General features: G+C 37.4%; 1 protein-coding gene across 25 annotated transcripts; it reads left to right on the plus strand.

The window, feature by feature from the left end:
• The first annotated feature begins 53549 nt into the window (after positions 1-53549).
• Positions 53550-355372, plus strand: RIMS1 (regulating synaptic membrane exocytosis 1). Of its 25 annotated transcripts, none has more exons than XM_085574744.1 (32): positions 53550-53972; positions 166896-167109; positions 168758-168769; positions 195172-195512; positions 197705-198576; positions 228324-228391; positions 229094-229204; positions 231126-231225; positions 232633-232756; positions 238901-238947; positions 239954-240066; positions 241134-241264; positions 241455-241626; positions 241756-241912; positions 243128-243199; positions 249181-249340; positions 249836-249961; positions 253874-253936; positions 257307-257384; positions 257724-257837; positions 258301-258390; positions 263730-263813; positions 270016-270087; positions 275056-275168; positions 288757-288869; positions 297434-297600; positions 315428-315660; positions 345853-345994; positions 349435-349547; positions 351820-351921; positions 352619-352758; positions 353136-355372. In XM_085574744.1, exons 1-32 carry the CDS (start codon positions 53809-53811, stop codon positions 353352-353354), a joined length of 4827 nt encoding a protein of 1608 aa, XP_085430870.1. In that variant the 5' UTR covers positions 53550-53808; the 3' UTR covers positions 353355-355372. The 25 variants fall into 25 exon arrangements, with proteins under 25 accessions (XP_085430870.1, XP_085430855.1, XP_085430856.1 ...); XM_085574729.1 differs by lacking the exons at positions 257307-257384; positions 257724-257837 and adding exons at positions 267726-267803; positions 280617-280646; XM_085574730.1 differs by lacking the exons at positions 257307-257384; positions 257724-257837 and adding exons at positions 267726-267803; positions 280617-280646 and having other exon boundaries at positions 249184-249340.
• The last annotated feature ends 97454 nt before the right edge of the window (positions 355373-452826 follow it).

Below are 452826 nucleotides of genomic sequence, written 5' to 3' on the forward strand. Positions count from 1 at the left end.
TTTCCTTAGCATTGTGTCCAGATTAAAGAAGAAAAAATTCTGCTAAAAATTCTGAACAATGTTGACTTGTGAAGGCTGTAGAACAACTATTGCTTCAATAAACAGGATTAGTTTTGGATTGCTTTTTCTACAAAGACTCTGGAGCACTGCCTTACTCCTCCTTGCTGTGAAACATCAACCCCTTCAGATCTCCATGGTTATCTCGCAGAATGAAAAGTAAAATCATTCTGGGATGATTATATAAAAACTTGTAAAGGGTAAGTGCAAGCTAAAAAAGTATTGAGTCCCTGTATTTGGGGACTGAACAGCACATTTTCAGATGGCCGAGTTTCTGTGTATGGTTGGAGAGATGAATAGAAGCCTTAAACTGTGCAGCATGGAATGGGCCTTGGTTTGGGGAAGATATAGAAAAGGCCTTACTAATTTATTAGTGGGTCTTTTGAACATATTCCTACCAATTTGATTAAAGCCACAAGAAATTAGCTGTATTGTATTTGGAAACAGTGGCTTAAATATTAAGCTTAAAATTTACTAAAATACAAAATATTCAACATTTCTAAACACCTGTACAAAAGAGATTTAAGAGCATAGTTAAGGCTAGTCTTGCATATGGATGTGCATACCATTAAAGCTGGAGAAGTGTGGATTTGTCATGTTCTGTAAATGTAAGATACATAAATTACAATTGCTTAGGGATACTGTTCCTTACATGAATTGCTTCTCCAGTCTTTATGAATAAATGTGCTTGGTGTGACTACTCTTGTCTCACACTGATCTCAAACAGCAGAAAATATCCTGTATGCAATGCAGATATATTTAGTATCCATGAAATATGTTTCTCAATATTTATTACAGTTATTTTATGTTTGCAGAAAATTTAAAGCTGGAATGACTGAAATATGCACAAGAGAGGTTTAATACTGATGTGGAAAAATAGAGAAAATTAGGATGCAGTTCAGGGACAATTTCAAAGTACTACTCTGTTTAGATGGTATTTCCTATCTAAAATGTAGTATGAGGAATGGACAGTGGTACTTAGGTTGAGCATGAGTCAACAGTGTTTTGTTACTATAAAAAAGTAACTGTGCTGGGGAGACATGAAAAATATCAAATATTTAAAATACCTGAAAGTTGAAAGAGAATAAGCTGTGCTGTGGGATAATGGGAGTTGGATAATATAAAATGGGCTTAAATCATAGGAAAATTTCAGGCTAAATAATATTGTTACATTATTTTTGCACTGGGACTTCTTGTTTATAAGCTGGTCAGACAAATATATGTCAGAGATAATAGACGCTGACTTGGGACCAGATATGTCATTTGGTTCCTACCAGCTCTGGACTCTATTATTGAATATGGTAATAAAACTTCACCAGTAGTTTCATGCAAATATGCGTAAAGATACAATTCAAAGAGAGTATAAAACATTTGACACTAAGCACTGCATGAGATAGGCAGTTTTTCTCCAACATAGTATCTGCTTCTGGTTTTGGTGAAGTAAATAGTCAAGCTTCTAATTTAGCTTTGATTTTATATTGTCATCTCAGTATCACTCCTTCTTCGCAATATCTCATCCCACCCACAGATTCCTGTATCAGAATAATACCTTTTCCACCTTCCCCCTCAGTAGGCTGGGACAACACAGAAAATTAAACCACACCATGGATAGCAAATTCCATTTAAGTTGGCAACATGATGCTGTTGTTGAAAAGCCAAAGCATGTTCTGTGGTGCATGAAATAAATACCATATGAAAAGCACTGGAGGTATGTGATTTGTGTGGCATCAGCTGGGCTACTAGAGGGTAAAAAACACACCATTAAACAGAATACAGAGGACAACAACAAATACAAGCACGGTAGAAAATATGACCTGTAAGAGAGAGCAGAATGAAATGTAGAAATGGGGAGTGGAGAACACTGCCTCCCACTGATGTGCCCGACTCAAGTTTGTACCTGTATGTGTTTAGTGAATCATATTTAGTGTTTAATGGCATGTATGTCTATATATCTATGGATATAAATAGTCTCTTAATGGAAACTAATTAACTTTCAGTCTGTAGAAAGCTGTTACAAAGGCAGGAGCTGCCACTTGAGCAAGAGGACAGCAATTTCATTTTTTATCAAAACCTATTTTCAAGAAGAGCTTCTGTTGAAAGCAAGACAAGCTGTATTACATTACTGTTTCTTTAACATATTGGAAGTAGGTTACCCAAATATCTTTCATGGCTGATCTTGATATGCTGAATTCTGTTTCTCAACAGATCCCCTTTTTTGTGACAATTTCCAACCTAAATATCTGTGATTTCTAATATTTAATAGAGTTTGGTTTTGGTATTTGTAATCAACTCTTTTTTTCCTCCCCGTTTTCATTCACTGTGTCTAGAATATCAAAGGCGGTGGAAAAGAAGCATCCAGAAGGTCAGTACTAATGCTGCTCTTTTACTTGATTGCTATCAGAAGAACATAGCAGACATGTTTTGTAAAAAAGTTTTCTTGACAGAGCACCATATGCTGGAATGATTAGTCTGGCTGGACACACACAACGTTTTCTTCATGGAAGACTTTACGAAGGGTGGTTGCTCCTGCTATGCACATATCAAGATGTTTCATAAGGCACTTGCAATTTTTCTTTCATGGCCTCAACATGCTTAAGGTTAGACTGTAATATGAGAATAGGCATCAAACATATGCTTTTACATTAGCTCACTGATCCAAAATACTTTTACCAATCCACAGTCTAGATGAAAAAACTTGAGAGACAATGTGAAGTGGGACTGTTTAAGGAATATTAAATGTGTTTTATTTTATATTGTGATATCTTCAATATGCTGCATTTAGCTGGGTATCATACGAGCAAAAAAATCTAAATTTCCACCTCAAAGGCTTGAGTTTGTCTGGCTTCAGCCTCTACTTATCTGATGATAATGCCATTTGCTAAAGAAGAGAAATGCCTATTTTGTGATATGAACCTCCATAAATACAGAGTGGTTGCAGTGTAGAAGGTGTTTCCAAGCAAAAAGGCATAAACTTGATTTCATATGATGTCTCTCAGATTTAATGACTTCTGATACCTCACATCAATAACACCACCTTAAACCACTGAGTAAAGATCTGAATGATCTGAGTCTCGATTTTGCATGGCAATTCAGTGCAAGCAAAAGACTTTTAAGAGCATAAAAAAGCCAAAAAAATCACTGCAGAACAAGTATTTTAGATAATTAGTGTAATACAGTTTGGAGAGCAGGTTTTGGGGCTTGCTTTTTGTTTAGGGTTTTTTTATTGTAGATAGATTATATTTTCTATTTCTTTTTCTTTAAGATTATTTTGCCAGCATGTACATTCTATCAAGAGGGTTGAAACTGATTTTACAGCTTTTATTAAGAAATTACTGATTTAACAAACTGATGCAGCTTAAGTGACCCCAGTCTATTTTAAGCAGCACAGAGATTGTTTCTGTTTGCACACCAATATCCCAAGTAACTCTTTTGTAAAAGGAACGTGTATTTGAATTAAAGGCTGAAATATGAGCAGTCGGAAATGTCTGCAAAACAATACTGGAAACATGTCATTAGTTTTTTAAATGTGAGGAATTTGATTGCCTTTTTCAATTTCCTATGAGACAAGATATACTTTCCCCATTATGTGTAGGTGATAGCAGACTCGTCCGTTAATCACCAATTTCCTCATTAGAAGTTCTTACCTCCTTTTTATGTAATTCTTCTAAAATATAATTTCTCTTCAACTGAACAGTAGATTCCTTAAAATAATTACGCTTTGACACAAAATATTTCTTCTATCCTTCAGAACCTTTGAATCTAGTGCCCCTTTTCAATCAACATTGAGAAGAAGCAAAACTTTGAGGTAATTTTCTACAAGTTTCAGGAATTAAGATGTTCAAAGAAGAGAGGTGCCTAGAGCAATATAGAAGGAAGGACTGTGTATAAGAGCATTCTTTATTAAAAAGCTATCAAAGAAGCCATATGGCTGTTCAAACCTGAGAGGTATATCTATAGGATACTAGATTTAATTTTAAATCTCTTGCATGGGTATTTATTTCAGTGGAATTATTAAAATATTTGCAAGTCAAAACTCCGAATGATATATAAGTGAGAACACTGTAAAATGATATGAAACTGTGGGAAAGTCTGTAGAAAAGATTGTGATGCAAATTTTAAATTCTCTAATAATTTATGTATTGTATTGAACTAGTGTATTATTACTAAAAGGACAGAAGAAATAAAGAGGGATAAATGTCATCAGTGGCTAATAGGGGTGGAAATTTAATGAAAATAAGAAGTGTAGAGTCATAGTTAAAATTTGCATTGGAGGAATATGGGTTCCTGTAATGCTCTCAAATTTTAAATTAATCTGGTGAGTGTTGGGAAAGATATTGCAATATTGCCCTTATTTAATTTAATGGATAAGAAAAAGCTGCCAAATTTTTAAAATGTATTACCTTTTTAAAGGCAGAGGAATTTTAAATGCCAGATTTTAGGAGTTCCTTATATATCGTCTGAAGTCACAAAATTCAATGTAAGTATTTTTGTTGTTTGTTTATTAGGATGAGAGTATTGATCCAAGATGGAAATCCTTGTAACAGAGACAGCCAAATTCAGTGAAAGCTGTTGCAGGGACCTGGAAATTACCTGATGTATATGAGGGAACAATACAGAGCAGCTGAAGAGTTCTGTAGTGTTGGTGACACACCAAGCATGGTGTAGTGTGTTTTGCTCTGGGCGAGTCAGTGTCCTGAAGGTGTCAACAAGTCGGAGTAACACCAAAAATGCAATAAAAACATTGTAGAAGCAGAAGAGAGAAAGAGTCAGACTAAACTTGTATCACTTGGCTACATGGAAGCCAAAACTCTACAAAGCCACAACAATTTATATATACCTGAATAGTGTACAGGAAAAGATGGGAATTACACACTTCAATGAACAGAGTATAGAACTGAGAATGAAATTAAGAAAAGTTGTATTGATCAGATCTAGAACTCAGATCCTGTGATGTTAAATTTCCTTCTTGCAACAATGCCCTCAGGGGAAGAGGAGGAAGCCTTCTATTATGGAAAAACACCAGTAAATGGCTGGAAAAAAAAGCAGCAAAAAACTGGAAAAACACCAGTTAATGTACAATGCTGTATGGATACGTGGTGGTGGGCTAGGCTGATGGTTGAACTTCATGAGCTTAGAGCTATTTTCCAGCCTTAACAATTCTATACTTCTATGATTTATTTTGGGATCTAACTCATGGAAATTCCTAGTTTAACAACAATATAATCCTGAAGGAGATAATGTCACCATATTGTTTGACCTGCTGTGTAGCAGAGAGGATATTCTTGAAGCAATTCTTGATTGGATTAGATTTCCTTCTTGTCCATTACATATGGTTGCATCTTTGGTGTTCAGGTCATTATGCAGGTTTTTTTTTTTTTTTTTTTTTTTTTTTTTTTTTTTACCTGGAATATTCTTCCAGCAGTGAACCAAAGCTAGAAGATAGGCAGTTTGAGAACATGTTGTGAGTCCTGTACTTGTGAGGGAGGAAAGGGAGGGGGAACATAAAAGTTTGAAAAATTATCTATTCAATCTGTCTTTTCTTTCTACTTGTTAACTCTCTACATAGGATTTGTTTTGCTGCTGAACATATCATATAAGAGATATCTTAATGTATTTTTGTCATAGGAGTAGTGGAAGATGTGTATTCTCTCACTACTGGAAAGAACACATTTAAAGGAATTCTATGCATCTTGAATACATTTTCAGAAGGAAAAATAAAAGTTTAGGAAAGATATTTCTGTGTAGTCAAATAAGGAATTTACTGAAAATTCCCTGGTGACAAGTTCTTACCCAAGCAATAATAGCTAGCATGGACCTTTTTTAAACCTTTTAAGCTGTCTGTGAACTATCTAATTTATAGAATAATCTATTTTTAACTATTTTTGCCTCATGCCAGTTTACTGGTAGTGCACCTGTGGCTCCTGTTTCAAACTAGGCTCCATCATGGAATACGGGCATGAAGATGCAGGGCCCTGCAGTAAGACTTACATGTAGACTATCAATGCTGAGGCCTAACCAAGAGGCTCTCTGAAGGAGAAATTTACCAAATTTACAAAAAAAAAAATGGTTTCGTAATTGAACACAGAGATAATAAATTATTTTAAGGCTCCAATAATGTGTTTGTGCAGCATCCAGAATGATATTGCTTATGTCTGAAAGCCTTGACTATGTGACAATTCCAGGTAGTATTATTTTATTTATAAACTATATAATTTTTCACCTTCTTGCTAAGAACATGTTTTATCTTACATTAACCTAGTTAAGGTTTGTTTTCCCTTTTATGAATTTTTATCTTCCTATCTCTCATATATTAATTTGGAAAAGAAAAATATAATTTTACAGAGTTAAATAAACAATAGGCCCTGGTTTTAAACCAACAAAGTCAAAATACTCAGTATTCCAGGGTTGAACCCAACAATTCATCCTCTGTGGCTCCCAGACTTACATCCGCTCTAAAATAAATGAGCACAGACCCAAATACTGAGGCTGACTTGTTATCTCTATATGTACTTTTCAGATAACAGACATTAAGTAATTCACTATACAAAGTCTTATTTCAATTAAAATGGTAAAACTGATAAAGAAGTTTTCTTTACTTTTGGGAACATATCTCTGGCTTGTAATTGCATTAATTACAAATACACACAGTTGAAAAGTTATTCAAATGCAAATTTTCTTAATGAGAAGAAAGCAATTGGGAGTATAATTTTTAGTTGTTGCAGTTAATGAAAGTATTTGATTTTGTTTTAATTGCACTTTTAATAAAATAAAGTGCTCTCACAGAGATGAGGTTTCACTAATACACCATCATCTAAGCAGTGCTAGAGCTTCCGAAGGTTGCTGACGGTGGATAGATCAGCTGGCACTGGGCTCTTGCTGGAGATAAGTGAAGCAAACAACCTTTGCTCATGGGCAGTGCTGATCTCTGGCTAACAGGAGTGTGCTGAAGAATGTCATCAGAATGACCCTCAAGGTTCTCTGATATTTTATCTAACACTGGTAAGGAACTGCAGTAACTTATTTTCAAAAGGATTGATATCAAAATGGATTTACCTCTCTCCCCAAACATCCTTCCCTCAATATACTCAAAACCAACTAAAAATAACCAAGTATGTAGATATTACTGGGTTACCTTTCAGTCTTGCATGTGCAATGGTGTCTATGAAGAACAACCATGTGGAGAAACTGGAAGCAACTGCCTGATGGCTCAGTAGCTTCCCCTCTTAACACTTCAGTCTAGGAATGTTGGGGAAAAAAGGAGGGCCAATCCCATCTCTGGGTGAGCTTCCTGGTGCCCATGAGTAGCTGTATCCAATCCTCAGGGGTTACATTTCCTCAACTGTGATTTCAGAATGTCATGTTTTCAAACTGGTTTGGCAATGTAAATCAAGAGCGAGTTCCAGAAACGCTTAGTTTAGTCATAAACAACATAGGAACAGCAAAAAGACAAAATGCATCAAAAAAATAGGAATATTTTCATTTAACTCTAATTATATTAAAATACTTGAAAGTATGATAAAAGATTCCCAGAATAAATCAGAGCTGTTTGCTTCATATAATGAAGAAATCTAGATATTTTTAGCATTCTAACAGAATATAATTTGGTATAGAGACAGAGTGTTAATTTTTTTGTTTCTTTTTTCTCCAAAGAAGCAAGTATTTCAGAGGTACATACATAGCAAATTAATTTTTCATCGAGATTATGCATAAATGAAATTTACTAGAGAAAATATGCATATGTTAAATTGAATAGATTCACCATAGAATCCGGATAAGAGTTCACCTGCTGTTAATTTTACTCTTGAGTTAAAACATTACCAAGCAACAAAACCAGATGTTTAAGCACATATTCCCAGGGTGGAAAAGAGGGTTTTCAGATTAGAGTTTCTAATAGATTTTGATCCTGAGCAACTGTCATCCTATCAGGTCAGGATTGGGTAATAAGTGACATAGACTCCCAAGGCATTCACAGACAGCTAATTCACTTTATTAAGAAACCCATTGCTTTTTATATTCTAGTTTGCTACAGGTGGACCTGATTGGTCCTCCAATTAAAACACCATCACCATTGGCTAATTAAGAAACCACCCTTTTTCTAAACATATGTCCATAACACATTCCATATGTTCACGACATCAGGTGCAGCAAATTAAGATAAGAATTGTTTATAATTCTTTTCTCTGGTCTTCTCAGCCTTTCCCAGAAGGTTGCCTGGGAAAGTTGTCTGTTTCTTTCTGTGACCAGAGAGCTGCTATCTCAAGTAAGAACTTATAGAAGCCCATGGAGATCTCTCAGATACACTTAATGGAACCCAATATATAATAAGGCCACTGATGTGACAATCTCTGTCTTTTACAAAGGAAATGTAAGGGGTACCGGAGTAAAGTAAAGGGTGAGGCAAGAGCAGGAACCAAAAGACATCATTCTGGTAAAGGTAGTATAGTGAAGTTCAGGTCAGAGAGGAAGGAAAGGATAGAGCAGCAAGAGGGACAAAGGACAGTAGTCTTGCTGTCCTCCCCAGTTATGCATTTTCTTCCCTTGTGTGTAAATGAGGGATATCTCCTAGCCAATGCTAAGCATTTCAGCTTTCTCCCATAGAATCTCATGGCAAGGGGCTATCTCAGACCTCCTTCACCCACTGTGGGGAACATGGCCAGAGATGGTTTTGTTCCAGGTTATTTCTGCTCCAGGAGTACCTGCACTCATTTAACAGTGCTTGGATGAATGACCTGGAGAAGCTTTTCATGTTCAAAGGATAGCTGGTATAAGTGCTCTGAAATATGTATGTTTATTCAGTTTTGATTGTATTATGGACATGGAGGTTCTGAGATGTATTTTGGGTAATTTCTGTCCTGGGGTTCTCCAAAGGAAGCCTTTGGAGAAAGCAAGAGCAAGCTTTTAGAACTACTATCAGATTCTGTGGATGGTTTTTGCTTCTTAAATACTGTTACTGTAATGGGATGAAAAATAAGAATGGGATCTGAATGGCCAGTATGAGTATAACTTTTATAATCTGAAATGGGGAAGTAGATGATGACAGGGGCAGAATCAACTTGCTTTTAAGTGCTTACTATTGCTGTAACTGTCATGTCATGAAAGGTCATTGACATCATCAGCTGTAAATCCAAGTTATTTTCTTTTTTCTGATACAGTATTTCAGACAACCATTAGACAATTTCCATTGTGCTATAACAGAAATTTAGGGATGGGAACTGGGTATTTCTGTCAGCCCTGGAGCTAGTGGAGAGAATAGTGATGTGGGATCCCTACAGCTGCTCACTGGCCTTGGGGGACACTTGTGTCTGTGCCCTGTGAGTTGACCTTTTCCTGCTCTCTGCATATTGACAGGTTTCCTCCTCCATTAAGGGCCAAGGAAAAACACTGTCTGATTTTGCATACCTGAACTGCATCACTATAGCCACATCTTAAATGGTATCTGCAGCTAATTGAAAGTCCACTGGCATGTACAAAAGTGAATGTAAATGCATTCTCTTCAAAATAATTCACTGCTGCAAAACTCTGTTCAGGCAGTAAAGGCATCCCAGGCATATCTTCTGCCCTTTCAGATTGAGAAAGTCAACAAATACTAGAAAACCACAAAATGAAGAGTTATTTTCAGTTTTCAGTCCAAAAAAGTACAACTCGCCTGCTTAATTTTTCAGTTATGGCACCTTTGTCTGGATGCACATGTACAACATAACACTATTTCTTTTTATTTTTTCAATTAGCCTCTACATAAACTATATTATTCTCCAGCTTCAGTGTTGAAAAGCTTGACAACAAAAAATACCTGTAAGCTGACTGTACCCACCTTTCTCCATTAAATTTCTAAAATGCATAGGAAATTTAAGATTAGAAATGACCAGCCAATAACCCAGCACCTCCATATTCACTACTAAATCCTGTTCTCAAGTGCCACATTCACACACCTTTTGAACACTTCCAGGGATGCCAATTCCACTTCCCTGCACAGCCTGTTCCAATGCATGACCATTTTCCCAAATATCCAATCTAAACCTTCCCTGGTGGAACTTGAGGCCATTTCCTCTCATCCTGTCAGTGGTTGCCTGGGACAAGAGGCTGACCCCTCCTTTCTACAATCTCCTTTCAGGTAATTTTGAGAGTGATAAGGCCCCTCCTGAGCTTCCTTTTCTCTGGGCAAAATAACCCCAAATGTAGTTTATTATATATCTTAAGGCACTAGCACACCACTTTTTTCTCTGTTCACATGTCAAGGTCTGATAGAACTCCTGTTATTGCACAGAACATCCCTGATGCCTCCTCTTGGACCCACAGCTCACCCGCAGTGCTCTTGCCACATGCTGCAGTTACTTCCTTTGGGAGCAGGACACTAGGATTTTTTCCAGCCTTCCCAGGGCTGCTGTCCACAAGGGAAGAAGAGGGAGGACAGAATTCAGTGTATCTGTATTTATTAAGCTTTCTCACAAATTTGGGGTTGCTGAATTTGAAATTACACAAAAGTGTTGTCAGGTATCCCATAGTTATTCTCAGTAATTTCTTGCACTGGGATGGCAGGGATTCCACCACCTCCCCAGCTAATCTCTTTCAAGGCATATAATTAGAAGACAAACTGTTGATAAACATTCCCTTAAGCATGATTTTAAAAAATCATGCTTACTGAAAAGTAATTGTATACTATTTTCATCTTTTCAATAGAAAGTAGTCATCTTGCCTAAGGGTAAATATCTGAAAGTTGGTTGTCGATGTCTAGACTCATCAACCTAGATTCCCTTTATAGCCAGCTGAAAGAAACAGGCACCTCCAGGGCATGATTCATCTGTCTATCTTAGAAGAAATGGTAAGTGGAGAAGGATTTCTTTCTGAAATATATGCCTCAGAAATTATTGGAGTTGTTCAGGAAATGGTTTTCATATTCTGTGGGAAATGGATTTAAAGAACTGATTTTCTTCAATACTAGAATGAAGAAAATCACTTTCGAGAAATTTTCAAGAAAATTGCCTATTTCAAAATTCCCTCAGTAAAATGAAAGGGTTTTTTTTTCTCATGTTTTCTTCTTTTAAGTTTTATAATTCACAATGGAAACATTTTATTTGAAAATGAAGAGATATTTTGATAAGAAAAATTAAAACTTGAGATCAAAGTGGCATATTTTGATCTTTTTGGAATCCTTCAACTTGAATTGCCTTTTCCTTATGAAAGGTCACCAAAATTGGTCCTTTCTTACAGAAAGTTTTGATTTCCATGGAATAGCATTTTTGTAGAAAAATGTGACAAAATTTTTTTTTCAACTAACTATACAAGTTTTGTGTGAGTGTGTTTGTACAAATAAGTGTTTTAAATCTCTTTATTCTCTTTACAAAAATATTTTGCTTTCAATTAACAAAGTTATTTTAACTTTCCATGGCCTAACAAGTAACTCTCACTTAAGAAAGGGCATAGTTTTGAGAAATGCCTTATAAAGGCAAGCTTCTAATAGAATTAAAATAATTAGGCACATAAGATTGTTTTGGGCTGATTTGGTGTCGCCGTTTTCTTGAAGGGCGTGACAAACAGATGGAAGTATCATATAGTCCCTACTTTCATGTAACCAAAAGCAAACAAAGAAAACAAGCAGAATGACATTGTGATAAGAAGAATTTGGTTTGGTTGCCTCCTAAAAAAATTAACCAGGTGTTTGAGTTTTGTATTATAAATGATTGATGGCTATCAAGCTATCTGAGACTGCAAAGCTAATACATGGAGCTACAGAATGACAATAATGATCTGTGACAGTCTAACTGAGTAAGGGAAAGTTTCACAGAACTGGGTGTCTGGAAGGAAGACATCAAAGTTGACAAATGACTTCTAGTGAACTTGCTTCCTTCTGCAAGGCATGTTCCAGTGTTGCTGGGAGACAGATGTTAAATGGAGCTAGACAGAACTGAACACACTTCTGTAAATATCTTGCTGATAGGATGATTTACACACCAGAAAGAAAGAAAAAACATTTTTAGGAAAATCTGAACAAAATCTTAGTCTTCATTCAGACAATGTGGGATTCTCTCACCGAATTGTGAATTGTCTATTATACAGTATTTACACTCTAAAGTAGCCAACACACTTTTATGATCCATGAAGAGAAGTACATGTTTCTAGATTTAGAAACATGTACTAGCACATTTGAGATACACACCTAAAAAGCATGTATTTGTCTTGCCAGATTTAAAAGGAAGTCTACGGTAACTAGTTTAGATGCCCATCACAGATCTTCATAAAGTCTCAGAATCTGATCAGCTAAACCACTGCCTATAAAAAGTTCTATATTTAATTTTCTGGTTTTACTGTATTGATGTTTTTAATCAGTCAATTGTGTTTAATTCACTGCCAGATGTTTTCTATTAACTAATTAGATAATTGAGGGAGTAATGAAAACTGAAATATATATGTGTGGTATCCTAGTTAGGAAGAATTTGACCACTATGCATTTAGACTGGACAGAAGAGGAAAAAATCTAATCAGCTATATTAACTTTTTGCCAGGATAAAAAAAAAATTGGTAACAAGAACATGCTAATTAAATAAAAGAAGTTTTGGCTTATAGTTCCTAGCATGATACTGTATTATTCTTGCCCTATGGCATCTCCATTTCCCATGTACAGTACTGCAATATTCTCAGGACATGAGGTTAACTCAGTGCCTGAGCCTGGAAGGTACAGATAGCCCTGCATGTCCCAGTCCAGCCTCCCAGGCCTCCCTCAACCCTCTCCTGAATCCCAGCACCTCCATTTCGTCCTGTCTTGGGGCTGCAAGTCCCTGGCCCAGCTACATGATGGATGTGCATGTTGCCAGTCCTGTCTGTGGCCCTGTGTGCTGTACTGCTTACTGGTTCCCTCAGCAGAAGGAGCCAGTGTCCCTGGCGCTACTGGACTGCTTGCAGTGCCTAGGGCTGGCGATGGATGTTTCTATCTCTGCCCAATGCGCTCAGCCCCTGTGGGACAGCACCTGCTGGCAAGGGCACAGCCTATGCTGGGGTCGCCCTCTGCTCCTTCGTGAGGGAGCAGCCAGACCCTTGCTGCTGCCCTGTGTGTCATCCTCTTCAGTGTCCTCTGAGAGGCTAAAACACCACTCTTTGCCATTGATTTATGTAGACTCTTTGTACAAGCAAGCACTGATCTTTTATTTCAGAACAAGTACACAGAGATGGAGCACTTTCACCTGATATGGCAAAAGAAGAGCCCTCACAAGTCCAGACTAGGAAAAGTTCTCAATTTTGTAGGCTATTTGAAAGATCTCTTCACTGGAATGATACCAGAAATGCCTCAGAAGTTTAGACAAAGAGGTTAGATGAGCACTGGGTGCTAGTACTTATGCAAGATTGGGAAAAGTGATGTGCCTGTTACACAAAGACATGAGTTAGATCCTTGCCTTAGCCATATCTTTGATATCTCTCCCCAGAAGGGGAGAGAGCTGCAGGCACTGCAGCACTCTCAATGTTTGGCATGAATTGGTCACACTGACTACCATGGAGATTTCAGACATGTGACTTCCAGAAAGTGGAGATTGCCAAGCAGAGGTAATAAAGATCTTTGCTTTTGAATTACCGTTCAAACATGAACCTGTTCCCCAGCATTTTCAAAATATTAAAAGATGGGCAACATGGCATAACTGCTGTTTTAGAAGCAGCAGTTACTGAAAAAGTAACCCAAACACACACAAACTACTGAATCAACACCAAAAAAAAGCTGAATGGCTGATAAGGAACAGAAATTAATCTGATGGAGAAAAAAAAATGGTATCGTAAAGAACTGTATAAACAGGGTTATGTTTTTCAAGACCTGTGATTAGAAGGTTTAGATGACTGGAACACGTGGTAGCATGGCAATGAGAGGCATGGTATGACAGACCAAAGATCACCCTGACTACCTTTCACGAATCCAACAGCAGCAATAAGCAAATAGAGAACATAAGAGCGAGGGTGATCTTTACACCTGACAATCTACCAATCTCTATCCATCCTCATCTTGGGAACTTCCTGTGCTTCATATGATTTCTGCTTATTGTAACCCTCAGGGGATTTATTTTCCATTAACTTATGGTGGCCCTTTGCGTTAATGGAAACATCCAGACCCCATTGGCAAAGGAATCCCTATCTGGGGCCATCTTCCACCTAAACAATTCCTCTATGTTTTGTTTTGAACCAGGTTCCTATTGTCTTCATTTGAAGTTCTATTCTTTTCTTGGAAAACATTTTGAACAGCCCATTAGAGATGAAATGAATGTCTTCAGATATGTATGACTGCCTAATGAGATAAAATTGCCTTTTGAATAGTTTTCACTGAATACTCAAATTTTTAAGCTGTTTGGACAGGAAATTTTATATATTTTGACATTTCCATGGTTTGAATATCATTGTTGGTCTGTTTTGAAAGTATCTCTTTATTCAGTTTCAGAAGGAAGACATGGTTCTTAGCACACCTTACTCTAGCCTAGATAAATCCTAAGCATCTCTAACATACTAGGTTTTTCTCAACCACTTCCAGGTCAATTTACCTTTTTTTTTCTCTTCCTGTTTTTCTTTATTTTTTAAATGAGAGTCTGGTTTAGACAAAATAACTTTTCTAGGTTGCATGGTTATTATGTCACATCAGTTGGGTTTTAAACAATGCATTATTCAATTGACATTTCAGAATGGTCAGAAACTTCAGGTGCCATCCATAATATTTTCCATCAGTGAATCAAATAGTGCAAGGAGAACCCAAAGTTGTATTTCCTCTTTATATGTGATTTATCTAAAAGATAGCATAGTTCTTTTTTAACAGTGGTCCAAGAACATCTGAACACTTCTTTCTATGTAAGATGGTAGCATAAACCTAGTAATCCAGAAAGTAAACTTGTTTGAATTAATCCAATAGGAAAATTAAATGGAAATTGTGAAAATAAAGTAATATTTGTTTGCACTAAATAGTTTTCTTCTTTATTCTGTCTTCCTTCTGTATTTGAGGATAAGTTAGGTATTAGGTATATAAGACAGCATTAGGTAAGGCTGTCTTTATAATAGAGTTATCCATAGATAACTTGACAACAGACCTCCTCTGTTTAGCATAACTGAAACAAGCAAATATGCATCTTTGCTTTTGTTGGGCTCAAAATACCCTTCACCAAAGCAAGGCTTCCAATTTTGTTTCCATGACAATATGCATGACTTATAAAAGCTGTGGATTTTTTTGCCTAAGAGATGTGACTAAACCAGTAACATTTCATTTTCCTTTAAGTCTGCTTTTTTTCTTCTCAGACATGAGAATACTTTGTTCAAAACATTTATTTATAAGAAGTTCTGCAGTCTAAGCTTCCATATTATTGTTCTCTTTCACCTAATTTTCAGCATCCTCTATGTAGGAATGTCCTCTTCTATTTTTATAGTATTTAATCTAATTCTCCTCTGTTTTCTTAATCTTAACAATAGTTTCCCTGTCTTTAGTCAGACCAATTTTCTTCTATTTCAACTGTTTACTTTAGTGCTTCATTACTGAACTACCTCTTACATTGAAGATTCCTCTCTCTTGTCTGAGTTACATAAACATAATAGTAGCTGTTTCTTAAAACAGTCTTCTCACACTTGTCTCCACTCTCTGTATTATCATTCTCTTATTAGCCCATTTTTTATCAGTTAACAAATTTCTTCCTTAATACAGGATCTATTTTCAGGCTTTTTTTTTCCATACGTAATATTATTACTTTCAGCCTCATCTGGTTTCTTGAGTAGTAATTTTGCAAATATTTTATTTTGAAAAATATTCCTCCTCCTATAAGCTAATATCAAATTTCCATATAAATAGATTTTTGGTCACATGAAGACCAGAGTCACCAAAATTATAATTACTTTACAAATTATCTTACGACTATATGTTTTTCTTCCTTTCAGTTTTCTTTTATCTTCTTGTTCCATGCTTTTAATTCTTCCCTTATTTTATCAATAAAATGTTCTTATTGTTTCAGCAAAATGTCTTACCAAAATCTTTAAAATTATAATTTGCTACAATTTCATATTTGTAAAGGATGAATAGAAGGGGAACACATAATTGCATTTTTACATGCACACAATTAGTCCACCGAAGTTACTTCTTAAAAACAATGCCTTCAAGAGCTCACCAAAATTCAAAAGCTCTTGATAATTGAACAGAAATAATTGTGCTATAAAGTCTAGATATTTTCACATTTCAGTGAGAAAACCATTGGACTGCTATTTAGAAGGAATCTCAATTGAAAGAGATGTTTTGTCCATTATATTTCAGTGTTCCTACTGTTTCACAGAATCACAGAATGTGGTCATCCAAGGAATTTTCATCAGGCTCTGAAGCTTTGTCTGTTACTAGTGACTTGTTAAGCCACAATTTGGACCCAGGAAGGTGTTTTTATCTATGCATATTTTGCAGTTGAATCAATATTCTCCAAAGCTGAGAGGGGAATATTTATATCTTAGCTTTTTAAAATGTAAGGCCATCACCCATTTTAAAGTGAAGATTATAAAATAGTCTAAATTTTATGTCATTTGGTGTATAAGATTTATTTCTGCTCATCTAATTCATCCTTGCCTTCTTGAAAAATTAATTAAAATGCATTTTTCATGGCATAAATTAGGTACATATACTTAGGTATTTCTGTATTATTTATGCTTTGATTTTTGTATTGCTGCCTCCTTATGTACTGGAAAGGCTGGAATAAGCATAAAATGGATTGGATCTGGTTCAAGTAGAAATGTCAGCTGTGATACAAGTGGTGTATCTTGAATCAGCAGCAAGTAACTAGAGCTACTGTGGAGACCAACAACCAGACCTTTGCCTTTTTGAATGATTGACAGACAAGAAAATATTTCACCCAGATGTCCCACTATCCTTTTCAACACCTTATGAACACTGAACATTAGAGTTCTTCTTCTACAGACATGCTGATTTGTAGAGATAGATCCTGTACTGTGGAAACACAGCCTTCCTTTCCAGCAGCCTTTGCAGTGCCTGGCAAAAATGCCATCTATGTCTTTGGCATATGTCATGCTAGGGATTTCACTTCAAAGGATGTAAAATAAGGAAAATTTAATTGCTAGTTTGTGCCACATCCTGCACGTAAGTACTAATTTTTAGAATCTTCTGATGCATATAATGGCTGTGAAGTTAGATTGCTTTAGAAGTCGGCATTTTGTTCTGCCAAAATGTACAAGCATTTGAGCACCTCAGCATTGTAGTTTCTTTGAACAGCTGATTCTTTGGTGGTTATTTAAATCACTTTTCCATACACAAGAAAAGAAGTTTTATCTGGTTGGCATTATTTGCACTTAGTACACACAGTGCAATCTCAAAAACCCCTGAGGAGGGCACCAGCAGCAATGACTTGGAATGCAACGTGTGTGTAACAAATGGTTGCATTTGTAACTCCTGATCAGGCCAGTGTGTACTGGACATCATCTGTAACAATTCCATTTAGTCTCAAGAGGAGGTGTGGCTATTGTATATATCCTAGATAAAAAGAATATATATCCTTCTTGCCTACATCTTTGCAAAAATCTCCACCAACCTTGCTTTCTTTGATCTGCAAATATTAATGCAAGTTTAGAATTGTTTGATGACTTTTCACACAGGATACTTTATGCTGTCCTGTTCATCTGTGTGCAAAAAGAGAAGGCGGAATGCATTTTTGAAATGGTTAACAGGACAATTAGGGTGATGGAGAGCCTGTGGGAGATTGGCTCTCAGTGCACTAAATCGAGAGCTAGAAGGAGAGATGATCACTGCCTATAAATATAAAGATCAGTGTAGGAGTAGAGCTGTTTAAACTAAGGGGCAGCAGTACAGCATAGATGAAGAGAATTTGTCATGAATTAATTCCAGGCTTGAAATTCAAAGAAGGATTTTAGTACTCAAAACACTCAGGTTCTGGAAGAATCTTCTAGCAGTAACAAAGTGAAAATGTGTTAGCTTTGTGCTTGATTGAGTTATGAAAGGGTTTGTGTTATATGATTGCTTGAGGCAGTTGCAATTGGATTTTTTTTACCAGAAAGTTGTTTGCAGTTTTACTTCCTATTCTTCTGGTATGTTTTTTGTCCATCTCCAGATTCAAAGTGTGAGAAAGCAAAACCTGCAACAGCTGTGTGACTACAACATGAAAAAAAACCATTGAGAGTAAGGAATTTTTATAAGAATCTTGTTCTTCTCTAAGGAGAATAATCTAGTCCATGGCCTATTGGACAGCAATAGTAGAGTGACTTATTGCACACATGCATATAATTCACCATCTTGGCCAGTACATAAAGGTACACTCTTAACCGAAAAAGTTGAAATTTCAAGTTGGTGTTTCCAAACACTGAGTCCATGTTGAATAATATGCAATATCTCACTTTGGAAACAGGTTGCTGCTTTGTTGCAGATAGTCACTGAGCTTATAGCTGTGAAGATGTTAGGTCACTAAAGGATAATCTCACTTAAACCTGCTGAAGAACTCCCAGAAAGTGTAAGAGATTTCAGCCAGCAGCATTGAAATATTCCACTATGAAGAAAGATGGGTCTCATCTAACTTTAGATGTCTACAACAGAGCCATTTACTGCTAAGCTAATCACTCTGAGTTTCCTCTTCATCAGTAGAGAGGAAATAAGTATTTAATATATATAAGGAGGGGGGGGAAAGTATCAAGACACAGTACTATTTCTAATTCTGTGGCCTTTATTTTCAAATGGCAGTATTCCAAGCATAGTAAATTGGAAAGCATGTTAACTGAGAGGTTTAGAATTCCTTTTTAGTTAGATTATTTTTCAACCTGCTTAAAGCAATGGAGTAGCCAGCAAGAGATAAAAGAACTAGTAATGTTATTGCCACTAAGAAACAAATAAGATAATTAAAATCCATACCCATGCACAGTTGCTATGCTTTACATGGACAGCATTTTGAAAGTTTAGCTCCTCTAAAGATATTTATGCACAAACTTTTTTGTAATGCTCCAAGAATTTAGAATTGGAAATTGTAGATGCCAAGTTATCAATGGTAAAGGATCTGTATCTGTAAAAGAAAAGGCAGTATAATCTGAAAATAGCTACCAGTGAGAGCCAAATAAACAACACTTTTTTTCTTAAATTTGAGCTTGAAGGTGTAAGGAGATACAATCACCCAGGTTATTTTCACATGAGATGCCGGTGGAATGGGGTATTGGTTTTAGTTCAATTTAGCTAATGCTACAGGTCTTGTCCCTGTGCCCTGCAGGTCAAAAAGGGTCCTGGTCTACATCAGAGCATTTGTGTATCTTGTTTCTACAAGATTTCTTACCTTCTGTATTTTAGCAACCTCAGATGGATTTTTATATTTAGTTTTTCTAGGAGAAGAAATGAGAGAGTAAAAATGTGGGGTTTAAACTGGGGGGAGAAGGAAGGCAGTTTGCAAGGAGAGAGAAGATTTTGATAGCAGCAGTATTGGGCAAAGGATGTCTGAAGTCTTTGAGATGTAGCCTGAACGACTTAATTGGGAAGGGCAAAAAGGCAAAGTCTACTGATGAGCAGAGATAAAGAACCACTAGCATTTTAATGACAAAAAGAGTTCTTTGCCTGCCATTTTCTATCCTGACTAACCAGACAAGATACCTGCCAGAAGTAGTGTGAATATTTATGATTCTTTTGAACAGTGAGCATATATGTTACTATCCTGATCCTGTTCCTTTTGAAATATGTAAAAAATCCTTGGTAACTTCAGAGGGCCAATGAAGTTAGAAACCCACCAAATGGAGGGATATGGGCTCCTGAGGGAAGAGTTTAACATCCTAATGGATCTTCTATTGGGATTTCTCCAGTGATATGATAGATGTAGTTGATATATTGGTGGGTACTGGTTGACTGAGGAAAGAGAAGGATGAGGAGGTGAATTCTAGCGAATTTAGTGAAAGTAATTAGTATGTAATAGAGGCAAGACTATTAGTACCAGCCTTTGCTTTATGTGCAGGCTACAAACACATGAGGAATGGGAGCTACACAACAGTGCAGTCCCAGTTGTGAGGAACTTTTAGTCCTTGAAAAGGGCCAGATAAATTTTAAGGATGATAAGAATTACTCTAGGGATGTAATTGGCAGTGAAACTCACCTGGAAAGACAAAACAAAAGCATGTCCTTAAAATCCAAGTCTACCCTGACTTTGAAATACAGTTTTCATGAAGTCCCAGACAAATGCTTTGTAAAGATTTGAATACTGAGAGAACTTTAAAAATAAATTTTTACCCATTTATATGGCTAGTTATCAGGGGTCTTGCCATGTTTGTTCCTTTACAATGAAAACTGATGCTAAGTTATCTGTCAACCTTCAAGAATGTGTCTCGAGCTCAATTTTCTTATGAACAAACACTTACATTGTTCAGAGAGGTATTGCATTGAATATATTTATTAATGGAAAAAAAGTTGTATGGCAGTGGCTGAGTAAGCCAGGCTGCAGTAGATGTTTCTACACAGTGTTATTCAGCTCAACTGAAATTGCAAAGGCTAGTAGACAGAGGGGTGTGATGAGGAACATCTTAAATCAAGAAAGTGTCAGCTGGGCTCCATTTCTTGATTTAAACATTTACACAGATGAATAACCTATACTTAAAACCACAAAACTTAATGAATAAGCAATAAGACACTTGGCCTATAGCAATTGTGAGCTCCTATCCTCTATATTTAAGATGAGCTGCGTCTCATTCAGCTTTGACAGAGGAGGATGCTTTCTGAAGTAGCCAGCTCTGCTCAACAGGTGTGGAGTGCTCCATAACCCCTTAGAGCACTAGGGGACAGAACATCACCCTTACTTCTTCTGTTCTGCTAGTTTGGGATATGCATTTTGTTAAAAAAATCCTCTAACACTTAAAAACTGAAGTAATTTTTTTTTTTTTTTGCAACAAAATAATGTAAAAAATAATGTTTGCCTCCTCTCTCTACTGAGCTTCCTGACTGGGACAGGCTTTATCCTAAACATGTGTTCTGGGCCTCTTTCCAACATGGCCAGTGCCCAAGGGAGCAGGAAAACAGACATTCAGATGTGAAATACTTGTTTCTACAATTTTTCCTTCTTTTCCTTCTGTATTTTTCTCTTTTAAGTGCCATCACCTTGAAACAATAGGCCCATCAGCTATACAGTAATTTTTGGGCAGAATCACAAAAAAGCTGATACAGAATGCAATCAGAAAGGAAGCAAATTGGAGTGTTTAATAAATGGCAATGAATATGGCTCTGTTGACTGTGTCTTATCAAGCAAATCTGATATTGCTTATGCTTGGATAAAAGGCATAGTTAATACAAATTATTGGCATAGTATCTTTAAATTTATGACATTCTGATAAAATCTAAGACTATATGAAATCAATACAATGGAGTTCAAACAAATATCTAGCCAAGTAATATATTGCAAAATCTAATTGTATACGTACATTGCAAATCATCTGTTGTGGTATTTTTAGCAGGTCCTGTAGAGATCTTCTCTTTGTTGAATCTTGTGCAATGTCTTTATTAAAACTGTGAGAAAAACATAGTATCAATCAATAAGGTGAATGCAATCCCTACATGACTGAAGGGTTAAAGAGGTCAAAACAACCTAAAACATTCCACCAAATGGGAAACTAATAGATAGACGATTACCGGTTGAGAATCGTATTGATTACAGTGACCATGTAGCACATAGACTTTAAAATCATGAGTGAAATGAAGAAGACAAACATTAGAATCATAACCTGGACATTAGGAGAACAGATTTTGGCTTATTCTGTGATCTTCTTGGCAGTATTCAGTAGAGAGCAGAGGACACTAGGGCACAGAAGAACTTGTTTTTCCTCAGAGAATAAAATCCCTCTATTCATATGTGCTGGAAGGTGAGCAAGTGTGGCAGAAGGTCAGCATAGATTAACAGGGAGCCCTTGAATGAGCTCAAACACCATAAAGAAGTACATGAAATGAGGAAGAAGGAATAGAATTCTCAGGAGGAATGTAAAGATGGTTGCTAAAGGGATGAAGCTGAGAAAAAAAAGCTCACCTGAAGCTGGGACCAGTAGTGAATGTGAAGGACAAAACGACTTCCCTAATACAAAAATGCAGCAAAGTGAAGGCAGAGGAAAAATACTTATATGGGTATTAAGTACATAAATCCCAGCACTAGCAATTTTTCGATGGGTCTGGTGATTTTTTGGTGGATCTGGCCCATTTCTATTATAAATGTTATAGTGAGTATAAAGATACAGTAAGCTATATCCTGAATACTGGAATATTTCTTTATGTCTTTGGAAGAATAAAGTGATCAGTAGGAAGTACACAGTCCTGGTAGCAGTTCTCAGGGTACCCAAATACATGGATGAAATCTGCCTACTGATGCATACTTTACATGCTTTGAAGATGCAAACTGATCCATCTGCCTACCACTGCCAAGCACACAGTTGAACTAAATTTTTCAGGCATCTTGTTCCTCTTGTTACTGACAAAGCCCAACAAACAACCACAACCCAGTAAGTCATTCCACTCCGGATAGCAGAAAAACTACAGTCATCCTCCACCCTCCAAATTTTGTAGACAGGCAAATACAAAGCAGTGCAACAAGTACCAAACTTTATTAATAGTCTGGATTATATAGGAGAAGTCATAAGAGTTATTAAAACTCTATAGTCTTTGGCATTAATCTTTTCAAATAATTTTTTAAAATTATTTTTACAAATTAATAATCAAGAAACAATGAACCTTGCAAGTTAGTAGGTCTGGCACAAAAATATTGAAATGAAATAGCTGCCTCCAAGAGGTTACTGGCAGGGTGTCAGAAAAAAAAGATACAAAAGCCCAAGAAAACAAAGAGTTGATTTGTCCGGGGTCACGGACTGCCTAGCTATTACTGTATTTCTCTGTAGACAATTTAAAAGAAAAAGGAGGATTTGTAGCGCTATATTTCATGTTATCTTCTTTTTCCACCTTACTTATTTCAGAGCTGACAGGAATTCATAGGAGTCATGCAGTATGCTGCTCAGCTGGAATTTAGGCAAAAAAATACAGATTTAAGCATGCAGTATTAGAAATCCTTCTTAGAAATTTGGACTAAACTTTTCCTTTATGAGATCTAAGGGACAATAATTACTATGGGAAGGTCAAAATCAGCTAACAGCTAAAATTAGAAAACAAGAAGTGAAATACCTATATTACAGTTCCTTTTGAAAATGCATGTGAGGAAGTCTTTAAAGGGTAGTGCTAGTACTTCTTAACCCAGTACTTGCTGTTGCAGTTGTCTTCACTACAAGAAATTTCTTTCATTTTCACTTAAAAGAAACATTCTTTCCCCTAGTAATTTTCATTACTTCTCCATTAATTTATATTTTTGAGGACTCTCCAGGCAGGTTTGAACTTTAGCTTTCAGAAGCAGACAAAATTTTACTGGATTACAAAGTTCACCTAAAGATTGGCTAAACATCTAAAATCAGGGAATGAGAAGTAAAAAGCTTGGTTCTAGGGAAAAAAAATATTTTGTATTTAGGTGGAAATCAGCATCAGAAATGTCTTTTCATTTCAGTCAGAACTCTGCTCCTTCTGGAACAGCAACAAAGAGCATTCCCTTCCTTCTAGCTCTGAGAGTAAAGCGTTTCTCTTCTTCTTCCAAGAGAAAATATCCCATGAGTGAAGAAGTAAATATATGAGTAAAAGACCAAAGCTGTTTGAATAAGATAGAAAAACTAGAAAATTCCAAGAAATTATGCAATGGAGAAGGATGGGAACAGTGAAGCAAGATAAATAAATGAAAAGTTGGAACAAACCATTAGGAAAGACCTCAAAACCTCTACAACAACCTACCATGGACAGAAGAGGTATGAATATTGAGAAAGATAAAAGAGCGTCAACAACACTTTCATACTGCAGTAGAGACATTTCTGTACCAAATTCTGCATTCTAATAGTTGATAAAATTTCATAGGAAATCCTGAATGAACAGAAAAGTGCACAAGATATCTGGTTTTATATTGGACCTCCATGCCTGATATGCTCATGGGACAGCTGGGAGAACATAGTTTGTGGTAGTGATTGTGGTTTTCAGTAATGCTTGTTTTTAAAAAAGCTTGACTTGATTATGCTAATTAATATGAAAATGTCAGAGGAATTTATTTTCCAGTCCCAGACTTGAACATTTTTTAAAATGCTAGACATTACCTCAGAAATTTTTGAACATCTTGGAAATTTTAGTTTTCCTTTTTTTACTTTTTCAACAGCTGAAGTCCATGCTTTTCAGGTGATTGAAAATAATAACCTCTATGCAGCCATTTTGTCTATTCCGCTACCCACAGTGCCTTCCATTGTGCATACACCAACATACCTGCTGACCTGACAAGGGTTTGTTAAGGTCAAGTGCTCTTTTCAGAAATCTCCTCTTGACTATCTTCACTCCTGCTGTTTGTATTTTTTTCCATTTTCTTCCAGCATGATAATAATACAATATTAAGAGGAACAGTGCAGGTGAAAAACAGAGTAGATATAAATCTGCTATCTTAATTTTATATGTAGATGGAGATTCAGACACACCAAAAAAAATCTCTTGAGGCTGTAATTAGCCTTTTTACACAGAGCAAGTCAAAAACTGCAAAGTTTTATTTGATTAGCTTCTAGCTGCCAGTTTTCACCTTTCATTATCATTGTGTCCTGTTGGTTTGAGGCTGTTGCAGAAGCTGCTTCATGTCAACATCAACAGGAGGTGAAACCCCATATGAACCACCATGTAAGAAATTAGAAATCATGCATTTCTGCAGAACAGCAAAGTGATAGGAAACAAAAAATGACAACTTCTGTAATGAAAGAGGAACCTCTTGCTAGAGGAGAAGACACAGTCAATTTCTTAGGAATATGCTATCTGAAGACTTATAATAGCTGAAAAGCCCCATCAGTATAAGAAAGCAGACTTGGTTATCATAAGATTGAGATTATTGCCTGAAATAAAGTAAATCCAAAGCCTGACAAGTTTTAAGCAACAAAACTTCTGACAAGTGTCAAAAAAGACAAGTATAAAAGTATTTTTTTTACAGAATCCAGTTATTTTCTCCGCTAGGTACCTAGTTAAGCACAGCCTCATTAAAAATGTAGGTAGTCTGAGTGAAAGAGGTGAGCTCTGCTTAACTGCCTATATTACTGAAACAGTGGCATTTTTAACATCTCAGCTAGGAATTCTGGTCATCAACTAAAATTACAGTTAAAAAGTTACTAAAATCATAAAGATAGTAATTTATAATGTTTTGCCAAAGTATTCACTTTCTATAGAAACAATGGACTTTCTTTGAACAAAACCCTTTGTCTCTTGCACAGAGGTGTGTTTCCACAACAGCTATGCTAATCATCAAAATTTTCCTGCTGAGCCACTGTCTTTACCTATTGACAATTTATCAATTTATCTGTTTGTCCATTAAAGCCATGATAGGAAAATCAGAGCTTTGGAAGGTTCATTTAAAAATCAGGTGTTTTCTAGTTTTTTTTTAAGAATGAAAGTGGAGCTGAGTGAGGAGTGGGAGAAGAGGAGGCTAGAAATGTAACTTCATAATTTTCAAGGATGCTACCAGTGCATTTTTTTACTTGAACATTTCCAGAACCTGGGGCTAAGTTTGTTTTCTCACCTATTCATATCCTGTCTCCTACAGGGAACACTGAGAAACACTGAATCCTGAATATTTTTGAAAAACTGCTCCAGAGCTTTAGAACTTCTTGTGTTAATGGAGGTACTCAATGTTCTGACATTTTTTTTTCTCAACCTGTTCACTCCCCAACAGTATTTTCACTGAAACATTGCTATGATGAAAAAAGCAAAAATACCCAATTGAACCCCGTAAAATATTCTGTAGGAATGTCTGGCATATGAGTGTCTAGGCACAGATGACTTGAATCATGCTTAATCATTGTATTTTGAATGCAAAAGTGACAGAAATTGCTGCTAAATAAAAACATTTGGTCCTAGAAAGATTTAGTTCTCCTGGTTTGGGTGCAACAGACTCACACAGAGATATGTGTAAGTTAATAACATCAGTGATGGAAGTCTGGTGAAAATGCCCCATGAAGACTTGTCATGATTTGGCTTCTGCATCTTCTATGTGTTACTCAATTTCAGTGCAATCTCAATCTTATAACCTACAGGTAACACTTAATATATACTTTTTGTAGAATAATGCTTGACCATGATGTTCTCTTCTGTTGTAGTGACATACTAGTTTGGTCTGTTTATGACACAAATTCTACTAATGAGTATTTAAATGGTAGTTAATTACTCTTTAATTCACACAGACTAAAAAACTAAAAAAAAAAAAAAACAACTTGGTAGAATCCACCAGAAACAGAATTTTGGATGCATTACAGCAAATAGTTCCCTTTTTTCTTTTATTGTGTTAAAGATACAAGAAACATCGAGGCTTTTCAGTTTGCTTGATATGATTTCATTTGTATGTGAAAATAATAATAGCTGGATATTGATAAGTTACTCTCACCAGTCTGCTTGTTTGAAGGGAAGTTGAATGATTTATTAGTAGACAATTGTCCATTAATATAATGAAGAATATATGGATGTCATTATAAATATGGGTCTGACATTTATGTTGGTGTAAGTCTGGATATATGCTTCTGAAATTAATGGGGCTGCACTGATATAAATCCCAGACAAATTAGGTCAAAGGAATCCCAAGAGGTAAACAGAGCTGCAGCAACCCAGTCTCTGATACATGAAAAGAGTCTAAAAACAAAGTGGAATTATGGATCTGGCATTTGCAATTGTGTCAGTGCCAGCTCAACTGAGCTAGCAGAAGTAATACCTGTGAAGATACAATAGCATGGTCTTCCATGCACTCTAGAATCTACAACACAAACTCCTTCCAGTTCTTGAGTGCAGTTTTGAAAGTTTGCAGTGCTACGTGTTCCTTGCCACAGTTAGACTGATCTTACAGAGGTTTGATGCCATATGCCCTTATATATCTTGTGTTATCAAGAATACCCATACTTCTTAAAAGGTCTTCTACCTTACCTTACCAGTGGTGAAAGAGACCTAATTTCCAAATCCTTTGACTCTTTATAGATTTTTACATGTTTGAAAGTCAATGAAGTAGTATCCTACATTTTCTTTGCACATCTGCAAGTAATTATCCAATGTACCATGCAGATGAAATTCAATCAAAGAGGACAAGAAAGTAATTTTATCCCCATTATCCTTTAAACTTTGGGTGCTTTAAATCTAGAATGAGTCCATAAGACTTTGTGGAACCAAGGCAAATGAAAATAATGTGTTTGTTTTGGTCACAGACACAGTGAACCTTTCCCTCGTCCTTAGGGGACATTTCTTGTCATATCAAAAAAAGACTGCTGGGCCTCTACCCAACAGCTTGACCTCTTCCCAAGCTAATTTCTTTAGTTTAGATATGACATTATATGCAGGGTATGGATGGTAGGGTTTTGCTAGTGGGGAATCTGCAGGGGTGGCCTTTCTTGGAGGAGTTCAGACACTGCCCAATGCCAGACATGGACAGTTCAAGCCAGCTCAGCAATGAATCCACTGCATGCCAAAGCTAAAATAAATCAGAGGAATTTGTGGTGCCTCTATGAGGACATAAAAAACAAAGGGTAATAGAACAAGTGAAAAAGAGGGAGAACAACAAGACCATAACAGTAAAACATGCTCCATGGTGGTCACATCTCTGAAGGAACTGTGTGGGGGACTTGCACTAGAGCAGGTACTTACTTCCCTGAAGAGAATATGGCCCATGATGGAGGCCACACTGGAGCAGAAGAAACTAAGAAGGAGGGAGCAGTGGAGTAGAAGAGGAACAAAGCAGCACAAAGAAATAGCTATACAGTGGCCCCAGGAGCCTGCTTTATCTGTTGCCTTGCTGTCGGAAATGAGTGTAAGCTGCAGTGAAAGGAAGGGGAGTGAAGACTGGGAAGCAGAGAGGAGAAATGTCTGCAGTGAAGTTGAGCCTGCACATGAGAGAAAAAAGCTGTATTCCCTAAGTGTTTAGATGTTTGTCATTTTTGTTTCCCAAACACCAAATCAGCAACTAAGTGTTTTAAATTGAATTCACCAGGTTAAGTCTGCTATGACAACTTCAGTTATTGGTGAATGATCTTTGTTTTGATACATGAGTTTTCTCATTCTTGTCTTTCCTATTTTCTTTCCATGCCCACTGTGAGAAGGGAAAGAGTGAGCAAACTGTGGGTGCTTGGCAGCTGGCCAGAGCCATCCCACTATACACCAGAACTGGCAAAGCATCCTGTGGCTAACAGCAGCACAAGGTTTTCACTTGCCCCTTGTTGGCAGTTTGACATGCACCTAAGAATCTTTAAAGACTTCAAAACCCGAGTCTTTCACTTTGCTCATGATTATTATGGATATTAGGTATGGATGATAACCAAACTAATCCACCGAAGATTACAAATGAAAGGGTTTTGTTCCGGGAAGCGTCAGGCCTGCAGGAGGAGCGGGCTGTTCCAGGAGTCGAGCGGGAACCGGGAGCTGGCCACGGTGCTGAACGAGACCCCGCCGCTCCTGTCGGGAGTAACAACTTCCATGGGTGTAACTAAGAATTGAAAAAAAAGAACACTTTACCTGTAACTTAAAAAAAGTACCGTACACTTAGAAGTCTGGTGCAAGAATCATCTACGAATAAATAAATTTTGCCCTACTTACACTCAACAGTCTATATTAATGCCATTACACCATGGATATTGGCACCTGCCCACTCAGCTCACGGTGATGTAAATATAAACATTTACACTTAATATTTGCAGACTTTTCACATTAACTGACTTTTCCATTTGAAAATACCAGTGCTTTTTGGAAAGAAATGGGATTAACACTTACAATAATTAATCTATTTGTGGAACAACCAAATGGAGCTGGGAGGAAACAAATTAATCTGTGTATCATGGATTCATGGTGTTAAGCATCAAAAAAAGTGTTAGATTAATTAGACTGACACTTTGCCTTTCATAAATCCTCACATTTTACCCACTTACCCCTGCCTTGAACTCAGATATTGGTGTGGTTAAAATTGTCTTCTGAAAGGAAGATAAGCCTGAATTAAAAAAAAAAAAGGGAATTTTTTTTACCCCTTCCCCCAGTATTATTACTTTCTCTACTAGGGAAGAGAACTTGGTATTTTCTTTACAAAGAAAACATATCCAAGTCACTTCATAATATCCTCCTTACTAAAAATAAGCACTTAGTTCTTGAAGTCTTTCGTGATATATTTGCAGTTCCTTTCTGCTCTTTCCTCTAATTTTTAGCACCAGTTTTAAGACGTATGTAGCACACCTGGAGGTGGCCCAGTGGTGTCACCAATAACTCATGCAGAGTAAAAACCATTTCCCTGTTTCTATTCACTACTTGTTTGCACAATCACCATTTGTACGATCTCTTTGTGCAATACACAGTGAGAATTCAGATTCTTGTCCACTGTGCCTCCACAATTAATTTTAAACTCACTATTTTTCAGCTGAGAATTCAGTAGTCTGCAGGGATAGCTGTATCTTGCTGTATTAAATTACAGTTTGTTTGAATAGACAGGTCTACCAGCTGACCCAAATCACACTGACTTATCTACATTCGCTGTTAGTTACCATTCTTCCAACCCTCATGTCATCTGCAGCTTTTATTAATGCTGATCTTATATTTACTTTTAAGTCACTGAGGAGAATGTTGAATACTGTGAAATTTAGTCATAAGGAAATCCATCAGAGACACACTACCCTGGGACGATCTCATATTGACAGACAATGCTGCAGTCTATAATTTCTGAGTCCCCTTACTATGCACCTTGCAGGTATTGTGTGGTCCTAATTGTTTAACAAAATGACATGAGATGTTAAGTCATACTCTTTAGTAAAGCCTACATTAAATAATCTCAGTTCCTTTAGCAAAGGAATTCCTATGTCAAAAAAGTAAAATGACCTACTTTTTGTGTTAACTCAAATTTTTATCTTCCTACTTTTTAATTCCCATTAAAGATAGTTTATTAAAGGTTTCATTGCAAATATTGTGTGGTTTTATTCTGCACTGCTCTCATGCTAAGTTGGCATTGTAAAACCACTCTTATTTTCATTATATATTCCCATGCTTTAACATTTCCTTTAAGCAAATATTCTACAGTATTCTTTTTACTGTGATGAGCTATCTTCTACACTGTAATATTCAGAGCAGCCAAAGCTGACTCACAAAAGATTCATTATTTGTTGTTCCATAACTGCTGCTATTTACACACATTTCCTATGGGATGTTTCCACTCTTCGAACCACAGAGAACTCAGAGACTGAGTGCAAAGTGGATACTAAAAGATAAGAGGTCAAATAAGGACTGCAGTGATACAGCCATGAAGAAAGTCACGTCTAGAGGTCTGTACTGGTAGGGAAGTGGGAAAAATATTTAGGCAAGAAAACTAATAATGTTTAGACTGCAATATTAGGACATAAACTTTTCTTCATAGCTCCTGAATGTCAAGGATTTGCTTGGTTTTGTCTGGTAGAAATGAAGCTTGTGTTTCAGGCCATAATTATACACACTGTAGCATTTTAAAACCAAGCATGAATATTTACAGTTTAAAGGTTCTAATTTAGATGTGAAACAGTAAATCAAGGACATTTTGAGAAAAAGCAGCCAGTCAATCTTGAATAAGCCCCTAAACAGTCAGAGATTTTTTTCAGCACATATGGTTGTCTAACAGGGTGCCTCTGATCAGTGGGTGATATTATGTGCCATATGTGCTGCTATACCAAAGAATTATTTGGTTTCTGGTAACACTAAACCCAAAGACTAAACTATAAAACTACCTAGGTCTTCTTAATCAACATCAGCATCTTATTTATCTATATTTAATTGCATTCTTAGTGGGCTGCAGTTTTAGCTGTCAGCAGAAAAGATAATGAGGAATGGTTTACATAAATAAGTTTTTACTAAGTTTTTAAGGATTATTATCTTGCTATTCAATTGATTATTGGAAATACTTTACTGGAAAAAAGTCAAAGAGTGACTAACAAAGCAAGCAATGTTCTGGTTCTGATATCATGTCTCATAAATAGAAAGGCATAGAATTTATCTTCAGTTCCCATAAAGGTGTGACTATATGGTAAGGAATATTTTCCTGACCAAAAGTTACTTGATATCTTATATTTAGGAATTCATACATTCAAAGATCTCCAAGTTCTATCAGGTCTCTAAAACATCTTTGCAGTAATGAACTTTGAATCACAGAATCATAGAATCATTGAAGTTGGAACAGACCTCTAAGATCATTGAGTCCAACTACTAACCCAGACCCAATTTTCATCAGTAAACCATATCACCAAGTGCCACATCCACACACCTTTCTAACACTTACGGAGGCAGTGATTCCACCACTTACTTGAGAAGCCTGTTTCAAAGCCTGACCACCCTTTCAGTAAAGAAATCTTTCCTAATATCCAATCTAAGCCTCTGCTGGTGCAACTCGAAGCCATATCCTCTTGTCTCACTTGTAACCTAGGAGAAGAGACCGACCCCCCATCTGGCTACAGCCTTCTTTCAGTTAGCTGTAGGGAGCGATAAGGTTCCCCATGAGCCTCCTTTTCCCCAGGCTGAACACCCCCAGCTCCCTCAGCCACTCCTCAGAGGACTTGTTGTGCTCCAGACTCTACCAGTTCCATTGCTCTTCTCTGAACTCACTCCAGCACTTCACTGGCCTTCTTGTAGTGAAAGCCCTGGATCCAGGACTTGAAGTCAGGCCTCACCAGTGTTGAGTACAGAGGGACAATCACTGCCTGCTCCTGCTGGCCACACTATTGCTGATATGGGCCAGGATGCCATTGGCCTTCTTGGCCACCTGGGCACAGCTGGCTCATGTTCAGTTGCTGTTAACCAGCACCCCCAGGTCCTTTTTCCTGGGTTGCTTTTTGGCCACTCTGCCCCCAGCCTGTAGGATTGCAGGGCATTGTTGTGACCCAAGTGCAGGACTTGGCACTTGGCTTTGTTGAACCTCACAGCATTGGCCTCTGCCCATGGATCCAGCCTGTCCACATCCCTCTGCAGAGCCTTCCTGCCCTCCAGCAGATGAATGCTCCCACCCAGCTTGGTGTCATCTCCAAAGTGAATGAGGGTGCACTTGATTGTGTCATCCAGATCACTGATAAAGATATCAAAGAGAACTATCCCCAGTACTGAGCTCTGGGAAACCCTATATTTGATTGGATGTCGAGACAACTTAACTATTCACCATCACTCCATGGTCCATCCATAACTTCATTGCATGTGATACAATATACATTTAAAACTTGGCCTAAAATTTTGGGAATTCATTTGGTTTATGTAATCATTTTAAAAAAACTTGTGGAATCTGATTTCCAAAAAACAGAAATCACTGTGAAATTGATAAATGTTTGAGGCATCTTAATTTGAATATTTTATGATGAAGCACCTATATCATCAGTCACTTTGCATGTGAGGAAGTCTTTAAAGGCTAGTACTTTGTAACCCAATACTTGTGGTTGCAGTTGTCTTCACTGAAAGAAATTTCTTTATTGTCACTGACAAAGGAGAATTCTCTCCCCTAGTAATTTTAATTACTTCTCCATAAATTTATATTTTTAAGAACTCTCCAGGCAGGTTTGAACTTCAGCTTTCAGAAGCAGACAAAATTCTACAGGATGACAAAGTGCAGCTAAAGATTTGGTTTTCCTGCCATCTACAGAAATCAATGAGATTTCCTGGACTGAGTGCAAGTTTTAAGGTAAACACATTAATGCAAGTGTGCCACATATCTGCATCCATCCCCTGCTTTAAAAAATAAAATATTCTATACACAAATGTACTTTACAGACAAAGCTCTAAGAACAAGTGGGATGTCATATAAAAGATTTAAAAATGTAACAAAAGGTTCTGGATGTCAGAGGACAGTACAGGGTAGGTCTTTGTCACTGCTGGTGTGCCCTTTGCTGTCAATCAGCTCTGCTAGTGAAATGAAGAGGTCACAACCTCACCCCTTTCAGCCAGCACATCAGAAGACCAAAGGAAGAACAGTTCACATGAAAGGGTCTCACATGAAGAGGAAAATGCTATGTTGTCCATGACTCTTACTCTCTGACAGATCCTATCAGATTAGCTTTTCTAATTTCTAGCAGCTGCTAGTGTTTGGTTATTCAAATGTACTTATTCAACTCCAGCACCAGTTACAATCACAAGCAAGAAAACTTACATCTCTTGCTTTTCTAAAAGCCTCATTGCTATGTTCAGGCACTATCACAGAGGTGTCCAACGCCATGCTCAGACAATTTTGTTGTAAGATCTCCCTTAGGAGGCACCAGCATTCATTGGTTTCTTCTATTGTTTTTCCCAATGCATATTACCTTTCAGGAAATGCATGTACTTTAGGTCTGGGAGGTAATGAGGTCAAGAGATTTGTTTTGTTGCTATTTACATTGTAGGAAGTATTTTATAACTATAGCATCACATAAATTAAAATTGTGAATAACTATAAAAGTGTAGTAAGGAAGCTCTTGTAACATTGTAAAAACAAAATTGTGCATACATTTAATAAAAAATCTCTGTCATTTCCAGAAAAGTAACAATAGCAATGCTTAATATTCCTCTTAATAGACAGTAGGAACAGAAAATACAGTGCATGCCCTGAGTGCACCAATTAGCTTTAATTGCCCAGAGAACATCTGGTAACTTCACCTCTAAATCCTCAGCCTCTGGCCCACTAGCTGCATTTAAGCTCAGGCTCAGGCCCAAGTCTTTGTCTGAACTACAATGTAGGTAGGTCTGTATCCAGCTCTGTTCCTTGATGATCCAGGCTTGCTGAATCCAAGTCCAGGGCATCAGCTGTACTTCCTGAATTGACCTCAAGCCTAATATGTCACTTTGAATATGTCTGATCATTGGACTGTTTGAGCCTGTTGCTGTCACCAGCCTTGCTGTTAGTCTTGCTTCAAAAGTGGGGGGCTGTGCTCTTGTCTGTGGTTATTGTTTCTACTTACCTGCACTGTGGCCACTTCTCTTATGAAGTGACTCCCTTCTTGTTGATCCTTGACATAGCATATAGTTTACTATCTAAACCAGAGGCATGGGGATCATGATTTTTAGTCCATTCAAAATTTTGTCATTGGATCCAAATTTTCAAAGCAGTCAGTCTGAGCTTTTTAGTCTTTGGCTATATAAACAAGTGTTGCAGTTAGCTATTGACATCTTCAACTTTTAAGTTTTTCAAGGGAGAGTGCAGTTTAAAAGGCTTTAACCCACTTGCTTTCTGGATTAGAGACCTAAACCACCAAAATGTCTTAATCCAACCTTTAACTGGTAGAGGCTTAATTCTTCAGTGAGCAGCATACTCTCAAAATTACTCAGAATTCACACTGGATAAAAAGATACTGGTAATTTTCTGTCAAATCTTATGTAGCTTAAGCTGATTTTCTCCCACCTGAAATGCCAAAGGAAGATACTGCAAAAAGCATGTTGCGTTCCTTTTACAGGTCCCCTTGCATGAACATTTGATGTGTTGTCTAGATTAAAGAGCAGGCCCAGTATCTGTATCTCTAGGTGCTAAAGGCTAGAGTAATACTGGGTAGAGAAGTTGCCTGAGTCTTACTTTTGCTGTTCTTGACTTCACACCATATGAAACCTGGAAACAGGAAAGGTCTTTCTAAGCCAGGACATATTGTCCAGCAGAGAAAGAAATTATTCCATTTCAAGACTGGAAAAAAGCCTCTTGGTCCTTGTTAGATCAGATTGACTTTCACACTTAGGAGCTTTACTATGGGAAAACAAGAAGTCATAAGGGTTTCTTTACCTATACCTGCTTGATACGAGTAGGTTGAACAGGGAGAGGTTCTGTATCGGGTCAGGCCAGCTGGAAAAGTTTAGCTCAGTTCACACTTTAAATAACAGTTTTAGCCTTCAGGCCAACATTGGATTATTTAAGTTCATTGTAGGAAGTGACTGGCTTGTATTGAACCATGAAAAGGAATTGTTTGGCAGAGGTGATAGCTGGTGTAGACAAAGACCTTGATGCAAATAGAGACAACGGACCTCCAATGTCAACGCCAATTGTGAGGTATTCTAACTTATCAATACAGGCACAGTTTATGATGCTGGTCCAATACACTTCAGACATGGTTATACTGTTCGGATGTTCTGGCTTGTCAAGCAAAATAAACAGGCCTACTTTTCTGGGAACCATTTTATAATGCCAAATAGAGGTGCCAATCATAAGCTTGTGTTGGGATTATCAACGTGAAATTCCATCTTCTGTCTTTCACAAGCAGTGGAAAGGTTCCAATATACCAGTTAGGGCAGAATTCAGATTTATAAATTAATTTATTTAATGTCAATTAGATGTCAGAGAATATTCTGCTTGAGGTCCCGTGTGCCCTTTAATCATGTCTGTCAAGCTGATGCAAGAGTCTGAAGCACCTACAGGTTTCCACTGGAAGTTTCTCTTTATGTAGGTAATAATTTTAATTGGATTAGCGCTGTTGATTATCTAAAATAATTCTTACGCTATAAATTCTTACTTACACAGCTCTCAGATCTATGTTCTTAGATCTCTGCAAGCAACTCCAAGAGCTATCTAGTTTAAGTCTTCTTGTTTATCAACAGTCTATTTTAGGTCACCAATATATGCTTAATACAAACAATTCATTAGATGGAAACTGATGAAACTTAAAACACAAGAGCAGCTAAGTAGTTCTAGATTTTATTTTTTGGTCACAAGTATTGTAATTAAATGTATTATGCTTTATCACTAATGGCATGTTTATCTATAAATACCACTGAACAATTTCAACTATAATGACTATCTTTAAACTTTCATTTAATATTGAACCATGAATGACAGTAGATTCACCAGGTCAAGACAATGTCAGGCACAACGAAACCTTGACAATCTGTGCAAGTTTAAATTGGTACAAAATCAGCCATACACTCTCTCCTGAGAGCAGTCTGTTGTAGTGCAGGGGTTTAGTCTTCTCATATCATTAGGTCTTCCTAGGGTTTTTGTTATTTTTTACTTCCAAATAAGATTATTAGAGACTGGTTAATGTTTTTTGAAGCTCCATAGTAGCAAGTAACAGAGCTGTTTGTCATATAATGGAAGCTGAACTGTAGCAGTTCTACAGGAACTGTACATATTTGAAGATCTGGATTCATAGGCTCATAGGAGCTTAATTTCACTGAAATCACTAAGAAGCTCATTGGGGCCCAGAACAGCAATTTTAGAAATCTTTCCATTTAGTTTGATTAATTTTCCCTGCAAATTGCAACACTAAAGATGTGTTGTCCCACATTTGTCAAAGGTTAAGACTGTGCACATTGGCACCTGACAAGGACAAATGGTTGAATCAGGGCAACTTCAGTGTGACCTATCAACTCCAGGGCTCTGAAATACTTTGCAATACTGGTAGTTCCTTTATTTGCAACCATTAAGGTCAGGCTCTTATTGACATAGATAAGAAGTAGTAACAGCATGACAACTAGAAAGACAATGTTATTTTGCAAGATATTTGCTAATATATTAGAAAAACAATTAGTTAAAATATAACTAACACTATTAAAATCAGACTTTTTTCCACATTTTTTTCATTGTTGGTGTTCACCCTTCCTAATGCATACTGTTCATTAATTTCCACTGGGTCCACCAGTACTGAATAAGTTAAACTGAGTTTATTTTCTTGCATTCAAAGATGTTTTTGCAACTGCATGCTTCACTTTTCTAAATACTCTCAGATTTTTAAGTACCGCTTAGGAGATACCATGTCAAGCAATTCCTGCACCTACCTTTTCATATTGTTTTTTTGTCCTGCTTTGTCCAGTAGGAACGTTGTCATTGCCATGGAAATCACTATAAATGGGGCAGAATGTTTCACACTGCAATTCCAAAGAAAGTCTCCTTTGATACTGGTACTCAAAAAAAAAAAAAAAAAATCCTCAATCCCCAGCCTGACCAGCTTTTGCTTCCCAACCTCTGTTTCCATGGCATTCTCAGCTGGTAGAAGGCAGAGAGCTAGTACAGTAAAAAAGAGACAGACCAGCTTGTGCAGTACTTTCATAGCAACACCTACGGCCTGCAGGATACTGTTGTGTTAACTTCAACAAGAATAGAAACAGAATCTCTTTCTTCCTTTTTTTCTTTTCCCCTTTCAAGTGTATAAATGGAGGAGAGGGACTGAATGGGCCCTAGCAATTGCTGACCTTTGCATTTATAGTGCCGCAGTAGAGCAGTAACCTGTAGCAGGAAAACAGGCTCATGGTCTAATAAGCTGCATTTGTAATCATAAGGAGAAATAAATATTTATTCAGAATGCCAGTCTTTCCTACTTTTGAGTGAAATTTGTAACTATCTAATTTTTGCTTTTTTATTACAGAATCACAAGATCACAGAATGACTAGGTTGGAAGAGACCTTCAAGATCATCAAGTCCAGCCCATGCCCTAAACACCTTAACTAAACCATGGCACCAAATGCCATATCTAGTCTTTTTTTGAACACATCCAGGGATGGTGACTCCACCACCTCCCCAGGCCGGCCATTCCAATATTTTATCACTCCTTCTGTGAAAAACTTTTTCCTCATATCCAACCTCTATTTCCCCTGACATAGACTGAGACTGTGTCTTCTCATTCTGACAGTTGTTGCCTGAAGGAAGAGACTGACGCCCCACCTGACTACAACCACCGCCTTTCAGGAAGTTGTAGAGAGTGACAAGGTTACCTCTGAGCTCCTCTCCAGGCTAAACAACCCCAGCTCCCTCAAAGGCACGATTCTAACACTTGAGTTTTTTAAAATAATTCCTTGGTTTATATATATATATAAATATTTATGCACTATTTTTGTAGGTAACACTTATAAAAAATTGTTATAATAGTAATTCTTGTAATACTATACTTAAAGGATACTTTATTCAGTGAGGCTACTTCAGCTGTAAATCAGCGTACCTAAAGACTTTGAAATGGACTATGCAGATAAATCATTACATCTCCATGAGGTCCTATTAGAATTGTCTTAGTTCCACCAACACAGACTGTATAGAGAATCAGATCTATTACAGATCAGACTGTAATAGAGGATCTAAAATCAAAGATCTCACTTGTCAAAAGCAAAGTATGCTTAAATTCCATCATGATATTAGAGTACTGAAGCTATATTCAAAGAAGTGTGAAATGAGAAAGTGAACAGGTATAGTTGTCGTGGGCTGTTTCATTTGCCCATGACTTTCTTGCACCTTTCTCTCAAATGACTCAAAAGATTGTGTAGCCACTTCCCTCCTGATAGCTTTAAAAATAAAATTTACATTTTTAGGAAATAAAGAGAAGGGAAATTGAGAAATCTGATTTAATTCTAAGAGTTTTGTTGTTTGGAAGTCTGAAATTGCCAGGATGGGGACACTGCAGAAGAGAAGAGAATACTGAGAAGAGATGTAATACTGTGGATGTGTTAAGAGCTCTGCAAAGAGGATGAGAATGCCATCTGTGTACAAACCAGGAAAAAATGGGCTAAGATTGCAGCAGACTTAGAATTGACATTAGGTGTAGCTTCCTGGGAGTAAAGATAGCCAGTCTGTGGAATAGTTTAGCTGTCCTGAGGAACTGGATTGGCAAATGTCTATCAACAATGATGACTATAAATGAATAATTGACACTACTTTAGGCAGTAAGATGGACTTCCTGAAGCCTCTTCTCACTTGCTTTTTTAGTGATTCTATATACTTAAGATACCAAAGGGACTGATATTTGCCGCATTAAATACTTAGTGAAACCACTAAAAATTGGCAAAACAGACAGCCTATAAGCAATGATGATACATTAATTACTCTCTTTACTAGAGTGAAGGCTGATTATTCAACTAATTTAAAATATCCAGACAGATTGATTTACTCATCTTTGGTACCTCCAAACTCTTTACTCAGAGTTCAGAAGACAAGTATGTTTAAGAACATTCAATAAACAGATTCAAAGATATGTTCTCAAAGATGCCCTACTTATTACTAACATTTGGAAGGGAGGAAATCTTTCTATTAGGTCATTCAATCTACAGGCCATAGGCTCTGTGAATGCCATCTCATAGAATAAGGGCTAAAAGAAAGCTCTGAGGCTCAGTAGCTTCTGGCTACAAAAGTAGCTGGGAGCCAAAAGTGTGCTGTCATGTTACCTTGTCTTATGTGAAATTTTAACCTACAGAAAGATTTCCTGGAGAACAAAATAATGTAAATTGATCCTTTTAATATTTTGGGGCATATCAATAACATTTCATTTAACTTGGGAACTTCCAACAGATGCTAGATTATGTCTTTCAAATAGCAGTGCTAGGACTCAGACTTTATTTTTTTTTTCTCATTTTGCCAATTTGCCAATTTGCCAATTGCCATTTTCTATTACATTAAAACAAAACAAAACACAAAAAAACCCCCCAAACCACAAAAACAAAACCTAAACATCACCTGTGGTTTCTAATCCCTCCTGCCCTTCACACCAAGGGAAAATGCTGTAAATAGCTACAAAGCCACCTCATTAATTCCTTTAAAGTGTCTCCTTACACTCTCATTTGCCACACTAGCAGCAGTCCTTGGCTGAGACTTATCTCTCATGCTGGCAGATACAGTTTCTTGATATGCTCCCTCTCCTGGTACACTCTGGCTGCGTGCTTAAATGTCCCACTCTTCAGAGAAGGAATTAACTTCTGAATGTTCATGGGAGATGAGGCACTAGCTTTGATTCAATGGCAATAGTCAAGGCTGTAAGTCAGTCTCAAGCTTCAGGTAAAGTAGGCTTCTGAGGTCTGAAGAGATGGATTCTTTGTGAGGCAAGATGAAGTAAGGGTCTAAACAAAACAATGGAATCTCTGAACCTAATGGAATGCATGCCAGGGGTATTTCAATTCAAAGAGTGCCAAAGAAGAGAAGAGTCAGAATGAAGCATGTTTCTGACCTCTGAGGAAAAAGCACTAGGAAGACTAGACAGACATCTTTATGTTGGTTCAACAATATAGTATTCCTCCTGTCTTCACGTTGTAGTTCAGCTGTTGCAAGGCAGAGACTTTAATTAATGCTGAATTCTACAGGGTTTGTGCCACTATTAGTAACAAATCAGACCTATCTAGGCCCACCAGCTTCAAGCCAGTGCATCAGTTGTAGTCTGAGTGCCCAAAAAGCACTTACTACCATGACTGCCTGGCAGCATACTTCTCAGGGTTGTGTGAAGGGGCTCTATCCCTGCAATTCTAGTCCCATGTCTCTGAGGAAACTGTGCTGCCAGATATCCACTCAGCTACTGATCTGAAAATTGCCACTTGCAGTTTCTAGGGTAAGAATCTTTCACAGAACTTCAGGTGTGGTTCCAGGATTTGGCCATGATTACACTGCAAGAAGTCAGTTGACTTAGCAGGGTGGTCTAAGGACATGAGGCTGTGCAAGAAGCATGTGAGCTAAATCATGGCTATGCCTGAAGACATTCAGCTGGTGTGCTGCCTCTCTGGGGATACTCTCTTTAGTAGCTGCACCTCTGTAAGAGCTGCTGCCTCTACAGAAACAGCTAAGCAGAGAACTCCTCTTGTTAGAGTGCACTACTATAAAGTGAAAAAACTATTTCAAAGAAACTCTTATAGTTAAGTAGAGTTGTAGCAGATGCAATACTTGCCCTTCCCTGAAAGGCAAATACGTTTTATTAATGTGAATTATAACCTAAACCAGTATACTGCATAAAAGACTATAAGTTACAATGCACCACGTCCACACATTACATATCTTTTACAGGTTTGCTTCAGTGCAGCTACATAAATTAAGTTATGGCGGTGGGTAGTTATTAATACGGAGACAGATTTAGTGTAAGCTCTGATTTCCTTGGGCCTCTTCATTATCACCAATACTCTTCTGGTTTGTGATGCTTCTGAGTCTGAGGAAAATTCTCTAAGGACAGCTGATCCTGTCAACTCTCACAACACAAATGGATTTACCATTCTTTTGACAACTATCTCTGCCTCTCAGAAAGGAGTTCTTTTATTTTGAAGTCTAATAGCTTTGACTTCTGGTTTTCTGATTTTTCTTTGTAGTACAGCCACTAGATTGAAAACAATGTGGGTTTTTAAATCAAAATGGTAAAACATATAGATTCCCTAACACAAAGTAAGAAGGCCAAGCAACAATCCTTTCCAAGGAACTGAAATTTGTTTTTGCTGTCTCCTTGTTGACCAAGGTTTCCTTTAATACAAGTCTTTCAGCAGCCTACCTATGTTCTATAGTACCATCAGTTAAAATACAAAGATCTCTCTCTATGTGTCTTTTTACTCTGCATTGTAGAGTATAAGGAGCTATTTAGTCTGACATCCATTTTGTTAGTTTCTACCAGCAGCAGCTGGCAGTTTTCTCTGGGGTTTTCTTCAGAGCATCTGGCTTGGGTCAGGTCACTATAAAAAATTTATCAAACATCCTTTACAGGACCAGCTTGAGCTTTTTTAAATAAGGAAATCTCATCTATCTTCAGTCTTACAAAGGCTTTTTTTTTTCCCATCCTGTCAACAGAGAAGATATATTAAGCATTGTGTTTAATGAGATATTGAACATCTCTTTGTTCTGAGTGTATACTGGAGCAGGCTGTGCTTAGAAAACACATCACTTGGGTTTATTTTATTCTGTGGTTGGAGCAGAAGTTGTTATGTTGTGATAAAATATGTATTTCTTTGTTTTGGAAAGCAATAAAATGGACTAGACTCTAGGCTACGTGTCAGCTGATATTGTGTTGGAGCAAGACAAGCTGGGCAACTGCATAACCCAGATGAAATATGGGGCTGATTATGAGGATGATTATTTGAAGGAAAAAAAAAAGCCAAGTAGGAAGAACATAAGAAGTGCCATTCAAAACAAATGTCTGTCTCTAAAACTGATCATAAGTTCACAATTAGGGAAGAATAAGAACCATGTAAGTATGTATAGTTTTTACCTTTAATAGTCTTCCAGCTTCTTACTGTTTTAATTAGATTTCCCAAGTCTTTTATATTTTGCTTGTTTAGCAACAATTTATGAATAATTTTTCCAAGTACTTCTTGCCCTGAACTTAAATAAACTTCTTCCATTACTATGTGTTCTGCAAGGATTTCCACAGGTCTAGGACTCAAGGTGTGAAGAACTACCATCCCAAACTTCATTTGATGACTCCTAATGTCTCTGGAAGGGACATAGAGTGGTTCATCTCTATCCATTGCAGTCATGCTATTGCAATTTGTAGATCTCTGTCACATCCCCAAAAATCATCCTTTTTTTTTTTTTTTTTTTTTTCCCCCAGAATTCCAGCTCACCTAATCATTTATTGTATAGAAGCCATTCTTTACTATTTGATTGTCAAAAAGGTCCCTCTCTGGATCTTTTTTAAACTTTAATGTATCCTTTTTTGAATGAGGAGACCAAAACTACAGATAATATTCAAAGTACAAGAAGCATACATTAATCCAGTGTTTTCTGTCCTGTTCTTTACTACTTTCCTAACAGTTTGTAGCATTTGATTTATTTTTTGATTGTTGCTGAGCACCGAGATAGTGCTTTCTTGGAACTATTTATCCTAACCTTGAAGATTCTCACTTCTGAGTGGTAATGGTCAGGTCAAAGTCCACTATTTGATATATGAAGCCAAGATTGTTTTTTACCACAGCATTTCACAAGATGCTTTATTGCCCTGCCATGAAGCCATTATACTCCTCTGTCATGAAGCCTCATAAGATATTTCAGCAGTTGTGTGCTCAGCCTTAGTTCCAGTTAGATTGATAACTGTATCATCAGGAAGCTTTGGAGTCTCACTGCTCATCCCCTTTTCCAGGCCATTCAAGCTTTGTGGATCTCAGCACAAAGTTCTGTTCAACTCTTGTCTTTTACTGAGAATTCTGACTATTAGTTCCTATTGTATTTTGCTTATAGCTGTGTAGTTCAGCTTGAAGAGAAGGCTAAAGGGAAAACTCCTTGCTTTGTTTGGATTTTTAAGATGGGATTATAGAGAACACAGAGGTGAACTCATAGGTTTACAAGGAAAGAAGAGGTGATAGACATTACTTGCTTCAAGAGAAATTCTGATTAGACAAAAGAAAGACTTTTTTTCACAGTGCACCAAGACACCCAAAGAGCCTTCAGAATATCCAATGTTTGACTGTTCATGACCCCAAGACACCTTCTTTAAGCTCTTATTGGCATTACTTTGAGCAGGATGTTGGACAATACGATCTCCAGAAGCCCATTCAAACCTAAATTATTACAGGTTCCTATGCATTTAAGACAGAATTTTCAATCTTCTATCATGATTGTTCCATTGAGTGTCCATTCTTGAAGGATATTGTCAAGGTCTTTTGGAAATCCCAGTAAACTATATCAACAGGATCACCCAGAACCTCATACTTATTAGTCACATCAGAGAACTCCAGAAGGATTACAAGGTAGAGCCATGTTTTCTCTTTTCAAGTTCATAGTCATCATCGGGTATGGATGGAATGAATACACAGTGCCATTACTAATTAATATATTTCTTATTTAAGTTTTTAGGAGTATACCACCCAGTCCTGGTATTTTCTACTTTTCATTGTATTTCTTTGAATCATAATCCCTTCCAAAGTTGCTTCAATTATGAGACAAATGGTTCAATGAGTTTCCCTTTAAAAATGAGGCCTGTTGTAACACATCTGGATGGTAATGATCTATTTGGCTTATTTTCATGGTCTTACCCTTCTAACTGCTCCTTTTCTACTCCAGTTAAGGAAGTGCTACAAAATGTTTGCCAGATATTTTTCTCCTCGTGACCTAAGAGAAGAATGTAGTATTAATTTTAGGTATTTTAGGAATGTAGTCTGATTCTTTCTTGATATGTTTGATTACATTTTCACATTTCATCTACCCAAATTTATCTCCTTTTCTTTTTTATTTTTTAAATAAAACTTCAGATTTTAAAATTATGCTTTCTGGATTCCAAGAATGTGGCTTAGCCATTTAATCTTCCTTCTGCCAGTTACCAAGCCTCTTCTAATATACAGTAAGTAATGCTACTGTGCTTCCACTCTGGTGTTCTCCAGCCTCTAAACTACCTGTAACTTAATTATTTATCGCCTAATGGATGTCACAATTGTGGTGAAGATTTTATCTTTTACTTTGTTGTCATTCATGCTGGACCTGAGTTACAATTATCTTTAGAACTGTGCTTCCAGAGGAAAGTTTGGAACAGATCTTTGTCACTATCTTGTCAAGGGCTTAATTTCCTCTTGTGGGCTTGCTAGCCAGCTGATCCAGGAAAGAATCACTGACAATTTCATCTACAGTATATGACCCTGAATGAGGTTTCTCTCTACACAATAACTGAAATGTCTTTTTGTCCTTACCAACTTTCTGACTTTAGAATCATAGAATTATTAAGATTGTAAAAGACTGATAAGGTTGTCAGAATTTATCTGATAACCCAGCATTTCTGTGGACATGACTAAACAGTATCTCCAAGTGTCACATCCACACACCTTTTAAACACTTCCAAGGATGGTGATTCTATCACTTTCCTGGACAGCTTGTTCCAGTGCCTGACCACCCTTTCAATGATTCCTAATGTCCAATCTAAATCTCCCATTGCATAACTTGAAGCCCTTTCATCTCATCCTGCTACCTGGGAGAAGAGACCGATCCCCACCTGGCTATTCCTTTCAGGCAGTTGTGGAAAAGGATGAGGTTTCTCCCTGAGCCTCCTTGTCTCCAGGCTAAACAGCCCCAGTTCCCTCAGCTGCTCCCCATAGGACTTGTGCTCCAGATGCTTCCCCAGCTCCATTGTTCCTCTCTGGACTCACTCCAGCGCTTCAATGTTCTTCCTGCAGTTAGGGGTTCAGAACTGGACACAGAACTCGAGCTGTGGCCTCAACAGTGCCGAGTACAGGGGGACAATCACTGCCCTGCTCCTGTTGGCCACACTATTGCTGATACAGGCCAGGAACCACTGGCTTTCTTGGCCTCTGGGCACACACTGGCTCATGTTCAGATGGCTTCTTACAATTTAATTCAGCCTGTCTCTACTCTTGGTTGGAAAGCTGATAGTGTTGACCCCATTTTATAGCCTTCCTCTTTGGGTCTGGCACTTCAAGCCAGCTTCTGTGCTACCTTTTAAGGTGGTCAGTTTGTTAATTCAATCTGATTCTAAGCTCTAACTAAACACAGAATTATACTGTAGCAATTACACAGTATACTTTTTCATCCTACTGTATTTTGTACACCAGGATCACAGCATGCCACTGGCTATTTTTTTTAACATCAGGAAAAAATAAGGAACTAAACCAGTTTTAAATTGGTAACTCTTCAGTCATGTAATTAGTAATTTTGGTACAATTCCTTTGCTTTCAGACTGCAGCAGAGCTTATGCTTTTGTGTTTTGACCCTGGAGCCTGCTACTCTCACTCTACTATTACCAACATTTGAGTTCCATCTACTGTTTCTCTACTACTCTGCTGAGACCTGAATGCTTTCACCTTCATTGCAAAATCATTAATTCTACTCCATTTTCTTCATCTTGGTAATCTTCTGTTCTGGCACTTTGATTTCATTTTTAGCCCAAAAGGTAACAATATTGACTGTAACTGAAGACATTTTGCTACTTGCAAAAATCTCCTCTCTAATTATGCCTTCACCACAAAAAATGTTTCAACATATATAATTCTCATTCTATATTAAACATAAAACTACACTTACATAGATATTCCTTTCCATGTTGAATCTCAAGTACTGATGAGACATCACAGATCTCTTTATTAGGAGTTCAGTATATAATTTCATACACCGTGAGAAGAAGAAAAAACCTAGCTTGAGTTTCATCTTTGCTTTCAGCATTTCAGGTTTTACAAGGGATGTGCAAAGTTATCAGTGAGTGTAATTCTTTGGCAACAAAATGACTATTGGAGACAAATGGGAAGTAATTTTTCAATTCCAGGCATCAGTGAATTACTTACTTCAAACTTCTTCCTATGTTTTTCATTTATGAAGCATGCAACTTACAAAAACTGTTCTATTGTGTTGTTTGAATGTTGAAACAAGATTATTCAGGGCAAGGCTTTTGATTTAGGCACTGATTTAGATGTGATGGTTCTGAATTTCCTCCCTCTTCACACGTTGGTGCTTCCTTATGCATTAAAAAATATGTATGTAGCTAAAGATTCAGAATAAATAGAGAGGATTATATAAGTAGCTAAAAGACATTTAACACATAAATAATAAGCAGCTTTTTGGTAACAAAGAAGAAATATTTGAATGAGAAAAGAAAAGAAAACAACTGGTTTACAGATCAGTATTGAAACAAATACTTTAAATCACCATGTTTTACCCTGTATGGTGGTGGACTACAAGTCTTTGTTGTGACTCAGATTACAGTAACTGAACAAATACTAAGGGAAGTAACTGCATAGATTATTCAGCTTGATTGTAAGAGCACCCTAGGATGCGGAATGCAAATGAATAGTAAGACCCCAGGAACTGGATGTGACCTTTTGCAATTTTCTTCTTATTTCTAGTGACTCATTTGCTTGCTTGAATAATACTTGAATAATGTCACTTCCTCAATCCCTGCCTCAGTTTCCCAGCTATTAAGATGGTACAACTAGATGAGAATGGTGTTATCTCCGATGTGATTATTTTCTTTTTTCCAGGATACTGAATTGGAGCAGCAAAAAAAAAAACAACAATATTTGCAAAACAAACATTGGCAAAAAAGTTGCTTGGGAATTATCACAACTTTGATTTTCATGCTTTCTCTGTAATACAGCTGTGCCTCTTAAATTGAAGTATTTGACTACCTATATACAATATGTATGTCACATCTTTTTCATCAGTGGTTGTTCTTTCAAAAATTTAGTATAGTATAAAGTTCAAACAAAATGAATCAAAATTAAGAAGTTCTGCACCACAGGAACAAAGTGTTTTTTCTCCAGTTGAACAATGCAGTTGATCCTGATACATTCCTGACAAATGCTTTCATTTTGATGAAACTACATTTTGTTTGAAGTCATTAACTTGGTATGCATATTGGTTTTATGATATTTGGTTGTTCTTGCCTCCCATCTGACATCTTCTTTCACAGGTAATAATTATTTTTCTGTCTGTCTTTCCTTCTCTTTTCCAAAAATGCTTTACTCCTCTTACAAATATCCTCTTTATTCCACATATTTCAAAAATTCTTTTTTCTCCTCATGTTGTCTGGCTGATTAAAATAATGAAGTTAAGTTCAAAGCAACTGTTTTCAGGCTCTGCTTCACATGAATTTTGCTGTATTTTTTGAATGTAAAAGAGCTTGGGTACCTTAAAGCTTGATCATCTCTTCTGATTATATCCATCCATGGGGTAATTGCAGATACTTTCGCCTAAAAACTTTGCCCCCCTTCTTTTTAAGGCAAACTGTTTCATCAGGACATTTGTGCCCATTTTAGTGCTAACACTGACTTTTAAAGTATCTTGCAATTTATGAATAGAGATGGATGAGATTATGATAAGGCTGCAATTGTACAACTGAACGTGCCCTAGCACATCCTCCACTGTATGAACAGCTTTGGAAAATGACACCATTCTCTGCTCACTGCAATCCTGTTACCTGCTGCTTCTTTACAGCCTGTATAGGGAACCAGATGTTTACTGCAGATATAACTGCAGGAGTTTCTTGTATTCTCTCAACAATAGTATTCATGAGTTGCTGGCAGCTTCTGGAGGGCTTGTGACTATGTGTACAGCAAGAGACCTCATTGTACTTTAGCACTTTGTTTATTTGGTGATTTAGGTAATTTAGATTTTACCCCTTCTGCATGATCTACTGCAGTCATAGCATAAAACATTTAAGGTTTTATTGAAGATTCTCTTTTGGAGCAAAAATAATTTTAAGATACTTTGATTGGAAGTAAATTTATCATTATTATTATTATTATTATTATTATATTAGACATGTGTGCCAAAAACACTGAAGCAACAATAAAATTCTTATTCCAAAAATACATAGGCCACAACTGCAGAAAATGTGTGATTTCAATGCTTGAATTTAAAATTTTCCAACTTTCCTAACTTCTAGATTGCTGACTATAAGTACTGAGCTTCTGTTTGTTGTCTCTGAGCTCTAACACTTTTCAGCCTTTCTGAAATATATAAAATGATATTAAAAATGTAGGGTCTTTCTATGCAATGTTCATGCGCAGAGTTCCCCTGAACTAAATGGGATTGAATCTGTCTACACTATCAGCTTTACACAATAGATACTGAAGAGAAACAAAAAGCAGATGACGATTTTTTGGGATGGAGGGTGGTGTCAGTTATATCACTTTTCCACTTTCTTCCAGTTTAAGGGGTTAAAGTGGAAACTGATCTTAGTATCTTGGAAAAATATGTTGAACTTAAAACCTTGTTAGTATTTCTGAGCTAAAAAATCATTATTTAACAAACATATTTGGAAAGTAGTCTGACTGAAATAAAAATCAGTTCCTAATGGGTTCAAATCAGATAGGAGTTTGCAAATGCACTAAAAGGGTCTGATTTGAAGCTGCACATACAGAACCATCATGTTGGGGAGGAGGAAGGTGACAGTTCCTGTTTATGCATTTTTGGCAAGCTGCACCTGAAGCATGGGATGATTTTCTGGAAACTGTCATGCCAAAAATACACAGCTAAACAGAGAGCATTGAGAAGAGCAAAGGGAATAATTAGAGACCCGTGGGGGTGGAACAGGGTCTCTAGGATATTCTCTTAAGGAAACCAAGCTATGCAATCACACTGCTTTTCTGTCAGTATGCCACAATAACATTTAAATCTCTTGACCAATTTGAAAAAAGCCTGACATAAAAGGAGAAGTTTAAGAACACTGACCTCCTGCAAATTTTACAAACATCAGCAGCCAGGTAGGGGAGACTCAGATTTGTGTGCCCAGTAAAGAACAGGTAGAAGTGTGAATTCAGCTGCATTATTTGACACAAGAGAATCCAAAGCTGTTATCAAAAAGCATGCTCTATAAGGTTTGCTGTCAATGGAACTACTTGTCATTTAGAGGTTGGCGCATTTTTTGCTTGTTTGTTTGTTTGGATTTTTGTTTGTTTGTTCTAAATAAAATATATTTTTTTAAAAGTGCAAGACTTCTGCCTGAGATGATTTTTAAAATGTTCATAGCAGAATATTGACACTCATAAAATTATGGATAATACCAGACATTGCCAAGAACAGGCCCTGAAATTCCTACCTGAAATGAAATTCCTTTGGGCTGGTGTTTTCTATCTGCCGTGGAAAGGACTGTTTCCATTTTTTCTCATGGGAAGGCTAGCTCTGACCCTTTTCTCTTTCTTAAAGTACTGTGGTGCCACCAAACTTGAAGAAATGAAAAGTCATGAGTCAGATGCCAAAAAATGCCTGCTCTTGAAAATTATGATATGTTGATAAAACATATTTTACTTTGGATTTGGTCAGTCTTTGGAATTTTTAAAATCCTTCTACTTCTTGAGAGAGAGAGAAGTCACAATGTTCCACTTTGATTAACATATTGTGAGAAATTACTTTGATCCCTTGGTACTACAAGATACTTAATCTTTCATGGCTGTCCCTTAAATGGAAAGCCCACTGAGACTGAAAACTCCTCCACAGCTTTCACATCCCCAGTCTTCCATCAGTCTGAGAAAGAGAACCACTCTTCTAGAGAAGGAACCTACAGGAAAACCCTCTGAATAGTTTGATTCTTCTTTTAGTTTGCCTCATGCAAGAAAACAATCATGATTGCTTACAGCTAGTGAAAAGGGACTATTGATGGAATTGAGAAATTTAGAATGTGGCATTTGGTCAATTCAAAAGGAAGATATGGGGGAGAAGGAAGGTTCTTAAGACTGAGGGGAGGTCTAGAATCATAAAGAAATATACATTTGTCATGCATAAGGCATGTGTTATGATGCCCTGTGCATGACAACAAGTGAACATTTGTTGTTATGAATTGAGAAAAAAAGGTCATGGATTCCATTATAATGATTGGTTTTTCAAGTTTAGGAAAGTAATTTACCTGATACATTACAATAGTTATATTGATATTCCATTTCTAGATTTCCAAGCAGTCTGCTCTAGACAGGACTTCAGAAAAATTTATTTAATAGAATGCCTGTCAGTGGCAAGACTTTGGATGTTTCTGGGCAAGGGTAACTCGTACTAACCAGGCTATGAAATTCTCTCTCATGTATCATTCCAACTTTGGGATATAATATATTGAACTACACTGGGATATAATATATTGAACTACACTGGGCTTTCCACACACTGTTGATTGGATAACAGTGTCAGATGTTTCATCATTACAGAACAAATGCGTTCAAATCAGAAAATGACCACTAAAAGTTGAAAATACTGTCAATAAGAGCTCAGTCTCTTCATGCAGACCTATCAAAAAATGAGATTACTTTTATGGTTTCTTCTTTATTTCTGTCTAATAAATTCTACTGCTTTTGTGCCAAAATAATACAAAATCATTTGCTGTGTCTAGGACTTTTTAGACGTAAGGAAAAACAGTGCCAAAAGCCTAAGAGAGGTGAACCTTCCCATCTGCTCAACACTGTTAAAGCCACATCTGGAGTGACAATTCTAGTTTATCGCTCCCCGGCACAAGAAAGACATGGACATGGAACAGCTAGTCAAGTGAAGGGCAAGGAAGATAGTTTAGGAATTGGAGCATGTCATATAAGGAAAAGCTGAGAGATGGAACTAGTTAGCCTAGAGAATGGAAGGTTTTTTGGAACAGAGGCATGTTATAGATGTAAGTAAATATCTGATGGGAGGGTGTAAGCGAGACTGCGTCAGGCTCTTTTCAGTGGTGCCCAGTGATAGAGCAAGTGACAATGGGCAGAAACTGAAATACAGGGGGTCTTGTCTGAACACAAGAAAACATTTTTTTTACTATGCAGGTGACTGAGCACTGGCACAGGTAACCCAGAGAGGCTGTGGAGTTCCCATCCTTGGGGAGACTCAAGGCCATCTGGATGTGGTCCTTAGCAACCTGCTCTAGCTGACCCTGCTTGACCAGGTTGGCTGGACCAGATGTCATCCAGTGGTGCCTTCCAATTTGAAAGTTTCTGTGATTATGTTCTTCTCAGCAAAACAGTTTTAGTCACAATATTGGCTTGGAGCAAGTCTGCACTCCAACTCCCATAACTTTAGAAACCTGTATTCTGCAAGAGTTTTCAGGTTTCCCTTTTAAGTTATAAGAAACTATATATAAGAACCTATACTCTTTGTATTCATTTTGTATTTTCCACAAAGCATTAGGATTTCACGTGCTTGACCCAGTATAAAGCAATTAACACAAATACAAAAGAGATATAAATAACTGTGTCAGTAATTAATAAGCAGAAAGGTGAGTAGGATAACTTAACCTCATGTAATATTTTCTTCATAAAATTATCTTGGAGACACTTGTATCTTATGGTCTTAGACCTTTTATATTTTGGTTAGTTGTGCTTAAGGCTGTGATTCTTGAACACTAAGGCCACTGCTCTAGTGAATGCAGTTACTTGAGCTACGTCCTTTACTTGGCACATGCAGGACCCTCCCAAGTTATTTGAAGGATTGAGTATTATCTGAAGGATTGAGTATACCTATGTATACCTATAACAACATGATCATTGTCTAGTTATTTCTGATACTGAACATATGGTGGTTGCTCACCTTCTTCTCATCATCTTATTTTTTTCAGACTTGCTTCCTTTAGTGGAAGCTTCCATTGCTCCCTTGAAGTGGCTGCCTGTTGTTAATAAATGGATAAATTTTTCAGCACCAGCCTGTTACATGAAGGCTATCTTCCCTGCTGGTCACAGATGGTGGGAAGTGATTTTATTGATTTGTTAGTACTTAGCTAGAAGGATTACATCTAGTAGTAATAATGTGGTCAGGCCCTGGGACAAATCACCATACGAGTTAGTAGAGGGTTTGTGTCTTAAACTGAATGTGACATTATTATATTTACCAGCCTTTCATAGTGCTTTGCTTATTAACACCACTGTAATCTCTTCTGAGCCATCTGTTGGTCATTCAAGTTTCTGTTTCCTTCATATGCTGGAAAACTTCAGTTTCTGAACTGAACTTGGACATTATTCCACAAAAGTTCTGGTGGTAACCATAGTCCTTATTATGTTTTTTCTTTATAATTTGTGTTATCAAAATTGTGCCCTGCAGAAAATCTCTTGGGGGGACACAGGCAGCTGGCCACAGTAATTCCTCTCAAATTCAAAGGGTCACAAAGGTTCATGGCTTTCAGAATTTGTGTGAGAGGTATTAGTGTGGCTAGGAGAAATCTGGTGCCTCTCCCTGTTCCAAACCTGGCAAATTTGGCAGAAAGAAGTATTGAACACTGCCAGCATAGATTTTTTTTCCCTTTGGTTTGTGCTCATCAGATGATCTCTCTAGAAACTAGAGCTGTTTCCATGCTGTGACCTCTGGAGAAGCACGACTGAGAGGTTTTAAGTATCAGCGTCTGTTAGTAATAGCTCACATTTTACCTGAAAGTGCAGTTTTCTCTGTATTTTAACTTTGCATTTCTAAGTAGCCTGAATTATTTCATTCACTGTCAGGCACATGTGTGAGCAGAGGAGTCTTTAGAGCTAGAGGCATGAGCTTTTGGCCAGTGGGTTATATGCAGATGATCTGTAGAGAAAAGGTGCTGCATTCATTACCGGCTCCTCAAAATGAAGTTATTCAGAGCTAGTAGACCAGGAATTGGCAGGGAAGCGATCTCTGTCTGGACATGACGTTTTATTTCACTGTGCACTGACCCCCTCAGTTGAGCAGTCGGCACTGTAACGTATTTCGTTTACAGTTTTAGTGGGTCACAGTAAAAAAATGAGTCTGATTGAAAAGAGCACTTGTCAGCGGCGTGGGAGGTGTGTGGACCGTGGCATGGGTAGCACTAACGGGGTTTAAGAAGCGTATTAAGTGCTGAAGCGTGGGACTCCTAAGGAAGGGACGGTCGAGCGGTGACAGCGCTGGCTTAAGGCAAGGGGACTGCAGCTGGGGCGAGCACGGCTCACTCCCGAGGGAGTGTCGGCAGCACTGGGAGCCCAAGGCTTCCCGGCGCCCCAGCCGGCCCCGCAGCAAACCCGCACCCTCCCACGGGTGGCCCTGCCTCGGGCGAGCCTGCAGCCCTGCCGGGAACCCGGGCAAGCACCTGCGGTGAGGAAACCCGGAGGAGGACGTGAGGAGGGCGGCGGTGCCGGGGCCAGCGCCGCGGCCGAGCGTCCGCCGGGCGAGCCCGGGGAGCGGCGGGGAGCGAGAGGCGCGGCCGGCCCGGGTGCCCAGCGGACAGGGGCAGGGGCAGCGGCGCCGCGCCTCGGACTCCGCCTCACCGGCACCGAGCTCCCCTCCCTCCCTCGCTCGTTCGCTCCCTCCTCCAGCGCCAGGCTCGCAGCGGCGGAGCATCGCGGCGGCGGCGGCAGCACCCGCCCTTCCCGGCCGGCCGGCGGCGCGCACCGCCCCCCCGCTCCCGCACGCAGCCCGCCGGCGGCGATCCGGAGCCCTCCGCGCCACCGCACCCCCGCCCCGCACGCCCACCGCCGGGAGGATGGGCTGCGGGCGGCGGCGCGGCAGCCCCTGAGCTCCCCGAAGCCGCGGAAACAAAGGGAGCGAGCAGCGGCAGCACCGGGCCGGGGTGGATGCAAGCAACCATGAAAGGCTGGGTCTCCGCCTCCTCCGCTGCTGCCAGAGAGCTGCCGGCTGCCGCTGCTCGGAGGACTACCCTGTGAAGGGGGCGGAGGAGAGGCTGGCTGGGTTCGCCGTGCAAAGGTAGAAGGTGTAAGGGAGAGGCAGAAGGAAAATGTCTTCTTCGGTGGGGCCCCGCGGCCCTCGCCCGCCCACGGTGCCTCCCCCGATGCAGGAGCTGCCCGACCTGAGCCACCTGACAGAGGAGGAGAGGAACATCATCATGGCAGTGATGGACCGGCAGAAAGAGGAGGAAGAAAAAGAAGAGGCCATGCTCAAGTAAGCAGACGCTAGTCATTCATTCATTCAGACACTCATTCATGCACCGATCGCCGGCGGGCGGAGCGGGCGCTGCCACAGCAGGAGCCGGCCGGTGCCCCGAGCCGGCCGGTTCGCCCTGCTCGGCGGGGCTGGCGCCGCGGAGCCCCGGTCCCGCTCCGTTCCCGGCCCGTAACTTCCTCCTCCCCCACCCCGGGCAGCTCCTCCCGAGCCGGCGCCGCTGGGGGAGCCCGGCATGGCGGGACGGCGGCCCTCCCCGCCCCGCGGGAGCCGGCGGCACAGGGCGGGCGGCAACCCCGACACGGGGGCGAGGGGCGAGGAGGGATTCCTTTGGGGTCCCCAAAACCCCGCCTCTGCCAGGAGGGGCCGCTGGGTGGGGTTTCCCTCCGTGCGGAGCCTCCGTGCCGCCGTGCTGCCCCCGCCTGGCTCGGCCCCGCCGCGGGGCTGGGGCGGCTGCCCCCGCCCGGCACGCCCCCGGCCCGCGCCGCCCGTGCCGCCGGCTGCAGGGCGGGCGGCAGCGGCCGTGGGGCAGCGGGGCGTTCGTAATTAGGAGATACATGGAATTAGTCGCACCGCTCATTCCAGCGGGCGGCCGTGGTGCGTGCGAGGTGGCGGGACGGCGGGGGAGTGGGTTTATCCCGCTGCCAGCGGCACGGGGAGGGGTGCGGGGAACGCGGGGTGTGGGTAGGTGCCATGTTTGGAAACCAGATCCCCACAGCCTCTTTTGAACCTTTTCCCTCACCCCCTCGTCCCCGCCAAACATCGCATGTGATCGCATTTTTTAGCCTCCTCCGTCAGTCGGAGGCTTCGAACGTAACGTTGCTGAATCGCCTACTGCGAGTGATGAGAACAAACAGATCGGAGTCGTGGCCTGTGGAGGAGAGCCACGGCTTCTCCTTCTGACAGCCCGTCAGGCCTGCTCGCTCCGGGCGGGAGGTGGTGGGAGAGGCGGCTGGAGCAGCGCAAGCCTCTGACGCCACGCAGACCCTCCGTGCCACGGGAGGTGTATCCTTACCTCCCTGTCGCCTGCTTGCGTGCACCTGTGCCAGGGAGGGATGCGCTGAAGGTGTGACGTGATCTGGGTGTTTCTTTAGGCTGCATCGGAAATACCCGCTTGAGCCGTGCAGGTGCCAGCGCGTCCCCACGGCTGGGCACCAAACCCCGCAGGCTGCCGGCTTCAGCCCCGTACGCTGTGCGTGGTGGAGCTGGGACAGCGTTTCTCTGTTTCTGTTCTCCCTGTCCCTTCCTATTCGTTCTTGACTCTGAATTCTTACAGGGGCTACTAGAGATCCGTGCAATGGTGGGTACTGAGGCCCAGCTGCCAGCGCAGTACTGGCTGGGAGCTGTCCAGCAGTGTGATGCTCGGATCTCAGTTCAAGACGAAGAGTTCAGTTTGCTCTTGCAGTTCATTGTGCTTGGGGTGTGGCTACCCTTGGAGGTGGGGTGATTGGAATGAGAAATGTTCTGTGAGAATGCATTGTGTTAGTCACTGTGAGGAAACGTGAGTGAACGATTCCTCCTCAGTTTCTATTAATCAGAAAAAAATTAAATAAAGGAGTAGCTCAAAGGCTCTAAACTATATGTATCCTTCTGTTCATTGTCCTTCAGCACAGCTACTTCTCTACAAATATTTAGCTTTTATTATGTGAAGATGATTACTGGTTTTGTGATGAAGTTGTAGAGGAATACTATAAATCTTACAGTCGCTGTGAAAATTAACTTCTGGTTGTAGAGATGGTATTTTCTCAGTGCTATTCTTGTTAACACTGGATGGAGAATAAATTTTCCTCCTTTTTTGCTCCCCCCCTTTTTTTTTTTCTTTCTTTTTTTTTTTTTTTCTTTTGCATTGGTGTTTCTGAATTCTGGACTGATATTTCTTTTCTATGAGATTATGGGATCTTCAGCAGTTTCAATAAATGAATTTAGGACACTTCAAATGTAATTTTTAGAAGAGGACAAACATGGTGCTTTGTGAATTCAACTAGAAATTACTTTATATTATCTTAAACGGTATGTGATACCCAAATTTCAAAGTTTATTTCCTTACAAAAGTTCTTTCAAATAATGAGAATAACAGTCTTACTCCATTGGCCTGAGAAATTGTGATTTCAAATAGATTTCTGTCTTTATTTAAAAAGTCAGAAGTTAAGGGAAAATACATTGGAAAACTTACAAACCTGTCTACTTGCTTTAGCTATATTGTTTGTAAAAATCAAGTCACAGCAAATATTTTTCTTATGGATTATGTTTCAACTCTTAGAGAGAACCACTAGATTTTCTGAGATGATTTGCCTTTTCAGTATGTTGAGCACTTACTTTCTTTTTGGGATAAGAGTTTTTTTACACACCTTTCCATGGAGTAACTATTTTAAGACTGGAATTTTGACAAGAATTTACTTCCATAATTTTATAATGAGTTGTTACAAATAATACAGTGTTGCTATCAGATGACACAGCTATATTATAAAAGTCAGATATCATCACTACCCCTTCCTATTATCTTTGTTAAAAGATTTTCTGATTATCCAAAAGTCTCAACAAAACTGCCACCAGTTTTCATTAAAACCACCTGGTGGAGAAATGTTTCCATCTGTAACACCCACATGCAAATCTGTAATTTTCCCTGAAAGTGAAGCTGAGAATCAGTGCTGCAAACTAGGCTACCTTCAATCCTGGGCTGATCAGAGGCCGGATATGTGCTGTCTCATGAATCATAAGGACTAAAAAGGGTGCAAGATTTCTCTCCTGTTCTGGATGTCCTGATAGAAATGAAAGTTTCTAAAACAGTACTTGTAATTTCCCTTTCCAGCACTCCTCATAGCAGAAAACCATAGGAAGAAATATTGGTTAAATGACTATATTCTTCACACAGTGGTCATAAAATTGTGGATCCAGGGGAATTTGAAGTGCTTGTGTGAGTGGACTATATGGATTTCAGGAGAAGTGAAAGCAGTTAGGGTCATCTGTAAAGAGGCAATGTCCCTGTCCTCTCTGTTTTCCTGATCCCCGTTTCTGACTCTGAGCTAAAAGCCTCCTTGTAAACCCTCTCTGCCAGTTCATGCTGACATCAGCACGTACTGCAGCATGCCAGCCGCGAGCAGGGCGCTGGTACAGGGCGCAGGACTATGGACACTGAGCTGTTTTCACTGCCTGCACTGGAGCCTTTCAAATGCATCCTTCCGTTTGAGACCACCTGCTCTCTGCTTTCCAGGAACTTGCCCTATCTGTCAGTTTGTTGGTCTGCTGTGTGGGGCTAACAGAGCTTGTCACCCCCCCAGGATAAAGATGTACATCTCATACTGGCCAGAGTGAGTTTCTTTTTCTAGGCATACCTGGTCAGCGGCAGGGACCTTGTCATCCCCTCACCCTTCTAATATCAGATTTCACACTGCTGTGGGTGGTGTTTTTCGAAGGGGAGCACTTTGCTGTCCTATGACTTGTTGAATACCATGGACTAATGTGTTGAGGAGTTTGGACTTTTGTGAAGGTTCCTTCTTTTGCACATTTTATGAGCAGGGGTTCCTTGGCTTAAGGAACACTTTGTCATTAACTGCTTGCCTTGAAATTGCCTTTATATTCAAAGGCAAGTTCTGCATTCCTTCTGTAACAGGGACAGTGTCACTAGGTATTCCTGAGACCGTATCCATGCCTTCATTCAATGAACTGCGGTCCCAGTCTGTTGCATGGCACTGAAGACTCAAATCCACATAAATACTTTGATCCTCGCCAGGCACTAAGCAGAAACTGAAACCTCTTTAGTGCAGTCTCACAGTCAGGGAGTAGGAAGCAGGTCCTCTATATCATCTTGGAGCTTCAGAGCTTTGTGTTTTGTTCCTCTGTGTCTGGGAAAGCATCACTTTCCTATTTGCCACACCTTTGAAAACTGCATGGAGACCAGTCCGTTGGGTAGATGGGGCTTTACCATGGTATGCTCAGCCTCTCATCCACTGTTGTTTCCTTGTTTCCCTGTTTCACTTTGCCAGATTTTGTGCATATCTCTGAAGACTATAGTCTTTATTATCTATTTTAATAGTACTTGGCTTTAGACATCCAATCTTTTGCTGTTCTTGTATGAATAAATATTTGCATAGAACAGTAGTAAGCTGGCCTCCTCTGCAGACTAATTCGCATTGGAGGCATTTTTTCCTGTGTTTACTTGGTAGATACTCCTGTAGCTGGAAGGGAAGAGTTTTGTATTGAGTGGCGGAGGTCTAGCCTGAAGTCCAGATATTGCCCAACAGGTGACTGATGTGACTAAAAAATTTTGAAGAAGAATGAAAGGGTAAGTTTTCAATGAGACTGAAGAGCGAAAGAAACCTTCATTTGCAAAAGTGTATGTGTGTGTAAAATTGAAACTAAAAAATAATTTAAAGATTTAGAGTGTACATTTAAACACTAGGTAGCCTGAGACAGCTATTTTACTTGTGGGTATAAGGTGCCTTGAACTGAAAAGAACACAGTTACATATAGCAAACTTCAATCATAGAGAAATCACAGAATTGTATATATGTGTGTACTTAAGATGAAGTTTGCTTCATATGTACTTGTGTGCTTTATCTCATTGGGTTAGGCAAGTACAAAGTGGAAATTATTGTAGCTGAGAACACAGCTAGTTGAGTTCCAGTTCTGTTCAAATTTTGGCCAGTAATTAGGAAGTGGTTCCTAGTTACCATGGCATTAATTTGCTGGAGCAAACTTAAGTGGGGATAAAAGCTCTTACTAAGCTTCTTATGGGACATAAGAAGGCTGTGAGATTGTTGGCTGAGGTAGTGGCAGTAGTAGGAAAGTTAACTAAGACACCAGAGGTGCTTTGTAGTTTTGTAACACTAATTGAGTAGCTTCAGTAGACATGTAGCATATACTTGAAACCCTCCCATCTTAAAAGTTATCTCAGGATTTTTCATGGCAGGAAAAATTGATGCTAACACCCTATTTTGACCATCTAGTATGATACACAAGCATAATTTTAATAAAACTCAGATCTCTAGAATCAACGGGGATATTGCAGCTGCTCATATTTCAAAGCTGCTAAATCCTGGTCACTTGCAGTTGGTGAAAATATCTGTTTCAGGGTTTGCAAAGTAACTTCTCTATAATTTCCTTGGGGATCTGGAAGCTTCCAGCCTGCACTACTGTGTACCTGAAGATTAATCAATGACCAGGAGGCTTGTGCTCTCAACCATTTTTCTGGAGACAATGTCTTTCCTTCTCCCTTTCTAGCACTTGGACCACACCTAACATGGTCAGAAAACATTGAATACTGCTCAAAGGGGCAGCTGCTGCCATCCTTATTTTGTATAGTACTTATGGGCAACAGGAGGAAGTACAGTTCCAAGACCTTCTCAGCCTGTATTTTGTAAGTCCCCAATAATAATTGCCCTTCCATAAAAAGCAGGGAAGGAAGAGGTAGGATCATTCTTCCTCCTTTCTCTTGAAACTGGGCCACTTTCCAGAAATAAAAGTGAGAGGAAAGGGGCCATCTTGAGGAAGGCTGTCTTTATCTTATCTTTAGGATGAAAGGTCAAAAGCCTATCTTTAATACCACTGAGAAACAGTGGAGGAATTGAGAGTTCTGGAAACTGGTTGTACATTTGGCACCAAGGAATTAAAGGATGAAGTAGATAAACAATACAAAGACTCTCCTCTGATTCAACCTCCCTCTTATTTATTCTTACCATGGCTGCATGAATCTTACTTTCTCTGTGATGGAGCAGGAGGAATGGAGGCTTAAAGCAGTTTGGAACTACCATGTTTCAGACCCTATGGCGGTGCAGGGAGCAGAGTGTAGGTTGCTTATTGTGTGTATGGGTATTTTAAGCTCCTTGAATCACCAGAAAGACTGTTTAAATATTACCTTACACCTCTTCCTGGCAATGCCAGCTCTGATCCTGACACTTGAGTGTACAAATCCACAATGAAATTATTTTACTTCTGGATATTTTCTGGTACAACCCCCTGCTCAGAGCAGGGCCACCTGCAACAGGTAGCCCAGGACCAAATGCAGGTGGCTTTGGAATATCTTCAAGGATGGAGACTCCACAACCTCTCTGGACAGTCTTTTCCAGTGTTCAGCTACCCTCACAGTAATAATTCAGATGGAACTTCCTGTGTTTCAGTTTGTGTCCATTGCTTCTGGTCCAGACACTGTGTAACTCTGGGAAGAGTTTGGCTCTGTCTGTTTAATCCTCCCCACTGGGAATTTATACAGGCAAAAATCCTTCTGGGTCTTCTTTCCTCAGGCTTAACAGTCCCCACTTTTTCAGCCTTATCTCACATGATGTACTCCCGTCCCATTTCTGTATTTATGGCTCCTTGCTGTACTGGCTCCAGCATGTCTTTCGTATATCGAGGAGCCCAGCAGCAGATTTATCATCCAAACATGGCAGAGAGCAAAGATCAGCACTTTCAGTCTGCTGCTGCTGCTTTTCCAGTGCAGTCCAGGATGCCATTGGCCTTCTTTGCTGCAAGTTTGTGTTGCTGGCTCACATTCAGCTTGGTGTTGACCAGGAATTCTCAGTTGCTTCTCTGCAGAGCTTCTTTCCAGTTGTTTGGCTCCCTGGGATTTTTCTCCTTGTGCAAGACTTAGGCTGGATGTTTTCAGGCTTACAATCTAAACATGTTCTCAAATCATTCAGGGAAAGGATTGCCTTTGTCACTACTCCTCACCCTTTTCTCTTTCCTGCCCAAGGTCTTTGCTCAGAGAGGAGGAGAGAGAATTTGAACAGTGCAGAAACTGTTGTGGCCTTTTGGCCAATGGAAGCATCAGAAGGAATTTAATAAGATTTGAAGCTTCAGGTTTTCATCAGTCTGAGAGGGCAGGTATGGCCATAAATGTGTTTTGATAAAGCAGACAACTTGTGGTGACCTCAGCATTGCAAGGAGTGTTTTCATGCCTTTCAGGGTATTTCAAAGAATTGATAGAGATTTTTTTCACTTAAGGGTGAACTGAGTTTTCTAAGGAGACTGAGGAGTCAAAACATATTCAGAATTTAACACAGTCACTAGGAAGGAAATTATGAAACAGTCATTGACTGATCTACTGGGCAGCCATTTCACTGCTGAGGAGGAGCAGGAGACTGTCAGCAGACAATAGCAGATTGATAGGCATTTCTTAAAAGCTACAGAAAAACAGGAGGTGATAGCGGATGACAGACAGAAATTAACATTCCTACCATCATTTAGACACAGGCTTCAGATCGACAAATGTTGAGCTTTTGGAATGTCTGAGGTGCAGACTGTTGTCCAGAGCTCTTTTCTGGCCCCAGTTTAAGTGGAATGCACAGGTCATTATTTCTGCGCATGTGTCTTCTTCCCACATGATTCTTCCCTTGATGCAAGAGTCTGCTGGAGCTTCATTGCCAGCTTTGTCTGACATTGCAATAATACTTTCTAACTAAGAAATCTGTCATTCTTCAAATTCAGGGCATGATCTGTGCCCTGCAAAAGGGTGAAGACAAAGACTTTTTGAAAGAGCATGATCTCTGGGCAGGAACTTCTCAAAGTACAGAATTGTTATAAACCTTATCTTAAAAGGAATTATGTAGAAGAGGCTTCTTCTTAGAGGGGGAGGGTACTATCCTGATGTTTATTTTTCTGGAAGATAGCAGAGGGAGAACAACATTAAGAGAGATTTGAAATTCTCAGACTTGTCAATACTCTTATTTCTGAAGACTCATACAAAGAATTTTTTGCATCCTTGGGTAGGAAAGCATCTAACAAAGATGTAGAATGCTTCCTTCATCAAGTGGTTACTAAGCATTTTAAGACTTGAGATTAATGCCTTAAGAAAAGGCTATTTAAAAATACTGCTGCCCTTGTATTCAAGCTTGTTGAAATGCAGGAATTATTGAAGGTAGGAAATGACAAAACTGAAATTCTGTTTTGGGTTGCCAATAGTTAGAGACAATTATAATTTCTTGTTCATTTTACCTTCTCCTTTGCTCTATCCACTGGTGACTGCTGCATTTGTCTACTCCCCTGAGCCTATCGGTTTTAATTAATAGATGTTAGCATGCAATTATGTTTTAGGGGAAAAAGCTTGCGTGCCTATAGTCTGACTTCAGTTCCCAGCATGATAAAACATGTAAAAAAATCTTATGTCATTAGTTACAAGCACAGAATGAGTAGTTTCATTTTGCTTTTTGAAAATACTTGCATAAATTTACAATTACTGAAATGATTCACACCTCACCAGATTTCCACCTCTGTATGATTTGCCTCAGTCAAATCTAGGTATTAGATCTGTAAGGATGCAGATACCTTATCAGATATCTACATCTGTCAAGAATTATGGTTGTTTTATCCCTTATTTTATATGTCATAGATATGGTAAACTATTATGCCATGTTTATAGTGTAGTTTAGTTTGGGAATCTAGACAGTAAATTTTAGTCAGACTTACTTTTGATATTCACAACAAGCAGCAGAAAATAATACCACTATGAGTCTGATTTAAAGGTTTCTTAGATAAGACAATTGATAGGATAGTATTTTAATTCTTTGTACTTAGAACTGAAGTAATCATCCTCAAAATTTGATTGCATGTCAGATACTTATGTCCAGAGAGTTTTAAGCAAGAAAGACATGTTTCAAATATATTTTCTGTCACTGTTACAAAGGCAAGAAGAGCTAGTTGCAATAATGACACATAAAACTGTTCATACAGTTGTCACTTCAGAGGCATGAAAAAACACAGCATGATGAGCAGCTGTTTTCAGACAGTTCTAGATTGAATTAGAACACCTATTTAGTTACAAATTTTGGAGTTTCTTCACATCATGCATGTCTCATTTTCAGTGTCAGGACTTTGTACACTTTGCCTATGGTAAGCACAGTTCATACTGTTGAAGATAAGGGAATGTACCTGTCTGTATATGGAGTTTTTTTCAGCTATCTGTAATAAAAATATAGTGTTACAAATCTCCTAATGTATTAGTCTGTCTTTCCTATATTAGCGCCTCCTGGAGTGACTGAAGATCAATGTATGCCCTGAGAGTTGCTTTTTGATCAGGGATGAGCCCAGCAGATAGAGCTACACTTCTTAGTGATGACCATGGTGTATCTAGCAAATTAACTCTTTCAAATATTGAGGGTCTAAGGTGTAACCAAAAAATAATTTTCTGTGTCTTTTGGGTTTTAAATAAAAACTAAATTCTAGTGAATTTCTAGAATGGCTGTTTAAATGCCTTGCTTTAGAATACAGTTATTTCCTTTAAGATCCTTAATTGAAAGTTACTTTCTGAACTTCATTATGTGAAATTTATTAGGACATTGGTCATGAATGGAGCACAGCACAACAACACTATTTTAGTGTAAGTACTATTATATTGCACTCTGTTCTGAAAATTGCTAATGGAAGACTTCACACGCTTGAATGACCTAAGTGTGAAGTGTCTTCTCAAGTGTTTCTCTAGGTTACCAGTACTGCATACTCTGAATTGACCAAAGTACTTATGTATCCAAAACGCTGCCTACATCTTATACTAGCATGTCTAATAAAAGATAATACATTTTTTCAAACTTTGTTGGACTGTGAGTCTAGCAAGCACTAAAAATCTTGTAGCCACTGCTCATGAAGTTTTTGTCTGCGCTTTTGTAAAATATATATTAATTTTAAAGTCTTTGAATATACTGTGAGGAGTTCAAAATCATACCCATAAATTAGGATTTTGTAATACTTCTATTGATACATCATTCTCTTTCCAGATATTTAGAAATCTATGGTCCTACACTATGCAAAAATCCAAAGTTTTCACCATGAACTGTTTGCATCTGTGGGTATTAATCAGGTTAAAGACTAAATGTTTAGTAATAGGATTTTGAAAGAAATTACAATGAAGCAGTTTATGTAAGAAAAAGCCAATCTGGGAGCTGGATGATTGAATATGTTTACTTGTGTTTTGAGCCATGATTTTTTAGTGTAACTGTTTTCTTTTAGTGATTCCATTGGTCTTGGAAAAAACATCAAGAGCTATGCAAAATCACATGTAATAAATGTCTGAGCTTTCTCATTTGTTTCTTTGCACAATTTCTTTTGCACTTGCAAATTCTAAGAAAGCAGAGTATTTTTTCATTCATATTCATTATTCTCTACATTTTTAATTGGCCTTTTTTATTACATTTTATTCAAAGTAAAATCATTGCACTTTTGCTTATTTCTAGTATTAACTTTAGAATAATTTTGAAACTGACATTAGAAGACTAAATTTTGTACTGATTAAATGATATTGGACAGATGTAGATGAAAAAATGTGAAACCTTGAGAAGTAAAATAATATGAAAAATCTATGAGTATTTTTAGCTATTTTTAGTGCTAAGTCTCCTTGGTACCATTATTTATTGCAGAAAGTTTTATATTGCATGCCAAACTTCTGCTGTACAGTTTAATGTTCTGCTGGTCATGTGTTTTTAGCTATAGATGTAGACCAGGAAGGCAGCTTTTGATGGAGCACGTGGAGCATGAGCTGAGGCAGTTTGGAAGAAAGGACAGAATTTATGAGGGCTCTAGATCATCCTAGGTTAACTCTATTGATTTTGGCCCAGGATGCTACCTGCAAAGTGTCAGGGTAATGGTTTTGCATTTTATGGATGAGAATTAAAAGAGGTTTTATATGTGTATATGTGCTTGTGCCTAAGAATATGGAACTAGGCTGTACAGAAATCTGTACAAGTTGCTTTACAGACTTGAATTGCAACATTATGTTGCTTAGTATTGTAATAAACATGCAGAGTACATTGGTGAAAGTTGTTAAAGAGCTGAAAATTAGGGAGAATTTTGCCTACAGTCATATCTTAAGGAAAGTGACACAGTTGCTGCCACGGACCAGCAAAACATTATATTTCTGTGGTCCTGTGTCTTTGCTGAGTTTAGCTGTGGTGACTCTCTGTCTTGAACAAGTCTCACTGGAGCACATCTGTTAACTGAAGTAAAATCGAAGAGCTCTTCAGTCTGTTTAAATGGGATACCTCTGTGTAAATCTTGTGTTTTGCAGACCGAAGCACATTTTACCCAAATGCTTCCAGAAATTGTTCAGTTACACCCCGAGCCTTACATAGAAAGTAAACGTAAGAAGAGGGAAACCAAGGCATGGCTACCTGCTTTTCTGAAAAAACAAAACCAAAACCAGCCAAACAAAAAAACACCCCACTTTATTTATCACAGTTTAGAAATGTACCTGTATGTTTTAAATCACTTTGTGTTCTGCATAACTCTAACTTTCTGCAGTCTCAATAGTGCATTTTGTCTTCCTTTGGTTTCTCCAAGAAGCTGCTTTTCAATATACTCACAGAAAAGAACTGTATTTACTCAAAGGTGGAAATTGCAGAATTATATGAATTGATTCTGCTAGTGTATATGTAAAAAAATGTGTAAATTTCTTTGAGATTAAATGCACAGTACATTTGTCTTGTATTTCAGAGCAAAATTAGGTATTGATTTTTTGATGAGAAATCTATTCTAAGAATATAGAACCTCACTAATATATTATGATTCTTGTATTTTGTGTTTTTAAATGATATAATATTGATTGTAGTTTTTAAATTTAAAAGGTCTCACTTTTTCAAGCAAAATATCTTCATAATTTATCTTTCAAAGTGTTTTTATATCTTTCTTCATTAGCTTAAAGTAAAACATCACCCCTTAAAAAGGTATTTTTCAAACAATTACCCACTCACTATAAAAAAACTACTAGCACAAATTCTTGGGAGTCGACTGATCAGTTCAGGGATTCAGCAGGAATTTACAGGTTTGTTTGGGGGACATGTTTCAAGCTCTAAGCTTGTCCCTGTCTGCCCAGGTTTAAGCAGTTCATGTAGAAAAGTAGCTGGGGAGTTCTGGTTACATGGCTGGTGAGACGACAGTGCTCTATCTTTCATTCAGCCAAGGTGATCTGATTCTTTCTTTCTTGGTTTTTGCTCTGTATGGGATCAAAAGGAAAAAAGCTGAGATTTTGATGATGAAAAGTAAAATTAATGACATGAACAATATGAGGGAAGAGTTTTGAGGAGAACGGCAGCAACAGGAATGCTCCTTGTTATGAAAGGGGTTTGCCCTCTCAGTTTTTTACAGGGTTTGTAGTTTGGGAGTGCTTTCAGCTCTGTCCTTGAAAAAATTATGTTCATATGTTTTTTCTGCCTGCATATAATTGTTTGTCATATTTCTCTGAAATTAAGACCTGGGCAGAGTGATTCATGGTTTTTGTCTCATTCTGTTTAGATTACTGGAATGTATCATACTGGTATCACCCTTGAAACTTCCTGTTGATCTCATACTGTACCTTTTTACTTTTTCCCTTTGTTTCCTATTACTTTTCATCTTAATATAGAGCTTTCCTTCCCATGTACTGGTAGACTAAGACCACAGAAGAAAGCCTTATTTAAAGTAGAAAAGGCAGGTAACTTTCACACACTGCTCTAGTGAAGAAGACCTAAATTTGAAAACTTTCTATGAAAGCCAAAGTTTGATGAACTTTCTGTGAGGGCAGCTCAGTACTTATGTGGAAGTTGCAGAGGTTGAAAGGAAGTAGTCCTTCTGGCAATTTACTTAATGGTGTGAAATACCAGGTGTTAAAATTTGAAGACAGGCACTTGCATATCTGGAATTCATAAATAAACCAAGAAAATCAATAAGTGACTTTGGCAACTGCCACCTTTTTGACTCCTTTGTCAGAGGCCAAGAACTGAATGAACAAGAAAATTAAAAGTGTTTTCCCTGAAGGAAAAGAAAAAGTACATTTTCCTCCAGGCTAAAGTTGAGACGACACAGAGTAAAGGAAAGCTTTATTGCTGTGTGCTCTGATGGGTTCACTGTGGCTGGATGCTGGGTGGCTACCAAAGCTGCTCTGTGGCTCCTTTCCTCAGCTGGGCAGGGGAAAGAAAATAGAGTGAAAGTCTCATGGGCACAGATAAGGGCAGGGGGAGAACACTGAGCAGTTACTGTCAGGCGCAAAACAGACTCAGCTTGGGGAAATTAACTTACTGCCAGTCAGAATCAGTGTAGGATAATGATAAATAAAACCAAATCTTTAAACACCTTCCCCCACCCTTCCCTTCTTACGGGGCTCAGTTTCACTCCTGATTTTCTCTATCTTCTCCCTCGGAGCAGCATAGGGATGGTAAATAGGGGCTGCAGTCAGTTTAACACATGTTGTCTCTGCCATTCCTTCTTTTTCAGGGGAGAACTCCTCACAGTCTTCCCCTGCTCCAGTGTGGAACAGATCATCTTGAGTGCCATCATGCAATGTGTGTAGGGCAACCAGAGGATCAGGCCCAGCCAGCCTGGATTTAGAAAAGGCAGGTCCTGCATGACCAACCTGATCTCCTTTAATGACCAGGTGACCTGCCTAGTGGATGAGGGAGAGACTGAGGATGTAGTCTACCTGGACTTCAGTAAAGCCATTGTCACTGACTTCCTCTGGAGAAAATAGCAGCCCATGGCTTAGACAGGTGACCTCTTATCTGGGTTAAACCTGGCAGGATGGCCAGGCTCAGAGAGTTGTGGTGAATGGAGTCACATCCAGCTGATGGCTGGTCACCAGTTGTGTTCTCCAGGACTTAGTGCTGGGGCCAATCCTGTTTAATGTCTTTATCTGGATGAGGAGATTGAGTGCACCCTCAGTAAGTTTACAGCCAATGCCAAGTTGTGTGGGTGTGCTGATCTGCTGGAGGGCAGGAAGGATCTGGACAGGCTGGATCAATGGTCCAGAGCCTACTGTACAAGACTCAACATGAGGCCAGGAGCTGGGACCTGCTCTTGGCTCACAACAATCCCAGGCTGTGCTACAGGCTGGGGGCAGAGTGACTGAAAAACAACCCAGGTGAAAGGACCTGGAGCTGCTGGGTGACAGTGGCTGAGCATGATCCAGCTGTGCCCAGGTGGCCAAGAAGGCCAAAGGCATCCTGGCCTGTATCAGCAATAGTGTGGCCAGCAGGAGCAGGGCAGTGATTGTTCCCCCTGTGCTTGGCACTGGTGAGGCCACACCTTGAGTGCTGTGTCCAGTTCTTGGCCCCTCATTGTAAGAAGGACATTGAGGTGCTGGAGTGAGTCCAGAGAAGGGCAATGGAGCTGGTGCACAAGTCCTGTGAAGAGCAGCTGAAGGACCTGGAGTGTTTATGCTGGAGTAAAGGAGACTCAGGGCAGACCTTATCACACTCTACAACTTCCTTAGAGGAGTTTGCAGCCAGGTGGGAGTCAGGCTCTCCTCCCAGGCAATCAGTGGCAGGAGAAGAGGAAATGGTGTCAAGCTGTACCACGGAGGTTCAGGCTGGACATCAGAAAGAATTTCTTCATGGAAAGGGTGGTTAAGCATTGAAGTGAGCTGCCCAGGGAAGTGGTTGAGTCGTTGTCCCCAGAAGTGTACAAGAAAGGACTGGATGTGGCACTTAGTGCTAGGGTTTAATTGACAGGGTGACATTTGGTGTAAGGTTGTACTCAGTGATCTTGGAGGTCTTTTCCAACCTTAATGACTTTATGATTCTATGATTATCCCAGCAACATTAACACTGACACTGATGGGCTTGGCCTTTGTGAGTGATGGGTCCATCAGCTGGCACTGGCTCTGTTGGACATGGGGAAGACTTCGAACAGCTTCTCACAAGAGTCACTCTGTAGATCCCCAGCTACCAAAACCTTGCCATACAAACCCAATGCAGTTCCATAGTTTTTCAGAATCTAGCACTCTGCAAGTTTTTTTTATACTGTAAAGTTAAGTATTTCTTATTTGGTAGCAAAATATCCTTGGGAGAGCTGCATGTCAGGGTTGACAGCATCCTATTTTTATTAGTTCCCAAAATATGTTTTGTTTTATGTTGTAAGCCTGAAAAGTACTACTAGAGTTTGTTCTCTAGAAGACAGTTCAAATCATGCCCTATAGTAATTTGGTTCTTCCCAGCTGAATTCAAAAACAGTTTATAAAGTTATATGATTCTTTATCTCATAATGTATTTTTCATTAAGGCTTTCAACTTTACTTACCTTCCAGATGTTTAAATCATGATGGTTACATGGATATATATTACATCTATATCTGACTTATTACATACAGTGTATCTAAGACAACAGCGTTCAATCTGTAATATTTTAGGAACATGTGCAGTTTTTTCTTTTTCCTCATTCCAGGCATTATAATCATATTCTTAATAAAATAAAATCTTAGCCAAATCAAGCTGAGTTAGGGAGCCATTCTTACCATAATAAATTGCATTTCTGTTTAAGGTGAGCTTCCTGGAAAATTGTAAGGAAATGCAGTGTTGTTCAGTGCAAATGTCATGCTCAGTTCATAAAAGGTTGCTGAGAGGACAAACTGCAGTCAGTGTTCAGAGCTACAAAGCACTGTCCAGTCATGGCAGAGGGTATGTCTGCACTGTCCCTGGGGGTGTGGTGACAGCACTGAAGCTGTGCTGTTGTTTCCCAGGAGGGGATTTGGTTGTCTAAACATAGCTGGTGTTTGAGATGTCCAGTGGTACTTCTCCTTGACTTTAGGAGTGAGGACTGGGTGGGAAGTTGGTTGCTATAGTAAACCAGGTTTTGTAGCTGTGGGAAGCAGGGAGTGGAGGAGCAGGAGCAGAGCCTGGAAGCAGGTGTTGGATTCTGGAGCTGGCCAACAGTGAGCTCCCTTGAACCTGTTCTTGGGTATTTCCTCAAGTGGAAATGGTTCCCAGACCCTTCATGTTTCATTGCTGTACATAGACAGCAGTGGCAAAGATTTCAGCTCAGCCAACGATTCTGACTGGGTTTTCAGACCTGTGCAGCAGTGTGCCACTTTCTTCAGATCCCTCCTGCATAATTTTTGAGATCACTATCTTTCCTTTGGGGATTTTTCATTTCTCAAATAGTATTATGGCTGTTGAGATTAGAGCATATTTCCTTCCACATTAGAAGCAACACCTTTTGAATGTGAATTATCATTAAACTGCCATCAGTGAAACTGATAACATCTTAATAAAATAAAATAACATCTTTATTTTATTGCATTAAATGTAAGCTTCATATTAGCTAAGGTGTTTTATATGCCCTCAGAAGGTAGCCACCAGATTAATGAGAAAAATCTGCAAAATAGTCAGCATTTTGCATTGTGCTGGCAAGGCCATTCACTAGAAGAGCTGTGGTTGCTTAGTTGCTATGGGAGAAAAGAAGTGAAGATAGAGGATGAGAGTGCAGTCTTGGCATTGTGAGGGACAGCAGGAAAGGGGAAAGGACACAAGTAAGTGGGAAGCTATAAGAAAGTATCTGCTCCTTAAGGCACAAGAAGTTGGACTCAGAGGGGATGGCAGGCAGTGCTGTGGGGAGCAGAAGAGGAGGAATATATGACAGGAGCGAGATGTTAGGGGAAGGCTGGAATTAGGTGGGATGGGAGTCTGGAAGTAGGCTGTGAGTGATGCAGCTGACCATATGTCTAGTACAGAACAACACTGAGAATTGGGTAATGAAAAGTGATGGATCCTCTGGTAGCAGACCTGGGACTTGCTTATTTATGTGTCTATTTCCCTTTGGGCTTGAACCGGAGATGGTTAAGCGCACAAATCAGGAGGAGGTGAACATTTATTTTCAGTGTGATAATAAATAAATTAGACGGCAAGTAGAAAAACCAAAGGTTTAGAAATCCTCAGAGTGTAAGCCAGCCTCAAGACTGTGAAGAGAAGGGTCTGAGTCATTAGACTCAGACACTTGAGGCTTGGCAGAGCTGCATTCACAGATCTCAACAGGCTCAGGTGGTACAGCAAGAGCATCCGGAAACAGAGGGTAGTTTGACTGGAGAAGGAAGTACAACAACTCAGTTAATTTGAATTCAACATTCCCAGAAAGTAGTAATTTCATAGTTATTATCTGACTACTCTTTGACTGCCCCCTACTTTCTCACTGAAATATAGATTCACGTAAGAGATCTGGTCTGATTTAAGAAAAAGTTTGGTTAGTTCTCCTTGTTTGTAGCAGAGGACTTGAAAACCAAATCTCAACTGCATCATAGAGTTCCTAACCTGATAGTAGTAATCCACATTATTTTTTTCAAAGCAGTTTGCTATGTTAATTCAGTCTCAGAATTTTGGAGCATTTTTGAAGCTCCAGAATTGGTTTTGAGTACTTGGAATTTGCTTTAATCTTTTTACTCGTAAGAAGAATGCCTCCTCTGTTTAGGAAAGGGCCCCTGCTATCATAGGAGCTGTATGATGCAGTTTATAGAAATACCCTGAACCAGGAGATTACCTTCCTAACAGAGTAAGCGAAGAGGAATGAGATGAGATTTAAAGAGCACAAGTAGATCTGTTTTGTTAGTCTCAGGGTTTATAGGCAGGGTGCCATGTCCCCTGCGTCTGTCCAGCCTTGTCATCTCCAGCCTGACATATTGGAGGTTATGTGCATGTACATATTAATCTGTGCAGGCTCAGTGCCTGAGGGAATGATGTGTGTTTGTGTGTTTTTGTCTTTAATTAAAGGTGGCATCTCTGCTTTTTTGGGTAGGTGAAGAATGGAGCTAAAAAGAATCGATTAAACGGAAAGGAAAAGGAGTAAAGGATGTTGACATTTGAGGCAGGTACAGGTAAAGCCTCAGCAGGTGAGAAGAAGGGTGAATAATAGGGGCCAAAGAGATCACTGTATAGTAGAAGCCTTAATCAGAATGTGTAAAGATCCCTGCTTTGCTAAATCAGCAGCTGCTTTTGGCCAGGAAAACTCCTTGGCACTTTTCTGTAGTTCTTGCCCCAGTACCACACTATGGTGTGTAGGATAACTCTTAGATCCCCAGGCAGTGTGTGGAGGTCTTTCTGGTGTGTGTGTGGCTGTGCATATGCCTATCACATATAGGAGCTTGAGAGACAGTATTAGAAAACTTTGCTCCAGTTTTTAAGATAGACCACATAGGTGCATAATCTCATGGGCTGCAAAGTGTCATTTGGGATGAGGAAGCATGCTTTAAGGCAGTCTAATTTTACTCCTGCTCTGGTATCATGGGCCTGGTTGGCCACTTCTTGCACTGATCCCACCATCTGGAACGTCTGGCTGTTCCTCTCTGCATTCTCCTTAGTGGTGCAATGGAAAAGGGGTGGAGAGAGCATGTAGATCCTATAGAGGTAACATAGAAGTCTCTAACTTGATCCCGCACTGTGTGGCCTATCCTCTGAAACAGATGAAAAGGGGAAGGGGAGCATTTCCAGCTCTTTATTGCCTTTTCTCCTCCAGTGTAGAAACTCCCGTTTGGCTACACTATGAATCTTATTTTCACAATTAAAGATTGCCACACATTAATACTGTGATTAACACATAACTAAACCTTGACTCTCCTGGGCTGGTCTAGCTCTTTCTTTTTTACATGTTGGACAAAGTAATGACTTTTCCAAAGTGATGAGAAAGACATAAGCAGTTGTGTTATCTTTTATCTTGGCAGCCAGAAAATGGATATGAGAGAAGCAAAGAAGTATATCAGTGCTATATTTGGGAGGGGTGACAGCAGGATACAGTCTTGGACTAAACTTCAGTTTTGGTTGTTTTGAATGACCTTAAGGATTATAGGATGTGGACTTTAATATGAAACAGGTGCCTTCTCCAGTGTGCTTTATAAGGCATGCACAATGAAATCTCAAACTGAAACAGATAAACAGATGTAATCATGTCTTTGCAGCTATACAAGTAAATGCTGCTGTTCATGGAGTGCTGCTGACCACAAATGTGCACTTGTAGAAGTAGCAGCTCACCCTCAGGAAAAAAAAATCCTGCTCCTGAATGTGGGATATTCATTAGACTTAAAAAAAAAAACAAAGAGGAAAGGAAAAGTAAAAGAAAAAAATGGGATGATGAGGGAGAAGCAGGGAAACACAAGTTAAGTTGGAAAAGAAGGTTGAGGAACCTAGGATACCTTGGGGTTGTACTAAGAAAGGGAGGAAAGAGATGGGTATTTTAAATCTGTATTATGTTGTAGCTTGGGACTGACAATTTTATATTTCGTCCCCAAATTACAGAATAAACATCTCCATAGAAACAAAACTTGACATCAGCTACCTGGTTTATCAGTGCTCCTGTACTAACATGTGTCTACTAATTTTGAATTTGTAATTTTAAGAAGTCAGGGTATAGTAGTGATGCTATGATCACTCACATATCTTGGAATCAGAGAATCATAGAAACATAAAATGGCTTGGAAGGCATTTTAAAGACCATTAAGCTCCAAACCCTCTGCTATGGGCAGGAACACCTTCCAGTGGACTAGACTGCTCAAAGGCCCTACTCTACTTGGCTGTGAATACTTCCAGGGATGGGGCATCCAAAACTTCTCTGGACAACCTGTTCTAGTCCCTCACCACCCTCCAAACAAAGAATTTTTTACTAATATCTCATCTAAACTGACCCTCTTTCAGTTTAAAGCCATTCACACTTGTCCTGTCACTAAATGCTCATAGAAGTCCATCTTCAGTTTTCTTCTAGGCTCCCTTCAGGTACTAGAAGGCTGCAGTTAGATCACCCCAAAGCCTGCTCTTTTCCAGGCTGAGCAGTCCCAATTCTTCCAGCCTTTCCACATAGGAGAGGTTCATTCCTTGAATTTACTTGGTGGCCCTCCTCTAGACCTGCTCCAACAGGTCCTTCCTGTCCTGAGGACCCCAGAGCTGGATGCAGCAGTGCAGGTGGGGTCTCACCAGAGCAGAGGAGAGGGGCAGGATCACCTCCCTGGCCCTGCTGCCCACGCTGTTTTGGATGCAGCCCAGGATACAATTGGCTTTCAGGACCCCACATTGCTGGGTCAGGTCCAGCTTCTCCAGCAGCACCCCCAAGTGCTTCTCAGCAGATCTGCCCTAGGTCTGTTCATCCCCCAGACTGGATTGGTACCAGGGATTGCTCTGACCCAGGTGCAGCACTTGCACTTGGTCTTGTTGAACCACATGAGATTCCCACAGGCCTAATTCTTGAGCTTGTCCAGGTCCCTCTGGATGCCATCCTGTCCTTCAGGTGTGTCAACCAGACCATTCATCTTGGTGTCATCTGCAAACGTGCTGAGGGTGCACTCGATCCCTTTGTTTCTGTCATTAATGAAGACAAGAAGTTACACTGGTCCCAGTACAGACACCTGATGGGCAGGACTCGTCACCCATGTTTCTCACAATGGTCATCCATCATGAGAGCAGGGTAATTAATGATACTAATCTTCCTAAAACAATTTTTAAATATAATTTAATTTATGTGAAACACCTGAAAGGTAGTATCCTTTGGTATTGAGTTGTCTAACAAAAATTGATAGGTGACAATCAGATTGCACGCTGGGATCCAGCGCTTCTGGAGAGGTCACTTTTAGACAATGTAATTCTTTATTTCCCATATCTTCAGTACTTTTGCTTGAACTTAGAAGGTAGGTTTTTGCCAGAAGTGATAACTGTGATAGGCTTTTGCTAATTCAGCTGCTTGTTTGCCAGAAATTATAATCAGAGTATCTGATTTTTTTTTGCAGAGGTGCACTGCGCTGCTGTGATTCTGGGCATAACTGTAGCTGTAAGACTTGTAGTAATCCTATCACAAGTGGCAGGGGCAATTATCAATCATTGTCATCCAGAAAATTTGTCATTATTCTGGTAGTGCTAGTCTGAGATTCATATTTCTTGATTTCACTTTAAGAAAGAATCAGTCTGGATGTTAAGTTTCTGGACAGACACTTGAGATACAATTAACTTTTGTATGCTGCCACTCTGGGGAAGTTGGAGTTTGCCTATACCTCAGGTCTCCTGTTGTTAAATTGAGATTATGCTTTTCTTTTTCTTTCAGTTGTCCATCTTCTTTCTTCACATTTTTTGTTGTCTCAATGTCACGCCTTTCCTATGTGTTTGGATAATCTCTGTGCTTTGGTCCCAAGAATCCATGGTCTCAGTGGATGTTTCAGAGCTCTGTGATGCAAGGCAAATCAATAACAATAAAAAATCCAAATAACCAGCTTCGTTGATGTCTGCAGCTGGATCTGACACACTGTGTTTGGGATTATATCTGGCTTGCTACCTCCTGGATAGTGAAGCCTTATGCTTTGCTCAGGGTGATAATTTCTTAAGAATTGGATATGACTATGAATAATTGTGGCAAAGAAATATATAAATCTATTGTATATGATACATGGTACTAGAGATTGCTATTTTACGGTTGTAGTTTAACAGCAAGGTCAACACTTTGAGCTCATGGGAGAGGCCCAAGTTTGCTGCTTTTAAACTCAGAGGTTTGATGTAGTTAACTTAGTTACCTAATTCAGTTAGGTAACGCATCTTCCACATAGACACAATTTTGTCATTTACCAGAGAGTATCCTTGAATCTCTCCACTTGCATTTTCTATCCAAAGTCAGCCATGCAGCTCAACAATGCACCCAAAGAGGCAAAGATCCCATGGTGTGGATTTAAAAGGGGGGCTTCTTTCATGTTGTGAAGTTATTTGGGACAGCAGTTATTTGAAACAGCTCGTGACCAACATTTCTTCTTGAAATTTCATGCTTTGGTGCTTGGTAACAGGGAATATTGTTCACTGTGTGAGCTGGCAGCATGTTTAATAAAACTCTATTTGCATTGGAATGCCCTCCACAAGAAGAATCACAGAATCATTGGGATTGGAGAAGGCCTTTAAGATCATTGAGTCCAACTTAACCCAATGCTGCCAAGACCACCACTAAACCATGTCCCTCAGTCCCACATCTATCACACATCTGTTCAATATCTCTTGAGATGGTGACTCCACCACTTCCCTGGGAAGTCTGGCCCAATGCTTGACAATCCTTTCCATGAAGTCATTCCTAATATCCAATGTAAGCATCCCCCAGCATATCTTGAGGCCACTTCCTCTTCTCCTATTACTCGTTAGCCAGAAGGAGAGGCCAGCCTCCACCTGGCTACAGCCTCCTTTCAGGCAGTTTTGGAGAGCCATAAGGTCTCTCCTGGGCCTCCTTTTCTCCACCCCCAGCTCCCTCAGCTGCTCCTCACGGGACTGGTCTGGACCCTTCACCAGCTCTGCTGCCCTTCTCTGGATTTGCTCCAGCACCTCAAAGTCCATCCTCCAGTGAGGGGGCTAAAACTGGACACACGATTCAAGGTGTAGCCTCACCAGTGCCAAGTACATGGGACAATCATGCTAATCCATGTACTGCTCTTTGGCCATCTTTGAATTGCTAAACAATGCAGATTTGCGCTATTTATTCCACTGAAGGTAAGTTTTTATTTCTTACATGATTGTGCAGACTTATATGCCATGATATTTTACTTTCCTCTAGTTCATATTTTTAATGTCACTTAAGCCCTTATTGTAAGAAGTGGAAATATCTGCTGATTTTTTGAATGGAAATCCCTACTGCACTGATGGAGTGGTCATGAGTTAGACTTTTGGAGTTCTACCTTCAGAAAAATGTCATCCAAAAAGCATTTTTCCATGCTCATCAAGGTGGCCATGTAGTTCTTCTGATAATGGAATCCTTTGTTCAGTTTCTCTATAAGCACAAGTTTCAATATTTTTAAAATATAATTTAGTTTTTAAATAATCCAAAAAATGTTAAAGGGAGTTATTACAAACTCAAACTTTTTTTTCAGATTTTATATATACAAATTTAATCAATATACAGAAAAGATGTGATTTTAATACTTTTTTTGCCACATAGGATCTGCAGATAACACTAAGAATAAATGCTTCTCCAACTTTAACAAGAAAGATTTAAAAAATACTATCGGCATCTTGTTAATTTTCTCTTATTATTTTATTTCAGTGAAAGTTCAAAACTAAGGCCACACTTCTTCATGAGGCATTTCATATGAAGATCTTTTTTTGTCTGCTTAAAAATGAGAACTAAAATAGTTCCCCAAAGGGATCTTCTGATTTTTTTAACATTCTTTTTCTGTGAGCCTCACTTCTTAATGTAAAGCTGTATTAAAATCATATTCTTGCTAATGTAGAATTCAAATTGTATTAGAATGAATAGTTTCTCTACTAGCAAGACCTTATTTGGCCCTTAATCAAACACCATAAACCTTGGCTTAGTGTATAGTAAAGTGCATACTCCAAAATACAATTTTCTTTCCAAATACAGCTTTCAGCAGTTTAACAAGTGGCTCAGAAGTTTAAGCAGTTGTGCCTGCAAAAATTCCTTTCTCATAGCCAGTGATAGTCTTTGCATATGAGATACATGTTCTGCACATATCAAGGGATTTTCTTCATTTTTCTATTTAACCTCAGCAGGGAGGGCATACTGCAAATTAACAAATGTACACTGTGTTGCACTCAGCTAAGGGAATATATATATATATATATATAAGCAGCCATGGAACCGTGTCAGGTTTTTGAAGGGATTACTTAGCAATGTCCAGAGAACTTAATGTCCAGAAGAACAGAATACATGAAAAAGTAACAGAAGTTTAAGGAAAAATATTTAATCTGTGAAAAATATATAAATTTTTGACTCTGGCAATGGACTTCTAAAGGACCCAGTAAGTTCTCATTGCCTTTAGTCCTTTATTGCCTTCATTGTCAATTTATGCCACTCCACTTTCCTTTTTCTGCTTGTTTTATTCTGCAGTGAAAATGAAGTACTGGGTATATGTTGGTGTCTTAGTAAGTGCAGATATTTTATTAGAAATGTAATGTCTTAAACATTAAATAGTCCTAGAAGTTGATTTTTTTTTTTTTTTTACAGTACAGGATGGTAATAGAGTAGAATCTTAGGAGTGTAATAATTGATCTCTTTGTTTTGAATGGGCTATTGGTGGTATGTGTGTGTGTTTAGAAGTCCAAGTTTGTCTTTTAAAGTACATTTTGTAGCAACTAGCACATGGGCTTTCCTGAAGTGAGTAAGATAGCATAGGTGGGTGTTTTCATGTATTGGAAATTTGTATGAGGAGTAGGAAAATTAGATTTTGCAATCACTTTTTCCATAACTGTTTGAATACATTTTTACAACTGTAAGAAGCAGAGATAAGAGTGGATGCTGTGGTAGTGAGGGAATGAAAAATGTTATGGAAAAGGGAAGAGTTTGGGCCTTTTATTAGCCTCTGTCCAGATTTTTTTTTTCATACATTGCTCTATTTTAAGATGATGATTTATTTAAAAATACAACATGTTAAGAAGTGCTAGATGGAGTCTTCTGAAAGTCCTTCACAATTTGCTAAATATTTTAGTGTGCTGTTTGTTCAGCAATTCCCCCATATTTTTAATTTGCCACCAAATTTTCCTTTAGGCTGGCATGGAAAATATGCATAGGAGTGTTTGTTTTCTACAAGCCCAGAAGGAGCAGTGAGAAAGATACTCACTACTGCTGGCTTCAAGTGAACATGTTTGAGGTGGAGGCTTGCTTCATTAATGTATCTTGGTAACCCATGGTTGAGGGAACAGAGGGATGGGGAGATCTTGATCTAAGTATTGTTTACATGTCTTATAAAGCATTTTTGTGAATGTGTGTGTATATATAATATATCATATATAAAATATGCATATATATATGATTCTATAGCTAGCATCCTTGTATTACCAGTGGTTTCTGGCACAGATATAAGCCGTGGTGCATTTCTGCTTGCCATCTGTCATCTTAACCACATCTTTCATCACACATTGTTTCTGCACTCTTGTTCTTTCCCATTTACTTCTCCTCACATTCAGCTTCATATCCTGTCTTCTCCACAGCCTCAGCCCTCTTGCCCTGACAATTCCTGGGTTTTTTTTGTGTAGTACCAGCTCCACAAAGAACAATCCATTAGAGACTGAGAAAGCTGTTTCTTGAGACTCCCATCCTTCCTCCAATCACACCACACCTTTGGCTGAGGCAAGCAGCTGTGTGTAACACCATGTACATTTTAAACAGCTTGCATCCTTTTGTTGTAACTGTAAAAGGAACAGCTGTGTCTTTGTATTCCCAAAAATAGCCCCTTTCCAAATGTGCTAAAAAGTATTTTTTTTTCTAGTGAAACAAATAAGGAATTTGTAGATCAATCTTTAATGAAGATGAAAGAACCAAAACACTTAGAAACAGCTTTGATAAGTCATGTCAGGATAAGGTGAGAGTTACTTAGATCCAATCTTTATGTTTGGCCAAGCTGAGATCAGAAGAGTATCCAAAATGTGCTTTTTTCCTGAGGAAGCTGTTAGAGTAGCCTGTGACTGGTAACAGACTCATGAACTTTTTACTGCTGGGGTATTCACAGGTAAAGCTCAATCACTTTATAGTCTTGTTATAAAAGAGGGGTTGGATATAGCTGTGTATTCCCATTTTCTAGGACAGTCTGAGCTTCTTAAAATCTGCTCCTCTTCAAAGGAGGACTGTCAGGGTTTTTTTTTATTCTTGAATTTTGCACATATTGAGAGCAGTATGCACATTACTAATGTATTTTAAAATAATTTAGTGGACTTAGTCTCAACAATATCTGATAGAAGAAAATTGAGAAAGGTAGTAAATGCAGAGTGCCCTGATACAAAACTCTAGAACTATTCATGTATATTTATGTAGGCCTTACATGAAGTGGTCATTTAGACATGACCTGGGAAGGAGAGATGTCCTCGAAATCTCCAGGTGTACAGCTCTAGGTGGCATCAGAAGTGACTGCATTCACTTCCCAGACAAACCTACAAAAAAATATTGTTAGGATAAAGAGAGTTATATCTATCAAAACGCTGATTGCACTGAATAAACTTAATGATGTGACCTCCTGTGCTATTGCTCTGACAGCCAGGATACCTGTTGGAGTTTTATGAGGACTAAACATCTAGACAAGTAAATGCATGGGTGCAATGAAGCTAGTTTTAAGTTACAGAGAAAGCAAAATTTGTTTAGAAGAGTGTATTTTTTATCTTCCTAGCAAACCCCTTCCTTTTTACTTTTTCTTCTAAGTGATGACTATCTGATGTTAAGGTGGAATGAGACCCTTGGTGACAATTGTCAGAGTAGGATGTACTGCCTCGCCAAAGCTAATAAGTCAGTATAACAGTAGGGAATTCTTATTTACAATAAACTGCAAGAAATGGAGAGTAAGCACTGCAAAGGTATTACATGAAGAAAGAATTTGAGGAGGCAAATTTAGAGAGGGAAACTGTCTCTAGTGGTGCATTTGGTGAAAACCTTGCTTACAGGATAGCAACAGTGATGTCCCTGTGTTCCCTGTGTACAAAGAAGCTACTGGAATAATTTCGGCAAAGAAATTTTCTGTAGAATCATTTGTTTAATATCTGGTACATTGGGACCTACCTAGTTCTCTTTGCCTATGAAGGAAATTATCCTTCTTAGAAGTGAAGATGTTGAAAACAATTATTTCCGCTGTCTTTGCAATACCTGTATGCTCTAGTCTACATTTAATGATGTATTGCCCCATCCATAACTGCTTAGAAACAATTTTCTTAGCCGCTGTGTATTCAACCAACCATTCAACCCCATGCAATGCTACAGGCTGGGGCAGAGTGTCTGGAAACCTGCCCAGGGAAAAGGACCTTGAGGTGTTGGTTGACAGTGGCTGAACGTGAGCCAGCTGTGCCCAGGTGGCCAAGAAGGCCAAAGGCATCCTGGCCTGTGTCAGCAATGGTGTGGCCAGCAGGAGCAGGGCAGTGATTGTCCCCCTGTGCTGGGCACTGGTGAGGCCTTGAGTGCTGTGTCCAATTCTTGGCCCCTCACTACAAGAAGGACTTTGAGGGACTGGAGCAAGTCCAGAGATGGGCAACAGAGCTGGTGAAGCATCTGGAGCACAAGTCCTGTGAGGAGCAGCTGAAGGACCTGGAGTGTTTATGCTGGAGTAAAGGAGGCTCAGGGGAGACCTTATCAGTTTCTATAACAACCTGAAAGGAGTTTGCAGCCATGTGGGAGTCAGGCTCTTCTTCTGGGTAACAAGCAACAGGAGAAGTGGCCTCAAGATGTGGTGAGGGATGTTTAGATTGGATATTAGGAACCATTTCTGCATTGAAAGGGTGGTCAAACACTGGAACAGACTGCCTAAGGAGGTGAAGTGGTGGAATCATCATCATCCCTAGAGATATTGAACAGATGTGTGGTAGATGTAGGACTTAGGGACATGGTTTAGCGGTGAACTTGGCGAGTGCTGAGTGTACTGGTTTTGGCTGAAATGGGCTAATGGTTGGCTTTGAGGATCTTAAAGGTCTTTTTCAATCTAAAATGATTCTATGATTCTAAGAGAAGTGTTTCAGAACATTTTACTAAAACTTCTCAAAGAAATCCACTCAAACATCATGAGTGGTCAATTGTATTAGTTTAACTTATAGAAATTCACAAATGGCTAAAAATACATACAATTAAATGTCAGTTATTTTCAAATTAAGATGTTACTGAGTTTTATCTTAAATTAAAATATGCAGCTAAATATTCTATGGTTTAGGAATAGATTGCAGACACATCAGGAAGGTTGATCTTTTCTTTCCAATGTTCTTATTAATTTGCATTATATAGAGACCCTTGAGTCTTCCCCTTTAATAAAAATTGAACTGGAATCATTCAAAATATCCTGGAATGTGGTGTTGTGGAAGGAAAGAAAGACAGCCTATTAATAAGAGGTGATATTTGTTTGGGCTTTTTAAAAAGGATATTCTGTTGTATTTCATTTATTAACTGTATTTTCTGTCTCTGAAAAAATCTAATGCTGAATAAACAGTGGAAGTTTACCTTGTAATATATCATGACAGATATGAAAAGTGTTGTGTGTTGTGTGATGCTCTCTTTAGAGACTCATGGTGATATCCTCTGCCCACTAAAGTCAGTAGGCACTCACCTCAGTGTGGTTGGGTTGTTTCTGAAAGAAAAATTTAATACTGAATGTATTGAATGTCTCTGCTGATACTGATGTGGTAATAGGTTATCTACTGGTAATGTGGTATCTACCCATGTGCTGTAGTTTTGATGCAACCACCAGCATGCTGAATTGCAGGAGTCTGCTGTACTTTGCAAACATACAGGGGTCTTCCTTGCCTTCATTTTTCCAAGAAGTCAGTGCCAGTGCTCACTCAGCAGGCCAGATACTTGTGAAATCAGATTTGTGTTGGTGCCTGAAAGAAAACCGAACCTTTCTGAATGTTTGCCCTACTGTGTTATGTAGTGCATGTAGACTAAAAAGAGTAAGACACACTCTCTAGTCAGTACTGCTGTGTGTGTGCTGATTGCTGTTCTTTGGGATGTAGTCCCAATGTGAAAAGAAGAGAGTTTGGATACAGTGACAAAAATATAGTGTATTTAAAAATTGTGCTTAATCAGAAAATTCTTACTCATTTTCCCCTCTGATAAAAACCCCACAACCAAGGCCAAATAGCAAAACCTCCAAATCATTCTGTGATTGTATCCTTCAGGTTCTTAAGCATGCGTCTTAACTAGTGATCTATGAAGCCAACTTGGTAATTTCAACTTCACTGAGTTAGAAAGTTCAGTATTTTTTATATCAGCTGCATCAGCTGTGGGAGAGAATATATCCAGATACTCTGGATCCTGATGGCTAAGGATCTTGCATGAAGAATGCAAATTTGAATCCTAAAATCTGTTTTTGATGCAAAATGTTATCATGTCACTCATCATATCTTTAAGGAGGGTCTGGTCTTGACCGCTCCTTACCAGCAGTTTCTGCAGTCTTTCTGTGATATGTTTAAGTGTGTTTTATATAATGTGTATATATATATGTGTTGCTATAGGACACGTGAAAGCACAACGCGAGCCGCCTGCTATTTGTAAGGTAAAGAAGAAGGTTTATTTTCTGGGTCCAACTTTTATACTTTTCCAAAGGTGACAGTGGATTGGAAAGTGAATGGACCACCTCTCCAAAGACATTGGACAAACCACTAGGACATCAAGTTTCTCCATCCCCATGAAGGAATGCGAAACAATATGTTGTTTATAGAAATTGTGTGGGAAAGTTTTCTAACAGAATGTAAACTCAGAAAGCTTTAGAAAATCTTAAGAATCAGGATGACATATATGTGTGTGCATCCGTCCGTTTATTTGTTGTAAATTAGTCCAGAAATTTCAGTGTGTGAAATCAGGTCATTGGATGAGGTTCTGTGATGTGTAGAAAAGAATTTGCATATAAAAGAGAATGGAATTTTTAAAGCTTTATGTCAGCATTATACCTGTGCAGTTCTGGATTGTTTCAGACATTGCAATCAACTCTACAGGTATGACATTGACAGTCAGAAATACAGAAATTTGTCCTCAGCTCTCACCATCCTGAGTCTTCTTCAGTGCCACGCCTTGAGAATTTCATCTCTTTCCAAGGGAGCTCAGTGTTGGAAATGAAATACCAGTAGTTAAAAGTGTGCAAAATTCAATCTTCTGCCCACAGTTCCCTGTCTACATTCTTTGGAGGAATGTTTCTCTTTGTGAGATCATGGCTTTTACATTCATGAAGCCCCATAATGTGTCACACTGTGGTGGAGACTGCTATTTTCATTCCCTAGTGGCCAAAAAATCCTAACAAATGTGCTTGGTCTTTCTTATTTATTAATTTCCTTAATTTTCAATTGTATCTTCTTGCAGTATATTGAGAAAAAGAAAGCACAAACTTATTTGCAGGAAATGAGAAGGAATACAGTAATCCAAAGATGTGTGTTTGTGGATGAGTGAGGCATAATGGGTGGGTGTGTCTGGCCTTTCCAAAACAGTTGCCTCAAATACAGCCATTTGCAGAAACTGTGCTCTCAACTTTTTCCCTGTCAGGTGCCATAAGACCTATGTAAGCAGAGCTGTGGAGATGTGGTAATGAGAATGCTCTGTTTGTGCATTTGGTCCCTGTGTGCCTCCTGGTGCCCCTTCCAGCTGTGCATGAACCTGTGCCTGCAGATCTGCCCTTTTCAGTCAGACTTTCAGACTTCTGTTGTGAATATGGTCTTGGACCTCTAAAGGCCTCACAGACACCTTCAGTGAGAGGCAGACACAAACCTATGCAAGCAGTAACCTCTGAGCAAGGTAGGACTCATCTTTAGAAGATTTTGGCTTCTGAATGCTTTGAGATCTTGGATGACAGATGCTAATGAAGTGTGAAGTATTGCAACCAGGGATCAGATAATGGTTTCTCCATGTGCAATTTTGTTAATTCATTTAGTTCATATAAGGTAAATTGCTCCATGTGCCTTCAAGCAGTCTTAATTTAATGCAAGTAAGTAAAAAAGCCAAGTAATGACTTTGACTGACTGAAGAACTAACAAACTCCAGTCATGACTTCTCATCATCTAGCTTCAGAATGATGAGCCTGTAGATAACCTTCTCTGCATTCTTCCTTGCACTACAGCTCCCTTGGAATAGGGACCCTCGAAGTATAATGACAGTGGTTGTGTTTGCACATCTGAGGGCCACAGTTCACCTAGTAGTAGGAAAAGGTGTTGCCTTACTTGGTTTTGGTTTTATTTGTAATTTCATGTGGGCAAAAATGAATCAGAGAAGGGTTTCTAATCATTTAGTAGGAAGTAAAAAAAGCACTCGGTGTGTTTCATTGTATTATGTCTTGAGTGACACTGACCAATAATTGTGAAACTTGGGAAGGATCTAGAAGAGTTGAATAATTTGAACCTTTCCAAGAGAAGATTTCAAGACCACAGGAATTACATCTGTTTTATTTTCTTCCCAAATATGATCTTGTTTTATCCAGTAACATACATATCTACGTAATTCCACATCTTCCCACTCTGCCACATGCATGCATTCACACACACAGTCATATCTTTTATACTTAGGTCTGTCATTTGAGTTAAAGATTCTTTTAATAAACTCATCTCAGTCATTCAGAGCAACAGTTTTGCTTCAAATGTAGAATGATCAGATGGCTTAGATTGGGAGGGACCTTAAAAGATCACCTTGTTCCAACCCTCTTCCACTAGATCACGTTGATTAAAGCCCATCCAACCTGGCTGTGAACACTTCCAGGGATAGGGCATCCAGAACTTCTCTGGGCAACCTGCGCTAGTGCCTCACAAACCTCACAGTAAATAATTTCTTCCCAAAATCTAATCAAAACCTGCTCTCAGTTTGAAGCCATTCTCTTTTGTCCTCTCACTACATACTTATAAGAAGTCCCTCTCCAGCTTTTTTGTAGGCTCCCTTCAGGTACTGTAAGGTCAGGGTGAACAGTTGCATTTCTCTCAGCCTTTCCACATAGGAGAGGTTCATCCCTCGAATTTACTTGGTGGCCCTCTTCTAGACCTGCTCCAACAGGTTCTTTCTGTCCTGAGGACCCCAGAGCTGGATGCAGCAGTGCAGGTGGGGTCTCACCAGAGCAGAGGAGAGGGGCAGGATCACCTCCCTGGCCCTGCTGCCCACGCTGTTTTGGATGCAGCCCAGGATACAATTGGCTTTCAGGACCCCACATTGCTGGGTCAGGTCCAGCTTCTCCAGCAGCACCCCCAAGTGCTTCTCAGCAGATCTGCCCTAGGTCTGTTCATCCCCCAGACTGGATTGGTACCAGGGATTGCTCTGACCCAGGTGCAGCACTTGCACTTGGTCTTGTTGAACCACATGAGATTCCCACAGGCCTAATTCTTGAGCTTGTCCAGGTCCCTCTGGATGCCATCCTGTCCTTCAGGTGTGTCAACCAGACCATTCATCTTGGTGTCATCTGCAAACGTGCTGAGGGTGCACTCGATCCCTTTGTTTCTGTCATTAATGAAGACAAGAAGTTACACTGGTCCCAGTACAGACACCTGATGGGCAGGACTCGTCACCGATGTCCATTGGGATTCAGAGCCATTGACCACAAGCCTCTGGATGTGACCATCCTACCAATTCCTCATCCACCTGACAGCCTACCCCACTGAATCCTTCTCTCTCCAATTTAGAGAGAAGGATGTGGTGGGGACCCACATCAAAGGCTTTACAGAAGTCCAAATAAATCACATCAGCCCTTCCCTTGTCCACCAATGCAGTCACTCCACCACAGAAGGCCACTGGGTTGGTCAGGCAGGACTTGTCCTTGGTGAAGCCGTGGTGGCTGTCCCAAATCCCCTCCCTGCCCTCCATGTGCCTGAGCACAGCTTCCAGGAGAATCTGTTCTGTGACTTTTCCAGGCACAGAGGAGAGGCTAATAGCTCAGTAGTTCCCAAGGTCCTTTTGAAAGAGGGTACAGTGTTTTCATTTGAGACTTCATCTGACTGCCACCTTTCAAATGTCACATAGAATGGCTTGGCAACTACATCAGACAATTCTCTCAGCACTCTGGGATGCTCTAATTGTGTCCTATAGACTTGTGTATGCTCAGGTTCCTCAGCTGATCATGAACCTGATCTTTGCTTTCAGTGGGAAGTGCTTTGTTCTCCCAGTCCACATCTTGCAGTCCATCCTCTTGAGAGGTTGCCATTGAATACTGAGGCAAAAACTTTGCTGAGCACCTCAGCCTTCTCCTCATCTACTGTTAACAGTTTTCCAGCATTGTTTATTGGGTGGCACACCTTCTTTGACCTCCATTTTCTGGTTAACATCCTGGAGAAGGCCTTCCTGTTATCTTTGCATCCCTTGTCAACTTCAGTTGCAGCTTCACTGTGGCCTTTCACCCCATTCCCACACACTGAATTTCACCTCTATACTCTTCACAGGGTACTTGTTCTTGTTTCCATTGCCTGTGCATTTGCTTATTTCCTTTTCATTTGATCATGAGTTTGAAACTATCCTGTGGTTTTTGGTTTGTTGATTTGTTTTTCTGAGAATCTTTTTTTTTTGTGTGTGTGTTATTGGCATAGAATAAAAAGAAATGCATTCCAGCAATTCCATCACTGCTTACTGAGAGTTTAGGAGGTGCATTTGTGTAACTCCTAATATACTTAATGACAAAAGATTAAGGATACCTGAAATGCAAGCATGGAAGGGCAAAAATACAAAATGAAATCAAACTGGCAAACTTGCATAAATTTGGCTGCATGCATCCAAGTAAAAATAGCAAAACTTCATATATATTATATTGCATCAGTGATGGATGCTACAGGTGAAAAAAAAAAGAAAAAATTAGGGGGACATTTCATAATTTAACCAAATTAATTTTTTAAATGAGACAGTAGGAATACGATTCAAAAGTTTAAATTTTGGTCTCAAGTTTTAAATTTATCCTAGCTGAGATTAAGTATATCTACATATAAATGGAAGACTCCCATATTTATTCTGCGTGTGACTTATTCTGCTTATACATTAGACCTGTTCTGTACAGTCATTGCTACATGTAGGCCAGTGTAAATTTCTTGTTTTTACTTGCTAAGCACTTTTGAGAGTTGTGGTTATCTTTTGTATTTCTAAGAGATATGAACATGAGCTGAATGTACACTCTAACAGGAGACAGTCTGCTACTAACTATATGGTTGGCAGCAGGCAATGCATTTTATGCCATGGAATTTGGAGGCATTTCACAGCAACTGAATTGGATATTTTTATTTGCTGGCATATTGTGTCCTTGCCCCTCTGAGCTCTGTCTGTGGCTCAGGTCATTGCAAACAGTGGCAATACCAAAGCATGTGTGCTGGGTTTGCTGTGTTCCTACATGCTCTTGCCAGTGCAGCCTAGTGGAAGATGAAATATTCTGATCATGTAGGAATGATGGTGGCAATTTGACAATTTCTGAATATTATTTTTGACAAATGTTATAAGTGTTATAGAAATATTTTCATTCAATATTAACATTATTGTAACACTAGTATAGAAGCATAAATTAGATGAGTCAGAATTATGGCCCTTTTCCTGCTGTGTGTGGGCAGACCCCTGCATCTGTGTTCATTGCAGGTTTGGGACCTAAATGCATTAGATGCGTATTGGAAGAAAATGAATCTGCAAAGTATTTTAATAGAAGGAATACATTGCTCTTAGTTGTGAAAAATCCTCTAAAATTGTAAATGTTCTTGTGCTTTACTTTGAAAAAGACAAGTATGTTAATATGGAAATGTCTCTGGAAATTCTTGTAAGATTAATGACAAAACTGGAAAAAAAAATGGTAAAACAGCTCAAATCAATGTCTTGAAAGAAAAGCAGAGGTGTATTGTCTTATACAGATTCCAGACGAGATCTGTGTACATGGACTCCAGTTGTGGTCCAGTATTTCTGTAAATTATATTTATAGGTAATGTACTAATATCTCACACAGTATGGTAATATCATTAGCTTTTCGTGACAGCAGTTTTCCCAAAGTCATGAACTGTAATTTCATTGTCTGCTTCTTCTCAGGGGAGCACTGAAAATACTCACTAATAGGGATCTCTCATCTGACAACTTTTGTCAAACAGAAACTTGCAGATTATTGAGGAAGACATCCTATTGCTTGGGATCCTGAGATATGTCTTTGTTTTTAAGTATTTCAAAGATACCTGTGTGGAGCAATGCTTTATTTGTTTTTTCTTCCTCTGTGAAAATAATATGTTCCATATCCGTCATCTGGTTTGGCTTTTTATACTGAGAAACAGCAGTAAATATTTCAGAAAAGCAAGTAGTTGTGCTTTTACTGAGAAAAGTGGAAATTACAAAAAAAAAATCATCTAAGTCAGAAGGGGAAAAGAGAAGGATTTATTTTCTCATAGCTGAGGATGCTCAAGTGGATATTGCTTCAACTTCTAGAGTGAGCATATTCTGCACAGAAGGGTTAGAAATTTCTCCTCATTGGCGTAAATAAAAAATTTGATGATTCGCAACTTCTTCTGAAATTCTTCATGCTCCTTCTTTCCTCAGATATCACCTTGTGCTATTTCTTCTTCTCATCTCTGTATCTCTGCAAGTTAAGGAAATAGTGGCTTCTCTCTTTCTTCCCCCTTTGCTGCCACCTCCAGGGAAGGTTAAAAATCCAGCATCACTGAGAATTCAGCTTTGCCAGGACTGAGGGTCATCTTGAGATTACAATTTTCAAGTTAATATTCAGAGCAGTTACAGGGACCCCTGCTTCTTCTTTTGTTTCTATTAATCAACTTAGGAAAATTTGATTAGCTCTGGTTGTTTGTGAGAATACAGATCAACCGTCTTTCTCTTTTCAGATTGCCTGAATCTAGGCTGTCCTCTGAGACGCTGAAACCTTCTGATATGCAGATTTCTTTTGCTTAAACCGATTTTCATCTAGTAGATTGAATTATAATTTCATCTAAATCCTTCCTTTTCTGAAAATGTGATATTCATTGTGAGCATTTTCTTGGCTCTATAATAACATTCAACTTGAGTATCAGAAAAATAGTAGTACTTGGAAAATATTTTGATAGTCTTACAAGTCAAGGTATATTGTCAGATCTTCTAGCGACCACATACAGTATAAGAGCAACATCTATAATTAACTTGGCACAGGTGGGGGGAGGATAGGGAAATTGTCTCTGTTACCTCCCTTCTTTGGTTTTGAAATCTCATGCTCTTGTATGATACGCTTGGGAAATTGCAGACTGTGAGTGGGATTCATATGGCAAAATGTAGACATCTACATCTGAGTTAGTCACCCAAGGCTCCCTGTGTGGGGAATGGAGAGAAACAGGACAGATGAATCACACCCTTGAAGAACCTATTTTTTTTTACCTCTATGCTAAGACAAAATGACTCATAGCCTGAAAGTGCCCATTTGGCTAGCAAAGGAGGTTGGGGTAACGACTGGAATGTGATGGCTGCATTCTGCACCCCAAAAGCTAGATGAGATGTACATTGCACTTTGTGGCTCTGGTGCATACCTGTGTGCTTGCATGTACATATTTGTCAGATTGTGCGAGTGTTCAGTCCTAGGCAAAAAAAGTCACTAGTTTTCCACATAGAAATTCCTTGAAAAACTAAAGACAACTTTATGTTTCCATGTGTGAAAACTCAGAAATCAGGAAATGTGTAAATTGAATTAACATTAATTGAATTAACATTTCTCCTGTATGTACATTTCTCAGTATGCAACAGCAAATAATTGAAAAACTCTAATAAGTAAATTTTCAAAACTTTGTCAGCAAATCAGTTTTGTAGCTAATGGTGCCACTGTTTGTTTAGTCACCTTTGGAAACTGTGTGCCCTCTGCTCTTATGGAGACATGTGTGTGATGTCTTCCAGACGTTGTAGGGAGCTGTGAGCTCTTTGTGCTACATCTAAGGTAGTCTTTCCTCTGTGTGCAAACTACATAATATGTCTCCCTCAAATTATCTCTGTCCTCAGTCAGCCTGAGGAGTGTGCTGTTAGTGAATATGTGAAGACCTTGCAATGCCACTTGCAGAAAGGAAATCTGTCTTCTGGTGTTTGCTTTTCAATACATCAGCAGCAGCAGCATGTGGGGTGTGAGCCAGGGTGGGCTCAGAAACAACTTGTATTCACAGTGGTGTTGTATTCACAGTGATGTTGGTGCCACTGAAAAATCTGTGTGGAGTCCCCTCAATGAAAACACTGGTGTGAGATATATGATCCTCCCACAAAGAGGTGAACGATATTAAAATAGAAATGGCCAATGAAACAAGACAAATTATGATAGCCCAATAATATAGTATTTATAGTTTCTTTTCAGCTTCTGTTGTGTATGCACAGATATGCATGGTGGACTGACATAAATAAAACTGATAAGTTTCTGATTTTATAGAGAGAATAAATTTGTTTGGCTTAGATCTGTAGTTAGAGTATATCCAGAAAGATGGCTTTTGCTAGAAATTGAGCTTTTGTACCCCCTAACCCAGCCTGAGGAGCATGATCCACTAAGTAGATTCCAGCACACCAAGTTCCTATGTAGTCAGCAACATAGATACCCTAAAAGGGGTAACACAACACAAGGGTCACAGCTCCTCATTCTCTGGTTTTCAGAGCTGCAAACTAGGACTTACTCAGATCCAGACCCTGGAGATATATTCTGGCTAGCTGTGTAAATCACAGCTGATTTTCGTGCATGAATGAAGCTATGGTGTATGAGAAGCAATGCATCTGCAGTAGTCTCCGTGAAATCTGCAGATCACGGATCCTAATTACCAGAAAATCTTTTCCTGCCAAGTCACACTAGGTTTAGAAGGTACCTTGCTTTGTTGATCCTTTTGAATCTGGACAGCTTTAAAGCCAGACATGCAAGATTTCAGTCAAGGATAAGTAAGATGTGGCTGTGGCCTGACTGTAGTCTTACAGTGACACAGAATGATGGACAATCACTGGATTCAACACCCTCCTCCTTCCAGACAAAGCCAGCATTGCTTCTATCATCCTTTCTCTACCAAAAAGGAAGAAAGCCCTCAGAAAAGAGTAGTGTCTGTGTTATAGAACCATTATGAAATCTGTGTTTGAAATACCCAATGTAGCTTTCTGAATCAAGGACAGAGTTCAATTAAAGTGATGCCTCTACTGGCTTTTGTTCTGGCTAGATCAGTTCAACACCATGCTGTAGGTTAAATTATTGAAGCTGCAGAGGTAGCTGAGAACTGGCTACAGCACTGAATTTCTCCCAGCTGCTAGTGTTTTGTCAGCACTGATCAGTGATTTGTGCTCAAGTCGTTTGGTCAGAATCATCACCAGTGAGCAGCAGGCTATATTTGGCTTCTTACCTTACTTCTCAGCCAAAGGCAGGCAGGCAGATCCAGACCAGCAGCCTTACGTGGGATCTGCCCTGGACAGCCGTGTGCTGGCTCACAGAACCGAGTGCTTCAAATCAGTGTGTCAGCAGCTGCCTGCGAAGGCAGGGCTGGAGTTCTGCCAGTCCCTGGAAAGATGAAGTGCCTCTTCCAGGTGAGAACCACTGTGCTAAACCTCAGATGATCAGTGTGGATGCTGCCTGCTCCTGTCTGTGCTAGTTTGAGGAAAGATTTTTTATAAGACAGCATCCTCCTAAATTACTTCACACTATATAGTAGTTGAACTACTTGCTGGTCTTTAAAATCCTTATCTGAAGAAAAAGCATATATATGTGTATACACACATACACATGTAAATTAAATTTTTGTTTTGAAAGATGCTTGTCAAATATCAATTCCTGCATTTACAATTCCTACTTTTATATATTGATGGGTCATAATTTGAATTGTAACTACTTCAGAATACTGCTTTTATGTGATAAAAAGGCTTTTAGTCGTGGCTTCCCTTTATAATTCAGGTATTGTGATGGTAGAAAATAATTCAGATAACTGATAAAAATATATCTTCGTGATTTTATATGTGTTTGCACTTCAAAGGACCAGCAATGAAAAGATGATCACACATCTGAATCAGAAGGATAATATTTATATCTAAACTGAGTAACCATGTAATTCTGTTGGTGTTTCCCATACTGTCTCTGTCCTCCTCCACTTGCATGCTATAGCCTGATTCAGATTTTCTGTGCAGTGTTTATTACCTGACCTGAAAAGCTCAATCTAAATATTTAGTCTGTTCAATGATGTTCCCTGTATACTTCTGCTGCTATGTACTTATGGAAGAGTAAAATTCGTAAGGTTGGCCATTCTTGTAGCTCTGTAACTTTTATTTTTGATATTCATAGAATGCTTTTAGAAACTGGTTAAAAATTTCATTTTCCAGTATTCAGCTGCAGAGGAGGGCTTGGTATTTTCAGATGTGTTAGGAGTGATGCTTTTTCTACGCATACATATAACTATTCAGATCTCTGCAAAAGGATTCCTCTGTCACAAGGAATCCCACATTCCTAAATGCTGGGAGAAATCATCACATCTGGCCTAATTAGATATTAAAAATTTCAGGCTGAATTTATTTTCTAGATAGTGTATATGTACTAGTTATTGTTCAGCTCTCCTGCTCTGCGCATTTTATCCTCATGTAGTTAAAGACAGTATTATGTTCTTGCAAGATTTGTTTGGGTGACCAAATGAGCTCCTCGGGTCTGCTTTGCTCAGGCAGGCTTCATTCTCAAGTAATCCTACTTGCATTTTTGCCCAGCAGAATGTTCCAAGAGGTTTTCCTGTCTCCTTTCTTCCTACAAGTGCAGAAGGAGGTTGGCCAGAGTCATAATATATTCTTGAAATTCAAGAATTGTCAGTGGGTGGCTACCAAGATATGCAACTTACAGACAGATTCATCATCTGAGCTAGGCTGAAATAATCACTGTAGTTGAGGAGGCTCTCAGAGGGCTAGGGAAGCTCCTTTCTCTTATGCTTCTTTTTCTGGTCAGTCCAGTGTTGCCTTTCATTTCTTTCCATTCTAGTTTTATATTCTGCCCTTACACCTGATATATTTTTTATTACATTTTTCAAGTCCATAAATCCTTGAATTCTTAAGGACTGGTTGAGAGTATATGTTGCTAATTATTAATTCTTACTTGTTATTGGTATGCAAGCATAACTAAGTGAGTAGAACCTTCCTGTACCACTTCTACAGCAAAACATCACCAGCCACTGTTTCCTCCTTTCTCGTTAGATAATTTCTTGGTTTTATTTAATACACCTTGCATTAATGAGGGATTATAAAGCATTTAGGTGGAACTTAAGTCTATAATTACAATACATACAACATACAAATTTTTTAAGGTAACAATATATGCAATATTGTCAAAATGCTTTAACAGGAGGTCCAATACAGTTTTGTAGGCCATCCTTGACTGCCAGTTTCTATGTCAATACAAAAACCTACATTTAAAGCCTATATTGTTAGGCTTCCACTGGGTTTTCTGCAGCATTTCTCAGCACAGATGAGGTTTTGAGAGAACTTTTACAGTGGCAGTGTTCTTGTATCTCTATCAGTAATGAGCTATATTTACCATATTCTGGGTCTGCGTTTGTTGCTCACAGCCATGCTCTGATGAATGAGCAGACTTGGGCTGTTTGATTTCTCTCTTTCCTCACTCGTTTCCAGGTAATGAACTCACAGCTTTTAGTAGATGGTCTTAATCTGTAGCTGCCTGACAATACGTTTCGTACTACTGAATGCAATCTTATTGTGCTACTCAAGGTCATTTGACTTTTTGACTTTGTGTACAGTTCAGTCTTTCCCTTAATTATCATTGTCTCCCAAATTTGTATCACAAGAAAATTTCTTCATCACAGTTATACTTGTCCTGGAAATGTTATTGAGATAAATGATAAATACAGGCAATCCTAATCCCAGTGCTGCTAAACTTGATTAGTCATCCTTCTTTTGGCTGGTAGTACCCCTCTCAGATAAATGTTTTCTTGCCTTTTCTTCAGCTTGGTTGCTGAAGAAACCTTCTTCAGTTTAACCAACACTTTCTCATTTGACTCTGTGTCGAATGCTTTACTGAAAATTACATGAACTATGTCTCCCTTTATTTAGAAGGACTAATGTGTATATTCATAAATTCTTTCTTTTCAATTTTCTTACATTTACCTTCATTTTTGATAGTCATTTCCCTCCAAAGTGTGTGACTGAGGCCTGGCTAAAGTCACATGTACCGCATAGGTCATAATAAAACATTGGATGCCCAGGCTACTGAGTGCTTTAATCATCCTTCTGCAAATAGTTGCAGATTTTCTTCTCCCTCATTATATGATTGTCCCTTGCCAGACCTGCAGTTATACCTGGAATTTCATGTGCCAGTTCTTTTGACACATGGGCCAATACTGATTCATGCTTTCCTTCTGCTCTCCCATCTGTTGGTGTCCGTGCATTGTGGTGTTCCCTGTTCTTGGATAATCTGCTGTCAGGGGCTGTGCTTTTGTGACTACACACCTACAGCACTCAGCATCCAGAGCATCCACAGCTCTGGCTAAAATGGTGTGATCAATAAGATTTCTTAGATTTTGACTTTTATGGTTTTTGGCTTTGCTTTGGAGAAGCTTTTACTTCCTTTAGTGGCTCCTTCTAAAGCTGGTAGAAGTTTGTGCTGTGGGTTTGATGTTATCTGTCTTTGGAGAAGGATGTATAGAGTTGTGTTCTTTCTCCTTTCAAGAACTCACTATTGCTGAGCTCCACAAACAGAGGAGGGATATAAGCTTAATGGTTTTTACCTGAGAAAGATTGTTCTGGATCAAAGAAAACGCACTTGTTCCAGGGGCAGTGAGAAGAGGTTAACAAATAAATTATTTTGCATAAGTTGTTCTCAATGTTCTCTGAAACACATATGTTCACTGGGCAACAAATGAGACTCAAAAAAAATCTGACTGCTTTTGAAAGTGCAGAGTCAGCAAGGAGGTTTGTCCTGTAGTCATACAGAGTCACTACCCAGGAAGTTCCTGTCGTCATTTTGCAAATCTGTACCTGAGAATATGGCAGTCTGTGCCAACTGAGACTGGCTTTTAGCTCTTTGATGCTGAATTCTGTGCAGCCAGTAGCACCTCTCTCAGTATAGAAAATCTGGTAAGTGGGAGTTAGGTGTAAGGACAAAATGTGTGTTTACTTAAAATTAGAAGATAGGTTAACACATTACAAAACTTTTTAACACTAACTGTACATCTCTTTATCATCGATGTGTTTGAAAGTCCTGCACCATACTAGAATGTCATTAATCAGTGACACTGATTATGTCCACTGTTTTAGAATTTAAGTAAAGAGGGACATAAGTCAGTATTAATATTCCTTTTGTCATTTTTAAAGTGTAAATGTCATTACCTATAATGCAATTCAGTAGCATGCTGACATTTTATGTTACCTGGTTTTGCTGTTTACCATTAAGTGTTTGAAATATGATGTTAATGTTTGCTCCCAATTGGAACATACCTCTGTTTTTAGCATTGTAGTTCTATAATTTTCATATGCTTCACTTCAGCACACGTTCAAGATAATTGGTTTTGATGATTCTTCACAGTCCTTTAGCACTTTCCAGACCAGAACAGTGCAGTTGTTCACCAATACTGAAAAAAAAAAAAAAGTGCCTATGAAGGATGGTGGCTTTGATTTTAAAAACTGTTATTGAAATAAGATAGTTCTTAGATGCAACACCTTTGAGGATTTTCAAGGTTGTCAGTGTTTGAAAAGCTGTTCCTTTTTAAAAGAAGGTGTCATAAATAAGACTATCAATTTTTTTACTTTTAATTCAAACAACAATAAAATAAAAATATTTACTAACACTGAAGTAACAATTTTGCTGTCATTTTATCTGCTAATTAGTATTCCCTTACTGAGTCTGAAGTATAGCTGGGGAATTCTTCTTAAATAATTGGGATGCTCCTATTTTATTTACCTTTTGGAATTAAAAACATTCTAATTTTTTCAAAATCAAGTAAGGAAGCAAAATTTGATCTGCCTTTCTGTTTTGCTTTTGTATTTACAAAAGCATATCCTGCCCACTAAACCACTTAAGCCATGCAAGTAAACCTTAACTGTATGTAGACTGACATCTCTGCATTGCATGAATGCTGGCTCTGGCTGTTGTCAATAATACTGAATTTTAGAACTCTGGAGTTCAGAAGTGACTTACAGGAGTGAATACTAAGGAATTGGCTCAATCACACTGAGCTGCTGCTGCTCCCCTGTTCACTTTTTGGTCTCCTGTTGTTCACTGTGCTGTCCTGTGCGGAGCATGGTGCTGTCTATGAGATGTAGCACAAACATCTCATCTATGAGATGGTGTTGTAGATGTGGCACATAAGATCATGGTTAAGTGGTGGATTTGGCAGTGCTGGCTTAATGGTAGGACTTGATGACCTTTTGGAGGCCCGTTTCATCCTGAATACTTCTATGATCCTATGAGAGCTTCCTTGCTTTGTAAGAAACATAAGCAAAGTGCTTCTGGTGAACTTCAGGGTTGTGATGTTCTGGGTGTGGGTCTGAAGCTTTGAACAAACTGTCTGAAGAATTCAAGTCTCAAGAGCTTTGAATGTCCTACTGGTAACAACCATTGAACTGGTTGATAAGGACCGGTTTCTATGCACTGACTCATTAGAAGCTGGTCTGCAATGAAATTATACTCTTTGTTTTAATTTTCTGTGCAGAGGCAGAATGCTTTTGACTTGAAAATAATGAATAAAAAACCCCCACGGTTACCAGGTTATTTATAAATAAGTAATGTAAGAGTGTGTTAAAATACAGTAAATAGTTGTTAAGTGAACTTCCTTGCTTTGCCTCCACTTTTTCAGCCCAATTAAAAATGAAAACAAGATCTTTAAAATGTAAACTTAATGACTTTGTTAGCAAAAATAAAAATACATAATTGGATTGACATATCTTTTTCTGGCTGCATATTTGATATAACTTAGGAAATCATGATTCTATACAGACTCTGTCAGATGATAGGCTAATGGCTTTGAGTTTAAGCCCACTCAGAAGGGTAGTTTGTCAGGCCCAACAGCAGAAAAAAGGGGAGTGTGAGCTTAGTTTATGTGGAAATTAAGAATATTGAATTTAAAATTATTGCTAAATAATAATTTTAAGGCACTTTGATGTGTTCATTTGCAGAATCTGTTTTTATAGAACACTGAGTTATATTAAAAGATTTTGAATGTAATTCATTGCCATTACAGTTAGTATTGAACCAAACCATGTAAATTACTTGCTCACTTCTAATCAGTCTAGGAAAAAAATTGATACACTTTTCTGTAGATTTTTATCCACTTTTTCTCCACACCTGCAATTGTGTTAAATTGAGAAAAGGAGTAATTAAGCCTTAAGCATGTGTTACATGACTTTCCTGCTTGCCATGCTGACCAAGCTTCATCTGATTTCACTGAGACTTTGGTCACACGTATTGCAGAAAGAGCCTCTCAAATTTCATACACTATCTTAGCCTCTCAGCTTTTAACTCTTACCTATAATAGTTTGTCTGAAACAGAGACCCTTAATTACAAAAGTGCACACTGCAGAACTGAGTGTAAAATTAGTTTAAGGTAGTTATTAGATGTTTGGTCAAAAAATGCAAAAATGTTCACTAAACCAATCATAGTGTCAAATATAATAGCTTTTTATTAAAACTAGTCTTCTTTAAGGAAATATTTCAGAGTGATTATTCATGCCTCATTAATCTCACTAATTGGTAGTGATTTTGATAATACTTTCACATAATAATACTTTAAACCTAGATATCCTTTTGTTACAGTGAATTCAATGAGGTAAACATTAAAACCAAAATACAGATAGACTGTTATAATGCAATTTACATTGGCCATTTTTGAGAAAGCAATTGAAAAGTTAAAAGCACATCAGGAGACTGATCAGATTAGTGTACTCAGTTTTGATGTACTGTAGTTATCACAGAAATATTAATGACTTATCTCTAATGAAAGGAAAAAAGGTTTTTACCTACCACTGTGTCTGAAATTATTAGGTTTCAAACACAGTGTGACAGTTCTGAAGTAAGCTTTTATGCTATAATATAATTTGAAATTTAAAATCTAGTTTTACTCTGCTATTGCCATCTATTCCACTGGATGTAAAACTGAACATCTTGACTGGCTGAGGTCAAATCATGGTCATCTGACATGTTTTTTTCAAGTACACAAAATATAACCAAGAAAGAACTTTGAATTCATAATTTAAATTACTTAAATTTTGACATGGAGACAGTATTGCCCACAGAGTGCTGCCTGTATTCCAAATGAAGAATTTTATGTCTGCTATTAGCTTTTAGGTTAACTATTCTTTAAAAGTTAGTATTGATATCTGTAGGTACAGAGTGTAGGGTAGCTTTTACAGATGAAGGAATATCTATGTAGCAGTTTTACACTTGGAGCACTGAAAAACTTACATTCTTTCCTATTTCAAAGGCATTTATTCACTGAATATTTGCTGAGTGCCCTGAGAACTAGAAAAAGAGTGAAACATCGTCAACACATTCTCATTGCCATTTAAAACCAAATTAAATTTTCACTGTATTGATAACTGTTTTACTTTTGCTTTCCATGAACCTATACTTATAGGATTCTTTGAGCAGACTTCATATTTAAAGAAATAACTACAAATGTTAGATGCAGATATTTAATGATAATTTATCACAGTTGTTTGCATTGCAGCCTTGCCTTACAGATTCATTCAGTGAGGGAGCAGAATTATATCATGCATTCTAATCATTCACATAACTCAAATTTAAGATAATTAGTATTTTGAAAGCTTTGTTTGAAGTGAAAATTACTTGCAGATCTTTAAATCTGAATAGCATTCAATAACAAAAGGAATCAAAGAGAATTTTGATATTTTGGTAAGATTTTGTAAAGAGCAAAAACAAAGGAGTGCATTCAATCCTGTATAAAGAGTTCTTCAGGTGTGTCAATTATAATATTTGGTTTTTAGCATTACCAAGTACTAGCTCTTAAAACCTGTCTTATGATTTTTTAGTAGTGATTTGAGTGCTCAGTTAAAACTTTTTAGGTATGAGGTCATTTTAAAAGCATCTTTCTTTATAAGTCCACATAAATAATAGATCTGCTGTTAAAGCAGAGGCAGAATTCAGTTACTTCTGCAGCTGTAGGCTGGTATTATATCCAGTTTTAAACCACCCACATTTACACAGCATCCACCCAGTTATGTGTTAAGTGGCACGATTAACATCTGTCGTGTGTGCTTCACTGTCAGCCTTAGAAAGCTGGGTACGTAGGATAATAATTTATTTTAGTAGAGTTAATTTTAATTGTATTTCTGTATGCCTGAATTAGAAAAGGCAGACTTGAAGATGTGCCCTTGAAGCAGAAGGCAATAATGGTGTATGTACCTAGTGAGACTTAAAGTCCTCATTTCAGCTATCTATGAGAAAGTTGGCTCCTGCCAAGTGGGGTTTTCCTTTTGAAGTGTCAGGTTCCTTGCAATGTCCAGAAAGCTCCATGGTTCAAAATGATGGCCAACAATCAATGGTGGTTATTGTCCACCATTTCCGGACATGGAGTTTTCTGGAGCTCTTGGACCTTTAAAGACCCTGGAGATGAGGTGTAGGTGAGACGATGACACAGGTGGTGGCTGCGTAGCTGCTTCAATAGTTCAGTTTCCTGCCTAAGCTTCGACTCTGTACTTAAAAATATTGGATGCTGGCATGTCTAAATTTCAGTTCCAAGTGGTGGGAAATTCACAAGATCGTTGTTTTTTTCTCAAATGTTGCCATCTTGGCCTGAACTCAAATGACAGCAGCTGTTCTCATGAGATTTCAATTTCAGCCAACTGAAAAAACAGCCTTTTCCTTTTCAGATTTAGCCAGCTAGTGATGGTAGCAGTGACTTCTCTTCACAATTTTAGGAATCCATACATCCCCTCCCACATGCCACACATACATGAAGAATAAAATGGACTCCAGAGTGCTATGTCTTTATTGTGTCTGCTGAATGGAGTTGTGTATTTTGTATGTGGAAAACATGGCCCAGTCCTCCAGTGTTCAGCATTTACATTTAGTATGCAACATATTTAGTCACTAAGGATTTATGTATAAAGATCTGTAAAAGAACTTTCCTCTAGGGAAGCACTGACTGGGAATGACTTCCACCTTCAGTCACGCGCAATCCTATTGAAATACCAACTCCTTCTGATTGATTTCTGCCAGTGTTCACTTGCCCTTCTTCCTCTCCAGCTTTCAGCAGCATATGGAGCATCAACAGACTCGTGGGCAGCTTGGCTTGACCTGAAAAAATGAGAAAGCAGTACTGATTTTAAAAATAGGGTGTGGAAGCTGAAGGCACCTCGTGCTTCTGTCTCACAGGAGCAGAAGGAGTGGCGAAGGTCAAAGAGGACTTGGTGTGTGTGTGTTGAGAGGATTAGGACCAGGTATGAAAGGAAAAAATAGGGTTGTACTTCTCTTCCCTTCTTTTACACATGGGTGTTTTCCTTGAGTATGGCATGGGACTGTGACTTCTACAGTCTCTGATGTAAGGTGAGAAAGGTGCTCCCTCCCCCAGGGTGCCAGCACTGTGTCCACTCTCAGCCTTCTAACTGATGGGCTTTCAGTCCCTGGCTGCTCCTCTGGGGTATTTTGTTACCAGGCACCTTTTTCCTAACCACCATCCAGGGTGGGCAGCCTGTGATCCTGGTGGCTAGCTAGGAAGATGTCAAGAATATGTCTTCAGTGCCCCAAGGCAGAAAATTGTGGTTTGGAATAATGCAGATTTGGATCAATTTAGACTGTAGGAAAGGAGGAAAACATTGAGAATTTATTATAGTTGTGAATAACCACTTACATGAGAGTCTTACATGGGTTTTTCTTAGTCTTTCTCCTATCTGAATTCATAGAATTCCTGATGATCAGCCTGAGAGCCATGTTGTTCAGGCTTCTTCTCGTGTTGTAGAAAGGAAAGTCTAAAACTTTCTGTCTAAGAGTTTATTTAATCCAGGGATGTGAAATTCCCAGCCAGATTGATAGGAGGTTAAATTCGTGATTGTGGGCTGAAAAACTGAGTGACACATTTGAAACTTGATCTTAGATTTGAAGTATGAAAGGGAGTGTCTTTTCTAGGCTGGTGCAATGCTGTTGTTAAACCTTGTGGAGCTGAGATGAGTTAGCTGGTCACTGTTATATGTGTAAAGATTAAGCTCTCTGGCATGTATACATCAGTCCTCTGGCTGTTCAGACACCATAAAAGAAGAAAATCTGTCTGCAAATATTCTTGGTATGTTGTCTATGCCACATCCAAATCCAAGGCTGTGCTAGTATGTGCTCACTTAGAAACCACCAATGGAATTAAATTTAACAAGTATAAGTGCACGCCTGTACCTGAAATCTCTGTGCAAGTTTGTAATATGAAATTCTCCATAGTTGTCATTGGAGAGGAATGGGCCTTTGTTAGGGTAGATTCATCTCATCCTAAGGTTCATGTTTTTCTATGCCAGATGTAACCTAGAGTGAGTAACTCAGCTGGGGATACCATTTTTTTTTGGTAGGTGTGCGAAGATAGACAAGTTGAATCTCCCTCCTTGTGGCAGTGAGGCAACATGGAGCTACTTGCCAGTAATTATGTGTCAGAGCTAAATCTTCTTTCTTGGGATCAGGAAATTGGAAGCAGTTCCTGGATGCCTGTCCTGTGCATCAGAGAGTTACAGCACAGGGGGATATCTTGCCCCAAAATCTGTGTTAATGAACACTTAGAGCAAACATAAAAATAACTTTAAGGAGAAAATTCTCATTAGCAGTCAGGACTGTGGATACAGAACTGGCAAAGAATGCCTGGAGCTGGATGTGATATTATAAAGAATAGAAACATGAACTGCCAAAAAATGCTTTAGGTAACCCATCTCTCAAACTAACAGGTCTGGGACTAGGAACTTAGAAGATTTTCCACTATCTTACTGGATGACCTTGGAAATATTTTTTCTTCTTGTTATAGCTCTAATTCCCAGTAAATATAATGTGGACAAGATATGGATTTCTTGTAAAAGCCTTTGTGTGGGTTTAAGGCAATTTACAGGGTGGTGCCTGGGAAAAAAGCTACCTCCCCTTTAGTTTTAAGGACTATTCTTTCACAAGTGAGGAGAGACAAATATGAAAAGATGTAAGTAAAAAAAAAAAAAAAAAAAGTTTAGTAAAAACTGAAACAATAACAGGCACAATAACAGTAAAAATCACTAGATACAAAGGTGCTGATTCCCAAGGATTGCCTGGGGAATGAGGAAAAACAAGATATGAAAAGATATGGAATATAATACACTTTCTTGGGTTACCCAGGACACCCATTGTCAGGCCAAATGAGGAGGTTTTGTGTAAATGCTGAAGGGTTTTCTCCTGGTACTAGAGAGGTATGGAGTTCTTAAAAAGCACTGTAGAACTGCCATTTAATTTTAGTCCATAGGTCTTAATATAAGATAGTATTAGAAATATTATATGAATAGATGCAGTAACTTAACCAATGATGAGGGAAAAAAAAGTTACAGGTAGAGTAGCTCTAATTGTGCTGGAAATTAGGTAACTTAAAGTAGTAAAAAATAATCCATGTTTTCAATATACAGAGGTCAGGAAGCAAGCTTTATTGTAGACAGAAAATAGACTCACTCATCTTTCATAGGAAAATATGATTTTATAAAAGCAACAGATATCTTCATCAGCATAAATCTAAATAAATATAGTGATAATAATACACAAGTGCTTTCTAATGAAGGTTTTTCTATTAGTGATAAAATATGTTCTTTAGGAACTGAATCCATGTTCATGCTTGATTTATCTGACAGAGACCAACAAACCTTCCTTGATTATGTGATTTGATCTGATCTTTGATTATAGTGGCTATGGTAAGATTTCTTTCGTTTTCCATATATGAATTCTACTTAAATCACAGAGTTTGAGATTTTAATTTAAGCAGTTCTTCTACATTTTATGTTTTTCCACGTTTTTTAACCTCTGCAAGAACTTCACGCTTTCTTTATTGTTGTCCCAAATTCTTCCTGTCTAGGCTGTATAGAAATAATGTTTTACTGTCTCTGTTGCTATTAACACAGTGTCACAGGGTATAAGAATGACCTGTCCAAGTTTTTTACAGGACACCAGGTTGTGTTGCCTTGCCCAGAGATAGAAGGATGGATGTTTACTGTGAGAATCTTTCTAGAGCTTGGGAGTAGAGGACCTGGGTGATTGCAGTAATTCCCAGCATGAACTGATGTAAAGCAGCACTGGTATTTTTTCACTGAGGGAGACCAGGAGCAGTCAGGTGATCCACAATGATGTCTGGAGGCAGAAATGAATGGAGTCAGTAGATGCTGAAGTAAACTGCTGCAATGAGGTCTCGAAAAAAGCATGTTATGTCTGCAGCCCTAGTTGAAGGAAGTGAATTACCTTAGACAGTGTTGAGCAGAATGTGAGGAGCAGGGCTCGTTTGTGGCCAGCTGCCATATGCTGTTATTAAAAATGACAATGGCAAGGACACCACTCCAGTGCACCACAGTTGCCTTGAATGCAGTTACATTTTTGACTTTTGAAACATTGAATTGTGAATGGTTTTCAACAAATCAGATGGAACATGCAGAAAAAAATGGTTCAATTGTCCAATAAGAAATGTTGTTAGTATATGCTTTTCTAAAATCGATTTTATTGTCACATTGATTTTGAGTTCTTCTTAACAACAATGAAAAGAAACGAATGGAATTTTAAAAATTCATGTAGCACTTCTTTTCTATTCTAAAATATTTTCCTGCAATATAATTATTCAAAGGATTTCTGTCTGAGTTATATATTAAAATATTTAGAATTGCATTTACATTTGTAAAGACATGTGCTACCTTGTGTGTCCTGCCACACAGGTAGAGCAGTTTAGCCTGCATCAGGCTAATGCTGATATGAATCCACACATATAATATCTATTATCCATTTATATTTTTATAAATATTTTTATAAATATTTATATTTTTATATTTCTCCTTTCTTTATATATTTCTCCTATTTTTATATTTCTCCTTTCTACCTAGAAAAATGAAATTCAACACATGTAGCTGAAGTGGTTTAAAACATCAGTAGCTGTTCTCTGCCAGCAGGTTACAATCAGCCACTGAGCCACCTTAGTGGGTTGGGTTGGCTGTCATCTACATCTGTACAAAGTCAGCTGGGTTAGCTTATGCCTTGGTGCGTGTGGTTGTTCAGTCTGTTGTGGAAAACAACTGCAGGATCTTGCTCCTAAACTGTTACAGCTGTTTCCAAATTATTACCAATTCTCTAGGGCTCTGGTGTAATGCTGTGTGCAGACCAAGGCTTTTTAAAAAATGTCAAACATATCAGAAGCCATCTTAACAACGGTGAGGAGTGTTTTAGAACTATTTTTGCCTTAATTGTATATTGGGAAGAGAGACAGTTCCTTGCAAGAACAGGACTTCCTAATAATGAATTTATAAGAATAAAACTTGTAAAGTGTATTTGACAGTATTTAGCAGCTGCAGAATTTCGTTATTTGTTCCCTGATTTCATGCTGTCAAATCTGACAACATGAACTAGTGCCAATCTTTGCTTTGAAAGACAATTTCCTTTTATAAAAATCCTAATTATTAAAGCTAAATTTAGATTTTATTAGAAGGAAGTTTTTAGGCTTTTATATTTGTAAAATAGCTTTCAAAAATGAAGTTGGTTCTACCTTTGACAATTAATCAAAATGGTATTTAATGAAAGCCAGATGTTTTTTTTCCACCTTCTGCTACCAATGGATGAAGTTGGTGTGAATGGCGAGGAAGGCACTTGTATTTTTGATACACATAAAACATGGTTATCAACTCTGTAGAAGTCTGGATTTATTAACCATTTTCAGACACACTTAGTTGGGCACATTTGAATCTCATTTAGCTAAAGATACTATTGATCACCCACTGCATGTGGAGGAGAGGGTGTTCAAACTGGGAAGTTAACTTGGATGTTGCCATAATTTGGGTCCTAAAGATATACAACCCTTTTGTCTTTAAAATGACAGTGCTTTTAACACCTTTCTTGATGGAATTTTCAGGTACTATAGGCAAAGGTTTGAATTAATGCAGATTAACAGCTGCTACTGTAACCTGTGCTCTGGATACAGGCTATCACAGCTCAGATGCTACTGGCCTTCTGAACTGTTCTGTGCTTTGTCCAATTCCATCACAACCCAGAAAGCACAGACCAGTTATTCCACTGCTTACCTGAAAATAATGCATGTGACAGTTTATGGTTTGGGGGCAAGATACACTTTCATTAACTAGCAGCAAGCTAGTCTCCTGACCTCTTTCCCTGGAATACACCAGACTTCTGGATGCAGAACTGATGTTAAGTGTACAGTTGGCTGGTAATGAGGGATTTGAGCCCTTTTCCCTGCTTCCCCCACAAGAACTTAGTGTAGAGACTATAATGAGAGTTACAGTAAGTATGCTGACAACCATGGAGGAAACTGGTGCTGGTGTTGTGGGGCATCTTGACTGTATTTTCACAAGTATAAGTAATAGAAGTGGGACCACTGAAAGAAGCACTAATGAAACATGAATTTTCTGCACCATCCAATGATACAGCCATGTTTAGCTGCTGAAACAATATTCCTTAATGAGCAGTTTTGAACTTACTGTATTATACTGCTGTAGTTCTAGCCTAATTCTGTGAGAAATAATGAAGCATATACATTAAGAATGAGAAAATCTTAGCACAATGCAAAGTATTGTAGAACACATACCTATGAAGCATCCAGTGCACACAAACTCATAGAACTTTCTGTAGTTAAGATGGGAAGGAACCTCTGGAGATCATCTAGACCAGCTCCTGTGCTCAAGTAGAATCAGTTGAAGCAGATTGCTCAGGGCCATATTCAGTCAGATTTTGAGTATCTCCAAGCATAGAGACTCCAAAACCTCTGCTGGAAACCTGTGTTCAATCAATGTCTTGATTTAAAAAAGCAAGGTTTTCTTATGTTTTAAAGGAATTTCCTGTATTTCAGTTTGTGACATTTGGCTCTTGTCGATTCACTGGTTCCCACAGAGAAAAGCCTTGCTCAGTATTCTTTGTACCCTCCCATCACATATTACACACATTAATGAGATGCCCTGACCCTCTGTTCTCCAGGATGAACAGTTCCAGCTCTCTTGGCCTCCCCTTGTATGACCCTCACTTGTCTTTGTGATCCTTTGCAGATCCTGCTCCAGTAGGTCCATGTCTCTCTTGTACTGGGAAGCCCTGAACTGGACAGAGTACTCCAGGTGTGGCCTCACCAGGGCTGAGTACAGGGGCAGGATCACTTCTCTTGACCTGCTGCCAGTGCCCCCACCTCATGCAGGTCAGGACAGTGTTGACCTTCTTTGTGAAGCTTATATGGTCTAGTATTGTGTGGCAGGTTTCATTAGAGAGAAATAAAGTTTTAGGGGAAGTGAACTAGCTTGAATTAAATTTTTAAATGTCAAAATATGACCTCAGTGAAGTGAACGTGTGCTAGTAAACTACAGGAGAGAAACTGTCAATCTGGGAATAAGACAACAAGCCCACAGAGGCTTCACAGTGATCAATGAAAGAACCTAAAAAAACACCAGAGTATGGTGTATTTCTTGGGAAATCTCTTGGCCTGAGAATAAGCTTTGGGGTGGCACTGGGCAGGGGGCTAGGACATCTAGTCGGCTACCAACTACCAAATGGTACACTGCAGCCTGCGGGAGGTCTCTGTGTAAACTCCATTTTTATGTAGCTGTCTTCTTATTAGAATTGTATTTGGTTATATATCTAAAATACTCCTGCTGCTGTCCTTGCATAAAGCCAGTTGTAAGGAATAGTTAGGGGTAAGTTTTTGTGTTTTCCCTCTCCCTTGCTTCCACTTATTTAGTCATGAGAACATGATGAGGAACTGTTTTGGTTTTTTTTCCCACATGCTGAGTGATTAAGGACCTGAGTGCTGAAGACCCACTTTCCCCTTCCCTGAGCATCATTTTCTCTTCCACCCAATTTGCAATATGTTTTTTAGGCTCTGCTGGAGCTCATGAAACATTCATACCTGTGGTTATATGGTACATTTTGTAGCACTTGTACTGTGGTATTACTGTGTGCCTTTAGCCACATGACATCCTTGTGTCTGACCTGAGAGACATGGATTTTACTGATGGACCACTTGGTGAATAAGGAATTGGCTGGATGGATGCACTTTAAAGGGTTGTAGTCAGTGACTCAGTGTCCAGGTGGAGACCAGTGACAAGTGATGTTCCTCAGGGACTGGTGTTGTGCCTGACACTGTTTGACATCTTGGCAACATGGACATAGATTGAGTTTGCCAATGACACCAAGCTGTTCAGTGGGGTCAACGTGGTGCAGGAAAGAGATGTCGTCCAAAGGGACACGGGCAGACAGGCCTGTGTAAACCTTACAAAGCTCTACAAGGATCTACAGATGGATCAGTGCATTCCCAAGTACAAGTATAGGCTGGGTGTGAATGGATTGAGAGCAGTCCTGAAGAGATGGGTCTTGATGGGTGTTGGTGAATGAGAAGCTCAGCATGACCCAGCAATGTGCACTCACAGTCCAGAAAGCCAGACACATCCTGGGCTGCTTCAAAAGATGCATAGCCAGCAGGGCAAGGGAGTTATTCTCCCCTGCTGCTTCACTGTGGTGAGACTCCACCTGGAGCACTGCATCCAGCTCTGGAACTCTAACAGAAGAATGACATGGACCTATTGGAGTGAATCCAGAGGAAAATGAGCAGAGGGCTGGACGACCCCTCCCAAGAAGACAGGCTGAGAGATTTGAGTTGTTCAGCCTGGAGAAGAGAAGGCTCTGGAGAGACCTTATAGCAGCCTTCCAGAACCTCAAGGATAGGAGAGCGCTATAGAGGGGCTTTTTTACAGGGGCTTGTAGTGATAGGGCAAGGGGGAGTGGCTTTAAAAGGAAAGTGTAGGTTTAGATTAGATAATAGGAATACGTTTTTTATTGTGAAAATGATGAAGCACTGGCACAGGTTACCCAGTGAAGCTGTGAATACCCCATCTCAGGAGGCATTCAAGGCCAGGTTGGGTGGGGCCTTGAACAACCTGGTCTTAATAATAGGTATCCCTGTCCATGACAGGGGGGTTGGAACTAGTGGTCTTTAAACTAGTGGTCTTTGAAACCAGACCATTCTGATTGTATGATATATGATATACTGTTTACATGAAATATGGACTTAAATGTTTTATCTGAAAACATGCATGAAAGCAAGTAATTCTCTGCTTCCTTCCTCCCCCAGAATCATAACTGTCCATGATTATATTGTCAGAAGTTTATGTCTGGCCCTAGTTAATGCTCTTTCATTTCATGGTGGTCATACTTCCTGTCTGAGACCTTCAATACTGATCCTGTACTTGGAGGTCCGTTCTGATCTGCCAAAACCAAAGAAATGAGTATCCATAAACAAGAGGGAACTGAATAAGATGATTGCTCTGCTTCCTTTTTCTTGAACATATTGTAGTCAGATTTGGGTTATAATTTGAAATAGAATTGAAAAATTCAAAGGAAGCCTCATAATGTTCTTAAAATCTCTCAGATGAGAAGTCTTTTTAGGTGGCTTAAAGAAACCCATGCCACATGAAATGTGTTACCCATGGGCCCTAGTTTCTCCATGTCTGCCATTGCTGTTAAGAAGCCCTTTCTCATGCAGCCTATGGCTGGCATCTTCCAGGAGGGTCCCATTGGTTTAAAAGATACTTCATTGTGTGGTTGTTCTGGAGGTTTCAGTTTAGGAGAATGCTGAAAAACAACCCACAAGTTCATCTGAATGCTCTGGCTAGCTGGATTAATTTTCAGGCTGTTTTGTGTGTGTTGAAGAAAACATCATATCTGAAGGAGGTTTTTGCAGCCCACCTACTTGATGGTTGGGACTGCCCAGGGAAGCAGTGCAATTGCAGGAGAACCCCTGTGGAAGAACCCCTCTATGTTAGCCTCCAGAACAGCAGGCTCACTGAGGCTGGAGCAGTTGGAGGTGGTGACTATGTCTGCTGGAGGTTGTGGCCAAGTTATGGAGCTGAAGGAGGAGAGGAGCAGACCATGTTTATGGTATCAGGGAAGATGGAAGAAGGACTGAGAGTGTCTTCACAGAGACCCTGCAGAGATGAGAACCTGAATGTCCTGACTATGGAAAACAGAGCAGCCAGTCTGTGGGAAGTTTTTATATTAGTGGAGGAACACTGTGTTGAGGAACACAGGAGGCTTATGACTTCTGTCAGAAGTTGTCCTTACAAGGTTGCTGTCTTACCTTCAAAAGGACAGTCAGGCAATTTCTGTGCTGAATGGATAAATGCAAATGTGGCCACCTTCAAAAAATCCCAGAATTTTAACTTGGAGAACTACAAGCCAGTCAGCCTTAATTCAGCCCCTGGGAAAATCATGGAGTGAGTCCTTTTGTAATATGTTTCTGGACAAATTGGTGATTGAAACAGTCAGAATGTATTTTTTAAGGGTAAATGATTCTTGACCAACTAAGTTGCTTTACTATGCTGAAATCTCTATTGTTGTGGATGAGAGAGTACTGTGTCATTGACCTTGGCTTTAACAGAAAGTTCTATACAATTTCCCATAATATTCTCATGTCCATATTGGGGCCTTACTGTCTGGATTAACTAGTAACAAATAAATACCCAGCTGGACATTTAGGCTCAGAGTGTAGCAGTTAATGGTTCATATTCTGCCTGGATACCAGTGGAGTGCCAAGGGGTTTCTACCCTTTAATGTACTTTTCAGTGACCTGAAAAAGGCAATAGAATGCATTTTGGTTTAAGTTTGCAGATGATGCCATACTGGGAAGCCCAGTAGATAGCACAGCATTTTCATCTATAGGGACCCTGATAAATAAGAGTAGTGTGTTGACAGGAACCCTATGAAATTCAGTAGGGCAAATGCATACTCCTGCTTAGAAGCAATGTACCAGAGTGGGTTGGAAATTGACTAGTAGCAGTTCAGCAGAATATTTTGGCAATCCAGCAGATGGGAAGCTGAATATAAGCCATCAGTGTTCCTTGGCAGCAAAGGCCAACAGCATCCAGCAGCCAGGAAAGCAAGGGGAAGTATATCCTCTAGTCAGCACTCACTAGGTGTCATCACAAATATTGCATCTTTTGGACCTTTTCCATCTTCCCTGATAGAATACGTAAAGTTTTGGACCCCACAATACAGGAGAGGTGATTATGAGGTGCAGGGAGTTCAGCAGAGGCCACCAAAATGGTCAGGGATTGATCTGGGGCTCTTGTCCTCTGAGAGCGGCTGAGGCACCTGGTCTTGCTCAGCCTGGAGAAGAGTTTGCTTTAGGGGGAACCTGTTAGTACCTACAATGAATTTATTCAGAAGATGGAGCCAGGCTTTCCCAAGCACTGTGTTGGTTGGAGGATGAGAGACATTTGGCATGAACTGAATTGAGAGACTCGAAGTGAATATAAGAAAAAGCTTTCTCATCATAAGGATAGTCAAACAGTGAGTAGCTACCCAAAGACTGTGTAATCTCCACCTTTGAGGTTTCAAGACTGACTGAGCAACCTGATATGACAACAGAGCTGACCCAGTTGTGAGCAGTTGGTTGGACTAGATCATCTCCAGAGATCCCTTCCAACCTCAAATAACCTGTGATCCTGTGTGTAGAAGTATGTATAGATTATGTACAGAATTAATTCTGTGGAGACTGTAAATGGAACATGTCTTCAAAGACAACACAAAAGTGGTTCACTTTTGACAAGTAATGTATACTTTTCAAAATAAGGAATATTCAGACTTCCATGAAAAGAAAAATAAAATGTAAAAAAATCTGTCTGCTTTTCTCTGCCTCCCCAGTTTCTTTGCAGATCTTATTTTAGCCCAGAACCAGCAAAGTCTGAAATGTTGTCACCATATTCATGCACACATTCCTTGCCTGTATTCATGTTGAATGCATCTCTGTGAAAGATTTAATAAATGGCTTCCATTTACATCATTTATGTAGTGAATAGAGCATGAAAGATGGAAAAAAACAGCTTTCAAAATATCAGTGTAGCTGTTCTATTTGGGGACAACCCTTCAAACACCTGAATTCTTGCATGTCTACTAAAGTGAAGACAGTAAGGGTGATACATGTATTCATGCTGGTGTTTGACAGTTTGCAAATAATTCATACAATAAATGTCCCCTAATGTAGTCTAAATGCATCTCTCAGATATTTCCAACTGGGCAGCATAGATGTAATCAAGAATAATTGAAGAGCTGATTTTGTGCTATGTTAACAGAACTGTCTTCCTGAATAGGTTAGGATGCCTAACATGTTGGCTTTCTCCATGATCATATTGTTTGAATTGGATGTGGAAGAATGGTTAGTACTATTTAGTCATAATCTGTCATAAGAATCCTAAATAGCTTTGAAAAAAAAAAATCATAATTATGTTCCTAAGACTGATGGTATTTGAGATCTTGCAGTGGTAGAGGTTTTTTGGTCTTGCCTCAGAATTACTTTCAGAAGAAGAAGTACACTCTCAACCTAATCATGTCAGCATCAGAACACCTGCAAAAATAGATCAAAAGAAAAAGTGGAATTACTGAGATTTCCTTGCTATGAATAGCACTAGTGTGAATGTGTTAAGCAGTCATGTTGGCTGTACTGAAAATGCAACATACCCAGCGGAACCAATACAAAAGAAAACAAATCTGGGGATGTATTTACTGTTTGAGATAGCAGTTTGGATATTTCTGTGGTGTAGTGAATGAAATACCTGTGGGGATCATCAGATGGGCCTCAAGCTGGAGTATGATCATGAGAACTGCAAACACAGCAATGCTGTTCTTGTGGGGGAAATGCTGGGTTTTGTTGTGTCAAAAGTGAAAATCTTACTTGACTCCTGCAGTCTTAATGGTTGATCATCTCCCATGGGTGCCTGGCCTAGAAACTACCCAGATCAAAGTGATCAGCTCCCAAAGACTGTGCGCATCACAATCAAGGACAGACATGCTTTGTTTACTGGTGGACGCCAGTGTGGTGGGATGGGAAAGGCACCAAGTTTCTACCAGGGTTAGAGACCTTCAAAGCCTGTGTCTATAACTGGTACCTTCCACATTTCTGATAGCAGTTTTGTGCTAGCTTGTGATAGTATAATGATGTAAGTAAGAATGGCCAAAAAAAAAAGTGATCATCGCAAGACTGCTTAAAACTGCTGGAGATGGAAAACAAACTAATTGGGTAAGAATATGCTCCTTGACTACTATTCCTTTGTAGCCATTTGATCTTCCTTAAGTAGGGAAACTATTAGTCTCTTTGGCTCTGCATTTTTATTTTGCAAAAAGGCTTAAAAAACCCTAAACACCAGAAAACCCAAATCACAGGAAAAAAAAAAAAAGCTGCTAAGGGTTTATTTTAATCGTGCTCCTTAGAGCACAACAGAAATGTTAGAATGTTAGCTCTGTCCTTCCTTTCATAACACTTCACATGTCCTGTATGTATCAGTATTTGCTGGGAACTGGAGAAGAGGAAACAATTTCCTTTAGAGCACAGCACCCAAGGAATAGGTCACTAAAACCTTTTGATAGATTTTGTGATGACTTCATGGGTCTCAGCTAAAGTTAAACCCTTGACATGAAGATAAAGGTATTGAAATACTTTTGTCACGACATTCATTACTACTTACATTATTTTCTTCATGCTCAGGTGAGCAGAGCATGAGTAGGAGCTTCATTTAACCCAGTGGAATTAAGGAAAGTGTATGGAGAATGGGATTTGCAGCCTATATACTGTTGTTTGGTTATCAACACAAAAAAACTTGTTAGTGCATTAAATTACTTATATTTGCTGCTATTTTAAAGATACTGACAATATTTTTTAGGTCTCAAGTCCCTCCCATCCTCCCCCAGCCTTTACCTGTGATTCATGATCATTATTTAGAAATAATTATGCTGAAACATGGTGTAAAAGTTTCCAGTGTGTTAAATTACATTTTCAAGTAAATTCTTGATAATTGTTAGATATTAGGACATTGAACACAGCATCTTCTGACAACTTTATATGTTTCTGTTTTACTTCCTTTATATTTGTCCTGATTGAATAATGCCTGGTGAAGGCACTGCGCTGCTTTCATATTTCTGAGTGTGCTAATTACAACCTGCTCATGTTTATTTGTCTTTGCATGTCCCAAATATGTCCTGTTTTAACAGGAAATACAGGAAATACAAATCTTTGTTATTTGCTGCTATAGCTAAACTAAATCAAACCAAGCAGAAGACAGGCCAAGGGAAGTTCAGACAAAGTAGGCCTGACATGTGTAGGTCCCAAAGCCTTGAAAACTCAGTGCAAAGCCCGTGGCTTGTTCCTGGAAGTGGCAATACTGGGCTGCAGGGTTGCAAAAACTGACAGGGCAATTTAAGCAGTAGGCAATAAATCATACCTTGCATTTTATTTTATTGTATTTTATTTTAATTTTCAGTTATTGCAGAGCTTTTTCAGAGCATGCAGTGAGTGACTTCTTAATTTATATTTTGCCCAAGTAACTATTCTGTAATTAAAATGTGTCTTCTGTGTGGGTTTTTACCCTTTGCTTACAGTCACAAATTTAGATTGATCAGGCTGTGAAAGTAGCTGTGACATTTAATGTTTTTTATAGGCCATTCTCATTGTAATAAACCAGCAAAATAATACTGATTTTTTTGATGTATCCATTAAATTAAAGAATTAGCTGTATAGAAGTGACTGCTTTCCAGATAGAAGGTATCTTTTATGCTGAAACCTTACCAATTAGTATTTCAAAACAACTGAAAGAATTTTGTGTTTTGGATGCAGATAAATCTCAGTTTGCTGGAAGTAGGTGAGGGCTCTTTAATTCTGGTTTTCCTGTTTGTTGCTGAAGCAGTGAAGCATTCAGAAAAAGACAATTTCACTTTGATTAAATGCCTAAAAAGTTATCTGGTTGATAAAAAAAAAAAAAAGAAAAAAAAAAGACAGAAAGAAAAAGGATGTTGCATAAGCTTTTAATATTTAATTTCTATACTCTAAGTATCCGGAAGAACATTTAGTTCCTGTTTTGAAAGATGAATGCCGTATATTGGAAAGTGTACTGAAGGCTCATTTGCAGTCACGATGCTTGTTTGCTTCTCTAGTATGTACGTGCAGGGAAGAGTAGAAAGGGTTGAGTGGGCAGTTGGCAGTCATTCATTGTCAGTGATTGCTAGTCATTCATAAAAAACTGCAGAGCTGAGAGGTGGAGCCAGCAGCAGCAGCCGCCTTTCAGGCTCTTGCAGAAGACGAGTTTGTGCAATCACAAGCGATTTGAGAAGCTGCTCAAATATGGTATGATGAATGTAATGAGAAGATGTGTGCTAAATGCATCTAATTAAAAGGGGCTGCTTGGAATAAAGAAAAGTGTTTCAATTATTTTCTTCTCAAGCCTACAGTGGTTTGTGAACATGGAGATCTACTGTTGGTCAGTAAAGGTGATAAATCACTTTCATGGAGTGCCCTCTAGTCTATGACACCCTGGAGTATGTATTTTGCCTTTAAAATAAGCAGTTTTAGGAAATGAATGGGTCTTGATCCAGAAATAAAAGGGAAATTATGAGGTGAGTAGGGAATATATCATTGTACTTTATAATTTGGAGACAAAAATGACAGCAAACATTTAATTTCAAAAAGAGACTGTGTCAGAAGCAGCAAGCCATCCTTTATGTTCTCACTCTAAAAATTGCTCCATCTATATTTTTTCCTAACTGCCAATCTCGTGCATGGTCTCGACAAGATTTTATTTTATCTTTTTATCCAAAGTGTGGAAGTTACAGCAGCTTGAAAGACTTATATTTTTAATTTACAAATCTGATTTATTCAAAACTGGATGTAAGTAAAAGCTGTTGTATCAGCTATTCTCTCTATCTAGTTTGGCCTATGCAGTTCCTAGCTTCTCAGAAAGCTGCAGAGCTGTCACTGCAGGCTGATCTACAACTGGCTGGGACATGGTATTTTAGGTTGGGTTATGTCCAGGCTGCCATTGCATTTAAATTTAAGGAATTCACCTGGAAGTAGAAGGTCCTTGGGTGTTAAGTTGAGGCATAGGGTCCTAAACTGAAAACACTTACTCCCTTACAGAACCAAAAATCTTCATGGAGAAACGGATTATTCACTCTTGAATTTCCTGTATTTGACCTATTTGCAGATGAACTCCTTTGTCCAGTACTGCAGTAAACATGGTCTGGAAGAAAGTAATGCTGGGCCAGGAGATTTCATTTGAAATGAAGTTCTGGAGCATTGTCTGTGTATGGTTTAGAAGGCACTGAATGTATTTGTTCCATATCAGATGGCAGAATTTCAAAGCGACCCCAGTCTCTCTTTAATAAATTGCTAATTAAATTGTACACTGTAGGCTCTTTGACGCTTTTTCAGAAGCTCTGACTAAAATACATATAAGCCAAACATCACTATGGCAATGTTCCAATCAAAGTGCATGTATGCTTTATCTCCTTTTGAGGAAGCTTCACGTTGTAGTTCAGGCAGCTCAAACTATAGCAGTCACTGTTTTCAGTAGGAGTGAGTGCATATCCCCTGGGGCTCTGGTTTCTCTTTGTTCTCAAGAATTTCTCAGTGCTCTCATTAGTATTAACATGTGTAATCTATGTACATCAAAGAAAAATACACACTTGAAGAAAGAATATTCTATGTATATTCTATAATACCTGCTGAGAGATCAGTGTATGCAAGATCAGGCTGGAAGTGAGACTTCTCCAGGTGTGTTACATTTTCTCATGGAGTGGACTGGCAGAGCCTCATGCACCAGTAAATACACTTTCCTGCAGCAGACTGGTTTCCTCTTTTGAGATGGAGAAGTGGCCAGTTGCTCAAGTCCAGCAGCACACAAGGGGTTTGATGCCTTTCTTATCCATACATACAAGTGCAATTAATCTGCTGTGTCAAAGTGAAGTGATTTACAGATGCCTAAAAAATATCTGTTCACAAGATTACGTGGGTGTTAAATGCGTGTGCTTGGTTCCTTGCATTTTGAAAAATGAAGTGCTGTACAAATACAATTTTTAGAACCATCTCTCTTCAATTTTAAGACACATTTCAGAACAGAGGAAAGAAATAAAATATAAGCTTGCATTGCACCTTACTGATATTTAATCTTTCAGAAGTTTCAGGTAATGTATTGTCTGTTCATTTTAAGCCCATTCAGCTGGATGATATTTGGAGTCTGGCTTGAAGTCCTCATCTATTACTGGAGGGCAGCTGATATTAGAGATGAGTGACACATAGCTGTTTATGTACAGCTTTAAACATTATGTAGGGGAATGTGATGCCCTGAAAAGAGTCTAAAACCCAGGCAAGCTAGTTCCACTTTAGTAATTGAGCATCCAGCCATTAAAGATACCTTTTTAGATTCCTAACGATCTCTTTTATTGCAACAATCAGAAAGTAGAAAAGCAGGAGCAGCAGCAGATCCATCACAGTACTTTCTGCTGACCTACTGCTGATGAGTACATGTATTGCAATACACTGGTTTGCTTTTAATTTCCCTCTGCAGTCAGCACTGCAGGTTTTGGTGTTCCAAAGTAGGTAACATTTTACAATATTGGGGATTTTTAAAGAGATTCATCCTTTTAAATAAAAGCGGTAAAAGCCAGTCTGTCAGTGAAATGCATCTCACAGCTGTAGTCAGATTGGCAGTTTCTATTTTTAACTTGGCAACTTCCCCATGTAGCATGGTACAGCTTTCTGTGACATTTCAGATATAGCTAATAGTCTCTCAATTTTTTTGGGAGGCCCATCTTATTTTGGCACCCACAAACAACAGCAGTGGATACTTCTGGAGAATGAAGGGAAAGGGCTATGCAAAGCTGAGCAGCTCAAGTACCCTCCCTATGGAGCCTCATCTTTTATTAGTATTAGAGCCAAAATATAGGACTGGATGGACCATTTGCCAAACCTAGTAAAGTATTTTTTGTGCTTTTATGTTGTTTTTAGAGTCTAGTGCTAACAACTAACTACATAAATAGATTTATTTGATCAGAAAAATCAGTCTTGCATTTGATTCTTTGTCTTGGAACATTAAAAAACTCCAAAAAACATACAAATGCCTCTGTGACACAAGTGCCACAGCTGCTGCAAGGCTGAGAATCCTACCTGCAGAAACATTTTTTAATGTTTTATCTTTGCTGCCAGTACACATTCTAAGCAATATCTTCTCTCAGTGCAGATTTTCACAAATTGCTTCTACCTACTATTGTGGTTTTCTGCTTGCTTCTGTGTGAAATGGGAAAACATGAAAGGCTGGTAGTACTGCCTAACTAACTAGCACTCAGTTGCCATCCAGACAGCTAAAATAGCATGCCTCAGACTATGTATAAACATCTGCAACATTACTGGCTTCTTCTAGGGTGGTTGGTTGTGAGAAAAAAAAAGCCGGTTAATTGAAAGGAATAGGAAACTCTGTATCTAGACTCCCTATGGCTCAGTCTAAAGTAAATATGTAAAACAAATGTGATATTCCTACATGTACCTTTGTCTCCTGGCTATGCAAGAACCACAAAGGGACTGGCTCTAATGCAGATGAGTAAAGTCACAGGAGTCGTCTGTCTATATATGAACAACAGTCTGTGATAGACTAGTGAACTCTATTCCTAAGCCAAATAACTTATCTTTTCCATCTTTCTATGTAGCTGTGTGTTCTGTCATTTGCTGTAGCCTAGATGCAAGGAAAAAAATCTGTTTAAGAACCTAAAAATTCAGATAGACTACTGAAATATCTTACATACCTGATAAGACTTTATCAGCCCACTCAAAAACATCCCACTAAGCATGACTACTTTCAAAAATAATTTCCAAAGGACCTGTTTCAGTGTGAAGATAGTACATGTTTATGCATGCTTCCCCTTGTAGTTCTGTCTTGTATGGCTATAATGGAGATTTACAGGAAAAGAGTATTTGGAGGCTTTCAAGAGAACCATAAAGAAGCCCTCCACATAAGAGCTATCTTCTTAGCTTATTCTGCTGGAACTGGTTCAAAAATCCTATACTCATGGAAAACTGACCCTTTTTTCTTCTGTTACAGTAGAGTAGATAAAGTTTAAGACAGTTAATATCGCCTTCTGTGGTTTTGAGAAGAAAGGCAGTGGAACCTATTGAGGTAAAAAAACTAGCTGCTTGCTTTTGATCTGGGGAGTCTTCATCTGATTGATTTTAGAAGTTACTGCAGAATTATCTCCAGTAGAACTGGAGACGAGGAGGAATTTCTGACATGGGGGCAAGGGAACACCTGAATGTGCTGGCTAGAAGCAGCACTGTGTGTGCCAAGGCAGTGTTCCCTAACCTGCTTCTAGCACCCAGCCCTCTCTGACAGCTGAACGGATGGGAAAGGCAGGTATTGCCCTCCTTGAGATTCAGAAATTAGAGCCTGACCTTGTATGCACCCTATAAGCACCTTTTTCATTTTGAGTTTGTATGAACTAGTGGCAGACAGGCCAAATCCTTTTGAAGTTCTTTCTGTTCATATTTACTATGATCTGACAAGCACAGAGCTTAGTCTCTCAGTAGTGTGTGGGTTTTGGGAAACCTATATCTGCTTTTCTGCAAATGTAGGGAGCTGAAAAGTGATAGCCAGGCTTTTTTCATAGTGTGAGTGACATAAACATAAGCCACAGTCCTGTCACATGATGGAGGAGGAGATGATAATACTGTCTGATCCGAGAGAACTTTGATAAACATCAAGTACAAAAATGTCTATTCTGTTCATGTATTCAAAGTTAATGTTGAAGACTGGCCTTGTTGTAGAAAGCATTGCAGTCTCAATTGTTCTTTGCTACAGAGAAAAAAATTAATAACCAAAAAAAGAAAAGCTGATTTAGACACATGAAAAAGTTATTTGCTGCATTGTAAAGAATAATTTTGAATGGCCAGGGACACACATGAGAAAATGGAAAGAAGATGCAAAGGATCTTGGAAGATGGAAAGGATGCAAAGGGAGTAGGAAGAATGAAGGCATATACTGCGTGAATGGAATATGTGTGTCTTTTAACTCCTTGAACTATAGGGTACCATAAGATTTTTGCTTCGAAAGTATAAATCTACCAATCTGTGAAAAATCTGCAAAAACAGTGTTCAATTCCATGTTATGATTAGAAATGGTTACTTTTTAATTCTAAGGTGCGAGGAAGGGGAAAGGTGTAATCAGAATAAATGCACCTCTTACATATTTTTTTCTAACAAATTTATACAGCAAATAATTTTAAGCTTTGAAGAAAATTATGTTTATTTTAGATTCCTAGTTATATAAATCTTGTATAAATATGGGGACTTGTGCTTCTGAAAATCCTGTTTTGTAATCCTTCTCTCTACCAGAAGTAGGGGTAATTTGCATGAATTTATCATCTAGAAACCACAGGTGAGTCAGTGAGTTCCCCAAACAACAGATTCACCTGTAGGTGAAGGCTCTGTGCATCTGTGGATTAAATTTTTTTTTGATAAATCATTTATTGTCATTATACTACTATTCAGAGTGTTATGCCTGATGTGCTAGGGGTTAGACTAAGGCTTAGACTCTTCCAGACCTGAAGAATTTTAAATGTAAACTCTGGGTTAAAATAATCCTGCATTACAATGAGCTTCCTATGGTAATGATGGGCTCCATTTGCAGAATTCCCTTTCATACAAAAGGGTTTAAAAGAAAAATCAATTTTCCCGTCCTAGTTGTAGCCTTCCTGGTAAACAGAAATCATCCCTTTCATCATTTTTTTCCAATTGATTGCTTAGGTGCAATATTGAAAAGCATCATCCAGGCTGGGGTTGAGATGGGAAAGGAAGGAACTGGCGGTTTTCTGTGGGACGTTTGTGGGACTGCTGCCCTTCTTGACTGGGCTGGCTGGACTGTGGAACACCTAGGAATCCCAGACAAATAATTACTATGTGTTAGCAATCAGCCAGATGTCCAAGAGGAGTGCAGGGATGTTTCATGCTCACTGTGGAGTCAGTGAAGTCTGTGCAGAGGAGAGCACACGCGAGCACCGTGCGCGTGCAGTGAATCCTCTGATGCGCCTTCCTGCACCTGCTCTGGCCACCTTGGTGGTCACATTTCACACAGTGTTTGAGGAACACATCCGTGGGTATGCATGGGATTTTGTAGACAGAAAAGTGAAGCCATTGCTCCTCCAGAGGGATATGAGAAGGGGAAAATGTCTGCTGTAGTTTGCCCATATAATGTCCAGCTCTCATCACTGAGACCAGAAATGTGGAAGCAATAAAACACATGACTTGCTGAATTTATAATCAGTGATGCTGCTTCAGTGTACTGAAAAACTGAAGCAGCTGGGTAGAAATCCAGTGTAGCTTTGATCCCATACCCTAGGACAAAAAGCATATTTATATTTGTATAAAATATAACTCCTATCATATATATACAATTTTTTAAAAATAGTGATTAAGAGTAGTTAACTTAGTTCCCTGTGATTTTGGGTTTAATGAGTTAGATAAAAGTGAAGTGATTGGAGATGTTTCTCTAGTTGAAGAAGAGATGCCTCTTCTTTTTGACATCTCTTCAGTTTTTTGAAAAATCAGTTGCCAATTCATAAAACAAATCCTCTTAGAAGATGGCCCAAATTCTAGAGGCTTTTGTTTCTAGTGGCTTATAACAAAATGAACCTGAGTATACTGAGATGTAAAACCCAAAGCCAGAATAAATTTAGAGCAGTTGAGAGTACCCTAGAGTTCAGATAAAATATGGTACCAGGCAATCTAAGACATTCTCCCTGAACAGCCAGTCACTGACTCAGAATTGAGTAGCTTGTTAGCCCATTTCTAAAACAAGCTTTTTGTTCCAGCTCTTTCATGGGACATCTGCCATACAGACAGATTTCTGAATGCATCTCATCTAAATGCACCAAAATATGGTATTGTGAACAATGGTGGTTTTATCTTGCTCTTAAATTATTAAGTTTATCCATGGAGTCTATGCCCAAATCACTTCTTGTTCTGTCCCATTTATTGCTGTCTTGCAGTCTGTATGGTGAAGGAGGTGGTGAGAGAGATCTGTTTTGTAATTCTTCTACAAAATAAACTTTAACATTTTTTTCTTGATTGAAGTATGTAGTATACATTTTTGGAGTATTCAAAACACTCCTCACTCCTTTGGAATATGTGAAAAAACACTCCTCACTTTGTCCTGCATGTCATTTTGATCCAGTTTTTCATTCTAGGTTAAGAGGGTATACCCATTTCTGTATCTTGTTGCTTTCCTATTAACTGTGATGTTGCATTTTTCCATTTATTATTTTCTGAATACCTTTATTCAGTACAAAGGATAATTTATGTAGCACAATAAACAACAACAACAAAACAACAACAACAACAACAAACAACAACAACAACAAAAGGAAGAATAAAGCCTCAAAAAGGACAAATAATGCTGAATAAATACTACACAGTTAAGGTTGGTGGGAATCAGCCTTCTGCATTATTCTCATTGGAATATCAGCTGCTCTTTTCTCCATAGTCTGGCAGCCATCACTCATGCTTCAATCCCCATGCTTCAATTTATGCTCTTTTTGCTCATGGCTGTAGTGCTCAAGGTCTGTCCCAAAGGCCTCTTCAACTAAGTCGGTCCAAAGCCCAGCCTTGCACATTGCATCAGCTGGTGAGAAATGAGCAGATGCCCTATGAGGTCATCCAGGCACATGAAGGGAGGGCCCTTCAGCAATTAGGGTGGGGCTCTTATGTTCTTCAGGAGCTGGAGCTGATAAGACAGCTCTGAGGTGGAGGAGAACAGTGCGCTGCGAGGGCTGTTGCTCCACCAGAGCAAAGCAGACGTGGATGGAAAAAATAATATTCTGCCAAAATAACTGTGAAAATGTCCCCAACTGCTCCTAGATCTTTCTAGTTTTTTTCTCTGTTAATACTGGCTGGTATTTTTTTCTTTTTCAGTCAGGCTAGGGTAAAGGGAGTGGTTTGGGTTTCTCTTCTTGCCCATTGTAACATTTCTCTGGAGCACAGACTAGGTCATGTTTGGGATAGGCTGAAGCCCAAACAGAACTTAATCTGGCTGTGCCATAAAAAGCAATAAAAATGTTTCTGTGAAAAAATCAACAATAAAAGGAGGCACAAGGATAGTCTCCAGCCTTTATTGGATACAAAATGAAACATAGTAAGAAAGGAATATGAGAATATGGAGGTTATGATTGCATCATTTTTTAATAACAGGACCAGTTACTGTCTGGATACCTAGACCCCTGAGCTGAAAGAAGAAGGATGGAGAACACAGTTATACCTCCATAATCCAGGAGAAATTATTAGTGAACTGCTACACCACTTAGCCTGTGGGCCCTGATGGCATGCACCTGAGAATACTGAGGGAGCTGGCAAAAGTCCTCACTTTCCATCATTTGCCAGCAGTCCTAAATAAGCAGAGATCACAGATGACTGGAAAATGGCAAATGTGCCATCTATCTACATGAAGGTTTAGAAGGACAATGCTTCTAACTACAAGCCTGTCAGTCTGACTTTGGTGCCAGAGAAGGTCATTAAGAAGCTCTTCTTGAGTATCATGGGGCAATACATGCAGGATCAGGCCCAGCCAGCCTTGGTTTAGGAAAGGCAGGTCCTTCTGTGACAAAGAGACATGCTTGAGGATGAGGGAAGGAATGTGAATGAAGAAAGGAATGTGGATGTGTCTATCTGTACATAGTAAAGCCTTTAACAGTGTCCCTCACAGGATGCTCCTGGAGAAGCTTGCAGCCCATGGTTTGGTGGTGCACTCTTCACTGGCTATAAAACTGTCTGGATGGCTGGGTCCAGGGGAGTAGTGGTGAATGGAGTCACAGGCAGCCAGTCACTATGGGCTCCCCAGGGCTCAGCACTGGGTCCAGTCCTGTTTAATATCTTTATCAATGGATGAGGGAATTGAGTGCACCTTTGTGGCCAACACCAAGTTGGGTGGGAGTATTGATCTGATGGAGAGTAGAAAGGCTCTGCAGAGGGATCTGGACTAATAAGCCTTAGGTCAACATATGAGATTCAAAAAAGTCAACTGCTGTTGGGTCACAACAACCCCATGCAGTGCTACAGGCTGGGGTGCAGAGTGCTCACTGGAAAAGGTCCTGGGAGTGCTGGTCAACAGCAGCTGAATATGAGCCACCGTGTGCCCAGGTGGCCAAGAAGGCCAGTGGCATCCTGGCCTGTATCAGCAATAGTGTGGCCAGCAGGACCAGGGAAGTGATTCTTGCCTTTTGCTTAACACTGGTGAGGCCATGCCTTGAGACACTGAGTTGCTGGATTGAAGCCAGAGAAGCGCAGTGGAGATGGTGAAGGGTCTGGAGCACAAGTCCTGTGAGGAGCAGCTGAGGGAGCTGGGGCTGTTTAGCCTAGAGAGGAGAAGGCTCAAGGGAGACTGTATCACTCCCAGTGATCTTAAGGGTCTTTTCCAGCCTAAACAATTTGATGGTTCTGTGATGTTGTTGATTTACAGCATACAAGAAAGCCTGAAGAAAGACCCTATTACAAACATACCATGTTTTTCCAGAGCCTCTGTAATTGTGAGGGGCCTAGACAGGAGAGTGGAAAGCTGTTTACAAGCTTTCTGGAAAGCTTTGTCTGCTGTTGAGGAGGACAAACCACAATTCTGAGGAGGCCCGTCTGTATTTCCTTACTGGTTTGCATCCATTGTCTGGTGTATGACATCTACAGTGATATGTAGGGCAGCTGACAAATCACAGATATTTTCTATATTACTAGCTTTGTAAAGCAATAAAATTTGAAATTTCTGTAGAAAGGAGCAGACCATGCAAGGTACTTACTTCAGGATGCCCTTAGAAATTAAAGCTGGGCTTCTCATTTATGTATTGGATGTACATAGATTGGAAAGCTCCCTCTTTAAGCAGACTCTTGTGAAACTCTGTGAGCATTGCTTACCATGGAGGTATTTCTGTACCTCCTATAGTCTCAAAACAGTTTATTTCCTGGAATAATTCTTTTGGTCATACGAGTCTGTGGAAAGGTAATTTATCTTGATTATTGGCAACAAAAATACATCATGCCACATGCTTCTCTAGGACCTAGTTGTCTGATTAAAAGTTTGTCATGCTGAAAGAAATCAAATAGCAGCAGTGGTAACATTATGCTCTGGTCTAAAAGAAGAGTTACTGGCTTATAAACAATTTACTTTTGTCTTGTTTCTTCAGCTTGGATACCTGTGGAATTAGTGACTTTTCTAGACATGATTTCAAAACTGCTTCAGGGGAGAAAACTGCTTTGAGTTGGTCAGATGGTTCCGTCTTAAAACAATGGTGATATGTTACTATGCATTGTTACCACAGTTTAAATTATTTTGCTTTTTAATACCTTGAAACTTTTCTGCAGGTAATGGTGATGATAGCTTGATTTTAAAATGTGCACAGGTTGTCCATATTCATGAAGCAGACCTTTAAGATCAGGGGAACAGCAACACTGAATAAGTACACAGAAAATCCCCACCCATTAGTAAGAGTAGCTAGGGAGGCATGAACGAGAGAAAATATTCTATGCTAGCACCCAAAACTACATTTCAGGTAGTATTTGAAGTGTAGGATTTTGCTGATTTAGAAAGTCGATGAAATTAAAAGACAAGTGACAGGCTTGAAACACTGTGACAACACTTGTTAACACAAAAGGGAAACAAAATACAAAATTTTACCAAAAATAGTTAATACCAGAAGTTTGGAAATGTTGTGTAGTATTTATATTTCAAATCAAGTTCTGTGGTATTTGAGCTGTGATTCGCAGATGACTTCTAAATCTTTTGATTGCAGTAGCAACCATGTTTTTGCTTAACACATGTGTTCAGATGGAACACATTTGAATTCTGAACGGAAAGCACTTTAAAATGAAGTGTCCCTTGAGTCCAGAAGTGGACTTGCTGCTGATCACACCTGTAACTGTGAAGGTTTTAGAATAGATGGATGAGAGATAACCTTCAGATACCATAGGGATCTGTATAAAGTAAGGTCCTAAACAGAAAAGCAGACCATTTCTTTGGAATTACCTGAAATGATATGGAATATGCTGTGTTGTTCTTATGAAGTTTTCTTTCTGTGTGCTTATAAAGCACTTATTATCATTCTATTTTGCTTAGATTTAAAAACAGAAACAAAACAAAAATATCATTGATAGCAATTTGGGGGGTTGGGCTGTGTGTTTTTTTATTACTTTGGGAGAAACAGATTGCTTAGTTCATAGGTATGGGTTATATATAATAGATAAGGTGAAAAGAAATGGTAAGCTGTGTAATGCAACTTAAATATTTCCTTAAGGGTTATTTGGAAGGAATTTTGGATTTTCAGTCAAGTAAATGTGTTTGTGAATATCATCTGATATTCAGGGATTTTTTTTTTTTTTTTTAATCAAAGAATACAGAAATGCCCACAAGCTAAAGTGTTTCAGAAGTCAGAAAAAATGACTGAGTTTGGCTATGATGCCTTAGACCATGTTTTGGTTTTACATTTTTTACCTGGAGTCCTTGATGTTTGGGCAGATATATCTGTTGGGACTTCCCATTACCAGGAGTACATATACACATGATACCAGCCCTCCTTAAAAAGGTAATTTTAGAAAAAGACATATGGTAACAAAGCTTGAGCTTGGAGGAAGGTTTTGTAGTACCACTGCATGTATGTTGGCCAGGAAGCCTGTTTGAACAGATTCCTTCATGTCTCTTTCCTGTAGAAGAAGGTTTTCCCTTCAAGGAATGAACAAAGGCAGCTTGGCTTAATGGAGGGTTTTGTAATACAGAAAAAAATCTCTCCAGTGTGACTTTACTCCTTCTTAGCAGGGGAATGATGACCTCTCCTTCTGAATTTCCAGAGCAGTAAAGGAGATTAGAAGGTGTTCTGTGAGTTTGATACTGTCTGCATCTGATAATGTTTCCTAGGACCACAATATTTTCTTTATATTATCTGAGAAAACCAGGAGATCTGTCTAGGTAGTAGACAAGAAGAGAATGCTTTAGTAATTGCTCTGTTGCTTAGTGTCTAGGAATTTTCTTAGGTTGCCTTTATCACCACCTTTCTGCCATGTCTTTATATAATTTGATATTTTAATTTTTTTTTTTTTACTTGGACCTTGCAATTTCAGAGAGATAATTCATTGAGTTTGACATGTTATGATAGAAGCCAGGAGAAATGCTTTTTAACAATAAAAAATCCTGTTATTTTTTTTCTTAGACTGCAAGTACGAAAAATGAACTAGTCATGTGATTGTCATCTATTGTTTTCAGTGGTCAGAGTTAATGCTGTTCTGGGTGTTCTCACTCTGCATTTAGATCCATGTGATTTAATAAGTTATTTTCAAATGTACCCATTCCACTGTTTTTTCATGCTAGGAACGGTTACAGGGAGACTTACAATGTCACTGCAATGTATTTTTTATTATATAATTGAAATGTGCTTCATTCTGAGCTGTTTTACCATCACTTTTTTGTAGTAGAATTTACACAGCATGTAATTTTATCCTCATGCTGCATTATCTATATTCTAGTTACTCACCCAATTAAGAGAAGAAGGAAAGAATACTGAGCCAATTAAATGAGCAAATTGACTGTTCTGAAGGTCTATTTAACAAATTCTTTTACATCAAAACCTACAATATTAATCAGACAGAAAATTTCTTTGGTTCTGACAAAAATGACAGCCTGTTACACATCTATGCTGGAGATATACAGTGCTTTGTCAAAATACTGTTGCAGTTGACCAACAAAATATTCCAGTCTTCTGTGGACAAAAGAGCTAAGACACTTACAAAAACATATTTATAAACTACAATAACCTTTTTGGAGTGCCAAGAACTATTTTTTTTTAGGTTTAAAATATCTAAGGAAGAGAACAGTTTAAAAGTGTTAAACCACTTTACCACCACCCTGTGGTAAAGAAATCAGTCAGTGTTTAAGAAAAAAAATCCATGGGAAATTAGCATTTTTATTACAATAAAAGCATTAGGCAATGTTTTATTAGCTTGTGACGAGTATCACAGAAGTTACTCATTGATTAACAGTGTTTTGGGTAAATAAGCACACTTTAAAATTTTGCATCTCAGTGTTAAATGCACATATAACTTTAAAATACAGTTTTAATTTGCACTCCTACCTCCATATTATTAGCATTTAAAACAAAAACTAATTAGTGCCTCCATATTACTAGCATTTAAACCAAAAGACTAATTATTAATTCTAATTTAGTAATGTCTGTGTTAATAGGATTCAGTCACAAATATAAGGGATTTATCATCTATTGTGAGTATAAAGCCTTGGAAGGACAAATAATCATTTAAACAATTATGTCTATTTTTACTCTATTGATTGGATCTTGGTATGCCTCTTATAAGCATCCTGAGTAAACTGTAGGTGGGTGAGAAATTAATTTCCTAAAATTCTGTCTTTTCTCATAGTGGTAATAGAAAGTCAATATTTTACAGAGGCCAAGTAGATCTGCCATAGGTAAGTATGTATTGTTGTATGGAGGACGTTAAATGTAATTCCAAAGAGGTAGTGTAAATAATGACTACAAATACATTTATTAATCTAAACTCCAGAAAAGTCAGATAGGAAATATGAACTCAGTAATAGGCTGTCACTTTGAATCGCATGATAAAATGAAGCAGAATTGAAAATGTATCAGTAAAATAAATCAATGAAACTAAGTATGCCTGGTAATATATAAAGTGTTTTGGAAACAAGATCTGAATCTGTGCTTTAAATTATAAGTAAACGCCAACCTTTATAGAGGAAGGAGAAATGTTCTGTAATGAAGTGATAATTTGATAAATTTTGTTAGTTATTGAATCAAATTTGGTGCTTTCCAAGTATTTCCAATTGGGGTGTTCCACATACATGTACAGTACAAGCATGGAGCTAATGCTGAAGCAAGAGAGCAAATCTGGAAAAGAAGTAAGATGAGAGAGATGTTTGCTATATAAGGCTTGCAAATGTCAGTAGTTTTGCTTCCAACATGTCTTTGCAATATGTCCTTCTGCATTTCAGTGTTGTTATTTAGAAATCTCTTCAAATCATTGCACAGGCAAAAAAGCTTTAGCTTTGTTTAGTTCAGCTTGCTTTACTGAATTGCAGTATTCACATCAACAACGAAACACACCAGAAAACATGCTGGAGAATTAAACCTGCATCATTCCTGCATCCATTTTAGCAAAGCATGATAATTAAGTTGTTCAGAATCGCTGAAATGCAAGAATCAAACTACTGCTTGACTACCTCTGGAGGGTGAATGATTACATTGCATTACTGTGATTTAAAGTGAGATTGATGCTTTCCCTTCATGATGGAATTTTTTTGTTTGAATATGTGGGGCTTAGTTCTGACACATCTCATAATTTTCCTCCTTTCCTGTATTGATTCTCATCTTCCACCTACAATGAACCGTGTGAGACTCCTGTCAGCATTTGCCTTTGTTACCAAAAGCTAGTAAAGTGATAGGGTAAGTACCAGCAATCCTCTCCTTCCTTCCTTCCTTCCTTCCTTCCTTCCTTCCTTCCTTCCTTCCTTCCTTCCTTCCTTCCTTCCTTCCTTCCTTCCTTCCTTCCTTCCTTCCTTCCTTCCTTCCTTCCTTCCTTCCTTCCTTCCTTCCTTCCTTCCTTCCTTCCTTCCTTCCTTCCTTCCTTCCTTCCTTCCTTCCTTCCTTCCTTCCTTCCTTCCTTCCTTCCTTCCTTCCTTCCTTCCTTCCTTCCTCCCTCCCTCCCTCCCTCCCTCCCTCCCTCCCTCTTTCCTTCCCTCCTTCCCTCCCTCCCTCTCTCCTTCCCTCCCTCCCTCCTTCCCTCCCCTCTCCCCCCTCCAGTATATTGAATTATCTATTATTGCCTTGTAGTATATGGTCTATCTGAGTCTTTGTCTTCTCTCTGAGCATCTTGATAAATCTTGAAAGGAATAATTTAAACTCTTTACAGCTACTGAAATTTTAATAAGATTACTTGTTCTGATAATATACTTCTCTTTCCCATTAGAGTATGTTTCAGGTAAATTTGATTGCCTCCTTAAGCTATGTGCACCTTGAGAAGTTATTTTAAAATGATTTAGATTTGTTTTATACTACTGTAAGACAAATGTTTTTTAAGCCTTAAGCATAGTGTGAGGCAATACAAATTACCAGCCATGGTAGCTTTTTTGGATGTAGGAAATGTTGTACCAAACCTTGGGTTGATTCTGATGTCAGAAGATTGTAGTTAGAGCTGGATTTTTTTTGGTTGCCTTTTAAAGTTAAAAACATGGAAAAGACGCTGAATGTAAAAACTATTCTTAATAAAGCAATTATGGCAAAATAGAAAAGCATTTAAATGGAAAGTAAACCACTTTTCCACTGTCCTGCCCGTTGAAGTGAATATTTGCCAGCCTTGCAGTGTGCTGTGGATGTCCTGCTCTGAGCCGTGTTTCTCTTCGTTCTTGGTAACTGCATGGCGTATGGTGCATGGGTTTTTTTGAGGACAGCTGGCTGTCTCAGCTAGCAAAGAATGAAAAAGCTCTCAGAAAAATACAAATGCCTATTAACTTCATGCCAGGTGAAGTTCATGAAGTTTCTATCATTGAAGATAATCAAGCACTTGATTGGACATGGGCCCAGGTGACCTGCTGTAGTAGACCATGCTTGAGCAGGGTGAGGTTGGACAAGGGACCTCAAGCAGTCCTTCTGAAGCTCAAGGATTCTGTCATTCTTTAAAATTAAATTCAACAGAATTCACCCAAATCAGGACATGTCTGTATGTGTTAGTTTTCCTAGGTCTCTGTCTTCTTAAATGAGGAATTCTGTTGCAGAATTCTTCATGACATTGTCAAAATAATTTCCTGGATTTTTATTTTCATTCAGATATATCATCAGCATAACAATATTTAAAGTGTTACAGTTCTGTGTAAATATTTCAACATCCTCATTAATGTAATGCTTCACTATCAGGTACACAGAATGCTTTGTTTCTCAGGAACTTCCATTACTATCTCTTACAGCCCTGTTAAATAAATATTATACTTTGAATTCACATAATGCATAATCATTTTACTCAGCCAGATTCACATTCCGCCAGAGGTTCATAAACCATTTTACTGTTGACTGGATGTCACAGTCAACAGTGTCAAAAGTGATAGACACCATCATTAGCAGTGGTCTTGACAGCAACTAATACTCCTGGCATGGGAAGTGATCATGTCTGTGCCAGGCTGCTTGCCAGTCTGAAGTCATTAATGGTACTTGTACTCAGAACAGCTACTCTAATGGCCTTTTCTTAAGGTCTGCATTATGGTAAATCCCATTGCTGTAATTCTAGTCGTCCTACCACACCTCTTGACTGGCAGAACTTGGAACATAGTACAAATATAAGTGTTGGCCTCAAATGTTAGTTTCTTTTTAAGATAAATTCCTTAATAATGCAAACCATTTTTACATTCATTATTACTGTTGTAGATTTTATTATATGAACCAAGCATATTTTAGGGGGACCTTAACTGCCCTTAGGAGCTTTCATCTTTTTGAAGTTACAGCAAATAAAGCGCTTACCACTTCTGAAACCACATGTATAGATAGATTTCTGTGTCTGCTTCTAATATACCATAGACAATGCAAGGAAAAGTCAGTGTCTGAAAAATCGTAACTCTGCAGGTGGTTTGGAGTGAGATTCTTCTCATATACATCTTCTTGTCATCTGAACTTTCTTCTTAGTGCTGATAAAAAGTACTTTCAGTGGGCTTGTATACTGAGAAAGCATCTGTAATAAACTGAATGGTAATCCTTTGTATCTTTGTCTTTCACCACTAACTACTGAGAGACTACAGGTGACTAGTTCCTTGTTTTTATAAAACAAAATTATTTTTCTCCCAAACCATAGGGCTTTAAGAAATTTCTCTATATTAGCACTGACAGCTTCTTAATTTATGTAGGTAATTTATTTGTGTCTTTACTTCTCCATCTCAAAAGGAGTAATGGAATAAATGTATCAATAAATGTATTTCTTTAAGCTGAACAAATAAAGGGACAGCAGAAACCTTCCAGTTAGCTAAATTTATGTTTGACTAGGCTAGACTCAGATAATCTAAAATAAAATAATTATTTTTCTGGGGGAAACTGATCTGCCAGGTGAATCTTACTTGAGCCTCTTAAAAAGGTCCAACTTCAGAATTTTCCATAGCCATGCAAGTCATGAAGTTTCCTCTAGTCTCCAGAACAGTGCCCTTCCTTCCAGTCTGTCAGAGGTTTGCCTTGGAAGTCTCCCTAGCAGCTTTTCAAATTTAGATTTCTTCAGTTCCCTCCCTTTCTGATGGTCCATGGCAGGAGCTGCCAGTACAGAGGCACTCTAAGGAGCAATGCAGTCTCTTGTGTGGCCCCAGGGAGGCAGGTAGATCAACACAGTGGGGTGGCTTTCCTCCTCTTCTTCACTTGCTTCCTTTCTGGGTTAAACACATATAAGGTAGGTACATGATAAACTGAAAACAAACTAAATAATTCTACCATCTGCTACAAGCCATCAAAACAGAAGTAGGATAAAATATGAATTCATAATAGCTTTAAAAATATAGTGCAATTTAGAGAGTAAGCAGGTGAATGTTTATGTAACAAAACTTGCTTTGGGAAAACTAAGTCATGTATTTTTGACGTGTTAATGGTTTTACAGCTTCTTAAATAGAATTGGAGAAATTTATCCAATACCATTTCAAATAGTCACTGTCATCATAGAGCTAGGGAAGGCTCTGTAGGTGCTAGGGAAGGCTCTGTAGGTGCCTTTATTCCTGAATAGATGCACAAATACAACTTCTGTGAATTACAGCATATAGGTATTGCTGCTCTCTTTTCTCCCATAAATTGGTGGGTTTAATTAATCTTTTTGTTTCTGGTTGAGTTGCTTCTTTTTTGGCTGACTTCACTCCCTGTAGGAGCCTTTCTGTCAAGTGGTGCAGAAAACCATGTCTGTGATAAGAAGCTTGATGAATCACGAACAGGAATAATTTATACAGAGAATTGTGCTTGTATTATACAGGATATGCAAATGAAATGGGTCATGGGACAATGGTTTTTGTAGTGGGACTTAGTACAGATTCGGATGCAAGACCTGGAGATCACACATGATCTACAATCTACAATGGTGGGGGATATTGATTTTTTGGTTATGTGTTTACTTATGATAAGCTTGACTATCTTTTAGAAAGTTTCAAAGGGACTAAGAGTGTTTATGAGCAGTATAGTAACCAAAGGACTGGCGATTTGCCAAACTCTTCTACATTCCTTTTTTTAAAAAAAATTATTTTACAGGGCAATGATTTTTATTTTTCTCTTCAGTTTATGTGTGTGTGCAAAAAGGTATGTTGCCGAACTCTAAATTTCTTTGGTCTGCTTCTGAAGAAAACACAAATTTTGGCAAAGAACAACTTCTAGGTTTCCTTAGCTAAAATGTTAGGATAAACAGTGTTGATCCTGTTTGAACAAAAAACATCTGTTCTTCAAGAGTGAGAGCTGTTCTTCACAATACAAGGAGTTTTCTGTGGGCTTTGCCTTTCAAGTATGAGATGTTTCTGGAATTCAGGCCATGGCTTCACAGTAGGCAAGAACAGGATAAGGAGAATTCTTGATCTTAAGTCATTGCATTAATACAAATTAATGTGGAAATTGGTTCCTTTGTATTACAGCACAATTTCAGAATCAGTAGCTTATGGAATGTACTTACTAAATAATGTCTGTTTAGTTGAATAGATTTAATTGTGCTTCACTGAGAAGGATCTCCTTTGAGGATTTCTTTCTTATCAATAACATTTGTATTTAGAAATATGTATATGTGCAAAAAGATTTAAAGTAATATGCTAAACTGCTAACCTAAAATTAAGTGTGGATGTGGAAAAAAATTATTCATAAAGTACATCAGATGGGCTATTTATTGCTTTATGATAATTAAGGACACATTTTTCATGAATTGAAAACCATTTTGAGAAAGCCAGGTGGTGCTAAAGTTGGGACTGAGTCAAGAAACATCATGCTTGCAAATGAGGGAAGCAGTGATAAGTAACACAATGTGCTGTTGGTAAGAATTGTTGACCCAATCTGCTCTGTGCTCTTCAAGTCATCCATTAGGTCTTCAAACTACAGCGTGTTTCTCTTAAACTGTTTCTTGCTTGTTAACTGTTTGTTAATAAAGAATTAAGAGTCTAATAGGATAATCCTAGAATGATGCCCTTTCTCATGATTCCAAGGAAAGACTATTTTAGTCTACTCAAATGGGAGGAATTTCTTTCTTGCCCTGGTTGGAAGTTGTTTGTCCTTAACAGAGGGGTTTACAGATGTGCCAAAGTTGGCCACCAATTCTATTAGTTACAGCAGCCAACTGAAGGATGGACACAAGGTTCTTGCACTCAGGTAAATATGACAGGAGCACAGCCTTTTAGCTGTGCATATCCTCCCTTGTTTTTTGTTGTATATTGGAGTGCTTCCTGCTGCAGTCTACAGCAGAGTCCAGTCTTTTGAACTATTTTGCAAAGAAAATGCCAGCGTATTAAGCAGTTGCCTTGCAATGTGCAGTATAGAAAACTGAATGTTGGTGTTAATAAATATTGCCTGTGAGCCTTGGCAGTCCAGAGCTGTCAATTTTCTAGAAAACAGGAACCCGGTGTAAATGATACTTGGGTTATTTTCAGCTAAATCATTTAGCAAAGCTAGTGAGTAGTTAACCTTAAGGTATTTTTCATAAGTCTCTCCCAAGTAGTTAGTGTTGCTTGTTCAGTGCTGTCTTTCAGTACACTGGGTGCTGGGTCCAGTGCTGTTTAACCTCTCCATTAATGAGCTGAACTGCAAGACAAAATAAACCTGTAGCATGTTCACAGATAACACAGAACTAGAAGGAATAGCTGATGCATGAGATGAATGTGTTGCAATTCAGAAGGACCTGAACAGGCTTGAGAACTGGGCAGACAGAAAATTTATGAAGTTTGACAAAGGAACATACAGTCTTGCATCCAGAGAGTATTAACTACAGGCACTGGTACAGGCTAGGGAATGAACAACTAGAAGGCAGTCTTCCAGAAGAGGACCTGGAGACTTCATCCTTGGAAACCTGCTCTAACTGACCCTGCTTGAGCATCAAGGCTGGACAAGAAAATCTCAAGATATCCCTGCCGACCAAAATGATTTCTGCATTAGAACCAAAACATATTACACATACTATTGAAATTATATATTCAAGAGACAGAGAAATAGCAGAAAATGAAAGGGAGATTTTGGAGATTTTATCTAAATAAACAGTTTAAATTTCCCATTTTGTAAAATGGAGGCTTTGAAGATGACTTTATTTCCTCCCTCACGCTCCTGGAATCTTTTGCCTGGGGTCAGTTGTATTTTCTCTGTCCATGGGTTTCTTGCCACTGCTGGTGCAGCCATCCTTTATCCTGACCTAAGTATCACCATTTCTTTGACAAGTGATTTCTTCTCATCTGAAAATACCAGATTTGCTTGGCCTTTGGGTTTTGATGGGAGTCTCTAGATTCTGTTTATTTAATTGTTTTGCATCCTTTCTGATTCTAAACAGCTAAACAAAGTTTCTATAATAACTCAGAAGGACCAGTTGTGGTTCTCTCCTGACCTTCCAGCTCAAATATTTTTTGCCTTCTGGTCCTGACTTTTTTCCCATATTGTGATGGGAGACCTGGCAGGACTGAAAGAAGGTATCTTTGGGATGATGGAGGGAAGTGCAAAGAAAGCGAGACTGGGACACTGAGATTTGAGAGACAGATGGACTTAGGTGAAGGGGAAGTGAAGTTAGGAGAATTTGTTAGGGGAATACACAAGAGGGAGTGTTTTTAGCTGGTCAGTAGACTTAGAGAAGATGTAGCAAGGTAGAGCTGTGGGATATTTCTATTTGCATAACATTGGTATACGTAATTTTATGTGAATTTTCTCTCAAACTTTGCAATGTTTTGCTAAGTGTAGGTGTATCCTACAGCCCTACCAAAAATAGGCAGGGTATCTTAAGAAAATAATGATTTTAAAAAAATAAGTGGAAAGGAAAGTTGAAAAATTAAATAGAACATGGAAAAGCATAGGAGAATAAGCAATAGGGAAGAAATAACACAATCGAAAATCAAAGGGATGATTAATGGAGGAAGAAGATGGCAGTGTTTGGGAACAGTGTGGGAAAGAATTGGAAAAAAGCAGCTGCCATCTCTGTCTGTGAGAGAATCATGTTGAAAACTGCTCAGTTATATGATTGCAGTTCCTCACTGTAGACATTTTCTGAAAAAAAAAATGCTACTCCCAACATTTTAGAAGGTGTTATGGAAGACTGCTAGGTTTTGAAAAAAGAATTTTAAAATAGTGGCAAAGTTTCCTGATTTATCTCAATTTACAAAGATTAGTTAGCTTTGAATGTGTGATCTAGGTGTGCATATTACCTGAAAAAATAATAGTCATTAACAAGTTATTTTTTAGTCATTTATTTGCACTACAGCGTTCTCTTCCACCAGGGTGTTGCAACACATTGATTTTCCCTGGGGAGAGACTAGTGAGGTGAGAAAACTGGCCTTTTATATTAAAAAAAAAAAAACTAAAAAAATCAATTTGTAAGCCTCTCATTTAAGTTTTCTGTTTTTGTCACAGTCTCACTAGCAAAGGGCTGGAGTTTAACTCTTTAATATGTGAAGTTACCTGGATAAAGAGTAATGTTGTTTCTCCCAGGTGAACCACATGTAAATTCAGTGCACTTTTTCTTTAAAAATATTCTTAAAAAGTGATCATGCATATGCGGATCAATGTGAAGAACTGTGTATTGATGTTTATTTCAAATTAGATTACTGCTTTTATTTTTCTTGCTTTTAGATGTGACAGATCGCCAAACTCTCTAATGTGTGTACTGATGTAATGAATATTTTTCTAGGTTCCATGGGGTTTTCTTAGTGAGCTGAGGTAGATCTTTGTTAATGGGAAAACATTTAAATCCTTAAGGAGAATTTAGCTTCTTAGAACAACCAAGTCTGGTATGATGTAGTGCTGCTGTTGGCATCTACTTGTATTTTCCATCACCAGTTTATCTCATCATCATGTATTTTCTCATTGTCAGTTGTTGATGATGATGCACTGTTTGATCAATATAGGGCACTAAATTTTTCTGTACAGAGTTGAGAATACTAAAAAATTGGTGTAACATTTAATTTTTAGCTGGTATTATAACTGAAAATGTTTCAGTGCCTTTAGAGAGATGCTCAAGAAAAGCAGAACATAAGTGGTAGTATATTTATTTCCACTAGCATTGCTTCTATTTTTGGAAGCAGGTTTCATAGAACTCATTTGACCGGAAAAGAATACAAATTATTTCCCCACTCCTCACCACTGCTCCTCTGGCATTTTTTTCCTCTCTTCCCATCCTACTCTTAAAATTAGACTTCCAAGAAGTCTTTTAAAAAACAGCCACTGGGGGACACGTTCATTATATCTGCTCCTCTTCTTGCTTATCGAGCCTTAAGTTAGATGATTAAAGTTGGGACAGCAGTTGCAAGCAATTGAATTGATGAGTTGGAGAAAACGCTAGCAGGTGAATTCAGCAGGGTGTTCTTTTTATGATGTAGTTCCTTGATTACCAAGAAAACAATGCATTATATTTTTTGCAGATAGTTGATTGAGATAGTAACATGAGATCCGTCTCTAACCCATTAATCTCTAGAAAATCTGAAATGCATGAAGAGAGGAAGTGGGTGGATGATGCTTTGCTCCTTGGGAATTTGGTTTACAGGCTATGAAGATGATTCAGAAGGTGAAGCTGGTAGTTTGATTATGTGTATGGTATTGACTATTCAATTTTTATTAAATTATCAATTCTATAATGCTTGGGAAATAAAACCTAAAAAAAAGCTCTTGTCTTCCAGGCTGCATTTTTATCCATCATCCCACATAAATTATTCTGGATCGAATTAATAATGTAGATATTTGGTGTTTTAAAACAGAAGATGTATACTGTGAATTAAAAAAATATGAAGGTAGTTATGTCAAAATAAGATGTTCACACAAGGGAAAATTTTGTTTCTTTTCAGAGGAAAGAGGAGCTGCTGCTACTGTTTTATAAATAATAAAAGGTTCTGTTTGCCAGAAATAGTCTTACGTAAGTAGGCCTAGCTATTCTGTGTGTGGAATCAGACAGATTTTTGGTTTCTAAGTTTTACCATTGCTAGTAAAAATGGTTTAACATATTTCAATTATGGTTTGGGTGGTGTAATGACATCCAACTCTAGGCATTTGTATTTGTGTTTGTGTACACAATGAAATTAAGAAGCAATGGATGTATACAAGTAGCATCAGTGCTGTGATGAAGTGCTCTTAAAATAAGCATGCACAAGTAGAAGTGTCTGGAGATATAAAATATTCAGAGGGTTGAATTAATGACCGAGAAAAATGGTTTGATGTTTTGAAAGTTTCTTTTTTAAAAAAGAATCAATTATGTATTAATATAAAGCTGTTTGATTAGCTGTCGGCAGCGGGTGTTGTCGCTGTGCCCGAGGCTGGGGCACAGGATGGCAGCTCCTCGGGTGGCACGGTCACTCAGAGGCATGAGGAGGGCACGTCCTGCTGTGCTGCAGCACAGGGGGCTCTCCTGGGATCCTGGCAGTCCTAAGGTGGCCAGTGCCAGGATTTCCCTGGGCTGACTGCAAGAGGTGTTTTCCTGCTAGCCTAAAGCCAACACAGCCCCCGGCTCCTCCTACAGAGTGACCTCTGGAATGCATGGTGTGCGTAAAGATGGAACTGTGTGTTGTCATTTAAAAGTAGCTTCTATTAGGAAAAAAAATTTAAAATAGATTTTGAAGGAAGTAAAAATCATTACTCATCAAAAATAAGCTGTAATAGAGATGTTCTGACATTCATTCAAAATGCTTTTTAAGGACTTTTTCTGCAACTTTATATGAAACCCCATCTCTCCCCAAGTTCATTGTAAAATAAAACCTTAGCCAAAAGAAAGTTTCCATGTGCTTTCACTGTGTGTGTGTGTGTGTATATATAGCTAGTTAATGGTCTGTGTAAATAAGGATTGTACTTATTGCCTAAATGATCCATCTTGTTGATACTGCTGTGGAACCTTATCTGTTGTTATCAGAGCTGAGCTCTGGAGGCTGAATGCTCATTTTGGTGAAATCTCAGCTGCCTTTTTTTTTTTAATAAATTTTTTTCTTCCTCTGACAGAACCCAGATCACACTTAACTGTTTCAATCAAAAAATCACCAAGTCAGTGTTAATGTGAACTTCTCTCACATGAATCTGCAAATGGTTTCCTTTTTCTTTGGTTCCTGTATTTAAGACCAGTCCCAGAGTATGGTCTAAATATAGGTCTAAGGATCATAGAGTTCTGGATTAGCAAATGTCAGTAAAGTGCCTCTGAAGTTCTGATCTTTCTGAGATGTATATGTAAAATTAAAGTGAATTTTCTGGATTAAATTTTCCAGCTTCTAAAGGTATTTTTTCTTTAGTTTAAATTTTCTCCGTGGGAGATGCCATTTTATTGATGCCATTTAGCAGAGGGCCCAGTTTACAGGAGCGTGCTGAGATTTTTTTTTTAGAGAATACTGGGTATCAGAACATTCTAAGTTGTAAAACATCCCGCTGATTTTATTTTCTAATAATGTTTAAAGGTTTCTATATTAAACAAAATAGGTACCAAGTCAACACCCTGGGGCTTCATCTGGCTTTTTACTAAAACTATGTACATGCTACCTTACAGAGATTGTTCAAAAGTGTGCAGGACAGTTTGATCAACCACCACTTCAAATCAGTGTTTTCTGGTAGTGGCTTTTATATGACATAATAGTGTCATTGAATAATCTGATACAGTATCTTTGGAGTATGTCTGATATCAACTCCTTTTATTTGGGTAGCGGCTACTAAGCCTAGAGAAGAAACAGAGGATTTAAGGCTTGTCTTATCTCTAACAATATCATGGCATTTTTGTGTTAAGCTTCTTTTTTCACACTGCTGTCCCACAGATGGTGCAGGCACTGCCCACATGCTTCTCCAGCCTTTTTCATCATGGGGTTGGAAAACCTTTACAATCCTTATCGATCATTAGGCAGATCAAATACATTGAAATTGATTTAGTATTCTGTAGTTGATATGTATTGCCCTGCTGACCTTAGTCTAACTTCTTCTTTATAATGAAGGCAAGTTATTCTTCAGAACTATGGTCTTGGGTCAAATACATAAAATCCATGACAGAAACTCTCTTCAACATGTTAGAGGAAAATCACAAAATGGACATACTGTAAGGATTGCCTACAGTAGGATATTTGGAAGCTTTTCCTAACAGTGAGGAAAGATACAATCAAACTTTAAAGTTTTTTGGAAGTACTGGTCTCTTTGTTCATGGTTCAGCCTATTTTCTCTATTTCTCTTCCCTTCCTCCTCCCACTCAATTTTTAATAGAATCAGATGTTTTCAGCAGTCACAACGCAAGATCTTCAGGTTTTTTGATTGATACATACCAGCCTGGAATTTCTTTTTTATTTGAAGAGCTGCATCTGCCAGACATCCAGGCATACTCATTTTGTGACTTCCTGAAACAATTCAGGGAAAAAGGTGCTTTCCTTGAAATTCTTGCATGCTGTAGTGAAGAGGAAATGTCAGTCTAAAGATGCCCCTTAGGTGAATCTCAGCAACTGATTATGAGTTAATAAAATCCTAGTTCAGGAGAACTGTTGCAGTGACCCAAAAACCAGCTGTCCTGGTGTAGTGATGGTGCCTGACACTCAAAGAGGTGTGAAAAAAACTGCCCCACCTACCCCACTATTCACCAGCATTTCTCTCCAGAAGACAGCTGCAGGGTTTCTGTTTCTTTATTTCTCCTTCCTGACAAGTCTTAGGCAGTGGGATCAGATTATAAACTCCACTTAGTGGTTAGGGACTGTTGTGAATCTGAATTTAAGTTAAATAAAAGTTATGAGATTATCAAATAATATACAAATTATACAGTTGCTTGAAATTGCAAAAATCAGGTAGTGTGATTTAAACTATTGCTGAGTATTTTGACAACAGTCAGTAATGGAAGAAAAAGGATGCCTTCTTTAATAATCATAATCATTTTACCTGAGATCTATTTTGGTTCATTAATGTGATAACATGAGTATCTGGTGAAAAGTAAGTGGGAAACTTCGCACAAAGTATGTTGTATTATATATTCTTATATATTATACAGGAATATTATATGTTTCTTGGTTATTAATTTTTAAGATTCAGTCCATAGTTCTGATTCAGAAGGGTGATCTGGAAAAGAATGTATGTAGAGAAATGACAGAAATTTTAGAGGTCACATCAGAACTTTGTGGAGCAATCTCATGAATATTCTCTTGACCTTTTAGATAAATTTTGATTTCTTAAATTAGTTGTATAGAGTGTATAATGCTGTTGGGCTAGTAAAATATTTTTTTTAGTTTGAGAAAGAGAGAACTCTCTTCAAGTATTGTGTTTCTTTGGCTCATTTCTTAGCTGCTAAATGCTTCCTCTCTGGGTGCAACCTTTCAAAGATCAGCAAAGAAAATACTAATAAGCCATGAGATGGTTGCTGCCAGTCTAATGCAATTCCCTTTGTAGTGAAGGCAGAACAGAAGCAGAAAAGTGCAGCCAATTCTCCACGGGATGGAGAGAATGCCTATATCCTGGCTTCAGTAAAATGGAAAGAATTATGGAATGGAATTAACCGATTATCTGGAAAAAGTCCTGTATCTTGCTGAAATTCCATTACATGAAAGTACATAGAAACTTGATCACAGTGGAGAGTCTGGGCATGGAGCATTCACCTGAATATGCAAACAGGCAAGTGGCTAAGTTAGCCAGAAGATGCATGTATGGATAAAGTGCATTCTGCAGAAATAGACATGGTTTAACCACATCTGAGCCACTGGAAGATGTTATGCTGCTACGCATTTACAGAAAATATTTTTAAAACCAGCTTATCCAACTTCACAGCGATGGCTTTGGCATTGGAGAAAACTTGTTTGACAACCAATGAAATCCATCAAACTGAATGGGATCTTGTTTAGATGAGAGATAATTCTTGTCCTTGGTCCAATGGGCTTTTCAAATGCTGTTTATGAAATGTTAATCTGTATGCTAATTTTATCAATAAGACCTTAAAGTCTGTAGTGGCATGTGAGAATGTCAATTCCTGAACCCCAGGTCAGGTAAAACCTCTGCAAAGTATGGAATTGATCTGAAATTTTGCTAGATATAGAACATATTTTAGAAATGATGTAAGGATTTTTTTGCAGGGGTTCTTGAAAATCTTGATACAGATGCAGTTAAGGTTATGGAGGAAGCCTGTAAATGTAACAAGATGGCTTATTATCATCTGGCAATCAGAACTGATCCCTGATGACTGGAAAAATGTAAGTGTTGTACCTATGTTGTAGAAGATCAACACCTATAAGGTTGGTCTCTCCACATCATTGGGAGATTATGGAACAAATTATTCTAGAGCCCATTTCTGGACACATGAGAGACGAGAAAGTGTTGAGCATAGCTAGCATGGCTTTACTAATGAAAAATCATACCTCACCAACAGAACTGCCTCCTACAAATGACTGGCTCTGTAAACAATAGAAGTGCATTGGATCTTGTTTCAAAAGTACTTCAGCAAGTTCTCCAGAAAAGTCTTCACTAGTATCCCAGTAAACAATTTGAGGACTGGTTGGATTTCTACATTCCATGATTGGTGGTCCACATCCAAAACACAATTGACAACTGGCTACTAGTGCTATCCCCTCAGGAACTGATGGTGGGGAACAATACTGTTTAATGGGACGTGTCATAACCCCATACTTACCTGGCAATCACTGGACTCTTGGCTGAGCTTGGCTACCATCACTGAACCTGTTTTGGTCCCACGTTTGGGCTCAGGGCCTGTCTGCCCTGTCACCGAGGCTGGCATGTCTGCCTGCCTGGTTGTCTTGCTCAGTGGCTGGCTCCCCTTGCTTTGCAGAGCTACTCTTGCTGCTCACAGACAGCAGTGCATCCTCAAAAACCATGCTGCTCTCAGCAGGGTGTTGGACTAGGTGAAGGCCAGAGACCCCTTACAGCCTACATGTTTGTTTTTTTTTTTTTTAATTCTGTGAAATGGGGCTGTGTTCCAACTTGCCTTTCTTACAGAAGGCACATTACTTTAAATAATATTGACTGCTTTGTGAGGCCTTACTTGTTGGCATTTAGGGGTTTTTTTGTTAAAATTAATATAGATTATTAATAATAATTATTAATTTTGTTAAAATTAATATAGATTATAGATTAATAACCAATTATTGAGATAAAATGAACAAGGTGAGCTTCATTCCACTTTCTCTCATAATGAGATATAGACAAAGAGAGAGGGCAGTGGGGACTCTTCCATAGATTTCAATGGAGATGTCTAGAGGAGCTCTGAAGGGACTACCTCCCACTCTGCCAGAGCTGCAAGGACAATAGTGTGCAAATTGTGGTGAGCAGGCATCTCTGTCATGATTGCTGCTTTTCTCAGTACAGCTTCATTTCCACGAGACACATCTCCTGGTGTGGCAGAGGAACAAGTGAGGTTTGCTGTACATGTCTTACACCTTGTGATGGGGTGATGTTTGTGTGGCTGCCCCAAGGGATTAGCTGCCAACAAGGGAGGCTCAGTGTGTTTCTGTTCAGCTTCAGAGTGGGAGAGGATGAGAAAGAGTGTGTGCTGCATAGCCTGCTTCTAACACCTTGGTCTCTCTTACAGCAGCTCAGAGAAAAGGTGCCTGCAGCCAAGTAGGTGTTTCCCCTAAGACCATACCCACGTTATTTGTGCATGGCACAGCAGGTCTGCGGTTGCTCCTGGAAGCCAGGAATACTCAGGGTAAAAGTGACCGTGACACTTTTGCACCCTGCTAGCTCCTCAACTGGGGGACTGGGGCACCGCCCTCTGCTTGCTCCTCCTGGAGCTGGTTCCACTGGATGACGCTGGACAGGAAAGCAGATGTGGTAAGAAAAAATGATCAGATGCTTATAGCTGGTACTGCTGGCACTAGCCATGCTAAGCAGGGTAGCATCATTCTGCATTTTGCTGTTACCTTAATTCTGCTCCTACACAGTGCTAATTATAATCCTGGTATGATCTAATGAAAAAAACCAAAAAACAAAAACCAATCATTGCTCCCTATACTGCCTGATTGATTCTAAAGCCATGAAAGATGAGCAGGCTTAGCAATTCTGGAGGATCCCTGCTGAAAACTCTGACACATACTTCATGATTCCTGGGTGGAGAATATGTAAGAATTAACTGGATTGGTTGTTAAGAATATTGTCAGTAAATTCTAAATATTAAAAAGTATGCTTTCCAGATAATTTATATAAATAAGTAGATATGCATATGATGGTCTGTACACAAATAAGCAGCTACAGGTATTTCTGGGGGAAGATGACTGTGCAGCCATTTTTGTATTTGAAGCTTTTCTGAGTAGGGAATCATTTCTTTTGTACTATGGTTTGTAATTCCAACTCTGCCATTAAAACCCAGTGTGATTTTAATGTTTTTTAATCTACATTTGAATATTCCATGCTTATTTGTTTTCACCAGAGATTTGCTATTGATTGAATTCTTAAATGGTGTCCCTGCTGGCAGAATTGCTTCCTACTAGTTAGCATCTGTCTGCCGGATCAGGGGCTCTGGGTTCATATCCTTGCTTTCACTGACACAAATAGGATGGCTTAGCACATCTTTCTTTTTTTGTCTCTCCGTCTTTATTTGTAGCTCTCCACCTCCGTAAATCCTTCTGTCTTTTCTCTTTCTTCTTTTCCTCTTAACTTCTCACATAGTGAAGCTCACAGAGGAGGGTGTGTGGGTTGAGGAGTAGAAAAGGGGGAGAGAAAGTGAGAGGGAGAGTGAGGGAGACAAAAGGGAGAATGTGAGAGGTGAGGAGGAGGTGGTAATGAAGATGGAAATAGAACAAAGAAGGAGGGGGAGCGGGTGAGTGGAAAGGGGAATTAAATAAGGAGGGCATGAGAGGGGGAGAGACACTGCTTCTAGATTTTCAGACCAAAGATATGGCAGTCATTTTTTTTCCTGCTTACAGGAGGAATAATTAGAGCAAATGTTGGTCCTGAACCTCTTCTGTCAGGTAGTTAATTTTCCAAAGCCCTGAATGTATAATTTTATTTTATTCTTACCTGCATATGTACAAATAGCCTGTAGTATTAAATGTGTCTGCTCACTGCTCAATGTAGGGAAGTGGCTGCAGGGACATTTACTCTCCCAGTTGTTGCATGGGGGATTTCTTTGACATAAAGATTCAGTTTTAGCAAAATTAATCTAAAAAGAGTGTTTGTGTTCTAGTTACCTAACCATGAATCTGCTCTTATTAGCTAAGGTTTAACTTCTGAAAATTCTTGAAATCACTGCCTGCTGGAAGCAAGTTTTGTATCCAGCATAGAATAGCTGGAAACATAACTTCCCCTGTTCATCTACTGTTTTACATAGTCCACCTTTTTCTTCACTTTGTATTTTCCAAACTGTGCCTTTCTCTGGTATGAAAAAGCTGAAGGAAATCAGTTTTCCCCACCAAGGCTCTAGGGATGGTGGATGGTGATTCACAGACTGTTCTTTCTGTTCAAGGCCATATCTTTCTTGGTCTCTTGGTCAGGAAGGCTTAGCCCTGTTAACTGTGGTTGTGAACAGTATAGCCATGGCAGGCAGTAACTTGCAGAGTGGCTCTGCTCATCATTGCTGGGACATCTTCATGCATTTTCCATTCCTTTGTTCTGTATTGTGCAGCAACATTCAGCTCACCGTTTACTGCTGATATTCTGTCCATCAATAGAAACTCTTGATTTCATTTGGTTGTAGTGAGGAATTATTGAATATGTGCACCAGTTATTCACCAGCAGCCTTCCCTATTCAGCTTTATGGTGCTGAGCAATTACAAATTAAAATGGAAAGTGTGCTTTGGTGCTTTGCTTTTCTGTACTTGCAGTGATGTCTGGGGAAATACTGCAATGGAGAAATTCCATGTTGAGGTAATTCTAGAAATTATATTCACATTAGAAATCCCCGGACCGTACTTTATTTTAAAATGTTTTAATGAGCTACCATATTCAGTGCATTAATCTGTCAAAGAGAAGTGCATAGGAATACATTTCAAACCTCAGAGTCGAATTGAAGGAACGTGTTAGAGATGACATCTTAAGTTTTCATGATGGAAGGTATGGGTTGGTTCCCTCATACCTTTCTCTGTATTAACTTGCAGTAGGAAGCCACTGTGGACTTTATTGTGGTGTAATAAGAATTAAAGAAAATCTGAAATAGGGAAATAATTGTGGTATTCTTTAGCAATCATAGATATGTCTTTATTTTATTCTTCTGTAGTGACCTTCTGAGTTGACCTTCCCTGTGAGTCAGGCACCAACTAAAGCCTCCCTATTACTCCCTTCCACATCTGGATAGTGGAGGGAAAATATAACAAAGGGTTTATGGGTCAAGTACCAGAAGAAGTCACTCACCAAATACCATCATGGGGAAAACAGGCTCTAATTGGAGGAGTTAATTGAATTTATTACTAACAGAATCAGACCAGGATAATGAGAAGTAAAATAAGACCTTAAAAACACCTTTTCCCCACTCCTCCTTTCAATCTCTACCTCCTCCCCTCTGTGGTGTAGGGAGACAGGGAATGAGAGTTTTGGTCAGTTCACCACAGGTTGTTCCTGCTGCTGCTCAGCAGGTTGTTCCTTCCCCTGCTCCACTGTGGAGTCCCTCCCATGTGAGGCAGTTCTCCACAGACTACTCCAATATGTGTCACTCTTCCACAGGGTGCAGTCCTTCAGGCACAGCCAGCTCATGCTTTCCCCACGGGGTCACAAGTGCTAGCAGGAAACCTGCTCCAGTGTGGCTCCTTTCTCTGTAGGTGTGCAAGACCCTGCTCCAGCACAGGCCTCCCGTGGGTTTACAGCCTCCTCTCAGGCACCCCCCTGCTCTGGTATGGGTCTTCTCCCCTGGCTGCAGAGGATCTCTGCACCTCTGTGGCCCTCCATGGGCTGCAGGGGCACAGCTGCCTTACCCTGGTCTGCACCAGAGGCTGCAGGGGAATCCCAGCTCCAGTGCCTGGAGCACCTCCTGCCCCTCCTTCTCACTGAGCTTGGTGTCTGCAGAGCTTTCCTCTCACAGGTTCTCACCCTGCTCTTCTCTGTCTGCAAGTACAACTGTGCAATAATTTCTTTTTCTTAAGTATGTTATCACAGAGGTGTTACCACCATTTCCGATTGGCCCAGCCTTGGCCAGCAGCACACCTGTCTTAGATCCAGAGAGAATTGGCTCTGCCAGACATGTAGGAAGCTTCTAGTGGCTTCTCACTAAAGCTACCCCTGTAGCCTCCATCCCAACCCTGCTACTACCAAAACCTGTCCATGCAAACCAAATACAGCTTCTTTGGAAGTTGAAAAAGACACTTGTGGACTACCTCTAGTATTTATCCTTCATGAATAGAAGCACAGTTCTGGGAAGAGAGTTGAATAAAATGCATGCTCTCATTCATTATGTTTTCAAGCAAATCTAGTTTCATCTTCCTTTCTTTTAATGGTATTCTTCAAACCACTTGCCACAGTGTTTTTTTTCTGTAAAAATCATAAATTATCAACTACAGGTTCTCTCAGGGTATGGACTGTGTGTGGGTAATGGCATCTTTTTGGTTTCTGACTTTATGTTTATTGGTAGTAATTTGTAACATTGCAATCCTGTGGTGTGTTCAGAATGGAATTTCAGTTCAAAAATATTACATACTAGACAGTATTGAATAGCTGAAAAGGTCCTCTCTGAATGTTTACAATGAAGAAAAGCAAGAGAAAGGATAACAGGTTTGTTTTCAAGCTATAATTTTAGGCAGTAATATTAAGAATAGATAAATTTTTTTTAATTGTTAAATAGTTCTGTGACAGAATAACAAAAACCCATCTAAATATTAACAAGGTTGATTTAAAGTTCTTTAATGAAACATATTAGAGAATGTCAGTTTGGAAAAGGCAGGTCTCATCCTGATGGTTTGTATGACTCTGGATGACTTTGTATGGTTCTGGACTCTCATCTTGTATAAAGACAAGAAATGAAAGACTAGTAAAGCAGCAGGACCCACAAAGAGAAAAGATGAATGCATGTAGCAAAGACCAATAGAGTGTTCAGAATCCTTAGTTCAGCTTCTACTGAGTAGGTATGACTTCACCAAAATTCTAGGTGCCTGTTCTTGGAGTTCCACTTACATCCATATCATTGATTTATCCATCAAATTCTTCATATAACACATGGAGAAGAGAATTTCAGAAAATTACCTACTCTGGCTGATACCTTCCTTTTTTAATTAATTGTTAAGAGGAAGTAAGGCATTTTTAGGTTTGTATATTCTTTGAAGAAGAAGACATTAAATCATACTAAGTTGAAAGATTCTGAGATAAGTCTAGGCATTGTAAGTCTCCAAGTAGAAAGAAAGAATACATTATGCTTAAAAATCATAAGAAAATTACTGACTTCATAAAAATGACAGATAGACAGATAGACACCCCCCCCTCCCCCCCCCCCCTATTTTTAAGTTTTGGTACCTTACTGCATTTTTCTGGTCCACTCTCCTGATTTTAAACTCTATCTATCTGATCATGTGCAGCCTTTTACCTCATCTTAGATGAGCCTCCTACATGCATTTATATTTGGGTCAGTCCCTTTTACCTTTAAATCAGTAAAAATTCTTCACTGCAAATTAAGTTCTAAGGAATAAAACTTCACTCATCAACTCTCTTGTGTCCACTTTTTCACCTCGCACTCCATCCAGTGCAACAGTCAGTTTTGTAGATACCTCTTGTTCTTCTTGTACCTACGAGGCACATTTTGTATTAGCATGACTCAGCAGTAAACCAAAAACCTACTATTCTTACCATCCTCCCATTGACTATGAGCAGATCTGCCACTTCTTCACCCCAGCTTTTAATATTACTCAGCTGTATGTTTAAGCATGAAGATGATAGCTGTGTGCTAGGCTGTGGATTCCTTGATCTAGTGCTGGAGAAATAATTGAGGGTCATGATAAGACCATCCATTCTCAAGTAACATTCTTGGGTTTGGCTTTGGATCCTTTGTGAACTTGAGGAAACTACTGTAATTTCAAATCCTTAGCATATGCTACCATAGTGAGAATGCATGGGATGGAAGATCTTGAACAAAATTCATGTGCATTTGTAATTCAGAAGTTGTGAAGTTCCTGTTTTTCTTCTCATCTGAGTCAGATATTTTATAAGTTGTGACTTCTTTGCTTACTTTTACTTTTCTGCTATCCCAAGAAGAAACTTTTTTCATCTGCAGATTGAGGATGTACATATATGTAAAACCTCAAATGAAGGAACAGTAAAGCATTTTACGAAGAGTGGAATGTGTAATTTCTGGTTTATACTAATACAGCCATATCTGATCAGAATAGTTTTGCTCATTTATATGACCAAGTGCTTGAACAGTGTTGGACATACATTGCATGAAATTCTATACATACATTGCATGAAATTGTCACATACAGCATCCCAAGAGGCACTGTAAGCACATGGAATAGACTCCACTAGGAGCAGGATTCAGATGCTTGTCTGTGGAAATGTACTGCATCCATTTGAGATGCTATTTGGGAGGTTTTTTTGGGAACATCTATGTTGAAGGGGCTTGTGGTTTTAAGGTGCAGAGTTAAACAGATATTGTTTAGTTTGTTTATACAGCCACCAGTCATTTAAAAAAACTATTTTAAATGAATGCGTCTCTGAAGAATCTAGTACATGACAAACTTTGCTGCACTGTCAGATCTAGAAACAGAAAATTTCTTACTTATAAATCCTCTTGAGTTCATCATCTCAGCTAATGAATAAGGAAAGAAGAAAACAAATAGAGCAATATTGGCTTGCCATAGTAGAAACCTGCTAGTGTAGCTAGTATTTTCTAGAGAAGAAGAAAATTGAACAGCGGAGCAGTATATTTACAAGATTTTAAAACTACTAAAAATGAGTAACTGACAAAAGTTGTCTGACACTGTACTGTAACTTTTTTGTTTTTTTCCTAGAGCAGTATTTGTATTGTCATCTACTCCCTTTTTGTTTTCAGCATCTACAAAGATTTAATATGGAAATTTCATTTTTTGTCTCTCAGCTCCTGTCACTCTTTCTTCTTGTGTGAATCCATATTTGCTCTCCTTACAAATAAAATGCAAATCATATCCTTGCCAGAGCTACACACTTATCTAAGTAAAATCACAATAAATATTTGAAGGTTAAAATGGAGATTCACTTAAAATAAAATCACAGAATACCACATTATTGTTTGGAGGTCTAAAACTTTATATAAAAATGTCAGATTTTCGGCTCATAGAAATATCCTTTTTCTGATTTAGACTTTTTAGATGTTTTTTCATTTCAGTTCATAGAAGACGGCAAGAAAAATTGAACAACAGATACTCAGGGTTTCTTTTCTTTCTGGTGACACGTTGGATTTTGTAGGAGTTGAATGTGTGTGAGTCAAGATGAAGGCCAAGGCTGTTGGAGACCGCCTCCAGCAGTGGCACGGGGATCTCTGCCAGGCCCATGGAAGGTTTGCCGGCGGTGCCGATGGTGCGGCGGAGCTGACGAGGGGCCGCAGCCTCTCCACTGCTGGAGAATGCCAGGGGAAGCGGAAGAGCTATTCATAGCCTGGCAGCGATGGCACCACGAGCTATAAACAAGAGCGTTCCACTTCAGTCAAGAATTCAAAAGCCTTTTCATGAACTCAATTAAGAACTTTTCTGACAGCGGGGACATTCTAATTGTCTGTTGCAACCTCGAAGAAGGAAATCAAAGGAACTCTGCTGAAATTCAGGATTTGCGTGCAATCGACTCTTTTACCTGCCAACATCTGAAAGCTAAAATTAAGAAGTAGGGTAAAGGAAGGATTTCAGGAATTTCCAAGCTGAAGACTTTGGGATTTAGCTAAGGAACATTAGTAGAAGAAAATAAGGGTAGAACACAGTAAAGCATTTTGCTGCAAGTAATAGATGTATTTTTTTTGTGAAAGTAAGGTAAGGCTTAGTTATTTAAATTCTATTATGATTCACGTTATCTAGTGTTTTGGACAGGATGGGGGCTAGAATAGTTACATCAGAAGAGTGAGACTTCTTTCTTAAGGAACACAGTTTATTTTTTTTTTCCATGAAAAGAAGCTATTTTTTATGACTTTGAAAACTTTTCAGTAGTACAAATGGCCACATGAAAAGCATACACCTGACTGGCCAAGAAAATGATGGTGTTTCTTTTCCACAAGAAATTATTGCCACTTTTAATTCTGCATTTTTCATTTTTATTTTAATTTTCATTAAATACTTATGTAGGACTCTTTATCTATGAAGAAAGTTAATTTTTGTACTTTAAAATTTCAAATGTACTTACTGAGAATAGGAAAGATTTTATGTGAAGAAAATATTTCATGCAATTCTTTGTAGAGACTACAAAGAAGAAAATAGGGCAATAATTTTGGTTTATTTTCAGAGATGAAAATACTGATGTAAGACTGAAACTTTCATTTGCTTGCATTCAACAAGATCCTGTCAAGTTTAATACGGAATATCTTCTAGGGAATGTGATATTTTAACTGAGTAACTGATATCTACCTTAGTAATGATGCAGCACCAACTGCCTTTATTCATCATTATTTGTCTTTGTTCTTTATAAACACAAACTGTTTAAAATTATAAGGTATGAAATACAGGGAGATGGTAAGAGATAACAAATAAATAATTTTGTAATGTATTTTAGACAGTGTATTTATCTCCTTTGAAGACAAAAAGTAATTTCTGACTTTGACAGTAATGGAACAAAACTTGTGACATCACCTGCATCTGATAAATATTTTTAAATAAATAGACCTGAATTATTTGTGCACAAGAAGACTGAAGACTTGGCTGCAGCAGTTTCTGGCTGGCTGATGATCTTTTTTCCTTTGTTAAATTTTGAGAATTAGGAATATTCTGTAAATTTATTAGACTCCTGACACAGAAGCAGTGTTCAAAAGGAGCACTTGGATAACCATGGAGGCTGTTGGACCATTAAGCCCGACATTCACCCTTGGCATTTGTAATACAGCATTTGGAAAAAGGATAAAGGAAGGACACAATTCTTAGGACATTATATTTTTAAAGCTTGTTGAAAGGTCACAAAAGGTTCAGTTAAGAGCTACAATAATGTTTCAGATGCTGGAGAAACTACTTTGCAGTGGAGGATTTAGAGATTTCAATCTCTTTAGTTTATCACACAGGAGATCAAAAGGTGACTTAATTATAAAGTGTAAACACTTTCATACACACACAGTATTCACCACTAAAAGCTTTTTAATCTAGTGGTGAAAGGCAGCATAAGCACTGAGGGATGGGAGTTGAAGTGACTGTCCTTGGAAGCAGGACATGCATTTTTAATGGTGACTGTGATTCACCTAGTAGTTGTTGATCTTTCAGTATTCTCTGAACAAGACTTGCTTCTTACCTTCAAGTTAATGCATTTCACAGCTTCGGATCCCATCAATACAGTGTTGCACACTTCCTGAACTCCAGGACTTAGATAATTTATTGGTTTTGCTTTTGTTTTTATTATAGTTTCATTTTTTTTTTTAATTTTGATTTTTCATTCCCCTAGAAGAGAAAGAAGGGGCCATTTTTATTACATTAGCTAAACTAAAGCTTTTGATGTCACCATGTTGCAAGAATGTTAATGAGCTCATATTGTACATCTCCCTAACTGAGGAACAGGTTTCCTAAGAGCACTAATAGATGTTTTGTGGTCTAGTAAAGACAACTGACCTAAACTTAGAGCTTTAATATATTTAAGTGTAGGAGATGATAATATTTCCAATATAATTGTTGCAACCACTCCACTATTTGTCAGACATCAGTCACACATATGACCAGTCATAACTCCCTGGTAATCAATTAGGTAATGACACAAAGTGTGTAAAGCCGTGCTTCCACACTTCTCCAGACTAAGGCAGTAAACCTTCCAGGCTCCTAACAGTGTAGTGATTTGGTTGAGGAATCCATATCAAATACCAAATAATTCTCCAGGTGATTAGTTCTAACAAAATTACATAAAATAGAGTACCAGTAGATTTCGGTTCAAACTTCTTATCTGGAGGTATCATCATTTTAGTTCCTAACACTCTGCCTTCTTCCAGTCTTCCTCACGTACATATTTTTGTTTTCAAATGACCCGTGACATAACTATATTACAATAGCTGTGGCAGTGAGCACAGGCAGAAAATCTAGTACACACAAAAAATCTCATACATCTCAGTCCTTGTCACAGAAAAACAGATCCTCTCTGTCCTTCAGTGCACCATATCCTAAGTCACCACTTCCTAAAGTGCTAGAAATGGCATTTCAGATGGTGCAGTCCTAGTAGGAAAATTTTTGAATATACACATATTGTTGGTAATACCAGAATATTATTTTGATAATCTTTGCAATCTATTTAGGAAAAAAAAAAAAGGTGAGAGTTGCTGCTACTCAGAGATACCTACTCCTTGTCTGTTTTCAGGTAGGAAGATTACTGCTTTTCGTCAGTCAAGTCAGATTTTTTTGCCCCATTATTAAATATAATTTTTTTTTCTGGCAAATTGTACCTAGCTTCCTACTTTTTGTGAAGCTGGCACGTATTGAAACCACATCAGTGACATGGTTGGATGATGTCAGTGTTCTGGGTCCAACTCACCTCTTTGCTGTCCTGGCAACAGACCAAAGTGTGGTGCAATGCACAGATGGCTTGGTAGATGATTTTCTTTGAAACATGGAAAAACTCTCAGTATTTTTGCTGTTGGCCAGCTCCAAGAATTTTCTTGAAGACTCCAGATTTTCACTTCTACTTCAGAAATGCACTATGGCTGTTCGTATTATACCTGACAGAAAGAATTTTTTAGTTGTTCCACTTGGGTGGAGGGAGCTGATAAGAAATCATCATCCATTTTGAAGGATCTCACTCTGGATACCCATACAGCTTCCACTCTTCATCATTCTGTTCAGCTTTTAGAGAATATGGTACAATGTACTGGATAAAAATGTCACTTGAGCACTCTTGACTCACAGCTTGGGATTTTAAATTATGTACCCCATGTAAAGGAAGGGAGTGCCTTTTAAAACATGGCACAGAACAAGTGGTCACATTCTGTGACTCTTCTATGTTGTTGTGAAAAATCTGTGAATTTGGCAGAAGGGCAAGTCAGTGTCATCAAAACGACAAGAACTCTGCTTAGAGGCTGCTGGTTCAAGCAATAAGAAGGTCTGATGTAAAAGACTGATATTCTTCCTTTACATCTAGCTCCATCTGGAAATCCATTTTTAGGTTAAGGATATACTGAGTTATGACAAGAACTCAGTGTTTGTCTCTGCAAAGGGTTTTCCAAGGGGGATAAAATACTTATTCCTACTGGAGAGTGAGTAGGAAACTGATAGTATGGTTAGATCCAAGTTTTCTGAAACAAATTCCTGGTCACTTGAAAATTTTAAGTGCTTTGTGTATGGACACAATTACACTGGAGTATCAGATTTATACCTGGACCCTTCTGTGGGGCTGAAACAAATTTTCTGAAGGTCTGAGCTTATGGCATGTGATGGCTCAGCAGCCTGTGGACCTCTGTGGTGGACCAAAATGAGCAGGGACCCTGAATCTCTGTGACTTCATACTGCTTAGTGGCCTGTTTTGAGAACCACTATGGAACAGTAGAAAAATACTAAGCAAGGAAAACCTTTGGAGAAATGTCTCTTTGCCAAATTTATGGGTACTTCAGAGTAGCAGGCAGAATCATAAAACAGTTTAGTAGACTTTGAGCAGTGTTTCCCAAGGGACACTCACTCCTTTTATTTAAGACATTATTGGTTTAAAATGAGCCTTAGGGGTTTTCTGCTATGACTTAAATGTTAAATAGGTTGGCAGAAGCTTTTCTTCTCTTAAAATCATGCATATAATGGGTGTGACTCCTCAGGAGAGAACTGCAGTGGGTCTGCTGGATGTGATGAATGAGTGGTTACTGAAGCATCCCTCTTGGTGTCCTTCTGCTATGTTGTCCAAATGGCATTTTTCCAATATGCATTATTATAGAAATAAAACCCATATTTTAAAATATTAGCAGTACTGAACTGTGTGGAGTAGACTTTTTATGGAATTCTTTTTCACAAGAGTTTGGGCATAAATAGTTGGCTTGGGAATCAATTAAAATATTGATAGATACAGGAAGGATAGGAGAAGAAAACCTGAAATTGAATGTCATGTTTTTCTGTAGGCCTCACTGTGGAAATTTAGTTCAAAGAAAAAAAATAGTGTACAATAATTTTCAACTTACACTTTCTACTCAACAGCTTCATCAGGTGAGACAGTTTTGCAGAAAATTTCTTTGATAACACGGATTTATTTCTTAGCTTGTACAGTTGTAGTGAACATCAGGAAGCAAGGATGCTCATCACAAAAGTTTCATTTTTTTCTCCTGAGAATAATTCAAACTCAAGACAATGTTCTCGAAACAGTTTTGAGCAGTGCTTTTCTGGAGAAAAAGTAGGCATTAAAAATGTAGAGAAAAATACTACTGGTTTTCATTCACAAATAATACTCTTGAGGACATTGGTTGTGTTGCACGGTGGACGAGGCCTTGTTGCTGCTGGTACCAAATCAGCTGGGAGTGTGGCAGTAAATAAAACAGGGACAGGTAAAACTAGAGTGCTTGAAAATCAAAGTTAGTAAAGTAAAAATAAAAGGTGTGCCAACAATCAATGCACAGCAAAAACATAAGCTGTACACTGTAGGGAGCTGCTCCAGAAGAGGTCAAAATGAGACAAACATAATCTTACATAGACATTAACTCAGGGCAGGGAACCAGTGAACAAAGGGGAACAGAAGCAATACCTTATATGGAACCAATCAGAGGGCAGGGTTCAACTTTATAAGGAATAACTTAATTTACATAAGGGATCCCATCATTCTTTTCTTCTCACCCACCTTTCACCATAACCTGACTAGATGCTACCTCTCCTGGCATCTCAAAGGGAAAAAAATTAATGAAAATCTGAAGGAAAAGTTTTTAAAAGGGAGGCAGCCCATCCTCTCTAGGATGGACCACCGCAGACATTTAACTTAAATAGAGAGTAGATTAAAAGAAGAAATGAAAATAAATCATAACTATAAAGAGCTTTGACATTTTTAATTTTGCCATGTGGTATGCTTAAAGCATAAAATAAACCAGTTAATGTTCTCCTTTTCTAATTTTCTAATTCACTAAGATACCATATGCTTTTCATTTGTGTTTACTTAGGCATCCAGAAGAATGAAGAAAATTAAGTAATGCTGGAGACAAGCTTAATCATTATCTTGTGTTCAAGCAATTTGATGGTATATTTAAAATAGATGTGTGAGCCTTTTTTGTTCCTTGTAATATGGAAATTATAAAGGAAGGTGAACAGGATGATAAATCAGAGATGCTCTCAGCAAGGCTGTTAAATTATTTTTAGGTAGAAGACATACTGTACACAGTGAGCCTCAGTTGAATATAATTAATTTGAAACGTTATCACTGTTTTGCTTGCAGTCCTATTGTATTTTTTTTCAGTTCTGCATCTTGCTGGCTCCTATCACACCCCTCACTGTGAGATCCTTTCCTGTTTTGCACGCGTCCTGTTTGTTACCACCATATGGTAGTTAGAATTTCAGTAGCTCTGCTCTGTTTACAGACCACTGTGGTTTGTCATATTTTTGCTACTCACCCTGTATTGCCATCTGATACCTATCATCTGTTTAACACATTGGATGCCAAAAATACTCAGATTTCTTTTTTCTTCCAAATGCATGTATGAGAAAGACTGTTTCAGAATGCTGTTTTGATAAGCATTGATCCCAAGTAATTTCCTGTTAATTGTTAATGTTGAACCAGGACCCATACCTCTCAACTTTCCTAACTTTTTACCAGGTGCCAGCTGGCTAAAAGGATCTATTCCATCCAGCACTGAGGATTTTTTCTTTTTTACCTTATGTGCATTGTACTGTTTGCAGCAGATGATAGGGTGTTTAAACATCTTTTCCCACTGTGTGACTGTAGCAAAACCAATACTGTCAGAGTATAGCAGGGTCTATTCTTACTCTGGTTGCTAATTGCAATTTAGATAGGGTTGCATTAAGGAACTGTTTTTTTAAATTGGTTCAGTAGTATAAATGGGCTTCTCTTTCATTTTCTCATGTGTTGCTTCAATAATATATACTACTGGTTAATAGTTCTGTATTCAGAACAAGAGAGCTAAATACTTGTACCTCTATGTGTGATTTTGTGTAGGTGCAAATCTCTGCCTCCCTTTTGAAAACTTTTCCTTCAGATTTTCATTAATCTTTTTTCCTCATGCTGTGATTCTTAAATTGAGCTTTTCTGCTGTAGCACCCTGCCTCCTCACCCCCATCCTCTTCTCCCTGCCCTGCTCCTTCTTAAAATTTTGAGTTTTATGGCTGGTTGGTTGTGATATGATGACCATCCTTAGAGAAAAAAGTGCCTACAGTAGTATATCATGTGATTCAATAAATTAATTCAATAAATTGAAGAGAACACTATTTAATTCTCTTTCACGTCAGTCTGAAAATAGATTAGGTTTTGTCTGTTCACAAAAATTTGATTGTGGTGAAGTTCAGCTTAAATAAATTATATTTGTATTCCATAATAAAATGAAACTGATGTTTTTGAAGAGAAAATAAATAGAATCATTCTTTACTCATATATTTAATGTATTTTAAGGGACATTTACTGGCAGAACCACTTCGCAAAATAGTATTTTACTGCAGAAATTTCCTATGGAGCTGAGTCTCCTACTTAAAGGATCACTCTGTGACATTAAAGCATTGTTATGCCACCGCAAACTGGCATAGGTCAGCTCATTCAGGAGACAAGTTCTGTGGTCTGTTATACAACATGGGGAAGAGAGTGGAGTGATGGATTAAATTTAGTAATATTTAAATAATCAGTAATACTGATAATCAGTAATATTTTAATAAATGAGGAAAATTAAGACATCACTTAGTCAGTTGATAAGGAAAAAGATTTAAGGGATTTTCCAGCAGTCTTTTTAGAAGTTTTTATAAGAGAAGCTCTGTCTAACATACTTCAGGGCTTGTTCTTTTAAATAAGCAACCGTGTATGAAAATTATTTGTATCTGCAAATGCAGATACACGCCCTACAATGCCCTTTAATGTCACAAATGGTACTGGCATGGCTAGGTGAGACCTGAGACTTTTGTTTTCTGCCATACACCTGCACTAAAACAATTCTTCTGTTATGCTATATAAAGAAAACACAGAGAATGAAAACATTTCACTAGAAGTACAAAGGCAAATTAACATTATTAATTACCTTTAGCATTTTTATCTGTCTTCTCTTCATATCAGAGTAAGCCCTGATTTCATAATTTAAGTAAGCCTTGCATAAAACTACTTTATTTATTTAAAAAAATCAAACAAGAGAACCACATATATCTGTATGTATGTATATATATATATAAAAGTAAATTATTGGTGAATAGATCTTTGCCTGTGAAATAGCTGAGAAGAATCATGAGATTACTTCCCAATTTAGTAGGGTTTAAATTGTAAGAGTGTTGTGAATCAAAGAGATGCTCTCCTTGTGGTCTTGATGCCTAAAGGGGCCACCTGGAACAGAGGCTGGACTGAGTTAGAGGAATAAAGTAGGTATTTCTTGAAAGGCCTTCAAAGGACACACCTTGGGCAGCACAAGAGCCTGTCCAGGCCCAAGATGGACCCAAAGTGGACACAAGATGCAAAACCGGTCACAAGTTTTCACACTTCTATAAGTTTTGGACCATTTACCTGCTGGGGTCAATTGTCCAAGTACAGCTTCAGGTTCTGAAGTCCCATCCTCCTTGGTTGCTCTCTTCAATTTGCCACTGTTTACTCTTCTTGAGCCTAAAGCTGCAACGATCCTTGGTTTTCAAGCTGGAAAAGGATTGTTTTGTCTTAACTACCCTGTGAAGAGAATTTGATAACACTTTATATGAAGTTCAGAGTCACACACTAAGGCAGTACAGAATCCAAAAAATATGAAAGCTAAAACTTAATACATCAGTCTGATACTGTGGATAAAAGAAAATTTATCAGGCCTTTTTTACAGTGGATCTTATGGAGACTATTAAGCTGATAAATTTTTGGGAACTGAAATTCAGTTTTAGAGCAATGCTTGTAGAAAATCAGATTCAGTTTCAAAACAGTCTTTGTAGAAAAGTCTTTGTGTTATTTTGATTTTGCCTTTTTTTCTAGCCTTTTTTTCCCAGGGACGCATATTCCTGAAAAAGTCACATACAAATATTAGTGCCTTGTACTGTCCTAGAGCTTTATTTCTTTAAATGCCTGGGTTGGACAGTACAAGTGCAAGTGATGTGCAAGCTCACACTTCTTCTGCAGTCAAATCCTCTTCCTCAGTTTCTGATTCTTTTTTTTTTTTTTTTTTTTTTTTTTTTTTTAATCTGTAAGCATTAATGCAATTGTGTGGAGTCTGATTTTCTTTCTTTCAGTCGTGTCTAACCCCACGGGGTTTCCTGGACTGGCTGACTCTGTGGTTGCATGGGTATTGCTGTCCCTCAGTCATTATGGCTGTTTTATCTGCAACAGGTATTGCATGAATAATGACAGATAAATAATACAGCTATTTACCTCTGCAGTTTTGTTGCATGAGTAGTTTCAGCAATCTTTAAAAAGCTGAATATGCTTATAGGTTCTGTGTTTGTTGGGTAGACAATGCTTAGCTTCACTGTGTATTTTAATGCTGTAGAAAGAGTGAGACTGTAATATAGTGACATTTCTATAACTTTTTAGGTGTTGCATTTGGTAAAGTCCAGGCTGCTAGCAGCTCTGTATGAACTCCTGAAATTTTTTTAACTTTCTCACCCAGAATTGGTGACAATTTCTCAGAGCAAACCAGCTGCTCTCCTGCTGCACTATCTGTGTTAGGAGAGCTGAGTGGTGAAGAAATTAAACAGGAAAATGCAGCAGAGCTGTGATGGTTACATGGGATAACTGATACTGGTTGCCCACAGAGGTAAGAGGTGTGCTAGAATGCCCATACTGGCTAAGACCAAAGGAAGAGGCACTTACATGCTGTGGGTGTTGTCACCACCCTTCTAGTGGCTCCAGTCATACTGTCACTTTCCCAACTGAGTTTGAGCAGAAGGCACTGATTCCTTTAGTACTAAATATATATCAATAGGCAAATGCTTTTTAATACAAGACATGCACAGTTTCTTTCTGAATTCCTCAGCTATGCCTTTTTTAGTACTATTATGTGTTGTTTGCTTTGTTCTCTGGTTTCTCATTTTTACCTCAGAAAGGATATCGGTCATTTGGGAGGAACTGTGGGAAGCTGGAATGTAAATTCTTTATTGTAGATATTGCACATTTTTGACTCACAGTTCTTCAGTTGTGTAAGGAAAAAGTCTGCTTGTGGGCTGTAGTTATTTTAAAAAACCACCAACAAACAGAAGTATATGAAAATAAAGTTTTCCAATAATCTACATTAGGAGATCTTCCAGGAAGATGAAAAATTGCATTTTATACAAGTTATTTAATGAGCTCATTTATATGCTTGTAGAAAACCTGCCCTAAGTAAAATGTTAACTCGAAAATGACTGTTTCTGCTGGTGAAAAGGCACCAGATAAGGTCCCTGGGAATAAACTGCAGCCCATTCCACTTTGCTGATGTGTCTCTTCTCTGATGTGATGAGCAGGGACACTTTCTAGACAAGGTGTGGGACGTCTTTGCAACAGCCTGTACAGGCTTGTGAGGATGCTGCCAGGTAGTATGTGCTTGGTAATAGATTGTAGGAAGGAATTGGAATTAAGACAACTTGTATAGAGAGAAAACGTATCTGCTACATATTAACAACTTTCCAGTGGTGAAGGCCAAGTCAGTTCCAGTGTGGGGTCTGTAAGTGAAACTTCTGTCTTGGCCAAGTCTGAATTTTATCATGATTCTCATAATAAATTTTTTTTTGGTTTTGCTTCTGCTGAATTGGTGTCAAGGACCTATAGGAAAATACTAAGTCATTAAAAATGCATTGCCTCTTATGGACATGGGGAAAGCTCTAAGTATATTGCCTGAGGGCTGGAAAGCAGAAAGTAAATAATTAGAATCATAACACGATGAAAAGAAATTTAAAAGATTAACTTCATGTGTTTCTGAATCATGTTGGGAGATTGGTGTTACCATGCTGCCTGGAAGCACTTGTCATGGACTATAGCCCTTCTGAGTGGGGGTTTTCCCATGTGCAGAAAAAAAGGTGATGTTTGCCACAGGGGCAGCCTGCACTGTAAGTATTAGGCAAATAATAGAACAATAAAAACAGACAGGAGAGTCTGCATTGCCTGGCCTGTTAAGTAAGAGTTTTAACATGCTTTTGACATATCTAATTTTTGTCCAGATCTTTGCAGACATCAAGGTAAGGGAGAGTTTTAAGGAGGATAATGTGATAATGGTGATGTTCCTAATACTCCTGTGCTAGAGGCAACAAAGGGAAGTCCTCAAAACCAGATTGGATGGGAGTTTGAGCAGCTGGTCTAGTGAAAGGTGTCCCTGTCCATGACAGAGGGCTTGGAACTAGGTGATCTTTAGGGTCCCTTCCAACACAAACCATTCTGTGACTCTTGCTTGAAAGTTTAACTTGAGCAGAAGCATCTCAGTACTGAATGACAAATCATAGGCAGGATGGAAATAAGCTGTCAAAGTCTTTGAAGGTGAAGATAAGCCATTTATGTTTTATGCAGTAGAAAAGCAGATTCATCGGAGGAATACAAAGAGAGAGGTAAAATAAATTAAATTATATTTGTTACAGACTATCAGACTGACAGGCTTGCACTGGCAGGAAAAGGAATTGAGGGATGAGCTGGTGATAGCTGCATGTTTAAGCTGGCGAGATATGAAATCACACCTAGACTTCTGTGATTTTTGTTTTGGTGGGTTTATTTTTGTTTGTTTGGGGTTTTTTTTGGTTGTGGGGGGTTTTTTGGATGTGTGGGGGTTTTTTTTGTTTTTTTGGTTGGTTTTGGTTTAGTTTGGTTTTAATTTGCAAACTCAGCCCCCACAACTTATGCAACAGTTTAGGTGAAGGTTTAAGTAGGTCAGAGTCTAGTGTGTAGCACAGTGGTTATTGGCCCCAAGTGCAAAACAGAATGAAGAGGGTGGTAAATTGTGCTGGAGGTAGAAGGAAATTTCTATTTCAATTTATGAAGTTTGGTGTGCGGGTGACCCTTCGCAGGGGTCAGTATCTATGCCAAACACTTCAGTTTGGAGAGAAAGAGTCAAATGTGAGGTAGAGAGACAGACCTGTGAGCATGGTGACATTTGTGTTTGCACCAATAAAACAGCGAGGAACAAGAGATCTTGGCATGTGGAGAAGGAAGGGCTGATGCCCAGCCAGATTAAGATGATTGCTGATGAGATGAAAAATGTCATGGATGGCAGGTGAACACCAAATTGAGAGAAAATGGAGTTTATCCATAGTTGTGTGTTGACTGAACAGGGGAGAATGAAGAAAGCTTCAGGCCAGGTAAAATCTGAAATTTTGAGGAATATTTATTGTTTTTATTATAGGCTATAGATCATATTATATGTCTATAATAACTATTTTGATATATTTATTAAAAATATGTAGGAGTGAGAGACAAGACCTACAGAAAATGTGATTAGGAAAAGGTCAAATGGGTGGTAAGTAAAGTAATGGAAAAGTGACAAGTTGGACAGTAGGAAACAGCAAGGGGACAAGAAACAGTCAGTATGTGCAGGAGAAAATATGGATATGGAAGGACTGACTCTACCATTTGAAGTCCTTTGATTAATGCTTGCATTTTTTTACAGAAACATGGCCTTTTTTTACCTCTGAAGATTAGTTGATTAATCATACTGCAACCTGTTTCACAGCTTACAGAAACCGTGTCTTGCTTGCCTTTAGTTCTTAAGAAGCAGATCACGCTGAATAAAATAGTACAACAATAGCTTTAATATAGAAATATTAGCATCCAAATTCACAGAAGTCAAATATTTTGCAATATGAGCATGTCCTGCAGTTATTTCATCTTTACAAAATAACCAAACCAAGTATTGCCCATACTAAAAAAGCAGCACACCCCCAAACATTTAAAAATATCCTGGTTTCAAATAGACTAACACTGTAACATTGCTACATCAAGAACTTGGGAGCTCGAAGAGTTAGATATGTTGCTACTATTCAACCTTAACTTGTCCTACCTGTACAGAAGATAAAAATTTTAATAATGGATTTATATGTCATGGGATGATTGATGAAGTAACCAGAAAATATATCTAGATTCTCCACTCCACATCAGCTGTTTTTCCTTGTCAACACATGCTAGATTCCCCATAAACCCCTCATTTATCTTTATTCAGACAAAACTATCCCACAGTAACTTGCTAAAATGGCCTGTCTTGACTTTGTTGTTTAAAGGATGTATTCCCAAAACCCAGGACAAGTGGACAGCTTTTCCCAGCTGAGGTGCTGGTGGGGCTGAGGCCAGAGCCAGGCTCCCTCTGGAAGCACCTCCATGAGCTGGGTGCTGCAGTGCTGGCACACCAGCAAGGCATCCGCTGTGACTGAGGTAATCCCAGCTTTACAGAGCAGCTGAACAGCGTTTTTCAGGTCACAGCTTCGGCGTCGATGCTGAAGCATCACCAACAGGTTTAGCTCTAGCTGCTGCCTTTGTGGGCATACGCACTATTGCTGTTTGCATTTTAAATTATTTGTTTATCATAAAAAAAAGAATGCCAAGAGCAGAGCTTGGTAAAACGCCTGCTTATCTTATGAAAAAACTTCTCTGAGCTCTGTGTGATGATGTGCTTGTGTGGTGTGGGTGAACAGGACAAGATCCTGCATTTTCCAAAGCTTTTTTTCAGACGTGGTAGCTGCTGGTGGATAGCTACTTAAGGCTATGTCACTTAGAAGGCGGCACTTTTTCTACTAACATGAACTCATGACAGGGCATAATATTTTTATAACATTACATCAGGTATTTAATTTCGAGACTGGAGCATTTGAGTTGAACTGGGAGAGTAAAAATGTGAGCTGCATTGCCACCTACTGGATTTCTAAGGAAGTATAAAATAGAATTTCATATAGCATTTAAAGTCATTTAAAATGTAACTCTGCATGAAAGAGACAGAACTCTTAATAAATTTTTTATAAAATCTGTGCAGACAGAGCAGAGCATATATATGCAAATGCGCTATTTTGAAGCTTTTTACTCTTCAGCATATATGTGGAAATAATTTAGACAGTTATTTAAAACAGCAAAATATAATTTAACATATGAATTTAAAACAGCAAAAGAAGCAATAATATGGTCTGTTAAAAAATTATAGCCTTCAATTGTAATTTAAATAATTAAAATAATAGGAAAATAAATATACATCTTGATCCAACTCCAAAGAGCCCAACAACATAAATGATAATTTCTCTGTGTTTATGTAACACTTTTTGATCAGTCAATGTTATAAATGACCTCAGTGTTCATTGTTTGTCCTCCTAATTACATCAGTGAGCTGTCTGAAAGGTTTAAATTATGTAAGGTATTTATCACAAGTGTTCTCCAAGGCTTACAGTTTTTGCTAAGTATATGAAGATGTGAGTAAAGCTTTGAAGAACTGCCTGTCAGTAATTTTTGTACTCGTTTACACTGCCAAAGCAAAATAATGAATATTCAAATGAAAATATGGTACATGTATAGCACAGCTGAAGCAGGGGTTTTTGTGAAATACCTTTGAAAAAAGAAGGGAGGAGGAAGCCATCATGTTTTCTTGGAGAAAAAAAACAGCAGTAACCTAAACATGTGTTGAGTTCTATGTATATTGTAAAAGTGAGCGGGTTAATTCTTTCCCTGTAGACATACAAAGTGTGTATTGGTTTCTGTGCACCACAGGTTGTGATGCTGACCCCTCATAGGTGCAGTAAAGTCCAAGGGCTGATGTCCCTCTCCAAGCAGCTCAGTCTCTTCCAGTATTTTAGCAACAGAAGAGTGTGGTTTAGTCACAAGAGATGTGATGTGCCCAAAGATTCTCCCATGGTGGGATCTTTTTTTGATCACGCATATGTGCCATGCCTGTGAGTGTGAAATAGCAGCACCCTACCCAGACACGTCAGCTTGTGTGGATGCAGCTCCTTTGTTCAATGTGGTGGGAGGTCTGCACAAGTGAAGTGCTGCAATAATGTCTCAGAGTAAGCTAATCCTGCAAGTGCCCTTCACTTCAGTAGCAGAACCAGATAAATCCTTGGGTGCATAATGAAAATCATATGTGTCTATGCATATATCCCTCTTACACAGTGGTCTTGTTACTCTCTGTTAGAAGGGATTGAATTGGTATGTGCCTCAAGGGTCTGCCAAGCCATTATGTCATCTGTTGTTATTAGGTCTTAAGTCTAAACTTTAGGTGCTTGTCTATATTAAGGAATATATAATAGATTTAAGTTTTCCTTGCATCTGATGAAAATGTGCTCAATAGCCTGGAAGTTAAGGAGCAAATCAAAACCTACCATTTGTATTTTAGTTCTTGCTTAATACTTAATATATTTCTATATATGGCAAAACCATTGAGAGGGATTTGCTGCCACCATTACAGAATAGCCAGAGATACAGAGATCCAGCTTTTTCCTCAAAAAGGTAGGAAAGGTGGTTATAAAAGGAGCCAATTGAACCAGACCTGCTGTGAGCTGGGTAAGATTCTTTCTGCTCTGTGAAATATTCATTCTCTCCAATTCCATTCTTGCTGTAGATAAAATGTCAGTGTTTCCTCAGTAGTGCCATGTATGATATGCAAGATAAGGGTTTCAAACCCCTCATAGTGAAATGTGTCTTATATGGATTCAGAAATTAACAAATCCATTAAAAAGTGATACTTACTTATAAAGAATTTTAATCTCATCTGACTTAAGTTTTGCGCAGTCCTGTAGCATGTTCATCTACCCCTTGGTGAACACAGAAGGACAAAAACATAATTGTATTAATACTCTTCCTAAGCTTCGTTTGAGATAGAAAATGTTCAAATGTAGATGTCTAATTAGAAAAGAACTAAAAGAGGGGCAGTGCTTTCTGTTATCTTCCTTTCCATGTTAGTGAACAGCCAGGGCTTTTGGTTGTACTTTAGTGGAGGAGAACTGAATTTAGTTCCATGGTTTTATTTTTTAATGGAATATTTGAGGTAATAAGAAATTTACCTACAGACCTTTCCATTATTTAATTGTATTCTTTAAGCTGGTTATTGTAAAAAATCCTGAATGTCTTCAGTTGTTTTTATGCAATAAAAGTGAGCAGCTGTGTAAGATAAGTTAATTCATATGTGTAATCTTGTTATATGGTGAAAAGTATTAAGTGTCTCCAGGATTTTGCCTAATTCTTTGACCTACTTTACTCAATACTGTAAAGGTTTTTAAGCAGGTTAGTAAAAAATAAAACAAAACAAACCCCCTTGCTGCTCCTGCCAAGCTTTTGATTTGCATAAAGCATTAAGTATAATGCATCATTTTTGTAGTTAGGGAAAATAGATTATTTGGCTGCTTAGCTTTTGTTGTTGCGTTCTCACTAGAGTGCACCCATGTGATGTTACTGGTTTTAGTGTGAGAGCTGGTTGATTTATGTATTTACAGGCAATAATACTCCTGTCCAACTGAATTATGTGTATTTTATCACAATTCCTGTGAGTTGATTTCTCATTTTTTAGGCTTGAATATCACATTACAGTAAAAAATATCCACTTCACCAAAAAAGTATTTCATACAAAGAGCACAGATAAATTATGTTTTAAAACTTCAGACAAGTAAACCACACACACACAAGCCCACAGAAACATGGAATTGTGTCACTAAAAATACACTGGTTAGATGGTGTGAGTCAGTGCTAATTAAGGAAGTAGGTAGCTCAAAGCAGAGATAAAGGATATCACCAAGACCTCTATAGACAACACACCTACTGTTTCCATTTATTAAACTCAAGATTCCCTCTTTCTGTTAATAATCTGTGCAGTTGCTCATGATTTTTAAATTTTATCCATGGAGATGTAGATTCGAAGCAACATCTGGAAAAGCCTGGGTTCTACGTAGTGCAAAGACCAAGTTTTATCTTTCTGGAGTCTCCTCTTTAGGCTGTCTCAGGTCTTTTTGAGCTGTGATTAGGAGGTGAGTCTGTTGTGTAGCAGCATGCTTCTCCAGATGGTGGGCATAGGGTCAGGGGGTTTGTTGTTTGGGGCAGCTGGAGGAGAAATGCTGCTTCTTTAAACACCAGTCTTCATCCTAGGAACCTCTGTACCTGCTAATACTTCTATATACTCATACAGCAAAGTTGGAAAAAATATCTGTAATGAGAGACAGGAAACCTTAAGTAGTCTCTCATACTTAACAAGAGAAAACACAACAGATTGTTAAGGTATAAATTTGAAATAAAAAGATGTTCTCATATTCTTGTGAGGTCAGTGTCATCATAGACCATGCTTTGAAATATTTGTTACGTGTGTTAGGAATCTAGGTTTTGAAAGCACTGAAACTGGAGATTGATTTACATATTTTAATTACATCTGGTATGTAAATTAGGTTGGTTAAAAAGATGCATATTTGATCACAAAATTATTTATTTTGTTTAGTACATGGTAGGCAGTTTTGTTTAGTATATGCATTTGGATCAATTTGTGGCTAAGTGAAATGATTTGTCTGTAATCTTTGAAGTGAACCTTCAAGAACAAAGATGTCTATTTTTTTTCCTTTAGATTGCCCTATACAGTCTTCTGTGTGCAGTGTGTATTTGATATGAAGTACATGTAGTATTGGGAACAGGCCTAGAATATTAGGTAGAGTTGCAAACTGAAAGAAATACAGAGTGGTAATCTTTCCTCCTATTCGTGCTATATAAACTTTTTTCTCATCTATGCAGGAGGTTGCATCAACAATTTGAAAGCTATAAAGAGCAAGTAAGAAAGATAGGGGAAGAAGCCCGCCGTTACCAGGGAGAGCACAAGGATGATGCTCCAACATGTGGAATCTGTCATAAAACAAAGTTTGCAGATGGTTGTGGCCATTTATGCTCTTATTGCCGGACCAAGTTCTGTGCTCGATGTGGAGGCCGTGTCTCTCTGCGATCAAACAATGTAAGTCTTCTGACGTGCACTCCTAAGAAAAAGCCTCCGTGATGTTGTCATGCTGCAGATTATTCACCTTAAGTTTGGCATTTTATGCTTCATTTTGCTGAAGTATTTCATCCATTGCTTCATTATGATGTGTGTATCATACACGTAAATCAATGTAAAATCATACAAGTTAAACAAATGTATTTAATGATTGCCAAGGGACTTGGGAATCTCAGAGTTAATTAAAACGAAAGAATAATAGTGTCTAGTTTTATGGAGTGACAGCTTGTAGAAAATATACTTTTTTTCATAGAATAAAAGAAGAAACCCTTTTTCTTAGGTACAACTCCACATTAATAAATTCTTATAGAAGCCTTATTTAATATTACATTTTTTATTTTCATAGAACTCAACATAAACATTTATAGATTGCTTTTACATGAAATCAGTCAATTTTTTAGTTTAAAAAAACCCAAAAAACAACCGCTTTTCTTAGCACAAGAAAAGTGTTATACCAATTTATTTAAAATTTATTTAAAGATTAAAACTTCAGATTAATCTGGATTAAGTATCCTAATTTCTGGTAGGTGAACTGAATGGTTCTCCCTCTGATCTGCATGAGTTATCTGCACTAGCAGTCCACAAAATCAAATATTATCCAAGAGTATCCTCTGGTCAGTCAGTCCCTTCCAAACCTCTGACTACTCTCTCATACAGGAGCAGTAGGATCTAAATTTGGACTACTGTTATCCAGTGATTATTTTTGGCTGGGCATCAAGGACTATGGTGTGTTATAAAACATTCTACACATCTCTTTTTATTACATGAACAATTTTGTTGTCTGTCGTGAGATGAGTCAACTTTCTTATGTTGCTTTAAGATGCCAGGCTTTTGTAGGGTAAATTTATAGGTGCTCTTGGTATCAATATAAATTCACTTAAAGTGAACACAGATTGTATAGCAGATAATCATGTTCACGAGGGAACTGGTTGGTGGCCTTTTCACTTTCTTTAAGATGGACATCAACTGAATAGGCCTTCTGAAATTCCATGTAAACCAAAAATAACCTCTCAAAAAGATGCATTTCATGGTTATTTTAAAGGTTTTCCATAGCCTCCATGTACCTATGTGTCTATTAAATTAAATTCACATTCTGAAGAAAACTACATAGTCAAACTGAACAAAAATGTGCATTATTATTAGTAAAAACAGATGCATTGCATTGTGTCACCTGTAGATGGTGTCATCAGTGCAAGTCTCTGAAAATAATAGTTTACTTTGATATATTACATTATTCTATTAATGAGTGCATGTGATACAGCTTAACTTTATTCAGAAAAAAATTGAATATATATTTTAACCATTTTCACCCCCTATTTCAAGCCACAGAAATGGAAGAGTGTAATTTCATTTGTAACTTCATTTGTTTATTATATTGTTTATGTTTCTGTGGGTCAGGGTGGGAAAACTTTTTTTCAACATATTCAGTAATGTCATCATTTTATTTAAAGCTCTTTTTTTTCTTAATTTTGTGTTTTTGTCTCTTTGCAGAGATTTATTAGAATTGCATTCTTTGAAATCTGTCTATTAATACTTGCCTATTTTATTCTTTATCTCTTCTTTTTTTCTTTTCTCTTTTTATTCTGCTTCCTTGGATGCTTTCCCAAAGGAGGACAAAGTGGTTAGAATCCATGCTTTTTATAATTTTTTATGATAATGTTTTTAGTTAACTGGGATACATATTAATGTGAAAAACTGAACTGAAATTTCATGATCACCCACAGGGGAGGGGGGAAAAACAGGAATCCTGACACCCAGGCCCTGCACGTCCCTTAGCTGAACATAGGCCTTGAAGACAGCTCAACAAGGAAATCCAAGACTGTTATCAAAATTATGACAATAAAAGAAATTAAGAACTGAGAATTACTTATAGGCTAAAAAGTAGAGAAGCCAATAAAATGTAATAAAATTTTATTTCATAAATACATCTTTAGTTAACAGTTTTGACTTTTTGCATGCAAAGTCCTTCCATCAGCTTCAGGAAATCTATTTCAGTTCTTCTAATTTAAATTTCACATTGTTTGCTGTGTTTCACTTCTGGCTGCAGTAGATATTCAGGGAATTCTTGTAAAATCAGCTTTTTTATTGACATTTTGGATATTATATATAGGCAAACAAACTGGACATAAGTATAATAAGCAAGGTGGAGTGAATCCTTTTTGAATGCATCGTTATGATTTCAAAAATCTGCAAACTTTTTAAATCAAGTGCAGGCATATTCACCAGTATTGGCTGTGCCTTGTCTCAAATAGGTGAGGGTAGCTCCCTGTTCATCTCTGCACCCTGTGCGTGGCACCAGGTGTGGCAGTACTTGAGCAGAGCAGTGCACGTGTATTTACTGCTGGGGCAGTTCTGCAAAAGGTGGTACTCCAGATTTTTAATTGGAGCATTAAGTGTGGAAATTAGCTAGCTTTGCTGGCACCTCAGCTGAAACAAGTGTAAATTAATGACAGCCAAGCGTAGTTTTTGGTGCACTCTTTGTTGAGTTATGCTTGTGATATGGTGTTATGCCCCCATTTAAATACTAGCATACCTGTAACCTGAAATTTAGTTCTGTTCAATTCCCAAAGAAAATTACTTCTATCACATTATAGTATTGCAGTAGGTTTTTAATATATTAGTATTAGTGCTACTCTGAAGATGTATTCTGAAGACATATATGACTTGTTTGTATTGTCTTAAATTCAATGAAATACATCCTTATCATTTGCACTGTCTTAGTTTAGGTTTTCCTAAAGGTTTAGATTAGTTTAGGTGTTTAGCTCCAGGCTTCCACGTGTCAAAAAATTGACATAATCGTAATGTGTGGAAATAAATTCTATATGGTGTGATAAAGCTGAGCTGCTTCTCTTTAACAGCTAAAAAGTCAATGATAATAACTTGTCCTGAATGTGTTAGAAACATGGGGATCACTTCTTTAAAGTATCATTGCTTTAGCAGTGCCTCTCTCTAAAAGTAATTAATTAATCTAGAAGTAATTAATTTCAAAATATTAATACATACTTTAAAATAACATTTCTTAGAACAACTGGTATAACTAAAATAGAGCAACATGAGAAAAATATTATTTCTTAATTATTTTCAGTGGCTCAGGATTCCTGACTAATATGGCAAGTTTTGTGTCAGTAGAAACTTTTAAAACACATTTATGTCTTAGTGTCCACATAATTTTTTACTGCAATAGATTATATTAATACAAAACACATGTGCCAAGTTTCTTCAAGTTAAGGGTGCATCATTTGGAAAGGATGATGAAGTGTGAATTACCAAAGTGTCATCTCAGGAAAAGTAAAGTGTTAACCTAGATTCAAGGTGTTTCCTGTAGAGTTGGAGAATTAATGATACCACACCTGGGGTGTTGTTTCTCATGCATTACCCATCTTTTACAAATACAAATTGTGGTAGGCACAAATAAAGTCAATCAGAAGATGATTCAGAAACTGGAGAGCTGCTTGTGTTAGAGAAGGCTAGAGAGATTAAGGGGACAAGACCTAAAGCAATAACAGTTGATACCTGGAAGTGTGGAACTGATATGTAGAAATGCAGAAAATTTAAATAATAAGAATAAAGGACAGAGAATGCTTGAGACCAAATGTGTATAACTTGTCCCTAATCACTCTTGGCTTGAAAAAAGATGTTTACAAGCATTAAAGCCTTGAGAATTTATTTCACGTGGCTTACTGGAAAGTGCCCAGTAAAACTTTAAAGGCTAAATTTAATGAGGTTAGGAAAGGATTTATGTGATGTGGTTGCTTGTGGCTGTAGGGCAATGTACAAGGTTCCTAAGAGGTCCTTGCAGCTCTTGATTGTAGCTAAATATTTAAAAAATTTAATAATTTGAAGCTGTTCTTGACCTTTTCACGTAAATGCCAAATATTTCTTAAGGTTTTTTTTCAAATATATATAGCAGAACTTAACATGTTCTCCCCCCATTTAAAATTATAAAAGACATCCTAAAACACCTTGTAGTGAGAATTAGTATGCATCCTAGGCTGATCAAGAAATGACTCCATTACACTTCCAAAATTAATCGGCAATAACTGGCCTATTCTAGTGGGTAATGAGTTACATAAATTTCAGTGATTCTTGTTCTAAAATGTCAGAATGCATATCAAATACATTTCTTAAGTTCTTTTGTGCTTTTTGACTATTGGTTTGCTCTTTGCACTTTTGATCTGAGTTTGCTCTCCTTTCATATAGTTGCAGGCAGACCATATTTAATGTGTTTAATTCAATTTTATATGAGATAACATTTCAGAAGGAAGTCAGGGAGGTTTATTTTTTTTAAGAGAAAGTTGACAGTTCTGTTTTGGCAGAATATTCTAGGTGGTTTTAGTTCTTTATAGAGGACCTACACTTTAATTTCAAATACTTTCAGTTATGTTCCGTACATCAAGATTTTAATTGCCAAAATGGTAGTGGGTTTAAGTTACTTCCCTCTGTTCCATTCACTCTCCCCTATGAAGTGAAATATTTTGGTTTTTAGGGCAGTGGAGAAGTCAGCAAAATGTCCAGCTAGTTGTTGTCCATGGTTTGATAAAGAGTGGGAAGGGCCCAGCTTCAGTCCCCCTGACGACGTGGCTGCCACTGCTTTCTCTGTTCTTCCCTGCCATGGTACCAGAACCTTGTAAAGCAGAAAAATGACTGAAAATACTTTTTTTGTCTTTCCTCGTTCCTGTAAGACTTTTTCACAGTATTTGGTTAGGCAAAAATATGTATTTCCTTTGTGATCACCTGATACATGTTTCTCATTATAGAAAAGGGGATACACTTTAGGGCACAAAAATGAATGAGTAAATGTAGTTTCTTTGAATCAAAATTCAAGTACTTTGTGAGGTGCTGTGGGTTTATTTGAACTAGGTGAAATTTGTATGACATTGACAAAATTAGGTGCAAGATCCATGTTCCAGATTAAGCCATATAATTGTCCATAGCAATCAGTCTACCATTGTACAGGTTTATTAGGATTACCATTTTTTTTCAAATTTCAAATGAAAAAAATTGGGAGCAATGATAAAAGTAAATGTTGTCACAATTTTCCTGTGTTTTGTAGAATGGAACAGTTTTGCTTTCTCTTTTTCCTATTTACATACATAAGGGACAACTGGTGGGAAATCTGGATGTAAAATACATTATAAAAATATGAGAATTTATTTCACTGAACTTAGTAGTATGTGGTTGTAGAAAATAATGCTGGTGATCAGTGCAGAAGTGAGTCCTAGTTGTGATCTGACTTTCACTGAGATTGTTTTAATTTTATTATAATGTCAGTGATTTATACTTGGAAAGAAAGACAGCTTGGAAACATTTCCTTAATTGTAGGTCAGGTGTTTTTTTCAGGGAGTTTGTAATTTATTTCCTTTAAATTATGCTCAAAATTTGCTTACATAATGGCTTGCTAATTTAGGCCTTACAAACTTGAATACATATGCCATGCAATTCAGCTCTGTACAAATGCTTTAACAGAAGTTGGTAATATTGTCAGAACAAAATGTCTGGATTGTCAGGATTTTTTTTACATCTCTTGAACAGAACTCCTGGGTCAAATTGTCCCTTAAAAGGCTAATTTCTGTATGGTCTGACTAACACAGCTGTAGAACAAAACAAAAAAATCCAACAGAAGGACATAGCAAATTGTAAATTGATAGCAGATACATAGCAAATTACATAGTAAATTGCAAATTGATAGCAGATACATTTTCTCTCTGTAGCATTCAATGTAATTTGTTTCCCAAAATATATGGGGTTTATATGCATCATGAAAGAAGCACTGCTTTTCAGTAATGCCTCCCTAGAACTGCTGCTTCAAGCACGAAAAAAAAAAGCCAGCAAGAAACTGAGGAATTCTATTTCAAGTAAGATGGGGATCACTGTCCTCTGCTTCTGGGTAGTTAGTTTGTTTTCAAACAAATGTGAGTCTATAAAGTTTTTAAGGAAATCCTTAAAATTAAGGCAGGTGATGCTAATGCTTTGAAGTTAACCAGATCAGAGTTTCTTCATTTAAGAATGCGACTGTAGAAGCGTCACTAGACACCTGGGTTTTTCTTCTACCATAGCCTTAAATCATCACTAAATCAGTAACAACTTGATCAAGCTCTGTGGTTTACCCAGGTTTAGTTTACCTGTTTGCCAAACTCTTAAACTGTGATTTGTCATGTGATTCTACACTTTATGACCAAGAACATCTATTGCTACTGCAGCCTTCTCTCTTTAGCTGTGATAAAGGGCTCCTGAATCCTTCACGTCTGTTCTTGCTGTTGTCATGCAGGCTGGGTAACAGGAATCTGTGGATACCTGACATAAAAAAATAGTGTAAATTCCACATAGTATAATAGGGCCTAGAAGCCCCGAACTTTTAATTCACTGCAGTGTTATTTCTTGCCATGTTATCCTATTTTTAGTCTTGTATTGTTGTTTCAATTTGACTGATTTGAGACTATTGGAATTATTTTGAATGCAAAGCAATACCTTTGAGTATAATAATTCCTTCCACTCCAAGAACTTGCATTGAAACAACAAAAAAAGAAAAGATTGCAAAAGTCAATTAGGCATTTTGGGAGTAGTTTTATTCCCCCTCCTGTTGCCTAATGTCATGTGTGTGTGTGTATATATATATATGTGTGTGTGTGTGTGTGTGTGTGTGTGTGTGTGTCTATGTATAGTATATGTATGTATAAGCATATATTGTATAGATTTTTCATAAGTGAATATACATGCATACCATATATGTGCATGCTACTACATAGCCTAATACAGGAAGTACAGGGCCACCCGATTTTTTGACTTTTGAAATCTGTTAATGATTCAAGATCTTTAAATCACCGGAGGAGTTATTATTTATGTGCCATTTATCTGGACCAAAAGAGATGTTATGCCATAGCATCTCAAAAGGATTGAGGTTGGAGGGCTCCTCTGGAGGTCATCTGATCCAATGCCCCCTGCTCAGGCAAGGCTACCTAAGAGAACTTGGTCCTTACAGCTTGGCATATTCATGTGTCTTTTGACTTGCAGGTGAACAGTGAAATACCGAAAGATATTTAATAATTTAATGTAATTTTTGTTACTTTGTTTGCTTGTTGTAACTATACACATTATAGGCTTACACAAAATCTCCTTAAATTCTGTTAGGGAATAATTCTGTGATTTACAGCATTGGACAAATGAATTTCAGAATTTTACAGAATTTTTAGAAAAAGCACTAACACTATGATGATTTTTTTCAGTTCAGTGTTCAGAGAGAAAGAAAAACCAAAGCTACCAAATCAGGGTTAAGCTTTTGATTTCTTTCAGTGTAGTATTGTTATCATTTTAACACTCTCCATCTCACATTATGTTTGGTCCAATTTAGTTGATGAGATAAAGCTGAGGAGCAGGAGCCTGGGAGCCTTCCAGTGGTTCTCCCAAAAATATTGTATATCTTACTTGCTCAGTTATTATCTGAGGTGTGGGAGATCACTGTTGAACTCCATTGTGATAAGAGCTGCTTTTCTAGATGGGATACAATGCTGTCAATATTGAATAAGAACATCTTCCTACCTGACTTGGGTCAGTCTCACTACAAAGACAGAATACAAAATTTTGAAATTATTTTTATTTTTGTGTTTTTGTATACTTTTAGTTAGTATTTAGATCTTGGCTGAAATGATTTTATTGCAGTTTTCTAATAAGTACTGGTTTCAGAAAATACAACAATTTAGAAATACTTTTATTCACTTTTTTGTCAAATATGATTCATCTATGCCCCAAATATCTGTAAGTAAAGAGATGGGATTCAAGGTCTTGGGTAAAAGAAGATAAATTTAGTTCATTAGTTTCAATTGCAGGTGTATATTCAAAGGAGAAGTAAATTAAGCAAGTTATAACAATTGAAATCTGAAATTTTTTTTATGCAGTTCACCTTAAGAAGAAAGAGGATAATGAAAGAAAATACTAATGGTGCAACACAACAGTAAAAAGTAATGAGAAAGGTATATGTGTTCACGTACCTTAATATAATACTATACCTCATATACCTTAATATAATCATATGATCCTGTAGACTGTAATTTTATAGTAGATTTTGATCCTTGTCTATCCAGTGAACACAGTGTTCAAAATGAACAAGTACGACCTTATAGATTTAATATGATAATGTATGCATATCTGGTATAAAGCAAAAGGAAAAGTAAACAGTTTAAACCAGACACAATTCTGATAATCTCTGACTAGTCGAAATATGTATACAATTTTATAAAATCAGGAGGAAAAAAATCAATAAATTAAAAATTGCTAAAATTCTATCTTTATATGCAAGAAATAAGATCTTCTTTCTACATCTTACTGCTTATAGTTATTAATTCTGATAGGTTGGAAATACATTAATGGTATTTGATAACCTTTTGCTTGCAATTGTGCCATCAATAATGTAGATAGCTGTAATAATATTGATACATACAATTAAAATCCTAGTTTTGAATGGAGCATTTCTTTTTTAATGAGGGCATTTTTTTGTAAGAGAAGCCTTTTATTTTTATTAACAAATCATTATTGCTGAATCATTATTAACATTCTCATAAATACTAAGTCTTATAAATATGGAAGGATTATACAGTAAATATTTCAGGTTTATATATTTTCCCAGATTTTTTGGAATAGGGTTAGTTAGTTACTGGTAGGATATCTGTTTAGCTTGGCCTATGTAGGTGATCATTTTCAAAGCATAGTCACTTCAGGAATCTGTTTATGAGTCCTTCAGTTCTTCATTACTTCAACGTGTTTCCAGTAATGTTACAATCAATAGAAAGCTAACTCAGCCTTAAATTCCTGCAAAACCTGTAGACAGCAAATTGCATTTTCAGCTATGAGATCACTATAACTATTTGGAACTATTCTTGCATTCTTTCAGTGTATTACACACAATTGTATTAATTTTCCACAAAGTCCTATTTTTTCAAATCCTGTAATTCATTATATGAATTGCTTTGAATTTATTGTCACTTATTGCTAACAAGTCAAATCCAATCTCACTACTAAAGACTATTGCCTTTATAGTGTCTTAAAATCCAGAACTTCACTGGCATTATCATTGCCACATCAAATTTGCAATTATTTTTTCTGAATTCAGTTAGACCTATTGCATTTCAAATGAAACCAAAAATTTTCTTTCAAGGTATTGTGTATTTACTATATTTCTGTTATCTTCATTTCTGTAATGGAATAATTTGTTAGTTGTTGACACTGCAGAAATTGTAGAAGTGATTAGATATGTCTATATGCCACACATAATAAACATACTATTATTTTTTGCTATGGAATGTAGAACTAATGTAAGCAAATACACTATGTTAAGAAAGAAGATGTAGAAAAAGTGTCTCCATTCTCTTAAAAATTTAAATTTTAAGAATATGGTTTTCTATATTTAGTTGCCTTAGTTCTGCTACAAACTATCTTTTTTCAGTTTATAAAGAAATCATCTTAGTGATGAAATGAGTGACTAATCCCGAGACTGTGACTGGTATAGGTGAATTTAATTTGTACACACCTAGTTTCTCTGCACATATGTATCATACCAACATTTTAGGGAATAAGTTCATTTCATTGGGTAGATTTACAGCTCTTTGACACTGGTGGTCTGCAATTTTAGTGGAGGACAATGGGGAATCCTGGGGAATCCATCTCCATGTGAGTGGGGTGAGTCTGGATATAACTCACTTTTCCAATGTGCTTCTGTATGGCAGGTCTGATCACTGGAAATGAAGTGTGCAGTGCTTTGAAGATAGGAATTAATTTAAAAATGCCATTATTACTGTTGACTATCATAAAATGTGTGTACTTGTGTAGAATCAGACAGTTAATAGACTCACCCAGCATTTGTTCATGTGAGAAGTGGCCTATCAATGAAGGAGGCATCTGTCAGACATAACCCTCAATGTCATAATTTTGAGCTATTTTTTGAATGCTTCAGGTAAATGTATCCAAAATAAACAAGTCCATTTCTGGATGGAGAGCTGCATAACAATGTGCCATCTATTAGCAAACCATTGGCAAACAAAGGGAGGTGGATTTGTGTTTTGTCATTTGCTGTTTCAGTTGTGGTGCAAAAAATATAGTCTGGAAGTGTAGAAAAATATTTTCTGGAAGTCCTCCTTGCTGTGGAGGGCTGAAGAAAATGGATCACTTTACAAAGACAAAACAGGCAGGCAAATATTTCACACCATCTAAACTTTAATCTAATTAACCCAGAAGAAAGAAACCTTGATATCTCTTCTGATTGATACTTCAATAAAAGCTTAAAGACTGCAGGTTCTCCTTTCCCTTCCCTTCCCTTCCCTTCCCTTCCCTTCCCTTCCCTTCCCTTCCCTTCCCTTCCCTTCCCTTCCCTTCCCTTCCCTTCCCTTCCCTTCCCTTTTTCCCTTCCCTTCCCTTCCCTTCCCTTCCCTTCCCTTCCCTTCCCTTCCCTTCCCTTCCCTTCCCTTCCCTTCCCTTCCCTTCCCTTCCCTTCCCTTCCCTTCCCTTCCCTTCCCTTCCCTTCCCTTCCCTTCCCTTCCCTTCCCTTCCCTTCCCTTCAACATTGAGGGAGAGCAGACATGCAAGAGGTCCAGGGATGTGTTTAGGCTCAGGAAACCTGAAGAAGTGTGTTGTTCTGTGGGATGCCGCAGGGGATATGGTGCACCAGCACAGCTGACTGTTGATATTCAGGCAGTGCTCAGTCAGAACTCATAGTCCTGTGGCAGCACCTGATGGGAATTGTTTTCATCTGAGCATTGCACCTTCAGTTTTTCCAGCAGTGATCTGTTTCCTCGATGTACCTGGGTATATTTTATTGCTAGAAGACAATCAATCCAGCTTCATGTTCCTTATTTCAAACTCTGCCCAGCTGTGGTAACTATGAAAAGTCTTCTTGTAAAAGGATCCCATAAAATGGAAGATGTCTTCTAATCATGCATCATCCTTCCCTAAAAGACTTGAGCTTTTGGCAAAATTAATTGAATCCCCTTGTTCAGCCTCTGAATACATTTGTTCCATGTGGTCACACATAAACCAGCTGCCAGCTCCCAGGCATGTGAGAGTGCACTCATTTAAGCTCAGGCTGATTTGACACACAGTATGTGCCCCTTAAGCCAAATTAACTCTTCACTTGATCATTTTATTTCTTCTTGGAATTTTTATCTTTCAATTTGAATCATTGTAGTCCTCATTCATGTAAGATTCTTCTATGTGATGGGATTTTTAATGTGATATATGGAAGTTAGGACTAAGTATGACTTCTAATATTTAAAATGTATGTATGCTGCTGAAGCAAAAGTGTTAGGTTTTAATAGTTTGCCAAATAACATAGGAATGCTAAATAGAAATAAATTCAGTAAACTGAATTCCTGGGCTATTCTGGCACCACAAAACCAGAGGTATTTTAGTCAAAAAGAGATCTTACTGCAAAGAGATTTGGTAAGATTTTTAACCTATAATGAATTATGAGAAATCAACAAGTTGCTGAAAAAAATTCAAGAGAACAAAGTAATTATGAGGGCTAAATGTAATGTGCTCTCTTGCTCTTTCTCTTTTTATCATAAATAATCTTAATCCTCATCCAGGATTAAAAGTCAGTATATTTTTAGCCATGTAATGTCCTAGATAAAAAAAATACTTCCATCTATGTTTTCATATATTTTGCATTCTGGAGCATTTTGTAATTTTATTGAAGGGATGAATACTTCTGTCTATACATCTCCAGTGCTGCAATTAGAGAGGATATAGGATAGTTTGTCATACATATACCTAAGGTGCATGGTTTTACAAAACATAATAGAAGTGTATATTTCAAGTGAGGAAATCTATAGACAAAGTTTCTGTAATATTTTGTGAGTTTCTTCAAATTCTTTTAATATAAGGACCTATCTGCAAGTTATCCTTCTTATGGAGATAAATGTCTCTCCAAAACTGTGACTATAAAATTATATAAAGTATCTGTTACCAGTTGTTTAATGACTGGTCAGAGATTAAATGAAAATCTGGACAAAATGTAATCTGATTTTCCTTAAAGAGCAGATAAAACACAATAATTTTTTAGTTCAGACTGAGGTTTCCAAAAAGCTGTGTGTTATTTAGGCTGAAGTTTAATCATGTACTGTGCAGTTTCAGTATTCCAGCTAGAACACCTGTCAAATAACTTACATGCAACATGTTTATGGAATCTTTGAAGTTAAATGTTAATTTCTCAATAATCTATTATACTTATTATTAACTGGTTCATAAAATACAGGTTCCCATAGCAAGACACTTTGTAGTGGTGAGTTTTGGGACAGTTATTTGGGATATTTTAACTTTCTGACCACGCAATGCATAAACTCATGTTGAAAATTTTCTATATACAGTCTTCAGATAATCAGAATTGTAGAGTCCAGCTGAGTACTCAGCTTCAGAAAGATCAAGTGAGCTAAGGGAATAAAAAGCCTTAATCAAGGATAGAATGTTTTAGCCTTCTTGAGGGTAAGATGGTGATAGAAGAAAAATCCAGTTGGTCTAGTTGACTTGGAGAAACTGCTTCTTTTTGTAAAAAGAAGATGACAGGCAGCTAATTGGATGCAGGTGCAGTTAGCCATGCAGCTAAGTCAAGGAGCAAGCCCAATGCTTCAAGCTATACAGGTTTCAGACAGGTTTGGCAGGCAGTCTTATGCTAACCTAGTGTGTGTTTCTCAGAAACTGTGCTCCTGTTGTAATGCTAGAGAGATGTACATCTTCAAAAGATACTGCAGCAAAAGCTTTATGAAGTCTCAACATCTGTTGCATACTGCTAGGTATAGTTCTCTCTGACTGTGTGCCTAAATTTCCAAGTTATCCATTTAAAAGAGAGTTGAAAGCTTGAAAGATCTGGCCCTCTATTAGCAAGGCCCACTGGTAAATAGAAATCAATGCTGCAGTGACTGTAATTACACGAAAAGTAACTTGAATTTTAAGTCTCTTGACATGGAAGTTCATTACTAAGTTAAACTTGATTAAGAAGGCTGTTAAATCTATCCTGGATGTTGCTGAAATGCATCCAGATGGTTTTTTTTTTTCTGCCATTAAAAATTATGGGGATAAACTTAGGATTCCAGGAACTGTAGATGGGTTTTCAGTCATTCATAAAAAACTGTTACAGAGTTTGTTTCACAAATACAAGATTTACACATTTCTTCATTTTGTAAGTCTTTCTAGAGATGCTTCTGTGGTGGATTAACCTTGTCTGGCTGCTAGAGGCTCCAACAGGACAAGGGGAGAAAATGAGATGGAAAAGCTCATCAGCTGATATAAAAAAGTGGAGTTGGTTCACCAACTACCACCTGGGTAAAAGAGACTCAGCTTGGAAACAGTTAATTTATTTTACTGCCAGCTGAAATACAGTTGGATTGTGAGAAGCAAAGACAAAACCCAAAATACCCCTCTGCTCCCCCTTGCTTCCCAGTCTCAACTTTACTACTCCACTCCACACTCCTCTGCCTTGTCCAGCCATGTGCCACAGCGCATCAGGCATGGGCTGGGACCAGTCCATAATAGTTCTCCAGTGTTGCTCCCTCCTCCTCCAGCTTGGAGTCCTCTGTGGGCCACAGTCTTTCAGGAAAAATACCTGCTCCCATGTGGTTTCTCCAGGGGCTGTAGCTTCTGTCAGGAAAACCTTCCCCAGCATGGTTTTCGCTGCAGGATGTCGGGGAATCCCTGCTCAGGGAACTACAGCACTTCCTCCCCTCACCTTGGGGCTGGCAAGGCCCATTTCTTTTTGTAGCTCTGCATATCATGGGATCAGCTTGCCATGTTCTACTTAATCACCTCCTCTTCTTTGGCCATAAGTACCTGTAGTTACTGCTGTTTTCAGTAAACTGACTGGATTTAATCCTTGAATTTGATGCATGAAAAAATAGCTTGTTTTCAGGGCAAATGCTGCATATTTTTAAAACATTACTTTGGAAGACTTCCCTTTTTTCTTAATTTTCTATCCTTTTTTGAAAGTAGAAGATCCTTTATGCAGTCAGTGGCACATGGGTTGCAATCATCCTTATTTACTTGCTTTCATTTCTCATTTTTTTCCCAACTTCTCTTAATTTTTCTGATTATGATTAAATTTTGAAACCATATAATGGCAAGTTATGAAGCAATGTTACAGGCTTTATTTCCATTATAAGCTAATTTATAATTAAATATTTAGTAGATAATAATGCTGCACTTAGCATTCCACTGTTACATTATACATTGTGTAATAAATCAGAATCATACAAAAGCAACTTTGTACACACCATGTGGATGAAAACGAGTTAAATGATGATCCCAGAGATAACTGTAAACTTACACCAATACAAAATGGCTGTCTTTCTATTTTAGCCCCAGAAAGATCACATTTGGGTTTTAACTATTTTAACATTTGCTTTTAAAAGCCACTTTTCTGGAAGTGCTAAATTATGACTAGAAGAGCTTCCTGATGTGCAACACTTTATATTACTTGTAAGTTAGCTCTGTTCTCAAAACACATCTGACACAGGGTGCTCTGTGCCCTTTCAGTCAGTTAAGACCTTGGGTTTGTTTGATAGGAATCTGCATTTTAGTGTTTTCTTAGATAATCATTGCCAAATAAAATCTCTATTTTTTGCCATATCTATGTTATAAATGTAGCTACCACAATGTTTCTCAGCTAAGAAAATCACCTTTTCCTCCTTGCTTCTATTTTGGTTTTATTTTTCTGTCCTTTTAAGTATATAACCTCTCCATCATATATTTTAACAGTAATTACTATTTCTTAGCAGTTTATCTTACTGAATATCTGAAAGGTATGTACTTTCTCGATCTTTTTTCCTTTCTTATTTCTGATAGCTTTCTGGATGGCTGACTTTAGCTGCCCAGTAATTTCCTTTTTCAGTTTAAATGTCACATATTATTGTATTAAATGAGTGCAAAGAACTCATATTCCTGTACTTCAAACAGCAGGGAAAGAGAGCATTGTTCAAGATTAATGTCGTATACAGTGATACTTAGATTTCTGTGTAATAAACATTTTGGGATGGCTAAGTTTAGCAAATATCATAAATGTTTCAAAAAGAAAAGCTTCTTGTGCTTGCACAGCAAGTGTCATGGCATAGGCTGAACAACCCTTTCAAACAAAATGCTTGGATCTAATTACATAGTAGAGAGGGGGAGAAATACAGATATGTAGATTTAGAAATTGAAGAGTCATTTCTGTTTTGATTTAATTTGAAAGACAGCCATTAAAATCATACAGAGGACTTGGTACTATAGTCTGACTTAGGCAAAGCATGACCTTCACTGCAGATCTTAAACCTTTCAGTTCTGTCAGTCTGCAAGCAGCAAATTCTTACAAGGGTGGCAATACTCATCACTTGTGCTCAGGGTAGAAAAATAGAGGCCTCTTCTAGTGGTTGAATGTTAAATTTCAGAATAGGTTGTTTCTTTAAAATAAGCAGGTGGAGAAAAAAGTGAAGGATTTGCAAATAAAGGACTGCAGTGCCACATGGTTTTTACAAAAGCTGCTGGACGTGCTTTGTTTGCATTTAGAGCTTTAGTGTCTCACAACCAGTCTGCCACTGTTTTCTGCTGTGCACTGAGTCCTGGTAAGCTCCTTGTAAGGTGGTTTGTCAGAGTGCATGTGTGTGTAGGCTTGGTAATGTCTTATGCTGATTATGCCTGAAGAGATGTAAAGCTCACCTACAAGTATTTCTCTTAAAAGAGAAAGACAACCCTGAATCCCCAAATGCCTTCTTTCTTTTCTGAAGAAAAAAACCTAAACCCAAAGAAAAAAACCTTAAACCAAGAAAAGGAAGTAGTTTCCTCTGAAGTAAGTTTTATTTGTCCATGTGTCATCTCTGTTCCAAATGCAATAACTTTTGCTCTGTGGCAACAAAACAATCCAATTTTGTTGCTTTTCTGGCACACTAGCTTCCTCATAATCCCTCATATTTGTCCTACTTTCTCCCTATTGTCTGTCTCTCAAAGTTTTTCCTCAACCTGTTGCCTCTATCTTTTCTCTTCACTCTACTTTGAATGTTTTTATCTGTCTGTGTCCTCTTGGTCATTTGCTTGTCTTGGCCACCTCATCTCACAAGTCTTCTGTTCTTCCCTGTATTCTTTTGTCTAAAGAACTGAAGAGGTTAAGGGAAAGTTATTAAAGACAACAGGGCCAGAAGAGCCTGACCTCCAGTAAACCAGTGGTATTTAAGCTGGGATAAACCCCTGGTTTTAGTATAATCACCTAAAACTTACAGAGACAACCAGAATAAAACTAACCTTATAAATATGTAGTCTACTGACCTGATTTCAGTGTAAAGTTAAAATTAATTATAAACTAGAGAGAAATACAAAGGAATTATTAAACTTAGATTCTAGCAAGAGTAGATACTACTGAAATAATATATTCTTGAAAACCTCTCCCTGTGACTGGAGAATGAGGGTGGAATTGTCTGATTTGTCTATTATGTCTGTTCTGGATTCAAATAACTGAAGTTGATTTGTTTGGCTGAGATAATTCTGCTGGCAGTATTACATAATCTGAATTTAAAAAGCTCTAAGATGGAGTCACAAGAACATGCAAGGATCAAATCAAAACTGGGAAGAACAGTAACTGAGCATGGAATGTTTTATCACATATCTTGGTGAAAATGATCTTTGCAGTTCACAAAATGGGCACAGTCTTTGAACCCAGCAGAAGGATGATGTATCTGAAAGTTATTTTTGTGATATACAATGTGATCAGAGGCACTCCTGCTTCCTGCAGACTCCATGTTCGTGTTTAGTGCTCAGCTACATCAAATATGGCTGAATACTGAGCAAATGTCAGTATGCAGGAAAGGTGATCCAAGTTTAGGCAACAGTAGATGGACTTCACCAGCTCTGAAAGCTGTTGCTATGGCAAAGCTACCAGATTCTACCAAGCAGGGAATAAGAAAGTTCTCTTAGTGGCTGACATGGTTCTCTTTCTTTTATATCAAGGATTTAGCTGGCCATTAAATTTAGCTCCTGACACACACAGAAACCTACAACACACAAATCCTTCTACCTGACAAAACATATTGCTTTCTTCTGTTGAACAGGCATGTGAGCACAAGTCCAGTTCATGGTCCCTGTATTTGAACCACCATGGAGTAGGCATCCCTCTGTTTCAGATAATATAGAGGCAAAATATCCTTAACTGTTGCCTCTTCCCAAAATACCCTTAAGTTGTCACTGCACTATATGCCTTTTGTTTGTTTAGGAATTACAAAGCCTCATTAGATATCTGAGAATATACAGGTAAGTGCAGAAGATCAGAATGGTTCTCCTCATCTAGCAAAGTTCTGATCTCAAATTTTAACCTGTTTTTGTAACAGTAGCTTCATCAGATAACAAAGTGTCATTACTGTTTGATTTTTCTAAGTGTATTCTTCTACACTGCTTTACATCATCTTACCCTATTGAGCTTCCCTCTTTCCCTGTGTGGCCTGCCAGTAGTATTGCAAATTCAGAACAGTAAACCTCTGATATTAATACTGGGTATAGTCTGTAAATTTGCTGTCAACAATGTGCTGTTTAGATCAGTTAAAAATTGCAATATTCTTACACTGGCACAAAATTCCTAGTGCATTTTCCTGTCCCATTTTCCTTTTCCTTATCTTTTGAATCTTCTGTATTCAGATCCACAATTATTTAACCCCTTCTCAGTCTCCCATGGTGTTTGCTTTCCTAAAAATCTACACTTTTCCTTACCAAAAACATTGTTTTCCCCAGTTCTTTTTTTTTTTTTTAATATATCTGAAATATCCACTCAAATTTTTTGTAGAGCACTGATATTCTCTCTTCCCCTTCCTCAAATCTTCCATCCCAGATTTACTGAGATTCCTTTGTGCTCAAGCTTGGTAGCACAGATAGCACAGACTTAATCAACTTAGCCTCAGACTCTGCACCTGGAGCGAGAGGTGGGAGAATTAAAAGAAAGGACCATGGACATCTCAGAAGGTAGGATCAACAAAGATGAAATTTTAAAAAACCCAAACAACAAAAAAGCCAAAAAACCTGTGTCATCCTTTTAGTAAGGGAGTAACTGCAAATCAGATGTTCAGCAAACTCACAGTATTTTGTGTTTCCTCAGGATACTCTGGTAGCTCTTTTGTCTGAGAAGATCAGATTGCTGGTCTGCGTGAGGTAGAATATTGTACAAATAAAGTGTATGTTTGTTTTAAACATAGAAGAGGTTGTTGTGATATCAATGGGAAGAATCTGCTTTCTGTAATTCTAAGAATTATAAGGATTATAAGCATATAGTTATGCTTTACATAATTATAAGGATATAAGCATTTACATTCATAACAAAAGGTCAGGCTTAAGTATTCCTAGTTATGTGAAAAAAACTATAAACTTAAGGATAGATAGTGAAACCTGAATATTAACATGTATAAGGCATAATCCTATTTGTTGCTTTGTCAAAACCCTACTGGGTAGTAGTAATTGTGCCAAATACTGAAGGTACCATATGATGCTCCACATTCCCAAGGCATGAAAAGTTCTGTCCAGCTAAATTTACACCATGGTGTCTTTTTTTGACTCCTGAAACTAAATATTTCACAAATATTAATTTGTGAGTTCTGCTCTTTAACTAAGAATTTACTTTCTTTCATTGAGAGCTTTCTTTTGTTTTCTTAAGAAAAGGTAAAACATGCAGGATTAATCTGGTAGAGGTTTACAATGATTTTGTTTAAGCTTACATTTGCAGATTCTGTTTAGTTCTGTTATCTGTATGTGATGTAAAAAAAGTATTTGTAACTGATCAGAAACAATTTCACGTCTTTTGTTCAGCCTCAGGAGGACTGTCCCAGACAGTGGTGGTGAGCCAGGGCTGTGTGTGGAGCTGCCCAGGCACAGGAGGAAGTGAGCATATGCTTGGTGCCACTCTCCTCCTACTGTATCACTCACAAATTACATGCCTAATTTCACAATCTGGTTGCAAGGCTCTGACAGACTTATTCTAGGCTTTGTGTGGACTTGGGAGTATGGGAGCTCTAAGAAAACTCAGCAGCCAGAACTTCTCAGCACAGGAGTTGGTGGGGAACAGAGGAAAATTCTTTCTAAGCAGAATTCGCGTTCATAAATCATGATTCTCTGTGAGTGGAAAGATGATCAATCCAAGTGGTCAGAGAAGAATTCTGTCAAGCTTCATTGCAGAGATCACTGCAGTGATATGATCCTGCAATATGTCAAAAGTATGCTTTTTTCTTCTCCTAAACATTTTGTTCTTCCAAACAGGATTTTAGGCATTTGTTATAACTGACAGATCCAAATGTGCTGCACATGCTCCCTTATGTTCCTTTGGCAGCTTGTTACATCATCCATAAAAATCTTCGTCTTAACCCGATTTCACTCTGCTGTATTTTCAGCCCATTCCCATTAGGAGTATTCCTTAACTGCCAGCCATTCTATGTTGCCTTCTCTTCCTATTTAAAGCCAGTAATAATCCTCCTCTTCCTCACAGCCCCAGTGTTTTTGCATCATGTCTTCATAGTGCTCTGTTTGTCTCAGCTCCGCTGTCTCTTCCTGTGGATCCAAGCAGTGTCTGTAAGCGTTGCTCTTTTCCTCTGTTCATTTTTCTTTCCCCTGAATTGCCTCTGCAGACAGAGGTGCCCAGAACAGATCTCCTGGTGACCCCATGCTCCTGGTGTCTGTCAAGGCCAGTATGTTCTTCTGATTGACTCAACAGTGATAGGCATTGTACAGGTTGGAAACCCCAGATACATGTTTTAGGTAGACAGCCTCTCAAACCTAAAGTGGATGCCATCAGCTATTCACATCTTACTTCAACACGGGATAGAGACCTAATCTCTGAAATCTCTGGAGATATCTTTGTGTGTGTATATATATGTATATATATATATATATACACATATATGCTATAAATATAATACAACTTTGTTCTTACTATATCATATTGGAAGTTTTCCAGCACTCAGTCCCTCCACCAGCTTTTTGGTAGAAGGAATCTTAAGCTCTTGGATAGCTGAGGAAGTGCTGTTCATGGTGTATAATCTGGGAATAAAATGGGTCAGCTGTGGGCTGTGGGCTTCCTACAGCCCCTCACGTGAGCACAGAGCCTCTCCACTCAGATCTTCAGGTGATAGGTATGGTTTGCTTTAGAGCCGAAACCTGTGTAGATAGTGAGACAAAAAAGAGGCAGACCTAGCAGTAAGGTATGTAACGTAGCTGAACAACAATAAGGCTATTATCAGTGCTTTATTCTTTAGAGTTTCACAGAGTTTTAGATGTTTGAAGGTGTCTCTGGAGGACATTGAGTCCAAATCCTTGCCTGGAGCAGGCTCAAGTAGATCAGGTTTCCAGTACTGTGTTCTTTAGGGTTTTGAATATTTCTCCAAACATGTAGAATCCATAGCACTATTTTTAATATATTTTGGTGTATGTCTAAGAATAAAAAATAAAAAATTATTTCATGCATAAATTCTGCTATGACCTACACCAGTTTACCCACTCATTTCCTTTCCATGAGTTTTTTAATGAATAATTATATGTGTATATATAAAAGATGTATAAAAGAAGAGTATAAAAAGATAAATAATGGTGCTGTAGTGAAAGCTCCCACAGAAATTATGAACATACCCATCCACTATTAAAGACAGTCTGGTTCTGAGCATTTCCATATTTTTACTGTGGTTTGTAAATATATAAATGGATAAATAGAATTGTGCCCGTTTTATAAATAGCAACCAAAACTTTATGTCAGTCCTGACTGTAAAGCTGTTGCATGCCATTGACCTTATTTTGTCAGATTTCTGTACTGTAAAAAAAAAAAAAAAAAAAATTGTTCTCTGTGTATCTGTAACTATGGGAACTATTAAGTGATTAAGAAGAGTACACCTTCTGTGGCTCATCAAGGCAGCCAAATGTTCAAATAGATATACAAAACCTTTTAGGTTTTTTTTGAAGAAGGTTAGAAGAATACATAAAAATTATCAGTGAGATAATAATTTCTAGGGTAACTTAATGGTCTGTGAAAAATGGATATTGATGTTACAGAACATGTGACTAGCAATTCATGGCTACTATGTTATCAGAAGAAATGGAAAGAAATTCAGGCAAGATAAACAAAGTTGAAAAATGATCTAATTTATGAGGAAAGCAATTTATTCTTGCTTTAGAAAATCACAGCTGTAACCATGAGAATGCACTTTTTGTGGTATTTTTTTAGTACCATGTGTTAACTAATTTCTTTGTGTAGCAGATTTAGAAAAGAACTTTCAGGGGAAGAATATTTAAATTACTGTATGCAAATGTGCTGGTGTGAATTTTTAGACACAACTCCCGCCTTCACCACTAGTAATTTTGCTTTCTTCCTTGAAGTCCAAAGATATTCTCAGAGAAGTACCTTGCACTAGTGTCTGGAACATGGCTATGTGCTGTTTCACATTGTTACTTTATAGTTGCCTAAGTGTCTGCATTCCAACACTCAGTTTGCTGCAGGATTATTCTAGATAATGTTTAATTTTGGGGTAAGTTTTTGGCAGCTTTCTGAAAGATTGGCAGCAGTAGCTGAGAGATTTTGGCAGAAGGGCATGTGAAGAAAGTCAGGTGTTTTTTCTTTTCTTTTTAAATCTTGAAATGACTAGTAACATTGTTGCTAGCAGCAGTTGCAACAAAACTAGCATGAAATGCCCTTTTGATGTTAACTCCTTGAATCACTGCTCCACTGCATATTTTTCCCTTCCTTTAGGCAGTTTTTAGCTGTGGATTTAGGAACCTAGGCCAGGAACATGATTAGGACCAGTACATCAGCTGTGGGCTCAGTTGCCTAAAAGTAGACATCCGTTGCCATTTTTTATGCTTTATGTACATAAGACACATACATATGGCTGGCACATGGGCCCTAAATCCTGTGGCAGCAAGGTGGGATATGCTGACTTACTGCTACAGGCACTAGGCTATCATTAGACACAGGATCTTGTTTTATTTCACTGTTTCTATGTGAAACTGAGTGGAATCTCTTTGGCTGGAGACCTAAATACCTGACATGCTTATAGTAAATTCAGTGGAGACAGATTTACTTACTTTTATGACAGACTTAGTTACTTTTAGGCATCTTACTTCAATCCTTCTTGGTACACATAGAATCTAATCTGAAAATGTAACTTCTCAGTTAACTGAAAGGCAAGCAGAAAAAGAGTAGGAGGTGCAGTCTCTTGTGCAAGTGGAAAATTCTGGTAAGGCAGACTTCTAAACATCCCTCCTTGAAGCTCTCAGTCAAGCTTGTAAATGGCACCATAAGATTTAAGGCAACAAGCAGTTCTGTGAGTAGCCTAATTTCCTATGAACATGTCTTGTGGTTGAATTGCCATGTCGATTCTGTGATGCCAAAAGAGGTTGCACTAATGAAATATTTATAGGACTTTTATAGAGCTTCATGTTTTATGTACCTTTTAAGAATATAATCACCTGAAAACTTCCATACCTGTGCAAATTTTTATTGCATTGTCCAGTGAGGTAGCACATTATTGTAGGGTGCAGACAGAAAATAGGGAAGAACCCAATCAGCTGTCTGCAAAATCTTCCTTTTTTTTTTGCCAAACTGGAATAAAATATCTAGCTGAAAAGCTGAATTCTGAAGAAAGTCTGCTCTGGAAGAAGCAGATTCCATAGGAATGGAAGAACAGAGAGTACTAAATTAAAATGGCTTATTGTCACTTTCCTGAAATGGCTGAGCCCTGTATGTCTGATGACCATCAGCATGGGCAAAGTGGTCCTCTCCCTGATTGAAGAGGTGGACAGCAGACAATTGCATAGTCCTGTTGAGCCCTTCAGTCTAGAGAGAGGCTTTAGAAAAATCAAAACCTAGATTCCTCAGTTACTTCTTTATTAATAAATTAAACATAATCTGGAACTACTCCTAAGTTTTAGAGTATCAGTGTGAGTAAACTGACACAAAGCTACTTGGCACACTCTTGGTCTTCTGCCTTTAGCATTTTCTTGCCAGCTTTTCCTGGGAGGTGGGGAGTTGGAGTGTTCTGCAGTGCACCTCCAGGAAGCAACTTGTTTGGACACCTTGCTTTGAAGTACATCACAGACCCTAGCACAGAGACTGATTATTTTGTGTCATTTGGCTTCAGTGCTCAAAAATGTTTCTGTGCAGGTCTAGTGTGCCAGTATTGTCATTTCAAGATATAATTTAATGGGAGATCGTGAGGCAGTGCTGTAGGTAAAACACACCCTTATCCCCATTTGCTTTTGTTTCTGGTCACATGATTTCACTACTCATCGTTCCCTCCATGAAAAAAAATAGATGTGACAGAGAATGAAACCAATTTAAGAAAATACAGATAAGTTTCTGCAATGGTTTTACATACAAATGGCTCCTGGGAGAACCTGACCATCAAGAAACAGTATAGAAGTGAGTATGTGGAACAGGGAACCTTCCTGTGAGCAAGAAAGGAAAAGAACAAACCCAGATAGGAAGAAAGAGGAGGGAGTTGGGGAGAAGACCTTCCTTTTTTGCTGAGCAGGATCTATTGGATGCACCCAGCTGTCTGTACATTTGAAAAATATATTTAATGTAAACTTGGACTCAGGAGCACACATTCATTAGAAAGGCAAGAGTTGTTTAAGATTTTGGACTAATGTAGGTATTCAAGCAGATTTCAGCTTTATTTATTTATATTTTAATGGAGTGAAGCAATCACAACATTTAGCTAGGATATTATTAAAAAAATAATTCTGCTATAGCAGAAGAGATAAATGCAATGCTGTATAATAATTTCATGGTTTGCTGCATGTTTTTATGTTATCTCAGAAACATTAAATGATGCATAAGCTAACTTAATTTTGTGAATGAAAATTTTGTAGGAGGTAATTGTTATTGTTTCTTCTCTTTGACTTTCAAGAGATAAGTTGTAGGGTGCTGGTAGAGCTCTGCTGAAGTTAATGGTTCCTCAGGCAGTGAAGAGGGTCTGGCTAATTAGAATTGTCTGAAATAACCAGTGTCTTCCAAAAGTGTGTAGAAGGAATGTACATTAAATCAACAACCTCAAAAAATGTAGTGTGTACACCCTTCAGAAGTGAAATAATTAAGGTAGTGTGAAGGTTCAGTAAGGAATAGCTTGTGGCCTGCTCTATTAGCACACTTGTTACCTAATTTGCTGCATAGGCATGAAGCAGGATGCATGGGAGTCATCCTAACTGTGGGATTTCAATTTCTAAACTCAGGAAGCATAAAGGAGTGTGTTCTTTATGGACCCTCCTCAGAATCCTGGCTTGGGTGAAGGATTTGGGGAACTTGCTCTGACCTCAGTCTGAATTTTGCCTGGCATGTGTCACATAAATTTAGTATAAACTTTGTGCCCCCAACAATGTGACTTTAGCCTCCCAGTGCATGTTTGGAAGTTTCCAAATTTGAATTTGAAAAAAAGCCTTTTTTCTGCATTCTAAAGTGCAGGTTTGAAATATGTAATTGTGTAGAATTGTTCTTGTTTTTGTAACTGAAAATGCTTTTTCTGTGTGTATAGTTATATATTATATATATATATTCCTTACTATGGGCTCTTTCAAGTTGGAATTTCATGTTGTGTTAGTACAGGAATACTGTTCCTCCTCATTGTGGATCACATTCAGCAGTACCTGTAAGAGTAAGTTTGAGGCGTATTTTTTCTGTGAATGAAATATTCTGCCACACGAGGGCAAGCATGGGATCCTTCTAGCATGTTTTCACGCAGCCTGTCAAGTTTCCACATGAATCTGTGTGGGAACTGTTGACCCACGTGTGCTGAGTCCTGTGTGTGCCACTGGTCTTTTTTGTTATGTAGCAGTAAAGCCCAGAACCCTTTGCTATGCTGTGAAAATGCACCTTTTTCCAGAGCCATGCATATGAACCCCGTGAATGAAGAACACGCTTTTACTGGTTCTCTTGGATAGCTTCACGTGTGAAATTGCATTGACGTGTGCAAGGATGCAATAAACCAGAAACAAGGCCAGAAACAAAAACCAGACTCTGGATGTCTTGAATGCCCTAATGTAGCATTTCATCAGAGCTCACTGTCCAGAGGAGAGTAAACAGAAACTGTGTTTGAAGCGACAGGCCAGAGCAAAATTGTCTTACAGTCTTCATTTTACTGATGCACCGTGTGGAGGTCCAGAAGCCACATTAGAGAAGTGTAATCCTTCATCAGAGCATTTGTTTGGTTGCCTAACATCTGTGGATTGTTAAGATAAGTTATTACGCAGACCTGCTTTAGTTTAGATTAGTTTGGACCACATCCCAGTATATTCAATCAGGATATAATTCCTGCATGCTGCTGAATTGCTTGCTCCACATACTTCTCTAAAAATGTTTTTCAATATACAGTTTTGTCACTGAAACTCTTCTGTCACCTCAATTTTTGATTTTTTTTTTTTCCTCTTAAAGAAGAGCTTATATTATTTTTCCTTTTGGACTGAAAAGATCTCAAGACAACTGTATCATTTTTAATTCCTGAAGAGATTCCTAAACAGGGGTCGTAATATATAGCTTCTATGTGAGTATAATACAGATTTCCTACGTGTGCAATCTGTGGTGATTGGTATGTACTGTGTCCAAGAGGCAGAGTTTAAAAATAGCTGTAAGAAAATGGGTTTGTATTTACTTGTCTAGTATTTCTTTTTTCAGTAGCCTTTATTTTTCGGAGTCTCTTTGTGCACTAACTATTCTTATTTGTTTGTATCTCATAATATTTTGCATAAAATTAATTACAGTGTCAAAGATAATTATGGAAATTAACAGAATTTTCTTGAATTTTATTACATAATTTATACATATTTAAATTATTAAATACATTAAGTTGTAAAGGAAGTATGTTACTAGGTTTGCATACATACACATGTGTGCAATTTAATTAGGATAATTTACTTTTGCTTAAATATTTCTTATTCTTTAAACAAACTCTAGTTGATTAATTTTTTTATTTACACTTTTTTCAACCTTTCTTGGAAACTGATAAAATACAAGTAATGTCAATTTTTTGTTACTGACTTTGGTTTATAGCATTGACATAGATTTTATACACAGAACACTTGCATACACACTTTTGCTGTCTAATGAACTAACAGCTGTGCCAGATCCTATAAAAGCATTTTTAAATGTGGCTTTTTTCCTTTAGCCTTGCTGTGTTTTTGAATACCTGTAATAATAATCTGATAGACTAAAAGTCTGTTCTATTTAGAACACATAGTCTAATAAACTAAATTGCTGGTTTTTGAGGTGTACTAGATGAAATAAATTAGACATTTTGGAATCAAGGATCTTTTTTTTGTTTGTTTTTTAAAGGTCTAGAATTTATCTTTGTCAAAGCTGTTGTTTCTATTGTCCTACTGAGTGTTACTTGTTTTTATCATGATATATGTTTATGCCCCTGTTGGAATAATTGTAGCTTTTGATTAAGGTTTGGTCTTTTTAAACTGATTTATTAGTAGATATTTTATTATCCTTCTTAAATAGAAGAAATATAACAGTCATCTTTTGATGAAGGTACAATCCTGACTGAGGGTAAAGAGTTGGATGTCTTCTCTTTGTGGTTTGACCAAACAGTGCAGGAATGCACTTGCAAGTTCTGATGTAGTTTTCAGACCTAAAAAGATAATCTATTCTAGAGTGTTTTAAATAAATGTTAATTATTTTAAATATGTAAAATTCCTAAAGTTTTCATTGTGCCTTGTAAGCCATGCACTACCTCCACAGGCCAGTGAGTCAAAGAGCTCAGTAATAGAACTTTGTCCTGTTTCAAGTTCTTCCATGAAGTGTTTTTACTCTTCTTTTTTTATTTTAAGTACTGTATAATTTTGTGACTGTTGCATCATTCCTGTGTTTACACAAAATATTTCAAGCATATTTTTCCTCCCAACTTTTGTCATCATTCTTAGCTTCATTGCAATTTTACCCATTCCTATATGCTTTCCATATTAAATTAATATATTTTCTTTACCATTTTCCCTAATAATAATCTGCTTTGTTTCCTCTCATCTCTATTTTTATTTCTGAAAAAAATCCTTTCTCTTCTATATCCTTCATGCATTTTGCCTGTTTTTTCTTCTTTCTGAAAACTGCTTTTTTATTGTCTCAATTTTTTCTTTAATTTTCACATATTTTAGTCTTGATTAACCATTTATTTTTCTGGTTGAGTTGCTCTTGTACATAAGACTGTACCTACAGTATACGGGCTGGAAACATAGAGTCTTGCTTTAATGTGTGTGCTCTTGTATATCTGTGTGTAAGAAATGAAACCCCCAATTAAAAAAAAAAACAAAATACTGGGCACCACAGTCTAGGCACACAACTTAATTGTGATTTACTGGGACACATGTTTGCTAATTTATTATTTGCAGCTATAACTCAAAAAGATTATGATGATAATTTGCAAGTATTACAAAATATGGTATTTCTGCATTGTTTTCACTGGTGTATTTAGTTTTCTATTAGTAGATTTCTTAAGTTTTACTTTTCACCTCTAAGTAATTGCAGTAGGTGTAGCTAAAATAATTCATGGTACATAATGAATTTATTTGCAGGACAATGTGGAGTCATTTAATGTGAGAATATTATTTCACAAGAAAATACCATGTCAATTTTCTGTGACCACAGAAGTTGGGAGTTAGCTGGGCAGGACACTGCCCCTTGAGGTGCAAGTCCTGTTTAGAGTCTGGTGGGATTGTCTGTCCTGACAGTGATCCACACCAGTGGAAAAAACCCAACCCACTCCCTGCTGCATCAACCCCCCCAACAAGCACGGTCACGTTGTCAGTGTCTATTCAGAGGAGAACTAGGGCTGGGCTGAGGGAGGATTGCCACAGGTAGGACTGATGTATATTGACAACACATTTTGGAGAAGCTCGCATAGCATGTGCCTGCAGGATGCTTGGCTCTAGCCAGTGCAGAAGCATGTTGTGGGTCTGTCACGAGCACCAGCCTCACTAGCTCAGAGAGCCAGAGGTCGTACCTGCTCGGCGGTAGTGAGCATGCATTGCAGGCTCTGGGAGGCAGCTGCACTGACTCTTCTTGTTGTCTTCAACTAGGTTATGTGGGTATGCAATTTATGTCGAAAGCAACAAGAAATCCTAACGAAATCTGGAGCGTGGTTTTTTGGAAGTGGACCACAGCCGTCACCCAGTCAGGACGGAACGCTGAGCGATACGGCGACGGGCGCAAGCTCGGATACACCGAGAGAAAAGAAAGCAAGACTTCAAGAGCGATCGAGGTCACAGACTCCCTTAAGTACAGCAGCTGCCTCATCACAGGAAATCTCTTCTTCCAGTGTGCAGCCTGACCGTAGGAAAGGAGCAGAAGTGTCACAGCCAGCTATGGGCCCGGACCAAAAGCAAGCTTCAAGGTCTAGAAGTGAACCTCCAAAAGAGAGGTAATGCTTTCTGTCTAGATAAAGCCTACAATGCTAAATGCTAGTTCAATTGGGCCTCCTGTATGTTTACTACTATGCAAAAACAAAGAGTAAATTGATTTACTCACCAGGGAAGGATAAAGTTTTGCTAGCAAGTGCATTGTCTAATTTGATCCATGCAACAAAAATGAGAAAAAAATTATATGTTATGGATATTTCCATAGACTTCAATGCATTTTCATGTACACTTTGAATATAGAATTGTAGGTTGCTTTTAAATTTTAAATTTGACTCGTATTTTAAAGTTACTAAGCAAAGGGCAAGCCTTTAATGTTCTTGAATTTTTAAAGCAACACTCTCCTGAAAAATCCACACCTAAGCAATCAGAAAACACCCTGTGGAATTCTTTCAGATAACCTTATATTTTATCTCTTCATCAATTATATTTCCAATTTTATTGTTATAAATAATACAGTTAAAAGACCTCATTTAAAAATATGAAGTTAACATTCGTGTAGAAGAGCAATAGTACCTTCTTGAATTCAGAGCAAGTTGTTTGCAAGAATAAAGCAACCAGAAGCAAACTATTTTAAGTGAGTAAATGAGGTAGTTCCTGAGCTGAATTCTGTGTGATGAACGGGTTGAGGAGTAGCAAATCAGGAGGCTAATGCAACGAAAAAGTTGCTGTTCTTTTGGCTGCAGCCTGGCAGATGGTGGAGCAGTTGAGGAGAGAGACTGTGACAAAACAAGAATCTGCCATAGAAGATCTTCCAGATTCTGGCCAGAATGGTTGATGATTTTTTTCCCCCTAGCTATTGGAGCTGAAAATGGATGATGAGCAGTGGCTAGTAACTTACTGTGTGGGTGAGATCTGTCTGGGTTTAACTGTACCAAATTCAGGTTAGTGTTACATATATGTATTGTGTAAGTGATGCCCTCCCATAATTCTGTTGACTTTTGTCCCTCAATACAGGGAAGGCCCCCAGAGCAGTTGTAACTTTTAGGGCAGCAAAACACTTTATATTTCTGCTTTGCTGCCCAAAACTGAGATGTTCATATTAGTTTTACAAAATTAGTGTTCATTACTTCATCACTGAGAATTTCAAACTAATTCCAAGCACTCTGATTAAAGACTATCTGTAGTATGTTCAGGTCCCATTAATTACCAAAAACCCTGGAGGAACGGGAGATGGGAAAAGAAAAAAAAGGAGAAGGGAGCTTAATGTGATTGATGTCCAACTTTGTTCCTTGTGAGGGTCTTTGATATGTAATCCAAAGAAGTGTCAGTTGTGGAAGGGAAGATTCAGTGCCACAAAACAAAGTTCTAGTGACTTCATCCTGGTGTGCATTCTTCTCAAATACACTGTATAGCTGTGTTCCTCCTTCTTCAATTCATATGTGAACTGCTAAATGAAAGGCAATTGGAATGATAAGAGAAATAAAAATATCCAGCATAAGGGAATTTTATGATTATTTGGTTTACTTATTGGCTTTCAGAATATGAAAGAGAAAAAAAAATATAATGCAGCCTCATTATTTATTGTTTTGTACATATGTCTGCATAGAGAAATAAACTTCTTGTCCTCTTTTATTATTGGAGAAAGGAATGCCATTAATTTATCTCAAGAAATCAATTTGCTTTCCTTTACATGCTTCTGGAATGGGCACTTCTTTTTAGACCTTCAAAGATAAATCAAACTAGTTTAAATACTATTTCTGGATATATTATCTTTTGCATATTTTTATATCTATATTACTTCTTTCTGAAATATTATTGTTGTAGATACTCCATTTGGTGGTATTTATATCCATGCTGTCAGGGCACTTGAAGTGAATTGCGTGGTTAATCTGTAACTCTCATGACTGCTGACAGAAAAATAAAGAGCACACTCCAGTACTCTGTCATAATTCTGCAGTTACTGCAAAGACAACTCTAGGTCTTCTTACTTACGTGGGTAAATTATCCATGTCAATATCTGTTTTTGATTTTACTCATTAATTGGACCATTCATAATTATCTTTTTGTGGACTCTGGGAGTTGTTTGCTGTTGGAAAATAAAATTAAGATGGAAGGATTAATAGATTTAAATGTGTTAAGTATTTTCTGCTTTTCCATAGCTTATCCTGGTTTTGAATTTTTTTTCCATAACTGTATGCAATTATTTCTATTTTCCATTCAATTCTTCATATTACTGTACTCCTTTTCATTGTAGGAAGAAGGCAGTATTGGTTTCTGACCAGAATGGCAAAGGTGTAAAGAGTGAGCGTAAGCGTGTGCCAAAATCCTCACTTCAAAAAGAAGGACCAACAGATGACAGGGAGCGTAAAGAGCGGCATGAAGGTAGAAGGCTGGAGAAAGGCAAGTCACAGGATTACCCAGACTTGCCAGAGAAACTTGAGGAAGGCAAAGTGCCTGACGATGAAAAGCAAAGGAAGGAAGATGAATATCATACCCGTTACAGGAGTGACCCCAATCTGGCAAGATACCCTGTAAAACCACACCCTGAGGAGCAGCAGATGCGCATGCACGCCAAAGTTTCTAAAGCACGACACGAGAGAAGACACAGTGATGTAGCTCTGCCACACACAGAAATGGAGGAAGCGGAGGTACCTGAGAATAAATTAGGAAAACGCTCACAATTACAGGGAACTCAGGACAGAAAATCTCTTGTGGAAACTCAGAGGTCGTACTCTATAGACAGAACAGGTGATGTAAGAATTTCTGTTTCTAAACAATTAACTAATCATAGCCCACCAACTCCCAGGCATAGTCCAGTTCCTATAGAACACGTAGAATACAAGAACCACGATTCCTTTATAAAACAGAGCCGCCTTGATCCTAGCTCTGCTATTCTCATGCGAAAAGCAAAGCGGGAGAAAATGGAGACCATGCTAAGGAATGATTCCCTTAGCTCTGACCAGTCGGAATCAGTGCGGCCATCCCCTCCAAAGCCTCATAGAGCAAAAAGAGGCGGAAAGAAAAGGCAGATGTCAGTTAGTAGCTCAGAGGAAGAAGGGGCATCAACACCAGAATATACTAGCTGTGAAGATGTGGAGATAGAAAGTGAAAGTGTCAGTGAAAAAGGTAAGGACTTTTCTGTATATTATGCACATGGCCATGATTTGGGGAAAAAAAAAAATCTGTATTTTTCTCTCTCTTCTCCTCTTTTTAATCATACACTTTTCCCCTTGCCTTTCTTTTTTTTGCCAGTTGAGAAGTGTCTTATACCTGATTACATGTGCTTTACAATGTTTCCTTTTGCATTCTTAGATGAGGTGGTTACAGGTAGCATCAGCTGATGAGTTTCCTTTTCATTCTCTTCCCTCTTTCACCTGGAAGTGACAGAATTCAAGGGTTCTAGTCTACTCTCTTGATGATATCTGCACTCCTTTGGTCATTACTTCATTATTTTGTCTATATGTAGAACAGTTTTCTGTGGATGGATTGAAATTAAAAGTGACTTCTGTAATGATCAAAGGAGACCATTATAAAGCATCATAAGATATGCAAATTTTTACTTCATTTAATAAAATATGAAAAATCTGCCAGAGTTCATTGTTACTAAGGACAAGTAGATATGGTGCAAAGGGAGTGTTATGTAGAAAAGAAGTGAGAATTGACAAAATTGTTGTCTAGATGAATATCTTCTCAGGCTAAGAATTATGTTTAAAGTCTTTTATTTCAGTTTGTCTTCATCTGTTGATGGCAACACTCAGCAGCAAGGAGTAAGTTGTAGTACACTGTGCACTTTTAAACAAAGCCTTTCTTGTGGCTGGAAAAGTTAATCAAATTTAGGAACTGTAAGCAGATAAAATAAGCATTGTCAGAAAAGACAGTGGCAGAATTTAGCAACAGTCTTATAAACCTGCTTTGTCTTTAGGTGACAGTACAGTGAGATGAAAGCTTTCTGTGTCTTTGGAAGTAGCTTTTAGCTCCTTACTTTAACTATATGTATTTGTACCTTGAAAGTTTCTTTCTGGTATTCATACTGAAAATGCCAAAGGCTTGTCTGCATTGCCTTTTAGTTCCTGGCACTGTTTCCTGATATGTCTGTGATTCATATATGCTAACCTGTCTGTCTTTATCTGATGTTGTGGTCTCCTAGCATCACCTAAAACTCCAGGAATACATAGCAAAGATAGCAGATTTCTCTCCTATCCCATCTATAATATAATACAATATAATAACCACTTGTTTTAACTTTTGAAGCATGAACTTTTCTATTCAAAATATGGAAGCTTGCTTTTCTGCTCATTTTTAAGGAGGAATGGTCATCATACTCTGAAACTTTATTCCAGATTCCACTCAAACATTAAAAAAAAAAAACAAACCAAAAAACCTCACTTATTTGACTGAATTGTGTCAAATACTGGATTGTATCACACAGAGATTTGTATAGTCTCCATTCTTGGGCATTCTCAAAACCCGAATGGAGAAGGTCCTGAGCAATCTGCTCTGCTGGCACAACTTTTGAGGGAGTGTGTTTGAACTGGGGACTTACAGAGGTCCCTTCCAGTCTCAACTATTCTGTCTTTCTAAGACAACACATCTCTTTCCCTTATTTTGTGGCAATGTTTTAAGCCGACATTTGGATTTGTGTAATTTTCCCTGACTCCATCTGTTGGTAGTAGAAGTCAGTAATACAGCTTTTCTTTTCCATCTTTTTTTGCTTTCATTATGTTTATGAGTTTGAGGTTGCTTATGAAGTAAACAGAAATTCCCATAATCAGTGTATCTTATTCTTATAAACTGAAAGGTTGTTGTTATGTAAGTCAAGTCCAGGCTGAAAGTTACTGATACTGGTATAATGACATTGATGTAGTTGGTGTTATTAGCTGCTTTCCGACTCATGACACTGATCTCAGCTTTTGACCAATTTCCCAGTGTACTGTTAAAACATTAAGGCTTGGATTTTTTCCCTGTAGTGTTATGAATTCCATAGAATTTCAAATGTTGCTAAAGGCTTATATTCTCAATGACCGAATCAAGTTCTTGGTTACCTCCTAGACACATGTTTACAGAGTGGAGACCATGCTTAGTATCATATCAGAGTGCTACCCCACTCTATTTGGATAAAAAATTATTGATAGGAGTATGTTAGGGATCTGTCTGACCACTGACCTCCACATACATGGATTATATGGTTGAGCATTCCGTGGGACTTTGTACCTAAGTAGCAACATAAATGTGTGTGTGTGTGTGTATGGAGGGTTATTCAATGCATTAATTACAGAGGTTTGTTTATTAATTTAATAGCTATGATATTTAGCCATTTTTTTTCTCTGATTTTTGATATGACTTTTCCATAACAAGGATTGTAAATGGAAAGCCTTAGAAGATGGGGGTGCATAGTCCATAAAAAAGAGAGAGGAAATGTGAATAGAAATGAGAAAGCAGAAGCATTTTTGATAGTAAAGTATCCTATTATTTTTACAGTTACATTTTCATCAGTCCTTGAAATACTCTGGAGTATTTAATAAAAATAGATGGAAAGGCAGGAGATTTTATTACCTAAGAAAATATTTTAGAACTCCCTCAGTACTCTAAAAGAATATATGCTACAGTAAAAGGATTTAGTTTTAAATAAATATATATATGCAAATAATTTAAAAATGCTGCTATTATAACCCTGGTCATAATCTCATTCTTTGCAATTTAATAGCATTGTTACAAACTGAGTTTCACCAGAATTTCTTCAGATCTTTGCTTGTGACTTGGGAGAGATACTGCACAGGTTCAAAGTTTATGGTGCTTTACTTTATAAGCCCAGGAGGGTCTGGAATCTATCCTCTCTTATCTAATTGTCAGCTCAGTCAGAAACCTGGTGCCAAAGTAATATAGATGGAGTTAGAAACTTTGAATGGCCCTATAAAACCCCAAAATCTTAAACGTAATGTTTGCATTTGGTGAGTTTTCTGAAGATGAAAGGAGTAAGGTCTCTGAAGATGAAATACAGAAGTCTTTGAGGAACACACCTTAGTAACTGTGGTACCTGAAAGATGCAGCTGTACTTTCCTTGCCAGGAAGACAGCATAGCACATTATTTGATCCAACTAAGTAAGAGCAGATAACATGTGGGCCCTAAAAGCAAGTGTGAATGCACTAGGTGCTAAAAGGCCTTATGTTCTGGTGCACATTTGTCTTTTGTCTGTCCTTGGAGTGAAACATGGGTGAAAAATCAAAACTCTACAATTCTAATAAAGATTTGTAGGGATGGTATGTTTTTATTACAGCACTGGATGCATCTGGGGACTCATTGCCCTTCAATGGACATGTGCACCCTTGAGAACTCCTGATCTTTTTTATTACCTTTAACTAATTTCTGTATGTATTGAATTTCACAATAGGTTCATGTATATCCATTCTGCTGATTTTGTGTTACACTTACAGCTAGTTACACTCATTCTAAGTTTTTGTCAGAAAATACAGAAAGAACTCCTGGGTCACCCTGCAATGTCTGTTTCAAGGATTGAGGAGTCTTTCTTATCTCTTTAGTGTGGAAATGTGCATTTTCTCCTTAGCTGGGGCAACTTTGCTGGTGCTGCAGTTACCAGACTAAACAGCATATTTCACTTCTGCAACTAAGTAATAAAGATGTACTATTTTCAGTTCTATGTTGAACAAATAAAATAAAAGTTTCTGTGAGAAACAGCTTACAGAGATGTTTAAAGGCAAATGATGCCCCAGAGAAAGATACAGTACAGGTAGAGTGGATAAGACAGTATTGAAAATCAATAGCCAAAAATGTCATATAAAGCAGATACTGTGCAAATGTTATTTTTTACCATTTGCATTTCCTAGAAACAGATTAGTATTGCATTACCCTATCTTCTGAGCCCAAAAAGTCTTCAAAAAAGCAGCCTAAGCTAGCTAGTACATCCCCTGCTATTTACTGTAATAATTTATTATGTGTTTCTTCAAAATTATTCAAAAAATAATGCACAAGCACTGGGAGATTACTTTCCAAAAAATAAATGTCTTTTGCAATCCAATGGGATTTTAGTTCTTTGTTGGAGGATCCAAAGATTTGTATCAAATTGTTTCCATGTTGGAGGAAATCTGGAGAAAGAGTTCTTTACAGTGTCCAAAAAAAAAAAAAATTGATGAGTGTCATCTCAAATTCTTACCAAATTATCTATATCCTTTACAGGACTCTACAGAATGCTGATAATAATTTTCATTCTATTATTAATAGAAGCTGTAGAACTCTTTTTTCTGAAGTCTATAATAGTTGAACGTTAGGTGGACTGTGTTTCTAGTGAAGTCCTGGCAAGGTAAAATCAATCCTTATTGAAAGCATAAATTGCATTCATACTTGTTTCAAAGACAAGCTAGAATAACATAAACCAGATTATTAAAGATTAAATACAGACCTCATTTTAAAAGTAACAGTTTCTATCTACTGCCATCCAGTGAAGAATGCAAATTGTATTTGGCATAAGTTTGAGAAAATGTATTTTCTTTGAAGTTAAAAAATAAGAATTTGTGTAGAACTTAGTGTCCAGATGAGGTTGCATAAAAAATATTATATCCATTGATGGATACAAGAGATACTTCAGAATTTGTCATGCAAGCTTTGAAACTGGAAGATAAAGTATTGTTGGAAATTGGAGCCATGTAGAGGAGGTACAGCTCCAATACTGTTATGTAAATAAATGTGCTAATGATTTTACATTTTGCATATTTATTGTTCATATTTGCCTACATGTATATTTTGTTCACACACTTTAGGCTTGAAATTATGACTAATACTCACAAATTGGTAGTAAAATGTTGAAAACCTAAATACAACTCACTCTGTATATTTGCTAATGGATTTGGGAGTGAGGAGAGGATGATAGAATTGGTGCCTTCTTTAGAAAAGAAACTCCTGAAATGGTTTTCTGATTTCTATCAGTGAAGACATGATTGTTTCATTCATAATGCCTTTCTCACAGTACTGTGAGGAACAAGACAACCCAATTTAATTTAATTTCATTCTTATTACATTAATTTCTGGTTAGAAAATGTTATGGGCAGAGATCTTGCTGTTTTATTGGTTTATTCCCAGGTGTGAGGCAGAGGGTTGTACTCAGGAGGAGAGGATTTGGAGGTCAGGAGCAGAAAGGGATGCTGACAAATATTTCAGTGCTGGCTCAGCTCCAGGAGGAAAGGATCTGGCCCCTTCCTCCATCCTTGTCTGGTGTTTTGAGGGTCTGTTTTGGTCCTTGTGCTTGGGGGTGCTCCCAGAGGAAGGAGAGAATAAATTATATCCTTGCCTTCGTGATTTGTTCCAAGATCTGTAAACATTGTTGACATGGAAGGTAGCTTGGGGGCTAAGAGAGAAACCACACACATGCAGTAGGGCCTATAAAAGAGCCAAAAGAAAACATCAGGAAAGCGCTGTAGAGAAGAGGAGAAATGGTTTGAAAAGTTTTTAGTTAAAGTTTTTGACTGAGATATTTTCACTCTGGAGTGTAGGCAAGTCAAATTGTACAGCAACATCTGTTAGCATATTTTAACATCTGTTTGGACAGTTGGGCATGGAGTTTTAAAACCAGAGCAGAATTTGTTTAAAAGTGCGGCTGAGATTTAATCTAGTGTAAAATAAAATAAGTTTAACTTAGTGTAAAATAAAATAAAAAATATTTTACTTAGTGTAAAATAAATACTTTCTCCTAGGAAGATTGCTGGTTTTTATAAATTATTTCAAATTTATCTTCTAGTCCTTTTGCAGTAATTTAGACATACATCTGATTCAGATTTTAATGGAAATATAATTTAAGATTATCTAGCTTCAGAGTTTTGTTCATTGCTAACATTATTCAATGCTATAAGTATTCAGTGCTTTTGAGCAGCTGAAATTATTTACAGTGCTTGTGGAGCTGTAAATAAGTGCTTGTTGAATTAGAGTTGGGCAGTAAAAAATCTGGTTTGTGTATATGAAATTATTTCAAGTACATGCGTATACAAGCTGAACATGAGTGGGGGAAAAAAGTTAAATCGTTTTTGAGATATCCTGCATTTCAGAGAAATATGTAACTATATAAATGAGGATGCCATGAAGATATGTGGCTGAATTTTCCTCTGAAATCCTAATACATCTCTTTTTCTGGTTTACCTTAGAGAAGGTTATGAGCATGCTGGAGGAAGTTCAGAGGAAAGAGCAAAGTATCACCAAGGTCTATAAAACATGATAAATCAGGAAAGGATTGTGTTGAATAAATCAGGGATGGATTGTGTTGAATAGTTTAGGAAAGAAGTGGGGATAAAAAAAGAAAACAGAAAGTTAAGGAAAACTGTAATCATAATTTCTTACTCAGTTGAAATGGAGGATTCCTGAAAATAAAAATATTTTTCTTCAGAGCCTGCACTGAGATTGCTCTATGTTAGAAATCTGCTGATGATCCTGTGGGCTGAGTTGGGAACATCTGGGACTAAATTCACTGTATCCCTATCTGTACCTTTTTTTCTTTTTCTTTTTTTTTTTTTTTTTTCGTCAGCCTGTGAGCCATTTCCAGTGCAAATTTACATCATAATCTGATTTTGAAAAAGGAAAAAGTAATGCACCTTTTGACTTATCAAGATGATGGCATAAACCATGAAGTATAGATTTCTTTAATACCTATCTCAGTTGGCAAGACCTTACGTTTCTTTACTATTAATATGCACTATCTTCTAGGTTGCTTGATCTTTCACAAGTTCATGATTTTATTAGTTGTTTGTTTTTGTTGCTTACTTTTCTTCTGCACATCTAAGCCATGAAAAAGCTACCAATTTGTCCTGGTAGAAATTTTTCCAGTAGTAAGATGATTATTTTCATTACAGGAGGGCAGATACTGAAGCATGGTTGGATTGGAATCTTCAAAAACACTTAATGTTTGACATCAAGTTACCTTTACTTTCAGGGGCTATGAGAGTGTTTGAACTTCTAGAAAAACCCAGGAGCTCTACAGGCTTCTCCATGAAAGATCAATTGTCAAGAACATTCAGCAGTCAGTTTTTTCCATACAGAAGCCATTCCAGGTAGCAGGCATGAGGATGTGAGCATGAGCTCTGGGTCATGGAGCACTTTTTAAGTGTTGAAGAAGGAGATGAAAAAGCTTTTGAAAAGATTACCCTAAGTTTAGCTGCTGGGCAGTACTTTTCAAAGTATTGCTATGAAGTTAGCTGGACTTCAAATTCAGTAACTTGATCCATGGCATGGTGTTATAGCCAGAGGTTGATTCTTCCTTACACTTCTGCCATTCGGTATTTTTATATGCATTTATTTTTTGTATACCATAAAAGTTATGTGAACTTAGTGTTTACTATTACTCTTTTGATCTTAGAGAAAAAATAACTTAGAGAAAAATATGAAATGTGAAAGATGAAGCAAACTGAATTTGGTAAAGCTGCATAATTAGATAGTCTGTGTATTGAAGTTATGGTCTTGGAACTGAAATCCAAACCTTTGCATTTTTCCACCTATATGGGAAATCTGTCCCACTTTGGGTGCAAAGTGAAAGCCTATGGAAGAAAAAGGTAAATTAATTACTGACTTCTAGAATAATACATGCACTGTTATTGGTTTTAATTTCGGTTAATTATAGAGTTAACTAGGAACAAACAAGCATCTGATTCTGTTATTTTCTGAAGATGTTCATTCTGTGTCCTTTTCTTAGTGTATTCATTCTGATCATCCTATTGAATCCAGACATAGGGTTATACTGTGAGGTACTGAGTATTATTGGTTAGTACTTTGTGCTGATATTCTTCTTATACCTTTCCATATTTTTTTAGTGTACAATAACACAGTTACTGTAATACACGGTTTCTTTCTTTAAGCATTGCTTTGAGTAGATAGACTGGTCTAAATTACTTATTTTAGAATACTAAAATTCTAAAATTTTAGAATTTTAGTACTCTAAAATCAGTATACTGAAAAACAGCTCTAGGAAACACTTGATTGTGTCAGAAAGAAGGTTAATAATTATGAGATGGTTGTGGTTCCTTTGAATAAATATGCATGGTTTTATCTTGTTCTTGTCCATTTTGAATGTCCCTCTGAAAACTCTTTTCCCATATTTGCTCATGCATTTTTGTATTCTTCTGGTGCTTTTTTTGTTCCTTCTCCCATACAACATGTGAGCTTCAAAATCAGGGACTCCCCATCTGTGTGTTGTAATCGCTTAAGCTGATTCTTATCTCCTTTTCTCCTATGATGCCAAGTACCACATGTGTTATGGTTTCAAATATGCCCATCTCATTGGTAATATTTACTGACCAGCAGATGAAAGGGCCTTTCTTTGTTTTTTTTTGTTTTTTTTTTTTTTTTGCAAAGTAATGAATTGTGGTGGATTCTCAAAGTCCTCAAGAGAAAAGTGCATGGAAGCTGTCTGTTAGGGTTTATTCTTGGCCTGTGTCCTGCCTAGTTGTAAACAGAGAGTGCTAGCTGGACCAGGGCACAGCTGTTCCAGGGATTACTCTAAAGGCACATATGAATGACAACCCATTTGGTGCTGGCTAACACAATGGTATAAGCTGTAGTCACTTGTTCCTTATTAATTTGTCTGCTGCTTTATTGCCTTGCATTTAAATTGTAAGTTCAGTTGAGTCCAGATTCTCTTTTTATGATTGTACATTGCCTAATTTTGTGAGATTTCAGTACATGACTGAGACTCCAACTTGCCTTGATGATAATAAATTAGAATGCTTATTTAGTGCAAGGATGTATTATTGCTAAGTATCTTTTTGGTCCCTTTATTCTGCATCCAGCAGAATTTCAGGTCACGTTCTGGTGTCTTCTGACATGCTTGAATTCTCTCATAGATAGCTACAGGTTGCCTCTTTGAGCCTAGATGCCTGTTTTCACTACATAATAATTTGCTGCTAATCAGCTAAATTACCCTTTTATTTGCCTGTTTGGTTTTCTTGTCAGGTATCAAAGTGATTAATGTATGTGTACTATGTATATTTCTATGCTTATAAATATTGTGAAACTCTTTCTTTCATTTTTTCAGATTTTACAGCCTTTTTCATCTTTGGGTTGGTGTTATTTCAGTTTACTTTTGGCTATTTTCATTTTGTGGGCCATTTTAAAATGTTGTTGTGGGGTTTTGTTTTGACTTAATTAATTTGTGTATTTTATTGATGGTGCCACCTCTAAAAGATACAACAGCATGATATTTGTGCGTATTGAACCTTTCTACTCTTAATTTTCTACACCCCCATCTCACTATTTTTAAGACCTTAATGATTCTGACAACTTACCATGTTTGTTTTCTGATAAAAAAAAAAAAAAAAGACTCTTCTAAGGTTTTAGTTCAAAAGGAGACAGTTTTCTTTCACCATTCAGCTTGAAGATACATAAGGACAGGGCAGAGTTTTACAGTTCTATTTTCAGTTTTATAGGTGTTTTTGTCTTTCCTACATAAGTTTGCTGTGAGAATAGAAAGTCTGCAAGCATGACATGTGCAAAGTGTAATATGCAAAAGTGATTATTGGTTGGCTTAGGCATGTAGAAGACAGCCAGGACCTACGTTCTGCTGGGCCAACATGCTTCTAGTCAGTTCACCACTCCCTCTGTAGATACTCAGCTGCTCTAGATGTTGAGAGTTGAATTTGCTGCTTTTTTAGGTATTCCAGCACTTTAAGTCTTTGCATTTGTATGTCTAATGTCTTAAAAATACCTCTCTCTTATGCCTGAGTTCCTCAGCATATGACCTTGACTGACTGCTAAAATTGTATATTAAGAGCTTTCTAATTGTTAAAAAACTTCAAACTTTTTGTAGAAGAGTGGATGTCTTGGAAATACTGTGATGCTATGCAGTAAATGCATGCTCACATCAGTATTTAGACTCTTAAAATTAAATATTTTATTACACATTCTTTTAACCCATGAAAGAACTCCTAATAAAACGTTATATTTAGAATAATTTCTTTCTACATTTTCTTACTCTCTCTCATGACCTTTTCTATTTAAGGAAAGAAAATATCAGCATGTTTTACTTTGTCACCTGTGTTTTTGCTGTACCATATGTGCAAACCGGACCATGTCTAACTTGCTCCATTGAGCAAATTGAGAAATATGTATTGTTTGTTCATTTGGGCCATAATTAGCATGGGATTATTATGCAATTTTAAATGCAGATCTGCAGAGAATTTAAATTGAAATTCCATTACACAGAGGTTTTGATAGCATATCAGGTCCTAGCTTAATGTATATTAGTTGTGGGAATGATGTGTGGTAAAGGAATAAGTAAAATGGTTTTATTTATAGAATGGCTTGGATTGGAAGGGACCTGAAAGATAATCTGCCATAGGAAGGGATCTACTCACTAGATCAGGTTGCTCAATATCCCATCCAAACTGCCCTTGAAGATCCACAATTTCCCTGGCAAACTGTTCCAGTGCCTCACTACCCACTGAGTAAAGAATTTCTTTTTAACATCTAATCTAAATCTCTTCTAGTTGGAAACTATTCCTCCTTGTCCTAGCATTATCTGCCTGTGTAAGAAATCACTTTCCCTCTATTTTATATTTCTTGACTACCTCTCAGTCATGTGTAATTCAAGACAAAAATGTTTTCAGACGTGCAGCAACATGTACACATTAATTTCTAGAATTTAAAGTTCCAGTATTTGTAACCTATTTCTCAATTTTGTAATTGTTTCCTCTGCAATATGGACTTCAATTCTAGTTAGCCTCAAAATGATTGTTGGAATTCTACTTAAAGCAACTTATGTTATTTTACTAGTTTTCTAAAGAACCCAAGTTTTCAGTATTGTTTAGAATTTTCATGGAATAAATTGGTATACACTTAAGGGAACACAATATCTTTTTCCCTCTAAAATTCTGTGGGTCCTCTAGATCTGCTTAGAAATTGCCAGTTGCAAATAGAAGTCACTTGCTGAATAAGATGTGAGCTTTACTTCTTGTAGTAACAAGTCAATAGTGCGTATGCTTTAATGGTTGGCTTGTTACTAACTTTGTTGTTTTAGTGAAAACACAGGTACCTTTTCACTGGAAATGTAAACACAAATATAAATGTAGCTTGCTATAACTTCAAAGGAACAATTTGTAAAACTTTTCTGGCTTTTATAACATTTATTAACTAAAAAGCATAAATCAGCTAATAAATAGGAAAATCTAAAAATAGAAAATAAAATTATATCAAAGTTTAATATAGTTATGTTCTAAGAGCAGGTAAATATTTCTACATTTTTATGCCATGCTGTTAAAATAATTAAGTTCTAAGAATTTATTTTGCCCTGTTGCTCAGAGAGAACAAAAACTTCAGACGTGGTCATTTTTAAACCATAAGGCCACATGTTCTTAAACCATTAAAATTGTGCTTAATGAGCCACCAGATGGAGCAGTCAAATCTCACTTTTTTTTATCAGCCTCTGTGCAAGACAGATTCTGTCTCAGCACAGAGAGCATCTGGGAATACAGGCACACTTTACTGCTTGAACCAGTAATTTAAAAAAACTTTTTCAGATCTTACGCATGTGCATTTTCTTTCCATAGTCAGATTTACATTGTCCTGTAGCTTCAGTGTTAATAGTGATGTCTGGGACATATTCTGCATATGGAAATTACACTGACACAAATAGCTCTATGAAAGCAGCTATTAATTTCTTTAATTGAGTCCTATCCTCAGGGGAAAAAAAATCACAAAATATTACAAGGAAAAGGTACTCTTGTTTGAGGAGCACAAGCCAGATTTTCAAAAGTTGGGAGGTTCAGAATTACACATTTACACAAGTCTCTGTGTTTGTGCTTAAGAAACAGTTGTCTAGGGAGACCACATTACCTGCTTCAGGAATGCTATAGTCAAATGGCTTCAGGAAAAGAAGGAAAATAGACAATATTGTATAAGGAGGAATATTAATATTCTTTGTTTACTGTAGTTTCATAGCATTACTGAGATAAGATTTTTCTGGGAGGTGTACAAGTTTGTGGATATATATATTTATATGAAATAGAACGTGTGTGTTCTGTTAGAAGGCACTCCAGTGAGTCTGTTCCAGTTAAATACTTCAAGGATCATGATTTGTAATTAATAGGGCATTATCCCAGAGGTAGGGAATAGAGCTACACGTGAATATACAATCCTGCAGATTTTTGTTTTATTCTTTCCCTTTGACATGTCTTTCAAAGCCAGAATATTCTGCCTTAAAGATTGTCAGCAGGTGTCACAAGAGAGGAAATGTCATTCTGTCCTTGGAGTGCTTCAGCCTTGCTCCTGCCTCTGAGGTGGGAAGTTTAGATCCTGGCACAGGTATCCTGTGAGTTTTGGGTAGGAGTGACACACAGCTTTGCAGAGCAGGAAGCTCAGTGTCACCTGTGCTCCCCAGGTGACTCTCTTTAACCCATGTGCACTTCATACAGTTCTCAGCTGAATTAGAGGTGAGCAAAAACTTCTGCTCTGGCAGTGAATATTAACCAGTGTCATGAGCTCAGGGCTCTGCCAAGTCCTGGGTCACTCAGAGGTGTAACACCAGCTCTTGCCTGTGGTGCTCCAGAGCACTACCACAGCAAATTAGTGTCAGTTTATATCAAAATACATGGTATGCCTAGGAATTTTTTATTCTCCACAGGCTCAGATTTTACTTAAAATACAATATTAAAGTGACATGCACTTACAGATAAAACAGGACCTTACAAAGGAACTCAGAAATACAATTTTAAATGGATGTAGGTTCTCAAAACATTCTGGTGTTTGCTGTTTCTGCCAATTTTTGTGTAACATGCTGAACCTTATCAGTGTGCCCAGGTAGGTTCAGTTGTCTCCCATGGGAGAGGCATTATGGATTTGCCAGGGGAGTTGTCACTCTCTTTAAGCAGACAATGTTTTGGGAAGGGCAAAACAGTCCCCAAGAATGGAACTGGAACTGAGAGTCTGGGGACAAATCCAGTTGTGCTGCTGCTGCCTTTTTCCACAGAAAGGTTGCTCTGAAATCAGTTATGAAACAAGTTGGTTAATCTGTTTTTGTTACCAGCTTTTAAAGATCACTGCTAAGAAAGTCTTAGAGAATGACTATTCTAACAAATGTTTAATTTTTCCAGTGAGCAGTTGTCTTTTTTCTTAAACAAATGTACCATTTACATTTTGACTTATCTTCAAATGTATCCTTAAAAATTCTAATATAGCAGCATAGTTTCCCTTAAAAAAAAAAAGCTGCAACAAATATTAATATGAATTTTAGGCATGTTGCCATCATAACATCAGTTATCTGTGCTATTGTGGACCTAATCTTACTTTGCCCTAGAAAAAATTTATAAGGATTAGGAATTAATTTTCTGACAATGCTTAAACAGCATGGTCATTGTTAAACACTGCATTTAGATGTGTTGTTTTAGCAATTTGTTGTTGTTGTTGTTGTTGTTTGTCTGGATAGCAAATATCATTTTAAAGTAATAGAAAATGTTGATTAATAGAGGTTCCTTTTGGAATGGTCACTACATATGGTACTGCTCCTTTAATTTCTAGTTTTAAACCTGACATTTTCTAGAATTAAAGGGTCTGGGCAGAATCTGAATTGTAGAAGGATTCAGAAATTAAACCATGTCTATATCCACTTAGGTAGTAAGGAAAATAAATGGAATTAATATGAGTTAAATTGTCAAAATTATCCTGAAATACAGAACCAGAATAAAATAGTAACACACAAATGTCTATCATCCATGGCTGTATAACCTTTCAATCACAGCCTGTACAGGAATTAGTTCAGAACATGTGTAATCTTTTGATTTTTTACTTTGTAATAGGGGTGGAGAGTTTTTGAAAGGGGGAAAAAAATGTTTTTTTAAGGAATTTTTGTAAGGTTATGTGGCTGAATTAAATAAGCTGTAATGACATTGTCACCTTAGGTTGATGCTCCTATTTTTGCTGTAGTCTGGGTTTGAATGGAATACGTTTTGCTCGACTTCTCTTTTGGCAGGAAAACTCAAGTGCAGGTGGATGCCTGCAGCCTCTTCCTACAGGCTGAATGGATTGCAGCAATTTGGTTCTGTCAGTTCAAGCCTGTACTTCAGCATGGCTCTCAAAAGTGGTGCTGGCATAGCAACCCTTCAAACCAGTTTACTCTGCATCAGGCAAGGAAGGGACTTGGGATATGGGTCTTCCACATCCACTGTGCTGTGGGGCATGGGAATTGGGGAAAATCTAGCTCTGTGGCGATAGTAACACAAAAACTAGAAACAGTAGTTAAAGTTGGGAACAAAAATTATATTTTGATGCCACTGATCAGTAAATTGTAAAGTCAGTGCCTGCAGATTTGTCACCATTTAACTGAAAACATCTGGCTTTGGTTAGCAATTGGATAGCTGAGCAAATTGCTTGAATTAGGGCTTGTTTAAGATGACCTTCGGCTCTGAAAAATGCTATCAAGAAGATCTTTTATGGATATTGTAAGTTAATATGTTACTTACTGCCCTTGTCATGAAGAATACTCCACAAAATCTCCTTTCACATAGAGGTCAATTCATTATACTATGATGTCAGAGGAAGTCCAGAAATCTGTAAATCTGACAGTGTCTGCACTGTTAGACTTGCATTGATGTTCTCTCTTGACTGTCAGTAGATTCTCCTTGTTCAAGGCCAGTTATCAAAATGATCTATCTCAGGAGTTGTTGACTTTTTTTAGTAGATAAGGTAACTAAGATAAATGCATTGCAAAATTACTGAATCACAAAGGTTGGATGGCAAAGATTGAAGCCACTGCACCTATAGAATTGAAGGCCCAGGCTAGGTTTTCTAGGGTGAGTGTTCCTTTTGTCTCTTTCCAGTTTCACTGTCACAATAATTTTCCTCAGAGGAGTCAAGAACAATCGAGTCAATCCCAGGTGGAGGCAGAAGAAATGAAACATCAGTGTTAGCACAGTACTAAACCATTGACAGTGGAACTTGGAATGCTGATTACAAAAGCCATAAATAGCAGGGTGATTCTTTACTAGCTTTTTCACACTTGTGTGCTTGAAGGGATTCCTGTCACTTGGTTGTGCAGAAATGCTCCTCTGTCTGCCAATCTGCTGCAAAATAGTGGGTGATGTTCTGTAAAACTCCCCCAGAGGACCTCCAGGAACAATGTGGTCAAGCCACGGGATGCCAGTGGGAGGCACACACAGCCTGCTCCCAGTGTGTGCTTTTACATGGTGTCATTCAGATGGATGCAAGTCACTTCACTTCACTTTGAATTGATTAGCTTGGATCAAGTTTGAATTGAAAGGTGTGCAGCAACAACAGCATGACATTGATTTAGCTTAAGCTAAAGAAAAGATCAAGCATATTAACTTCAGCATATTACTCTGTTGATTTGACAACCTAATTTCTCCTTTGGTGCTTTTTTAATTTTTATGTTACCTGGCTAGGAATATAAACAGAATACGCTCATGCCTAAAAGGAGAGGAACTTTGATGAACTTTAACAAGTTCAATATGTGTTTAAGGGCAGACCTTCCTTTAAGGAGCTATATGTCTTTTTCACCAGACATTCTTAACCTCTTGTTTACTTGAGTAGTTACGAAAAATTTCACAATTGATCGTATGTCAATCTGTAACCCCTTCTTCAGAAATGTGTGAATTTATGCATTTGTGTATTTATGTATAGGAGTCTTTCTCTGGTAAATGGTCAAACATTTTCTTTGCAAAGTTGTAACTATTTTGCCAAAGAATCTGAAAAAGAGACTGAAAAACATTCAGTCTTCACTGGGCAATACTTGACTGAAGAGAAGATGTACTTACACTGCACATGTTTTAATTAGCTCAGTCTTAGCTAAACACTGCACAGGTTAAGATCTAGACCAGCTATTAGCAGGAAGATTATGAAGGGCTAAAATATGATGGTCAGTATCTATTAGATGTGAAGTGTAATGTGCCTCAGAAGATAGTGGCAATAGAATCATTTGCAAGGGTAAAAACCTGCAGAGATTATAAAGGCAATGCTACCCTGTGCAAAATTTGAAAATATGTTACAACTTAATTACGTATTTTTACTAGGAAATTGGAATGATGTCCTGTTTTACGGTTACTTTCCGATGCTTTGATGCTATAGATGGATGTAAAAGTAAATAGACCGACTATTAGCACTTTATTCTTAAGCAGTCAGGTGAACCTTTGGGAGCAGCCAGAAAGGCTTGATGTGTCTGGGGCTGGGAGGAATGAAATCCACCCTTAGGGATGAGCAATGCATGCTGGAGTTGGTGGTACTGTTCTTTTCTGCAAAATGCCCTTTCTGACCTGAGAACATTCTTCTGTTGCTCTTCTCTTCCCTTATTTTCAGCAAATACTTGCAGACACCTCTGCCATGTGAGGGTTAGGCAGGACTTGGGCAGAACTCATGGCTAGGGATAGCACTGGGTAAAATGGGCATAGAGAACTGCCTGCTAGAGGAGCAGGGAGGATTATCACATAATGGAGTGGGAGACAGTGAGAGCTTTAACACCACGAGGCACAAACCTTTCTAAATGTGTTTGGGAAAACAGTTCATTATTTTTTTCACAGACACGTGTATGTCATGGGAATGACAGGAACACTTGAAATAAGACAGAGAGCAAGCCCTATATAGTATATATAGACTATATAGTACAGTCTCATTTACAAATTCTGAGGTTGTAGCAAGCAAGAATTTTTCATCTGTTGATTTTTGTTACAACAAAATCCCCTGCCTTGTTTAGCATGTGCAGGTGAGGTGAGGTGCATGTTCAGGACCCAGGTATGCTGCGTTCTGAAAGTGATACAAAGCTCTCAATGCCTGCCCTAGCAGAAGAGGAGGTCATCCTCCAGGGAGGAATGCAGATGGGTTAGTGGATGTGCTGTGGAAGCATCAGGCACTTGACATACTTGGTCTTTTGTTTCTTTTGCAATAAATGTTTCTGGCTTTAGGAGAAAGCTGGATATATGTTCCTTGGTCAGTAGCAGGTGATCATTGTCCCTTGAAATATATACAGACTAGACACTGTTCTCCTCCAAAAAACCATGTCCTAACAAGGGCATGTCTGTGAATAAAGCAGAGTTAGACAGTGGTATGTTCCTCCTGCTGATACAGGAGTGCTACTGGAGATACTTAAAGTCAGCAGTGTCCAGGGATATTTTGTGGCTTTTGCTGTTGACTGACATGGGAGTGTGAAAGAGATTGTTCAGTACCTTGGGTTTGATCCAGAATTACAGGGAAACACTTGATTAGAAGTTTATTTTTATTATTATTAACAGATCCATATATTGTTAAGTATGAAAGAGCTGTAAGTTCTCATTAGCTTTACTATTTATATTTTATCCCTTCTAAGCTTCTCTTTGTTTGTGTTGCTTTCTCATTTTAGTTTCTAAACAGCAGGTTTTTTGTATTTTGGATGTCCTGCATTGTATTTTGGAAGTCCCTGCAGTATGTAGATAGGCTGCAGAAAACCATCTGTTTGTACAGAGGAAGGCTACCTCTGCCACAGAAATAGTTTTATTGTTGTATCATTTGTATATGATTACAGTAGATTAAATACTTTAGTAAATTCTATTAGCTATAATTCTCTAATCATCTGGCTTTTGGAAATACAAGTTCTGCTTTTCTGTTTTATCTTGAGCATGTAATTTGGAATACAAAATGTTATTTCCTGGAGGTTTTTATTTGGAGTATATTTTTCTTATATAAAATTATGTTTCCATGCACACATCTGTTACATATGAAAAGAATTAAATTATCCTATTAATTTGTAAAAAGTGGTAAAATTTTATCAAGGGCCATTTGTGTTTTCAGTGTGCTAGAAGTAAATCTGCAGCTTGGGATGTTTTACATAAATTTAAAAAGCCACATTTCCAAAGCATAATTGCTTCGTCTATGCAGTTGATTAAACTTGTTCAGTGCACCACTGCTGAATATAAATAATAACTGCAGCAGTGGTATTGATTACTTAGGTGCATTACTTAGGTGCCTGAGCTTGTGTCTACTGTTGGCTTAAAAACCCTAAGAAACTTCTTTCCTGTTCTATCCAGAGAGGAAGGAGCTTTCCCCCCCTGCCCCCCCATCTTGTTTCCTGAGGATGGTTGATTCTGGATTCCTAAAACCATTAACTCCTTCCAAAGGCTGAAACTCCCTGTCATTGCAGGGAACTGATGCAGTAATCGATGCGTGCACTACACTGCAGAGATTTGTTTTGCTGACAAGAGCTCTCGTTAGCCCTGCTGGGTGTCACTGGTGTTGGGTGTTTGACACTGCAGAATAATTTGGCTTAGGATCAGAACGCAAGGACCTCATGACTTTTTTGAGATCGTCTCCTTCACACTGAGGTGGATTTTTGCTGGCATTACGGTTTTGCTACAGTTGCAGGCTGGATTCAGCAACCTACTAGATGCCAGCTGTGCTCTGAGCATTCTCTTGCTGAAGCTGCTATGTTTGCTGGGTTCCTTCAGTTTCTGCTCCATACGTTGCATTCAGGGACAGGTAAATAAGGAGCTATATAGTGCTGAGGTTTTAATGATTTTTTAAATATTTCATATTTTTAAACAAAATTGTGTGCTTTTATGAACAGATTTATTTAACCAGGCAGTTTTAGTGGAGATGTTGTATCCTCAGGATGTTAAAGTGTTAATTGTAGCATATATTCAGCTTAAAGAGGCAATAAAGAACCATTTTGCTTTTAGGTCTGTGTTTCAGTTATGTTTATATTTTGAAAGCTCATGTGTTACATATAATTTGACAGTAGTAATGCTGTATGGAATGAGCTTTTAAAAAAATCTGTATTTGGAAACTGCACATCAAAATAGAAATGTGTTTCTTAAAAGTAATAATAGTATTCATATTGCATCATGACTTCTGCATTTTGGAGAAGTAAAAGATAACAAATTTCGAAATTTACTTCAGGAAACAAATGAAAATTCCTGTGTATTATTTCTTTTTGGCAGAAGACAATTGACAAGTCCTCATCTCCTGAATTATTCTTTTCTTAGGAGCTTGAAAAAGTTCAGAGTGGAATGTGATTCTGTTACTTTTCTCTTTTGCATAATATTTTGGGGAAAAAATTGTCAAACTCGTGTACATAGAATAGAATAAAAATATGTTTGTTTATCATAAGATGCAGTTATCGTTGTAATAATATATGGATTATAATAAATGTACAGTTTTGGTTATTTTGTATGTTGTTTCTGCATGATCATATTGATGCACTGCACTTTCTGCTCAGGGAGGGACATCAGCTTTTCCCTTTTGTATTTGAAATAAGGTCCTCAGCTAAATCACTGTAAGGTCACGGGGGAAAGTGAGATGAAGCATCCACCTCTGCAAGTTTCTTGGGGATTATGCAGTGTGTTGAGAATAACAAATGCCTTTAAAATCCTATATCTAAGTCGTTAATAACACTGTCTATAAAAATTGATTTTGAAAAGCAGTTTATTCACTAGAAAAATTAATCGTAAAAATATATAGAATAGGTCATGAAAGAGGTTTTATGCTCTTGAAAATAATGTTTTAGATACTATATTTTAAGATATATATGTTAGAAATCTATTTAATTTCAACAGAGTTTAGAGGAGAATTAGAGTTTACTGAGGGCAGAATATTGAGGGATACTTTGGAGAAAATGTGATTTAATAGCAGTCAAAAAGATGGAACAGAAGCAGCAGCAGGAATATCAGCAAGACATAGCATTGAGGTTGGGGGAGACAATGGTCAGCCTTCACTCTCCATGGAGTTTAAAAGATAAGACTGGAGACACCTTTGGCAAAGGTCACAGCCTTGCACTCTCTCATGCTTAATAAATTGTTTATAGGTACATAAAGAAGCTAAATCCCTGTTTCTTCTTCAAGCTATTCAATATGTAAATGGCTGTAAACTGCGTTCCAGACATCTCCTGCACATCTTGGCAAAAGTAGATGAAGAAGGTGAAATAAGATTGGGGTTGAGAATTACGGAGCAGTGACACCCTGTGTTGTTGTGTTTCAAGGCTGTGCTGTGGGCAATGGACAATCAGCAGCATGTCTCCAGACTTTGGAATAGCATAGACCTGCCTAAAAGATGCTTCAAAATCACAGAGCCCCATACCCCCTGACTAGAGAGTTTAATGGTCTATTAAAACAGGCTATCTATAGCTCTCTGTCCATTAAATATATATAATCTCTCTCCTATAATGACATTTCAGTATCCTAAATATTCCTCTCTGAAAACTGAACTGTGTGCTGCAAGGACAGAACCTGAGAGAATGAGCTGACATCAAGGTCAGCTCTTATGTCAGGGTGTGGGTTAAATACAAGGCTGCCCAAAAGACAAAGAATGATGGACAATAAAACGAAACAAAGTCTACAAAATGAACAACAAAACCTTAAGTTCCTCATCAGTCTGACCTTTGGAGGTATTTTTGTAGTTAAAGTAGGAAAGGCACTGAAGTCTTCGTCTCTGGCCAACCCTGTAATTCCCAAAAGGCAAGGATAGTGGTTTTCCAGCAGCAGACAGGCTTATGTGCCATCCTCTCCTGTTACCATTGAGATCAATTGCATCCACCTCATCATCTTCTGCACTGCTGGTTCTCAACTGGTGACTTCTCCCTGTTTCTACACTTGCTTATCCTGGTCTGAGTGTGGAGCCATTTCCTTGTCTACTCTGAGCCTGATCCTCTATTTACAGTTTGTTTTTTTCTAGCTTGTCAGGACATTCCTTTGTTCTTGGGGTCAAGTCACAAGTCTAATATGTTTCTGTTTTATTTCATGGAACATGTGTGAGTGTTAACTATTAGTATGTTCCAGGCATACACTACAGGCCTGCTTAATGAATACGTCAGGGGGTATTTGTTATCAGTTTTAGCCAAATATGGTTAGAATATATATATAGAATATTATTTTCTAAATAAATTTTCACCCTATGCTACACACTTTTTCTGGTATGGCTCTTAACATGGCATGCTCATAAACAAAACTCCTGCTCAAATGAATATATTTGACATCTGCTGATAGAGCCAAACAGTAGCAGGTTCTTTACATAATATTCTAGATTGGCAACTACTTGGTACTAGATGCTAAGTAGTAGAGACTAAATAGTTGCAGAATTATTTCAGTTGTTTTTGCATGCATTGCTGTTTGCATTATATTTTGTGTTTCTGCTTATGTGCTTATGTCTTGTGTGCTTCCTGGTACTTGTTCACTGTAAGGTATACATGCAAAGGGAACTTTCCATTGATTCTTCCAAAAAATGAAACCGTTATGATTTAGTTGGTCAGTTTTCGACTGCATTTCTCCCTCTTCTGAATTGGCCTGGTTCTACTTCTAATACGTCTAATATTGGTATTATTTCTTAAATGCTTCCATGATAGCTGGATTCCTTTTGATGCTGTGGCTGCTTCCTAATTTTCTCTAAGGTTGGAGTGTTTTGCTTTGGTTATTTGACAATAGGAGTTTTTTTGGGGTTTTTTTTGGTGGGTTTTTTTTGGTTTTTTGTTTGTTTGTTTGTTTGTTTTTGATTTTGTTTTTGTAGGAAGGTTTTTAGCTTTTTTCTGCTCAGCTTCATTCTCTTTTTGAAGATTATGAGTTTATTCATGATCACATTCTTAACTAGTTCCTCTCTACTGGTGGGAAGCAAAGCTCCAAAGATCCTTTGCTTATTGTTTTGTAAGTGTCAGTGATCTCTCACAGTGTACTCAGAGATTCTCCCTGCAGTATTGCCCTCTGAACTGAAGAAACAAAACATCTCATTATCTTCTATTGCAGCATAACCGAGGATACTCATTAATAATAATTAGAATGCCCAAAACAAACAGAAACAATAACAATAACAACAAAAAACCCCACCCTCAAATCAACAAAAAAAACTAAACCAAAAAACCCCCACAATACTTCTAATGTGTGGGCTGCTGCTTTACAGCCTTACAGTCATTTTCTTTTCTGTTTTCTTCATCCTTGTTAAAATTCTAACTAAAATTTGGGAGTATAGAAATAGCCTGGGGTTTGAGAATTGTGTATTTTCAGCTTTGATTTTAAGTGAGAATTTGTTAATAAATCAGTTTTTAGCAAACACTAAAAGAAAAAAAAAATCTTAAGATTTTTTTAAACTCTCAGAGGAAAAATACCAAAGGAGACCAAAATGGAAATATTACCTTTTTTTTCAATCAACATCTACTCAATTGGTTTAATGTGCACAGGACTTAGGGAAAAAACCTAAACCAACCACAGGGAAAAAAAAAAATGTGTTATGCTGAAGAACAGCATGGTGTATTTGAAGTGCTGGGAATTCTTTCAAAATAGCAGAAAAAATATTAAGAGCCTTTATTGCACTAGGTATCTGTATACATATATAGGCAAAATTATGAGATCATTTGACTTTTTGGGATGACTTGCTGTACATTTTTATAATTTCATTATAGGCTGAACAAAAATATTATCAAAAAATCATATCAAATCTGAAAGTGTTAATTATATGAAACAGGAATTCAATGAAACTGTTGACACAAGTAAGTGTCAATATTGAATTGGAATTAAATGGAAGTAATAAATTTATTCAGAGAAGCTCTACATTTCCAGAAAGACATCTCCTTCCATCCATCTGCAAAATTAGATTCCACTCAAGAGAGGGATCCCAGTCAGCAAAATCAGAGACAACAATTAGACAGCAAAATTTTCCATAAATCTTTAAATGCCACAGTATCAAAATCAAAATGTTTGCCTGCTGATTTTAAATTCCTGATGCTAACCATTTTTCTGGCATCCTCAAGAAAATATTTTTAATCAACTTTGTAAAATCACTTTCAGATTAAAAAAAGTTCATGCATCTTGCTTAATATTTTACATCTCTAAGTCTGTCACACTTTGTCATGACTGAACAGAATATACTGTTGAGGACCATCCCTCTGTGAATCATACACATTCTTGGACTCACATGCTTGCAATAAGGCTCACACATCCTCAGAATAGCAGTTTAGATGGTCTCTGAGATAAAAATAAGAATCTAGCTGGAAAGGGGTTGATGAACTTTTGAAGACTCTGGGTGTTTGAGTGAAGTTACTAAATGTTGGCTGAGGGAGTTCATTATAAGATTCCCTAGACATTCAGGAAACTTAGAACAGCTTCCTTATGTCCCTTGTGTCCATGTTAAAATTTTTGGGAATATTCAAAACTCCTCAGTTTGATCACTAGATACGTTGTGATTTTTGGTTTTAAGCTTCCTTGCCTTCAGTAATTTATAAAGCCTTAAGATAACACTGAAATAATTAAGGTAGGAGGTTCATTTTGTGAAATTCAGAAATGGGCCTAATTGTGTTTGTGTTGGAAGGTCTTTTGGAAATCTGCAACCTTCATTCATCAGTGAACACAAGTGCAGTACTTCATTATAAAAAAAAGTATATGACTAAAAAAGTATATGTCTAACCTGTACACATAGTTAAAAGCAAATCACAATCTACGGCATAAAAGTTCTTTCTTAAATAAATATCTGGATAAGAAACTAATTTTAAACAGATCACAAAAAATTGTCCTTTATGTCCAGACAAAAAAAGAATGCATTGAAAAACTTTTCCATAATCAGCACTGGGGAAATCATTCATTTACAAAATAAAAAATAATTATGAATTTGCAACTCTTGTAAAGGAACAACATTGCCATGGTAACTATGGGAGAAGTCAAATGGATTTTCCTTTTCACTGGATTTTAGCTTAATATTAGTGGCCTTAACTATCTACATAATATTTCTTCAGGTCACTACTTCCTTGCCTAATTATTTCTATATTTCTTGATTGAAAATGTTAATCAGCATCACTTTATTCACAATGTAACTACCACTTCAAAAAAGATTTCCAAACTAAGGGGTTTGTTTCAAAAGAAAACCATGTTTATTTTGTATGAGAAGAAGTATGAAATGTCCTTGTCTTCTAAGTGCAAAAGTAAGGAATAACCATTTCTTTTCAGTATGTATTGAATAAGCCCAGGTTGTCACTTATCTAAATCTGAAAGCCTAGTGCTTGATAAAGCTGTGTAGACCTTTTTCCAATGGTTTTTTTTTTTGGTTACTCAGAAATTTAATTAAGATACAGAAAAGTAATATTGTATCTCATCATTAAATGAAAATACCTAAATAAATACTGAATTGAGGAAGCAATTGTAGAGGCTACTTCTAGTTTTGAGAGCTGTGTGCCACATTTGTATCTGAAATTGGAGTATTATATATATAAATTGTCACTTCTAAGGTGTACTAGTCTTTATTTTAAGTTTGGAATCTTACAGCATGTTAATATTCAGCACTTAGGACATTTACCAGCAGGGAACTAAATTCCAGTGTAATTATATACATTTACTACAAAAAAAAATACTAAATTTCTCAGCCTCATGATGCATACTTCCCACAAATTACATGAGCCATCCTATCCTTGAACTGTGTAGATGGTAAAATGCAGATATGGTCCTGCAAGGATTTAAGTTCTTAACTGTAGTCATCTGAAGTAGGTTGGTTCAAGACTAAGAGATAATGAGCATTTTTGTGAAGCTTTCTATATAAATAGGCAATAGGTAGCTTTTGAATTCTCTGCTTGCCATCTTAATGCAAGAGCTGTTTGCAAGGCAGAGGATACTCACATATTCTCTTAATGGGGTTAGTTAGCAGCTTGAACTAGAATGATTTTAGCATATGTTGTTTATACACTGAATTATTTTTCTGATAAAATGATATCATTTTTTTTCCTGGTGTAGAGGTAACTTCCTACTTAACAATAGGGTGTACCACATCTGTAACAGCAACTCACCAGAGGTATTGTCCAAGCAGCCAGGGATCAGGTTAGGAAAGCTAAAGCCCCGATAGAGTTAAATCTGGATGAGGAAATCAAAGGAAACAAGAAAAGTAGCTACAGTGTGTAAGTAATAAAAGGAAGACTAGAGAAAATGTGGGCTCTCTCCAGAAGGAAAGAGGAGGCCTGATTAGAATATGGAGAAGGATGAGGTACTGAATTACTTTTTCCCTCAGTCTTCACTGAGAAGTGCTCCAGCCACACTGCCCGGGCTGCCACAGGCAAAGGCAGGAGCTGGGAGATGAAGAAAGTGCCCACTGTAGTAGCAGATCAGGTTTGAGACCATCTGAGGAACATGGAGGTGAACTAGTCCATGGGGCCTGATGAGATGAAACTGCCACTCCTGAAGAAAGTGATAGATGAAGTGATTAAGCCACTATCCATCATATTTGTGAAATTCTGGCAGTCTGGTGAGGTTCCCAATGCCTGGAAAAGTGGAAACATAATCCTCATTTTTAAAAAGAGAAAAAAAATGAGAGGTGGTGGGAACTACAGGCCAGTATGACCTTTGTGCCCAGCAAGATCATAGAGCAGATCATCCTGGAAACTCTGCTAAGGAAACTGGAAAATAAGGAGGTGATTGCTGACAGCCAACAGGGCTTCACTAAAGGCAAATAATGTGTGACCAATTTAGTTGCCTTCTACAATGAAGTTACAGCATAAAGGAAGAGTGACATCAGCTACCTGGACTTGTGCAAGAAATTTGACACTCTCCCATATATGGCATCCTTGCCTCTAAACTGGAGAGAGGTGGATTTTATCAACAGACCCCAAGTAAAGACTGAGTGGAAAATGGATTGAGAGCAGCCCTGAGGAGAAGGACTTGGGAGGTGTTGGCGAATGAAATGCTTAATGTGAGCTGGCAGCTTGTAGCCTAGAATGCCAAATACATACTGGACTGCCTAAAAAGCACCAGCAGGTTGAGGGAGGTGATTCTGTCCCTCTACTCCATTGTGGTGAGATACCACATGGAGTGCTGGATCCAGGTCTGGGCTCCCAATATAGGCAGGACATGGACCTGCTGGAGTGAATCCAGGGAAGGCTATGGAGATGGTCAGAGGATGGAAGCATGTTTCCTGGCTGAGAGAGTTGGGGTTGATCATCCTGAAGAAAAGGAGGCTCTGGTGAGACCTTCTAGTAGCTCTTCACTACCTAAAGGAGGACTACAACAAACCTGCAGAATTTTTTTTTACAAGTGATTGTAGTGATGGGGCACAGGAGAATGGCTTCAAACTGAAAAAGAGCATATTTAGATAAGATCTTGACTGTGAATGGAGTGAGGTGCTGGAACAGGTTTCGCAGAGAGGTTGTGGATACCCCATCCCTGACAGTGTTCAAAGACAAGTTGGATGGGATTAGGAGTAACCTGGTCTAGTGGAAGATATGGTTGGAACAAAGCGATCTTTAAGGTCTTTTCCAACCCAAGCCATTCTATAATTCTGTGGTTTAATTAGAGAGATGTAGTCTGACTATTCAGTTTGCAGAGTAATTTTAGATGTAGCCTGTGAAAAATATTTGTCTAAGTTTCTTAGTTATCTGATAGAACTGCTATATTAATTAGCAGTAGCATGCTGGTAATGGTCAATCAAGTGCCTAACATGGGCTGACTAACTTATTAATTTCTGCTTCTTTTCTTAAGTAACTCCAGCACATATGAATTTGAGCAAATTGCTGAAGCACATTCTTTGCTGAATATCAGTAGTCTCTGAATGCGGTCTGGATGGACTTAGGAGAACATCTCAGGGTATTTTATCCCCAGTATTCAAGACTTTGGAAATCAGCATAACTGTTCATAGGCAATAACAGACCCTCTCATATTTTGTGCTTGTTTTGGCTTTGTGAGAGGGACAAGGCTGTTTTTCCAGAAATTCTCAGCTTTTCAGGATCGTACTTAAAATCACAGTACCCCAGCATTACCTTTTGGTATGAATAGTGCTGCTGAAGACAAAGTATTTTTGAGAAAATGGATTTTTGGTTGTATGAGTTAGCTTTCCCTTTATTTTGAAAGCACACTTATTGCAGATATAAAAACAATGAGAATTTATTAAGACTTTTACTCCCCATCTAGAATCTTGATGGAAGGCTGCAAAAGACTTATGGAAAAAGCTCAACACATTTGTATTTTGTAAGTTATTATTGTATCCATGTGCATCAAAGAGTAAAGTAATTGAACTGGAGCATGTTAATAAGAAAAGCATTTCCTTGCTGTTAGGATGCAACTTTTAAATTCTTCCCTTAGGAAATAAGGTTTTACAAATATATACTCTGTATTACTCAGCTGGTCTTAAGGAAATCATACGTAAAAACTGCAAATGCATTTTTAATAATATGTTTTAGAAATACATCAGTAATGTACAAAAATAACGATGCAGTATATGTGTATTTTTGTGGGGGCTTATTATTTTTAAGCTTTTCATGTTTTTAAAGAATGGTTTAAAGACTATTTAAAAGTAGTTTAAGCCTATAAAGATATTATTTGCTCCTTATAAAAGTAGTTTTTTCCTCTCTTTAATGTCTTAAATTTTTCTTGTTTTATTAGTTATTTTTAAAGACTTTTACCAATAGAGTGTTCTCTGTGTATAGGGACTTTTGTGTTCAGTTTTGGTGGGGTTTTTTTGAGAAAACCTGAAATTTTGAAGCTATGCTCTTAGTAAGTTTTTTGCGTGTTACTTACCTATTCCCAGATCTCCATAACACTGCTGCTGTTAAGTTATTTTGTGCAATTAAAGAGTGAGTTGTGGAGTGTGGCAGTGCAAGAATAGCATAAATAGGCATCAGGTGAAGAAGCAGCAATGGCATAGGATGACCAAGGAGAAATTATTTTCAAAGATATAACAGAATACTGAACTGCAGATGTCCCTAGTATCAGTGTTGCTGGCATAAAATATTTTTAATGCCCGTTTGGTTTTTTTTTCATTTGTGTCTTAACTTTTATGTTCTATTTGATGAGTGTTTATGAATAGATTAACTGACATTTTCCATTGTATAATCTTTTTTATAGTTATAAATTGCCCCAGACATTTGTGTGCCAGTGGTCTGTATCATACTGAATTTTAATGGAACTTTTAAAATTGAGTTATGTTTAAAGAATGTGTACTTTTCTTCATCCAATTCACATATTCTTGTAGCTTTTAAAGTATTACCAAATGGTAGACTTACCACTTTCAGTGACCTTCAGTCAAGATGTTTGATTTGATAGCTACCTTTATAGCTTCTGAGCATATCATTCATGTTCCAGCTCAGTAGAGCTGCATTTGCAGTGCAGTTCCTGCCCTCAGCTTTTGAGAGCAGAGGGTGAGAGAATTGGTGTCATGGCCAGCTGCTGTGGATGTAGCTGGTGCTTGGAATTTCGCAAAGCATGGGGCAGAGAGAGAAGGGGGAAAAGGGACAGACACCTAAAGGTTCAGATGTGGGGAGGAGGGTGCAGGAATGTAACTTAGCATCAGAGGATTTGAGGCTAAATAGGGATTAAAATACAGAAAGAACAGTAAAGCCAGAAGCAGATGGATGACAGAAAAAAATGGGCAGGGAAGAAAAGGCAGCAATAGGGTAGGTAGATGGTGAGAATAGGAAAATCAGCAGGTTAGATAAGACAGATGTATGAGAGGATCTTGCTATAGCAGGGACTTGGTGGAGAAAGATGCTAGGTGCAAGAAGGAAATGGAACTGCAGTAACCAGGAGGAAGACCAGCAAGGAAACTAAAAGCAAGAAGCTGAATCTAGGAAGGAAGACAGGAAAAGAAAGCAGGGAACAATGGGGGTTAGCAGAAATATGTTTGAGGTCTTGGATACATTCGTCTGCATGCTGGAGCTGACATTTATTCCCTTCTGAACTATTGCTTTCTCTATTGCTAAGCAAATAACTCTGAAACAAGAAGACAAGGTGTGTTGTGTTTGGCATGTGACAGGTCAGCCCACAGGAGACAGCTCATTTTTGGTGTTACTGTTGAGTCCATTACTGAAACTTGGGGAGCTTTGTCTCATAGAGCTTGCTGCTAGCACTGCAGGTCTCAGTGTAGTTTGTGGGTTTGTTGTTCTTGTACTTTTGAAGTTTATAGAGGCACAAGGAAAGATCCTAAAAATAAAACTGAAAGATCTTTAATGTGATTTAATGTGTTTTCCAAACCTGCAGAACTTAAGTAGCTAATGAAACCACAGACTGCCTCATGCGATTATGCATATGATAGTAATATGCTGTTTAAAAATAAACTTGGGCATATGATCATGTAGATGGTAAGCTATTAAAGGTTGTATGAGTTACAGAGAATGTTGCAACTTGTATTTCATAATCATCATCTAGGTATTTGTAGAGAAAGCACTAAAAAATCTCTGCATGTGAAGGTATCTTCTTCTCCCTTACATGCTTTATTTGGGTTTCTATTCAATCCACTACTATTCCTAAACACAGGCACCTAACAATAGTGTTACAGAGATCTCTTTTATAAAGTAAGATATTGAAGATATATTGCCGCTGTGTCCTGAAAGGCTGATGGCTGAACACTGTAATTCATGGTAATTTTCTTGAGGTACACAGCATATAAATTTGTCCCAAGTGAAAGAGAAGACTGAAGCCTTGTACCTGCTGTTGGTACTATTTGCTGTATTTGTGTGGCTGTTCCCTCTGGTACTCTATTTCCTGCTCCCGTGCCTCTTGCTCTGTACAGTACCTGTTGTCACAACATTGATCTTTGCAGATTCTAGAGCATGGTTTACTGTTCTGTCCTTAACTATAACGAAGTGCCTATTTTGTGGAGTATTTCCTCTCGTGTCATCATTAGCTGTAGTCCTGTGTGTTTATTATGGAAATGATGGGGAGGAGGAGGGCTGTGAATGTGATGCTTTGGGGTCCATTCTTGGACTGAGCAAAGGTAAAAATAGACAGTGTGCACAACCAATTCTAAGGTGCAATTCATGAAAAAAGCAAAGTAATTATAAAATATAATTATTTTACATTAATACACTATATTGTTTTAAAATTGATATATTGATTTTAATAATAATAAAAGTTTTGCATTTGCATCATCAAATGATTGCACTTTAAAATTCATGCATGCAGAAGTAATCATTCATACATCTTTCTCTGTTTGAGGGATTACACATTTCTTTCTATTCATATTCTTCCAGGTGACTTGGATTATTACTGGCTGGATCCTGCCACGTGGCACAGCAGAGAGACGTCCCCTATTAGTTCGGTAAGAAATAGAAAATAGGGATTCATAAGTATAAGTTAAAATGCTTCCTAATTATTTCAGTTTGGCATAGATATTTGACTATAAAAAGTTTTCTACACAAATGATGAAAACTTGCTTTAGACTACCAAGGAAATGGAAATGAGAAAGAAAGTTTTACCAGAATGCATATTTGTAAAATTACCTGAATTTTAACTTGACTTTAGCTCCTTTATAGACATGGAACTTAATATCACCATGAACAAAAGAAAAAGTAGTTGTGAGTGTGATGCTGCTCTGGGAAAGATTAGTGATTTTTTTTGTTTTTTAAGACTTGGAATTGGAAAGCATAATTTTCATTTTATTATATAACCAACCCTTATATAGTAGGCCTGTATAACATATGTTATTCTAAAGAACAGAATTTCTGAATGTGGTTTTCAGAGCTGTTTAATTGTATTGATGTTTGAACTGGATTATAGTTCTATCTGTAGACTTAATGCAGAGATTTTCTTACAAGAGGCATAAATGTTTAATGCAGCCAGGGTCCAACAGATATACTGATAGAAAACTCAGGTGCATTATGTAACACATCTGAAGGATGTTTGTGTCTACTGTGGCATGATGATGCAGTAATTTTATTGGTTTATACATATGCATCTCAATACTGGAGGATGTTCACAGTTTTAAAATTCCAATTCAATTTAATTGCTTGTTTTTTAACAGCATCCCGTAACGTGGCAACCTTCCAAAGAGGGAGATCGCTTAATTGGGCGTGTTATTCTTAACAAGAGAACAACCATGCCTAAAGAATCAGGTGCATTACTGGGGCTAAAAGTAAGTATTAGATGATTTATGTGCTAAATGCAAAGAAGTTCCACTGACCCTAGACATACAGGTGTAACACATTAAATCAGAGGACTCTCCAGTCATACGGTCTTTTGACAAAAAATGTATTCCTCTCTTTTCCTAAATTTTGAAAATTATACAGATAGATTATGACTATAAATACATTTACTCCTTCTATACATTCTTCAGTCATCCATGACAAAGGGGCTGAACCATTTTGATTCAAAAGGGTATATTTATTCAGATTCCTGTCTGCAAGATACATACTACACATGGCAATGCATTAATGGAGTCCTGCCTTTTCTAGCTCTGCTGTTTGCAATTTAGTCAAGTAATTCATCTTATAATTCACAAACATAAATGTCATCTGGATGCAAATGCTTACAAGGACTGTGTTTAAAAGCCACACGACCATTTGAAAACAGATTTTTTGTAGAAAAAACCCAAATATTTACACAGAAATCCTCTTAAATCATAGTAGGCGTTATATTAAATGTAATTCCAGTTAATGTAGCGCCCCAAAATTAAGATATTGGCAACACTGTCTAATTGATTTAAATCCCTAGTTTACATTTTTAGTAGACTTTTAGGTTTATGTGTCTAAATTGCCAGAACACTTAAAAGAGAGTTCTGTTTCTGAAGCTAGTGGGGAATACAGTGTACCAGTTCAAGCATTTCTCTCTTTTGTATATTTTTAAATCTATGGAGCAACAAAGATGGCTGATAGAATTTAATTTGGGTGTCCTTCCCTCTCCACTGAGGACAACAGAAAGAATGCAAGATCTGAAATATTCCCACCTTGAAGTGAGATATTGTGGGATGGTAACATAAAAGATGAAAACAGCTTCACTCTACTAAATGTTCAGTAGTCTATAGCAAAAAGCATATCTTTGATGCCAGCAAACAATTCTATTTGAATATGTGAGAAAAAAAGGTTGCTCCAAGTAGGCAAACTAGATTGAAGAGTTGAAGAGCTTCTCTTGATTTTTCAGGTTTTAGTTGTACGTATTATGAACTAAGGCCCTCATTGATAAATTTTACACACTATCATGTGACAATATTGTTGGCAGATAGGCTTCTGGATACTTTTTTGAGATTAAAGCTCCTGCTAGTTATTGTGATTGCAACATGGGGAACAAATACCTAATGAACCATCATTCCACTCTTTCATTTTATTATAAAACTCCTCTGGGATCTTCCTGACCAAAAATAAACCAGAATAAAAAAGCCCCTCACGTGACTGGAGAGAGTAAGATAGTTAAAGAGATAAGTCAGCAACACTACATTTTCTTTGTATTTTATATGAAATCTGGCCTCTTGAGGGCACTTGGTTTTTTATTGATGTTCCTATCTCTGTATCCTGTAGTCATCTTCAAAAACAGATCTCTTCAGTTTCAGTTTCTCTTCTGTTCAGCAAAAGCCAGAAGTTTCTGGCTTGTCCTGTCATGTTCTTGGATGACTGCCTATGTTTTAGTATTACCAACATTCTTGTGAACTCATTGCCCATATGTAATAGTTGTGAATTTGCTAAGTTTTCAATTGATGTACCAGCTGCATTTTGGGATTTCATACACTTGCAATTTAAATTTGAGTATATGACAATTATTTGTAAAAAGTGCATTTGCCTGGTAATTTATTAATTGTTCTTTCTGCAACAAATGAAGGTACTCAGCAAACTGTGTAAGACTGCTCAGAAACAGTAAAAGGAATATGAATTTTATTCACTGTGTGTCAGTTTTACTTCTTTTTGTCCTTAAACTTCTCTAAAACCCAAATTGACAATATGTTTTTCTATGAACATTTCAGGTGTAATTTTAAAAATAATGGGAAAACTGATTAGTCTATATATTTGTGTTTTCTGTGACATCTGCTTGATGGCTTGGAGACTCACAAATTTATGATTAACTAGGTTGTTGGAGGAAAAATGACAGAATTAGGACGACTTGGTGCCTTCATTACCAAAGTGAAGAAAGGTAGCTTGGCTGATGTGGTGGGGCATCTCAGAGCAGGTAAATCAATCAGTTGTGTATAACATATATTGTCTTTTAGTAATGGCCTATTGAATGCAACCTTTAATTTATACTAACATTTGTCATGTGTTATAGTAATGTTTTTTAGATACAGAACAGTACTGTAATGTTATGAAATGCCATGGTTGCCTACATTTTTAGTTTATTATGAACACAATTGTTTGGATGTATGAGCAAAACAAAAGACACTCCTGAGGGATGCTGGTAAGAGGACTGAGTGACAGTGGTAAATTTTTGTTTGCTAGCTCAGGAGCTGCTTATTACACTCCACAGAAGCAATGCAAACATTTTTTTTTTAACTTATTGTGGCAAACAAAGTTCACATCACTGAAGGATGACACACTGCATACACAGTGGATTTTATTAGTGTTCCTTTCAGTGTTAACTGTTACAAATGAAAATGGAAAATAAGCCGAAAAAAGGTCCTAAAACGTTTCATTTCTTTTAGAGGTATATATTGTGCTTACAAATAAATGGCTGTGCTAATGGCACTTTTCAAGCTTCTAAATGATGTGAGAATTATGCACAGCATTTGGCTTTCATAGTCACTTCTTAATGGTTTATATTTTTACTATAGCTCTAAGCAGCTACTTTCCAAATGTTGTCTTAACAAACCAAAGTACCTATGTAGTGTCTTAAGAACCCAGAAGCTCCAGTGCCAGTGTGGATGGCTTTAGGATAATTGCCTGAAGCAGATAGTAATAAATAACTAGAAAGGATGATGAGACTCTAATAAAATTCTACTTTTTTGCCATTTTTAGTTTTTTCTTTCTTACCAAATCAGAAGTTGTTTATGGATTTTAAATGCAGATTATAATTACAGGAAATAAATTTGTCTCCATTAATCTTAAACCATTTGGGCTGAAATCCTAATTTTCTTTTCTGATCTAGGGTTTTTTGTTTGTTTTTTTTTTAAATGAAAGCTATTTTTAATTTCTAAAACTTGTTTTAGAGCCAAAATTATTTCCCAGAAAAAAGATATTGTTTTGCACATGTCCAATGCGTGAAAGTTTTTTCATCCTATTGCACAGGACCAGAGCACACAAAAAAGGTATGGATGAGTCCTTGGAGTTAGTAAAACCACTTTTTTCCTTGTAAAAAACATCCAAAATCTAGGTAGGTGATAAAACTTTGAATAATTGTACAAACTTCATAAATGTTAATAATTGCAAATATGAAGTCTTGCATGAGGAACAGAACATCCTTGTGCAAGAGTAACTTGGTTGGCTGGGAGCCAACCAGCTAAAAAGCACCTTGACAGGAAAGTGTCTGAAGGTTTCAGTACAGCTTTTTCATGGTTTAAATTATTTTTATGTTACTTGAAAATGTAGATTTCATTCCTTATAAAAAAATATAAAAGTGAGATAACCTCTCTTTAAATTCAAGGGGATGAAGTTCTAGAATGGAATGGTAAACCCTTGCCTGGAGCTACAAATGAAGAAGTTTACAACATTATTTTAGAATCAAAATCAGAACCTCAAGTTGAAATCATTGTTTCAAGGCCTATTGGGTAAGGCTAAAGACTTACTTCTTTAGCACAGTTATTACTTCTGTTAATAGGAATCTTTCAGGGATTATTTGTGATTTAATTATTTTTATTGCTTAATAATGGAATACAATTCTCTTTCTGTTACTGACATTCTGTGTAGTCTGTTTTCTTCACTACCATTTACAGTCTTGTGCCTTTGCAGTGACGTATAAGCATAAGTATTGTTTTCTGTGTGGTCAAAGTACTATAAAGACTTTTGCCAAGTGGCAAAGGAAAATTGATGGATTAGTACACCTGTGCATGACAAACTTTTGGTTTTCAGGCTTTCAGCCTACTAGATCAGAATAACTTATAAATATTTTCATGAGTAGAGGGAAGCATTGCAGGATACTAAGCCAATACTAAGAGGATTTTAAACAGGCCCTCTTTAAAAAGGACAAAAAAAGGAAACACAAAACATTTAATTGAAAAGACTGTACTCACCCTGAAATGTTTGTTGTCAAACATGGAAGCAAAAGATTCAATTAAAAATTAGCATAAATGTGTTATGTTTATAATCTTTATTTTTTTTATTATGAATTCAGGTTTGGAGTTTTGTGACAATAATTCTTGTTTCCTGAATACGCCTTAGAAGGTGTTATGGTTTGACACTGTTATGATTCCCGATCCTTCACCCCCTGGCCTACCTCCCCAGGCCACATGGCTTTCCCCTCTCCCACCCAGCTCACTGCTGGGCAGGGGAGGTTTGCACTCTCCACTGACTGGAACCAAAGAGAGCGAGTTCTCCTGGGAATTCTGCTTTTAACCCCTCTGTGTTCTCAGAGGCGTGTCCACCTTCAATTGGTTATTCTAAGTGTCAGTATCTGAACTTGACCCCTGACTGCATTGACCTCTTCCTTCCAAAAAATATTCATTTTCCGTGTCAAACCACAACAGAAGGAAAATAATATCTGTTCAAATTGATAAAATTGGGGGGGATTTGCCCTGCATTAGTGATAGTAGTTTTAATGATAACTGGAGTGTTCTGAGCTAGGTCTTACAAAATTGAATATGAATTATTTATTGTAAATTCACATTTACCGTGCAAAACAGAGTCGCATGATTTACAATAAGAAGTGATTCTTTTGAATTTGCTATTTTCATCTTAATTATAATTTTTGCTTGTCTTGAATATGATACTTTTTCAGTTTTAGAAACAAAAAACTATTCATTTTCTTTCTGACTAAAATATCATTTTATGTTTTGATTATTGATTTTTTCCGTGCTATGCGAGTGTAGCTATATTTTGCAAATAAATTTTGCCTTTTTAATGACAATCTCTATTAAAAGTGCTTAAAAATTGACATTAATAGGTAATTCCACCTATCAGTTTGATCTTCTAATGGAAAATGAAAGTCTGATACAATAATAGTGGCTGTTAAATGCTATAATTACCATCCAGCTGAAGACCCTGGAGAAGCAGAAGCTTTATTTTTCATTTTTGGAGCTAAATTAGGAGATATTCTTAAAAGAAAATTGCAAATTCAGTTGTACAGATTTGTTATTAAAAATAACATGCCTTAAGGAGATTTTAGGAAGTCTAGTTTTTATATTTAAATCAGCAAAAAAATAAATATGTTGATACTGGACACGACTTCAATTCCACATCTCAATTGTAGAAAACATGGAAATAGATTTGTACAACTGTAGAACTGATGTAAAAGGAAAGTGCTAGATTACCATTTTAAATAATGGAGTTTAGACATATTTATTGCTGTCAATATTGCAAATGTTGTGTGCCCTTAAACTTCTAAGATAGCTTTGGTATTAAATCAAATATATACATTTAGTTTACAAATTTGATAAATCTATTAGTTTAGAAAAAATAAGTACAGGGTGACTGCATTCCAGTGCCACATTCTTGAAGAAAAACTGAAAAAATACCACACTTTTTTGAAGTTTGTTCAAAGTCAAAGAATGTTCCTGAATCTGAACAGTGGATTTTATAGTAGAACAGTGCACCCAGAAATAGTACCCAATAAAATGTAAAGTTTTTCTTTGGATGACCCATATATATTTTTTCAATATGTAGTCAACACCAGATAACATTAGATTTTGCTTTTGTTTTGAGATAAGTGCAGAGTTATTTATCTGTAGATTTTAATTGTTTTTTTCTTTTGCTTGAGGGTCAGGTTGTTTTTGGGGTTTTTATGAGAGAAAATAATTATCCCTAGAGCACAGAACTTTAAAATTTAAAGACAGATCCCTTCTATCCTGCAGTAATGAGTCAAAGTCCAGTTTTATGTCAGATTGGGATTTACCTGTCTGTCATCTGAAAATAACCAAAAATTTCAGACATTGTACAACAGAGAAAATCCTAATAGTAGTTATCAAAAGAAAGAGCATACTGCACAGTACTTTTTTCCCCCTTTTTTGCTGTTTTATTAATAGCTATGATCTATGTAAATTTTCTTGCATAATGGAAAATTATTTGCTTGATTAACATATTACTTTGATTTTGTCCCTAGCTCCACTTTGTCTTGTTTTCCAAACTGTGTGATGGTTTCAGATTCATGACAGGGAATTTTGTTTCATCCCATAACAACAGATCTAGTATGTCAAAGTTTGGTGGGTACTTTTAGGTGCTGACTAAGCAAAATTGAAGTTGCTTGATACAGCATTAAGTGATAATCCATTACAGCAAAAAGTCCTGTGAGGGACGAGGTTCCCGAAAGGCCTGAAAATGGTATTTCATCTACATAATTTAAGTGTTTTCATCTCTCAGTATTAATAATGCAAATAATGTACCAGCACTTTTAATAGTCTTGATTTAAAAATTCCTAGCATATTAGGTCTAAAAAGCCCAAATATGACACAGTTTGCCTTAAGTGAATAATGGAAGTAAGTCCACAAATTAGACTGCCAGTTACAAAATTGCGGTCTAAACAATTTGTTCAGTCCTGTAAATTTGGATTTCTCTGTCTGACAGCAAATGTAATTTTAAGTAATGGATAATTGTAGGATGTTTATTAGAGAAAAATGTGAAGCACATAACACTATTAGCAGCTAAAGGCATAACAATAATGAACAGTATAACCACAATAGTACCATGGAAACTCCATAGAAACTAATTGACACTAATTCTAATGGCTGCAACACAAGGTAGATAAGGAACCTATAAAAAGTAGAATTAATGGGTTGGCTATCTCAATATGAGGGGAAGAATTACCTATGAATATGCATACAATGTGAGAGGTGGTTAACATAGGACAGCACAGAAAATCCTTTGGCAGTATACTTTTTGGAGAAGACGCGTGGCATGGTAACTAACTCACCATCTCTTGTGTGCTCTGTGGGACAGTGCAGGTAAAACAAATGTTTTTTCATTTGTCTCTGTTTTCTTTGTCAGATGCTAGCTATCTTTGCTTAGATTTCCACAGATAATGCTGCCAAAACTGTTGTTTCTCTGCTATGATCCAGTTCCTCTCTGCAGCATTGGTTAATGTGGTTTAGGTCCTGGAATGGACGTTGAACCTCCATCATAAACCAGGCAGTGCTGAGCTCCAGAGACCTGCTCAAGTAATTACTGCAAACTGCAGATTGATCTACAGGTTCTGATGGCAAGGAATGGATTTGGAAATAGCAGGATGAGCACTGGGGAGAGGTAGTCAGAAACTCTTTAGAAGCTCTCTGGGGTGTAGAATATGATACATCTGTTCCTAGAACAACCTAAAAAGTGTGGGTTATGATCACATTTGAATTTGGTTCTTCTTTAGTGAGCAACCTCTTGACTATATCCCTCAGAGAAATTATAGCTGTTCCTGTGCAAAATAGTGATTCTCACAAACCATATATCTGCACAGAGTTGTTTCAACATAAGGTACGGTTTTGTTTAGTTTTTATAGTCACTGAGGCATGAAAGGATAAGATAATAATATGTAATATCATGTAAGACTACACAAGGTAGAGATAGAAAAACAAAGTTTGAAGGTGGCACCTCTTTACTGCAGGTGTGTCTGACACTACTTTTCTCAAGTTCATATTGCTCCAAAAGGGGAGTAAAATTTTGTTACTGTATTTGATAAGCAGCTGTATAACTTTTCACTTAATTTTTCTTTGACTAGTCTAGTTTTGAATATTTTAAGTAATGAACTACTAGTTCTTTAAAGACCTTTTTTGTAAATCATATATCAGAATTTTTTCTGCAGTGCAAAATTAAAAGCAGGCTAGATAAGACTAGTTTCTTACAGGAAAAGTTTTAGATTATACTTTCCTTTTAGAATGTTCATTCTCTAATTAAAATGCCAACATTTAAACAGTGTAGATCTGTTTCTCCTGTTGATTTATTATTAAATTTTTCTGTATTGGTTGTAATAGTGTGACAGTACCTTAGCAGAAATATGAATCCGTTATTAAGTTATTATTAATGTGTAATTAATATTTCAATTTTATTTTTAGCCTTTTTTTCCTACTGTATTGTTGACAATACAAGAAAAAAATCCAAACAGAATTAGTTTTAGTGTTATTCTTTAATCACACCAGGACTATAGAACTTGGCACTGTGGCTGGCACTTTCCATGTTGAAACAGTCCTTGTGCATGTGAACCTTCGTTTAGACATCCTAAAAGTGATATTACAAACAATGCTATACTGCAGATGAGAGTGTTCATATTGTAGCACATGAAAGTATTGCAAACTTAACATTGTATTGAACAGAAAAATCTATTTGATTATGGTAAGTAAATACTTCAAACTGATGAGAAATGCCCTGAAAGTCTGACCTGGAAAAGAGAAAATGTTAATAGGAAGAAGACAGCACAGCATCCCTGCTGTGCAACAGGTTCATATCTTTCATATATGTTCATAAGATTGTAGAGTAGTACTGTGCCGTGTCAAGAATGACTAATTCAGCTATAATTCCATGAGTTTGAGGAAACCACATTATTCTTGACTCATGAAGTTAAGACAAGGAGAAGCACATTCTTGTTTAGCGATGTGAGGTTTAAGCTGATTTGAGACATTAATGCAGAGCTGAAATAGTCTATTTTAAAACACAGGCACCACAAGTGTAAATTGCAGGACACGAAAAGTGACTTTAAGTCTCAGTGATTGGGCACCGTTGCATTCTTTTTCTGATACGAGTGTCTGTTTCTTTTTCGTAAGTGACTTTCATATAACTAGGAGTCTTAGTTTCATTGACTTCCAAGTCAGAAAGATTTCTGAGCAGACTGTTTCACTGAGCAGACTGTCTGAATACCTTTAAAATTGTCAACTATAGACTTAAAATCTTGTAAATGTTCTTCAGAATTGTTATTACAGTTCCAATTTTGGATTAGTCCATGTGGATGAAAATACATTCAAGTAATTCACGGAAGAGTTTTATTTCCATTTCCCCACTCTGTTGCTTTGTTAAGATTTGTGCAGTACTAGATAATTGTTGCTCTTGTAAAGTATTTTCAATGATGGCTGAGAAGAGAAAGAGCCAGGAACAAGCATCATCCAGATTTTGATGGAAGAATAAATTTATTGACAATAAAATGCTGACAGATGTGTGTGGACATAATCAGTTTATCTTACTTATATCTGTATATCTGTTGGATATGTATGTGTGGAAAAATGTCCATTCCCAGTTGTAATATGGTTTCATTTTCTTTTATCTTTTGGAGAAATGCATTATTCACTTGTTTGTTTAACACTGCTAATAATCTTCGTTTTCCTTTTTTATTATTATAAGACATTCTCATCAGTTTCATTCTCTGAACTCCTTGAGACGTTTATATAAAAATTACTAGTGAGTTAATCTTTGTCTTATTTTTGATTTTTTTTCCTCAAAAAAAATAGTTGAACAACCATAGCTGTACTTCCTTTTGGCAAAGCAAGTACAGCTATGTACCGTATGTTTTTCTCTTCCTAAAATTTCTCTTCCTTTATTGTTCCAGTTGTAAAAGTATCCTGTAATCCATCCACAATGTTAACATTGTGGTGCTCACATTGTTGTATCTGCTAGTTCTTTAACCTGAACGTAGTTTGTGTTAGTGTGATTTCCATGAATGGTAGTGGAAAGTATGTCTTTAAATATTTCCTCTTTCTTTCCTTGTAACGTGTTAGAACACGGTCCCAGCAATGTATTTGTCACAGCCAAAGGTTGTCTCTATTGTTTCTAATTGCTGTGCATTTACATTTTAGTGATATTCCACGGATTCCTGAGACTTCCCACCCCCCATTAGAGTCTAGTGAGTACACACCTTGTTCATTTCTTTAAGCATGATCTTGTACCCAGCAAAAGTATTTCAGCAATGAAATTTCTGAAAGATGATCTGTGGAAATTGCATTGGCTCTGAGGTTTTTGTATGAAACAATATGAGTTTTATTAAACACATACAATATCAAATGCAAGAAAAATTATATTTTTTCATTCTATATCTTGTGTCATTAGTACCAAAATAATAATTTACTTGCCCTAACATAAGAGGGAAAATAGGTATAAGGGACTGCCAAAGGTACAAATGGTGTCAGGATTTCACCTCCTGCACCAAGCAGAGTAAGTCCAGAGTTCCCATTTCTCTTTTTTTTTTTTTTAACAAGAAAATATTGGTTAGATTAATTTTTTGTTTATACTTCAAAATACTGGTGCTCTTTTTAACTATGCCATTTGCATGTTTTCAGCCAGAGTATTTGAGGGCCATGGCTCCCAGTCTTTTCCCATCTGAGCCTTTCCTGAGGTACAACTAGAAACCTTCCCTGGGACAGGGAAGGTGTGATCACTTGTCACAAGCTCATATCATTAGTGAGGGCTCTGCTTCACTAGGGGAGAACTGATGGTGTCCAGCAGTTGTTGAAATATCCTCCATGCCAGATTCATGTCCTGCAAGTCTTCCTATTAAAATGTCAGAGGCTACTGGGAGTATAATCCATACAACAGATGTGGTGTATTCATCAAAGACTTAGGATCATAGAATCAGAGTACTTTGTGCTGGGAGGGAGATGTGTAATTCAGTCAGAGAACAGTATTTTATTTAAAACATCTGCTATGGTTTGTCAATGATGTATGAGGAATACTCTTTTATATGTTTTTTCAAATAAACCAAAAAATTACAGGTTTAATCTGGGATGTAGGGCTAGAAAACCAGTCTTTTTACTCCCTTTTCTACATCAACTTTATACAATTCAAAGAAAAAGTAGTTCAAAATTTATCCAGATTTTGGAGGGTAAGTTCATTTGTTTTTCATGTGGTTTTAGGTTCAAGTTCTTTTGAATCTCAGAAGATGGAAAGGCCTTCTATTTCTGTTATATCTCCAACTAGCCCTGGAGCCCTACGGGATGCACCTCAGGTCCTACCAGGGCAGCTTTCTGTGAGCATATTTTGTTTTTCTTGGGTTTTTAATGGAAATCTGTGAATTGCTGGTCCTTCAGCTCTGCACATTCCCAAGGCCAATTGGGAGGCCAAGAGAAATGTTTAGTGTTGGTTAAGATTAACATATTTCAAAAGTTTTTTGACACCCTCTGGATGCACTAACAAGCCATGACTGTAATCATAGCAGACATAAGAAATTGTTGTCTTAATACATCAAAGAGTGCAGGAATTTATGTTGACAAGAGCCCATAAAAGTGCCTTGAAACTTGTAATTTTGTAGCTTCTGCATTGAAAATAGTGACTTTGCTGTACATGTCCAGTCACGTGCAGATTCAAGCATAGTATCACTGTTTTCTTTATGGGAGCATTTAAAGGCCTGTATATTTGTTAAGCATTACACAATTCAGTAATGCATTTTAATTTATATATATCTTGGAACTTTCTTGTAATACTAACTGAAGTCCTGCTTATTAAATATACTGCCAGTACTTAAACTTTGTTTTCTACATTCTTGTATTTTTTTATATTGATTGTATTAATTCAGGAGTATACGGCAGGCTTAAAAACTTCCTAACATAATTATTCTCTCAACAAAATTTCCTAACATAATGATTCTCTCAAGAAATGTTGTATCTCTATATTATTCTTTCTATAAACACTTTTGAAAAGGTCACAAATCGGAGTAGATAGATTTCAAGTATGCCTTGAGATAAGATGCAAGTACAGCTTTCTATTTAATGTAGCTTTTAAAGTGCAGAGCTAAGAAATGCTGGTTTAGGTGCACTTACAATTCCAAGGTTATGCAATGAGTACAATAAACAATGGAAGTATAATCAGGCACCATAATTTTATTCAGCTGTGATAAATATAACAGTCTTTGTTATATACCATCATCTTTTCCATCTAACCTAATTAAATATTAAGGGATTTTAAATGCAATGTATCTCATTGTCTCTGGGGGAAAAAACCCCAACAGTTAGTTTTACATTGTGGTTATTTTTGATACAATCTGAAAATTCTCTTCTCCATTTTCAGTAATGTTTTCTGGTAACTTGATTCCTGTAGGTTAAACTCTGGTATGACAAAGTGGGACATCAATTAATAGTGAATGTTCTACAGGCAACAGATTTGCCACCAAGAGTAGATGGACGCCCCAGAAATCCCTATGTAAAAATGTATTTTCTTCCAGACCGAAGGTAATAGTATTCCAGTTTATAAAATTATGCTTTAGTTTACCATGTATTGAATCAACTTTTAATGAATGCTTATGAAGAATTCTTTTTTATATATTTTTATAGCTAGATTATGTATAACAAAATCTGATGAGTATATGGTATTTTCTGATTTATCACTATGAATAATTTACAAAAAATATCTATGTTTCAGTGATAAAAGTAAAAGAAGGACCAAAACGGTAAAGAAAAGTCTAGAGCCAAAATGGAATCAAACTTTTCTCTACTCACATGTACATCGTAGAGATTTTAGAGAACGAATGCTTGAAATCACAGTATGGGATCAGCCAAGAGTACAAGAAGAAGAGAGTGAATTTCTTGGAGAGGTGATGCATACAATCACATTTCTTCTGAGTTCATTGTTTGGTTTTGAGTATATTTGCATATGTATTTTGTGTGTGTGTTTCTCTGTGTGCTTTCAATGTGAAATTGAAACCTGATGATTTTTCTGCTAGATTCTTATAGAGCTGGAGACAGCACTTTTAGATGATGAACCACATTGGTATAAGCTACAGACACATGATGAATCTTCACTACCTCTGCCTCAGCCATCACCATTCATGCCAAGAAGACATGTTCATGGTGGAGAGAGCACTAGCAAAAAATTACAAAGTAGGTCCAAATTCCATTAAGGTCTCTTAAATTTTAAATTAGAAATGCTGGATATGGTGTAATGGTACTTAAATTCTAAATAAAATAAAAAAGATATTATTTAATATTCTTTAAAAGTAGTGAAGATGTGTGGCAGAAAGGCAATTTAAATTATGACATTATGACAAGTCAGTCTTACAACTGTGATGTATAACTTTCAACCTGCTGGAATTCATTTGGCTTTCATTAGCAAAGCAAAAATGGTCAAAGATTTTTTTTTTCATAAGTTTCTTTTTGAATAGAAAGATGTTTATAATTATTGAATGCTTCTAAAAATTTTAAAACATTTTGTTTTTCTAAAAAGAAGTCCTTGAATTCTTACAAGACTTAAAAACACTTTTCACCATAAAGTTAGTCTCACCTCCAATATGCTCATTAAAGTGTATCTTTCCAGAAAACAGAATTTGTATTCATGTATTTGGGAGGTAGAGTTGTTTTCATGAGTCTGATTTCAGGTTTGCATGAGGCATGTTAAAAGAAGGAGATATTTCAACATTGTAGTTTCTCTGTTTATTTAAACTGAGATTTACTTAGAAACATGAAAGATATAGGGGATTATTTTAAAATGCATTTCCAAGCTATTTTTCTGATTTTTCTAAAACATGGAAGTCATTCACTCCAGGCAATGCATAGGAAATTGGTGCACATTCAGGAATGAACTATAAATATGTTTTACTGCTGTAATAGCTGCATAGATGCCCAAATGCAGGATATTCATAGAGAAGCCAAATTAAAGGTTAGTTTTTGTGAGATACTTGAGCTTTTCTAAAAGCTGGCAGTGCTGTTTCCTCTTCCTCTCTCTCACCATATGTTGCCTCATCTCCTTTCCTGTTCAGCAAGCTGATTCAGCATATTCACTGAAGTAGCACAAAAGTGGCTCTTTTCCTTTACTTGAGTTTGTCTTTTGGAGGCTTACAGAGATAATCTGTCATAGCAGAAGATCACTGAGGACTTGAGGGGAAGAGAAAGGGAAAGGAGGCTGCAGCATCTGTAAGATGTTAAATTGGCTCAGCTATCTTCTGAAGCATCAGTTAGTCACTGCAGTTGAGTTTTCCTTCTCTATTGTTTTGACTTAAAATCATCTTTTTCGTTTCATTATTATGTTAAATGAACATATTCTTACATATTATGACATGACCAGATGTTCAGGTATTTGTTTACCTTGCTGTTGTGCAGGATCTCGGCCAATCAGTGATAGTGACATCTCAGATTTTGATGTTGATGATGGTATTGGAGTTGTTCCTCCAGGTGCGTGGATGAACAGCATGGTCCTGCTTTATTTTCCTTCTACTTTTTTGCTTGTTTGGATTTTCTTTTCTTTATAATATTTTGGAATATTGAGGATACTGGTTTTGGAGAATGCATTGTGGAAAAAACAGTTTTCCTGATTATTCCATAGTACCTGTCCCATACCTGGTAAATTAAAAGATTCTATTATTCATTCATTTATATTTATTTTGCATATCACTCTTCATATGGGGCCCACTGGTTTGTTCAAATTGGTTAATTTCTTACTGGGTAATGCTCCAAGCATTATTTGAAATGCAAATAAAATGTAAAAGACTCCGACATTTTAAAATAATTAAGATTTCAGTTTTTATTGGAAGCATTTTTAAAATTATTTTGCTTTTTGCTTGCAATTTAGATTTAATGCAGTCTTCCATGGACTTTATTGATAATGCATGGCTATAGATTAAGATGCATGTAGCATGGCTATATTTTTATAGTTTTCATAAGCTTTCATGAACTATCATTACCCTAAATGTTCATAAATATTTACTTGTAGAGACTGTCATGATTTGACTTTTAGTTCAGCATTCCTACATACTGAAAATCTTGAGGATTATCTCGGATACCACATTCTTCTAGTTCTTGTTCACTGTTGCCACAAGTCAGATAAATATGTTTCCCAGTTGTCCCAAGCTAACTGAAGAGTCTCTATGTCCTTGCCAGCACTGAATCAGTTTTCCTGTGGATCTTCCTGATGAAAACCACTGAATTAAATTGTGGTGGGGTTCAGAAATCTTTCTATCTTTTCATAAAGATAGAATTTCTATCTTTTCATAAAGATGTATTTAAAATAATCTCACAATTTATTTATCCACTATATAACTGTACAAATAAATCACATATCTTATTAATGCTGTATCATCTTCATGTTAACTGAGACAAATTCTCATTCCTTGGATTCTTTTCTTATTTTATATACTTTGCACCTCAGTCTCTAAGAGAGAAATTAATTAATATATGCATAGTTATTATATTTTATCTTTTTACATCAGCAGAGAGAGTGAGCATTTAAAATTAAATAAAAATAAAGGGCTCTAAATATTTTTTCTGGCTTTGGCTTGTTTTGTTTTGGTTTTTTGTGTTAGGTTTTTTTTTGTTGGTTTGTTTGGGTTTTGTTTGTTTGTTTGTTTGTCTTGTTTTGTTTTTGTAATTGAAAATGTAGATACTGGTATATCTTTGTAGACTTACTTAAGTTTGAAGTTTCAGTATATTCTATTAAGAACTAGGGGTTTTTTTTACAGATGCCAGTCGTTTCATGCATCCATTTGAAATAAATAATTTCCTCCCTGAAGGAAACATTCAAAATGATTCAGCTGCATGTATTGGAATTTGTTCACTTGGCCAGCATTTGAGTAACTGGCATTATTTGGACTTATTTGGATTCTTACTGGCATTTCTTTGGACTTCATGCTCAGGTGTGCCTTTGAGGAATGCAGAGGTCCAAATTTTCTCAGAGATCCATGTAGAAAATAGCAGGATTTAATTTTTAAAACTGGATTTGCAATGACCTGAAAGTCTCCAAGTTAAAAATTGAAGGGCATATTGAGAAATCTCCTTCTGAAGTCCACCTAATAAGAAACATTCTGCTGGTTCACTTGGCCAAGCACAAATTTGTCCATTGTGAGTTTAATTGATGCATTAGTTTGGCAGTTCTAAGTGGAGTTCATCTGTTTGTGATTCATGTGTGGAGTGGAAATGCATATAAGTGTGTGGGGTTTGTTTGCCTACACAACCCAAATTCTTAAAAGAGAGTTAGACTTTAGGCAGAGGGACAAAGAAAATTTGAGTCATCACCCAGAAATCTATGAAAGCCTAGACAGTGTATGGAAATCTGTTTTGCAGTAAGACCTGGAAAAGGTTTCCAGTCCCAATGTGTGTTGAATTGTTTGAGAACATTAGGCAGAATCACAAATGTGACTGGAGATCAAGTTCATATATAAGCATTTCTACCCTCCTGTCCAACCTTCTTAACTTGCCTAATGGCTAAATTGTCAAGACTTTGGACTGCTCCCTGTGTTTACACTGAATGAGTACTGTAGTATCTTCTCCATAAAACAGAGTCCTTTGCTAAAACTAAGCTCTTTGCAAGTTTTTTGTTGTTCTGCAGGGCCTTTACCCCTGCCCTCTTCCTGCCCTTCAGTACCATGCTCCTCACCAGTGCAGCCCACCTCTTGTCTGGTTCAGATTTCTCACACATTCTCTTGCACAGCATGCATGTGGGAAGAAGCAGAAAATACCCAGATTTCCCTTTAATGTAATATGGTGATGCACCATTTTGGAACAGCCTTTATTGGCTTCAACATTAGTCTAGTTTTAAGATATTCCTTCTCAAGGGAAGTAAGAACATCAAAATTGAGTTTACAACATTTGACATGTAAGCAAATATTTCCCTTTAAAGACCTGTCCAAACTGTAGGCTGCCAGTTTCTCCAGGAGAATCCTGGGGAAAGAGTGTGCAAGATTTTAATAATTTAAAGTAAACAACATCCACAGCCTTTCCCTCTTCCAATAAGATAGTGACCTTTTCATAGAAGGAGATAGGTTAGTCAGGCAGAATCTTCCTGAAAGTTATAAATTTTCCCTTTTTTCTGAAGTATTGAGAAAAAAAAAAAAAAAAAAAAAAAAAAAGGAAGTTTTTTAGCCACCAAAGGTTATTACTCATTTTCTAATAAATAAACACATAACTGCAAAATGTAAAACCACAAAATTTCATCTCCATGCAAGCTAAATGCATGAAGGAAAATAGTTTTGCTAATTTAAATAACATTGAAAATACAGAAAACTATAGTTTCAAATGCTTTACCAATTGCTAAGGCAAATGCAGTATTAGAATTTAGTAACAAAGAAAACTATTTTCTAGAAGTATCAGCAGCAGCAAAGAATAACTTCTTGTCAGTGGAAGTAAAGATTGTTACATCATAAATAGTAGTACTTTAATAAATTCCAAAATGTTTTAAGAAAAGTATTTTTCCCTTGTTATATCACTAATTATTGAATCTTAACTTTCATGTAATTATACCATCCTTATTATTAGTAGTACCCTGCAGTGATATACATATCCTTTTTTCAATCAGTTCTTATATATGTTCATAAAAGTTTATATCAACAGCTGAAAGTAACTTTCATTTGAAGCTGAGGATTAACAAAAATGATTTGGATAGGGTTTTTGTGGCATGCTGACATCTGTTTACATGAAGAAAATATTCTTTTAAGTCTCTCTACCTCTGCATATATGAGACATGCTCAAGTCTCTTACGTAAGTCTGTGATCCTGAGCTGCTCTTACACCAGCCACTCTGTGTCTGTATTGTACTGGGCAGCCCAGTGTTCCATAAGGGTCAGTGAATGTTTTAATAAAATCTCAACATATTTTGAGACCAATCTGTTTAACCAAAGCTTCAGTAATTTCTTTAATTAAAAACAAACCCAAAAAAAACTGATATACAGTTGGCAATATCCCCAGTGCTATTTTTAAAAAGCTGCATTGCTTATTCTAGGAGTAACTCTTCAGAGCAATTTATTTTCTGTCACATGTAACCTGTATAAATGTATCTGCCTTCCTCCTGTAGCAGCAGGGTGACATACATTACCTTTTCCTTGTCTGTATTGTCTTTAAGAAAAAATAATATAATTCTGGTATCAAACATTTGCTAGATCCATTTTCATCATCCATCTATATTCATTTCCTGTCACACCTGACAGTTTCCTGTGAGCAACTGAGAAACTTCTGCATAAATTACCATCAGCTTGGTTGCTGCTATCATGCTGGTCCATGCAAAATTTTTCTCTGTTCACCCTGAAAAACACAGAGCCTCTGTATTTGAGGGTATGAGGAAATGTTACTGTTGCTGTCACTGTCATGGTCACTGAAGGTGTGGGTGTGATGTGACCAGTTTGACAATTCTTAAATTAATACTTGGTATAAGTGTGAATTACTGCCTCTCTTCTGTAAGCTTTATGTACACAGACTGCATAAGTTTCAGGTATTGTTCCCGAGATAGCTTGGCTGTGCAAAGTATATAATATAAAATCATCTTTCTGTACTAGACTGCTGAGTTTACAGGATAATCCTATGTGCAGATTTTTTTAGGGAGACTAGAAATGCTCTAGAAATATATTTTAAGTTTAAATTTATATTTCATTTTTTAAACCTAAGTTGTATGTGCTTTAGTACAATTGCCTAATGCTCTTCCTACTAATAGAGATGGCACAATTTTTTGTAACACAAGCTTATTTGTAAAATGAATTATCTTTTTGAAAATACATGTTAGATTTAGTTCTCCTGCGAAAGAGAACACATCAACCTTTTGTCATATATTTGCTTCCTCTCACAAAAGACCTAGACAATTTCTGCAGAAATCCTGATTAGTGAATATTTATTGAACTCCTGAGGGAGTCCCCCTTTTGCTTCAAAATTTGCACCCTGAAATCAGGGTGATCCTCATGTTTCTTTATAATTTTATTACAGAATTCTGAAACTTTTTTGGCAGGTAGGGTACTCCAGCATCACAGAATATCAAAACCTGCAGAACATTGGAGTCCTACTTTGTTAAAAGGTTGACAAACTCCAGTAGATAGTTTCATGCATGTTGTCAAGTTTCAGAGGCCATTAGAATGCAATGGTAAACTCTTACATATTTGGGGAAAAAAGTGTGAATGCTGCTTTGATGTTTGTGGTCAGGGTTCAAACTTGCAGTTATTAAATGTCATTGAATGCCTGATCAAGCCTCATGCAGACTCTGCTTACTGGGCACACTTTTGAAATAGGGACTGTTTGTAATTTGGTAGAAGACCAGAGGAGAACTAAAATAATTATACAAATTATGAAAAATATGAAAAAAACCCAAAGTTAAAACCCTGTAGTGAGAGCCATAAAAAGTGCAATTTATTTAATTTATTAAATTTCTTCAATTGACAATTGGGTGACAAAGAGTCTTTTCCTTCATGAAAAGAAGACTTCTGATAGAGGCTGTTTTTTTAGCTGAACAAGATCACACATTACAGTAACTTTAATTCTAGACAAATTCAGAGAAGAAGAAAAATTATTATTTCGATACCTAAGCAAGAATTTGTAAAGTGATTAAAGGATGATTTAAGGAATGACTTTCTATATTATTAAGGGATTTTCTGTCAAGGGATTCTTGTAATCTCATTTAAGTGTCTGGAAATGAACAAGTGAAGTCTGAGCAGATCTCCTTTTGGAAAGATAACAGGTACCTTTTGAAAACTGTTGTCTTACTGAGCTTCATTGTCTGTTTTAGGACAGGAGCCAAAATGTATAACAAGGCAAAGAGTGTGCTACATAGAAAAAGGCACAACAATATCGAAATATTGAAAATGTGCTAACATTCTACTGGGGTTTTTTTAATCCTATTTAAAAATACTGTGAGAAATTTTGCCACCTAACCACAATATTTGGAAAACATATTCTGTACAGTATGCAATACCCAATATTCAGTACAATATACTCTAAATCCTGGTAGTATTTTTACTAGGTGGCTTTGGCCAAGATCAGTAGGAGAATAACTGAAGCAAGAGCAGAAAGATGCTTTATATATGAGCAGCCTCGTGTGAGTCTGTGCTGTTGTATGCAAGTATGATTTCTCCATTTTTTAGAGGAGGTAAACATGCATGTTTAGATTACTTTCAAATATTTTCTTATATACACAAAATACCCAGAATATTCTTCCCCAAGTAAGAAAACTGCTCCACATCTTCCAGTACACCAAGATGTCTCATTTTTTCAGTCTCTGTACATGTAGACATTTAAAGGTAATGCTAGTGATTTATTCTGCATGATACATCGGGATGTACAACAGCTGAACGATGACCTGAAAGTTGTGTAAGCATTTGGATAGCTACTCCTGGGAGACTAGCCATCTGAATTCTTTCTAAAGCCAGACCTTTATTCTCTAACTGCCTTTTGTTACCCTCTTGCCAGTAGGTTATAGGCCTAGCACTAGAGAAAGTAAATCCACAACGCTAACTGTGCCAGAACAGCAAAGAGCAACAACACATCATCGTTCACGTTCTGTGTCTCCTCACCGTGGTGACGATCAGGGCAGGCCCCGTTCACGTTTACCAAATGTGCCATTACAGAGGTAGGCATCACAAGTGAAAGTCAAACTCAGCGTGCTTCCACGTTTGTATAATTGTTTGTATCATTATTAACTTCTCTTGTGCGGGAATTTTTCACAATTTTAAAGCTTGTTTCTTCTACCTAAATTTATTAGTGCAGTATTTGAACTTGATATGTGCTTTTATTATTCACTCAAGAGCACTCATGGGATGAATCATAACTTTGTAAGACTTACCTCCTTTTACTCATATTTTCTCTGTGACTCATCATCTGTGTACCATAACTAGTACATAAGTTTGGAATTTTTTTTCAGTCAGTGGCCAAATCTTGTATGAAGTCACTTAAGAATATTTGTAGGATAATAATGGCATGTATAAATTGCATATTTTTTAATGTCATTCTTTCAGAAATAATGTATTATTAACTTATGATTAAAAACTTCCTTCCACCAACTTGTACTGTGATCCATTGTTATTCCTGACAGAACAAGATTGTCATACATATTTCTGCTTTTCAGGAGTTTAGATGAAATTCATCAGATGAGAAGATCACGTTCTCCAACTAGACACCATGATGCCTCCAGAACTCCAGTTGATTACAGATCCAGAGAGATGGATAGTCAGTATTTGTCTGATCAAGAAAGGTACATTGTCAGCCTGAACATGGAAAAAAGTTTAGAAATGTTGTCAGTTTGCCTAATTTTCAAATTTTCATTAGAAATGTGACTGATAGCAATGGGGAAGGGAAAGAATAACTGATAGATATAGTGTCACTGTTAAATTATCTTTACTTTTTTTTTTTTAGTAAAACTGTTTACTGGGTTGACAGTAAGTGCAGGTATCTAGACAAATGATTCCTGTCTGTTTTTCCTAGTTATTCCATTGCTTTTTCCCAAATGAAGCCCAGAGATTTTTGCTAGAAAGCCATGCATCTTCATGTATGCCCTAGCTCTATTTGTAATACCAGAATTTACCAGTGGTGCTAGCCAGCAAAATACCAAACATTAATTCTTCCTAGCTGGGAGCTGGATGCATGCTGGTTTGGATGCATATGGTTATAAATGTTGAACACCTACAGGTGCAGTCTCCCAAAATCTTATGTAACATTCTGGTGAACTTTGTTCATTACCCAGGCATAGTAAGGATAGTTGCAGTGCCAGCTGTAGTGTGCAAAAATTACACCTCTCCCTGTAATACACGGAGTAGCTACACTCAAAGAACGCTTGGCCTCCCCTCGTAGGCACTGTTTCAAGTGTCTATATTCTAATGAAATGGAAGAAATGAGAATTTCTTTTTAGTTTATACTGCATAAAAAACTTAGAAAGGTATTTCAGCTCAGCAGTTGTGAAAAATAATGATGAAAGTCACATAGATTATTAATCTTTATGGGATGCTCTTTACTTTAAAAAATCCTATAGCTAGACTATAATAGCAAACTTACCATTTAGATCAGATCAATTGTCATAGTAATGTCTTTGATTTTCTTCCTTGGCAGTAACTAACTACTTGTAGAACTAAGTATAACAAAATCTTTCCCTATAATCCAGTAAATACATTTTGTAGTGATGTGAAAAAAATGTAAACGTTAAACCATAAAAAGACTGAATAACAGATGGCTCTTGCAGTTAAGCTAGTTCAGTTTTGTATATGATTGTATATACGTTGCCTGTTTTGCCTTTGTAACATAGAATGGTAACATAGGTGTGGGAATTACTGGGTTGTCTCATACATTTAAAAATTCAAATAGGCAAGAAATATGTACACAGTTGACTAAGTAGGATTTTTTGTACAGGATTTTCCATCAGAGGTGAATTAAAATTGTTTTTAAATATAGTAGTCAGATTTGTAGTTAGGCTAATTCAAGTAATGTCTACTTGTTGCAATTTTTTTCTGTTATTATTTATTTTGGGCAGTGATATATTCAAAAGATTCCTGAAGATATTTGTTGAATTGATTTCTTATTCATCATATTTGAAGAGAAATGGCTTTTGAAGATTTGAAGAGAAAAGTAGCTTTTTTCAGTATAAATATAGACAGCTGTCTAGAAATTTCTCTTTTAGTAAAGCTTCAAACCTGAACATAACTGGTGATACATGAATGGATGATGGTTGAAGAGGAGCTGGGTTTACACTGAGCCTTTCTTGGGGATGAGGAATGGGCTGCTGTATTTGTTCAGTCTTCCATTCTTTTCAGTGTTCACAAAATTTTTTTGGAAGTTTCAAGGTCAGACATGAAGCATGTAGGTGGCTAATTTGTAGGATTTAAAGATGGGGCCAAGTACCTATTGTCTTGAATAATAATCTCATGTGCCCTGGTCTCCTTTTCCCCATTTTCCTTTTCGACTTTTCCTCCAGATTTCATCAGTTGTGAAGTCTGTTTAATTCTGGCAGGTTTTTCCACCTTTCAGTACAAAAGAATATTATCATAGGAAAGATGCAAACCAGATTTTGTTGAGAAAGATCCTCTGTTTCATCCAACAATTAACAAAACCCAATTTCATTACATATTATGGATTAGTATCAAGAGTAGTGTAGATATTATGTGTTGTGCATTTACTGAACCCTTCACCCAAACACATAGATATCTAATGTAAACTTGTCTTGAGAGCTGAGGAATTACCCAATAATTGCATGCCAGAAATTACAGCTGTTGATTAGTTTCAATAATTTTTTCAAAGATCCGTTAATGGTTCAAAATCAATATTAAATAATAATATAGGTCTTTGTAAAAACAGTCATTATCACTCTCTTACAGAAGCATCTGTTAATAAGTTTCCAGTGGAACTTATTTGTCCACTTCAACAGTTTTATATATATTTATATATATATATATATATACATATATATGAATATATATAAACTGTTAGGAAAAGCTTTTTATTAGGAAATCATTGCCCAATTTTCAAGACCATGGCACTTTTCCTTTTTTTTTTTTTTGTGTTTCTTCTATTCCTAAGTAAAATCTGCTAAATATGTGTGTTGAAAATATTTGTTTGAGAATAGTAATCTCTACTTTAAATATCTCCCAAAACAGACTTAATTTATCAGAGAACTGCATATTCCCACAATAATGGTAATCATCTTGATGGATTATTTTTTAACTAGAAGATTTCATGGTGGATTTGTTATTTTATATCACTTTTCAGGATTACTTTTTGTATTAGTGTTTGCATTGGGCCAATTACAATAGATACTTTTTGGCTAAGGAAAGTAAATATTAACAGAGTACCCAATGATTTAATGTGGACTATGCATCTACTTCGCAGGTCTAAAGAAAATAGTAACTTTTTTCCTAAAATCCATAGTTGTTTGTAATTTGGAAACATGCATATAAATTCTGCCAGTCCTCTGAGGTTATGAATAGAAATTTGGCTTAGAAAGAAAATTTTAAAATTAAATTCAACTCTAGTACATATTGTTGCATCAAGCTAGTGGCTCCAGATGTAATTGAATCTTAAATCACTCACAAGCCATTATTTCAAGCTGCCCTGTTTAGAAATTTTAGCTAAATAATACCTATAGTGTATCAATGAAATACATCATTTTATAATGACATGAAGTGTGAAACACGTTGAACAACTGCTGCTTTATCTGTTTTGTAATATTTTCTCTCTTCTTTTTTTTTTTTTTTTTTGCCATAGTACTTCATGGGATTCCCTGCTTCTTTTAAAATTAGCATGTTTCCATGAAGCTTACCTTTAATTTCATATTTACAATTATAGGAGCTTTGGAGCTTGGTCTTTATGATTGTGTTGAAATGCATAAAACTGCAGGCTTAATTCAAGGAATATTTCATATCATAGTCATATTTACCATAGGCATAAATATGCATTAATTTTACCATCTTGCTGGCTATAGTATGTGTTTGCTTATAATAAAAATAGAATAGATGGCTGATTATCCTCAGTTTGAAAGAATACGAAACAAAAAGTCTGATGGCTGATTAGCTTTTTTGTTTGTTTCTTTAGGATTGTCATTTCAAAAGCCTTTGAAGAGCTATGAGTCAGAATTTATGTTTGGCCAAACACAATATTTCAAATGAACGTATATTTTTGATTTTCCCTAAAGGGTGACTGGTTATTCTTCCCATAAACTAATCTGCATTAAATCATTATCAAACCTTCACTGCTTTTACATGTATGATTTTGCAGCTTCAGAAGCCACAAAACCCAACACAAAACAAACAGGCATCTTTCTTTTTTTTTCCTAAAGCAGTTCTCCATTAATTAGTTCATGAGACAGGAGGTTATTAGAAAACTGTAGCCATTCTATGTTATTTGTTTCATTATGAAGAGCTCTGAAAAAGTAATTCTGAATTTAAAAGAAACATATCACAGAAAGAGGTGCCATACTAAAATGATCTTGTTGAAAGTGTAGCTATTACATGCATTTTTTAACTCACATTTTTTGAGACATGCAGTCTTATCAGACTATCTATCTGGGTGAATGCTTCTCATTTCTTTTTACGTTTTCATTTGCTTATCATTGGCATAACCCATGTCATCTAATGCTTCATAACTATATCTGTTTCACTCACCACCCATCCTGTCTGTGCAGTGAGCTTCTTATGCTGCCCAGAGCAAAGCGAGGAAGAAGTGCAGAGTGCCTACATACCATCAGGTAAATACAGGAGTGTGGGAATCATGAACACATCTGGTTAGTTCTGCGTACTTTGTGTGCCCAACGTTTTCCCATGGTGGTATTTAGTCCCAGTATGTAAAGAACTTCCAAGTTCACTGTGATCCAGATGTCAGTTGTTCTTTTTTGTCTGTTTTAATTTAGATTCAGATGTGTGTATCTGTTTTTGAACCTCAGTAGTAAGGATTAAAGGAGTTGAAGGAACTTTGGTTTTGCAGTTGTATTTTGTGGTAGATTTTCTGTTTAGTCATGAAAGTCCTGATCTCCCAATGCATGACAGTATTGTAATAATTTCAAACATTATTTTTTTTAGTTGATTTTGTTTTCTTTTATTTGCATTTTTATGTTTGTATAACAGCCATGCACAATTAAACAATCTTTGCTTGTTGTGACACCTAATCTCATGCTGATTTAGTCACTTGCAGAGGAATAAATACTGATGTACGAGGGCTTACTGGAAGTCCCAGATTTGAGGGGTTTTGTATTACTTGGTTTTACATCCAAAAATTTTCTCATGTAAACTTTGTAGTTTGGGCCCATCTTCAGTCTTCATTAATTGCTTGTTCCAAAGCTAGGAGTTCCCTGTCTTACCACTTTCCAGTGTTGTGAAACCAAACAGGACTGAAATATCTTTATCTGAAAAATCAAAGTCTGCTCCCCCACCCTTTTTTTTCACCATGTCTGTTAACCATATTAAAAATCCATGACATTGTCTAGAACATCTTTTATTTACAATAAGTAAAAATGTAGGTTGAAGTTAAAGTAGTTAACCATTCCACTAATTCAGCCAGGTAGTTATCCTTTATCCCTGCAGGATCTGGGTGTTGATGAGAGTTTTGTGTCAGTGCTAAATGTTTAAAATCACCAAATGTTAAACCATATTGTCTAGTGCTATTATTTATTTATTTAATTTAGGATTTTCTCTTACAAAGTACTGTTTATTTTTTTAAATGTCTTGGCTTGCTTTAATTTTCTTCATCAAATTTGAAGCAGTATTGAAAATGCTATGATGGGGTTTTTGTTCTAAAGCAGAGTCATATAAAAACTAAAATAATAAATATGTAAGTTTCCAAAAAATCTGCATCAGTGAAACTGTTAAATTAAGTTTTTATTATCAATAGAAATATTTCATTCTTGTACTTAAGATAAAAAGGCTTTTTCCTCAAGATTTTAATTTTAGGGTTTAATAATAATATTTATTTTAGGGTTTAATAATTTATTTAACTTATTTTTTGTCTGGTTATTGTCAGATAATAGCAATTTTTCCTGCCTCTTCCCCATGTCCCTTTTGCTCCATCTTTTGTAGCTTCTTCCTTTTCCTCTCCCCAGCCCTGTGCTTTCTCCTTTCCCTCTTAAAGACTGCAATTGTTATTATAATTTTTCCTGACATTGCTTGAAGTCTCAATTAATGAAGCAAATACAGCACTATATACTTCTGGTGCACTTTGCCTAACAGTTTTACAAATCTACCAAACCAGTTTTGGTCACAGCAAAAAGTTGTGCACAACTTTTTGCAAGTTGTGTCCTTTTTGCAAGGACAGCAATAGAGTTAGGTAATAGCTATACTGATTTTAGAGCCTACAGCACTTCCTTGCCTTTTTCTTTATTCCATTTATTGTTACAGTATTTTTGTGATCAAAAAACCCAAAAAATTCACCCTTAAAAAGTAATAGTAGTGGTACACTGTGAAGCAGGATGGTACTTAGACCATACAATGTATTGAAGATGAATATAAAAGCAAAAGATGACAATAGATTGATTTTTTAAAATTTAACTCTGAGACTTATACACCCCAATTCCAAATAATACCCTGAGGCTTGCAATATACATTCTTGAAAGAACAGTTTTGAAAACAGTTTTGAAAAAATTTTCAGCAAAAATTTGTTCTATGCCATCTTCTGTCCCTTCTTATTTCTAGTGACCCAACATTTATTCATGTTAGAAATTTTACAAGGCTTTATCTTTTGTTTCCTAGGCAGCTTGCTGAACAGGCTTAATTAGTCCTTGAGACAGCTTCAGCTGGGAAAGAAATGTTAATGGTTTCATGTTAAATGAAAGAAATTTAGTAGTCCAAGCTACAAAGTTAAGATATATGGTGAATTTAATGCACCAGTTTGGAATACTAGTCCTAGCTATCTGTCCTGTTGCTCTGTATACAATTATTAATAACTAGAAATGGTGGAAAGGTGTGTACCTATGCTATAGAACATGGATTGCCACATTCCATGTCTTAGGTTACCCCTGCTTTGGTAATATCTGCTCATATGCCAGGATTGGCCTGATGACAGCCATTCCTTTGTTTGTCCTGTGCAGTGTTGCAGTGACCTCTGATAGAGAATTCACCAATGGTGACCACTAAACCCATACAAGAAAGGTCAAAGCTGCTCTGTTAAATTGATTATTCTGTCTGTGGCACAGCCAGGTCTCTAATGTTGATCCTGCTGTGTTTTTGTCCAAGGCTCAACAGGAATCAAATGACCTATCAGGACAGATTGCTGCAAACCCTCAAGCCTGCTGGTTCTTCTTCTAGTAGTTCCATAGTTGTGCCCTAATAGGGCATGTGGAAAATTGTTAGAATGTTGTTACTAACCCTTAGCCGTTAAATGGCCAGAATTCCCATTCAGCGGCCCCTGTCTGCCTTTAAATTTCTTTCTTGTTCAATGGATAGAGCTGGCTGATAAAATAAACATTTCCTTCTCTAAAACCTATGATGATATTAGACAGTTGTCACGTGACACCTTAGTGCTGCTGTGTTGGCTGATGTAGTAATTCTCCTAGGTTTTTTAATTCGCTTATAATTAATAACATTTTATTATTGGTAAATTTTGAAGCTGGTATGCCACTTCCAAAAGACTTACACATTCAAAACACCTAGTTGCTAATACCGCCGTAATTAAATATTTGATACTATATATCCCTGCTTTAGTGAAACTTTCATGCTTAGCTACTGAAGAGGTAAAAATCTCTGCAGGTCTAAGTAAGGCATCACTAAGAGAAATAAAGGGTAAATTTAATATAAACTTAAAACAGTCTGAGTATTTTAAATAAAAGTATCTATAAATGGAATACATATTACTTCCATTTCAAGAAAACATCTGAGTTGCACTAGCATTGCCATAAGCTCATGCACTTTATTAAGTGAAGGGTTAATACAAAATTTTTCCCCCAGATAGCTGTCACAGTACTTGAGAAAAACATAGATGAGGTTTCTACTCCTACAGTTATACAATACAATAGAATATTATTAATTTATTTTATGTTCTGGTCAGTCTTGGCTTGCCTTTACCTGTCTTTTTATTTCTGGCATGTTTTTGTGTTGTCCTGTGTTCTTTTCTGACCCACCACAATCCAGAAGTTCTGTTAGGCACTATAAAACATTACCACCCAAGATGCCTTTACTAGAAAATGGTACTCATTGGAACCTATACAGGTAAGAAGTGTTTAGAGTCCCCTTTAAGTAGTTAGCTTCTTTTTTAAAAAATAAATAGACTTCCCTTGTTAAAGAAAAAAACCCAAAATGTTTCACATATTTTTGTGACTGAGAGATAAGGGCTAAAATCCTAAAGGTAACTTAATCTAGTTATTTAAATTAACACCTATGTTACAACAAAAATCTAAACCAAACTACTTTGAATTAGTTGGAGTTGTCTTCACTGTTAAAATTGTATGTTGCACGTTTTTCTGTATTACATTCTTTTGTTTATGTATGAGATTTCTGTTAAATGTTAAATTTATTTTCATTTTGTTTAAATAATTTTAATTTACAAAGCTCAACTCTTCCTGCATGTGCTAAGACCAAACCCGTGATTAGACAGGATATTTCACTCCTTCATGATTGCCTTAATTTACGAATATCGAAAATTGGAGATGATCTACTGGTTAGGTAAGATACTGAGGATTAATCCCCCTACTTGTTTGGTATCTAATATGAATTTTGAAGAATAAATGAGCTTTACTGCAAAGGGATTTCACATGACATATAGTGGATCACATTCTTTTATGTTGGCTTAAAACTTACTGCTGTTAATAAGGATATAGCTTTATTGTTTGGTATTTCTCATTCCACTTTTCTTACAAGTGGATGCTGTTCTGTCTCATTCAGTTTTAAACATTTCAATGATATTTGCAAAAAAATTTCTCGCAGCCTTTTGTTTGCTTTTATTTTCTAAACAAATCTTGACACTATCATCCAGTCAACCCTTTCATGTTTTCCTTAATTAAATCATTGTGATTCAACATTTCTGTAAAGAGAGCATTATTTTATGAGTTAATATCTAACATTGTATTCCTTTCTTTGTTTTCTTTTTCTTTCTCTTCTACCATTGGATGCAATGCACTGGCACTAGTGAACTGCAGCCCTCCCTTGACAGGGCTAGGAGTGCTAGTACCAACTGCTTGAGACCAGATACTAGTTTGCATTCACCAGAACGAGAAAGGTATCAAATAAAAACTTATGAATTTCTTGTCATCTGTGCTGGTGATCTTTATAAGTTTTGTTTTTCTTCATATGAGTATTCCACATTCTTGTACATTCTTGTCTGCTTTGGTATTTGTAGACATTTTTGCTCCTATATTCATGTATGTCATGTAAATTGCGTGTTGGAGTTTATGACTGCTTCTGGCTACTTCCTTTGTTTTAGTTCAAGCTGATGTTCATTGTGTACAAAAGTCCTCAGTATGCTGATAATAGCATTGCAGTGTTAAGTATTTTGAAACTACCACTTGGTTGTGAATCTTCATCATCATTTGCTAAAAAGCATTACATGTTTCTTGCTTGTTCTGTGGACTGCTAATAAAGCAGTGGCATAAATTAGAAAGTACAACAAAACTCTCACCCATTTCAAAGCAGAACGGTATCAATACCGATATATTTTTTACAGAACAGCCACACATCATTGCTCTCTTTAATCTGCTGCATCTGCTTTTTAAAGGTGGTTAACTACATTAAGGTTTTTTTCTCTCTGATATTATATTAAGGTTCACATAAGTCTTAAGACGTTTACAATTTAAACGAAATAGTATTTTGTCACATACATTGTGCAGGCATGTTATGGATGCTTTCTGTACTTTCACAATTACAAGAGCTTGATTCAAAATTTTATGTGAATCAAATACTACTGGTGTAAAAAAGGTGATTCCACAAAAGAATTTTTCATTACTACCCATGTTTTTAGCCAAAAATTATACCACTTCAGAGTGAGATTTTAGGCTCAATAATAGGCACTAATAGGCTCCCTTTGAGTGGGAATAGGACAGAATCACATTTTAGTCTGTCCAGTACATGTTTAATTATTATGGAAGTTAATAGTGCTTTTTTAATTGATACACAGTGTGGTGGTTGTAACAGTTTTGTTATTTTCTTTTTTGTGGGGCAGGATGCCTGAAGAAAGGCACTAAGAATGCATTTTCCTCTTTGAGATGGTAGGGTTTCACCTGAGTTTTTTGTTGATAATTTCCCTTTCCTTTCTCCCCACTTTCTGCTGCTTCTTGGTTGGAACTGTGCTTTTAGTTAAGTTATGTTCTTGTTGTAGAGAAGTGGCTAATGTTCTGCTGAGGTATCTCTGATGGATCTACAGTAGTTTATTTCTTTATAAGTCTGAGCTCAAGACATGACAGATAATATGAACATGGTTATTAAAAAAGCAAAAATAACCCATCTGACTTAGAGACACTCATACAGATATTTTTATAGATATTTTTAAAAAATATTGTAACATATTAATAACTGAGTGTGTACATACATACAGCTGCTTTCATCTACAAGCAGTTACTTAATGTAATTGCATATAAATTTGAACAGTGTGTTCTGTACTTCAAGATGCCACCCATCAAATTGAATATTCAATGAAATATTAAATGGCAATTATAAACTACCTAGTAAAAATTTTATACTCAAAACTATATCTTTCCTGATGTGAAGTAGTTCTATTATGCCGTTAGAATTCATGTCCAGCAACTTCTGGGCACTGTGCAGAAGCTGCATCATTTTGCATGAGCAGAAGGATGCATATAAAGGAAAGTGTTTAATCTATATTAATGCCCTCTGTTGCTACTAAACATGTGGTTTTGCCAAATAATCAGTGGGTCTGATCCAGAACAAAACTTTAGAAGTCCTAAATAGGATATTTTGACTTATTATCCTTCATAGAGCAGAAAAGCTCTATGAAGAAAGAAAGTGATAGCCAACTTTTTCTTGATAAATTCATTGAAAATAGTAAGGTATGAAGGGCTTTGGCAGAGGATTTTTTTTTCATTTCTTGTGACATATAAGATTTTCCTATGCAGCCCAAATTTTGGAGGAGGATGTTATGTTTAATATGTAAACCCTATCAAATTAATCTTTTTGTTTTGGGGAACATAAATTTTAGATTATTTAATTCTCCTTTGTTGAATGTGGAATCTGCTTACACTTGAACATGAAGTTAATCATCAGTTGCATGAGATGATAGAGGCATCCTTAGTCTGAAGAACACAGAATAAAGTTCAGGGACTGTAAAAAGCATTTTGGCTCTGTGCTGGACAAGATGAGAACAAAAGATTTAAAATACAGTAAGGCAAGTTCACCTTAAGCAGTAGCAAATCTCTTTTGAAAGTAATTATAATGAAACACTGAACACAATAAAAATTACAATGTAATAGGCAATATGGAAAAGGTTGTTTCATTACTGGAGACTTAGAGGAGACAAGACACTTCTCAGGTCTAGAATTGTTCCAGCAAAGAGAAGCACTCTAAGGTTTTGTGAAGTCCAATCAACAGCCTTTTATCAGTATATTTGAGAGGCTTATGTTGAAGGCGTTGTTAGTTGTTTTCATGTTGTTTCTTTTTCCTTCTGCCCTCCCTGAAGGACAGCATTGTAGATATTGTTTAAAAGTCTAGACTTTTATGCCTCTAAATACAGACTTCTAAATACACCATTGTATATTTTCTTTAACAAAATTAAGAATATATTTACCTATGGAAAATGACTTCTACTTATTCCCCCTAACTTTTTGACTCAGAGTGTATGAATTAGATTATATTTGAGAACAAGAGCTAAAATAAAACACATTTTAACAAAATGGTAATGTTATAATAGATGGACAGTAGAGATCTACTTCTCTTTGTCACTGATTTGCTGGAAACAGTTTTGATCCTTGAACTTTATACAATGTCATTCATGTCATTTGGAATGGTCAGAGTAGTTACTGCTTTTTAAGACACTGCTTTGCCAGTAAAAGTAATTCTATTGACTCACTTATACTAGCAGAAAGCTACTTTCAGCTGTATATATGAATTTGTGATATGAAAGTCTAGTTAGTTTCAGGGTAGCAGAACCAAAACAACAGTGAGGACAGAACTACTTTTCTCCTCCTGTAAGTTCCTCCATTTGACCAAGTAATGTCCATATAACCTGACTGGCAAAGTAAGCTTGCCTTGACACAGGCCTGCTAAAGTTTCTTGTTATATAGACTGATTTTTTACAGAGTTTAATCCTTCATATACTTCTCTTTTGCACAGTATACTCTAGGACATTCAAAAATATCAATCCCCTATAATAACTCTATGCAGTTGCACCATGCCTGCCTTTTGTTTTTCTCTTCCCACCATCTACCCTCTATTTATTCCAAGATGTTTTGTTGAATTTTGTTTTTCAAAATGATTCTGTGCTTGAAGTTCCTTTGATGATCTGCAAGGCATCTTTAAGTATATAATATGTCCTCTATTGCCACTAAAAGTGTTTTTCCTGCTACTACTTCATTATGCTTTGGGTTTTTTTCATTATTATCCTTTTCACTATGTCTCAAAATTTCTGTTTTGTTTTTTTTTTTTTTTTTTCCTCATAAATTGGGTGCTATTTCTTTAGAATGGAGAAATTTGATTTCAACACCCAGTCTCTGCTCAGGAGAACACTTAGACATGAGGGGGCAGACTCGGAACTGGTTTAGGAACGGTTTCTAATAATAATAGCACATTCCCTTAAGATTGCAATCAGTGATAGTTAATAATATGTAGCATGGCTATTATTTACCTTCTGAATTTCTGCAGTTGCAAGCAGTTGCATGTATGTTAGCACAAGAACAGTTGCAGTGATTGGTATTTCTGGTATGCTTTTGGCCTGAGGCATCATTAGTGGAGGTCTGAGCAAGCAAAACTGAGGAGCATAGCCTAGAGATTAAGTCACATACAAGGGTCAGCAAACCTGCAAAATACAGCCCCACAGCTGTATTCGATTTTTTCTGAGGTGCCTCACTGCAGTGGGAATCAAACCAAGATATTTGCCATCAGTTGGCCACTACTGTCTAAACAAGAGATAAAGCTCAGCAGTTACCTGTTACCTCATCATAAACAGGTACCAGGGAGGTTGATCCGATTAAAGCTTGTCCTGATTTCGTGTTGATTTTTATATTGCATGCCTTAACAGTTACGTTGAATATCCCTATTTCCATTTAAAATAATGTGCAGTGAAATAACTGTTTGCATTAGGTGTTTGACATGCTGTCTTTCTGGTTCTTTCCAACCATGTAAAGAAATAGGTAGTTACATGTTGGTGTCGTACTGTGGCTCACAGTCATTCAGCATTCAATGAAAGAAAGCATGTTCTGAAAATTCCTACTGAATTACCTAGTTAATTCTATCAAATGCTCTTTAATATCTGTAGTGGATATCAGCATATTAAGGGCTTTGACTGAGTGCACTGATGCATTAACATTTTCTTTAACTCTTGCTTTGGAGAGAAAAATAAACTAATTACTAACAATCTATTTGCTCTTAAAATATCTGAAAGACCTACCTAACTGTTCAAATAATGCTCATGTCCCTGAAACCTTTGTTATTTGCATGTTCCATAAATCAAACCCTTTTCCTTATTACATGGACTGGAAGAATGCCTCAGAAAGAGAAATATTAGATACTTGTGTTGAGTTCATGTAAACATTTTGCTATTGTTTTGGTATTGTAGATTGTTATTCATACACTTGCATTACAAACACATGACATCCCAAAAATATAAGATAAGCATCAGTCTATAATATAGTATACATTATTCTGAATTGAATTAGCTTTTTCAAGAAACAAAATCTCATAATACACCAGTTTTCATTCTCAGCTGAGGCCTTTTTTGTTCACTATGGTTGTGTAACATAATGTACTGGTATGTACTGCAGGGATAAAGAGAAATGAACAGAAGAGGAAGCTGGCTGCACACACTTCCAGTAAATATTTTCAAATTATAAAAAATGACCCCAATACTTGTACAGAAATGTGTGTAGCTTAGTTTTATTTAAATAATTTACCTGCATTCTTTCACTGCATTCCAGAAAAGGGTGAGTTTATGCCCTAGAACTTTTGTCATAATTAATAGTCCTACATTTTTATTGAGATTACATTTTTCCATGTAGATAGCTAGGAGAGATGGGATTAGCAGAATAATAAGATACTGATGATCATATGGTCTTTAAAAGTCTTTCCTAATTTGGAATTGTAGTTTCCTACACAAATGACAGTCTAGCATTTGAGACTATTTGAAAACTTAATGGTACAGCATATAGACAATTTATATTGGTCTAAATTCTGCATCTTTGGGCACACTTTCTCTTCATTTCAGATGTGATGTTTCTGCATTAAGCAGCCTTAAGTAAAGTATACTTGGGTATTAGAAAGCTGTTAGAAAAAAATATTAAATTACACACTTTCATTACTTTTTGGGGTATTTTTCCAGTCCCAAATCCCATATATTTAATTTTACCACAAACTAAATACCGTATTTTTTTCCTGTTTTATTGAATGGGCAAACAGGGGTAGATGGTCCCCCTCCCTAGAGAGGAGACGACCTACTAGTCCCAGGATTCATATCCAGCATGCATCTCCGGAGGATGACAGGTACTAGTCAACTCCTCCCAGTTGAAAAATGGCTTACTGCATCTTGCACTCTCAGAGGAGTACACTGAAATTTAGAAGTGTGCATTTATGTGGAGACTCACAACCTCCAGAAGCCCAAAATAAATCAGCAGTTTAGATATCACCTCTGCATTTTGTTGAACTGCTATAAAGCACAGAAGGATGAACATCTTTTCAAGTTTTCTGTTTGTCTGAATAGTCACAAGACACGAAATCTGATGTCTGAAACAACAGCACATCGTCTGTGTTAATGTTCTTTAGTCTGTTTTTATCTGCTTCTGTAAATGGTGCTGGTGTTTTCACTGTGGTGCTTTATAATGTGATAAATACTTGTTGTAGAGCATATTCTTGTGTATATGTTTGTTTTCATTGCTTTTGGTTTTCCTTTTTTCAAAAAAATGTTCCTAATGGGAAAAAACACCACAGGCTGAGATGTTGGAGGTCTTGTTAACACTTTCTAGTTGATGTATGTAAAAATTGGCACAGTCTGTAAATTCTGTCCAAATCAGGATGGCCTACATGGAGCAGGTATTCCTAACAAGGTAGGTTTTGATTAAGAACATCTGGCCTCCAAATAAATTTTTATGCTGAATATCACCTATGATTAATAGAAGAACTTTTGTTTTATACTTCTCACAAACTTTCTAATCACATGAGTTTTGGTATCCCATTGCTTTGGCAGCAGTAATTTTTTTCTTTGTTATTTTATTTCCAGATAGATCTGGCTTTATTTTAAGCAGACATTGTAATTTATATTTTAGTGCAATTTCAAAATTTTGCTTACAGTATTTTGTATTGCAGTAAGTGACAAGACAGATTAATGTAAATGCAGATTAATGTAGTCTGTACATGAATTTAGGAAGTTGCATTTAAAACTGTAAGACTGGAATACCAGTCTAACCACAGTACTGATATTTGTACTGTGATTTATCTTGTTTGCTTGATACTGGAAATATTCCACTCATACCAGGTGAGAAGAGTGTAACTGTGTGTAGTATTTCCCTTTTTTTAAATTTGAGTTAAACAGCATTATAAATTACAAAATTAAAGTAGTGAATCATCATTTCAAATCTGTCCTCCCTTACAGACACTGCATTTCCTGAAATTTTGCCAACACATCCTTTTGATGGGAAAACTATTAAGTTTAGAAATATATTTTATATCTTTTAGGCCTTTTAAAGTAATTTTGGTTCTCATTTTTTGAGTTAATGGAAAGATTGTATTTGACTTCAGAGTATCAGACTTGAAAAAAAATCAGTGAAATAAGGTTTTCATCTAAGTACTGCCATTCTCAATGCCAAATAGTAAGCCTTTTTACATCAGCTAAAATTTTGTGGAGAAAGGCTAAAATCCTCTAATGCCAACCAGCAAACATTTTACAGTGAAATATCTGTAGGCTATGGAATCTGTAATGGGAATGTTTTTGAGATGGATAAACAGGAGTCTAATTTTCTATGTGAAATCAGTGCCTTCTTGTGCTTGTAAGTCTTGCATGCAATCTGGTCACCAACTCCCAGTGATGAGCAGTCAGGCACTGAGGAACACATGGAATTTAAGCTAACCTCAGTGCTGATGAGTGTTTGCAGCCTATGAGTTCCAGGATTTCCTCCGACATCAAGAGAAGTTCGGAGAACACTGAGTTTTTTGCATATCTGTAGAGACAACATCAGTGAGGGAATCGAAGGTGCTTTACTTTTGTTCTCTACTCTGTAATCTTACATTTGATTAAGCCACATAGTAATTATGTGGCCAATACTACTCAGTTCAATAATTAGTTTTTTTAAGATATACTTGTGTCAGTTTGACAACTGAATGAGTGGCTTTTGGAGAATGTCTGATGGATCAACAGGGATAACAAACTAACTGCTTAAGAAACTTTTAAATTATACTTCACAGATTAATTGGCTTTGAAGACTTCATCTTACTCTTCATTTGAGTATGTTACAGATTTATATTACAAATGGTTCCAATTTGCATATGGAGTATAATCAAAATCTATTTCTGAATACATTTCTTAAATCTATGACTTATGCATTACTTCTTTCTAAATCTATGACTTATGCATTATTATTTTGATACTTTTTTTTGCAACATTGCATTTATTTCTAATGGTTATTAACATAAATTTTGATACAAGTTTTCCCAAAATTGTTCTTCTGGTATTTGCTCACTTGCCATATCAGGAAGAAGTGACTCTGATACAATGATGAGATGAAGACATCAGTTATGTATTATTTCAGTGTTAAAATTTGCAAATGTTTTATTAGTATCATGTATTTCTATAAGATATTTTGAAGGATAGTTTTGCTGTTGCATTTTATAGCATAATTCCTTGAAAGTTTTTTGTTTTTTTCTATAAGAAATTAGGAAGTCTAAATGTCTAATGTCTACAGTGTAGACAGATGGGTATCTGGAGATCTGTGAAATTGTAAGTGATGATAAAAACAAGGTGAATGAAAGCTGAGCATTTAATGGTAGCTGAAATTTTTTTTCAGACTGTTCATTTGGAAAAATCTGCATATAATATCAGCATATAACAAAGACTGGATAAAATAAGCCTTTAAAAAAAAATTGCATGTATTTACATTTAAGAGAAATAGCATTTGTCAGTCATGCATACATGTGTAAGAATGCTTGTCCCAGAGTCACCTGAAGCCAGCTGCAGAGCAAGTGCCCCCTGGTACTTGCAGGTACTGTGCAGACCCAGCCTTTAAGAAAACTTCAGTAAAACTCAGGAAGTATTCAACATGACATTCCTGGTGGCTTCAAGGCTACATTAAGTAACACTCACTGCAAACTGCTGAGGGCTCCTCTACAAGACAGTAATGAATAATTTAAAAATATTGGACACTGAATTGTATAAAAATGTTATGTTTTCATTTCAGAAGTAGTAATTTTTAATTTCAGTAGGAATATTGTCAAATTTCTGTGTGTAGATTTGTTAACACAGATCTGAGGCACATAGAACTTTGGAACATGAACTGTAAATAGCTTATCTGTATATAAAACAATATGTAGTGGTTGCCTAAATATGATATATATTGTTCCATGATTTGGTGTGACAGTTGGAAGATTTATGATCTTATAGAGAAATTTTGGCCATTCCTGACCCTAATGGGTATAGATGCAAATATATTACAAAACTTAGGTTATTTGCGGACCACAAATTTTGCTGAGTTTTCTTATTAAAATTCAAATTCGATATTTGAAAAAAAAAATTCCATTCATGGATTTTATAATATATTTCATTAAAAATTAATAATAAATTAACAAGATAATAATGTTTTTGCCAAATTGAAAGCTGTGAACAAATTGTCCAGCTTCAGCAGAAATTAAAATTCCTTAGAAATTCAGAAATATCCCTATATATTTTTATTTTTAAAAAATCTGAATCAGCTACTCTACTTTGCTCTTGAATTACTGAAAATTTTTACTGTAGCAGACTGTGTGGCAATAGAACATGAAGGCTTCATCAAAATGCATGAAATTAGGAAATTTACTTCCATTTTCAGGACAATTTCAGAATATAATGACAAAATATGCATCTTCTTAAGCAAAGGGGTTTTTTATATGTTTATATATTCTCAAGAAGGATGATAGCACCTATTAAATAACAGTGCTGCCATTCAGGATGTAGAGCATAATGGTTTTTAAAAATACTTACGAGGCTTTCATTCTATGCTTCATTACATCTTAGACTGTTGATCTTACATCTAAAATTTTATAGTGTTTGGAATAGGAAAATGAGAAATACAACTTTTCTCAATAGATAGTGACTGAATGCTTTTTGTTTATATATTTGACTGCATGTCTCCACCTTCACTGCATGTGACCATCTCTCTGTTTCTGCTCATTCCGTCCAAATTCACATCCATGTTTCCAAATATTGTGAAGAACAAGGACGCTGGAGTCTTGCATTCCAAAACAGGACAGTGTAGACCACCTAAGTGCTAAACCTGGAGCAGCACAGAGGTATCCTTATTTACTCAAATCATAGATCAAAGTAAATGAGGTATTGGTTATCGTATATTCTTCATGTGCTCTGCATACTTTCACACATTTTCTTTTGGTTTTTTTTTCCCCTGGTTTTATGTACAAATACGTATGTGCATGTGTCATTCATGGATATTATTTTTTTTTCTCCTATGATGTACATTTAGGGAGTAAATCAGAGCATGTTGGGCTAATTGGAAATGTATACAGCATCATCTTAGCCAGGAGGAGGAAACAAAAGGGAAACAGATTTTAAATAATTTCTGGTATGTGCTGCTCTCAAGGACAGCCCTAAGAGCAGAGAAATAAGTGTACTCAGCTCATCAGTGCTGTGTATTACTGTGTTATTTGTCACAGCAAAGCACATCCTGCTCTTGGCTTTTCCATCTGACTGAAACCAGGAGCTCTCTTTCTCCATTGTATGCACCATCACAATCTTGGCAAGCAACATAAGGAATAAGAGAAAAATAACCAAGAAACAGAACCAGCTAAACAGAAAATTAATCAGGTGACATAACTGGAGTGGTAATGCTGCTGGATACAGTGAATATAGCCATAGCTTTTAGAACTTTGCTAACTGCAGGTTTTAAGTAAAGCTGCAGCATTTAATATGTATATTTTTCTCTGTACTCTTTTTATATTTGTCCTTGTTGAGGAAAAAAATTGAAAAACAATGAGAATATACAAAAAAATAGATTGGGGCAAAAGGGATTTCTGTTTTTAATCTGGCACACAATTTTTATGAGAAAATATATTTTTTAAAATTCTAAAAGCATCAGGTAATGACCTCTGCTCATGCAGAAAGTATTTTGTTTTGCCGCAGTGTTTTCTTTTTTGTGGAATCTACTGCATCACAATAAAATGCTCATCAAATATTGCAGTGGGTAAAAATAATGAAAAAACACTATGATTATGTTCTTTGGGCATAGTTTGGTGTCACAGTTGTTTAGGTCTCTTCCAGATCAGGCACTGGATTACTCTTATGACCACAAAGGTTTAAAATGAAAACATGCTATTTTAATTATTATTTTTGTCTCTCTGTTTCACCCGCAGTAATTTATGGAGCCTAATATATGACATTGATTGTATCATTGCAAGATATTGCATGTATTAAAGTTTGTCAGTATTTCTGGTCTCTGGTTGAATAATCATCACTCCCTGGTTTTACCACTCCTGAAACAGTGTATGCACTTTTTCTTCTGAAAAATAATACATCTTGATGATTTTCTGATTTTTAAAGTGGTAAATTCTATTTTGTAAATGCTAACATTACTATGGATAATACAGAAAATTTTGGAGCACAAGACTTGCAGAGATTTACATATTATATTTATAGTCCTGGGTAATAATGGTGAAATGTAGCTTTACCTTTTTTCTTAAATGTATAGACTCCTATTATTCTTCTTTGTTCTTATTTAATATCAAAGTGAGTGCTTAGATTGTGTGAGGTAACTAGTGCTTCATTATCTAAATGTCAGATTAATTCTGTAAAAGCTTTGTGTAGGAAAGGAGTGAGGGAGTTAAATAATTTCCAATTTACTTATATTGACTTGGAAGAAAGTAGCATTGGAAGAAAGTAGAATTGGTTTAATTATTACCTATTAATTATTATAATAATTAATTATTGGTTTTATTATTACCTTATTAAAAGGTAATAGAATGAGATTTTTGAAAAAACAAGTTTTTATTAATATAGTGACAGCTTTTTTAAAATCTGATATGCAGTATTGGTTTAGCTTTTGAAATTTAGATTTAAAAGCAATTTTTATATCTATTTCTATTTCTTCAAGTAGTGCTTTCTGGTTCTTTCTGCAAGGTTTTTCTCCTGCTGTCTACTCTGAACTTGTTGAACTCATGCTGTTAAGAGATGCCTTATAGGGCTATGAGGAGTCATTGTTTCCAGTCAAATGCAGGCTGTGAAGTGGAAACTAGTTGCAGGCTCAGTCAGGATTGATGTTTTCTTCCCTGGTTTGGTACCTCACAAGCTGCACACCATGAATCTCAATCAAACCTAATTAATGCAATGTCTCTTAAGCCTAGACTTCACCAGCCTGTTTATGATGATAGTTGTCACTTTCTCATTTGTCAACTGTTTCTTTTATTACCTTTATAATACATGAATAAATAATCTTCATATTTCTATATTCTTTTTCTTCTTTGTTTATTTCTTTTCTGACATGTCATTTCACAGGCAGTCCAGAAAAGTGGAAAGATATAGCAGCCAAAAACAAGCTAGGAAAGGCCCTGCAGCTGAAACAGAAAGGTAGGAGTGTTGATTGATGTGTAAGCATCTCTTATTATCAGTCCAATTTCAGATTTTGGAATATACCTCTCATACAACTTTTTTAGACCATCTGTGACAAAAGGCTATGTTGCCATAATTTACAGCATTATATATTTTGTATCTGTATTATTAGAACTTTGTTGCATACATGTGGAATTTTTCTGGCATTCTCCATCATTGCAGATAAGCTCAATGACAGAGACTAGAAGTGCTTTTCTGCACTTTAACATTGATTTTTTTTTCAAAAAAATCCTTATTTTACGCTAACTTGAAGGATGAAAGACCACAATGGATTATATAAATATATAGACAGCTGTAACAGATAAATAATTCAAAATGTCTCTGATCAAATTAATTTCATTTTAATATACAGAAAACTTAAGTGACACATTTAAATCTATAATTTCATAAAATTAATATAAAGCCTGGAACTTTATTTTATTAACTGAATTTTTCTGAATTTGTATTGTCATTATATCTTCTAACTTTGATGTTCTAGTAGTATGGGGTTACATGTTCATAAATATTATGAAAAAGTAGAAAAAATAGAGATATAGAAAGAATAGAAACATATTAATAGAAATATTAATCGAAATATTTATTTAATTAATTAAATAAAGATATATATGTAGAAATATTAAAAATATATACAGAATAAGTACATCTAGTTAAGGTTTGAACCCTATATATTGTATATATTTTAAGCCCCCAATATTTAAAGGACAGAGAAGATCCTGCCTTTGCCAGAAATTGATTTATGTTATTTTGATTCACAGAGGTTGAATGTACATCTGTTCACATTGTGAGAGCTTTAAAACTTCCATGAACAACATAGACATCTCTATTTTCAATGAAAATGCACATTATGTAACAAAACTTAAGCTCTTTTTTTTTTAGTTTTACTGCTTCTAGTCCCATGTAATTGTTCCTGATCCAAAAGCAATAGCTATATTTTCCTTGAGTCATATGACTGTTTTCACAACAACCCAGGTGCTTTTTTTGTTTGAATCAGAGAGATTACCTAAATGATGACTGAAATCCTTGATATCATTGAATCAGGGACTTTTGTGTCATGGAGATTACTAAAACTTTTTTTTTTTTTTTGCTACTGTTTTTTCTGACTTCTGAAAAGTAACTGATGTCCAAAGGGCTTGGCTCTTTGTAATTCAGCAATGAACCCAGGGAACAGAGGGAAACATGAATTGTACTGCTTCTTTTTAAATCTCCATGGAACATGTTGTAGGCTTCTGTTCCCATAAAATGATTCACTAGCATTAGATGTGGAAAAAAATGTTTCAATAAGTCTGAATTCTTTAGTTCGGTTCATCCATCATAGATGCATTTTGCACTAGTGCCAGAAAGTTTTGGTAATAGGACAGGAAATGAATTTTCCTGTCAAATACAACTTGAGACATCTTCTTCAAATATTCATTTTTCTCTTACCATTGGATCTTATTTTGCCATTTGCAAATTCTGTCTATTATTAGTTAAGCAGATTACTGGAATAACCTCTTAGAATGCTGTCAGCTTCTCTATAATGCATTTCAACATGCTATGTAAGATTAAGTTTTCTGTGTAGTATGATAGTTTAGGAAATGTACATAGAAGAGAGAAAAACAGCCTTTTCAAGATAGTTTATAAAGCTTAGATGTTCCCCTAATTGAATAAGATAAGCCTTCTAAATAGGATTCAGGTATGAAGAAGTAAAATTGATTACGCAAAAATTATTTTTTGTTCTTGTATGAATGAGCAAAAATTTGTCCATCTCAATTCTAAAATGTTCTTTTTCAGCCCTAACCCTAGCAGGATTAGGGCTAAAATGACTAAATATATGTAATAAATATTAATTACGGTCATATTTTAGGATACATGCAATCTTGATCTTTATTTTCTATATTTAGCATAGGACACCATTCCTGCTGTGAGCTGGATTGGTAACCCTCTCCTATTCTTAGTTTTTCTTTATAGTTTCTTAGGTAGCAGCATGCTACTAAGGCATCAGTCTGAAGGGAAAGGAATTTGAGTTTTCTTGTTTGCTGGCAGAGCTGGAACCTGTAGGATTCCCCTGTAGGCCACTGCCTGCTGAATTAATAGGTTTGCTGCTTGCAGTATCTCCTTCCTCTGTGACTAACCAGGAGACACACATTGCAGTCTCACTGCTCACCAGGTAGCATTTTTTCCCAGATTCCTCTTCTCTCTCTACTTCTTATCTCACTTCTCTCTCATCTTCCCCCTAGTTTTTGTCTTCCATAATTGTCCTATGTTCCTTTTTGTCTCATTCTTCTACTCAGCCATTTGCAGGCTTCTTCCTGCAAGCAACAGATCTTTCTCCTAGGGCAGGAAGTCCTTAATGCCATGCTAGTTATTCTTCAATTGCCTTTTGTCTCTCTTTTTAGTTGCACCCCAAGAGGCATATTAATCTCATTGTAATACCCCAGCTAATGCAAACCTTAAGCCTCATTTGTCTTCATTTGAGTTAAGCAGATCCTCTATCTTTTTCTTGGAAGGCAACATGTCTGTAAAAAGAGTATTACTGGAGAAGGAGATAAGTTTCTGAGCTGCAGCTTAAGTCCTGTCCAGTTCTGTAATGGAAGAACAGACTTCCAGTGTTTCACTGGACACTCAGCTAAATTCCTGGCTATTTAGATTCTAAAAGGAAAAAAAATCATAACTGAGAACATGGTGACTTTGTTAGATTGAAGTATTTATCCATATGTGGATATATCCATATATACTTTTTGCATAGCAAAAGCAAACAAGAACTTTCTGGCACAGAGTAAGGTCCATAATTACCTTATGGATGTTGTGATGTTTAGACATCTGATACATGCTTAAAACCTGGTCATGTGCAATAGTTGGCATGGATTACTTTTGTGGTCAGCATGGAGAAACAGAAATTTTCAGAAGTCAGGTCATCTTTGTTATTGTAAACATATTTCACAATCAGGAAATTCAGTATCTGCAAGATTATGGTTATCACTAGGGCAAGCCAGGAGTTAGATGAAGAAATGTTAGGATTTAAGAGACAATACAAGCTCAAGCAACAGAATCTTGGGGTTTTTTGCATTGTGGCTGGTCTTCCACAGGGACTCTTACTTATTAAATTATTTTGAATCCAAACCTGTTTGTTATCCTTGGATATTTCATATCCTTGTGTTATTTCATATATAGGGACATTTTTAGGATTACTTCTTAGTGTATGATAGTCATATGAACCAGAGAATTCCTTGGATACCTTGACTGTATCTTGTAGGGAAGTTGTGGTGGGTGTTTGAAGGGAGATTTCATAAGTCAGCAGAAATTTAAAACAAAAACAAACAAACAAACAAACAAAACAAAACAAAAAAAAAACACCAAAAAAACCCCAACACAGCACCCCACAATTAAATGATTGCACAAGTATTGAAATTTCTGATATAATTTCTGATACAGTAGTTCCATTCACAACAGACTGCCCTCTTGGAAAGCCAAAGAAGAGTAAAAGGGCACAGTTAAAATATTTTGTCACTTTACGAACTGGAAATGCTTTAGTGTGTGCAGTTATGGAACTAGCAATACTCATGTTCTATTATACTAACATGATCAATCATTTTACTGCATAGTATGTTATACTTTCATTAGAGTTCTTTTAGAGCTATGTTTCTATTTTAGTACAGGTACTTAAATAGGTTTTCTATTTCAAACTGTGAAGGGAAATAAGGAAATCACAGGTGTGCTTCCATATTGTCCTTTTTTAGGTCACTAACTGAAATGAAGTTAATATTTTTAATAAAAAGAAAAGGTATGTTTTAGAAACAGAAATGCTTTAGTGGTAATCCCAGGTATTCATAGGCTACCCTGTGCTAGTCCTTTTGTTGTATGTGCTGTTACCTTGTGTTTGCTATGTTCACACAGCAAACTGATCTTACAGGCTGAGAGGATGTCAGTTGATCCACCTAGTGAAAGCCAACAGTTTTTTGAACTTGCACAAATGTGCTACTTGAAATTACAAATTATGTATTTGCAACTGGATAAATGGTGCTTATGTGCTATAGTGAGGATGACTTTGCTGTAACTGGCAAGGGCATTTCACAGTAAGCTCTCCTCAGCCATCTGCTGCTTCTCATCTTTGTTTTACTTTCTTAAACCTTTTCCCTATAGTTACTATAGGTGCCCATACTTATTTTAAATGATAGGGTTCCAAAGGTATGTGATGCATTACACTTGTATCTGTGAATAACACGTCAAGTAGCCAGAATGTTCTGAAACTGTGCTAGCTAGAATTCAGCCAAAGTGATTTAGAATATTTACTTAGGTATTAATATTAAAAGTCTTGTCCAGATTTTGCATGCACACACACCTCACTTCCCCAATCCCAATACAAAGCTTAAAGGTCTTTTTCCTTCTTTGTGTTCTGAAGAAAAAACACATGCTGTCCTTTGGAAATAGATACTTGCTGTCCAGTGGTCTTGTGCAATTATTGCATCAGCATAAAGGGAATACTAAATTTAATAAAACATAAAAGTGGCACTTTTTATTACTCTTATACCAATGCAGGAGAATGTATATAAATTTTGAGTAATAATCATGTGGTTCTTAGAAAACTGCTTTTCATTCACTGGTTTTTCAATATTACTTATCGAATTACTTATTAAAAAAAAACAAAAAACAAAACCCAAAATGTCAAAAAGCCCAAACCAGAACAAACTTACAAATAAATAAATAAAGTAAATAAAAAAACCAAAAGGAAATAATTTTTCTATAGCTAAAGGTAGTTGGAGAAATTAAATGTAAGACCTTTTAAGTTGACTAGCTATCTATACCTGAGTATGTGCATATGGTATAGACCAAATGCAAGCATTTTCAAACCCATCTGCAGTACCTGCAACTTGATTAGTGTTTAAAAATCAGTATATAAAATGTCTCTTTATTTGCCTTATTTTGCTTTTATCTCAATTTCATTTGCAGAACACATCAGCAAGGAAGTCCCACACAGTCTCCTCCTGCAGACACCTCCTTCAGCAGTCGTAGGGGAAGACAGCTACCACAAGTTCCAGTAAGAAGTGGCAGTATAGAGCAAGGTATCAAATAATGAGCCTGTGATAGCTCAAACTCTTTGATTTCTCACCTTTCTTTACTTTAAGTCTTCTTGCATAACTACATGTCCAATGCTATAATTCTACCAGTAAAGCAATAGAAGAGAATGAAAGCATCTTTGTAGTTTGGGAAATCCAGTGAAGTTTGACTGGTGGGTTATTACGTGTGGTTTAGTTGTCTTATTTTCTAGTACCTTTTCATGGTTAAATTTTCTCTTAGAGTCATGGTGGTTTCCAACATGTCTAGTATGTTATCAGCATAAAAAAAGCAAAAACCAGGGGCAAGGATTTTGACAGAATTACTAATTTCTTATATTGTGGTTTATATTTATTGTTGTGCATTATTAACATAGATTAATAATAAATGTCACAGATCTGTTTTTCTTCTGGAGTTCATAGTTCAGTGAATAAAGAATGAAAACAATTACCGTGGGAAATGTGAGAGCACGGGTCACTTTCTTGATTAAGAATAAACTGATCAGGCAAAGAGTGCTGCTTTTTTCTGAGAAAGACAATATAGACCTGATTATTATGGAGGATGTTTCTTGCATACTAAGATCAAATAAGGATGTACATTGCTGTTTCATTTTCTTGGAACATACTACACACAGAGAATGAGCTGTTGCGGTAAAATGAAGTGACACAATGGATAATACTTGTGCATTCATGTTTTATTCTGTTTTTAAAAAATCCTGTTTTCTCACTAACTACAAGCAACAACTGAGATTGCCACATACTACAAGGTTTTCTTTGTGGAAATTAAAGAAATGCTTATAATGATGAAATATTGTAGCATTGCAGAACTTAGCAGATCACATTCTTGAACAGATAAAGTTGCTGACCATGACCACCTTATCATGATAGATTACCAGTGAGATTTTCTTGTATGATGGCTTGCATTAATCTGCAATCAGTTTACATTAATGTTAAGGCTTTGAGCTGTAATGGTGTACAAACCCCTCAATTAGCACATATAAAATGTACTCTTGTTTTATAAATGTGTTTATTTTGAAAGACAAATATAATGATATAAGTGGCTTTTATTAACTTTAAACTTTCTATTCATATCTTCTTGTTTTGTAGTGACTCTAGTACTGTCTGAATTATAAACTAGTTGCAAACTACATTCAGAGTTTCTATTTCTGCATAGTAGCAAGCTGGGATCTTTATAGGGAAATGTAATAAGTAATGAATTTCAACTTTCTTCCATATTTCTACTTCAATTTCAGAACTTGGTACAATATATAATGATGAATTAGCTTTTAATTTAAGTTTAATTTGCCTTTCCTTTACATATTCATATATCATCTTTCTGCTGGTCTTGGTAACTGGTGTGTGAGAATAAAATACCAGTTTATGTTTTGTTGAAAGCGTTGGAAATGAATGTAGAACTTACCATGGAAATGAGTAGAAATGGGATGTATACAGAAGAGGAAAGAATAAACGAAAGTTGAGCAGGCCAAAGCTACACTAGTTTATAAAGTTGTTGATACCACGAGCACTTGTAGAGTAATGGTGTTTCAGTGAGCTGCTGTTTACACTTGTGCCTAATGTGCTTGCGCCTTACACATGAAATGTGCAGGTGAGATGCGCCGTGCTTGGTTTGTTGTTACACATCGTGCCGCCTGTCGCTGGGGCTGTTTTACATGGAACCCGTGGTTAAAGAGATTTCCTTCTCTATGCAGTACTTTGGTTTCGTCTGCATGACTGACTTCACTTCTGAAAGGGAACTTTTCTTGCTTTACCCATGTTTAATGTTCTGAGCTCTGCTCAGGTTCAGAACAAATTTGCAGAGGAGTACTAAATTGAATAGATTTTATTGTATGTGTTTAAAAAATTGTGTCAGTATCTGTTGAAGTACGTATGCTGGTATGTGTAACTTAATACTACTGTTAGAAATTAAATTCACTAAGGCCTTAAGACCACAGTACTTGCTCTGATTTACAGCATCAGATTTTAATATTAGTTTCACCTCTATAATCCCTGTCAAATGAGTACCAGGGTCAAATGTAGAGACCAGAAGTGATCTGACCTTAATGTAGTATGAACCCAAAACATATTGAGTTGTGTAAAAGATTTACATTAACTGTGCTTGGAACCGGAGCATGTCCTTAATGGCATAAATTCACAGTCACTGTAGATACAGGTGATGTCAAAATCTAGTGCGATATTCAGACATATTGGAAATGTTTAAAAATGCATTTTCTTCCTATATTTTGATGGTCGTCTTGAATTCATGCGTTTCAAGGAAAACCTGTATGACATGCCGTAAAGTATCATTTTTATAGTAAAGTACTTCTTTACATTCCATAAGCATCTTGTTGTTTTATGAAGGTCAAATACTCATCTGAATATATACATCTATAAATCTAAATATATATGTATATATGCACATAAGTCTGTTATGCAAGTCATAGTGATTGCTGCAAAAAAATTGCGTATTTGTATATCAAGAATAGGCTTCTTGTTTTCTCTCTCAAACATTCAGGAGACAAAGAATCCAGTGAAGTAATTTTATTACTCTTTAAAGTCCTCATTAATGAACAAATGAGATTTAATGAAGGAGTAAGAGACTGGTAGTAGTTTTCATGTGGAGAAACAGAGTGATATTTTAAGTATCAATATCTAACCTTTAGCTATCAATTGTAAGTGATCATATTCATGCTAATACGGCTTGGTTGGCATTGTATTTCAGGCATTCCATTTTGTTGTCAAGTTTAGAACTAAAGAAAAGCTTGTTTCCTTGTGTCTACCAAATGATGTCTTAGTTACTACTCTGGTTGTCAGTCTGAGGATCATAAAAATTCAACTTACAAGAAAACAAGGTAGTTTTACAAGGTCCTGAATAATACACATAGTTTCTTTAAAAAAACTCACAGCAGTAATTGTTACAGAGAAGACCAAAGTAGTGATCCATATTCCATTACAGAAACAGAGCTGATCAGGACACTACTGATCAGGAATGGAGAAACAACCTTAAATGTAGAGGAAAAGGTAAAGTTTATTTTAAACAGTGTTATAATTCACACTGGCAAGAAAAAATGTGAAAAAATAACAAGCTTCTTGGTGGTTATGTTCTGAAGGGGAGAGCAACTTTGTGTAGTTTTAGAGTGGAGAAGAGGCATAGTTATTTTCACTTGAGACAATACTAACTCAATAATAGCAACTTGAGGGCATGCAGACTTTAAAAAGTGATTACAGTTAAGATTGTAGGCTTCTGTAACTTTTGGGCAAGGGAATTTTTTTTTTATTACAGTCGTATTCAAGGAAGACATAGTTGCATTTATTTCCTTTGCAACTCTGTCAGCAATATTTCTTAGAATGCAAGATTGGAATGCTGTTGTATTGAAAGGTCTTGAGATGTTTCAATATTGAAAATTAGTCCTGTACAGGTGTGCCTGTGTGTGTTATCAAGACATTACAATTTAATAGTAATTTCTCTAACTTATGCTACTAAAGAAGTGGTTTTGATTTTTCTTGTATTAACGGATGATTTTATAAAAGGACCTAACCCTATGAAGATGTTTTGGCTCAGTGACTAAAGCAGTGAAATTCTAAGCCATGGTAAGGACAATGGTGTATTCTCAATATGTCATTCTGTGCTGGGCTGTAAGAGATTTGCATCACTGTTCTTTTATTTGCATTGTGTTTGGAACTGTGCAATCATTAAGAGGGATGGGGATTCTTCATTGACTTTGCTTTTTAGCTGTTTCTATAACAACTTTGTGATGTAGTTTCATGGTTTTTAAATTATACTTCTGTATAAAGGATACATCTCTGATATTTACTCAGTCCGTCCTCTGTCACTGCAGCTACTGAACATCATGAAAATTCTTGCTTGACTAAGATTTCAGGGTGGGTTTCTACACTTTTGCATAATGGTTAATCTTGTATTGATCAAGGAAGTGAATATACCAGCAGATAGTAGGCATTCTATTATTATTCTAGCAACTAAATTACAAAAGAAAATATGACTGTTGAAATTTGTGAACCGGCAATATAAATCTGCAATGGTTGTAGTGTAGCAACAATCTTTCAGGGCTAATTCAACCAAAACATGTCTTACTCCCTCTGTCTGCCTCTGAGTCTTCACAGCATTGCTTCTTTTTCATAGCTCTGACAATGTAGTTTCCTATTTCAAAGTCACATAATGAGAGTAAGGTTTGTGATAATAGCAGTCTGTTTCCATGTAAAGAGCATCTGTAAGCCTGACTGGAGCAGTGTGGTTGTGTGTGTTTCCAGTGGCATCTGGTTGCAGCAGTAGGGCTCACGTGGTGACACCGAGCAAAGCAAACGTGCATCCAGCATTAGGTGTTGCTATACCTTAGCTCATATTGGGAAAACCTTTCTACAGCACTTGTATGGAAGGGGAAGTGCACATGTGTGTGTGTGCTGCTGCTGTTACATGAGGGAAAACTACATGAAGACTCTGCTGGGACTGAATGGGGATTACATGTATAAAGTTCGTGTGATATTTGTACAATGATGACGTTGCAGAGGAACAAAGTATTTTGATGTCCAGTATTTTTTTATAAAATAAGAATCAGAATTTCATACAGAAAATCAGTATGTTGTCAAATAATACACTGAGTTGCACGTATATTTTTATATTTAACCCATTTAAGATAGAAATAGAAAAATAGAAATGCTAGTGAAAACAGTTCTGTGTTTGTATAGTTGATCATTGAAATGTCGTTACAGTGAGAGTATGGTTGTGGTAATGGTAAAAGATTAAGCCTTTTCAGTCAAAATTTTTTTCAAATCAATCAGTATAAAAATGGAGTGCCAGAAGAAAAAGAATAAGTCCTTTCAGTTTTAGATTTCAGCCTATCAGTGTTGTTTTGTCTCCATATTTCTGGTTTTATTTTTAAATTATTAGGTGTCACTGCATATTTTGAGGCAGCTTGTGGAATCTTTACTCATGCTGGAGACTATTTTTCTTAACACTGCTAACTTTCACAAATGAGTTCAAGCCTCATAAGCTTTTATGTTTTTCTTAAAAATGGACTTTTAATATCCAATGGTTATTGACTATTATCGATTTCAGTTAATAGAAAATAAATTTGTAACAGTCATTATTGCAGAAGAGGCTTCAAAGGTGCTGTGTGGTTTAGAAGTAAGAGTGATATTTAAAACAAGATTTTTATGTAATTCATAAATTTGAGTATGATGATGCTTCTCTAGCAGAATACTTAAAGACTCCACAATCTGGTTGTCTGTAACATCATTGTTCCTGTTAATTTTAAAGAGAAAGTCATAGGCTTTATTATTTGTCATTGTTTATCATTTTAATTTTCTACATTACTTTTACATATGCTGGAGTACTTCCTACTGTATCTGCCATTGTCACATGTAACACATTTCTTTATCTAACTTTAAATTTGCTGATTTCTTTTTCTGTTTCCATCATTCCGTGCATTTAATTCATTGAAGAGCAAGAGAATTTTAACTCTCCCACAAAAGGTAAATATTTTTGTAATTTTTTACAAATGTTTGGCAACTGTTGATACTGGGTTTTCCTTCATTATACTCCATGTCAATGTATAGGTTTTAGTTAACAGTGTTAACATACAAAAAGGTTGTTTCTCAAATATCTCTATGCTATCTGATGCCCCTCTTTAGAATCTGACAATGGTTTCTCTAATGATTTCTCATGCTCATAATGAAATGCAATATACTGGATGTAACAGAGGTAATAATGATACTTTACATGGGTCAGAATGTGCTTGATTGAGTTAATGTTCACACAAAGATTTAATATTTTTCCTAAAGTCTTCTTGAATTCTGCACAGCACATGCTTTTGGTGAGGCAGCCATGGTCCTTAGGCAGATGTGAAGGAAGTTTCCTAGGTGTGGGCTTAGGAATAGTTAAAAGTGATGGTCAGAAACTATTTTTTTATGCTGAGACAGCCTGAAGAAGAAGCTGTTTTCTATTTGCATGTCAGTCCCATGTCAGAAAGTTACTCCTGTTGTAGGGGAGCTTTTAGGGGCAGATATACAGTGCTCACCTCCTATGAATTTATGCCTGTGACTCCAAAGAATCAGTGAGTTCAAACAACAGGATCTAAAGCTGTCCCACAAAATGAAAACTATAGTCTGTTATGTTTCTATCCAAGCCATATTGCAGAAAAGTCCTATTTTTTTTCCTTTTATCTGAAAGTAGGAATTACTTCAAAATCCAAATGAAGCTTGTAGAGAAAAAAAAAATTTAAAACTCACTCCACCCTTTTAATGTTAAAATCAAAGTACTATGCTATATAAATATTACTAGCACTGATTAACCTTTTCTAACCTTTGTTCCTGAGTCCTGCTCATCTTGGGAAATTCTGGTCTGAATACAGGCTTGGGTGGGTCACAGCCAAACTGTGAGCGGAACTTGAATCAAAGTATTTCCTGCAACTACTTTATTTTTTGAAGGGATGAAAGCTTAGGTAAAAACAAAGCAACTTTTCCACTAGGTCTGAACTCCAACACCCATATCAAATGTTTCCATGATAATGTTAAAAAAAGATTAAAAAGAAATATGTAACTTAGGTGTTAGCAATTATATGTTATTTTTGCAGTGTTTAGAATATACTATGAAATGTCTTAAGAAAGTGCTAAGAGTGGTTATTTCTGTCTCAGTATTTATATTTCTCTCAAACAGGACAGTACAAATCAATCTTACCTGTTTGTTGATTATGCCTCTGTCAAGATTTGGGCTGCAGTGGATATTTTTTTGTTTAAAACAATGGACTTTATGCAGACAAACTAGACTGTCTCTAACAGGTTTGTAAAAGAGCTTGTTTCCATAAGATTTGGATGGATCTGGCTCAATATCTGGGCATGTGTAGAAGGTGGTGGGATATTTACATGCACAGATTCCTCTGGCTCAAGGGACCTGATGGCAGATGAAACCCAGGGGCTAAAAAGAACTGGGCAAAAGGAGAGCAGCCAGATGCATGAAGTGCCAGCAGATCTGGGGGACCATAATTATTAATTTGAACTGATTTACACTAGTAGCCCACTGTAACTTCTTAGAAGAGGTAAAAAGAATAGACAGTAGGTGAATTAGAGATGAGGATGGGGCAGTTACAGGATGTTTTGTAAAAGAATACATAAGTGTGAGGGAGAGCATATACTACAGAAGTGAACAACACTGATCATATGAGTCTGCAACAAAGCAAACATTTGTTCCATATAATCAATGGAAAAGATTGCAATAAAGTCTTCAGCAAATTATGAAAATGCTGACTTTTTTGCTGCCAAAATCAGTGGTTTGTTATTTTGTTGGGTTTTTTTTTCTTCCAAATTATACGAGGTCTGTGTTTGTTTTCTTGTTGTTTCCTTTTACATAGAAGCTTCTCTGTGGATCACCCCTGAAGCTCTTTGAGAAAGAACTGAATGTTGCATCATCCAGTTCAGGTTTCTATATCTTCCTTCTGGACTGAGTTGTGAATCTCAAGATGGCCACCATGCCTCTGTGTGTACTGAGAGATCCAAGCTCATCTCTCAGTTTGAAAATCTAACCGTGTGCCTTGCCCATGCCTGAGTTATAACTGGGAGGAGGTCCAGAGATCTATCATCTCCCATGGAAAGGAAATCCATGCACACAAGCTTGAAGTATGTACAGCAGGTTCTGGTCAGGCAGAGCAGGGTTCAGAACCATCCCCCTTACAATTGGTATGTTGCCATTATTTTTTGAAGTTGTCTACTCAAAGAAGTCATAGCAAGTTCTTCATCTTGGCAACAAATTGATTTTTCGGTGTTACTTACCATATATTTCAGAACATTTATCTGCTCATGATTTTGTATGCTTTTTAAATTTCATGGTAGCGTTTGCTGTGAATTTTTAAGGCCACGAAACCTTTCGAAAAGATAATTTGTGTGTACATACTGCGAAACTCATCCTGAAGGATCAACAGAAATAAACTAGAGACACTCAGTATTATTTCTGAAATGGATCATCCTGGTCCAACACCACTGTGACTTTTCTGTGCCATCTCTGCACTAGAGAATTCTCCTATCCAAAACTTGTTGCTGCTTTATTTCCTTGCCTTTGTTATGGACATAAGTTCTGCCTAGTTTCTTCCTCAACTGCCACTTCTCAAACCAGATTTTTTAAAATTATTTCATATATAATTCCTCAAACCAGATAGTTTTTATTCCCCTGATTCCCATTCACAGAGGATCTAAGTTGCTCAGACAGATTAATCTCCTAGATTTTGTTGTGTAGAAAGTCTGTGTATCTGCTTCTTGATGGCAGTACAGCTGTAGCTGTTTGTCACTGCTCAACCTTTCTTCTTAATATGAAGACTGAAACTGAAGAATAGATCATACCTCTCTTGTCTTCTGGAATAAGTGCAGTCCTCTGTTCCCTTGCCTGAACTTGAACTGGTTTGCCCCAGAAGCATTGTTATTATGAGATAAATTTTAATTCAGCTTACTTTTCAGTAAATTTTTACTTTCTTATGTAAGAAATATTTGTGTTATTTTAGACTTCTAGACCTTTTCTCTTAAAGTTTGCATCATAAAGGATGGATGTGTGATATATTCTGGAGTTACAGCTATCTGAAATCTTGATGCCAATTTCTTCCTGTTATGTAGCTTACTCTGGCATTAATAGTGCAGGTAAGACTTGGAGACTTTCCAAGTCATACTGTTTGCCTGCACTTCCTCTTTCTGTCTTGACTATCTGGAACAGAAATATGAAGTGCCTCAAGAGAGGAGTCTGCATTTGTTGCAGACTTCATCATTACTGAAAATGGTATGGCCAGTGCTAAGACATCCATAAGTTTTCAACCATCTGGTAGTTTCTACCATCATAGTCTGGCTATTAGTTTGAATCACAGACCATGTAATGTCACCAGTCATTCTGGCATTGAGCCTGTATGTGGCTTGGAGCAAGAATGTCCTTTTAGAAAGGTATTTTCACTAATGAATGCAAGGGATGGAAATTTGTTCTTGGGCTTAATCGCCTGACTTTTTAAAGCTCTATCTTATTACTTATCTGACTTGCCTACCCTTTTTTGAAATGTATGAAGGGATTCTTATTAGATGTTATTTATTGACAAAATACACTGTTTTCCAAAATTTTGAGAATGCAGCAATATGAAAGAGGTGGATATATAAAGAGTTAGACCTCAGGAATAAGAAAACTAGAACTAGAGAAGGCAGTTACAGCATTTTTGTGGTTTCTTGCTAGTTCATCACTGCTGCCTGTTATACAATCCTTATTTAAATGATCCCACATAAGTTTCATACATTATGCTGTTAGCCTATTAGATGGCACCATGGTTTGAGGCATCATGTAATTTGGGAATTTTTGCATCTAGCATGGGGTTTAGACTCCCTCTTAAACCTTAAAGAGAGAACTTTATACCTTAAAATTACTTCTGTTTCTTTTGAACTGGCCACTACTATTAATGCTGCTTTTGTAGCTCTCAATGACTTTCACAGGTTTGGTTTGTTGTTGATACTAATGCAAGTTTAATTTCTTTTAAAGTCCTATTTCTTGAATTGTTAGATTCATATTCTATGGATAACAGAACTATGCCATATGACACATTCTGTCAAGAAAGATTTTATTAAAGAAAAAAAGGAAAACTTTATTTGCCCTACTACATCTGATATATTAGTATAGTACATTGATTATTGTTGCATTATTTTGTACATAATTGAAAAGGTAGCATATATTCTAAACATTTAGGATTCTAGCCAGTTCTAACGTCTCCCTCAGTTAAACATCATTTAGGGGTTGAAAAGGAATGCAACTAGCACATAAAATCTTAGTAAACAGGTGAAGTCTTAAAAATATTAAGTTTTTATCTCCTTTAATAAAAAACAACTGTTAGTCTGTCATAATTTTATTTGAGGGTAGGCAAGCTGAAAATATGATTTGTAGCTATTTTCTTTTGTTTATTCCATGCCTCTTTCAAGTAGTGTCTTACAGATTTGCGTATTTTAGACTAACCCCAGTTTTATTGCTGAGTACGATGCTATACACTATGGAATGGTCCCTCTGGTCAGTTGGGGTCACCTGTCCCACCTTTTTCTTCTCACAGCCCACTTGGGGACAGGGGGAAGCCAGGACAGGGCAGGGGACTGCAGCATGAGGAACAGAGAAGGCCTTGGTGCTATACAAGCAATGCTCAGAATTGCTAAAACACTGGTGTGTTCTCAACACTTAGTCACAACTAGAAGAACAGGCAGCTCTGAAGAAATCTACCTCCATCCCAGCCAGTCCCAGTACACCTGGGATTACAGGAGTCAGATGGGTTTATAAATAGATTAATGGAATTGAAATACAACATTTTGATTCCATTCATATGTCTGTCTTTTCTCTCCTGCATGGCTTGATTGTTTACGTACCTCATTGTTGTTAACCTTCACGTGGTTTTTTAGTAGTAAGCTTTGGCTATAAAGTTGCACTCTTTATTTAAATGGTCTGATCAATGAGTTCTCTCAATTACTTTTACACTGAGTGATCTCACATCTGAATTATCAGCCCTTTAAGACATGAGAGTTACAGCTCTTTGAAGTGTGACTTCTGAGACCAGAGAAAAGCATGTTGACACAACTGATATTGATTGTAGTTGTACCACTATTTTGAGGCACTTATGGTAAATCTTCATTTTTTAAATTCTAGAGCCACTCTAGAGTTGAAAGGTCTTGGGATTACAGTGCTTTGATCTGTAAATTACTGTGTAGTTCTACCTCTCAAGACCTCCAGGAAAAGCACTCTGTAAACAGTGATGTCCTAAAAGAAAGTAGATCCAAATTTTTCTAAGGCTACATACTTTTTTGTCAAGTTTTTTTTTTACCTGTGGTAACCAGCCATGTTCCAAAAAAGCAATGTGATCATATGGTGTTGTTACCTATGGTTGTTGCAGTTTTGCTAATGTGCTTTGCTCCTGTGTTAGACTATTTTGCTTCTCATGATTAACATGTAAAGGTTTTTCCAAAGCCACTAGTCAGGCAGATAAAATTTTCCATCACACAACTGAGCTACATTCAACATATGCTCAGATGTGCATGGTAAATAAAGCTAGAAACAACACAGTTGGATTTTCTAGAGTAGGTTCATGCAACTGAATGCTTAGAAATAAGTTCACAGCTAACTGGTGCTCAATTACATTTTACTTCACGCACAAAATAAAATTTCTCCATTAGAGAATTTAGATTTACTTCACAGTCCTCATTAATTGTTCTCACATTCTTTGATATAGTCATATATATATATAAAGGAAAACCAGTAAATAAATGTGTTAAGCTTAAGGATTTAAGCATAACAAAAATCAAGAATTACAGAATTAAGATTGAGTCTTGACTGAAGTAACAACCTCTGAAATAGCATTAAATTACATAATAGAATATTCTTTCCTGGGTATAATAAGTAATACAGGGTAACATATCATATATATTATTTAGTATAGCATACAGTTGACAGGTTAAAGGACCTAAAATTCACACAATGAAAGAGTTATGTTTAGAGTAACTCTAATCTGTGCACCATCACATGTAGGGTTAAATTTTTAAAGGGGTCTCATTTTTTCCCTCTGATTTCATATCCTCAGTCTATTTTATGCACGTATGATAGGATTAAGATACCCTCTTTTTTTACTTCAGTCCCTAATTGATCTATCTTAATCCTTTCATATCTGTCCTTAAAATAAGAGGCCATCTTTAAAAATTTCACCTAAAGTGCTCAATTTTGCCTTCAGATACCTCCATGCAACTTCCATTGAAGTAATTGGAGCTGTGCCTGCATATCTGATGGTGGAACTGGACTCATTGCAATTAAGGTACACCTTTACTGGCATAATTAGTCATCTGGAATAATTGCTGGGCCCAGTGTGACATTCTGCTTGTGCAGAATTTGCTAGATTGGACTCTATGGGAGACTGAAGATAATGCTAACTTTATTCCATGCCTTACATTTCTAATTGTAGCAGAAGTTTAATGTAGTTTGTTGTATCTAATTTTCTTATTTTTAAATAAGAAATGTGAAAGGAATTCACAACGATGCCTTTGTCTATATTTTCATACCCAACCAGCACACAGATATTCTGTCATTTCCACGAACATGTTACAAATGGTATGTGCAGGCACAATTGTGATTTGTGCAGTAGCTTATAGATGAAAATATTCAATCCTGAGTAGTGCTTTGTTTTTTTTTTTTATTTTGGCCTTGTATCTTTGTGCTGGCAAAGCGCAGACAAATAAATCTGCAAATAATTCCACAGTGTATAACTAACAGCATAAAAACCACACATGAAAACTTTAATACCTCTTAATTGAAAATACATAGAGTACTTATCCTCCAGTAATTTAAAATTATCTGTGTTTTGTGATTGCAAGTTGATTACAGGCAGCTTTAATATAGGTGTCTCTCTCCTGTCACTGGTCTGGGGAGGGGCTCTTTGACTTATAAGAATAGTGGTTTTGTAGAATAATAGAAATCCATGGTTGGCACAAAAGCAGAAGATTTTGTGGAGGTTGCCTCAAAATTAAATTTGTGACACATAAAAAATTTCAACTTAAAAAAGTTTTTCTGAGATGCTATAACCTGTTAAACCACAATGAACATAGCGAATACTCCTGTGATTTAGAATAGTTGCTGATAAATATTTGGGTATAGTTCTAGAACTGTTAAAAAGCTAGTTTTCATGGTATTGATGTTACCTGCATTGCTTTGAATTTAAAATGCTACAAAGTTTAAGAATAGCAGAATATCTAGATCCCCCTGAAATTATTTGCTACCACAAAGGTTAAGTTACTTGGAGGAAGCTCTGGCCCAGGGTTGTTTACAGCACTCTCTCTGTTAGTGCATGATTGTCTGCCTGTGGCAGGCACAGCCAGTATGAATTGCCATAACTTGTTCAAATTGAAGATTATGCTCTTTATAACACCACAACTCCTTGAATGTCCAAGATATCTGTTTTTAAAGAAACACTGCTATATGGAAGTTGAAAACAAAAGAACAAATAATTATTTGAAGTAAAGGTGATCATTTCAGAACAAAGTAGTGATTTTAAAGGAGGTCTTGTTAAAAAAACCCAAACTACTAGAAAAGGACTGTTGTTTTGACATGACTGATTGAATGGAGAAATTATTCTTCTCAAATAGTCTTAGCTATGTTTCAAAATCGTAGGAGTTATTAATTTAAAACAAATGTTAATACCTGTTTCACGCATTACTTCTTAGAATGCTACTGTAATATTTTCTACATTTAAAAAACCACATGCTTAGATGATCATGGATTTACATCCCCTGCATCTAGAATATTTAACAGGTGTAACATTCAGCCTGCCACCTAAATTTTTTCACTCTTTTCATATCTGTTGCACCAGCTTGATTATGTGTAGAAATTGGGATGTCTGCCCATTTTCAGGTAAAGACTCTTGCAATGAAAGTGGTTGATTTCTTGACATTAGTGTTCCTTTGTTCTGTGCTTACACCCTGCTTGTTCTACATGTGTGTACATTTCTTTGTTTTGTTGAAATGGAAATAAGCTAAAATTGTTGCTAAACCATTTGTTTTCCCCAAAACTTTTTCTCTATTTTTAATTGATTTTCATTGTGTGTTTTTGCAGCAAGCTTAGTAGTGGAGGAGCGAACGAGACAGATGAAAATGAAAGTGCACCGTTATAATCAGACATCAGGGTCTGGTTCTAGCCAAGAACATGAGCGTGAGCAATATACCAAGGTAAAGTCAGTAGTCTTGGAATGGTATTTTGGCTTGAAAACTGAAGGCATAAACTTGTTTATTTAAAATATTATATAACCTTCAAGAACACTGTATTTTAAATCCTGACAGAAATGTCTTCAAGTAATTGCTTTTTAGCAGTATTTTTGCCCCCATCTGATGTGGATTAGAGTTAGTAATTGACATCAACTAAAATGAATCTGTCAAAAAAATGCTTAAAAACATCAAGAAATATTTTCAGAAAGAAAAATTTCAGTAAAGAAAGAATGTTCAACAGCTGTTAAAAAGAAACATCACATCTAACTTAGGAAGTCCTCAGACTTCCAATCCCTGGAGTTTGGAAAAGTAAACCATGAAAAAGTAATTTGGCCCTTGTTGCTGTCTGATGTGTAGAGAACTAGAAAGAACTAGATCCAATCCCATGCAGATATTTTCATATTTGTATCATGTTTTTGCATCCTAATAATGTTAATTTCCTTTCTTGAGGTACATACTGATGACTTCGATTTCCTTTTCTAATAAAAGCATAAAGAGTTTCTGTGATAATGGAATATATTGAAATTATGTTAACGAAGTTGTGTAGAGGGATTTTGTTTTATTGATAAAGCTAAAATGGCAGTTCATAACTTTGTAATTTAAACTGTATAGGGTTCCAAGCAAACTGATGAAAATGTCTTGCACATCTTCACTCCTGCTTACAATTCAAGCTGTGAGGAGCTGGATGCTCCTGGAGATACAGGTTAAAATAATGTATAAGTGAGGTACTCATCTAAAGCAAAACCACAAATTTACTTAGGAATGGTTAAATGGGAAATTTGGCAGATAACTTTTAATATTTAACAGATTTGAAGGATTGGTTCAAGACCTTGTTGTTGTAAAATATGCAGACAACTTTAGTAAGAATTTAAATGAACAATTCTCAAAAGGAAGAGAAACAAGGCTTTAGGTCCTCAAAGGCCAAATTGTAGGATATCAGTGCTGTTAAAAAAACTTAACAGCTGGGGTGGAAATTTCCTATGAGATCCTCTATCAGAAGCAGGAATTTGTTTCATTAGAACAGCTCATTTGCTATTGGATTTGCTGTTACCTTCAAAAGAGATCCACTCAGGGCAAGAGGGCATGACGCAGTGCGTTTCACTTAACAAGGTAGGAAAAAATAGTCATAATAGAGTTAATAAAATTTTCATTAGAGAGAGGTAATATGCAATCTGAAGAGTTTTGCCAGGATGACCAAAGAGCTTTGTTCAGAGTCAGAGGCCAGGTTTCTGAGTCAGATTATATGTGCTTACAGATTGATTGAAATTTTTGTATTTTTCATTTTGAAACATATTTTTTGATCCTAATTCTAATATTTATGATAGCCATTGTTTTGGCCCTCAATATGCTTTTCTTATTTGATTAATGTAGATCCAATGTATGGTTAAATAGTTGTTAGAAAACATCAACCTGCAATGTTCCAAATTTATCCTTAAAACCTTGAGCTTTTCAGGATCTTCTTTTGGTTTTAAATGCATGTGGAAATCAAAATGGAAAGCATGATGAGTACTAAATCCAAAAAACACTGATATTATTCTATTCAGAATTCTGCTTCATTCCACTATGGTGATAGTCATCACTTTAAAAATGTTACCAAAGTTAACCTTATGCTACTGTCTTTCTCTATCCTGAGAAATGGTGAAAGAATCAAGAAAATAACCGAGACAGATGAAGATTTGTACATTTAAAAATGTTGTACGTTATATCACCTCTTGTGGTAAAGCTGATGACTGAGACTTCTCAGAATCAAAGAATGCACCCAATCTCTGCTGCCAAAATTTGGTAAAAGTCTTCAAAAGCTGCAGAAACAAGACTTTAATTTTTAAGAAAAAATATTAAGTGGCATAATAAGCATTCTGGAATAGAGAAAAATAAATATTAACTGACTATTAAAGAAATAGCAATTGCAAGTAGAGTTTTTGTCTCTTTAATCAGAATGCTTCTTTCTTTCCCAAATAGCAGTGTTTGCCCACTGCTCTAGAAAATAAATATATTTATTAATTATACTGTGCTGAACATTGGGAGAATAGTCCATTCTGCATTTCAGAGCAATCAGCTCACATGGATTTGATTCTTCCAGTATTTTTGCATTTGCAAATATGCTTATTACATATGAAATTCTCTAAACCATTCAGAAATTTTTCTTCTGTATGGGACTGTATCTTATTTGCAACAGTTAATTATGCATATACAAAATAATTCCTGAAAGTTAAATAAGTTTTCTTTTAAACAGAGATATTGTAATTGGTCCTTTGCTATTTTCAGTCAATTTTTGATGCATTACAGTTTTGGAATTTCTCCCACTCAGTTTCCCAATTTTCTAGTTTCAGTAAGCAAGAATTAGTTTTCCAAACATGCACTATGCAGGTTTCCATTTTGAACATCCATTAATGGATTTTAAATAGGTAACTGCCCTGAAACATTTGTGTACATCTCCATGGCTGTTCCACTCTGTTTTGAGACTTTCAAAGAGTTCACATCCTTATTTCCTCCAAGTGCAGCAGAAAGACTCCACAATTTTTTTGCAACAAAAAGTTTAAAGAAGAGCTTTAAACATCTGCCTTCTTTCTTATATAAAGGTGAGGCTGTAGTGGCTAGTGTGCACATATTTGTGCTGTTTCAGTTCTTGAGAGGATCAAAACATTTGGTGGCATAATTCTGGATTTGCACAGAGGTGAATTACATTGTAACTCAATTAGCCTCTTAATTCAAAATACAGTAAGATTTTTTATTCCAGATGCCACATACAGCACACAAACACCATGCTTGCAGCTGCTCTGGCTTAACATTTTTTTAGAAGTTCTGTTTATTCAAGAGAGTTACTGATTAGAACACTGTAGTATGTACTTTAAAAGGATATCACTCTATATTTAGATGCACTACCAACTTAAGACTGTATGTGATTGAAAAGCATTTAGCTTTAAAAGTGTAATCACGGCATTTGTTCAGAGGCACTGTGGATTACTCTGTCTTTACTCTTATGTATTAACACTTAATGTCTAAACCCAGGGGCTGGGTAGGATACTTGGGCTAATAGGAGGCTGATTATGTTAAGTTCTACATCATACTGGCTAAGGCATCTAGGGCTATATATAGAAAATGCTTTTGGACATAGATGTGGCATCTTCTTTTGGTCCCCTTCACCCACCTTGAAGAAAAAAATCTTTAATGTATGTCATATTAAGATGGCAGTCACTCCAGTACTAGCTGGATATCACAAAATTTAGCGAGTTCTATTCATTTGACCTGTGGGCTTCACTGCAGTTTCCTCATGGTTTGACTTGCTCATTTTTACTGTTCCCTGCTTGGAAGTTGAGCAGTGTTCATAGGAGTTGGATACAACTGTAGGAAGAGTTCTTTAGACTCACTGGTTCTTAGAGGCCTCTGGACTATGGCGTGAGCTACTCCTAAGACAGAAGCTGGTGGGAGTCAATGGTGAGTCCTGAACACCCTAAGGTGCTCCCTGCTAACTGCTGGACTGTGAATGCCATCAGCATTCAGAGGAACCCCATGTGAGCAATCATATAACTCAAAGTGCTTTGTGCAGGATTCAGTGTTTTCTGAAAAAAATTCCCCATTAGACTGCCTCAAAAGATAGCTGTGATCTCAAGACTTGTGTAAGTCCCTGGAAGAATCTGTGCATCTGGTCTGTGTTTCTCTTTCCTCACATTAATGAACTCATTTTAAACCCATTTTATTTTCTCATTTAATTTCCTCATTTTAAGCACATAATGAGGTATATATTTGTCAAGTTTAGTCACCTGAGGCTTTTTTTGCAGTCAAAAGACAGCACACTCATTTAATTTTCAAAGCTCTGAATTCTTGTATTCTTCATGGTTTTGGGAGTTAAATCTAGGAATATACTTTCATACCTTTCATTAATATGAAAGATAATCCAGTTATAATGGACTGTTAAATTACTTCTATGATGTGTCTTATAATCAGTAAAATTGCTAACATTGTTAGTCACGAAGGAGCTGTAAAATTATTTGTGAAATACACTCTTTTAGCTTGTGTCTATGCTCTTCCCATTGATGTTAACACATCTGCAGCAGCCCCCTGAATAATCAGGCTAGTCCAGAGATCCGAGCCTGTGAGGGGAGGAATATCAGGAGATAGTAAAGATTTCCAAATGAGGCTCTTACCCTGAGATATGTTGGTTCAGCTCTCTTTATTCTGTGATGTCCTAGGGTTAAAAGAGGGGCAAAAGAGGACGAACAGGAAATGTCAGGGGTCTATATAGACTTTGGACAGGGTGGGCTCCTCTGTCTCTCTGCTAACCCCGTTGGGGCAGGAAGGAGGGGTCCAGGGATATCTTGATCAGAGTCACAGGGTCCCGGGGAAGGGGGAGTGGAGTGCTCATGAGCTCACTGTAACACAGTTCATCATACCCCATTTTTCTCCTTTTGCTGGTGAGCAAGAAGCCACAGCTCCAGAGGTGGTAAAGTGAATGGAAGAACTGCATTCCAGCTGTTTGTAGATGTCTGTTTTTGTAATGCAGGCAAGGAAAGCACAGATATTTTCAGCATTTAAAACTAGCTGCTATTAATTTTTAAAAAAACAGACCTACTTTTTAGTAATTGCTATTGAAGTTGCTGCAAACTTCAGCGACTCGTCTAATGTGATGAATAGTACACTTTGGAAAAGAAATGTTGCATAAGCTTTAAGATATAGAGTTGAAAGAGAAGTGGTTGCCCTGAAAATATACTTCATTTTGAAGCTTCAAAACGATGTAATGTTTAAATGTAAAATGTCGGGGAAACTTCTCGCAAATATATGTGCGGTTTCAAAGAGCAGCAGTTTTTCACTTTACAGTAGAACTTTATCATATTATTTTTGAGCCCATTTGGAAACCTCCATTGCAGGTACCATATAAGAGGATCTTAGCCCATGTTATTTTTCTTCTGAATTATACATTCAGGTGTATTGTAGCAGTAAAATCTCATTTTAATGAGCACTGCCTTGTGGAATAGTGCTATTTACTTCTCTCTGTATTTGAAGGGAAAAAAGGGTAACTTCAAAATTGCCTTAATTTTGTTCATCTGTTAGCTGAGATGCCTATCAGATTGTATCAGAGATAGGTAGGAAATCAGTAGGAAAACTTGTACACTTCCTGTAGAAATTGGTGAATTAATTAGAAGCAGCAGGTATAAGAAGGAAAAGCTAAATCCAGAAGTAGTAGTAGTAAAATATAACTCTGTAGTACTCAGCATAAATTTTCAGTGTCACTACTTTTGTGCTAATCTCTGTTTCTGGAGAAAGAAGGCTTTCAGTTTCCTGGGAATCACAGGCCTGGCATACAGCATAAAGGGATAGGAAAAGCTCAGCCATGCCATGAAAATCTCATTTAGGAAGGGATGCTCCATGTTTTTTGCAGTAGCTGTGTGATTGCAATACAAGGAAAGTAGAAGATATGGATTCAGTTTTTCCTTTATGTCCCTTCTCAATGTAAAATTCTCTGTTTACCAACATATGTAAAACTGTCTTTTAAGCCAGTCTGATATCTACAAAACAATTCAATTTTTCAGACTGCTTGACTATTGGGAGCAAAGCAGAGTGAGAGTATTTATGTAGCCCCTACTTACAGGATGATACCTAGGCTGAAAACCCCTGCACCAATAAATAGTTTTTATATTGATACTGAACAGTCAGTTGATGAGGTTGAATATCTAAAAAGCCACTGATGCACAAACTGGGCTTCTAACTTCTCTCCCAGTATTCTAAGCAGTAAGTTGCACTACCATGCTTGATGCTCTCTTGCCTCTCCCCATCTTTCCCAGCCCACCTAGATATGCCATGAAAGGTGGAACAAATTCAGTACAAGTGAAACAGAGGGTCTTTTTCAATACATACCCTGCCCACCTGTTGAATTATAAGTTGAATGCTAACAGCCAGACTCAGGTGTGGCTTGGAACAAAGACCAGCAGCCAAAACCTCCCTCAATACGTAGAAGAAAGGCTTCCAGCAGGCAGCTTCCAGAAGTCACTGCATCTGGGCTTGGTGCTTCTCTGGTGGGGGAGTCTGCCTTCTCCAGCAGCACGTCCTGGTTGCTCAGGAACCACCTAAGTCTTCTACCACTGCACTGTGTCCACTCTCAAACCAAAGGCCACAAAGAGAATATGGACTTTTTGGTGAGGGAGAGAAGTAATTGGACATTATAATTACAGAGAGAAGAAGTCAGATTGTCTTCAGCAAATACAAATAAATCATGGAGGTATTTCTGAAGCAGTTTGCTACTATACTTAAGAAAACTGATGCATTTGAGATAGATTGCTTGGTTATATTTTAAACAAAGAATTTTTGAAACCTCAACTTCAAAGGAATAATTTTTAGATATAATCTTAATATATGGGATGGGTGAAATCCCTATTTCACTGAAATCACCAGAAATTTTATTATTTGAAGGGATGATTTTACAGATTGCAAATCTGTTTAGGTCAGTAGAAAGCCAGATCATTCCATGTGTTGAGATGGTTTTCATATTTTTACATGTCTCATTTAGAGTAGCTTGAAGGATTCTTTAGGAATTCTTTAGGTATTTTGCATAAAACATCATGTCTGACTTGAGACTGGGGCAGTTTAACTTACACTGGAGAGAACTAACCATTCCATTTTCTAGCCTCTGAATGTTTGTATTTACCCTAAGTAAAAATTTTTCAAACTTGTATTCTTGCTTTGAATATTTTTTAGACTTTAGAAGGAAAACATGATATCCTATTATGAAATAAGTCCAATAATAATTAGTATGCTTTGTGTTTCCATTTTGGAATTACCGTTTTATCTTGCAGTCTGAAGGATAGCAATCAGCAAAATTGTTTAACAGAGTCTACAAACCATTAACAAAAGGTGATATTAATGAACATATTAGCATATCTCACCCCATTGGGCATTTATATTCCATAAAGTCACAAGTCACTTGCAAAGAGAACTGATAAATTCCTGTGTAGTTGAAAGTATTTTTGAATATCACAGTACTTGATGTACCTTTCTGTTGCCCGTTTTCTTAAAGTTGCCTTTAATAAACCAGAGCTTAGTCTCCTGCAGATGTTTTTACACAGCCACTGTAAGGTCCTCACAGGTCCTCGCAAACTGCTTAGAGTTTCTGCTAAACAGTGTTCTAATGCACACCTGAGAAATACAGTGAAACAGTAAATTTATGTAACCTCCATTTGTCTTGTAGATTTCTGTATTTACAATTGGAGCTTAGAATTGCTTTACTCCTTCCCCTTCTCTACTCCTAGTGACTTCCTCATTTTATGTTCAATGTTTTACCAAGAGGTTTCCAAGTGTGCACTGGTGCAAGATAAGGTAAACCTGGCTTAAGGAAAGGAGACCTGATACATCCATCTGTACAAACTCAAGCTTGTGTTTGCCAGGATTTGAAATTAAGTCATGGCATTTGTTGAGTGGCTCAGCCAGAAGCCCAGTCCCAAGTCAGAGTTTGTATATTCACAGTCAGCCACAGATTTGTGTATTATTCATAAACAAACTTTTATCACTTGTAATTTTACAGAGCACAGATCTGGCAAATGAACTCCCTAGAGTCTCATGTCAAAAACTGCCTAGTGATCCTATGTTTTAATAGTTTTCCCATAATATACCATGGGAAGAATGCCACTGGTTTAGTTGCTTTCCAGCCAAGAGTACCTTCCTGTAATGACAGTGAGTTTTAGTTTTGTGAGCCTGAAAACTATTTGGTCCTCATATCTGTGTGAATGAAAGTTTAGGTAAGTGTGACATTGCAAGGGTTGAAACTTCCCTTTGCACCTCTGACTGATGATATGAGCAATAAGAGCATTATGTAAGTGTTGGTGTCACAGCTGATTTGAAAAGTGAAGTAACTTCTATGTCTGTTCACATATTCCTCCTGCTGGGTCTTCTGCTAATTCTTAGGCATGTGCAGATGTAAAAGCAACTAGATCAGGGAATTGATCTGCCTGGAAACAAATACCGTATTTACTAAGTTAGCCTTCTGCCTAACTAGTCCTCTAGTATCACAATATAAAGAGAAATTTTGAGATAGAAAATGTACTTTTTTCTTTTTTTATAGAACTTAGGAACTGAAATCAGTCCCTAATGCCTTCATGTAGCATTATATTTCATTCAGGCCCATATGCAGTTCTATGTGCAGGTATTTTACAGCATATATTTTTAATATTTTAAAAATTTTAAAAGGAGTCTGTAGCCAAATGGATGGTGTGCATGTTCTTGAGATATCTGTCTGCTGCATAAATATTTCATATAAATATTTCATTATTATAGATCAAGTGTGCTGAAGAACCAACGGCCTATTTAATTCCCCATACATTATTTTATACCAAGTATCTTCTTTAGTCCATAAATAACATGTTTCATTTCTGTACTAGACATAAAGATAATATTTAATGCAGGCATATATTTGAATTTCATATAATTTTGTTATATCTAAAAGCAGTTAAAGAGAATTGTCATACTTAGGTTGTGTGTTGACTCAATGAATGCATTCTGGTTTGATGAGACTCCTCACCCTTTCTTTTCTTGATCTCTAGTATAATATACAAACAGATCAGTACAGAAGTTGTGATAACGTCTCTGCCAAATCATCAGATAGTGATGTCAGTGATGTGTCAGCCATTTCCCGAACCAGCAGTGCCTCTCGCCTCAGCAGCACAAGTTTTATGTCAGAGCAATCTGAGCGCCCTCGGGGCAGGATCAGGTGAGTTCTCCATGCAGCTTCAATTGCATCACACTCCCTCTTCTATTGACTGCCAGAATACAGCCATAAATTCTTGAAACTAGATAACCACAACATGAGAATTTCTGGAAAATGTTATGCACGTATAAACTGTCTTCCATGACTGGCCTAAGATGACAGTATTTTTGCTGTTGTGAATCCTAAACAGAAAGCAAACTTCCCATGAGAAGATGATAGATTTATGTATTTATCCCACTTGAACCTGAACACAGGCTGTCCTCTCATTGCTGGCTAAGAAACAGTGTAATCAGTATGTCAGTAAGGTATTACAGCAGAAATATTACTATATTTTTTTAGTTAAGCAGTTCTTTTCATAAAAGCTTGGTTTTTCTTCCTCAAAGTATTTTTCCCTACCTACATACCCTTATTTTGCTGTTTTCATGTATATGATAAATTACTAGATTTGAAACTATTTTTCATGTAATAATTTTTATATTTTTTGTTCTAAAGTAGTTTAGTTCATTTCCATTATCAATAACCAAATATATCTTTCATACTTTATGCTAATCTATTCAGGGGTTAGGGCTCTATTAGATGCACAACATTGGGTTTTGCTTTCATTTAACTTGATGACAAAACCCTCAGCAACTACAGTGGCTCTAGGATTAGCTTGGTAGTCATTCATTACATTTGTCAGCTCCTGAACTGCAAAAAATTCAACTTTAGGTGTTCTAAAACACAAGAAGAATTATGAACTGTAAAAAAAAAATATCCCTACCATGAAGTCTGCCTAATATAAGTCTGGAAGGCATCATTTACCACTCAGAATACTTCTAGACACACTCAGTGTCTGAGAAGGAGTTTGGTCTGTTTATGCAAAAGGAATGGATATTAGGAAAACTCAGGAACTGGCCTCTATGTTTGAGCTAGACACACCTCATTTTATTTTCAAGGAGTATTTGCAAGGGTATTTAAAGTCATATTTCAGATTGGTGGAGGTCTAACCTGACAGCTACAGTAATCCACAATCCAGCAGAACACTGCAGTGGAAGTGTAAATGTATTTAAAGTCAGTTCAATTCATGTCTTTAAATGCTGCATTACATCATGTCCTAGGTTTTCAGTATTTGACTCTTACAATGGGCTTTTTTCATACCAAAATACCTTATTTCATAGACACAGAATTTTTCTCAACTAGACCCTCTCACAGGTCTTTGTCAGGTTCAACCAAAATAATTTTTTTTTCCACAGATACATGTAACAGATTTTATCAGAAATTTTCCTTGTGTTCAGAATACATGATTGTAAATATCAGGACTGGGAGAGCCACTAACCTTGTGTAAGCCTGGCAAGGGTGAAACCAAGGTTCAAATCCCCAACCTCTTCCATTTTTAGGAGTAGCAGAGCACTTTGGGTGCAGGATTGGGTGACCTCATATACAATGCCAAGTGCCTGCAGTGGGAGTTCCAGTTCAGCTTCACTCTAGACAGTGAGTGAGATGTAATTGGAATTCAGATGCTCTCTCTTTCTGATACTGTCCACAGGATGCATATCTCAGAAATTAGACACTTTTTGGTTGCTTGCTTTAATCTTCTCTAAATTCAGGTAGTACTTCCATACTGAACAAAATGTGTAGTAATAAAATACAATGCAGTTCCTTCAGTAGAAATATGAGAAAAAAATTAAAAGATTGGGGAAAGGGTTGATTGTTTTAGGAACAATTTTTTTCATCTTGAGATTCATGCTGTGTAACTCCAGCCTTAAAAGCTATGTATCTTCAGTGGAACTCACCTAAAAATAGGTTTTTATTAAATTATTTTTTAGCTTACCTAAGCCACCATTAAAAGGAAGAAAACACCTATTATCTTGGATGGTTCACTTTCTCTTCAGTCAAGTGTCAAAGGCGGGGTAATCATCCTTTTCTAGAATTAATTGTTGAAGAAACCCTAGATAACTTATTTAGATTGGTTGCTTTAATTTTTGACATTGGTTGCTTTTAATATTAAAACAATTATTTCTCTCAATTACTAAAGTTTCTTTAAGGTCAAGGAATTAGAAGTTTTAATTTAAAGTCTGATTAGTAATTTGAAATTCAAATTTTATTTTTGCCTCCAAAGAACCCAATGTTAACATATATCAAATAGGATGGGATAGGATGAGATGGTTGAGCAGGGAGGGTAGCACTTTTTGTCTATCTGTTTTTGTCATTCTGAAACCACCTATCCAGCATCATCTTCATTTGGAAGAGTGTCAGGCCAATGGACATGGCAACTGTGTGAGTGTAATGTTACATTTAAGGACAAAGTTTCTTGAACTGCCTTCTCTATGCACCTACTTTTGTTCTCCAGATATGTTGTAGAGATTAACCTAGTAAACATATAGAAACTCAAAGGAGGTGGCTCAGTTCTAGCCATTTCACTAAATTAAGTCATTCAACAAGTATCCTTACCTTGAACAGTAGTCTGGGGTTCAGATTAGTAACCTGAAGTAATTGATGCAAGTTCTAAATATAAGTATATAAAATAGGTTCTTGATTTCTAATTTGTTTAGCATTTTCAGGTATGTGTTATAACAAATGGTTTTGTGTGGATAAGCTACTCTGCACATTAAATTATTCAAAGCATCTTTCTTGTTACTGTTCTAAGAAGTCTGGTTAACTGCCATGCTCTCTACTTGGAAGTGCAGAAAAAAATACCAGGAATTTTTGCTGTGTGAACAAAAAGTTCTGGGACTTCTGATTTGAATCAGAATCAGATAGTTGATGTGTATTTAATGAGTGAAGTCAAATTATCAGTCCTTCTTTATGGAGATTTGCTTTTATTGGTCATGGTCTTTATGCATTCATAACACAGCCACGCAGTACTTTGTGCCTGCATGTGTTGGAGATGTTACTGTGTATGGCTCTGAAGCATTTCTTGCATCCTAAATGAAGCGGAAGGAAACGTTTCTATGGTTTAATGCTAATGATCGATAAGTAAGAGCCCATGACGATTAATCAGCACCATATGGGCTTGATCAGACAAAGAAGGACATTTGCTGACTTAATAAAAAAATATGCCAGATTCTGTCATTGCATCACTTTTCATTTGTAGCCTGTTTATGCAGATAACCTGTACTTCTTGGTGCTGTTAAGTAGGGAGCTGTCCTGCATGGTAAAGGTGAGGTGGAGGCTTCTGTTTTGGAGGAATAACAAGCTACCATAAGGTGTTTCATTCAAATCCGATTTAATAAAATCTGCTAAATTTATCCAAGACTAAATATTATTTTAAGGTGAATTTGTCTCACTGTATCTGGATTTCAAACAAATTGCCCTGCATTAGGAATATTACTGTTATCTCTCATTTTATATTTGAAAACCACATCTTACTAAGAATTACGGTTTTTATCTTGATCAATGTGTGATATAATAATATTAAGTCTGGTGCCAAATTTTAATCTGTTTTACATGCTTTTTAAAATTGAATGCTTAAGTGTAATTAAAATATTTTATATGAGCTTATCAAGGAAAGAGAATAATGTAATGAGTTGTAATAGTAGATTTAAACCAGTTCTAATTTATTGCACATGTTGTGCCATGCCACTGAATGGCTTGTATCACAAACTCGTATATGGTTTTCAGGATTTATGTTCTCTGTATGCCACTGAAGTTTGTACTGTCAGGCCCTACCTGACAAGCGTTTTTCCCCCTGATTTCCAGAACAAAATATACAACTTTTGTGTAGCTGTTGTTCTTTCAGTACACTGACACTTAACTCCAGTACACTTGAGCTTTAAAATAGGAATGATGGAGCAGAGAAATTATGATTCAGGATCAAGTGAGGAAGTGGTTGATGGTTGATAGGCAATGGGTGCAGAGAGATGGGGACAGCCAGGACCTCATAAACAGCAAAACAGGGCAGGGAGGAGCCACCCAGAGTGTATGTACATGAATAAGGATGTGATTGAGAGAAAAGCATTTAGGGAAAGTTCTCATACCTTTTCTGGGAAATCAGCATAAGTGTGTGGCTCTCCAGATGGCCTGCACTCCAAAGCATGGGGAACAAGCAAGAGGAATTAGAGGTTTGTTGTGCAGCTTCAGGGCTATGGTCTCATCATGACTACAGAGAAGTGGTGGGATAGCTCATGTTACTGTGCTGCAATCCATGGAAGCACAGGGCAGGATAGCAAGGACTGATAGCAAGCCCTTTCTGAGGGAAAGCAGAATATGCAGGGAGCTCTGCCTAGAGGTGGGTAATGAGCCAGCTGAGAGCTGATAGGTCAGGATTAGAGGCCCAACCAATGTCATGATATTGTGTGTGTCTGCTATGGACTTCTTGTTCAATAAGAATTAAATGAAGCCTTCTTCCAGTTGTAGGTTGTGGCTTTCATGGAGAATGTAAACCATCCTGGTATCTGCTGGTTAAGCAATGCAGTAGGGCACAAGTAATCCAGGAGGTTTTTGTAGTACACTGGTGACTGAAGGGAAAGTCTGGAGCAAAGACTCAGCAGAGAATGATCTCATCAAGGAACATTGAAATAAACTGCACATGTAAAATTTATTGGCATGTGATAAGGTCCACATGAATACTAAATGAGCTGTTGTTGACTGATGGCATTGCAAAGCCAGTCAATAATCTTTGGAATGTGGCACTCAGGGGATGTTCTTGAAGACTGGAAGAAAAATCATCACTACTATCTTCAAGAAGGGAAAGAGATCTTGGAAACTACAGGCCTGTCAGCCTTAGCTCAACCTCTGGGTAGGTGATAGAACAAATAATTCTGGAAACTATTTCCAAACATATGTGTAGAACAAGGGGGTGATTGTGCATAGTCAGCATGAATTACAAAGGGCAAATCAAGCCTGACCAGCCTTATGGCCTTGCTTCATTATTTGATTAGCTTGATGGATGAGAGAAGAATATCAGATGTTTTCCATCTTGTCTCTGCTAAGTTCAACACCCTCTTCTAAAACACCCTCATAGACAAATGGAGGAAGTACAGCCTAGATAAGTAAGCAGTGAGGCAGATTGGAAACTGGCTGAATGCCAGGCTCAGGGCATTGTGACCTGTGACACAAAGTCCAGCTGGAGCCAAATCATTTATGGTGTATGCCTGGGGTCAATATTATGGCAGTACTGTTGAACATCTTCATTAGTGTTTGGAATGATGAAGCAGAATGCACCCTCAGCAGGTTTGCAGACAACAGAAAACTGATAGGAATAGTTGATATAGGAGGGGGATGTGACATTATTCAGAGGGACCTCAAAAGGATGGAGAAATGGGCCATTAGGAACCTACTTAAGTTCAACAAAGGAAATGAAAAATCCTGTGCCTGGGGATCAGTAACCCCATGTGCCATTGCACACTGGGGACACACAGCTAGAACGCATCTTCACAGCTGGAAAGCAGCTTTTCAGAAAACAAACCCTTCTGGACGCTAAGATGAACCTGAGCCAACAATGCCTCCTTGCATTAAAGACCAACACCATCCTGGGCTGCATTAGGAAGAGTGTTGCTAGCAGGCTGAGGAACATGATCCTTCCCACTCAGTAGAGCTGAGCAGCTCTAGTGAGACACCTCTGCAGTTCTAACAGTTCCAAGTGCAGTTCTGGCTCCCTGGTACAAGAGACATGGAGCTACTGAAACATGTCCAGCAAGGGGCCATGAAGATGGTGAGGGTTGGAGTGTCTGTCATACAAGGAGAAGCTAAGAGAGCTGAGTGTCCACCCTGGAGTAGAGAAGGCTCAAGAGAGGTCTTATCAATGTGCATAAATGCCTGAAGAGAGGGACTGGAGAAAAAAGGCCAGACTCTTCTCAGTGAGAGGGTGAACACAAACTGAAATAAGGCAAATCACACTAAAACATAAGAAAAACAATTTTTTCTGCAAAATTTATTAAACACTAGAACAGGTGGTACAGTCCCAGATTTTGCACAGCCCCAGTATCTGGGAATATCCAAACCCCAAGCAGATATGGCCCTGAGCAACCTGCTCTTATCACACCTGCAGTATGCAGGAGAGTTGGACCTTGCAATCTCCAAAAGTGTCCTCCAGCCTCACCTGTTCTGTGACTCTCTTTCAGATTTTCATTTCATGCTGTTTATTATGCTGTTATCTTGCACAAAATGCTCAGTGTCTTTAGTTTGGAGCCAGGTGAAGTGACTGGAGGTTTGCCATCTCACTGAGGACAAACAGCAGCATTGATCTTTCAACATGATTTAGCCAGAGGTCACTCTCTGGTTTGGAGATAGATTTTCTCCTACTGGTTTTCCATCCTCCCATGTACATTAGAGCTAGTTTGATGTGATTTATAGTGGTGAGGGGCTAGAGAGAGTCTGAAGGGTCTTCTGATCCCTTCTCAGGATTCCCAATGATGCTGCTTGTTACATGGTAAATGTATGTGATGTGACTGGTGCAATACAGTTGTTCACTCCTTCCCCCACCCTCTCTTTAGACTAGGCTGTAGCCCCTTCTCAGCACACTGATTCACTAAAATGCAGCACTACTGCACCACAGAGCCAGCTGAGCAAAGTTTTACTTCATGTCATAACAGTGAAGGAAAACAACACACTACGGTTTTTCATGCATTTGATGAGACTGAAGTCTGCGTTGAAATAAAGAAACCCATTCATTCATTTCATGTTAATTACAGAAGTAATTCAAATCTTTATATTGAATTTGTGCCACAGTGACTAAGGGTGTAGTCAAAATACTTTACTCATGAAAAAAATGAAATGTAAAATCTTTTAATTATTGATATAAATATTGCAAACAGAACTAGTGGAGGCAACAACAGAACACTAAAGCTTATTCATCAATAAAAGTAAATCACCTGGAAACTGGGAACAAATTCAAAAATAATTTCAGACTGGCTTTGTGGAGAATATTCACTATGCCACACTCATTAGCTATACCTGGGAGAAGATCCTGAAAATGTGTGGAGCATAAAAGATCTTTTGTACCCTGCCTAAGTTTGATGCCATATTTCTTGATGAACCAACGTAAGGGCAAGTCCACATTATATAAAGAAAGGATTGAGCAATATAAATTTGCAGTGGAATATGCAGTGCTGGAGCCTAGCATAAGAGGGAACTGTTTGTGTGCACTAGGTAAAATTGGATATTCCTAGGGTTTATAGCTCTCATTATTGGTATTCTGTATAAAAATAAATATTATTTTAATTATTCAATGTGTTATCAACCCAGATCCTTGTCTGGCAAAGGAGACATCATGTACTTGGAATAAAGGTGGTTCCTCATTCTTGGATTCTGAGAGCCTTCAGGGTGTCACAGTAGAAGACACAGTAGATCATCTTGTGTGCTGTGCACTGCCAAGCGGATTTAAAGAACCCCAAACGCCCCCATGCCTCGTGCACGCCTGGCTGTGTGCCACCAGGCAGCAATGATCACAGTGCTCTGGCAGCGTGCTGGGCTGGGTCTTCTGCTTACAGAGATTTGTAGGATCTAGCTCTTCATATACAGCAATGTATGAAAAGCTAGATCCTACAAACCTCCACAGCTACACCGACAGTGGTGTGGCAATATCAGTCTGCCTCACACTGAAAGCTGGCCCTCAAATGGCATTTTCAAAGGGGTGTTTCCTGGGTTTCTGCTTAAATTTTACCATGTGCAGCATTTTAAAACATCACTATGGAAGGTCTGTTCCATATTTCTCAGGCCTAAAGCATCATAGAGTCAAATTACATACCTACAGCAGTAGCAGAAAGGATGAATTCTGCTGCATATATATTCACTTATGAATCAGATCAACCTTTTTCAGATGTCACATTTCTAAATAATCTTGAACCAAGTTCTCATTTGCTATTTATCTTCCATATTACACCTGTTTCCAAGCCTGCATAGCTAAGGTCTTGCAAATTTATAGCTGGCTGCAGTTGCAGTTTATCAGCTGGGCTGTTATGAGTCACCAGAATCAATGCTTCAATGTGATTTGTTTTCAATCAGCTGTCAAAGCTCCAGTGCAATGGTGCTTGTTGAGAAGCTACTAATTTATTTTCTTAATGTGAGCTGGCATGGCTTTGGGGAAATAATGCTGTTGTTGTCTTTTCTGAAGTTTCCATTTTAATGGTCAGAATACTAAGTTCCCAATTTATTTTTTTAATTATGTCTCTGCAAATTTAACTTGACATATGAGTATTTATTGATCTGCGTATTTCTTTCTCGTGACAAACTGTAGATCCTTCAATTTTCATGTGCAAGATTTTTTAAGATGATTAGGCTATGTTTTTCATAAGTATTAAATCCTACCTCTTCTATGTAAATTGGAATTCCTCCTTTCTAAGAAAGAGAGATACTAGAACCAGGCTACACTAATTAAAGTAATTTGTATATTTACAATCTAATATTTCTTTTGTATTAAAATATACAAATAACAGTCTTTTTTCCTAGATTGGAAATTTATAAGCCAAAAAATAATGTCAATTTCACAGGAAAGTGAAAATCCATTAAGCTCTTTCAAAAGTCTACACTCAAGATAGTGATATATTTGTACAGCAATTAATACACTTGTAATGGTTATTTATTAATGTGGAATACATTAGCGTAATGGTAACATTTTAAATCTGGGTTTAAAAAGAACACTAGTTCATATCTTTATTTAAAAACAGGGAGGGGAGATTTCTGTGTGTGCTTAACAAACTGATACCTTAATTCAATTTACTCCTAGAGGAGTAAATGATCTTTGCCAACATAGAGAGGTATTTAAAACAAAATTTTAAATTTGTCTAGTTTTTATATACACTCAAGCTGATGGAAAACCTGTCAGTCTTCATGTAACTGTATTAAGTAGCAATAGTGTGACTGCTACTTTGCTTAAAATACAACAATTAAAATGTAGAAACATAGATATAAGAACAAACAGTGCAGGCCTTGAAAGATAATACAGTTTTATTACAGTGAAAAATAAAATTTAGAGTTATTGCAAATTCCCTAGCAGGGTACTTGCAAGGACTAAGAGCTTCATAGATGTGGAAAGTTGTGTTGTAGCTGTCATCAAAACTGCTAAATGAAGGAGGGTTTTTTTAAAACTTAAGGATGGTAATAGTGTTCATTTTTGAAAAAAAAAAATTACATTGCAAAAAACTTGATCAAGATTTTGAGGTGAAGCCATAGCGATAAAGCCTTCTCTAAACTTGTTTAGAGAATGAGGCAGGAATTGTAGAAAGATAAAGAATGGTCTTCTCACTTGCCTTGTTTATCACTGCTCTGGGAAATCACTTTCTGCCCCATAGTTTTTATGTGATTAGTGACAAGTCATTTCAGACATGTCTTTGTTGATGGTCATGTGCTGCCTGTTGCATGGGAGTTTATTTTGTCTTGATGCTGTGGATTCAACATTCCCATCGTGAAGGAAGTTTGGAGCAAAACTCACCCATGATTCTTTAGGGCTCTGGTTTGTTTAGCCCAATGACAGAGTAAGAGGTTGTATGGTTGCTGATTTCACCATGCAAAATGGGATGATGGCACAAGAAAAAGCTTTCTCTGCAAAAGCAGAGAGGATAGTGAGTGTTTTGTGGCTAAAAATGATAAACTGGCCATCCTTTGCGGGGGGTGGGGGTCAGAATATACTAAATACTTGTGATGGGACATGGAAAAGACTTCTCTTGTTCAGTTTCCATAGGAATTTTTAGGAACTGTTTTGTTATCGGAAAGAGTGATAAAAAGAATTTATTCCTCAGCTTTCTTATTCTCTTTCTATTTCAGCATCACCATGAACTCTTTCCTTACAGGGATTATTGTCCATTATTCCTCTTTGTACTCCAGTCAGGTGGCTTTGTCTTGAGTCAAGCCCAATGGCCAACAATTGCAGCCTGCCTGCATGCACAGTCTAGCTAAATTCTCCCAAATGCAGAACAGACAAGAGGTGCCATTCCTGGTGGTACTGACTTTCTGCCTCTGACCTGGAGACAAAATAGTAATATTCAGGAGATGTACAATCTATTTAGCAATAAGGCCTGTTAGTGAGTGCAATGCCACTTTGTAACAAGAAAGTTTCCTGGTGCAGATCCCTTTGAAATCTCTTAGCATGAGAGATATGGCTTAAATAAATTGTTTTACCAAATTGACAGGTACTCAAAAGAAATGGCAAGTACTGTACTGCCAAATAGAAGAATCACCTCATTGGAATCTTTCAGTTAGGCATTAGCCACTTCTCAAAGTGAAGTGAATTGATAATTTTGGTTTTGTTGTTGGTTTTGGTTTTTTGTTTTGTTTTTGTTTGTTTGTTTGTTTGTTTAGGTTTTGGTTTTGGGTTTTTTTCTTGTAATTTCCTTCAAAAGGGCCAGGTAATCTGCCATAGCATATCAACTGGAAACTTAGAAAATAAGAAGAAATTTGACCATGGGCAGAAACCAGGCATGAAAAATTTCTACGTAAATTTTTCACATTTGACAAACAGAATAGATATAGGTAACATGTAAGGCAATTTTTGCCTGAAATCTCCACAGTGCAAGCATCCACTGCAACACTTGAAGTAAATTTCCAATCCTACTTTGTTTCTGATTATCCAAGTCACCGCAGCTAAAAACCTAACTGCAGAAAAGTTTCATTAACTGTGCATTACCAAATTTCTTTAGAGAAAAACATTGAGCATTGAGCATGTATTGTGATTAGTTAATATTGCTGCTCAGGTGATCTATCCTGAGGCAAGGACAGGCACTCTGATGTAACCTGAGTCACAACTTTTGCATTTTTCAGGGGGAAATAGAGGGCAGTAGCCTCCAAATTATTACCATGAAGGCAATATAAATGAAAACATTTTAGATAATCTGCTTAAAAAATATAGTGTATCCTCTTTACCCCCAAAGAGTGTATTACAGATGGAAATTTCTGGTGCTGAGGTCATTTATATACAACACCAAGGTGAAGCCAGAGTAATTAATGTTCTAATTATTCATTATCTAAAGATAATGATTTTTGAAAATCCATCATTATAAACTGCTTTATGTATCTGTCAGAGAGGGAGGGAGATGGAGTCTTTAATCCCTTCAGAACATCTGTACATGAAAAATGTACTATGGAGCATTGCTTCTGCATTTTTAATTATCTAATTATGTTTCCTCTTTCAAAGAAACTGTCACATCACCAGCAGTCTTTCTTAACGATTTCAAAAAGGTTGAAAAATTATTTTAATTGGTTTTTCATTTAATTACTGCATTTGATAAAGATGAAAAGTAATCCATAAAATTTTAGTTTAAGTACATTATGCTAATATTTTAAACAGACAGTACTTGTTATTTTTAGATTAAAGTAATGTAGTAAAATAGTTTTGGCCATGGCTCAGACCTCAGAGTACTTCTCACTTGCTTTGTCTTCATCGCAGTTTACCATATTTTTAAAATTTTATCTGCATCTTTTTTTGTTAGTCCTGACCATGCATTGTCCCATTTAGCTTTTCACATTCTCCTCCTGCATTTCCTATTTTGTTGCTATTGCCTGATCTACTTTTGAAAAGGACCAGTGAGCAATCTATTTCATATCAATGATGTAGCACTTTTTACACGAAGAGCAGTGACACCACAGGTACTTCAGTACCTCGTGCTTTAGAGGGGAAAAAAAGCCAACAGGGAAAATAATATTATTATTGAATGTCACGCAAAGAAAGAAAGACTGGCATATTCAGCTTTCTTGATACTGACAAAAGCTTCCTTCAGTGTTGACCTACACATCTTTGTGTTTGTAATACACACATACACACACACACAGCCAATATCTATTTTATTGATACAGCTTGATCCAGATTTAACATTTACATCCTTTCTGTGTTTGGTAGTTTAACTGAATATATACATGGCTAATGCAGTCAAGTTTGGGCCATTTGATCTATTTGTCCTTTGATTCACATGAGCCTTTCCACATCAGCTTTAATAGCAATACTTGACCCTGAGCAGTGCCCCTGGAGTGGCTGCTTTTGTGTTGGTTTCATTTTATGATTCATGTCATCAGTTGGCTTCAGACTGATGGTGCCTTGGGTATGTGCAGGCAGACACACGAGCTCCCACGTACAGAGACAATTGCTCTGCTTGTTTCAGGGAATATAAATTAAGTTGAAATGTTCATGGCAAATAATAAAAAAGTTTGCTTATCTTTTGCTTGGAAAACAGTTAAAATCTGCTTATCTTTTGTAATGTTCAGGCTTATTTTCCGAATTGTTATTCTTTTGTTTCATAGAGAAATGCTAGTTTTCCAAGTTTAAAAAGTAGAAATATGTCAGAGCCATGAAGCTGGCACAGTTCAGTGGTCAGTGTGCTCCTGAGAAAATCATTGTCACAGCCCAGATTCTGATACACTGTGTTCCAATATGGAAATTTGCCCATCTTCCAAAGTAGGATTTTAACCAGTTAAGCTCCCAGAGGAGGCTGAAATCTTCCCCAGCCCTTCCCTCAGTGGGAGTCTGCAGATTGAACACAGTGGGGCTGGGGATGTCATCCCAGAGGCAGCAGCTGTGGCACTGAGTGGTACTTTCATGCAATATAGGAACATTGTCAGCAACCGATATAACTTAAAAATTACTGATCTTCAAATATCTTAATACACCAGTAGGAGTCTGATATGGTGACTTGACAGCAGAAACAAGAGTTTTTCTGTGATATTAATAGCTATTTCATAGGACATATTTCACCCTAGGACAATCTAATATATGATCAATGTGCTTGTTAAATCAATATGTAGTTCCAGTTGGTACAGACTGTACAAAATTATTATTTGATTGAACTAACTTTTATGGCATAAAAAGTTCTTTTGACTAACTAGAGAGAATTATAATATAGGATATATGTTTGTCCTTTGGTTTGTAAAGCACCATGCTTCAATTAATTTATTAAATACTAATGAATATTTATAAATATTTATTAAAATTTTACAGTAATTTATCTTGCAGCAAATTTTATATATCATATATCATATAAAATATTAATATTTTCTTACAGAAAGTTGCAGATAAGTGTTTATATTTATTGATTATATATCATACGATACTAATAACAAGACACCTATTTTTAGAAATGTGAAGTTTCTCATTATAAAAATACCTTCCCTTTGGTCCAGAGCTATTTTGTGTTTAGGAGATTATTAGTATTCATGAGCTACCTCATTGCAAAAGAGTGCCACAGGGGCTATGAGTTAGAACGTGGTGCTGCATTCGGCAGGAGAGAGGGGAAGCACAGGAGCTTGTGCTGGTGGGGGCCGGGGATTCAGCTGGAAGATTCAAGTTGCTGCAACTGCCTGAAAAGAACTCACAGCATCATCTTCACAGCAAGGAATACAGGGCATCATTTATTTACTCATGGCTTGCATTATTGGGAAAATGGGTGGAGTAAAAATGAGGGCTCACGAAAATAAACATCTAAAATATTCTTTTATACATCATCAGTAATTCAAAGAGAATGAAGGAAATGCTGTAATTTTAGCAATGGCTAATCATTTCAGATTTTTTTTGTGAAAGGATATACTTCCAGAGATTACATAGGTGAGTTTATGGACAAGTATTTTTTTTAGATTTCTTACCACTGTCTTACTAACTTTCTTTTTCAGATGGAATGTGCAAGTATTTTATGTAATTACTGAGAGATACTGAGTATATATCTATATACCAGTTTTCTCAAATCAAATTATTTGTATGCTTTTATGGATCTTGAATACATATGTAGTTGTTATCTGTGTATAGAAAGACATATAATGATTTAATACTGGTACTTGGCTTGATTTCAGTTCTATATAATTGCGTGTGCTGTACTTTAATATAAGCAAATATAATCCACAATGCTCTTGTAGCATGCTCATCTTAAAAAATTGGCTCAGGGTTAATTCTATGCTATCTTGTAACTCATACTACTCTTTGATTAAGTTTTTTGTCTTAAAAGCTCATTCTTCATTACCACAGATACAACTTTCAGGTAGGGGCAGCTTTCAAAACTGAATATGTTGCTTTCTTTCAGAACTCTGATTGTTGACATGTGAATACAGTCTAGATGTCTTGTGTAGTTCAGGTACAATTTTAGATGGGATTTGTCTCAACTGCATAAATTTTGGCAGGAAATAGAAGCATTTTTCTCTTGGTGGAGGGAGAAGTATCTTCCCTGCTGATGCAGGAACCTGAGGATAATGTCTGATCCCAGTCCTGGGGAGGCTTCTCTGCTCTTTCTGGGGTTGAGGGAAATTTTCTTTACAAGTTAAATTAAAAAAATTTTTAAAAAGTTAAAAATCTAATTACTCTTTTTCTATGCTGAAGAACTGTGAAGTAATACATAGGCCCATGTAGGTTGTCTATAACCATTCTTAATATGCACAACAATTATGTTGTTATGGCTGTAAATGGAAATACTTAGAAATAACAGAAGACTTTGGCCAAACCATTCATCAGAAGAATTGCTAAAGATCATAAAATAATTGTAAATAAAAATTTAGTGAATTAATTAGTTTATGATTAAAGGGACTATACTGATAAATATGTTACACTTCATTATACTTCTACAGAAAACAGTATTCATTTATTGTGTTATGATAACTAGGTTTAAATATAATTTAATAATTTACCAATTTTAGCCACAAGCCTGCAAAAATTTGCATCTGCATTTAAACAAATGTGTTGTTAATCTGTTAATCCCAGAAAGTCTGGAAAACAAATAAAAATTGAGGTATTATCAAAATAGCTAAATGCAAAGGGATATATTTATACAGGTCCTTTTCTTGTCTGTGCTTCATAAATTAAACTCTAACTGTAGTGAATGAAGCAAGAGTGTGAGCTAAGAGCTTTTTCTTCAAGTGATAATCAATAATGTAATGGTAAAACATTGTGTTCTAATGGTAATCAATTAGATGTTAAAAGAATGCTGAATTTTAAATGCCCACTCTTTTGAGACTGTTTCAGTTAATGAAAAATAATAAATTAGCACAGGGATTAGATGAACACAAACAAAATTTAATCTCTTTGCCTCATAATGACAAGAGGAAGTATTGGACAGATGTAGGATCCTTGGTCTTATCCCATTATGCCCATTTCTAGAAAAATAATGGCTATTTTGTACTAGTATACTAGGACATATTTCCTAGGATAGTAGGACTTCATATTTGAAAGGTAAAAAGAGGTATAAAACTTATTTAAATTCTAAATTTCTCTGTTTTGTTGGTTTTTTTTTTAAGATAAATCTTCTAGTTCCCTCTACCTATTGCAAAGAATCAAAAATTAAATTTATATGAGTCTTCAAAAAAAGCAATTTTCTCTATTATTCAGAAGCTTTCTGTGTTCCCTGAAATAGTGCATTCATAGATCAAAAATAGTTTTTTTCCAAAAGTTACAATACTTTTCTTGTTTCTCAGCTGGTGGACATCGCTGCCTCCTAAATACATATTAAATGAAGTGAGATTAGAGCATTACAGGTAAATTGTAAAAAAAAAAAAAAAAAATTAGTGAAGGCTGGCATAAAAAACATTATGATTTTAGTATTTATTATATTCAGAAACACCTGAAATTCAGTAGAGCAAATTCAATAATATGATAAATAATTCTTTATTTGCATGGCAGATTTTACAGTTCATTGAATCTTAGTGCTGGAAATTATAGGTTTATAGATTAGCATGTCAGCAAAGCACGTGTTAATATAGTTCAAATGACAACAGATGCTCTCAAAAGAGGTATTTTCAGTTCATTTCCCCTCTCTTACTGACATATTGATGCATAAACTCAGGAATTAACAGAATTGATGACTCCAAGGCTCAAAAATGGGAATAAAATGACTACAGAAAGCTTTGTGGAGTGGCCATTGTTGGCAATACATAGACAGTCACTGAAATCCAATTCCAAGTGCTGGAAAGAATTTATCCACATGGAAAGGAGTTGTCCATGTCTAATCACAATAGGAAGTAGAATCCCTCAAAGTGAGGCCTGTGTGACTCTGTCCTCTCCTTGAAACAGTGAAGTGTCTCTTGCTCCGGAGGAGACACAGTGATGCCTTCTATCACCCTGGAGGCCTTTTCTTTGATACTTGTGTATATATGTGTGTGGAAGATGGTATTTTTAAAAAGCTTTTCTTTTCCAATCTAAAATTCTTCCTAGAATGATTGAATATGTTTATGTGTGTGCTCTCTTGTATGTGAGAGAGTGTGTGGTGGGGAAAATGGTGATAAAACTCAAAGGAATGTTTATGGAAACTTTAAAATACATATGTCTTATATTTTTGCCTTGCAAACCCAAAAGCCAGTCTATAAAGTTTCTCTGGGACAGGAGGGAACACGACAGAATCTATTTTAAGCTCAGTGTACCCCAGGTAGTCCACTAAAATGTGTTCTTGAACACTTTGGTGCATCAAGCAGCTTGTTCTGTTTGATGGAACAGGTGTTTTTTTACCTGAGCTTAACAGGAGCAGATTCTAAGTGCTGAAGATAGTTTAAGGCCTATGCAGAGATTGATAGTGATTTTTATATTAAGTGTTGTCTAGTCAAAGAATTTGCTTTTCCAACTTTATTTTCAAAGAATAATGTCTATTTTTATGTGCTCTTACCTATGGCCACACATTAGTAACTCTTGGTAACTGCCAGTAAAACAGGGCTACACTGTTTTAATTATAGTTTAGGGATACAATTTTTTATACTTTCCTGGCTCTGTCTTGGGACAGGGCCAAATCAAACTCCAGCAGGACTCAGGTTCATAGAAGTTACAGTATTTAAGCTTTTCTCCCATTGACCCCATCATTTTTCCCTGGCCTGATTTCCTATCTGTCTGAAACTTGACATGATATAAAAAAGCCTCTAACCTCACTCTTTCTAATTTTGACTGGGGGAGAGGCAGTGAGGGGTGGATGGGAATGGGGGACAGGAGCAGGCCATTGCATCTGCTGCGGAGGGAACTTGTTGGGAAAGAGTGCAAGACCATTGGTTAAGAAATAAATTTTACTTCAAAATACTGAAAAATTAAAAAAATAATCCTAAAATAGCATGTTACCAGTAGGTCTACTAATCAGCAATACAAGGTTAAGGAATTTCCTACATGCTTGGGTGATTTAACGACTGCATCTGAAGTGAGTCCAGCTGCAACTTAAATTTCTGCATCTCTACAGAGTGACAACTAACTTTATATTGCCTTTAGAGCTGGGGCTTTTCTTGGTCACAGCAGACTTAGGACTGGGTATTAGTATGTCCTGTGTGTATTTGAGACTGTTGTCTAAACTTTGTGAACATTTTATCCTGCCTCTATACAGTGGAGCAGAAAAAGGATTTGTATAGAAACATTCAAATGCAATTCAATAGCTAAAGGAACTCAAACAGAACTGCCAGAGTGATTAATTTTTCTGTCAATCAATGAAATTCTAGTGGGTTATTAGGGATTTTTCATCAAAATTATTTTACCTTCATACTGTGATTATTGCACTTACCTTTAATGAAGTGAGAGACTGAAGACCTAAAAAATACTATATATTACATGATCTGCATGAAAATTTAGATGATATCTTTATTTCTGCTAGCTCTTAAGGCTTTGGTGAACAGCATTGATAAGATGCATGTGTTAAACTACTACCCCATATTAATTTTATTTGGTTGTAAAATTGCTGTTTTATTTGTTACTGTATTGTGGGGATACAGACAGGAAGGCTTCACATAACTTTTAAGTGTCTCTCTGTTGCTCTGAAAAACATGGGGAAGTATTAATTTTATTCATTTCCCTCAAAGTGGAGGACAAACAACAGTATTGGAAATATGTACTCTGAGGAGGATCAAATTAAGCTTTTACTTGTGAGCCAAATAAATGGAAATGTATCAAGACTTAAAATCATTTACTGATTAAAATAAAAAAAAAAGGCTTTTGGAAGTGCTGTTACACAGCCAAGTTAACATGTTTGTTTTTACTTTGTAACTATAGTACATTTGCTCCTAAAATGCAAGGCAGACGGATGGGGACTTCAGGGAGAATCACTAAGAGCACAAGTGTGAGCGGAGAGATGTATAAGCTGGAGCACATTGACGGGAGCCAGTCGGACACGGCTGTCGGCATGGTTGGAACAGGTGGGAAGAAAAGGCGTTCCAGCTTTAGTGCCAAAGTGGTTGCCATAGTGTCTCGAAGGAGCAGAAGCACATCTCAGCTTAGTCAAACAGGTGAGTGAGACACACCCTCTTGGGAAACAGGACTCTCACCAAACATGGTTTACCATAATTTCATCTGTGGCATCCGTGTTATATGTATATGCATATAGACTGCTTGAGAGAGATTTTCCAGCTGTAAATAAATTTCTGAGATATTAATTTTCTTTTATTATTAAACATCTGCAAGAAACAATATGCAAATGTCTTTTAGAATATGTGCTGTAGTTACTTTCTGTCCTGATCAGTGAAAACTGTTGTCTCTTAGAAGCCTTGTTTACAGTTAGGCCAAGAAATGGAATGAGACACGTGTCAGTATCAGCATTGGATAACCATTTGCCAAGGCCTGCTTTTTATGTGTAGGAAATTTCTTTTACAAGAAGAGTTGAGTATGAATGTGGGAACTGAAATATGAGCAAATGAATGGCAGTTATTCAACTCGCATCACAAGGTTGTACCTGTAGTGGAATAAAATACGTTTTTTAAAATTACTTCTGTTTTTTAAGTTGAGAGTTAATCCAATATTTTATTTTTTTGTAAGTAATACTGGCAAGTTTGGGTCAGTGATTTCAGATAAATTAGATGACAACACGATGCTTCATTAGGAGCATAAGCCTCCAACTCTTTATTGTGACTCTAGAAATCTTAAAAGCTTCATATCAGCATACCCTCCAGGAACAAATCCCATACAGAAAGATAAAAAAAGGGAAGAAGAATGTTTTAAAGTCCTTGTCCTGCTCCTGAACCCCAGTGAAGGCTTTTGCCTTTGTCTTCAGTGGGAGCAGGACCTGACCCTAAGGGTCCTTTCTTACTAAGAGAAGGAAAACAAAGAGGAAAAGCTTCAGCCTAGCATGCAATGCACTCATATTTCAGCATTCCTCTCACATAGAGTATCTAAACTATGGTAAGTAACAATATTGTTTATTTATATCATCAAATACTTCCCCCCTTTCCCCTGGTTTTCTTTGATTGCCAGATGGGCAGTAGAATTGATCCTTTCACGGTTAAGGCTTGGTCAGCTATAACAAAAAGATTTATACTTTTCTACATTACTCATGAATTTTAAGCCAGAAAATCATGCAGTTGAACCAAATGCTAAATGAAACTGATGGATTTGAAGCTCAGAACTGTAATTAATATTGTGTTGTTCAAGAATGCACTGTGACTAAATATAAGACTGGAATATAGATAGTTGTACACAGTAAGATGCTGGTTTAGATGTATCAGAATCAATGGTGTGCTCTGTAAGTAATAAAAAGTGGTATTGTCATGTAGAAGGGATTTCTACACTGATATTTTAGTCCACTTAAAATCTAAGCTGTGATTCCCAAGCACTTCTCAGTATCGTCTATTTAAAGCTCATATTTTCCTAATCTTCATAGAAAGGTACTATAGCTCGCCAAGTTTTGATTAGTGTAAATTTCAAAACAATAGGAATTTTGCAAGGAATCGAAGTTCTAAAGTTTTAATGTAACTCAAAGAGTAAATCAGATATGAAAAAAATTATTATGTATTATTCATGATTGTAAAACAGTTCAGAATCATCTTTACCTTGTCTTGTTGTGACTCAGGCTAACAATATTATCTATGGTATAATCAGAGCAAATAATAATGTGTCATTTTTTGCCAGTCACTACTTTTGAATTTTGTCAAAAATCAGTAAATTAAATGAATGCATTTTTTTAACAATATATGCATCAGACTTTACAGAGTTGCCAAATGACATTGTTGGAGGCTAAGTACTCATGTCCTAAATCAGAGACCCACTTCCCTTCCTCCCTATATTATACAAGATGAGAGGAGAAACCTAAAAGTGTCTATTTCATTTTAAAGTGTTGTGCAACTTACTAATGTCTCCACTATTGATAAATATAGAAAATTTCTGCTATGACAATATAATATATACTGGGTACTTTTTTAAAATTTATTATGTGAGAATTGTTTCTAATAGTCAAGGTCTGAAGTTTTGGAACTAATGTGAAAATTTATGGGCCTCCAAAAATGGTACCAAGTAGGAGCTTCTGGGACAGATCTTCAGGAACTGGAGGTGTGCTGTTGATGCAATATATGTATTTCAAAGGAAGTATAAAAATATAGAAATAAATGTGTAGCTTCCATAGGTTGTTTAATTAGGTTTAATTCCTACGTCTTGCATGATTATAAGTAAGGGAAGCATGACATGGTTATTTGTTTTTGAAAACTCAAAATAGAAGATCGGAAGTAAAAAGGCAGATTTCTTTTAAAAGCATAGGTTCTATATTCTTATGTATTGAGTATATCTGAAATTCTAGTTTACTGCTGTCTTCAAAGTCACTAAAGTTTATTACCGCCTCACTTTTTTCACTTGAAGAAATTCGACTTTTTGTAGATATCTCTTTTTGTAGATAATTCTTCCTTGTAACATACTGCATGGGCTTTACGTTATATAAAAATGGAAGTGGTATGTATGGAACTGCTGCAAGGTAGCTGTTATTTATGACTTGATTTTCTATTCAGCTGAAAAAGGCATTAGTGTACATGAACATGAGGAGTTTGTGTACTGTGCATACATGTTCGTGTCTATACATACACACATGGATTTCTTTGTACATATGAAGCAAGTCCACTTGCATGTTGAAGTTAGAAGGACCAGTAATTATTTTACACACCCAGATCAGTGTTGTTGGAAAATATTTATTCAGAATATATGCTTTATAGATGATCAGTGAAATAATTGGTTTCTATATTTATGTAAATCTGCAATGAAATTATGTATTTTTGCTGCACCTTTCTTTTATGTTTAAGATTACATGATACTTGTAGTAACTGTTCTGTGAAATCCCTACTTACTGTGTATTTGTTCATTGTGCCCACAAATCAGATTGATTAGATAGCTCACCAGAAAAAGCTTTTCATCTTCTGACAATATTCCTAATGAAAATCCAGCTCTTCTTATGTTATCACAGTTAAAAAGAAGAAAATAAAGAGAAAAAAATAAGCAAAACTCCCAAAATGACAACAGAAAATTGAAAATAGCTCCAGGCATCTATAACCATTTTAGCTATAATTCAACATTTCTAAATTTCTTTGCCAGCCTTATTTTGATAAATAAATATATAATTATATACAGAATAAATATGTAACTTCCCATTTTATGAATACAGCAACTAAACTTTAAATCAAAGAAAAATTATAGGAAGCTAGATTAGGATAAGAAGTCATCATCAGTTGTCTTGATTTTGTGTTACAATACTATTCCCTTCTACAGAAAATCTAATCTTGTAGTTTACATATCAATGAGGCCAGTATTGATCATAGTACATTTTGATTTGGGGCTGTAGGTTTGTTTTGAATGAGATAAAAACTTCTGTAACAGAAGGGAAGAATTTTATTCACAGAATTTGTACCATATATAGAGACATAATAATGCATTTCAAAGTGGATAGAGGCAATAGGGTGGGGGGGGATATCATCAGTAAAATGAGTTCTGGAGAGAAGGAAAACCTTAATCTCAGCTAAAAAGTATTCCCATCCCTGGATCCCTTTCAGTTCTTCTGGTACTTGCAGATATGTGCCTTAAGAAAGCAAAAGAATTCCTCACTTTTGCTTTCTACCTCCTGGTCAGCAGATAGTGCTTCAGAAAAATCATGTATTTGTAGAAGTACACTTTTCTTCTCTTTAAGTACTAACAGTGGCTTTCAACTATTTTGACACAGATGAGAGTGGAAGAGATGCAGAGGAGAGCTAAGAAGCTTAGAAGAATGGGCAGCATTTCTAGTTTGACATTACACTGATACCAGGTCAATTTTCTAAATGAACATGCCTTGCCATGTTTATGGTGTGAATCACAGTGATATTTTCCTATGTAAGAACCAAAGATATTTGTTTTCCATCTTCTGTTGGTGAAGTTCAACATCAACATGAAGCCACAGGCATTAATGCTGCAGAGACAGATTACATACCATGAAGCAGAGCTGGAATCAAGTGTTGTCACAAGGTGAAAACAGAATGAAGAAAAAATCTCTTCATTTATGTGTGTCTCTGAAGTGGATACTTGGAGGGAATCTTTAAGTGTTTGTCTGCTTCCCTCAGGAAGTAACTTGAAACCTGAGCAAAAACACTATCTTAGAACATACTTCCCTATGTAAAAACTAGAATCTCCTGCTAAAGTATATTTTCTGTCATTTTCTGTAATTTGCCCTATAAAGAAGTGGCTTTCTCTGTGTTCTTTTGAATTAAACACCAAATTCCAAATTTCAGATAAGATTGCATCATCTAAGTGAGGAAATTGTCACTGAGCAGTAAAGTTCTGATAGTCGTGCATCCCACAGTATATCTATGCTCTTTTTTTGAGCTCACTGCAGCTTAAAGAGCTCATCTTCTTCCAGCTGATTGCCCCACATTTCACCTTCCATCACTGGTCTCAAGGTGTTTTTCTCTCATGGTTGGATGACTGAAGTTAAGATAAAGATTTAGAAAATAAAATCTTGTCCATTACTCTGTTGATGGAGAATATGATGATTCACTGGAGCTACTTAGTGACTGATAACAAGCAGACAGTGTTGTGCAAAAAAAACCCTTGCTTGGGAAACATGGACATTTAAGCAAAGCAATGCTTAAATTGAGCCTTTCAGGTTCAGAGCTACCTCATTTCAGAGTAGACACTGACATTAAAAAAAAAAACAAAAACCAAACCAAACCCAAACAAGCTAAACAAAACCAAAATCAAAACCAAACACAAACAAACCATCAAAACCCAAAACCACACTCACTCCCCCAGTCTGTTAATCGGTTCTTAATTTTCTGTCTTTTTTTGTTTGGAAATGCTGGTTGAATTATTTTTCTATCTATCCTTGTAGTAAAATGAGAGATTTCTCATAGGTCTAGATAGTATGCACATAAAAAGCAGATAAAAAATGAGAAATAAAATGTGCTGAGCAAGGCCTTTGGGATAAGGATGGTTTGTTTGTTGTCTTTCTTGAGAACACCATTGCTTCTTTGCATGATTCTGTTTCTTTTTTATGAGGGTTGTGGCAAGCTTTTCATGCAGTGTCAGGCTTTTTTTTTCCCCTGACATTTCATATTGATTGCTTGATTGATTGAATTACAAAGATGCATTTCTGATCACAATTCTTTTACTTCATAACATGACTTTTTTTAAAATTTTTTTTTAGTGAAATCAATTGTGCTTATTTGATAAGAAATTAGTTCTAGATAGAAGTTTGGAATAATTATCTAGAATTCAGTAAATAATCTATTATTATTAGACTGGATAGAAAGCATGGGAATCAGTAAGGAATACTGGATGTCAGGAAGAAACCAGCTAGGAGGGAGTCATCAAGAGGTTTTATTAAAACAAGCCAGAGAATATGTTAGTTGAATTTTAAGACAAAACCCACAGGCAGATTTTGTTGATATTTTATTAGAGCTAGTGTTTATGCTGCTAGAATATGATGATGAAAGTGATTTAGAAAGTATGTCAGTTCCTGGTAATCTAGGGGAAGGACTCTTGGGGATGGTCCTGGCTGGGCCATGAGTTAGACACCATGATCCTTGTGGGTCCCTTCCAACTCAGCTTATTCTGTGAACATTCTGTGATTCAGTGACAGATAAACTTGAGGATGGAATAGTTTTTTTGAGTAGCACTCACTGCATGACAAAATGTTCACAGAATGGTATGAGTAGAAAATTGTGGCAATTCAGATTGCAAGTTCATTCCTTTCGGAATACGTAATGAAAATTTTCAGCACTATCAGAAACTGCTATAATAACAAATAGGTATAAATTGGTTACTTTTATATTTGTATCAAAATTACAATAAGGTTTCTAATAGTCAGAAGAGAGAGAGAAGTATCTTAAACCTCTCAGAGCATTTAGGGAAAGAACCCTTTTTTCTTGTTTCTTATCTAGCATAGTACCATTTTGCTGTTTCATAGGATTTATTGTCTGATATTACTTTTTTTGTATTGCCATCTTTTGTTCATCCAAGTGGAATGCTACAAGATACCAGATTTTCTGATGGCAGATTCAGAAAATTAGTTTGGAATTAAGAATTACACTGAGTCTTACAGCTATAGCGTTACCTCACAGGTTTAACAGTCTACTGTAAATCACATGTTGTTCTCTGTTTTCTTAGAGGAGCATTTCCAAGTATTGGAAATACTTGTGTCAGGCATTGATCTCTGCAAGAATGCTTCATACTTACACATGAGCTTCCTTAGCTGTAGCTTTCTCTATTTCATTATCTTAAGTCTGTAGGGTTTCAAAATCTTTTCCTTAACTTTAGACTGTGTGTACTTGAAAAGTAAGTTTCAGCAGCCTAGCAGAAGTGTGATGGTCTGTCCTGCATCTTCCTCATTAGCCTTGCTTGTCTGTTCAGTATTATCTCTGTGATAGTCTTCCTTATCTGGGTTGGGGTTTTTTGCCAGAGCAGGCCCTTAGAACTTGCTCTGCATAGTTGTGATGATTTGTGAGGATAATGGCTCTGTTGCACTAAAAGAAGAATGTAGGGAGATTGACATTTAGAAGGATTTCTCTTTTCAGCCAATCTAAAAAATCTTTAGTGAGGCAGCAGGAATGGTCATGGTGCCTTAGGGATGGTGACAGGATCTGGGCTCTGCACCTGACACCCAACAGGAAAGAGCAACCCTGGTCCCAGCAAAAACTTTGATCTGCTCCTGCACCCAAATGTTTCTGCAGCAAGGGGTGGGGAAGAGGGGGAGGGAGATGAGCAAGCAGATGAAGAATACTGAAAAAAGAAGAAAAATACCAGATTATTTTCATAAAATGAGCTCTTTCTTTTAGTAATGATACTCAATTCTTTGAAACTCTTGAGTGAATGTAAGCATAATCTCTTTTATTTACTGTTGCCGTCTTGCTGAGGAATTCACTACCCTTAATAGAAACACAGTTCAGTTCCAGTTACTCATCTTCCAAAAGATTTCCTAATAAGGGCTAGTATTTTCAAAGTCCCACTGCTCTGTTGAATTAGTGTTACATGTGGTTCTTTTCCTTTTCCTGAAGTGCAACTTGTGACTTTTTCTCCTGTTATGCAGTTTGGCTGGTACACAGAAGTATTGCTCTGTTTTTCTATTTGCAACTTCTCCCTAAATTTTTAAATATAGATATAACTGCAGCAATAACTGCTCTTAGGGCTATTTACAATATGTAAGTAGCGTGGGGTTTAGGAAAATTTATAGCTTTCTGAAAGCATAATCTTGATTATGCCTAGGCTATATCATGCATGTCTTGTATAATTTCAAAATATGTCAAATGTATTTAATAAGTGTAGCTTCACTGCTATTTTTATATTGTATTTTCTTATGAAAGATCTTAGAAAAAGGCCCACTTATACTTCTGACTATATTTAACTGAGCTGTTTAAATAAGATTTTTATTGCTTTGTTATCTGATTCACACTATGTTAACAAGCTTTACTTTGTGCAAGTATTAACACAGAGTTGAAATAGTACCAAAATTATGATAGAAAAAGGAAATAGAGTGGTGCCAAAGGACTACCAAGAGGGAAGAAAATTGTACTATCTTCACATTAAAAAATTCTATGTAAATGCCTCTCTTTAAGAGAATGTCAGTTTAAAACTTGTATTTTATTACTCTTCATATGCTTCTTGCCTGATTAGATCCACAGATTGTGTTCTGGAACTTGTAGAATTTTCGAGTACCTGCAGTCATTCATAGGAAAACTGCACTTCCTGTGGCACAGGAATTCATTCCTTTCTCATGGAAGAATAAAGCCCTCTTGGTTTAGAGTCACATGACTGAGCTTAATTTTGATAGACCTGGTTTTTTTTTTCTCTTTCAGAAGCAGTCCTTTTCTTATCTAATATAAACCTTGATTATTTTTTTTTAATTTAGATAGCCTGTTCAACACAGTATATCAGATACAGGTATCATATCTCTAAGTTCAATAGGGCCAAGAAATTATGTAGTTTGGTATATTTTAGAAAACAAAACAGACTTTATAAAAAATCTTGAATATTTTTTTTGTCTTGGGTTTTTTTTTGTGGTTTTTGTTTGTTTGTTTTTGTTGTTTTATGGGGTTTTTTTGAAGGGGTGTGGTTTTATGGGGGTTATTTTTTGTTTAATTTTTAAAACATTTTTAATAATAATACTTTTGATTATAAGATTTTGGGAAGCTGAGTTTAAAAAAGGTTCATTTAGTGAATTCAAGTAGCATTAGATTTAGAGATTATTTTAATCTTATTAGGACTTTTATATATGAATAGGAAGATAAGCTTTGAGAATTTTTTCAGTAATTTTTTTTTTGCCTAGGAATAGAACTTTTAGCAAACAGAATCCAAATAAAAAGCAATAAACTTAACCTAGGACAAAATCTGTTGTTTCAAGGCAAATAATCATAATGGTTATTACAATAATAAAGCTTGCTGCTTTTACTGCAGCTGATTGTTACTGTATTTATAAAAAAAGCTGTATACATATATAAGGTAGCTATACAAGTCTGCAATACAGCTAATAGGTCTTAGATACTCCAAATTCTGTACCATAAGAAATGAAATAGGCAGAACTCAGTAAAGTTATGAAAAAATATTAATATAATTTTTTAAATAATAATTTTTGCCAGTTATTAAGGTAGATGAAAAATTATTTCCAATCAAAAATTTATTATTTGATCTTGAAAGGACAAAATTTTGATCATTTCCTAAATTATGAACAAATATGAATAACATTTTTAAATAAAATGCTACCAGTCTCAGAGCAGGTATCCGTTCACAAAATGTTTCAGTTGCTGAATATCTTTTTTTTTTTTTTAATTTCAACTGAAAACTTTCACCCAGCAGGAGCTTTGCATATGCATAGGAAAGAGTCTGAGCATACCTGAGGCATACCCTTAAAAGCAACTCCTTTCTCCAGTTGTTTTCAGATATCCAGAAAGGAGGTTGGGTTAGCTGGCTGAACGCCAGGTAACAGCAGCATTGCAGGACACAGGTGATAAACAAGGACAGGCACTGGCCTTGGACCCACAGGCATCAGTCAGGCAGTGCTTCTGCTCGCCAGGGCTATTGTGCAGTCCAATGCTGACTTTGTTTCCAAGAAGAGAAAGAGCAGCAGGTTAATGTAAACTGTGTGACAAAGGAATTAGATCTCTGATTGTATAATTTTTATTACCCAGAGTACTCTTCATACTTTAGATGGCATGTGAATTAAATTAACATAAGTAATAACCACTTTGGCAAGTCTTAAAATAGAACAAGGATGGAAGAGATGAAAACAAGCACCTCATATTACTTGCTAGTCCAAACTTGCTTCCTAACAGCCAGTCTGACACACAAAGAGAAGGGAAAAGGAGGATTGAGGCGCCCACTTAATTTCTTCTTCTTCAGTATAAAGCTTGGCTCTTTGGTGGCATCTGCTTGCATTTTATGCATAAACGTGGCTGATGTGCAGTGTCTTTTTTCCCCTGGAAGCGTCTGCTCCCTGTGCTTGTGAATGGCTTTCACCAAAACAAACCAGAAGTCGTTGCTTTCTCAGCAAGTCAGTCAGAATCTAGTGAGAACTTTACAGGTTCATATTTGAATAGATACTTTTAATTTTGTGCTGTATTCTCCTTTGTACATGTACTGGTATTTAAAGTATTTAAATTAAATTTTGACTGATTTTTGACCACTCCATTTGACTAGCGAGTTTGTTGCATGTTAAATTTTCTTTAAATTGCCATGAAAAGACAAAGAAAAAACCAATGCCGGGATGTCAGAGATGATCAAATCTCTAAGTCACTGGCATGTTGTCAAAGTACAAATATTTTTTATCAACTGTGGCATGTTTTTACCTTTTCCATTAGGCTTTTGAATGTTCTGCAATCTTTTCTTTATTTCGATAAGCAGTTTTTAGAAGTGATTTCTGTCTAACTTCCAAAAGGAGTCCAATAGTGCAAAGTGATGTTTGTTTATATCTGCATTAATTTCTCTGGTGGTGTTAGGTGCTGAGTATGTCTGTTATTTGGTATAACTTACTCTGAGTACAGCATAAAAATACTGTGCAATGCTGAAGTTGAATTGCTGTTTCCTTTTGTACTAACCTCAGTGCAGTTACTTACACCTCAGTAACAGTACGTGTGGCCTCTGTGTATCCTCAGGTCTGGCTCAGCTTGCTTGAATTAACTGAAATTGGACAATTTGTTTAGATTTTCAGACTGAAGTCTGCAAATATTTAACTGCAGTGCCATAGAATTAAGACATTCAAAAGGCTAAAAGATTAAACTACTGTATTTGTTCAATGAACTGTTGTGGTTTTATCCTCAAAGTTACCTTGAGAATTGCTTTGAAATTACTTAATATTTGTAGACATACTTGATGCTCACAGACAGACACTCATATATAGTTTATCCGTACAGCCATTTTTCATATTGCAAAAATTCAGTTTCTGGTGTCTAATTACTTCAAAAGGTTCACTTTACCAGGAATCTTAGAAATGAGATGTTTTAGTTCTCAGAAGCTCTAGCTGTCTGGCCATCCTAACAAAAATTCTCTGTGTGTTGAAAGCTTGATTCTGCTTCAGGTCGAGCCAGGTCAGTGCTGAACCCAGAGGAGGCAGTTGTCTTTCTGCTTTAATTCTGTGATCTGTGAAGAACAAAAGTTTCATGGTTAGATAAGATAGGGTGGGTGCCCAAAACAGTTCCTGCCTTTGAAGCTTGGGTTAACTTGGGTTAAGCTTTGATTTTATGTAGTGCTTGGAAAATATCAGTGTGAAACACTACTAAAAGTCGTGGGCGGTGGTGATGGTGGTGGTGTTTTAATAGTGGATTTTGTGTCTTTGACAAAAGAATCAGTGTCTTGGGAATCCATTTATTTTGTATGATTTCTCTGGTTTCAGAACAAAACTTGTCAGATTGACAAGTTATTTTAACACAGGTGCATGCAAATAGATTTCCTGTTTACAAAACATGTTAAAATATCCAAAAGCTCTTCCAGGCAGGAATATCAGGGTTGCTGTTTTCATTACTTTTGCTTTCACATGGCTCTTGGTGGCATTTGATTAGATTTGCTGGTGTTAAGTGATCTCTCTCAGAGCATAGCCAGACTTAAACACTGAATTAATTAGGGATAGATGTGACCTAGGATTTATGTATAAAAGTAGATATGTTTGACCCATTACTCTGTATTTAAAAGTTATTCTACTAACAATCTTCTGTCTGAACAGCTCATTTCAAGAGTTCATGGTCAGGGCAGGGTGAGGAGATTTCTTTGACAAGGCTCATCTGCTTTCTCCAGTCTGGGCTCCAAACATTACCCAGGAAAGATGTTCAAGGGACATAGAAAAAAACTTCCAGGTTTTATACTGGTATGGTTGATTTGCTTTTTTGCATAATTAAAGTTTTCCACTGAAGTAGTATTTATTGATGGAAAAGAAATAATTCACCAGAAAAACATTTTGAGTGAATCAGTTGTCTTTAACTTAGAGGCATACCATGTTACGGACTTCTTCTCTACTGCACTGTGAAGGGGTCACTTCAGAAAGGTCACACACAAGATCCAACCTAGTAACCAGACCCTGTCTCCAAAGTCTCAGCAATGGTCCATGTGAGGCACAACCACACCAAGAGCTGGGTTTGAAAGAACTGAGTAGCATTTATACTGTGCTTACTTTTCCTCAGATGTTAAAAAATTCACAGCTCTGGCTAAATATCACAGCAAGAGAGCTATCATCTCTAGCATGTGTTGGAACAGACAACTTTAATATATTTATGCAGGGATTATAGTCAGGAATTAGCTCATAGGAGTTGAACCTTTGTCATTGACTGGGGAATCCAGAATACAAAGTGATTGAGAAGGTGGTGGAGAAAATGTGATGAGTTTGAGTAGCAGTTTACAGTTTTCTTTAGCAGCATTTACATAGTTGCAAATACAGTTTTATTTATTCTTGCACAAGAAGAATTTTTATGCTCCATGCCTGCATATAGGCCTTTACCCTATACTGTGCTTCTTGGAGATAGCTATGTTTATAGCCAGCTTGGAACAATGTCAAGAAATTTGATGGGATCCCCTTTTAGTTAAGGCACATGCTCTCCCAGTCTGCCTCACAGCAGCTGCTGGTCCAAAGTTTGCCCATGCCAAAATCCCAGGACAGTGACTTTTCCCAATAATTCAGATCTAAATTGTAGCAGGCTACCACAATAATATTTAAAGTTTCGTTATTTGGGCTAGGGGACAATCTATAAAGGGCAAAAAGCCCTTCTCCAGTCCTGGTCTTTGTGGTCCAGAAGAAAATCTTTCTGTGCAAATGCTGGTGGCTGAATATTTGCCATAATGTATTGTTCCATTTTTAATTTAAAGAACCCAAGGATGCATCTAGAAAGACTTGAGCACATATCTTCTAGCCAGTAATTCCCACTGCTTAGCTCTTTAAGGAATCCCATGAGTCCATCTCTCTCAGATTGTCTTTTTCTCAATAGACTTACATGGTACAGCTGTACTTCAGGAGTTGGAGAGGGATTGTGGGATACAGAACATGAACCCTGTCCTTGACAACTAGAAAGGCACCATTTTTCAAAGAAGTTGACCAGGAAAAGAAAGGGTAGCAGTAGTCGAAACAAGTATACATGTCCACAACATAGCTGTCAGTTTATCACTTCAGGCTTGCTTTCTAGCCAGCAGAAAGAAATGTTCACTTCCACACATGCCTTAACCATCCTCAAGTGAATGTCTGAAATAGTAAAAACTAAATGCCCCCTAAAATGTCTGGTTTTCTGTGTATGTTTTAAAAGGAGTCTGGCATGACTTGCTCCTGTGCAACATCTATAAACACTTGAAATTTAGTGAGCTGAGTCCTATTTGGCCTGTGCCCAGCCCCCTCTATTTTTGCTCCCAAACCTTTCTTTGGTCTCCTTCAGAAACAAGGGCTTTCAGCTGCCTCAGTCCTTCATGTCCTGTAGCTGAATCCTGAAAGTTTTTCTATTGCCTGTCTTGCAAGGCAGGCACAGGGCAGAGTTGCTTGGATAGAAGAGGTCTTCCTTAAAAAATAACCACCACTAGGCTACACAAAATAGCCACATTCTTGTTCTTCCAGCTCTACATGCAATAAGCAAACTGACAGAGCACCAGCCTTGAACCTGATCTGGCTGGGTGGTAGCTAAGTTCAAATTACAAATGCAAGAGTGCCTTTGGCACACTTATTTTCCATAGGCACAACTGTCTAAAGATTTCTGATTCTATTTTTGTAAGTCTTGCTGAGATGCTGTAACTCTCTATCTCATAACTGGTTTCTCTCATTTGCTTTGCTGATTGCTCAGCATCCATAAGACGTAAAGTCAGCTTTCTAAGATTCTGTGTGAATGCTAGAATCTGTGTGAATGCTAATCAAGAGGCACAGTTATCTGTGTGTCTGTGTCTTTTTTTGTATTAATTGTTTGCATGAAAGGAACCATTAATATGTTTATGTTAAAGAAAGTGAGGTTGTCAGCCTCAGAAGTAGTGCCATGAAAAATCTTTAAGAAGTCCATTGGTTAATTGTTTTAAATGTGATCAAATCTCCTTAAATATACTAATTTTTTTGATGAATAATTGTCATCATTAAAAGTAATACTGGGTAATTGCTATGAATCCTTCCAGTCAAAACAAAAACTGAATAATCATGTAGATGGAAATGACACAATGAATTGTAAATTTATTGCAACATGAATTAGTTGTGCTCTCAGCACAACTGTCATGATCCAAGCTGTTCATACATCGTCATCAGTCAAGCAGATTATGCAATAATAGCACCTGTAATACAGTGTTTATGATGAAAGTGCAAGTACTTTAATAATATTAACTTGTTTGGGTACTATTAATAAAAATATAACTTTTTTCTAGGATATGGTATTGCCAGCTTTTGCGTGCTGGGAATATAATAATGCTCTTAGACTTCAAAGGGCAGCAGGGGAGCACTGCAAACTGCAATGTGCTGTCACTCACCCAGTGCTGCCCTGTGCCTAGTGCTGGTACACTGAGCAGTAAATATGTTATCTTAGTCTTACTGGGGGGTTGTGTGTCAATGCTTTTGTCAATACTATGCTTTCTCAGTATTGTTTAAATATTACTTTTTGCTTATAGTTGCAAATAGTCTGTTGCTAAAAGAGCAAATATTTGTACAGCATGAAGTTTAGTTACGTTAAAAGTGAGGAAGAAAAACAGGAAGGCAAATCAAATGTCCAGCTGGATCAGTGGTTGATCCCATAAGAGAGGCTGAATGATGATAGAGGAGACTGAGAGGGAATCTCAGCAATGCATGTGCATATCTCAAAGATGGGTATCAAGCAAGGAGTAATGGCCATAAACTAAAACATAAGGAGGCCCACCTCTGCATGAGGAAGAATTGTCTACATTGAGGGTGACAGAGCACTGGCACAGGCTGCCCAGGGAGGCTGTTGAGTCTTCTCTGGAAATATTCAAAACCCACCTGGATATGTTCCTGTGTCACTTGCTCTAGGTGACCCTGCCATGGCAGGGGTTTGGTCTGTATGACCTCCAGAGGTACCCTCCAACCCAAACCATTGTCTGTGATGTCAATTTAGGGTGACAGATGTGACATCTCCTGACTTTCTTCTCATGCTTAACTCTTTATCTGTGTTCATGTGGCACCCTCAACTACAATATTGACAGCACTTATGACAAAAGCCAGATGCCATAGAGAAGTTTTTGTTAAAAGAACTATGTATGAAATGAAGTTGCAAAACTGAGAAGTGAACACTGATGCTTTGCATTGTAACATTCTTTTTCCACTTAAAGAGCTTCTCACAGGCATGTTAGTTCACAGGTGGTATCTCTTTATGCATAAAAATGGTCTCTGTTGGGGGGATATGCTTATTTTTAAGAAAACAATTGGTCTGGAGAGTTTGATGCTTAAAAATCCCATTGATTTCAAGGCTTAAGAATTTAGCAGCCCAAAACTATTGTTCTGTAGAATAAATGGATGAACTTTTGCAGATCTTTTTTTTTTTCTGTTGTTCAAAGTTATCTGTTCTCTTAGAGTTCTAGTAGCAGTATAGCAATCTTTTTGCAATCCTGGCTGGAGCAAGAACTGCTATGGCTACTATGTAAATATGTACTGTTGAACTTTGTAGTGCAATTTGTTTTATGTGCTCTCAATTTATTCTGATTTTTATAGTTCATGTCAGACCTCTTTAATAGTAGTGATGGTTCTTTGTTCTTTGCATTGTTGGCAGCCATAGACCTTAAAGCATTTTACAAAGGAACGGTAAGTGCCATTGTCCTGTTTTACTGAGGAGCAAACTTCAGGACTGCGAGTGATCGACTGAAAATCCCACAGGCTGCAGAAGAGCCGACTTCCTAAAAAGCTTACAACTTTTAACTGCAAGATTAAAAGATATTTTTAACTGCTTGTTTACCTAGGAGCATGTGATAAGAGAAACAGTAATATAGTGTTCATGTATGTGTGTAACCACTTGTGTGTAATCTTTACAGAGGGGTATTGTTTTAAGGAGAGAGTCTGTGGGACATTAAATTTCCATACTTTAAAATCCATCTATATATTACTTACATATGAAATATGTTTAATAATGTTTACAATATAAACCAGGACAGTGTGAGCTTTCTTGAAATAGGGATCTGTGGCTGAAAACAATATAGTGTTTGATGACCAAACATGCTAAAGTGGGACTCAGCTCTGTGCTGCTGGGGTATAATGTGGGCCGGCTTCCTTTAGCATCTTCATTTCTTGTGTCCTCCCAGTAAGAATGTTTCTGTTTGGGGGATTTTAATTAATTACTCTAAAGAGGTTACTTGCTTTAAGGGTAAATACCACAGATCACTCCTTGCAGTGTGAAGTTAGCTAAATGAGCAAGAAGTACCTGATTAATCGATGTATTTTAGTGATATTATAGAAGATATGTTGACCACAAGCTCAGTCAGGACCTGACTGTAAGAAGATTCCTAAAGTCTTTTAAGCTGGGAACTCATTGAACTATGAAGAAATGCATAGGTTATGTGAACAACTCAATTAAATTAAAACAGATTCATCCATCACAGGGTTGCCTTGCAAATGTGTATGTTTATACTCGCATCCTTTTGAATGTTCTTTTAGCTCATGCTTTGTACCTCAGAACGTAGCATGGTGACATTTGTTATCCTGCTTGATGGAACAGTGCTGCACTCTCTGTAACAAGATGTCTTCATTACATTGTAGGTTTTTTTAACCAAAATAATAATTATCACTGTCAAAGTTATCCTTACAAAATACCTGAAAATACTGTGGTTACCTGCCTTGCTGAATAGGAAAGTGGTATGATAAGAGATCCTTTAAGTGTACACAAGATGTTCTTTCCCTTTGTAATTCTGAAGAAAAGCAGACCAGAATTTCACCATGATTTTGGATTGGTGCTTTATTTATCATTGTGTTGCTGGAATGAATAGGACAGAACATAATATAAACTCACAGACTGAGAGGTGAATTAAAAACATAAGACTTTTTATATAAATCATATCCTAGTCGCAAATATTTCAAATTTTCAGGCACCCTTGTGCTAGAACAGGAGTTTACAGGCAAGTTAACTTTGGTTTCTAAAGTGTTTTATTTTCCTCACTGTTGAAACAAATAATGTCACATTACAAAGTATTGGATTTTTTTTCAAATATGATGTATTAACTATCCTCATGATGGTGAAGTGCAGTGCTATGTATGCTTCATGGGGAATAGCCCCATGGAGATCTACGCATGATGAACTAGGACTTGGTGAAAATTCTTCATGTTTTTGTGAATATGTAAGACAAAAATATTTTTCTGGATGTAGGGGAAAAGAAAATATTTAACAACACCATGTACTTCAGATTTTTTCTAAATAACCCATGCTTTTATATTTCATTTGATATCATCAATGACTCTGTGTAGCCTGAAGTTCCCTTGAGGATGACAGAAAAATGTATAGAAAAGTTAAGGCCTTTGAAAAAATTTTGGTCTTCATTGGGCATCTTCCTCTTTCCCAATGTGGCATTACACATAGTGCAGTCTTCAGAGAAAGACCATCACTGGGCAAGGGTTAGAAAAATTGATTTTACTTCAATATTTCAATGGAAAAAAAGAAATTATTCTAAGAATTCTTCTGACTATATTGGAAGATCTTGACTTGAGAGAAATGCTTTCAATTTTCTGTTAGAATATGTTCTTGTTAAAAATTAAATACATATATTAGAAGCTGAGGAAAATAGGAGACATCATGAATAAAAATATTCTTTTGAAAACAGTATGCAATCAGGTACATTTTATGAAAAGATTATTAAGTAAAATAATTTTTAGATTTGACTCATTTTTCAGTGACATTGGCTCCTGTTACCCCTGAAAAGCAGATAAAAATTCACTTCAAAAGAAAGTGGAGATTGTGTTCATTACATATCTTCAGTGCTATGTCACTAATAGATAGTGTAAATCTTGTGATTGCAGACTCTTTTTCAAAAATATTCTTTTTCTAATAGCTGACATATTAGTTTTAGTATTTTTGATAGCCTAAAGATGATTATATGATTAATAACATATAATTATGGTGATATAAAGGCTGGAAAATAGTTATTAAAACATCTATATATGATATTTGAGTTTATTCAAAGTCATTTTTACATTTTTCTTATTCTGGCAGTAGCTGTTTATTTTAATTTATCAAGGAGCTTCACAAAATTTCTGTTTTATGATATTTGCATGCTCTTGATGTCATTAATTGTGATTTTATTAGAAGCTGGGTACCAATTAGATAATTGTATTATGTCCTGTCAGACCTTACTTAGTCGGGAAAGTAGTAATACCAGCTTTATATAAACAAGCCAGGCTTTATGCACTTTTTATTATTTGTTTTATCTCATATCGTCTGTCATCTATTAGATTCTGTTGTACCCATAGAGTTTTAAAGTCTGACCTATTATAGAGGGTATAATAACAAAACTGCATGTTTCCTTTAATAGTATTTCCTAATAATAAAGCAAGATTGTGCTCTGATCTTAGATTTTACCTTATGTGATTTTGATTCATTACATAGGAATCTTTTTCTGTTAATATATTATGTTTAGTCCTTATTTTTACAGCATCTTATCTGCATGTAATTTATGTGTCTTACTTTTCCCTGCTATTTAATTGGCCATTGCTATTTCTATACCAACCTATACTCAATAACAACTACCCTCTCACACTTCAAACACACCCATAAAGAACCACTCTCATTAATGATCACAATAATCCTAGGCAGAAAATAGAGGTTTATCTGTCAGTTCCAAGAAAAAATACTATCTGAAATAATTTGTGTAATATAGAGATAATAAGAGATTAGTGCATCTGTTCCAAAGAGCCTGACCTTCAAACCATTAGCTCTGCAAGATTCAAACACCATGGTGTAATCCTGCTATGAAAGGCAAGTTTGTTTTACTTTTGTATTTTATGATCTTCATCCATGAGCTAATATATATTGAAATCCCTGGAAAGATGTAGTACTGCTTGGCTTGAGTAATAGAGTCTAAAGTTACTGTAAAAGGCATGTTTCTGTTTAACCAATAGTTAAGCCTAGAACCATGAAAAAATGTTTGTTAATTATATTTTGATTTTGTGCTGTGTACTCTGGGGAGCCATCTTTTTCTCTGCTATCCACAAGTAAATTCAGGTTTTGAAATCTGTGGTTCAGACTGCCTGATTGATTATTGCAGATTTTCATGTTTGTTATTATGATGTGGATTTCAAAATTTCCCTTTGTACAGAGCTGTGCAATTTTCTGCTGTCCTTTCTCATTTTCTTTGGTGCCGATGCTGATGTGCAAGTTTTATTTTCCAGTTTATCATTAACTGGTTGTTATTTCTTCATGTGTGATAGGTTTGTTAGTGCCCTCTATATCAATAAAGCAGGAAAATTTAATGCTCAATCATAGTGTCTGCTTTTGAGTAATACACAGGGAAGAAAATGGCCTGTTAAATAGTTCAGAAGTAGTGAAATTAGCTTTCTATCATATTTTTTTTTATTAGCATACATGAAACAACATTTCTGAATATTGTATTAGTTCAAGACAAGGGCCTTTGATCCTTAAACACTAGTATTCATGCATAGTTGCATTAAAATATGTATTTCATAAAATGTTCTGTTTTAGTTGGCACAGCAGTTTGGAAGTGTTTTCACTTCAGAAGAAGTTTGGGAGGGAATCAGGGTTTTTTTCTGTAGAAATGGGTTGTATTAGCACCACTTTTTTTTTCCCCATCTCATTCTGCCTTGTGTTTGAAAGGCCTTTAAAGTTTTGTAAATGCTCACTCTGCTTCTATTTATTGGATGTAATTCAGATACTCTCAGATATTATTATATATATGGCTAATTCTCCCATGTGCTTATATTTCTCTTAGCTTTTTATCATGTTTGTAACAGATTATTTACATGAAAAATTTCTTATAAAACAAGCTGACAGTCACAATAAAAAAAATCATGCTTTGTAGTAAAAATTTAGTCTAATTTACCAGGGAAATCACAGAACAACTCTTCCTGTATTTTTTTTTTTTTTTTGCCTCGTGTCTTGTTGACTATTGTCTAATTCTCCTTTGAGAAAGGCAAGTGCTTCCTTGCTAAGCAAGGTTTGTACCAAGAGAGGAGATCTGGGGAGAATGAGAAATGAGCAGCCTTAGGCACCTGAAAAATAACCTGGAATTGTCTTTGATGGCAAAATGCAAGGTGCTACAGAAAATCCTGCTGTCTCATACTGCTCCCTACCTTGCCCAGGTATCAAACTGATGACAGGTTTTTTGTGCTGGTCTGTCTGTGGCACAGCTGAACTTTTGTATCTTGTCAGTAGTGTTTTCCTCAGAACATATTTGATAATGAGCATAAACCAACAATACTGGGTGCAAACCTTAGGATTTCATAGCAGAGTTATGCCAGAGCATTAATTTGGGAAGTTTGGCTGAACGATGTGTCTCTGAAGCAGGTCATTGTGTGCAGTTGACCACTTTCAATAATATAAACACAAAGGGAACAATTATATCTTAGAGTCATGCAGTGTTTATCTAGCACAGATCCGCTGCCCAAGGCGTAGATGTTTTTACCCACAGATGGCTGTAACTAATGCAAATCAGACTGAGAGTAATGTCACAAAAAGCTCTGTGGAAATGGAAACATTAAATGACTGTCTCCCTCACTACTTACCTGTCTTAACTACTACTGTGAATAAAAAGCTGTTTCAAAAGATACATTTTTGCACCAGGACCACTATTAACTGATTTGAACTCTAGTTCATCAAGAGAAAGAGCATCTCCTGAGTTTTCAGCCTCCTTTCTGGAAGTTATTACCTGGGCTGATCTCAAAGGTGAGAGCTATTGTCTGTATGTCATCACAACCTAGCTGGTATGGAACTTTTGGTAGTTACATTTTAAAAGAAATTCAAAAGCAAAGTAAGCATTAGCACACGTACTTTGGCTTAAAAAGAGCATGGTATAGATTTCTATAGATGAAATTTCAGTGGGATCACTGATGGTGGTACAAGGGACAAGGTTGCAAAAACAACATGCAAAATTTTGTCTAAATTTGTGGGTAGTTTAAATAAAAGTTTGTTTGAGGTGTGGTACGTTGGAGGCTACCAAGAAAAATTTACTTTGTAGTGACTTTAATATTTCAGGATTCAGTGGTGGAAGAAGAAGCCAAGTTTTTGGTCAGCCTTTGTGTTACACATCCAGAAAAATAAGTTAAACAGTTTTAATCCTGGAAAGGGGGTTTGGCCCTGCACATAAATATTTGGAATTATTTTTCCTGGGACTAGGAGAAGAAGCATAAAGGAGGAAAGGCTTTCTGAGAGGCTGCAGAGCCACGGAGCTTTCCCTTCGTGTGTTTTTTATTTCAACTTTAAACCTTGGTTGAGTTACCCTAAGCAAGAAACTGTGTAGGAGAAAACTTCTGTACACTCTACACAAGTTCAGTGCTTTATTTAAAACTGCTCAAGGTGGCAGGCAGATCCTGGAGCCTTTGCCAGGCTTAAGACAGGTCTTGGGAGACTGACATTCACACATTAGCAGCTCCCAAGATCAGCATTTCATTCCTACCATGGTATTGTATTGAGATAAATCTTTCCATTTAATAATATTTTGTTTTGTTTGTTTGTTTGTTTTAATTTAACACACATCATGAGAGAATTACATAGCATATTGCTATGTATTTTTGTAAAAGGCAATGTCACCTTTGAAGCATAATTTCTAAAATTGTCAAGAAAACAACTTCATAATTTCTAAAATTGTCAAGAAAATTACTTCAACTACTGCACTAAATAGGAAATCTGTGCCTAAGCAATGGAAATACATGGACATTTCTGCATATGAGTGACATGAGATATACTTCATCACTACTGGGGAGAATTTTGAGTTTGTCACCTCTACAGTATTTGCAATCTCAAATCCTGTTATGTGTTTATTAGGTGAAGTGAACAGTTAAATTTGTGGCATTTTTCTCCTTAATTATTTTATGATACTTGAAATAACCAGAACTTTACCATAACTAGAAGATCTACAGAACTGTATTGTGCACATTTTAATTAATTTTTTCATTATAATTATATTTGAAATAATTCTCTTCTTTAGGTTTGACAAATGCTGAGTAATTTCCTTTTTCCTTTCTGGCTCTAATCATCCTGAGAAGGCAAATTGGTCCCTACAATTTCAAATGCCAGTTGATAAAGGTGTGTTAAATTAATTGATTCTTAACCAATTGCAAAATAAAAGTATAATACATTTTCAGAATAGAGTATCAAAGAAATGAAATAAATTTGACATAGAAACAAATATTGCAAAGTCTGTTTCCTCAAAAGGAAGATTAAAGATGAAAGGAGCAATTAAAAAATGAAGTTCGGTTCTCAGAATGCACATGGGCATTTCAGAGGCAGTGAAACTTTTTTAACTCTGCTGTGCTCAAGTCCCTCTCAGACAGTAACATCATTTAGACTTTTCTGCTGCATAACTGTAACTTATACTTAATGCTAATTTGATGCTTTCTCAGGTTTGCAGTGCTTCAGGTGCTTTTGTACCAAAATTCGTGAAAAATGAGTCAAAATCACCAGGACAGAGAAATGTGAGTCTGAATTTATCTGACTCCTCATCAAATTTTGACCAGCAGCATTAAAAAAATGCATTGACCACGGTTGCTAAGAATATTTTGTGCCCTTCTCTGCTTGCACATAACTGGAATATGCATTGCTGACTAAATTTTTTAACCTTTCAGCAATATATTATGAAGTGCTAGCTAGTAGGTAGTTCAGTACTTTTTTCACTGCAAGGCTCTGTAATGTAATTACAGTTGTATAAAGAACTTGTGAGTGAAGCAACTTGATCATTCCTCGCAGTGCTGCAGTGCCAAGTGGTTACAGGATAATGAGACAGAGGCAACGCCAGGACCCCAAAGAGTTATTCTACCCAGAAACTGCACAAGTTATTTAAACAAAGGTGAAGCTGCTTTAGGTGCTGGCTGCTCGCTAAGGATTAGATCATGGCCAATGTTTAATTTTGCTTAAACCAAAGGTAAGCTTGTATTTTCTGTGTTTTACCGTGGTGAGCCTGTTCATGAGTCTTGCTTTAGCAATGTATGGTAGTCTGGAGTTACAACTTTGCAATGCTGTGGTCACTAAAGAAAAACCGGAGTCGTGAGATACAATGTTGGTCTGATATATTAGAAATTATCTCTAAAGGCAGGTTATTAACACGTTTAACGGGAAATGTGATATTCACCTGGGAGCTGATGGTAGCAGTAAAACAAAATTTAGAGTGCTTGGAAGTTGCAGTAGGAGGAAATCAAACTAATGAAAAGGTAAAGCATTTTCAGATTGTTTCACTGGTTGGTAATTGAGATGAAAAGGAAGGGACTGTTTCTGAAGCTATAATGTCTCCTGATTAATATACTCTGTAATTGTATTAGGGTTGAGCTATTATTCAGAAACTTTTCAACTGTACAAAAAGGCATGTAACATGTTTTTACTGGAAGATACTTTAGCACTAGTGGTTTTGACAGTGTTTCAATTTACAGGTATTTTGGAGGTTATTAAGATAATTAGACTTTGGGCTGCCACCAGGTACAGCACATAGTTCTCAGGAAATTTTTTGAAGATGCACAGTAAAAGTGAATTTCTTTAATAGTCATGCCTTATAAATTGTCATATTGGTAGTATCATCTTGTAAAATATTGTCTTTTATTAATCACAATGTCATATTTTAATAATAAATGCTTAACTATTTGCAATGCCAAACACTTGCTTAAAAGGTCTCAAATTTATTAAAATTGTAATGGCTACCTAAAACCACAAAAGACATCAAGTTACTTAAATATGTATAAGTTCCTAATGAAATGTTGGTTTTGTTTATCTGAAAAATCTCCTTTTCTTTTCTGCACTGCATTTCATTTTCCCCTGCTGTATTAACTGCAAGCTGTGCCCCAGCACCCTTGCCTTGGACAAATGTTATCTCTATACCATATGTCAGTTCTCTGAGAGGGTTTGGCTGGTTATAAGTAATGTTGTAATACAGGGCTGTGTTTTAAATTAAAAATGTTATTGTTGAGGTACTAACAGCTCTTCTGAGCTTATTTCGCTCTGCCTCATATTCTCCTCCCATCTAACAAAAAAGCCAAGAGTGTATGAGAAAGTGAGTGCTTGATATTTTATAAACTGTTTACATAGTAAATTATTTGTTAGAAACATGGGTCTGTTGTTTTAATAATTGAATTTCATTGAAATAGGCTTTAGGAGATGAAGAACATGGCATGCGTACCTATTATCAGCTTCACTGACATATTATGGTTTTATATAGCTATTTGCATATGTGTGAAAACAAAGATGCTTTCATTTTTGTATGTTTATAAAATATACTTAGCACAATCCCAGAAATAGAAACTCATTGCTATAGATCATCTTTGCCTCATTTTGGCTGACAGGCAGTGGATCTTTCTCTTCATTGCAGCTATGTGGACAAAACAATTAATCTTCATAAAGTAATTTCAGAAGTCATAACTGATCTTTTTCTGACCAGACATCCTTGCTTTGCCTTAAGATACATATGTCCTGGTTAATCACAGGTTTTCTTCCCTGACATGAAAAAATCATAAGTATCAGAACAAACATATAAAACACATGCTTGTTTCTACTCTTATTTTTTAATTTTTTTCAGTAAGTATGTCTAAGATATCTAAAGGAGATACAATTTGTAAAAGCAGTTGCTTAAAGTTTTGAGACCACTGTCAGGTAGTAAAAAATGGCCTGATTTTCCACTTCTTGTTTGCTTTTGTTTTGATGCTTTGCACTATTCCTGTCATTTGCTCTCAAAGTGCAACTTCTGTTTCATGCAAGTCAGTAGGAGCTGTTGGATAAGTTACTTTGAAATCTAAAAATGTTAAGAGTCTGACTCTGCAAATTTGATTTTCAGTGAAAAATACAGTCAAAAGGTGAGATTCTGCTGTACACTGTCTAAAATGCCATCAAAGCACTGATACAACCATTGACATCAATTCAGTAAAGTCTTCTTTTTTTAGGATTGGTGCTTTTTGTTCCATTGCTCTACTATATGTCAGAAAAACATATCATGTATATTAAGGGACTAATTGCATTATCTTTTATGCATTATCTGAAAGTATTTATTGGGAGTGAAAGGTGTTTGCCACATGAGTTTGTGTCTTCCTAAATACAGTTGTGAGATACAGTTTATTCCAGTTTATTTCTGATAAAATTTCTTCTCAATACACAATACATAGACTTGAAAGTAAAGGGAAATATTGCATGATGTAAAGTCTAGAAACTTGTATTGTTGAAATTCATATTTAAATGTCAAATTTTTTATTATTTATCTTCTACCCATAGTCACTATGCACTTTCAGTCTTAGTGATCAATGTACTGCTGAGTTCATCTGAGAGGTGTATACATTTAAAAAATTGAATGCTCTTTGAACTATTTATTTGTCTTCTGTCTCTGTTTTAGGACCATAAGCCAAAGGGCACTTTTTTAATATTGTTGTTTAAAACCACTACATGCAAAGTGAGGGGGATGCTGCAGAAATTGTAATCTAGCAGGTCTCCAAGCACCTAAATTTTAAGTTGTAAAAATCACTAATACATTAGAAATGTCCAGAACAAAATGTGCCCCTTGGCTTTTCTTTATATAGATCTTTGAGGTTGACCTTACTATTCCAGTTGGCATAATCTTGTTGGTGTCTCATAGAGTCAGTGTACAAAGCAACCATATGGTCACAGTCCTGCCAGGTTTCTGTCAGAGCTGGCTTTGAGCTGTAGTCCTTTTAGGCTTTCTTTGGATGCAAGAGCGTACTTGATACTACAAATGAATTGCCCTTGAGCCATACAATGACACTTCTTATGATCCCTTTCCTTAGCAGATTTAGCAGTGATGTACGCTTTGTTCTCTGGTGTGTTCTTTTGAACCAATAATGAATTTTCACATACTTGGGTGCTGCATGTGTGTAAATTTGCTTCTTTTTTTGGGTGCTAACCAACTAGTTGCCCTCAGGTACAATTCTGGCCAATGCTCACTTAAGGCACCTCTCCCCATAAGCAGCACATGTCAGGATTGTCTTCTGCCCTACAGTGGTCTCTAATACTGTCCTATTGACTAAGCTGCCAAGCTCATGTCCTTGCACATTATTGTATGTCCCCTAGCCTTGACCCATGGCATGTAATACACACCTTGGCACCTCAGATGAAAGCTTTGCTCCAGCAGCCCATCTCATCATTTCAGACTTCCTGAATGAAAACAAGAGCAAAATGTGTAACTGCCTCCAGGCACCATATGGAGCACAGAGGAAAAGCCAGGCCAATGGTGATGCCATATACAGCCATGCCTTTGCTGAGGGGGAGAATGCCTAGCATTGTCCTCACTGAATTGGATTTACATTTAGAATGTAAATTTGAGGTATCTGTAGTAGGCCACCTTAAATATCTAGATTATATCACTGACCCTCTCACTATAATTCTGTTGTCAATAACTCCTGGCTTCTAGACTTCAGAGTGATTAGGATGTACAGAAATTTGGAACACATCAGATGCTTTGATATTTTGTGCAGATATAAGGTAGAGCACAATTGCTTTTTTGCTGTGCCTGGTTACTCAGGTCCTGGTCTTTGTTAGCTTACGTTTGTCAGAGGACACCAAAATCAGGGACCAGTTTCTTGTCAGACCAAACAGGAATCACTATAGACTATATTTATAATAAGTAGATGGAAATAGCACATTGCACACACTCATCAGCATGTTATAGCAGGACTGCTACAACAAGCCTGTTGATGAATTTCAAAATGCTTACAAGCTGTGTATATTTTGTAGCTGCAGGTGGCTGCTTTATGATGCTTTGGCATTAATTATTAAATCTGCAAAAATAATCATCACAATTGCTTTTTAGCAGTTTTTCTCAAGCTTGTACCTGTTAAGTCAGGTATTTACATGTAATGTATGCACATCAGTCTGTATTTCTGCATGCAGAAATCCTTACATAACTGACACAGCAGAGAAACAAACATTGGAGATTTTAGATGTAAATTTTAGGCCTAAACTATAGTCTGTATAGAGACATCCTCATTCTGCACAATGAATATAGTGTAATTTACAGTGCATGCAAATAACTGTAATGTATTATAAAATTTAATTGTACATAGCAAACTAATAAAGATTTGGAGCAGGATCAAGCATTCTCCAATAGACACCCTGACAAGAGCAGAAAATCTCAGTATGTCATAGCATAGATATTAAACTTGAAAATTTTATGAACTTGTATTATTCATGTAAAGGCAGCATTTGAAAGATATATGCAGAGCTGTTAGATTAAAAGTAATACAAGATGAAAGTGGAAGTTTTCTAAAACCAGTATTATCAATAGCAGAGAAAGCACTGGTAGTTGTTTGGATCCCTTATTTCATTGTGCAGTCAAGGCAGGACTGGAATTGTACCCCAGAGTTGAGTTCACTTTAGCAAGGCACCTTTAGGAATAGAAGCAGCTCTCAAATCATCTGCATGCTAAGCACCTCCCTCCCTCACAGAACTAGGTTTTGCTGAGAAGTTTATAGGAGCAGACTAACAAGATAAACCATCTTTTGACTTTTTGTGTTAAAATTGCAAAAAATAATGTATCATGTAAGATATGAGATGCATAAGTGACCAAGGTTAAAACTTCCAAAACCTGTGCAACAAGTATTTTGATTCATATCAATGGGCAAAAGCAATTTTCTCTATGCCCTAAAACTCTTGTTGTGTTTCGTCATTCTGTGGGGTTACTGTTATATTTCCAATTGTACTTCAGAATATTAAGACTGAGGTTATAAAGGACTCTAGTTTTCCTGGGAAACATTGTGGGTATTAATAGCAGTTATAAGGGGAGGCAAAAAGATGCTTTTGATTCTTCAACCTGAAAAGTAAAAATGCTGATGAGAAAAGAGAAAGAAGTAGAATCTGGGACTGTAAAACAGAGAGCAGTGATTTGAAAAATTCTTGAAAAAAGACAATCTGGTACTTGCAGCTCAGAAAGACATAGTTTTAGCCATGCACAAGGATTCCTATTTCAGGATTTGTGCTTTTCAAATCTGTGGAGAAAAGAAGTGTGTTTAAACAGCAGTACCAATGTTATACATATCAATGTAACATTGCTCTTAAAAAAAAAATCCGTCTGCTATTTTCAATCTCTACCGTGGCTCAAAGCTAAAATATTAATTTTTGTAGTTTAGTGAATGGATATTTTTACAGTGATTATTTCTATGACTATATTTGTTATCTGTCCCAACAACCTGTCTCTCACTGCTAAATTTCAGCATCCACCATGTTGTCCAGGTGGTCCAGAACAACGTATCTTTACCAATTTGTGCCAAGACCATGATGGCCTTGTAGCTACCTCTAGAGTCTCCTCATTTACTTTTCCTGACCTCTGAATACTCATAAGCAACCCTATTCAGCTGAACACATTTCAGGCTTTTACATCCTCCAGGTCATGCTGCCTGATCTGACTAGCTCCAGAAATGCAGGCAGCAGGTAAACCACATAATCTCACATGCTTTCTAGGAGGACATGGAAACAGACACACTTTCAGATAGCTCCTGGCAAGAAAGAGAGACAGAGACAGAGACAGAGACAGAGACAGAGACAGAGACAGAGACAGAGACAGAGGCAGAGAAAACAATATGGGTGGAAGGAAAATGCATACCTAGAGAAAATGTGAAAATCCTGCTTTGGAGTACAGTTCTGTATGTGGCTTATACTTCCAAGCTGCTTTTTGAGTTATTTTTGAGACTCATCCTGCCTATGAGCTTTGATATGCTGAACACACCCTCAGTTTTTAAAGAGAAAGTTCAGGAGCAAATGTAGCATTTGGGTTTCTACATACTGAGTCACTGAAGCGCCAGCAAATCCCTCCCACAGCCACCTGCACTGCGTAAGAGTGGAGCACAGTCTGCCTGCTGTACCTTGCCTACACTACTCTACCTCACATTTAGCAGCACTGGTTAATGTGTTTTCAGCTGACCAAGGACCGGCAATGTGGATGAGCTGTAGTGGCCCACAGGAAAATCTCAGAGCAGTTGGCCTCGGGAGGAAAGGATCTGTGGAAGTAGCTGATCTCTTTTGAGTGTGGCTTACTGGCCGTAGAAAAATAAACCCTGGTCCTAAAAGCTTAAGAGGAAAACCTCAGCCCTTTCACTGTGGGCATATCTCCTCTGAGCCCAATATAGTAATTCTTTCACTTAGGCCATGTTTGCTGTTCCCCTGAGAGCTTCAAAGAGGTTACTCTGATAGCTGCATGGTGATTTCTTCTTGACCTTGACCAGCTCTGCAGACCCAAAGTGCAAGGGCCAACTGATCTCCACAGCATGTTTAAACACCCTGGGGAATGGGCAGGCTGTGTGGGGGCTACAAAAGTTTTATTGTGATGAATAAGATCTATCAAGATCTGTCAGTTTCAAACATCAAGAGGAAGGTGAAAAATTTTTCAGAGCAATTCAGTCTCCATAGCATGGGGAGATGGAAGAAATTTTTGCTTTTTCATCTGTTTCCCTGAGAAGACCATGAAAAATATGCACGCAGACTTTCCAGGGGTGAATAAAGGAGCGCTGAAATGAAGGGGCAAATGCAGAAGAATGTTGTAGCATGTACTTATGTGAAACCTTGTCAAATCTATTACTTTCTGAGAGAAAGTGATGTTACCCATTGAACTTTGGGTACCTGTGTTAAACTAAATGAACAAGACCAGGACACTGAGTTTGAAGACAACACATGTTATTACATCACATGGAAACTTTGGTGGAAGAAATATAAAGATCATTGAGAACAACTATCACCATCTAGAAGAGTAGTTTCTGCTGTATGACAGCAGAATTCACTCTAGATCAGTGATAATGCATAGAGAACCTGTAAAGGACTAGAAGCTCTTCTTACGCAGGGGAAACATGAAAACTTCGGGGTGAAAATCAAATTACATTTTAAAGGATGTGGGATTAAAGCTTGACCAAATGGATTAAGTCTTTAAACGATTTCAAAATATTTACATTACTTTCTAATCCTAGAGTTGCAAGCCTAGAGTCTGACTGCCCAGAGAGGTTGTGGAGTCTCCTCACTAGAGATATTCAAGAACTGTTGGGACACAATCTTGTGCAATGGGCTCTAGAAAGCAGGGAGGTTGGACCAAATGCTCCACTGTGGTCCTGTCCAGCTTAACTATTTTGTGGTTTCCCAAACAAATTCCCCAAGAGTTATTTCTGTTTTGGACTGCTGAGATCATACCTTCTGTAAAGTCTAATGTTTATTTTGAAGACATTTTGTGGTGAGAAGTAAGATAATGTCAAAAGACATTATTATATTTTTGATACTAAGTATCTTAGTATTTAACTTTTTTCTGTGGTATGCATGAAGCATCTTTTTCTTTTTATTTTCTGTGAGAACTATATCTTCTTTTGCAGTCACCCAACCTAGCAAGGTGGCTAGAGGCATATTACCAAGTATGTGGTTAGTAAACAGTATCACAACCTGTCTGCATTTCAGTTGTGTAAAGGCTATTAACAAGACATCTAATTTCTAGCAGTTTGCCCTAATGAAAATCTTCAGGTTGCAGCCTTTTAAATATGAGTAATTTCCAGTTTGTAACTGAGGAAGAGAGATTGCTTCATAAATCAGAATAGTCTTTTTATGTTAGTAAATAGGAATGACCAAGTTAGATCCCTGTTCTTGGGTAAAAACTGCAAAGGAAGGCTTTGCTGTAAGTTATTCTAACTGTCACTTCTTTTTCTCTGCTTTCAGAGGCTGGCAGCAAGAAGCTAAAGAGCACGATACAGAGAAGCACAGAAACAGGAATGGCAGCAGAGATGAGAAGTCGCATGGTTCGACAACCAAGTCGAGAATCCACTGATGGCAGCATAAATAGTTATAGCTCCGAGGGCAAGTAAGTGTCATTAAAAATATCAGTAATGTAGGAGAAGTTTCTAATGTAGTAGAAGTTTCTTTCCCATTACTTGGGATGTCTAGCCAAAGGGAATGGCTCTGTGTAAAGATTCTTCCTCTTGAAACATTTGAAAAACTGAACTATTTTAGGTACATAACACAAATTTTATGGAAATTGAAATTGAGACAGAACTTCTTAAGAATTCTTAATTTTCACTGTCACCCAGTGAGGCATTTTGTTCATCAAAAGACTACTAAATTAAGACTGCATTGTTCAAAATAAAACACAGAGATACTTCTTTGAGATATGTTTGGATTACCTCAGAGTTAAACTTCAGATGTTGAATGTGAATTCCTGTGATATGAAACTCTGTTCAGTAATACTATATACAAAGAAGGTTTAATTTGGAGTTGTTCCAAGTCTCTTATTAAGAGCTGTAAACCCAGAGCCCAGCTGCCCCATCCTCTGAAGTCAGACAGACAGCTGTGGGGAATGGGGGAGCTGTTTCCATTCACTGCTGAACAATCTAATGTGTAGGAAAGGAGAACAAAGGCAGTTCTGACACAAAAATTTGTAGGAATATTCCAGCATCCTCGCAGTTCTAAGTGGCACTCTACTGCATGTGTCAAGGTATAGTGGTTACTAGGGAATTCTTAGACAATAACTCCCCAAATAAAGGGGAAAATGGGGGTGGGCAAATGCACCTTTATAAACGTGGAAAAAAAATTAGAGATTTGGACTTCTTTGGCTTCACCTTTTTATATGCTTAGTGTGTTACCACAATTGCTACTGCATACTGTATGAGGCACAAAGAGCCAAGACTGGTGTGGTGGTGGTGGTAACGATCTGTGTAAAGGGACTTTCATCATCAGATCTTCTCACCACTCTAATTTTTTTGCAACACTGGGGCAGGTTGCCCAGAGAAACTGTGAATTAGCTCATCATTGGGAGTGTTCATAGCTAGGTTAGATGGGGCACAGGCATCAAAACTTGATGATTTTTAAAATGCGTTCCAACCCAAATCATTCTATAGTTCTGTGATAAGGCTATGAATTTTAAGAGCCATGAAAAAAAAACAGGCTCCATCATGACTAATTCAAAACCAAAGCAGATAAAGATCAGATGGAGAATGAGGGACAAGAGTAAAATATCACAGTGTTTTCCCCATTATGATTCCTTGACTTTTACCCTTTCAACACTCCACCCTGCCGTCCTCCTTCCCTTCTCTATGCTGGAGTGTCAATCTGTAGGGCACCAGTTACTCACCTTGGTGACAAAGGGCCCAAAAAACTGGACCCTTTGGGGAGGAGCTGGGGGAGCCTGTTTCCCTGGTTAGCAGTGGAGAGGTGGGAGCCCAGCACCAAGGGTGAGGACATTTTCAGTGGAACAGCTTAATCCTCTGTTCCACCCTCATTGTGTGTAAATAGATTTGGCATGGCTGGGGTAGCCAAGGTCTGGATCTGGGGGTCACAGCAGGCATCTGCAGGAGAGAAAGGTAGAGACATAAATTGCTGATTTGAGAATCAGCCTCTGAGTAAGGCAGTGAGGAAAGCAAGCTTGAAAAGTGAACAGAGTGCTTGCGCCCCAGGTAAGGTCATGTTCTTTTGCTTGACCCTTAACTGGAGTTTAATGAATTAGAACTAATACACATTAAGATGAATGTGTACTTCCGAAGTTCATTATCATATGTATAGCCAGAATTGTGCTCTCAAGTAAATGTTTTCAATGTTGTTAGTGGCAAAAGGTAACACATTTTGGGAAAAAAGGGCAATGAAACAAGCAAGAAATGTCTTATAGCAGAGGCAAGAGTGAAAGGATAGTGCCACTGCGGAGAGAAGCAAATTGTATTTTGGTGTTTTACTGGAGACCATGAGATTCTTTTCTTCCTCCATCTAAAGAAGCCATATTTAAAAAAAAATAATTTAAAACTAAATTTCTGTGAAAAAGCTTACCTTTTGGAAAACAAAGAGTTTTCTAAAGAGAAGTGCTGTACCAAGGGAATGGCATGAAGCTGAATCAGGAGAGATTAGGTTAGAGGTTAAAAAAGGTTTTTCTCCCCAGAGAGTGGTCACAACAACAAGCTTGACAGAGTTCAAGAAAAAAGCATTTGAACAATGCTCTCAGGCACTTGGTGAGATTTTTGGGGCTGTCCTGTGCAGGGCCAGGAGTCAGACTTTGATGATCCTTGTGGGTCCCTTCCATCTCAGACTATTCTATGATTCTATGATATTTTCTGACCAGCTTCAATCACAGACAGTCAATAAGTTTAATGCAGGCATAGAAAGAACACTTAGTCTTCAGCAGAGGAATGGACTTCTTCTGTGCAACTACAGGGTTTGCAAAGAACTGTGAATTGAATGGCTGAAGCACACAAGCCTGATGTGCAGGAATCAAAGATCTTAACTCTAGATGCTTTTGGTTTTATTAGGAAGTTTGCTATTATTTTTGCAGTCTAATGGGGGAGTTTCATTTGGAGAAGAAGAGGATATAGAGTGGTGGATGGCCTACTGGGGAATACGTTGTCTAGACTTGGTTCAGAGTCTATTCTTTTATTTCTCATAATTGTTAGAAGGAAGTCAAAGCTGAGTCTTCCCACCATGGATCATTCTTTCTCTGTCTGTTTTTTCCTTTTGTTATTTTTTGGTGACTGTATATCTATTAAAAAAAAAAAAGTGGACACTATGGAATATAAGAAAGCAGCTTGGCCAAGTACACATTATAGCATCATAGAATAGTTTGAGTTGGAAGGGACCTGTAAAGGTCATATAGTCTAACCCCCTGCCCTGGGCAGGGCCATCTTCAAAATGAAGTTGCTCAAAGCCCTGTCTAATCTGGCCTTGAATGTTTCCATATACAATGTACTGATGTGTTCAGTTTGTATCATGACAGAGGAGTGGGTAGCAACTGCAGATCCAGATTTGTCTGCCAGAATATTTTGGCTGGAGAGTGGCATTAGCTTTAGCTCTAATCACCCCTACTGCTACTACCTGACAGTTTACTGCTTCATTAAACAGCTGCAGCAATCAGATTAATTTAGTGTATACATCTGTTTTCCCTGTTTGTTCTAACTGATGCAGATGGGGTTTGGATCAATGCAAATCACACACTCACTAATGAAGAATAGGATATGAAATTTCATGAAGCTTTTTATGTTTTCTCATACAAGGTCATTCTTAGTCTATTTACCTATCAAGCTCTTCACTGGTCCTGAAGACCTCCTTAGCAAGACCTATTTTATGGACTATATCGAGTTGATGTGGAGAGTTTCTTTACACTGCTTTGGGGTCCATGGGAAACATCTCATTCCTGACACCGCAGAATGACTTGTAGTTGTGCATCCTGAGCTGCTTGACTTGTATAGTTGTATTTTTGAGGTAAAACTGTAGGATAAAAGAAATTAATCCTGTTCTTATGCTTAACCAGCTTCTATTTTGTTTCAGCTTAATATTTCCTGGAGTACGGCTGGGCGCTGACAGTCAGTTCAGTGATTTCCTCGATGGACTGGGACCTGCACAGTTAGTAGGACGACAAACACTAGCAACCCCTGCCATGGGTAAGAATGATACGTTCTCCTCTGTTAAATGAACAATAGGACAATTAACTAATACACACACTGCCAGACTACAGCACCAAAAGGACTTTTACCAAGTGTCTTCCTTCATTGTCAACATGAAGGTCCTATCTGCAGTCACCGGTGTTCCTATCACTGCAGCATCCAAAGTGGGGTGAGAAACTATTTGCTCCATTTGAGGTACTGGCTAACCTTAACTGCAATTTGAAGACAGGGGTTTTACTTCCCACACAAAATTATTGTGGCTTCTCCAATCATAGCTCGCTGTAAAATCTCAGCTGTTCAGAGTTCATATTTACTTGACACAAATTATATTGGATGTGACAGAGGGTTTCTGGCCAAACTACACCTTTTCAAGTTTAGTTTGTCTCACTCTAGAAAGTGAAACTTCTGGAAACATTTGCAATGACCAGTAATCAGTCACTGATAAAGCCAGTGCTTGTCATGAGAGACATAAAGTCCTTTTCTCCAACAGCTGCTGGGGGCTACCTGTGATCTCTATTTTCCAAACCAGTCTGTAATTTCCTTTAGCATTATTAGCTGTAGCTTCTTTATGAAGAAGATATGAGTTGTGTAAGGAGTAAAAAAGTGCAGGACTGTGCAAGTATCTTTGGACACATTTGGAGTTGGAGTTTTTTGGGCTTATATATGAGCATTTCTTAAACATGCTTTAGGATGCTAATTGAGGAGTCCTTGATCCACTACTGTAATAATACTTCTTGTGGAAATTATAAATGGCCAATGCTTCACTACAACTGTCTTGGTAAACAAATAATTAATTTCCCACATTGAGACAGCTCTGAAAAAGAAGAGAGAAAAATTTCAAAAGACAGTGTTCCCTTCCCAACTCATGGGCAGAAGGAAAACCATATTGAGAATGCTCTGAAGACCCTCTAAGGAAAACTTGCTGTATAAATCCAAATGACTGCTACTAAAGCATTCATAAACATCAAACTTATTAAATTAACATTTTTATTATTATTTTAGAAGAAAATGTATTAGTGATATTATTTGTCTAATAAATATCTAAATGGATTTATTGGCATGCATATAAGTGTATATAATCATGTATATAAGTCTACATTTCTTCTGTTTCTTTATTTCAATCTTGTTTTGCAATTTAAGATTTTTCTGCAGATAAATTGAGTACATTTATTTTGACTTTTTTTAGAACTCCATCTACTATAGGCTCAAGTTTTGGCCAATTAAAAGCACTTCACCGTGTTTTTAAACAGTTTTTAGAAGATCTGATCTGTGGTATCCTTTCATTAGTGATTATTTGAAGATGTTTGGATTATTGCTCCCCCTTCTGGTTACCTGTTGCATGTTTTATTTTGGCTATGAGATACAAAGACGCGCTCTTAAAAAGGCCTGTTGGAATTTTCCTCTGAACTATTTTTAGTGCAAACCATGACTGATTTTATTCAAGCAAAGTTTAATTGATAAAAAAAAAAAATCTTTGTTGCTGTTCTTTCATACCTCACATACATATTCTCTAAACCCAGACTCCAAATTCTATAGTTCAGGATCAGATATTTGTGATTTTTTTTAGACAATCAGAGCTTACATATCAAATATATGTGTATTCACGTATTTCATGGATGAAGTTAATTTATTTGCTCATGTCATGTAGCTGCTCATGTCATACTGTGCATTTTTTATTCAAAATAGCCTATTTTAATCTAAGTTAATTTCTCATCTGATTCCATGATAGATGAAAGCATAGAGATACAATATTTTGAGCATCAGTATTTATTTTATTGCCCTTGTATTTTATTGATCTAGATCATAACAGTGATTAGTCTCAGAGTAAGCAGCTTCCTTTTTCTGCAGGAAATGTCATTTGTCAAAACTTAGGCAAGGAAACAAGTTTGACTGTTTAGAAATTAAAGCAGTTTTTTTAATATGTTGTGACATTTTAGTCCCACCAAATGCATTCCCCAAAAATGTGTATGGAATATTGATAAAAATGGAAAAATTGTCACCTGTGTGCTTGGTGAAGACTTTTGAAGAAAAAATGCCTCTTTTTAGCTGGTATGAACTGTAAACCAAGAGAGGGAATCATGCCCCCTAAATATATATTATTTAGTCCTTGTTTAAGGATGGAGAAGCTAAAGAGATCATCAGGAGACATAACAAGCGCAGTAATACAGAAGAATAATACAAAACTAGTCTTTCTCTTTCTCACTTTTATACCTTATCTCCTGTGCTGTAATGCTTCTCTAAAATGTGGGCTTCTTCTTCTCCCTCTCAGGTGATATCCAGATTGGAATGGTGGATAAAAAAGGCCAGTTAGAAGTAGAAGTCATTAGAGCCCGTGGCCTCACACAAAAACCTGGCTCCAAATCTACCCCAGGTATGGAAAAAACTGTACACAATAATGCTTCAAGAAGGGAGCAGCTTGTGCTAGTGTTACTGTCAGTGTCAATCATGTACATAATATATATTATTATAATATTACTATGTATATTGTAAAAATACCGTATCATTTTATAAGGACATTTGTTGAAGCTCTAGTGATTTGTAGAAACAATTATTAGAGGAGATTTAGAATCAATACCCCAGCCACTGCTTATTGTAACACCTGGAACAGTTCTTTTAAATAACATTTAGTGAAAATGGTACTTTGCAATCTCTTTAGGAGCTAAAGATCAAAGAGCAATTTGTGTCTGTGATTGGAGTGGCAGAGTCTTAAAAGTTCCTTTTGCTTTGAACTACCTCTGACCCCTAAGCATTCACAGAGAATCTAGAATAGCTGTCAGTGACACCTAACTCCTGGAAAAAGAACATGTTTTTTAAATTACTGACATGAAGTGTTTTTAGTAACATCTTAGGTCATTACATTTAAAGTTTATAAAAATCAAATTGATTTCTTGTGGGTTGTGTCATCTTTTTTATTAATATAATTGTATTCAGATTATGTAATTGCAAAGATAAAATGAAAGTAACATGTGTCATTTTCTTTCTACTTTGCTTCCTTTTAAGGCATTTGTCCTCCATTTCAGGTGTGCACTGTAAGTCCAAACATAACATTCTTGATGTTCTGTCTGCAGCTCCGTATGTTAAAGTGTATTTACTGGAAAATGGAGCATGTATAGCTAAGAAGAAGACAAGAATTGCAAGGAAGACGCTTGATCCTCTGTACCAACAGACACTGGTTTTTGAAGAAAGTCCACAGGGTAAAGTCCTTCAGGTCAGTTTCTTCTTAATCCTATTTTAGGCTGTCATTTGGGGAATCACTTGCATGTTTACTTAAATTTAACTGGTATGTGTAATTCCATTCCAACTCATAAGCATTTAATTTTATAAATACCATTATGGACATCCTTGCAGCTTGTGGTTTCAGTCTTGAAAAATGTCTTATTGCATTAAACATTTCTTTTTTGTTGACTCTTGTTCCTGTCCTGCCATGAGGTTTTCCCATGAAAGGGAAGCAGTCATTCACTCTTCAGAAGAACATTTGCCTTATAATAGCAAGAGCAAACATACATAATCACAGGTTTAAGTATATAACCCTCTATAAGCATGGATTTGGGGACAATCATGAACCTTAATTTTATGTTCTTCCAGGTAATAGTCTGGGGAGACTATGGCCGAATGGACCACAAATGCTTCATGGGAGTTGCCCAGATCCTTCTGGAGGAACTGGATTTGTCCAGCGTGGTAATAGGCTGGTATAAATTATTTCCACCTTCATCGCTAGTGGATCCAACATTGACTCCCCTGACACGTAGGGCTTCCCAGTCATCTCTGGAAAGTTCAACTGGGCCTCCCTGCATTAGATCATAGTAGCAGGTGCTGTCTATTCAAAAACATCACCCAGGATAACAATTGGAACCAGATATTCACATGGTCAAGAAACACTGTTGGAGAGAGACAATCACTTCTGTTTTTGCTTGTAGTAGTTATCTAAACAAATGTCTGTCTGTTGAGAGATGGCTTAAATTGACAGAACAAAGGTATATCACATACAGCTAATCTATTAGCAGCTATCACTGATGCTTATAATGATTAAAAAAAAAAAAAAAAAAGAAAAGAAAGGAAAAAGAAAAAAGAGAGAGACATTTAAATTCGACCTAAGTCAAAGATGACCCAAACTGGAAGCTCTCACTCTGTTAACAATGTTGTTTTTTCACATTTGAGAGAGCCCTCAAGCAATGTTACCTTCCTGGTGTTTCAACAGTTTTTCTGTACTTGTCACTTCCACTAGTTTTTTGCCACATGATTCTGCTAGTTTTGTAGAAGTCCTCACAATGCTAACAGAGACCCTTCCTTTCTTTTTCTAAAACAAACAAAAAAGGGCTGAAGCATATCTCTGTAAGCATCGTTAAAGTGTTCAACAGCCACAATTACAATTCCAGTGAGTTCAAATTGTTCCTCAGTTCTGGTACTTACAAGTCTTTCACATGGGAACCCAGAATAAATGACCAATCTAAGTTATATTCTTAAAAATAAAAATCATCACAGTGCCACTTTTTATTTGTAAAAAGCAGATATGTTTGCATTATATATATATATATAATAACTTTTCTGTTTATGATGTTTTGCATGGAAGAATTTTGAAGAATTCTGCAACTACTGCTGGGGACTGGTATAAAGCAGCTTTAGTCTTAATTTTGACATTGAATATGTTACTGGTAATGCAATTTTCCTCCTAGAATTGGAGAGGAAATACTTACGTTTCTGTGTATAAATGTATATTTGACTTCCCAAATGTTGACCAGGAATGAATTGAGCATATGACACTTTCAGCTGTACCCGGGCTTCTCTGATGTGTGTCACTTCAGATGCACCTATCTGCCCTGGATAGAGCACGGTATGAGTTGTTCAATGTTTCACTGGAGATTCCAGTTGAAATATTCTGCACTTACTAATGTTTTTACCAAATTTTAGTTTACATTTCTTTGAGATTGATGCAAGCACAAGGCTTGATTTTTTAACGCAAGATATCTTACTTTTTGGAGAAAAAAAAATCAAATTTCAATTTGCTTTTTATTCATTTGAGTTCCTCTTGGCCTTGAATCCCTTGTGATATTCTGTAAATGTGCGAAGAACTGCAGATTCTTGCAGGTGCATTGATATGTTTCCCCTCCTTTTACAGGCCATTCAATTTTGTGATCACACAAATAGAGCAGCATGACTTGGAACTGTTCAAAGCTGCATGCACGTTTTGTAAAAAGAGATGAAAAAGGTTATTTAATAATGTATGTTAGTTCCACATAGGCCAGCTTGTATGTTGCATGTACTTGTACAGTTTGCTCGTAATTACTATACCGAAGTAACCAAGAAATCTAAGCCATCCATTTTTCTTATAGACATTTTGCAGGTTTTAGCCAGGCTAGGTCTGTGGGTCTGGTGCTAAATGTCTATAGATGGACTTTATTTTTTACCCTATGGAAAACGTGATGTAGTACGGACCAAATTCCTTCTAATAACTATTTTGGTGTAGATTCCTACTGTGGGGCTGTAACACATGTAGAAACTGTGTACACACTAGGTTTTAATTCATAGACATACTGCCTGCACCAAGTGAACTATTTATTATTACTCAACACATGGGAATTATTCTGCCCATCTTTCCATAGGGCACAGATTGGTTACTGCTCGACCTGCTGAGCAGGAAGAACTCAAGCATTGGTGCACTACTACTAGATTCTGTTCTGTCTTAGTGGACAAAAACCAACTAGCTATAATTCAATAGTATCTTTCTATTTTGACCACTTGTCTTAACACTCCCCTGTGCTTTTAAATGAACTTCCAACTCATGTTATGTAAACATGTTTAATAAAATTTCCTTTTCATGTCCAGTGTAGTAGTTGTGCTCTCTGTATGTTCTGAGGTTCATCTGTGATTCTGCTTGCTGCAGAACTGTGTGATACGTGTTAAGGAACAGTAAAATAAGTAATTTCTATGGTTCTTTTGATTGTTGTAAAAGTGTATGTTGAAATCTGGGGCCAAAAACTGAGGCCTGGTGAAAGTCATGTTTAGTTGGCTTCCTTTTCCCTGAGAAAGCAGCCAAATTGTGCTCTCATTTGTTGAAACAGGCAAATTGAAGTTTAAAAAAAAAATTAAAAATTAGCCAAATCTGTTGACATCAATTCAGTTTGTTGGAGAGGAATGATGCATGTAGTAGCGCAGCAAGGTGATACGAGTCTGGTACCAGGGCTCCACTTGATGTGTGCTGAGCCTTTAAGATACAACTACTGACCTTTGGCACTTTTTAAAACCGTGAACATACCCTTCTATTGTGATGCTGTTATGAACAATGCTTTACAGAAATTTACCTGAGAGCAAAATTTGGCACTAAAATTTTGCTAGAGAAGCAAAGATTATGTACTTATTTTTAGTTTTCCATGTCCCACAGAGATCTGATCACAATTTATTAATAACATAAAGACACTATTGCCTCGCTTTGAACACATTTGTTTATTACTTTATTTAATTGAATACATGGTTAAGATACTGAAAAAAATACTAATTAAACATGGTAAATCACTGAACAAAAGGCATGTCATTCTGTGTGGTGGGAGTGATCTGTTTAAATACAGAATTTTCATTCTGTTGCAAAAAGCCCTCAACTTTATTAATCTCATTACTCTGACCACTTTGTCAAAGTGGTCTAATACTAGGATACCTTTTCCTTTCTAATCCTGAGAAATAAATGAAGTCCAGCATTGCTGATCTTCCCCTAGAGGAAAGAAAATATAGCAGCAAAAGAGCATGCTAAACTATTTCATTTATGGTGTTTCTGATGAACAGGGATCGTAAATGGCAAGATTTTAGGAATGACATAGTAGAGCACACTAGGTCGGACAAATTTTGTGCTGGACTCCTTTCCCAGGGACTGCTGTCTTTTAAAAACTCATTGCTGAGTGTTGGGATTATAGTGTATAAATAAATCAGCTGAAGTTCCCTCTTGGTTTTCCTTTAAGAATGCAGTACTGCCTTATATATATATCATGCAGGGGAAGAGCAAAGATTATTAAACTCATAATATCTGTCATATCACACAGTTCTTTTCTTTGTGATGAGTGAATGTTTTAAATTTTATATTCAAACACAAATTGGTGTCCCTCTTTGTGGGCAGAGGAAGAAGTGTTTGGTCTTAACCTTTGTGTCAGAGAGGCATCAGAACTGCTGTGAGTGGATAGGAAAAAACAGAGTTTCATGACCTCATATTTTCATAATTCATAGAAAAATTACATGTACAGTTTGGCCGCCTGTTTTCTCAGAAGTCAGGTTCAACCCAGATATGGGTTACAGAAGAAACACAGAAGACAAGTTCAGAGAGGGCTTTCAGTGGCTGTTCTGTGTCCTCCAAGGTTTTACTTATAGCCTGTAACTTGTCCTCTATGAAGTTGTCTGTTTGCAGCTCCTGTGTAGTCATTTACTCCACTATCTACAGCCCATTTAACTCAAGGAAAAAGAGTTAGAGGATTTCTACTCTTCTTTTGCCTTAAACAAAGAAAGTCACTGCAGTCTTCCTTTAAAGCCCCAAATGGTCATTCCATCATACTCTACTATAATTCTGCAAGCATAGCAGAAAGCAATCTGCAAGAAAGTTTACTGTTGTCAAAGGATGAGATTTTTTTTTCAAGACAGGTAATGAGCATTCTGGTTGTTGTGAATAAAAGCTCTTCTAACATCTATCAAGAGTAGAGTCTCAATACTTCTTCCAGTTCATTGACTACTCTCTAGGAGAAGAAGAAAATTCACAGGTCAGTATGAATTTTATCAGTGTCTGCAGGAATGACCATGTATGCTGGTAGTAAAATACCATGCTTATGAAAGAGGTTGTGTATGGAAGGCAGGTCACACAGATCAAATGGTCTTTCAAGTTTTGTGATTCACACTCCCTCCTGGGGTTTGGAGACAGGAGGGGAAACTGCCTTCTAGATGATGCTAATGATTCAGCTGCAGACCCTGTTCTAATGAAATGCTCCTTAGTTAAGTATCTTCTAAGTATCTTCTTACATACCAAGCTTCTTAGTTAAGTATCTTCTAACATACCAAGTCATTGGTATGTTTTGAAGCCATAGTTTTGAACTTGGACATAAAACCTTACACATTCTACCTTGTCAAATCAAAATGTCTTAGAAGGTACTGAGAGAAAAGGCATAAATCAAAATCTGATTTATCAAAATCAGATTTGTCAAAACCTGTAGACTGCAGTTTATCAATACAGAAATTCAGATAAGGCAAATATACAGCTGTATGTTTGCCTCTATTAGTAAAAGAACTGCATTCTCAAGAGCCAAGTCTTTCGGACATTTCAGCTGCTTGCTGCTAGGAAAGTGACACCTAAGAATTTCACAGAAATTTTTAGATTGCCTCTGGAAAAATTGCCTTCAAAAGGTAATAAGCAGGAGCTCATTATTGGAATGCTCATTGGACAGATCAGAATTATTTATTTTGATTATTTTTAATATGTCTACAGCTTCAGATCCCTGCCAAAATGCAGTTACAAATCAGTAGTAGCCCACGTGGTAAAGCAGAGGTCTGTAGTGAAAGGTGTGGTATCACCCTCTGTGTGGATTTTCACTAAGTCTGAAATCATTCATTTCAGTGAAGACTGAGTCTTTTTATTAACATTTCCTTCTCATTTATATCAGTGAGATATACTGTGTGACTTTGAGAACCTATTTATGGGTTTCTGCACTCATCATTTTGTGATTAATTAAATGAGGGTAGGTATAATTCCCCATTTCAGAGATATTGCATAAATACAGACAGAGCAGAATATAAATATTCCAAAAGCATTTCTGAGGTCCTCGGGGATATAAATGACATAAGATATATCTTATCTTCATATCTTCTCCTGGCTCCCAAGGCGTTTTTTACACTGACAAGTATCAGGAAGGAATATCTTCTGTATTTGAACCTTGTCACCCTATTTCCACTACAGCCAAATAAAAGTTCCTGAACCAAAGCAAGATGCTGAATTGTTTTTAGCTTATGCCAACACCTATACAAAGAATTTTTAATAGAGAAGATGTCTCATGCTCCAGACTCCTGCTCTTCAAGAAGTACAGCAGCACTATCACCTCTGCCTTTCCAGTCCCTTCCCATTTCTGGTCTGACTGGCCTAGGCTGCTTTACTGCAACAGGTCTCCACAGAACCAAGATGTCTATGTCTATGCTAGACCAGTGATTATAGAAGGCAGAATAATAATTCCATTTAAAACAAGATCATGCAGAGGGCAGTAAGACAATCCTAAATATTTTAAGAACTCTCATCATGCAATTTAAACCAAAAATTAAGATTTTCAAATTCAGCAAATATTGCAAAATAGCAATTCAATTAAATGTTACAGTATATACCAAAAAGATTTCTTTTAAAGTCTGTTTGATAACTGCATTTGCATGCTGCAGAAAGATTGTCCACTCGGAGGGAAAACCATAGCAAATACTACACTACGGTGTAAGAACAAAAAAATCTAACGCTATCTAATTCAGAGACTCAGAGATAGTTTAGCATGAAATGTTTTCTAAACATTAGTTACTGAGCAAAGTTAGAAGCCAAAGTCAGCAGCAGCATTATACTTGGGCTGCTGTCTGATAAAGATGCAGCAAAAAAGAGCCCACGAACAGCATCCTCCAGGTTTAGAAAGGGATGTGTTTCTTCCAGAGTGACAGACAAGGTCTGAGATTAAGTTAGTAGCCCTTCAACCCTTGAGTCTATAGGAATGGCAAAACAACACACACAAAAAAGGCAATTACAATACAATAAAAAATAAATTCTTAAAAAACATGTAAAATGCTTTCTTAGGATTTTGAAGGGCTGAGAAGGCAGCTCTGAACCAGATAAGAGAATATCCAGATTTGGAACGAGTCCCCAGGTATCCCTCATACTACAAGTCAGAAGGACTGGATGTCTGTTAGCAGCCAGTGATACAGAGGAAGCTTTTTCTAATGGGGCAGTTTTCATGTACAGTTTGGCCACGCTTTTATCTTTGCAGATGGTGTGACACATGCACTGCCTGTGAGACTAACTTTAAGGGGATGTCAAGATGGGTATATTTACTCTCAAATTCTATGTTGTATAAGAGAGTTTCTTGCATCAGCTCTGATAAAGCTTCATGTACAATGTTAAAGAAGTCAGGTGCTCTGTGATGGTAAACCAGTAAGTCACAAACAGGTCCCCACAGAAAGCAGAGCAGAAGCTCAGAAAGCATAGAGGGGGAGGAAGGAAAGAACAGAAAGAGTGCCTCCGTTCACCTGGAGGAAGCAAAACAGGAGACCCAAGGAAAAACTTAGGGCATAATTGCTCGGCCCCTGTCTTTTTCATTGAAAGCTCCAAAAAGAAGTGGCCACTCCTTGAAGCCTTATGGGTGCAGTGCATATCTTCCTGAAGGATCAAGGGATTTGGCCCAACTTCATTGCTTTTTGACAAGCAGGGCTTGTCAAAAAGATACCATGCACTGTTAGTTGAGAAGGTGGTGTTAGGTCACAGGTTGGACTTCATGATCTCAAAAGTCTTTTCCAACCTAGTTGATTATGTGATTCTGTTTTACTTTCTGACAGATGACTGTCTAGGAGTTAACCAGGACAGAAGAAGTAAGTTGATGGCACAAATAATCTTTTGAGTTGCTCTGTACCTAGTCTCAAAAGGCACATAAAGTCTGTAATTGCAAGGAATAGGAAGCATCAACAAGCTTCTCACAGGCAGCTTGAGAGTGGCTTGTTGACCTCTTTTGCTTCTTTTTATCTGGTAGGAAAAAGGCCCTGAGATTTGTGAGACAGCTGAAGTACAGTATCTGCTCTTCTAAAAAATGTAAGAGATTTTCTTATTCCCTTCTCTTGCCCTTTTCCATCATTGCTCTTGCAAAACTGTGAGGCAAAGTTTAGTGGAGTTTGGTGCCTGGACTCAGCTTTCAGTTGTTCTGCTCCAGTGATGCCAGCAGCTCACTTGATCCCCAAGCCTATTGGTGGAACAGACAAGACATTCATATTAAAAACAAATAATGCAACCCTCAGGTCTTTTTTATTCATCATGCATATGAAAAGACAGAGGGAAGAAACACAACAAATTTTCTTCTGTTGGGGAGCTCAGAACAGAATTCTTGCTGCAACAGACGTCGCTGCTGTGCTATCCATATAAAACTTCAGCTCCACTATACATGCAGGCTTCTTTGGTAGATGTCTGTTATGCCATTCTTAAATCATACTTCCATAAAACAAACCCCAAAATGTAAAGGTGGAGAGGAAGATGTCACCATGACAGGGCTTAACCTTATCTCGTTGTTCTTTCAGTGGGTATCTCCCCTCCCAACACCAGCACTCATCTTAGTCTTGTTCTCCCATTTTTTCGTGTGATGCCAACTCAGAGCTGAATCTTGTTGTCTCCAAAGAATACCTGTTAGATTTGACAACATTTACATTTCTGCAGAGAGTGAGAGTGAATGGAGGAAGTCAGAGGAGGACTGTTGAATACCTCACCTCTCTGTGGCTGCTCTTCAGTTGGTATATGGCTGCTCTCGTGGCTGGTTTAATCCCACTATTTTCTCCCCTCACCTATCTCATGCACACTGCATTTTTATGGACTCTGTATTTGCTTTGTCTATGCTGTAGAACATGGAACTTGGCCACTGATTTCAATGAAGCCGAACCCAAAGTGCTTTTGCGACAAAGGGTGTCTGACACACACAGTGCACACGGCGTGGCAAGGCACTCCTGGTGACAACACCCAAAGCAGCAGGCCGGCCAGCCATTCCAGCTGCGCAAAGCACAGGGCTTCATCTGCCTTTCAAGGAGGCAACGATCCGTGCAGCGACGGCGGAGGCGACAGCCTCTCGCTGTGACAGGAGGACATCGCCTGGCTCACAGATGAGCCGCTCATTTTTTATTTTCATACTGCAAGCGCCCTAGTAAGAGCAAAAGCTGGCACCTTCTGGAAATGCGCGGCTTCAGAAGCAGCCGCAGAGCAGGGCTCTGGGCTCTAACAGCCCGGGGCCCTGGGCGGGCCGAGTGGCAGCGGCATGGAAAAAACGCCCCAGCCCACGCCTCGCAAGTACTGTTAGCACCGTAGAGACGGCGAATGTGCTCGGGGAAGCGCACTCGGCGGGCAGCGCTTGGCTGCGAGCAGCGGAAAAGGCCGGGGGCTGCCAGGCCCGCACGGGGCTGAGCGGCGGGCGGGCCCGCGGCGCCTCGCGGCCGGCCCGGCGCCGCCCGCGCTCCCCCGCGGCCGCCGGGGGGCGCCGCAGCACCGCGGGCAGCGCCCGGCCCGGGCCGCCGCTCGCCCCTGCGCGGGCCCCGGCGGGAATGCGGGCAGCGGGCGTCAGCCTTCGTCAGCAGCTTTTTATGGGAGAGAAAAAGAAAAAAAGCCGCTGTGTGTTTTTTTCCCCGAGTGTCGGATGTTCCCTGGGTGTGCAGTGAAACCGGGTGTGTGATCACTGGCTGTGCCTGTGTGTTGGTTACACGTAAGAGCTCTCAAAACGGTCTGAAGTTCTGAAAGTTCTGAAGGGGGAATCATAAAGCATACAAAGAAATAATGGTTATATTTAACGGTCCACCCTGTTCTCTGATTCAGTAGTGATTATGAACTCACTTAAATCAATGTAGTTCCTCTAAGGAGTGTTTTAAAAACCCATTTTTTCCCCATTCCTGCATTATTAGCAGTGGCTGCTCTGACAGATTAATGTCAGGCTACCGTGTCGTTCGGCAACAAGGCTCATTTTGTTTTCAAAGTGCTGTTTTTATTGTTAGACTGCGCTGTGCCCTTGTTACACCTTCGTAAATTTCCGATTAAGCTGCAAGTGAGATACATCAGGAGAATTTCTTGCGGCCAGTAAAACCTTGTGCAGGAGTATTATTAAACTTCAATTATTAAACTTCAGGAGAAAAAAGAAGTATCACTGCTGACAACCAAAATAGTTTGAAAACTTAGGTACTACTTATCTAGCTGCTTTCTAACAAAACTAAGGCAACAAGGGCATAAAACAAAAGATTTTGCTCAGTCAGAGGGGACAAAAAAGCAGGCTGGATTTGGGGAAGCAAGGTCTAGTTTGACCCAAGCCGTAAAAAAGCACTCAGCACCATAAAAGACCTAAAGCAGGGAACTGCACAGGACTGTTTTGTGTAGTGCCATGTAGCTTAGCATGGCCTTTAAGTTGCCAAATGAATGGATTAAAGTCTACATGCCTTCAGCTCACCAACATCCTCAAACAGTAAAATCTAAATTCTTCTGGGATTTGGACTCAGGCTGACCTGGCACAGAGAACCTTACAGTTCAGCTGAAGGCCATCAGACAGTGCAACTGTGAAAGGGCCAAGCCCTAAGGCCAGTGCTAGAGCTTCTCTCTACAAATCTCAGTGGGGTAATAACACAGGACCCTGGCTTAGGACTCTAACTCAGCTGTTGGGAATCTAAAAAGGGAGCACAACTAAAAGAATGATGCTCAACTTGTTATAACGCTGAGTGTGAACAAGGAACAACATGCTTTGCTACCCCTCTGCTTGTTTAGCTGCAGTGCGGATTATTTAGAATAGAACTCCCTATTCTGTTAGATAGCAATGATAAAAGTGCTTACTTTTTATAAGTGCTTACTTTTTTTTTGCTTTGGAAGATCCCAAGCATAAAAGTCTGCAATTATAAAACCTACCATTTCTCAAATTAGCTAGTGTGACAGGGTAGCTGGACTAGGTGTTAGTGTCACACTAGGTCACAGGACCAAACTTCATACACATTATCCTGCATTTCCATCTTCTTGAAACTCCCCTCTCCTGTGTAAGATGAAGGACGTCAACAGAAAGTGTCCTTGGAATTTTTCCCCAAAGCTCCAGGAAAAGAGGCCATTCCAGGGGACAAAGCTGGAGATTCCTTATGTCCTGGCAATGCTTGGATGCTAGAAAAGCTCCTCTAGTTAATGACTGGCAGAGCTTACAGCAGCCTTCAACCTGCTATAACATGCTCTGAAGCGAGGACAGCTGCAGGCAACACTTACTTCTTTTGAACTATGCTCCAGTCTCATGTGCACATGCTGCCCTTCAGCAAGCTATCAACTGCAGGCAGAGAAGGGAGGGCCTTGCCTGCAAGCTACAGCCTCCAGTTTTGAAGCTCTCTTACTTCCTTGTGAATGGGGCTGGTGAAAGCCTGCCGAGTTGGCTTCACCTGGGTATGCGAGCAAGATTCAGCAGGACTTGTTCACAAAACTTGACACCAGACCAAGCCCTTCAGATGCACATTCCTAAGCCCACTCCTCCCCTTTAGGGTATTTTATGTGAGCCACTCCCAGGTTTCCCCCTCACCTTAATTACCTTTTTGTAGGGATCAGCTCTATGTGTGCATGCATGCTAATGCTAGGAAGGGCTGTCAGTGTAGCTTTGCAGCCCAATCTCTTCTATGATCCTGTGGCTTCAGGCTGCAGCTTTTTTTCCCAGTGCTTAAATGCAACACGTGGATATTAGGCAAGGGCAAGAATTTGCTTTCTCTTGCACACAAAACAAGGAAATGTATTTGCTTAAATGCAACACGTGGATATTAGGCAAGGGCAAGAATTTGCTTTCTCTTGCACACACAACAAGGAAATGTATTCTGCCTCACCACAGCTGCCGCAACCACAGCTGCATTGCCGAACCAGATGCACTTGCTAGCCTCTGCCCCTTCCCTCATTGCTGTTCCTCCTCTAGAGCCTCTAGAGACCAGTCCCAGAGTGGGGACTGTCCACCTGTCTTGAGGTGGACAGAGGAAGCCTTGGTAAATGAACTGCAGGCACGTGCTGAACACTAGAGATGAGAGCTGGCATGACCCCAGGCGAGTATTGAACCGAAGGATGTTACAAGGCCATCTGAGGAAACACCTCCTTGGAAGTACACTAATAGGCTGGAGTTAATGGTCCTTGCCTTGCAGCCCTTGTAAAGTCCCACTGGAAACTGGCTACAGTAAGAGGGGCTAGGAGAGCAGAGACATAAATTGTTAGCTCCCAGCATGATTCAGAAGTATCTGTCCACATTACTGGGGTGAGTCAGAGCCTAGAAAGATCTTTGTGATCTCTGAAGATAACCCAAAGAATTCCAACCCTTGAGAAATAATTTCAGAGATTAAACTGGTCTTGTCTCCAAATCTGAGCTAATTTTTAGTGGATGCAGAAGTCCCTGGATGAAGGTTAAACAGAGTGGCTGAACTTACCTTGTCATTGGCTTTCTTGTTATTGATTAGTTTGGTTATTTTGGGGTTGTTTTTTTTTTTAAATTCTTTTGTGGTGGGTTTTTTGTATCTTTTCATGTTTCAAAAGGATTGAAAAGAAGTGGAAACACTAACGGGTATTTTGGCTTGTTCTGCTTTGTAGAGGGTTTCTGTGCCAGTTACCTAGGAAACTGCTGTAGGATTGAATTTGGATGGATGTGTTGTCAACTGCAAGTGAGTACAGTGGCTTTTCAAGAGGTGGGGAAGCGTGTAAAATGCAGAGGAAATATAAATGCCTGTAATGTAATTCCTGGGTAAGACGGTGGTCCTCTTTTTGACTGGCATTTTGTAGGCACCCTGACAGCTGCACAAAGGGATTGCAGATGGAGTGCATAGCCATGCCTTGGCACCTGAGCTTGAATGCCCTCATGTTTGTAAGCTGGGTTAGCATTCATCTAAATGTCAAACCATGACTGCAAAAAGAGTACTGAGGTTGCTATTAAGCATTTTGCCCATTTTATTACAACAGAATTATGATGATCCTTTCAAGAGCCTTTCTAGACATTTGAACTGCAGCACTGCACAACTTTGCAAAAAAAAAAAAAAAAGAATAATAAAATACATTTAATGACTGAGATACATCTAAAGGCTTATGCAATGAATAAAAATGTGACTGCAGAGCTTTTGCTGGAAATCATCAATAATTGGCCTTTTTTTTTTAATACAGCAGCAAAACCATGAAAAAGAAAATAAGTAAGAAAAAGCAAGTAAGTGCTTCAGTCTGGGGAAATTCTATTGATGTCTGTCAGTTCTGCCATGATGGCTAAATCTGAGAGTGGTTACTTATCTCACAGGAGCCACAACTTAGAATGGTCCATGGCTGAAAAAACAATCAGCAAAACAGTGCAGATTACTTAGAATAGAACTCCCACAATTTCTCCTATTCCCTCCCCCTTTCCAAAACACACACAGGATTAACATTTGGGCTTATACTAAACACCAATTTCCTTGTACTTCTACAAAGTGCACTTCAAATGGCAAATGCAAACTTCTAGTAGTTTATTCATGTTATGACAGATGTCATTAGTTGGCAGAGCTACATGTAATCTTCAAAGGTTTGGTTTCTTCCCCCACCCCCAAGCAGGTGAGCAAGTTTCCAGCCTGGAAAAGACAGGTTGTGCTGCTTGTTTTGGGTAGGCAAGAGCACCAGGTAGAAGAAGCATTGCCCTTGTTTGACTGGCTAAAGCTCTGAGACAGAGTCTGCTTCAGAGCCACTTTCTAAGACCAGCTTGTCACTGTTCCCTACAGCTGTGCATCCACCAATGTGCTTACATCCCCTGCATTTCTCTCTGCAGATGCTTCTCTCTTATCAAGGGTCTAAAATGAATGCTGAATTTAGCAGTTCTAACTTCTGGTCTGACTCTTGGGTTGGGAGTGAGTGCTGCCCAGGCTCTATCTTCAGGGCAGGATGGGTCCCTTGAAGCTGAGGGTTGGATGATGGTCCCCCCAGGCATTTGGTCAACTTCTATTGCACTGGCACATGTACATGACTAAGAGCACCTTGTGGCATACCTGGACTCTGCCCCTGCCTGCACTGCTGACCAGGAGGCCAGGCTGTGCGGGCCCAGATGCTGCTGTCAAAAAGAAGTTGTGGTATATCCGATGTCTTATCTGCTGCTTATAAGAATATAGACACCCCTGATCACTATTTCTTCAACAACATCTTTAACAATATTTGCATTGGATATTACCCAGAACCTAGAAAACTGCATGCTGATGAGCCCAGAGGTGGCTCCAGTTCACTCTGTTGCATCCAAGCTTTTCCTCTGGCCTCTGTCTTTGGAGATGGGCTGACTCCCTTCCTCCCTGCTCGAGCAGATGTGCACACAAACCTAAGCAGACTCCTCTATTTCAGGCCCATCTGTAACCTGCGTAATGAATAATGTACAATGAATTTGTGGTCTACATGTTTATTAAGTGACTCAGTATTTCCAGTGGAGATTTTGTGCTCATGTTTTACTCACATCTCAAAACCCACTCACTCTTTTATTATCCCCAACAGCAGTAGGTGATAATAAATTATACAACTGCAGATGATGGTAACTATATCAACAAACAAATTGTATCAATTTTCAGTGTGAGTTTAAAGCTTCGTTTACTGGTTGTGCAAACTCTGAAAAAGGAATTTGGGAACGCTGCTGCTGTTATTAAATGTTCTAACTGGGCTGTAATCCAAACCTGCCATAAGGCGTCTCTAAAGAAGATTTTTGCCTACTGTGTACCACTGCTTTTACATACAAGATTAAGGATTTATGTACATAAGAGCAGAGAGAGAACTGTAACTAACAGAACAGTGACAGCTGTCTTTGTTGCTCCGTGGAAAGGCTGAAAGACAAAAGGCAGCAGTGGTGGATTTTAGAGCTAATCCCCCTCCACTGCATTTGTAGAAACACATTTATTCTTTCCAAAAAATAAAGGCTTGTAGAAAAACGTCAATCAATCAACAGTGCAACTACATTCTGTGTATTGAAGCAAGCTCATATGCTCTCTAAATTACTCTGGATCCTATTTTAAGCTTAATAATCTACTCAGTAATTTGTATGGCTGTGGAAAGATATGAGCTTATGCCACAGCAGCTGTTTTGAAACAGCCAAAGACCTGTGGCGAGGGATTGAACAAAGCTACTTTTTGGGAAAGTAGTTGTAGCTGTATTTGGCAAGTTACAGTATCCTTTCCAAGAGGAACAGAGACTGTTTGTTGGGAAACCCATATCTATGTGAAAATGGTACACTTCAATCACAGGATACAATGCTTGGTCAAATGTAAGAGCATTTCACCATGGCATGTGGTGTATTCTTGTTTCACTTGAACTTCCCATTTTCAGTTGTTTATACTTGTAGGCTGTGTGGGAAAATAGGTTTGGATCTCTGTCACTTGCCTGAGTGATGTTTACCACCTAGGTGCTGGATGGAGCATATAGGTGAGACAATATGACTGAGACTTTCAGTGAGAGGAGACCATTCTGAAGGCTCTGAATTTCTCCACATAATGATCCTGATACCTCTGGGTCTGGGACAGGCTGAAGCGACTCAGAGCTGACTAAGCTGCTGCATGACTAAGCCTCCTGGTCCTCACCAAACTCAATACCTAATACTTTTAACTGAGCTGCTGATCACTGTCCTGACATGCCAGCTGGATTTTGCATGTTTCAGTGCCCATAAATATGGTTAGGGCTGTCATGAACCTCTTCTGTCTGCTCCTTTTGCAGTTGTTCCCCGGGATTGAGAAGAAGCCCTCTGACAGTGGAGCTGAGGAGGTTTCAGCTCTGAAAACTATTGGAAAAGGGCCCTCAGAGAGACTGAACTTACTCCCCTCCCTTTAATTTCTATTGGGACCTAGCAAAAGTACATATTTGCAATTTAAGTTGGCTGTTAAAGTGTTCTTGGAGCTTGGCACCATAAATTTTGACAGTGAGAACTTGAGGCCAGACTTTAGAGCATTTCCTCCTGTAACATGACCAATGTTTGCATGAATAAATAAGGCCAACTACAGATATAAGTCAGTTCTTGTTAATCTTATGTTTCTTATCCATGTCCTATACAATCCTCTGCATGTTTTTAAAACAGCTGTCACTGCCCACTGCACTGGCAGTGCCTACTAATTGCTCCGCCAGCCAACCTTCCTGTCTTGGACAAGTTCTGTGTTCCCTTGCTTCCCAATGTCTTCCAGCTAAGGAGCAGGGGTCTTGTTACTTCCTGTCCCCTTCTCCAGCAAGAACAGTCTCAGAGGAGATTGCTTTGTGATTAATTTACATGTCCTTGAATTGGGGGAGGGGGGTTGGGGTACTTACAGCCAAGCCTGGACAAATTTATTTTTTTTCCTTATATCTGATTCTCTTATGGTATGAAACTTCAGAAGTTCACATTTAAGTGAACTACCCTACATGTAAGTAAATTACCCCACACTGTATTAAAAAAGATAAAGATGATAATTTGGAACAGCATAATATGTTCACCTTAATTTTGTAACAATATCTCCTCTAGAAGCCAAATACACAAAGGAAACTGTTACAATTATGGATGTAATTTTAAATAAGCTTTTTTTTGTCATGTCTTGCTCTCAGTCCTTTATATCAGACTTTTTTTTTTTTTTTTTCCTGATAGACTCTTTATTTGATTTGCCTCTTTCAGTTTTGGATGCAAGATAAGTGCTCAGAGGTATGGAAAGTTACTCTTCCCTATTACAGTAATGATATGTAAATACATGTAACATCCTCAGCCCCCTCTGTAAATAGAGCTGGGCATGTTGCCCTTACCTTCCAAGGCTGCTCTTACTAAAACATCTCACACAAATGTACACTCACTTTGAACAGAAATGACCTTCCCCATTTGCTTTAGGGTGGAAAAGGAACAGAATGGTGCTATGTACATAAAACCTGGTGAGACCACACCACCAAAACAATTGAGAGAGCATCTTTGGAAGTATGCCTTTACTAGTACAGGAACAAAGGTATCTTCTTAGTCTAGGTTCACTAACCTGTTTTCAAAGAGTTGCGAACAGCAGGTTGTTTAGTTTAAACTTGGGTCAGCAGCTCAAGTACAAATGTTGTTGTGAACCTGATACTTTAATCTGGGGTGAAAACACTCAGTGCTCTGAGGAGGCAGGGGAGGTTCTGCAGGAGGGAATTCTGGTGGTAGGTTGCCATATACTCCCATGGGGTCCCAGGGAAGCAAAGCACTGCAAACTCTTCCAGCTGGATCTGTGGCCATGCTGCCCCACTCTGCTGGGACAGGCTGGGAACAGAACTCAAACATCCCCTTGGACAGGTAACAGGCACAGGGGCTGGCTCTGGGAAGCCATGCTCCTGTCTTGAAGTCAGCTAGCAAAGAGCAAAGCAGCCCATAAACCAGATTGGGTTGATGTGTTACACCCACAGCCAGGCTAGGTGACTTAACCACTATTGATAGACTCTCTTTACTACAGCAGTGAAGGCAACAAGCTTTGACATATACATCCCTGTGGTGTGTACTGCTGTGAAACTGCACAGGACACAGCCCACCTGAGATGAGAAGGACATCTCTGAGAGTTCAGAAATGCCCAGTGTCACTCTTCCTACAGAAGTGGTAACATTCCCATTAGGTAATGGGGAAGTGCTTTCAAGACCTTCACCCTAAACTCTCTTGGAGTCCAATTTTTATTTGAACAATATATCCCCTCTTGCTTCTTTGTCAGCTTTAAACTTCAAATATGGAATTCTAAGTGGTTCAGATATGGAGCTGAGAAAATAGTCTTTCTTTCTTTTGAGTAAAATTTAGGGCATTCATTTAACTGTTTTTACTTAAATAACAGCTGGTTTTTAGTCAACTGATTTAATTTATCAAACTCCATCTGAAAAATTAAGGAATTAGAAATAAAATAGTTTATTAATTAATTCTTACATAATCCCTATGTGGTTGATCAAGCTCTGAGCAGGCAGGTTGGTAAAACCTCTGACAAGCTGACCGGTGATAAATTCACCCATGTTTGCTCAACAACAAAAGCACTCAGATCCCTCTTAAAATAAAAGGGGCTAAAAAGATAATAGACTTCAAAATCAAGAGAGTGAAGATGTACTGTACTGCCAGCAAAGACTAAATGATGGCCATGCCACAACAATATGCTTTAATCTTAATATACAAGGTCAAAATCAGAACATTAGCCCCACCACTGTATATCTTTTACTAGGAAAGTTTCCATTTCCTTCTTGACAAGTACAAATGTCTGTAACTGGCACTGTGAGTATGTGCCTTTTTTCAAGCCGACACTGTAACATTTCTTTAAAAAAACTAAACCAGGAGTTAACCCCTTATTAACTTGTATTGGTGGAATCTTGATTCAAATAACTTCTTTATCACATTGCTTTATTCACGTGATTTTTCTTTTCAGCAACTTACATTTAAGTGACATGTTTTCTGACCAATGTGGCCTATTTTGCATATAGTTTTGCCTAATTGGTACTTCAGTCTGTAAGCAAATAATATTTCTTTTCTTGCACATTCATCCATCTTCAGGATAATCTGTTTTTACAGCCAAAGTTTTTCAGATTTAAGTACTCTATTTCACTCTAATATGATCATGTTAGTGCCAAGATGTGTCAATTGCCTGAAAATATTGGTGTCTAAAGGGTTTGATTTTCTTACTTTCCTATAATTAAATACTGTGCAGATGGAGTTAAGGATTTATTTAGAATAAATGAATTTTTTCCTTCATCTTTCTCACTGTTGTTTTTCCCCATTGTGAAGTTTTGTGCCTATTTTTCTTTCCCATTTTTATTAAACTACCTGGGGACCCCAGAAACATTATTCAGTTGTGGGTCATGCACTCAGGAATGTTAGATAAAAATTTATGTGAATGCCACTATAGAGCTGATATTAATTTAAAATATTTTTGAAGTATGTGGTAACAGATTTCAAATTAGTCTAGAATGAAGATAAAATATTTTTGTAGATTTTTTTTTGTTAGATGGTTAACTTCAAAGAGGATAATTTCATCAAGTATTTTGATGAAATAGTTCTTGTTTTCTGAGTAGCAGGACTGTGCACATCCCGGGATGTGCTAAGAGATGGGTTGTCCTGGGAGTGAGGCATGCTGGGTTTTTTGCTGCAAGGTCCACCAGATTTTGTAATAGATTACAGGAATCTCAGGAAACTACCAAGGCAAAAGACCTAAAGTTCTGACATTGCCACTGAATGGAAGGAGATTGTTTAATTTCCAAACTGGCTTATTCTCAAATGTGCCATTTTGTCTTCATAAATTTTGGGAATAATCTGAAGAATGTTGCCACGAGCAACCACTACATCTTGAGAAATCGGAAAAAAAATACAAGAAGAAAATAGAACAAATATTCTTTAAAGGAGATTACTGTACTTCATTCAGTGCCTTATAAATAAGCACTTTACAACCACCCTGGTTATCCCTCAGCAGGTATATGCCCTGAAGCATTAAATGTCAACTAACATTAAACTACATACTCAGTGTCCCCTCTAACATCAGTCTGTGTGAACTGTTAAGGGGCAGGCAGTGTCAACAGAGCACTGCCCACTTTGCTCCTTCTGTACTCCATCAGACAGTGGAGGCAATTTCCTGACATCTGCAATACTCTTCCCAAAGTGATAATATATTTCCTTTTGATCTCCTTCCCTCTGGGTCTATACAGCTGGCACTGGGTAGAGATGGGTGAGCGGGGAGGCTCCTGTAATCATGGCTCACTAACATATTCTACAAATGCCATACCTTGGGTCAAATGTACCTGGGAGTCCCTGACACAAAGGTGAGGATCTGTGATTTCATCTGCAGTCCTGTGTAACTGGGGTAAATTTCACTGAGGACCTGAAAGAGTCATCAAACATGGAGGAAAACTCACATACACATTGACATGGGAGAGAAGAATGAAGGGTCATCCAGAAAATAATTCAAAAATTCAAACTGGTACTGTTATCTGTCCACTCAGCTGACCCCTGTAGCTTTCTGAGTCAGTAAGAGCAATGCAAAAGAGAGGCATGTAGTACAGTGCTGTCAAGTATTTTAATGAATGGCCTTATTGGGCATGAAAGACAGAGATGGCTCCTACCTAGTATTATGACTAGACCCTCCTGATTGTCCTTCCAAATGACAAATGACTGTTTCTCTATTGAGAAATCAATTCATAACTCACTTTCAATCAAACTCTGCTACATTTGGGGTTCTTTGGCTCTATCTTTTGCTCTTCAGGCTCATCCTTATTAAAAGAAATATTCCAGAATTATTTTCCCATACTTGGACAGCTATATGGGCTGATGCTTCCAGACTCTCTCCCCAGAGCAAGTTCTTTGAATTCATACAGATCAAGTGACCTTTCCAGTTCACAGAAGTGACTAAGATTCCCAGCAGTAGTGCAAGCATTGAGATTAGATACACATCTGTGCATTAATACATATTTATACACAGATCTATACATATACTACACACACACTCACACACACAGAATATGTATATGTGTATGTGTAAAAATACTGCTTGGAATTTCAGCTCTCATGTTCCTAAGCTCTGTGTCTATACAAGTTATGGAAATTCTGGCAAAACTCAGAAAGTGACAAGCATATTTAACATTCACACAGCTCATCAGTTGAAGCATGATTTTAAGAGGCCCTGGCTATTTAAACACTTACTGTAAAACGAATGAGTAAATGGGTTTCTGGATTAGGATTTTATTCAGGTTGTAAATTTTTAAGAGTTTGGGACTGTTTGCCTGATTGTGTACACAGGCAATAGATTTTGGTCCCTAGGAGCTGTCTCTGAAAGAATAATTATAACCATTCCAAGAACTGAGAAAATGTACTGAAAATTGTTATACTATTTATTTTCCAGTTTAATTTGGTGAAATTTTCCAGACAGCTTTTCAAATAATAAAGCAATAGCAAGTATCTTTAAAAAAAAAGTAGTAATTGTCCTTTGATAGGCTTTTTTGACAAATACTTGAAATAAACCATTCAATGTCTCAGGGCAGAGAAAACGATAGGTTCTATTACAGATTGAATTTTTACTGCTTTTAACAGACTAAGTGGTAACTTCAAGACAAACCCCCATCCAATCTAGCCAATACTGTCTTCCTCAAATTGTTGATAACATTTGATAAAATTCTTTTTTTCTCTTGGATGAATGAGTAGCTCTAATGGGTCTTTCAGCATTTGCCTCTGGTTAAACACTTTATGGTGCTGTTCAGTTCAAGAATGGCAAACCTGAAGCTGAATGTCTTTAAACCTATAGGTCTTGAAGCTCTGAGCATAACAAAGAAGGCAGGTCAACATAGTCAGTAGACCCTAAAGCTCACCAGCCATGGGAGATGAAATGCAGATGTCTAGGGAGTTGGAGTCACTAGAGGTACCACAGACACCCAACAGCTTCGTAAGGCTTGCAGAACTGATGTGGGATGCATGAGAGACCATGTGGCATATCCCCTTGTACTTAAAACAATATAAGTTAACTGAAGCCCAGCTGTATACCATGTACCAAGACAGGGTCCACTGCTCTGCTGGTTAAGAGCTTTATTCTGTTGAAGAGCCTTAAGGTAGCCCAGACATTGGTAAGAGGCCAGCAGATGTGACATTTGCCTTTCTGGAAGAGCAGCTGGAACAGCCAGCTCATATTAGGACGGCATTTCTGTTGCCCATCAGTGACATGTTGAACTGCTCCCTCGATCTCATGGCAGTACTGGGACTTGAGACCCCCGTACATCTATAGAAGCCTTCAATTATTTAAGTGGCTCTTATAAAGGGCTCTTTCTGTACCAGTCTGAAGTTTTCCAGTAATGTTTATGCAGCTACTTCATTCTTCTACTATTTATCCACCCGCTGCCCTGCACTCTCTCTCCTGTGTATATGTACTTTGGCTTGCATATTTTGCCTAGACATTTTTAGACTTACCCAGCATCTTCTCTGCTGGCTCACATACTCAGTCTATAAACTTTCCTTGCTGCCAACCAGCTTCCCATCAGAAACTTTCCACATGGCTCCCAGGCAAGGCATGAGGAGCATTCTTCCTCCCATCCCACTTCTCTTCCTTGCCGGAGACCAGAGGCTAGAAATCAGCAGAGGCAGGAGCTGGAGATAACACCACATTCCCTGACAGCCATTCTTTTCTGGGCAAAGGACATCAGAACAGCTTCAGCTGTCTTTCTCATAATAATCTCATACAATGTATAAAGTGCAATAGATTTGGGTTTGTTTCTGGGGAAGACCATAGGTACAGTCTCTTGTAAAATATAATATATATTGTACTTAAAGAGATAATTAAATAATTCTAGGCCTTTCTTTCCCAGGGAATTAAAAAATTATTAAGTTGGTATTACTGGTCAGGTCAAGCTGGGCTAAAAATTACTTAAGGGACTAAAATATATTTACAAAATTCTGTCACTTTACATCTACATGTCTATATATTTATTCAAATATCTGTCACATTGCCATTGAGGCAGCAGTCAGTAAGTTTGAGCTGTGCAGTTGAATTCCCTGGAGAGATAATTCTAGCAATAACCCAAAGAGGAAATGAAGACAGAAGTTATCTGACAGTGGCAAGAAAAGAGAGAAAGAGAGAAAGAGAGAAAGAGAGAAAGAAAGAAAGAAAGAAAGAGAAAGAAAATAGAAACAAAGAGTACTGTTTCTAGAGTTACAGTGCATTCTGTGCTTTCAGACTGAGATGATCACGTCACAGCATTATAAACTTGCCTGTAGGCTAAACAAGCAGCACAGCTAAAGAAGAGTGGCACAGTCAAGAAGGACCGCAGTCCCTGCACAGCCTTCCCAGAGCACCCTGCCAAGCCTTCCTCCAGAATATCTACTTTCCACCAGAACAAAAATATTATTAATGCTTCATCTGTCTCAGTTTGCTTCTTCATGAATGCCCAGCTGATTTCTTCACCTGTCCAGACCAGCAAATCCAGATTCTGTTCTGTATGTTTTACTAGATTTCTGCCACATATATGTTAATGAGTCCTGAATGTTATACTAAAGTGTTTGCTTTTTCCAGAAATAATGTGGTATTGGTTCTACTCTATCTGACTGTCAGCCAGGCCACAGTCTTTACAGATTCCAATTTAAAATTATCATTCTGGTGTTAAAGGTTTTTCAGTGTCTTGTCAGCTCTGCAACATCTTTCAAACAATGGTATCTTTTCTATTTATTATTACCAAGTGTGCAAATATCAGCATTGAAAAAAAAATAAAAATAAGAAATTAAAAACACAGTGAGAACAAACTGGCCCAAGGAATGACATTTACAGCAATCATGATGAATTCACTAGGCTCATTGCATTAATTACCATGAGACATCTTATTACTTTTGATTGTCACAGTGTTGTGGCAACCTCTGAGTAGGAAATAAAAATAATTTTTTTTTTTTTAAATGAGAGCCTAATGAATTCAACACAATTAAAGGTACTTGGAAAGAGGAGCATATGTCACCCTAAGTTCCTGGACTTAGGGTGTATTTGCACAGAAGTTGCTTCAGATTTTGGACAGGTAAATAAAGTTACATTAATTTTCTTGTTGCTGCAAAAGATCTGTTGCTGGTCTCCATCTCAGCTCATGTAAAGGTAGCTCATGTTAGAATAAATCAAAGCCACACCTGCAGCAGCACAGAGATGTGCCTTTTCAGACAAACACAGAATCCAAGAGGTCCATGCTCTTCACATTGGAATTTTTATTCTATAGCTGCTTTGTAACATAGTTAAAGCTTTGGCTAGAGAAAGTTTCCCTTTGCAATATTCTGGCCCTACAACTTCAGTGATTTTTCTTTTCCTGTTTGTTTTACTGAACTGCTTTTCTTGTGACCCTCCATTTCAGTGTGGCTGCTGTATGCAGATTGGTGACACAGGACCACAATACAGCTCACAAGTCAGGCCCAGATTAACAGCAATCTGAAGTCAGACTTCAATTAGCTGGAAGGATGATGTTTCTTGACCGTCTGGTGTTTAAATGAACTGAAAATCAAAACCCTGTTTTTCTTGGTTCTATTCCAAATTGCACACTACAGTTCGCCTCATTAAAGATTAAAACAGATGTCAGTAAAAGGAGATAAATCTGAATCAAATTTGAAATCCAAATGGTCCTGAACTCATCGTTTGGGCTTTTCCAAAACATAGGAGGAAGCATTGAACAACTCAGATGCATGGGATGAAAGTAAGAGGGACTGTAGGGTCTCTAGGTGGTGAGTTGCAGCTAAGGTGCCCACCGTAAATCAGCAAAGATGCCCCTGAAAGTGTTCCTGGAGAAATACCTTTCCACCTCTGCATTTGAAGAGTTGACACAGAGTCACCTGGATCCCAGAGTTTAGGTGTTTTTCATTCCCTGCAGTAGACTGTAAAACAGACAGAATATGGCAGCTGTCTTTGGCAGTTTAGTGTCTGAATTGAAAAGAAGAGAGAGGAAAGGTCAGGCAGAACACAGAGTTTCAATGAAATCATTGCAACTAATCTAATATGTAGTTGTAACAACATCTAGGTGCCCACTCACTGTGTGGAATATAGATATAATAGTGAGTAAAACTGATGGGGCTTGTTTCTTGGGAACATCATTCTGCTTCATTGTGACCTTCTCAGTAAACTTAATAAACTAAGTATCTTTATATGAAAACAGCTCCTTAGTTTCCACACTAGAGAATACACAGCCTTATCACTTACTATAATTTTGATTATGAAACAGTTGTTTTCATAAGCCTCACTTTTCTGTTGCTTGGAGCTATGAGCAATCTTCTTTTTCAGGCTACCACTTCCTCATGCTTCCCAGTTCCTCAATAATAACACTTTTTGCAGGTGAGAGTTATATTTAAAAGATCTCTTTGATCGTGTTCCAATGAAATTTTTTCAAATTTTTGTCATTGATGTATGCGCTGTTAATTGCAGAGGCTAGGCATGCAGTTTGTAAATACACAGGTCAATGCAGATGCCTTGTTTGACCTAACATTTCTTTTCCAGTGTAGCCTTTTCTTCTGGTCACACAGTCTTATGGTACTGCTTCAAGGGAGCCAAATGCCATGGGCACAAGGGGTGCTGATGAAGCCCAGAGCTTCTCTAGGTTTGTGCCCCTTGATGGCTTTCCCTAGGGTGGAAAGGAATACCTTTGGCCATGGGGAGTAAACCTTCTTAAAAACAGTCTTGTACATTATTTATTTCACTTGTATTCTCCAGCTCTCATTTTTCTTCCAAAGTTGCGGATCCAAAAGGTGCATTTCCCCTCAGGTCCCTCCAAATCTTGGTCTCTTGCCTCCCTACTGTGCCTACCCTCTCTGCAGGGGCTGACTGTTCCCACTACTGCACTGTAACTCCCCAGTGGCACCAGGGCCCTTTGGAAAAGCCACCAAGATTGTAGGCCTGACTTCACTCTGGAGCTTAGCAGGTGACGCTGAGCTTGTGGGAGAGTAGGAGGCACATCAAGCTGAGAATGCAGCTGACCAGAAAATGTTTGACATTTTGTTTTAGTACAAATGTTCTCTTATTAAGAACATGCTTTGACTAGTTGTTGAGATTTCTCCTCCTTAATATTAATCATGAGGCAAAGAATTTACACAATTCATTTTCTTAACCACATTTTAAAAATGCAGTTAGAGCCATCTATGCTTTCATCCTGTACCACAGAGGGCTGTGAGGAAGGAATTTCAGGTATTACTTAGAGTTGTGTGCTGCTGAGAGCTTTCATACAGTGCTTAAAAAGGAGGTATAAAGTCCCAGCAAAGGACTGAATGTCCCTCCTTCAGATCCTGTGAAAAGATAATTAGATAATCTAATAATAAATTAGATCTCAGGCTATAGCCACCACTGTCTGCACTGCCTTCAGTCCATCTAACACAGCAATTTTCTCTGACAGTAGCTGAAATATGTGATAAATCTGTGGTACCTTGCCTTTCTGTGGGTGCTGTCACCCTCACCCCACACCAGCCAGTGTCTGCACAGGGATGAAATGGGTTTTCCAGCCCCATGAATAAAGGTTATGTATCTGTCTTTCTCTCAAATATCCAATTTGTACAATCCTAAATTCTCTCATTGTCTACGCTGATGTCCACCCCATCCTGAACATTCAGGCCCTCTGAGAGAGAAGGGCAAGAAATTTCATTTCTGAATCATACCATTTTGTTAAAATACATTAAAAGTTGCTATTCTCACATTTGTATTAAAATGCTATATAATACTCGATCCCTCTCTATACTTGGCTTCTGTTTCAATGCACAAGCCATCCTTTCCCAAATAATCAGGAGCAAACTTGAGGTGAGAGGAAGGTAAGGAAGGTAGGTGCAGTAGTTTTGCAATCTAGCAAGCCACATGAAGGAGCTTATTAGTTCTCGATTGAAACGATACAGTGCTTGTTCACAGTTCAAAAGTTACTTCCTTTATGATTTATAGTGCCTTTTTTCCCCCTTGTGTTTATACATTTTCCAGTAAAACATGGAAGAGGAAGTAAAAAGTTCCACAAAAATTATGCACCTGGATAAAGAAGACCCCTTTCATATTTTGTGGTTTCATTTATTTATCTTTTTTTTTCTGAAATTGTTTTCGAATTGGCTCAAGTTCCTTGAAGAACATGAAAGTAACACTCAAAAAAAATAGTACTCTGAATAGAAAATACAAGAATGAAAATAACTGAGAGGAGAAGAAAGACTGTAGGAACAGTGGATAATTAGTGTCAGTTCTGTGATCTTCTTTCTAATTCTAGTTTGACTCACTGAATAGTTTTAATCAAGTTAAACAATCCTCTTTCTTTCCCTGATTCAGGATCTGTGAAGACACTAGTCTCTTCCTGCTTTGCAGGGCTTTTGAAAGAGGCATATGAACTGACTATCAAAGAAGTACAAGGCCAAATTATGAAAAGTATAATAATTAGTAAAAGGCAGCGAGTGTTTTAGGGAAAACACTGTTGCATATTATTTTAACTGGGACTTCACTGTAGGCATTTTCACTTTTACATCTGTCCCTGGAAACTGCAGATTGTTGTAAATACATAAAGACGGGGATTTATTAAGCAAAAAGTCATTACAACTGTATGAATTAAGCCTTCTCTACTTTGAGATCAGCACTGTAAAGGAGGATACAATCTGCATACTCTGACAATTAACTTTAATTCTTTACCTTTGCCAAACACAAATGTTTAAATCACTGGTAGTCTGAAAAAGATGTACTTACTCTAATAATATAAGTCAGATAAAAGGCTTTATTTGGTTTAAATTAGAGTTCACCAACTTTCTTACTGACATGCAGCTTAATAAAAATCAGTCTTGCACATACCACCTTGGCTTTGCAGACATGTACACAGACTGCTTCTCCCAGTCCCCAGTACAGGCCTCCCACTTGCTGGTCAAGCAAATGGAGAAGTAATGTTATTCTATTTTTAACTTCCTTTAATGAGATTTATTGGATAGACAGAAGTTCAAAATCCCACAGCATTGAAGTTGCAGCTCTGCTGGTGCTGTGCTGGGCCCCCTCAAGGCCTATATAGATGTCACATTGAAAGCTGCTGAATTGCCCCAGGGAGGAGCTCGGTGGTGTCAGAGTGGTAGCTCCAGCAAGATACTCGAACATTTCTATGACAGCAATGCATTTAAGTGACAGCTAAAAGACTTAGTGAGCTCCTGTATTTTGTTAAGTTCACCACTTGTAGCTGTCTCCTGTACTCAAACGCTTGTTCCACACCTCCCTTGGTGCTGAGGTCTTGTCATTACATAGTGTTAACTGCAAAGAGTCTCTGGAAAAATCTGTGTTAAGGGTCCTGCAGAGCCTGCTGGCTTTTGCCAGCTGAGAGCTCTCTCTTAGGGAGTAACCACATACTCCCCAGGAGAGCTGGAGACCTGGAGTGGCAGTGCCAGCAGCAAGCTCTCCTAATTAATTGTAGCTATACTACAATCTGTTAAGGAGCTGTGTGATGGCAACTGAACAATGATAACTGGCACTTGCTGATGCCAGATCATAAAAAACTAAATTACGTGTTTGGTCGATCTAGTATTGGGGGAAGAAAGGAAAAATACCATATGTTGTTTTTAATCTTTTTAGAGTTGTTTAATGTTCCTCTTAGGAGTACTTTCTTTTGCAGAATTCCTTTATAATAAATTATTACCCTTTCAGCCTGAATGCACACTATGTAGTACCATATTAGATACTGTTTTCTTTTCTGAAATAGTGTTATTTAGAAAGTTTCAGAATTCAAAGAAGAAAAGTCAAGGAAATGATATAGTACATGATACCTAGGAGACATAGAGAAGGAACTCTATCTTTCTTTAAAAAAAGTTTAAGAAAGAGAGCTAAATTAGAGCCTTGAGAAGAGGCGTTCTAAATCTGCCTGGGAAAGGACCATGAAGAGTGGCTATTTGGCTGGTAAAATTTGTTTCTAGAAGAGATTCAGAGCTGAGATTTTGAAGTGTGGATGCACAAGAGGAACTGGAACGGTTACATGGGCAAAGATACAGATATTGGTGTTCCTTGTGAGTTGGCCATTGTGAGCAAACATGGTGGTGAGATAATAAGATCTTGCTCAGTTTTAGTTTTGTTAGATTAGAGGAGCATAGTGGGAACACTGCCCCAGGAAGCTGCACAGATGGTAATTATTATGTATCCTTTTTATCTGGATTTAAGAAACAGTTCCTTCTTATTTCTCAAGGTAATCCACATGAAAAAGAAAAGACAGGACCAAAATCTTGCAGATATTAAAGTGGGGAAAAAAATGCTGAGCAGCATCTTTTTTGCAAACAGTGCACTTTGGAAAAGCAATAAAACAACCAACATGGGCATACATCATTGGTGTAGAGGTTTCATTCTTAGCAAGGGCAAGTTTATCCATAAATTGTAGTGAGAAGAATATTGCTGCTGAATCAGAACCACAAAAAGAAAACATGCATGACAGAAGATAATAAGTGATTTGAATATCAACTTCTGATATTTCAGGAAGAAATTCCTGACCTGCAGGGACCCCCCTTAGTTCTCCGTATTTCAGGCACCAAGAGGCATCCTTTAGTTTCTTTGCTGATGTCCTTTAGTGAATAGGGCTGCATGGCATCCAAAGCAAAAGGGGTCAGGCCCTCCTGAGTGACACTGGAATTGTGGAGATTTGCAGCAACATCCACTGTGCCCTCTCATATAGCTTCCAGGGCAAGAGGGAACACTGCCAGTGTGACCATCATCTCTGTACCCTCCATTCTACCAGACCACTGGTTGGAAAATCTCTGTCTAAACTCTTGAAGTTCTATTTAGAGTTTTCTTTTCACAAGACAGCACTTGCTTTGGATGGAAAATTTATGTTTTTTTCTCTTCCCTCTAAAGACTAAATGGCAAAACATTTTGGCCAGATGTGTGGAAAAAATTCATTTGGCACTGTTGCCAATGGTTTGTGGGAGTCACTCCTTGGCTGTCTCATGCCTTTGCTGTCCTCACCACGCTGCCGAATGACGGTGTCTCCTGAAATGCACTGTGGCAACGGTTCTGCTTTGGCATCTCTGCAAAGAAGAGAGAGTCCATGAGGGAAGAACCTGGCTCCAGGAGCAAGCAGTGGGGAGCTCCTCTGCAGCAACACGTTTGGGCCATATGAACAAATGTCAAAGTTTCAGTTCTCCAGATTTTGTTTAAACAGATAAAAAGAGTACTTAGGAGAAAAAACCATCACCTTTCCAAGAAGCTGTGGTTAAAACTGGTTTCTTACCTTTTTTGGGAGGAGGACAGTGAAAGAATCATCTTATCTCCATCAGCTCATAGCAATGCTCTTGCTCAGATGTGCTAAAACTCATTCTCTCCTATCTCCTATGTTTGTCTTTGCTATAGACTTCCAAATGCAGCAGCAAGGCAGCAGATTTGATTTTTCACATGCTGAGATGAAGACTCTTCATTTCCTATTCCCTAGCAACTGCCTATATAAACAACTACCAGGTGAGCAGTAAAACTGGGCTTAAGAAGTAAAAGTAAATTGACATTGTAAATAAATTGGTTTTGGACCTGAAGTGGTTTAAGAGAAGCAAGAGTTAAATCCAAATGGAAATAATTGGCTTTTCCTTTCATGAAATGTACATAGGTAGCAGAGGAAAGCACTAAGTCCAGCTATCATTTCCTAGCAGCATTCAATAATTTTCACAATTGTATCTGCAAAATTAATCAAGTTTAGTTATTTCACAAATGCAGAAATACAGCATATTTTTCCTCATATAATTTTGCTTATAGTTTTTCCATATGTGTTTGTGCTCTCAGTTTCTACATTTGCTTCTCAGCTCACCCATCTTGGCCATGGTGCTGCCACATCACCAATGCCAACCTCGTAAGCACATCCATACATCTGGCTCAGAGCTCTTTGAGGAAATTGACTTTTCTCCTTGTGTCATGCCTGAAGAGCTTCCTAGCCTGTGGATGTGTGAAGATCATGACCATGGGCTTTTTAAGATTCTGTAATACATGAGGACATGTAAAAAAATTCCCTAAATTCCCTAAAATTCCCTGCTTCTTTATGATCATAAAATCACTGAATCATTAAGGCTGGGGAAAAAAATCCAAGATCACGAAGTCCAACATTTTACCAAATACCACATTGTCAACTAAACCATATCTCAAAATGTCATGTCTGCTTGTTTTTTGAACACTTCCAGGATAGTGACTTCCCCCATTCCCTGGACAGCCTGTTCCTGATTAACCACTTATTACCACAAAAATCAGCATTAGCAAATAGGCCTATGCTTAATAAAGGGAATATGTATCTCCCAAGTTTTAAAAAATTCTCTCAGCAATTACTAGCATGTCAGCAATCAATAAGAGTAGCAATAAATAGTATAGCATCTATCAGTAGTATAGCAACAATCAGCTAGAGTGACCATCAGTATTTTAGCAGTAGCCAAGTAGGCATGTATCATTACAGGTTACTAAAAATTCTTCATTAGTAAAGTAACTTACCAATATAACAGCAGATATACATATTGTAGATTACTTATGTGAACATATAATATCAGTATTAAGAAAATTAGAAGGGGAAAACCTGTCCAAAAATGGGAGGACAAATCAAACGAACCCCAGAAGAGGGACCATAGGGAACCAACAATGTAACAGGGACAGTCTTACTTCAGAGACAGAAACTGGGGTCAGTGAGGCACCCCAATGACAGTCCAAGGTTTCATAGAAGGTTTATATGGATAATTCAACCTATTCAGACAACGAAAAGTATGTGCAGCACAGGAAGTTGTCAGAGAGAAAACAGCTCTATTTTTGATAAAAAACATAAGTAATTTTTGTATCACAAAGACATGAGTACTTAGGGCACCACCACTTTGAGCAGCCAATAGATGTTAGTTGGTGGTTTTCATCTGGGGCAGATGATAGATGATGTTTCTGTTCTTTTAGACCCATGTTTTCAAAGTGTTATCATCTTCCTGCTGATAAAATAGCCAATGGCATGTACTAATTCATACTTTCTCAGGAGGTTTTCCCATTTTTCCAGATTATTTTTCACCTTTTCAGATAATACATTGATGTTGCTGTTACTGTTCCTTGTTTTTGCAGTATATATCTCTGCAGTATGTATCTCTGGAGGTTTCCAGTTTCTAGGTAATCAGGTGTACTTCAAAGATGCCAAATGAACACTTCTTGATGATGCTTCTGCTTCACAGGTTCAAAGTCCCCAGGCTGGCAGGTATTTCCTCTGAGAGTATTTTTCCAGTAGATATTTTCTTCTGTTAAGTAATTTTCCCCTTCTAATCAGGCAGCCTTTATAGCTGTTCCCATCACCTCACCAACAAGTGTCATTGTTTGGTGGCCACCATGTTAAGGCTGCAAGTTGCTATGCTTGTTTTTGAAAGAAAAAATAGTTATTCTGGATATTGGCTTGTCTACAAGTATGAATGGATGTTATTTCAATTTTGGTTTGATGTAAGCAAACAAAAATTAAGTAGGAGCTAGCTTGGAGTAGAGAAAAGTGCTGTGAAGATTAAGATTTCTGAGAAGGTCTAAATGCTGAATGCTGTGTGTGCATAAGTACAAAAACAGGTGAGCTGAGATTTGTTCTTTGGTTGGGGCTTTTTCCTCCATCAGAATATAAGTTGTGACTTTATTTTGCTTTATATTCTAGCCAAGGAACTGTATAGGAAGAATATTACAGAAAATGTTTTTCGCCTACATTTTCCAATTATCCCTTTTCAAAAAGAAGCTTTTTTTTGGGGTTTTTTTTGGTCAATCTAACTTTTTGTAGGTTAAAAAAAAAAAAAAGAATATAAAAGTAGAAGCCCCAGGCTAAACGTTTTTACATGATATGAAAAGGGAGAGTAAGATTCCCAGCTCTGGCCTGTTTCAGTTCTCTAAAGGGAAGGACATAGGACTGTTGCTCTTAATTTTGCTGTTGCAGAAGATCTGGACACAAGCAGATATGGTGCAAATTTTGGAGGTGTATTGATCTAATTTCTACCCAAAAAGTGACCAAAAGCTGGGATCAGGAAAGTTAAGTTTAAAATAAATCATTGTCTTAAAAAGTGCTACATTTCATTTCCACTAAGCAGATTGTTAGATGACAAATGAGCAACCTTTGATGATAAAACAACATGAAGGTAGGATGGCCAAGGCTGTGCAATGGTCTGCTAAATCTCTCTCATGCTGTGTCAAACATCTGAGAAAAAATACTGCAGCATAAAGTAGTAAATCTACTTCTGTTTCTCATTCAGAAAATATTCTCAGTGCTTCACTCCTGATAGTTGGCAGCTGGATAATGCTGCTCAATAATTGAATTTACAAATTTGGAAAAAATCAAATATATTTAGTAGGATTCCTTTTCAGAAAACAAATAAAACAACACTCATAAGAAGCAACAAGATGTGATGCTAGTCAGGGTCATAGTAACTTGCATCAGACTGTTTTCAAAAACATTCAGGTAGCACACAGGCAGCTTATTTTCCTGCAGTTCCATTAGCACAGGAGAGGTTTATTCCTTGTGCACATTTGAACTCTTCAGCAATTGTCTTAAATGTGAGTTGTAGAACTGGGTTATTCTCTTTTTTTGCTGTGACTGGGACTCAAATCAAGTGTTCCCTGAATAAATTTCTCCATACCTTTATGGATATGTGTTTCAGATCTTGATTTGGACTGTTAAAGCTTGCTGATTTGCACTAAGGGTCCAACAGTGTCTTTAGGTAGATAACTATGTAAATAAAGTCAGTATGATGGATATTAAATAATAGGAACAGCACCTGAGTTTTAGATAAAGGATAGGATGCGATTGAAAATTAAGTCCAGCCTGGCTGCCTGAAGGAATTGGCTGAGTATACCAAATGTTATATTTCTCTGATGCATCAAGCATTGTATCCCTTTGGGGATACAGAAATGTCATTTTCCAATCTGCAAAACTATAAGGTACATGAGCCACATCCCATTTCAGTGTTATAATCATAGTAATGAAAATGTATCTGATTTGCAGGCACGTGAGGTTCAGAAACAATTTCATGAAATAAGTCTGTCAAAGTATCTATGGCGCAAAGAACCAGATTAGGAAATAGGTTATATAAACCATCAAGATTTTATCAGAGAATTTGCCTTTTTCCATGATGGTATATCATGCTGGGAACATGGGCCACCAAGGAAATAAAATTCTAAATATATTTACAGAGTGATGATGATGAAAAAGACAGTGCTGTGCTGATAAAATCTCGGAGGTAAGAAGGAAAAGATGCTTTGTGGTCACAGCATAGAGGAATTCACACAACTGAGACCCAAGCCAAGCTTAAATGAAATATTTATTACAGCACATAGACGAGGTTTAAAGTGCATTGTGTACAAAGCACTTATGTGCAAAGCATTTCCAAAAGGACAAGGATGAGTACAAGGCAATTGAACTGAGCATGGATCTCTAAGTGATGCTGGCTGCTGCAAGACCCTTCTGTAGCTCTGAAAAACAAACTTGTATAGGGAAATGAGATATGGAATAGCTCCATTATTTTCTGTTTCATTTAATATTGTGTATTTCTCATTAAGTGAATGTGAAGCATGAATGTCTGAAGCCAATGGCCAGTTTAACTGTAAAAGGAAGAGCCCTGGGACCTTCTGTCTCTCTGATTGCCACCATCCCATTTGGTGCCTGACAGGTCCTGTGGTGGTGGCTGAAGGGCTGCTACTGCTTTGAGCACTCCTGTGACAGAGCTTACCCCAGTGTAACCTCCCCTGGTTGTGGGGGGCATACCAGGAAGAATGCCAGGTTTACAGAGGTGGCTTTGCTCTTCTAAGTAACGTGCAGGCAAGGGGACTGTGCTATTTTCCATGCCTGCATTCAGTGTCACAGTGAGTCCACAATGTCACATCAGTAAGTCTCAGGCTGCTTCACAGTTGGGTCTGTACAGCATCTCCACTACCTTTGTACTTAATGCCAGAGGGCAAAAGGACTGCCAGAGGAAGAATAAATATTTAGGGATCCATAGATGCTCCATAGGGAACAGATATAGGGTGCAGCAGGAGAAAGAATGAAGGAGAATGTGAAAAAAAAATTGGGGAAAGTTAGAGTTTATTATTGATTTATACTGTGTCAGTAAAACTACTTTGAGGGTTATGCTGTACATACCCTTAAAAAAAACATACTGAATATATCAATATTTCTGGACAGTGGCTTGCTTTAACTTTTTCACAGAAAGTAGAGTGGCAGATAAAACAGAAATATGTGTCATTTTTTTCCCCAAGGTTGCTTTGCCCAGAAGATTAAAGCTGTAGATTCTAAGGAGGGAAAAAAACCACTGAAAATAGAAGTCAGAATTAACCCAGAACCTGAAAGGTGTGCTTTCACACCGTTCTGCAGTAAATGGTTTTTAATCATAGAGAAACAATATATATGAGCCTCTGTGCAGGAAAATCAGCTTGTTGGGCTGCTGCTTTCTAAGACAGAAGATTTGGAAAAAAAAAAACCAAACCCAAACAAACAAAAACAAACAAAACCCCACAAAAACAAAAACCAAACAAAACCAACAATGAGCAACAAACAAAAAACTAAAAATATCCCACCCCAAAACCTGAAACAGCTGACAATTTGGGAAGAACAGAAATTTAACATATAGTTTTAAAGGACCTTCAGAAGGTGCTGTTATGGGTGATACACATAAGGCCAGGATATGCTAATAACGTTTGAGATAAGTTCACCCTTATTCTTGCTGATTGTAGACAGAAATCCAAAGTGGTTCTTTATCAACCCAGTAGCTGTTGTGCTATGGAGCCTTTCTTCTGCCAAAAAGTCCCATTTTAGAGGAAGTGGAAACACATGTGCCTCTGGATGGCCAGGGAACTAATCAGCAAGTTATGACCTGGGGATGCCCAACCATCAGTTCCTGCTCTGGTCAGCAGTAAATGTTTTATACAAATTGGAAGCAGGTTGACCTATTGATACTGAAATGAACTTCCTTTATATCATCCTACATGCACTCTATTCTGGAGGAGGCAATAGGAGGGATTTGAAATGTGCTTCTCAAGGCCAAATAGAAGTTTTAATAGATGGTAAGAGTTTTTGTTGTTGTTGTTTTTTGGTTTGGGGTTTTTTTTCCTATTCTTTGTACACCCTCTATCAATTTGACCAAGTGTACTCTACTCAGATTTTGAAATTGGACTAATCTTAATTAACATAAATTTTCATGGAACAAGGTATTTCATAATTATTAAGAGATTTCATGTGAAGAGGAGAGAAGGCTTGATAAAATAAAGCATACCAGAAATCCAGAGTATTTGAATTGTATCTTCATCCAGATTTGTTCTCTTGCCTTCTTGCAGCGGTTCCTTTTTTCTGTGGTTCACAAAAGAATGACCAACTACCTGAACTACATCTGGGGTTTAGATAATCCACTCAGGGTCTCCACATGTTGTTGGATACTGGACACGAGAATTGTGCTGTTCTGCTCCATTTCAGGTCTCTGCCTGTCTTGGAAGTCAGGCATTTCCCAGATGAGTTAATTTGATTTGCACTCCCATGAGTGTTGCCTTCTGAATCTGAAGGAAAAAATGGTAAATCCTTGTATAATTGCTGCACAATGAAAATGTTTTATTTTGAGACAGGTATCACTTCTAATGTGTTGCTCCTCTAACAAGCCTACAGAGAAGCAATCAATAGTGGCATTTTCTCTTCTTTCCTTACTAAATTTCTCTTGTGTTTCCTGTCTCCAAGAACTAATGAAAGGACATAAAAGAGCATCTAATAAAGTGCTAACAAATTAGTTTTTCTGGTGTTTTCATGTGGTGATAAACATGAACCACAGGTCTCACTCGAGTAATTTAATTTACCAGACATTGGATACAGCAAGAATTCCCAGGCTACTGGAATTGGACTGCCCACCATGAGAGTCCACTGAGAAGCACAGCATAGTCCCCTTAGACCACCATGGTCAATGCACAAATACATTGTGTTTGCCATATGCCCCTGTGAAAGGAGAGTTGGATGGAAACCTTTGTACTCCTTTGTACTGTAATACTCATTGGGTTTTGGTGGTTTAGGTAAAGAAAAATCAGATTCTGTGCTATGCTGACCCTTTTGGCAAAACAACATATGGCCTGGTTATCTTTCTCAGTTGGCAGCTCAAGGTCTGACTGTAGTGGGGAAAAATGGTGATCCCTAATGGAACTGGACATTTGGAGTCTGGGGTAGTACCATGCCTGTTTCTGCCTGAATTTTATTTCAGTTTTGCAGGTGTAGGAAAACCGGTGCCTGTTTGGCTGCCTTGCAGAGGACCATTCAGGGTTGGGTGGCAAGGCTGAAATGTACCTTTCATCCCTCTGTAAGTGTAGTATAGTGAGAGAAGCCACATTCCATCTCCAGCTCCTGGTGTACCCAAAACAAGGCTGATATAATTTTGGGGAACTTGGCTACAATGATTTTTGTGAAAGTGCCTGAAATATTAGGAACTTCCATGACTGTTTTAAGAATATTGAAAGGTTTTTTTTGTAATACTGCAGGTTCATATAAAACTTAAGAAGGAAAAGGCACCTGTTCTCCTGCTGCCATAGCCCTGCAGCTGTGGATCTGTTCTGGATCCTGAACTGCTTCAGCTGATGGTGGCCATGAGCTTGTGAGCCAGTAGCAGCCCTGCTACTGTCATCTGTCCTCCATTTTACCACTTGATTGCAACTTAAAACAATGTCTTAGAATTACCATAAAAATAAACCTTAAAATAGTCTTACAGAAAAGCCTTAAAATTACAACCTTTAAATAATAACCCTAAAATGCATTTTACTCTTAAAATGCACCTTCCTTCCTTTTTATCATACATTTATTTTACAAAACTTTTAAATAAATAATGATGCTTTTTCTTTTGCCCTTATGAAACCTGAAGTTTTTCTTCCTTTCCATAATTAAAATTTTTTTGAAACCTCTCTCACTTTTTTCTGGCTTTCTCTTACTGTTAACACAATATGTGTTCTTGCATCTTAACTGCCATTTCAGTCTGAAAAGTGTCTGGGAAATCATTTTTATCTGTAATGTGCTCCCTGTAAGAGTTGAGTTGAACTTAAATTTTAATGACAAAAACAAGCTCCTCCTGCTAGAGCTTCAAATTAATGTGGCTAAGAAAAAAAAAAAAAGTAGTCTATTTCTTCATTGGTATCTTGAAAATAAACCTGTTATATGTAAAATCTTTCTATTTTGTTCAGACTTATGCAATTCCAGAGCCTGTTCATGTAAATAAGAAACAACACAGGTCCTAGTTTTCAGTTGTCTACAGATCTGAATGGACAAAATTTTGTCATCTAGGTGCTTATGAGCTTACAGAAGAGACTATTTTTCAGATCACAAACTGAGTCTGGAATCAATTTAATCACTGGAGGAAAGAAAAAGCAAGCTGCTTATTTGTGTGCTGGGCAGGTTCAGTTCCAAATATTGGAATTGTCATTTTTGTAATACTTTTCCATTAAGACACTGACACTTTTTTAAATCTATGAAGTTAAATTCCATAGCTTTACATTTTTTTAGGTCAGGCCTTCACTTTTCCAATATGATGCAGGAAGAGCCCTGAAGCCTCATGTGGCAATACTGAAGGTAGGTGTGCTGCAGGGTGGTGGAGTCATAGAGCTCCTGTGTGCATCAGGTGTCTCTCCCTGCTGCCCTCTGGATGGGAACCCCTTGCTGCCTTGTCAGGCAATAACAAACCTCATTGAAATGAAAGTGCAAAGAGATGAAATTGAGCATTGTCTTCCTCTTATACAATTGGCTCTCTAAGTGGGTTTTACCTTTTTGGCTTTTTTTTTTTTCTAATATCAGGTATATGTCACATTATCATGCAGTGAATACCAGAAATTGTTCCATTTTAATTTGATAAATACAATTTAAGGTGTGTTTTAGCTTTATGTTTTAGTTTTGAAATCCTTTTAACAACTAATAGACAGTTCTATAAGTTTCATTTAATAGAACCATTTCATAGAACCAGACTATTCAAGTCATTAAGATTTATGGTTAGTGTGTTTGTTGATGCTACTGTTCTTGCTTTCATGTCTTGTGGCAAGGGTCCAGTTTTTACACTTAATTTCCCTTCTCATGTTTTGCCACAAAGAATGATGTTGCACACTGTCTTTCAAGTGATGTGACTGAAGATTTTCATAGGAAAAGGCCCTCAGAAAGACCTCAGAAGATCACTCACCCCTACTCCGAGGAAGGATCAGTTGCATTTCTGACATGATATTTGCTAAAATATCTGTTTTGAAAGAGTCTAATAGTGGAGCTCCCAGGGGTCTTCTGGTAATGAAACCAGTGCATCACTGTATTTCAGAATTTCTTATTGGGGTTTTATTCTTATATCCAGTATGAATTTCCTTTCTACAAACAAGCTCACTTATTTTTGCCTTGTCTTTCCTTGAAGAAAATAGTTCTTCTTTCTGTGAAACATCTTTTTTTTTCAACATGCTTGAATACTATCTTGTTCCCTTAGACTCTTTCTCTGTACACTGAATATTTTAAGACTTTCTCAAAAATCACATTTTCTGGTTCTCTGGTCATTCTTACCACTTCCCTCTGCAATCTCTGTCCTTGCTTACTGGCTTTCATGAAGTGGAGTGCTCTGAACTACATCTGTAACAGAGCTGAGCTAGCACGGTATAGTTTTAAATTGTTTTAAAGAGACAGCAGTACAAGAAGGAAACCTAGTTATCTATTCTTAAAAAAAAAAAAAAAAAGTAAGGAGTAAGAGGATATATTTGTGGTACAAGCCAAGCTAACAATGAACCAAACAAATGGTTGTTTTCCACTTAATTCAATATTTACTGACCCACCCCCCCAAAAAATCCCATCTACAATGTAAATGCAGAAAATAAAATATAACTAATATTTCTGGATTATGAGACTAGTATAAACTTGGCTGAAAAAAATCTGTACGTAGGTGTTTTAATTATATGAGGGAAATAAAGTAACCAATTTCAGAAAAAAGAAATCTTCTAAGAGGTGAATGAAGCCTGTGCTGCATTGGAGGGGCGAGGTCTCTTCTTCAGTGAGAGAGAGAAATTCCATTTCTGTTGTTAAGTATTAACAAACTTGAGCTATTTATGGCAAGACAATTGCTATAACGGTTAAGTTGCCAAAATGACCTAGGTCATTCTAAGTGGCAGCACAATAAGCATGAGTAAAGTTCAAAGAATGTGTTAATTCATAAGCACATGTATATATATGTACACACACATATATGTACATATATACATATACAGCCATGAAGATAATCAGGGGTCTAGAGCACCTCTCCTATGAAGACAGACTGAAAGAATTGGTGTTGTTTGGAATGGAGAAGAGAAAGCTCTGGGGAGACCTCGTAGCAATCTATCAGTTCTTAAAGGGGGCACACAAGAGAACTGGAGAGGGACCTTTACAAGGGCGTTTATTGATAGGACTAGGGAGAATGGCTTCAAACTTTAAGAGGGTAGGTGTGGATTAGATAGTAGGAGGAGATTATTTGCTCTGGGGGTGGTGAGGCACTGGCACAGTTTGTCTGGAGAGGCTGTGGGTGCTCTGTCCCTGGTGGGTGTTCAGGGCTGGGCTATAAAGGATTTTTGGCAACCTGATCTAGTGGGAGGTGCCCCTGCTCAAGGCAGGGAGGTTGGTATTTCATGATCTTTAAGGACTCTTCCAAACCAAAGCATTCTATGATTCTTTGGTTCCATGCCATGCCAACTGTCATTTCTACAGAAGGAAAATAGGAATATATTTATACAGATGGGGATTTTTTTAGATATGTTTACATCAAAAGTGCTTGATTTCATCAAGATGAAATGTGTATCATCAATGCCAGAGTGGCTCATTTAGCCTGGATAGCATATGAAATTGCCACTGCTGGGATTTCTTAGTAAGAATTCATGTGCCAGAGGGTAGCCAGATTGGGATGTCAGACTCCTTGTTGCTCTTCTTGGCTGCACCCTGGAGACCCTCATGCAATATCTCTTGCTTGTATTTTTTCTTATATAAAATAAGAAGAACGTACTTTGAGTCTGTGTTATGTTTTGGATTGTGTGGATGACAAACCCTTTCTCCATCAGGGTATTTCTAAAATTTTACTTAGAGGATCTACCAGGCACACCATTAGGGTTGTATGCCTTTCCAATGTGAGGATTATGTATGCTTTTGTTCTGAAGCTACAATAAAAGTATAGCTTAAGTAATTCATTCCACACCCTGCCCTCCAAACACTGAAATGTCCTATGGAGGGACAGCAAAGCCCTCAAAATTGCAGTTCAATCTGTGGCTCTGCAGGAATTCCTCTCTTTCCTCACCATTCAGGTCACTGAGGCTCAGGAGGGTGTCTTGTATTTGTTCCCTCTGCTCATCGAATTATCCTTCCCTTTGAATTATCCTACTGGACTCCTAAAAGCCTCTTTGGCCTTCAGTATCTCAAGAGAAATTTAGGCAATTAGCTGCTGTCTTGCTAAGCTAAGTGCTGATGTAAACTCTCATCCATGAAGAGAGCACAAGCAGTGCTAAAAAGAAAAATGCTGAAGCCTAAAACTGATATGCAATGAATGAGAAAAGACAGAATTGAACAAGGCTGTCTTTACTATCCCATTTGTGTTTTACTCCTCCATATGTTGCTTATGCAATATCTGACATTCCTTACTGCCAGCAACAGACTAACCCATCATGCATAACTCACTGTCCAGCATCACATCTGTAACTTGTGTCACATGACATTATAGAAAAATGAGGTGAAACAAAAGGGAGTGTTACTGCAGTCTCATATCAAAACAATTTGGAATCTAGTGAAACAGAGTAGATGTTTTTCAAGAAGCTGCAAAAGATAAGAGAAATTGTTTTTTTTTGGTGTTAATCAAATACATGAAACACTGAATTTGCCATTCTGAATCTCAGGCTAAATTAGAGTCAGATTTTAATATTTCTTTCAAAAATCTGTTGCCAGGAAAATGGGATCAAATCCAGTCCAGGACTTTGCTGAGAATGTGGATGCCAGAATTTTTGCTGGCTTAGATAGTTCTGGAGTCTGACTTCTGGTTAGGATGCAGTAAAGGGAGCTGGTTTGCAGCCCTGGGAGATAGAGTTGCCTTCCTTTGTCCCACTCAGAAGAAGTACATTGAATCTTATCAGGCGTGAAGAAATACTTCTTAGTTATTTTGGAGACATTTGGACTGCATTTGTTCATGCTTCAGTGGGTAGCTAGATTAGTTTTGCGGTTCTGCCAGTGATAGCTGGTCTTTCACCATTAGTGTTTCAGACCAGCATATTGGATTTTCATAATTCTGGCCCTCAACCCTTTATGTGTAAAATAATTTTTCAGATAATGCGTCTCCTCACATAAATCTGCAAGATATAATGAATGAAGGTAGAGGAAAAGGCAAGCTGGAGCAGGGGACAGGCTGTGAGAGGTTAGTGACAAGGGGATCCTTGGAGAGAAGGAAGAGAAGGTTTAGGCATAACCTCTGAAGAAGTGTTATTGTCAGACAGCAAAAGTTCAGTCCACTTCGAAGACTAGACATACTGCTGTGGTAAAGCAGGAGTTAATCAATAGTTGCATAAATCCTCAGCAACTGAAAGAAACAAACAGTCCACTACATAGGAACTCTCTGTCTCTACTGAGTCCTGAAATCATTATTTTGGCATAAAAATGAGAGGGGACAGAAAATGGAATTGCTCATTCTCCAGGATAAAAGCATGCAAATCCTCACACATTACTTCATACAAATATCTCTCTGATTAAGTTCATTGGCTTGTTCCAAGTGCTGTTCATCCAAATAAAAGATGCTCTTCTAAATTTCATGTCTTTCACATACATGCACCAGAAATGCCATTGGTACAATCAACATGTATTGCCCTAATGTGCAGCATTGTGATTTTAGCTTCTTCTTTTAGGGAAGATGGAGAATAATCACAAAATACTGGTCCATTTTTATTTTCTAGGTCACACTGGAGGAGCCCAGTGCAGACCAATGTTCTCTCTTCTCTCTCTTCTCTCTCCCATGATAACATTAGTTTTTCTTTTTTTTTTTTTTTTTTTTTTTTGGTGGCTATATGAGCATTTCCCCTATTTTCTGCTGTAAGAGAGGTTTCTGCTTTCTCCAGAAAGGCTTCATGCAGACAAGGTACTCTGGAAATATGCTCTTCATTCTGTAATACCCCACATCTCAGACATAAGCAAATCCAGAGGATTTTGTTTATTAACAAGCTGTTGGCAGATTATGGGTGGAGATAGGAAGTAACTTCTCTAGAGGCTGAAAGGTTTCCTTCAGAGGGAGCAGCACAGCCAGGCCATTGGAAAGCCTTCAGCTCGTACCCTACTTTTGTTGACTCCTATATATGGGAAATTGTGATTTTAACTATAAGGAGTGTTGCCTGAAACATGACAAAAGTTCATGACTGTAGCAGAGAAGACAAATTGCTTTTAATATATGGGTCAATGAATGCATGGAAAGGCTTTCCTTTGTGGGGTTCTGAGCCGTGGGGCAGGCAGTCCTTCTGTCTGTGTTTTCATAACAACAAGCACATTTAGTCTCTGCAGGCCCTCACTCAGCCACTCAGCTAAAGAGAGAGGGTGCCCCTCTACTCTCTGCAGAAAAGTCCTTCTGTCAGCTTAGTCCCAGAGACAGCCTTTGGGATCAGGCTATTCTCTCCTTAAAAAGGTGCATACCCCAACTCCCTCACAACTAAAGATCCCTGATAAAAAAAAATTATAAATTTCATGCTGCAGTTGTTCTATGCAGATAAATTGAATTCATTATTTTATCCATAGATTCTCAAAGTATTCCTAATTCATAAAGCAAAAGCTCAGTTGATATTTCTTAGGGTTTTTATGCCTATATTGCATTGCTATTTCAGGTGTGCTGGCATGATCTACTCGAATTTCTCTTATCCCCTTATGACTAATCTATGATGAAGACGCTGTTGTATTTGCAAGGAGAGAAGCAGCTCTATAGTGAAGAAAGCCTTGCCAAGTGAGGCAGGAGGGAAAACAATACCTCAACACTTCTTGTCTGTCATTCACCTGCCCTCCTACAATGCAAGCAATTCAATGAATATCTATTTGTATCATTCCTGTTAAAACTTTCCATCTTAAAGGGCTAAGTTCTTTCCCCTACTGAGATTTCTATTTTATGGAAAGTTTGATGTCAAGGTCTAATTCTATTTCTGCATCAGGCTCAATCTTGTACCAAAAGCCACTTAAAGCTGCCAGATAACTTCAGATTCAAACACTGAAGATCTCCCTTTGACTCTAACGATGTATTCCCCCACAGAATATAAGCTCTAAAAATTTTGCTGAACAAATAGGGGAAATAAAAAATACATAAATAAAAGATAATCTAGTCTAGGCTCTATAATGAAGGACATAATAAAAGTCAAGGTAAGAGGAAAGAAAAACAGATGGCTAAAAGCAAGGAAGCAGTGAAACTTCGATTCAAGCTAAGCTGATGTGGAAATATAAGCAGGATTAGCATTAGGCTTAATCATTACTAATGCAATACTTAGTCTTCATTTTCCATCCCTGTCCAGACTTGTATTTAGTAAAACACTCTTGAGTAATAAGTGCTGTTATCCTTGCTTTGTAGGGAGATGAAGTTTTAAGCCTTTTTTTACAAAAGCTGCTGCAATGGCTGAGGTTCGAAACCTTAAGCTGACACATCAACTTCTTCACCATGGAATTGTTCCCATGTTCTTGGGTATCTGCAATCCTTCCTATCAGCAGCTTCTTTCATAGCAGGTGGGCAACTGTTGAGGTAGGTGAAGACACCAGAATGGTAACACCTACTTCAGCATGTACTTTGAGCCTGTGGAAGCCTTATCCTCTGCTCTTCAGCTGATTCCCAGCCCTTCTTGCAGAGCCCAGCTACGTCTGCCAGCCAGCCTTGCCTCGCTCCACCTCGTGCATCAGGAGAGGACTAAGACAAACAGGTAAGGTGTACAGGCATTGCTTACAGCAAATAGATGGACTGAGTACTGCCCTATGTATCACCCACAAGTGGCACACTGTGAAAGAGTCACTATCGAAGCCTGAAAATATATTTCCCTTGGCAGCTCTCCTCGACCAGACAAGGCTGCTTAATGGCTTCTCTCAGTGCTTACACTAACACTTTGTGGGTGGCAGAAGCAATGTGCCAGCTCAGCAGCTCCTTCTTGTCCCAACTTTTAGGACACCTCTAACCATTACAGAGCTGTAGCTGGATATCCCAAACCGATCTTGAACTTCCATTTTCACAGCCCATAGCCCACAACCCATGTTATGAAAATCTTTAAATGCCAAGCAACATTAAAAACTTTTCACCTTCTAATAGGGGATGAAAATACAAAGTGGGATCCTTTATATATATATATATATATGTATGTATATTTAGTGACTTTTTTGAATACTGCTTGGCAGTCAGAAATGAAATTACTACCTTGGCTTCCACATCAAGGCCATAGTGTAGTTCTTCCCTCACAGTCAGATGCTTGTGTAGCAGCAGTTACTGACCATGCTGCACAGTTATGTGTTCCCCTGGGCTACATAAGTAAATATATTTTGTGGCCTTAAAACACGTTTTATGTTTTTTTAGTGCTACATATGAATGTCAGTCTTTTAATTCAAAGTAGGAGATTCAGACTTGGATTTTACAGGGAATCAGGTTTTCTTTTGGTACCTGGAAACTATTTTGGGGAAATAGCTATTGCCACTCTGTAGGGAGTCTGAAATTGTTCAGATTGGAGGCAGGGTAGAATCTTGGGCTATATGTTGCTATGAGAATTGCTAGTGATTTTATGATTTTTCTTTACAGAGAAACATTCATATTAGAAATAACATAAAAGGAGTTTTTATATTCATACAATAAGGACGTTTATGTTATGCTTTACCATCTTGGGTTTTAAAAAAATGTTATTTTATATTAAATTACTTCACCTTTTTTACCGTCTAGTTCTTTCGTCAACATCTTTATTGTTGCATTCAAATATCTCTTTCTGCTGCATTCGATCTTTTAGACTTGCACTCAGATTCATATGGCTCACATCCTATCATCTGTGTCTTCCTTGTCTTTTAAAATTAAAAGCCAGTAGCCATCACTAATTGGTTTCTTCAAGTGTTCCCTGCTAAAATTTTAAAATACCAGCTTGTATGATCTTCTACCTCTTCATCCTCATATTTGGAGGAGCTCTCTCACCTGCACTGAAGCAATGCTGAGTCAGGCTCCTGAGGCAATTCCTCTTTATAGGAGGGCCTACAAAACCTCTGTGAACTGTAAATTATAATCATGGCTCCTCTGCCAGGAGTATTTACTCATAAAGTGTTGGTTTTCCCTGTATCTGGCTGTTTTCCATCTCTTTCACTTCCAACTATATGTAGAGTCCTTAACTCAGTGGGATTTCAGTTCATCATTCAGTTCAGGAGGAGGTATGTGGCTGTGTGCTGCACTGCTACAGATATCAAATGACACTTATTATTGTTATCTTGGCAAGCAAAACTGAAAATTTGTCAGGCTAGGATCTGTCTTCTGTGCAGCACTTAAAATCACTTGCTTTCAAAAGATGATCAGAAACCTCTAATAAATAATTTGTCTATCAGTAATATTGATGCAGAAAATTTAATCATTGATATCTGTATTAATTTACTTGAAACAGGTTTCTGCTCTATTTGTTTCATCACTTTGAGGTCTTTTCTTTCTGCCTCCTGCATCCCATTCATGCTTTCTGAGCATCTCCTGTGTAAAGTTACAGTGGGAGGGAGAGCCCAGAATAGCTGTTAACTTGGTTTCACAGCATTCCTGCAGTTGTCCTTTTTCATTAGAACTTTACTTTGATGAATGCATTGGCTTTTTTTTTTTTTTCTTTGTGGGGGGATGTTTTAATTTTTTTTTTAATCTGAACTGAAGTTATCTTTTATGTGTCTTGGACAGGAACAAAAGAAGTAGGAAACAAAGGGTGTAAATCTGGTTCTTTACTTCTGACTTCAAGGGGTGTGGGGAAGTTCTAATTGGGCATCTCTCCTTCCCAAGTGTCCACTAGCCCTCAGCAACCTCACGGTTCAGCAGTGATAATTCACTCTGGCATCTTCTCTCACTGGCAGATGAAGACCACTGCTCTTGAGGAGGCTGGTGGCATCTGCAGCTGCCAATGGCAGTGGTTCCACAGGCAGCTCATTAGACTTGCCATACCTGCAGCATCAGCAAAATCATAGTTGGTCCCATTGCTTTCCCACAGGTATTCTGAACTCAGATTTCTGTGTTTTTCTGCTGGCCTGTGGCAAGCTTTCCTACTTCAAGCACACTGTTTCTGTCATTGTACTTAATTTTTCTTTATATAATACCACACCCAAAGATCAGCCCAGTCCTTCAAGGTGACGGTAAGCACACCCACACTGCTATGCACATTCCCTGAGGAAGGGCAAAAGTTCAGTTGTTTTCTGAGCAAGGCCCAAGATAACACAGCTGATGTACCAGACTCTCAAGGCCTGTGGTGCTAAAACTTGAAGTGAAGGCCTGGTTTTGTCTTTGTCTTGCAAATGTGTTCAAGAGCAATGATTTATGGCAGTTCAGCTGGAATGTGAACCCAATTGGCAGTGAAATTGAGGTACAGGTAGGTTGATTGAAGAAAATCACATTGCCTTCCTGTCAATGTAGCTATATTGGCTTAGGTTGTGGGCAATAGCCCTAGGTCTGTTTGACCCAGGAAATGGCTTTGTTTTGGAATTTGTTTGTGAGCTTTATGACTGAACAATAAAAAATGGTCTCTTAAGGATTGGGATAATGGCACTATTTTTGAGCAAGGGAGGTGGAAAAAGATTTTATAAATACACTTGCTTTCTCTCCTCCCCTGCTGTTACAATTCCTGATCAGCTTTGGCTGGGAGGTAACTGACCAGCCAGAGGTGAAACAGGGTCACTTTGAGATTCAGCTTCTCATGGCAGGATGCTGCATTTCACAAGCTTGGAATTTACTGCGTGGAGGGAAGTCCACACCTTTTTCGGAACGTTTGGAGCACAGGGCCATTGCTATGCTAATTTACACAAGAAATTTTGCTGCAGCAAAGAGGGTTTTCATCACTTGGTCTTAGAACACGTTCTGTTCCCAGACTGTTGGATTCTGGCTGTACCTACGCAGTGTTACCAACGTGCTTGGCATCCTTCAATATGGACAGAGTGTTGAAGAGAGTGGTACTTTCTGGGTTTTGTGCTTCCTAGGTTGAAAAAAGTGTGGGCTGCTCTCCATGGCTAGGAAAGACACAAAATACAGCCAGTCCACCTGGAGTTTGTATTTGGAGAGTTTTGGAGTATGCTTTATTCATTTGTGCATAAATGGCAGAATGCCCATGTTCCACTGAAAAGCTTTGGAAATCACTTATAATGTTGTCCCTCCAGACACCAGTCAAGGTAGATCCAGTTTAGGGAAATATTGTGTCAACTTCTCATAGCAGATAAGAAACTGCTTTCTGTTATTCACTTTCTTCAGATATTAAGTTCTCAAGGCAATCTATGTGATGAGAGCTTGATCCTGATTAGATCTCCTGGAGCTGCTAAGGCTCCTCGGTATGTGACAGTGCAGCAGTGTATGTGGGAGGAATGAGAACAGGGCATAGCAGAACAAGCCTTCTGTCCTTGCTTTGATTCAAAGTTAGGAACTACTTTCCCCACCTAATAATGCAAAGCCACCACATAGCACAAATCTAACAGTCCAGACATTTTTCACAGTATTTCCACTGCAGTTTAAGGTCTGCAGGTCAGGAAGGCCTGCAGCATTTCGCACAGCCTACTCCTGCCAGCATGAAGTGTGTGTGTCTTTCTGCTGAGAGCTCAACCTTCCCATCTTTCCATCAGGGCAAGGCTGTAAGGGGCTGTGGCAGTGCCACAGCATGGGAGCTGTTGGCTGCACCTTTCCTTTATTCATCTGAGGAAGATTGCTGCCTTTCCCAGTGCTCTTTCCTGGCTATCCAAACACAGGATGGGTAGGATGTCCATTGCCACACACAGGGCAACTAAGCCCTGCACACACTATCTTTTCTTGGCTGTCACTGTTGTTATCATACCCTGTGTTTGTTGATTCCATCCAGATTAATCTTATTCCTGACACAAAAATGGCTCTGTGGTGAAAAAAATGAGGACATAACTAGCAAGACTTAACATTAAGTTTTTAGAGACATTTTTGGACTAAAGTTGCAAATAAGATAATAATTGAATGTAATTTCTATTCATAGTTAATGATTTTTCTTTTTGTTTTCTATACTTGCCACCTGCATTCTTCTGACATGTCCTAGCTGCAAAAACTGGGGCTCCAGATATTTCCTAGGGCTTCCAGATGGCTCCCTAAGTTTTATATGACTCTACCTACCCCCTTCTGACATTTCTGTCTTGTTAAGATTTGAGTACAAATGGAAATATTCCAGATGGCTTTAGCTGGAGCCAAGTGCCTTCAGTACTTCAGAGCTCCATAGACAGCCCATTAACTAATTGTCCCTTCTCAGTCAGCTTAAGTTAAATTCCTGGGATTTCTTTTGGGGCTACAAAAACATTCTTCTGTGATACACAATATCAGTAAGTTATGCTTTGTTCAGTGACACCCATATCTCCAGTTTCTTTTTAAAACTACATATAGCACATTTAATAATAGCATGAATAGCAGACCCAGCAAGACATCTGCTTTGCACAAACATGTCTGGCATTTTCTTCCTCTTTGTCTCTGCAATCTTGTGGTTTTTGTGTAGCATAGTATACCTTGTGCTTTTATAAGAATTCTATAAAATGCTCATGTAAACCAAGGTATATTTTCAAGATTTCCATTCTGTCTTCTCATAGTGAATAATGATGTAATCAGATAGTGGTTAATTATAAGAAAAGCAAATATGGAGATAAGAATTTAGAATGATTTACATTGAGGACTTCCTACTATTTTTAGAACTTAATTCTCTTTACTTTTTCTATTAGTTGTAGTAACATTTCCTATCCTTTCCTGTGCTTTTCCATAGAATTCTTAAGTATAAACATAAGGGAATATCACTCAGCAGTATTCAGAAGTCTAAAACTAACATCTTCCTAGCAAAAAAGGAAGCTAATTCCTGAATGTTTCACAAATCCTTTTTTCCAGACTGCTACCTAAGGAGTGCAGAGTGGTTTGCCTCATTAGACTTCAAAGCATGACACAGAATATAGGAGATAAAAACATCAGCAAGACAAGTTTTTCTAATGGCATGTTTTTTGTATTTAAAAAGTTACTTTGTACTCTACAGAAGATTTAATCAGGAGAAAGTACCAAGGTTCATGCAATAGAAAATAGCATTCAATTTGTCTGTTATAAGAATAATACCTCTTTCTAGTCTGTTCTGGGCTATCCAACAGAACAACACAGAATGGAGAGCAAACTCTTCTAGATATTAGACCTGAAAGTGCAGCAATCATGACTGAAATGTCAGAGAAGACAGAAATCAAAGTCTCTTACTATCTTTCAGATGAAGTTGAAATGCCTTATTTAGCCTACAGTGAAAGAAAACTGTGCTTTACATTATTTGAATGCATGCTATTAGGGGTAAAACTTTCATCAGCTGCTTTGTTAAAAGATGCTCTTAGCATTTTGATAATTAGATGTATTATTCCACAAAGTTGATCATGCCACTTTATGTTCCTGGAGAAAAATACTGAGATGGATGTAAAAAGTTATATACTGGCTGGAAAAAGAGAATGAGCATGGGATGAAGCCAAAGGTGAGGAAAACACAAAGCTGATGAAAAAGTCAGGAAAATCATGTCCACTACTTCATGCTGACTTCCAGATGGCTATAATCTGTCATTCCTGAGTCTTCCTATCCCCAGTGAACAAATTTCTATACTAACAGATTTCTGTACTAGTATACCTCTATCCTTACTAGAACTAGTTTTCTAAGTAACACGTTAATGCTGCTGGCTGTTACTTTGTTCCTTTCCTGTGCATCTCAAGTGGCAGATCACTGTGTGGTGGATTTTCAGTCCTGGTGCTGACTTCCTCAGCATCAATACAATTTCACTGGGTAGAGGTTCTGTTTTGAATTTGCTGTTTCTTCAGTTCATGTCATTATACTGATACAGTAATATACAACCACTACCAAAATGCAGTGTTAAAAATTGTATTAAACTGGCAAAGTCCATTACTTAAAAGTTTAGAAATGTTGAGAAATTTAGAAGCACGGTGGCACTGTGTTACAGTTTACACCACATTAAAAACATATGGCAGTAGTGGAACTTCACATAAGTCCCAGCATAAGTTCTAAATTGCCCAAGAAAATTTTGGTAAAGGCTTGCAAAGCTCTCAGGCACCCAAATTCTACTGCTGACTTCTATTTTTGGACTGGTAAACCTATTTTCAAATTTATTGTCACAGGAACTTTTATCATACCAGTACTTTTATAATAAAGTGGAAGAAAGTTTGTTAAATGAATGAAGGGAATCTATTGTATTAATTGAAGTGAGAGCATCTACCAGCACAACTCTGTAAAGCTTTATGTAAAACCCTTGCAAGTGAACTAGAAGTCAGACTGAACTGTGCCTCTGGCAATGGGAGCAGAGAGAAAAACTTGACCTGATTTTCTCGCCCTCTTGAGTTACCTTAGAGCCATGCAGAAGCCAGGTAGACTGTGAATGTCTGCAGACCAGAAGGGAAAGAAGTACTTATTTTGAACCAAATGTTCACAAAGCTTGACAACACACTTTGCCAGAAATTTTGCTTTTCTTATACAGGAACCAGGTGTGGCTTATGATACAGTGATAAAATCTTTGATTAGACAAAATGTGACGAAAGTTCTGCACATGCTAGAATAGAGCTAAATATCTCTGCCTATGACACAGCCTAGTTTGCTCCCTAGGAGACAGGGAAAAGAGGAAAGACTGTTACAGAAAGCAGCAGATGTTTTTCTTATCTATAAATCCTTTAGATGGCCTCATTACAGTAGTGTCTTAGAATATTGTTCTTCTTCCTGAGGACTCTCAGGATGTAAGGAAGTGATATTTTACCCATTTTAAAGGAAAATTTAGGTGCAGAGTGTAAACAACATCTGCAGCATTGTAGAGGGCTGACCCCAGCTGCTCAGTTTATATTACTCTAGCTATGGACCTTCCCTCAGTTCTGTTTTTGCTTCTTGCTTCCATGCATAATTTTAAGCATCTGCAGTGAAGTTGTCTTCTTTCATATGTGCAACTAAATGTACCTAAAATACAAGATTCTTCTGTAAAAAAAATCAAAGAGGAGAAAATAGAATAATCAAGTATATAAAGTCTTATTTTGACTTCTCTGGGCTCATTGTGGAAATCTAATTACATAAATGCAAATTCTTCTTCTCCAGACCTAGTATTATTCAAGCAACAACGATAGATTGTGATTGCTGTACTGTAATGTGCTGTGTTTCTATTCACACCTAACCAAATTTTATAACTCATTGTCCAATTTCTCCACTAAGCAAAAACTATTAAATTCTTTGTGGACTTTTCTGTGCTTTCATCGCTACAGTGCTCCACCATCAATTAAGAAAATTGATCCAGACTCCCAGGTTTGAGTGCCTGATCATGAGTAACTTGTGGTTGATATAAACTCCTTCCTCCTACTTCCATGTGATACTTTTGTGGTCTCAAGCAAGCAATCAGTACATGAGGAATATGATGCATGATTGTGAGTGAAAATTTTAGTCTATATTGTATAAAGAACATTTGACTGACTCAGAAAGATGCGGTCTTGGAACAAGGGATTTAGGCAGTGTTGTTGTTTGAATTCCATAATACAGCTCTGAAACCTCCTCGGTTGGTTTCCTTCTAACTTTTCAGTACCCAAATGTCTCAGGGAGTTTATCACACTAGAGGCTGAGGGTCACTGAGGGTTTAACTGCTGTACATGCCTCACCTATGATGAAGAGCAGATTGTTACCTGGCTTATTCCTGAGCTGGGTTTCAACTAAGAAATCAGTTTGTGGCAATTTACTAATTTCTCTTGGTAATTTATTATTGGTAGACTCTCCTTGTCAGCAGCATGTCTGAGATGTTACCTCAAAACCATGTAACTGTCTGAAAAATTGAAGGGTGGAATGCCTTGTCAGTTCAAGCAGTAGGAACTTGAATGTTTCCATTTTACAGACCTATTGTAAACAGAACAGTGGAATTGGTGTCCCTGGGATGTTGGATGTTTTAGGAATGTCTCTGAGGTTATGGATTAACTTTAACCATTTCCAAACTCTTGTGCCATCTGTGCAATCACCTCCATTGTGAGCTGGTGTTTCTTGCTCCCTTAAGCGCATCAGCAAATGAGGTCAGATGACAGCAAGTCTCCAAATACTTATGTATTCCCCCACTCCCAAAAAACTGTGGACATGCAACTGACAAAAAGCAGAAGCAGAAAGATAATTAGCCTGAAACCCTGACTGTGTTTTGAGAAAAATGTTTGAGTTCTATCTTGGCCAGCTCTAATTTAATTAGAGGGAGGATGCTGCTCCTGTTGTCTTTGGATGCCTTTTATAGCTAAGGTTGGGGTGAAGGAAGGTTAAAACTGCTGTAGTGTAAATAATGTAATAGGATTTCATCTTGACTTGGAATCTTAAAAAAAAATATTATTAAATGACCATCCTTATATGATAAGAATCTGTTCAAACAGCAGTATTTGTTGAAACAATTTTTGTCTATTTTTCACTGGGTGTACTTTATGAAGTTAAAATTTCAGAAATATTTAATATGAAACACATAAACAGCAAGGGATTGAGCTATTGTCTTTGGTATAGTCACAGATTTTATTTGTTTAAACATTATCATTAAAAAGAATGCAAAAATGAGTTCCATCCTTAGGAAAATATCCAATTTTAATTCTATCCATAAATATTCAAAATATCACTGTATATTAAATATTTAAAGTGTCTGCAGTGTAGCCACTAGAAGGGTTTCAACAACATTTTTGTAAATCTCAAGTGTAAGTGTGTAACTAGTGGTAACTTGGCCTGAGACCAAGCTACAACACCCAGAGACATTGCATTTCACATGTAGTACTTTTGGGACTGGCCACATGCTGATCCAGTGCATGACCTTCCTTGACAGGATCAAAATTTACAGGGCAGTAAATCCTCGATTTTCCTGTTCTGGTCCAATTCTAGTTTTTGTCATTTGACTATAAGTCAAAGTTAAGACAGTGTGTGTTAAGGTGGCAAATGTGTGATGGCATGCTTCTCCCTTAGCTAAATTAATATTGAACAGCATAAAAATCATTGAATGAGTCAGCCAATGAGTCAGCAGAGCAGTTAGTGGTGAAAGTGGAAGCCTACAACTGATAGACAGGATTTAAAATTGGAAATCCATAATCTGTTTTCTTTATGAAATTTCGGAGATCTCAGGAAAGCAACTTCACATGATTTCCTAGGCTAGAAAGGAACCTTTTTTATCACATAAACACTTGTCTCAGGGAACCGAACCAGGAGAGTATATCCCCAGAGAGCTCATCTACAACTAGAAGAAGTTTACACATGCTTCATTTCACTGTTTTGTTTTTGACTTTTTTTATGAGATGAAAATATCTATGACTGAGTGAAATGACACCAGCTAACACAATTCATAATGCTTGGCTTCTATTCAAGATGAAATCCCAATAGGAACACAGAAGAACTATCACCATGTGTCTTCAAAATTTGCCATTAACAATGTTCAGTTAAGTACTGTCAAATGCATCTTATTAAAGTCTAATTTTATACATTGACAAAACCAGGGTAGAGCTGCTAAATATTGAAAACAGTAACAATTTCAGAACAGCATTATAGAAGGTATTTTTAAACAGAGGAGCTCCTGTTGTAGGCTGTCTTATGCTCTTTGGACTTCTGCAGTTTAAAACTGCCACTTAACACACAATGAAAAATTTTTCAGAGAAAAACAGTTCAGAAGTCCTTGCCTATGCTAGGCTGAAAGACTCCATAATTAATCATTGTCTAAATTAAAAACCTCATAAATAAAAATAGTTTAGCTAGGGAATGTATCTTTGCAGGTTAGTATCAAGGAGAGAAAAGATCTCTATTTCTGTTTTCATGAGAAAAGATTTTTTTATACCAAAATTTTCACAAATGTTTTGTGATATCTGTCGAAGAAATATACCCCTCAATGAGGACAAATATCACCACATGGTTTAAAAAAAATCATCTTTCTTGAATATTCAGGGAAGCTTGCATTACTGCCCAGCTCTTTTTATTTATTTTATTTATATTTTTTTACTTGGATTGTGAGTGTCTTGATTCTTTTTCTGGAACCTCAGGTGTGTGGCATCAGCAATGACCTGCTTTGTAATCTGTGGTAATGCTGTCTTTCAGATTCTTTATAAGTAGCAGATTCTCACACACATCACTGATTCTGCTGGAGCTTAGGAGGGGGAAATTGATGCACATGTGGGACTGTTGGAGAAGTACTGGACCAGTTGAGTAGCATTAAAAGGTTTTATTTTTCACCCTCTCTGGAGAAAGTGGGAGAAGTCTTCCCCAGTGGAACTGGTTACAAGCTAAAAATTAAGCTGAGTTGAGGAGCTGAGTGGTACATTGGCCTAGATCTCTATGATAACTAATTTGGGAATTTTTTATGGTGAGGGTGACTGAACACTGGAGTAGATTGCACAGGGAAATTATAGATTCTTCATTCTTGGAAATAATTCCAAATTGACTGGACAAGACCCTGAGCAGCCTGCTGTAGCTGAACCTGCTCTGACCATACTGGGTAGACTAGACACTCCAAAGAGCTCCTGACCAATCTCAGCTGCTCTGTGTTTCTGCGAAGTGCTAATAGCCCTGGGTAGCAGCTATTCCTACACTGGCTCCAAGAGCATCTAGTGGTTTCTCCACTCAGCAGGGTAGTAGTCTCATTGAAGACCTTGCTGTCTTCTACACATTTGTTGCCGTGCGAGACCAGCTCCAGGTGAGCACTGGTGGGACACAGCGTGAGGAGGGGAGAGGCGGCGCCGCTTTTTCCCCTTCGACTCTGCGAGGCTCAGTTCTAGCGCAGGGACAGACAAAAGGGCGACACGGGGCTCAGGTGCAGACACGTGTTTATTGTGGGAGCGTGTCCCCGAGACCCCGGGACACCGACCGCAGGTCGGTTATACCCGTGCCAGGGGTGGGGGGAACCTGAGCTGCCGCCAATGGGACGGGAGGCAGGAGACAGAGGCAGGGAAACCCCGGGAACAGCGATGGGAAAGGCGGGGGGGAAGGGACCGGACTGCGTGGCGAGGGGGAAGGACAAGGGAACGCAGGAATGGGACAAAGGACCACGGGAGGGAGGGGGAACGTGCAGGAAGGGGGGAGGGGGAATGGGGGAAGAAGGGAAAATTACAAACCCCCGCACACATTGCATAAGAAAGAATGTCCCAAGTGATATATTAAAATTAAATAAAAAAATTCAATATCCATTAAAGTTTCATGATCGTAATTTTAAGAGAAATTTAATTCACAGATTTTTTTTGTGGTGTTCTCAAGGTATCATTTTCATGACCTAGGCATGACAGGCAGTGTTCTAACACAAAACCAAAAGGAATGCCTGTCCCTCAAAAAATGCAGCTCAGGCATAAAACAGAGAAATGAAGTAGAAATGCATGTATAACACAGGTAGATATAGTTAGCAGCATCAGAAATATAACCATTATCAAATTTTTGTAAGCATTATGGAAATTTGGAGAATATTTCCCAAACATGGGGGAAAGAGAATCGTGTGGAAGAGAGCACAGTAGTTCCTGTCTGATAATGTAAAAAATGAATGATAATGGCCAGGAGATAATCCAGAAATTTAATTGCACAGAAGTGAATAATTGGATGAGTACGAGAAGGTGGTCAGTGCAAGAATAAGACAAATACCCAGGGCAAAGAAACAAACAATGTTGGGTAGGAAATTAATAGGAAATTAATATGAAATATGGGTTCATGTCAAAGGGAAAGAAATCTATAATTGTAGAGGGAAATAGCTGAGAAGGGATGGTAATACCCAGAAGTGTGTTATAGAAGGAGAGCTGTGAAAAGAAGGAGAGAAGAGATACAGAAAATAATTTTCTTCCTAAGTTTATAAACTGATGTGGTAGTCATACTTCCAGAAGTATGGAGATCACTGTCCCAGCTTGCCAGATCTGAGAGCATTGCCACATCTCTGTGTACTGTGCAGAGCTCCTCTGTCAGGGAAGGAAGTGATGACTGAGCCAGGTGTCGGTCCCTGCAGGCATGTGTCATGTGGCTTTGGATATTTGTCTTTTCAGGCCAAAATAAAGCAAAAATTGTACTGTCATAGAATTAGCTTATGTCCTCATTCATATTTCTAAGTATTGGCTACAAAATATACCTCACCCATGCCACTTAGTAGATGGACAAGATGACATGTGTAGGAAGGATATTTGAGATGAATGTGAGCATTTTCTTGAAGAAAACACTGGTTTAATCCTTTTAATAGGTGAGTTATTAGGAAAGAACCAAGGAAGTAAACTATACATTTATGTACAATATGCTCCATGACCATCATTTTTGGCTGTATTTGTATTAATATTATGTATTAATACTATGGGTCTACCTAAAATAAAAGTGCTCCTGAGATACTAGTGCTGATGGTAGGATAAATAAGGTTACTGCATGAGCTAAACTGTTTGTCTGCCCTTTTCTGTATTTATCACAGAAGTTCTTGCCTGTGTCCTGTCCTCATTGTACAGCTGAACTGTCTGCATTTGCCTGAGGGCATACAAGGAATGGGGCAACTGGGAGAGGCACAAATCCTCTCTGCTTCCCTCATCCAGAGCTTTGATGCGAAGTCCATGCATTGCTTCAGTCACAACAGCGGGTCTCAAAATCCAGCTTTAGAAGTGTCTGAAATGTTATCCCATTAATCACTGGCCCATCTCCTCACTGTATTGATTTTTTCCAGTAAGAGATGTGGTTTTTGCTGGCTCCTTCACAGGATGAGCTTTATTCAGTTTTGTAGCAATTAGATCTCACCACCATTCTTGTTTTGGCAGGACACCATGTCATCCAGTGCTCCCCAGGCAGCATGTGTGGTGGCAGTGCTGTGGGTTTATGTTTTTGCAGCATCTATCATGAATTTCCATAAAAGTGTAGGTGCTGCGTGAAGCTGTTTTGGCTCCTGCTGGGGGCTGAGGGTGAGCACAGGCACTGGGGAATGCCTGCCTAAGTCTCTGGTCACCACGGCAACATGAAGTCACTCACCTCAGGAGAGCTAGTTCATGGTGTCTTTACTTGTCCAGCTCCAAACACTTGGAAGGGGCAGAGGTGTGCCCCAGGTGTGCAAGGTGCCTGTGCCTATCACCCATGTGCAGGTGCTCACCGGCTGGGGTTGGCGTGTGGCACCCTGTCCCCGAGGGGCCCTTCTTGAGGAGCCCCTGGTGCAGGGATGTCAGGCCTGCAGTGCTCCTGGGAGAGTACCCAGGGACACCTCCACTGCCCTCATCTAGAGGTGCACTCACTAGCAGAGCCTGCAGCACTGCCCCTTTGCCGCCTCGGAAACCACTGTTCTGTTCTTCTGCTGGGATGTTAGCTATTGGTCTCTAGAGGAAACTCACTGCTTTGGTTGAAAAAAGCAATAGGTGTTTAAAACTTTTCTATACAACTTTAAAAAAAAAAAAATCCCCCGAAAATAAACAAAAGCAAAACTAACAAGAACTAATTAAAATAGTTGGAAATTGCTAGCCCCAGAACAACACTGGGGAAGATGGATAGGTTAACTGAAACCAGAGTCAGCACCATGCTCCCCAGGCCTTTTTTTTTCATCTCTAGCACTTAGAGATAAAGACGAGCAAATAATGGAATATGGTGATTTCTCTTAGTTTAGGCTTAATTAGAACCTCTCCCATTCTTGTTTTTATCTGTTTCCTGCTTTATTATATTTTAAAGGTCCTTCAAAAATAGCTTCATCTCTGTGCGGGCATTAATGTTCTTTTATGAACAATCCAGTATAGCTTTATAAAATCATTTAACGATGTCTTTATCTTAAAAGACTAAGGTGTTGTAGTTGACAAAATCTTAGTGGGGCAATGAAAATTGAATATTTTAAATTCTTACTAGGGTCTGGAATGCAATAGATTTCTACTCAACGCCGTTAATTCTCCATGATAATGCTTGATCCTTCTAACACCCTATACGCTAGTAAACTCATGCCCATGAGTAGTATTTTTGACTTACAAAGATGTACATGCACAGGAATGAGTTTGAAGTTCCAGATAATAATTTTCTATGGTGTCCTTTGGCTTATCGTCATCAGCTATGAAAAACCTTAAGGACTATCTCAAATATGGCATCTGAAATCTACCATAAACCACTTCAGGTGCTAGATTCCTATCTCCACACTCACTTTTGCTCCCTCTGCCCCTCATCCAATTAGTCAATATTTTTAATTGAATGTGGTTTATACTCCTTTGCCTTTACTACATCCCATTTTCTCTCATGGTACAGGGAAAGCAAAAGAGAGGGGTAGGATTTATGAGTTAACCCACAAAATGATCTCAAAAACAATCCCATCACTGCTCGAGAGTAAGTACATCAGAGAAGGACAGCAAAGTAGAGAATTGAACAGAATAACAAACCTCAGGAAACCCAGAAGGGTGTTTTCTCGCCAGTATATGTTGAACTGCATCCCACAGTGAGGAGAAATTTATGCCAGAGGATTAGAGATGACCAGCTTAATTCACTTTCCAGTAGTCTCATAGAAAGCTAGGTGTCCAGAAGATATTAAACTCCTACCATTTTTATAGAAACCTGATCAGTGGGTAGTGAAGAATGATCCCCATTGTTGTCCAATTTAAGGTGAGGCTGCTGAGTGAACTCAACACTCGCCCTCCACCTTTGGCCTCCTGGCTGGCAGACAAAGCTTGTACTTTCAAGCCAGTCCCTTTTCATTCTGCCCCTTGCCCCTTTAGAAATTATGTGACTTGCAAAGGAAACAGAAAATGTACTAGGGAACATGAGAATAAATATAAGAAGGTAGCATGTGTGGGAGAAGCTGGAGGTATAAGGGGATGGAGCTGGGATAAAGGACAGAAACAGGGACAGAGACAAGGACTGCAATGGGGTTCTACAGAGAAACAAGAACTTTGAGCCAGCTTCTAACTTCTACTTTTTACTTATATGTATGGGGAGGGTGGTGATAAATGTTAATCTTGTATATTTAATGGCTACAAAAAAAAAAAAAAGTTGGAACTTTCAAAAAGAGATCACATTTGGAGGACTGAGAAATGAGGCCAAAGTTTTTTTCAATAATAGGAATCTTTTACGTGGTTCAGCTGGCTTAGATTTGTCTGATTTTTAACATCATTGACTGCAGTGCTGGAGGTCTGTGCTGTCAGGAGCTCATGACTGAAAGCACAAATGTTAAGCTAAGATACAATGAAAGAGTTAGAGAAACCAAATTAAATGGATTTATTTTTTGATTGGTTGTTTTGCCAAGTATTTAAAATCAAGGAGTTTTTTTTAGTTGGTTTTGTACAGCTCTGTTCAACAAAATTTATCTTACCCTCTTCAATACCCCAGTCAAGTCTGGAAGAAATGTATAAAAGTAATAGGATGACACACAAAGTAACCATTTACTGCCAGGATGGAAATTTCAAAAGAAATTATGCCTGTATTGAATTCTGCTCTCTTACAGTTATTTTCTTGTATTTAGTTATGTATGGCAAAAATAAACTGCAGTTTTATAGGATCTGTGAATTTGGTTGCTGAGCATATCTGAAAGTCAGAGTATACATTTAGTACTTATAGATATTCAAAAGTGTTCAGCCCAAGGACTCCATGTTTGAAAATATTGGCCAATATACACATGATCACATCAGGGTGGAAAGAATGTTTTCTAACAAGTCTTTAATCTCTGAAAAAAACAAATAGTGCCAAAAAGATTTCTATATAATCCAAATTCACTTTGTTCTTGAAAAGCTGTCTTGATAAGAGGATGAGAGACGGTTCACACTTATATCTCAGGCTTAAATAACCATTCTGATTGAAAGGTCTTATGTTAATGTACTCACAAAGTCTTTGACTTACAGAAATTTTCAGCTGATGATGTGCTTATAACAAAGCAAACAGGTAAAGAACATGGATAAATTGGTTTGGGAGAGTTTGAAGTGTACATTTCCCATGGGTGTCTGTCTGTGACAAAGGCAATGAACCACACTTAGAGCTGTCAAACTCATTCTGTGAGGAGAAAAAGCATGCAAATGAGAGCTTATCAATTGGTGCTGACAGCACCAAAAGAGTTTTGAAGGTTTGCCCACTGCCGGAGGAATAGCCTAAACCTCTTTTTCTAAAGTTTAGTGATAAAAAGCTTGATGTTACAGTCAGCCCCAATCAGTAAGATATTTTTAGTTACATGCTTCTTTTCTCTATGCTTCAGAAAAGTAGTCAGAGAGAACAATTTTATTCAAGAGTAAATACAATAGTGAATTTATACTCCTCTTTCCCTCTCTCCAATGTAAATGGCCTTTATGACCTTATTTTTCAGACCATTAACACTGGAGGATTTTAAGCTGTCTAATCTTAGTTGACCCAGAAGGTCAACTAAATCAGCTTCATCCTATGTTTTTTCTAGTCATAATGTTAATATGTAGGGTTTTTTTTCTTTCAGGCTTTAGCATGAGTAAGCTTAAATAATCAGGTAAAGTTCAGATTTTCTATACCTTCCAATTTGTTTTAAGGAATTGATTTCCTTAATTGCACTTATTAGTTTTTCTGCCAGATGCTGTGGCAAATATGAATATGCAAGAAAATGACAGTGTAATAGATGTAAAGAAATGCAAGATAATAGTGTAATCGGTGGTGTGTGCTGCTCTGTCCCTTTCCCTCTCAAAAATGTTAAGCAAACCTTTCCAATCAGGATCTCAGCCCTCACAACAAAATTAGTATTCTGATACCTAGGCACAAGTTAAAGTTCTTTTTCTCTCTTTTTTTAATTATGGCTTTCACTGATATTACTCAAATACTAATCTGTCTTTCTTGGAGTGACTCTTCAAAATGCCCAGGTTGAAGTTGATATGAAGTAGCAAACAGAGCAAAGCCATACCATGTAGTCCTAAGGACAGAAATCTGTTCTTTACTCATAAAAGAAAGTTACAGAAAGGAAACCTCTAAGCCAATTCTATGTAACTGAATACATGAAGAAAAGAAGAAGACAAATAATGCAGAGAAAGGAAAACAGCTAAACAGTTCACACCAATTCTCCTTCCTTGGAGGTGTGAACTTGCAGAGAAAAAGTGGATCACATTCCAGAAACCTCTTTTGAACTATTGAATACAAATTACAGTAAAGTAGGCGTAGAAATATTTACAAATTACAAAGCTTGGAAGTCAGATTTAGGACCTCATTCTGCAGCTCCCCAACTTAATGAATATTGTAGACCCTTCTTGAAAGACAAATATTTCTAATTAACAAATAAAAAAAAGTTTAGTTACTCCTGCTTAAAATCACAATTTATCTTGTTTTATAGTTAATGTCTACAGTTAAATAAGAATATGTCCATTCTGTAGCATCTTTATTTCTAAGGGAAAAGATAGTTGATTAGTATTAGGCATTCAGCTTAATTAACTTTATTTAGCAATGTGCCTGGTTATTGTGTACTGTCTGCTAAAAAACCTAGGTAATAAGATCAGCAGAATTTGATAAAGTACTGGTTATTAAATAAACAATAACAAAATATAATCCCAAATGTTACAATATTTGAAAACCAGGGCAAAAGGATTCATGTGAACAGTTTAATATAAATGTAACCTTGATAAATACTGAATGAAATGCACAGATCAAATGTGCTGAAAATATTTTCTTTCATTTTGAAATAACAAGATACAGTGTAAAGCAACTCTACCTTCCCTTCCAGCTCTCATCTCATTGGTTTGGTGAGTTAAATAAGCACTTTTAAAGTGAGTTAAATGCCCTTTTTCAAACATTTGAGCAATTTCAGTTTCAGAGGGACTATTCTCTCAAGAGAGTTCAGCAAAAACTGAGTTTCTTAGTTTCTTACTGATCCAGTTCTTCTGGGCTTGCTGCCCTGCCCATTGGAGACACTGGAGATCTAAGCCCATGTCTTTCCTTTATTTTTTCCCCACCCTATGAACTTGAAAAAATATTTAGGTAGCCTTTTGACCCACAAATTCAAACTCACAGTGTAAGAAATGCAAGTGCAACAGCAGTTCCTTCTGGGGAGTAGCTCATTGTCATGATTTTTCCCATTCTTGCCCTGAGATTTTCAGGTGTGGGTGTTTCCCACCGAAAAACTAGCCAAGTGCAAAACCAGGCTAGTGGTAATCCATAACTTTGTTTCCCAGAGGGTCTGGTGCTGAAGGAGTGCTCACAACCCCTGCAAAAAGGACAGAAAATATTATTTTATTTTTGTAGTGCAGAAGTAGTAATGTCCTTTTATCTGGGAGCATAGAAATGGGAAAGAGTAGATCTCCTAGCAACCTGAGAGAAAACATTGCATTGCCCTGACAGAAAACTCAGTCTCTGGGCACTACCAGAAGATGTATGTAGCTGCTGGGTACAAGAGGAGCAGGTTATATTGAAGAATACTTCTAACCTGAATTTTATATTGAATTTTGCTCAGCTGATTTATTAGAGACCCACCAACAGTGCCTGTGTTACCCCTGCAGATGGGCAGGAGCTCCTGCTGGGGTCCCACAGAGCTGTGCTCTCAGACACTGGATTTCACACCCAGCTGCCAAGATTCTGGAAGTGCAGAGCAAAAATGAAAACACAACCAAGCTTTCTGTTCAGAGGATATTTGTTTATTTAGCTAGTTTGTTATTCCTACAATTATCTGGAATAATTGAGGTGAGGTTTGTTTTGGAGAGGGTATGACAGAGGTATGCTTTATAGTAATAAATCCTTATAGCCAAAACTAACCCCTTCAAGGAAAGGATTATTTCTTCTTTCAAACACTGCTCCTCCACCTTCCACACTCCTCTGCCAAAAATAATTTTGGAAGCAGTATCCTAAATGACCATACATGCAGTACAAGCAATTTCAGATCTCAGCTGGCATCAAACCAGAACCCTGGGAGATGTATAAAGGAGATTTGTAGTCTTGGTGCTTTGTATATGTTAATGGCTTCATGGGGCTCTGGTGACACTTTGGGTTGGTTTGCTCTCCATCTGGCTGACTGCAGAGGAGTGAGTGAAGATTGCTGGCACCAGCAAGGAGAGCAGGGCCAGCTCCTGCCCACAGCCCCATAGAGTGGCTGCTGAGAAGCCAGTAGAGGAGCTGAAGAAGTACCACATTGAGCAGGACATCCTCTATTCTGGGGCTGCACAAAGAGCAAGCAGCAGGCACACAGCCAGCATCCATGCAGGTGAGAGGGAAGTCCTCCTGGAAAGCCAAAAGGAACAGGCACAGTATGATTCTGAGAAGAAAGCTTTAGAGTTGGATGAAAGCACTCCAGAAAATGGTAGTACAATGAGTGCAAGAGAGTTTTGTTTATAAACTCTTTTACTTTGGTTCCATCTTGCCCAGTCACTTCAAATGCTTTTCTATTTATTAATTTAGTGATGGACTTGGCAGCGTTACTTGAACTTGATGGTCTTAAATGAATTTTTCAACTTAAATGATTCTACAATTCTAATTATTTATATCCTATTGAGACTCACCTTTTTTAGTTTAGAAGCCTTTTTATATTTCTGGGAAGTTACTACTGGGAAAAGTAAATCCATTTGAAAATGCTGACTAGGTCCCATCACATTCCATTATTCCAAAGTTTTAAATAGTTTATTTGGATGTTAACATTAAAACTTAGAATTTTGAACATATTTATGTAGGAAATATTTCAATTCCTTTAGTTATGGTTCTGATATTTCTTTTTATAGGATTCAGAGAGAAAACTTATTGTCATTTATTTATTTATTTATTTTTAAGAGACTGGAAATTCTATACAGGCTTGATTTACCCTAGATTTCTGTGGTCTTTAGTATTTTGAAAAGGCTAAAACATCTTAGGACTACAGAAGAGAGAAGATACGGAAGGTGGAAGGTGAACATACTGAAGGTGGTTAGATTGCAGATGGAAGACATCAATCAGGACATCCCAGCGATAAAGACTGAAACCAGTTCTAGGGAGAGAAAGAAATGTTCCTGTTGTGTCTTTCAGGTACAGGTAATTTTGTGCAACTAAGAAACCTGAAAGCTACACTTGACTGCTAATTTAAGAAAGATTGACATATTTCCTACTATTTCTTACTAGGCAACTTGTTTTCTTGACAGTTTCAAGAGAGAAATTAAACATCTCTGTGCACTTCGTTACAGCAAGCCCAGAGGCTTGGTGGCATTTAATTTTAACGTTGTTGTTCTTACAACATCACCATAAAACCTGTGAGAGCTGGCCCTGGATGGGGGCCCATCAGCCAGATGCTGTACAGAAGGAGAACAAAGAGATGATCCCTGAGACCAAGCACATCAATACCTAGAGAAAACACTACAAAGCTTTGAAATATCTGGAGTGAATATTTTGTGGCAGAGAGCATCATAGTGTGCCTGTAGCTAACATGGTTGCTGCTGCTTTGTTACTCAGCTGTGGGAGAGAGAATAAAGAGTGAGGATGCCATTTTCTGTATTCTGGGACTGAAAAAAGACCAGTGCTGATCATCAAACCAAGGTCAGTGCATAATGAGAAACATAATGCAGACCATGAAATGAGTGTGTTATTCACTAAACATAAACAGAACAAGAGACTATCAAAGATAAGGGAAGAATTAATGAACTGTTTTAGGCTGAATTAATCTCTCTGCTTCAGCAATAGCATTTAAGTTTTAAAAATCAGCAGTTAAGAGCAGAAAGAAACACCTTTGTTGGGACCAGCTTTTTGACGTAATGCCCAGCTGGATACTCCCAAGGAGAGGCAGCCTGGTAGTGACCTTTTTTTAATCTGTTTCCTACCTCTGTCATATTATCTTTCTAAATGGGTTTAGTGTTTCCTGTCCTACCTTGGACATCTTGGGAGAGGCTACTGCAGTTAATCAACCTGTCTCTAAATTAGCAGGCTCTTCCAATCCATTGTTAGAAGCTGTAGCACATCAAGTCCTATTGTCTCAAAGAATTGGGACTCCTAAAATCTTGATTCTTTTTCCTAAGTTACCAGAGAAGAACATTTTTCCCAACAGGATAAAGCAATATTTTCTCAGATCCTTTAATATTAGTTCCTTTATGAACATAATAAGCATTTTTTAAGGCACTGGTAAAAGGCTCTGTTAACTCTGAAGAAACAAAACATATGTTCTGCCAGAATTACCAAAAACCAAATTTTAAAAAGTATTTATCTGTTTAAGTGATATGATTCTTAGGCGGGATCTGCTTTTTCTGGTGAAAAGTCATCTCTTCCAAACTCCTAATCTTCTTCTTACATTTCTGCATTGCTCTTTGCACAGCCAAGTACAATAACCTAATGAATTCTACAAAATTCTTTTTCATCCTAGCAGGAACACAATAAAAATATTTGCAGAGAAGAGGTGAAATACAGTGATGATGATTATCCTAAGCAGATATGGCCAAACTCTGTCCTCTGGTTTCTGGACAATCAAATATAGAATTACAACAGGATAATTCAGGTGCACAGTTCTGCCAAGAATTTCCTTTAATGGAGTTTTACTTAAGAAAAGCAAATTTACAACAGATGCCAGTTAGAGCTAAAGAGAAGGAGATTATGTAGTGAGGAAACCTTAAGCACATAAGTTGGTGGCACATAACAATGGCATATTAAAACATTTTCTCTTTTTTTTTTTGTATTAAAGCCATCTATAATCACAACAATTTTCTGCCCAGGAGACTTGTGATAAGATTCTTTCAGAGCTGCTGAGGGAAGTGTGAGGAGCCTGAAGCATTTTGACCCAGGGCCTGAAACAGCTCTTGGGCACCCTGTTCTCTTTAAATTTTATTTGGAGTGGCAGGCAATGTACTGACAGAAGTCCCAATTGTTCCACCAAGCATGGTTTTTGATCTTCAGAACCAAAACAAAGTCAGTACTGGCCTCAAGCCCAGAGCACCCATACAAAGTACAAGAGAGGAAAAGGGTTAGAAATCAGGATGCAAAGGGCTGCTGAAATAACACAGAAGTCTTAAAGAGTGAGGATCAGTGAAAAACCTTTGAAGAAGACAGTACTATATCCTGGAGTAGAGGCTCAAACTGGCAGATCCAGAAGGATTTTTGTGATCCCTCGCCCTTGTCTCAGTATTTGCATCCTTTCAACAGAGCTAAATTCATGCAGGTATTGGTCCCAGTTCTTCCCACCTCTTTGTGCTGGGGGCAAATGCAGGAGCTCTGGGTGGTGCCAAGACCCTATCCTTGTTGAGGATGGACCCACTGGGCTCAGTGAACTTGTCACTCAGCTCACTAAAAATTATCTCTGAATCACTGGTCAAGGTATTTAGGGAATTTAATCCTTGGTATAAACTCTCTGCAGATCCAAATATACACCACTGTACAGATTGTTGTTGAGACTGGTGAGATTTTGCTTTATTAGGCAATAGGGGTGTAAAAACTCGGGTATCTGCTCACAGTGACTGCAACAAACAGGACCAGACATTTACCTGCAGTTCCTTTGGGTTTTCATTGTCTACCACCTATTGCAACTCATTCTACCAATGTGCTCTGTTAAGTTACTCTATAATTCCATACGTGTGTGGAATTTCTTACTAGAAATATACTCTGACAGTTCTAGATCTGCTACTGCCTGCAGTATCTTAGTTTGTCATGTGGTCTTCTTTTGCTTACTAACTTCCTTTTTCCAGGTATATTAAAACATGCTTAAGAGTGCATCACATTATATTATCATTGCAAATACTTTTTATAATCATCTCATAATCACAAATTGAGAACATGAAGTAGTCCAGCTAGATTTTGCAGTCTCCTTCCTTGAAGGTATTCAAAAGCCATCTGGACATCTGGAAACCAGCTATAGGTGTCCCTGCTTGAGCAAAGGATTAGACCAGATGATATCCAGAGATCTCTTCCACCTTGACCATTTTTTGATTTTGTCCTAAAATTCAGTTTTCATTCAGGCTTTCTTTTGATAAATATATATACATAAATAAAACATAATACATTTACAATATATGTAAAAAATAAATAATAATATATATCTTGATAAAGATATATATTTACCATGCTATCTCTTCTTGACACCTATTAGGTAATAGCAACAGTGATACAGAAAATTATTTATTTTCAGCATGGAGAGTGAGTTATACTCTACGGCCACATTAATTTCAATTTTCTGTGTCTAGTTCTTGTTTTAGCTAGTGAATGAGTAAAATGTTTTCAGCATGAATTTCAGTGAAGAACTGAATAAATTTATTTTAGAAAATATTTTCTAATCTTTTAGTCTATTATATTATATATATCAGACCCCTTTTTTTTAATTTTAGAAAATCTTTTCAAATTGCATTTATTTACATAAAGATCTATTATAGTCTATTTTTATATTTTCATATTATATATTTTTTTACCTAATGACCACTCTAAAGCATTCCACAGTGTTTCTCAATAGACTTAAATGTGCCAGTCCTGCCTAGACATTATACATCAGATATTTTTTTGGGTTTGGTTGTGTATGGTAGTTCTGGTTTTAAAATGTTTTTGTCAATCTGTTCTGCCAGTGCTAGACATTGAATTTTAGAAAAATAATGTAAATTGGCATAAACTTTTCTTGTACTAAATACTATCTCCAAACAGAAAAAGAAATTACGCATGTCCTTTTTTTACCACAACTTACAATTTTCAAAATGGTTTCATTTTCATCCTTGTGTGTGTACGAATATTGTGTTGTGTGTGTATTATACTGATATATATCAATATGTATATATATGATGCTTATAGGTGCATATATGATATAATCATTAAATTACTTAGTCATCTTCTGTCAAGGATTTAGAATTAATTTAGCTGCATGTTCTAGGAAAGCTGATAATGGATGAGGTGAAAGTCTGTGAAATCTAGTGTATATGGTTTTGTGTTAATGCATGTCTTTATTTGGATATCTTGTTCTTTAATATAGGGACATAAACTTAGGACACATCTTTGATTCTCTTCTGCTTTTCAATCTTGCATATTTTCTGTGCAAATCTAAATGGCAAATGGGATGATATATGGACATTAGAGTGTTTTAACCAAGAATAAAAAGCAGACTTTGACTTCTTCAGGAATCTGCATGAAAGAGTCCTATGAGATGAAGAAGAAAAAGAAATTTAAGAAAGCTGGTTGATATTCAAGGATCACCACCTCCAAGCTTAAGGGCAGTCTATACCAAAGCAGAAAGGCAAATCTGAGGACACCTTAATGGACAGACAAGAAGTTTCTGGCAAAACTCTAACAAACAAATGCTAACAAAAACTCTAACAGAACTCTAACAAAAACATTCAGACATGTTCCCTGTCTGAACGTTCAGGGATGGGAGTTAAGAGTGCCAAAGCCCAACTGGAGTGGTATCTGGTTTGGGATATCCAAAGGCAAAAGAAGGGCTTCTTATAAGTACATAGGTGACAAAAGGAAGAGTAGGGAAAATGTGTAGGGAATCTATCGAAAGGGGCAATTGTCCTGATGACATGGGACACAGAAAAGAGTAAGATATTGAAAACTTTCTTTGCTTTAGTCTTTACTAGCAGACCACCCTTCAGAAATGCCAGGCTGTGAAGGCCAGGGTGAGAAGCTGGGACTCACAACAATGAAGGGTTGGCTTGCAAAATCACAGAATCACGAATGGTTTTTTCTTTAGTTATGCGAGTAATTTTCCAGATTTCTCAGCCACGCTTGCAACTATCTACTAATGTAATGTCAAAGACATACATTTAAATCTGATGATTGTCATGATGAAGTCATATAAAAAAGATCAGTTCTGCCAGTTCATTTACTTATTCTTCTGTGTATGGTCTTTTTTTTTATTATTATTATTATTTTAAGCAGCTACTTTGTTTGTGCTTTTTTGTTTTTCGGGGTTTTTGCTTGAATTGGTTTAATTGTGCCTGTGGAAAGCTTCTATTTGGCCTCTCCTCACCTTATATTCATTATTCTAAAATTAGGTATGCAGAAAACAACAGAGGGTTTTTGGTATTTGAGCAAATCTGTGAGACATTTGTAGTGAAAGTGTACATCATCCTTTAGCTTATATATGAAAAAATAATTGGTTTTATACAAATTATAAAAGGCAGTGATATTTTGTATTACTGGAGTGTTAGTCTTCAGTAGTGCCTGTCATGTACCTGCAGTAATATAGAGCAAAGCCTTCAGGCTTTAAGTTTGACCTGTACCTTCAGCCTTGATTTATATTTTAGTTTGGGATTTGGGTCTGTGCAGAGAGCAAATGTCTGCCTGGGCATGCAGACTGAGGCACAGGCTGCTGTAGGAGAACCAGCCCACACTCAGTGTCGGCCTTGAAGTAAAAAAGGGTTATCCCTCCTTCAGTCCACTTAGCCTTGAGGTGGAGTCCATAATCCAATATAGATATTAAAAAGGGCAGTATGCATCCTGACACTCATATTTCCCCCTTTCAGTGAAAATTTTCTTTTTGCAACCCAGAAAATATGCCATTTATTCTTTCTTCTCTTTTGCAGTGTGTTTAGAATTGAGACTCGGCTAAGGATAGTTCTCTTAGTATAATGACTATTTTTGTTTGTTTGCAGGCTGTTTCCCCCATTCCCTGCACACATTCTGCTGTCAAACAGGCAAACATCAATACTGTGTTTTGGTGTCTGAAGTGTAAGATCAGTAGGAGAACAGTATGAGACTTACCTTTGTTGAATGCAGGCTAGGGAAAGTTGTCTTCAGGCAGCCAAGTGAATGTAAATTAAAGTAAGATTTTTTTAGAAAGAAACATTTATTAACTGGCCAGAGGGTGTCTCTGAAAAGGAGAAGTTTACTATTGTTTTCCTACTTTACTGATATTACTGAAAAAAGACAAAAAGAAAAAAAAACTGTCTAGCATCCTGGAATTTTCAGAGTCTAAGAGTAGCAGCATATGGTATCTTTCTGCAGTACCAGCTCAAGGCACTAGGAATGACCAGGATCCATCCCTGGACTTGTTCTTCCAGACTTAACCCTACAATCAGCGAAGAGGGGAGCATATAAAAATCACATATCCCTCCCTTCTTTTTTTAGAGAATGACAGATATTTAATAGGCACTTCCTGCATTATGTTTATTACTTGGTCTGTGCTTTTGATGAAGAAGTGGTAAGAAATTTGGCAGTGGTTTAATTTGGTGTCTCAGGTGCTGAATCCAGCCAGAACAAGAATTCCTGAATGGCAGTTAGACAAGGACTTGCATATCTTTACTACAAAGACCAAAGGAAGGAATATAACATATGAGCATAGGAAATTCTTTTAAGTGGGAACATCAAAAGAGCTTAATCCTTTAAACAGCAAAATGTCAAGAAATGTTCTGCAGAAGACTGGTTCACTCTCTCCTTCCTGCAAGTGTAGCTTGTGTCAACAGATACCTCTATTTTGTTTTTTCCTCAAAGAATTATGAATAAAAGCTCAGAAAAAGGCCTCTATATCCCCCTGATCCAGAAGAATTACAAGCATAATTAATAGTGTATAACTGATCATAGCTTTTTAAAAAGAAGAAGAGTAATTTTTCCTGCATATGGTGTAGGAGTGTAAGTATAAATCTTTGAAAACACAGAAATGTTAGTAGTAGGTGGCCTGAGTTCTAGGTCTTTCTTAGCCTTTGTGGAGTTAAATCGTTAAATCTGTCCTTATCACCTTTCAAAATTCACAGGCTGATTTTTGGGTGCAACACTTTATTTTATCAGCAGCTTAGGCAAAAATAAGTCTATGTTAATTCTACCCAAAAAGTCAAAAGTTTCTTGAGATGATGAGATTTTTTTTTTTTTTAAGACACTTAGAAACTCCAAAAAAGTTTATGCCAAGCCTAGTGGCTTACAACTTTAATGTCACTGAGCTCTGTGTCAGAAATACTTTTGACCTCTCAGTTTTGTATCAAGAAATCTGCAGTCTTGATGCTGAAAATGTTCTCTAGTATATGGTGAATTCAATCAAAATGGATGAGTCATTCATGTCTTCTTGCTATCTGAATTTTTGTTAGTATGTATTTTGATATTATTATTATCTCCATAGGGGAAATTAGTAATTGTCAGCCTTGAATATTTTTGAACGAGAGTAACAGCTTTTGGAGAATTTAACAAAGGGTTGCCTTGTAGGATAGAAGTTCTTGATCATAAAAGTTATTATGTCCAAGAGTTTAACTATAAAGATGAAAATATCTTAGACTCTTTAACTGCCAAATAGTCTCAGTGCTAATAATGAAACCTTAAGATTTCTTTGAGGGTTCCTGCTTTGCCCTGGTGACTTGTGTTTCACTCATAATAAACGTTTTCCTTTTGGACATCTTCGCTGCCAGAGCCTAAAGCTGCAGGTGAGAACAGCTTTTGCTATTTACAGGGTGCTGTGTTTTAGTGGGATTGTCTTTGCAGGCAGACTGGAAGGGAAGGCTACAGGAATTTCTGAGTGAGTTCTGGCTATGCTCTAGACACTGATGCTGAAGTCCTTACCAGAGCATGTAGTTTTTGAAGCAGGATTGTTGGGGATGGAAGTATCAAGTTCCTTGTTTCTTTAGAGTCGTGCTCTCAGACTGACAGGTGCAGTTGGTGTAGGAATGGCCTAGAAACTTTCTTTGTTATTTTAAATTCAGAAGTCTTTGTGAAGTGAAATGTTAATCTCAGACTGAAGAAGATTGCATCACAAGGATGAGATCTCTGTGGTTCTTAGAAAGCACAGATGACAACATAGGAAGAAAATATCTGCCAAGGCTAATAGAACAGGCTAAAAATATACTTGATCCTAATATGATTATCATGAAAAATACTAGTAGCAAAAAATGCTAAAAAAGGTGTACTGAGACATGGCATTAGGGTTTTCTATCCTATGAATGCCCTCTCTCATGATAGTCTCAATATCCTCAGAGCAAGGAGAATGCGGAATATCTTCCTTTTTTCCCTCAGATCTATGCAATTGGTATTCTAATTAATGAGTATCTAGAAAAAGAAATAGGAAATTTTATGGGAGAAGAAGGAAAATAGATATGATCTTTTGTCTTTCCCTTTCCTCTGTCTTTTCATTCTTTGCTCCTTTATTTCTATCCTTCCTTTAGAGAAAAAGAAACAAAATCACTCAGTTGTCAATATCTATGATTGAGGAATATTTTAATTTCTTTGGTATACAAGACGTACAGATAAAGAAAACCCATTTGCAGGGTGCACCGAAGACACCATAGAGTGACTATGAGACAGGGGTTACAAGGGCAATCCTTTGGCCTCTGTCACTTCTAGGATCCCTGAAGCAAGAGAAGAGGGCCAACAACTCACAGCTGAGGCAAGAAGAGGCCAATTCAGTTTCCACTGCAGAAGTAAGAAGGTAGATGGATCCATTCCACCAACCTGCCAAAGAGGTAGCATTCTTATGGTCAGTAAAGCATAGAAAAGCGGAGGCAGGAAAAATACCAAAGCAATACTATGATTGCCTGTTCATGAGTGAAAATCCTAAGCAAGAAAAGCATTTGTAAAGTAAAGCAGAAGGTGTCTAGTTACAATAGTTGAGAGACAGACAAATAACAGGATATGGCTGGTAGAATAAATAGACGAGGAGTCTACAGACATTTCCATGAGTCACCACTGGGCTGCACACAGTAATCAAAATGGCACAGAGAAATGATTCAAAGGGTTGCAAGGGAAGTGAATGCAGAAGAAATAAAAAGGAGGATGAAAGCATTGCTGAGGAGACAGGGAAATTGATGAGATGGAATGATGTCATGGAGAGATACCTTTCTTGGCCAGACATGTGGAAAATTGAGGTACATAGATTGTAGTTCTGTTTATGATCTGCTGCCAGCAAATGCTTGTTTACAACGATGAGGTTTAATATGACAGCTGTACCTTAATATGACAGGAAACTTTATTTCACAGTAAGTCTGATTGGTCTGGCAAGATATCATGTCTGGTAGTTATGGAGGTCTGAAGAGACTTTTTAAACCTAGTACAAATTTGAAAACAACTGACATGGAAAAAGGATAATATATCTTTCTTTTTCAAATTTATGGTATGAAAAGGAAAGCTTATTTTTTCTGAAATCATTGCTAGAAGCTGGTGGAAGCAAACAAAATCAAATATACAACTTGGAAATCAAGTATATTTTAAAATGAAGGATCTGTTTTATCCTTACCAGGAGTAAAAAACTGGAATGAACCTGAGTCTACTGTTACCACGTAAGTGCCTGAAATGAAATAAACAGTTTCCCAACTTAATGGCTATCCCCATGGCAATAAGAGAGGATCTTGCACATTAAAGACTGAAAGGAATGAATAGATCAGAAAGAAGCACAGTAGATCCTGACACAGCCTAAGGTACAGCATGTATCTGAACTGAGATATGAAGGATACATGCAGAAAGAAAATTCCTTTTATTTACAGGGTTTATCAGTAATATGAAATAGAAATACATTGCAAGTCAGACAAGGGCAAAAAGAACCCTTGATACTTCTAGAAAAACTGGTTTTATTGTGTCTGGATTGTTAAAGGTGCATTATTTAATGGTTGTCTAAGACTTTTGTTAGCTCCTCTTCAGTTAGATTTATGATTTTATTATTCTGAGATTTTTCTCTTCCTTGGCTTAAGTGTAGCCCTGGATAATTACCAGGATAAACTTTAAAACCAACAGGAGCTCTGCATGTTTATTCCAGGGTTAAAAGGCACTCTGCAGCTCTGATTCTAAGCTGAATAACACTTGCAATAAAACTTGCAGCAGAGCTCTATGTGAATTACTGTTTGGTTTTTGTTTGTGTTTGTTTCAGTTCTGAAGTGAAACAAGGAGTGAGAAATAAAAATATAATTTAAACTAAACAGGTTCTAAGTTCTTACTTTGGCAAGAATAAAAAACTGATGTTCTGACACAGAATGTTCCAATTTGGCACAAACAAAACCATTAAGGTATTTGAAAGAAAAGCCAAAGAAATAAAGCATTAGCTTCATAAAATATGTAGTAAATTCATGCTTTAGCTCCATAGGTTCAGGGATCAGATTTCTCACCCACATTAGGACTGGCTGAATTCTTTCCTCTCCTCCATGCTCAATATACTTCTAGAGCACCCCAATCTCCAGCCCAGTAGGACAGTTCTAGTTTGAGCTTTCTCTATAATCCCTGTTGATATTCTTGCATTTTATTAGAAATAAAGATAAATGTATATTCTTTATATCACAGTGTGAATGAGGGCAAATTGTTCAGTTACTTTACACCAAGAAAATAAGAGAGCAGGTTTCAGTTCCCTCAGACAGAAAATGGAATTTAATTTGCATTTCTAGTATCCTGAGTATTCCTGCAAAGTCCTGACAAACTTTGGTTCTTGAGCCCTTATGTGACTGGGAAACATTATTAAAACCTTTTAATACAACTGTATTTAATTTGTTATTTAAATTCAGGCAGATTAAAATCCTAGTTTCACTAGGAAAAAGAATTCTATCCAGCTAGAATTGAGAGAAAGTAAATTCTACCTAGATGATCTTTAAAAATCAAGTTCAGTTTCAGTGGGAACACACTGGTCTTGATATCTCCTTCATCCCCAAGTTCTCTTTCATTATAAAAATAGGAAAGGGGAGATTATGGCTTTCCTCTTCCCTAAGCAAAATATCCTCTGGAATGATTTATTTTTCCTGATCCTTTTAGCTCTTTCACTGTTAGTGAAGCTAGAGGGTGCTGCCTTGCCATGGGGCTGAGGGGAGGATTGTGATATCACATATTTTAACATCACTGGAGTATCCTAAATCTATATAGCTTTATAAAAGAAAATGCTGAAGTAATTGACCCGGTCCTAATTTCCTCCACAGTTAGCACAGTTTGTTGCACATTCAAATTTAGAGGCAGAGGCTGCAAATAAAATAATCCATTTTGATAGTGCTATATGACATCTTTGAAAACCTCAGTGGAAAGGTCATTCCCCAGCAATCCATAGTGGCAGGGATCACTATGAATATTTATTTTATATTGCCAGGCAGGATCTGCAAAGAGCACTTAGAAATCAGAGTGGTCAATTCCTTTCAGATGGCCTTTTGTTGGTGAAGATTTTTCACTGAAAGATGTTTAAGTAGAGGAGGAATCACAAATAGCTACCTTTGCAATCCTCCTGTGCATAAAGAACAATAAATTTACAAAGTCGAGCAGCCTAATGGAAAAAAAAAAAAAAAAAAAAAAAAGCAGCAAATCACTGAATTAGAGGATAATCCAGGAGGGAAGAAAGTCTAGGAGGTTGCTAATCCAACCTCTTGTTCAAAGCAGGGTCAGCTAGGTGGTCACACCAGGTTGCTCATGGTTTTATCCAGTTACATCCTGAAAATGTCCTCCAGAAACCTTCTCCATTGCTGGGCAATTCTCAGATTGTTAAAGTTTCTGTTTCCACGCTTTGAACACTGTCCTGTTGCAATTGATATTCATTCTCTCTCAGCCGACCTGTCTCTGTCTTCTTGATGACCCCATCATAGGTCCAAGAAGGCTGTTTGTAAGATTCCCTTAATATTTTTCTTATTTAACTTTAGGAAGCTTAATTAAAGTTTCCTTCTCAAGTTTATTTTAGTTTCCTCTTGTATGTGCATATTGCATATGCTATCATAGAGTGTCTAAATACCTGAACAAATGCCTTCTTCAACAAATGACTTATTTTTTAAGATTTTACCCTAATTTACCCAAAAGGATGAATGGCATCTTACTTAAAGGGTAGGAACTTATTACATGGATAACTGAACATGGATTGTTCAGCGTGTGCCCTTATTCTCTGTCTACAGCACACTCTTAAAATTAGCCTCCTAACAAGGTTTTTCTCATTATCATTAATTCTAGAAGTACTGACTGTAAGACTTGTGCAAGAATTGTAATTTGCATTACATGAAATTGCATAGAATAGTCTTGTATTTTAAATTTCTGATTAGGAAAACAAACAAAGAAAAAAAATGTTCCTGCAAAACATTTTCAAATTAGAAATTGGCCCATTTACATTGAACAGCTCAAACTGAACAAAGCTATAATACTTAGATTACATTATTTGTTTTCATAATTTCATAACTTCAGATACCAAGCGGGCTGGAAGTTTATTATGCTTATTTTATAAGTAGGAAATTGAAGGACACAATAAGAAATTTTTAGGACAACTCTGTATTTTGTATTTCTACACTTAGACAGCTAAGAACATTGTTAAACAGAGTTCTGGGCCCTTGTGCTCTTCTGAATAAAGAGGTGAACACTTGTGAACCTTAAGGAGACCACGATACTGTAGAAAGAGACTTGAGTTTTCTCTTTTCATCTGTGAGGATTTCCACAGCATCTTGACTTAATTACATTTCCAGCTGTTTTGGAGCTCATACATCTGCTGGGAAGGAGAGCTGCCAAAAGTTGACACTCTGCTTACATGTCCAGAACAAAACTAAAAATAAGTGGTGGTTTAGTAATTTGATTAGTCTGCTCCCAGACACAGTAGGTCTTGAAGGAGAACATACAGAGGGACCCATATCTCTGCTCAGAACAGAGATCCTTATCCTCACAGTGATGGTGACATGTGGCAGGGCATGGACTGCAGCTCCCCAGGAACATGCATCCCTGACACATCAGATTTAGCTTTTATGGGTGCATGTAATTCTGTCTCCAGGGGCTGTAGAGTCACCAGGGGCCTCTCACTAGGGGCCCAGTTCAGATGTCCTCCTTGCTGGCGGCACGTGGGTGCTGTGAAGATGTTCAAAACCCAACTGGACACAATCCCAGGCAATGGGCTGTAGCTGATACTGTGTAAAGCAGGGACTAGATGATCTCCAGAGGTGCTGTCCAGCCTCAAATGGTCAGTGATTCTGGGATTCTGTGACTTTTTATCTCTGAAACTGACATTTCAATAAACTGTCTACAGACAACAAAATGAGTGGTGCTTGCTTTCATTACAGCTCTTCTTTCTGTCCCCCTTTTAAAATATGCCCAGAAATCTCTTATTTGTGGTGTTCATGGGTTTTTTGGGGATTTCTCTATATATTCTGAAGCATAGATCCTGAACATCCCCCCTACTCAGGACCTGTGTAGTTATGTTCAGGCTAAAGTAAGGTGTCTAAAAAGTCCATAGTCCCATCTGTGATCTCAGTAAGAAATTGTAGAAAAAGGATATCATAAGGTCATGCTACCGTTGCTACACCTTTGCTGCATCAGCTTCCTGCAACATGGCAGTTGTCAGTGTTTTTACCTGAGTCTTTATGGTACTTAATGGTCTTTTAACCCATGCATTTATCAGCCAATTTGAACCAATTTACCTTTCTGGGTTCTGTAACATCCTGTAGCAATCATTCAGCAGCACATTTTTTGACTGCATGTGTTTACTTTAAAGTTGCTGCTTCAGTTCATTTGTTTATTACTGTCTTGTGACCAGTGAATAATCACTCCCTCTTCATGTCCTCCATGATGCTTATGATTTCATGCACTTTTAAAATATTCACCTAAGAAGTCTTTCTTCTGTGCTAAAGCATACTAATCTGTCTTCTTATAAAGCAGCTGTTTCATACTCCTACTCATCTTTGTCATCTCCTATTCTTGATTCTATTAGACATATCCATGATGCTTAAGATATGGACAGACAGTAGCATAGCATGTTTTATCTTTTTTAAAAAGTTATTCATTCCCTTTTCTAATAATGTGTAGTGTTTTGTTTTATCTACTGAGCAGACATCCTCATAGAAAAATTAACATTTCTTCCATTACACATTTCCTGAGATGTAAGAACTGATCTAGGTAGAGCCTTTTAGTAGATAGTATCTAATTAGAATTGGTTTTCTCCATGCATTTACATTCATCTACATTAAAATTTATCTGCAATTTTCAATTTTGCTAGACCTGTGGCTTTCCCACAGCAATACCCCACTTTTCTAAGGCAGTGCTTCATCTACTCTTTCTGGCTTTGCTGTACTTTGGTTCTGCTACTTCATCATGATGTATTTGTGGCCTGCTTTCTGCTACTTTCTTCAGAGTAAATAATTTGTAGCCATGCTTTTGGTGTTAAATTAAAATGCTTCATCTGCACCTTTATCATATGTACCTATCCTAAGTAACCATCTCATCAAAATTTTTGTCACTAACTTCTTCCAACTACTTAGGCTAGAGACAATTTGAGCTAGTTAATTATATTTTAAAAGTCAAATTTCACTGCAAATTCATTCTATTGAAAAGCATGCTGTAGTCAGACCATGACCATATATTTCACAAAAAATACATGTATATGATCATCTGTTCAGACATGGTTACTGTCTAGTATTGTAGTTTCAGAGAAGGCAGAATGACTACAAAAAAGCCCTCATCATAAACAATTATATTTACCTGGATTTCCTTGATGGGCCTTGTATTCTCCTATTGTAAGAACTGGGTCTTTCAGACACCTTCCTGTATATGTATTCTTTGTAAGTCAAATAGCCTTAATGGAAGCAACTGTTCTTTTTAGGTCAACAATAAAGTTTTGACCTACTCTCAGGTTTGGTTCTGCAAATCATCCTTATACCAATCCTTTGAAGCATTTCTTTTTTGTGTAATAGCTTGGCATTCATTATCTTGGTACTTTCAAATAAAATCTCAACAGTACTGAAAGCCTTGCCTTACAATGAGGTCTAGGAATACACTGTTCTGATTCTCCAGGACTATTTTTTGTAGGATCTTGTTCCTAACAATAGTGCAGGAATAATAGTCCTCATTTTCACCTGAAAGCAGACCACATTTTTAATCAGATTCACAGGACATAACATACCTCTTGACACAGCTTCATTGCACTGTCAAAATGCTCTGAGTGTGTCTGCAACCACTAATTCTTTCCCCACTTGGCATTTAATTTGCAAATCATACGTTTGTAGCTGAAAAAAAACAAGCTCTATTCTTAGAGGCAGCAGAATGGTTTGCCAGGCCCCTTTTGGCACTGTCAACATGTGGTTTATGGTCAGTGTCAGCTAATAGTGGCCTCCCATAAATAAAAACATGAAGCATTTTTCACTCATGGACTGAGACCAAAGCCACTTTCTTTATTTTCATTTATTGGAAGCATGGTTTTACTTCATTCCTATTATGATTATTCTATTGGGGTTTTTAAGTTTTAACCACACCATTGTGCAATGCTTTCCTTAGAGCCATCAGTGAACAAACTTGTTTTGCATTTATCATCATAGCAACTCACAACTGAAATATCATCAACCCTTTAATCTCTTCTTTTTTTAAGGGCCAGAATGAGTGTTTTGTCTCTATCAAGATAACAATTTACTACAGCCTGGTTCACTAAGCACATTAAAAAAACCCCTTATATTTACCATTTCTTTAAATATTCCCCTTGTTCCTAGATCAGAGAGTTTTAGTGTAAATATATAGTATCTTGGAGTTGATGTCTAAATTAAGGGTCCTTTTTCTGCACTGAATTGCATCTTCCTGGAGAGTTGTTGATTCTTCTTTTTGCTGCATGGCTCTGAATCAAAGAGCCTATTTTCCCTCTCTTCTTGACTCAGACTTAAGAAGTTTTGTGGGATTGCTGGGATTTTTCAAGTTGAATACATAGAAGATAGATGTGAACTTCTGTTGAAAGTTCTCTCATGGGTCCTCCTGATGGGGAGACCCCTAAAAAGTTCTGTGCTAGGAATGAGAAATGGATGGGACTCTTGATTTTTCAGTATTGGTGCTATGATGCCCAACCGGTGGGAAGAATGATGTGCAGGAAATCCATTATATCAGAAGGCAAATTAATTACTTTATTATACTATATTATACTAAAACTGTATTACACTATACTACTAGCTAACTAACTATGTTACTAACTAACAAGAACTACCTCACTACTCAGAAAAACCCGTGACTCTCTGCCAAGAGTCCTGACACAGCTGTGAACTAATTGGTCAATCAATCCAAAACACCGTCACCAGAATCCAATTAAGAAATCACCTTGGGTAAACAATCTCTGTAACACATTCCACATGTGCACCAACACAGGAGCAGCAAGTGAGATAATAATTGTTTTGATTCTCTTTTCTCTGCTTCCCTCACAGCTTCTCTCAGGAGAAATCCAGAGAAAGCTAAGTCTCTGTTCAGAGGACATGTGGATACCAGATTTTGGTCTTCAGGTTATTGTTTATTTTTCTCTTATCAGAAATTCTGCATGCCATCAACATCTCAGACTTAGTGACAAGGAGAAGGCACCAAAAGTCCCAAGACATACAGTTTCAAGGTCTTTTAAAACTATTTAGTCCAATTAACTCTTAGAACATATTTTATTTCTACCTTTCTACTAATAACTAATTATTTGTCTGTTTATGCAACATCTGCATTGTGGCTCTTTCTAACCAATCACTCTGTGCTCCCAACACTGCAGAAAATGGAGTAGATGAAGAAAAATAAGGAGATCAGACAATGCCCAAAATCCTCCACCTTGTCTCCCATCCACCTCCATACTAAAAACCCAACACTCTAAATTTTTCACCCTGTGATAAAATATACTACTATCTATTTCACACACTTGTAGGTTCCAATTCATCCCAAAGTCTTGGAAGCTTTCTTCATGGACTAAGGTTAAAAGTGTGCTCCTGGAGATCACAACTTCTTAGGACAGGCAGAGAAATATTCCCTGTGCCCTGGGTTCCAGCAAACTTTCTTCTTCTTTGAACAGAATCTTGGAATGTATTTAACAAAGCAGGTTCCCCTGCCATCTCCAGTGAAGGCATCTGTTGAATGAAACCAAGGGGTTTGGCCCATTTCTCATGTGGTCTTTACTATTAAATGAACATGTTTTCTAGACTCTGTAAAATGGAGTGTAAACATATCACTCTATAAAGACACTGGGAAGAGATCATGAAAAGTTAATTCTATTATAATATTCCTTTTGCTTTTTCACAGACACAAGTATACAAAGTTGACAGCAGATGAGCAAATAAAAAATCTGCTGCAAAGACAAGGTAAAGGAAGCTGGAAACTTGCTGCAGGAGAGTAGCCCATGGCAAGAGGAGATGGACAGCAAAACCAAAAAGCCAGAATCTGGCTGGTGAATGAGCTCAGCAGGAAATAGAATGGGCCATTCTGGGGAAGGGCAGTGAAGCCTCAAGGCATGTGAGGGACACTAATACAGAGCTCTCTGATGCTACCCAATATAAGCATTGGATTATGGCACTCTGTTTTCTCCTGTCCATAAGGCTTTTTCCTCGGAGCAGATGCTTGCTTTTGGCACCACCTTTTCTTCTACTGCTCTGCCCCATATAAGAAGTACTGTGTCCCATTAGGTCCTGGGCTTACTGTCCTTTTGTCATCACTGCCTTATAAGGCTTGTTTGAGCTATCAGTATGGTGGTGTTTGCTGTTCCTCCTCTGTGTATGCACCACAGAAAAGTGTGTTCAAGGTTTTGTATCTTCTTTTCCATATGCTTAACATTGGCAGTGCTGTTTGGCAAAGAATACACAGATTTTTGTGTTATTTCCTTGTGGAATTTAATTTTGAGCTCTTTTATACTTCTCTATTCTGAGTCACTCTTTTTTACATATCTTGCTGGACTTAGGTGTCTTAAAGGATGTCATTCTGGTCAGGTAGGCTCCTTTCCTTGTGGAAATCAAATGGCTTTGTTCAGAGGTTAATTTTGGGACCTCCACAAGAGTCCTGAGGCATTCTGTCTTGCCTGTAAATTCAAATTTATCACATTTTATGTGGTTTTGTAAGTGTCATATACCTTCCAAGCTGCAACCTTCAGCTGTCGCCCTTTGTTCAACTATTTTTACTTCTTAGTGTATTGAAACCTGTTTCTCTGAAGTTTCATCATCACATGGAGATAAAGACAAGAAACAGCAGAATAAAATGTCAAAGAGAAATTATGCAAAATCGATAGTTACACCACATATGAAATGAACGTGGTACTATACTGCACTGACTGTACATAATTTTAGCTTTTCTGAATTTTTTTCAATTACTATTGCTCAGACTTTCTTAAAAATACCACTTTCAGAAATTTGAAATATGGTTAATATCAGCCTTCAGACTCTGACATCTATGAAGAAACATGTATAAAGAAAGGGCTGATTTTTAGTAGAAATTATTTTAGTCTATGAGCTGTTTTAACACTGACAGGAACCTGCTATCTCTTTTTACTGTCCCTTAAAATTATGTTTCAATAAACTTCTTTGTCTAAGACTATAAGATGGAAAGAAAATAAAATTTTGACCTACCAAGTGATGCTGAATGTTTCCTGTATGTGAACCTGAAAAGCACATATTTGTTGCCTGCTTTCTCCTCCAGTGCAGACCTAAATGACACACTCTCCCATCTTAGCAGCTCAGCAGAGAATATGAATCAGTTTCTACTTTTGAAGGGCAGTCATGTATTTTCCATTGCTCAGCACCACAATTTGCCTCTTCATAAAACTATGCATGCTGATTTGAAATATGGAATTACAGAACATTTGTGTTAGAAGGAACTTTTAAATGTTATCTAGTCCAATCTCCCCTGCCATGGGCAGGATCATCTTTCAATATATCAGGCTGATCAAAACTCCATCCAATGTGGCCTTGAATACATCCAGTGATCACAGAATCATAGAATGGCTTGGGTTGGAAGGGGACTTTGAAGATCATCTAGTTCCAAGCCCTTGCCATGGACAGGGACAACTTCAACTAGACCAGAGCGCTCAGAGACCCATCCAGCCTGGCCTTGAGCACCTCCAGGGGTGAGGCATCCACAACTGCCACGTGTGGCAACATATTCCAGTGCCTCACCACTCTCACTGTAAAAAATTTCTTCCTAATATCTTAATTTAAACCTGCTCTCTTGCAATTTTAACCCATTCCCCCTTGTCCTGTCACTAAATGCTCTTGTAAATAATCTTGCCCCATCTTTCCTGTAGGTTCCCTCCAGGTACTGGAAGGAAATGATGGGGCATTCAAAGCTTCTTTGGGCAAGGTATATGTTTCCGTTCTTACCCTAGAGACATTCATATTTATTTTTTATTGGTGTTTTTCCTTGACCTCAGTAAATCAACTCTTCATATTCAGGCTCACACATCAGTCAGTTCTTCCACACAGACCCACAAAGACCACTTCCATACAGTGGACCTGCACTGGGACCAAAGCCCTCCTCTGGCTTTTGCAGAAAACAGGCATTTAACAGCCCCAGGAGCAGAAGGTACTCTAACTCTCCACAGCACCTATTAGTAAAGAACCACCAAATAAGAACTTTGCAACCTGACACCCTTTACCACTGGGAATTTCATGTTCTGCAGACACCCTCACAGCTTCCTTGGGAGTGCTGTTCAGCAATTGCAGCACACTCCAAGGTCTCCCAGACCAGAGCTTTCCCTGGCACGTGCAGGTCTGAAACTGTCACTGAACTGCAGGGCTGCACTGTAGATAGTGCCAGCTGGGAGCTCTGGGCACAGATGGCTCCCAGATACCATGTCCTACACACTGGTATGGCTGCCTACACTTGGTTTGCTCTGTTAGATAGTATTTGATTTTTTTTCTGCATTTCTCCCTTGGAAATTAACTGTTTCCATTTCATAGATCAGCCAGTCTTCTAAGCCACAGGTACAGAGTCAGTGGCTGATTGTGAGCTGCCATGTCCTCCTCTCAATGTCTTATTATTTGAACATCTGCCTGTTTAAAAAAACCCTGCTTGCTCTAATTGCAGCTTTGGGTGGCATCTTGGCACAATGCACTCTTGAGGTTTGATTGACTATTATGTCTATTTTCATCTTCTGTGGAATGATTTTGCTCCTTTCTGAGAAGCATGGCATGGTCTTTGGAAACATCTCAAATCCCTGCCACACAAACTAATTCAAAGACCAGAGGGTAAGACATTCTCACCTCCCAAAATTTCTGAGTGCTCTTTTTGGTTGGTTAAGCTCAAACTCTTCATAGGCAGTGGAGCTGAGCCAACTGACATCACTTGTGAATCTGGCACTTTGCATTTAGACAAAAATACTGTTTAATGCAGAATCTATTTTTTACCTCTAAGAAAGGAGTCCAGGGACTGCAATCGCAAAGGAGTTTTACAAATGAGTCTATAATTTAGAGCCTCAAAACCACTGTTCAAAACTTCATCCTGGATTAGATATGGCATGTTTCTGGGAGCACTCTGCCCTGATGGGCTGAACAGCTGATGCCTTTGTCTTAAACCCACCCCAGCAGACCTCTGCATGAGGTACTCTAGGGCTGGAAAAGCCTACCTGAGCAATACTTCACCCATTTGACTTCCCAAAATACATGGCAAGATAGTGGATGCAGATCCCTTAGTTGTCATTATCCTCACTTGTTCAGCACTTCTGTGATTACCCCTGGACATGTGTGGCAGAAATATGACTTGCCCCTGAGACCAGCACGCTCAACTTCACAGGGCATGGTGGAAATATTTATATTTCCTATGGGTCTTGTTACACTTACCTGGAAGAACTCAATTCACAGTAGTGCAGAGAAATGATGAGGATGAAATTCTTGTCCCTGGTGAATTAGAGCATCCCAACAGATAAGTGTGATGAATTTTAAGTATAAAAAAAAATTACAGCAATATTTAGGCTCTCCCTCTGGTAGACATGCATATTGATCACTAGCATGTAAAATACTCATTACCAATCCTGGATTCAGTCACAAGTATGTATTCTGTCTTAGCAACCATAAAAGGTCTTTTTTTTTTTTTAATTCTATTTTATTTTATTTTGTTTTGTTTTATTTTATTTATGTTTTTGCCATTACTAGAGTTGTATACATTGATGAAGAATAGCCTCAATTGATGAGGAGCTAGAAACTAACTGCAGCATGATTTTAAAGCAGTGAGATATCTTGCCTGAGTCTATATTTCAAAACAATGTTTGACATGTAAAATTTTCAGTTGAGTAGCTCACCAAGAATTCTTTTTCCCAGAATTTAAATCCATTTTTCTTTGTTTACGCTGAAAATATTCTACATTCCACAAGTACAGAAAGCTACTCTAACTATAAAGCCTTAAAGTTGCAGCTTTTTCTTTTCTGTCACTTCTAGATGTAAGAGATTTTTATTTATGACTTTAATATAAATTTCTTCCCTAGTGCATTTGTCACTGATGCCTTGTCAAAATTCTTGTTTTAAGTAATAAAATTTCTTTATTCCCAAAGGCATTATTCTTTATCAGAATTTTGTCTATTTTCACCCCTAAAAATGAAACTTGAGGTTTTCCTGATACTCTGTTGATTTTCTTCATCTTTAGAATTCTTTTCAGTGACTGTGATCTTTCTTGGATTTTATGCATGTGCTTTATTTTGAACTTAGGATGAACCCAAAGAGACTCCAGTTTGTTTGAGAGACTGGTGGGATGTACAAGAAAGGATTTGTACCCCTCATTTCTGAAACTTTGGACTGGAGGCAGAGAATGATACCTAAGTACAAGCTGCTAATGCAATTTGAGATAGCAGATGGTTCAGATGACTCAAATTTAAATTCTTTGGCCCTTGCAATGACACTGAATGTCTACATTCCCACCTCAAAGAGGTAGGTTTAAGACACCTGAAGTAAGGCAGCTAAACATGGGTGTTTATGTGTGAGCTAGGTGCCAAGCTTACATTACAGCCAGCAGGGCTCCATTCAAACCAGTAGCTGGAGGCACATTACCCAAGGCTGCATGTCACTCCACATTTATTTTTAATTTTCATCAGGAATTTGTAATTGTCGTGGTTTGACACTGGCCAAACACAAGAACCCATGAAAGCTGCTCACTGACTCTTCAGCTGATGCAACTGATGCAGCTGGGCAGACGAGAGAAAACAAAAATTAACAGTGGTTCATGAGTAGAGGCAAGGACCATGAGAAAACACTTCAAGGGCAAAACGGGCTCAGCTTAAAGGTGCAAAGTGAATTTATTACTAACAGAGTCAGAGGAGGATAATGAGAAGTAAAGTAAGCCCTTAAAACACCTTTTTTTTCCCCCAGCCCCCTTCCTCCTTCCTACCGACAGTGCAGGAAGACAGGGCATGGGGGATGGTCAGTTCATCACAGAGATTTTCTTCTGCTGCTCTGGGAGAGGATTCTATCCGCTATGAGACCATGGAGTCTCTCCCACTGGAGGCAGCTCTCTGAGAACTTGTCCAGCGTGGGTCCACTCTCACGAGCAGCAGCCAGATCTCACCTGCTGCAAACATGAGTCCCTCCCACGGACACACAGTCCTCCCAAACCTGCTGTGACATGGGTCTCTCCTCCATGGGGTGCAGTCCTCCAAGGACAGGCTGCTCCAGCTTGGAAACAAAGGCCCTCTCTCTCCACTGGGTGTCCCACTGGACCACAGCCTCCTCCAGGCATCCACCTGCTCTGGCATGGGCACCTCCCCCACAGGCTGCGGGTGGATCTCTGCATCCCCTGTGCATCCCCTGGGCTGCAGGGGCACAGCTGCCTCACCATGGTCTCACCACAGCCTGCAGAGGAATCTCGGCTCTGGAGCATCTCCTCCCCTCCTTCTCCACTGGCCTTGGTGTTTCCATATTGTTTGCCTCACATGTTCTCACCTCCTCTTCTTCTCTGACTAGAAAAAAACTGCATTTGCCCACTTTGTTTTGATTTTCTTCTTAAAAAAGGTTATCACAGAGGCTTTGCCAACCTATCTAATTGGTCCAGCTTCTGTCAGCACCATGCCCATCTCCTGCTGGACATGGTGGAAGCTTCTAGCAGCTTCTCACAGAAGCCACCTCCGTGACTCCCCTACTACTAAAAACCAGGCTGTGCAAACCCAACACAGCAATTTACCTCGTATGTCACACTGAGGTCAGAAGAAATCACTCCTCAGCCAGAGCTGAGCCAAAGGCAGTGTATCATTGCTCTCTTTTCAAAGAAAGTGGATTTTCATGTGCGTTTATTTGCTGGGAGCCAGGTGGGCTGTAGAATTAGCCAGAGCCAAACAAAAGCCTTGCACCAAGAGCCCACCATGCAAGGTCCCGTAGCAGGCTCCATGTCCTTCTTGGTCCTGGCTCTCATGGGTTCCCACACTTCTCCTGCAGCTCAGCAGCAGCACTGTCCCTGGAAAACAGAGCTGGGGGTGCACTGGCACTTCCAGGAAGGAAGAGGTCTGGCCACATGACAGTGGAATCCCTGGGGCAGGGCTGGCTGGCAGTGCCTCACTGCCACATATGCTGAGCAGAGCGTGGCAGTGCCCTTGGTGCAATTACAGGGAGCACTGCTGAGAGCTGAGGTCAGGGCATGTGCCACACACAGAAGGTGGAAATGTTGTGGGGCAGGCACAAACTCACCACAAGCATGCTTTGCTCTTCAGGATGCTAGGGATACCCAGATAGGCCTGCCGAGATTTGTATGCTAACAGGTCAAAACTCAATGATTATTAAAATTTCAAATATCACTTTTCACTGAAACTTGAACTTCGGTGCAATTTAAAAAACTGGTTGAGATGGGAGAGGATCGCATCTGGACATTTTCATTATGCAGTCTATCTTAAAATAGGGAATAATTAGGGTCAGAACAATGTTAACTACTTGGAGCCTCTAAAATAGATCCACATCTTAGATGTAAGCCAATGCCATATCTGACTAGATATATATCAGCTATGTGTTTTAAAGCTATAGTTATGACTAAGATGCTGAAGATAATGTCCCAACAACCAACTTTTATTCCCAAAGAACTGATCAATTTATCCTATTTTCATAGCAAATGCCTTGAGAAAAGTGAACAGACTAAATAATTTTTAACAGCTTAATTTTTCATCTAGGAGAATGTTGAAAACTACTTTTAAACATCACTCCCATCTATCAATATGCAGCACATTACATGAATGTCAAGTTTGAATAATATCTTCCCATTGCTACAAAAGTAACAATGGGAAGATATTATTCAATAAACATTTATGCAGCAGAACAAATTCTGAAAATAATTTTTCTTGTGTTTTCTTCATTGTGGATTTTTTCTCTGGAAAGGTGTGAATGGTCTCCTAACATTGAATCACAACTAACAAAATTACTTGTAAAGAATTGGACTTGGGTGCTTTTTTCCTTAATGCACCAAGATGTGACTTACTTCATGGAGAGAAATGGAAGAAGTTGTAGGAAAAGCATTTCTTCACAACGTGGATAAGGTGAGAGCTGTTGGTGCCTAGCACACAAATGTATATGGGCTGAACAGCAGAAACTACTGGCCTTGACAGAGCTGAAGTCCCTTTTCTGTGGCTGCCCATGATGTCTGGCAACCACCACTCACTGCCACCCCTGCAAATGGTGTTGAAGAACTCAAGAGGTCTGACAGTGCAACTTTAAGCACAAAGACAATGATTTACCTTGCATGATTCCCAAAGATTGCATTGATATGCAACTCTGCTGTGACCTTTATTGGATTTTTTTCTGTCAGATGGTAGTATTCAAAAGCAGATGAAAGAAGGACAGGATGATGTGGGTTTGAAGAGCAAGGCAGGAGAAAGGAGAGTTTCTGCCAAAGATGAAAGAGAACTGTTCAAATTCTGTTGAAGAACATCTAAAGCAAGTTCCCTCCCAAAATTATAAGAAAAAAAATAAGACTAGTTTTAAACTCCTGTTTTAATAAGTAGTTTGGATGGCTCACACTTACTTGTGGGACAAGTCAAGTTCTTAAGTTGCTGATATTTGGGGATAGTTGAAATTCCTTTATACTGTGAGGCCAGATTACAGTCAGCTCATATTGGTACTCTTCTTGTAGGTATCAAATTGTCTTTCAGAGTAATTTTCGGAGTTACTAAAAACAGAGTATCTATATACAGGTATCTGTATACCAGTATCCATAAATGGGTATGAGGAGAAATAGCAAAGCTCAATTATATATAGCATTTATGGTTATTGGAATTGATGATCTGGGTACAAGTATTATGTGTTTAGTAACAATCCAACACTTAGCTCCTAAAGAGGTTTCAGAAATAGGTATTATAACCCTGTTCTTCATCTCAAGAGGGATGATTGCCTACTTCAGGTTTTTGTAGTGGCAGCAAAACTTCCAAACATAGATTTCTGTTTCTAAATGTCAGGGTGAAATGGTCAGACAAGTTCATCTGAAATTTCACTCCGTGAAAAGACCCATAGTATCACCTAGGTCAGGAAAAACACTCTAATACATTAATCAGCCATGGTCCTGGGTAAAGAAATGCACATCAGCTTCTACCAATTCAATCTGTGGAGAGTTTCTTAGGGGAAAACAAGCAAGGAATTGTGGTAGCACAATCTTAGCTTTAGATACCTATTTTAACCAACAACAGACTATTTTGGTAAAAACACTTAAATACACTTGGAAGACTGTGATCTCATCTTCATGACATCTAAAAGAACTATCATATCATTTTCTTTTTTTTTAACAGAACTTATTTATATTTTTAAAGGCCTCAAATAACCTCTCCTCTTTGAGGTACACTCAATTAATTTTCACCCAAAAATTATTAAAAATACTTGTCTTCTTAATTATCAGTCTGAAGTCTGATAAACACCTCAAACACAGAGGAGGAAAAACATCTGACACTCTTACAGAAAATTACTAGAGACTTTATAGTAATAACATCCAAAGGACACTTTAAAGATTCCCAAATAAATTTCCTTAGGTAAATATTTTTCCTTCAGAACAGATATTGGACGGCTATTTTGAAACCACTTGGATTATGTTATTACTTTCAATAGAAAAGCTATAAAGATGTATTTTGTATAAGCAAAAACCATTAAAATATTCTAAATGCCTTGAAGGTACAGTGGGGAAAGAAAAGGAAAGTGAAGCTAAGAAGGGAAAAAAGTCGCCTGTATCATGCTGTACCCAGTAAATATTGCAAGGTTAGATTCCTCAATCTACTGTAGTAATCCTGCTACAGAGCTCCGCGTGTTATGGATCCTGCAATGTTTCCCAATTCCCAAATATAGGCACCTTTTGGGTAGCTGATATTTTTGCTGCCAAGGGAGCTGGAGGGCAACTCTGGTAGCACTAGTTGTGACTCCTTTGCAGATGGAACATATGTGCCTCAAGAAATATATTAATCTATCCCTTACTGTAGTTCCCTATTTTAAGTAAAATTTTCTTCTGATGCCTTAAGAGGCTGACCTGGAACAGAAATTAGACAGAGCTAAGAGAATGAAGTAGGTATTTATTAAAGAGCCTTAAAAGGATACACCTTGGGCAGCAGCACAAGAGCCCAGCCACAGCCACACCCAAAACAGACCTAAAATGGTCACAAAATGGACAACCGGTCACGAGGTTTCACACTTTTATAAGTCTTGGTCCATTTGCATATTGGAGTTAATTGTCCAATTACAGCTTCAGGTTGTGAAGTCCCATCCTTCTTGTTTTCTCTCTTCATTCTGCCATTGTTTATGCTTTTTGGGCCTGAAGCTTGTAATGGTTGTCCTTGGTCTCAAGCTGGAGAAAGATTGTTTTGTCTACCTACTCTGTGAAGAGAGCTTACTAATGCTTAATATGAAGCTCCAAGCTACACATCTGGGCAGCCCAGAATCTAAAAAACATGAAAGCTAAACCTTAAGGCATCATTCCTCATAAGAAGTCACCAGAATATGATTTAAGTAATCATAAGCTTCCAGTATTTTAGCATGAAATATATTCTATCTTGGGACCAGAACATTGTACTCTTTTGCCTCTCTGGATAAAAGCTTGCCTCTTGAAACAGGTTGCTATTCTACTGTTCAGTTCAGGAGGAAGAAGAATTCCTATATTGTGCGCTTCTTTGTTCTAAAAGGATTGAAATAGTCCATGAAGTAAGGGCTTAAACGTCATTAACAAAGGCAACCACAGTCTTCAGTCATTAATAACTGATGCTATACCTTCATGATATAAAAAAATGAAAATTGTCCTTGCACACATAAGCTCTAACAAATAGATGTGCAAAATCCAGAGGAAAGAGTAAAATGCATTGAGTGATTAAACAGACTGACATCTGAGTATCCATTAAAATAAAGGGTTTAAATAAAAATTGCAGATTGGAACAATGCATCCCAGATGCCTTCTTGGTCAAAAAGGAAAATACAAATCAAGTACACTTTTTTTTTTTTTTTTCATAAGGAAAGGAAATGCAGGAGTCCTGTCCCTGCAGCAAGGGCAGGAAAATACCTAAGACAGTCATACAGGCTTCTGTCTGGTAAAAGAAGATGCACTCAGCTGGGGCTGGCTTATCAGTAGAAAAGAAATTAATAAAATATTTGACTGGTAATTGGAGGATATGAGGGTGTCCTCTTCTGTTTGTTTATCCAGTTGGAAGCCTCTGCATCCTGATTTGGACCCAGTCTTGCATCTGGAAGCAATTCAAGAGAAGCATGAAAAGCTTTGAGGAAAAATCAGTTCTAACCTGGCTGCTATTTCTGGAGAAGCCAGTGCCTTTGTCTGCTACCAGCTCAGTGGCATGACATCCATGTGGGCTGCCTGTAGCCCTCACTACCTGATCTAAACAAAAGATTTGCAATACAGAATAGGGAGCAAAATAGATTCGAAAAACAAACCCAGACTCTGTGCTTCAAGTAAGCAGTTAAAAATTCAAATTGAACTCCCTCAAAGATGAAAAACTCACAATGTGCATAGTCAATTTTATTCACTGTCATGAGGTTCCTCTGGTAGCCCCTCAAAGCCACCAGCCATAGAAAAGGAATGGCTGATTACTTGGCATTCCTTGGCATTCCTTTGGCATGTGAGTTTTTCAGGGTCTCAGATTATTATTATTTTTATTTATAAAGAATGGAGAATATACTCTCCATTGTTTATAAATAAAAAGGTTTACATATTTTTAACAAGAATGCTAATGTGTGTGTGCATGTGTTATGTATATAATAATGTGTACATACACTAAATTATAATATCTAATTTATATCATGCTAATGTATCTATTATATATATACATATATATATGAGATGTGAAAAGCATTGCATAATTCTAGAAAACTGTCTAAACCAGCTTAAGAATCACTGCTGATTATTGTTCAATGATTTAAGAAGTTGAGTGATACATCACAAACTGACATTTTTCTTATGCCTTTTGTAGATAGATGCTGTCCCCAGGCAAGGCACCTATTAGATGCCACTGTTATCAGAGGGGTGGCTTATTCCCTAGTGTGCAATGGGTCAGGCACCAAACTTCTAAGCAGAAGCTGCAGAGCAGCAAGCTTCCCAAGCTGATTACTTCATGGAACATCTGCAAGGTGATGGCAGGTCATGCACAAACAGGCACATTCTCTCTCTGGTGCTCCTCACCCCCTAGCACTCATGCATCCATTTGCACCTCTTCATTAAATCATTGCCATTCTCAGCATAAAGACCTGGGAGGCTCAGGGTGCTTCACAGCACACCCCTGACAGCATCAGTTCTGGAAAGAGCAGGAACAGTCCATGCAGACAGAGGAATTTAGACAACTTGGCTCTCAGAGATATTTCACTGAAGGCCTGATTGAACACATGCTGTCAATAAATTACCTCTCTGGCAATCTTTATCTCTAGTGCTGGTTTGCAGCACACTGGCAGCAGGCAAAGGACACTATTTGCAGCTGGAGATGACGAAGATGCTTTTTCAGATGACACAACACCTTTTCCCTTTCTCTCTTTCCTTCTGTAGAAAGGGGAAACTCAGCTGTCAGCTCATGATGCAGAGCCAGGTCCCAAGCCATGTCCTCCCCCTCCTCTAACATGATGTGGCTGGCAGTCAGGGTCTCAATGAAGGAGTCCACACCACTGCATTTCCTTGTCCCAATCAAAGTAGGGAGTATATACATGTGTTCTGGCCACTCCTGGGTCACCAGGCTCCTCAGAAATGAGATGCCCTCTTTCTAAAAATAGAAATAGGAGAAAATGAGAAAAAGGGAGAAGCAAGGAGAAGGAGGATGGGCTTCTGTAAATGCTGTCCTTTCTTCTGGGCTTGAAAATAAGTGGTGTATACAGTTTCTACAAAGTCAGAGGTGGTGAAGGCAGGGAGCTCTGTGCACAGCCCTACCCACAGCCTCCCATCCTTTGTGGATGGCAATAGTGCTTTTCTGGTTTATTTGCAGAAAGACATGGATAATATTTAGGAAGTAGAAGGGGCACTACAGTTAATAAACATGTCTTTCACTATTATTTAAATATTTTCAAAGTTTACTAGTTGTTTAGTGCAAAAAAGCAGTGGACAACTGTGGACATTCTCAGTTCAGACAGAGAAATTAAAGTTTCTAACCCAGTAGAAGCCCGGGAAACATTTGAGAAAGAATGTAAATAATTCTTTATCTCTTTTGTTGTTCACATTGTTTATAGATAACTTCTGCCACTGTGCGTCATTCACTGCACACCAATGGGTGAGATGTTTTTACTTCAGTACCAAGAGAAACGGTCTGATGAAGCTCTATATAAAAGAGAGATGTATCTGAAATAAATCAGAGTTCTACTCTCAAACCTTTTGATGTGGAGTCATTTCATACTATCCTGCCTTTACGGCATCAGAGAACTGGTGCCAGGTTTTACATCATCAGGGATTTGGATGGTAATTACTGACAGAACGATACACTGCTTTTTAAGATAAATTTGGTGCTGGACACAACAAAGATTACCATCATTGCTACAGAAAAGAAAGTTCAATGAAGTATGAGAAAATACTGGAAATTAATATTCATGTGCAGGAAGATTTACTGGGAAGCCTAGGAAACAAATTACTATGTTTCCTTCATCTTAACTTGCTGTTCCATATCTTGTATTTTCATATAGAGAAATTACATACAGTTTTTTATATTTAGACCTAACTTGGAGGTGATCTCAGAATATTTTTAAGGCAGTGTTCTTCTATCTGTAAATTAGTCTTATTTGGATATCACACCTATGTGACAGTGAACATGTTTTTTTATTCAATAGTCATGAAAGATCACTCATGATGAAGAAGAAACCATCTGATATTTCTTCTATGCCCTTTAGTACCCATTAAAACCCCACTGGAACTGGCAAATAAAAAGCTTAAATATCTTTCTGCTTTTTATTAACCTTTCAAAAGATGACTATATTTTCCCCAGAAGTATTTTGTTCAGTGTTGAACCTCTTTTTAATTTGTTTACCTCTATGGGATAAACTAGGGTTCAATGTGAAGAACATTTTTACTGTGTGGAGAAATTATATAAATATGATATTAATATCTGTCCTTATTAACTATAGTTTCTAGAATTTAAATGTGGAGCTCTGGTGTATTTTATAATTTTGTTTTTCATTGAAAAAAATATATGTAAAAAAGGCTGCAAAATAAGACTAATTATTAGGATATGTTTTGATGCAATGAAAACCCCATAATTACAGTATCCTAATGTGCTGTTTACACATTATACTGCTGGAAGTTACATCAGTGAGGTGTCATATATTCAAGATGTTTCATGGCATGAAAAAACAGACTTATTTTTCAGTTCTTTACTTTCACAATAAACAAGTTTTCTAGAACTGAGCAAGTGGGTCCAATGATCTTCATGTTCTTTATATCTCTAAATCAAATTTGCAAATTGGCTATGATAACAGGGCTAAAGAGATAAAGAAGATTATGTACTTAATAGAGTATCACACGACATTTTCAATTAGCTGTCTTTTTAATTCATTGTGTAAGGAGGTGGCTATTGCCAGGGACTTGTTCTTCTCTAATTAGAATCCAGTGTTCATTAAGCATAATTACCTTTTAGAGCAACTGCATTGACATCCTTCATTTAGTAAAATCTCTGCTCTTCAAATATGCAGGCAACTGTCCTAGTTCCATCAAATTCTGTGGAATAAACTACATATACTGCTATTAAAAAAGGCAAAATTCCAGTAAAATCAACTAAAAAAAAATCACAGTGAAGTATCTAATCTCAGAAGAAGAAAATTTTCTTTACTAAAACTAGTTCTTTCAAAATTCAGATATTTGTTTGCTATCTGCCAGAGTTGAAGAGTGTCACAAAAATTTATCTTTTGTATGTGGGAAATCAGTGCCTGATGGATAACATAAATGACTGTTTGAAAAATAAATTATAAAGTAGATGTGATTATAGATTCTCTGCCTGAGTACCTTGAATGCTGCAGTATATTGTAATTACCTAAGAGTTTCAATTTTTTTATTTTATTTTAACAAAAACAAACCCTTCTATTCTGATTGCAGTTGATAATCAAACCACTAGCAGAACATATTTTTAAAAATAGTGCAGTTTTCTTCAAATGTTTTGTGAAGTCTTGTCTTTTTTACTCATATTTCATTTATGTGAGGAAGAAACAGGTTGGAAGGCTCTGGCAATGTCAAAATAACTCATTTTTACATCTTTGCATTAAAGTCTTATGAGTTTTTCAAAGCAATGGCTTTTTAGTTTGGTTTTGGTATTTCATATAGATATATGTGAGATGTGTGAAAAATCTAAATTGGAAACAATTGATCTATCTTTTTGCCAAACACATTAATATTCAAGTTTTCCAGAACTAGGATCAAAATGTCTAGAAAATTCTTCAGTTTTTGAAGGATTTTCATTCTCCTTATAGTTCTAGCTTTGCCTTGAGTTACCGAGGAGGCATGTTATTAGAGTAACAGATGAAATGGCCTCTAATAACTCTCTGATGTCTACCCTGGAAATGTGAACAGACCCAAAAGCTTTAAGACAAGCAGCTTTTGAGTGTCATCTTGAAATTCAGAGACACTTCTCTCTGGTGGCTCCATTCAGCAATTCTTGATGAGTAGAACTGAAACAAAAGAACTACACATTGTCCGAGTATTTTCTTCAAACAACTCTTATCCACCCTGCCAAGGAGATGGAGATGCTCTTCTGGAGAAAATTAATCCTTTGAAGTCTGAGAGAAGTTCAAGTCTTGCTTTTACCTTTCAAAATTTTCTGCAGATCATGCAGTGGTCATTGACTGTGCAAAGTGAGTCTTAGCTGTCTCAGAGTGGTTGCCCATGGTTCTCTGCCAAGTTACCCTTGCATCAACAGAGAAAGGGAAGCAGAAATAGATGAAATTTGAGGATGTTATTCTAAAAATGGAGACAAAAGAAACAAAGATCATAGGCTTTGGGAAAGCGAGAATATGTCTTTCAGAGTGGATTTGTTTTCCACAGTGGATTTGTCAGGGACCAGACTTCCCAAAGACATCCAGATCTCTTGACCCCGTGGCCATAGTAATGGTATGTTATAGTCCAAACTGTCACCAAGTCTGATCTTGTTTTTCAGTTGGCTTCAACTGATTGCATGCACCTAGTACTGCCCAGAAAAGGTCTGATGCCAGCCAGAAGGAAGGAAGATTAAAAGCTTCCTACTCAATTGCTGGCATGACCTTCTACCTTGCCTCTCCTATATGAAAACAGTAAGACAGTTGGCAGAACATCTCTAAGCACAGTTTAAAGTTTCTTACCATCATGTTTGCTACAGTTGAGGAATACATGTGATGTCCTCATCCTAAACCTTTTCAGGGATGCTTCTGTGGAAGCACTTCTGAGTCAGCACAGGTCAACACAGACCATGGTCAACAATATGACACAAAGAGGGTGTCAATGTTGTGGTTGATGTTGTGGTTTCACCCTCCTAGACCTATGTCTACTGCCAGCAATGGGTAGTCTTGTGTGCAGCATTAAAAATGAGAAGCATACTTGCGCATTCTCCAGCTGTTAAAACACTGACAGCCCATGGTGTCCTTCTTGCTGTGACAGCTGTTCACATTCACAGAGCATTGGCAAGGGGAGGGGATGACATGCCCAGGCAGGATAACAGGCAGGGCTTTTGGAAGTAACAAATGACAGACAATGCTACCAGTAGGACATTTCTTACAGGAAAGGGAATTGCTCAGGCAAGTCTGCATGCCCAAGTGAAGCTCCTGGACAGGAAAGACGGGAGCTGCCAATGTGCTGGCACATCAGAATCTACTGCAGGGTTTTCAAAAGCAAACCATGGCTGTGCAAACCTCTGTGCCCTTCTGTCTTCAGAGATGAATCAGATACACAGGATTTGCTGAAAATCTGATAAATCAGGGCTTGTGCAGTGCTAGTTTATAATGTGATTCTTCTTGGTTTTGTCCCCAGAATAGGTGATCCTCAGGCTGAGTATCAGCCTGCCAGTAGGAAAAACAAAACTATTTAAAATGTGTTGTATAAAGCCACCTATATTATAAAAAATTGAGATAATCTCTATGTTTTCTCTTGGTTTCTGCTTATTGTAAAGTATATGGAAAATTTATTTCCCTTTTGTATTTTACCGAATAAAATAGCTAAGTAAACAAAGTCCTGAAAGTATTGATGTATACTAATACTGCACATAAGCTCTTTCACCAATAATTTAAGCAACATTTATAGAAAATAATAAAAAACTATTAGTAAGTGAAATGCCTAACTTTTTCCTTGTGGTTTTGTTGGGTATATTTATTTGGCTCTTGGGGGGAAGGATGTTGAGTTGATTTGGGTTTTTTAAAAATTTTTAATGGTGGAAATAAATTTGACTTTAGAAGACGTTTGCAGTACTGTAGTGAAAATTATCAGGAGAACCCATTAGAAACTTGTACAAAACTTGCTGTTTATAGTAGTCCTGCTATATTATAATAATAGCACTCAGACATTGGAAAGATTTCCCACAAGCTGTAACTGTAGTTGTGTACCTGAATTCTGATACTTGGTAGTTTGACACCCAGTCCTTAATGGATCAAATGTGGGGAGAGGCTACAAACTATGCCTATATACAACTCATTCCATGTTGATTTTTAATATTATGCAATTCTACCAGAGAAATCCAAACAAACTACGGTACAGGCAATTACACAGACCACATTTAGAAGTAGATCTCCAGAGAGAAAAAGATGAAGCACTCCACTGGATTGGCAGGTCTTTGCTCAGAAAACTCTAAACTCACCTGTCTCTCATAAATGTAGCTACAGATTTAATAAAGAATACCAAGACACTGGAAAAAATAAACATAGAAAAGAGAGATTTTAAGGAATAGTCACTATATGCTTTATATTACACTATCCATACTATGTGGCTTGTGGTTTGGAGCAAAAGCAATTGCTCAGTAATTTCTCCACAATACCAATAATAACAACCTTGTATGCCAGTAACCTGCCAATGGACTATGGCCAGAAACAAGCCCTCAGGTCCATATTGCAAGCTGATAAAAGGGTCAGAAGGGCTGCATACACAATAGTTCCTACTGACAAGCTGAAAGTTAATATTCCCTTGCTGTTCACAGGAAAATTTATTTAATACATAACTTGAAGTGGCCAAAGCAGAAGGAAGTGTTTGAGCATCTGTGGCACAGTAAACTAAGAGGGCCAGCTCACCAAAAGCCATGAGCCTGACACTGGGCCAGAGGCACAATCTACTGCATCCCTTCATAGTCCCTTAGAAATGTACCTATTCTCCCTCCCCAAAATAGTGCATCTGGCAAGTTCCTGTCCTCTTACAGCTCAAGCCAGGCAGCTTACACCACTTTGCCATGTGAGTGATAAGAAAAGGGATAAAGAGCAAAGTAGTAGAAAAACCTTGGTTTGTTCAAGTATCGACAAGGTGCTTGCAGTCTTTCAGATATTATATTGAACTATTAGATAAGTCAAGTTCAGGGCTGGTTTTTGTTGAGTTTTTTAAAGTGGTGCTCAACTGATACATAATTAAAAATTTTAAGGCATTTTTAAATTATTGACAGAGTGACTGAGTTGGATTTTGATTGGTTGTGTTTAATAATAGATGTTTGTTAATACTGTAGAGCAATATACCAACATAATGTTCTGTTAGAAATGCATATTTGTTATAAGAAGAATATTTAATTTACTTACCTTTTGGTAATAATTTTTTTTACTCTCAGTCGTGCATTAAAATAGATGTATTTTACACAATGATAAATATAAAAAATATTTCACTAACTAACATCCTCTCATGTCAGAATTATCCTTTCTGTGAGCACAGTCCTCTCCATCTGTGGTAGATGACTGAAGAGATAAGCAAACTGTTGTTTCTGAATCAGCAGGAAGGGTATATGCGTATAATCATAGGCTGTTACATCACCTTAAAGATGATAGCAGCAAACTTCCAAAAATTGATGGGGATCTCATTTAACATCATCTTAAATAACAAATTATTACTCCAATTTTACAGTTGGGAAAATGAGGCATATAGACCTGCTGTGTAATTTCTCCACATCTGCTCAGGGAAGCTGCTGGCAGTGCTGATAAGAAAACACTTAGCTCCTAGCAAACTAATGGATTGTTGTCCTGTCCTTCTTACACAAGGCATCCAAGATAAATCAGCAGCAGTTAAATCAGAGAACAAGAAATCTAAAAAAAAATCTCAAAGACAACAAAAGAAAACAAAAATCTTAATTTTGATGCTTTCTCCTAAGATCTTACCTTTTTATATACCCTCAATTATTTCTCACTCTTAACTCATTCAATAGAAGTACTTTAAAGTTGAGACCCTATCACAATTCTGGACAAGATCTGAGTTTCTTTTAGGTCCTGCTCCCCACTAGCTTAGAAAAGGGGAGCTGTGCATTTTTGGGTTCTCTCCTGCAATGCACTATATTGCCCACATAACTTCCAGTTGAGCAATTAACTAGTGTACTTAAAATACAGATTTTCAACAAAGCTGAAATAAAAAATCCCAAATACTCTACTCCTCAGTATGCTGAATTACTAGCTCAGACAAATACTATTCTGATAAAAAAATACAGAAAGCTCACAGCTCCTCTAGAAAAATTTTTAAATATCAGTATTCAACTTTCCCTTGTTTCTTTTTTAAACCCTCCATCTTAAATTGTTCTTAAAAATTCCTGCAGATAAAGGTTTCCTCTAGGCAAATCCCTCTACTGATCCTGCAACAAACCTGATGCTCTCATGTCATAGAAAAAATGCTTAGTCAAGCCCCATTCTGCATGCCTGTAAGAGGGAACAAAATGTCTGAAGCAAGTATTAAATCTCAACTTCACTCAGACAAAGCTGTCTAGAACAAAATGGACAGAAATATGCTAAATGGCAGCATGGCAAATGCTGAATCTCTTTAGTAACACATCTACTGAAGATGAGGGAACATGGTGGGACACTCATAGTTAAGTTCCTTTCCAGATATCTCCTGTAGTATCTTTGCCTTTCTCTCTCTTTGGAAAGAGTTTGTGCCCTCTGAATAACTGAGCAAAGTTAGGCATAGGAAAAGTAGGTTTTGTGGCTTCTTTTCTGCAGAAAAGAAGGACAACTTAGGGATTGATAAATGTCATGAAATTCCATATTTAAATTAGGAAAAAAAAAAAAAAACACAAAACCAAACCTGACAGTTGCTATTCGATACCATTATACCACTTGTAAATAGATTCTTAGAACTTTGAAGAATTTAAATCACAAATAAAACAGATT

The sequence above is a fragment of the Lonchura striata genome, chromosome 3 (assembly GCF_050655825.1).
Source record: "Lonchura striata isolate lonStrDom1 chromosome 3, ASM5065582v1, whole genome shotgun sequence".
In the NCBI taxonomy this organism is placed as follows: Eukaryota; Metazoa; Chordata; class Aves; order Passeriformes; family Estrildidae; genus Lonchura; species Lonchura striata.

Excerpts from the sequence above, each read along its gene's own strand:
- RIMS1 (XM_085574744.1), top strand. The coding sequence starts at position 53,809 with ATGTCTTCTTCGGTGGGGCCCCGCGGCCCTCGCCCGCCCACGGTGCCT. Across the intron at positions 229,205-231,125 it reads GTGCATTACTGGGGCTAAAA|GTTGTTGGAGGAAAAATGAC; the intron begins GTAAGTATTAGA and ends ATGATTAACTAG. Across the intron at positions 315,661-345,852 it reads ATCTCAGCTTAGTCAAACAG|AGGCTGGCAGCAAGAAGCTA; the intron begins GTGAGTGAGACA and ends CTCTGCTTTCAG.